We start from the raw sequence: 522,351 nt of genomic DNA on the forward strand, positions 1-522,351 counted from the left end.
CCAGAAAGTCCTTATTACAATTCAGAGTGCCCTTTGTCCTTTGATAATGAACACCATATTAGTGTCTTGAAGAAAACCCAAAACCCTAAAATGGGATATATTGTTTCAGCATTTAGAATTAAGTGACCAAAATTTTACTACTGAAAGTTGATTGCATCTCCTTGCATATACACAAAAATCTAAAATCAAGTTCCAAATTCTCAGTTATGCCAGCAGTAAGAGCAAAATGAAGATGGACAAACATATAATAAATTAGAAAAATATGCCAAAAAAGTGATGATATTTTCTTTTAAAAAATCGTGTGTGATATTTGGTAGAAATCTATTCTATTTGCTGCATTAAAAAAAGATAATAGGGAAAGGAAAGGAGGGAAAGGTAAGGCCAGGCAAAGCAAGGGACTGTAATGCCTGAATTGCATCCAAGGGGCTGCTGGAACCAAATGTGTTCCAATTTTAACTGCTCTCACCATAAAACTTACTTTGTTAAAAAATGAAAGCAAAATCTTAAAATTAAAAAAAATTATTTCAGCTACAAATGCTGATCATGGAAATTCTATTTTTGGCATAGGTAAAATTGATTATCATAGTAAAATAGGGCAGTTTTTATACATGAATGGGGTTCAATAAAACCTAAAAACTCTTGTACCTAAAACATAACATGAAGGTTTAAATCATATTACCCAAGTAAACAATTTTTATGATACAGAAAAATAATAAGGTTAACAAATTTTCCTCCCCACCAAATCAATGGATAAGGAGTACTCCTGAGATTCAGTTAAATTATATCTCTATTTGCAATCTGCTTACCCATATGCTCTGCTCTGGACCACAGAGACAAACCCACCACTGTGGAGTTTCTTCTGGTGATGTAAAGTGCTGTCAGGTGGGGTTAGGACACACCCACTCTGAATGAAGGGAAAGAAAAGGCCTTTAATCAGTCAAGTCCTTCTTCTCCTTAATTAAAAATGAACAAAGCATACTTACTATATGATCAGTTTGCTATTACACAAACTGATGAGGAACCAAACTAGCTTATAACAGCAAAAACATTGTTAAATTATCAGTTAAAGATTGAGAACACCTTTTACAAGAGTATAATAAAGATATTGGGGAAAAAAGTCTTTTTGCCCCCAGAATTTTGATTTTGTGTAAAATGTGAAAAATGCTGTGGCTTATTGCAGATCAGGAGTAAGCATTTGTTATGAATCTGGCCTTTTGAATACTAAGCATTAAGAAAACCTGGAAACTGTGAATACTGATTAGCTTAAGAAATGGAAAATGTGAATAGTGAGCAACTCAAACTAGTTTCAGATGAAAAGTCTGAGGTAGAATCATTCATGAAAGTATATTCTCTTTTATTTTGTCTATTTCACTTCTAAATCAGACAAGTAGAAGGCTGTTCAGTCCATCTATTTCCAGATTATTGCAGTGCTGCAGCATCTCACCAAATAGGAAAACTTCACTTCAGTTTTTACTGCTCTCCTGATTGAATTCATCCCCAAAGCTTCCACTGCCCAAAAAGCTGTGTACCAAAGGCTGCCAGAGGTGCACAGAGGGATATTGGAGTGGAGCTGAAATCCCACTGCAGCACACAAAACTGCCTTGCAGGGAGTGTTGCCACGGTCTTTGCCACTGCTTTCTAAAGGACTGAAGTTGCTAAGGAGAAACAGAGTGATTTTGGGAGCAAAATTCCATTTAATTGTGGTGAAATCTCATTTGAATTCTCCCTGATCTCATTTAAGTTTCCCATCAGCAATACCCTGCTGTGAAGGATGACAGAGTTACGGGGAATAAATGTCACATTTCCCTCAAGTCATCTGTGTGCCACTGCAATGAAGTCAAAGGAGGCAGAAACACACACACAAACATGGGGACAAAACCAGCTGGCCTGGGAAGTGGAAGCTCACCTGGTGCCCTGCGGGCTGGTCAGGTTGTTACAGCAAAGAGCACAAACTGCAGGGCAGATGGGTTGAATCCTTGCACATTCCCAGCTCCAGGGGAGGAGAGCAGGGACAGAGGTGCAAGCAAAGGCAGGGATGCAATGGAAGGGCAGGCAGGAGGCACAGGCTGGAGCTCTCCCTGGTCCAGGGTGACACTGGGAACACCTGCCTGCCCCAGCAGGTCAGTGTCCAAGCAGGAGAAAGGTCTCCTTTCCCTGGAGTCCTGCCCTGCAGGCAGATACTGCTGTGCTTAGAGGACATTCTCTCCCAGTCACTGCAACCAGTTGCTGCCATGGCTGTCAGAAGGAATAGTGCCTGGAGGTGAAAACCTTTTGCCTAAAAGTGAATAGTAAATTATGGGTGGCATTATGGGAAAAATGGACATTTGAGGAAGGAGCAGGAAGCCACGTTATTCCATCAGCTGTAACCCCAGCAACGAGGAGAGAATTGGATGCAGCTTGCCTTTAATGACCAAAGCTCTTATGTATTTAACAAAATGATATTTAGTGGAAGATAACATTCTTCTACCACCATCTGGCTTGCTGAAAAGAATGTGTAAATCTCTGAAGATTTACAATTAAGAGATAAAGAAATGTTTATGGATGTCTGTGAATCAAAGAGTGTCTTTGATTCTCCTTGCAATATGATGCCATCTCGCCTTGACAAGATTTTTAAGTGGTTGTATAATTTTCAGTATTGTTCTTAATGGAGGATGTGTACAAGCTCCCTGAAGAGATTATAGTCTGTATAAGCAATGGACAATAATAGTGCCTGTAGGAACTAACATTTCTTTATAAGCAGTTGAAATATTTATTGCTAATCAGCTCTATATGGCTCTACAGTAACTTGAAAGAAAGACAAGCCAGCTCTGCATAGACACCAGTAAGGGTATGAGACAGCTCTCTTGTCATCAGCAAAATGATATACAGCAAACTATTGGATAATTCAACTAGAAATGCTCAGAGATCACCTTTACAAAATATGAAACAGAACCCTGAGTCTTTCTTTGATGTTAAGGTTTTACAGAGCAACAATAATGTGCTCTGGATGAAGAGGGGCATTGCTTTGATAAAATGCATGATATTCAGTCCTACATACATTTTCAGCCTTGGAACACTGCATTCTCTTTACAAGACTATATTTTTTACTGCTATAGACACTTCAGAAGAGCAAAAATGTGATGCATAATAAAGTTGTGACACACAGAAGAGTAGTAAAAGACTAGTCCATATTTCCTGGCCCCAGCCAACTGACAGGGTTAAAAAGGTTAATACCCTGACACAGGACACCAGCAGCTACTGTTATATGGGGAATTCTTTTATTTTTTTATGTTGCTTGTCATAAGAAAAGGAAGAGAATATCTTAAAGCTCTTTAACTCAAGCCAAACATCTTCAAACAAACAAGTTTAAAAAACTCAGATCTGATGGAATTTTCATTTATTTTCCTGTGTAGTTTAAAACCCTGGTTGAAAAAAACCCCAATCTTCTACAGCAACTATAATTACTGTGTATATATATATATATATATATATATATATATATATATATAAAGCTGTAGTACTGACTGTCTTTTAATGAAATTTTAGCTAGTGGATTTGTTTTCATGCACATGACTGCTTGCATAGTCACTTTCTCTCCTTTTAAATTAAAAAAGGTCAAGAAATTATAAAAATCGTTAAAATGTTCAGATTGAAATTTAAAATATAAAATAAAAATACATATTTCTATTTATGATCCTAATGTCTGTGTAATTCAATGGGATTTAGGTGCATAAATAATTTTAAAAATCTTGAGGAGTCATACATTTATGTATCCATGAATACTCAAAATCAGAAAGTAGCTTTATAACTTCTTTTTTCAATATTATATAATATTAACTTTGCATAAACCTTGAAAAATCCTAGTTAGTGCAATCTGCCCCTTGTATGGAGTATTCAGTGAATTTTTTCACTGGAAGTTATGAGCCTTTGGCTTCAGAGACACAGCATTTACAAGGACTCCTTTTCAAAGAAAAATTCCAGCCATTGGTCTGGTAATGATATAGTCTTTATCTCCAAAAAACAGACTAAAAATATTTATGATTGAGGAAAAGACCTGCCTGTGTAAAAGAATGTTCAGTTTTTCTGTATCCACATTTATAGGATATTTTGCAAGACACCCTGGAATATTTTATTGGAGCTGGAAATAGAGCCATCATAGCTGAGCTTTCTTAACTCATTCTCACTGCAGAAACATTATTATTATACCTGTCCACAGAATTCAAGAAAGGGCTTTTAAAAATGTTGTTTGCTTGTTTTTCATTTAAGGGTTTTATTTGTTTTTGTTTTATTTTTAATCATCTTAAAGCATCTCCATTATCTGAAGAAAAACATTCACATTTTGTCAGTATTTTACAGAAGGCATTTTAAACTTCTAATTCAGGTCCCTGTTTACAAGGGAAAACCTTTTCTCTCTCATATGCTAAGGTGATATGGATTTCTCACGTGTGTTCTTGCACCTATTTTACATTTAGGTGCAAACCTCCACATTATGCAGAGACCCTGTTGTGTGAGTAACAACATGTTGTGCCATGCACAAAGCTGGGATGATGCCTGCCAGGGTGCTCTGCAGCTCCCTGTGCATCCTCTAACCCATGACAGACCTTGGCAGGGAGGGTAATTCATCACTCATGAGAAATATTGCTTATTTCCCCAATAATAAAGCAAGAGTTGCTAATTATTATTTCATCCTCCACCACGTTTCCATAAGGGACTGGGAGAAAATTCTCTAAGGAGTAGAATTATGAAGAATCCCATCCAAAATTGCACAGAATTGCAAAGAAAGCTGTCCTGGTGGAAGACAAAATAAACACTGCTGAGCTCCCAGCCTCCCTGGGGCAGGAGGCTCAGGGGAGCTGTGGGGAGGGGGATCCTCTGGCTGGATCCAGCAGGGTGAGCAGCTCTCAGAGCTGGATCCAGCAGGGTGAGCAGCTCCCAGAGCTGGATCCAGCAGGGTGAGCAGCTCCCAGAGCTGGATCCAGCAGGGTGAGCAGCTCCCAGAGCTGGATCCAGAAGGGTGAGCAGCTCTCAGAGCTGGATCCAGCAGGGTGAGCAGCTCCCAGAGCTGGATCCAGCAGGGTGAGCAGCTCTCAGAGCTGGACCCAGCAGGGTGAGCAGCTCTCAGAGCTGGATCCAGCAGGGTGAGCAGATCCTAGAGCTGGATCCAGCAGGGTGAGCAGCTCTCAGAGCTGGACCCAGCAGGGTGAGCAGCTCTCAGAGCTGGATCCAGCAGGGTGAGCAGATCCTAGAGCTGGATCCAGCAGGGTGAGCAGCTCTCAGAGCTGGACCCAGCAGGGTGAGCAGCTCCCAGAGCTGGATCCAGCAGGGTGAGCAGCTCTCAGAGCTGGATCCAGCAAGGTGAGCAGCTCCCAGAGCTGGATCCAGCAGGGTGGGCAGCTCCCAGAGCTGGATCCAGCAGGGTGAGCAGCTCTCAGAGCTGGACCCAGCAGGGTGAGCAGCTCTCAGAGCTGGATCCAGCAGGGTGAGCAGCTCTCAGAGCTGGATCCAGCAGGGTGAGCAGCTCTCAGAGCTGGACCCAGCAGGGTGAGCAGCTCTCAGAGCTGGATCCAGCAGGGTGAGCAGCTCCCAGAGCTGGATCCAGCAGGGTGAGCAGCTCCCAGAGCTGGACCCAGCAGGGTGAGCAGCTCTCAGAGCTGGTCTGGCCTGGGGGCAAGGGAGCCCTGTTTGCACAACACTTCATCTCAGTTAAGAAATCTGCCAAATCCAAGATCTCAGGGTCCATAGCAAAGATAATCCTTAGACCAAATAAGCGAGCACGGCTAATTGAGATTTGACAATGCAGCATTATTCACTTCAAGTATAAATTATAAACATTGTCTGTTTATTCTGACTTGTACCTTCAGCATAGTTCAAGATATTGAGATCCTGGGAGCAGCTTCTGTGTAACTGAGCTAACTAGAGTACAGTCCTTGTTAATGATGCGGAAACCAACCTGAACAAAAATCAAGAACTGCTTAAGCTTTAAGCTGACACTCCAGCCAAGCCAAATATTTCCAGCTATACATTGCTACATTGCTGCTCTGATTTTTTTTTTTTTCCCCATGCTGTGTCTTTCTTTATCTGCAGGTCACCCAGCTCTCAGGCCAGCTCCCATTCTATGAGTGGAGGTGAAAGAGCAGGTTAGGTAGGAAGGTGTTTATCTATTGTGCTCTCTGCCAGACACTTGGTTTCTGTTCCTGCTGCTGTTAATATTTGGTTCATCTTTGACTTCTTCTCTTCAATCTAATTTTAAAGTCACAGAGATCATAAATCTGACATTAGATGGTTTTGGTATGGAAAAGTACAGAATTAATTTTTAAAGTTCATTTAGTTTTGGTGGTAGTCATTCAAGAAAAATGTATTTCAAGTTACAGGCTGTTTTTATAAAATACAATTTTGGTTGTTTTTACTAGATGAAAGCAAGGAATATAAAGTACACAAAGCACATTTTCTTAAATAAAAGCAGCAGTAAATATTAACAAAAACTACATCTAGCAACAACTACTCACTGTCTACTGCAGTACCATAAGCTCACAGGGATCTTATTTCCAAGATCACTACATTTTGCTTTTGGGACTGAGGGACCCTATTATTTAAAATTGTTGTGGATGGGAGAAGAAATGGTGCTTCTGCAGCCCTGCAAGCATCATCTTGATTTGTGTGGAGAGGGGGACAACAAACCCTCTTCCAAAGAGAGATTTTGGGTGTTTCATCTACCTGGTTTTGTCCAGTCTCTTTGACCCTAAAAGATCAAAAGAGAGAACTATGGAAATGGGGAGTGGATTACTCCAGGCCTGGTAGGAAGGCCAAAGCTTCTGCATTAGTAGAAGAGGATTGTAAAAGTAGAAAACTGTAAAAAGGGTTTAAAAGCTGGCTTCCCCCTGCTTTCTGGAGTTTGGCACAGAAAAGACAGGAGTGGTAGAGAGAGATCTTTTAAAAACTATTTTTCATTTTATATCAGTTAATAATAGTCCCTGTAAATTTTATAGTAAATTTTATTCAGATGAAAATCCCTAGCTCGTTACCAATGCCTTTGGAATTAGTCACTGTCACAGCAAATTAGGAAAGGAAGGTGAGATGGAGACTTACCCCATGCAGCTTGTGGGAGCAGGACTGGCACAAGGAACTCCATGCTTTGGAGACTAAGGAGCCAATTCCAGAAACTGAATTTTTACTATGTCAAAGTGATCCTGTGTGTATGTATTTAAGAGTTAGGGAAGCCAAAGCAAGCAAATTGAAGAGTTAATGCAAAGGCAGACTTAAAGCAAGCAGCAATGTACCATTACAGCTATCCAGGCTCCCTGCAGATTATTGCCACACAGAGAAATTATGCCTTGTGGTTTCCTGACATGTTCTTTAGTGCATGATCAGGCTCCAAATGACTCTGGCCACATGATGTCAAAAGCAAACCTTCTGAAATACACTGTGACCTGCAAAAGGCTCTTGGTCCCCAGGGAACCCAGCAGCCTCGTGCACGCCTGGTGCACAGGGGGAAATAGCAGCCCTGACACCATCTGCAGAGGCAGGGGCTCCCTCAGGTTTCCATCTCATGCTCTCCCTCTCCAGGTTTCCTTGTCTTGCAAGTCCTGAGCCCTGCACAGGCTGCTGTGAGCCCAGCTCATCCTGCTTCTGGTGAGGGAGAAGAAAGATTGCACAGGGTGGTGACATGGGCTTCCTCTCCTCTTGCTCCCAGTATTCCTGGCATCCTCAGCAACACATACACTGTTATTTAATGGAGTGGGGAAGAATATTTTTACTATTTTTTACCTCATCAGAAGGGTTTCATATTGGTCTTTCTTGTTTTATGGACCACTTGCAATAAAGAGCTGTGGGAGACACGATGTCAGCGTGGGGCAGGAAGAGCCCTCACCTTGGCAGCAGGTGGGACTGAGCCTGCCCTGAGGCTGCTGGCAGCTGTGGCCAGCCACTCTCCTTCCAGATGCTCATTCCAGAGCCCCTGGGGAATGGCCTTGCCAGCCTCCCCTCCCTAGTGTGCCCACTGGGACATCCCAGCTCCCAGACACTGCTGGGAGAAGAGGGGGCACTCTGAAATTAATGGACTTGACTTGCAATACTTTCCCCTTCCTTTCTGTGATGCTCCCTTAGGGGCATATTCTGCTCACACTTGCATCAGGGGGACATGAGAATGTAGTGCAGAAAAGTAGAAAAGGCCAGAGGCTGGGACATTGCTGGCTCTTTCTGGCAGTTTGCTCCATTCCCTCAACAGGTTCCCTGCAGAAGGGAACAGAAGGTACTGGCTGTGCTCTCTGGGGACTGAGCTTTTTAAAGCAAGATTCTGGTATTTACCCATGTCCCAGCACTGAGGTCATTGTGCAAATCCACGTGTCAGAAAAAGGAGAAAAAGAAAGAAGAAAAAACACTAAACACTTGGTTTCAGAGCTTCACAGATTCCCCAAGGCTCCATGTTTAACTTGCAGAGTTCTAAATTTTAACTTTTTTATGGATCTTTAATAAAAGTGCAAATTACCCCTGAAAGTGGCAGATACTTCAGTGCTCAGAACATCTCCAGCCAGGGCCATTCTGCCTGGGAGGAGAGGAGGAACCTGGACAAGTCTTGCACTAGTACAAACTGAGAAACAAGGACAAGGAAAGAGAGAGCATAAACATATCCTCTCTAATATGCTGGGGTTGTTAAAAGAAATCTCATATAAAAGATATAGAAAACATCATGCTGTTATTCAATTATTATTTTATACACACACACACACAATGTTACTAAATTATTGCATTAAATTATTCTGGAAAATAAATTAGAAGAAAATTAATCCTGCAGAATTAACATCTAAAATAAAATTTTATGGTTTCACTTGAATTAATGTTACTATAGAAACTAACCAAAGCCAAAGGTTCCTGACACAACACTCAGGTAACTGCTACAAGAGTGGAAAAGAAATGTCAACCTAGAATTCTGTTATTTGCCTTGCCAGCTTTAAGCCCTGGCTTTTGTGGGCTGGTACTATTCAAACGTGTTATTTCTTTTTAATTATCATGCCAAGAATAATGTTTTCTCCCTGATAGAACACACTCTTGCCCAGGGAAGGAAGAACTCTTTGTTACATGTATATTTACTTTCTCACACACAGTGAAGACATTTAAGCTCAGCAAAATTCCTGGGGAAGTGCTTCAGAGGACATGCATTTAGAAATCTAGTTTGCTGTGTGGTTTTTACTGTGGAGGGACAAACATTGGTGAGAGAATAAAGCACATTATAAAGGTACTACCTGAAAAATACAAATTGATGGTTCAAAACACAGCTCCATACCAGCTTCTGAGAAGAAAATTAACTCTACCCCAGCCCAAATCAGCACATAAACAAAATTCAGGGGAAGTTTAAAGAGGATTAAATGCAAATTCCTCTGTAAAAATGAAGCTTGCCTGTATCAGAACTTATAAACCATCAAAACTAGACCTTGGCTAGTTATTCCTGATGGATGTTTCAAATGACAGTCACAGCCCCTCTGGTTAAAAAATTATTTCCAATTTAACTTCAGCACCTTTTACAAAAACATTTATTTAAAAATCCCCTCTTAGCTCTAGGAAATTATGGCCCACCTCGGGGACTGCTGAAAAGCTACTGGCAATGGGCAATATTTCCCACACTTGTGAGTGATAATTACTGTCCACCTGACCCCATGTTATCAATCCCTCCCCAGACTGGAGAGCCCCTAATTTAGATACTTATCCAAAGTTACCAGACATGGAATTGCACTGCAAATATTTTGCCTAGAACATATTTACAGCCTTTTTTCTCCTTACCCCTATGCCCAATATTATTAATTAATAGTAATAATTTCTAAATATCTTTTGTGACAGCTTGAAGAAAGTATCTGGCTGCAAACACCAAAATAAACCAACAGACTTATTCAAATCCTTTCTCAGAGTATTCACTCTCCTTTATTTAAAGAATATGCTGGGAATTAAATGGACTTTAGGCAAAGCCATCCCTGCTGGAGACTGGAGAACATTCCATCCAGGAGAGGTGTCCCCAGGAGTCACAGGGGTAGATCTGCAATGGCAGTAGCAGGAAACCTTTGGAAAGGTGTCCCTGGTCCCTCCCTGTGCCTGTAGCAGCCCCTGCTGCAGGTGATGGGAGCCAAGGGCATCCTATCCTTGCCTGAGGCAGCTCCTGCAGGGCCCTGGGGCAGCCCCTGTCCCTCCCCAGGTGATTTCCATCCCTTCCTGCTGCTGCTCCATGCAGGGCACACGAGGGGTGACACCTTGTCCATAGCATGCTGGGCTAAGCCTGGGTACCTGAGTGCACCAATTTCCTTTGCCAAAGTCTCTTCTGTCATATGTCCTCCCCCACTAAATTCTCATCTTAGAACTCAGAACAATATAAAGTTTTAAGTAATCTTTTTTTGGTTGTTTTTTCTTTGGGTTTTTTTTTCAGGCTCAGTCAGGAAACTCAGAAGTGGGTAGGAGTTAAGCATCTTTGATTCTAATAAAATTTGAAAACAGCACATTTTCCAGAGTGCCCAGAAAAGTAAGCAGTATTAGGTTTTGGAATTCTTTAAAGATTTAAATTCTTTAAAATTCTGGTCATAACCTTACAAATTTCAGCAGTGATCCAAGAGAACCAGAAGAAACAAGTGGCAACACAATACTACAATGTAATATAAAAACATAGATTAATAGCAGGAAAATATGGGCTGCTCCATCTGAGATTGTGTGGGGAAGTCTTTGGAACTATTTTAAGTGACTCCAGCTTTTTTATTTATGGGAAGCACTTGAATGTTGACATTGAAAGCAAGTTTTGCAAATTCTCAAATACAGAATCTACAAGTACAGTAAATAAAGAAAAATGTCATGAGATTAGAATCAACAACAAATCCCCCAAACTTTCAATCTTTAACATAAAATGACTAATGGATGAGAAAGTGACTTTCAGTTTAGATAACAAGAGCCAGCTCTTCAGATCAAATAAATGCACAAAAGGAAAACCAGAGCCCTGTTTCTAGCCTGTGAGAAACAGCAGTAAAACTCCACTGACTGCAAAGGAGAAGAAATGAACCCCTTGAAGTAAACAGCTGCAGAAAGGCAAAAGCCTTTCAGACAATGAAAAAAATCCATAATTTGACTCATTGCTGTCAAAATGCAGAGAATTGAGAGAAATGGGAACTGACAATATTGCCTGCAGAAACATCACAAGTGTTCTAATGGGGCTTAAGTAGCAAGAGCAGAGTCACTTCCTAAACTGCCAAAAGATATTCAATATAAATAATTCAGGCACTCACTCAAAAATTCAGTCAATCCATGCTGCAATCTTAAAACTTAACAGTGAATTAAAAGGCTGTTACACTCTGGAGCAGAGGGTTTATGTTAATCACATGGATAGTTATTTGCACCTTCCTTAGCTCTGCTTTATTGTTCAAAACAATATTTTTTCCCAAGAAGATAATCCTTAATTACATTCTGCCTTTGTTCATGGTATCTCTATTACCAAAACCAGCATGGAATTATAGATTTTTAAAGCCAGAAAAACAGAATATATATTTCATACAGTGCTCGTGCCTCTGGAACTGCATTTTGCAGGTTCAACCTAAACTTGTTTTTTAGAAAGTTATCCAAATTTGAACTCACAGTGGTAGAAAACCTACCACATCCTTTGGTAGTCTGTTAATAACCCCCCTGTTTCAAATGCCCATTGTTACAATTTCATGCTCACAATTCCTATACTTGAAAAAAAATAATTTATAAAAAAGAAAACCCACTGTTTTTATATTCTTGGATCTAAGACAGAGTAAGGCCTGTTTATTGGCAGCAAGAGCACCTCTTCCTATTAGCGTGCTAAACATGAGGTTACAGGTCTGAGAAACTTCTTCACAGAGATAAATGAACACCTGAGAAAACACAGGCTTGTTAAAAAATGAAGGTGCATGGCTCTACTATGTGGCCCTGTGCCAACAATATGAAAAAGCAACTCCCAGCACCTGCACGTGCACGCACAGGTTTTGATTTTAGCAGATAAGTGAGGGTGCATGCCACCTATTAAAGTGCTGGAGAAAAGCTTTGATCCCATTGACATCTTCTATATGTGTGTGCTTGTGTGTATAGGTGTACCTATTATATATATTGAAAGGTATTTTAATTATTCATGTAGGAGCCTTTTTTTAGATGCCATTTTGTTTCCTCCAGGTTTTTGTGTTTATCACTCAGTGATACCTGGGATGACTGAGAAGTTGAGCAAGAGGGAAGGCCCATGTTTTGTAATTTTATATGCTTTATTGAGCAAAGCACCTGGAATGAAATACTGCCTCTGTCAAAATCAGTGCCAAAACTTCCACCCATTTCAGCAAGGCCAGAATTTCAGGCCCAAGTCAAAAGGTCATCTCAGGTGCTGAAAGGTAAACATCTGCCTCAGCAGGAAAGAAAGTTCCCTCATTGTTGGCTCAGATGCACAGACAAGACAAGGCAAGACACAGCAGATGGGGGTGAAGCTTTACTTGTCACTCTTCAAAATATGACTTTTATGAGCAATGTCCAGGGCCTGAATATGTGGTTATATCAGAATCCCTAGAAAATTGTTTTTGAAACAGAGAGATTTATGTTAATTGAAAACGTTAATGGGCCTGGAGGTCTCCCCAGCAGAGGTTTGACCTCCCCAGCTCCTGAGCAGCTGCGGCCTGGCCCTTGGCCCTCACAGACCTGGGCTGGACCTGTCCCCAGAGGCTCCCAGGGGACTGATTCCTCTTGCACTGTGGCATATTATGCAGATATCTTCCTATTTTACCTTCCCTCCTGTGCTAAGAAGACTGGGGGCAGGGAGAGGGTTCCATTTCTGGCAGCCTGGACAGGCCTGGTCTCTTCTGGCCCAAAGCTCGACTGCACCATTTGGTGGTTGGAGAGCTGCTCTTGCTGCCCACTTTAGCTCAGCAACCAGCTGAGCTCATTCCTCCAGAGACTTGTGCCCTCTAAGACCTTTTTCTTGCCTCTTCTTCCTGCCTGGAGCCTGCTTAGAATCAGGAACAGAGTCATTTACCTGGGAAGAGCTCAGCCAAACACCCAAGCCAGCAGCAGGGCACGGCAAAACTGAAACTTAAACATTCTCTTAGGCAATCTGCTTTATTTCCCTGTTAGTTAGGCATCAGTCTATTGCACTAAATTTCTAAAAGCTTCAGTCATTTAATTTTTAAATGTCTTAAGCAGGAAGGCTTCCACAATGCTTTTTCACACTCAGCTCTCATTCCTTGTTCCAGAAGTGCTAATGCAGTTGCTCAGTGTCAAACAATCTGCCAGAACAGCAGAAAAACAGGATTCCTTGCCAGGGAAGCCTTAACACAGAGTAAGAAGGAGAAATATTTTCTTCTTAGGGGTGTGATCTTTTTTTTAATTTCCTGTAGTTAATTACGGGTGTTAACACACTGTATCCACAAGTAGATACAGAAAAGGCAGGAAATAGTCAGCTTTTACTGCATGTCCAACTGCTCCAGGTCCTGAGGCTCTGATTCAGTCAGTGAAGCATGGAAGCATATGCCTCTCTTTGTAATTTATTCTTCCATGTGCAATAAACTCCCAACTGTTAGAGTGGGAATAGCCCTGGTGAGGAAGCCCCCTTGGATGGTCTCTGATCTAAACAGGCAGCAGTGATGCTCTTTCACCTCATCCTTACCTCTTGAGATGTGTTTTGCACAGGTGCTCCAGTGTGCAGCACACAGGTTCTTTGGGAAAGGGCACGTGGCATTTCTGCTGGCTGGCCTTCCCCCTGTCCTGGGCTTACCCTGCCCAAAGGGCTCCTGGCCATGCTGCTTCAAAGGACAAACTCTGGCTCTCCCTTCCAGAGACATTGGACACTGCAGGGAAATGAAGCTAACCAACTTTAAAAAGTGGCTCAATTCAGCAACAGAAAATAGATACATATTTTATCCTTCCAGATTCTTGACTCTTTTCAAGCTCTTCTTCAAGCTACAGTTTTCCTCCCTTTCCCTTGCTGCAGAGTTCTTTCTTACCAGGCACCTCTAGCAAAATTTCATTTCTAAGAGCATAATTTCATGGATGCATATAAATTCCTTGGGATACTAAAGTAATGCTGTTAAGGAGAAGGACACAATAGAAGCACATTTATCAGCCTTGATTTCAGAAGTGGTGGAGTATGTTGTCAGGGAATAGAAGACAAACTGCTAAATTATGTTATTCACTCTGCACAGTCCTTCTAATCTAATTTACATCTTAGCAGTGGTTACAAATATGTATCTCTAAAGCTAGAAGGATCATCCATGGCCATAAAAAACATTTAAGTCAAATAAATTTAATTTTAACCTAATTAAACTTAGTCAAAATATCCAGACTACATTCAGTAGATTCCAAGCTGATTAAAAATTATACTGGGGAACAGTAGGATTTTCATTTCTAGGGCCATACTTTCACCACCTTTAAGTGGGCTCTCTGTACCTCTGTAGTTTTGAGTTTCAAGAAAGACTCTGTAGTCTGAAACTGGTTAGAACTCCTGTCCTGTTCCAGTTGAAGGTTGACTTTCCCTACACACAAGGACCATATATGTCCCATTCCAGACCTATTGAATGTATTTGTGTATAATTGGAGCAAAATGGTGCATTTCAGAGTTGGGATGTTAGACTTGAAGTATCTCAGTACATAATTTCCTACTTTTGTTGTTCTGAACTACTGATTTTTTAAAACCAGAAATTCAAGGTACATGGAAACCAAAGGAACAAACTCTTTTGCTTCTTTCTCCATTTAAAGATTCTCCCTTTCCAATGCTCTTCAAATATTTCTTTCTACAATTTCTTTAACTATCACTCAAAAGAATTGATTTTGCCACTCTTAAACGACATTTCTTGTAATCCATTCAGTATGTTATTTCCCTTTGGATGAAATACAGTAGTTTTCTGTTAAGTTTCCCCTCCTAATTTCCTAGGATGTGCCTTATGTCATCTTGGTTTTGCGATTTTGACAGTGGGAAAATTTTTGTCTAGGTCAATTTTATTGCTCTTCTGCATGAGGAAAAGCATCAATTAGATAAACAAAATGTCTCCTTTCCCTAGTGAGAATAACCTTATTTTTCTCAGCCACTGCTAATTACATAAATCTTTCTGTTTTGCAAGTGCCAAGGGTTTTAACATTTGATACAGAGATTTAGATCTCATCACAAAGCCATGTGGAAAAACTGGGTTTGTAGATAGCAGCAAGAACATCAAAACTCAATTAAGCAGCACACAATTCTTTGGCAACAATCAGTAACTTGTGCTCCTAAACCAGAATTTCACTGTCTTGAATTTCACAGAAATATCACAAAGAGATTCTTGAGGCAAACCAAATTAAGCTATGATTGCACTGTAGCTTGAAAAGTAACAAATTAATTGGCAACAGGGGTTTCCATGTTTATTGCCTCTGTGTGGCTTCCAGATTAAATTTGTGCAGTCAATGAGATTCACAGCAAGCTTCCAAAGGTTGTTGCAGTTTTTCCACTGTGAATTTAAGGTTCTAGGTTTAAGTTCTGATCATTACCAACAGATATAAATCTAAGAAAATTTACAAATGTGCCAAAGGAAGAAGGACAGTTCCACGATCCTTATTTGCAGCAAGAAAAGCACCATTCAGCATCACTTTGAGAAAAACAAGGGATCAGGAGAAAGAGAGCTTGACAAACTGAAAAGAGAAATGCAGAATTAATTTTTTACTCTGAAATTATTTTTCTCTTCCACTGGCCAGCTGAAGAGATAATCTAAATGATACATTTGGCATCCAGTACCATCAGCAATTATGATGTTTGCCTCAGTGTCCTGGCTTTGTTTAAGTACATCTTGCATGGAGGGATGCATTCTGCTCTGTTCCTTTCAAAGCTCACAGCATATGAGCTGGTACAAAAAAGTTGTGTAGCTGCATTAGCCTGGCACTGATCCTAGGCTCATCAACCCTGCTGTTTGCAGTTCCCAAGTGGGTTAATTTATACTAATATGCTGCAGAAAGACACTGCTAGCAGAAGTATTTGCTGAGGCAGCTCCAGAAATGGCCACTGGCCATTGAAGATTAACGACCTACTCACAAGTATGTCCAACAGCACTTGCAGAGGAAATACCATGCTCATTCACCCCCCCAAAAAGGATGGACTGTGTAACCTCTGTGCCATGGATTGTGAAAGATTTAACTGTGACCAAACTGAAAATTTACATGCATATTTATTTTAAATAAATTTTATCAGATCAGCTGTCCAGTAAGTTAATGACACAGCAATGTTTCTGATGCAACTTCATCTACTCTGTCTGGGATGACAGCAACAAGAAGAGTTAAGAGACTGGAGGATGTCAGAACTATGAATATGTCCTTATTCACTGACTGTACAAAACTGTTCTGTTCTTGGATTCACTCTGTGTCTAGCCTGGAGCTGAATTCTTTCTGGAGATCACTACCATGCAATCATCATTTTCTGATGTGGGATTCACTCACTATTGACATATTCCTTTGTCTTTGATAGGTACACACACATTACGACGTATATTTTATCTACAATGGGTATTGGTTTCATCTACCATGACACCATCCACAGACTAAATTCAGCTGATTTATTGCCTCTTTTCTAACTTCCTTTGACTATGGTTAAAGGATTTTCACTCATCTGAATATTTCCTTGTTTTTCCAAGGCTCCCCATTATATTTGTGAAATGTTCTCAATGTCCACGTGCTCTCAGATGGGCTTTAAAGCAGAATAGACACAGCCACTTTGCAGGCTGCATGTTATTTTCCCCAAGTTAAGCAACAGTGAGGGTAGAATTACAATTCTTTTAAAGCTTTTGTAGTGTACAAATAGTGCACTGGGGGAACACAAAGCTCCCCATTCACATTTATTACCATCTCCATGTCATTTCTCACTTACCAGGGCACTTCTTGGTGCATTTTGACAAGCTCTGTGGATTTAAGCATTTTTAAATATTCATTCATCTGCAAAGCAGAAGTTTATCTCTTATTTTCATTCTCTCAATTTGAATTTTTATTAATCTCTCTTTTTTTTTCTAGGTTAATGCTTATATTCAGAGGCACAAATACCAGGGTTTGTTTGATGAGTTAAATAGTCTCAATGCATGACAGATTTGTTTGATGAAAGTCACCTTCCTTCCTGCCCATGCAATACTTTTCCATATTCAGGAAGCATTTTTAAGAGGAGACAGCATTGAGGTAATTCTGCCCCTGCTTAAATCCCGTGACACCCATATCCGAAACTTAATACACGTAGAGCTGAAAATAAGAGCTCTTTAAAAGCTTTGGAGTTAGGAATTACACACAGGCAGCATTTAGCTTTTTTTCTTGACATTTTGTCCTCCTAGCAGATGCAACAAACAATTCTCTTTGAGCAAGGAAGTGAATGATACAGCACTGCAAGTATGTGTCACACTTTTTCATCTTTTTTTTTCCCTTGGTGAGAAAACAGACAGTACTCTGACATATATGGATAGAAAGCTTTAATTTTGACCTGTACAGACAATAGTCTGCCAGATAGCTGGGATACAAATATCAATGAAGAATGAAAAAAGACAGATACACATGAAGTCCTGGCTCCATTGAAACAGTTGGGAATTTTGCCATTGATTAAATGGAGCCAGGATTTCATTGCAAAAGCATTGTTCAGCTGTAAAAGTTGTCACTGTTAGGTCTGTACACCCTCATCCATTCAGTCCCAAATTCCTGATGAAAAGATTTGTAATTTTTCATATTGCCCAAATATTTTTTTTAACAGCTGACCCTTTCTCTTAAGCACAACCTTTTTCTGCAAGACAAGTACTGAATGCTTTTGTTGATTTTAATATGACTTTTAGCAACTTTCCCACATTCCACAAAAACCCACTTGAGCTATTTGCTTCCACTAAGTTCCTCTTCTTGTTCTTCACATTTTTGTTAAAAATCCCTGTGAACATGAGTGAGCTGACTCGAAGTAATACAGAATACCTTGTTGAGCTGTGGCACTTTCTGGATTCTTGCTAGCAGCAATACTTTATCATCCTCTTTTGTTCTTGGCAATATATGGAGATAAACCACTTATCTACTGCTGTTATCTTTATTATGCCAAACACTCTAGTTACAAACATGGGGGTAGATGTTAGGGGAACTTTTATGTGGCTGTTTCATTGAGGATTTCTTGCTTTCTATCTATATGGTCAGTGCATCTGCCTGCCTGACTTTTGGAGAGGTAATGATGTGATTCAAAGAGGAAAAAAGAAAGTAGAAGGCAAATTATGCTTAATACAAAATATTCAATGATGTAACTAGCAATAACATCATGTGACTGACACAAACCATTATAATGAGTTCACAGAAGAAATGCTGTTAACGTTGTTTAGGACTGTGTATAATCTGCTATAAAATAAATATATCACCCAAACCAAGCAAAAATAACCTTATACAATATAGTAGACATACAACAGAATATTTGTAGAGTGGCAGTGAAGAGAGCTTGGCCCTGGGTAAAAGTTTCATGTCAGAGTGCCCTCACCTTCAACAGCCACTGCCCTCCCTGCAGGGTGGGGGATTTTGGAAGGTTTCCTTTTAGAAAGGAAAGGAAGAAATCTTGCTCCTTTGCAGCAAGATTTATATGAAAATGCCACTGATTTCCCCCAGTCTGTACTGAGCCAGACACAGCAGCAAAGTAGCAACATGAAATGAGGAATAAAAGAAAGGTCTTTGGTACCTGTTCCCTGAAGGCAGGATGGGAAGTGTGGCTTTTACAGCTGCAGCAACCAGCACTGAGGCAGCAGCCAGCCTGTCTGATGGACCACAGGGAGCTCTGGGGATGTTCTACCCCAGCACCTTCTACCAAACCCAACAGCAGCACTCAGCTTTGGGGCCCAGCTGAATGCCCAGGATCTGTGCTGTGCTTTTCTGTACCTGACACCGGGGCAGTGGCTCAGCCACGCAGGAGCCTGCAGGAGCCCAGCTCCTGCTGGAGATGGAGAAGCAGCTCTTTACAGGTGTCAGACAGCTGCTGGGACCCACCAGGTCCCATCTACTGCAGTGGGTGAGGAGGAAGAGTCAGGGGCTCCTCCTCCTCCTCCTCTGCTCTGGCAGCTGAGGGGCTGCAGTGACTGCTCATCCTGATGCTCTGCTGGCAAGTTGAGGCTGGTTTTGCCAGTGAGACAACCAAAGGGAAACCTTTGGAAATGTGCCTTCTGGGTATTCCTGAGAGAAACCTGTCCTGAGAACAAATCACATGAGTTTAATAAACACCTTTAACTATAGTTAACACTTTCACTGAAAATCTCCCAGTGATCCTGGTCCCTGATGGAAGTCTCATTGTGGGTACACCTACAGCTGTCAGGTTTGACAGATGAAATCAAGTTAATGTGCTTCAAATAAATTGGAGGAGAAAGAGCATAAAAATTAAACACAATTGGTTTAGAATAAAATGGCTACTTTGTAGTTCTTGACCCTTTTATTTACAGTAAATATTTGTCTTGCCTTGGAGTAATTTCTATTTTGAATGTCTGTAATTAATGACATGGTTCATTAGTTGCAGGGAAGCTAATGCAGCACTGCTATACAGTAGTTCACATAATTGTGGGAGGTAACCCATTTCACATGCATTTAAATTGTAATTTCAAAATATTTTCCTAATAGTTCTCAAATAGAAATATTTCTAAGTGTAAATTGAAATCTGCCTATATCTAAGGAAAATTAACAGAACACAGTTTAAGCATAACATGCCAAAAAGTATTACTTTTGGCTGTAACATAATTGGTATCACATGCTGTTGCTATTTTAAATACTTTTTTCCTAATTGTCTTAACTTCTATTATTTTATAAGGGCACAGGTATTACCTGAGGATGACTTTGCATAACAAGATGTAGCTACATACTAGGTAATGGGATTTTAGTTTTCTTCTTTCAAGCTGAAACAAAAAATGAAGCAGTTAAACTTCTAAACTAATTTAATCCCCTTACCCTTAGCACAAATATTTTAACGTGGCATTTTAAAAAGCAATTTAGATAGGAAAATAAAGCACAATATCTAGAATAAGGCTGAATCTGGAAAAAAATGACCACAGTGAATACTTCTATAAACTTCACTTTTATGTAGAGGTATTTTGACTTCATTTCAGCACTTTTACCCCCTTACTTCTAAGACCTTCAGAAGGCTCTTAGCTTGGAATTTGTATCCCTGTGGGTGTTTACCCAGTTTTTGATTAAATAAATTAAGCATTTTTCACCCTATAAAACTCTTCATATGTATGCCCACTTAGGAGTTATTCTTCCCAATCAGTGGAAGATCCTCAATATTTCTGTGCCCAAGCTAAAATGCTGCTAAGAAATCCCAACAGTGAAACAGGATCAGATTATTCCTGTTCTGTCCTGCAGCTATTTAATGGGAGTACCTGGGCAAACTAGAGATGTCACAGTTTAGAATATGTATTATTGACCTATATTTAGTCTCAATAACATTAGGTTCAATTATATTACTTAGATTTAATGATCTTGATGTGCTGATAGTGGTTACCACTGGGTTCACAGGTACAAGAGGAATTTGTTACTTGCCTTTAAAGAAACAGCTTTAACAGGCTTTCAGGATATACTTCCAAGTACTAAAGTATCCTTAGCAACTGAGTCTCCCCTCCAAATGGTCTTTTCTCAATATAAGAGGTGTAATAGGAGTTACAGCTATTATTATTTCTTTTAACATACATTTCTGTTAAACAAAGAAATCAAAAATACAATCCTGAGATTAAAGATAAGCTGGTACTATGATGAACCAGAGAAGTTTTTTAAGGAAATGAATATTCTGAATACTCAAAGCTGTACAAATTGCCTGGGATTTGCCCTCACCATTTGTGCTAAAAAAAGGGTGTTAATTGCATTTACTGGGAAACACCCCCACATGCTACCCCTGCATCAACCAAGCCATGAAAAGCATAATTCACATGATAAATTCAGGTGGATCTAAAAAGTCATTTTGGCCAATTGTAAAATTTTGAAGTTCCCAGAATAACATCCAAAATCAAAGTCATCTGAAAAATCCAGTCTGAAATGCAGTTATGTCATACTTCTAGTCAGTATTAGTAAATCAGGTGGGTATGAAGCAAAACAATTCTGATTGCATCACTTGAAACAATCCAAAATATTCGTTATGAAATCCTGCATATAAAATTTAAGAGCTTCCATGTTGACTTAGAATGGACCTCCTACACAGCTTGTAAACCACAGCCTTTTCTCCTTTTTCACATAGTTTCAGTGCAATCCATCTATCTCCTCTCTTGTGTTATAGCAATTTGTAATTCAAACAGAGGAAGTGCAGTTTATTCACGAGGAATTCTGGCAAGTAACATCCACACATATATTTTACACTGCAGTTTTGTCTTCAGAAAGTATTTTAAAGCCTAACAGCAACACTGACAGCAAAGAGCTGTTTTTTGTGCCCTCACATTGGCCCTTGCTGAGGATCAAATATGCACCTGTTGATGTGAACCTCCCCAATTGCCTGGCTGGGCTCCAGCTGGGGCTGTGGAGGAACCTGGGCTCTGTGTAACCTTCCAAGGGATGAGGGGATTGGGGAGCCCCAGCAAAGCACTGGAGCTGCTGGTGGGTGACCCTTGGGATGTGAGGAGCTTCAGACTTCATCCTGCTAAGCAAGTGCCTTATGTAGATGCAGTGTCTGATGAAGTTTTACTAATCACCAGTGGTCTGTTTCCAGAAAATCACTTATTTTATCGCCTACAATGCCTGGTAGATGGAGTACTGGATTCAGTAGGAGACTGCTTTTTTTGCCATTAAAATGGAATCTATTTACCAGGAAACACTCCTAGGTACTCTAAAGACTGCTATTTATCTATTAATAAAACATATCCTACCCCCCAGTGGAGATGGACAGACTATTTACAAAGAAGCACAGGGAAGCATATCTGCCTAATATGCCTAATTCACCATGAATTGCATTCACAACTTTGTTATCAGAAAATGCAAGTTGATATTTGATATCAGAAATACAAGTTGTTCAACTTACGTCAGTTTGGTTTGGACTGGGACTTTTATTCCTTAGAAGGAAGTGCTAATTTAAGGTGTTTCCTAACTTGTTTATATCAAAGGGGTTCCACTACTTCTCATGTTTGATCCAGCAGTGCTCAGGTTAATAAAATTTTGTCCTTGGCTGCCATATAAGCAGATTCAATGGTTACCACTAAAAATACCACTATAAATCCACAGATACTTCATAAGAAGTAACAGGGAGTTCTAGTTTAAGTCATGTATAAAATAATATCTGAAGTTCAGTGAGAGCATTGGTAAACTGATGGGATAAGAGAGAGATTTTATTTTTCTAGTGGAAGTCACTGTGTAGAACATCCAAAAAGTTGTCTTCTTCTTATCCATATTTATGAAGGAAATTCTCAATTTTAAACTTCCTGGTAGAGTCCGACCATTTGAGCTAATTTTAATTTCAGAATGGATTAGGCCTGAAAACTCAGCTGGCCACACCAAGAGAAGAGACTTCCTTGTATTTCCTCCACACCCCCCCAGTTTTGGACATATTGAACATAAAGCAAGGCAGGCAGACAGTCATATTTACTTCTGGCAGAGACATTGCCAAGTTTGTAGAACAGCCTTTATCAAAAGTTTTTTTGTCCGTTATATTTCTCTTCCAGATACATTTTGAATTTTCATTTCTTTTCATATTCCCTTAGATACTCTGTTGATTTTTCTGTCTTGGCAACGTAGTCTATCATTATATCTTGCTTTAAAATGTGTTGAGTGATTAGAGAGGAGTCAGGGCAAAAATAGCAACAGCTGTGACTGCCTGTTCCTGACCAAAAATACCCAACTGTGCACGTCTCCAGGCACATCCAGCCTGAGGCCACGCCATGCCAGTGCTGCTCTGGACTCAGACTCACCAAAATGCTGTTCAACAATGAAAATGGGGCATTAGACAAATCAGGTCTCCCATCTCTTGTTATTCCTTTCTCTTGCGACAAAAAAAATGTGTTTACTTACCCCGGGTAAAATGCAGGTGGAAATTCAGGTCTTTCTCTTCCTCTAAGCCTCTATTGTCAATTTAAAAAGAGAAATAAAATAAAATTTTCTTTTAGCTAACTTTGTATCTTATGTACTTGTAGCTTATGTATCTGCCACCCTTCTTCTGGTCTTGTTTTTCTCTTTAAGAGCAGAGAGGATTAATTTCAGATTTTTGGCAGAATGACCCATCATCTAGAGATTTCCTCTCAGTCTTACACCCTCCTCACAACAGCTAATAAATTAATAAACAGTACCAGTCTGCACTCCAGTGATTGGTTGAAGGCCTAGTCACTAAAAAAAAAACAAAAACAAAACCAAAAACCAAACAAAACCCAAAACAACCAACAAAACAAAACAACCAAAACAAAACAAAACAAAACACCCAACCCAAAACAACCAGTAGAGCTTTACTATGAGATTTAGAGGGCATTTACTTCACACATGCCTAAGTCATAACTTCATTCCCATCTCCATGCCTCAAATCTATTAGCTATTCTCTTTTAACATGTATTTTTTGATTAAGTTTGTTTTATTCATCATTTATGTCCCTTTCTCATAGTGGAATTCTTGTCATTGTCTGTCTACAGATTTTCAGGATTAAAGCAAACCAACTTCCATATTTTCTTGTGGACAAAGCTTTGTGTCTTGGCCAAAAGCCATTTATAGAAGGAATACATCAGTTGGAGGCCTTCCTCTCCAGTCTAAATGAGAACTTGCTCCTCATGTTGTCTTTCATCTTTTAAATATGTTCTGATCTGATCTGAGCAGCTGTCTATGGGAGATTTATTCCTCTGCTTGTTCACTGATGTTCTCCTCTATGCTAATAAGTTTTCCTTTATATGTCTTCAGCATTATCTTCTTAATCAAGTTTATTTTCAGGCCCCATTTCTTGGCTTTTATGGTCCAGTTCCTCAATTAATTCTTGTAGATGGAGTTTTTAGACCAGCATGATATCTAACAATCTGATTTACCTATTTTTTTATCTTTGGGTGTTCATTTCTTTCATTCTAGACATTCCTTTCCCAAAAATGCTATAGAATATCTATAAACAGCTTTAAAACAGTAGAATCACATAGTTTTATTTCCCTCTCCCTGTAAATGCACACACATGCACATGTATAAATAAGCCTACACAATTTAAACATGTGGTGCATGTTTCACATTACTGTGCTTCCTGGAGACACAAAAGAGTGTAACATTTTTATGTGCTTTAGCTTTCCAAAGCTCTGACTTTTGAGTTTTTCTCCAGCCAAAGAGCCATGTTCATGCAGTTCTTGAATGCCATGCAGAATAATAGTTAGGTCTTTACTGGTGCTCCAATAACTCATTAATCATTTGACTATTATCTGTTACAGAGCACCCACAACAAAAGCCTGTCTGTTTGCATTGTTCAACCAAGTCACTACAGTTGGCAATTCCTGCAGGAACTATCTTTACACATTTCATTTCTGAGAGAACTCAACTCTCCCAAGCTTAACAGTTTCTTGTCCAAGGCACCCTGAAACCATTTGGGTTCCACCACAACTTCCAGCATTAGGGTTCCTTTCTGCCCCCTGACTGACTGATGGTCCTGCCACATCCTTGGAATTGCAGAAAATGTCTGTGGTGGTCACACAGGAAGAGCCACCAAGACACCAAAGGGACTCCCCAGAGCAACAGGCAACTTCACTCAGCTGCAGGGCCAAGGGTGGCTAAATAACCATTCCTCCCTGGGGCTAGTGCAAAGCTGAGAGGACTTCAAAGAATCAAGATGTTGGCTTGTTTCAGCCTGCTTCCAGCTTAATTTTTCCCAGCAAAACCACTTGTCTTCTTCTTGTCCACCTCCTCTCTCCCAGGCAAGACTCAAGCAGGATTTTAGGCAGAGGAGAGGATGGGGAAAGTTCCAGAGCAGCTAACTCAGCCCAGATTTTCCTACCAAAGGATTGCATGGTAAACTCACACCTTCTACCTACAGTGCTGAATCCTTGTTGCCAAAATTTCCAGTTTCTGAGGACAGGTACTCCCTGCTGAGCACCTCTCTCTGACAGTACAGGCTCACTGACCAGCTTCCCTCAGGCCAACAATTACTGCTTTCTCCATAATTCTGTCTTCATTCAGGCACTCAGCCTCTTTTCCCAGATGCTTTAATTCAATGGACATTGAGAGAGAAATTTGTCTCCACACTCAGGATCCACCAATATCCCTCAAACCATTTCAATTTTATTACCTAATCCTGATTATTGAGTGTTTTGCCACTTATGGGTTGCCAGGATTTTGGTCCAACCACAAGGCCCAAAGAATGCACCAGGCCTTGGTATGGAAGTGAGCTTCTCCCTTTCTTGACTGAAAGTCCTGGCTACAGCCACTAATGCTTGTCACTCCCCTGACATAAATGTGCATGTCATCAAAAATTCTCAGCTTCCAGCAAAAAGCATGGAAGTCACTGGCTTTATAAGGGTACAGAACTATATGCTGCTATAACAGAGACCTCCAAAGGATCTTAGGAAAAAAGTGAACAAGGTTTTTAAAAGTGGCAGCTACAAGCCAAACACAGTGGGTGGCTTTCACCTATCCTGCTCTAATACCACGGCAGGATTTATGGCAGATTCCCTTTATGGCTGCAGCTCAAGGTGCTGTTCTTCACTTCCACAGTCTGGGAGCTGTGTGCTTTGACATTACCAGCCTGCCTTTCCCTTTGATCTGAGACTCTAGCTCAGGCAGGGCACACAAATCACAGGGGTGTCTGCCTGAGCAGATTAGCTGAAAGCACATCCTGCTCCAGGGCTCTGTGCCTTACTTGAACCAGGGCACCATGGCCAAAGCCTGGCCCGGGCTCACTCTCATCTCCTGGGGGAAAGCAGAGTTAGAAATAGTGGTGGAAAAGGGGACTTTGCCTCCACTGAACAGCACAGGGCAGACAGATGTTAATGCTGACATCCCACTGCATTTTATTGTGCTTTGATAGTGTTCAATTACACATATGTGAAAAATAAATAAAACCACATAAGCACCTGACTTTTACAGCTCCAGCCAATGTGTGTCAGGTCCCTTGTTTAGTTTGTTGGGTTTTTGTTTTTTATTTTTTTTGTTGGTTTTTTTTTAATTGAAGATGCTTAGGCATTTAATAGTTTGAGACAGAAAGAGGTTCCTCTGTTGGCTTGTGTTCAGGCTCATTTGAATTCAAATCCACATTTTGGAACAAAGAATCCAAAACAAGCCCATATTGAAGTGAAAGGATGCATGAGTGGCTGAGCATGGCTCTGGAACCCATTGTGCAAGCAGCCTCAGAGCTGGGCTTGTGCAGCACTGCCCTGCCAGGGGGTAAAGCCCCTCGCTAAGCTGGGCTCTGCTCCAGGAGACATTTATGCATCTGCTTAATTTTTAGCAAAAAAGCTCTTCTACCAAAGCTGATGGAGATGTGTAAGAATCTGGGCAAACCTAGTTTAGTGCCTGTTGGATCAGGGCCACTGACTCCTACACTGCAACATGAAGGGGAAAACTTATTGAACAGAGACAGCATTTTCTTTCAGGAAAACGTCTCATTCCTCATCTGCTTTTCCCAATGTTAACAATCAGGCAGATCTGAATTATATTTCCCTATTGAAACATGACGCTATTTATATACACTTAAAACTTCATGTAGCTTTGCAGCTCTCAAGTAAGAAAAAATAAAGGAACAGGTAGTCAACAAAAAGACAGCATTTTTCATCCTAAAAAACATTTTTACATTAAATTCAGAACTACACACTATAAGTGGAATAGGAATTTCTCATTTTGTTTCTTAATGTTAGTTCAAAGCAAACATGCTCAGATTTTATTTTTTTTTTTTAAAGATTTTGGTTTATTCCCCTCAAGGAAAAAATATTTTCCATGGAAAGCGAAAGGTTACAACAAGACCATACAAAAATCTCTTGTCCAAAAATGTTAACCACATCTTAATACAATTTAACAGCTACCCATATTGTTGCACAACTGCCATCACTTTTTTCTGTGGCATGAAGTCTTTCCTCAAAAGCTATTGTGTCTTTTATCTATAATGTGCATAAAATATTTTTTTAGCAGTAATGCATTGTGGCAATTGCTAAAATACAAGCATGTTTAATATGCCGTGACATTTTAAAAGACTACAATTGCTTCTTGGAGAGGTTCTGAAATTGTTTTTTTCAGAATTAAACAGGAAATAAAAAGCCAAAGTGTACAGTGTATTATACATAAGTGGGCAATCATCAAAATGACCAAGTAAGTTCAGGGCTCACCCATGTGTTAAACTCAGCAGAGGAAGTGGCATACATTAACTAAGCTTCTGTATTTTATTTTCATTTCAAACCTTATTACCAGAGCTGTAAGGGCTTGGGGAAAAAAACAGCCTGGCAGTGCACACTTCTCTAAGAAGCTCTTCAAGCTGTTGAGCCTTGGGAGAACCTCATTAAAGCCCCTTGCTTTTGCTTTTACACAGGTCTCCAACTTGGGTTCAGCAAGTCCCATCTCACTGTGCCAAATACTTAAGCAGGCATTTTTAAATGAACAGTTTAAAACATAATAATTGAAAGTGCCATAGCACATCTCCTCCCAAGGGACCCTGAAGCACTCTAAAAAGCATTATCAGACTAACTCTATACTGTTTCACAGTAGCCACATTTCTCCTACTTTCAGCTCTCCTTCCCCTTGCAGTCGGAATTGCGCCCTGATTTTAGTGAGGAAGGATGGGAGCTTGGGAGAGGAGCTGAGCTGGTGGCTGGAGAGGGAAACTGAGCCCATTGTCCCTGCAGAGCAGCACAGGGCACACCAGAAACTGCCAGATCCCTCCCTGCAGGAGTGCCCAGGGCAGGCACTGCTCACCTCAGGAGCTGAGTGCAAGAGAGAGCCCATTAAAGCCTCTGCATCAACCTCAGGAACTCGTCAGTGGCACACTTCTCTTGGAATCAGCACAAGGTTTCTATCTGATTCAGTTTCCATCTGATTCAGTTTCCATCTGATTTCCCCAATTCAGTACTTGCTGTCTGCAGCACCAGCTGAAATGTGACCAGAAATCCTTCTCTTCTGAATGTGTTCAGTAATTTGGAAGATTTATTCACTTTTTTGGGGTCTCTCTATAGAGAGAAAAGCTCTATGGATATTTTATGCTACTTCCAGTGACCAAAATCTAATGTTAGAAGACCAGGGTTAGAGTTCCAAAAATATCCATGCCCTCCAGCAATTTTTCCATGCTTAGTACAATGTTTGTTCCTGAACACAGATTGATTTGTTACTATGAAAAAAATCAAAGGGTGTTTCCCATAACAGCTATCTCTCTAAGTGTATATAATTTATATATACAGTTTATTAAACTAACCTATGTACAATTAAAATATAAACAATTCTGAGGGCAAAGGTTATCAGTGCATCTGACAGTATGCCTTTAAATATTTATAGAAATTGTCACAAAGAATAAGAACTTACCCAGAATCTTTCTGTACCTTCTAAACTACCTAGACAGGATTTAAATATTCACATCCTTCCTTAACAACCAGGGATTAGGCCTGGGATAAATTCCCCCACTTCCAACCATCACAGAGCTCCAATTACCATCAATAACACAAAACCTCTAAAATTAATAGAAAAGAATGTATTTTGCAAAATACCCTGAAGATCAGTCAGCACTCTGAGGCTTTTCTAGGAAGGGATGACAAAGGGGTTATAGACACCTGTCTCTTCTCTTTAGAGTGAAAGGGGATGCTTTTGCTCATTTTAACTACAAAAGGATGACACTGGAAAGTCATTCTAGCACACAGGATAGTCCAAAGCTCTTTGGATCTTTCTAAATCAAACCTAGTGTCCTTTTAAATTCAGTCTGGAGTTAATAGCTGTAGATTACAAAGCAGCAGGGCCTTGTGCTATTGCACCAGCCTCTATTAACCAGGAGACATCCTTCTTTATCAGTCTGTTCTGCTGAGCTCTGGCCTAATCAAAGCTGCACTGCAGCCACCTTATCTGGAAGAGTCAAAGGCTCCTGGTGCACATCAGAAACAATTAAGCTCTTTGCTGGGCACAAATTTGACCCCAAAAAAATTCCTGACTAAGCCTTTTCTAAAAAGGTGGGGGAATGCCAGGTTGGCAACACAATCTCTTTCCCCTGCAAGTCTCCACTTCCCTCCACTTCAATCTAGAGCTGTATTTTCATTTAGATTAGGAAAAGGTCCTCCTCTGACCTCAGATTTACCCCACACTGAGCTGGGCACAGACTGCTGCTGGCTGAGCTGGGCTTGGTGCTGCTTTAGAGCTGGGTGGCATCAGCCAACTGCAAACCCTTCAGGCTCTACTTCCTAATTCAGGGCTTCACTACACTGGGAAATTTACCAGCATGGCTATAGGGGCTTAATTATAATTTTTATAATTGGGACATAAATACAACTCTCTATTTGTACATTCATATAAGGACTATGAGTAACTATCTCTGATTTAGTTTATGTCACTATGAAAGTTGGGTGAGGAGAAAAACATATCTTTACTTTATGCTAAATATATCCAAAAGGGGAGCTCTACTGATCTATACTGGCCAGGCTGGTGTAATTACAGCTGTGTTTGGCAGTTTGTTTTCCCAAACAGGATGGGACTGTTGGGGTACATTCCTTGAGCTTTTATTGCAGCATCACCCTCATTAAATGGTTCAGACAACAGGAAGATGGCAAAAGCTCATGTACAGCCAGCAGCAGCCAAAGATTTCTTTGTTAAGGACATTTAAAAATCTTTCCAGCCAATAGCATATTGCTAAAGCTTACAGACAATTGTTCCAGCCACAACAACTGATATAATTATACCAGTACAACCAAGCCAAGGAGTGTTCCAGCCCTTCCCAGCAGACTCAGGTACAGGTTACCAGGATAAGAAGGCAGCAGGAAGCTCCTGGAGTCCCACCTGACTGTTGACTTGCTGGGGAAATGCCCTTCAGACTTACTGAGATTGTGCAGCAGGGGATGATGACTGAGAATGGAGATGATATTTAAAATTACAATGGGTGATACAGCTAGCACCAGCTACAAATATTTTGAGTTGCCAAAAGGATACTTGTGTCAAGTGCCAGCTTTCAATCAGAACTGACCGAGAGCTCTGCTCAGCCCCCAGTGAAGGAGCAGCACTTGGAGCCCCTGCCCAGCCCTGGCTCAGGGCAGAGGAACGTGCCAGCTGCCCAGAGCTCCTTGGGGACACTCGTGTGAAAATAGGAGCTGGTAGGGTTTATTTAGGAAGCAGCTCTAATATTTGACTTCCTCAAATTAGGAAGCATCTGCAGTGTGAACCTGGCCTCTCTAATATTTGTTTCTTTCACTAATAATTTCCTGATGTTTCAGATCCTTATGTCCTGACAGGACCCTCCAGGTGCAATTAGTGTTGCTTTCATTTCAGTAGAGGTGCACAGAAACTGGAATCTTTTTTGAATTCATTGAATACTGAAAAACTTATGAGATTATTCATTACAACTTTTAAACAAACATGTCTAACCTAACACTTCACTGTGCAATATCTATTTTTCTCAACAGAAAAATTATCAGAAATAATTGTTATACTTTCAAGAGAATTTCGAAGAATACGCATTTCTTTTTATAACAAAATGATAAAACAAGCAACATGCAATACCTTAGAAGCTTTCACAATAAAGAAAAAATATGATTTGCTGTCAAACAGCTTAAATTCTGGAGATTTCAATGTATTCCACTGGATCAATCAGATCTCACTTGATAGAGAGCTGCCTTCTACAGAGAGAAAATTAGCCAGACTATGTTTTCTCAGCAGTGAGCTTTCTGAATCACTTTAAAAGTTTGCTTATATTTGTATGATCTCAGTCACTCTTGATTGCTAAAATTTAGAACTCCAACTTAAAGCAAATTAATTTCAACCAGACAGAAACCAATTCCACCTGGAGCAGGGATACAGGGCCCATGGCATGGGTGAAGATAGAATGACTAACTTTGGAAATCCAGGAAATAATCTCCTGAAAACTCAGGAAGATTTACGCCTTTCTAATCCAATCATAATTCACTTCTACAAAACATGGAATGAAATCCACAGAGAATCATCCAAGGAAATTCTTTGAGCAGACATATGGGGAAATTCCTCAGCAAAGGTAAAAGGTCATTTATTAACCTGAGACAACTGAATAAAAAAAGAAGAATAATGATGGTCTCCATTCCTTTTAAGAACTGTCAGTTTCTGAGAACAGCATAGGTGAAAAAGGGTGAAAACACAGCAGCAGCAGCACAGATACACACAGCTTTTCTTCTTGCTGTTGGGTTAACCAAGAGGTTAAATTCACTGCAGTTGAAGAAGTTAGCACAGGACTGCAGAGCTTAAGAACAGCCAAGAGGGTGAAATGTGATTTAAAACCCTGCTAAAAACCCCCAAACTCTAAGTTGCAGAAGCCCAGAAACGAAGAGGTTCCAGTCACCAGTGGCCACTTCAAACACACAATGCTTGCAGTGGATCACAGAATCAGACCCAGATGTACTTTCATTTCCTTCTCAGATTGCTCTGAGTAGGTGTCATTGGTCCTTTCCAATCCAGCTTCCAGCAAACTCCAGAGAAACAGAAGGAAAAATAGCATTTTGCAAACGTCAAGGCTCAAGATAAAACCAATGTCTTTTCTTTCCCTAAACTAAAGGAAAGATGAATTGACAGATAAAGTACTATACTCTATATTATATTCAAGAAGATAATTTATAAGTGCACCATGGAATTCAATTACTTTTGATTGGTCCTGCCAAGACACTTCAAGTAGGGCACAAGTGCTAAGCAGCACATTATGTAATGCATAAGCAGGAACTGAAGCTAATTCTCCCCAACAAATCCTTGAAAAACACCAAGTGAAAGCAAAGAGAACTGAAAAAAAAATTGCTGCCATTTGAGGCTTCTCAATAGATTTTCTTTTCTAATTCTACCCCCATCCCATACATTAGACACTTCAGAAGCAGTAGGGAGCATAGATGGGATGAAGAGTAGGGAGCAGAGCATGGATAGAGGGAATGCTGTCACACTCTTCAATTCATCAGGAGACAAGAATTTACATTCTCTGTTGAAGACTGGACCAGGAGACTCCAAAGAGTTATGCTGTCACTTGAGAAGCCAGCTTGAACTTCATATTCCATGAGTTATGGCACTCCAGTGCACAGGTATAGGCTGGGTTAAGAGGGTGTAATCAGAACCAGAAAGTAGGGATGTGCTTGGATGACATGTTGCTTATCAATACCTGCAAGAGAAAAATAATGCTCCTTACAGCATAACTACTTCCCAGAACTGTAACATATACAAATATACATATATATATATATATACACACCCCCCCCTATAGCAGTGCTAAACTAAACTTTCTGCTTTTAATGGCAGCAGACTATATGAAAACTCCAAAAAGATTCACTGAGCTCTTTTTTTCTTCTGTATGATAGTAGGGTTTGGTGGTTTGTTGGGTGTTTAAGGACTGTTTTTTAAAACTCATGGAAAAAAGTGAGTAGGAATAGAAACACAAAATGGAAGGATTTAAAAGGACCTAGAGCCCTATAAGCAGAAAAGATCCATCATGATAAAACCATGGAGAAGAAACAGATGTGAAATCCAGTAGTCTCTAAAGACTGGAACAAAGAATGATAGATCAATTTTATATCCATTTGCTTTCTCTTTCCTTCTTCATGAATACTGTGATTGTGCTTCTTCAGTGATTATTCAGCCATTAAAAAAAACCCCAAACCTGATCTACTGATATGTTAAAGCATTGTCTGTTTGATAAGCGCCTGTTTTTTCATTTATATGAGTTGCAAATGCCTTCCAGAAGACAGTGCTGGTAATAGAAATTTATGATTCTAGAAGTTCAGTAAAAAATGGGCCAAGAGGCTTTTTGGGAGTATTTTGCAACGTTTCACAGTTACTTACTTATGTTAAGGCTTTAAGATTAGTTTAATACTCTCTTCTTCCAGAAAGCAGACTTTTTAGGATATTGCACTTCGGGGCTTACAGGCACCATTCAAGATTTCTCTCTTTGGGAGAAAATGTGACTTCTGATAAGCATGATAAATGCACATACTTTAAGAGCTATTTTTCAAAACAGCTTATTTACTTATAGCACTGACTTTAAAATAACAGATACTTTAGATGAAGGGCTTTATACACTCCAGCTAGAATTCACTAAAGATATGGAAAAGATACCTGCACCTATAATGCTGTTATTTCCATTAAAACTGGGTAAGACTCTACCAGCACTTGTGAGATATAGGTGATTTTACACTTGATTTCTTATTCTGTATTGATTTAGATGATCTTCTCTCAGGACACTGCAGTTTAATAGTCTGAACATGCAGCTGATAGGTGAAATTCTTTGGAGCCATATCTTCACATTGTTTGCACACAGCTGACTGAAACCTGAGCTCCTCAGTTTTATTTCCTGATTTGATCAATGTAGCAGTTCTGGGGCAAAGTATTTACAGCCCAGTCAGGTCAAGCACCAGACTACTCTTACTTCCTGATTGAAACACAAATGCAGAATCTCAGAGGATTCAGATCCCGAGCTCTCTGCATTTTCATCTCCCAAACTGTAAAAAGAGGACAATACGGTAGAAGAATTCCAGAGGAAATCTCTGTTGAATCAAGACCAAACCAAGCTCAGTGGGTAACTTGTCTTTTTGTTTTCCCATTTTGCAGAATTTATTTGGAAGCAACTTCCCTCCCTGTTCCCTTGTCTTCAGCTGCTTCAGCTTTCAGTCTGTGCTCTCCTTGCTTGTGCTCACTCTTAAACAGCAGATCCTGATCCTGGCCTTGGCACAACACAAGTGTGCACCAAGCTGCCTTTTCTGCAAGTCATTTCTGAGGCACTGCCTGCAATGATGTATGTTGTGTCTTTTTGTCTGCTGTGTACTGAAGCCATGAAAATGCTGTCCCAAAAAATTTCATTTCACTCTCTAAAACACAAAAAAGCTGACTCTTGTATGTATGCCCTCCCTGTTCATAGCCAGCTTTACCTGTAGGACTTCATGAAAGGAAGAATATTTCCAAGAATGTGGCATGAATATTTCAATTGATAGCTACAGCAGGACAGGGGGAAAGTGTCAGTCTTCCCTTTTAAGAGGCCATAATCTTTCCTCTATGCCTGCCATGCTACAAGGGATTTTTCTTCTTGTGTAAGACTGAGGCAAAAGCTCAGGGAATGGCAGGGAAAGCAGTATAAAACATAGAATTTCCTGTTTATTTTACACAGAGTATATTCATTTTTTTCATTTTTTTGAATTAGGGTATCCTCCACTAATCTTAAATCTTTCAGATGCTAATGAAGATAAGGTTGCTGTATTTGGAAAGGAATGGGCAGGACAAATTTCCAGGTTTTCTGCCATGAATATCAGAACGATAAAGCCTTCTTCTCTCAAGTGAAACAGTTAAGAAATTCATGGTTTATCCTAATCTGAAACAGCATTGCCTAGAGGTCCCAAATGCAGGGCTGAAAATATGCAACAATCTTGGTCTATTAGAAGTTGTAGATCATTTACATGCTTGGCAAGGCAGTTTAAGATCATTGTTTACTGTTAAGAAGTTCTCAAGTGTTTATTGAAAAATTTGTTAAATGTGAAACTTTTAAGTATCTTCTATTAGAAAAAATCCTCCAAGATAGACAGATGCAAATCCATAATGACTGCCATATGTCAGAAGGATTTCATGGTTAAAAACCGGACTTAAACAATGCCCCTCTGAGTTCCCATAAACCCAAGTTTTTAAAGCTTTTTTTCTTTTAAATAAAATCTGGAGGTTTTCTGCCAAGAAAACTTTTATCAGTGGAAAATAAAAATTCCTGACCTTTCTATATCTTGCAAAATATTTATCTTCCTACAGAGGTCTCTGTTTATATCATTACTAGTGGACCTAAATGATATTAACTAGATATCCCTTATTGAGTCCATACTTGTATGAATTCAAGTGTGTCACACTAACTCCAAGTTTTAAGCAGAATTCAAAATACTCTTTGTTTACTGTTTCTCCAGTGGACAGATTTCCTGGGAGTTTTTGAAATTCTCTGGGTTTAGACTTTGAAAGACTGAAGAAGAAAGAGCAGGAGGAATGTCTACTTTAAAGGGAAATGGCTTTGTGAAATCCACAAAGATCTGATGATGGGAAATCACAAGTCTCCATTAGTGTCTTTATGACCAGGTTTCATGTCCTGCTTTTTAAAGTCTGCCAGAGATAATGGAATTACAAATTAATCGTTGCTCTGGTTTGTTTTTGATGCTTAGAAACCAGCAATGTAATAGATGACTTTTTCACTAATTATTTCACTCACATCTGTTGACATTAAACAGATGTACCTAAACAGCTTCATTAACTATAACAGATAAAAAAAATATTGTCAGAAACTTGGGATTCTCGCTTAACTATTGCACATATCAGAGTAATGTCTCAGAGGAAGCATTAGAAGATCCAGGAATGCAGCTGACTGCTTCTAAATTAATGCCCCACCCATATGCACCCCCCAAACAACATGGGAAAATGAAAAATAATATTTCATTTTTCCAGTTGAACCAGACTGACCAATGCCAAATGAATAACAAAGAAACAAACCAAAAGGATTCTGTGTTTCCCCTTTCAGGATTCCTCTGCACATTTGCATGTGTGCCCCGAGCATTCTCAGTCAGCTCAGCTATCCCAGCTAGTCCCGACTAGCTTCCTCTATTAAACATTTAGCACTCTGCCTAAGACGTTTAAATGGCTGATTCAAAACACTTCTCACCATGAACTGAAATCTGATCTTCCCTTTCTCCTGGAAGTGAAATACCCAGCATGTTAAAGCTGCAAACTAAATCCTAACATAGTCAAACAAACCCAGCATTAACCACTTGAACTTCTGGTGTTAAGGTTCAAATCTGACTCGGAATTGTCAAGTGTAACCTTTTCCTACAAGGCTGCTTTAAACACATATAAGTGCAGTTCAAGACCACATCTGGAATGAAAAAACCAGATTTCCAGCTTGATCTTACAGAGGCCCTACTAGCTGTCAACTCCTTATAACCTCTTGATAAAAGAATTCAAGTAGGAGATAACCAAATTCTGCACAACTTGAATGAACTAGCGCTCAACTCTTCAAAAGCATCTTGGATTTTACAGCACTGTGACGTGACAGGCTGGAAATTCAGCCTCAGTTCCATTTAAAGATAACAAGTGACTTGCAATTAATAAGGAAAATATCACAGGGAACACAGTTGCTTTCAGGCCACTTATTGTGATATTGCATTGATTTTTTTCCATATTATTTGTCAATCTTGTGTGAATTACCTGAACATTTGTACGTAGTCAACACACCCCATTTGCTGCCAGAAACTGTTAGCAGCAGAGCAGAGCAGGAGCTTTTGACACCTGGTGAGGTGTTAGAGGGTACTGTGACACAAACACAATTACCTGGTTATTCCTGCCACAGTGATGAGCAATCAAAGCTGCTAAAACTGTTGAAAAGGAAACTGTCTTAAGATTTTAGCCTCTCATCACTTGGATGGCTGGATCAATCCACAGTTTGACTGCCTAGTCTTAATTAAGACATCATGACACTTAGGAGAAAATAGTCAAAAATGTCTAATGCAAGAACAGTCAATGAGTTCTTCCTCAATTAACACTGTTCTTTGAAATTCTTCAAAGCATCTGCTAGGCAGCATTGTGGACTTCAAAAATAATTCATATTGAAGTGCAAGCAATAAAATAACATTTGCTGAGTTACCCACACTTACCATGGGAAGAAGGCAAAAAGTCTGGTAGAGTTGGAGTCACATCCTTCCACTCAGAGCACCACAAGAAGGGACTCTGAGTTGGTATATCCAAGTTGTAGCATCCAGTTTCAAAAACTGTTTTTGGAAAGAAACTTAGGACTGAATCTGGAAGAGGACATAAATGTTCCCAAGGAACTACAGCAAGAATATTATTATATTGGAAGAAATATGATCTGAGCTTAAGGGCCAAAGGCTAAAGACAAGGGAGAAGAAAATTATCTTGTGACTGGATTGTGAAAAACTCCATTGAGACCTTCTGGACTCTGTTCATGGGAACCATTTCTCTCTGAGTGGATACATGGGAGCTGGACCTGTCACAGGGAATATGTTGTTGTACACCAGATAAATAACAAGGCAGTCAAATACACAGGGAAGGATTGGAACAAGTAGGAAAAAAAAAGCTGCATATTATTGGGAGTATCTGGGGCAGTTCAGGGAAAAGAATAATCAAATAGGAAAATCAAATATAAATATTTTCCACGGGTGAAAGGTTTTGATGCACTCTTCTGCAGAAAACTTTCCAGTTGTGAGGGCCTATTTACATTAAATCTGCACAAGCTGGAATTTCTGAGGCACACAAAGTCCCAAGATATAAAAGTCCTTGGAGGCCATAAAGGGCTCAGGAAACACATGGAAATAACTGGAGGCTTCCAGCCACAAACCTTCTGTGCCAAACTTCTACTTTGCCTCGTGAACTCAAAGGGCTAAACAGGCCAGTGCCTTGTTCTGGGGCTCCTGCTATCAGAAGAAAACTGAAACAGTCTCTTGAAGCCATTTATGCAATGAAACAATTACTGCTGCTTTTAATATCTTCTTGCCCTGGGCAGCCACCTGTGTCGCCGAACACACATATTGCAGAGCTGGCCCTGGCAGCCAAACACAGTGGGTCAGGCAGTCTCAGTGTCACAAAAACAATGAGAGGAGATAGCACAGCTGTGGAAACCTGCCTGAGGCTCTCTGGCTTGCATGGTTTTAAAGGAGTGTTTGCAGCACTGACAGTTATGGACAGTTTTCCCACACAGAACTATTAGAAAATGGTCATGGCCAGCCCTGAGCCCCCAGACAGCTTTTACTTTATCAAGATTAAAGGAAGAGGAGGCAGCTGGGGCTAATAAGTTGCAAATCAATGCCATTAGCAAAGAGAGTAAAGAAGAAAAAAGATCCAAGCCCTGCAAAAGCTAAAGCTTTTAGCTCTGCCTCTTGCTGTGCAGAAAATTATTGTACAGTTGTCCCAGTTCTCCTTGGATTTGTCCTCAGATTCAAGGAGATAAAAGATACAGAAAAAGTCTGAACTTCCTGTTTATTAAAATATATGTAAGTCACACATATGCAGCTGTATGTATACACATGCACACATATTTCTTTTGCTATTTAGTGCAATTGACTTTGTATCAGACTTTGCATAATAATTTCAGTATTTAAGAAAAATAGCATCTCAGATTAGTGAGATAATGGAATTAAATTCCATAACCCTCTATGACCTGCCACAGGCTATGGAATGACAGCACAGACCCACTTCATGGCATGAGATCTTCACAGCTTCAGAGCTAATGACACAAAGACCAGCAAACTCAAACACAGGCAGGAACAACATTAGCATTTCCAGCTTTTCTGGAAATCTGTTTCAACAGATTCCATCTGTTTCCCCTGTTGGAGAACTGTGTGCCATGAAACCCATAACCATCATTGCTGTGCTCAGCCCAGGCTGCTCCTGCTGCAGCCACTCCCTGTGGAGAAGGGACCGACTGTGCACACATCCTTCAGTCTTGTGTCCATTCTTCCTGACTGGCTTTATCAACCTGGATTCACACTACACCAGAAACTGCTAAGGAATAGATACAAAATTAAAAATACAGCTTCAATAAGAGAAATGACAACTCATAAAACTGTTATTACACTTAGCAATTGACTTGGATCGCTCTGTTTCACACAGTGACTTGTTTGGGTACACCAATGCCTTCTGCCTTCATAACTTTGCCTTAGTGTGTGAAAATGAACTGTCACATTTCTCTGAGCAATATTCATTTACATGCCCATATTTAAATCTCTTTCTCAATATTAATTTAGACTGTCATACTTTAATCTCTCTTGTCACTCCCTGGCTCCTTTGCAATTAAAAAAGCACCCACCTCTTCCCCAAATGAACAATGAATTACTATTACAGATTTTCACCTAGCTTTTGTAGAAATACACTTTCTCCAATAATGTATTTCCTTTCTTTGTAAGCAATGATGATTAACACATCAGACAGTTTATGCAGAGCTTTTCAATAGCTCTAATGAGAAAGATACTTTTTTCCACATTCTACAAGGAAAACCACCTGTACTGTATTGGTTATAACCATGAAATACCATTACAGAAGAATTGTAATCAGATATACAGAAGCTATGAGGCTGCAATGTTGTGAATTCTGGAAACTCAGAAGGAGAATCAAAAATTAAATATTTATTTATAAAGTATTGACATTAATTTTTTTGTGAGAATGATGGAGGGTAAGGGGGAATGGAGCTCAGAGAAAAAAACCAAGCAAAGAAGAGCAGGATATCCATGTCAGCCAAAGTGGAGAAAATGCCTTGAGGTCCCAATTTGCTTAGTAAACAAAGAATGTCACTAGGACAACAGTTTGACTGAATGTCAGCTGGAAAATTATTCCACAGAGAAAGATTTTGAGATCAATAAGAAGTCTGTAAGAAAACACTCAAAAAAAAAAAGGACATGAGGAAAAGAAATTTATGAGTGCAAAAACCTGAATGGTTTCAGAATCAGAGAGAGTACTGGTGCATTTGAACCCATTAAAGCATTGGAGTGGAAATTTTGTTTTACTAGTTCTTCCCCTTACAAGCTGAGTAGTATTGTTTAAAACGAAGCCCCTCTCAGTGGCCCTGCTCCCTGTTCCCCCCCAAAATACACAGCAAATCTGCTTAGCATTTATCCCAGGCTGAAAGCAAACTTACACCCAACCAGGAAACTGCAGTCTCCAGGCACCTGATTTAGATTTAGAGCAGTGGCATTTTATTTTGCATTTAATGTATTGTATTGTTAGAAGGACAGGCCATCCTTTGATAGCATCCTATAAAATTCCAAAGACAAGCTGAGACTATCATAGTTCAAAGATCAAGATCTCCAGCAAATATATCCACACCAGGGACTTTGCTGCCAATTGCAAAAGGAATATGCTCATCTTTATTACCTCATTTCCCTTACAAAAAAGAATGTAAGGCCTGGAATAAAAACATCCTGGTCTAGAACTTTGCCTACCAACAGGGACACTCAAAACCAATTTTCTGCTGACACACAACTTGACAGTTGCAAGTCAGACTTTCTCTGCTTATCACTTTCCTCATAATGAGCTTCTCCTGTCTGACATGAGATCAGAACAGCAGCAGAACAGTGTCACCCTTTGATCTGGGCTATTCTAGATATCTTCCTATTCCTTCAGATGAAAAGTATTTGATTTTTGCCATCTGCAGCCAAATCAACCAATTTGACCCAAAGCTTGCCTAAGTTAGAAGGCTTTAATAAGGATTTGACTCACTTTCTAAATGCAGGTAAGATATTTTATGGCTATTTCCAGAAACCAAACCTTCTCTATAATTCAGCACCATATATTACCCGCTCAGCTTCATACACACACAGGTATTTCCTTAGCTTGTTAATAAAAGCTATTCTGCCTTATTGTAAAAGCCAAGTCCCATTTTCTTCTCTGATTTTTTTCAGAAAGAGGCTAAAAGCATAATAAAATATCATCCATTTATTTTATTTTCTTCCCATCATTCATTATTTGAACAAATATATTAGCATACTTAAAATACACTCTGAACCTGTGATTTTAATATACTTTATTGAAAAAAGTACACAGTTTAAATTGTATTCAATGGGACAAAGCAATGGTCACCTCTATCTACCAAGTCCTTTTTTGATGAATCATGACTGCCATATGCCAAATTCACATCTGCACGACTTGCAAAGTAAAAAGATAAATCTTTTTTCAACATATCTTTAAGAATTTATATCACCAACAGTTTAAAATCATGAAATGCTGATGCTCTGACTATATTTCATGTCCTCTATGTTGCACCATTTCCCAGTTCACAGTTTATCCATGTTTTAGCATGCCAGTTGAACACATCAGTCAATGTCACCTGGAGAAAATCATCAATAGTAGAGGAAGAAGAACAAGAGAAGGTTTAGCACTAAGGCCTGAGACACCGCCACATTCTCTTGCATTTTCCTAAAGAAAATAAAACAACAACAAAAGAAAATAAATACAAGCCACTACAGTCAATTATGACACATGCTTTTTTAGCAAACATAGGCATTAGAGCACTGATGCAAACAACAAAGCCCATAAATTAAATATACTCAGGAAGTTAATGCAAGTACACATTTTGAGTTGAACAAGTTTAGGTTGTAGACTGAAACAACAAGCACTACACCATCCTCTCTAATTTTTTCTTTAGGTCTTGTTCTACAAGAACATTATATCAGCAGAGGCAGAAATTAAAGTTACTCCAGAGTAAAAAGGATGACAATGAACCTATCCTGTACAAGCAACTGTAATCACATCCTGGTCTCTACCAGCTCTCCTTGGGCTGTGTGAGAGCATTATTCACAGAGCAGTAAATACATGGTGTGGAGGGGTCACTATCCCTCCCAGGCAATATTATGTGTGAGCACAATGACTATAGCATGACAGGGGTGATACTGAAACTAATTACTGAAGCAAACATGAACAGCAGAACATTCCCAGCCATCTCTAAGGAATCCTGTGGTCACTGCTTGGGCCAGAGTAAGTTCTCAGATATTCCTGGCTGCCAGTGCTCATACCCTACCACGTTCTCTGACATGACACTAACCAGTCTGCAGAAGCAGCAACTCAAGGCATTGTCTACATGAGTACAAAAAACACTTGTAGCACTTCCAATATCCCTCACTTCCCTGACTACTGAGTCTTATGATGATTTCCCAACATTTCATCTTGGAAGATAGTTTTCCTATTAATCATTTTTAAAGAAATAAAAAATTTACCAGAGCTCAAAAGAAAGGAAAAGTAGATAGAAACTTACTTCAGGGTGAAATCCATGACAAGATTCTGGGCGTCTTCTTATCTTCTGAGATTTCAACCGTTCACATTTAAGGGATTCATTATGTACAAGGCAGTTAAGGAGAGATGCTCTGAGCATTGCATTCTCATGGGATTGTTTTGAAATGAATACAGTGAATTTCAGCTCCTTTCTTCCTCTCCATTAAAACCCCAAGGTGATATGTGTGGTCACCACAAGGAAAAAAAAGTGATTCTAGTGCTTTCCTCTCTGTGATCTGTGTTTTCAACAGCACGTGTGCACTTACACTGCTGACCTGCCTTTCCATAAGTCTACAATAAAAGCAGACCCCAGGCTGCTTCTGAAAAATTCCAGCTTATGGGAAAAAACTAATCCTGAACTACCTGAACTACAGAGCAGCAAAAAACAGGAAGTAGAGCAACAAAAAAATCAAGTGATATATTTACTTTGCTAAACTTTTGTAGATTTGGAAAGCAGGACTCTGAAACATTTTCAATGCTCCAGTCAAGCCTTAAATAGAGAGATATCTATATTAGAGTGAGTTCTGTAACTTCCAGTATAATGAGGTCCATCTGATAAGAAAATTACATACTTAGTGGCTTATTTGAAAGCTGTTCAGCTGTCTAAGGATGACCATGACCTTATGCTACATAGGATCCATGTAAGTGTGTTTGCTTAATTCATATTGGCTGTGAAAAACAGGAAAAAAAAAAAAAGTGAATGCACATTAATGAAAAAATGTGAGAACATATTCCCAGATGGCTTAATTTCAAACAGCACATATAATGGGTGATGATGTCATGCAATACAAGTTTTACATGATAAGAAGTTTTTCAATATTTGCATCTTGAATCTCTTTCTGACCAGTTTGTAATAATAAAAGGATATATCTTATTTCTATAGGTGCCATGGTAATTGGTGGGATAGAATCACAGAAGCATTCATTATCTACTACCACCATGAAGAGGTTGCTACTTGGGATCTGCTGGATAACAAAAGACCTGAAAATTAAAAAGAAAACAAATAATGGTGACATTATCAGCATTTCTGAGCCACTGGTTCTTGTTAGGAGTTTATCAGACTTTTATGTATTTACAGTCTGGAATGGAACAGATCCACAACTCTACTGAAGGCTCCCCTGCAGCCACACACTGACAGCTCACAGCCCCAAACTTGAGTCTCTACAGTTGTATCAGGGCCTTTGTGCACCCTGGGTCTTGCTTGAAGCAACAGCAACTCCTGATCAGCTTTCACCTGTCCTCTGGAGAGCCATTTTATTACTGAGCCAACAAAACAGAGATTAGGCCTCAGCAGTTTCCAAAGTGATTTATTTTAGAATAATGACTATCTGGTATAAATATGGTGATAACTCAGCACCACATTCAAATGAAGACAAAGTAGGCAACTCAAAGGGAGAGCAAAAAAATAAAGGCATTTTTTGTAAGAAGGAAATCACCCAGGGAAGGATCCTGTGGGCACCAGTCAGTGATGCACAGAATTTCTGTGAGCTGAACCCTTAAGCACATACCAAAGAGAAAAGGGGCAAAAGGCAGAGCCAGATAGACACTATTTAAGCCAGATAGACACTATTTAGCCTTTCTTTTGAAACTCAGGACACAATACAAAAAATGACTTTAAGCTCAGACCCAATTCTACGTGAAATTTTGAAGCAATCTGTTAGAATTTGTACATCCTATCAGCAGCATGTCAGCCATGTCAAACAACACTGAAATCTGGCAGCTCCAAGAATTAGGTGTTTTGCAGTGTGGTTTGCTGTAAATGTACAGAATGCTAAGTGAGGGTTTGAGCACCAAGAAGATGTGGAGAGAAACATATTTTTCCTCAGACATCTTTCTTTAAAATACATATTGTCTTACTATAATAACTCCCTGCTTTTTCCAAAGATCACAGAAGATGAAATAGCAGAGAGGGCAGGGAATATTTAGACCTAGCCTAAGAAAAAAAATTTGGAAAACTTACTATAAAAATGTTGCCAACGGAAAGATTAAATGCTTTTCAGTATTTTTTAAACTTACTGAACCTCCATTAAAATTACACTTAGAGTGATCTGCAATATGTTAACTTTATGTTTATACATGAAATATACATTTATGGCATAATGTAAAAGGCTGAACTTTATAAATGTACCTACCAAACAGCTGGAGCATGTAGCAAGACTGACATCATTGTAATGGAGCATCTGTGGCTTTGTGGATTTGTGTGTGGGAGAAATGGGGCCAATAAAAGGAAAGGAGGAAAAATCTTTAGCAGGCAATAGCACCAAAATTGTACTGCATGAATTTCTCAAAACAGCTATGAATAAATCAAACAGTAAAGGATAGAAAAAACATTACTTTTATTGCCAGAAATTGGCACTATTTGCATTTTGTGCAGTCTGAAACTTATATTCATTGTATCTTTAAAACTAGCTCAGAAAAGAACCTGATGGGCATAAAATGCTTTAACAATTAATTGGATGCTAAAGGATTAATTTCTTTTTGCTGAGAAGGGAGTAATTACTCTTCTGTTTTACCTGTGGTGTGCCCAAATTCAGGCCCTTTTTTGATACCCCTTTTTGTCACCCCCCAGGTGAACACTGGAGCCTGTGGAAAGCATGTACCCCACAGCCAGGTTTAAATTAAGGTGCCAGCTCGGGAAAGCAGGGAAATTTCCCATTCTGATCCTTCTTTCACCCACTCTGAGGTGCCACAAGGGCTGTGCAGTATGAGGCTATGCCTTCCTCAAACTAGAGAGGGGAGAAGAAAAATTCCCATCATTTCACCTAGCTGGGATGAAAGCACTTAATCCAGAAGAGTGTTTCAACTACAGAATTATGATGCTGAGTAAATTACTACACAGCTAAACTATTAAGTCTAGCAAATTTTTCTGTATTGCTTTATTACTGAAAGCCTTCATTATTTTTGATTTCATCAATTTGGGGAATGCAGTACCTGCATCGACTGATGGAAATTATGAATTAAAAGCAGTTCAAAGAGCAATATATTAGTTAAGTAAAAACCCCTCTCTAGGAGCTATATCACAGGTATCAATGAAGTACCTTGACTCTGTTTACCAAACAGGGAATATTCTCACAGACCTACAGGCTGTTTAACTAGTAGAGAAGTTTGTGAAGTGTCTAAGCTTATGGTGGCTGCCACAGAGCTATAAAGAAACAAAATACTGAAAATTTTGGCCTTCTGTAGCATTTTTTTCCTTAGTGCACAATAACAACTTCACTAATACCTTGAAAAGTGAAATAACTTGCTTCTCATCCTCCCGCTAGAAGTTTTTTAACATTTTAAAAGAAAATGTTTTCTTCCATCAAGAAGTATATGGATGTTTCCCCTTACACAATTCTCAAACATAATCTGCAAATGAAGTTGTAAAGCCAACATACCAACAAGTGAAGATAGAGGATTCAAGACATCGATTGAGCCAACCAAATAAATAAGGGCAAAAATGTCCATTTCAGCTTTCTTTTCTATTTCTAATAGTTTGCACAAACAAAATATACCTCCTTCAGCCATTGTAATTTAAGATCATTTCACAGTCATGAGATATTCCTACCCTCACCAGATCAGTGGCAAAGAAATTTGTGCCAGTTGTAACCAACACGGTTGCTGTGTGACTATTCAGATAATTCACATGGCACTGCTTCCATGCCCAAACTGGATAAAGCACACAATCATCCCAGCAGCAGCTCTGCCCTTTGAGCCCAGCCTTCTGTTCCCATGGTGACATGCATATGCATCTTTGAAATTCATTTTGAACACTCATGCCAGTAAGTCTCAGGAACCAAACATTCAGAGAAAACAAAAGGTGCACAAACACAGTCAGACCAAAGCCTTTCAGAGACTGAGACATTCCACCAAAATGCTTCACTGTGTAAGCCAAGGCTCTGTTGCAAGGGAGAAAAACCTCCAGCAAACAGCTTCCATGGCTGCAGGGAGAAATGAAGTCGCTGACAAAGTAGGGAAAATGGTATTATCTTTTTGTGAGATCCACTGTGAGTCCCTAAAGGTTCTCTTACAATAACCATTCCTGAACACCTGCTGGCTTAAGCTGGCATTTGTGTCCCTGGTAATATGGAAACCAACTCTCAAGGACTGAGTAAGGGGTTTGGCTGAACTTTATTGCTGCTTTAACAATCAAAAGAAAGTCTATGTTTAAGTGCTTTATTATTAAAGAGAAGGTTTCACATTTAAAGGATAAAGCCCTTCTTGTTTTAAGAAATGTAAATCTTTTGATTTGAATCCTTTTTCTCTACTGCAGTATCATCACCACCATTCAGTGGGGCAGCACAGGAATAGGCTTGCAAATATCTCCAAATATAAAACAGACTAAACTGTTGGGGTTCCTGTTGAAGCTACTTTGAGTCAATAAGAAGCTTATTAATAATTTCTCCTCCATCTTTCATCCACAGAGGAACTAGCTTGGTTTATTTGATGTACAGGTTCAGAGGCTTAAAACAGACCTGAAAACAAACTGTTTCTTGACTTTGTGGGGAAGGTGGGGAAGGAAGAAATTTAATACTTGAAAGGGGTAGACAGAGAGGGAGGAAGAAAATCTAATTATGCCAAACTATTTTGTTAATGAAGAAAAAATAACAACAGAGAGTAAGTCTGCAAGGAACTCTGTATTTTGAGTCAGAGTGTTACATGACAATTTTGTCATGTTGCACACACAGTATCTGTTTCCTTTTGACCTCTTTTGGTTTTGGTCCATATAAAAGCATGAGCGCAACTAAAATGCAAACAGGTTTGGGAAGAATACAACAGGTTCATGTTTTAATTGGAAGTAGAAAATATTTGCTCAAAAAGCAATACTTAGTAATCTGTTCCTCAAAAATTAATTTTTCATTGTGCAATTATAAAAAAATAGACTTGGACTGCAGGTACTGCTGTGTTCATAATTATATTTGGTAGTCATGCTTCTGAAGGCATGAGAAGAAAGCACACTTTTAATGTGTGTCTGGTGGCTAAATGACTCTTCCCACAGATAATCAGTTCTTTCTCACTCCTTTAGGCAGCCTCTAACCTGGAAAGCATCATAAGAGCACTGCAGGGCAAATGCTGGGGTGCAATCACAGCTGCTGCCTTTGAGCACATAGCTCAGGTTCCTGCAGTAGAAGGGTGAGCACCTCCAGCTCTGGCCATGCAGAGACACAAATTATTCAAGGACAATTCAGGGCAGGAGCTTGGCTTTGGGGATCTGAGTCAACCTCTGCAGGAGGGCCCTTCTCTCTAATGGATGGACAGTGATCCTGCAGAGAAATGCATCCTGAACAGGGTGAAACATGACTCTTAGCAAAGCCAAGTGTGGGCTACAACACCTTTTCTGACTGAGCCAGTACATTACATTCAAATCTGGTTTGTTGGGTTTTTTGGGTTTGTTTTTTGTTGGTTTTTGGGTGGTTGTTTTTTTTTTTTTTTTTTTGTTTAAATTTAAATTGGAATCTCTCCCTTTTATTTGTACACATAAAAGTCTTTAAAGAGTTATAACATATATTCTATAGTTATAATAATTTCTTCCCCAGACTGTTAAAAAAAAAAAAACCCAAACAAATCAAATCCCCCAACCTAATTCCCAAAATTCATATTATAAGAATTGCTTTCTACTGTAAGGAGAAATAATTAGAATATATACAGTACAGACAGTGCAGAAGCAGGGACTGATCTGACACTGCCCTTGCAGCACTACCTTCTCTCCACACTTCTTTCTCTTCCTTTCATCTTTCTGTCTCTGAACCCCTGGGTGGTAAAGTGTGAGGGAACTGGGAGAGGGACAAACCTCTCTGGGAAAGGAGGAAGATGCTCCAAGATGGAGGAAAGGACAGGGACAGCAGGACAAGCAGGGACAGTGCCCTGAGGGAGAGGCTCTAGGGAAGCAGGTTTGCTGCTCCTGCAGGAGGTGCCTTTGCCATGAGAACTCTGCAGAGTGTCTCCTTAGAGATTCTGGAGCATTTCCCATGCTGATGGAGGCAGGTCCAGCGGGAGCAAGGCAGAGCTGTGCCCTTTGTCCCTCCTGGCTGCTGTATCCCCTGACAGACCCAGCCCAGCTCACTGGCCAACCTGCAGATCACACCCTTCTGTCAGTCACTGATTCCCCTCCTTAATGCAGGCCATTGCTTCACTACAAATACCTCAATCATATGGTCCAAAATCTGTAGGTGGCAGGCTTAACACCTTGTCTCTGAAATGCAGTTGGCTTCCCCTTTCTTTTCCTAGCATAGCTGGATCAATAGCAGGCAAAGCTGAGGGAATTCTATTTCAGATGCACCAGAGATGTGTCTCATCCAGCTAAGCAAACCTAACCTTTAAGCTGTTTACTCCCCACTATTTGACTACAGCATCTGCTCTTAAAGGAAATCAATATTGCAGCTGAGCAGCTTAGTCTCTGTATTTCCATGCAGGAGAGGTAATCCATTTGCTTGTCCACTGGTGTTCAGCTTTGGACAGGATATAAACTGAACACAGACATGAAGTTTCCCTGCTAATGAGCAGCCACTTCCACAGCCCCAGCACAGTGAATCTTGGGGAAGCTGCTTCAACACAGCATTTTTTGTAGGGGCCTGGCAGCTGTAAGAGAGGGCACAATGATAATGGGTTGTGCAGACTGAGGATCCCAAACACCACCATTTCTTGGTCATTTGCATTGAGCTATTTTCCTTTTCCTGGCCTGCAGCCCTGGTGCCATTGGCTCTGGTGGCTACTGACACTGACACAAGGCTTGTTTCAGCAACAAAGAATGGCAGGGAACCTCCTGGGAGCATTCAGAATTCTCTGATTTTCAGATCCATGGCCCCCTGTTTTCTTCAAACAGCTGCAAAGGCTGAAAAGTGTTAGAGGGAACAGAACTAATGTCAAGCAGCAGCATGGAACTCGGAAGACACAGGATAAAACTATGCTTGTGGGACCAGAACATTTAGAGAGAATATCTTCTCATTATACCGAAGAATGGAAGATATTTCTTTGTAATTTGGGGAGGATTTGAACACAGCAACAACACTAAAAGCAATTCAGCTTGTTTAAAAAAAATGCTGTGTGTTTCCTGTTAAAAATTAATTCTTTTTTTCTCATAGAAATACTTCATTATTGCACTTTGCTTTAAAAAAACTTTGTTCATGAGTAATAATTGCTGATCTATGTGCTGTGCTTTACAATAGGTAATCTCTTTTAATTTTACAAAAATATCCTGCTGTTTTATCTGTGCTTATAACAGACACTATGCAGTAGAATAGGTGGTCATGACAAATACATGGCTTAGGCAGGATTTTAGTAATATAAATATTTAAATCACTGTACAGATTCACTCTTAATTCCATGCTCAGGAGGCTTAGCAGCCTGATTTAAGGGCAAAAAAAATCCATGTATGTATTTTCAATTTTTTCCTTAATGACCACTGGAGCACTATTACTATCGTTTAATGTCACAGTGATGACTGTGGGACTTAAAATCAAATTATGAGTAGAAAATCAGAGTATTGTGTTAGCAAATGTCCCTCCTGCACATACATAATCATATCAATAATTTTCATGTGACAATAGAAAAGATCCTTTAAATAGCACTTGTTTGCTCAGGCAGACAAATCCTACAAAGCATGGAAGAATTTCACTGTGAGTAGTTTGAACTGAAATAAACATAAGACAAGATTTTCAAATTGGCAACCTAAACAAATGCACAAAGATGTGAGGAAGTGTCTAAATTTCCATGGAACTCAACTTAGATAGCCCTTAGTGGCCACTCTGGCTCTTGAGCATCACTCTAAACTCAGCCTTTTCCCCCTTGGTGTTTCAGTACATTTTTTGTCTGCAAACCTCCATTAATGAACTTGGAGTATTTTGGATGTAACTTTGGGATTACATTTCACATCTGTCAAATGTGATCTTTCCTATTTTTTACAGAAAAAAAATACCAGCATGAGGGCAGAGTGAATGGAAAATATTGTGCATGCTGCACTCAAATATGTGTTACTCACATAACTGTTGGTTGCAAACGTTCAACCCTAATGGTCTGGAACAAACTTTAAGAATTCAACTGGAGTGCAGATATCCACTTTGCTGTTTCCCAACTCCTATCATGTGCTTTCCAGGCTGTTGGACACATTTCCAACCCACATCTCTCTCGCTTATCACATTTTTGTAATGAATGAATTAAATATTTATATCACAGTCAAGTTGTGCTACTTGTTTTTTGTTTTTTTTTTGTTTGTTTTGTTTTTTTTTCCCCAAATAAATGATGACAGAGAATGAAATATCTAATGCAATTTGTAAAAATAATATATATGCCAATAACAACATTTCTGAGAGCTGGAGCTGTATATAAAAAATCAGCTAATGGTTCTCTCACATGAAAAGAGGCAGATAAACTTCTAGCCTCAGGCTTGAAATTGGATCTTGACCTCATGCTAGCAAAATATTGTCACCACATACAGCCTCACTGCAGTACAATTTGGTATCAGTGCAAACATACTTAGAGCAAAGTTCAGCACTGAGGATTTGGGTGAGCAGTGTCATCCTCACCATTCCTGTGCTGCTGAATGCTCAGAGCCCCACGGAGCTGTGCCATGGCTGGAAACTGAGGGGTTCCCATCAGGATCCCCCAAAAGTGCCCATCCTCACTCACTCCCCACCAGGAAGGGATTCTTTCTCAATTAACTGATGCTCAGACAAGAGTACTTGACCAACTGCATGTTAGGAATGCTTCAAACATCCAAAAACTTAGAGTGCACAACATTTAGGATGACTGAAGATCCTCAGTGCAGTGAGGCATTGGACTGTTTGTGACCTTTCTAGTGCAGCCACCTTTCCATATGAGGTGTAGGAAAATGGAGAGTTTCCATCTCCAGCTTTAAAATGCATTGGCAGTTTTTCATCAAAGAAATCAAGACCAGAAATCCCACAAACTTTAAATATTTGCCAGCATTCATACCCCTGAACAAACCCAAGGTGAGTGTGACACATGTGGGCCTCCACAAGCACGGTGGGTACCTGGTTCTGTGCTCACAGTGACCAAGAGAGGAGACACAGTGACTGGTACAAAGCAAATCATATCAGAGTCTCCTAAAGACTTTTTCTTTTCACAGTGACACCTGGTTAACAAGACCACAACAGAGAGGTCAGGAAAGATAATCCAGGCTGAAAAATGCAGCTCCACTACAGCATGTTCGCAAATATGTGTTTTTAGCAGAGTCCTTTAGCTCACTACACAAGTAGTTGTGGTTTCTATTGAGAGACATCTCAGATTGTGTTTTTTAAAATGCTATATGATTTCTAAGCTAGGTTCTAAATATAATTTTAAGATTAAAAAGCAAGTTGATAAATTCTGGTTTAGAAAGGCTCACAGATATCATATGACATTGTAAAAGTAACATTTAATTGCAAGAACTGGTAGCTACTCTTTTCCACAACTTTAGGTCAAGTCTCATCAACAATATGACTCTAACAAGGAACTGCACAACAGAAACTGAAGTATAAAAAGCAGAAATGACCTGGAGATTCACATTAAAAGAGCAATAAATCCTGGAGCTAAAGTCCTCATTGGATGTGTCCACAGAGTGTTTTGCAAGGATGTTGTTAATTTATTTCTGTTAACATAAACTTTAGTAATGATTGGGTAGGCCACATCTGAAAGACTCAAGCAGACAACGTGCCATCTTTTCCACAGCCAGCTAAAACTCTGCATTGGTTTATCTAATATACAAATGTTCCTTGCACGGCTTTCAAATCTTAAAATTCAAGCTGTTTTTCTAAGTTAAAGACTTTAAAATATTCATTAAGCTACCCCAAACCCTTTAAAAAGGAAACTGCTCCATGTAAAGATGTTTAAGCCATGTTTGCATTGTTTTAAATCTGCCTATAATATGAATATATTACAAACTAAAATAATGTTACATTATTAGCAATTCTTCACAAGTGTGCCTGGCTTTAAAAATTCATTGCAACGTTTCTCAATTTCAATAATCTTTTTCCTATCCCAAGCCATTATTAATAAAAATAATATCTATTACTACTGAGCTCTATATATTATGGCACACATACAACTTTTTAAATCCCTTGTCATTACAAAGCATCCTTTCATTGCATCAGCTACTTTCTATCATTTCATTAATATTTTTTAATGCTTGTTTAAAATGTAAAATTAAGCTAACTTTTAAGTAGATTATGATTTATATTTTAATGGAGTACTGATTTTAACTATGAAGAGTGCAGATCACCACATTCCCCTGCAGAGGTTTTATTGGAAGTGGGGAGTTAAGAGAAAGAATGCACATCTCGTCCTGATGGTGAGAGAAAATCTGGTAAGCTAAACTTAATTTTCACTAAAATTCCAAGATTTTGTGGTGCTTTCAGAGGGAGACATAAGGTGGCAATCTGTGTACAAACAACTAAAATGCTCCAGAATTCAGCAAGCGTACAAAAAATGTTCTGAAACAAAAAAAAAAAAAAAAGAAAAAAAAAAAACACAATCCCCAAGCAAACAGAAATTCTCCAGCCTTGAAAACTGTCCAAGGGATTGTTAAACTGATGACTGGCAGGCACAGACCTGCCTGGTAACTTAGATATGTCTTGCCCTATTATTTTATATACCTTTTTTCTTAAATGAAAATAGTAATTTAGAGTGTTTCCTGAACTGGTCATTCAAAATATACATTATCAAAGGGTAGAATTAAATTGCCCATACAGTGACTTTAAATTACACCTGCATGACAAACATTATAATCACTGGTGCCTTTGAAGTGAAGAGAAAGTTACTCAGCCTGCAAGTGGAGAAGTGTGGGTAACACACAATATAACATTTTAAGCTAAGTATAAAGACCTTTAATAAACAATTCTTGCAGTTTAAATTGCATAATTTGATACTTTTTACAAGGAAAGAACAAGGAAAAAATATTTTTGGATCTTCTGGAGTTTTGGGGTTTTGGCTAAAATAAGTTTCTAGAAATACTGCTGTTGCCTCAAGTTTAAAGACTTTTTAACAGCCATAAGTATTCTTCAAGTCTGGAAGATCTACTTTTCAAAAGAGAAGTGCAAGATAATTCCATATACTTAGATTGTGATCCTCGAGACTTGAACAATGAACCACTGAGGCATGCAAAACGCAGAGTTTCCCTTGAAGATATTCCTTCAGCTCCATATACACCTAAGAAATGTGCATGGAGCTGAAAGAAATGAAGGACTGCTCAGCATTGTGAAGAGCAGTCCTGAGCAGTTTGGCTGCAGCACACCTGTGACCCAGCATGGGCACAGGTCAAAGCCATCCATGTGCCATCGTCCTGCGGGTACCGGGCACGGCTGCTGGGAAAGAACTCACAGGGTGGGGAAATAGAGACACCATTTCCCTTAGGATGATGAAAGGCCCATACAGTAAAAAAGAATACAATCCAAAATGTCTTCTAGAAGATTTATAATTTAGAATCTAGAATCTATAACTTAATGCCCAAGGACAGACACAGGGACATTGAGAATGCATTGATAGAGCTCTGAAAGAGAAGAAATCGGCCCTGGGTGCTTTCCCTGGTTTATGTGGCAAGCTGGTTTGTTTAGAAGTAAACTAACTACATCTGAAAAGGCAAATGATTATTTATTTCATGGGAAATTGAACTGTGTATTTATTTTCACGTTTTAAACATGATCAAGTACAGCAGTTTGGCAAGCTTCTACTGAGAAAGAAATGCGGAAATATTTTAGCAAATGGTGGTATGTCTCGAGATTAAGTGGGTTTTAAAAACCATTTCCATTTTTATGTCTGCAGATTGCACTGCTCCTGACACTAATATACTCATGCCCTGAGCAGTCTGCATCTAATTTGTGTTGTTATTTATCTGTTACTGCCAAATCTGTGCATTTAGTGGACAAGTCTGAAATTTGCCATTATAAATCCACATGAAGGGTTCAGTGTCATCCTAACCACACTTCCATTGCCATTTACGTCTTTTTTTGACAATAAATGGCATTCAATGCCCAGTCTATGAGAAAGCAAGAGAAACAATTTGGTTTCTTGACGGTTTTCCTTGTTTACTTAATGTCTGCTTACTAACATTCTATTGGGACAAATAGATGATAGATGGGACAGTGTTTAATCAAATAAGTAGTTCTTATACATTTTAACAGGCAATTTACAAGTTATGCCCAACAAGATAAAGTAAATGCATTCATCTTTTATATTTGGCATAATTAAAATATGCATAAATCTTTCCCAGGGCTAGGATGATTGTACCTAAATGCTTCCTTGCTTCCCTAGTGACAATATGGCTTTCTTATATTTACTTTCCTCTTTGTCTTAAGATTGTGAACAAAGGATCAACTGGAAACAAAACAGTTTCTTTGGGGTTTTGGTATTGACCTTGTAGACCCATGAGTGCTGCAATTAAAAGTGAAGGGGGATTTTTTGGAAGTAAGGCCAGATTTTTGATCTTCATCCAAGTCCAATATGTCATCACACATCAACAGGAGAGGTTAAAAGGGCAAATTTTTAAGCATTTGACTGTGCAACTGCTGCCTAATCTGTATGCCCACAGTTTTTACAGTGAACACACAAATTTGGCAACTATGCACTCAACTGACTCCTTGCAACTTAGAAAATTTAACATTAAAGTACAAATAGTCAGATGACTAAATTGCTTTACTCACCCTCATAGCAGTTATAGCTGAAATTAATGGTATTTTCCCAAATGAAGCTAAATAAAGACATTTGAATTTTCATGCATAAATGAGATTTGCAATTAGACAAAACCATTTTTGTTTGTTCTACAAAGACATGGAGAATATACTAAAAAGACTGGCAAACATTTTCTAATCAAATGTCTTAATAGCCATCATCAATTCTATTTCATAAGGACTTTGACATTCTAAGGATTCTTTTCTTAGACACTTTTACTGCAACTAAAATTTGTTATGATGATATTCCCAGAAGGCAAAAATTGGTGAGGTACCCAGTGAGCATTGCTGAAGAACATTGGTTTGCACACTTATATTTAAAATTGGCTAGAATATTGGGACAATACTTTATAAAATTACAGGCAGCACTGAGACAAATAACGTCTAAAACTTTTGATGTCTAATCAGGAACTCATCTTTGAGCAGCACAACTCCTTTAAAGCCCATACCAAGTCCATCTGTCATTAGTGTAGTTCTGACTCACAGAACAAATGCCAGTTGAGAATGATAAAGAAAAAACATTTCTCTTTAGCAATTAATTACTGTCAACGTTGAGGCTGTGATAGAACAGTCTATGATATAAGTTTTCAGAAGTAAAGGGGTTTGTTTTTTTATTAGGTTTTTTGCAATAAAAAGGAATAGCTTACTGGAAAATATGAAACCAATTCAGATTTTAAAAAAATCCCAGTTTTTCTCTCTTGTTGACAGTGCTTCGAAAATGTGGGTTGACTTGTTTTTGATTGCTGTTTAAATAACAGATTAATTTAATAATCATTGGGATATTGAATAACAACAAATTATGGGGTGGGACAGCCAAACCCTGACCCTAATGACATTCTTATGTTAATTCTTATTTTCTTTTAGGCTCCTGCTTTCTTAATAAAACCTATATTTTTGAAAATCTTTTTTAAACATTGCAATTTATCCCAAAGTAGTTTGCTTGTAAGAGATAAGTTTACATATTGAGAGTGCATTTTATATGTCTGTATATATTTATTGCCTGACTCAAAGCCTGCTTAGGTGTATAGGTGTCCTTCCATTGAATGAGTTCCCAGAGATGGCTGTAAATGTGAGCCAGCTGTTAAAAAAGTAATTAGCAGGTAGTCCTTTCTACTGTGAGATTTATTTTAGCATATTTCAATTTAAATCCAAGTGCCCATGATTAAATTTATGATTGGAAATGTTTATGAATTTTCATTAGTGCAGTTGGTAACTGTCCCTCTGTGCATGGGCAGAGTATTTCTACAAGATCAGTAACAGCACACCCACAACAGAATAAAACTGAGCCTCTGCCCTCACCCTGTGACCTTGCTGGCTATGACTGTGACTTTGTTAGCAAAACCACAGTATTTGTGCCCAAAATGTCTTATCTGAGTAACATTATATGGTTTCAATTAACATCAGTCATCATTTTTACTTCTACTAAGAGACTGTTTTTAGTCTCCTTTTTCAGACAAGGGCTCTATAGTAGTGCCTGGCACTGCAGGAACAAAAGCCAGGGACTGGGGTATCTTTTGACACAAACTTGCTTAAAGCAGAGTATTTGCACAACTTTTGTCTGCAAACCTCTTCACAATATACTGACTTTCAAGTAGTTTTTCAGTATTCCACAAGGTGCATAATCAGGTAAATATTTACAATTATCTTCTTCTATTTGCAATAAATATTTGCAATTATGTGTCACAGATTAACCTATAACATGATCTAAGGAGGACACAGAAAAGAATCCCACTGGCTCAAAGTGATGCTGCACAGGTTAAGCACCAGCACAGTGTCAGCTCCAAACTTGCTGCATAAAAGATTGAACCTGAATTCTGACTGATTGAGCCCATCATTCTTAAATTACAAATATTAAGCAATACACTTGCTTGTAAAAATATTTATTGGTACTGAGGCTATGAAACAGAAAACTGGGTCAGAAGATGTAGGTCTACAAAGGACTTTGGGTCAAATTCCTGAGCTGTTCTGCGGGAAAGTGTCCTGGGTTATAACAAAAATATTTGGAATCCAATGCAGTCTGCAATCTTAGATGCAATTTGTAGATTGTTAATGACAGTGGGTAAACGGGATAATGAACAACTTTCCCATGAGAATCTAACAGCTCTTCTGGATTATTTCTTTAGGTTTTGCCATTGCTTGTGGAGAAAAATTATGGGTGCCTTGAGATCAGTTTGCAACTTACAGGGTTTTCTTTTATTTTTTTTTCCACTGTGGAACACAAAATGTTTTTCTATGAAAAAGATCTTAGTGCATTATTTTTGAAATACTATAATTTTCACTAAACTCAGTTTCCAACTTGGTGCATTCCAAGTATTGCAGAATTGTATTATTTTTGAAACTTATTTCCTTTGACCTGAAGTTACCTAGGAACACAGATTAAAATCTGCATTCCTTTGAGAAAACCTAGTCCTGTTAAATTAATCTTCTTTGCATGGAATCATGTCTGTTTGCAATATTTAAACAGAATCATTCAACGGTTAGGGTTTGAAGGGACCTTAAAACCATCTGGTTCCAGCCCCCCTGCCATGGCAGGGACATCTTGCACTAGACCAGGGTGCTGAAAACCCCATCCAACCTGGTCTGGAACACCTCCAGGACTGCATGATAATTTGCAGAACTTCTCAGTAACTTTCTGTTAAATTATCACAAAATAAGGCTGCTTAAATTCTACAATGTTGGCACAAAGCACTCCCAGCAGTGTAACCTTCTTTGTATTCAATATGTCAAGTGGAAAAATCACGGCTTGATTTTGTTGAGTTTGTACTTTTCAGGGAGTGGGACCCATTGTTGCATTTAAAGGGTTCCAGAGCATCAATTTACAAAGCACTCTCATACTTCTATTCCACAAAGCCATATAAAACCAATTATTCATACTAGACATTAACAATTTCCTTCTACTTAAAAGTTGGTCAGTAGCAAATGAAAAGTGAATATTAGCACTTAAAATTTATCTGCAGTGTACTTACTCCTGTTTCCTGTTTTAAAGCAATGAAAATATCAAGGAGAAAATTTAGGAGTAAGTCCAGAAGCACACCTATTGACTTCAAAGTGAAGTTTTCACCTTTATTTGCTAATTGCGTATTGATTTAGCCTGGAAAGGAAGAGCTGTAACAATTTTTGTTTAACTTATAAATTCTTCCTGACGTTTATATTGATAGACAAATTATTGCTGTAAATACTAATCTCCTGGTGATGACAAGCTCTCAGCATAAAGGAAATCCAATTAAGAGACTTATCTAAGTACAGAAATTTGCATAACCAATACCTATGCAGTTTCACAATTAAAATGTACCAGTACTACAGTCAAAATGTCACAGCACATGGGCAGCAAATGCAGAGAAAATACACTTTCAGTGTGAAAGAGGAAAGCTAGACCGAAATCTTCCACTTCTTTTTGCTCTATAAGGGACAAGTTTACAGGAGCACTGGTAGAAATGACATTACAGCACTGTCATGTGAGATTTGTTATTAACTCAGCTTCCCAGCACTGGAAGTTTGGAGAATAGATTTAATCGTCTCCCACTCTTTCAGACTAACAGTTCTAAGAAGGAAACTCTGTTTGGCATTCCAGTAAAACAACCAGATCTCACAAGGGAATTCCTGACCTATCCAGCATGGTTTCACTCCTGGACAGGAGACTGAACAGCACTTACCTTTTGAATCTAAGTCTTACAGCCTATGCCCCTAGAATGCTGCCTGTGTTTAGGAAAAGAATTAAAACATTCACTATTTGAAATTAACATAAGCCTCTACCACTTTGACATTTTTTTGGTAGAAAGCAATAGGCACGGCTTTAATTTAAGAGCATCAAAGTTTTAAGTGACCCCTGTAAGAGGAGAAATGACACCTTGACAGAGGTCAGTACCCAGGATAAAACACAACAGACTCGTACATTCTTCAACACAGCCTCAAATAATTCAGTTTTATTGCTTTGTCACAAACAGTTGCATTAAAAAAAAAAAAAATGGAAAGGGCTTACTTGAAACAGTCATCGCAAGCAATGTTCCCCGTGGTCTCCTTTATGGTGCGCTCGGAAACAAAGGCTGGGTACTCTGTGTCACAGGGCTCCAGGGTCTGCTTCAACCTCTGAGCTATAGGCACAGGAAAAAACATCTTGATGTTAACATGAGAAGAACAGCACACAAAATTGTGAACAACATGAGATGCTGTGTTACAGAGCTCACAGAGAACGGAAATGTTACTCAGCTTCTGCCACCCTGTGAGATTTCCTAGGCAGTGCATAACGCTATTTTTTCAATTAAATTAAAAAAAAAAAAGTTTATCCATGGAATGTAATTTTGCAAGATATCGCTGTTAAAGTAGTTATTAATGGTTTAGCCATTGCCAACCTACTTTACATTTATGCATGAGTTTTTATTCTTTCTGTGTAGATCCAAGATGGATTTACTGTCACTTTTATCTCAGTGGTGCTGTGCATCACTAACCTTTATTCATGGGAGTTTACATTTATTTGGTATGTAAATTGTGGTATATTTTACTGAAGCCAAAACATGTATTTTATATTACAGCTGGGGAATCTTTGTAGGGTTTCATCAGTTAAAATAACTCTGTGGGTGGGAGAGGCAGAAGAGTTACTTTACCCAACAGCAATGTTTGTTATCTCCTTCCCAAAATAGTAATAATTAAGACCCCATAGCACCTTTAATCTGAAGTCTTTGCAATGCAAGGAAAAAGTGTCACTATTTCCATCCTAAAGATTGGGAAACTGAGTTACCAGGGAGCAGAGGTGCTGGTTCAAGGTCAAACTACAGGACAGCTGCTCTTCTGGCTCTCATTCTGAAGTATCTGACACAAAATGTTTCTCCCTCATTCCCTTTCTTTTTCCTCTCCACCCCTTCATTGTTCCTTAACACAGAGATACACTTTGCACATCAGCACAAATGTTAGCCCTATCTTAAACTAATTGCTAAGTGGGAAAACAAGATGAGGTATGGCAAAAATAGATTACACAGAACAGGCTCTTGGGCTTGACAGACCTTCCCTGGAGATGATCTGTTTCAGAGTGAGGGGTGCATCCACTGAGCAGTGCCAGGGGAGCCACCACATCTGCATTTCCAATCACACCAGGGCAGGCATTTCTGAACTGTTCACACTTGTTGTATGTGATAAAACCCCAAAAATTATTCCATCAAATGCACAGATCTCAAAGGAGGTACTAAAGCTGGTCAGAAAAGTTTTGTTATCTCTGATGTTTTCACTGTGGTTGTGAGATGTTTAATAGTTCAGCATTTTTTAGAAAATTGTCTTACTAGCTCTACTGCACCTCTTCCCTTTCTCTTCTGTTTTCCTTATCTGTTGTCAGGAATGACTGGAGTTTATCACCTGTGTTTTGAGTCTACCCTCACTTGTATCAGCATATGGCTTGTGTATCCAAGAGGCTGAAAAGATTCACTGGTCTCACATTTCCTGCACCTCACTAGAGTCCAGAAGGTGATGGGGTTGTCCAAGGTTTAGGGGTTCTTCTCTCTCATTTACAAATGTGATTGCAATTACAAGATCTTGTGCAGAAGTATTTTCCAAAGCAGGGTTTGGCAAGGAAGCAGGTGTGTGTGGACCCTCCAGCATCTCCACAGTACATCACATTCTATTAATGTCACAGTTTCAGTGGGAAGCAATTTCTCCACTCGAGGAATTAATGTTTTTTTGTTGTTTTTTTGTTGGTTTTTTTTTTTTTTCCCCTGAGCTTTGGTAAATGTTCTTAAGTAAAAAATAAATGTGCAAGTTTATTAATTTTAATTTCACAAAGTGCAGTCATAAATATGACAACTCTGAGTGGTAACATAGCATTACAGAAGACAATACCTAAGCATTTGCTTTTCTCTTCTGCTCTCTTGTGAAATATCTTCTGCTTTTTCTTCCTAAAATATGCTGCTTCCAAACAACCAACCCTTGCTATCTAACCAGATATGAGCTGGGCAAGCACTACTCTAAAAATACTGAGATCCCAATGAGCATCTTGAGGGGGTATTTCCAATACTCTTAACTCATCAAAGTGGAGCAAGTGACTTGTGAAATTAAAACTTCACTGTCAACTAACCATGAATGGAAATTTCTCAATAATACTGGTCCATCAAAGTGCTGCACTGATAGTTTTGTTTTAAATAAAAGAAAGTTTGGAAGTTATTATTGCCTCTTCTGTAACGAGTGCACTCTCAAAACGCAAACTCAGACATTCATTTTCATGAGCTGAAGAGGGATGTTGTGTTTGAAAGATATTTTCTCTAGCATACAATGCAAGTTCCACTGGATGTTTCATGTCAGGCTATATTAAAACATATTTGTGCAGTACATTTGGAAAAAAAAAATATATTTCCTACACTGGCTGCTTTGGCTGCTCTGCAAGCACCAAGGACTAGGACAGGCACAGCTGCCACTCCTCAAGGAAGGGTTTTGCATTTTCTGGGTCTAGCACAGCAAACCTGGCTGTCCTTCACAGCCTCAGTGGTAGGGATGGTTCTCTTCATGCTTAGGGAAATCACTGAACAGTTGGTCTTGGTTTTAGGGGCCTGACTGATATTTTATCTTCAGACAGGATATTATTTTGGCATAAAGACAGCCTAGTATCCAGGCAATGCAAATATTAAATGAAGCCTAAAGCAGCAATTTTATCCCCTGCTTTGCTAAGAAATATGCAAATATGAAGCTGAAGAATTCAGTTTAAATTCTTACACCAGTCAATGACACACAGCACAATTTGCCTATTAAATTGTCACTTGAAGAGCACTGCTCTTGTAAAGTGGCCCTTTACTTTTGAGAAACATTTCTAAAAATGCCATAAAAAGCCTGGTAAAACACAGAAAGACAGCTTACACTGAAAACTTCCCATTCTTAGTGGAACTATTAAAAATTGTCGTTATTTCAAATGAAGCTTCTGCATTTAAAAAAAATATTTTGGATAAATTGAATTTTAATACATTTTAATGTCTATTTTTGAATGGAATAATAAAACAAAATACAGATCAGCCTTTTTTAGTATAAAATATACTATCTTAAGCTTTAAAAATTATTTTTGTATGAAATAATAGAGATGATCATATTTCTGTACACTTTTTTTGAAATGGCATTTTCCAGGACAATAACTCCACTACATTTTATGGCAGCTCTAGGAAAAAAGAAAAAAAGTTGTATAACTAAAACAGTGTAATTGCTTTATTCACAAACTTTGTTTTTGAATGAAGAGAAATGTTTTTTAAAAACATATTTAATCATCATCTACTATTTTAACTTTTCTGTCATAGTGGTGTACTGTGTTCCTAGAGTGCACACCAGCACTTACTGGTTATTCACAGAAGATCTTAATTCTCTTGTGTTTTAGGAAACATTAACAAAGAAGAGAATGCTGGCATGGGAGGAAAACTGTTATCAGATGTTTATTATTTAATCTAAAACAGTGTACACACATCTGAATTTCAAAAGTCCTAATTACTCTAGACATTTCTGCCATTATTCTAGGGAAAAAAAATCACACTTACCTTTAGCTGTTAGATCAGAGTGCCACCAACTGCATAGATTAAATTCCACAAGGAACCTGGAGAAATGATTAGAGTTTTCACATTACCCCACAGAATGTTTTCCAAATACTAAACTGGCAGTAGCTTGATAACATTAATCCTATTTTCAATAAAAGCTAACACAGAACTGAAATTCAAGTTACTGGCATAACTCTGGGATTAGCACCTACTCCTATTCTCATATTTTTACTGGGTTATTTTTTTCCTTCTGAAAACTTGTTCTGAAATTAACCCCATCAATAAATCACAGATTTACCCATTTTTAATTTAAAATATTGATTGTATTTGGAATGTTCACTAAAACTCTCAAAGCATGGCAGCACACTCTATTTTTGCTGTTGAACATTATTTCTTCATCATGTGGGTATTTTAACTCTAGCAAAATGCCATGAGATTATAACTGTCCTGGCTACCACACAGGAGCACACACAAAATAGTTTCTTTTATTAATTCTCAAATTGAAATAATAGGGCTATTTTATTTCGAAGAGCAGAAAAGAGTAACCATTGTCTAATGAACTCTAACTAAATTGCAAAGAACATTAAAATACACCATGATTTACCTGGAAGAATGGACTGAAAAGTATCAGCCAATCAGTTGTTGTAAAGTAAAGAATGTGAAACCAACATTCAGTTCATCATATGCCTGTGAACTTACAATACTTATAAACATAGAAAGTTTCTTAACATTTGCAAATCTGTGAAATGTAGCATCAGTCTCATTTTAACACAATTTATTTCCCTTATATTCACTTAGAAAGCTGCATTTATCAATCTCTGCCCTCTGGCAGCAGCCATTCATTTAATTCTCCTTAACTCTTATTCTGAACTTTGAAAAAAGCTCATACAATTTACAATTAAACAAAATTATTACAAGAAAAAATCAGTTTTATGTCAGTAAAGATAAAATTCACTCATATCTGCAGCTCTGCTTTCAGATAAGAAGAATAACAAATCATATAGCTTAATAACACAACACATTTTAAGGCTTCCTCTTCTCCATGTGATATTTCTATTTCTTAGGCACCTTCTCTTGAAGATAATGATCATTATGAATTAACTGGGAATTTTAGAAGAATTAATGGAGATAGAAAAATTCAGCAACATCCAAGTGCACCTTATCTGGCACTGTAATGGGTCCTTCCTACAGAATTTTATGAAGTGACAAACCATACAGTGAGTCAGGGTAACAAGTTTCTGCTCTGACAGCAGCCCACCCAAGCAGCATCACAAACAGCCAGACATGGATCTAAAATTGAACAGTAAGCACAGAAAGAAATTTAGGTTGTGTATTGTGATCTGCTAAACAAAGCCATGCAGATATAAGTGAAGACCATGAGTGTAATAAAAGTGAAAGTGCGCATAATACAGCCAAAATTCTCTCAGAATTCAAAAATGCAAAATTGAAAAAAAAGATTGACAAATATTAATATATTTAAAATCATCCAAGAAAAGTAGCACAATGCATGTAAAATGCGAAAGGTACAAATATTAATATTCAAAAGTAGAAATATTTAGCAATTCACAGAAATATTTTAGATTCTTGATGAAATCTACTTACAAGACAAGTTCAGTCATAATCCACTTTACTGCAGCAAAGAAGGCATTATAAGGCTGGAGAGAAGAAACTCATTTAATAAAAAGTCAAAACATGCAGCATTTATAGCTTAACTGAATTCTTCATGTAAAAATCATCCTTTAGATATTCAAATGCATATGGAGCATAAAACCCCCTTTTTTAAGGATCAAGAAATATTATTATACTGATTATTAAAATGCATAAGTAATGAAATTTTCTTTTTATAATATTTGGTCATATGCACAGATGATCAGTGGAAAAAGGAAAGGTTTTGCAAATGATTCTTAAATCTTTAACCTCTAGGGGTTCCTATTTCCCAGGCTATTGCTGGAGGAACAGCTCGGGCAGATAAAATGAGCTTTTCTTGGGCTGCAATTCACAGGCTTGCCTCTCTATAATGCAAATCTCTGTTCATTACCTCAGCCTCATTAGGCTCAGAAAAGTCTGAATTTACCTAAATGTTTATCTATGTCATTTCACAGTCCACATGTAAGTACTTTAAGAAGTTTTTTCCCTCCTCCCTCTGTTTTTCTGGATCATAACAAATACAGCAAATCCTTTGAAAATCCTCTGTTGACAGTACTTCTAATACATTCTGAATATTTCATTTTTGAAAAGACTATTAATAGGATTAATCTTTCATGAAAAAAAGCCAGGCAGAAAAGTCAGCTTCCAGAAATCTGGAATTTCTCCTTGTCTCCTTCATTTTTGTTAGGATGTCCTCGTTGCACAAAATTCTGCCAACTCTGTTGGATGCAAACAGAGTATTTTAACAAATAGAAATCATAATGACAGAACTCCTCAGATATCTAAAATCATGCCCAACCAGCCCAAACCAGCACTCACTGGGAGCAGTGCTGTTAGGCAGAGCAGTAACAGGACAAATAAAATTTTCAGGGGCCACAGAGAAAAGTTTCTGTGCAGGGCTGAGGATTCAGACCCAAAGGACTCAGTCAGTGCCACGGAAGGCTGAGATCCCAACCCAGCAGAATGCAAAATGTGTGAGACAGGGAAGATTTTCACCTGTGAAGCCCTGTCTTATAGGAAAAAATAAAGAACTGCAAGACTTTACTGGAGATGAAAGAAAAGAAAATGTCAGCCCTGTGGGACATCTTATTTATTTTCATTCCAAATCAAAACCCCCGAAATTTCATGTCCAAGTAATTAAATTTGCTGTATACTTTAGTTTTCATAATGGCAAATTTCATGTAAAACAATGTATTTGTTATTACTGATGACGAATAATTATTTAGTGTGAAATATACCATGTGTTTTAGTAACTATTAAATTAGTAGAAATTAATTAAAATTTCAAACCCTAGTGTATTTGAAAAGATTCATTAATGTCTACAAAAAATGAAAAAAACATTTTGTTTTGAAATTCCAGTGGAAAAAACATGGAATCACATTGATATAAATGCACTCTCATGAAATGTGATTTTACTCAAGAGCCTTTTCCACTCACAGACAGTTCCTTTAAAAACTGCAACAAAAACTGCAGTTCTATTCTCTCTACATATTTAAAGCACCATTGAGAGCTAAAATAATTTCGTTCTGTGACTCCATGGCACAGCTACATTTGCAACAAAGTGGTTCTATGGAGAATCATGCAGGTCTTGGAGCAATTAAAACAAAAGAAGTGCTAAATAACAAAGTATCTGGAGAGCTGTTAAGAAGCAATATTATTCTGATAAAGGAATGGACCTGGTTATCTGTAAATCTAGTCCATCCCTAATTTATCACCTCATTCCCTCAGTCTAAAAGGCTGGGAGAGAGTCTCTGATGCCTCTTCTCTATGCTGTTTAAAATAGGAATTTTATAGGGAGTTTCCATCTCGTCCCTGTCTCTATTCCTGTATTTATGAAACCATAATGCTCAACAGGAAGGATAAACACTTGTAAGCAAACCTCTTGCTTAAGCAGAAATTATATTGGATACTGTCTAATAACCTGATATGCAAAAAACTGGGCAAAAAACCCAAGAAAATGAGGAATCAGCCCAATGTGTCTCTAATGCAAGTTCTCTTTATACTTTTTCAATTGTCATGGTTGATAGAAGTGATTGAATCAACAGGAAAATAATAACCTAAAACTCTGTTCATCTTTCATACTGAGGATCACCAAAACTCTCTTGTGGTTTAAAAAGCTTGACTATGTTTAAATAAAAAAAATCCTTGACATGTCTGAATGTATCCCATAACAGATACAAGGGATTTTTTCTTGGATATCCTGGACAAAATTTGGAATAATAAAAAAACTCCTTTTGGATTAGAGCCCACTTTTTAAGGGATAATGCCTCAGCTCTACATGCTGAATGCTTAGGCAAACTGAACTGAAGTCCCAAGTCTTTGGATAGAAGGTTTTTTTAAGAGCTGTAATATATTTTAAGGTATTTCATGCAAATGTGTTTCACAGCAGCCTGTTCTATTCCACTATTAGTTTAGGTCTCATTGCAGTCTAGTATTTATGATGGGAAGATGGTCTTTTTCAGGGTTCAGACTTTAGTGGATAAAAACTGATAAATGCCGTAAGTCCAGGTATATGAAAAACAGAATACTGTAAATACCTAAATGAAAACATCCCCAAATGCACAAAATTATTAAAGGGTGTTTTTTTGTTTTTTTCCTAGTTAGATGTTCATTTAAAAATAAATAACATCAGGTAACTTTTCCAGACTGGCAAAATTGCCAATGTTTTGCTGCCGTTCTCTTACTTAAGAGTTTTTTTGTGCTATTATTGTCATCTCTTTGTGAAAATAGTTCCTTTTTAATATGCAAAACCTCTACCTAACACCTGATCAGTTCTGATAGATTATTACAGCAATCAGTAAAATGGATGCATGGTCACAAAGTATCCTTGGGATTATTACCCTGATAGAGGATTCAGCAATAAGGAAGCGTTGCCTTGGCAAGACCCAGGTTGTCTCTAATCCAGCCTGGCAGAGGGACAGGGTTTGTACTCAAATTGCAACACAAGGGTTTAAATGCATGAAAATTCTACTTTAAAAGACATGTCTAAATACTAGGAAAAAGGAATTGTTAAAATCACTGACTTGCATGCCTTGTCAATGAACTATTCCTTTTGTATAAAAAAAAATCTTAAATTTTAATTTGAATTACATGTTTACATACAGAAAAGGCATATGTGATTCCAGTCCCTCAGACAAAACACAACCTATTGCCAAATTTACAAATTCCTAAGAAGGCAAATTCATACAGTGCAAAGAACTTTCTGACAGAACCTCAGAAATGGTGGCCCAGCATTAAAATGATTGAACTCAAAAAACCAGAACACTTTGTGTTCGTTTATAAGGAACCACCCTTTGTATGCTCTGGGACAAACACGAGAGCTGTAAGCATTCCAAATCAAAATAACAGTCTTACAATGGCCCTGAGATATTTGCAGCAATTTTCTTTGATGGTGGCATGGAAAGATGCTCATGAGAGGTGCTGTACTTACGTCCAGTAAGCTATGGGCACTGTCGCTACTCTCTTTGTTTGTCCTACACATGGCCTGGTAGTCATAAAGGGTAATTCTACAGGGAAGAACAGAAAATTGCTTGACTAAAAGAAGAAAACACAGTGGAATAAAAATGGTGATATGGAACATTCTGCTCACTAAGTGGACAGGAAAATAAAAATTGTAACAGCTGGGGGGGAAAGAGGGAATGGGATCGTTAAAATACAGGTTATATGGAAGACTGTAAGAAATGCTGTGAAAATTTTGTAAGGATTTTAGCAGACTACAGAACAAAGCAAAAGCATAATTGGGAGGAACCAGGGAAGATATGCAGAGAGTGTAACACACAATGGCATAACCAATGTTGGGAGGAGGAGAATACACATCCAACACAATGCGTAAACAATTGGTTCTGGACTAAGATCAGCACATTGAGCCCCAGAAAGTGACAGAGCCTATGCATTTGAGAGGCTTCTCACAACTGACCACTCAAACTTCAGTAAAAGCAGAAATGCTCTTCGACAGTCCCAGCATCTCAGTGCACAACTGCTTTGAAAATGGCATTGCTTCTGAAGGAGACAGAGGTGGAATTTCAGTGCATTGACAGTACAGATACTTGAAGCAGGATGGGGTTACCTTTGCTTATTTTCATGAAGGCAAAATATTCCAGATACTTGCTGTAATCAACTTATGCTAGAAGCCTCCTCAGATGCATAGTAAACAGGGAAATTTACTTATGCTTGCAATCTTACTCATCATTGAAACACTTCAGAGATCTAAATGTAGAATCCAGAACTCAGAGCTAGTACATGGAATTATTGTGATTATTTCTCTAAATCTGTCTGTCCGTAGAACAATCAATAAACTTTTTCCATCCATAAACAAAACATTTAAAATCTGTAGCAGATGTAAAGAATCTTTAACTGATAATTTGCAACAAGTGTAAATATATAGAACTCACTATTGTTCTTTGAAACATTTCCATTTGACTTGTGCATCATCAGAGGGACAAGGGAACACAACTGGACGGAGATGGTTAATAGAGATATGAGATGGGACTAAAATGTTTTGCAATGTGTGCCTTGCTTCTAAGTGGAGAGGAAAGAAAAGCACACAAATTCAGCTACACAGAGGAAGTCCCAGAAGCTGCCAAAACCAGGTCATGAAATGCACTCAGCATCACCACGAGGCATCCTGCACTGCATGCCATGAAACCTTGCAAGCTGTACCAATAAAATGTTGTATTCCATTGTGGAAGAGACTATATTTTTTTTTCTGATCTAATTTTGTGACAGCAATAATCACTAAAAGCTTCTTTATTATGTCTATATTTTCTTTCTGGCTTACAGACAAAATCTCTAACATATTGGATGTCGCAGCTTCAACTGAACATTTAGCACATGGTCATACTGCTTACATCATTGTTTTTCTCTTTTGCTGAGAATAGCAATGCCTAGGAAGGCATTGTTGTGTGGACTGGCAGAGAGAGGCACATGGGAGACAAAAACATAACTAGAGACCTAAACATGGTGTGAGTCGCACACTGACCATCCTTGGCAGCATCCCGCCCACGGCCAGATCCGCGCACCCAGATCTGCCAAGACAAACAGAGCAGTACACCGTGTAAGCTGTGCTGCCTCTGTGGCATGCAGAAATACACCACTTCCCCTGGCTTTTCCCTTCCTTCTTCTTCATCCTTTAGCCATGCTCAGGATCCAGCCCCTGGAAAGGAATTTCTAGAGCTCAGCCTTTCCAGTCTTATCACTATTTTATTCTTTGGGATCCAAGCACGGTGGTGCTGTGTGTGCACCTGGACCACCCAGTGATGGAGGCAAGAGATAAATGCATAGAAAAGGGCAGTTTACAGGTGTTCATGTGCTCTGTGCCGAGTATCAAGAAATTCCATATGGATTTCCATATGGATGAAAGACTCCCATCTTGCTTCATTTAATACCTAGCCTTAGAAGCAGAATACATGGGTTTGCCTCTATTCATTGTAAATTTTTTTCAACATATTTATTAAGCTTGGTTCCATGTTTGAAAGTGTAATCAGTGTCTCAACTTTGAGTTTCAGACAGCAAAACTTCATGGTCAACCAGTGGACTTCATTATTCTGCTAAGCAGTGTTACTCAGCTGCTATTATAATACTATTGTATATATTACTATTAATACTATTATATTATATTACTATAATACTATTATATATATATTATATATATATAATATATATATATTATATATATGCACTGTTATACCATTCTATACTATAAATAGAACATATATACTACTATGAGTCATGTGAAAGATCTATTATAATTTGAACTTAATTTTTGATATTGATAAAAGCCTTTCCCCCCTCAGTACTTGAACCTGGATTACATTTCTTATGTAATTATTGCAGTCTGAGAAAGTAAATAGCTTTTTAAATGCTCAAAGATAAAAATGTATTAAAAGATGGAAATATATACTCCCAAAAATAACCAGAAATATAATTAATACTAAACCCCAACATGCTAGGTTATATTTATTGTAGATTGTCTTATGTTATTGCAGGGAGTGTTCAGCAATCTAAGATTGCACTATGATTAAGGGAAAGAAAACCAGTAAATAAATGTACTTAGAACACTCTTCATTTAACAGGGAAAAAATTGATAAATTTTAGAGTGATGGCAGAAGGAAAAAGTTTTAATGAACAACCTCAAAATCATGTGGATCACTACAGAACTTGGAAAGGTTTGATATCATCTGTGGATGATATTGGTTTTAGTTAGATGAGTTTAGTTTGAGCAAATATATTTGAATCTTCCAGTGTGAAGGTTCTGGTTCAGGAAAAATGAGAAGTCAGCTAATGTATCTGGGTTTAAAAAAAGGAAAACCAAAAAGAAACAAAAGGAGAAAATGCTTAGAAAGGTACATAGCTTTCTGAACAAAAGTCTGGAATAAGTTTCAGCTTTAAAACAATGCATTGCTGTCTCAGTAACTTTCAAAGTGGGCTGTTGAACACCTAGCTCAAAGTTTCTAAAGATGATTCAGACAATCATAGCACAGGATGTGCAAAATATATCAGTGAAAGCATTGCTGCAAAATGTTCTTAAAAGACCTGGAAACAAATAAGAATTTTGTAATACACTTCAAAGATCAGTGCATGAAGCTGAAAACCACGTTGAAATCTGAACACTGCAACATCCTGAACCAGTTCTGATTCTCTGTCACTATGGATGGTATTATATGGGTTCCAAGGCATTCACTATTTCAAATCCAGTTGTTTTGGTTTTATTCTTATAATAGGGAAGAAAAAGCCTTCCAGCCCTATTCCTTATAAAAGGCAGCAGAGCATTTGCACTCAAAGCAGTTGCCTACGATGCTGTGGTGCTCCTGTGCTCAAGTGTCATTTCCAGGCGTTGTTTTACTGCTAAAGTCTTTCTGAGATTTTAGAAAATAGATATTGTTCTCACTCAGAAAGACTTAACCCAGTGTTGCAGAAGAAAGTCTTCCAGAGCACCCTTTCTGAAGTGATTGTATTTCAGCTTTAAGTAACTGTTTGCAGCTGACCATGCTGTGACCAGCTGATAATAGTGAGGGAACACAATTTCCTAAGCCCGCCTGTGTGCCCAAATGCATGTTCTGAATCACAGCACCTCCCAGGGGAGCTCTGCTCTTGCTACAGAGGACATTCCTGAGACTTTCTGAAACCACCACGCTGTCACCCTCCACACCTGAAGTCCACAGAGCAATTGTGGTCAGCATCAGCTATTAAGCACAACCAAAATGTGCATTGTCAATTTATGTAACTTCAGCAGCCAAACACATCTTACTGAAAACCCTTTTATTGTCAATTTCCTGATACAGTAAATTCCACTCTCCTACTTTGCAATGAACTTACAATTGAGTATGAATCTGGTTCAAGAAAATTAAACTTCCAAGACCTACCAGCAGCACAGGATATATTGGCAGATTCACTCTCTATTGCTTTCAGCCGGGTTTTCATCACACCCATGGATTTCTACTTGGTGTAGTATAAAATACCACCAATGACAATTGTAGCAGCTGAAAGGTCTTCAATGCATAAAATTTCAAATGTTTTGTCAGCGGTTCAAGATTTGGTGAGTTTCAAATAATGTGTAGGAATTAGAAGTTTTTTACATGGAAGTGAACATCCAGTCTATAGGAAAAAAAATGCTTTAAAGACCTGAACAAAGGAAGCCAATAATACAGAAGTCCTAATTATTGACCCTATGCTTTATTCAGGAGTCTGTGGAAAAATTAGTGATGACTACAGCTAGATTGTGGTGGAAAGGTGTTCATAACTCAGACCTAAGGTGTGCAGCCTGTGGGCATTGTCACAAGGAAGGGAAAGAGGGACAGTGCTGAATGGTGTGAAAAGCAAAGCAGTTCCTAAGCCTCTCCTGTGGGGAGACAGCAGGACATTGTAGGAAACCCCAGACTGTTGCTGCTCTGGCTCTCACACCTGCACTGGCAGATTATTGGTGTCCAGAAGCTGCCAGGGTAATACCTTTCACCAAAATCAGTGGGAAGAATTAAACTAAATTACAGCATTTTGACAAAACAAACTCGTCATCACATATCTTTGCTTTCATTGCTCAGCTATTCCCAATTGCCAGTGTTCTCAAGGACTAACATGTATAAAAACCACAACTCAGCCTGTATTTACAGAATATGGAATGAGAACTACGTTATGTAACAAATATGCCTGTGTTTCTCCTTAAGTGTATAAACTGATTCTGTATATGAATACGCTGCCTTAAAAGTAATATTTACAGAGACAAAATCAAACAATGCCTAAAACTCAGATTAAAGACATTAATTTTAGATATCACAGGATTAAAATATGAGCAGAAAACATACCCCACAGCAATGTGGGAGTTTCAGTGTGCAGGTACCAGATGCTGAAATAAAAATTGAACCTTGTTGGTAATGACAATTTGTCCAATGCCAAGTCCAACAGCTGCAATTTGGAATGTTCCTTCAGTCTATGTCTGATCTTCTCCAAAACATACATGTACTATTTGCCCAATTAATAGGCAGCTAAATCCATGACTGTAAAAATCCACATTAAAATAAACACAAATTTTAAATGTTAGTGTGAATTTAGCACAAAAGGGGGAATATTAAGATATTAAGAATATCTTAATAAAATGCTTAAATATTAAAAATTGGCCAAAATAGGAAAATATCCTTCATTTGGAGGCTGTGCTGCATCAGTGAAAACAGTGCCCTGTTGTTAAGCAATGAGTTACTGTTCTCATGATTTGGATTTAAGAATTTACTAAACTTTCTAGGAGAAGAACAAAGTTCTGAATTTCTTTTATTCTCATAACCTGGGGAAAAAAGCACTTGCTAGGTTTTGCTTATAAAGCAAATCAAGACAGATGAAATTCTGCCTCTTGGTGCATGAGGAGAGCACAGGTGAAGGATCTGCACAACAAGAAAAATTGGGAAACAACAGAAGCTCTCAGAGCAGCAAGAACTTGATAGACTGCGCCTTAGCTCCTGGGAAAGCTGCATTTCAGGGGTGTGCCACTTCAGTCCTACATCCTGACAAACTGGTCAAATGCCAATACTGACAAATACCAAAATTACAAGATTACTAAATGCCAAATACCAATGCATAGACTCTTCTGTGTAAGAGGATGCCTGCTGGAAAGAGAACTGCAAGAGGAAATGATGCTGCTTCCATATTTTTCATATAGAATTGCTCAGTCTTCCTCCTGCTGGAAAGGGTGAAAGTGTTTGGAAGTCAAGAGATGTTTTATTTTCTCTTAGAGATTTATTATGCTTATTTCTTTAGGGATCTCATTGCTTTGATAGCCCTTAATTTTCCTGATGGTAGTGTTGGTTTTTAGATTTTCATGGTTTGAGCTGTTGGAATTTTTTTTCACTGTTTTTATATAAACAAAGTGCTGAGAAAAACATAAAGAAACTTTTCTAAGTTATGTGAAGCAGATACTTTTCCATAAGCACATCCTAATTTATTTAATAATACATTTAAATCATATTTAAATTATTTAACTGTGTGCAATACTTAAGGTATAAGATAAACATAATTTTACTAAATGAAATCATAGAGCATGTCACGTTGCTGTGCAGGCACTGATATAGTTTTTCTCCCTAATTATAAACCCCATAAACTAAGAAAATATACATACATACATATGCACACATTATTCAAAAGAAGTACTGAGTTTAAAGAAATTGAGGAGGGAAGGAGGTATTTAAGTTCACTTTAAAAAATAAACAGCGAACATAAAAATTGAATTTCATCCTGCTGCAGGTTGAAAAGAAATACAGTCAGCAGCAAAAACCCCCCTTTTGTTTAGCACTTCCATCTCAATCCTACAAAGCACTTCTATATCACTCCAAATTTGCAGTAGTTGGGAGAGCAGACAGAGAGTTATTTCATTCCCTTTGTGGGTGCAGAGGCTGGAAGCTGGCAGGAATCACAAGGTGGGAGCACGCACTGGCACTGCCACTGGGATCTGTGCACTGGAGGAAGAGGGGACTCCCAGCCCCACGGCTGCTGGGGCTGGCAGCAAATCTTCTGCAGGGCACATCAGGCTGCACAGAACCTTCTAAACTCACCCCAAAGGGAGCACAACCAGCTCCAGCAGGGCAGGGTTATAACATTCACCTGCTGGACTGTACATGCCATGTAAGAAGCAATTGCAGGGAAGGATGGCTCTGGGCATTTTCAGAAGGAAATGCAATGACAGAGCTCTCTCTCAGCTTTGCCCCCATGGTGAGAGCAGCAATGACAATATAAGGTGTGCAAGGCCCACTTGGTGCTCTCAGGGAAGTGGTACTGCTGACAGATCTTGCCACTGAACCAAGCATCCTTTTTATTTCCTTCTTATTCCATATAAATAAATGTTGGAAAAGCAAAACACAATCCCCACCCAGACAAATTAATAATCTTACAAATATTGTGAATGTATCTATTTTTTGTGAGAACCAGTGAAGATTTCTTCTTCACATTCTTGGAATAATTTATTTAAAGGCTTCATCTAACACAGCTCAAAGACAGTTTGTTGGGTTTTTTTTTTTTTGCTGCTGCTATCTGTTGTAGGGAAAATTGCTCACTTGCAATTACTCCACTTTGATTCTATCCCATCTTTAACCGATTTGCAATGGTCAGTTTATCATGGTTGAATAATTGGCTCATTGTGTTACTCATTTTCCTTAACATGCAGCTCAGTTGCACTGACCTTATGCCTTCATTATCTCTAATCATGAGGTACAAGACCAGCAAAATCCTAACCAATGGTCCTGTCCAAAGATCCACCCACTGCATTTTACAAGGAACTCTCAAGCTAAGCCTGTTTTCTCAATGGTGGTACCCATCACTGAGTAGATGCTCTGTTTGAAATGCCTTGTTGGGCAGGACTAAACAAACTGGGACAAGTTAAAGAATTATCCCTTGGTTTTGACTGTATTTTGTCCTCTGCATTAAATAAAATGCTTCATCTCTTGTCCAAACAGATCCTTTCATTGCCAAATCCAGTCTATAAACAGTGGTATTACTTCACTTCCTTCTACAGCATATGTTAAATATATAATGCTAAATGAAAAAAAGTCACCACCCTTGGAAAACTCGGATTGGGGATGGGTGATTCCATGAGTGCTAGATGCTCACATTTCAGGTCAGTCCTTTCCTGGGAGTGGTACTCAGCTGCCATGCACAGGCACAGCTTAAGGGAGCTGATTTACCAAGCAAGCCCACAAACCAGAGAGAGATTCAGAGAGGCTCTGCACACACCCTCACAGGTAGAAGCTAAACTCAGTGATGGATGGCAGCAGTGATATATCTTTTTATTCATACTAGAAATGCATAGGAAAATAAAAAGGAAAAGTATAAAAGGAGTTTTCTTGTGCTGAGGAGGACAAAGGGGTACAAAACAGCTCTGACCACATGAACAATTCTTAGACCTCATGAAAGCCATGAAGATTCCAGTGGTGAGTTAGAGGTAAAAGGGAAATTTTATTCTTAATTCCTCAGAGTGCATAATTTATTTCAAAGGACAACACAAAATCACTGTTAGTTTTTAATGTCATCATGATAGTGAGATCAGATCAATAGTCACAACCACGTTCAAAGGTAAGTTAGCATGTGAATGGAGATGGATTACTGGGAGAACACATTTTCCCTTCAATAGCAGGACATTTTGCACTGTCTAGCTCGAGCAATCTCCAATTTTTTATAGGTCAAAATGATAATGTGGCATAAATGTTTTGCTTTAGAGCTTTTTAAAACGGCTCAGTAGTGGATATGGCCCAATTCCTTTTCCATCTGAGCCCAGTCGGAAGAGGAAAAGGACACAGTTTTAGCATTGCAGTCAAATAAACCATTGTTAAATAAGAAACTCACTTTAGGCTGACTCTAATACTCTCAATGTTTGATGTGTATGGAATCAAATTACACTCAGCTTGTACAGAAAAGATACAGAGGTACAGATGAGAATCCAGCCATGCTGCCAGTCTTGGCTTTCTTTTACATGACTTTGATTTTTTTGTTAGAACATTTTTTAAGATATAAAATATTAATTCTTACCTCTTAAAAGAGCCCATTGTTAGTAACTTGTTCATCACAGCCCCTTCAACCTCCCCAAAAAAGTAACCAGTCTGTAAGGGGAAAATGCAAGGAATTACCAAAAGTGTAGATAAATACAAAACAACACTGGATGCAGTTTCAACTGGCATATTCAGGATCTGGCAAGAGTGGCTTTGACAGCTACATAGACAGGTTTTCAGGACTGCTGCTACATAAAACCTGAAGAGGACTTCCCAGTCAGGGCAAATTGTTGGGATTATATTATTGCCCCTGAGCAGATGTGAGAGCTTAAACAATATATTGAGGTACATTATATAACATTCAATATCAAAAATAAAAGCCTTCAAAATCTAAAGCTTGTAAAGAAAACACACTAATCTGATCACAAACTCTTGTGATTAAAATGTTACTCAAAAAAGATATAAACAGGTTGTGAGAGGATTTCATAAACAGTCATTAAAAAACATTGTTTATAATTCCTGTATGACCTGTTTAAGGAGCTGGAACAGTACATTTCATCAATCCTATAAATTTTAACTCCATTCAGAGTCATTTCATACTTAAAACCACTCAGCTTGATGAATTACTCATTTTGTCCCTATTCAGTACTTGTGGACTAATAAAAATAAATCTCTGTTGAGAAAACAAACATTGCTGTTATAAATTTGGTCAGCAAGATGGAAGTGACTCCGTCATCTGCAGCCATTCATGTGACAGTGGAAAATCTTGCAAGTACAGCACTTTTCTACCTTGGGAAGACCTGTTTTATTTTAGAGCCTCAGCTCCCAGGAGGATTGGATATTTCTCTTCATTGTTTAAAGGAAGAAATCCCACAATTTATGAGGGGGAAAGGGCACTACACTCTCAAATTGCATGGATTCCATAGGTTTTGTATGAACTAAACCCCAATTCCATTACAAGGAACTTAGCTGACCTCAAGTATGCACCTGGGAGTTCGCAGGCAGAAAAGTTACAGCCCTAGCTAAAAAAAGGCATTCCTCCACCTAAAAGGCAAGTATTGCCTTTTTTTCCCCCTTCCTTTCCTCAGGGGAACCTTGGAACATTTTCCAAAACATATGGGTATGTAAAGTCTCCTAGAAACACAAGGAACATGACTAAAAATACCAGCTTCAATAGCCCTGGCTGACTGATGAAGAAAGATTACCCTAACGATTGGAGAGGCAGGCAACGTCGAGAAACTCCAAACCATAAATGCCTCATGCAACCTTAGATAGCAAGAAACCTGATTTGTCAACTTGTGCACCAGCCTTATGAAGACATTTCAGTGACAGTTCTCTCCACAAAAGCTCCCTTTGTAAATGCCAGTTCTCCCCCAAGCAGTTACACTCAGGTTATCATTTTTTTAATACATCAGGATTTAGTTGCAATTCAGAAGAATTACTCTGCTCCACAAACCTGATTCTTGGAGCAGTTCAGGTCATGTTTGGAAAGCTGATAGATAGAAAAACAGTGCTGAAGGAACCCCAGATAGATCAAGAATTAGTAAGGCATCATCCCACTTTTCTATCCCTTCTCTACCCACAACAGCCTGTATACAGACTATATATAAAATAGACGTACACTAATGTAATCTTATTATAAATTTACATGAACATTCTCTGCTGCCCCTCTTTGACTTGGATACATTTAACGAATAAAGCAGGTCAGAATACATTTCCACATTTCTGGTGCAACAGTTGTCCAAACTATTCACGGAAATAGAAATGGCTTTTATCAGGTGAGTACCAAAAGAAACATCTCTTCCTATTCATCACTGGCCATAGCCAGCTATGAGCTGGCCAACCACTGGCACAAGTCACAGCTGTGCATCTGTAAATAGCACCAACAACTAAAGGGGAAAGAGACAAACAGGTTTTCAGTGTATCAAGATCATTCCATAATGAGTGTATTTCTTAGGTCATGCTCACCATAACAAATTTAATTCAGCTGAGGGTTAAGTAGGAGTGTGGATATTCCTATTCACAGTCCCAACACATAAAACCAATTCAACTTCAGATAATCCTGGCATGAAAACTGCTGGGGGACCATCCCAGCAGTTCAGGCACAGGTTAATGAGAATGGTGATGGTTCCTTCACAAGGTTTGCAGGATTGAGCAAAACATTCTATGATTCTGTGATAATCATATTTCTTGTCCTCTCCATTGTGATGCTGAGTGCTTAGTTTTAATCCTTCAATGACTGTAATCCCCTTCAGAAAACAAACTCCTCATCCAACAGCTCTGTAAAATCTCATTATCTTAAGTTTGAATGTAAAAGCTCTGTGTCCTCCCCCTCTCCCTTCCCAACCTTTCCATGTGACAGAAATGGCACAGGAAGTTTTTTTCTTGGAGTAAAACCCTCTTATAGGAGACAGACACTTCTTCAGGAAGAAAGGTCTTTAAAGAGAACATTTATGAGTTTAAGAACAGACCCTGCTCCAATGGGAGAAAGAAACTGAGCTCCAGTGAGAATAAAGCTTACATTCTTTGTAGAAGGATTTTTTTTTAATGTTGCTAATTCCTTACCATTTTCAGATGGTGGTCTATTTTAAAAAAACTAATTTTAGATTAATATGTTACATCAGAAGACTCAAGAAAAATCTTACACTTACCTGTTGATAATCTTCAGACACTAAAATAAATCCATTGTTATCTATTAGGTAACAGTTGATTGTCTGAAAAATAATAAAAGACTATTTTAATTTTTGATTTTAGGACACAGCAATAAGTTAATTATATACTTTAGTTCTAAGTCAATTATAAATGGGTAAAACTTTCAGGTTTTTAGAAGGTTTTACATAAATTCAAAATGAGTGTAGTCTTGGTTCTGGGATATTATCCAATTTAATTTGTATGCTTTTTTCATGCAAAACTAAACAAAGATGTGTACAGAATGGGAGGATATAATGTAATTACAAACAAACATAAAACACAAAATTTTGTGGTTTCATAATCCCTTCTTAAAAGTTTTCCTTATGGCAAAGTCTGCAAAGGCAGAGAACTTCAGTGTTCCTGATGGCTTCTCCTGTATTTGGAGAAAAACATCAGCACAATGTCATTACCCTAACGATGTACTAATGAAAACACAGTGTCAGCCTGCAGAACCAACAGGGGACCAGGCAGTATTTTTTAATTTGTTCATTGGGGGATGGGGCCAGAAACTTCTGTAAAAGAGGCCCCACAGGTCTCCTAAAGCTTTTCAAATTGTATTTTTAATTGGGAACTGGGTTTAGAGGCAGGACTGTTGGCTTTTGGTAGGTCAGACGTCTGAACTGTATAAAACAAGGTAAAGCCAAATCAGAGCTTCCCTCCACACACACGTGCACCATTCTAACCTCACAGAACTACTTGCTACAGGCAAAGTTTTAATTACTGCACTTCAGAGTTTCAACATGAGGTTTAACTCAAACCCTGAAACCTTGATATAACTCAGTTTCTCCTCAGGATTGCCAAATAACTATCTCAGTGTTAAATCTTTATTGTATTTCTATTGTTGGTCTAAATCAGCAACATTTTTATCTTTGCTTATTGAATTTTCCATGACATTTGTATAAAAGGAAAAAATAAGCAGAATGGCTTTCAATACAGGAATCCTCCTGGCTTTGTTTTTGATTCAAAACCTTTCCTGCAGCAAATGGGGAAATTTTTACAGAAATATGACAAAATATAGCTTTCTGCTACACTCTGCACATCCAGCAAGATCACTGTGCTGTTTTAGGGGGGAAAGCAGCCCCGTGCAGTAGCAGTGTGCAAGATATGAAAATGCAGTCTGATGTTTCCAGAGATGCTCAGATGTGCCTGATTCTCATTCTAGCCACATATTAGCACTGTCCTGTGGGGCCAAAGAGGAGAAACTTGCAGAAATGCTAGCTTGAAGTGGAGGTTTTAAAAAAAGCTGAAACTGAAACCAGGCAAAAGTTGAGAATGAACATCATTCCCTAATGCAAATGCAGGATATTCATTCTAAAAGGAAAACCCAAGCTACAGGCAAGCCCAGTGACAGAAAACCTGTCAGAAAGGAAGCTGAAACAACTCATTTTCAACCTTTGATCTGCTAGAAAGCCCAAAGCTGGCAAATGCAATGGGAAAAGCTGATGGTGCTGGGCAGGAGCTGAGCAGAGCTGATGCACTCAGAAGAGGCAGCTCCTCGAGCCCAGTGGTGTGTGAAGGATGGAATTTCAGATTCAGGCTCCAACTGCACAGCTCTGCTCTCCCCAAAGCCAGCCTGAAACCTCCCACTGACTGCCCCAGGAGAGGAGCTAAGTCAACACCGAGATCTTTTGAGGATACATATTTGCAGTCTTCATGCGTGAAAGATTAATCTAAAGATACTGCTTTAGAAACAATATTTCTCCATAGTATAGAAAATAAATAAAAGAAGTCATGCTGGACAAGGAAAAGTATAGGCTTAATTTCATAGTTTATGGTTTATGTGCTGTTGGGAAAAGACTGGCTCAATTCAAGAATTAGTAGCCATGTCTCACATCTCTAAGATTTGGTTATTCACTAGCACAGTTCAGAACTATAAAAGATAACAATTTTTAGCACTGTTATAACAGGTATAATGCAATAAATGGAATCTATATATTTTTGGTGGAATGTGAAGATAAGACGATTTCTATTTCAATCCATTTTAGAAATATTAACTGAAAAAAAAATATTCATTCAGAACCATTCATTCACCCCTTGCCAGCAAGATAAATAACTTCCAGTATTACTACTGTGTGAAAGAAGCAGCTTGTAATTTAACTTTAGCATGGACAAAGGACAGCAGAATGTATTTACTCATTACTAGCAAATGTCAGATTTCTGATACAAGTTTTATGTATTGGATAGTAGCATTTGCATAGACTACAGCTGTATGAAAGAGCTCTAATTCAAAATGTTTCACAGGTATTGGAAGTGAACTATGCTCAGGTTTGCCCAAAGATTCAAGTTCAGTGAATTTCAGATTTCAAGGGAACGTTCCATAGGTGGAGAGTCCCTGAGCTTGTAAAACTGTAGGCATGAAGTCCAGAATAAACACAGCAAGAATGTTAACTGAGGTCTGAGAACACATCTGAACTACAGGAACTTTGATGCAGTTCAAGTCCTCTATGTATTTTTCACAGCTCCAGGATACAATAACAATAATGGAATGTAACGTGGGTTAAGAAACCAGAAATGAAATAGAAAGAAAACAGAACATGCAAATAAAACCTGAGGCATCAGGAAAACAAGAATAAATGAGCAAATTCAAAGCTCTCAAGAAAAAAAAAAAAGTATTTTTAATTAATGGGTTGTCTCTATTTTAGGATCAAAGGTATCATACACTCGTCACTTGACTCCCTTTATTTTTAATTATACTTACAATTACCATATTATTATTAATAGTAATTAATATTTATTGACTATTGTGGCATTCAATTTGCATTAATGTCTTCATGTTTACTTTTAAATGCTTTAATTTATACTGTAAATGTTCAGCAGATATTTTCTTGCCATTGAGAGAAGCTGTGAAAGTCAACAGAGAGAAGCTGTGATATTTGTTTGAGTCCTGTCAAAAGTGTGTTTTGTCATGAAGAAAAAGTCTGGAATCTCTAAATCAGCAATGTTCACACTATTACTAAATTTCTACATGTATGGTTCCTGCTGGTGTCCAGCTGAAGACTTTAAAGTGCTAGTGGCTTTTTTTTCCATTAACAATAAAGTGGTAAACAAATGCCTTAGCACTGCTTCAAATTATTTCCCAAACTGGATTCACAAAGCAGAAATTATTGCAACACACATTTGAGGTAATGGAGTCAACCTTGTAATTCAGTGGGTACCTGTAATAGGCATAAAAAAAAGTCTCCCTATCCAAACAGTGTAATATTTAGAAGGTGATAAAGATCACAATGTACAATGAGATGTTCAAATTAAATTCATCAACTGTGTCTTCTACTGCAGTAAAGGTATACAATGGAAAAAATCTGTTAAATACTTACTTCATCATCACAACTTATAGCACATCTGCCATCGAGAGATGCACACTGCAGAGGATAAAAAAAAAATCAATAAAGTGTTTTCAATTCTCTCTTTGATGATTAAAAAATAAAACTTTATATAAATTCATACGAGCAAAATTTTAAAGGAGATGATATTGATTACATCTTTATCTAAATTAATTCTAAGAATGACTAGCAAACTTTTGAATTGTTCACCAAATGTGTTCTGTTTCTCTCTGCAGAGAAAGGGTTCATTCACACTGTAACAATTTCAGCTGCTTTAAACACCACAATCTCCTCCAGTTTTAAAGCCATTCATAGACGAGAGAAGATTCTCCAGCAGGGGTGGGGTCAGGGCGTAATTTCTGGAACAGCACAGTTCCAATCGATTCTCAAACCCGGGATGGCATCTCCTAATCCTCAGAAAGTACCTGATTATCCTCTTCAGTGAGTACAAATTCTATCATCCCTGAATGGTTTAGGTAAAGTTTATTGAGCACTGAGTGCCAACCATGATTCATCAATGTAGTTTTGTTAATTAACCTGTGTGATCTTACAGTTACTTAGCGTTAGAGAGAAAATCTAGGTGAGAAGTCATGATTCTGCTGTGACTAGAAACAAATTCCACACTTCTGTTTACTGTTTACACTTTCTCTAAGGGAGAAAAACCATGTACCAACAAAGTAATTCCTTATGTATTGGGGCAAAAAATTAATAAACTTTTAACTTGCTTCCAAATATCAAGCAATGCTCTTCATCACTGAATTCTCCTTTTCTGTATCCAAATGTAAAGTAAACCAGAACAAGTCTTCAAATACATTGTTTCTTTACAATATTTTGCTTCTGACAAGATCATCACTTTCACAGATAAAAAACTGTTGTGGATTCAATGACAAAAAAAACTTTCAATTTAAAATGTACCTGTCTGCTTGCAGTCCAAAATTTCCGCTGGAAAAATTCAAGTTTCATCTGGATACCTACAGCTGGGAAAGAGAAAAATAAATAAATAAACCCAGCATGCTTAATTCCTTCAAAGTTATTCTTTAAAATTAGTCAGGAAGAAAAGGTTTCATTGTGAAAAGAGAAAGTTAAACCCTAAAATTAAAAAAACACAACTAATTAAATTGAAGAGACCGCACAGTCATATTTTAAACCATTTAAACAGAAAGATGCTTATATAATGTGAAGAATACACATGCCAAATAAAAAAAAAATTCAAATTGCATGTCTCCATAGTTAATATCAAAGAACCACAGCCTGAACATATTTATGTTCACACTAATTTCATTTATATTTCACTAGTACCAATATAACAGCTGTAGGGAACTCACACAATGTGTTTTCTACTGAAACCCATGAAGGTTTTCTGAAACAACATGAAAATGTTGGTTGACACTTCAAGTGATGATTTGTTTTGAGGTCATTTAATCCATAAATTATCAGTGGAACACAAGGAACATTAAAATGTGTTTGAAAAAAATGGAAGTTAAGAGTATTATTTGTAATTCTGTAAAAGGGAAGTATCTGACAAATCTTACTGGCTATCAATTTTTTTTAAATTATATTAATGATAATGCATTGCAATTTTTAAAAATCATTATTCAAGATACTACTTGTTTAAATTATACGTTTCTCATAATCTCAGGTGAGATTATGTTTTTCCAAATATCAATGAACCTTTCTTACAGCCTGGTCTGATGTTCCTATCACTGCTTCTATTGCAGAGCAATATAAAGCCCTGAGGTTTGCAGAAGCTCCAAAAGCAGTTGATTCTTCTGGTTTCACTTGCCTAAACTGAGAGAATTCAAAAAAGCTTTAAAAGTCTGAAGATCAAACTCCTAATAAATTAATGGGTTTTTTAAAAAATAAGGCCTCAAAAAAAAGTTGTTTTGGAAAACTGAATGAAATTTCATGTATTCATTCCACCTCTAGGGCCTACAGCAGGAATAGTTTAAAAATATATTTACATTTATATTATTGATACTTGCTTTTGCAAATGCACACTCACTGATGTCATGCACATATTTGATTTTGTGTTAGCAGGTAGGGAAAAAGTATGTGAAATGAAATCTGTAATGAGCTGATACAATGGGATGTGAAATTACATCAGGAATTTTCTTATGTGAACACGTTATAAATATTTTTCTGCTATCTTTAACTCACTGATGGTTTTGCTTCAGAGAGCAAGTAGAGGAATCCAGTTCTCCTTTTGAATAAACACCAGAGGAGACTCTCCAGCTACATTTTATTATCTAGGAATTAATGTTATGGTCCATGAGAAGATGCTCTCTGGCAGCCAAGCAGCACATTTGCTTCATCTACTGCTTGCCTTTGGGTTAATTCCTAGCATATCCTACCTGCTTTTTTTTCTGAAATGCAGGCAAAAAAACACAGACACACTTTCAGGAACTTTCCCCAAGGAAATCACATCACTTCTGGGTGCTGTGTCAGCATGGGAAGGGTCAGCCTCATGTGCTTGTACAGAGCTGTGTGCACTGTACTCAGATATTGCTCATTTAAGGTCCTGATAAGCTCAGCACTTTGGAATTCACACTGCTAGAGATACCAGCACCCAGAAAACTGCTGCTCTTGAAAAGTGTTAATGAAAGGTAATGGAAGTGTAATAAACAATAATTAAAGAGGTAAAACTCTTGTTCTCCCCTAATGAAATTATATGTATATACAAATGTGAGCAGGATTTTGGACTAGATGAGCTCAAGATATCCCTCCCACTCTAAATTATCTTATGATTCTGATTAAAGTGTAAAAGTTTTGTAGAAAAGTGATAACTTTACATCTCAGAACCTTCCTTACAAAGAGAATCAATGTGCATGGAAAGTTTCCTGTGTCCTGTACAAAACCTACCACACAACAGAATCTGAAACAGTGACAGGAGAATTACAGCAAAGCTCATCTGTGAAATGTTCCACCTGCGTGTTCCACTGAGTCACAATGGAATGCTGCAGCAGAACAACAATTGAAATGCTGGGATTAATTTCTGTGAAATGCAGAGCCTCCCTCTCCATGAGGATGAGAAGGGGCAGCTGCAGGTTTGGTTTCATAGCAGCAACTCGAAAATTTTGATGCTTTCTTGGACAGACTGTGAGGGAAAATAAAAGAGAGAGAAATATTGCGGTTGCTCCCACTCGAGCAGATTTCACAGTTTCAGCAGCAGGGTGATTTGTGCAGAAACTGAAGGTATAGGCATTATCAATTTAGCTACTGCCTGTCTTTGAAAAAGAAATCAGTTTATTTCTCTACCTAACTTTGAAAAGAGTTGTATCACTAATCTCTGAGGTACAATGCCATTAAAGAGGGTAAAACAGAAACCATCCAAGCTGGTCAAGGTAATATAACATTACAACAGCAACATTTTAACATATTCCCTTTGTGAAGTAATTTCTCATTAGTTTTGAAATCCTTTGGCTTGGTATTAAATAATGAACATGATGTCAAGTACATGATGGCTGGACTTGATTTACAGTTGGGCTTGATGATCCAAAGGGTCTTTTCCCAGTTAATGATTCTATGATCTCTACCTGTGCTTGCAGGGGAGGAGGAGAGAACACATCTCGCAAACATGGCATGGTGAAAGCAGAATTAGGCAGGTTTTTTGAGAGGTCTATCTTAGTATGAGATTTTAATCTCACAGTTTTGTCCTATTTACACATTGTTCCCTGCACAATTCCACACAGGAACTTCCCTGTCACAGCTTTTAAATATTCTATATCCTACATAATATATAATAAATGAAAATTACTAATAGTTCCTAAAATTCAGGAAAAAATTACTTTAATGCCTCCAGATTTGAAAGAATTTACAGTGTTAAGGTATAGGAAATTACTTTCTTTTTAACCCCTCATGTGATACTAAAGCACTTCTGCAGGTTTTTCCCTCCTGAGCTTTTCAAGAACTTTGTGACTAGAACATGAAATTTTTTTGACTGGTCATTTAATGCCATAAGAGCTATTCAAATATACTTCAAAAGGTTTTTGAGCCATTATATTCTCCTGAGCATTCCCTAATCCTTCAGCACTTGACAACTTCTGAACAAAATATCTGTGCTCCTAACCACCATTAAACATATGTTTTACAAACTGCCTACATGAGGGGGGAAAAGGAAACAGGAAAACTTCAAAATTATATCTCCCATGTCTCTAATTCCTAGTTTAGCCTTCTGGGTGTAACAGTTACTACAGAGATTTAGATTAAAAAGCTGAAATTGCACTCAGATATTTCTAAATCTTGTTCGGGAAGGAGCCCAGAAACTGCCACAAATAACAAAAACTCACTGACTTTTCTGTGGAATGTACACTTCAAAGTATAAAATATTCTTCCATATTTGCAGGCTTGGTTCAACCAAAATGGCCAAAGGATAAAAATTGTTCAGCCAGGAAAAAAAGGAGTTTTGTGTTCACTGCTGCCTTTTCTCCAGTGTCACAGAGAAGGGTAGGCTGGAGCTGAGGGCAGGCAGGAGAACAATTGATGGCAGCTGAGAGAGGGGTAGTTTGTGTTATGTAACACAAAATGTATCATTTCAAACAAATATTGCAAATCCAATCTTTTGTTTTAGTCACATCAGCAAATTTACTTAGGTGATGCAAATAAAAACCTTTAATTCTGCCTACAGAAACAGTTATTTAACTCCCTGATGCTTCTTCTCTCTGTTTAATAAAGTGTCTCCTATTTTTGTAGTGCAGACCCTATGAAATAACAGATGGTTGAGAAGGACAAAGTTAAATTCTTGGCTCAGTGATAATTATTGTTAAATAAGTAATTTCCTTGTGCATCGATTCCATGGCTGAAGGTAATATTTCACTCTCTCAGTGGGTTGCTTTCAGATGGAAGTACTGGGAAGTGCTCAAATGCTGCATGGTTCAGAGCTGCTTAGTATCAAGGCAAACATGAAGCAAAACAAATAACTACTGAGAATAGATCAGGATTGCTTGTGTTCCTTTCAATCTTCTTGGTTAAGCAAATAGACAGGCGGATAAGGAAATCCTTCCTTAGCAAATTACTGCTGTGCAAAGAATTAGAATCCTTCTTAGGGTCTAAGGAAAAAGAATAATTTCCTACTTAAAATACGAGAGGAAAATAGATTAGATTTATTTCAGGCAAGAGAGGAGCTGAGTCTCCCTACAAACCTGACAAATGGATTCCAAATACACGATTATAGGAAAAAGTAGCAAAAGCTAAAGGGATTTCCATTCTCTGAAATACCTATACACTGTAACACTGTATATAAGCACTAGATCAGCAAGGTTACAAAAATATCTTGAGGTCTCCATTCCTTTTCCCACAGAATACAGTAGAGATTAAGAGTCTCTCTCATACATAAAAGATGCCTAAAATCTTAAGGACATTTTGGCCTCCTATTTCCGATGGAATTATCTTAAATGAGGTTTAACTTGGCTTCAAAATAAGAAATGTTGGACACAGACTTGTAGCAGGATTATTTTTCAATCTGTATCACCTTTGTGTATTGAGCTTAGACTATTTAAAACTATCCTCTTTCTCTGTTATAGTATTAACTGATTATCATCTTTTAAAATATCTAATAACTACATGTGAAATATTCCAGAACACACTTAAATACTTTTTAAAAAGTTGATTTCCCTTCTATTTACAATCTAAATCTGTTTCAGTTAAAAATCCATCTTCAGCATTTAGCTCAGGCAAAGAAGGAGAAACTGACTCTACAGCCCAATGCACAATCCTGAGAAATAAACACTATAACTATCAAGAACAGCCAATACAGATTAATGGAAGACTCCCACCTATCACTGAAGATGATAAAAATCCTTGTAAGACATAGGTCTTTTATTTAGAATAGTTAAAAATAAAATCTAGATATTTTTCTCCCCTCAATTGCAGGAAGTCTTAGCTAACAAATTAGAGATATTCCAACAAGACCTCTCTACAACACAGTTATGTAGACATTATTATAGACAATAATATAGTTATGTAATAAGTAACATAGTTATGCTTCAGTATCACCCAACATAGCTGTACTCCCAGTGGCAGTCATTCCTTGTCATATGCAGGATATATGAAAATGTTAACAAGGACTTGTGAACTGGGCCCTTCTCAGACTGATCTGCTCCCAGGTTCATTTTTACTTGCACAGTAAAATGCAGTTTCACCTTTTCCAAACTCCACACATACTCAGCTTCCCTCTCAGTGATCTCTCCCCTTTTATCTACACTTTCCTCTTCTCACCCCTACTCATTGTTTTCAGTTCCTCTCTTCAAAGAGAAGATCTTCAGAATTATATTATAACTTGAAAAATGTATTAATTATATTACCTGGAATGACTGACTCTGATGTAAACACCCCAAAACCAACAACAACAACAAAACCCAGCCTAACAGTTTAAGTCTGGCTCTTTTTTAAGATACAAAAATACAAGCTTATGCCTGAAAGCATCAGGCAGCCTCAGTCCTGGGTGGTGACACCAGCCAGGTGTGAGCTCATAGTGAGCTGTTATGGGTAGCCTGTGATAAAAGAGCCAGATTGACCAAAAATGGGCTGAACTATTGAGCATTTTTACACCTTCTTCTGTTTTTCTTATGATAAAGCATGGTTCCTATCTCAGCAAAAATAAGGTATCTGTTATGCATTTGGATAAGATGTTATTATTTTTCAGAAACTGTCCTTTGCAATGCGTTGTTTTGTTGTGTGGTGGTTTTCTAATAGTTTATTATTTCACTCAGGGACAATTTCTAATGTTTTTACAACTTCCTTTGTTGTTTCTCAACATGGAACCATCTTGTTTACTCCACAATATGTCTATTGCATATTTAAGCACTCCAAAATTATTTAATACTTTACAAATATTTTATTATTAAATTCTTTGAAATCCATGTAAATATGCACCTACCTTTTCCATGTCTGTTTGAGCTATAGAGCCTGATATAATGTCAGGCACAAAATATCTCAAAGTGCAAACTATCACCTAGTTTTGGATTCTAAACAATAAGCTGGGAAAAAAATCTTGTATTATTTATGGTATCTTTATCTTTTTGTCATCAAATAAGTGGAATGACTGAGAGTCATTTTTAAGTCCTATTTAATTATTGGGTTTTTTTATGTGAGACAGTTTTGACCACATAAGGCTTAGCAACACAAAAACTACTCCCTTCATCAGAGCTATTGTGGTGCAGGATGAAGCCTGATGCTTTCTTCAGAAGGTTTTTAGAATTAGTGGTGGAAGATGATGTGTGCATGGAGACAACCAAGGCAGAGGAAGGCAGTAGGAAATGGTGCTTCCTGGAGGCCAAGCTGGAGCAGAAGGGGAGGAGATGCTGGGAAGCTGCTGGGAGGCCAAGCTGAAAGGGGAGCAGGATGATGATTGCTGGGAGGCCGAAGTTCATCCAAACTCAAAGCACCAGGGAAAGCTGAAGGGCTTGGTTTGCAGCCAAGCCCTGACAAACTGAACTGTGGAGGGCAGTCTGTGAACATCATCAAAAACCAGACTCCCTCTGACTCCCTGACACACACCTTCCTTCTGCAGGACTAATGAAGTAGCAGCAGGAGCAAGGAGGAAACTCAAAAAGGATATAAATTGAGTGTAAACATAAAAAAATATAGACACTGGTGGCTGGAAGTTCATTGCCTTTTCAGGATTCTTCAGAGGGGATGTTGGAGGGAAAGAGGTTATCTGTAAATTAGCATTGAGACAATCATCCTGCATCCCAAACTTTACAGGAGAGCAGCTGATGTTCTGCCAACACTGTGACAAAGGCTCCCACAGAAATCTGCTCACTTACCCCAGGATTAGCTTTGTGTACCAGGAGCAAAGCTCAAGGGAGGTACTTGAGAATCCATCTGTAACTTTTTAGAAAAACCAAAACACCCTAAAACAAACCTCTCATAAGCCTGGAGGAAGGTAACCCCTGGGCATGCAAATTTACACTTGCTGGACAGGGAGGTGCCTTGTTCCTGAGGAATGCAAGGAGTAAAGTGACAGCATAAAGGAGAGGCTTAGGTGGAAAAGGGTGAGGCAGGGCACAGCTCAGCCCTGTCTGATATCTGGAGAATCCTCCCTGTGACTTTTAGAAAATACCTGACACCTACTGATGCCTGGCTCATTGTATTATCAAAAGAAAAATAGAAAAAAGAAAAAAAAAAAAGAAAACTGAGTAGTACTACTTTTAGCCTCAGGAAGTTTCAGCAGCCTGCAGAAACAAGGCAAGAATCATCACAGAGGAAACTCTGCTGGTGGCAGAGCTTTTATGAATTCCTATGAGCCTTCAACTTTCTTCCAGCATCTCCTAGCACAGCCACTGCTCTGACAAATAATTCTGAATTCCAACAGTATGGGAAGCATGTGAAGATTGAAATCTGACCACAGTAATGTTAAAATAATGAAGCAGTGAGAGTATTTTTATAACTCCCTAACCATTTTTTAGTTTTATAGGGTTTTCTTGCTATTTGAGTACTACCCATGACTGAAACGAAAAATAGGAACAGTATGGATTTGTAAGCACTTTTACAAATCTTAAGGGAAGATCCAGGACTTGTCAAGTTCTCAGGAAAAGCTTTACTTCTCACAGCTGAGGTCCTAGTTCAGAGCAGCACAGCCAGGTTACCTTTCCACCTCAGCCAAAAGGCTGTGGTTTCAAGCTGGCAATTAAGGAACCCTAAGAGGCTCAAAGTCCAGACAAAGAGCCAGAAATTGGGACATTTATCTGAATATCCTGTGACCGGATTCTATTAGGATATATAAGACTTTCTGCTTCCACTTGTGACTTGAACACAACACATTCAAGCCTTGATCATGTTTTAATTGCAGGCTTGATTCTGGCTACTACCTCAAAAGGTTAACAAAAAAAAAAATTGTTTCTACATTTCTCAGCATTGTGAGAAGGCTGATCTCAGACATGGGCAAAGCTTCTATCATGATTTCCAAAGTCGTTTCCCCCTCCCAAACTGCAATCCTGCCATAGCAGAATGGGTACAAGCTGTCCTGCTGCCAGACACAGAATACTTTGGAGACATTGAAGATAAATATAATGGCACCCACAGCAAAGTGAACTCATGAGTTCTCTGTCCAGTCCCCCCCTCCAGGGGGAGGGATCTGACCCAAGCCAACATTTCCTGCCTACAGAACACACTGAGCACCAGCCACTCCCTGTCTGCTGCTGGCACCAGGGCATTTGTGTCCATACAAGGTCTATGACTATATGGAATCTCATTAGTCAAACCAGGCCTGGGACACTGAATGAGCAAACACTGACATTTTATCAAACCACATCATTTGGAAATAAGTCTTGGATCTCTTATTTACTGAGTCATAACAACAAGAATAGTGATAATCTCTACAAACTGTTTGTGCTATCCTGTGATTAGCAAATTACTTTGAATTGCTGAAAATGAGTCATGTTACTTGAAGTCAAATAATACATCAGAAGGACCCCATAATGAATAAAAATCTCTAGCCTTTCAACACCATATCTACTGGATGATTCAGAAATCAAATGTTTACTGTAATGCTCCAGAATAGTTCTCATGTTTTTATTTTCCTAAGATCACTACTTTAACCATGTTTTTGCTGTTTAACCACGTGGTGATAATCTACAGGTTTAGAAAAGGACAAAAAAATTTCTGTGTCCAAAAGACTAAATGCACATATCTTTATGTGTTTGAAATTGAGTAGTACCATGGTGTTCTGCAGTTGCAAGTTCAAAGAAAATAACAGTGGTGGATTTGCAACCTGATTTAGTTTGTGTCTTTTACTGAACAATTTAAAAAAAACAGTAACAGCAAAAAACAGATTTTAAACTTTTCCATGAAGAGTATTTGCAAAAGCAGATTTGCGTGCCCGCTTTTTTCATTTTTGGATCAAAAATGTATTTTTATTAAATATATGTGTAGAAGAGAACACAGTTGCATCTCGGTTCAGCAAAATAGGAGTTAGCATTAGAGCTATAAACAGGCATTCTTGGAATCTCCTGAACTGGAGGTTTAAACCACATCAGGAATAGAAAGCAATCTCAGACTAACAACACTGAGATTTCCCAGTATACTGAAATATAAATTTTCTTCTCTTTCGTATTCTCCTACTTTTTATGTCTTAAGTAAAAAGAAACACCATCTTTCAAGATGTGTTCAGTAGATTACAAATACCTCACTTGAAAGTCAGTTTCTAAAACTATGGATTAACACTGGTTGTAATCTGAACATTTTCAAATTTACTTACATTTATTTCATAAGAACATTTTATTGCCACAATTTTGAAACATGGCCAAGAAGTGTTAACTATACCTCTCATCAATAACGTGTATTGTGGAAATAAGTTTCCCCCAGTATTGGGGAAAATAATTTATCTTTTGCTTTATTTATTGTGTAGAAATTCATGCCCATGAACTGGAAAACAGCTAATGCCATCCAAGAGGCCAAGCAATCAGGGTTGGAATGATAGCTGTCTATTTACTTGTCTTACTAGATTTCAGGAAAAATAAGAAATCACCATTTTCAGAATTGCTACATAAGCCTGCCTAAGTGCCAGCAGAAATGGTTGCTTAGGGCTGATCTGGTGTATTAAGAGGTGTTTTCATATTGCTGAAAATTAGCCAACAGCTTATTTTCTTCATTAGAAAAAGATGAAATCACCTCTTTAAAGCCACAAAATAAAAAGAACAATATATTGACCAACTTATGACCAAATACAAAACTAATAAGTGTTTTTAATTGATACTTCAAGAAAAAACTCCAAAGAAATAACGCTTTTAAAAAATGTTAAGACTGATAAAATTAGAAGGCACTGACACACTTTTAAAGTTTTTTAATAAAATTTCAGCATTGCCCAAGACCTGTGTGCCAAGTCACGATCATAAGTGAACTTCTCTGGGTGAGTTATTAACTCCTGGAAATAGTGTAAGTGCTGACATGACTTTCACAATAAAAGTACAAATGGACCATACTTCACATAAACTGCTATCCAGATGCCTCAACAAGTAGTCTATTATAATTTATATACTGATGATTAGCAGGATTTAGCTGTCAATACAGTCTTAAGGCATATTTTAGAAGTATAAATTGTGAGTTTTGAGGGAAATCAATTTAATGGGCACCAAATGTAATCCTCTTTAATGTAATAGCTTTGAAATAAATCAGGAAGGTTTCTGAAAGGGAGATATCTGATTATACATTAAACTAAGAATTTATCATACAAAACAGCTTATCTTGTTAATAAGTAGCCTGATGGGTGCAAATTCAGCTGGGGCTTCTGCCTGGAAGGCGTTGAGCACTGCTGAGGGCTCACTGGGGTCTGTGGGGGTTATGGGATGCCCAGCTCAGGATGAGAACGTGAAGCCCCTTCCAGAATGGAGAACACAAAACCCTGAAAGCTCTGCTCAAAGGAAGGACTCTTGGCAGGACTTGCCAGAGATTGTGCTGTTCTACAGAGGCAAACCCTCCTTGACTTTCAAGGCCAGGGTTTTTTAGCTGTTGAGGCACATACCAAAGGCAGGCTGATCCTGGTGGGCTTTCCAGAAGCACTTATTTCACACTGCAATCAGTAAATGTTGGGCTGTAATTCTGAAGTCTCTACCATATTCCCAGATATAGGAATATGATATATTCATGTTATATCATGATATATCATATATGAGATATATACGTCAAAATAACTTTGAAATACCACTTTCCAAATGTAGATGATTTATAAATGCCTTTTATAAATGGCAAATTTTATCCTGGAATATCTGCTATAATACATTTATAAAACAGACTTAATTTCCTAATTAGGGCAAATTCAATCAATACTTAATTTTTCTGCTGTTTTACAAAAAGAGTGCTGGAGCATAATTTCCAGAATTACTACATCTTCTCAGCAGATCTATAATGGAGGCAAACATTATCTTCTCCGTTGTCTCACAGCACAGGGCTGATATGCCCTACACTAAGGGAAAAGCCCTCCTTACTTTTATTTAAAATAAAAGGAAATCAAAACCACACATTAGAGTTGCAGTAAATTATAACAATTTCCAATAAATAATATTTAAACAGATTTAGTTTATATTCTTATATAGATTTTTTGTCTTAAAATGGCACAAATACCCACAAAAGGCAAAAAGATAAGGGTCTCACACAAGTTTCCCTGCTTTATTCTGCTTTAAAGTGCAGATAGAAAGCATCTATAGGGATGGAAGGTCTGACTCTTGCATGTGTACAGACACTTTTATATTGGGTTGACTTCACAACTAAGACTCCTTTAATTCAATGAGTTTAGATTGTAGTGCTGATCATGCTCATATCCACAAATCAGAATTTTGAGTTTCCATGGAAACACTATATGTCCCTGTTTTCCTTTTAGACAAGGCTATGCCTGTTTAACAAGTTTGCTGAGGACAACATGTTTTGTTTGAGTTACAATAACTGGAGCCAATACTTCCTAATTACATTACCAGAAGAAACATTTACAGAAAAGCTTCTACCATGGGAAACCATTGTTCAGCCCATCTCTGAAAACCAGGAAATACCAGCATTGCCATTGCTTAAAATGTGTTAACTGGTCTTCTATGTATAAAATAATCTCTTTTTAAAAAATGACAGCATTGCTCATGATTTATGATATTCATATATAAGGAAATTACCACATGGAATCTGAACTTCTGTGACACTTCCATCAGAGAACATGTGCCCATGAAGACAAGGTAGGTCCAGGGTCTGAAGAACTGAAGGCTTAGGGCTGTTCCTGGTCTAAAGATACCCTATAAATAGGAGTTAAAATCAAACAGATTCTGTTCTTCAGAGCAATTTTTTCCCCCATAAGTTTAGCCTAATGAGAACTCTAGAAACCCAAGTTTGACAGGTGTCATCATCTGTCCAAAAATGTGTAAAACATTTTGAATCTTTGAGTGGTGTATTTTGTTCACCATTTCATAATATTCTTATATAGAATATCAGAAAGGATGTGCTGTATTCATACTTGCAGTTCAAATCCTGTGTGGATGGAAGGGTGATACATTTCCCTAAGATTTTAGGAGAAGGACCAGGTCCAAAGTCCTAATTAGGAGTATTTAAAGAGATGCCTTAGCAAGAGTGCTGAGACAGTACAATGAAGAGGACTGTAGATAGATGGGCTTTTTACTTTTTTAGCTTAAATCTGCATTATGATGCAACTGAAACATTGCTCTACATTATGAATTTCACCCAAGTTCCATTTAGATAAAGTATTATAGAAAATCAAGCATCTGATCAAGCACCTTCCACTTCTTTCTCAAAACTTTGTTACATTTTCAATGTAACGAAGTCTGCAGAAGTTCTAAAACAGGTATCTCTTTACTCCAAAGCTAAGAAAGCAACAATATGTAAAAGTATGACCAGCTGATGTCATATAGAAAAGCAGAGTGTTCACTTTCCAAGGATAAGCCTGTAATACAATTGCTTGAAATACAAATATTAACTTAAGTGCTATGTTTGATCACACCTCCAAATCACCACAAACTATAAATTACAGACTGCTCTGCTCTTTCTTCTTTCTAACAGGTTCATAGAAAAGAAGCTTGGAGCAGCAACTCATGAAAACCCTTTAAGATCTTAATGACACCAAAAAAACTCAAGGTATGGAAATTATTATTTCACTAAAGTTAGGCACATGATGATAACTTCACCTTCTAAAAGTCAGCCCACTCCCCCCACAGAGCACTTTAAGAAGGGAGAAGTCAGTAATGCTGTTCTTTGACCCATCTGCTCTAACTCTGCTGAAATACAGAGACAGAGAGGAAATGGACACTGTCATTTTGAAAAAGGAAAAAGATAAAAAGTCTCAGCCAAAATATGAGTAACCAAGCTTAGCCCTGCCATTATATTCCAAAATAACAGACTACAGAAGGAAATAAAAGCAAATAAAGATGAAAACACACCCTTTTTGCTTAAGACAGCTATAGCTTTATAGTCAGAGAAAGCTCAGAGAGGTTGGGACTTTTGAGATCCCACCATAAATTAAAGAATAGTAAAACAGAAGTGCTTTTGGGTTAGAAGGCATTGTATTAAATGATAATATGTATTACACCTCTATACTTCAGCATCACCCAGTGTTGACACAGAAGTCAGATATAAACTTTGAAGACAAAAAAATGAAATCAACATTTAAATGTTGTCTGAACTTTAGGATTAATAATATACTTTTATGCTGTGCTTTTAAAAATTTTATTTTCTCACCGATGTTCCAGCTGTTGTCTTAAATTTGTTATCCTCTCAACTAATGCATGGGCTTGAGACAAAGTTCATCCCTCAGCACTTCAGGGGGCAGTGAAACAGAAGCCATGGTTAAAAGCTTAATAACTTTAGGTAGTACAAACAAAAACGAGGCATAGCTCAGTTACGACTGCCAGGACTTCATAATTTATACCAAACCTAAAATATTGTCCTCCCTACTTAGCAGATAGCCTGTCAGCCATTTGGTATGATCCTCCTAAAAGATGTGTTAAAACTCAGTAAATAATTTTCCTTTTCACTAAATCAAGGAGAGACAATTATACACTGGACATACTTCATAAATTGTAATCAATATTGAAAAAAAAACTCTATTAATGAGCAAAGAAACCATAGAATGAGGATCTTTAGGATCTTTGGGGATTCTCAGCATGAAAACAGGAAACCAAAACAGGACATACAGCAGGACATATAACCAAAACAGACATGATAATACAGAACAGGTAAAGAGTCTAAGAATAGTAAAAACATGATGTTCCTCAATGATTTCAATCTTAAGTATCCCATACTTGTCACTTGGTTATCCCCATCATATTGCTTCAATACTGCTCATATAAGTTGCACACCTATATATACAGGGTTTTATTAAAGTTTCTTTTTATGTTTCATAGCTACACTTTTGGGGGCTATTCTTTTTTTTTTGTTCTTTTTTTTCCTTTTTATTTAAATGTCTATTGTTTAACTCCTGAATACATTTCCTCCCAGGGTATCTGAAATCTGTACTCATTGTCCCAGTGTTTCTCTCCCACATTACACTTTTAGAATCAAGTTCCATGACTTTTAAGAGTTATGTTTACGTCAGAGGGATCAAGAGGTTTAAATTTCAGTACCTATTAAATGAATTTAATTATCCAACCAGTTCCATTTGGATACACTGTTACTGTTCTTCACTAATCTATAACAGATTTTCCAGTATTGTAATTCTCATTAATAAAATGCCCTCTGAAAGAGTATTTTCTTTTTATTTTTTTAAACAAAAGTCTTCTCAGTACACTATTTTACTATTATTTTACAAATTCTAAACAGAAGCATCATTACCCTGTATACTAGCTAAGTTTCCCAGGGATTTATCCTGTCTGAAAACAGCAGAACTAACTAAACTTGACTCATGAGAAGTCTATCCATACACCTCACTTACCCTGTTACTTCATTTAAAACATTCTGTGGAGAAAAAAGTGTATTTTAAAAACATCCTTGGTGTTTAAAACCTGCTGACAGACTAAAAAGAAGAGGGTGAGGAAAGGATAACAGCGTGCTATGGGATCTCTATGATGTTTTCAGAGCTCTGTTGGTGCCTGCAGCTGCAGCAGTTCAAGCAGCAGGGATGGCAGAAGTGCAGAGAGAAGAAGGAAACTGGAACAGCAGCAAACTGCACTGCCTTGTAACATTTATCTGCTGTGGAAATGAGGAGCAGTGGCAGCAGGTAAAGGCATCTGCCTCATTCTGTTCACTGGAGCCATTTGGGAAAATTGACAACATCCCTGCTGTGCTTGTGAGAGCAGCAAACAGGGACAGTGTGGGTGCTGCCCATGGATCCTGCCCAGAGCCCTGCTGGCCACAGCTGCTGCACACTGCAGAGGGACAGGCTGGGAACAGGGACCTTTTAAAGGAGTTGGTCCTTGACACTTCACCTGCTGCAAGGCAACTGAGATCCATTCAGGAGTTACAGTTTCCTTTTCCCTTGCAGGGAAACATCATCCAGTGGAAATGTTCCATCCCAGCTTGAATCCAAAGCCACCGAGCACATCAGTCCCAATCCAATGGAACACTTACATTTCACTGATGATTAAATGCTTATCAGCTGCATAATTCTCATGTCAGGTTATTTAGGACCTTGCTAAATTAATGAAAAACAAAAAACGTCTCCTGTGGATATTTCCAAAGTGTTGCAAGAATTAGAGAGGTTTAACTATTTGACTTTTTACTGCAGCAAATATCATCCCCACTTCTGCAAGCTTCTGTGTTCAAGTGACTGCTAGGGCAAAAAGAGTCCTGTGAGCCCATAAACACAGGAGTTCCCAACATTAACAGTGAGTTTTACTGAACTACTACAATTTGCCTTAAAAGCACAAAAGGAATCAATGAAGTATGAGTTCTCCTTTGTAGCACAATTGGTGAGCAGCAGCATAAGAAGCATTTACTGCACTTTAAAATATTTCTTCATACACTGTGAACATTTCAAAACCTTTTTACAGATGTTGTTCAAAAAATCCTTCCAATTCTTACAAAAGCTGCCCTAGTAAATCAACCACTCAGAATGCACAGGAGATTTATATCCTGGTCTTAAGTTTGAGTCCAGGGTGAGCCATGACCACGAACAGAAATTCTCATTAAATATAAAAAGGAAACAAAATCACTAAGCAAAAGCTTAGAAAACACTTTGATGAAGAATAAGCTATCTAGAAAAATAGCAAGTGACCTTGCTATTGTTTTAGAGAGGACAAAAAGCATCTAAAATGTCAAGATGAAACAAAAAGTACACCTGTACTTATTTTTGCATGTGTTTTTTCTTGCCAGTTTTATTTCTTTCATTTCTCTTAGCTTGATGTCAAGCAATATTATTTTCTATTTGCAGTAATGGCGCAGTGAGTTCATTAATTTACTTTTACTGGAGATACATTCTATCTATGGATGCTCAGCATGTATAACAGGTGGTTGACATTAGTCAGGAAATGATTGAAAATTGAATCTGCACCCCCTGTTGCTATTTGTAATGGAACAAATACTCTGCTGACACTTAATCTGCCCCTTGCTGCAACTTCATCTAACTTGCAATTAAGGTAAAGAGGCCCAGCATCTTTATTCCCTGTGCTTCCCCTCATTCTGAAGGCCTTGCATCCATCCTGGTCATTTTTCTACCAAAGCACACTTAAAGGCTGGTGTTTCAGCATTTTTCAGCTAAACCCTTCTCACCTTCATATATTTCTTCTCATTTAGTTATGGGAAAAGACTACAAGCCATATTAATTTCTAAGAGCATGATATTAGAGTTATAATACCATAACAAACCAATGACTGCACTACCCAGTGGATTGAAAGGGGAAAGGGAAAGGGAAAGGGAAAAGGAAAGGGGAAAGGGAAAGGGGAAAGGGAAAGGGGAAAGGGGAAAGGGAAAGGGGAAAGGGAAAGGGGAAAGGGAAAGGGGAAAGGGAAAGGGGAAAGGGAAGGGAAAGGGGAAGGGAAAAAACTGCAAAGGACTGACCCAAACAGTTGTTCACAGATTATGAATAGAGCTGGTGACAAAGACCTGGATATGAATATTGAGAGATTTTTCCTGTCCAGATCAGAAGAGCAATGTGAGGAAAAGCAGAGTTCAGACCTACACAGAGAAGGTGCTCAGCCTGGCTGTCCTGGTGCCCAGGACACAGCAGCTCCCTGCCCCTGCCAGGCTGCCCAGCCACCCCATCCCCAGCTGCATCTCAAACTCTGGCCTCTCCTAGAGGTGTCAGAGGAAGGTGTAAAAATTCCCATAAATAATAATTATGGAAAAAAACTGCCCACAGGGAAAGGTTTTTCTCCATAAGTTGTGTCATTAGTGGTTGATTAAAGCCCTCAAGAGTGAAAGTTTATATCCCTTCTAAATTATTTTTTTTTTCCCCATGAGGTAACTATGGCTCAAGATTATATATGAATCCTACTAATCTTCTGGCCCAAGGATAACTTTCAACAATGCATTTCATAGATTAATTACTCACTGTATAAACAAGTACCAGATGTATCTAAGTAAGGTAAAACAAGCCACTGGAAAGGAAAAACTGGGCTCATCCCCTGTACAAAATCACAACTATCTGCCTGGTTTCTTGTTTCTAGAGCTGCACAACATTTCTTCCCACCTGAAAGGGACACCATCAAATAATACCAAACTCATAGCATTTCAGACACAAAGAAATCATGGTGTCTCCTTATGCTGTGTCATAACCAGCATTTGACATTGTTAAAATCTATCCCCTTATCCTGAAGAACAAAGGATGTCTGAAGAAATCCAAAAGCCTACCTCTCTGGAAAATATGGCCTGATTTTTAAGGTTTAAATCTTCCTTGAGCCAAATTCAGTTTGTATCCATTGGCTTATACTTCTGTTGTGAAAAGCAAGCAGAAATGGGATCCAGGGCCTTCCTCTAAGTTTTGTCAACTTTTGAAAACCTAGTACTCTGCCAGGAAATATTTGAGAGAGTCCTGAGCTCTCAGAGTACAAGGAATGCCCTTGTAGAATAAAAAGCATGAGGAACTGCCAGGTTTCTTTTGCCCTGTCACCTTTGCATGTTGTTCTGACTCATGGGAAAGGGCACAACCTCTCTCCATCATGTACTACTGTATTTTTTCAAGTGCCAGTCAAAGGGGAAGAATTTTAACAATAAAGGTATGGGCTGTTTCACCAACAAATACAATTTTTTTCTTTGTCCTGAACCAAAACGAAGAGGGGTTTGCATTTACCCAAAGTTTCATTTAGGGCCATGAGAGAAAGCACATGCCATTTCCCTGAAAGTATCTCAGTTCTAATTCCTTCCCACTCAAAAGCATAAGGAAAATAAATCTAATAAAGAGAATGTATAGGAATTGTCTGCTGTGGCCTTGGGAACATTTTTTAATATAATTGTGTCTGCCTGGACTCAATATACAATGCAATGGAATCCAAATCCTGTAACTTTTAAATATCTGAAATATTTAAATTGTTTCCTTTCTGCTAGAGTTTAATTACCATAATGTTCTTCTGTAAAAGAGATGATTCTTACACATAGAGCTCCTTTAAAGCAGATGGCAGTAATTGCTGCAACAAAGAGTTTGCTGGCAAAGCAGAGACAGAGCTGCCCCCTCAGCCAGCAGGATCAGATATTAGCTCATGGGGCTCGCTTGCTCTCTGCAATGGGAAACATACCTTGCTACAACAAGGCACAGGCTAATTTAAGAGGCTGCAATAACACTTGCTGTACCACATCAGACAACTGAAAAGAATCCTGCTGGTGGTTCAAAAGGCCAGAAGTAAGAGTAGGTTTCATGGTTATCCTGTTTCTGGCAAATCTCTACCTGTGACACGACTATAATTTTCACCACATCAGACTTCTCTGTCACAACCAAAGTTTCATTCCTAATAAATGGGAATAGGACATGGATTATAGGTTGGGGAAACTTCTGTTTACAAAATATGTTCATTCAGAGTTCTCAATATAAGGAAAAAATAGCCACATCTACATGAAAAGCAAATTGACAGATTTAATCATATGTTTCCAAATCTGAACCCAGCATGAAGATTTTTTTAAAAAGTAGTAACTTCTTATACTGTGATTCCAAGTAAATAAAACAACCTCTGCATTATTGCTGGAACTGAACCTCCCACAGGGCTTAACTTTCTGTGACCTTGTCCTGTGAACATCTCTGTAATATGGTGTGTACTAAAAATAATACAATTATAGCTGCAAAGACTTACCTAAAATAGGAAAGCAGTTAAGAGACATTCTTTAAGCCCACTGTTACATGAAATGAACTGCAGTGGGAACTTCTATACCCATCTGGTCAGCAAATATTAGTTAAGATGGAAAAATAACTAAAAAAAGAAACCCTTAGAATTCATAAACTAAATAAAATTATAGATACCAAAGAGAATTTAAGAGCACCTTATCACACAAAAACCAATAATATAATAGCTATTACCTCCTGCAACATTAATCAAAAGTCATGAAAAGAGCTGCCACTGATACAAGGGATGAGTTAATGCAAGGAGAGTGGGATGTCAGCTCAAGAAAAAGTACCTGACCTAACTTTATCCTTTGTAAGAGTATCCATAGCTAACATGGGTACAACTTCTGAGGAAGATGCTATTTTATAACAGACCTTTTTGCATTTAATTGTCTGCACTAAAATGATTCATGGGTATTTTTTAAGACAGGTCTTAGAAATAGCAAATAAATATATCATGCTACAAAAGTTAAAAAAGTTTTTTGCATTAACCTGGCATTAATCCAAAGTACAGTACACTTGATCTTTAAGCTTCTCTCCCCTTTTTTGTGAAGTTGGGGTTAACCAGGATGACTGTGGTACAGGTTATCTATGTCTGTAGTGTTCCCCCACAGTAAATCCCAAGCTTCACCTCACATCAGGACAAGGTGCCATCCATCAAGAATGTCAAGGATAGCAAGGGCTGCTACTCACAGCAGGAATCCTGGGATCCCCAAGATGAGCAATCATTATTTACTTTACAGAATGAGGATTTTCTTATGTTCCCCTTCACTGTTCCCATGTACCCACTGCTCCTTTTGGGATCTTGGCTGGTGTCAGAAACAACTGAGCAAGGCACAGCACACTGAAGGGCACAGCCCTGCCCCTGAGCCAGGGGGACACAGAGCTCAGCACAGGCTTTGGGAAACCAAAAGTACCTATGGAAAAGGTGGGGTTACTCTCTTCATAGTGACAGAACAAGAGGGGAGGGACCCAAGCTGCTCCAAGGAAAACTCTCACTGGATGCAAAAAAAAGTTATTGATTCTGAGTTACACATTGGAAAAGCTTGCCTTGAAAAGTGATAGAATCTGTTGCTGGAAATATGGAAGTCTCAACTTGACAGGATCCTGGACAACTTCTGGTAAAGACCCTGATTTCAACACCAGTTTGGATCTTATGATCTGATTTTTTTTAGTACTCCTTCTAGATAATTGCCTACATCATATAAATTTTGACCTGGAAAGTGAGCATTATGTGATCTTTTCAAAAGCACCTAAAAGCAGAATTTGTACCCAAGAAAGCTGGATTATAGGTCTGAAATGTTTTGATTGCACAACTTCCCTCTCCATAGGACAGCTCATAGATGGAGGGATCATATGGCCTGGAAAGACTCAATTATACATGAGATCTCTCATGCCTTTCAACACCTCTGAGTTCCATCACAGTCACAAGTCATTAATCCTTTCATTGGTGTAGATGGCACAGTATGAGTTCTACTGAAGAAATAACAAAGAAACAAGCCAAGGCACCACACATAAAGTACAATTTTAGTATCATCTGCTACGTCTTTCCAATATCTTTGAAAATAAATTAACTTGTTCAATGTTCATGGTGACTATACCAGGATGTGTGCCATTTTTATGGAAGGAGCCACTGGTCCCGCATTCCCAAGCCATAAAATCCTGTCAGCACAACTAATGGATGTCAGATGAGTAAGCTTAAAAGAGCAAACAAGGGCACTGCCAAAACCATGTCATCAACCCACAGGACTATTTGTAGTGATATTATACACTCCACTGCCTCCAGTCACAGCCCAGGATAATGAGAATCCATGTTCAGATCTTGCAAAAATTGACACAGCCTGGCTAATAACGCACCAGAATTCAGAATCTATACTGGATATTAAAAAGGCAGCTTTATTTTTTGTGCTTTGCTTTTGATGGAGATTAAACAAACTGAAGAGGTGAGCTTATCAGGTCATTATTTGTACATTACAGCTGTTCAGTCAGAGCTGGACAGACACTGCTTGCATGGCTTGTTGTCTGATTAAGAGGCAGAATAAGTCTGGGAGAAATATAAAGGGGGGAGGGGGGAGAATGTGATTAAGAAAAAAACCAAAGGCTGATAGAGTAATTGAGTAGAAATAGTTGCACTTCTAGACAAGTCACAGACACCACCTAAAACATCCTCAAGGAAGGAAACTGGATGAGCACGTTACAGATTTGAAGTGGGAATCAGAACAGTGTCTGTCACTGTTCTTCATCAGAAACCTGGACTGAATCTTCCACCAGAGGAAGAACAAGCAGAGCAGAATGAAAGGTGAGATCCTGAAGCATTCAGATTAATAATGCAATTTTTCTGTTTGCAAAGCATTTCCTTGCCAAGCAAGAGTTTATTTTACCTCTACACTGGAAGCTGTGTTTCTGAAGCCATCTGTGGCAGAACAGTGTCATGAACTGAAAGTATTGTTTACCTTGCATGCAGGAATGCTGGATTCTGTCAAGTGAATTTTATGATGCAGAATTCAGTATTGCAGAAGATTGTGTATAATTTTAATATAAATATTTCATTCCTGAGAGAAAATTAATGAGTAATTTGTTCCTTAAACTTTAGTCTCAAAATACAACTTTCATTTATATATTTACCATATTTCTTACTATAATAATACATTATTTCATCAATATGGTATTCCCTGTTAGTAATTCAAATTTGATCTCTGTAAGTCAATACACAGCAATTAATTTATTTTTAAAAGGTTTCAAGTAGCAACTAACCAAAATGTTTTCATTTTGAAACAGTAAATAGTAAAAATTATTTGAAGCATCTCAAAAACAATGTTAGAAAAGGATTCATCATTCTAACTTTCTTTAGTCAAAGAAAATCTAATTATTCTATACTGAGTGTTTTTAATGTTTTATTAAATACATACAAGCATAGCTTTAAGTACCCTGTTTTCAAAGTTAAGATCATTAGCAAGACATAAAAGGGAATTTGTTTTTTTAGTTAAAAACCTCCTGAACATCAGGGAGTAGCAGATAATTATAAATATGAATATTGCTAAGTACTCCTCTTAACTAATTTATATTTTCAGAAGCTTATTGACAAATGTCTGGTGTCAGTGTAGAAACCTGTATCTATGGGAAGTACAGGGGCATTCAGAGAAGGGAATTAAAGCAAAAAGAATAAATGGATATTTTAAAGGAGAAACTTACAGAATCTGAATTGCTGAAAAAGTACTGCTAATAGTTTTTATAGCTATGTCTTTGAAGCTTTTAATTCTTTTAATGGTACATTGACTCAATTCATCTAGGCAGTGATATTAGTAAAACCAATGAAAAATAGAAGTTCTGCTTATAATTCTTCTGACACAAGATGTCTTAAAGTTGTTCCTAACACAGAAAGAGAGACATTTCAATGTAATAATTTTAGAAGAAGCTGTCACATTCCCTTCAAACATCACTGCTCTGCTGATGGCAAATCCTCTTGAAAACCATTTGTACTTAAGAAGAAACCATGGGAAGTACTTCATTTTAAGATCATGGTAGCATTATCTTCATTCTGCATTATAGAAGTATTTCAATACTATCTGTAATTTACTTATGTATTGTAAAAGAAATGCACTCTGTGGTATCTACATTATTGTTTATTATGGGACTGTATACCTTCTGGCTGTGTTTATGGCCTGTGTATTGCCTAAAGACAAACATTTTAAACTAATTTTACATCCTCTTTCACTTGTGATACAGGTAACTTGCTTTTGATTTGGAGTGTCACCTTGTTGGCACACACAGCTCACAGCTGCCCTGAAAAATGCCTCTGCCACAAAGCCTCAAAGACTGCAGACTGCAAGAACAGAGGATTTACTGAAATTCCTGCCCGTTTACCTCCTGAAATTCAGATACTACAGTTGCAGAACAACCGTATCTGGAGAATCAACCAAAACGCATTCACTGCAACGCCCTTACTCAAAATCTTGGACTTGTCTAATAATTCTATCTCAAGTGTGGCACTTGGTGCTTTCCAAAAACTGAGGTATCTACAGGTTTTAAACCTAACCAGAAATTTGATTCACTATATAGAAAACAAGACTTTCAGTTTCCTCCCACACCTAAAGGAACTGGACTTGTCATCCAACAGCATTATTCGATTGCCTGAGAGATTTGGAAACAGCACAGGGAATATAACATTGCTCTCTGTGAGGCATAACAAACTTCAGAAAATGGAAAGAATTCTGCTGGAGTCACTTCCAAACCTGAAAGTGGTTCTCTTCAAAGATAATCCCTGGCAATGCAATTGTAATATCTTTGGCATGAAACTGTGGCTGGAGAGTTTTCTATACAGAGGTAAGGAATTTTTCTCATTACATGGAGTGTACATGAGAACATTTGAGCACAATCTAACTGATCTTCACTTCTATGGCTTAAAAATTTACCCCACACTGTAGGTCACTTTCTCAAATAAACACACTTAGCTATATTCTCATGCATAGGTCAGAATACAAACTAGAATCAGAGAGGGACTTTGTATTAGTATATGCCCAGAGAAAGAGCAAGGATGCACACACACCCATAGAGCAGGTACAGGTGTGTTCTGTAGTGTGTCAATTCAGATATAGACATTTCTAAATATAAAACAAGTATACTTGTGCGCATACACTTGTTTTAATTCTACCAATATATTTTTGCTGGAAACCAAACTGTTTTAAGGCTTTTTACCTGTTGCATGATGGCAAACATCAAGACAGATATCAGTACTGAGCAAACTTTAGAGAACCTAGGATTCTACTTTTTCTATCAATTTTGACTTAGTAGTTCTTTAATATTTTACGAATACCTAGTGTGACTTCCTGATTTGTGGTAAACCAGAAGAGGAACTCAATTCATTGGCAATTTCCTGATAGAAATGTGCCATGGCATCACACAGGGAAAAGTGAAGTTTATAAATAGTAGTGGCAGTATTGGTCACACCTGCTTTTAAATAGATTCATGAGTTATGCTGTGAAAAAGATAACATGATTTAATTCTAAAGGAATTAAGTGTAAGAAGAAATTAATTTATTTCTCCCAGGAGGTATGTTCAGACTGAGAACTCAGAACAGCAGGACAATTTTCTTTTTTTCTAAATCAGGCTTTGATGCTTGCATGTGACCAAAGTAGCGATTGCCTGTCTCTGTAGCAGAGTGGTGTGGAGCTTGTTGCAGCACAGGAGCTGTGGAGGTGGCCCCTGTGGCCTGAGACTGAGGGACTGCCTTTTGCAGGGATCAGAGCTCTGCAGGCCAACTGGAAACCCATCCTGGCCATGCAGGGACACAATTACTACTGCAGAGGTCTTCCAGTGAAGTAATTTTTCGAAAAGACAAAAGGCAAATTTCTCTCAGCAATAAAATCTTCATATTTTGAATAGATAAAATATTACTTTATCACAGGGCTTTAGTCTATTATGCTGGAAATTCAGCAGGGATTGCCTTCTCTGTGCAGAAGAATGAAATTATCCAACATAAACGCATCAGATTATCTTAATTACTCTGCCAGCAGCATAAATATTATCATTGATTTCCAAAAACAATGTTGTCTAGAAATTCAGTGATGTCCTTCCATCTTTCTGAACACTGTAGAGATTAAGTAAATGAAGTGACATGGAACATACAAATTAATTTTAGCAACAAGCTTTAAGGGAAGCCCAAGTGTTATGTTCTCTTCTGTGTTTGTATTTCTCTAAAATTACTTGTCTGAATCACATGAAGAAAAATTAGTTACATTACACAATAATGTTTCCCACTACTTATATGACACACATGGGATGAAACTTCACAGGGGCTCTGCAGATATTTCTTGTCTGTCATAACAAAGCAATGTAAGTCCAGAATATTTGAGTATTTTTTAGCTAAATCCATCCTGGGCAATTGACATTTCATGAATACTCACAGGAAATTATAGAGAATGCTTCAGTTCAAGAGGAACTCCGGAACACCAGGGTTCTGTGCCAAGCACACATATTCAGTTACTTAAAACCACAAAAGGATAAGAGTTGAAGGATTTGGAGGTTTATCTTCATCCATATTCAATCTAACACATTGAAGATGTCTGGAACCATGCTTCAGGTTTCACCATTAAAGACCAAGAGACCTGCTATGCTCAAATCTGTCCTGGAATATCAACATTATTTGTGGAGTAGTCTCCAGATTTCAGTTTGGCTCCATCTGTATTCACTACTTTCTCAAAGTCTTTTCAGGATGAAAATTTCTGTGCCTGGCTTTAGCTGAAAGGTGAATTATTTTGGCTAGAGAAGAGAAAGAAAATTCAGTTGATTTGATTAGTTAATTTTTAAAAAATATGTCAACATTGATTTTGGCCTTGTGGACTCCTTGACACACCACACCCCTAAAGCCCTGTGTCCTGACTGGGCTACGTTTGGTGTACTCTCTTCTACACAGTGAGGAACAAGCATGTGATTTACCAGGACTGTGGATTCCTAATTCTCTCCCCATTGTACTAACAACCTCCTTGGGGAAGTTGGCTCTCAGCAATCATGAAATTTAGCATTTGAGCAGGGTAATAGATTGATTAAACTCCTTTATACTTGTGTATATTCTCTTACCACAAGCCTTGCTTCAAAAAATCCCTCATGGGTACATACAACTTAATGAACTTTCTCTTTGCCCTGTTACAGTTAACATATGATGTCAGAACAATGACAATTTCATGCAATATTTCAATCAAGTGGGAAATATTTTTTAAATACCTTGTTTTCCTTTCACACCATAAAAATTAGCAGTGGTCAGAAGTTGAACAAAATGAATTTGCAGTTAACAAGACTTTGTTTATCTATGACAGTTCTTATTTTTCTACCACCACGGGTTTTTTTACACGTACATCCATAAAAATGCAGATAACCTAATTCCTGATGACCTGCTTTTTGAAAATGCTCTCTTATGTGAGTTTTGCAGCATAATAATCTCACCACTGACCTAACTGAACAAAACATACATACATCTTTAAAACATACATCAATCTTTAAAGCAGGAAGTTGAAACTGATGGTAAATTTACCTCATGTTTACATTAATTTTACATTAAAGTGATTCAGCAGCTGTGAAATGTAGCCACATTTCTCTTCACAGAGAAAAGCAAGGCACAATTCTTCCCAAGAATATTTCTGGGATTCACATGCTCTGAACCTCAGAGAAAGGAAAACCAATTCTTATCATTTGCTGTGCCTGTGTTTGTGCTGAAGTAGAATGCACTATGGAGACGGTTTACCCAAAGTGATGGCATTTTGTTTCCTTGATGTTTTGTTTTTCTGTCAGGGCCAAATGTGTGTGTCGGGACTGTTGGCCAACAGTCACGAGATTCTGTGCAATTGTGTGCAGAGCTGAGTGCTTGGCAGATTCAGTTTAGATGCACTGTAACATAGTGTAATGTAATATAGAATAATATAGTATAATAAAGTAATTAATTAGCCTTTTGATAAGATAGATTCATGATATAGAAATGAATTCCTCCTCATCTTGCGGGGAGGAGAGGGTCGTCCTGATTCGATAACCAAATACCGAGACCATTGTTTTGTTGTTTCAGGAGGAATCAGCGACGGCATTATCTGCTCAGCGCCAGGCGTTCGGAAGGGGAAGGACCTCCTGAAGGTTCCCTACGAGCTCTTTGGGGCCTGTGCTCTGAGGGCAGCCCCGGTGCCGCCGGCCAGCAGCCATCAGTGGCCCGGCTCGGAGCAGCGGGGCTGGCCCAAGCACGGCCCTCACGGCGAGCCGGGCGACGGCGGCCGCGGCGGCTGCGAGCCCAAGGCCCGGCCCAGGCCCGTCAGCCTGCGGCACGCCATCGCCACCGTGGTGATCACGGGCGTGGTGTGCGGCGTGGTGTGCCTGATGATGCTGGCAGCCGCCGTCTATGGCTGTGCCTACGCCGCCATCACGGCCAGGTACCACAAGGAGCAGCTGGGCCCCGTCAGGCAGCACGGGACGCCTGAGGAAAAGGAGCCATTCGAGAGCTCCATGGCTTGAGGTGCCTCTGTCAATGGCTTCTTGAAAATAAAGCTCTCACTGCAGTTGAAAAGCCTGGAATCTCAATAGCATTGTTTTAATACTAATTACTGGAGTTATATTCTATTTTTTTTTAATATACTTTTTAAAAATGCAAGTCTATATATTGTTTGGAATATCCACTAAGACTTTATATAGAACAACAGAATGTGTTTACTTTGTGTGTATATATTCCAAAGCCACTATTTAGGGCTGAGTGTTTGAGATCATGAAACCTTGATACAGTGAGATTAAAGTATTTCACTATCCTTTACTAACTCTTGATGCAGTATTATACCAAAACATGACCTATGATACACATACAGTCAGTGGCTGACAGGAGTGATGTTCTGCAAAGAAAAACAGAAAATAGCCATCTATCTTAGTTCAATTAGTTACATTTGTACTACCTTAGAGAGTACAAATTACTATTCAATTCAAGATGTATACAACTGACAAGCATTTTCAAACCAGCTACTCTGTGCACTGCCATTGATAACATAAATGTGTTAAAAGCATTTCCAAAAATGTGTTTTCAACTTTCCAGTTTGCCCCAGAAAGTAGCAAATAAACATTATCTTCATTTCCTAACTTAGAAAATAGGAAGTACCTTGTTAACTATTACATATAATTTTTTAATTACTTAGTAGGGAAGAAAGAAGAGAGCTGAGAAAATGCTGAAGGAAGAAATGCTACAGTGCTTTGGATACAAGCCCCAAAAAGAGTACACAGAGCATACCTGAAGACACTGCCTGTTATCCTGCTGGCTTACAAGCTTGCTACAGACTTTTCTGAAGGCATTTGTTCCCAAATCCTCACACAAGTGCTCCATTTTGCAAATGCCATGCTGCAGATGCAGCTCCCACCACAGTGCTGCCCTTCAGCAGGAGGATAATGTAGCTGCATGTTTACACGTCCTCCCTCTCAGAGGGAACATTCAGCTGGATTCACTCAAGGCTCCATCCTTGCTCTCTGCAGAGCTCTTTCGCCATCAGAGGAAATCAGAGCCAAAACTATTTGAATATCATAAGGTTAGAATTCCACAAATATTTTGTCAGTGCAGAGGTAGTTATTTTAATGGTTCTTTGAAATTATTTTAAGGCAATCAAGAGAGATCAGGAACTCCATTCACCTTTTCCAAGAATGGATAAAATACATTTTAGGCTATTTGTGACAGACATCTCATGCATCCCCTAACTGTCCTCAGTGACAGGGATAAAGAGCTGTCCAGGTTGCCAGTGCAGAAATCAGCATTTTTTTATAGTATGGAGGAAAAAGGCCATGGAACAATCTGCAATAAGGGACAGGGGAAGTTGTCGTGGCATTTGGAGATCTGCCCTCTCCTTCCAACAGACAGATTCTGAGACCAAGCTCTGTAGCTGTCCCAGTAACAGCCTCGACTGAGTAATGGGCTCTGTGGCAGGAGTCATGTAACCCTTGCTCTTATCTACTTTGTAATAATTGCAACCTAAATATTAGAGCTCATTCCTACATCTGCGTTACTTTCATGTCTAGAGAAAATTAAGTATCTCAGTCTTAATCTAAATCTAGCAGATATTGAAAACAATCAATTACTGTCTGTCTTTTCTTTCCTTTTTTTTTAACTGCTAAGTACTTCATATCATTATTAGGCTGTGTTCATTCTTCTCTGTCCTGAACTAAATAAACCAAGCTGTTTCAAATTTTTCCTGCAAGACTACATTCTCCAAAATTTTTACTCTTCCTGCATTCCCTGGAGCCTTTTCAGTTCTTTTACATTTTGTTTAAAATAAGGTACCCTAGACTGGGAACATTGCTTCAGCTGAGACATCATCAGCACAACATATTTAGAATATTTATATTTTTTACAATATCCTAATATGTAGAATATTTGTATTAAGGCTCTTTAATCTGATCTCTTGATGTTTACTTTTTTTCTTGTAAATATTTGGTAAAGCTTAACGAATCATCTAATCTACTTTCAGAACTAAGTCATTTAAATATGTAAATCTACATTTTTTTACTCTTTTATCCATTTACTGCCACAGCATTTTGCAAAGCAAAACACAGTTTTTCAGATACAGAAGACAGAAATAAGACAGGATTGGATGTTATTGCCCATTGGCCCAAAAATGAGTTTGGGGCCATGCCAAATCACTGTTTTTCCACAGTGACAACCTAAAATGAGCACAGTTGTACTCAAAGTGTAGATCCTGAGATGAAAGCTAATAAACTTCCAACTCCAGAGAGATTTCACCCTCAATGTTTCTAACAGGCTCAGACACAGCAGCACAGCTTCCATCACAAATCATTTCACACTTCTGATATTTTCAAGCAAAAGAAAAGCAAGAATTGACTTGAAATTTCCTAGTCAGGAATAACCCAGAACATTTTCCTAGTCCTTAAAAAAACAGACCTAGCACCAAAAACCTTTCAGACTTTCCTCATTGTATCATCATTCATATATTTAAAAAAAAAAAGAAAAAGGAAGAAAAGGAAAAAAGAAAATGAGGGAGAGTCAATGAAAGGCACAACAACATTTAAAGAAACTCATTCTGAGTCACATTGAAGATGCTTTGGGGATTTTCATGCACACACAAGGCTGTAAATTGATAGGAAGTTCTGCCAGAAAGCAAAGAATTAAGTATTTCCATTAGTTCCCTCTGCTGTGGGAACAGAGCTAGCCAATCAATGCAAAATCTGATTCCATGCTTTCTAAAATGCTGTTTCCCAAAGGAAAAACCAAAAAAACCCACCTCCCAACAAAAACAAACAAACAAACAAACAAACAGGAAAAAAATCACAGGGAAATTTTTCATTTAATGTTAATAAGCCTGTATATTGTAGTTACCATGGTAAAAGCGTTTGTAATTAAGAAATCCAGTAATTTCTAATGATAAGGTAATAGCAGATAATGAACAGAGAGAAGTACTGATTCAGTTATTTAATAGAAGTAAAATATTTATTTTTCAGTAGAGAAAATAGAATTTTCATCTATTGATAAACAGAGATAGAAGCCATAATTTGTTGTTGATAAAAATGATTGACTACAACAAGTGGAAGACTGAATATAGAGAATCCTCACACAGAACTGCCCTTAATTTATAAAGCTTAGCAATGGACATCTGCCACTGAAATTATTTGTCTGCACAGATTTATTTTTCAGATAAAGGATCCTGAGAAAGCTTTGTTGTCCTTCCAGCAATCTCATGAGAGTATTATAGTAAGCACAGTATTTTTTCTAATCTCTGTGAAAAACACTTTTCCCCAAAGTCAACAAAATATCAGGACATGCTACTCTGCAAGGCATTTTCAAAGGCAGGGAAAACACACATATTCTTGCATTCCTGCCTTTCATATAAAGGCTCATTATATTGCTTTGTTTGCAGAAAAATGTTCTAAAATTTCATTTTAGAACAAAAATTGAAGACTATAATACATCCATGTTCTTTACAGAAAATGACTAATAGCATCTATATTGAAAGACACAAAGTTTAAACTGAGGCATAATTGCTTGCCATATTTGTCTTTCCATTGAGAGCTTGCAAAAAGTCAATCAAAATTCAGCTTCATTATTCTCTAGCAATACAATGTCCAAACAAAACCTGGATCTCTGTTCTTGAATATCAAAGTAGCACATTTAGTGACACTACACATAGCTTATCTCTGATTAACAATTAACAGGAAAATGACAACCTTTACAATAATCTAATTTTTCTCCTTGTCCAGGAGACAAGGACACACAGGAGTTGATCAAGCATCCAAGAGGGATGCCTACTTTTACAACTTGGATCTTTTCATTTGGTCAAAAGTGGCATTAGCAACCACAATCTTCAGAGTTTTGGTACATCCTGAGTTTGTCTAACCTGAAATGTGGCTGCATGTTCCCAGATCATGGGGAAAACGGGCAGCAACAGCAGCCACAGTAAACCACAGCAAGGGAGAAGGTGGAGGAATCAGAAGCTCACAATAAACAAACCAAAAATACAAACTTGACACCTCTCCTCTCTCAGTGGAAGCTGTGGTTTTGCTCTCTCATAGTGATTGCAAAGGGATCTCTTCAGGTTTAAGGCCTATGGACATCACGTGCTCAACTCTTTTGCAAAGGCTGTCATCCTCATTTCAAGATAAAAGCATGAGAAAAAGCACTGTTAATGTTTGGAAATATAGTCCACTGAGGGGAAGATAAATTAATCAGTTCTCAATACTTAAAATTATAGCAATGTATTCATATTTATGATGGCAGCTTTAACCTTGTGCAGCATTATTTGAAGTTATTATCCAAAGGATCCAACAGCTAATCTGCTGCCCTTGTTCTGCTTGATCTGCAATCAGGGATTTCTTTTGCTGGCAGCAGAAAATGACCCTAGAACCTGATTGCTGTTAGATCACAAGGATCTTCCTCCTCCACAAATTATGTAGAACTGAAAGCCAACTGACCAACCAACAAACCCCAACAGCAAAGCAGAAGTGCAGAAGCAAAGAGCAGATGCTCTCTGCCATTCACTGTACATATTAACTGGGATACATCTGTTGAAGTCCTGCATTCTTCAAGAAGCAGTGCTGAGAAAAGCCCAAGAATTAGATAAATACAGGTTAAATTCTCCAGTTAACACCAGCAGAGAACTGCCTCAAAAAAGCAGAAGCACTATTAAACCATTCCACACACTGATTCTGTGTGGGGAAATGAACTGAGAACAAATGCAAATGAATGCAAATGTCTGAAATGTGAAATGTCACTAACTTCAGCTTCCCTGTTCAGCCCACAGAAAGGAACAGGGCTTCACCACGTGCTCTAAAGCATCCAGTGGAGGAGTTTACCTCTCTCCACACTCCTCCTCCAAACCATCTTCCCCAAGCAATTCATCCCAACATGTGAGTTGCTTAATGTTAGGCTGTACAAATACTCGTCTCAGTTTTCCTAAAGCTGGAAACATTAGTCTGTATACCAATATTAGATTTATGGATACAAAAACAATATTCAAAATGAACAAGAAACTCTGGAAAAACACGAAGTCGTGGTTTTCACCAAAACATGAAAAACATTTTGAGGGATTTGCTAAATGCTACTGCTGAATATTATATTCTGTGGCTTATAATGGGGAGTAGAAGTTAGGTAAATCACTCTCCTGCCTGACAAGGAAAGCATCTATTTTAGAATGCCTCAAAAATTTGCTTGGTGTGTCATTATGATGACATATTCATTTTCCCCTAGGCCTCCATATTAAAATGCAATTTTATAGATGGTATCATAAATTTTAAGGACTGTATATGGCATTGACATTTGCCTGAATGTTCTTAAAAATAATATGAAAGCAATATATGTGGAAAAAAAATAGGAGAAAGATGTCCAAGAAGAACAGAGCATATGTATTTGCTCTATGTACTACTGTAACATCAGCAGATTTCAGTATTTATGGAACTTTTACAGCATCTGTCACTTCTAGAAATATCAATAGTTCAAATTACTTTTGATTAAGTACTTGAGAGTCACTTGGTTAAAAGAGAGGTGTGCATGCAAAGCCAGTTTAAATTAATTTAAAAAGAAAACATGGATAAAGTGTTGAGGTCACATAGATAAAAATATTAACACAAAAAAAAAGGGAAAAGGGGGTGAAAAAGAGGTTTTGTGTCATAAAAGTGCATATTTGCAGAAATAAGGTGCATATTTTCCCCCATGAATTTTTAAAAGAATCTTCCATACTTAGAGCCTGGATCAGCAGAAGTCTTCGTTACTGAAAATCTGGTATGTTTACAAATTTCCTTTTTAAACTGCTGTCCTGTAGAGTCTGATCTAAACAGGAAGAATGAGCACCTGAAGTGTGACCAGCCTCAATATGACTGATTTGTATTTTAAAAGTAATATGAGATTTTGGATCTTTCCTAATTTCAAGGCACAGTTTGACTATCTTGAACAGCAGGATCACCAGGGTCACTTTCCTCTGGCCAGAATAGAATAATTCAAAATTGTGTGCCATTTCTAACAAATCAGTGCTTAAATGAAGTCCTCACTATTTCTTAGCTTAGCTTATGGATATGAACCTAGAAGGAGATGCTAAATCTTCAAGCTGATTCATTCAAAATACCTGAGGCCTTTTAGCATTTTGACTAGGAATATTTAACATGGAATAAGTGAATTTAATGCTAAACTAAAGTTGAGTTTTAACGTTATATAAAAGGGAGAACAAAGAAAGTGATGGATGAGGTCACTTGCAAAAAAATCTCTCTCTAACCAGGGTTTGGAGAAAAAATCCTTGAATTTGTATATGGGTTGGTTATAAAAATAAAGGATTAAGTTTGAAAAGTTAAATACTGGAAAAGTTAAATACTGGATCATGGCATTACTTGGAACAGTTTCTTTGGGAGAATAAAACATAGCATTCTTGTTTGTATAATGAGTATTTTTGGTAAGAGCATTTAAAATCCCACTGTCAGTGAACAGAAGAGGACTGACTGCCTTTGTCTCAGTTTCAGTAACACTCCTACACCTGACAGAAAGAATTGCTTATTATATACTAAACGTAATTTAATTCACATGTATACACACACACACATATATATAAATTAGTGCAATTTCTTTTTTTATGCAGGTTCATAAAGGGTAGAGTCAGAGCTATAGCAATGCTTAAATGCACATCCCCAGAAACCACTCTTCTGTAATAGAAAATGACTGTAAAATGCCTTCATCCTCACAGAAATGGAATGCTTTCATTTCTCAATAATTCAGCTACAGTGAGCTTCTCTTACTATAGTATTTTAGTTAAGCTGACATAAAGCATTGTGGACTTGCTCATTTTCAGAAACTACAGATCTGACGTGCTGGTAAAGCTTTTTATCGTTTTAAAACAAATAAATTCAGCTGCTACTTGATTTGAATTGACAGGCCACAGAAGGGCATGTGCAAGAAGGGCTCATTTAGGGCTTTCTATTTTCTAATTTCAACTTTGATAAATAGAAGTCCAAAAACTGACCATATTAAAAAAAAAAGGCAGAAAATACTTCTTTAGATATTCCTTCCTTGTACTTAGGTATCATACAAACAAAACTTTCTTGCAATTCTACATTTGCAACAATTGGCGGGAACAGAAATAAAACTCCACCTGTTTTTCTCTCTATTTACATCTAATATGACACACCCAGAGAGGACACGGCCTCTCCACCTGGGAAGCATTTAAGATCTGACTGGACACAGTTCTGGGTAATCAGCTCTAGCTCAGATTCTCTCAAGATTTAGTCCACTAGATTGGACTAGATGATCTTAAGAGATCAATTCCAGCCTCTACAATTCATGTATTTTACTGTTCTGCACAAAATGGGGCAAAAAAAGATTCAGGAAAATTGTAATTTCAGCTTTTCTAAGCAGCTTTGTATTAAAGAAAAATGGACTATTCCTCCTCATCTCCTTCAAATTCTAAATTTTCAGTGACTGTGAGACTAAAGATTTTGCCTGTGCATGGTGTAATCCTTCATTCTTCTGACTCAGTGTCCAGAGCTTTTTACTAAGCCTGCTATGGACTTTTCCAATGAGGCCTGAAATCCAGGTTCTGCTTGTTCAATGAAGAAATCTTAAGAGGACTTGACAATTTTCATCAGACATTTTCCTCTTTTCCTTAAGAAGATTATGTCTGTACTGTTGCCTTTTATTAAATGTACCAAGGAGCTAATTTTCATGTTTTCTGTGAACAGTGATGGCCTCTTTCAACAAGAGGGGCTCTTAAGGTCCTATATTTTACTGCAGCTTTTGAACAGAAATGCCTCTATGGGGAATTGCATTTTTGAAGGTTCACATATTTTGTCAACACTCAAAATCTCAAGAGAGAGCCATTTTTTGGCTTTTAGACCCTGCTTTGCTCCATGATGACTTTAGTTTGCTTGCTTCCATCCCTGTATCTTCTTCAGAACTTTCAAGGTGGGAGTACATTTAATAGTGTTTTTTAATAAAATCATACTGATGAAACCATCATCTCTTGCCGCAAAATGGAAACAAACACATACACAGCATGTAGAAATCATATGCTGCACCTATCCAGATGCCTTTGTGTTTGCCACTTGAAAGTCAACATCCAACTCACCAGGATAACTCAAAGCAGACAAGACTGGAATGCTGAATTCCACCAACATTTAGCAGAAATGTACTGCCCTTCATGTGAGCATCCTAAAGCACAGTTCCAACTTGGCTTGCCTCAATTTTAATAGCTAAATCACTATCTAAATCCAGATATTCTGTATTCGCTTCAGCTTTGTCACCCAGAGGAACACTACTGTTCCAGGAATCTCACTAAATTTCAAGACTGGGGTCTGAAGTCATTCTCCTATTTTTAGTTGTTGTTAAGAAAAAGAAAAAAATCCACCATCTTTTACTCTTCACTTTGCAACTGGGGCAGTTTAAAGATGCTCAATATTTCAGTGTAATATTGATATAGAAGGCATGGCCACATAAAACACTCAGCTAAAGAAATTTTGAACAAAAATGTGCTCAAATCTAAAGAAAGCCCTGTCTGCAGTACTACTGTCACTTCCCTCCTGCAACTAAACTGAATTCTGTGTACACAGCAATAAATGTGATGCTACTACACTTCTATTAAAGATTTATGAACACACCTTCTATAGAAATTTGGATACATTGAAGTAAAAAAAAAAGAAAATCACAATCTCAATTGCAAGAAGCAGGAGAGGTTTTAGAAAAAAATTACATGGGCTTTTTGCCAAGAAGTAAAGGCATTCTGACAGGGAACTGGTATTAGGAGGTACAGATGGTGAAACAGCAGCAACACTCAAGTCCTCTGTAGTTACAGTTGCCAGACTCACTGATTTCAGAATTTTTTGCCTATTTTATGCAGTTGAATCTTTGCTATTTGCATTAAGCCTTAGATTTTTATATGAAATTTGTTATAAGTGATGGGTTTCCAAATAAAAAACATAAAACCCTACAACAACAACAACAAAAAAACCCCACTACAAATGAACAACAACAAAAAACCCAATAACCCCAAAATAAATAATAATAAAAAAAAAACAACAACCCAAAACCCAGTCTATGGATTTTGCAGTAAGTGTTGGTTTTGTTCCTTTTTTCCCCTCTCCTGGGCAGGAATAACTCAGTTTTCCATTTTATGACAATGTTCTTGTTTCTTTCTGCCAGATTTAAACTGTAGTAGTGATCTGCAATAAACAACATTCTGGCACAGCTTAATTTTCAGTCAAATCCCTCTAGGGAACAGTGTGATTTAACATGAAATGTGTATCCCGTCCTGCTGCTTACTGTAATCTACTCAGACCAAATGGGGATAAGGAATACTTACTTTACACAAATTAAAATGAGATGTTTTGGCCAAATTTGAACTCCAATGGAGGCATTTGAAAACATTACCCATAATCTTACTTTAGTCTCCCAAGTCAAGCTAATAAAAACTTCAAACTTCTCCCATTTATCGCTGCTCCAGTTTCTGCCTCCAAATCCATTTTGCTTAACACAGAATATTGTCAGCTTTATAATAATACCTAAAAACTGAAGTACAGGTTGGATACTTTCTTGAAAGTTTTCTGAGGGAAAGTAGGAATGACAAGTCACATTCATGATCTTAAGGAGAACAAGAATACTGCCCCACTTTGTCTCTGAGAGGCTGTAGCGGGGTCAGCGATACTTTCATAGAACAAAGTTTGTATGGACCAAAGTGAATTCCCCCAAAAAAGAAAATCACCTAAAAACATGCAATACAAGAGGGAAAGAAAAAATTATTCAAAACAAACTTTTAAAAATGCTTCGTATTGTAAACAAAATATCTAGCACATAAAGTTTACAGAACTAGAAATAAAAACCCACTGATATGCTTCAGAGTGAAGGTACTCTGCTCTTGTCTTTCATGGCATTATGATTTTACAGATACCGTGGAAATCTTCTCCGTGCTTTGGCACTAAAAAACTTTCAAGACCCTGTGTTTGTTTTAGATAGAAATTATGGGCCCCAAGCAGTTTTAAATATTCAATAATAAACAGAATTATTGGGGGAATGCAAGGAACACCTGCTTTTCTCTTTTACAATTACTAAAAAACAAACAACCCCAAAACTTGTTGATGGTGTAGTAGAGATAATAACATGTGATACCTTCTCAAAGTTAAAACCAAACTGCAAATAATTGTGAGAAAAGAATAAATATCAGGATATCTACTAACCCTGCACATTTTAGAGATGATGGAAAACTTCATGATGAAACTTTTTCTAACTCCAAACAACAGAGAATTCTAGAAATAACACGTCAACCTTCTTCCTTGTACAGTGAAAAATCTCAATTACATCTCCAGCACTTTGTAGGTAACTGCACTGACATTAGTTTATAAATGCTATTTTACGCTTTAACAGGAGTATGAAATCAAAATTAAGATTTCATGAAATGTTACAGAGGAGTTCAATAATTTCTGAAGAATGCATCTTGTGGATTGGAGTCAGAAAGCTGCTTTCCTATTAACCTTCTAAAATCTTTTCTTATCAGTGGAAATATTCTGTGTTTGAGGAAATATTCTGTATTTGAGATTTCCCATTTTTCTGGCACATTCTTGTTCTTTCAGTATTGTATTCACTGCATTTTTAATAGTATTTTAAAAACAAGAAAAAAATTAGGTGGTTCTTGCTTTTGCAGTAAGTATTTAATTTTTCCTGAGATAAGAGAGCTTGGATTCCGGCAAAATAAATCATAAGGTTTATCAAAATTCTTTCCTTCTTCAAGGTCAGTAACCATTGGGAAGTAGAAAAAAAATGGTGAGATAAGCATCAGAATTTGAGTTAGGAACATCCAACCATTTCAAAATTACTTACTCTCGTTTTGAAATCAGTGTGTTTTATCTATTTTCTGTAGCTGCCACACTTCACCTTTTAGTCTTTAGGTACTCTTATACTCTTGGCTGACAGACAGTAGAGCTTTGTTATTCAATTTCTATGCTCTGAACAAACCACATCTCTGATAATCTACACAAACTCACCACATTGTATTCTGTTATAAAACAATCCTATTATTGCACAGAATTTTCAAACATGAAGCCTGGGTGGAATATTTACACATCAGATACTCCTTTCTTATATTTCCTTTTCCTTATCTTAATAATCTGATTTATGATGATATAGAATTTTTTCTACCAAAAATGCTTTACAGATAATGGTAATTTCCATAAAGTCAAACTCAATAGCTCATAGGGAGGTTTGAGATTCAATTAATAAAGGATCAAGTTCTTGGGGAAAGGAAGCATTAAATGCTCTCCACACTTAGAAATCCAATTATATTTTATAGGTGCAACTGCATCTTCCTCTCTCTTAAAAGATTTGATATCTACACGTGCTAACCCAAAAGAGAAAGTGAGAAACTCATTAACTGATTTTAAAAAATTAACTACATGTAAAAAATACAGCAATTGTACCTGCAACCACTGGAGATTTCCTGTCATCCAGAAGCTGAATAGCAGTACTGGCTGTCACCACATTGCTCTTGTTAGAAGTTTCTGTGGGGTGTGTTGAGGAGGAAAAAATTGAAACAATCTATTGCAAAATAAGGAAATTTAGGTTTTTTCCCCCCTGGTTTTAAATAACAGTCTATGTGGATATAGTGTTCAGAAAATAAAACATGCAACATCACATATGCACAGAACATACTGGCACTGACATTTTAAATTCCCCAGCATGCCAAAAACAAGCTCAGAACACTGAAATGAGCCATCAGATTTTGTCTCTCCTGCTAAAAGGGGCAGTGAAGGTGACGACTGGCAGGGCTTCTCAATAATGGGGACATTGACTCTGTTGGACTTGTGTTGCTTAAAATATTTGTTAAAATGTGATTCTACCTGTGCAAATACTAAATGAAAAGCGTCACACCACAATTTGGGGTTTCACTTGCAGCCCCATGAAACACGCCTGGGTCAAAGTAGCTGCAAATTTCAATGCCTATTTCAGATCAATATTTGAGATCAGCTACAGAACCCACTCTGTACAGACACTCTTGGGATCCTTTCAGCATCATGCATGGTTCAGAATCCAAGGAATGACAAAATTACACACCTGTGCTGAATGGGATTGAGTAGACAAAACTCCCAGGTATTTGTTCAGCAGCTCTTCTGTACCAGAGTGGAAAATGGTCAGCATTAAAAATATTTTCCTTATCTTCAGCTGTCAGGAAGTCTCTTGAGAAAAAAAAAAAAGAGAAAGAAAACAATTGTTGTTTGTTGCATAGCACATAATGGTTTCTAGCTTTGAAAAAGGCTAGAAACAACAAAAAAAAAAAAAACAAACCAGCAATCTTTTACAAAAGAAAATGGTTTAGCACAATTTTTCTAATAATACTTGCTCAACAAAAGAGTTAAATTTAGTTACTGATAATTATTTGTGACACACAATAACTTTTGTTGAGAAAGACATAAAGACATAAAAAGCACTAAAACCAGTACCTCTAAGTACCACTGAAATTGCTTTTACTGATTTATATAAATAAAAAATGCTTTGACTAAAAAGCCTTTTTCTTTCAGCACAATATAAGAACAGTGAGCTGCACAAGGTGGAAAAGGCACTGGAGATCTGCTAGTCTGTTGCCACTAGCATTCACTCTTTTTTACCAAAAAAAGGTAATTTTACAGCCCATGTTCAAAATGCAACGTAGGGGATGGTAGTCGACAACCAAATACTTTATCCCTCAAGAATTTCAGGCAATGTTGACAGAGAAAATTTATGTCAAGCTCAAGTATAATGTCCACTCCATTGTTCTGGTTTTCTGTCTGACAGTAACAAATTGTAGTGCTGTTGATGTCACCTACTTGTACAACAGTATTTGTCCTCAGATAAGCCCACAGAAATTTATACTGAATCATGTTAGTTTATCATAAATATCAAACACAGATTTTCTTTTATATGCATAACACCTCCACTAGATTCCTTGTTCTCCAAGGAAAATGGGAAACTGTTGTATGATGAGGTCTCCTGACTTGCTCTGTGTGAAGGCATCATCAAGTAAACTAATTTTTTCCTGTCTTTTCTCCCCTGGCTGCCAGGCACAGTTTGTTACTCACTGGTTGGTCAGCTGCTCTGGCCCCACAAACAGGTTGATCCGAGAGAGCCCAGTCCGTGTCCCAAGGAAGGCAACTTCTACCCCCTTGTCAGAGTTCCTGAAACACAGCAGAGCACAAGCAGAGCCAAAGCTTCAGACAGCAAATAGATAAAGCTGCTTCACTGCCACAGAAAGCACAAGTGTACACATCTTTATGATTATTCTATGACTAGTTCCCTTATTTATTGGTTTATTTTTAAATGTTGGTTTTTTAAGTTATAGTCATCTGGGTTTTGAATAGTGTGCAATGTAGAAATGCTATTTAGACTAAGAATCCCTAAAAAGTCAAACAGAATAAATTTTGTAGGATTTGTAGGAAAAGATTATATGCATGGAGTAATAGACTAAAAAGGTGTTGCATAGCTACATACCAACTATTTAATAACCAGTGATACACAGTGATTCTGAGATGGGCAGGAGGTCCCAGTCCTCTCAACATTTCTGTGCTATATTTATGCTTCAAGTCATAGCTGTGACTATTGCTCAGGTAAGCAAACATTGTAAAACAGGCAGCTGAGAGTTAAACTTAGCTGTCATCAGAACAGGCTTTAGCCTCCATAACTTGGGAAAAAGCCATGGCAGGCAGCTCAAACTGAACTCCTCTGGTGCACAGTTATCGGTACCAAGCTGGTTTTATCTGGCTGCAAGAACTTCTGTCCCACTACCACAAAACCAGGGTCCAGAGCCATTTTCTCGTTTCATTCATGAGACAGAATGAAGAAAAGTCAGAATCCGAAAGGGCTTCAAAAATCTCCCCCGGCATCATTCCACAGCTGTCCTTGTGCTTTGGATCTGTTATTTCATTGTGTAGGATGACACTTGCACCTCTCAATGGCCACATTTTATTAACATGCAACAATTTCTTATCTTTATCTTCCCAGAGAAGGCTGGATAGCTCTTTGATGAACCAGATCTTATCAGGTTGCTTTTATTTATTCATGCTGCTTTTATTTATGCTGTACAGCAAAGTATTTTTTCATTCAACTTTTAGAAAACGGTTGAAATTCAGGAAAATCTAATCAGGATAATCTCCCAAATTGCTTTTCAACCACTGTATTTCATGCAAACTGCCAAGCTTAATACCTGTTTACTCCAATATGGATAAAACCTTGTTACTTAATACCTTAGTATATCATAGCACAAATGAATAAAGTAGAAGATTTAAACTCTGAAAAGGATTGGCTAATTTCCTGACTCTTCCTAACAGGAACCTAGATCCCAAGTAGTTCTGGAAAATAAACATATCAAGGATTAATGAAATTATTTTCCAGAGCAAGTTTTTCTATATATAATTTATTCTGAGATAAAGAAGCAATTGCATCAATAATTTTGGTAAATTTTGCATTATATTTCCCAAGTGCCCTTTGTTAAAAATACACAGAAGTATAAATTTCAATTAGGGTACAATTTCACCAGTTTTTCTGTGGAAATTTCATCTAATCATGACATACTCTGCAAGATAAACACTTCACATTGAACTCAAACTTTGTGGCATTTATGATCAGAGAGTTACTGTAATATGTTCATGGATATCAGGATTTGTAAGACATTCCACCAGTTCATTAACATAAATAATAAAAATACAAAAAATAAAAATACAGCCATGACTGATGAATAATGATGGACACAAAGATAACTTACTCTGATTTATTCAATGCTAGACTGGTCCAATAAGCTTCTATTGGTGCACTCACAACAGCATCAAAGAGAACTTCCTGGATCAATTCTTTATCACCTACCACAGAACAATAAAATCAGTAAATGTATGAACATATAAAGACTTTTTAAAATTTTAATAGGTTTTTCTTACATTTTATTTTATCTGTGACATGCTTTCAAACTTTTTGCACTACAAAGCATTTACTGCATAATATTACACCGTATTTTACCACAATGCAGATTTTCACATATAATTTCATTGCATTAGTAACAATTTTAGGTCAAAACCCAATGATACTCCACTTCATGTAACTCATTCATGTGTATATCATCTAATGCTCATGTCTGCATGTGCCATAAGGTTACAACAAGTAGGTCTAGTAAGAGTCACAAAAGCTCTGCATTTCTGCAAACGTACAGAATATGCACCTATCTGAATTTTTTATTCTGCTTTGCAGTTCAGAAATGCTAATTACATATGCATCCTCCCCAAAATACTCATGAAATATCAGGTATATTCTTTAGAGGCATGATCCAAGGATTGATTCCCATCAGTCCTGTTTAATTTATAAAACCAGATGGGGTGATAATTTTGCATAGTACAGCTACACCATCTGAACAGAAACTTGAATGTTTGGTACAGGCACATAGCTTACTGTAAAAGTGAAAAAATTGTATCATAATTAATACTACTAATAATGATACATAATTAATTCTAATAAATAATATCTTTATTGATACCCTGAGAAAAGCTCCAAACCATATGAAATTGCAACATCAGCTAAGCAATCCTATCAATGGTTGAACTAAGTGGCTTTGCATTTTGTGGAAGGTTACATATGCCAGTTTTTGGCCGGATAAAGCCTGCAAATCCACATTTAACCCAGTACTTGCATTGGAGCAGGGGCTCCTTCACTGGTTGAACTAAGTAGCTTTGCATTTTGTGGCAGGTTAAGTATGCCAGTTTTTGGCCGGATAAAGCCTGCAAATCCACATTTAACCCAGTACTTGCATTGGAGCAGGGGCTCCTTCCCTGTGAGGTAGCGTTTGATCGCTTCCAACTGAGTCATCTGCCGGTGCTCAGGGTGCAGGTCAGTGTTGCAGTAGGACCTGTGAACACGTTGTCAAAACAGTAAAAAGTTATATGTACAAGCACAATCTTTCTTTGTCTTTGAACATAAAGAATTGGGCTCTGCAAGCACAAACAATATGAAACCAAGGAGGGTAACAGACACTAATTTCATGCTTTATTTAAGGCTTACCATTCATCTGCTAAAGATACATCAGGGTGTTCTAAATCATGTAAACCTGTAACAGGAATAATAATGGGTTATTTAGGGAGAAGTCTGGGTAACAGATGGTTATTTGCATACACTCCATAATATAAACCCTTCTTGGAAAGTGCATTATTACCATAATGAAATAAATCACAGTAAACTATGTTCAAATGCACTTCAGGGTCTAACAAACCGGCAAAACTAGTTAAATCAAATCTAAAACTGAAAAGGTATAAAAAAAAATCTGTGCTGATATGTTTAACTTATGTGAGTTACTCACATAATATATTTAAAGTTTGGAAGATAATTTGAGCAAAGACAAATGCAAAATGGTAACAGACTCCTGTTCATACTCCCTTGTTCTCTTTGGCCAGTAAAGTTCTTTATGCTAAAATACACACTTCTCATTTCATGTGAGTTGTTCTCCTCTCTTATAAAGAAAAAATTCATTAAGGACAATTCCCTCAAAACCTAAGCACACAGCCTATGAACACAAACAGCAATTTATGGGATTGTTCAGAAAAGGTTTTTTGTACTAACAGGTCACACATATGCTTGTAAATAAGAACCATATCATTAGTTATATAGCACAATAAAAATGTACTTTGGCAATTTTAAAAACTCTTAAACCACTTATCAATAGACAATAAGCAAATCGGGTTCAGAAGGCAGCATCTGGGTCTAACCCCCTGGAGTACACAATGAACAAGGACAGAGCAACCATGACTAAGGAGGGCAGGGAAGCCAAAACTGGAGCTAAAACTGTGGTCCCTGGGGAGGAGAGTGAGATGAAGTGAGAGAGAATCAGTGAAGATAAGAGTGGGAACTGCTATGGTTCTGTTAACACTGCTGGGGGTGCATCTGGGACGCAGACTGCCTGAGATGTGTGGCTGGATTAAAGAACATCTGTGACAGGGATGTTGGGAACAGTCTGGGGAGGGAGTAGCTCCAAGTCTCCTGTTGTGCCCCTTTGTAGCTGCTGTGCAGATACTCAAACCTCAAGGCACTTCTTTTCATATCTCTCCTGAGAAGAACATATTCATGTCCCAAAATACAGCCAAAGAACAATGACTTGAAGAAATTAGCTGTCTTGTTTAACAACACTGACAAAACAAGAAGAGTTGGAAATAGAGACTTCAGCATAAAATCTGAAAGCATTCCTATTTGAAACACTTTCTGCTCAGCAGCTTCTAAAATTTTCAACCTTTCCTTCAACATTCTGAAATGCCTCCACTCTTCCTTCATCTTCAGAGACCTTCTTGCCAAACAACTTTATGACTCACAGTTGACTCCTCCACTTATTTAGTTGGGGACTTATCAAAAAGCAAAACCAAGGAACAGTTCTTTCCCTGGGTACTTCTACTACTATTACAAACATGCAAATCCTTGTAGCTAATGCACATACCAGTTATAGCTCTGAAAGATTTCACAATGTACAGTCTGTGAACAAAACCAACAGCCATTACAGTGCTCTTAGTGGTTACTTCATTCAGAAAACACCTCAAGTAATTAACACTGGGCTATGAGTTGTTCTCTGAAATACTGAGAAGAGGATGGAAAATGATCACATCTATAGAAGGCTCACAAACAGTCTGACTATGACTAAATCCATGTGAAGTAAAAGATCTTTAAAGAAAAAAAATATCTAATGCCCTTATGGAATCTGCAGACAAGGAACTACCAAATTAACAATAAAACTACTGTGTAAGCCACATGAGAAGGTAGGTACCTCACCTTCTTCTACAGTTACATTCCCTCTGAAGAAGTATTTTCCATGTCCTCTAGAGAGAGCCACACCTAAACTGTGCAGAGAAATAAAGCAGACCTTGAAATCTGTGAGACAAACAATAGCAGACATTCAGACCTATTTTCATTTTTAACATTTCCAGCTCATGTACTATGATTAACTTAAAACTGCTTGTTTCCAAACCCTCACCAATTATATTTATTGTTCAATTAGTTGCTTCAATGATGTCTCAGTTCTGATGTGCCTGCAACAATTGGCTGTATTTATGTGTGCTTAGAGGTGCAGTAAACCATTATTCCCTGGCAAACTAATAAATGAGCCCCTCTAAGCTCACTGCTGTTCACCCAGCATGAGATTTCTTCAGCTGAGCCTTGAACATGACCACGGCCTCACAATGAGGGAGACAATTTTTTGTAAATCAGATGAAACTGTTGAGAAACTACAGAAGTGTGGGAATTGATGGTGCTACTGACAGGAAAAGAATTTCAAATGTGACAACAGCATCATAACTCCTCCTGGACTAATTTTTCTGTGTTTCATATTTTTAGCTAGCATAGCTCTTTTGTACTGACTTCAGCTTCATAAATTCTCAACAGTTACACACTGTGTTTTGGTCTGGTTTTCAGTCTACCATTTAAAACATCCAAATTTAATGAAGTGGCTGGGGGATCCCATGCCTCTTGCTATTGAACACAAACACAGAATACCTTCTGGCATTCATTCATTCATTGAAGGGGATTATCCTGAGCTAGGAATCTGCAGTAATCAGCAAGACTGCAAATGCATGGGCTAGTACTTGAAGTACATGGAAAGGCACCAAATCCAAGAGCACACAAGCTGCAATCAACAGCTCAGTCTGGGAAAGGGCTGAACACTAAACATCTTTGACACTGCAGTGTGTCCCAAATCTACACAACAATCCAAAACTAGATACATACCATGTTGAAAAAGGAATTTTCCTAACTATATTTCTGTCCTTAGCACCATAACTCACACTACATGCATGTAAATAGCCTGATTTCTGTTTACCTAATAGTGCAAGAGTGCCAGTGCCAAAGAAAAACAAACAAAAAAGAAAAACAAACAGCAATCAGAAAAAAAACTCCACAACATGAAAACAAAACAAAAAACTCACTGAGTATTATCGCCCATCAGTAAATTTCAACATGCATTAGAGGTCAGAGGAATGTGCCTCTAGTTTCTCTGTGTGGTAATGTAGCTCAAGTCATCTGAAACTCTTCCATTGAAGAAAATTTCAGTTGAGTATCACAACTACCAAACTCCTGCCTCAAGTGCAAAGTACAGTTAGGGCTCTTTTGATAGGGGATTATTTCTAGTTCAAATATGAGCATTTTTGAAGTGACTACCTGTTCTTCCTTTCCTTTTATATTTCCCTCCTAAAATACATGCACAAATTACCAGCTTACTTGGTTTTAGTTATAGAAATCCACTGAAGGTCGTTCAGAGAAAAAACATCCAAACCTCAAATTGGAAGTGAAATGCTATCTCATTTTACATTACATTCTTGTTGTGGAAAAAAATAATAAAATGGGGCTCAAGATGTAGTTACTTAAATGGATTATAGTATTTATAGCTCTCCAAGTACTTGCGAAAGCCTTTTGTTCAATGTAAACCTCAACTGAATATTTTTTCAATGAAACGTAAGCCATGACAAACACTGGGAGTTTGCCTGTGCGAGCTTGCACAAACTTTCCATCCCTGGAAAAGCTGAAAGGAATGCTGGTAGGCTCCTTTTCCTTGCTATTTTCAGTATTGTCCAGGGATATTTCATTGTCAGCCTTTGCTGATGAGCTTTTAATGAGTTCACAAGGTCTGTATAAGCACAAATCCAATGAGTTGGGTGAAACGTCCATTTATTATGGCCGGCTCTACCTGAATGGAGTACCCTTGATGTCTGTATAATAGTAGTCATTTGTCATCACCAGGACCCGCTTCTAGATTCACAACAAGAAAGTCAGAAGGAGAGAGGGGAAGAAGTTAGTTTGCTGTAAGAAATGTATAAAAGATCAAGTGGTTAGTCACTGACAGAATTAGAAGCAAAGTTTAGATTCAGAGAGTGAAAAAAAAATATATTGCAGGGAGCCATATTTATAGCAACCTTAAAAATAATTTTAAAATTATCTGCTTGCTTTACATTTAGTTGGAATACTATTATAGATATTTTACCCCTTTGTCCACTGTCTTCTTCACTTCCATGGAGAATTTTCCTGTTTTCCGGTTCACCATTGCATTTCGAAGCTGAAATGAAGGAACTGTGTGTCAATTCCTTTATTTACTTTTGCTGTAATCCTTTAAACTCTGAGCTCTCCAGTACATTCATCTGGCCTAAGTAGCACTCAATTTTCTTCATTCCTTCATTTCCAATAATTCTACTACACACGGGAGAACCTATTTACAGATTTTATTAGTGACTGTATAGACCAAGCCTCCTGCCATACTATTTCAAGCTAAAGTATATAAGATAGGAGCTCAGCATCCTTCATGTTAAAATACCTTTTTGTGTAGTAATCTGGATTTTATTTGGTATGAGCAGTGTGCCTATTATTCTGTATTTACTGCATGGCAAGGCAAGGACTAGATTCCTAGCTGGATTTAGCTGGTTAGACCAGGGCCCAGTGTTTAAATACATCAACAGTGATACAGATAACAAGAAAATAAAAAAAGAGAAAACTCCTTATCTTACACTATTTATTCTGCTTAAGAATCTATGTTGGGCTGCATCCTTAATGAGCACCAGAATCTTTATCCTAACTGCATCAAAAATTAGCACTAGGCCATGAAAACCAGAATGGCAGCCCATTGGATCAGTAACATGATCCAGGGGGAGCACACAGCCAGAGTGCTTCTCAATTCCCTCTGGTTGTCCATTGGTGTCCAGGCACCCCTTGAAAGGTATTAAATTTTAGCTCTGTAGTGGAAGGCCTAGGCCAGTCACAGCTTTAACAATTCGCCTGGACCTCTCCACGTCTTCCAAAAGACATTTTAAACCCCCTTCAAAAATGTGTTTCATTGCTTTATAAGCCAAAAAATCAGAGAAGCTAGGGAAAACAGAAAACAAATGGAAAAGGCTTTATACTCAATGATTTAGCTGCTGCTCTGCAAGTTAAATCTGTTATTTTTCAGATCACCACTACAAATACACCCTCTTTTCCTGTAACTTTTTCTTTCTACATGAGCTACAGGCTCCCAAACCTGGGAGCTGCTAAGTCCCTGGTCTATCATCCCTAAAAACTCTGCCCTTTGCACACCTTGGGGCTCCCTGCCTTCCTCCCAAAGGACACACAACCTCTCTCACAGATGAATGTGCCATGATGGTGAAAAGAAGATTTAAAAAACCCAACAACCATCCCCCAGGCCTGTAAGCCAAAATGACCATCAGTGTCCCCAAGGATGAGGACAGGGTCTCTGGGCTAAAACTGAGGAAAGACAAGACAGGTGTTTTGAGAAATCCTCAAATCCTCAGCCTTCGGGTTTTGAATTTGCATATTCATCAGTTCACTTCAGGGAAGAAATAAAAAAGTTGCTGCTTAACAGTTACACCATCCATAAATGGAAATATTTAATTTGAACATTCTTAGATTTACTAATGGAAGACTTGAGTTATTTTGCTTTTTTGTGGGAAAAAGCACCTATAGATATTTCACAGCTGTAATTTTCATTACAATTTGAAAATTCCACCATTACAAATCAATTTAGCATTTAAAATGCAGGAAAATATTGGCAAAATGAGCATTTTTATGTCTCTTCTATTGCATATCTCTCTAAACATAATTTTGGACATCATGTTCCTGCTGAATAAATATCTCCTGTTCTACAGCACCTCATGCCAGATTGAGCAATTCAGTTGAGTTTTAAAGAGAAATTGTGAAGACAAATGTCAATGTGCACTGCAGGCTGAGTTAGTATGGAGGGGAAAGAGAATCGCCAAACTTGCCAGTGAAATATCTAGTTTTATTCTCACAAACAAGTTGAGCATGGCTGACCTATCAAAAACTGCAAACTTTGCAGCTCTTTAAATTTAATTCTAGGGCATCTAGATTTGAATTAACAGTCTTACTCCTCTGTCAGTGAGTGTAAAAGAATAATTTTTAGCTGGAGGCATATATATAATAAAGCATATATTTTACTGTAGATTTTTTTTAACAATACATAATAGGCAATTCTGGAAATAGTTTCCTATTTTAAGTTTTGTGGTTTTGGACTTGGAGAGCTGGTCTTAATTAACCATCTACTTTCTAACATTTACAGAACAGTTCCATTTATCTTTAACATGGTTTTCATTTTTCTCCTATTGGTGCCTAAGACCCATTCCTCCCACAAGCCTCAGGCAAGTCATAGATTTACTAAAAGGATCTCCAAACTCTCAGTAGTGTTTAAGATCAAGTCTGCATGTGGGATTTAGAGTTTTACTCTTCTTTTTTTTTTTTCCCCTGCTTGCTGTGATTGCATTTCTTGGCTTTGTAATCTGGTTTCTCAGCTCTTCTGCAGTTTCATCTCCCTCCTCAAATGCATAAAATAAGCACTGCCTCAGCTGGCTTCAAGCCCCAAAACATCCATTCATGTTCTTTTTTTTTTTTTTTTGGAAAAAAATTATTTCATTCAGCTAGAAATTACAACAGAAGAATTTTAGGTGAGTTAATGAGAAAAAGGTTTCTATCCACATTGAAACTTCTCCTCTTTGGTACTGTATATTTGCAGACCTTGCTGGAAGACACTGTTAACAAGCTCATGCTAAAATCTCTGTTTCTAATAAAATACCTTAACAGCAAGATAGCAGGTATTGTTAAACTGGAAAATGAGCTGATATATTTATGACAACAATATTTCACAGTGAAAAAAATTCTAACCTTAGTTTGGCCACCTTTTCCTCATTGGATCACTGAAGAAAACCCAGTCTTCACTTTTCAGAGTAATAAGCATTATTGCTCCTTCAACAAAATATCTTTCAATCAATTGCTAACAACTCAGTTTCACTGCTGCAGTATGAGATCATTCTATATTCTTGGAAAACTATGTAACCATGAAATTAATGTGGCAAAAAGTAAGAAAATGTCTTAATCAGCTTCTACGTAAGTGTTTCATGGGAGAAAAATATACCAGCAGTAGTCTATGTTATTAAAAGCAGCTATATGAATACATGAATTCTTTGCCTCTGCAGTTGAATAAACAATGCTTTACTACTCAAGCTTGGAAAAAATCAAGAAGATCAAATCCAAGGCCTTGGGTGAAGCATAGCCATGCGTAGCTTGTTTCTGTGTCACAATTAAAAATTCATTTTTAAGAAACATATTTTATAGGTCAAATAAATATTCAGATTTAATGTATGTATATATTTTTTTTCAAAATAAGAAATAAAATTTTTGCAGCCTTCAGATAAGACAAAGCTCAATTTTTTACGAAATTTTCAGAAAAAGTGATGGAGTTTAGGGGTCTCAATCAGAGAAAACTGAATCTGGACTTTCATGTGTACTCAGGTAGAATCTCAATTATAAATAAAAATTGACTTTCAATATCACAGAAATTGCTCAATGTCCCATTATCTGAATCACTGAACTTCTACTGAGATATAATTAAAAAATGGAAAATTTAGCAGAGGAAGTAATGGAAGAAATATGAAGGAAAAAAGAAAACAAACCAAGGAGAAATAACAGTAAGAAAAATCATGAGGTTTAAAATCTGTATGTAACTACAACAATAACATTTGAAAGGACAGAGGAGATTTTAAAGGTCATCAGCAGAGAAACTGGTTGAATAATAAAGGATCAAAGTTAAGAGAAAAAGCAGGGCATAAAACATGAGACCAATGAGATTTCCAAGATTGCAGAAGGCTGCTACAATATATGAAAATCTTATGAGGAAACCTTAAATAGTGTGTGCATAGAAAATGACACAAAGCCATAAAAACGTTGAAAAAGTTTGTGTGTGCACTCCAACACAAAACTCCAGCTTAGGAAGTGAAGTGGCCTCTGAGGAGAGGCTGAGGACAATCTATCACCTGGTGAAACAGACCTTGCCTGAAACACAGATGAACTGCTCCACTATTCACCAAGGGGGTGGAGAGAGCAGGGAATGCAAGATATATATTTTGTAAGGGAGAAAGAAAATACAGACTTCTGTCAGAACAGAGATCAAGAAATTAGGACATCTGAAGACTGACAAGACTCCAGGGGCTGCTGTACGTGATCCATCCCAGATTTCGGAAGGACATGACACAGTAAATATGGGAACCTTCAGTGGATGTATTCAAGCCTCTCTGGAAAAGCAGAGGTACGAGGGACTTGAGAGGAGCTAGCACAGCACTGACATTTGAGAAGGGATCCAGGAGACATCTATGAAAAATACAGACATGCAGTCGTGACTTTGGCAGGAGGGACCTTAAGGGAAAAACTAAATTACGGGACAGAAAGGTGAACACCTGGAAAGTTACGATTTAATTAGGGACAGTCAGCACAGATTCACACAAAACGAATCCTGCCTAACAAATCAGATTTATTGAGGAAGTGACAGAAGGAACAGGCAAAGGTTAAGCCATGGACATAAGGAAAGCTTTTGATACAGTACTGCAGAAAAGGCTAAGCCTGAAAGGTAAGAAAGAATAAGATAAAGAGCAAACTACAGAGTAGATGGAGCACTGAAAAATTAGGTTAATGGAAAGCATTGTGTGATAGACACACAACTCCTGCTCCTGCAGCTACCCATGTGTCTGAAATTAGAGTTTGGAGTGAAACTCTGCTCTGCACATAAGTCAAAGAATTCAATTTTGTTTATTCATCTGATGTTTTTGACTTTGTACAGTAAGTAAAAACCTCCCATTACTTCCATTAAGGAAAAAAGGATCTCATGGAAAGAAGTTCAGCTAATTTCTGAGTTTCATCAGTTGTCTGGGCCAGCCCTGAGGAGACATTCTATTCCTGTTTCTGGTGCTATATTTGCTATCCAGCACAAATACACAACGGGATGCAGGGAGACTGCAAGGGTGATGAGTTTTACCAAAAATACAAAGAGTCTGTGTTTGTGATGTATGCATACATTAGGAAGAAGCAATGCAAAACAGTTATAAAATTCTGAATTAAATAAAAGGGTCTATTGCCGTTCCCTTCCAGAGAGCAGCCAGGTGGCCTCTCTAATGACTACTTAAACAGTTTCCAGGTACAGTAGTGGGATGGAACAGTATCTTCTGACAGGGTTTTAAAACCCATCACTTACCACATCATCTCTGTCTTCCCACTCCACCTCAGAAAGATCCACACTGCTGTAGTTGGGCTTTCTTCGTTTCTTCCCCTCTTCATACTGGTACAAAAAAGGTGGAATAGTTAGCACATATTTTAGTTGCACAAAGAATTTCACATCAGAAGTTTTTAAAAAATTCTAAATGCATGCTGATGGTCTGCAACACATTTAGCAGTAGGTAGCTCGATTCACACAAAGTGCACCATACTGCTGCATAAATGCTCCCTGTGAAAGAAAAACCTAAAACTCATGATTATTTGCATCATCTCTTGCCATGATGCAGAGCTTTTCTTGATGGACACACAGGGGGGTCAAACTCAGCTGTTGTATGTTCTTCTCCCCAGATGGAAAATACACGAGGCCTTGGATCTTGAAGTTTATGTTAAATATGTCCAACTGGCTCTTTCAGCTGTACAGGAAGTTATATTTACTGTAATCTTATCAACAAAATGTTTACCCATTTCACTTCAAACAAGATAAGATGCAAGTCTTTGGGAAGTATGGTGGTAGCATTTGCTGATATTTCATTTTATCTACAACTTCATGGGGAAAAGTAACACAGTAATAATGATAATGTAGGGGGTTTTATCACTCCTCACTGTTACGCTGTAAATGGCACATTTAAAATAAACATTCTCGTGACAAATTAATTTGACACCGAGGTGTTTATAACGTGGGAAATTCTGCCCTCTGCTGAACGCTCAAAATCAGCCTCTTAGTGCAACCACACAAACCTGGCCCAGAGGAAGAAAGAAGTACTTAGGAAGAATAAAGAATCTGACTGGATAAGTAAAATTAGGAGACTACATTTGAAAAAAAGAGTAAATTTGGGAGAGGATTGGCATAATGTGAAATCTGGTATTTTATCATGAGAAACCACAAGTCTTTTTATGAGGTATGACAGGAGACATTGTGATGTGTGAAATATCCCCAGATTGCTTTTGTGACTCCTCAGCAGCACCACAGAAGGATTGAAACTGTACCTGTAAGGCAATATATATGGTTGATTCTCCTCCCTCAGGCCAGGAGCAGCTACACCATAAACCAAACCTGTCAGTGTTTGAGACAAGCAATTCATCACCACAGCCAGCAGTGCAGGCACTTTCAACCACGTTCTGCAGATTACACAGAGACCAAGGGAAAGCCTTGCTCTCTGAGCTTTAAGAAGGTTGTTCCCATCCTTTTTCCTCTCTGAATTAAAAGTTCTCATATAAATCCCATAGTTGCATTTGTAGACCACAATACTTAAAAATAGGAACAACAAAAATCTTCCTAAACAGAAAAATTTTAAAAATATCAAGTACAGCATATTAACACAAAGAGATTTTGAGATGTAGCACTGCAAAGTTTCTCCCAGCATGGGCTTCACTTCACTAATTTTTGCTCATAAAAAATTGGATACTCCAGTTTTTCTTACAGACTGTTCTTTTAGGAAATTCTGTGGGATAAAATCCCGAGCAAATTCTTACTCTTTTGCATTAAAAACATCCCAGTAACTCTGTTGGTGGAAGTCCTGAGAAGGGATGCAGATGCAATTGAAAAGTATTTTCATGTGCTTTCCTACCCCTCTGCCAACACCCACTGTTCTTGTAACAAGGTTGTCTACTTCTTGTCTGCTGCTATTCAACAGATGGGTAAAGAGATGTAAAGAACTTCTGCTTTTAGCATGTGCTCATACTTCAGACTTGGAATTCAGGCAGCTCAGTCCTACACTTAATTTTTGCTCTGTCACAGCCCTGATAGCCAGAGAGATAACTATACCCAAATACTGAAGTACAAAATTTGCAGCCAATATAATTAAATCTCACAAGAATAACATGTGAGAGGATAACATCCCATTCATTACTAGGGCTTGATTTCTCTAACTGGGATTTTTCAAGTCTTTCATTATGGCTGCAGTTATATCATCTTTAATCTTCACAGGGAGTAACTACATCTATTCTCTGTGGCTACACCGATTAACCAAATAAATCTTTGATCGGATTCAGTATTTCTAGAATAGAAATGGTTACAGTCAAGCTCTGAAATACTGAGGGCTGAACAGTGTTACACAGACATGAGCTGGGATCATCTGAGTAGAGCAAACAGCTCCTGTACTGATTCCAGTGTTTAATTACATCCTCCCTCACAGATGTTGAAGAGCTCCTGGGCTATACTGCATTCTCAGACAGAGAATGCAGACCCTTATTTAGGACAAGAAAACTGGATCTTGTGTGTCTGACAGCAGAAGCAGGCTTCAAACCCAAGGTAAACCATTAGCATCATATTATGGGGCTTGTATTTATTTTAATCATATGGACTCCACACCTTGCACCCAGAGAGCAAAAACTAAAAGCAAACAAATAAAGATCTGCATAAAACATCCAAAGTTCTGCAGAAAAGAATCAGAAGCATTCATGTCTTAAAAATTCACAAAAGTAGACACAAAGCCAAAATCCCAATGGTCAAGCAAGAGTTAGTGCTAAAAGCATTCAAAGGAATTGTAAGTGCACTTAAATGCATTTCAGACAGGAACTAATAATCTTCATGAAAATATCACCTTATTCCCAGCAGTAAATTTATATTATGCTTATGTAAACAGGGCATCAAACACCAATGCAAGCATATCAGATATAAAATACTTCATAAAAGTAATGCTGACATGTCCATTCTCCTCTAGCTTCTTTCTGGTTTTATTGCTTAACTAATTTCTTAGTAAAAGTTATTCATGGACACTGAAGCAATTCCCCAGGTTTTAAAAATAGCATTCATCTATATCTTCTTCTCTGGTAGCAAACCTAATCTAACCTTTTATCTCTGGGGCTCCTGGGTAAAGTATAAAATGCTGATTTAAGCCTGAAGCCAAACCCATCTGCAAGATTACCATAAAGCATTGAAAAAAATCATTAAGGGACCCATTGGGAAAGATAGAAACTAGGAATTCTACCAAATTACTCTGATTTAAGTACAGCAGAAAAAGAGCTAGATTTAAAATGTGTGCTGCTAATCTTTGGCTTATGTAAAATATGAGGTGATATTATATAGCAGTTAACCCTGGGGAGGGAAAAAAAGATACTGAAAAGTGTTAAATATCTGGTCTGCAAAAGAAGAAACTTTTGGTCTGCTCAAAACTACAGCATGGTTCTAACTTATTGTTTGTGAGAAAAACCCATTATTTGGTTTTTCCATTAGAATGAGCTTTATCCTATCTTACTCAGTATCTTTTGTTTGAGACTGGGCCAGCCCTTACAGCATTGGATGACTCAAACAACGTGTGACATGTGTTGCTAAAGACTGAACCACTTTTTCACCACCCTGTACACAACCATTTACATGTGCCATTATTAAACTCTCTGCTTTGATTTTCTTTTTTTTTCTTTAGCACAAGCAGTCCCAAACCATCTGCCTTAAGTATGACCAGCCACGTGTTTATAGAGTCAGAATGTAGCAATGTGATCGAGGACAGAGCGAGCTACATCTTAACAGCCGCAATCTTGGGTCTAAGGTGATTGGAATTTCTCAGACGTGCTCCATCTGGATAATGGGGAGGTGGGAGAGAGGAAATTGCTGTGATAGCAGCCTTGGAAGCATCACCACACTTTAATGAACTTTCTAAGCCGCAATGTGAAATCATCCATAAGAAAAGCACCTACTAAAAACCAACCAAAACCTAGAGAGGTAAAATAATTTCAAGGAATACCTCTCCATTGCCAAATTACTAATGAGTACAGAAGTAAGGAATTAGGTACTGAAAAAACTCCTCCAATTTTAAAACATAGCATCATTCAATGAAGTTTCATCTTTTGGAATTAGCAATACAAAATTTGGATAATGTATTAATCTCATCAGGTGTATTAATCTCATCAGGTGTATTAATCTCATCAGCCTTTGAGAATGACCCTTTTTTCTTTTGTATAGAGGAGACAAGTGAAAATATGGAAATATATTTTGCTGAGATTGAATTCTACATAATAAAGTTCTGCACAATATAATTATTTCTATAACTAACTTGCACTAAGCCACCCTATAAAAGTATTCTTATCTACAAAGTCTGATAGGAAATCTTGAATTAACAAATATCAGAGGAAAAGCACAATTAATTAAAATTACACACTTTTCCGTGCACTTTTAAATAAACAGGCAGAGGTTGGAAGCACTGTCTTATTTGCAATCCCCTGGTCTGGGCAGTTTTTCAGCTCCTTCCCTTCTCTCAGACTGCACACTAAATTGATTGTCTGGGCTACCTCTGACTGTCATGCAAAGCCTGCAGCTTTTGGGGTGCAAATTGCCTCAGACCTGACTTCCCATGGTCAGTGCAACATCCAAGAGCTTCACCAGCCCTCCCAGCAAGAGCTGCTGCTCTGTCCCACTGCTCCCCCTGTGCAAGGGGAAAGTGTGATTTAAAAACAAACAAACAAATAAAACAAAAAACCCCCAACAAACAAACCAACAATAGTAGTGAAAAATCCCCTTCCCTGCTTCACCTGCCTGTAACCTGACAATACATCACCCCAGTGACTGAGATTTCATTCTCCATGTGCTACTTAGCTCTAAAACATTCTGCCTGGGGATACATGTGAAGCAGCATCTTAATCTAAATCACTGCTTCTCGGCCTTTAACCTCTTTATTTCGTTTGGAATACTTTTTTCTCTGCTCACATGGTCCTGTTTTGTCATTTGTGATACTTTAATTTCAGTTTCCATCCAGTCTGCAACTTGAAATGATTTCTTACTGATCTGCACTTAGCATTGAATCTGTAGAACACTAATAGTTGTTCAGTCAAAAAACAAAGTTTGTTTCAAACCTCACAAGCACACTAAACCTTCTTAGTTTAATATTAAAAAAGGTAACATATTGATTCTTGTAGGAAAACAGGAAAAACAACTTCCCTGTCCTAAGACAGATTTTCATGACCAGCCTATTATTTAAAATGTTAATCCAGAAGTTCCTAGGTTATGGTTGGTAGTAAAAACCAGTTATTTTGGATTGATTCTCCATGCCAGATGGTAGTGAAAAATTGCTGCACTATAAAATTTGCAGAAATACTGCAAAGAGAAGCTGAAAACAGGAGTCCTGTCATTTGCTAGGGAAAAGAGAATAATTTAATTTTAAGTTTCCAGGCAGAGAAAAAGTAGGAGCTATTAGATGTGCCACGTACACAGGAGAACCCTCTAGCAAAACAATAGAAGAAAATAGTTCTTATGCCACATGTATTAACTAACTCTGTCTACTCACTCTCCTAATATGTGTTTGCTTTTCAAACAGTGCAGTAATGCTTAAAATGATAAAGCAATATGGAAATAAACATAGTGAAGTAAAAGTCAACACAAAATACCAGCTTTAAGTCCCACACCTTGAGCCTGGCCAAGGAGTTCATCAGCTGAGCTCAGGCTCTCAGGTGGATACCAGACAATTATTACAGAAACATGGATGTGATTTACTGCACTGAAGAAAACAACCCCTCTGTTTGGGATTTTATTTGCATTCTCGGGATTTATCATTCGGGATTATGTAAAACTGGCAGCTGCTTATAATTATTTGGGGTTCAAGTAGAAATAATTAAAAACATCTGCCTTTATCTTAATACTACCAGACTTAAACCCATGAGCTCAGTTATACCTAACTTCAAAGCTGAAAGCAAGAATAAAAGAAAGCTTCGCATATTGCTAACAAATTTTCAGTGATTCATTTATATGTACAACCAGTTATTCAACAGCCTTCAAACCTTTAATTATCTTTTAAATATATGTAATTTTGCACTTCTAATTAGACAGCAATTTAATGCTCTCACAGGGATTCAGATGGGCTGTCTTTTTTGAAATGTAAACTCCAATAGGAATAATCATTGGCATTCAAGTGATTGAATTCTTCAGTTATTTAAATGAACGTGAGGCATTTACACTGCTCAAATCATTTAAATATTCTGCTGTCAGCTACAGCTGTAGAGTTTTATGGAGTCAATGAATAAAGCAAGGGTAAGTGTAGGTTATCTCACGTTCCAGGCGGGACTCCCCAGAGAGAAATGAGATTTGCTGCTTCTGAAAGGCTAACACTGCTTAAGTGGGGCATTAATGTTTCCCCTGACACTCGGATTTCTCTGGTTTTCTATATTAGGAGAAACAAATTTTCTCAAAATTTACAGCTACAAAAGACTTAATACTGATCTAGAATCTTCAAACACTCCAGGTCCTTCAGCTTAATGCAACACATGGTGACAGTTCACATTCTAGAGATGAAATGGGAACTCACTCAGGCACCTGAACCCCCAACACATCTTGGTGTGAGCACTGAAATATTACAGAAAGGCTTTGATTTCTAGGTGTAACTTTCCCAGTCAAGACTGATCAAATTAAAGATGTGCATCCTCGTATAGAAAGGCATCAGTTGAATTCATTTACTTTGGTAAGAGCCAAACATTCACAAACAGCCATTAATAAACCCCATTACCAGTCTTACAGAGCTTATTTTGAGAGCAAGAATAAATGTCTCAATCTTCTCAGAGATAGAGGATTTTGATTCAAATAATACATATATAACAAAAATAATATAATCATAATAATCATATAACATTATACTTATATTATAAAATCTTTAGTAAGCAGAGATGTTATTAGATTAATTCATAAATCAGAACATATTTTTTACCTCAGATTTATTTTTTAAATGGTAGAACATAAATAAAATAGGCAATTTTATTCGAGAACATATACATTTGTCTTTAAATGCATATTTTCTTTGATTAAGAAACTCAGGCTCCTTGTTCAGGAGCCCTGAGTATTCTGCCCTGGTAATTACTGAAAAAAAACTGAACCCTGTTCCACTCCCTGAACAAAAATACAAATCCCATTGCTAACTATGAATCAAAAAAGCCACGGGCTTCATAAAACCTGGTAGCAACCTTGCTATTATTTATCGAAAACCACACAAACATCAGGGCAGAGAGGCAGCAGCTCAAACCCCAACACCAGATAAGGTTCACAGTGGTGCTGATCTGTGACTGTGGCTCACACTCATCTTCCAGGGACATGCCTTAGTTTCTCTGCAGTCCCACTACACTTCCCCAAGAAAGCAGCTTTCCTCTGGCACCAGCCTTTACCAGACTGCAGAGTGACAGTGGCAGTAATGGCCAATTAACCACAATTAAGGTTAGACAGCTTAAGGTTGTTTTTAAGGGCAGTAAAAAAAGTATTTTCCTTTGCATTCACTGAACTCGTTTCTTTGGCAAACTGTAACATCATCAACATGACATATTTTCATTTTCAAATCTAGCAGTGTAACACCTGGCACACACCACAAGAGTGGCTCCTGAAATGATGCAGATTAAATCTGCCACGATCACAAATGAGGAAGAATATCCTCATGTGCACATTTCACTACCGGTAAGGAGCCTCACACACTAAGTTATGAAAAAACTGAAAATTCAGTTTTGAACTCCCAAACAATTTATTACTTTTTAAATTACCAGTAGGTCGAGGTTTTCAAGAGAATATAAAATTACAAATTACATCACACAACTGAAAATATTCTCTCGTGGAAAATAAAATACCACTCTGTAAAAATATAGACTCTTAGTCAAACTCAGCATATAGAGGCATTCTGATGTATTAAAGCAGAATTACAAAAAAAGGCTTTTTTCTCATCAGATATAGTCTATGGCGTTCCCACTGGGGTGATTTTGGTAGGAAAGGAGACTTTAAAAGGGCATAATACGGGAAAATGTGCAATGGATTCTCTTCAGCTATGCAACAAAAATAAGAATAAAATTTAAAAACAAAAAAGAAGAAAGGAAAAATAGGGAAACGGGGCACGATCCTGCTGAGAAAGAAAGGCCGCGAGGGCGGCGGGCGCTGCCCGGGGCGGGATCGGCCTGCGCGGAGCTGCGGCGCCACCTGCCGGCCGCCGCCCCGCACTGCAGCCGCCGGCACCTGCCCGTGTCCCCGGCGCCGGTGCCAGGGAGCCGCGGCCCCGCTTTATCGGCTCCTCTGTCGCGACTCATCGCCCCGCTCATGTCTCGTGAGGAACGGAACCGAAAGGTTCTTCCTGGGCCCTCTGTGGGACGGTGGCCGGTGGAAGCTCAGAGGCAGAGCTGGGGGCTGGGACTGCTCCAGCAGCCGGTCAGGACTCAGGGAGCACCTTCCTCTCCTTCCTGCCACCCAACCACGAGCACCCAAACCCATCGGCCTCACCGAAAGTCAAGTTTATTCAAAAAAACCAAAAGAAGAATCCAGCAACAACTCAGGATTCAGGGAGCGCCTTCATCTCTTCCCTGGAACCCAACCATGAGCATCCAACCCATCAGCCTCACCAAAAGCCAAGTTGATTCTAAAATCCAGCGGAAGAATCCAGCAGCAGCTCAGGATTCAGGGAGCACCTTCCTCCCTGCAGCCCAGCCACGAGCGCCCAACCCGTCAGCCTCACCGAAAGCCAAGTTTATCAAAAAAGCCAGCAGAAGAATCCAGCAGCAGCTCAGGATTCAAGGAGCGCCTTCCTCTCCTTCCTGCCACCCAACCCATCAGCCCCACCAAAAGCCAAGTTTATGTAAAAAAACAGGAGAAGAATCCAGCAGCAGCTGAGAATTCAGGGAACACCTTCCTCTCCTTCCTGCAACCCAACCACCAGCACCCAGCCTGTCAGCCTCACCGAAAGCCAAGTTTATGCAAAAAAACAGCAGAAGAATCAAGAGAATAAGTCTCCCAGAAAAGCATTTTTAAATATAAACCCAATAGTAAAATCAGCACAAAAATGCAGCCAGCTTAATGATTACATACACTGCTCAGTGTTAGATAAAAATCTGGTGCAGCAGGAAGCATTCTGTGCTGTTTGCTATCCTGCCTCTCTGCTCTGTGTCCCAGAAGATAGTTCCTTAAAAAGCAGTACATCAGCTCCAGAACTAATAGATATGAGGTTAGGAACTCAGGAATTCAGTAATATTCTAGTTTTACATCACTGCTGGAAAATATAACAACAGGATAAACCAGAGTGGATCAAGTCAGTAATCAATGAGACTTGAATGTAAATCTATGACAGAAATCATTTTTGAGAGTATCTTTAGTGAATTATCTAATTCCAGATCTATGGCCTATTTTCACATAATTATTGTCACAAATATGGCAATGGTATCAGGATTTGGCCTGCAAAATTAAACCAAGGGCCCAGGCCAGCAATCACTTCACTCTCAAAAACTCCACTGAAGTCAACAGAAGACTCTCATTACCCACCACTGACAGAACCCAGAGGTAAAAATGACTCTTCCAAAAACCTGAAATGCACAGACCATGAATATATCACAATGAGTTCCCCCAGCTGACAGCTTATGGGCTCCTGACCAACATTTTGATTTTAAAAAGAGATTCCATTGTATAAGGTAATGAAGTAAGTGCCTTCAAGATGTACCCTTGGTGAGGGACGGTTACAGCAAACAACCTTTTGCCTCACTAAAGCAAAACATCAGAAATTAGGGAGCAGGTAAGACCCTCTGTCAGCCTTAGAGCTATCCACATTTCCTTGACCTCATTACCTTCTCTTTTATAAAATATCTATTATACACTGAATAAATACTAATAATTTTGAAATAGGTAATTTGCCCAAAGAGACAGGGACACTACAGCAAAGACAAGAGTTATCAAACTCTTGTGATGTAGAGAGAGAAGTTTCATTTACATACATTCCTGTGGCTTGCAAACCTGGGATGTCAGATTTACCCATCGAAACATCCTTGTTGCACTTTTCCTAAGTTCTACTCCAATTAAAAACCAAACTAAGTGCAAATATAAATGTTAATTTAGTGTGTGATTCCTAGCCCATATCTTAGAAAGAAAACTTCTTTTGCTTGGTGAAGACCTCAGATATGCTAATGCCTTAATAAATCACGCTTGTCAATAATTTTATTTTCAAATTAAATTATCCAACCGGTTAACATTTCTGTTTTCTACTGAAATATTGTTGAAATTGGACATTGGAGATCCTGCATGAGAAACACATGTGGCAGCCATGTGGCCACAGCAGTGGGACCATTAATGCCAGCACTTTGCTGGGAGCCAGTGGTGATGGAACACTTGGCAGGGCTGTTCCTAAACAATGATGCAACCAGGAATGCACCAGCCCTCTGGGGTGTTAACTTGATAAACATTTGCAAAACAGCGACTTTATTTTTCTTGCTGTGATTAGTGCAAACAAGATGATAAGGGGGAACTAAAGGTAAAAATTGCTGCTATTTCTCTTTTACTACAGAAAATCCCTAGTGCTCCTATTTTGCTTAAAATTATGCTTTTTTGAAATTTCTGCACATATATTAAATTAACTTTAACATTTTAGCATGACAAATAGGGGTTATTACAGAGCACTAGAGCATTCTGACGTTCCATTTCAATGTAAAATGAACATAATTATAGCAATTTTTGGCTTTGCTCTTTTGCAGTAATGGAGGTCTGCATCTTTTGCAGAAGCAAGTTGTATATTTATTTTCCTAGGGGTTTTTTCATGTTAAGTGTTGTTTCCAGAGGTAAATTTACCAAGAACTATGATGGGTTATGAAACAATATAAAGTATCTGCTCCATTGTACTTAATTTTTAATGAAGACTATTCACACTTGGAAAAAAAACAGATGCAACACATACAGCTAAATAAAACAGATCAATAAACAGCATTCTTACCAAAGGCCTGAGTTCTGGGTGAGTCAAAATATATCCATTGTTTGTAATTGCAAAAGCGTATCCATGAATTCCTAACTGCAGAAGTAAATGAGAAAGAAATACTGATTAGCATGGTCTCCAGTAAACCCTTAAAAAAATCAGGCAATAATTTGGCTATCCAGGGCACCTGGCATTCCCAGCCCTTATCCACACAGGGCTTTGCTATAACACATAAGCAAAGATCCTTGACATTTTGTGCAAATGAGAACCTGCCATGTGACGAATTCAGCACAGAGCAGGATTTTACACTGTCCCACAGCTCTGCTATCCAGGGCACTTGCTCCTGTGTGTGATAGAGTCAATTAATTATTATATATACACATAAAAAATATAGCTACATGTGAGATGCCATAGTATGTGGCATTCAGAACATGGGCCAGGGCAAAGAGATACTGGGATATTATAAATTCCCCATTCCCAGGAGAGCACAGCTTTCTTCGCTTGTTGTTAAAGAACCACTTAACTCAAAGATAAGGAAAGCACAGCTGCAGTGAGCAGCAGTGACCTGTCACATGTGATATTTACATCTTCCCATCTCAAAGGCTCTCTGCTAATTCCAGTTCAGCTGGAGCCCCAGAAGGCAGCTATTTCTGCTGAAGAATTTCCTCTAAGTTTTCATCTTTGTACTGATTGGAACTGTGGGAGATTCCTTGAGAGCAATGAGATGCTTGATGAGGCCTAACAGTGCCCAAATTTAGCATTGTACTTATTTAAATAAAAATACTGGTCTATTTAACAATTTGCTTATTACTCAGCTGATTGCATCCACTGAATGCAACAAATCTGCCTTTAAATCCTTCATGGTCATTCAGACATCCCTTCTTAGCACAAGCTTGCTGCTAATGTAGACTTTTTCTACAGATTCACTATGTATCTTTTGCCATGCAGAGTGTCTTCCTATTCTTCTTTACCCATTTTTTTTCAGTTCTTCAGCCAATATAAAATCCAGTGTATTTTTATTTAAGCATCTCATTACATTGAGAGTACACTGAGGTATTAAATACCCCAAAAAAAAGAAAAAAAAGAAGGGAACTTGAAAGTCCAGCACTATCTTGCTTTGATATTTACAGTTCTCACTACTAAATCTTTTATTTAATTTGAGTGCATTCTTAAATGCTTTGCTGCAGTGGGTCTTTAGGAATTTGTCTGACACAAAGCAACTTGAGCAAGGAAAGTCAGAATCCTTTCTAAGAGGCAAAAGGGAGATCGAGTTTATTGGTTTCTGTGATTTTCTGGAAACATAAACCAGACTATGATCTTATGGCAAGGTCACAGGTAAAACATTCCAGGTTAATTTACAGTGTCTCTGTGTGAATGGTTGTATATGGTCAGCTCTACCTGCCACACAGAAGATTGTTTCATAAATTAGTGGTTTTCCTAGAGCAATAAACCTCAGTGAGAGCAATAGAAGGTGATATGTTCTTGGCATCTCTTCATAAAGGAGGGATAACCAAATAATAACAGTGGACATATTTTAACTATTATGGTGTGACAAGGGAACGAGCTGTTGGCTAAATATCAGATCTCAAGTGTTATTGTCTGTGTTGATAACTGCAGAATGACATCCAGGCAATGGAAGTCAGGTAAGGAAACAAATGTGGGTGGTATTTTTCACAGGAAAAAAGCATTTGCCAGTTTGAGGCCTACACAGGATCTGAGGGCAGCATTTTGTCCTGTTCTGTGCAATGTGTGAAACTGCACAGCCTCTGCAGTACCTGAGTGATGCTACCATTTACAGCAGCACTGCCACTTTCAACCTTGAATTCTGTCTCTAAATCACAGATTCAGAAACAAAGAAACCTTTTTCTAACTGATGTAAAATGTCACATGGAAGTCAAGTATTACCAAACCAACCCCACCCAACCCCACCTCACTCAGGAGGAACTGCCACTGACATCTGGGGATGTTTAGTCAAGGTAACAACTGCTGAAAACAGCTTATTGCTGTTATTCATCTTCCTCAGCATAAAATCCACCTCATCCAAGCTGAGAGAATTCCAGGCCAGCAGACTTCTATTTTCAACTATCATTTTATATTCCTGTGTGAGTTTTTGGTCACGTGTTGCCTCTGCAGGAATGGCTCCCAGGGGTGATTATGCTCTTGCAATTGCAGAGTCTTTGCTTAGGGCATGTGGGACTGGAAGTTATAACTCAAGTGATCTCACTAACCCAACTGCATTGCATGATATTGGTAATAATCCTCTCTTGCAGTACATCCTGCAATATAAAACATACCTTCAAATAAAAATCTAATATTCAGAAAAAGGATCATATATTACCTTCCACAGAAAACTAGTTCTTAAAAATCTTCTTTTCTGAATCAGTCTCACTCTGTTCCAATACTCATTATTTGGGCCTCCCACTCTTTCTAGATTCTCATATTCAGACTATGTCCAAATCTCACAGATTATTTAGGAGTAACATTACTGTTAGTTGGCTTTTCCTATCCACCCATGAACAGCCAAGCTTTTATTTCTGCAGGTACCACAACATTGTTCATCCTTCTCACTACAAATGAAACTTGCTCTCCCCACAGCTCCTTACAGGCAGCTCCAAAGATTGTGTCCATTGCTCCAAATTAAGCAAAGGAGCAAATTTTGCTACTTTCCCTTTTACCCTCTACTGATTCAGTACTTCTGCATGCACAGCAGTGTAAGAGTTTTTTAACATTGCTGTTAGCAAACTTTGTTGGTCTGTGCCCTGAGTTCCCTGTCATTTATTCTGAGCAGCAATGTCTCTGTCACTGTGCTCTGATGCCAGTGTGGAGTCACCTGCTGCCTCTTCCCATAGCCCTGGACAGGGCCCTTTCTGTGCTGGGTTTGCACAGCCCCTGTCCTGTGGGATCCAGGTCACAGGAATTCACTCCAATTCACCTTACCAATAATATTGCTATTCTTTTTTATGCACCATTTTATCAATCTCTTGTTTAATTTAAACTTTCCAGTTACTGTATATTCATCCAGGAAATCACTTGGTAAACCCTAATTTATTCAAATTAGAATTAAAATTGATAGGAGGAATTTTTATGTGAGAATATTGGAAGGCACTTAAAAGTCAGTTTCTTTCTCCACCCTCTTAGAAACCACTAAATGAGAACATGGCAAACAATTAAGAGACAATTTGTATGATATACAAATTTATGCTCAGTACAGGTGCTATTCCAGGGGCTGGTCTCTTTAGCAAAGGCTGTTACAATACTGTGTTACATGCTTGTTAATCATGCAAAAGAATCCACTAGGTATAAATGGGAAAATACTAATTTAATTTTCATTTGTGAATAGAAGAGTACTATAGTAAAACATTTCAGACATGGAGAAGTAGTGAAATATTTACGTACTGCATCAAATTTAAATGAAAATTAATTACATTTTATGTTTGCCTGAAGCCTGCTTTTACTGAATGCAAAATTTCACAAGAGATATAGTGGTTCAGATTTTGAAAATATTTGTGATAGTTGATTTCAAGACTTACTGTAGAGTTGTCACTGACTTTGGAAAATTAAGTGGAGGAAAATATTTAGCAGATACTGGGTAGGAGAGAAGAAAGCACTAAAGTCTGGTTAAGCAGGAACTTGTTTAAGTTCTTGCCATGTGCCACTTTAATTCCAGGAGACACAGAATTGGGACAGGAAGAATTACACACCAACAGGAAGCCTAAAGCCACATTAAAGATAGGTTTTCATTAGAAGTTCTGCAGTTTTTCAGTATGATTCTTTTGGTTATTTTGACTTGTATTTGGGCTGTATTTCATAGTTTGATAACTTCATTGATTTTATAATTATATTGATTTTAATATGGACAGCATTTAATCCTAGACCCTCTAGACCACAAAATGTGGTCAGTATTTTAATATTACCCCCTGATCCACAAAAATGTGAAAATCAGGCCATACTTGAACTTGGGTTTTAAAAATGGCACTTGATCTCAGACACTACAGAGGTAAAATTCCTGAGGAAAATGGATGAAATAATGGTGCTATGCAAGCATAAACAATAACAACACATTAAATGAATTGTGTTATATTTGAGGCATTATACTGAATATAAATGATATATACACCATTTGTGTATTACCTTGTATTTTGGAATAGTTTTTAAAAGCTCTTTAACTGGAACATCTGTGCCAACTACTCCCAGGAGAATCCCTTTAGACCTCTGAAAGAACAATAAAAGATGCACTCAGAACCACAGTGATAATAAGCATTCTCACCACCTATTTCACCTTGCAGCTACACTGTGAAATTGAATAGATGACAGAAAAATTATTTTAAAAGCAGGGAAGGCAGACACTGGTACAATTCAGCTGATCAAGCAGTAATTAAATCAATAATATTGCTCTTTCTGACTTATTTACAATTCACATAGAAAAGGCATGCTAGGCTTTGATAGCTGGTGAGTCCCTCTGCTGAAATCTTTCACATGCAAATAGGTTTAAAATTAAAAACTACTGTAAAAATGTTACTCCTGTCTTTCCCAATTTCTCCTACAATTTGATAAACAAAAGAGGAAGATGAAGCATTAAGGGGAAAGTACACTTAAGTTTCTTTAACAATCTGTTGAATTACTAAAGATAAATAGATGAATAGACATAAAACTAATTAAATTTTGAGTTATATCAGAGCAAAGAGGAAAATTATATAGACTATTTACTACAAAAAAAGCAATACAGAAGAAAGCAAGCCATAAGGCCTGGTGTCATCTGAGATTTTCCCTCAAATATAGGGTGTCATCATTTTAACATGGCTTATAGAGGATAGGTATTTGGGATTATTTGTCCACATTTTTATGTTAATAAAGAGATTCTAACTGCAGACAAAATAAGAAGGAAAAAAAAATTAAGAGTTGGCTAAACTTATTAGAAAGCAACTTCACATCAGTCACAGCATTATCACATGACAGAAATAATCTGAGTACTTACAGTCTCATTTTGCTTACTAAATACTGGCATGGCAACAGTTGTCATCAACACCAATCCCTGATCATCAGCAAGCTATATTTGAAAAAGAAACACTATCTCTGAGAACTAAGGGACAATTACAAACACGTGATTGCACTTTTCAATGTCATTATTTCCATTTTCAATGAGATAAGGCAGTTTACCCAAATAACAGCGATGCAGTTGGACCTGCAGTCAGTGCAGCCCAGCCCAGAGCTGCCCCAGCTCTGCCCATGCCAGCCCCTCCAGTCAGGAAAGCAGCCCCATCCTCTCTCCCACGGCAGCCTGCCATGGCACAGAGAAGGGCTGGGGTGGCTCTGGAGGCAGCAGGAGCAGCAGCAAAGGAGCTGCAGCTGTGCCCCACATCCCTGCCACTGCCAGCTCTGCCTCAGCGGCCTCAGGCTGTTTTCCCTCAGCACAGGCCAAGGGGCCACGAGCTGTGTGAGGTTTGTTGTGGTCCAGATGAGATCCCAGCTCACACAGCAGCACAAAGGATGACAGCCAGTCAGGATCCCAGGAGCACTTTGCTCCAGCTGCCCTCAGAGGTGCCATGAAGCCTTAGTTCATTCTGCACATCAGGTTTCAATGCAGTTTTCCAGTTTAGGGAGCAAACAGATCTTGGTTCCATTCAAGGGAAACATGCAGGGTGTTTATCACTGGCCACAGGGCAGTGAGAGGGCTCAGATTGTCTCCTCCCTGTTCAGATGAAGCTCTGTCCTGAGGCAGAGCCTGCCTGGGGTGCTCCAGACCAGCACTGTTCTGTGCTCTGTGCCTGTCCATCTTCCCCAGCAGCGTGAGAAACACAACTCAAGCAGGGACTGGAGAGTCATTGTTCAACCCTTTCTGTCCCCAGGGACAGATATTAAAGCTGAAGAGGTTCATCCAACATTTGAAAGTGTGACACAGACAGTCATGAGCTCAAGTGGCGATTTTGTAGAACACAAATTCTGCTTTGCTGCACCTGGGCTCAGCCAGTTGGGTGCAGCAGCAGGGACAATCTTGCTGAGCAATGCTGTAGGTGACAGCCCAATTGTGACTGTGACATTCTCCTATCACTCTTACATCTCTATCATCCTTTCTGCGCTCAAGTAGAACTTCTAATCTTTTTTTTTCTTTTCTTTACAACTTTTGACATTTATTTTTTTGTTTGTGTTTACAAAGGTTTTCTTATAATGAAGCAAGAGCAATTGGCTCCCCGCATTCTCAGAAAACAATTCCTACATTATGATAAAGATACCTTATGAAGCATATTCCACATTAACAAATCAGACAAACAAAATCTAGAAAATTACGTGTCCTGCATCTCCCAGCCTTCTTCAGGAGGATTTTAAGTTTCTTAAACAAGTATATTTCCTGAGGCACTATCTCATGGTGAGAAGGAATGTTTGCAGACATTAGACAGGAACACAAATGGGGTTTAGAGTCAAGAAGGTTTACATCTGATAAGGAATCACCAGGGATATGAGGTGGAACGAAATTATGATCATATTTCCTTATTTTTTTTGTTTTCCTTGTTGGCAAGAAGAGATAATTCTATCTAACCCTATTATAATCTTTGATCTATCAAGGAATAGCAAGTTATTAAACAAACAAGAAAAAACCCCCAAAACTTGACAAAAGACTGTGGGTTCAAAGGTTGCACTTGAAACTCAAATACAGCCAAACCAATGCAGGAATTTCCACTCTTTGGCCAGAGGAGTAGAGCCAAGCACGCTGACATGATTTGTGGGGAGAGCAGCCCAGGAAGTGGAAAAGCATTCTGCTGATTCCGAGGTGACATTTTGGAGCACATCAAGATTCTCTATGATTGCCCTGGGTGGTTTTCTCTGACATCATGTTTTTGTCAAGTACCAGGACAGTATTAATTTATGAGTCTGCTCACTTTCAAGATCTTACTAGAAACAATTCAATGGATAGGGTAAAGCCAAGGGACTTCCAGCAGAGTTTTAGAGTGAGTTTTTAACATGGAGAAAAATAAAAACCTCACAGTCCGGAGTTCTTGGGAATTTATGAAAGGACTGCTCATTAACTCTCAAAACTGACTATGGAAGCAGGCAAGAGTGACTGCCTTGTAATTTTGTTATCTACAAGTAGCAACTAGAACTGGCTGCTGCACTCATTTCTATAGAATTCCACTGTATAATCCAGCCTGTTTGATTTCTTTATTTGTTTGGCACATGAACAGGTTGCTGACCACTTCCATAAGTGGAGTCAGCAAATAACTGGATGAGCAGGGACCTGTATTTACAGTGTTTGACTGAGTCACTGCTCATCATAATGCAGTTGCTACCTAGTGTAAAACGATGAATGTAGGAGAGAGCATCAGTGAGTTGCCCCAGGATGTTCTTCTACTGGAAAGACATGGTGGTAACAGTTTTAGGTGGGCAACTACTCAAGGGCTATGGACACTCTGTTTTATAAAATGCTAAGCAAAAAATAACAAACCTTTGAAAGAAAATCATTCTCAAATGAGGAAAAAATGCCTTCCCAGGCTAATTGTCTCTTGGTTGTTTAGAATAAAGAAACAGAACTTGCTGTCTGAAAAAGGTACAGATTTCTAATGCCTAGTGATAATAATTTTTTAACTGGAGGAAAAATTCCCTTTAGGAATAGATTTAACCACAACATTTTTCCATTCAATTCCTTGCTGTACACAAGTTACCCCCCTCAGAACAACCCCCAACAGATCTTCCCAAAAAGCAAATGAAACTCATCCTCTTAGATTAATCCACTTCAGAGTTTAGCCTCACACCCAGCACTAGCATCCATCTCAGGGCAAAGAATATGGCAGGCTCCAGAATTAAACCAGACACACATATACAGGAAAGAATATAAACACTTTCTGAGGTGTTCAGAAAGAGGAATTTGAGAAACATCTCTGAAATATCTTCCTTGAGAGTGCATAGCCAAGAAGAGTTACAGTGAGTTGTTCAGAATTCCTGACACACCTGCCCAACCCACCCTGCCCTTCTTCCTTGACCTGCTCTGTATAGATTTGCTCCACAACATGTTGTCTTCTGTGACCACTGCATTTTTATGTGCTGATCAGAGTCATGAGGCAGAGTCATTCTCAGGAAGCCTGAGAATTGGAATTTCTGTTTTATATGGACTAAAAGAATAAGGAATATCTATTATTTTGGCATAGACTCAAGTGATGGTCTGGGACAATAGAGGAACCTGTGTAAGTGTCTTAAAGAGATGTTTCTGTGTTTGACACATAGAGCAAATGAAAAAAAATCCCTTATATTGTAAAATAGTTTCTTGGAGCTTGTAAATTGCTTATTCAAAAATGTTATTACAAGTAAGTTTGCTTGTTGAGGAATGTGAGAGAGAAATTTGGAATTTAAAGATTGCAATTAACATAAAAGTGAAAATTTTAATGTGGTTTTCTGAAAAGATACCAAATATACATTACAAAACAAAGACAATAGCATCTCATGAGGAGGAAATAGATCCAAAGGAATGCTAAGTCAGACTGTTTATTTTATGATTATTTTGTACTCCATTAGATTCCACTTAAATGTTGTAAGTTTACAAAAGTGCTAAAATCACTAGTAATGCACTTCAGTGAAACTAAAGCTTTCCAAATTTTCTATTTTCTATTCCCAGTGACAGTTAATTCACCTCTTCAAAGCATAAGATAAACGATGCAGGGGATGATAAATGATCCTCCCAAAAGGCTGAAAGATGATAGCATCAAGATATGAGGATATGAGGAGGGCACAGCACTACTTACAGAAGTTAAGGGTTACACAGAAAGAGAGAAGAAAGCTGTCAGGAACTTTTGGGCAATAAATATCATTAAAACATTTCTGTATGGAGGAAATGTGGCTCCATTCACGAGAGAATCATTAAAAAAATTCTTAAGTGTTCCTAAACACAATTCTCTGCTTCTGATTTGTGTGCCTATTTTATTCACTTCTACCTTTTCACTCAAGCTAAGTAGAACAAAACATCACAGCAGGAGTAGGGCAAAAGCTTTTGAATCCTGCTGTGTTTGCTCAAAAAAGCAAGTAAAGCTTTCCTCCTAGGAAACAAAACACCTTTTTGAACTATTAAGGAAAAATGGCTTTTTCTCTTCAGTGCATACAAAAAGCTGTTTAACATAACTGTTTCAAAGATAAAGGTCATTTTGGAAATCAAAATGAACAAATTTGAAAAGTGGTAAATTTCAGTTATTATTTTGTCTTACTGATATTTTCACAGCCCTGTGGGATAGCTACTTAAAAACATGCATAAAAGAAACATAGAGGACAAGTAAAATTCATATGAATTTGTTTCATTTTTCTGGTAGCAGTTCTTCCTTTTAGATACATTAACTCTTCCTACACATATATTTTGTTCTGAAGGTAGCATAACCATACTAAATCAAGGTCTCTGCTGCCTGAAACTGGTGAGTTTTTGGTTGGTGTTTTTTTGGCTGGCTGGGTGAGGGGTTGGTTTGATTTGGTTTTGTGGTATTTTCTGTTTTAAGTATAGGGTGGATCACAAAGAACTTTCCAAGACAAATATCATGGTGCAACAGACATATCCACCTTAAACTCATCCTTATTCATTTCACCTGCTCTCCAATTCTGAATTTGCACCAGTTTGCCTATGAGCAGACAGCATAAGAGAAACAGGTTTAATTGTTATTTAAGTGCTGTAGACAGTTTAAAACCTACAGGTCTTCAAAATCAATAGCTAATGACCATAGAGCACTGACTAAACACTGAAAAGTCTGAAGCCAAAGTGTCCCACATATAAGAGAAAACACATTTCATCAAGATGGTGAACTATTTATAACAGATATGAAATAGCAAAGGTAAACTTGAAATGCCACATTTTTCTTTCAGATCAAAGATTAAAGTGAACATGTTTAGAGAGACATGACTGTTTGAAATGTTTATAGAGAAAACATTTGCAAGATGATACACAGATTCCAACAAAAATACAGTACAAGTTCAGACACCATATGGCAAAACAGTGACTAAGTAATTCATAAAGGCATGCACCAGCCCTGTGCTGCTTCCCTTCACCTTGCAGAGAGCCAGAGAGATTCTCTTGGTTTGTTCATAAGCTTCCAGGCCACACTTATTTGAAAGGCATATTTCTTGCCTGAAGTTATCAAAAGCCCTGGAGGATTACTGGTACCTGCCCCCTTCCCCATCCCATTCATTCCTTCCCACCCCTCTCCTTTTTCACTGCACAAAATACACAGTCAATTAGACTATAGCTGTGAGTGCATTTAAAAATATCTGGCTTTAGCTCTGCAATTGTTTTACCTAGGGGCAAAAACATTAAAATTTGCAATTTTGACCATTTATTTGAAAAAATTGTATTTGCTAACAGCAAACTTGAGTAATTTGTACCAGAATATGGTTTAATAGCTCAGAATTGTGGCCATCAGAACAGGTAATACAGCCCCACATGGACCAAGCTGACAAACAGCCTGACTGGTTGTACTTTCTGCACCAGCACCTCACAGTCTGACTCTCTCTTCTTTCTGCAAACTGTTAAGAGAAGCATTTGGCACAAACATTTAGACAAGCAGGTGAAAATGAAAAAGCCAAAGTTAGCTCGTCTAGCCAATCTTTTTGTCCTTCTACTCTTCCAGAAAGCTGTACACAAAATATTTCTTGAAACTTTTTTTCAAGAAGGAAAAACAAAACAAAACAAACCAAAACCAACATCTTTTGGTACCATATTCTGCAGCTATCAAAGCATGAACAAACTATGGACATAGTTCAGTGTCATAAAATAGCATGTAACCTGCAGGCTTGAAATTGAATTTTCTGAGCTCCATGAGCAAGAAAAATTCAAATACATGTTGTGTCATAAAAATAAAGCCTCCCATCCTCATATTTCTTGGTTTTTAAGCTAAAAAGTCTGAGATACATTAGTGAAGGTCTAAGCTCTGTGGATGCTCTCACCATTCTTCAAAAGCTATTAAGTAAAAGATCACTTCACTTATAGCTTTCATTAAAAACTGAACTTTCATCATCATCCATGAATGTTACTAACAGTGGTGTCAAACTGACTAATTGCTGTGACATTTCTTATTGAAGGTGCTTTACCAAGAACAATAAGAATGACTTGGACAAGTGAGTGTTGCAATTACCCAGCATATTCTATTCCTTTTTATCATTTTAATACTTTTTTACCAAAAGCACAAACCAACAGCTAGATTTTCTAGTTTCTGGAAGCCTTGATTATGTTTGTGAAATACATAAGGATGATGCAACAGGCATCAAGGAATTCTTAGCTTTGCCACAGTGGCTGTGCTGTCCTGGCTCTGGTGACACCATATTGATGCAGAAGTATTTTAAAGGCAAGAGCACATTGTATGGAAATTATGCAACCTGCTAGAGAAGTCAAATGCTGAATGTGTTCAGGGGTGTGTTGGTAGATACAGTGGGGAGCAGTGAAAGGGTACCAGCAATGCCATGGCTTCTGCAGTCTCTACAACAGACCCAGAAATGTTTCACATGGAGTAACGGAGTGGGTTGGGTTTTGGTTTTTTTTTAATCCCTACTATTATTTCAAATTGTTGCTAAAACAGCCTCCCTGCTGCTTGCAAGATGAAGGCTACTGGATGCCTGGCATGTTAAACAGCTGATGTGTTTGAGTACCTGCTCTCAGCAGGTACCTCAAGCTGGGCTCAAAGCCAGGCACCCTCCAGGGGCCGGCTCAGAGCCCTGTGACAGTGAAGAGTTTCACTGATCGCCACCTGTACCACACCCACACCACCATGGAAACGTGAAGCACTGGTGACTACTTGGAATGACTAGGACTGGATTAAAATATTTTACCTTTTGTGCCTGAGGGAGCTGGAAAACAACAAAACAGAACAAGCAATTATACATTAAATTAATCTGAACAGGCACTTTAGCTGCTGTAATAATAAAAGCATAAACATAGTAAAAAATAAAGTGTAAAGGAAAGAAACTAGAGGAACTGGGTTTACATTGCCAATTGATTCAACTTATTGAGGGCTTATTAACTGATATTATTTGGCAGCCTCTCTACAAGGTATCAAAAAAGCACCATGACATTTTTTAAATACTACCACCCCAAGAAAAGGATTGTTTGCTCCTCAGATATGGTATCACACCTGAACTGTGAAGTAATTCCATCTTCCTGTACACAAATATAATTCAACATAGAGACAATTTTAAATGAAACTGACATTAAGAGGAGATCATCATATTAAAGTAGAAAGTTGTATCCTCCGTGACAGAGGAAAGAAAAACAAAATGGGAGTAGAAAGTTAGTAAGTGCTTATGCAAACAGATTACAATACATGCATAATATACAATAATATATGCATAGAACAATACATTTCTGTGCTGTGAACACAAGTATGATTATATGTGCATATATGCAAATCAAATGCAAGTGTTTATGCATATATGCATATTTGTACCACACAGATGTTATCAGACAAGAGTAGCCATACCTGGTTGTGTGCACAGTGTTTACTGTAAGCAACAACTCACAGATAAAGGCATTGAGAGCAGGCAGCAGACTCCATCACATATAAAAACCTTATTTATCAAGAGTTGAAAGATGGGTTCTGTTTTCACTTCAGAAAAAAGAAAACCCATTGTAGCAGAGGAAGTCAGAAAATCAAACTGTTACAGGCACCATACAGTTTTCCCCTTTTCTGAATTCTTCTCCTCTTACTCCATACTTGTGGAGAAATACTCATGTAGCACTTTAGCCTTGTGCTAAGTGTACCTCCTCAGAAAATTTGTTTGTCCAACTCAAATTTTGTCTTTAAAGGCATCATCTGAACATGGAAACAGGCAGGTGAGTCGATGCCAAATGCAAGAAGACCTTCAAGATCTCTAGTGAGCTTCTGACTGACCTTTTGCCCTTCCTCTGAGTGAAAACAAATAGAGAAAACCTCCAAACTTGAATGCAGTCCTCTGTGAAAAGCAAATATCCACATGGTACATCTCATGAAAGAGAACTGTAACATGATGTCTAATTCACAAATACTGGAGCAAACAGCCACAATTTCTCTGTTTCCACAACATACAATGTAACAAAATCCATGGCAGGAAGAATTGCTACAAGTAAAATTCTTTAATCCTAAAATAGCAGTGATCCAATATCAAAATACAAACCAGGATCACATTGAAGTATGACTTGTATGTGTTTCAGAAAAAGCCTTTTTTAAAAATAACTTACTATATTGAACACTATATAAAAGGGTTGCTGCAGAAATTGCAGATATCTGTGAATTGTAAATACATGACCTAAATCCTGTATAACAGGTTAGAGCAGTTTAAAGCCTTTCAGAAAGTTTAACTACTTGTTAGTCTTTTACTTGGTTAATTACTTTGACAAGTGGAAACTTTTTTATTTACATTCAAACAAGAGGAAAAATTTGCAATATGATTTTCTTTTAATTTGCCAAATACAGTCAGGTACATGCAGTTTGGTCAAGTTTTGCCAAGTGAGAGAGTTACAGTCAGATGGATTGAAGTAAGGATTTCCTATTAAGAACTACCACACAAACTAGATGCTTCACACTTTTGAATATAAAAGATTATTTTCATGAGCACATTAATAAGCATTTGCAAACTAGAGTTCTTTACTATCTGCTGCTGAATTCAGTTAGTCAGTCCATTCATAAGCTTTTATAAAATCAAGAACATTCCCATTCTCTGAAATAGTAGTAGTCACAATGATTAAGAATAATAAAGTCAGTAGATCATGCTTTTTCCAGGGCTGGAATCCTTGACACATTTCACCTAAGCTTAAAAATCCAGGTTCAAGGTCTTTCCTCAATTAAGAAAACCAAAGAACAATTAAAAAAAAATCCTTTGTTCACATCATATAAATATTCATCCTATTGCTGATTTGAGACTTGGCTGTTACAAGGTCCTATATGTCAGCAATTCAGTTTATTCAGTTTTCCAATATTTGCTACAAATTCCTTTGAAATAAACAGTGGAGTTTTGTCTGACATTACCCTTCTGGGGGGCCATAGGAAACAAATGATTTTCCTAACAACAACAGTAATAGTCCTCTGTTCTGACCCTTTATTGAACGGTGTAAGAGCTGCCTGTGTGTGTGTAAAAGCCAGCAGGTGCCTCTGATTTGTGCTTTGCTTCACTCCCTGCCAAGAGGCAGCTTTGCAGCAAACTGTGTGATCTTTCCCTGGCCCTCCAGCACTGCAGGTATTTCTATTCTACCTACCCCCCTGGCAAACTGTGCCCTTTTGATGGTTTGATTCAGCTCCAGCCACACCAAAGTACCTCCTGTTCCTGTTTGTTTTCCATTAGTGTCTCTCCCTCCCTCAGGTGCTTGTCCCCAAACAATACTCATAACATAGATCTGTTTTACCTGCTCCTAGTTTGCCATCTGGGTACAGCAGGTTTTGTTAAAATTATTGTGTTTGGAGTGCAGGGAGCCATTTGCTGGCTCCTGGTTCACCCAGCTGTGGCTCAGGAGGAGCTGTCTGAAGGAAATTGGACCTTGCCCCACAAACCTGCTTAGGAAGAGACCTTTGCTGTGCTGCCAGGTACAGCAGAGACAGGAGCCTGCAAACCTGTGAGCTCCAGGGGAAACCTAAGAGAATTTTCTGATTTATAAAAGCAGACTTAAGGATCTTGATGGAAATATGCAGATTTTGCTGCAACCTAAAAAAAATTCTTAGATTAAAGAGCAAGACTAAAGCATTGACCATTGCAAGAACACAGGTGAAAAAGTAGTGGGAATTGTTTTCAAACTCCTTTTAACCAGAAAAAAAATTCTTAACTAGATACATTTTCTTATTCTATTTTGTATTGCAAAAAAAAAAAATTACTCTCAGAAACTGGAGCCCCCCTGAGGTTCACAATTTGCTTTATGCCAGTAAGATATGTTGAGAATTCCATGTCTAAATTCAGGTCAACCTGGGGTCCCGTCACACAATGTAGAACAGAATAAATAACTGCAGGAGGTTTTTCAATACTGCTGTTGCACACACTGTCATGCTTTCCACATTTGCAAATAATCTAGTATTGTTTTGAGCCCTTCATGGAAATGTGTTTGGCATTACCAGAAAAGAAAAAGTAGACACTAATAACGTGGTAAAAAACCCCAAGACAGGCAAAAGAATCCACCATCACAAACTTTGCACTATTTTTTGAATCAGACACCTGTGAGACCAATATTGATTGAACCAAACAAAACCCCAGAGATCTGAAATGCTGCCTTTAGAGCAGGAGGAATAAGTTGTAGGATAGTAGTTCTGATAAGTACCTCATAAAAGGGTATGTCTTTTCACCTTTATCAAAAGAAGTTCATAAAGACTGATTTTGTAAATGATTTCATGATAATTGAAAAGAAAAAGGTTCAAATATTTTAGTCCTGTTCCAACAATTTATTCAAAATAGCATGAAGCTGCATGTCCTAGATTTCCAAGATAGCAAATTTAGAAGTTTTAAAGGAAAGCACAGTAGTATTATAGATTTATTGTTCTGTGGGATCAGAATTCAACCTCATCTTTGTTTGAAGAAAAGCAAAAAATCTTCTGCAGGAGTAAATGATACTCAGTAGTTTCTTACTATATCAAAATCCACAGCTTCTATTACTAATAAAACAAAAATAACATAAATCATTATGATATTAATGTTCCATTTCTATTTTTTCTAATGATTTCATGGGGTTATTGTGATAAAACTATACAATTTCAATTTAATAATGTTAAAACTTTGAAAAATAAATAAAAACTCTTATTTTAGATTCACTGACCTTATTTCCACAGTCCTCCTGCCAAGTTTTTAAAAGTCACCAGTCACAGAAAAACAGCCCCACAGACTTGATTGCTCCAAAATCAGATACAATACAAATCAATAAAAAGTAACTGCAAACATGTCAGTAAATAATCAGCAAGTCTGGCTATGGTTTTGATAAAACAGACATTTCTATAAATACCTTCTGAGCTGAACTAAATTTAACCTTAATGCATTGCTAAATGTATGGTGTTTCTAATGCTCACGTTCATCCCATCTGTGTCACATGCTGACTCTTTAGTTGACATGGGATGTATGGCTTAGAACTTTTACTTTTCAAAAATACATTTTCAGGAAAGATATGAAGTGCTGTGGCAGACATGGAGAAAATGCAAAGCATTTCATCCACTGCTTGCAGGTTTCCTCAGCTCTTCCCATAAATAGCAAAAACTTGAGGAAGAACAGAAAGAATATTCCAGTTCTCAGCTTTGAGCAGAAAATGTAAACTTTCTGCTTTAAAATCTACTTATTCAGCTGCTATTAAATATATCATTTAAATATTATGATTTTGATAATTTTTCTTTTGTAATCTATGCACTTATTCCCCCATCTAAGTACAACAGGCATCATACAAAATGATATGCACACACAGAGGAAGAAATAGAATTCAGCCTCCTATTGGGATGCTCCTGACATTAAGATTTCAGTATAAATATTAGAAGAGTGACATTAACCTGCAGCTTACTAGGCCAACATCTCTAAGGAAATGTACTTGATTTTTCAAGGGATTTAAGACCAAATCCTTCATTGTTCACATAATTGTTTTACTGTGCTACCACATATTTTTCAGTAACTACAGCATTTTAGTCAAGGATAGATTGTGCTCTGCATGCAAAGTACACTCATCAAAGGAAATTTAAATGTTGCTATGGAGAAGAGAGTCATAAAACAAAGATAAAATTTACAATTCTAGCTCTCTCTTTAAAAAGAATTCCTATAGATGACAGAAAGGAAAGAATTTAGCTTCTGTGGAAAATGAAAAAGAGAACACACAGGAGCTGTAAAAGCACTGGATTGGAATTAAGAAATAGCAAAATAAAAAATTACATAGACTTAAAAACTTCGTAATAAAATGGCTCCACTCTTTGAAGATTTCATACCTTTTCTAAAATACATTAATTCCTTATTAATGCCAATGACTGAAGAATTCCTACAGCAGTCTAGGAGTCTTGTTTTTAAAATGAGAATCAGCACAAAAAAGGATCTAAATGTTCTCAACTTTTAAAGCAGTTATTAAAGTTATATCTGTCTGCATCTGCTCTCTGAACTTCATGTGGAAATTAACAGAAAAAAATCCATACTCATATATTCTGTGTGTCTGTGCCTGTGATTATTTTGCCTGTATAAACTAACTGTTCTCTTTTTAATGAATGCAAAATATTTACGGGAAAGATTATACTTACACTAATCCAATTGATTACTTTAAATGCAAAGTTTGGTTAAAACTTTATTAATAAATATTTTAAAGAGTTATGCTAATTGTACAGATAAGCCACAGGACAACAAATCAAAGCAGCAGAAACAATTAATGAATCAGACACTTCATGACCATTCCACACAGCATGGTCAAAATTTTGGCCTCATCTTGTGTGTAAAAGGAACGAGTCCTATTTCCATTATTACACCAATAACTAAATACTCCTAAGCATGAAATATTTGTCCATAGTTAATTCTGCTTATATGTGCAAACATATATTCTGTACAAACATTACTAGATTTATAATTCCCTATAGAAATTACTGATACAACTATTCTCTTATCTACTATGTAGAAGATATATCCTTCACAATTAGAAACTGTACAAACATTAATGCATGGAATTGGAATAATTTTTTAACATATAGACAACTCCAAAGAAAACTTGTGTTTGTAAGATGCACATCACTGATAATAAGTGATACAATTTAGATTAAAATTTGTATATCTATTGTCTAGTCTTTTTATCTCTTACAAAAAAAGAAAGGGAGGAAGAGAAGGAAGGAAAAAGGAATCAGCCTCAGAAAATGGGTGCAAATACACATACTCATTCATTTGTTCATCTCACATAAAGGCCCTTCCACGTTTGGAAAAAGGACAAGTCCTTTGACAGTCCTCCTAGAAACAAAAAACTCAATCTTTGATCATAAATCCTCTTAGGAGCCAGTCACACATCCACTTTCTCTCACAGTAAAATCAAAGGCAACCCAAGCAAGTCTCACACAATAAATATTAGAGTCAATGAGGATCCTGCAATGAGTTTAGTGGGGTTTTGATCTTGCCTTATATTAATTCTCACTTGCTCTACATACCAATGTAAGACCAACATCTAAAGATGAAAGAAGATCATCTTTCTGAAGATAGATGAAAGTGTGCTGATCTAATGGATGTGTAAAGCAAGCCAGAATGTCTTCTAAAAAATGAAGTTTACTAATTGCGTTTGTGATTTTCCGCATGTCGCTCCGATTGTATAGAGTGGGATTGCACTTGTAGCAGAGATGTGCTGCTCTGTAGCCTGTTTGCAATCATCCAGCACAGCCTAAGAAGGGAATGGCTATAGGAGCACATATAGTTGAATCATGCCAAACCACTGGTTTTCTCCATCTTTTCTCATAAAGTAATACCATTTCTTGTGTGTCCAGAGCACTGCTCAGCCAGAAGCAGAGGAAGGTGCATCCAGGCTCATTTTCCATTCCATTGCTCTGTCCCTCTCCCCGACTGTCACAAGCAACATGGACCTTTTAGGCCTCTTAGAAACCCAAGATAATTTCTCCTTGGCCATGTGGAGTTCACAACCTCACAGGAGTGAAGGTTTTTACAGTGACAAAAGGCTTTTATAACTTAGCTTTAGAGTTGGAATTAAGCACAATTCACATCAGACAGTTGTACCTCGTGGATGTTGCATTTAATAAAGAAGAATGTTTTGCTGACATTTACATGCAAATGGCATCATTTTGAGTTCCCATCATTTTGGACTATGATCACAAAATGTGCCATGAAGAAACAGACAGGAAGTTACATATGTCAAGCAGTTTCCTGTAGAAGCAAACATTTTCTTATTTGCAGGGGACACTATTTACAGGTATGAAGACAAAAGTGACCCATTATAAAGTGACCCGTGTCACACATAATTCAGGGTTAAAATTTAAAAAATTGCATTCTGTAAAAAAACTGCCCTGATATCAGATGACTGACAGGACTTATTCACAATATTTAATTCAAGATGATTTTTCTTTCTTTTATCTTCATTTAAGCTTCTTATTGTGGCAGTTTTTGATTTTTTTTTTTTTTTTTTTACTTTATGATGAAATCAATGAACTTTTCATTGAAAAAACAATTAGCTTTAGCTAATACCAGTGCAAAACAAGGCACCTGCAAAACTACTGAGAAATGTTTAGCACACAACACATGGGGAAAAGTAGAAAAATAATTGATTGATTTCAAATGTCTGAAAATCAGCATACATGACCAGAAAAATCAGGCATAGGGGAAAAAACAATCATCAATAGGGAGGATCTCATCAATGAGACTGTGTATGCAATTAATCTGCTTTTGCTAACTAGAGAATTAAATTGATCTTGTACGAAATGAATCTGTGCTGCAAAAGATTCTAGGAATATCAAAGCAAAGGAAAATGGAGCTGTGTTTGGAGGAGGGGAGGCTATAATTAATGGAACTTACTCTTTCTCTTACTTGCTTCAAGACAAGTCCTTCCAAAAATGTTTTGAAATTAACTTTTTGATTCTAGAAGTTTGATGCAAAGACTGGAACCAGTACAAGACTCTAAGTGCTGCAACCAATTATCTTTTAGAATGAAAACATTGGACATTTTTAGAGGGAACAATCTGCTTTAGCTGCCTAACAAATACATTCAGAATAATTATTGTATTTTATTGGGTATTTTTTCTCCCCCATTAATTGCCTCTAAATGAGCAGAAATGTTGTACAGATTATGTATTTGGCTGGCACAAAACACCTTGAAGGCAATGTCAGCAAGCAATGGCCCAGAACTGCTCTGTAAGGAGCAGGAGGCTGCAGGGCAGAACAAGATGGAACCACACGCTCATGAGATCATTTGAGCTGACACACCACAGGGGATGATTTCAAAGGAAGAAGGGCTGCACAAAACTATTAGGATCATTTCATTTGCTGAGAAGAAGGAATCCACAGATATAGTAGTTCAAGGGCACCAGAAACCAGCAGGAAATGCAGCTTATGCACAACAGTTACATGAGAAGCTTCAACCTTTAAAAAGCTTCATTCCCTTTCAAATAATCTTTTCTCTTGTTTCTTAATTTGCCTCTGAAAGGGCAAAATACTGAAGAGTCCATCCCAAGTAACATCTGAAAAAGTTCAGACGAAACATAAGAAAAAAAGAAGGGAAAAAATAGTGCAAAAAACAGTGCATAAAAATACTACATGAAGCCCAGGCAATGAGCTCAGGTAGATGTTAAAAAGTGCTGTTCTGCTTCGTCAGGGAAGAGGGATGCTCCCAGAAACCAGGAACACATCTCCATTAAAATTTTGTCCAGGTTTTGTATAAAAATTTGAGACTCAAATGCCCAATGTGTATTTTGGAAATAAATTAACATTATGCCAAAATACTATGCTCTAACAGCGAGGTGACCACCATGTGGTTTCCAAATTAGGAACATGTGGTTTCAGGTTCACATGCCTAAGCAAAGCAAGTGATTTTATTAGCTAACAGAGATGTACAAGATCAGAAGGCAGGTTTAAGTCTCTAATTGCTGAAAGCATTGTTTTTAAAGTATATGATAAAACAAAGAATTTAAAAAAAAACAACTTAGAAAACTCCATTATTTAATGTTGTGAAATGTCTTAGTTGGATAAAATCCTAATAAATAAACAGATTCTTTTTTCTATAAATTTTTCTATCATCTTGTGGGGAGGTTGGTATTACAGACATGGTTAATGCTGCCATCATAAATAACAAAATGGCATAATCAATGCTGCATCCTGGTCACTGAAAGCTCTGCTTTGAGGACCAAATTCTGCCTTCATACCCTTCTAATAAACAAAAAGCTAATGCATCTCACCATTCTAGTTTCACATTGAGATTTTATAGCTACACTTCATTGAAACAGCCATGGAGTACTTATGGACCCTTCATACTGCAGGATGGTTCTAAACTTTCTCCTGATGGCGCTGATGTTGCTGAAGGCCATTTACCAACTGGATAGATCATCTTTAAACTAATCTTTCATGGAAATTCCTGCTTGGAAAGATCTGATCTGACAAAATACAGTGGTGTGGACCAAGGCCAAACACCTGGTTGTCAAGAAGCAAGAGCATCAGTGAGAAATATCCTGTTATTCCTTAGAGAGTATATTTCTGAGTAATTTCTCTGCAAATAACCAACTTCTAAGAAAGTCATAACCACATAATGGTTGTGATAAACACAAACTTCAATGTTTGTGCTTATTGTGCATATATGACTGGGTTGTATGTGAAAACTCCTCATTATACAAAAATAAAAAAAGACTTCCATAAAAAAATAAAGACTTCCATATCTGCAGAACAATAGACAAAAGAGAAGATTATTTCCATTTATTCTCTATTCTCCTTTTTTGCACTGAATTCTGCCACTGCAGCAAAGCTCAAATAGTACCAATAATTTAATAAGTATTTCTTATTATTGCAGGTTTTTACTCCAGCAGTGCAGATAAATTACATTTCATCTTCACTGCCCTGTTCCTTCCAGAAAGTCAAGGAATGATAAATATGAGATCAAAGGATGGGATTTAGTACATTATACTAAATTCATCGCTTTCCTACATTATCATTTACCCTAAAAATATGTTATGTGAAAACTAAAGGCAAAAACACGCCAGAAAAAGATGATATCTGACAAAATACCTACAATTTTCTTATAATTAACTCAATTTCACTCAGAGTAGAGGCAGTAAAACAAAAGACAGGCAGTTATCAGTTGTGAATGTCTTTAAGTAATTTCCACTCAGGATAGACCTGTCCTCCTAAATGCTGGATTCACCATAGCATGTAGGGATGTAGAATCAAATTCTTTCTCTAGTTAGTGTCTCATCACCTTTTGATCTTATTTCTGTGTCACCAAAAAACTAGAAAATTCCTTGTGAAATAAGGTGGAAAAGCAAAGCATCCTCTTAGTCAAAGGCACTGTAAGTCATTGGCAGATCCCAGCTGGAAATGGTCCCAAGCTGCTCTATCTCCAGTGTGCAGGTGTCTGCAAATGGGACCAATACCCTTTTGGCATGAATACTCCTGTTAATCAAATTCAACAGCAGAGCAATTCTTTGTAATTTGTACACAGTAACTGGTGGGAGAACATCCAGCAGGTGAAACCTACTGACATTTGTAATTCTAAGGATTTTTATTCAAACACATGCAATCAGTTTTCATCTCAGGAGCTAGTTTCAATTATTTATCCGCAGTCCTGGCTAACCAGGGAGGACTCAGTTGACTGCAAGTTACAAAACATTACACCTGCCTAGAGCAAGGGTCAGTGAAGGAAAGCCTTTGACACAGGTTCCCACAGCACTCTCCTGGAGCTGCTCATGGCCTGGAAAGGTGCACATTTACTGGGTGAAACACTGGCTGGATGACTGGGCCCAGAGAGTGGTGGGGAATGGAGTCACATCCAGCTGCCAGCTGGGCACCAGTGCTGCTCCCCTGGGTCAGTGCTAGGGCCACTCTTGTTTAATGTCTTCATCAACGCCCTTGGGACAGAGTGACTGGAAAGCTGCTCAGTGGAAAAGGACATTGGGTTGTAAGTCAAAAGGAGGTGAAGCTGAGCCCAGGTGGCCAAGAAGGCCAGTGGCATCCTGGCTGTGTCAGCAGTAGTGTGGCCAGCAGGACCAGGGCAGTGATTGTCCCCCTGTACTGGGCACTGCTGAGGCCACAGCTCAAATCCTGGGTTCAGTTTTGGGCCCCTCACTACACAAAGACATTGAGGGGCTGGAGTGTGTCCAGAGAAGGGCGAGGGAGCTGGGGAAGGGCTGGAGCACAAACCTCCTCGGGACTGGCTGGGGGCGTTTAGCTGGAAAAAAGGAGGCTCAGTGGAACCCTTGGCTCTACAGCACCTGAAAGGAGATTGTAGCCAGGTGGGCTCAGTCTCTTCTCCCAGGTGTAACAAGTGACAGGACAAGAGGAAGCAGCCTCAAGTTTCACCAGGGGAGGTTTAGATTGGATATTAGGAAACATTTCTTCCTAATGGAATTCCATGAAATCAAGTTTAACCAAACACAAGCAAGAATTCAATGATTCGTGAGACCTAAAGATTTGTGTGGGAAATCTGTAGAAGTGGGCACTACTGTTTAAAAGACCAGTAATGAATTATTGCATTGACCTACCCTGTCTTAGTATGTCCTCTCATTCTCTGCCCTTTTTAAGCAACTGGTCATTCTTACCTATTACTTTAAATATAAATTATATGAGGAAGGAATCATTATTTAATTCTGTAATCATCCATCATCTACTGTGGCAAGACTTTGGTGATTTATTAAAATTGGCAGGTCATGATAATAATATCAGCAGTGGTCAGTGGCAAAATTGGAGTTGAAGTCAGTGATTTGAAGAAGGAGAAAATCCACATTAAAACTATCAGTACAGCCCAAAACCAAGAGTGACCTTAGAAAAACAGTAAAAGACTGTGGACAGTCACAAGATTCTGCAGGAAAGGAAGTGGAAAGAGAAGATAATTACATTGTACAATAAAAAGCTGATATGGGTATTGGGAAACAGTTATTTTTTGAAAAAAAAAGATCATGATCAAGGAGGACAATTTCTTCAACTGTAATTTAGTTTAAACATTAGAGCATGTAGTAAATGAAAATGTGGAAGAAGGTTAGACAGGGGTCAAAGCACTTAAACATGGTAAAACTTACTTGTTTTCATTGGAAGTATTATTTAAAATAAAAAACTAAATAGTAAAATAATCCATCAAATAGTAAAATAAATCTATCAAATACTGAGAATATTTCAAAAAAGAGATGAGACTTTACTTTGTTTAAAGCAATATTTCTGTAGGAACTAATCTGATTCAAAATTAGATATTTAATCTCTCTTTCATCCAGTGATAAAAGATGAACAGAGACCAAGGTCAAACTGAAGTTACCGCATCATATAAATAATGAAATATTAGAAATGAGAATCTTTTGGCAATTTATAGCTAAAAGCCAAGATGTAACACTCTTGTGATTTCCCTTCAATTGTTTAACCTAATGCTTGTCTTATTTGCACCACACTGGGAGCAGAGCTGCTTAAGACCCAGCTTTGCTGTGGCATTACAGCTGCTTCCTGATGTCGCAGGAAGATAAAAATAAATTCTATATAAAAGCCTCCAAGTGCAAAGAACTGTAAAATGCATTTAAAGACATCAACTGCATATCTCAAAGTTTGAAGAGAACAAATTGCATTCTGCATTTCTCATGTAAATGTACCGTATGAAAAATAATTATAATAGTAATCCGATTCAATGGAAATAAAGTAGTGTAATATTTATAGTCTGTGCCAGAGTTATAATGACTGTGGGGCGAGAAGTGAAGTGTCTCAGCATGTTCCACATGTTTTTAACACTGTTTCTAAAGGCTCTGGAGGCTATTAAATTTAATGAACCCATCTGCTATGAAATAGAGGTCCAAACATAATCAGTTTTCTCAGTGCCATGTAATACAGATGGCATTCCATGTTCCACATCCCCAGCAGGAAATTTTATGTTCCTCTTTAAGTGCAGGACTTTTAGTTTTGGTTTTGATGTTTTAAACATCTTTTTGATGTATCACTTATAGCATTTTACAGTGTAAATACCATGTAGAGTAATACACATGAAAATTGTTAATTCATTAAACTAAGTATTGCTATTTCCTTACAACAGTTTTTCTGTGACTTTGACAACTAGCAATTAGCTCTCTGTAGTAATATTCTTTGCTTAATGCAATCATTGGAAATTGCCCTAATACTGTAAAGTTTCAGCATTAGCAGTGGAGGAAAACAAACATGTAATTTATCAAAAGAAGGAGTTTCCTTCAAAAAGCTGAAAGATACACATTCTTGTGTCCATAATGTGTGCATAGGCGCTCCCTCTGATGAAGCCTTATTTGCCTGCACTCTGTTTCCATAGAATAATCATTTTTATTTTAAGCATCCTTATCCCCACTAGGTTCTTATGGTCTTTATTTTCCTATGCATGCCCCAGTTTTGATTTCAGGGGTCTCAATTTGTGTATTTTGTTGGGACATAATACACCCAGACTCTTGTGTTGGTGTGTGAATGCGGGACCTAAGCACAAATATAAATGGCAGAAAACATTCCCTGCACTGATGAGCACCCTGCTGCTGAGCAGGAGTAAATCAGATGTTCATTTTCTAACATAAAAGAACAACATCCATTGTTGTTTTGAGCTGCATCTGAAAGACAATTGGAATGCATGAATTCTGTTTAGTTTGGAGGTTCATTAATTGACTATCTCCAGAACTCATTATGTTTTTTTGACAGTTGACACAGAACTTACTGAATTTGAAACATTTCATGTGTTTCATGATAATTCATTTATTCTAGATCCAGCAGTAAAACAAACAGATTATAACTGAGAGAAAATGAGAGTACTTAATTATAGCAGCTGAAAATTTTGGGCTGCAGAACTCATAAAAACCTTGGCTTAAATGCTTTCTTTTTTATGAGACTGCCAATGAAGATTTCCACAGCCAGTGCACCAATCATCAGCAAAAAGGGATATTGCACCTCCCTATAAATGGGTGCACAACCTGTTTTTGCAGGTTTTAAAGTGAGTGCACAAGCAGCTGCATGGATCAGCAGTGTCAATGGCTCAAGCACTGTCCCAGACCCCCAAGGTGCCAGTGCAGACACATCAGACTGTCACTGCTGCAGCTCTGAACTGCAGCTGTGGTCCCATGGAAACCTCCAGGTGAAATGGTCAGAACTGCTGTACCTTTCCAGGAAAATTAATCCAAATTGAAGTGCTGAATTAAAAGCTTTTCCTGGGCTACTTTCTGCTTTTGTCCCATATCAGAACCTTCAAAAGACCACTGAGATCTGATCAAAAAATCACTGAAATCCACTGAGACTAAGCAGAGCTTGAAGAACCTTATTTTACAAACAATCCTACCTGGTGGAAGGCCTGATATCCATGCATGGGATTTTTCTTCCCTAAACCAATTCGCTCAAATGTCAAAGTGAGGAAAGGAAATTCCCATGAGAACCTCAGAAGCACTTGGAGGTGATGACATTCTCTGATAAAGACTTGTAAATTCTTAGAGATTAAGAGATGCTGGCCACAAAGGGAAGGTTAGAGCATGTAACTCAAATCCAAAGTGGGATTGCAAAAAAAAGAAATACAGATTTCTAGTTCTTAGCGTATTAAAAAAAAAGAAAAATTATTGTAAGTTTTCTTATCTCAGCTGCTGACTAATGACACTTGCTGACATTCAGTTCTGCAGTGATTACCAATATTTACTTACTTTACATCTGCCTGAACATTCTGAACACACTGATGCATTTTAATGCCTACCAGTACTGCAATCTAGAAGTTACTTTTTTGAAATTGAGGCCTGGGGAACATTTACTGTTATAGAAACGCTAAATACACCCACTTACTATAACAGCACAATTAACTTGTGCCACCAAAAGTATTTGAAGATATCCCTGGGAATAGAAGCGAGTGAAAATGGGGTACTATTTTATTTTTGTTACTTCATGAAAGCTCATCTGTGCATTGAGCACAAAGAAAACTGTGAGAATGGAAGAAGCACTAAACAGCATTTTAATACTTCACCAGAAAGTCCTGGATAGAAAAATATGCCTAGAGTAACAGCTTTCAGTCTGGAGGACCTTCTTGTATAACTCTGTCCATATATATATATATATATATATATATACACACACACACATAAATATACATATAACTGAGGCAAACCATGACATCACACTGCAACATCCATATATATGTACTCATATATATATATATATACATACATACTTATATATAGATAGTGCCTCTCTGGAACTGGTTCATAATTCTCCTCTGTCAGAACTGAATCCTAGAATTTAAATTTTCATGCACAAAACATCTGGATTCTGATGTGACAGTTGGGAGGCACGAGCTTCCCATAATTACTGCTGCACTTCTGCAAAGAACTTGGATCAGAGTAAAAAGTATGCCTGCATAGTACTTGATTTTTTTTAAGGATGAAGATTAATATTATTTTTTATCATATATGCAATAACATAATTGTAACACCCATCATAAGCATTTTAGAAATGGCTATTAAAGGCTTTACTTCAGTGGAGCTGTCTCCATTTACTGCCCCATAAAGAGAGAAATAAAGTTCTTGCTTGCCTTCCTAGGACAGCATCAGTATCCTGATCAGCAAATACTGTCAAATATTACCTCTTTCACAAAAATAAAGAAATGGGGGAAATATATTTATATTTACAAATACACATATATACAATAGCAACTGTACAATTGAACTAAAAGCCATAATAGAATGAGGGATAATGCAAATGAAGAATCAGCACATGGTACTCTGACACAGAAGGAAATTACAAAGAGCAAAAGCACTCAGCATTCATATTATGATGAACCATGACCTGCAATGACTCAGAACATTGTTACTTTAAATGAACTCTTAAATTCTGGAGCATCAGACATTCATCCCAAAATATTCAGGGAAACAATAATTTTCTCTTTTTAAGCAAAGAACTTCTCTGATTGGAAACTGAGACAGCAAGGCAATGTTTGCCTGAATCTGCTCCCAGCTGGAGATCAACAGCCTGAAGATGAACTCAATGCTCCATTAGATCCAGAGGATATATTCAGGTACACTTATGAGGAACAAATTCCACCAGGAGGAGTTAACAAAGGTCCAAGTAGGTCCTTTGTTTATGACCTCCATGTATTTCTGCACTTGAATGTTTTGATGCCCAGCCCATATTCCTTTTCCTTCCAAAATATTCACTTTTATTGACTCTCTATAGATGCATGCTTAAAAGTCATTGACTACTTTAAAACTGTTGCCTCCCTGAAATACTCTGATAGCTTTAGAATTCCTTTCTGCTTACATTTGAAAGTTATCACTCAAAAATCTCCTTTTTTTAAGCATTCATTAGGTTATTTTACTTTGTGAACCACTACACGCTTGTGGCCCTTAGCAATGCTGAAGGACCGATATCAGATCCAGCTGTGACCCATTTTTGAGCAGAAAAGTTGTGTTGAGACTCTTCTGTAGGAGTGATGTCCAGATCTCACTGTCTAGGGCACAGGTATCCCCTCTGCAACCTTTGGAATAACTTGTACAGCTTCTCTGGGCTCTACAGCTGAACAGGAGCAGGCAGCAAGACAATTTCTTCTCTTACCAAACTCCACAATTAGGACTCTTCCACCTGACCCCTCACTCTTGACAGCCCAAAGAGCCTTTCTTACAGAATTCCATAGATCCAACAAAGCTCACCCACTTGTGCTGTGTGTCAAACTGCTGAGTAGAGAAGTACAAAGGGAAAAGAGAACAATTCTAAGGAAAGGTGTGGAATTTGGAATCAGAGGACTCTGAATCAGAAGACAAGAGGCTGGCTGGTCCCTATCACATAATTCAATTCCTACATTTTAGCCTGAAGGCATTGGCAGCACTTCACCTACTGGGTATTACAGGACTAGCATGCCCAACTATTCTGAAGCTGACTTTAGAATTAGCCCAAGATAATTCTCTGAAGGCTGTTTCCCAGGTGAGTACCACCACCAAGTACCACCAACCAAGTACAATCAGTTCAGCTCCCCACAGACCTAAATTCAATTTTTTTTCAGAAATCTGTTGTTTCTCCAAGAGGCAGTGACACCTGTTAAAATTGTATCACTTCTATGTCAAAAGTCCTGGTTTTGAAAGAAATGAGGCTTTACACAGTGATTATCATATTTCCAACAAGAAATCCTGGGTTTAAAGGAAATAAACACAACTAATTTTCTGATGAAGGGTAACTAAAAATGACCACAGAAGCTCTCTGGTTACCTCTTCAGAAAGACAGGAAACACTGGGGAAAGAAAAAAGTCCAGGGACAGAAAAAAGGGAAGCATGGAGTCACCAGAGAGGCCTTGTCTCAGTTGCTTTACATCCAGCAGCAATCCTGACAGTTCCAAAGGACACAGCCCTGACCCACATAAAGGTTGTTCCATGTCATGCTTTCTGCATATCACACCTTGCCAGAGATTTCCACTTCTATAAAGGTTGTATTTTTTCTAATAGTATGTGAAGCTCCTCAAAGCCACGTTGAAGAGGCAGCTGTATGAACATTTTGCAGACATCCCCTTACAGGAAAGGTGAACAGACACAGGAATTAGATGCTTTGTTTTAGTAGCAAAACTCTTCTGGGAATATTCCTAAATGGTATCAAACACTTAAATGAACTAACTTCTGGCTTTCACAGATGCCTTTGTCCTGCACAAATACTGGATGAGAACAGTCTGGGGTGACAGGGGAAGTATTTTCTATCCTAAGATTATTACTGTCCAGCTCCTTTCTGTCTGGATCCTTGAATGTTACAGCCTAATGTTGCTTGCTCAGAAACAGCACAGCTGGCCAGTTAGCTCAGCTGTTTGGAGGAAGGATATTCCATGCTGTTAGGGCACAGGGACACTGAGTGCAACCATGGAAATGTAGCCCTGGGAATCCAACCCTGGCTGTTCAGACACTGCTGGGTGAGAAGAACATTTAAGCTGCCTGGAAATACATTAATATTTTCAACTGAGAAAGGTCCAAGCAGCAGCTACACAAACTGTCTGTGAAAATCAACAAGTTATGGGATGGAGAAGATTATTTTAACAGCAGTTCCAGTGTCAAAGCACTAGAGATGGCCAGGGAATCTGTCTCTGAAAATAGCACTCAGCATTCAGCTGAGACAGAAGCAATCCTGGTTTGGTAAAAGGTTCTCTTCATTTCTATTTTCAAGTTTTGTATTGCATATTTTGTATAATATACACTAATTTATGCTGTTGCTTTGCCTGTTTGGTTTGGGTTTTTGTTTAGTTTTTTTTGTGGTTTTGGTTTCTTGGTTTTTAGGGGTTTTTTGGGGAGAAGAATGATGGAGGAGGGAGGAAAAGGGTAGTTTGCAAGGAAGCAGATAATGGCATTTACTTTTTCAATCTTTTCTTATAGAATCCAACCCATTAGGGGCCTGAATGGAGCTTTCGTGCACTTAAAATATATGTGTGCATGTATGTACATGAGTGCAGGCGTGTATATGTGTATATATATATACACATATATATTTATATGTGTGTATGTGTGAGTGTGCTCACAGTGACATTGATTAGTTTAGTCAAGAGAGTAAGAAAACAAGAGGAGATAAAGAGAAGAACCTGGAAGTGTTTTGACTGCATCAAAAGACACTTTGTTTGGAGTTAAGCAGTTCTATTATTCAAGACTGTAACAGCTCCATTGTCTTTGATTTTGTGGTTTTCTAAAGATTCCCTCTCCACACTCCCCCTAGTGTTCTTAAATCCACTGGCTTTTACTCAGCTCTGCTGTATTCACTTAGCATTTCACACAACATTAAATTGTTAATTTCCCTTAGCTTTTCCATAACCTACAGGAGAATCCCTGAAAGGCAGACTAATTTTTATGAGTATTTTTCTCCCTGCAAAGATCGAGGAAATACAGATTAACAGGCAAAAGCAAGAGTAAAGTGTCAAATTAATTCTGAGACAGCAATTTGCACTTTGTTGGTGGGTAGAGGGGATGACTTGGTATGGAGAAAGGAGGAAGATTTTGTTTACAATACTTTTAATGAATGATTCATAGGCAAAAAAAAGAGAGTTGCACCAGGACACCACTTACCTGAGTTTCTCCCTGCTACCCTCTCTAGCAAACACACAACCTTCCTTTGACATTCACACACTGATCACTTCAAGTGTTTAAAAAAATAAAGTCAATGAGAACAAGATTCTCCTGGTCATCTCCCCAGCTCGTGGGATGCCCTGAGGGCACAGTAATAAAACATATTTTCTGTTCATCTCATCTTATGGTTCAGTAAAAAAAAGAGAGCAAAGGGAAGACTGGATTAATGCATTTTTTTTAAAAAGGAAACAGAGATAAGCTAATTCCCCTCTAAAGGAATTAACTTTTTGTTTCTCCTTTATAACTGCAGTTTAAGTATTTGTTTTACATTACCCACGGCCACAAATGAAGACTAGAAAAGGCCTAAACAATTGTGAAAATGAAATAAAAGCTCTCTTCCCAGGGTGGTTTTTATATAGATGTAAGACTGAACCATCTAGAAGCAGCACAGACTCAAACAAAACCCACCAAATATCAGAGTGAAGCTGGTGAGATTCTCCCACCTTACCCACCAAGTAAAAAATTAATATAGGAAGAAAAAAACATCTGTGTCATGAGTAATTTGTGATCTTCTATCCATTATATTGAATATTTGTCATCTCCTGTACTAAATGACAGACATTTGTACAGACTTTCATTCTATGGATAATACACTAACCAAAATATTTTAATTGGAACAAAGGAAATATACTAAGAAAAAGAAAATAGATAAAACTTATTTCAGACCAATCCACAAAAATTAACAACAATTACCTGCAAATCTGATGAATTACCACACATGCTACAGAAGTACCACAAGAGCTCAGTCACTGCGTAATAAAAGTTGTGTCTTAACTCTAATATTTCACAGGGGTGTCAAGTTAAAATTGGATAATTATTGCAATTATTTTAACATATTACCCATTCAATATACTTCAAAAGGCAGAATCTTCTCAATATTCTTCCCCAAGATATCACAGTTGGATGTTGACTTGCCTTTCTACACTAAAACTATTGATTCTCATCAGGCTGTGTCTTTATACCCACATACTCATTGACATGTTCTAAAACATATAGAAAAAATGTTTACTCAACATAATCAATATCTGTTCAATGCCCATTTTTGATTAATAAAAGAAATTTAGGTTTGGAAACCATAAACTTCAAAATTATTCTGTAATTTATACTTTTTTCAGTATTTTCTGTGTAATTACAACGTATAAATATCTGCTAAAGCTCAGTAATATTGAATTATTTGCTTGTAGCATAAAGATATCAAGTCCCAATTCTTACACTGCACATTGCAGCAACAGAAAGCAGATTCATAATGATTGTTTCTAGCACGATATTTTTGGTTTATCATGCAGACTTACAGTGCTGTCAATGTATGCTTCAGTCCACACGACATCGTGCTCCTGGTCAATGACCTTTGGGCGGCTGAGGACATGGAGATATTCCATAACGTTCTCCTGCACGTCAGCCAGGGTAGAGATCTGAGTAAAAAACCCTGTCAAAACACACAATTCCAGGTGACAAACCAGAGAGAACAAGTAAAAGAGGTTTTCAAGAAGAAGCATGATGTGGTTTATGTCTGTCATGGTTTTTTGCCTCTTTCCAAAGAGAAGATACAAAAGAGGAATGTTTCATCAGAAGCAGCCTCAAACAGTAATAATTGGTGAAAACAGATGCCTGTGAAACCTTTGGCCAGCCTTCAAGGCCAGGGTTTCCAACACTGCTATGAACCACTGCACTGTCTGTACTAAACTTTTATTTCAAGACCACATTTTTTGTTTAATAGTTTGGGCTTTTTTGTTTATTGCTGTCTGCTTTAAAATTTAGAAGCAGTATTATCCTTGCCCAACCATATCTCACCCACTTCTTCCTGTTTCAAGACATATTTTGGAGCAGAACTACAGAAAGAGAATGGTCATTGCATGGGCTCTGAAGCATTCATGCCTACACAGTGCGACTGAAATTAAAAAAGCAATATGTAATTTACAAATATGGCAGGTCACAGAAAACGTAGGCTACAACTAAAATGGTGTGCTTAGGTGATCCCAGCCTTGTGAATGCTTTAAAACATCTCTTCCAACCTGACAGCACTGAGAACAGCAGAGGCCTCAGCTATCTGAGCTGTCACCACTCCCTTTTCAGTGAGTAGATGTCAAGTATCCTTACACATCACAACCTTGGCATCTGGAGCCCACATCATGCAATAGTGATGAAGGACTGACAAATTGCAAGGCTAAAATTTCATCAGGCCTTATTTAAATGCATCGCTGGCCTTCATTTACTTTCTGTTAATGAGAAAAGACCAACATGAAAGAGGCCTCACGACAATTTTAATCATTTGACAAGATCACAGCTTCTGTGGAGCTGCAATATTAAGCTTTATTAAGCTCAGCAGAAAACATGGCAGCTGCAAAGAACTTCTGAGCTGTGTTTTTCTAGATGGGGCAATTTTGGCAAGACAATTAAGATGGTCTGTCTGAATCTAGAACTTTCTGAATCAATACACCAGCCCATAATTCAAATGCTACAAAATGGATGTTTCTGAATTAATTTTATCGGTCTGTGAATTAAGGCACAGTGAAAAAACAGACTTTTTAATAGAGATCTATAAAATAAAACATGTCGTGGCAGCATCCTAATAGATATCTTCAACTTGATAATAAAAAGGAGAAGGGATGCATTATTTGTGGTTTTTTAAACTAATTTGATTATAGTATGATCTCAAATATTCCTAGTATGGCATTCTTACTCATATATACTATTCATACTGTTAAAATATTCAATATTCTGTTTAAGGAATTTTATTTATTTGGTCCTTTTAACTTGGTGGAAATGTCAATACATAGTCAAGATAAAGAGTTGCTCTGAGCTCCTTGTGCACAGCTGCTGAGGCCATGTCAGCAAGAGCAGCAAGCCCATGCTCCAGTTTTTGCATTCCAACACCTGCTCCTCAGTTCCCTGGTGTGTGAATTATGCCACCTCAGAGCCCCCTCACAGTCAGCACTACCTTTTTTAACTCCTCAGCAGGAAAAAACTCGTGAAGGAAATGGGTAAGATTTGGTAATGACAAGCATGAGAGATGTATAATAATGTGGTAAAAGACAGACACTTAAGCTCTGCATGTGGGCTGCCTTTCCCCATTACACAGTCCCTGCATGTTTGGCTTGTTTTTCTCTAAAATGTCCACCATTAGACTGATAACTTTTCAAAATGCCTCCAGCTGATTTTTACATGGAGTGCAGTTTGTTTCCCGGGCACTGTGCAAAAGAGATGCAATGCTCTTACAACTAATACAATAGCAGAATTTTAAAATCCTCTGGGTGAGGACTAAGGAGTGAATTCATTGTTTCATGCAGCTGTAAAGGTCCCATGGATGTTCCCCCTTTCCCCCCAGGAGCCCTGGAGCAGGTGAACAAGCTCAGTGACTGGCTGCCTGCCACCCCAGAGCCCCCGTGCACGAGGGGCTGGGGCCATGCTGATAATGGGAATGGATGTCAGGGGGGCTTCCTGCACAGAGCTCTCCTCTGCTGACACAATGCTCTATAAACTGCTCCAGCTGGGGCACAACCTGCCTCGGGGCTCATCTGTCCTCTGCCTGAGCTGGAGCCACCATCAGACACGCGAAGCATTTTTCTCTCTGTTGCTCTCTCAGCCTCTGCTCCTTGGCACAGATGAATCCAACCCTTTGTCCACTTTATAATATGCCAAGGACAGTGATGACCCGGGACAAAATGTTTAAAAAACCAAATAAGTAAAACAGAGGCTGTCAAATTGCTACTGCAATAGTGAATTTTACTGGGAAAAAAAAAATGAATCCCAGCTGTTTGGTAAGCAAGTAATGCATTAAGTCTCAGCTTTATCTCTACAGCTTTCTGCTGGAAGTGATGCTGAGGGAAAGGCAGTGCCTGCCATTTCTAAGTTCTAGATGTTACTGCTAACATCTGGCACATGCACACTCAGCACTAGGAAATTTCCACCTTTGTTCACTTCAGAGCCTTAGTAAATCCTGTTTTCCTTAATATGCACTTGCTTATGATACAGAAGAGTAAATCACTGCAAATTCCACAAACCGCTCTGGAGGGATTTTGGGGATCTTGAATGTTTTAATGTATTTAAAATGGTTTGGTGTTTTGCTTCATTAAGCAAGCTCCCTCTAGATACGCCCTACTTAAACAGAAAAATGTAACAGAAAAACATGCTTGGGGTTTTTCAAGGTTTCACAATCAGAATGTAGAAGCTGAAGAAGTTTTGCAAGGTGGTGTGAATTTCCCCTGTGACCCATTTTGAGGGAAAGGGCTGCTGAGCACAGTCCAGTCAGCTGGAAACCCTGCAAACAGCCTTCATCTATGCTGTGCTTCCAAGGGGAAAATCACTGCAAGGAAAATTGATTTTAGGGTCATTCACCCTCAGTGACAACAACAAATTTTGGCCCACCCACACAAGGAGTAAACTGCAGTCCTGCTATTCAGCCAGTCTTTAGACCAGCTTTAATACAGTCTTCATCTGTTGTGCTGTAATCCCTCATTTCACTGAAATAAAACGGACAAGCTGTAAGTGAAAACTGCAAGGAAAAATCTAAACCTGAACTGTCCGACCATGACATGCTGTTTCCAATTGTGATTTTCAAAGCCAGAAAAAAAAATATTTAATTAATGATTAGAGGTAGAAGATTTTTTACATTATAAGCTATCAGAGAGCAGGTATTGTAACTATTAAACTGAGAGGGAAATAAATTTATAGGCGTAACAGTCATTAAGCTGTTTAGTTGATTCATATGAGTAAGACTCTGACTCAAAGCAACATGGCTCTGAAAAGAACAAAGTGGTCCTGAAGAATGACAAAGGTGACCACTTTTCCCCTGTGGGAATAAGGAAGACGTGGACCAGATGATCTCCTAAGGCTGCCTCCATTGCCTGGTCCTAATTTCTGAGTTGCTGTACTTAGATCTTTATGAATTTGCAGAGCTGGGCTAAAAAGTTAAAAGATTTTGTTGATTAAATTGTCTTCAAAAAAGATGCTTCAAAGGATTCTTATACTATTATTTAAACTAAATTATGGTGTAATATTAGCTGATTAAGACAAGACTTCAAACTGAGTAATTTCCATCAGCTGGACACAACAGTAGTTAAAGAAATAATGACTAAATGGATAGCACCTGATGCAATTCATCATAATGTAATGTGGCACAATGGAAAAAAAGAACTTTTTTCCCCAGGAGGAAAGAAAAAGGAAAACCTGAAGATTAATTGGGGTTTGGGGCTGTTTTTTTCCTGAATCATGCCTATTTATACTAGTTAATCCTTTTACTGCGGCATCTCAGCATTTTGAATTTTTTAATGCTCTTTTCCTTAAAGGATACAAACCAGTTTTTTTCAATTACATCGTCAGTTTCTCAAGGGATATGATGTCTGGTGTTTTACATACCATGCCTAACTCAGCAGGATTGTACCCAAGGTTCTTAGAAACCAAACTCACTCTGAGTAATAACAGATAGAAGACAACAAATGCTTTGAAATTAGTTTGTTCTCTGAACAAAAATTTAAGACCACATAGTTCAAAAGCTTCATACCTATTTTAAGGAAGAAAATTTCAAATTGGGGGGTTTTGCTCTTTAAATTGTATGTTACAAGACAATTAAGTGTTTTCATTTTCTGGGTAAAAGAAAACAAGCCATCCTCTGTGATTAGTTGCCAGGGACACCATATCTGTAGAAGGGTCAGATGTACAGGAGGGCTCAGCTCAGGGGTTCTGAAAACAAGGATTTCACAGAACCAACCTTTGTTGGCACAGGCCATCCACTTCAGGTTATCAGCAAATGCAGCTTCTCTTCCAATCAGATAGGTAAAAATACGGACCTGAAAGTAAAATGCAAAAGATAAATCAATTAATACTGCATTTAAAACATATCCAGTGGAACTTCAGATACAGATGTGCAATTCACAGGACAAACCCTTCCTAAGAAAGCATTACTGGTTAAGCATTACAGTAGCTTAAAAAATATTTCTGCCAGTAATTTCTTCCTGACAAAATGTGGGTTTTGTTCTATGTAATAGAATGGTTGATCTTTTTGAATGTGTTTAATATCTGACCTTTAACTACAGTTATGCTTAATGTGTAATTAAGAATGAACTAAAACCATTGGAGTAAAAAATGGAATGTTTCAGACAAATCTGTTTTGCACTTATAAATTCAGAAAATTTTTATTATGTAGGGAAAGAGGCATTTAAGTAGCAAATACTTCTGTAGATAAAGAATCTGTAACACCAGGCAAGATAATTCCCCTCAGTTTTCAAGGTTCATATGACACAATATCATTGTCAACACAGAAACACGTACTCGGTGGTAGCACTTTAACATCATTTCATTCATTTTGAAATTTAAAAAAAACTTATATTTTTCCCTGTTAGCAAATAATTCCTCATTCACAAATTATAATATTTGTAGTATAAAGTTGGTTTGTCCTAAGTTCCCATAGGTTTTTTTTCCCCACAGAAGTAGTTATAAAATACTCTGAAAGTCTCCCTCTTTACTATCAGCTGGGACACCCCATTTTCTCACTGGCCTTTTATCCACTTTCTTAATGGCCACATCCTGTTTCTAGGCATACACAGTGCTTTGTGTTATCATCATGCCTAGAGACCAGATTCCAATCACAAAACTCCCCCCAGTCTCTCAAACATAAAATATGCACAGAACTGAATTGTGATTTATATGGTTTAAAAAGTCTACACACTGATGGTGTAGTGTTGCAAGTTTGAGCCCAACAGTCTGCATAATCCAACTCTAAGACTCTAAAGAACACAACATTAAACAAAAGAATGGTGCTTTTATGCTTTGTTGATTACTATGAAAGCATTAATAAAGAAATTCTTTGTTCTGCAAAGACACATGAAAGTGCACTGTGAGATTTATAGTCTCAAAATACAGCATAAATCACTGTCATGTTTTATCTTCCTGCAAATGATGCTTGAAAATAGCCTATGATGAGACCGAATACTCTGAGAGATTTATACTTAATGATCTGCTTTAATCTATAGAGAATCAAACTAGACTGTGTTGCTAATAAAAGGAGACCAGCCTTATCTAAACAGATGAGCAGTAAGCATGATAACAGGCACAGGCAGCAAAATAACCTACAAAAAATAAAATTTCAACAAACTGTTAACACAGATCACCATGAGGAATGGGCTGTCTCTAGGGTACTGTTGCAAAGAGCTCAATGATTTTTTGCTGACTATATTTTCTATATCTAGTTTACTTAGTTTTGCTAGAAAATATTTTAAGCATGATAAAAATCTGCTAATTGTAATTACTTGAAAAAATAAAGGAATCTATGAAACAGAGAGCTAGAAAGTGAGTAATCCAGATTTATGAAGTGCTGTTTCCTTCCCTGTCCCAAGGTATTGTGTACTTTCCTCTACACACTTTCCATGGTACATGTTATACAAGTGATGTTTACCATGGACAGCATGAAGAAAAAAGCCTTTTATACAGTGAAATACAAGTCACACTATAATTTTAAAATACCTTTTCTATATTGTTCATGAATTAATAGAATGATTATGATTCATGGTAGTATTGTAACAAAATAGCCATGACAGGATCACAGGAAGTTATTTCAGTTAAAATTAAAGCCACTGATAATTTAAAGTTTTCCTCTACATTGACCTTAAAGACACATTAATAGGTATTGCAAATACTGTTTAACACTTCATTCAGAATAGAGAGAAAAATCCTCAAGATCAGTTCTGAGGGAAAACAATTCTAATTGTTCCTCTACTTCTAAAATTTTATTTGCTCAGGTCATTGAACCCACCTCCATAAACTTAATTCACTGTGAGCTTGCAGTGAAAAGCATTAACTATACACTGCACAAGTATCCAGGAATCACAGAATTAACTAGCTTGGAAAAGACCTTTGAGATCATTGAGTCCAACCTATGACCCAACACCACCTTGTGAATCAGACCATGGTAACAAATTATTAGAACTGGAAACTTGCATAAATAATTCTGCATTCTAAATCCCATTTTTCAAAACAAGCTGGGTTCTACATACCCTTTATACTGGTTTTTGTCATCTGGATAGGTACTCTACATGATAATTCTGGATGTATAACACCAATAGACAGGAAAAAAGTTACTGTGGCTACAGATTATTTTTTTTACTGCAGATACATAAAAATATAACAAAGTCAGTGTTACAGAAATACTACATTTATTTGGCAAGATAAGTTCAAACTACTTGAACTGTCATCCATGGATGAGACCTGTGCAGTGATGGGCTATCTATGGTGCAAAACAGGACACACAGCATTCTAATAACCACTGAAATTATCATTGTTCATTGATTAGACATTAAGGACCAGATTTAATATCCATCCATATTTTCAGATCCCAGGTAAGATATATGTTGGTAGGTAAAGCTGTTAATAGTGACCAATGAATTTTCTTCTTGTACATGTGAGATAACTGAATGGAAAGTGTCAAATCAGTCTTGCTCTGCAAAATGATTGCAGGAAATGCTTATTTTACTCAAACAACCCACATATAGCACTAATATTGTGTAGTCTGATGATAAATATGTATAGCAATTATAGTAAATACATATAGTAAATATAAATATGTATACTGAGGCATATGATTAAAATCTCTGTAATTAATAATAGATTAGGAAGTATGAGTCTGTCTCATTCTGTTGTTTTTATTGGACCTTGGAGAAAATCAGCTTTAATAGATAATGCACTATGCAGACACACACTGATACAGCTGTGTATGTTGGTATCTCATGGTACAGCAGAATGTTAGGACACTAAAACTTCCTTTGAATCCATATGGAGAGCATGTTCAGTCAAGGGAGACTGAGTAAATTCAAAGTTGTTATGGGCACATCCCAGAAGATCCAGTAACAACATTTACATAGTCTACATATGCTCTGGCTAACTGAGAATAACACAAATGAGAAAAACACCTTTGAATATCAAGTGCTGTGACTGAATCAGGAGACCACTTCCATCAGAGAGGGAATCAGCCTCGGAGGGTGTAGGTGCCTCTCTGGCAGAAAACATTATGGAAAGAGTGCCCTTCAGTCCTGGATAACTTTGAAAGCTTTACAAGATACTTGAAAGAGATACTCAAATACAAATATTTGCTGTGCCTGACCTGCAAAGTATTATATCAACTATATTAAGGCTTATCATGAGCTATGAGGCTTGGGGAAAAAAAATATTCTCAGGCAGATGCACTAGTCTTGAATTTCTATATCCTATCTACAAAACTGAAAATTGTAGATGTCAGATTCACTGAACACAAACCAAAGCTTACTCCAAGAGCAAAAACTTTAACCTTTAACCTTTTCAATTGCACTTGCTGTTTCTGCACAGTAGGTGCTGCAGACTGCTGTTTTTAAGCCAATGTTCACAGAATATGGAGTGAGAGCTGAAAGAAACTGAAAGGACAATGGAACTAGAAACTTTATTGGAGCTTGTGACTTTCTCACTTCATATTTTTCTGAAGCAAGTGTTGAATGGCAAAGAACACCATTTGAGATTGATATATTTTAATTATATTTAGAACAGCAGCTGTGGAAACCTCCCACATGTTACCTTCTTATTAAGTCTTATTCCTGACCTGGAAGGATCACTGACTGGAAACAGACTCCATTCAGTTCCTCTTCTCACTGAAAGATTGCTGCAAAAGCTCAAATGGTTCCAAACTGTGGAATCAAATTCATATTATGCAACCAACTAATTTCCACCGTGCATTTTCTGATGGTCACCTTCTGTGCACTCTGGTCCACACCAGTAGTCCATACTAAACCAGTGAGAAGCACAACATGCCAGCAGTTGTCACAAGCTGAGTTGGCAACTACTTCCATCTACACAGCAGAATTAACCAATATTAAAGCATCAAACCTCCAAGCTCAGAAGTTCAGACAAAACTGAACATAAATCTTGCACTGAGTAAAACACTTGAATCAAAAGCAGATACATAACTGCATACATTATTGATATTTTTATCTTGTTTACCCTCTGGTTTTTCTTTCTTGTTGCCTTACCTAGGCACAGATCATGGTTTGGACAACATAAGAGGTTGCTCTCTATTTCTTTATTGCAGCTCCTCAAATTTTGAAGAGTAAGAGAGTATTGTTAGCAAATTTCTTGCTTTTACATCCGGGGAATATTCTGAAGTTTGAACCTTTAAACTCCCGATAGAAAGTTTATCTAAAATCTCAGAGATGCATACACTCAACCATTAGTGAGGAAAGCTAAGAATGATGACTTCAATGACAGCTATTTCAGTGCTAAGCACTCCATCTGAAATATCCACTGAACACTTCCATCCATTATGTGTGGGCTAATCTGCAGTCCCTGAAGTGTCCTCACCTCTGAAACTTCATTAAACCTGCAGTGTAGGAAAGAGAATAGGGACCTTCTCCCATCTCTGTTAAGCAAGACAAGTCAATCTGCAAGATTCTACACAATGAAACTGTGAATTCATATCTTTGTGCCAAACAGCTGCTAAAACAGTATTGCCAGAAACTTTAAATACCGTGTGGGAGGGGAAATGGGACTTCTGCTTGAAGCTGACAGTGAAGACCTTTGCAGCTGCAAACTATTTCATGGACACCTTTAGCAAAACAGTCTTTCCTTTCTGGCTCAGCAAGAAATAAAAATAAGCCTGTGGCAAGAGCTATGGAGTTTAAGTGGGATATAGGGACAAAATTCAAGTTCCCATAGTGATAATCTGTGGTGGTCCAGGAACACCTCAGCTATGCTCTGCATAGAGGAGCAAATGGACTGACTGGGAACAATGACCAGTGTGAGACCAAGTGATTGTCTGAACTCCTAAGCAGCCTCACAAAAAAGAATTGATGTAACTGTTACAGGGCTCTCAAGGTGAGGGCTCTCAAGACAGCTTTTCAGAGGCACCTCATGCTTCCCACCCAACATTACACTGGGCTTGCCAACGCTTCCAGATTAGTCTTCAATACCATTCTTCTTCACATAATCTCATCCTCCTACTCCTCTCTCTGCAGAATCCTTTTGTACACCTCACCTCAGAAGACACCAGAGGGAAAAGGGGGATTCTGTTGGTTCCTGCATCAAGCAGATAGCACAGTCCCAAATTTTCCTGTGAGGAACAGACTGGATGCAGCCATAAAGGATTTTGAGAGACATACTGGATTCACTTATCATAATCAGTAAGATCCACAACAAAAAAATCTGAACAGGCCCCAGGTCTTTGCCCAAGAAACCTTTCCAAATCTGAAAAGGGAAAAATGTTGAACTTGTAAAACGTGAGATGTATTATAGGTGCTAAATTTAACTGATACACACACAATGAATCAAAAAAATAAACACAAATTCCAAGTATATTCAGTGCATCTGTTGGTTGCAAAAATAACATACAGGGCCATGAACAGGGATGGGAAAAGAGAAATAGAAGTATCAAGTGACTCTTGAACATTCAATTTATGTCTAAATATTTTCATAGCTTTTTTAAACTTCAGTTCATTTTTTATTATGAAGTAGTAGGAAAACCAAAAACAAGCAACTATTTGCATTGAGAAGTTAACAGCAAATTCCATGAATGATCTAAATGAGCACACCAAATGCTATGGAGGAGGGGTGCAAAGCCCTGTGATGCAATGTAAGACAGCACTACCTCAATATCTCCTGTCCTATTGGAGACCTTTGCCCTGTGAGGTGCTGAAAGCCTCAACTTGCAGCGCACTCAGAGCAAGGAAGCCATGAAATTGAAGACATTACCTCATGAAATTGAATCCTGAAATGTTAAGTTACTTAGTAAAAGGTTCTTCATTGTTAATTTTCCTCCTGCTATATTCAAAATACCTCTTCTGGGAAAGTTTACATTTATACATTTCCTCATGTTTTTTCCTTCCTGCAATTGCACACTGTACTCAGACAATTTTATAATAATGTTTTGTATTAGAGTGATATTAAAACTCCATACATTGTACCCTAAAAACTGATGGGGCAGTTAGCAGAAACAAACCCCAAATAATTGAACCGTCTGCGTCACTGTAAAACAAGATATTGTAAGCAAAGACTGCAAGAACATCAAGAAGCTGAGCCCTGCCGGCCCAAACATGCACATCCTGAACAGCTCTTAGCATAGACCTGTAACAAAGCCTCTGTTCTGGCCTTATTATCAAGCAGTGCAGGATAGCCCGGGAGCCCGGTCCTCGGGGGGACAGGGTGCCCAACGCCGGGCTAGCGCGAGGCCGATCGCCACGGGCTGACCCCCTCAGCAAGCTGGGTGATCATCAGCTCTGGAGTGATTGCAAGCTCTCTTAGCATCTCAGCCCTTGCTTGCTAAGGTAGGGTGCCCTCGGCTCGAGGCCGCAGCAGACGCCAGAGAGGAGAAGGAGAGGTCCTGGCGTTCCACAGCCACGTTTACTGGGGGAGTCTGTGCAGGGTCCCAGCCACAGCTCTTCTTCTCTCAAATGGGCTAAAGTAGGCCCCTTTTATAGGGTTAAGGGGAATCCAGACTTGACCAATAGTAAGGGTTAAGTAACATAGCCTATAGGGTTACAGAGATAAGCTTTGGGCAGGGGTCAGGGAGACAGGAACTTATGTTGCTGTCTCAGCAGTTCCTATTGTCCTTTCTCCGTGGGGCCTTAGCCAGGTCTGTGGGATTTACTACATAGACCTAGCTCAGAAATTCATGCAGGAGGAAAGGAAAAAGGTGCTGCAGTCAATCCCTTTGGGTCAGGGGACAGCAGCACTGCGTCACACTCACCTGTGAGGAGCATTTCTGGATCTGCTCTCTGGGCCTAGGGCTGCTGGGAGTTAGTTTTGGAAAACTCAACAAGCCACATGCTTTACATGAGACATCAAGTGAGGATATTTCTTCTAGCCCTGAACATGTGCTGACATACTTTACTGATTTACAGAAAATTGTAATGAAACTGAGGATTTACAAAGAATAATTTCCCAATACAATCACCCAATACATAAGAAATACTGCTAGCAGGGAGAGATGGCATGATGCTGTTTTACACTGTGCAAGGACAGAGGAGGTGATGAGAAAGTGACCAGCTCAAGGCTTATTAGCACAGGGCTTATTGTTTTCCTAAAAGAGTTTGATGATTGACATAGCTGTGAAAAAAAAACCTCAAAAAAACATAAACAAGACAAGATTTTTACATGGGACACAGGTTTTAGCCATTTTACACATCCTTGATTATTGGTCACACTGCACTGAATAAGATCAGTTCCTTCACAGGGGGTACAAACAGCACAGCAGGAGCTTAGCAATAAATAATATGCAAATATGTGGCAGAGCAAATAGGTTAAATGGTATTAAATAACCATTTAGGAGATGGTATTTAAAAGCAAAACAAAAACCTTTGACAAAATAGGTCTAATAAGCATCCAATCCTTTCTAGCTCTCTTTCTGCTTAGTGTGCAGCACATGTCAATGATGGCAAAGAGGCAGCCAATAATGTACCAAGTGTGGTACAACGATGGTAGCTTGAATGTACTAAATTCCTCTTAGCAGTTAACAAGTCAATTCAGCGAGTACAATTCTCACAGATTTTTGATAATATTAAATTCTTTGGCTAAGACCATGTCTAAGAAATGACATGCCAAAGACTACTCTTCAAAAAAAAAAAAATTCAAAAATCAGAGATTACCCCAAACCACTTTGTTGCCTTTAATGTAACTTCTATTTTCAGCATGAGCTATAACTGTAACAAATTACTTTGAGCCCCATGGGGTTGTGTTATAAATATTTCAGCTCTATGAAGAGTGTGAATAAAATCTTTAAACAGCCCTTCAAATATTGTGTAAGTACTACAAGTTATTACTGAATAACTATTTTAGAATTATTTTCCTGAGTTAAAAAAAATTATTTATTCTGCTTTTTATATCATTCCACTGGTACATCCAACCATGGTACAATGACTTCAATTACATGGGGTATAGGAGGGAGAGGAAAACTTTAACTCACTTTTTTTAAACTTTCAAATGTTGCCTGACATCAGTTTTCTATCATAACAACGTTACTATTTCAAAGTAAAATTAAATAGATTTATTGGAGCTAGGAACAAATTCTATGCTATCATCTGAAAAGCAAAGGAAATTTTCAATTCCATTCTTGATTTGCAAAATTCCAGGTCAGTCATTACAAAACAAGTTAACAAGTCAAGCCTAAATGAACTACCCAAACATAATTCAACTATACCTAATATTGACATTCTTCAAAATCCTGGAGGATTTGCTGAAATGTAGAACATACATTTTCTTCCTTAAATGCAAAATAGCAGCCTAAACAAATTAATTTGTCTGGATGGAGAGAAGGGGAAGGGATTAGAGCAGAAGCCATGACATAATCAGCTTTCTTGGACCGAACTGAAGCTCCTGTGGAAAAAGCAGGCTCACACAATTCCTGCTACTTCTCTACTCAACTTCCTTGTATATCAACTAATTTTTTTGCAGGAATGCATGAGAAAAGATGAAAATCAGACAAAATTCTAAGTAACCAAATACTGCCAACGTCTCCACTTCTGCTATTACACAGTTCCAGGATGTAACACAGAACAATGGTAACTCATTTACAGTGTACTTCACTGTGCATGGTGCAGACACAGATTAGAGGATGACATAATGGATAAAGCACTGCCCTTTCACCCCTGGGATTTTGTCCAGCCTGCACTCCTATCAGATAATGGCTTTGGCAATCTCCACTAGTCTCTTTTGGACACTAATCCCCACTACAGAGTCTCTATAATTCATCATATAATTTAATACACCTGGCAACTTTACCACCAGTTCATTCTTTTGTTACATAATGGCCCAAAGTGAAGTCAAGGGTGGTTAATGCTCTGACAACCGGCTATTATCTCCCATAACAGCTGATGTTGAGGGGATTATTGCAGTCATAAACCATTTTATAAAAATTGGCAACTGGGAAAGCAGTGTAAGAAAATAAGGTGATATTTAGAAGTTTTATCACTGATTTTCTACCAATCTGTAATGGAGTTTCTAGCATCCAAAAAATGCTGGAGAGGAAACTTGAGATTAAAGCTACAGCTCGTGAGCCAAGAAGCTGAGGCCTCAACAAGCTGACAGTCAGAAAGGTTTGACTGTTTTGAGGTTACAGACACGTTTTGTCTTCCTTTTTTTTCAAATATACAGTATATTTCTTCTTTATTTTGTCTCAATTATTTGGTCCCCACTTCATCAAGATTCTTCCATTTTCAGTTTGAAGTATTTCATCACTTTTGGTAGTCCAGTTTTAGACGCACAGCTTTGTTCACAAATGAACCAGGGATTTCACTGCTAGCGAGACCAGTCACTGAGGAGATAAGAGACCCATGAGACAAGACAAGGGGGAGTTGCACTCAGCTTATTGCAAAAGAAATCAGCTCACTGAAACTGTGGGAAGCATTGGGAAGATGCACATTTGAGGATCAAGTCTGAATTAAAATGACATTAGCACACAAGCAAACAGCCAAGAGTACCCAAGTAGTCACTGTCAAGGGAATTAGCACACACAACTCCCACTGGAAATAAGTATAGGTCCAGCAAAGTGGTAAAAAGGCATGGAAAATGTCACCAGATAAAAGTGAACAGAATGTAATTTTTGTTTGGCAGGCATCAGACTGTAGAAGGATAATTATAAAAGTTGCAAGGTGCTTCTGGGCTCTCTGGCACATCACAGCTACATCTGTGCAATGTCATTTTTTATCATGCAGGTGTGTAGCAATAGTTGGATGCTCTATATTTATTCCAAAAAATTGCTTTTTAGAATAAATTTCACACAAAAAAAAAAATCATTAAAATAAATCCATAGCCACTCCTGCTCTAACCAGGAGGCATTACTAAAATGTCCAGTTTAATAAAATATGATCCATTTGCAGAAGTTTTGCAGAATTGTTTTGAAGCGAGGTTCATGGCTCAGGATATCTGTCTCTTTTCATGCAGGCTTGAATTGAGCAAGCTTTCCTTCTCTACAAGGAGACATAAATCCCCCTGGCCTGTGCTTTGAACCGATCATTTTAGGTAAAAGTCAATGTGGTACTGATCTCCACTTTGTAAGCCTGTGTTTGGTTCTGAACAGCTGAATTTGATGACAGGTTTTATACTGACTTCAGCAGCAAAAGGTTCAGCTTCTAAGAATTCAACTTCAACAGGAAGATTTTCATAACATAGCCCAAAAAAGTGTATGAGGTCTATTCAGAGAACTCAAAGAATTTTGTGAATTGTAGATGAAACAGAATCATAGAATGAGTTGGAAGGGATCCACAAGGATTATCAGAGCCCAAGTCCTGGACCTGCGCAGGGCAGCCCCTGGAATCACACCTTGTGCCTGAGAATACAACTAGACACTTACAAGAACAGGAAAAAAGTTTGTGCATAGAAATTTAGGATTACTTTACTTGTTCATTGAAATACAAAATCAGCCAAAGCAGAAGAAGCTGTAAACACAGATGTTGCTCTGATGGAACAGCAGACCCACTGCTTGGCAAACTCTGGTAGGAAAGTGTGCTTATTGTTGGATTTCCTGTGAGTAGAAACACTACAACCTCTTTAAGAAAATCTTTCTGAAAATGTTGAGTTAGTGGATAGAAAAATGAATGAGATTTTACACAAAAACTGTCTGCTATGCTGAAAAATATTTAATCCTTCAGACACTATATATATACACCCATTAATTGTTTGAACCTTCAAAGTGCTACAGCAGGAACATAAAATAGACATGAAATTCCTTTATCTTGACATTTTAACCAACTGAAGGCAATTGCTGCTCAGACTGTCACACCATACCAGTCAGTATTAAAATTGCTATGCCTTTATCTTTGATCAAAAATTAAATGTACTTCTTCATAGTTTTTGTAGCCCTACAGCATCCATGTGTTCTCACAGTTCAGTGAAGTCAAACTAAATATTTAATACACCATTCTAATTAGCTACAAACTATTACCTGATTTAAGTCTGTAAATGAATGTGAAAAGACTCTGGAGGCCTAATGTTAACCTTCATCCACTCCAGCTATACGAGAGAAATTACAGGCTCTAATTAGACTCTTTAAACTGCAAAGAAATAGAATTTTCATAACCAGCTTATTAAAAAACGAAGACCCCCTTGGGACAGGGCAAATTGCTTCTACCCTGATCCGCTTATCCTTGTACAACACCATACAGAAGACTCATGTTGTCTGACTTGCAGCTCATATTTCTCCCAAATTAATGAGCACTCAAATTATTCCAGCTGCCCCCTTGGCACGGGGAAAAATTGAAAATCCATGGCTGCCAAGTGACGTGTATAATCCAGCTGCTAAATAAAATGTGCTTAAGGGGACACAGCTGTCGAGGTGACTATTTACATTAAAATAAGTCCATGGATACAGAACAAATGTCTAAAGACAGAAACAGTGTACAGCACTTTGTTTAACCCCTGAATTTAACCAGGTCACCAAAATCTGCAGCATCATTTACAGGCTAAAGGTAAGTGCATGGTCTTTTGACCTTATGATTTATTTCTTCCAATTTGTCTAATCTTGGAAAAATTCTGATATTCTTGTGAAAAAATGGGTAAATTCAGAGGAATCATATTAAAGAGCAGAATTCACATGACAGAAAGGACAGCTGATTTTTCAAAACAACCCTATTTGAGAAAAATACACCAAGTTTAACTCCATTTCCTGCTCTCCAAACATGTGCAGCGTGACAATAAGCATGATCTTTGAGGTAGCAGAATAGAAAATGATACTTGCAGAGAATTCACACAAACTTGTGGAATCAAAAAGAGTCTGCTACAATTTTTTTTGCCTTAACCTAGACCCTAACAGGCTGCCAACTCACTTCCACATGAAACTGAGAATACCAGGTGTCATCTTTAAACCACTAAATGGTGTAAGATATCTGTTCTGTAAAAGTTAGCTGTATTCTAAAATACTCTAGGATGCTGTGATTCAAAGGCCACATATTTAAATGTTATAACCCAGCTGACCTGAACAGCACTGTGCCAGTTGAATACATACCTTGGAATAATAGGGGCCAACGCAAAGTTTCTCTTTACTAATCAGGAATACTTGGCCAGAGGACACCTTGGATCTAGGACCATAATCTAAATTCAAACTTTTACAGTCAAAAACATTTGCTTTGTTCAGCAAGTGCATGTGAGGCCCAAGTTAGAGCAACATATGTGGGCAAGCAAATCCTAACAAGAATTGTACGGAACCCAACTGCAGAGAAAGTTCAATTAGTCAAAGGTTCATATCTTTCAGCCTTCACCAGACAGTTTAATTTGAGTAGTTACTATGACACAAGCATTTTTAACTATGGGATTAGGAGCTGAGGTCATATTTGGAAAAAATGGTAGATAAGTAATATGTGTTTCAATCAATGAAGCCTGATAAAATTTCCCATGTATTGTTGAAGAAGGTAATCAAATATTCTTTAAAATATTAGTGAATCTTTTTAAAGATCTCTGAGTAGCAAAGGACATGCCAAGGACAAGAAAAGGGAAACTAATTTTTAAATATTTTCAAAACCAAGGAAAAAATTTGTAGACTCACTTCCTAGATTTTACTACCCAAAAAGACTGTAGCAAAAGTGATTAAACAATTAATTCACCATCATATACAACACAATAACGTGGAAAGAAACAGTCAACATGAATCTAAGAGTGATTGGTTAAGCACAATCTTATTTCCTTTCATAACGAGTGTCTTTTGTACTACACAGGTAAAAAGAGGAGGAGAAAGATATCCTGATTAAATTCTCTAAATATTTTTAGAAGTATGGCCATCCTCACCAATCCTGGACTCATGGGCAACGTACCATCCATGAGAGCTTCCAACTGGGCCTGACAAAAATAAGGCACAGCATATTACATACTCAGTGATGCTGTTTCCCTCTAAGGATTCCAAGCCTAATGAAATGAACATAAGGTGAATGCACTTCTCAGACAGATGTCCTCTCCAAGTGGATTTATTATTGCCATGTTAGGAAGAAAATTTGGAAAAGTGGGGAGAGATCTAGCCAGTATCAAGTGCAATTAATTATTTGATTGAGGATGTAGATGAAAAGAATCCTTAAAAATTTGTCAAAAAAAATTGTTCAAATGAAGCTGGAGGTCATTCAATGCCTCTTGGAATATAGAATTAGAAGGCCGATGGCTCCTGGCCTGGAGCAGGAATGGTGTGGCCAGCAGGAGCAGGGAGGTCATTCTTTCCCTGTACTCAGCACTGAGGCCACACCTTGAGTGCTGTGTCCAGCTCTGGCCCCTCAGTTTGGGAAGGACCTTGAGATGCTCGAGTGCATCCAGAGGGGGCAACGAGGCTGGAGAGGGGCTGGGAACACAAACCCTGTGAGCAACCACTGAGGGAGCTGGGGGTGCTCAGCCTGGAGAAAAGGAGACTCAGGGGTGACCTTATCACTCTCTACAGCTCCCTGAAAGGTGGCTGTAGTCAGGTGGGGTTGGTCTCTTTCTCCAGGCAGCACTGACAGAACCAGAGGACACAGTGTTAAGCTGTGCCAAGGGAAATATAGGTTGGATATTAGGAAAAAGCTTTTTACAGAAAGAGTGATAAAGTACTGGAATGGTCTGCCTGGGGAGGTGGTGGAATCCCCATCCCTGGAAGTGTTTAAAAGAAGACTGGATGTGGCACTGAGTGCCACAGTTTAGTTGAGTTGTTGGGGCATCAGCTGGACTCCATCATTTTGAAGATTTATTCCAACCTAGTGATTCTGTGAGAATTCAAAATATTTGGGAGCAACAGAAACAGTCTGAAATTAACAGGATTAAATTTGTGTCAAAAGTACATCTTTGGGAGGGAAAGTTGTAATTCATGGATGAAAGACGAGGAAGAACTTAGTGGAGCACCAGAAATAGATCTAGATTTCTGAAAGAAATTCATTGTGGGTCAAAAATGGCAAACTACTGCAATAAAAGCAAATATCAACAGTTGCTGGATACACCTAAAAGAAATGGCAATAAGTACTTGACGTGAATGCAAGGTAAAGCAAGTGGTTATTCAGCCCTACCTGTGTACAGGAGAAATGGAAAAAGCTTTAGCTGGACTTGGTGTGTAAAGCAGGGCCTGAGACAGTTAGAAAGGTCTGTGATAAGGAGGAAACCTCCACGTACACAAGAACTGGGGAGTTTTTACTTACCATTAGCTATTATAGGTAATTTTAGAAGCACTTTAACTGATAATGTCATCCAACAGTAAAACACATTTTACATAAGGCTACAGACATTGTAACAAAATAAAAAAACCAGGTTTGCGTCATCATTCTTCTCTGACTGCATCCTGAACAACTCATTTAAGGATTTTACCTGTGGGTGACTCCAGGTACTGTGGTTAACCCTTTTAGAATGTTAACAAAAGAGTGAGGGGTTTCACCTGTCGGTTTGAATTCATCCATGTTCCAGTATTTGCTTGCTAAACATCAACAGCAGCAGTTGAGGTGCTTGTAAAGAAATACTTTGGCTTTTTTAAACCTGATACTAGAGGGAACAAAGAATGGAGACTTGAACTACTGTGGACATCAAATATGAAAGACAGCCTAGAGAGGTCCATCCTCTGAGCTCAGAACTAAGTAAGCTTTTTTCTCTAACATGACTCACAAGCTATGCTCTAAGTCCTGCAGTTAATTACAAAAACATGCTCTGTTTCCTCTCTCCATTTTCAGTGCTGGTTTTGCATTGTCCAAACCTTCTAAAAGTATGCAGTGATGTCACCATATGTATCATGGAGAAGAAAAAACAGATGAATACTCTATAAACACTCTTCATTCTCAAAACATGTAGCCTAAACAAAGGGCTTCCTCTCCCTTCTTTCAGAGAAACATGGGAGGAAGGAGAACTGAGAACCAAAATGAGGACATTGAGCATCAGCACACTTACACTGACCTTGCATTTGACATTAGGAAACACAGGACAATTAAGTTAGTGGTGAAAAATAGGGAACTCCAAATTTTACAGATAAAAGTAATTCATTTCACAGGAAGATTTTTGACACTGAGCAACTGATTTCTTAAAAATCTTCCTGACATACTACATCACTTATTTATTTTTCCTTCAAGCAGTCTTTTCTGGAGAATAAAACTGAATCCATTTGAAAAAAAACATTTTTCTGACATTTTACTGCCTCCATCACAATGCCCATTACAAGTTCTAAAATCAAATCAGCAATTCCAAACTCTAGAACATTTGTATCATAGACTCATTTAAAATATCTAAAATCCCTCTAATCATTCTGTAATTTTTTATGCAGTTGCTTAATGCTGCAGAAAAAGTAAGACACTCTTGGAGCAGGGATGTAAAGACAAAAGAACAGAGTAAGGCCCTCAATGCCAAGACAAGAGAAAGACTGAAAGCTGGGAAATAAGACAAAGACAGGATTAAAGAATAAAATAGCTCACTGCAGAAGGAAGACAGTACTTCTGAAAACTGTAAAGGGCAGAGTTGTAAAAATTGCACACTGCACTGCAAAAGAGACATTGAGAGCTCTTAGTAGGATGAAAAGAATAAACATCATTAATGCAATGTCAGGTAACACGGGGTCACAGTGTCCAACTGAGACACAAACAAAATGCAGTAACAGAAAAGATTACGAAGTCAAGATATGAGCCTAAAATTATACCTTATTCTTTACATTATATATATATGACATCATATATATAATCTTCACATGACTTCATATAAAATGAGAGCAAGAAGCAAACATGAGAAGACAGAAGAGAGAACAGAACATGTGGACATGCAAGCTTCCTCTAAAAAGTGTGCCTCAGGAAAGGGAAAAATAGTGTGCAACAAATTAAGACAGATTTAATTCAACCTTTTAATGAGACAGTCAAAAGAGGAAAAGAGGTTATTCAATCAAAGGTAGAAATAGGTTAATTAAGCCAGACAACATTGAACACATGGAATTAAATCTCTGCCCAGCTGAACCTAAGGGTCCAGCAGTGCCAGGGGCCCTGCAGCAGGGACAGCTGGCACAGAGGGAGGGGGAACCCCAGGATGGATCTTCACCCTGGCCCGGAGAGTCAAGAAATGCAGGTGGGTGCCAGAGGAGAAGGAATGGCCAGCTGGGGGCAATGAAACTCCAGGAACCCTGGCTGATGCCAGAGCGAGGAAACAAATGCAGCTCCACTAAAATTGCTTGCCAATCTGTCCATCATCACCTTCCTGCTCTTGTGTCCAACTCCACAATTCCTTTGGGTTGGCCACTGCCTCTCCCTCCACAGGAAAAACATTTGGTGTCTGCACTGCTCCCTGTCACAGCACGCACAGCATTTAAGGACTGCTATATTTAAACACTGATCTGAAATAAAGATACCTGAACTGAAAACAACAGCTATTCTTGAATAAGCCAAACATGGCAACTTAATTTAGAGCACAAATTCTGATCTTATCAGTTTAATCTCCTTGGAAGGTATGAGGATAAGGATACCTGCATGTGAAATTCCAAAAAAATTCATCCAAAGTCTTATTAATATACACTTCTCAATATTGCCACAATTAGGCTGTGGTGTTCTCTGGGCTACAAAGATACAAAATATGCTTTTAAATCACCCTTATGCTCCCTGGAAGAGGGAGCAATGAAGATGAGGCTGTGGATAGAAAACATCTTGATTATTTTGTCCTTGTAACATTTACTCTGATGTCAGCCATACTGCTGAAGTGAAGCACACAATTATGTTGACATTACAGTCACTGAAATCAGATTTTGTTTTCTCAGATTTTTTTCTGGACAGCTAATTTTTATTTATTAAAACTAAAAAAACCCAAAAGTTTACTTGAAGATTACCCACTTCAGTAAAACTTCGTATCTTTCATTACATTTTTAAGCTCCACCATGCCAATAAATCCAATGAATGAGATAGAGGCCCAGGGTTTTACTGAACCAGTACACGTATAAAGCTCACTCAAGTACAGGAATCTCTCAGAAGAATAATTACAACTTTCAAATAACAGTGCATTCATTTGAGACAGCACACAGACACTGTCATCCCTCAGTTTACAGCTGCCAACTTTGACACTCTTGATTTCACTTTCAGATCAACCCAATGGCCCCAAGATGCAGTTCAGGATGGACATGAAGCACCCACCATATTCAGGTAACACTTACTGCAAATACAAGCCATGCACCAATCTGCATGCCCTTTCCAAAATCAGCTATTGAAGAGTTTTTACTGCCAAGTGCCTTCTCCTACAGTGTTCCTGTTCCTAACTTAACATCATCTTTCAGTGTAGTTGTTCACTGTCAGACGTTTTCTAAGATGAGGTATGTTCCTAGAATTGTGTAATTTCCCATAACAGCAAATTTCCTCAAGTAATATTTTTCTGAGAGCATCACTAGAAATTAAGTATATAAGTGTAAAACAAAATACAATGCATTCCTTAGACAAGAGATGTACAAGAGGCCTCTAAACATCCCAAAAATGTTAGTACTGCAGGAGAGCTGCACACAGACTAAAGTGCTTTCCTTTATTTGTTGTGATTGTGCATATGGAGCCATTAGTCTCAGTCAGTGGTCTCAACTCTCTCCTCAGCCAGCCAGGGCTATTGATTATCTGGGCCACTGTCAGAGGGAGATTAGGACAGGGCTGACAGTTTGCTGGCTGATGTTGAATCAGGAGAAAATTCATGTGATGCCAGTACTCTTGAAGGAAGAAGTCAGCTTATGCTCTGAAAAGGATCTGTTCCCTTTCTCTGCAGTGAATTCCTGTGTTTGTCACACACATCAGTGACACAGGAGCTGCCCCTGCTGCCCTGGAACCAGAGCTGAGCCCTGCAAAGGAGATTTCTGCAAGGGCAGCTAGCCAGGGAACTGCAAGGATTTGTTTCAGATGTTACCCTTTCTACAATCACTCATTTTCTCAAAATCAGGTTATGGCAACAAATTCCACACAAAAAAGTATCTTGACTCAGTTCAACAGGACAATACAGAACATAATTTCTACATCAACTTCAAAATGAAGGTTGATTCTTTCAATCCCAATAATGTGAACAATGTCTATTTTAGAGTCTCATCAGGATTACTCCACCTGTAAAAGTGTTGAAGCTACCCTGACCTTAATTCAAAAGAGGTTTGCAATAGAGCATTTTACATTAGAAACTCTTGTTCCACCATCTGCCTGAAATTGTCCAGAACCTATGACCTTCATAAAAACAAAATAGAAGAGCCATCTTATTATGGAGACTTGAAGCAAAGCAAGTCCCTCAAACTCACAGAGACAGGAAAAGGGTTTGCTGTTCTGCTAGCAACTTAATATTGGTTTAGCTATTTTATGCAAGGATGCCCAAGGCATTTTACTATTACCTATATAATAAAAATGTAATAACAAATTTATAGAAGGCTCAATAATTGGATAGGTGAATTCACTGACATTTTGCCTCAGGTGATACTGGTTGAATTTTACACCACTCAAAAAGCTGACACCCAGACCATAAAGAATAATGCAGGGATCTGGGATTCAAAGGCCTAAAATCTGGGGTTTTTACCTGCTGGTAATGTACAAAAAGTGTCTGCACAGCTCTAATATTCTATTCACAGTGACTCATAAATGAAGAACAAATTTTCCTATTTAGGGCTGCCTTTTTATATGATTACAAGTTATTACTGAACATCACAGAAACAAAAAAATTGCATGAAAAAACAGTATTTGTGTCTACCAGGAATTTTTGTGACTATCAGAGCAGCATGTGGGTAGGAACATTAACCAGTATGACACTACAAGAGAGAAATATATTTTAAGTAGTTGGTGCTATTTCTAGCTTACTTCTCAATAACATTGATCCACTTTCATGCCTGCTAAATAAAACCAAAATAATAACTAATGGGTTTTTTAAATAACCATTATTTTAAAATTAAGGTGCGAAGATTCTTCACTGAACAATTAAAAAATACAGTCCCACTTGAAAGGATTTAAGCAAATGAAAATAACAAAAGAGAAAAGTACTTCAGTGTTTGAATTGTAGTCTGACCTATGCCTAGATACTGGTACTCCATACTGACCAGTGAACTTCTATGTGAATTTGCTATAAAAATTCAAATTATTGCGTGTTCTATTGTTTTGACAGCTATTTTAAGCAAGCAGTCATAGATTCATGTTACTTTTTTACTGAAATATGTTTTCAGCAATAATAATTTATCTGGTAAATTTTATTTCCATTGAATTTTATAAAACTACTTTAGCCTTTAAGCTGTCTAATAGAATAGAATTGAGCTTATCATCTGATTGTATGAATATTTGGCATTTTCTTCCTAAGTCTTAAAAAGAAATCCCTTATTCAATTGACTTTTCACCTAATCTTCAGTCTCATGTTTATTTCCAGGATCTCAAAGCAGACTGTTCAATCTCATCCTGCTCATTGCTTTAAAACTTTGTTTCTGTCCAGTCCATTCTTCTAAAATTATTAGCTCTAATTTTACCAACAAAAAATTTCAATTGCTGTACTTGGATTTACATTTATCAGGACAGACATTTTCTTCATCTGTTTTTGCACAAGCTCTATTGTCTCACCTTGCTCAAAAAAGGACTCAAAGTCCTTTTTTTCAACTCTCTATTGACCCTCATGACACTTCCACCCTTGAGTACTCAGTAGAATTATTTATCTGCTTAACTGCTTGCTGTGCTGACCTGGATGGCACAACGTGAAACTTCACAAAAAACCAAACCTCCAAACTGGGAAATCGCAACAGAATAATATTTGTCACAATAGAAAACTACACAAATGTCCTAAGGTCTCTTAGGAATAAAATCCACAGTCGAAATTGCAAGTCTCAAAAAAAGAAATTTCGTTTCCAAAAGTTAACCCAAAGCCAGGATTTCAATTGTGCTGATAGTACAAAGCAAAGCAAGCAATTTTTACATGTACATTTCATGCCAAATATTTCATGTCAAATTTTACTATATTTCTTCAGGATTAAAATCACCACTGCTATTCCATGTCATTTCTTCCACCTAGCAAACCACAGATTATTTCCATATAAAAATAGCCATTGATCAAAACTTTAATTTACTAACATGTTTTAACTTATTAACTCCAGAGCCACTTTACAAACAAAATGGGTAACAGCTGATTTTCAGTCCAGGTTTCACTGTTTGATAAAACTGCTGAAACAGGTGAATTGTTTATCTCTAAGGGCTAGAGGAAATATTGTATCTATGCTTTGTTTTTCCTTTGCCTATGTCTCTTTCTTTAAATAATAAACCCTTTGATTTTGTTTAGGAGTTTGAGAATCACTATGTTAAAACTGTATTTCTAGTTAGGATTACAATTCAACCATGACATTTTGTCAGGATTTATTTATTTCATTAAAAGGATTCAAAATGTGTTTAAATAAATCAAACTTAAACTGTGTCTGATCTGAAACTGAAAGAAAAGCTGCATCACCACTTCTCCTTACGGTCACTAATTAGCAGGGGGGAAAGAATTTTAAATGCTCCACCAATTCAAAACCTAAAGGTCGAAAATAAATGAATTGCTGAAGACCTAGGAGAGTCTGTTTCAACACTGATTCCCCAGCAAAAACTCACCAGCTGGATAAAACTTGGAATCTCCTGTGACTAAAATGTTTAGGTTATGTCTTAACTTACAAACATGCATTTTAAAGCATCCTGTCCTAAAAGATTTAATTGATCTGTCCCCTGTCCAAACAGCAGTCCCCACCTTCTTGCATACTTTGGCATAGGTTGGGGGTGCTAAAACTGCACCTTTCATGCTCCTCTCCTCAATCAACACATAACCCATTATAAACATCTCAAAGTCCAGCCTGGCAGCAATCCCAAATGCTCCAATCAAAGACATTTTGTTCAGGTTTATCCATTCAGTGTCAGGTTTATTTTTGTTATTTTTTATGGTGATTTTTGTCTCTGCTAGCTGTAGAGATCTCAGAATCAAATGGGCCACTAATCTAAACTCTACAGCCAACTATTTATGCATTTCCATAGTATATTAAAACTCATATGCAAAACCTTGGCTCCACTGACACAGCCTGCGTGTACATTTCATTTGCAACTGGTCAGACACCCCAGATGTTGCCCATTCAACTGGGGCACCAAGAAGTTAAATAAAATTAACTTATACAGACAGAAATGCAAAAAATGTGCCAATTTGGTGGGTTTATATTCATCCCTTCATTTAAGAGAAAGCCAAGATACGCAAAAGCTCAAAGGCTCAAGCAGTGTGTTACCCTGAAAACAAGGCAGGAATGGAATTCAGAAGATCTCATTCCTAAGCCAGGATCTTCAATGCCTTTTATTTGTTCAAATAAAACTCTGTGTTTTAAGCACGGAGCAGATTTCATATATAGAGTGTTTGCAATCCACAAAACACAACATTTGGGTGAAGCCAAGGAGCAGAACACATAAAGGGAATGGTGTGAAGCTTTTCATGAACAAGCATCCTCACCACAAACTCTCCTGACAAATTTTATTCAACTTTACAAGGTAGATTAAAGTCACAATGTCTCACAGGGGAACTTGGATGAGAAATTGATTTAAAAAATCTATAGGTTGTGTTATCAGGCTCCCAAGTAAACTTAGGTAAATAAATAGATAGATATCCACAGAATTTTTTGCAGGAAACAGATCATCAATAAACAAAGAAAGTAGGGAAGATTTCTGAAAGGTAGAAACTTCTTATCTAGTTGGCAACTACATGTATTGTATCAAATAATTATTCCAACTATTGACCAACAGTGCTGCTTGCTCCAGAGACAGTGGGACAAGGTCTTTATGCCAGAATTCATAAACCTGGGTCCTGAGATCTTGCAGAGATATGGACAAATATTTCATTTAATCCCCTGGATTTTTTTTTCCACAAATACACTGGACAAACCCAAATTCTCAACCGAGTCCTTCCTTGTCTGTTCATTCAGGAAGTTTTTCAGGCACATTTGAAGGCCACTGAGCTATATATGCCTGCTATGTACCTGGTTTTCACCTGCTCTCAAAAAGTTAGACAAAAATGTCATGTGTTCTTTCTGATTTTATTTTTCCCTGCACAGAACAAGCAGAGAAAGGCCTTAAGCTGGCTCAGATGCTCCATATGCTGGGCAGCTGATGAAGCAGAAAAGGATCCCAGATCCTGCATCACTTTCTGATGCAATCTCTGCATCCTGAGGGGATACATCTTCCAGTGCCTTCATCCCATCATGAGGTCAAACTGATACATGAGCTAGTTCAGTCTCCTGACACACAATTTTCTCCTAAAGGTTTCTTAATGCCACAAAATTATTTGTAAAAATTATGTAATGTGGAATATTCAAATGGTTTCCCCTATCAGTATCCTTCCATCATGAATACATGGTGCCAGATTTGATTCCTAGGTACCCTGAGCTCAAATAAAATTTAGGCAGTTCATGAGGACAGTAAGGTTAAAAGGTGTCAGGACTTGGTGGAATTACTTATGGAAGTGGCAAATTCAAACACAACTAAACAGACAAGGTCACAAATTAAAATGCTTTTCACAGAAGACTCTCAGAATATTCCCAGTGCACAAAGCAAAGCACATGCTTAAGCCTTTGCAGGATCACAGCTCCATCCTGACACAAAAGAGGAACAATGTCAAAAGATAAATAAAAAGAAAGTTTAAACTGAATCAATTGCACTTGGTTTTGTATTTAATGTATGCTTCATAATCATGAGTAATTAATGAACAGTAATTGCATTTCTCTCCAAATTACTCGCTAATTAATTGAATTTACAGTGGACATTAATATGTGAACATTGGGTAATCTTCCATTGACTGCAGCAATGTAGCAGTATCTTTTAAGATATATCTTCACCTCATTTTGGAGTAGTGAGCTATGATTTTTTTTAATGACATCTACTATAAAGGGTTCCTAATTTCTGAATAATGCCTTTTAAGCAAAAAACATATGTAAATATTTAATAACTATCTAAGTAAAATCTGTAAGTAATATGAATAAAAAAATTTAGAAACAAAATATTTAAAAGTTACATGAAAGATAAAAAGGCACTATTTTTCCCTTTTTTTTTGGTAACTTTATAGAAGTAACAGTTTTAAGTATGTGAAATAAAAAAAGGAAACATAATTTGAAGGCTGAGTAAAGACGTAGTACATACCAGCATAAATCAAACCCACAAATGTTGAAAATTACTGAAAATTACCTGCCTTTACAGCCTACAAGACTTCCTATTACTCAGCAAACCTCCTTCAACTCCTCATCCCACCTTCCCAATGTGACAAAACACTGCTTGTTTCAGTGACAGTATTTACCTGGTGACCAATTTACAGCTTAGAGAATTAGCCAAAACTACTTTGCTTCCAATCACAAGAACATCAGGTTTGAAAAATCACCTACTATTATTTCATTATTACAAAAACCTTTTAAACAGGCTCCTGCCCATGTATTTCAGGGAGCCACTACAAAAATGCAGCTCTCCCTCCACCCTTTACGAGCAAAGCTCCTGCAGGACAAGGCTCCCCATCAACAACTGATCAGTACTGACCCAGGCACCTCCTTCCTCCTTCAAAATGCCAAGCATGCAATGTAAAAGTGGAGCTGTACATTAACGTATCAGTGAAAAATTCTCATCTCTTAGATGCACTTTGGGCTATTTGCTTTTCCTCTGCCCTGTGCAAGTTTGCATTATTTTCATCCCTTATCAAGGGAGCAATGACCCCTATCAATTTTTCACTTACTGTGATAGCATCATTGCCATGCACCCACTATATACTTTCTAGATTACAGGCATTTTCAAAGGTTTTCTCCATCAAAATAGAAAAAAAACGTCCAAGGGGGCAGCAGACCATAAAATCCCAATCTGGACTGTGTGCAGTTTTCTAAATGACAGCAGAAAAACAGAAACTGGAAATTCCAGTATCACAGCACTTGCATGGCCAGTGTAAACTACCCAATCAATATCCTGGCAGCTGAACGTGCTCGAGGCTGCTGAAGGAACACAAGGTGTTGAACAGAGAGGTACAAGGTACTCTGAGTTGATTCTCAAATGCCTGGCAGTCTCCTCACAAGCCTGGCTTGCTGGAGTTCACCCTGCTCACAGACTTGGGCTCAGACTGGGCTGAGGCAATGCAGAGGAAGGGGTGGTAAATCAGCTGGAGAGAGCAGCAGCATGTGGCTGTGGTATGGAAAACCTCAGTGCCACACTCCATGCCAAAGGAGCAAGAGATGTGTCTGCTCTGGGCTCCCCCATTACTGCTATAAATTAATAAAATACATAAACCCTCAAAATCTAAACAAATAAAAATAAATGAAGCTTTGTAGAAAATGCAAAATACTGAAAACTAAAAGGAATACCCTCTCAAAGCCTTTGGGCTCAATCAGAACCTATTGCTGGGTTTTGAGGAGAAGTCAACAGAAAGTCACCTATCCCCCTGTCATCTACCCACCAGAGCTGCCTTCTTCTCCAATCAAAAGTCAATCTAGCAGTCAAAAAAGGGCCAGAGCAGATTTATGCTTCAGGCAGAGTAGAAGGAGCTGCACACAAACAGAAATACTGCAGTACTTCTTAATCTAGCAAGGTCAAAGCACAGCAGTAGCAGAAACACAAATGCAGAGCAGCTGTGAGAAGGAGCCCCGGGCTCCCCACAGGACCTGCACCAACCCTTGGACACCTGATGCAACACTCCCAGCTCTGCCAGGCTTTCCACCTGCCCTGCACTGCCTGTACCCTCAGAAAGCACCCCAAGTCCTCCCCAAAACTTCAAAAATGCCATGCCACAAGGATTTGGAGTGGTGTCAGCAGATAAAGTTAAATGTGTGAGCTGCAGCAGGCAGTGCCAGGGTCTCCCAGGGCTCAGAGGAGCACCTGGCTTGCTCAGGTAGGACAGCAGGGCTCGTCCGAAACCACAACTGGCCCAAGGGAATGCTATCCCCTCCTGAGCCTTCTCTCTGCTCTCCACAGTAGTTGTGGCTACCAGAAAATCACCTCTGGCAGTGCCTGACCCCTTGGGACTGAAGGGAGATTGCCAGGGTTAAAAAGGGTCCATTAGGCTGCAGGGCTCAGCAAACTTTAAGATCAAAACCACTTCAGTACAAAGAGTTCCAAGAAGAACATGTGAGTAAAACACTTAAATAGCTGCACTGTCTCTTGGAGAGTTTTCATAGCTCTGTAATCAAAGCTGCAGTTCTGTTGCACCTCTACCTCCATTACCATTGTGTAGTCATTACAAATGGAATGTGACCCTGATCACATAGTCACTTCATGAATTTTAAACATCATTAATTTCTAACTCTCTGCAATGCATTTTCTCAATCCATAAGCCAAAAATTAAAAAAAAAAACGTATTTTGAGGACTTCAGATACAAACATTCTATAAAACAGAACAGTCATTCATTATTGTCAGTATGATCTGGTCGACAGTAAAAAATTTAACAGTGATCAAAATGTTTAGAAGATATTTTAGAATATTTAGAAGATGTATTTTATTAAGTTTATCATAAAAGCCTACAAAGAAAAATGCTTCTAATAAAAACGTATAATATGCACAAAAGTTCAGTTGTACAGAGAATATAATTTTTAATTGATGAATTCCAGTGCTCTTTTAAAGAAAATAATTTTCTATGTGACATTCAGAACTATTTCATTCTAGTTTTAATTTTGACATCCCTGTTAAAATTTCAAGGATTTGATTTTTACCATCCTTATAAATATGTTTCTCTTTTTAAGACTGCATATATATCAAACAAGAAAAAATCAGAAACATGAGAAACAATGATGGTAAGCCAAATAAAACATGTGTTTGTCCTGAATATAATTGTAACATTATAAACTAATGAAGAACAAATACAAATTGAAAAATTCTTTCACTGACAGTGAGCACATGTTGTGGTTCATGTCTATTTCATTAAGTTGCTGTTAAATGGTCCATTCTGTTATCCCCCACGTGCTCCCAAAGTTGGTTTATCCCTAAGTTGTACCCTCCCTTAAAGCTGTCCCTCAAGCTACTCCCCTCCCTTTGTTCTGGTCCCTTCCCTGCCTATCAAGGCAGCCCTGCCCCTTTCTCTGGAATGTTCCCTGCCACTCAGTCCCTGGGCCAATCCCTGATTGGAAATCCCCTAATCCCCAGTGCCCCATTGGCCCATGTGGCCTTCCCCTCTCCTCCCCCTATCTGGTCCCACATTGCTGATGTAATCCCCTTGCTCCACCCTTGCAACCCCCTATTGGTTGATTTTCTGTATCCACCCCAGTTTGTGCTATATAAAAGCCCATGCACAGATGTGCTCAGGGCTCTTTTTTCTTCTTCTTTCCTTTCTGTGAAATAAGTCTTCCTCTTGGGACCTCAAGACAAAAGAGTTTTCTCCTTTCTGTTTCACCTGGTCCCTGCTGTAACAGTGTGCACCGTAGAGCTTGCAGCTCTTCAGCTGTGGGCAAACCCCAGTCCCCCCTGTCCCCACTCCTGTCGTGGCTGCCGGAGTGCTCAGAGCTCGCCCAGGTTCCCAGCCAGCTCTGCAGCAAGCACAGCCCAAGTGTTGTACAGAATGGTGGAATTTTGCATGAGCAGCCTGTCCTTCCCACTCTGAGCACCTCATTCATGAAACTAAACAAATTCAAGCTAATGCAGAAACAGCTCCACTGTGACACTTCAAATCAGGCTACTGACAAGACTATGCTGCTTTTACATTATATCTTTTTGCTGTATGTGAAACTAAAAATCAAAATTTTAGCAAGAACTAAAAGTGCTATTTTATCTTAGAGAAAACAAAAAAGTATTACGAAAAAAAAAGCCAATGATTTTGCCTACTGTGGAGAACTCGAAAAGGCTTGAATTGCCTAAATAATTTTTATATCAATTCATTTGAATATTTATATACATTCAAATTTTTATGTATATTAAAAATTGCAAGCAGAAGTCTCAAAAAATTATTAAAAGGATTGGAGATGCTTAACAAACTTTTGACCAGCAAATTTGCAACAGAGTAGAAAGATGATGAAAACAGGTGAATACTGCTGCATTCTATTCTTCTTAGATAATTTAGATAACATTGCCATTCCCTTCAATATTCTGAAAAGCAAGAGGAGTTCTGACTCACTCTTCAGTCTATCCAAAGTCCCCAGAACATGGGTGAGACAAAATGTAATTTCTCACTTCTCAAATACGTAATATAAGAAACCACTGGAAATAATATGTATATTCCTCTGGTGCTCCATTTGTTGAGTTCCTGATACCTTATTTTTATTTTGCGTAAACCCACCCCAGGCTCCAGCAAGACTAGAATGAACAGAGTGATAAATTCTTGTTTTCAGTAGATGGCAAAGTTACAGTTAATACATTATAGATGTAACAGTTTCTATAGAAATTATTCAATGAAAACTGGCAATGTCAAAGTAAATGCAGTAAGTTACCAAATTCTGTTTCTTTGCCACAGTACAGCATCACATGGGAAAATTAAGCTATTAAATGTGCAGCATTACATAATTTTTTTATCACTTTATAAATGAAGAAATAGTTGGACAACATAGGAAAGCATTTTTTACCTATTCACTTAAGCTCAATTTTGTTCCTAAGAAAAACTGCAGTTAAGAATGTGAAAATCTACAAATACAAAATGCATGAATCTAACCTCCTCTATTGCCAAAGGGAGGAACAGAGCCGTAAAAAAACCTCTTCCCATTCTATGCCACACAGTCCAGCTAACTGTAAGACAAAGGTAAATATTCAAATAGGTTTTCCTTGAAGGACTACAAATTTGTGCTGCCCCACAGAATAAGTTCATTACATGTTATCAATCCTTTAACTGCTCCAATTTCTTTAAAAATATCAGCTAATTGTTAACAATACAATTATTAACTTCTAATACTAATTACTAATAAATTCCTACAAATAGTAGCTTAGGAAAGGCCAGCTAGTGCCATTTTGTTTAAGTAGTTCTCTAGTTTATAGATTAAAAAATATAGACAGCGATGGCTTTCTCTCCATCAGGATGAAATGAAGTCTGGCCAAAGAAGAATGAAGAGTAGACAGAAGGGAGCTCTTTGAAACAGTTGGAACAGATAATATTATTGCTGCAAACCTCATGTTTATTAAGAGACATGTGAAAAGGAGCTGTATCCTATCACATCCCTCTCACCAAACTATCAAAACTTTATGGTATCTCTCGTTTCTTTTTGCTCATACTTTGTTTCACATGGAAAGTGACAAAAAGAAGTCATTTTCAAGCAGCATTTTTGCCCTCTGGACTCAGTGCAGTGGCTGTGCACACAGGGCATAGAGTACCCTGATTTTCCAAGAAAACACACACATGTAAGTAAAAATAAAAGTCCCTTTTCAATGCTTTTTCCTTTTTTTCTTGCCTTTTCTTTTGTTAATGCTGCACAGATGGGAGAGCTTGTTTAGAATTCCTTCCTGCATCTCTCATTGTCAACAAAGCAATGACGGTATGTTCAATGTTTTCCTAATAGTCATGATGACTTTCTTATTCCCTTTTTTGGATCCTTCTCTCCCTCTTTTCACATTTCAACACTTCCCTTTCAACTTTTGTACAGCCACTCCAGCCAATTTCTAGCACATCTAATGCCATGCATATATTTACTATTATTTTTTATACATAGCTTCTTACACAGTAGAATAAGATAAACCTCAAGCCAGACCAAAAGACAAAGAAATTCTGAATATTCAAATACATGTCTATTATTAAAATAGCATGTAAGGTACAGGATTTTTCTCTATAGTTTGATGCTTTTGCAAAAAGAATAGAAAATACACCTCTGTCAATTAATACATCATGTTCTAAAAAATTCTAAAGGACACAGTAATTGTGAAGCTGCAGACACTCAAAATGCACAGTTTAAAATGCATCAGTATCATAATTATATGTTATGAAAAGAAAAGGATTTCTTTCCACTTGACTTACAAGAAAAGGATGGCAGACTAAGATTTCCCACTCTGAATTAGGAACTGCCATAAGTGACATTATGACCCTCAAAACCAGCATGCACTGTGTAGAATTCCTGAGAGCTTTTAAAAATGCCACTAAATGCACATAAAAGGACTAATTAGCCACTGTGAAAAACTGTGAACATACTGAGCATTCATAATTCTTAAACACCATCATAACAGTTCTACACAGGACAGCTGGGAAATGGCTGATGCTAGCCCAGGGTTCCAGCAGGTCAGTGAGGAACACTCACTGCTTTCTGCTGCAGCACAGGGAAGTGAGTTTTCCAGGAAAAAGGAATAGGGTTAAGTCAACACTGTGTCACAGCATTAACTCCTGTTCTTTTGGCTTTTGATTCTTAAACAGAAGCAGAGGTACCTAAACCATTTTAAAAAGCTAAGAAAACCTTTAAGCAGTGAGGTGCAGCTGTTGATACCTTATACTATACTACAGTGATATCACACAGCATGGAGTGAAACTTTGAATATTCAACAAAAAACACCAAAAAAATTCTATTACTCATTTCCTTTTAAGACCTTCCCTGCACATTGGGAACACACTTTATGCCACAGCGTATGACACAGTTGGGATTGCCACGATACACAGGCTATCCCCATCCAATTTCAGACAGCTTCAGCCCACACACAGTAGCACCTCACCTCTTCTGAAGGCTTCAGGAGTCTGCCCATATAGAGTAACATCACTTCAGAAGGCTGCAGGCATCTGCCCCTCTTGTTCTTCAGCCCAGCCTTTTATCCCCTCCTGTTGATGCCCTGCACCTGTGTGCCCTCTGCTCCCTTTGGTGGTTGCTCAGTGCCCCTGGGCACTCCATGGCTCATTGCTGTCAGTGCTGCTCACAGCTGTGCCCACTGGGATGAGGCTGGGCCAGCCCCACTCCCAAGTACCCTAAACCGTGCTCATACAACTTTTAAGTCTGTGCTCTGTATTCCAAAGCCTGCCAAGCACAGTAGAAATCAGTTCAAAATGTAAGATAAGACTAAACACAAAGAACCAGCAGCCTGTCATCTCATTTCCAGACTGGACTTGCACTGCACAGCAGTGCTCAAAGCCAAGTTTAAGATTCTCACACTGCACAGTGGCTCTCCAGCCTGCTGACATCTATGAGTGTTACTACTTCTGTATGCACCCTTGGGTCCAAAACTTGAGGGAAATAGAAAGGGTTCAAGGACTTCCCAGTTTAGGCCTTTCTTCATAAACCTTACAGATGGAAGATAAAAGATAATGGTCTTATGTGGAGAGATCTAATATAAGAAGGATGCTATGCTATATTAATGTGCTATTTCACAGCTGACACTGGTTCCTCCTTTATTTTGTTTTATGACTGCAGTTAGTTCCAGTGCTGAAAGTCTGTCTCTTACAAAGGATGTAATCCAAAAGAAATTAGAGCCACATCCATTTATAACAAAAGCAGACTAAGGTACAAAATTTCTTGTGTATAAAGCTTTCTCTAAACTTGTATAAGATGAGAAGGTACCACTTAAAAAGAGAAGTATCAACAGAATGCCTCAAGAGCCTTGCTTTCTACAAAGTGCAGTGACTTCACAAGTGCTCACCTGAGCTAACAGGTGAAGGAGATGGCAAATCTCCACCTTCAGTTAATATGAAGTCACCCAATCATGTTTCCAGCTTATTCTGGTGTGGGAAGACAAATGGCAGAACCTGCACATGTGTTCTTGCAGATAATTTTACGTTTTTGAGAGGACCTGCCTGGACTGCATCCCTGAGTGTTTTCACCTGGGGGGCAAGGGAAGCATCACCCTCTTACAGGCCACACAAAGGAAAGGCTAGAGGAGTTCATATACTAACACGATCTTCTCATGGACATACTGCCTTATTTATTGCTCAGCTTAATTTTTCCCTTCAGCATGCATCCCTCTTGATGATCATGAAGGCGTATAAATGAAAAGTAAACAAAACTCATTGGAAAAAAAAAAGTCTGGAACAAAAGTATTGGGTCTGAAAAAACATGCAAGAATACAGATGTAAAAAAACCCACTGAAAGTAATCCTGTATAGGTGATGAGCAATTTCACTTCTATTAATTAAAAGAATGATTTAATTAAATAATGGTTAGATGCAGACATAGTCATCTCCTTCAGTCTTTTTTTTTAAAAGCTTTATAAGTGTTAACAACAGAAAATCAAATCAAATACGAATATTAACATCTTAATGTGCATGCAAAGTAATTTATTAATAGATTAAAAATTTTTAAAGCTGTTCTAATTAGATGCAGCAGCAAGGCCTCTGATATGCAAGCAGTGCCTTTGCCTTAGTGTATTAACTTCCATTAATGCTATTTTAATTCTTGCTTTGAACCAGAGATTATGAGCATCAGTTCTGCAGAAAGTTTGCTTTCAGGAATATGCAAATGGTAATCACCAAGGAAGCTTTTCCAGCAGAATACCACAGTACAAGACATGCACCCTCTTCCTTTTTATTCCAGGCATCTGTACAATTGTTCTACTGGTCAGGGAATTTATCCAAAAAACCTTCACCTCTCTGGGGCCATATTCAAAAATGGGAAATAAAGAACTTGGATGCTTCAGAAACTTGCTAAAGTAGGGTGGTAGGATGAAAAACTAAACAGTAGAGTACCCCACCTGTTCCAGCTAGCAAGCAGAACACCTAAACCATCCACAGAGAGATGGGACCTGGCACTAAGGAATTAAAAGCCTCCCATCTGTAAGATCTTGGTCAGTTGTGGATAACTCCTAATACCAAGGGATTTATTTAATGTTTTGTGGCTTTGGAGAGTTTTTCAGCATTTTTCAAAAATTTCTTTTGGGATAAAAGGATTTTTAAAAGTCGTAAGGCATCTCTTTGACTTGAAAAAATGTATAAAAGAAATGTTTAAAAAATCATGCAGTAAAAAGAGAAAAAATATCCCCAATAATAGAAATCCTACTTCAGAGAAATGATAGTAGCAGAATTATATACTAATACTTGATGATTTAGAAGTATTTCACAGCCCAAACTCAATTTACAAATTTACTGGAACATTTCTGCATTTCAAGGATGCCCAGTCTACACATATCTCAGGGACTCTGTGTGTTTTCATCAGGGAGCACATATTAGGAGATAGTGAGGAAATGTCATATTTTTTCTATCCTAGAAGAAGTAGAAGCAAACAAATTTAGCTTTTTTGCAAGCAAATAAAAATTATTGAACTGTAAGCAGAGCAAGTAATTTAGTTATCATGGGATTTAAGCAGGGAAAGGGAGAAATATTTTTAGGTTGCCAATATTTCAAATTAGTCATAATCTGATCTTAGCTTAATTGCAATTACTGCTTTTCCTAATACTAATTTTCCTGCCAGCTGGAAATTAAAATTGATTGAAGCTACTGTGGTTTTTCAGATGTCTTAAGTACACCATCACGTGAAGAACATCACAAATATATATTTAAAAGAGCTCTGAACGCAGAAATTTCTCCATATCCGGTGTGATTAACCAAATGCCCCCAAACCATGTTCAGAATGTGTGTTATAAGGGAAGGAAGACTGACTTCCTGATCTCCTGAAGATGAGGGGAATGGTTTTCCTGCCAGCAGGCACTTTAAATAGGATATACAACAGCACAGTGCTGTTGTGAAAACCTTTGCAGACATTTCCAAACATTCTTACAGAGAGAGTTTTGTTAGACATCCACTTTCTAACTTGGAATAAATACCCCTAATAAAAACCCACTTAAACCAGTGCATATTTAAAACAACTAAAATATTAAGACTAACATTTCATAACAGAGATTAGTATGGTATAAACCTCTTTCCAAAGGTCTCATTGTACAAATCCTACTAATTTAAATGGAAATACTATCTTTGAACTGAACATACTGTACAACCAGGATGCACGCCAGTGAGCATGTAAATTTAGTGCAGCATTTACTACTAATGTTCAGCATGGTTTGAGGCATGGCAACAAACAGATACAGCCCAGGAAATTGAGGTTTGAGTGTCTCATTAGCCCAGCATCTGAGAGCTCCACACTTGCACACTCACAGCTGTTCTTGAATGCACCTGAGTGTTCCTAGGGATACATCTCCTGTATCTCTTGTGAGGAATAAAGGGCACTTTACCTGGTCCACACTATACTTGGTTTAGAATCAGAGAATTGCAATTGAAAACAGGACAGAAACTGGTCACAACAGCAAATAATCCAAATTCAGTGAGTCTCTGTCCCACTCTGACTTGAATGTATTCCTGCAAACATTTGCAGCTTTGGATGATTTTACTCAACCATTTCTTAGTTACCTCACTAGGCAATTCTCAAAGAGTCCTTTGAATATAGCTGAAAATATATCTCCTGGTAACAAAAAACTAAGCATTCTATCTTTACTTTCAGATCTTACAGCATAAACCATCTTAATGCAACAACCACACATAACATTTTCTTAAGTGAAACATGAACATTATTAAATTTAGCAGCAGACAATTTTTCTTTTCAAAACCATAGACTGCCATGAATAACAACATACTAAAGCTAAGGGTCATCCATAACACCTTAGACTCCCAAAGTATTCTGAATTATTTGTACATTTTTGTGTGGTATCACATAATAATGCCTCCATAGCCTTAGATGGGTTTAAGCTGCTAATGGAATGGTAGCTAAAGAGACCTTTATTTTATCTGAGAGTCACAAGCATGAGGCAAAACCCTCTAAACATAAAAAAGTGTAGAGTAAAAACTGTAAAATCTCCAGAGGTCAAATTTATTCCTGCTACTTCACACCTGAGAAAGCAGAATATGTTCATCTCAGATGCAAGACCAGTGATTCTAGGAGACAGAACAGCTGCGCCAGATCTGTGCTGACTATAAACTGTGTGATACAGAAAAGGATGAAAAGGAGAAGTGCTTTGATTTGAAAGACTTTTTGGGACAGTAAAATTTAAGAGCTGTACTTAAGAATATGGTCTTTCTCTAAGGCACCAGCCCATAATTTTTTAAAAGAAATGCATTTCTCACTCAGAATTGGAGTCAACAAATGGCAGTACTTTGGTGAAAGCCAGAAAAGACATAAACCAAAGGAGCTGATGCAACATTGATTTTATGAACTTTCTTTGAGCCTTCCTTTCTACTTCAAAACTGAAAGAACTGAAAAAACCAATAACTGAGTTTACAGAGAAACTTCATAACCATCACAGCTGATGAAAGAAGCAGCACCAATTCCATACATTTCCCACAGGCCAGCACAGTAGCACTCAGTGGATAAAAACACCTGGATGTAAGAAAGAGCAGACTAAAGTGATGCTGTACTACAAAAAGTAGCTTGGATACCAGCAATCAAAACTGTTGTTATGACACAACAACTGCAGAAGTATTTTTCCTTCCCTCCATTTCACAGATGTTGGCAAGGTATTGAAATTTTATAGTGAGTCCCATCACAAGACAGACAAAATAAAAGCCACAGATAAATATCTGTCAAGACTGCAGTTGAAAGGTATAATCTTTTAACTTGTCAGTCTTCATGTATGGAAAGAAAAGGAAAAACAGAAAGGATGGAACAGGAAAAGCATACAAATATCCTAGGATTTGTACATTTGATTCTTGTTCTAAAAGTGTAAGAAAGTTGCCTGAAGCTTTTCAATGCTTGTTTCAATTGGGAAAATTTGTATGCTGCTACCAAAAAAAGGAACTTCAGCACTTAATTTTCCTCTGTCCTGCAAAAGAAATACTTTGCTTTGGAATAAATTTAAACAAATATGAATACGGCTATTGTTTGAGGTCTTTGGGGAGAAGAAAAACAAACAACAAACCAACAGAAAAAAAAAGAAAAAAGACTAATGGCCTGAATTAGAAAAGACTCCCCAAACAGACACAGTATGAGCAGAGATGGGGAGAAATATCAGTGTGCAGTTGTGCCAGGTAGAAACAAGATTCCAACAGGAAGCAGCAGGAAGAGTCGCAGGCATTGGGGAGTTCAGGGGTAGAAGAGGATGGAAGGGCAATAACTGAGCTCAGGGCAGAGGTGAGGAAGGCAAAGCAAAGTTTGCAACCAAAGGTGGGAAGGAGTGGGATCTCCAGCACCGCTGAGGCTGCCCTTTACTCCATCTGTAACACCAAGTGTGGCACCTCCAGTGTTTTCTTGGAACACCAGCTGCTCTTTCACAAAAGAGATTTCTGACTTCACCCTTTGCACCAGGAGTCTTACCAGGTGTAAGGAGGATCACAGCCCTTGCTGTTGTACATTCATTCACATCTACCTTTAATCTCGACTGAAAAAAAAAATCTTTTAAATGTTTGGGTTTCTTCTGCACAGGAATTTGGCATTTCCTGTCTGAACTGTAAATCTAAACCTAACCTCCTCATTGTTAGATCCTATTGTCCTCCACCTGGCATCTACTCTTCTTCCTTCAACTCAATTATTAATATTCTTTAAAATAGAAGTGAGTCCCTACTGACCTACCAGGTGTTTTTTAATGAACCTACTGTTCATTAAAAAACACCTGGTACTTCCCACAAGCCTGTGACTATGTCTGTATTCTTGACAGGTTTGTACTCAGGCAATTGCATTCTCACAGAGCAACATAACCCCTGTAAATTATCAACTGGGAAAAATAACTTTTGGTCTTTCCAAATAAAAAATCCTTGTTGTGTCATGTTGCTAACACAGAATGGGTACCTGCATTCCTGAGGATGATGGGACAGCCCTAAACATGCAGCCTGTAAGTGCACCTGTATTTGACAGTACAAATGTGTACTGTGGGTGAAGGGAGAACTGCCACATGCAAATTAAAATCAAATTATTTGCTGATCTATGCCTATAGAAACAACAGCATTTCAGAACTCAGAAAGATCCAAGGCAGAGCAATGACTGTATGCACCTACAGACACTTGAATTATTCTGTGTGCAAACCCAGAACATCAGGAGCACTGAGCCATGCAGGGATCTGGGTGACACCTCCTCAGTGGCACCTGGTGGCTCTGTTTGGGATGTCAGCAAGCCACAGGGACACACCACGTGTGCAGGACTAACATACTGCTGAAAAGGAAGGAGGGAGGCATGAAATAGAAGGGGGGAAATAAAAAGTGAACAAATCAAAGCAACCCCAAACTCCCATCTGACAGAAAATTCTATTTTCAGTCCTGTTGTTTGATGCAGTGTAAAAAGCACAAACTAAACCAAGAGAAAGTATTTTATCTTACCAAAGGAAGAAATCAGACCAAACCATCTTATCAAGCAGGAAAATATCCAAATGAGAGGAATATGCTGGGGGATACTGTTTAATGTTGAGCTGTGGAAAACCAAAGTGGGGAAGATACTCTGTGAAGGGCCCTGGAAAAAGCCTGCAAGGATTCTTGGTGTACATCCAAGTTCTGTGCTGCAAGGCCTTTATTAACAAATGAATAGTACAGCAATAATGTCAGACCCAACAACTGAGGGTTTTAGAACAGGTCGAAAATCACCTGCTCACATTCTGCCAAAGGCCTCACAGAGGCTGAGTGCACCCACCAGATGACATATTCTGCATTTCTTCCATATGTTCCTAAAGCAGAGTGATCCTGGTATATCTGTCCATTTACAACTAGGACGCAGCATATTTTGCCAGTTTTTCCTCTTTCAAGGCAGTACATTTTCAGAAATTTAAAAAATAATATTACCAAGAGAGACTTTAATGATAACACCCCTTCAGAGAGTGATCCTGGTATATCTGTTTACAACTAGCACGCAGCATATTTTGCCAGTTTTTCCTCTTTCAAATCAGTGCATTTTCAGAAACTTAAAAACAATATTAGCGAGAGAGATTTCAATAATAACACCACTCCAGTGGCTGATTGAGCTGCTGAAATCAATTCCTGTGCAATACCCAAGCAACCCTCTCCAAACAAGCTGCAGGAATCAGTGAAGGCAGCTTTTGATGCAAGAGCACACAGACTTGGTAGAAGGGCGGGTTGAGTCTTGGCAGCACGGCTAACCAATGTAATTATAATGATAAAAGCTCACAAATGGCTTCATCCTGCACTGTCACTCACGGCACAACCTGCTATCCCTCACTCCTGCTGCACACAATGACCTTTGTCATGCTTGAGAAAACAGCTTCCCACTGTGATTTGACTCTTACTGAGTGGCCAGATGGGGCAGTTTTGCTTCATTATTTGTGTCTGTGAAGTGGAAATGCCAACAGAAAGATTCATTACTGTCAAGATCATCTCTGCAAAGCTCCCTTGATTTATTAGGGCATAAACTGCTGTACTGGCTGTAATGAGACATAAATGTTCTGTAAAGCCTATGAACTCAAGAAGGAAATACACTGCCATCAAGAGGCTCGGGGCCTAATTTATTAACAGCTTCTGTCATACAAGCAGCACTGACTGTGGCAGTTAGGGGAAAAAATGTAAGAGATTTGCCAATGACATGTTTACATAAAAGAATCTCTTCTTTTTTTTCCTGAGATTTGTTCAGTGCTGACAGGTGAAATGCAGTGGAATTGATAAATATGATAAAATATCAGCATCTCTCAGATTCTATTTAATGCTGAGATTATGATCCAGACTTATAAATCATAGGATAAGGAAGCTTAAGACTCAACTTATCTTGAAAGGAGACAATTCCTTGTCCAACTTCTGGGTGTTCTAGATTTTTTTTAAGCCCTACATTTCGTAAGGCAGTCCAGATTCTCTTATATTTTTATTTGTATCATAGGATCTTGCCTACTTTCGTAATTAGCACAGTACAACACTCCTAAAATATTGCAACTGTTTATGACAAAAACAAGTGTCAAAGAAACACTAGAACTGCTTGTTTGTGTCTACCATGAAGTGCAGGCATTATTTGAACAGAACACATCAGCTACTTAATCCACACTGAGAGCATGTACAGAGCACTTCAGCAATACAGGAGTAATTTAATATTCCATTGACAAAGGGCTTCTAACGTGGGATCAGGAGTTGGAGAGGCTCTCACAGTCCAACCCTGAGGATTCTGTGTTTCTATCAGTTACAGATTCATCAGATAGTTAAAGCAATGGAGCAAACAACAGCCAAACCAAAAAAAAAAAGTAACAACAACAAAAAACCCCAAAATAACACAAACCAAAATAACAAAAACATGGCACAACTTAAAACTGGGTCCAAATCTGCGCCCATGGTAAAGACTCTTCTGCACATTCATGAAGAATGTAAAACGTTATGTTTACACTCAGCCAACACATTACAGAATAAATGAAAACATCCAGCTATAAAATTACACTGTTGTACAAAAGTTCCTTCTAAAATCTTACTGATTTTTCATGCACCTCTTCCAAAACTTAGAGACAAACATGCACAGTGTGGACTAATTCTCAAAAGTCTCTTTTCAGAATCCTGTTTCAGAAAACTTTTGCAAGAACCTATGGCACAAAAGAAACTTCTCTAGCGGGAAATATATCACAATCTCAGCAGTCCTACCCAGACAATTAAACCCACATAGAACTTTTTTACTATCGAATTAGCAAAATTAATGGAGAAAAATAGAAGTATAAAGCTATCTGCTTATCTGCATGATAATCTTGCCCATGCTTCTAATTTCATAGTCCAGGCCCACTCAGGGGCTTTGTACTGGCACAGCTCCTGTGACCAGCTCTGGATCATGTAGGTGCTGTTGTGCTGTTCACACTTGATTAGGCATTAATGTGGGAGTGAACACCAGGCTCTTTTGCCACTCAACAACCCATTAATAAGTCACTTTGGAGAAAAGAGGAAAATACACCTCTTTTGTTGACCCACCATCTTTTGGAAAGGCTAGATCTGTAAATTAGTAGAAAAAATAAAGTATATTAATATTTGTGTGTATATAAAAGAAGATATAGTTCATTCCAGGTATTTGTAAAATACCCGTGTGGCTTCCTTTGCTCCAATATTCCCTTATGGCTATTAAATGTTCCAACATTTAAAAAGAAGCACAATAAACCATACCTAAACCAGGTGTTTACTCATCTATTTCTCACTAAATGATGGACAGTTTTCTAATTAATTATGAAGTTTTGAAAATGCATGCAATATGGCAACATTGCAATGCTTAGAGCTGAGCTCAAGTTCAACTATTTTCCCCCTCCTCAGCAAAAGCAGCTGTGGTTATTTATACAACATGAGCACTTCTGTGCTGAATTCCTCTCCTTTTCCTGAGAGTCCCTGGGGGCTACATTGTGCACAGATCCATCCCTGCTAACCAGTTATCCTTAAACATAATTCTTACTAGTTATGCAAGTGAGTCTCTGGAAGAGCACATCAGAAAGTGGCTCAGGTGCAGAGTGGCACAATTCTTGTCAGAGTTCCCTCAGTGAATTCAGGAGTTTGATGGAGGGATTCAGGAAAGGAATTAAGGAATTTTAATGTCCTTAAAGGTTCAATATTTGTCAGCCTAGAAGTATGTTCTGACTGGTTGCCAGTGATTAATGACTGTCATCTGCTTGCCTGGGAGAAGAGACCATTTTGAGCAACTTTTGTGAAGGCTGTGAAGGGGCAGGGGGATGAAAAGACATTCCATACATCCCTGCTGCTATGGGACCAAAAATGGCCTGACCTCAGTCTAGCCATGTCTAATCTCTTGGGGAAGGTATGTGAGGATTTTATAATGAACCAAACTATGATTTCGAAAATTTTATTTATTATTACCTATTGCTACTGCAAGCAGAGCACAAAGACTTCGTTTTGATATTCACCTTTTCATACAACTGGTTATTGTATATAACACTGTTAAAACCATAGGGAAGCACACACCAATTATATGATGGTCCAATGGCTTATTCATTATTGCTTGCTGCACACAAATTCAGAGCCAAGTGCATTTTTCTGACTGAAATGGCACCAACATGACGCACCACAAAGGCATCCTCAGATGTCTGGCTCATCCCTAGTTTCCATATGTGGCCTTTTAAGGAGAATTTAGGTCAGCCAAAATAAAACAGTTTGTTTCAAAATGGGGTGCCATATGTCAAAATGTACTTAGCCAGTAAAATTTTTAGCCAAAAATTCAGTATTATCAGATATGGTGCTAAAAACTCTGTACTCACAGTTTTCTCATGCTGCTTGTGTACACACTCGAATATTTTCTAAAAATTTGTGTTTGGTTGCTTAAATGTATCGAAATATTTTTTACAAGTTATTGCCATAGTTATTAGAATTATGCTGATATTTTTTGTTTAAATCATTTGTAAGCTAAATTTCGATTATGGACTGAGTTCTGTCATGCTTTTCAAAAAAAAACCAAAACAGTTCCATTTGCTTTATAAATACTGTGGGAACTGCTTATCATGGAATCAGGGATAAGTCAGAGACATAGCCCCAGAATAGAACATAACTCCCATTTTGACAGGATTGTACTGAATAACACACAAGACAGTGCTAGAAACTACCTCCAGCAAAGAAAATGAAAACTCATTTCGCAAGGCAGCTAACAGGATCTTTTGTCCTGGCAAATATTGCCCCCTCTGTGAGAGACAAAGAGAAAACTGCTATTGATCTCTACTTGGAGGCATTTTCTAAAGAAGCTCTTGCAGGAGAGCTGAACACGCAGTATTGATGTAGGGATCCAGCCTCGGGCAGTGTGTGCCAGACCCACCAGGACAGCACAGCCCAGAGCAAGAGCGGCTGGTACAGCAAGGCACACCCAGCTCAGGTATTGAGTGTCCCAAAAATGGGCCCAGCAGTGACAGAAACACTGCACTGAAAACACTCTGCATGCCTCTGAGGAGCAGAACCCAGCCAAGCTGTGAGGAGACAGTTTGATATCCCTGTGATTCCCTGCCTGATCACAGGTGTGACCCTGCCGACCCCACAGCACAGGAACAGAGGCAGTGGGACAAGGAGGAGAAAAGAACTTGGGTCTCAGTAAAAGCCCAGAATGATTTCTGTTTGTGTCTTTCCAGTACAACACAAACCATTTTACGCTAGAAAACAATGGGAATCTCAGACTATTCCCTAGACAGATTCTGTGGTTCCCACTCAGAACTGCCAGCAGTACAACTGCAAAAAGGTTTCACTGGTGGTCTCTCACCAACTGGGGACTGATGAGGGACTGTTTTCCAATTTCAAGTGACAAGAAATGGATGGACAGAAAGATGGTCTAACCAGAGTCACTTCTGCACACAGGACGAAATTCATTTTCCATGAATTTTTGTGCCTAGAAAACTTGGTAGCATGAATATTTTATGAAAGCTCACCCCCTAACGTGATGCAAACTTAGCCAAAGCAAATGTTTACAGTTTTCACCCATCCCTACCACAGATGTTTCAGTATTTGGACAAAACTCTCATTTTATGAAAAATTTAGCCATTTCTTTTTCACAAGATGAGCAAACTCAATAACTATATACTCAGTTAATTGCATTCTTGGAGATTAAGTTAATAGAATAGACAAAATGCCTAGGATTTTTTTTTAATTTTGCTTTTTTAGCAATAGTTAAAGATTTAGACTGAAATATGATTCACTGAAAGGCCAGTATTGTTCTATCTTTTGCTTTTTTATTCTTAGGAAACCTTCTTCATGGTTGTACTACTATCTTGTATTATTAAAACAGCTAAAAAGCACAGAAACAGACAATATCCAATACAACCTTAGACATTATTAAAATCCCAAAGAATTCTCCTCCCTCAGAGGCTGATATACTGAATCATTTGATTTAAGACTCTTAGAAAAATTACTTTTTTTAACACACCATCATATTTTATTCTTGCCAAGAGGATTGCCCAGCTTGCCTAGAATATTTGTCTGTTGTCTCCATTCATGCAGACTTCCAATTTTCCTTTATGCATCATGACAACAGAGAGTAGTCATCTTCCTGAGGGTGTTTGTGGCATTTTTCCTCACACAGGGATAACTTGTTTCTGCTTATTTTTAAAATAGGTGATGTGAGCTTAAAATTATACCAGAAGTTGCTGAATATTTCCAGATCCTATGAAAGCGTGAGAGCTAAGGAGCTTGACTGTACAATTTGAGAAGGAAACAATTTTCCAGGAAAAAAAAACCCTTAAGTGGCTTCTGTCTTGAATTGTCCAGGCTCTGTAGGTGTTCTGTTTTATGAACCTCCATGTAACACATATTTCAAAATGCTTTATAAATATTTATAGCTGCTCCTATTTTCATAACAACATGCTGAACAGCAGTCATTGGCATTTACACTTTACTACTACAATGGATTTTAAAGCCTTCTTCAATAACAAATCCTGGATGACTCAAAATCTTTCATGTTTTCTCAAGATACGTCTAATGATGTAAGATGGCAAAATAAAGACTTCTGTCTTCTAACAATGAACTAAACTCAGCTTCAGTGTTAAGATCCAGCAAAAAGCTCTGAAGAACTTGTAAGGGGAAACCTCTGTGACTGAACTGCAATCTTAAGAGAAGTCAGTGTACAAATGGTATCCCACAGAAAGAGAACATATTTATTCAGATGTGCAAATCCCATTCTGTCAGTTCTGCACAGAAACAATTATGGTAAGGCTAGTAGAGAGGATTATGGGATGATGGAATTTAGAACCTCGTAGAAAAGAATAGGTTTTTATCAGTTTTGCAGCAGATGTCTGCACATGGGACAGAACACAAAAGTTAAGTCTTCAGAGGCTGCCATGTTTTGCAGAAGTCTCAGAATGCAGTTAATGCTGTTATGCCAGTTTAGAAAAAGTAGGTATAAATACAGTGAGATAAACAAACTGTGCTCTTTAAATGGGTATTCTGTAAAATGCCTAACCACTAACAAAGTTAAAGATTCAACCACTCAGAAAGAATCAGCAGACCCACAACAGAGTTCTAAAGATGGGATTGTTTGGATAACTTGTTTAGTTCTTAATTCAGTAAAGCGCTTTAATGTATGCCTGAATCCATTGCTTTGGTTAGCAGGGATGTAATAACTCACATATGTAAGCATTTCACTGAAATGAATACTAAACTGGACATATATGAGCCCCTGCATGGAATGAATCTCTCCTACTGCCTTGATATATGTGCATGCATTGAGGGATTGTTCCACGGCCAGACACCACGAAGGATAACAGAGGTACTCTGGGAAAATGGTATATATGAATAATAATTTCATATAAACAACGTCTGTTGTACTTCCAAACCAGCAGAATTTGGCCTCTCAGAGTAAAATGAGCAAGAAATACCATTTGCTGTATGTAATGGGATGCCAGCAAGAGAATACTATACCAAACATTTAACTTCCTCTCTTTGTAACATTCCCTTTCCAAACATCTCCTGAGATTTGATATTTAAACATGCAATTTACCAACCTTCTCGACTTAATCTAAATATCCAACAGAAGTTAAAGTTTCCCTGTGTAATGAAACAACACACTATGGCTTATTTTAATACAGTGAGAGTTACAGAAAATAGGAGTGTACGAAGATTTCATTAAGGGAAAAATGATACTGGAGTGAATTAAGAATGGATCATACAAACAAGGTAGAAATATAATTCAGAAGTCAGAGGAAATGTCTGAAAACAGTTATTTTTTGGTGTGGTCCTTAGTTTTCCAGGGTACTGACCAGCTGCTGACAGGCTGTTGGAATTGCTGTACCTCAGCAGAGGAAGGAATCTGACCTGTTGGTCAGGAGAAGATGCAATAACCCATTTTCCTGTTCAGGTTTCATGACTGCACTGTTCTTCTACTCGTACTCCTGCATCAAACTGGGGCCATTCCTCTTAGTCATGAAAAAATCTTTAATCCTATTAAAGTGCTTGTCCACTACACAATACTGGTTTTGATTCAAGCTTAATCTTACATTAAAAGAAAATAGGGTTATAACAGGACATCATAAGCACAGCTTTTTAAAACTTACTTCAAAAAAAAAACATGTGAATTTTTCACTCTTCCCTGTCTGTAAAGTCAGTGAAAAAATTTCACTTTGTAACTTCCTCTCTAGAGATCAGAAAACACCTATTGAGCAAGTTTGCAGATCTATTATATCCTAATTTCAGGCTATTTGTGGAGGAACCAGAGATGAGTGAATAGAACTCTAGTTTTATCTCTTGCACCAACTTTGTTTTCACCATGACTCTTGGCTGTAATGTAAGATCTAATATAAAGTCACATTATTTCAACTCCTTCTAAAAGGCAACTCTAAACAGGAAATTTAGGAAGACATTCAATCCAACACGACCTTGACTTTTTTTTTTTTTTTACTATCTATACTTATTTTTAAAATTATATTAATCCCAAATAATTGTTTGGAGTACTGTATTATCCCTTTATTGTCCAGTGCAACCAAATGGGTTTTATATATGCAGCTATGGTCACCTTTTTGGTGGTGGGTCACTCACAACCAACAATAAACATTCTTGATATTTTTACAGAGACTGTTGATACTCATCTAAAATAGAACAGCTCTGACAAACTTCAACATCTCTTTTCTGTCTGTAATGTTTAAGAAGATGCATACATTATAAAGAGAATTAAAAACAGTCTATAAACTGAATCCTGGCTTTTAAGGATAACTGCAGCATTTCTCAGTTTAAACCACACAAACTAAAATACAGCTTTTATTATGCTGTTAAAGAACTTCAAGAAATAAATGATCTCACCATTTCCTTAAGCAGATGACACAATTCTTCACAAAAAACATTACCTCAGGAATAGACATAGTCCACAGAACAAAATGGGCATATTTTTGCAATTACTATGCCTACTTTAACTGTCTTGCTTCTTGCATGATTATTTTGAAAAATTAATACCTTACAGCACATAAACTATCAGGAGAAGGTTTGGTTGTTTGGGGTTTGTTTAGTAAACAGAATCCATAATATATCAGCTTCTTATTAGGATATTTACTTCTGTTTTGGTCTGTCTTGTTAATAATGGCCATCAGCCAAACATTTTAGCCACAAGGAGTTTTATGCCAGAGGCAAATAGTGATTACTTGTAGTCATCTAGGCACGTTTTATGGACACCTATTTTATCTCAAATTTTGGATCTCTCTATGTCTACATACTACATAAAAGTTATCTTCTTTTTTTTACAAGGAAAAGGAATAATTTTTGTATTACTGACACTCATGAGTTCCCAAAGAGTACTTTGGATAATCTATTTCAAGTTGTGGATTATTCTCCATTTAGACTGTCCCTTATTTATAAGGTGTTCTGTATGACTCATGGCTAATTCACTCTTGTATCTATTTCTGATTATATTACAAATATTAGCACAGTAAGGGCACTTTGAATATGCATTTTCAATGGGTATAAATTATCATTCCATCTAAAAGTCTTCAAACATTCAGAAGGCATTAACTCCTCCATGATTCTAGCCAACAAGTGACTGTATACAAGAAGCAGTAATCCTTCCTCTGGCAATCCATATATGCCCTGAGGATAATATTTAATTACCTTTATCTTCACAAAAAACTTCTCTCCATTTGTTTCAATTTAAGCACTGCAGGGGAAGTCTCTTCGTGGCAAATTAAATTGACAAGTGACTGAAAAAGAGGTCTTAACTACTCTGAGTGTCACATAAAAGAACACAAGTAAAAACACTAGTGACAAATTTTTAGAAATCATTACGGTAGTTTTGACCAAAAAAAAAAAATTAACTGAAAGAGGACCTACCCACCTATTTTTCTCTCTATGAGGAGAAGTAATAAGGCAAAATGAAACCTTTTTTAAACTTTTTTTTTTCTCAAAATGAAATCACACTTGAGGCAGGAATCTAGCTGTGATGAGTTGTTTCTTTTTATCCTGAAATCAAAAACTTCTGTTTGATCTCCTACCCCATCTTTTATCATACTACAGGAGTGCCTAAAAAGGTAAGTAATTAATATAAGTTACATCATAGCTTGAAAGGCCTATAAAGTGTCTGGACCTTCTTTTGTTCTTGAGATAACCAGTAATAAAGCACCAGGTTTGTGTAGCAGTAATGGCATCTGCCTCCAAAGTACGTCAGCCTTTTCAGAAAGAAACTCAGTTTAATAACATCCAGACAGGACTGCACATGAGACATTCAATTTGCTGTACAAATGCTCCATGTTGCCAACTTTGCCTCATTCCTAAGCTGCAGACTTGGTTAAGGCTCTGCAGAAAGGTTTGCAACCTGTGCATGGCAGACATGAAGAGAAAGATGGTTTGCCACCACTGCAGTGCCACAATGCAGCCACCCATTGCCTTGTAGCCTGTTCTCACAGCACCCATTAATTTCTTTAGTTTTCATGCCATGTTTTCACCTTCCTTTGCTAAAAGAGGTTAAGAAAAGCTTCCTCTCCTGTCCTGTGGCAGAAATTAAATGTTTGAGGATTTTTACATATACCCAATGCTCAGACATTTATTTTGTATATGCAGCCATTGAAGCCAATAGATTATGGATCACTGAATAAACTCACTAAATAGGTTTCTAGTTTAAAAAAAAAGGGAAGAACAATTAAATGTAAATTTTTATTTCATAGGTCTCTAATATAAATGAGTGGATTGATATTAAGAGCTTTAGTGACCAAGTGACCAGTTCTCATCAGGGATTACCAAGTATTTTCTTAAATATTTAAGAAAGCCATATATTATTAAATGTACCATAAATACTGATCCTGTAAAGGTATGCATGAAAGTCCCACATAATTAGGGCACTATTAACTGATTATTACTGCCTGCAAATTTAGTATTGTATTATGAAACCAAATCTAAATCCAGCAAATTTCAAGGTGTTGCTCTCTGGATTCAATTACAGTTTTAAGTACTGTATATAGATCCAAAGACCTGCCAGACTGTGAAATTTTTTCCTATAAAGCAGATGTAAGAGTAGGTATAAACACTTAAAAGTCATGGAACTATTTATGTTGTAATTTCAACGGTTCCATTCAGACATGGGCAGCACTGGCTGTTAGGTCTTTCTACACCATAATCATTTAGCACTTGGAATAAAGACATTATTGCACTTATGCTTTATATTCACCCTACTTGAAGTCTTAGCACTGATAGAAACCATCTTAAATCTCTGTCTTGTTGTAATGGTTCAAATGCATAAAGAAAATATTTCTGTGCCATACAAAATTAATTCTACCCAGAGCCTCAGAATAATAGGAGACAGACAGATGAAGTTCTATTCCCTGTTCCTTGCCCAGAAAAAGAAAGGCTGCAGAATAACTAACTAGGTAACTGGATACAGAGTATTTTTATCCCAGATTTTCTATCTGGATTTGATTCTAGAAAATGAGGAAACTTTAGGTGGGATTTTGGTTTGCATTTGACTTGACTTAGTAAGGAATTAGTGCTTCTGGTTTTGCATCTATTTACCATTGCATATAACTGTTCCACATAATTATGAAAGCAAATGCTTTTCAGACTCAAAGACACACCCAAAGGGGAGGATAAAGTTCAAATGATTCAATGATTCTTTTGCTTTATTTTCCAGGTTTTAAATATAGTACAATGCCATGAAGCAAAGACCTCTCAGGCCAAGGGAGCAGAACATCTCTTTCTGGTTGCCATCAGTCATGAGAGGTCCCAAAGCTGATATCTTCCTTGGCCACCTGAGTGCTGCATTGACCCAAAAAGAATACTAAAAGTCTGTACCCAAACTGAAATACTGATTTCCCCTTGATCTCAATGAGACTTTAGACTCTGCTCTCAACCATGTTTATGGAAGAAATGCTTTTGGGCTTCTCCAAAACAAGGAGTAGATGGGTATTCTAGGAGTACAGAACTTGACAGCCACATAAAAACAATGGGAAATGGAGGAGAGAAAAAGATCCTCAAATATTCACGCACTGGGTCATTTTAGCCAGTGGAGAAGAAACATCATGAGACTTCATGGAGTTGTCAGTGAGTTAATAGGGTTTAAAATTGTTCCCTTACACATTCATACAAATGCTGTGCAAATTCATGGAAGAGAATTTACTGCATTATTTTCCTTTGCAACATCACAAGATTCTGAGAACAGTCTTGCTATACTTAAAATGACAAAATGTGTTAAATAATATTTAAGTAGATGCTTTCTGTTCCAAGTTTACTGATTTTCAATTAGTGATTAAAATGGCTTTCAGCTGAGAACCTGACAAAGCTTGAAGCTCTGTTAATATCTCTAATCTCATCATAATTCCATTTTTTGATGTGCTAAGGCATTTCAGCAACATTTACAAGATTAATCTTCATGTAATTTTCTGTTAGTTATTGCTGGAATTTTCCACTAGAAAGAAAGTAGGACAGTTTTATTTAAGAAAAGATCATTAGTGGTACTATCTTCTGGGAGCAGACCTGAAGCACTATCCTTACATGTAGTCACATTTATCTGTCTGCCTGCCACCCCTACCCATGGCCTTTCATCCTTTTGAATTAGAACAAGGGACCTAGAGAAATACTTAAGTGCAGTATTTGTTTTGGTTTCTGATAATGCATTTGGATCTCATAGTAGGAGCAATAACATAGAATAAAAGCATTATTCTGGTATAACTGACATCAAAAAGATATTTTGAGACTTAAAAGCCTTTCTCCTGAAACAGGGCATCTTAAAAAAATAAAATTATTGCAACTATATAATAGTTCTCATTGTAAGCAAACACTTTCTTGGTACTATTCCTTTTAAATACCTATTTCTGCTACATGATGAAAAGCTGGGTTTTTATATGAGATTTGTAGATTTATTTACTCTTGTGGATTAATTATTCCCATTTTGGTACTTCACGTGGCAGAGTTGCCTTGAATGAATCACAGAAATTGGAAAGTACTGAATGTAAGTTTCATGAATGAGAAAAATTATGTATATAGCACAAACTCATTTCTAATGCGTGAGAATCAGCTCCTTAAGATTGCACCTATGGCCTCATAAAAAGAAGGAAATAGATGTTAACAACTAGTCATATAAATAAAATATAGTGGGTTATAAAAATAGCATCTACTAGATTTACATTTAAAGTAGCAGAAGATACTAAGTAAACATGGGGAAATATTTTTGGGGTTTTTTTCCCTTCTGCTGAGGAAGACAGAGACTCATAAAAAACCCAGTAAAATGAAAGCATTCCTTCTTTCAGGGAAACAGTCCAGAAGATGATTTTTAGTCTTTTGATGGTCATAATTTCCTAGTTCACACAAAAAATCAGGCTGATTTCCATCAAAAAACTCAATTGCTTAATTTAAGCTACTTTGAGGATTTAACTGGAGCCATTTTATTCCCTTTCCTAATAACTGCAGCACAATTTTATTTTAATGCATTATCAGAAGGAAGATGATTTTTAATCAGTTGTTAGGCAGAATATATCTCAACTAATATGTAATTAAGTGCTGTTTTCCCTGTTTACATGGTGTGTATATATATATATATGTATATTTTAAGCTATCTTTTGCAACGATATAAATGGTTTGGAAAAAGGAGGAAAACATGAATTGGTGTTTATGTCTTACAAGTTGTATTCACTCTCCATTTTTAGAGATTCTCACTGACAAACTTTTCAAGTCTTCACAGTTGTATAAAGATTTCTTTCCTTTCTACAAGGGAAAAAATGCTTATGCTGCAACTAATTATAAACTATTTGCTGTTATCTAACATTAGAGCAGCTATAACTGAAATTGGTACTTTGCTAACCAGGTAATTGAGGCAAACAAAAACTTCAGAATTTACCTCAATTTGAGCTATTGCCTTTTCCACCACTGCCCACCCCAGTATCACAATGCAGGAAAAACATAAATGATAAGAAAGATGGCAGGGCAATACATAGATAATAGGGAAAATTATGTACATTAAAAAAAAACCAAACTATCAAGCAGTTCAAAGGTGAGATTTATAAATATATAAACCAGCTTTGGAGAGGATAAAGAAGGTGTAATGCAAAGGCAGTGAATTTCAAGTGCATGGCATGCATAATTTCTAGGCACACTGATACTGCAAATATGTAGGATATTGCATTTTCAATAGCCTTCCTTTCTAGAATAACAAATCCAACAAAGACATTCAAAGCTCTAATGCATTAAAGCCTACATATGGAAATCTTTTACATTTTTCATACTGAAACATTTCAGGCTGAAAAGAGGAAAAAAGATTAGATTTTTTTTTTCCATACATGTTTCTTAAAACACAATTTACAAGGCTGTGTTAATACATTAAATATTTTTAGAAGAGTTGAGTAGAATATTGAGTTGAATATTGACTAAAAGCTGCTCCCCAGACACCATGTCCTTGCTGAACAAGGCAGGACTCTTGATGCTGGGCCTTTGCAGAAGAATTCCCAATGGAAACCTCTCCTGCTGCTTTTTGCAACAGCTGTGCTGAGCAGGGTTATCTGAGATGGAGCTGTGGATTAGCACATGAAAGATACACAACACATGTTTTTGTGAAAACACTTAGCTGACTCTTTCAGAGAATTCTTTCCTTGCTGATTTCCTATGATAAGAGCTTCCCCATAGTCTCTTCTTCTTAAGAGAGAAACCAACTCCAAAGAATAAGAAAATGGCAGCACCAGAGGCACATCCTTCTGAGAGACTCTGAGAATCTCCTTTAACATCAGTTTTTTGCTAGATAAACTAAAATGTTCTCATGGAATATCTGAGGGCTTAACAACTTAAATTAGATGGCATCCCATTGAGTAAGAGAGGCAGGACTGGCCACAAAACCTTTAGCTTTTAGGCCTTCTTTCCAGTGGAATGATTTTATATTTGCATAAAACAGAGCTAGAGAAGTCACTAGAGAAAATAAACAGAATTTTATAAAAGAGAAACATGACTAAAAGCTGGAAATTAAAACAACTACTTTTTTTCCACTGAATACAGAACACCATGCAGCACAGTCACATTAATCAGTTACTTGCTCAAACTGCACTTGAAACCATGTGGTTGTTGCTTCCACAGGCATATAACATGGCAAAGAACAACAAAAACTTCCTAAAATAGTTCCAAAACTTGCTTCAGCTGAAGAGAAAACGTAGAAGAAAATTATTTCACATAGAGAAACGAGGCCCACTAGAGCTTCTTCATCTGGTAAATTCAAGGCATTTCTGCTCTATTGTGAAATTTCCACTTGCTATATGATAAGGTAATTTAACTCTGGGCAAATTTCTTTATACAGATCAATAGAGCCAGATACATTTTTAATAAAATCTTACCAACTCTCAGCTCTATCCCTCCCTCTGCCAAATGAAGAAATTAAAAATACTGAGTACTACATCTGCTCTTTCTCCTGTCACTTGCTGTCCATAGTACATACCCATCTTTAGGCTGAAAAAGCATTGAATTATTAATGTGTATTTTGGTAGAAAAAAGAAAATTTTTTTTCATACTTAATGATGTGTCTCAGGGGAAGGATTATATAATGCTCAAAAATGTAACCTGGAGGGAAATAGTGCCTTTATATCTTATTAACCTAAGACCATTACCACAATAAAAGGCCATCTCTATCCTCAGGCAATATCATATAAGCATCATTTTTTTTTTTAATTAGCGATCCAAAATCATTTATAGATAATTAGAAAGATTGTTGCTGACTCTTCAATAGATACACACTTTAGATTGGATATGAAGCTTTGGGTTTCCCATTCAGTAAAGGTGATAACACACTTACTTTTCTGTCTGGCCAGTTGTATTTTGCAAATATGGTATCATATGTGTCCACAGCTCCATCAGTGATCAGCATTATGGCTTGGCTGCAAATGCTTCCTTGTCCTGTGTGATTGAACTGCAAAAGGAAACAACCATTAGGAACAGCACATTCCTGTTACATAAAAACAGGCAGGATCACACATGGATTTTGTCACATCTCTAGCATCCTTAGAAGAAGTCAAAAATATCCAGGCTGAAAACATTTTTTCATAGATTTTATGTTCTTGGCGAACTAAAAAATAAGAAACATGCATAAATGTAGCACTACACAAAATTAAAATTGTATTCTCCTGGTTTAGATAGGTGATGAGTATTGATGCATCCATAGGGTTTGCTTTGATTTAAATATCATTTTAAAAGAACATGTTACACAGAAAGTAATGAATGGTGATTTTTCTGAGAAGTACAGGGGATACACAGCTCCTGAGAGACATCTGACTATTCATATGGCATTCATTCATATTCACTCAGGATTCCATTCCATATGCTATTTTCCTTTAAATATTTATCTGGGAGAACCCAGTTCATATTTATATACCCTGAGATTCTCCTATTACCCCAGATGAATACATGTAAGTAATTCAGGCTGCTGAAGTGCAGTATTTGAGCACAGGTACTCAGACAGCAATCAGCAATCCTCTGGCATAAGCAAAGGCAGCTTCATCCTTACACAAATGGGATTTTCTCCTGTCAAACACATTGTCATAATATGAGCTTTGATCTCTTCATTCTGGAGTTGGTACTCTGACTCTGAATCCATGTGTCTCCATTTGCTTTGGTTGCAGAATAAGTTGTTATTTATCTGTGTATTACCTTATATGTTCAAGGAACTTTGGTGAAACATCCATCTCTTAGGACAAAAAATAGCAAAGTTTTACAATTATTTGATGTTTAGTTTCTCTGTGTGAACACTTAAAAAATCTATGAAAACATCAATAAATGGGATATTACAATTACTTCCTTGTAGTTTTCACGCACATTATCACATTTGAGGTCAGGGAAGACCTCATCCTATCACTCTTCTCTTGATGGTGAGAAAGCCAAGCAAGAATTTCCTTGTCCCACCTCACCAGCCTTGCTGTGCCCCAGAATAGGGTGGTTCAATTTAAAAAGCAGTACCTGTGTTCATAGGGGAATTACCTGGCAGGGACTCTGACTGCTCCTGCAGTCATGAAAAATTATTCAGAGCATTCTGGTTTGATTTGAAGTACCAACAGCTCTGTCTTTTAATTTTTCCACAGTCTGTTTGCCCTTAACTGTTTTCCAAACTCTAAAACCCACTTTTTCTGAAAAAGTGATCCTAAAAATGTCATCTTTGTAGAAATGCCTGCAGTAGAAAAGGGTGGGTGGTGGGTCCCCGAAGTCCTCTGTCTTTTCTGCCTTCACATTTCTGGATCTGAGTGGCCACACCCACATTCAACAACCATTTCTATCACACCACCTGCATCCCTCCTCAAGATCAGCTTCCTTTTCATCCAACAGAAACCTCAGCAAACAGGACCAGAAGCAGTCTGCCTAAAAGGGCATCTAATGTGGATTTACAGAGTTAGCTGTATTGTGATCACTGCCTCTGTGTAATTTGCAAGGCAGTCACTCAAAATTCTCCCATCATGACAGGTTTTCCAGTCTTAACCAGAACCAGAATTATTAAAGTATGATTCCTTCATGATCTTACAGACATTTTTTTCTCATAAAGGTGAAGTTACTTTGTCTAGGGATCTATTCCTCACATGGACAATATATTTTAAAAGTGACAAGGTATCTGAAAAGAGAAATTAATGAAGGGGAAATGCCTTTGTACATTTATTTTAAAACACCACTCTGTATGCATCTGCATTATTCTACACAGTTATCTGAATATTTTGAAGAATGAGATTAAATTCAAATACTTTGATGAGTAATATCTTCTCGTATTTGTCTAAAACTTTTAATTTTATTGAATAGCAAGAGTGATGAAAGTGTTTTCCATAATAATAACAATGACAAGGGGCTTATGATGAACTACAATTAACTCAGTGATTCATCAGTTAGCAGCAAAAATTTCAATGCATCCTGACATTTACAGCAGTTGGTTGTGATTAACAGTCTTTGAAATGTCACAGAATTTTATTTAATTGGTTATGATTTTTTTAAAGGTAATCACTTCAAAGAGCACATTTGTCACCAAAAGAGATAATTGCAGTTGTCACATGACATAGTAGGTGTCTAACTACTGTACCAAGCACTTCTGTATTCTTCCTCTCTACAATGTACACTGCCTAAATTGACAATTGGAAAGAATTTGGAAGTGGATTTTTAAGCATGCTTTTCAAAGGTATCAGTAGCAAACATCTTCAAGTCTTGACAACATAGCAAATATTGAAAGGTAATTGCAAGGCAAAATTGACTGAGTTTAATTAGTGTAACCCCTGAACCATTTTAAAATCCAACCAGAGTCTTTATAGACTATTTGTGTAACACAAAGCTTTCTCTATTTTTTTCCTTTACTATACAACCACCCACCCCTTCCCCCTCCCCATTCAACCACTTTTTTTTTTTTTTTTAATGAAGAAAAGACATCCTTAGCTAACCTATAATTCAGATAGGCTTCTGGCACATAAAGGTCACATCCTGCAGACAAAGTGGAAAATGGTTTGCTGTACTCTGCTGAGGAGAGATTTAGCTTTTCCTCTGGCCTAGGTGGCTTTAATTGAACCAACCAGAGACATTGCAGATATGCCTGTATAAAATGGAAAATATTTTTATGCTGGCATTTCTGGAAGTTTATACACAAGAAGGATTGAATCTATCTGAAACTTCATTTTAAAGTATAAATAGAAGCAATAAATAGAGCACCTTGAAGAGATGTGAGCATACATGTAGCAGAGTCCATCACGATCCTGCAGACCTCTCATCATGGGTGCAGTTCAGCACATGGGCTGTCAGATCCCTTTAGTCTCAGAGCTATCAGATTATCTAATGAGAGTTTTATACCACATTCATCATTATAACTTCAGTTACCTCACAGATTTTAAACCAAAGCAAAACAGGTCTTGCTTCAGGTCTTCACTTCCTGCAATGTGATTTTTTTTTCAGTTTACATAGATTTGGAGGACTAGCACAGAACATCTCTTGCACTGAGGCATTCATACTCTTTTTCTGGTTCCCAAGACTCTATTTGGTGGCCACAATTCTTAATAAAACCTCTACAAACAGCCTACAGTGTCCTTTACTTCATGCACCTTTTCCCATTGTCGTTTTTGGCATGCACCACACGAAGGCATTAGTTCCACACTGTCTAACTGAACACATGAGCAGTGGGTGGAAGAAGATACTCCTTTTTTCATTTTAAGATTTTATGCCTGGAAAAGAATCAATCAATATTGCCCTTCAAGATGAATACACAGGAATTAGAACCATTAATTAATCTAGGATCACACAGCATAAAGGCAGGCACACTTGTCAAACTTTTTTTGAGAATATTTGGGTTTGAGCTCTTTTTTCCAAGTACATCCTTCAATCAAAAGACATTTTGCTATTTAGTTTAGATGACTTCTTTTCATCTTCCAGCAGACTAACACACTTCAGTATTTTTTCCACAAAATACGTGATTATACTTCAGGAAACATTTTAAAACATTTTCAGGAATATAAACTCAGTTGAAAAAAGGGAAAACAAGAAGGAGGTGAAAAACAAAAAGGATCTGAAAAGCATGAACTTACTTCATTGAGCATGTTGAAAGCTTCATTTAAAGCAATGTCCAGCATTCCAATTCCTTTTGCAAAAAGTTTGTCAAGGTGTTCCCTGAAATGCTGAAACATGAACAGGAAGTTTTCATTTGTCAGGATGTTGTTACAACAGACCTGTTGATGATTAAGGATTTCTGAATACTTCAGACCAACTTCTTAGGCTTAAATGACCACAGACACTAACTAACAAAATAATTCCCAGTTAACCTTTTCTGACTCTTCAAGTAACACTAAACTAAGGATATGTCAGTACAATAATAGGCATCATATTTTTCATACATTTTGGCTACTTATTCAATCCAATAATTTTGGTTTTGTTTTTTGTGTTTTTATTTAGAGATCTTCTTCATATTTTCTTTTCACTTTGTGTAGTAATTTTATATAATTTATAACGATTTTCCCTGCAGGTTTTTGGAATGTGATAGTTAATAAAAATTATTTTTTCTAACAATTAGCTTTGAGAGTACACACCTCTAAAAGATTATAGATTCTAATCATTAGGTCATGGAAGTATAAAAGCAGTTTATCACTCAATATTAATATTAGACTCATTAAAAACTGTTCTACACAAGAAGACAAGACAATTAATTTGTAAGAAGAAAATGAAGACCTGTGTGGTGAGAAACAGCAGGGGAGGCAATGCTTTTGTGAAGTGCTATTGCAGTCTTTACAACTGGCTAAAAAGTACAAAAGAACTGCAAAACAGAAAAGGGTATTTCAAACCAACTAGTAAAGAAAAAATGTCAGGGCAAGACACATGCCACTGTAATATTAGTTTAAAGAAAAAGAATATGTGATTTCAGAATGAGATAAAAATCACCTGTTCAGAAACCAAACAGATCTCAAAAAGCAGGAGTCCCTTGCTCTTAATGAAGCAAAAACCATACTTCAACTTTACAACTGAAAGTGCTCTTTTTAGTAATAGAATGGTTTACCTCAGTCTCTTTTTGCTGTCATTTTGGAGCCCTCGTTTGACTGGGGTATCTGTCCAACTGTGTGCACAAACATTCCTGGGCAACTGTATGCTTAATTCCCATGTGCAAATACCAGAATGTGCAATATCTAATTGCAGACTCATATACCTAATTGACATGCATAATCTTGGTAATTCTGAATGCAAATTAGGCACACAATTATGACAATCAGACATTGATGTCTGATTACAAAATTACAGGGTCAGAGCTGCACAGAGTTGAGTGAGGAAGCACAGGAGTGTTCAGCTGGGGCGGTGTCTGTGATCACCCAGAAGGGTCTCAAAGACACGGGCTGAGGAGAATGAGGATACAAATCCACATGTGCAGGTAAGTCAGGATGAGGCCCTCCTGAACTTAAATGAGAAGAAACCCAGGATGGTTTTTCATGTCCTTCACATTCTGTGTGTCATGGGACAGTCAGAACATTAAAATCACACCACTGCTGCATATGGCTTTGGCACAACTGAACAAGAGGACAGATTCATAACCAATTATCATGATTGAAGTTGGAATTTCTCTTATAATGAGGTTGTTTCAAGCATCTTTTGGTACACCCTAGTGTATTCCCCTTTTCTAGCCTCACAGTAAATGAACAACTGCAGGGATTTGGGATCATACTTGGTTAGATGATTACATTAAATTTTTATTCTTTGGGGATTATGTAAAATTGTCTCTCAAAATATGACAGCAACTTGCATTTTTGTTACTTCTTAGTTTCCTACTTTTGATTTACTAGGATTTAAGAGTTAATTAATTCAAATAATTCAAGTTAAGCAATTTATTTCAGCAAATCTGTGCTTGGGAGTTGACACATATTCAGAGCCCTTTTCAGGATTCACAACACAGGCAAAGTAAGGGAGGTAAAAAGGGCAATCTGAATACAGGCAAGAATTTGATTTTCCTTTCCCAATTCCAGGTCATTGCAGGCAATTTAAAAACTCTTCTGAGATGAAGGCCAGAAACTGAATTCTTCCTTCGTGGCAGAAGCTGTCAAACTTGTAGCCAAAATGAGACACTGATTTATCTAGCCCATACAAAACCTGAAGAATGATTTGCTAATTTTGTGGCAATTCTCAGGAAATTCTAAGGCAACTCCTTTATCTGGTCTCTTATCTTAGAGGCTGCTGTAATGGCCTCACAAGGTTTATTGGGATTAGACAAGCTGACTGGTATCTATGATCACAAAGGGATGACAAATTTTTGTATTCTGGAAGCAAAGGGAAAGTGGTCACCCTCCAAGCAAATAGAGTCCAGTGTCTGCACAGCCATGGTGGAAATTCTTTGGCTTCCATTAAAATAATATAAGAATACTCCCTAACCTTCAAAGTTTTGTCCTTTCTAAACAGGAATAAAAGGAAAAGAACAAACTGCAGCCATCTTTATTTGACATCTGAAAACAGGAAACAAACACATCTGAAAGCAGGTGATGATACATTAACACAGAGACCTGAGCTCCAGGTCTCCAGCTCCAGGTAAGGGCTGTGACAACCAGCCCATCTCAGACACACACAGAAAAGCTCAGAAGATGCCAGCTGAGGCAATCCCAAAGGCAATCCCAGCATTCCTGTTCACTGTAGCAAGCATTTGCAGAATTATACCAATGGTTTTTTTTCCCCAGCATCATGACAGACTGTTACAGCAGTGAGCTTGGCTCACCTTTTCATTGGCACACAGATTAGACCTCACAGGTTGCTTTAATGCATTTTAACATGAGAGCACTGCCTAAAGCCTCACACACACAGATACAACACTCAGTAAGCTGAGCTTGCTGTGGTCTACAGCAGATCCCTCTCCTGAAAGTCCTGGAAACCTGTTTCCCTTTCTATTATCTCTCTCTGGCACTGACAAAATGGAAGGAAACCAATAGAGAGTTTACTCTCATAAACTGACCAAATAAAAGTCCCCATCTCTACTCTTCCCACTAATCTAGAAAAAAATAATACATTTTTTAAATTATTTTCATTTACTTTAAGGCTTCAGAATTAGTTGAATTTAATTTTTATTATAACCACCAAAGTTTTGATTTCATTCTTGTTAAGCCAATATGCTGCACAGGAGTCCCAGTACCTTGCCCAAATATTTATTAAGTGCCTACTTATGTTTACCAAAAACAAGGCATCACTTATGATGAGTGGGAATACCCAAATTAGATTGGGTACAGGACCATGGATTCAAGCCAATGAATAAAGCATTTTCCACTGAATCCAAAAAGGAACAGTTCACAACTATATATGCACAGAGGTTACACAGTTCCACTGGAAAAGCATATTTGCTATTAACTGTCTGACAAGGTTGAGCTTCCTACAGAAAAGCATTATTAATGGCTTCAACATTCCTCCAGGTTTCCTTGTCAGCTTTACTGCAAGTCTTTGCTACTTCTAGAATTACTTCCCATGCCTATCCACACATGCTGTAACTCCACATGGCCCTGGGACATACTTGGCAAAGATTTATCAGCTTTGTGAAGATGGACTACATCAGCACACAAACAGGAAAGGAGAAAAAACCAGTCAGGAGGCCTGTGTGAGGTGGGAGACTGATGTTCACCTGTGTGTCACAGGGAGCTTTACCCACGTGCACTGACAGGTAAATGGATAAAATGCATTTAGGCATCAGCCCACTGCAAACCCTCGGGCAGGCAATTACAGGTTACCTGACTGTAATGATTATCCAACCCCTTCTGTTTCCTCACTCACTGTGTTGGAAAAGAAGGGGGCTTTTTGGGGAAAAACTAATCATAAAAACAATGCTGAATGAAGAACTCAAGATCCAATACACTCAGATTAAAACCAAATTCTTCTTAAGTAAATTAGTTACTGCAATAGAAAATGTCAGACCAAATTTCAGTGGTCAGGGGCTTACTGAAAAGTTTTGAGGGACAATAGCAGCTTGACAGTTTTAAAGTAAGAGTAGACTTCAGTGAGACTTTACTATTTTGGGGTTTTTAACAGCTAAGCAATGCAGTTGATTCTTTTTTTTTGTGATCTGACAGATAAATATGCAAAAGTAATTTGCTTAAATAGAATTCAATATGCAAAATTTGTATTTACCAACCTCTTATTGGTAATTTCACTCAGCTTCTTTGCTGAATCAGTCTTCTGGTTATTTAATTTCTGGTAATTGCATAGAAAAATAAAAGCTTCTTGGAAGCTATACATTACATCTGTCTATTTCTGTCATTCAAATTTACGCTGGGGTAAGTTCTTGATTTAGTTTGGAGTTACTGTGCCTATCTGTGCATCTAGAAGATGATATATTTCATCTGGAAACATTTACAGAGAAATGTCCTCAACCCATATATAGTACATTAAAAAAACATATAAAAGAGGAATGTATATTGTAATATTGTTACTTTAAATCTGAAGTTACATTAAATCAGATTGTCATCCGATTCCTTTGGGGTAGGTAAATTGTAACATGGAGTTTCTCAAAGATGAAAACCTCTTGGCCCAAGAAAACTAGTATTAAAATAGGCAGTTCCACATGTTTGCAATTTGTGGAGAAAGTGCAGACGGTGACAGAATAGTGTCTGAACTATTTCCCACTCTTTTTTAAATTTGTGTATAGCAAATTGATACACTTCAAGGTAGCAGCTGTTTAACACTGATGCCAAATTATAAAATAGTCTGGTAAAATTCAAATATACCTTGCATATTTTATATTACCAAACCACATTCAGGATCACAGATTAATTTCAACCTCAGTTATGCTACCCAATGCAATTACAGATTTAATTTTTGTGATAAACGAAACTTAAAGCAAGTTCTGCAAATTAGGGATAGCTTACAATTTCCACATATCTAAATTGAACTGTAGCTTTGTGCCAACACAAAAATTTATGACAATTGCTAGGCTGTGAAAACTTCTAGAAATGAGAGGAGACAGAGTGACACCTGCCATATCACCTGACATTATAATTATTCCAAAAACAAATTACTGTATTTTCCCATTGTAAAATGAAAGTTGAAACACTCTATCTTGGAAGAATTCTAGTACTGGGATTCCTATGTGTTTCTTAGGAAAACTGGTGGCAAATACATTAACATAACTGTCATATCAAAACACAAACATATTTGAAGTTGAAACTTTGTCTTTTACAAATACATGAAGCAAACTCCATTCAATAAGGTTTCTGAAAAGAAAAATGCCTTCTCAAGTGTACCTGACAGAAATTCCAGATTGCTCTCAAAGCTGCACACAACAAGCACTTACAGAACCAGCAGTTTTGCAGAGAAGTAATAGAACAACCTGCTCAAAACCTGGGGAAGTTTCTAAACAGATTACACAAATTATACTAGCATCTCCTCCTTTGCAGGTTGTTGCCAGCAGTAAGAAAAACTAAAGTTCAATGAAGATTTACTATTCAAGTCTGTGTTACTTGGCTGTTCTTCAAGCTGGCAGGGAAGTGGTATAGATGCTTAAACCCTTATTTCTTTCAAAGTATCTTCACACTTTCTCAAAGAAAAGCACGTAACATGCTGGAGATTGATGAAAATATTTTTTTTTCTCCAACTTTTCTTCTTTTCCCATCACAAAAATGCAGGGATGTGTTAAACATTAAAATGCTTGATGATAATAAATGTACTTGATGTCCCTCAAAAGTCTACTGCAATATAGCAGACATTTATTAATGCTTTAACAAAAAATTGGTCTTGATCAAGTAACCCCTAACTTGTTAGGAGTTAGGCTTGTTCAAAAAACATTCCTGCTTTTGCTACACCAATCACTATGAAATCTGTACCAGTCTTCAAAACATTCATCTAGCCAGGCTGAACATTGCAAAGGTAAAAGTACTGATGCTATATTTTCTTTTCTATCTGACTGCTCTCTTTACTTAACAAAACGATGCAGGATCAAGAATCTTTAGCTAACTTGAGCTCCATTATCATATAAATTAAGAAGTCTAACTTTTCACCCCTTACTGAAACAGCTGTGAGAAAAGTGTTCAGTTCAGATATTCCAGTTGAGTCTTAACTCTTAAGCACAGATGCAAATGGATGAAAGACTGCATACTCTCGAGGAAAAGAATGCTTCATCAATAATAATTGGGATGTTATTCAGGGAGAAATGCAGGTTCCTTCCTCTGTGTGCACTTTATACATATTTACCCTAATGTCAGGTCTATGTTCTTACCTGAAAGACAGAGAAAAATTGAAGGAAGGGGAGGGAACTGAAGTTCTAATACCTTCCCTGGTGCTTGCAACAGGAAACTAAAATCCATTACTGAAGGGAAAGTGCCACCACAGAGTGGACATAGGAGAGCTACAATGTTTTAAATGCTTTTTCATTCTTTGATGAGAGTAGGTTTTTTTTTTTTTTTTATTTTAGGTAAGTTTTCTCTTACTACTGTGGTCCAGAAAAAAGGTAAGTGTTCTAGAGCCAATGCGTGGAATGAACACTGTGTTTACAATTCTGTTTCCATCCCAAAAAAAGAGGTGGGGAGGGGATCAAGAGTGACAGTGTTTCATGAGAAAATGTATAAACCAGACAGCTTTTTTCTTTTTTCTTTCTTTGTTTTCTTAGACTAATTGAATTTTCTGAAAGTCTGGCTCTGTGGAAGCCTGTTACATTCCTGAAAATTATAGGTAAGAATTTCTGCATCCCATCCCTGAATGTGAACGAGCATGTTTATTTGCTACCCGTAATCCCACTGAATATTCAGCACCAACACCACTAAGGAGCACTCATTTCCCAGGCTGCTCTAAGCCCTGAGCCTGAAGCTCTTTCCTGTGGCCTACAAACAAATCCTTCCCTTCCCTGAAGATGCTCCCATGTCTGGTTTTCCCTGGGCAGGCTGGGGGTGGGAGCAGAAGAGGCTCTGGCTGTAGCCCAAAGCCAGGATCCACTCGCGCCTGGACCTTGGGCAGACAAGGCTGTGCTGGGAAGGGCTGGGCAGGAGCAGGGCTGGCAGTGCTGGCACCACAGAGCCCTCCAGCAGGAGCAAACACCACATTCAGTTCTCCCTAAAAAGGAGGATTTGCTCTCTCCCCACACCCAGCCCTGGCCCAGCTGCCCTAAGTCAGAATAATTGAAATTATTCTGCTGAGAACCTGGTTTGCCCTTCAGCTCTCTACAAATGAAGTGCAAGGGATAAGGACAGCAATTCTTCTGGAGTCTGTTTCTTTGTTTTGTTAAAGTTGAGAGATTAAACAAGATTCAAAGAACACCATTCAGCATCTTTAAGTGACATCCTCAGAGTGGAAAGATTCCATCTGAAAACATCTGAGCCTTGCAGGAAGACAGCAAAGTGGTTCTTCAATAAATAATTTCAAGATAAATATAGACTGGGGTACTGATCCTGTGAGAGCAATTTTTATTTGGAGTTATTGAGACAGCTGCCTTGCTCGTGAGATTAAAAGCTCCAAACATCTCAGAGTAATTTCTTATCTCTGCTTCTAAGAACTGTCTGTATTTGGTACAAGTGGTGTCAGGTGAACCTAGCAAGATGCAGTTAGCAATAATTGGGGTGTATGGCACAGGGGAATTTCTTCCCTAAGGGTCATTTAATGGGAATTTTTTATATTGAAATTCATGTACTATGGTTTAAAAAAAAAAGGTAGGAATTTAAGTTTATTCAGCATAAGCTAATAGATGGGTAAAATTATTTGGTTTCATGCATGTTTCCAGCCACAGTGCTGCATTAAGTGATATGTGTCTTAAGAGAGGTCAGGACTATGAATAGCAACATAAAAGAGTGGTAGAGTGAACTGCTAAAAATTCAGTCCCTGCAATCATCAGCATCATACATCTCCTCTTCCCACATAAAAGAAATATGTGTAGCAATATGAAATACCATTACAGCAAATTTTAATTGTTTCCATCTAAAGTTATCATTTGAGAATAGATATTTGCCAGCTAAAGAAAAATTGTTCTGACTTTTTAAAAATACTTGTATTTCTTTTGGTGCTAGTAAAGTTTATACTAACAGATGTGATCATCATTGCACCCATTCAATTGAGAAGAATATTTGACATAAAAATGAAGGATAGAAAGTTCTGAACCAAATATATAGCTATATTTTCAGATCTAGGTTGGAATTAAAAAAAATCAGGCAGATGTAGACATATATAAACTGAAACAATAGATTATATCAAAACATTGCCTGTCAATCTCCTGCTCTACTTTGCCAGTACAGAAACATGTTCACATGCTGATAACGACTGCTTGGAAAAGCTACAAAACACAGTGTTTGCCTTGTTCTTGGGTTTTTCATCATTTCATAAACAAAAGAAAAGAAAGAGTTATTATTATTACCAGTGAACTTGCAAAGGAGTATTTACCTTTTAAGACTGGTTGAGAAAGTGTAATTTTATCTGCTTTTTCCTCTGATATTACAATGGACCAATGGCAATTACGCCAAAAAAGACAAACAAAAAAACCCCAAAAACTACAGTAGTAGTCTGGTGTATCTGTGAGACTCACAGAAATAAAAGTTATAACCCAAATAATTGAATACTTCTGATGAGTTCCAAAACACAGCTAAATATTCTGATAGCTCTGGATCAGTTTTGGAATGTGCACATGAACAACATTTGAGGACATCTTTTTTCTATGGGCCTGACTAAAGAGCTCTGAATTCAAGAGAAACTTCTCCAGTTAATTTAGTGAGTTTTTGATGAGGCCCCCAGGTAAATTTGCTGTGTCAGTACAGTCCAATCACACAGTATCACATCTTACAACAGTATCAGATATTTCAGAAAGCTGTTTTTAACTGGGTTCAGGAGCATGATAACTGAATTACTCATGTAGGATTAAGTGGCTGTCCACCTCCTTGGACAATCTCTACTTTGTACTCTGAGCTATACTGGGGACAATGGAACTTCTGTGCCTTCTAGTGTTTAGGCAAATAAATTTTTAACTTCATTACAGTGTCTGGAAAAATGATATAAGAACATATGAGGTCACATGTAAGAAAGAAATGAATATTGGGAAAGTCATGGTTTACACAAATGCACCCAACTATTACATGCTACCTATCTCAGTTTTTTTTTTTTTTTTTAGCTCTGGCCTTTCAAGGAAAGAACAAGAACTACCTTAGAAATATAACCAACTAGAAAAAAGTTCATATTTAATTATGTCCCCAGATATCGCATATATTATTCAGTTTATAGACAAAGGACAAAGTTATTCTCTAAATAAATAAATAAATAATCTCCCTAATCAGAAATTATATCAACATTTACTCTGAAAAACAAAATATGAACTTTTACTTAATTATTTTGAAAAATTGAGCTCTGTTCTTAAAATCTGGGCATCATCTGGTGGCATAAAAACATTTTGATCAATTAAATTAAAATAAATCTGATATTAAGTAACATATGGGTGTGGGGTAATCTGCATTTTGATCAGTTGCAGAATGACAGAAAGGTTAACTGTGGGATTAATTCCAGACAGGACATCTGGGCAATACATTTGAATCTTTGGTCTGCATCTAGAACTTGCACAGATTTCATGTGGCTCATTTGACGTACACAGAAAAAGGGCTCATTTAGAAAGTTGCATCACAATTCACAAATGAGGGACTTCAACATTAAATTCATGCCCACATAGCAACCAAATGATATTTAGATATCTGCAGTGGTAAATATCAAATATATAAAAGAAGAAGCCCATGAAGAATAATTTCTGTAGGACATAGATAAAGTCCAAAGAACTCTTGGGAGTAACACAATGGAGTAAAGATCAGCATAACAACATCAAAAATCATTTTGTCTTGGTAAAAATAAAGAGACCCAGCACTGACACACTCCAAAGGGTGTTTTCAGAGCTGTGCTCTCTAATTCCTGCTCAGAGAAAACCTGAGCACAAGTGAAGTACCACACTGGGTGTTGAGCAGAGTTCAGTGTTGAGCTGAAACTTTACTGTTCCTTTTCTTTTAGTGAGAATAGAAACTACTTAAAGAAAGAATATGACTGCTCCAGCCACAGGCCAGGCTCAGGACAGGAGGACAAACCACTCTGAGACAGGAAGCCTTAGCAAGGAAGACGCTGTAAAATAACAGACAGGGCTCATTTTAACAGGCTTTTCCCTCTACAAGAATCACAGGGCTTTTCAACCATCATATTTCATCATTTCACATGGCAGAAATAATTTTACCTCAGCTCCTAAAATTCCCTGCACAGAACCACTGAAAAAAACTGTCAGGAAATAAACTAAACTTCAAGCTACAGATTCATACTGCAATCTCTCTTCAAATAAAATTTGCACTGTAGTCACCATAATGGTTTTTTTTCCCTAAAAATTCTAGCAGGATGAAACTAATCTGAACATTTTCACAGAACATTCTTGAATGAATACATTATTACATTGACAGACCTATTTGGAATGTTAAATTATTGTATTCTTATAGTATTACATTTGTTTGGGGATTTTGCTTCAATTTTTGTGTTACTTTGAGTTAAGAATGCAATCTCTTCCTCAGTAAATTTTGTTAACAGAATGATAGTTCAATTTAAAGTGGTTGAAATGTTTTACTTAAAATAATTACCAAACTTTATTAACAGTATACTTTCAGTGACTCCTGCAATTTCCCATTAAGTTTATTCAACCAAATTGACTGGGAGATTATTTCTTTCTTTCTTTCTGTGGAGTCACACAAACCTCTTTGAAATGGCATGAGCAGAATAATTAATAAATTTTAATAATGGAATGCATTGTAGTAGGAAAAGATCATTATAGCACATTGTCACCCACTGCATCCCAGCTCTCCACTGTTTTGTTACTTTCATTTCTTACCTCTTTGTTGGCTCTGTCTGCTTGAACTAATGTTCCATTCAGACACGGCTCTACATAGTGGAGTTCTTCATTATACTACAGAGGGAAATACAAAGTATGATGAAAAATTTAATTAAAAGCTTGGAAGATACAAGTCAATTTAATGACTTAGAACTACAGTGAATGAAATATGCACAGAAAGCAAGAACAAAAGGATTTTGTTCATTTTTAAAAACTGGCTGAGGTATTTCTTTTCCATTTACATGATTCTTAATTTTCAGAGGTTTATACTTCTAAAGGAGCATTGAATGGATGCCAAAACTCAGGTGGACTTAAGGGTACTATAAACCACTAGCTGGCAAAAATATCCCTCAAATTGAAATCTGGATAATATTAAGAGATCATGTTTGATACATCACAAACTGAGCTCATAATTAACTCATAATTCTTTTCTAGAGGTAAGAAAAGTCCTGAAAAATACTTACGGCACTGTCTAACATTTTCAAAGGTTAATGCTGGAACAACTACACCCAAAAAAATCTGTAAATTGAATCAATCCTGTAAATGACTGACAATTTTCAAAATTCCAGTCAAGCATTATATTATTATATATTATTATATATTATATAATATTTTATATATATATTATAATTATTATATATTATAAACAAAGTCATGAATATGTGACAGATCTTGAAGGAATTATCTGTTTTTCTCACAAGGTGTAGGTAAGCTACATAGCCTAGTCCTACATTCAGAAGCATCCTAAGCATGAAAAAAAAATGAAAACTCCTCTGCAATCAGTAGAACTTGTAATGAATGATTGATTGAAATTTGAAATTTGAGCTTGTTTCAATCTTTTAAACCTTTCAACACAGGTCACATTAATAAAGTAGTACCTCTCACAAAATTTTCTAGATAGAGTCTTAACTGAATTCCTTCTCCCACTAATTTAATCTCCTTTAGAAGTAGCTAACTTTATAAGTTATCACAGATCAAACTGTAAGGACTTTGCATCTAGGCTTCAGGTGGTTTCATCTGTCATAAAGGATTAAGTGAATCAGAACATCCACAGTAAACAACATAAAAACAATCAGGGAAAACATTTCATTGATTAATGTGAGCATTTACCCCCTTCTTCCTCCACCTCAGTGGGAATAAAGAGAGCCCTCCAGTGACTGGCTGGTAACACAAAGCTGCTTAGGCAGGGGTCTCTGTCACTGGGAGTTCTCTCTGTCTGCCTGTAGCTCCAAATTTGCTCTACTCCCTTCAGCTTAGCACCACTGCTGTCTGCAGCACAGACCCTGGAACCTGATCCCCCTTGGACACCTGTCGTCACCCTTCACTCCTGCAGTGCTCTGCTCACCACATTCATCACCACATAATTACTCCTGCACAGGGAAGAGTGTTTAATGTGAACTGCATGGAGGCACTGTGCCAGACTCAGTCCTCACCTAGAAGGGAACATAAACCCAGAGTAACTTGCTATGAACTATATCAGCATCAGCACAGGAACTGGTTATACAGAAACAAGCAAAAAATACTTTAATGACATATACACATAATTTCTGCAGCAGATTTGCATGCTTCCTAATTATTTTATTGCCATCAATGTTATTTCAATGTGTGATAGTGTATGGACTTTTCTGTTGTTCCATAGGTAATACAAAGTATAAGGCAAAGGCTTCTAGAACAGTTCAGAGTCACTGAGAGTGTCCCATGTGCATCTCAGCCTCATAACAGTTTATTGATCTGATAAATGATGTACTTGGCCCTGTAGCTGCTCTTTTCAGACTGCTTTCCAGTCTATCTCCTGAGGGTCATTGCAAAATAATAATCTACACAGCATCTCTTATTATAGTCCAAAGTCAAGATCATACTCCATTCTATTCTAAAAAATAAAATAGTGAAAATCTGTGACACTCTGGTGCACCAGCCCCTACTCCCAAGCTTTTCTCTGGTCATACACAGGTTTTTCTCAATATTTCTTTAATCAAGATACTTTAAAGTTCAGCCTGTTCTTAGTTTTATCTCTGTAGCTGTCATTGGAAACCACAAAAGCATACATATTTATCTTTATATCATACCAGGCACAGTGTCTGCAACTGGCCAACATGCAATAAAATGCTAAAGGCTCAAACACTTGCATGTAACAAACTCAAGGTTTCCTAATTTTGTAGCAATACCTTTTTTTTAAAAAGTCTACAAGCACCAGCAAATAAATGAAAAAACTTCCCACTCTATCAAGCCTTGCATCTAAACAGTTGCAATTCCTGTCCACTAGGTTTCTATAAGATTTAACAAGTATTTTGAGTAACTGATGCCATCAGGCTATTCACAGAGCCTGCAGCTGCCCCACAGCCCAGAGAGATTCCCTGCAGTTTCCCACTGAGCCTCCAGTGTCCCAGAGTTGTGCAGGATAAAGCAGAGGACATGCTTCAAGTCCCTTCACAGCTCCCTTTCATAGAACCAACCTGCTTCAGAAAAGGGTAATTAAAAGTCTTCATTCTCACATAGAGAGCACAGTCTCATAGAAAACATAGATATTGATCCTTCTGAAACCCAGATAAATTGTGTCACTATTTCCAGTTGTGGCATCTAGTTCACCTTGAGATTATTACTACCAAAAAGATGTTAGGCAAGGTAATACACTATATATATATAGATATATATATATATAGATATAGATATATCTATATATAGATATATAGATATATAGATATATAGATATATATATATATGCTATGCTATATATATATGGCAGAAGTAGCTGGATGGTGCCAACATGTGAAAAGGATTATATTATGTAATGGTGTTCTAAGATAACAAGATATTGGAAGTGGTCTCTGTGTTGTGCATCTACTGTACAGGTATAAATGAAAGCCACTAAGAAAAATCTTTATATAAAAAGTGTATAAGTTTCTTAAGGTTTGAATTCCTACAAGGGTGCATTTTAATGATCTATTCTGATTTTTATCTCTTCACTAATTGGATACACTTTCTAATATTTTTTTTTAAATCTCAAATATAAAGAGATTGAAAAATTCACTGGATAGAATTATTTCAGTTCCTAATGAAATTCCCAAAAGAGCATCTGCCTAAGTCCACAAAAACTGGACACCTGATATAACATGCATCACTGAAACAATAACAATTGAAACAATAACATTGAAACGCTGCATTCAAGCAGTGTTTGCTACTTAAACTTGCATATCTGCTTGATAAGATCCTTAGTACAGCTGCAACTTTCTAGTAAAGCACCTAACTTGTGCTTCCTAGCATATATCTGATTTCTTTGCCCTTGTCATAGGGTGTTTTACAGGGATATTGGTGATGCCTTTCTTTTAACTGTGACAAATCGTTAAAGTGTAAAAAGAAAAGAAATTCACCCCTCCTCTACCTCCTCACTACCTCATCAGTAATTTGGCCTTGGTCCTGCATTTCTTCTGACATTTGAAATTTCGTATTTAGTGAAATAACTTCCTGATCTGATTCACAACTGCTGACTTCCCCAGTAAAGATGTCTTGTTAATTTACCTCAGTGAAAGCCTGCATTTGGCTTTTCAAGGGTTCTTGCATCATGGTGTTTTCCCACATTTCCCAGTGTTACACATCCCAGTGCTCCATGCCCTGGCATGTGACACCTTTGCACATTACAGCAGTAACAGCAGCAGCTGGGAGAGCTGACACCTGCACAATAGCTGGGAATAGCCTGGGTTTTGCTGAGGGGAGGGATGTAAAAATTAGTTACCTTCCTTTCTGACCTCCTCTTTGTAAAACCAGGGTTACTCTTGTAATTTAAACATGTAATTACACTGATATTTATTATTTTATTTATGCATAGTTATCGGTCTTATTTACTTCACATTATTTTGTCCCTCTTCTTATTTCTGCGCAAAATAGGCATAAAAATGTAAGCAGGCTACAACGTGGACTAAGAGAAGCCATATAATTATTTAGAGAGCTGTAGGCCTACATTCTATAATAAGATACAATTCATATTCTATAAATTTTATATATATATATATATATATATATATATATGGGGGTTTAGCACACCTACACAAGTAGTATCCATCTTCCTTAGCATTTTCCATATTTCTTCCCTGTCACATTTAAACTGCCTGGCACAAGGTCCACAGAAATAAATTAAATTTCCATTTTGTTGTGCAACAATACACAGATAAAAGATTCAAATTATATTAAAGTATATTCAGCTATCCAATTCAGCCCAGCCTAAGAAGCCAATCCAGAAAAGGAACAAAAGGAATTGGTGTTTCCATAGTTTACTGTGCCAAACAAGTGGCACAGAGGCACAGGCCACTGCTTGGAGGCTTCATATGGAGGTGCATTTTGGCTGCCTCTCTTTGTCAGCCAGCTCACACATCAGCTCTACAGAATCTGATTATTCAGGCAGGCTGAAAAGTAAATTTATCCATGGTGTCTTCTGTAGGAATATAAAAAAAAGGAGACTATTTATATTGGAAAATTCTACATATTAATACTGGGAGCTATACTACTGTGCTTTGAATTAAAAAATACTTTTATTCTAATCAATTTTGCTAAAAGGGTGTGTCTAAAGCAGTAAAGTTAATTTAACATTCTTGGCTCAGTTAATATTTTGCTAATTCAGTGTAGAGTTTGTATAAAAGCATTTTTAAAATTTCAGCATTTGACAAAATTAGTACTCGTTTTATGATAATGTTGTTAATTTAATGCTTGACTTGGAATTATACTTCAAAGGGAATTGGAAAAACATGCCTTTTCTCTTGTTGCTGCAGATATCTCTGTTCATGCACCAGTGAACTGACCTTAAATTTTAACATTGGCAGCACAAAATCGCTCTTGTATTTCGATAATTTTTTCTGCAATTCAATCATCTAGTCCATCAATTTCAGATGGATATTGCAACAACCTACCCATGAAAGCTAAAATGATCTTTAACATTATCCTTTTATGTTTATTTTCTGGAAAGATCTGCAGTGAATTCTGCTTTCTGATATATATACATTTATATCTATCTATATGTATGCAGAAATGCATGCAAGTATTCATTCTGTTAATCACTGTGCTTAATAAAGCCATCCTGGCAGTCATGGTCATTCAAGTTCAAAGTTTTACTTCATCTACTAAGTACAGGCAGTTTTTCTACACTACTAAAGCTCTTATTCCACCTCAGATTTTGGGCTGAGGAGAGAGGGGGTACTTGGCCATTTTTCTGAGACTTCCAGATGCCCAGGATGTCACAGAGCAACAATTTGGAGTGGCCTCCCAGAGCAGTCAGTCTGAGCAAGGCTCAGCTGCGTGCTGTGTGAAGGTTCAGTCTCCACCATCAGGGCACAGCAGATCCATTTTTGCACACACTGCACAGCTGGACAGCTCTGGAGACAGAGGGGATCTGCTGGTACAGAGGGGATTTCTTGGACTGACATATGTGTGTGTATCCTACCTTCAAATGAAACTGCTGTCACATCAGCAGGCTGTGCCTGAATTACAAAGAGTAAGATACAATCTCACTCAAGCATTTGTCTGTAGATAAAAGCTGTATGGGATTTTCAGGGCTTTCACACCAAGCAGCCTCTTGTGTGGGCTTCGTTGTCTCATGTTTTGATCACTGGAACATCTCTGTTCTTGACAAATTTCATTTGCCCTGCTGGCACTTGGTCAAAGCAATGCCTGGGCAGCAATTCCTGCAGATAACATAACTCACAGTGGCTGGCTTTGCTGGGTCCCCTCACTGTGTCTTTGACACTGCACATTTTGAAAGCAGCTCATGGTTCAGCCCAGCCTACCTGTGCCATTCCTCATTGAAAGGCCCACTCCCTTCTCCACAGCACAGGTCCCTCTTGCTAGTTTGTTCTATTTTCAAGCAATTTTTTTGGTTTTTACACTGTTATTTATTTGCCTTGTGAGAGAGCAAGAGAAAGATGAGTCAGGGGAGGTTTAGATTATATTAGGAAAGGATTTTTCACCCAGAGGGTGGTTGAAGAGTGGAAAGGCTCCCTAGGGGATTTGTCACAGCACCAAGCCTGGCAGAGTCCATGGAATGTTTGGACAATACTCTCAGGCTCGTGGTGGGATTCTTGGGGTGTCCTGTGCAGGGCCAGGAGTTGGGTTTGATGAGGTTGATGGGTCCCTTCTAAGTCAGCATATTCTATTATTCCCTGACTTAGTATAAAACAACTCCCTACACTCTTCCTGCAGAAGCCCAAGGCAGCAGCACAGCTCTTTACCCCCTCAGCACCACTCCTGTCATGCTCTCCTTGGTCCCCTACATTTCTGTGGTATGCACAGAACATTTCAATGCAATGAACACCTTCAGGTTCATATTTCCATAACAGCCTCCTAAGGAAATTAAAAAGCTGAGCTTGTTAGCATAAAAACACATTCTCCATTGCTGTTTCTACTCATTTAAACAAACACACACATATCTGTCCTAAAAGAGGTTCTAGAGAGGACAGAGCCTACAGAGGAAAAAATTACCTCAGACAAATGCTGTAATTAGCACAATAAATAGGTTTCTTGCTAGAAATTCAGAATTTCTGATACTAGCCAAGCACAGCAGGAGGGCTGCAGTGTGGGAGAGGGCCACAAAGTGCCTGTGCCCTCACAGCCAGCACCAGCTGGGGCTGGAGACACTGCAAGGAGCCCAAATGGAGGCACAGCAGCCTGGGGGCTGGAAAGAGCCATCAGCAGCTGGAAACATCTGCAAACACAGCTGGGAAAATGTCGTGGTGAAAGGGGCGCTCTGCAGGACCCGGGGGGTGTGGGTGACCCATGGCAGGGTGAGGACACGGCTGAGGGAGCCAGGCTGATGTGGGGACACGCCAGGGCAGGGGTGACCCAGCTGAAGGGACAGCAGCGAGAGGGAAGGGCCGGTGAGGAGGGGCAGGGAGAGGCTGCAGAGACAGAGCTGCTGCTGCTGGAAGCTGCTGGAAGCTGCTGGAAGCTGCTGGAAGCCGCCCTTGGCTCACACCCACCCTGAGCGGGGAGAGGCTGAGGGGCAGCCAAGGCCCCGGGAGTGGCCCCACGGACGGGTTGGGCGCAAGTTCAGCCGGGGCAGCTGCGAGGAAAGGCTCAGGTGGGCGACTCTTTCCTTTTCTCAGCACAAATTCAGTGTTGAGAAGCTTGGGGAATTTGACAATAAGTTATGTAAAAAATTCCGTGAATCTGGTGTTTTGCACACAGCTCAGTTAATTTTTCAAATAAACTTTAAATTGGGAAAAGTGATGATTAGCTTCTTCATGCTTGCTTTTAAAAAGTTTTTGCACAATACTTCTACTCCACTACGTAGGCAAAATCATTAGTTTTGGATTCAACTTACATGTGTTTTTACTTATTTTTTTTTAATAGATGAGCCTTTTGATTTTCCCAAAGTAAATGTTTCACTAAAAAAACCAACTTTTCTTTTTTCTTCCTATATAATTCACAGTAACTGTTACAACTACTGATAAACACAGATCATACACCAAAAAATGGCTGGTCAGGCATCTTAGTAATTACTCTAGTTGAAACATTCTTTTAACTTACAGAAATTATTTAGATTACAGTTAATCACATTTTTTTAAAGGACAGTAAATCTTTTTTTGATAAAGTATGTAATTATATCTTTATAGAACATGAGTTTCTGCTAATTATGCAATTATCATGCAGAGATTAATATGACAGTCTGAACTGCTGGCTATGTGTTAAAAATACATTATATGCACATACACTTCATGCACATATACTTTATTTTCTGTACAATCTCAATGATTTACACTTGTGTCTCTGGGGTCATTTAATTTAGTACACAAAGGACTTGTGCAAGAAAACAAAAAGGCCAAAATCTTCCTTATATTCAAGAAGTTGAAGACATTTACAAGTTGGAGAAAACCCTTTTTTTACAAAGTATTAGCAAGACAATATCAGCAAAAGAAAATTTATTTAACAACCAATTCCTCCTCCCTTCCCTCCCCTGCAAATCATAGTTCTGATGTCAGTTTTGGATTTGTTGAAGTCACCCTTACCCACAAGATTAATCCCATTACTTAAGTAGAGTAAAACCAGCCTCTTGTCACAGCTTTAAGACCTGTACCTGTACCATGGAAAACTCACTTGTACACAGGAGCTACTGAGGATCTGATTTCTCACTGCTGGTAAACACCAGCAACCTCTTTACAGAACTTACACAGACACACATTTCAGACCAGAACATGAACATTGAGGAGTTATACTGACATGTTATCATGCCATGCAAGCCTTAGAAAAAGCTAAAATCTGAACCTATTCATTCTTACATTTTACCCATTTTGCACTGTATTGCAGAAGCTGAGGGGGAAAAGCAGGGGGGAAGGCAAACACACCCTGAAGTTAAAAGTTAAGGTAACATACAAAGTTCAAGCAAACTAAAAAAAAATATCTATTTAACTATTCTTTGCAACCCCAGACTGAAGACTACTTCTTTGAGGGGTTTCAAATTGCAAGTCACAGACAAATAGCCCAAAATCTCTGACACTTAAAGAATCTCATACTGAAAAAACAAATGTTTCTGTCCAGTGGGTTCAGATGTCAGCCATCACCTGTCTGCAACATTTTTCAAGTGGCTTGAGTGAAGTAAAACATGACAGATATCAAGAAATGATGGAAGAAAAATAGTATTAAAAAAAATAAAAATCCTGAGACACTCACAGCAATTATATTGAAGAAGTCATCATCTCCAAGGGTATCCAAAATAGATGAAACTGTCTGTTTGGCAATAGTCAGGCGAAGCCCTTTCATACTGCCACTGACATCCACTAAAATTACCACATCTTTTGGAGAAGTTGCTGCCTGGATATACCTGAGATGAAAGACAAAGCTTCTTTTAAATACTGAACTTTTTATCATTTCAAATTTCTTAAACACTGGCAGTCATCAATTGCCTACCACTTTCTGTTTCTGCAGTCAAATGCAATGACTCCATTCTCATCAGGTTCCCATTTAATTCCTGTTGCAAAAAAAAAAGAGGATAAAATATTAAATTTAATTTTCACAGTACCTGTGGAAAATGAATCTGTGGTATTGGGGCTAAGTGGCATTTAATGGAGTTTCATACTTTAATCTAACAGGCAGTGCCATCATAACATAGGAAATACTGGGGGGAAGAAAAGTCCCTAAAATAGGGCAACCAGAAATAATTTTTTTCCTCACTCCTCTTTAGCCCACTGTAAGGTAAAAACTCTTCAGGTCTACTATGTTCATTGCACTATTTTCACAAAATTCTTACCATTCTTGGTCTTTGGTGCTGGCAAGTTTATCACATCTTGCCAAGTCCTTTCCAGACCTTGAGCAGTTCTGGCCCATGGCTGGCTCCAGCAGCTGCCCTTACACTACCTGCTTCCCTCCCAGGTCATATTCTGAATTTTCACTCACATCACTATGAAGAGGTAACATCTTCTGGTTGTGGGTCAGAAGAAATATGAAAAAAAAAATCTCCAAGGAAAAAAAATATCAGGGAAACTCTTCCTGCTTTTTACACTCATTTTCTAGCACAAAACAAAAATAGCCTTGAAAACAAGGACTAATATTTGAAATATCATGGAGCTTGGGAGCTGAAGTATAATCTAAAACTAACACAGATGTAGTAGCCATTACTCTCAGCCACTTTCAGGTTTACAGGCTTATAGTGAACTTGCTTGAACTCAAGACTTAGAGAAACACGGGTTGCTAAACCACATTAGCCAAAGGAACAATACCCACTATGAGCCTGACTCTAAGTTACAAAAGCTGAGAATGAGTTTATTTAACCTCATAGTTCATTATAATGTGGTAAATTTGTATAGGATTAAACATAAAACTTAATAGGCAACAATATAGGTTTTAACCTATTTCGATAGAAATAATACAAGTGATGTGATTGCATTTTATTACAACTGGTGTGAAAATAAACTTTCAAACAAGTTTTTTTAATTTTTTTTAATGTAAATCTGCCAGGTTAAGTGGAAGTTTAAAAATAAAACAAATAATAATGAAGTCTTACTGTGTGCATTGATAGAGCACAGAATTCAAGCTTAGTTCTATATGAAGGCTCTAATCCTCTTGCTCTCCTTCTCACAGCCTATTTAGAAATTATTTTTCACATGTCTGTATATGTCTCTCTGAATAGACATTTTTATGAGTACATGAGTTATCATGAGGGTTTCACCTCCAAATAGAAATTGGTAGAAAAAACTCCACATTTTCAAAATGTTGATTGGAAATCTCTCTGAGAACTAGATGAAGTAAAATCAAACCTGCAAGAATCTGTGTCAGTCAGGATTTGTGACAATACTTAATGCAGCCATGGAATTCTTTATTGTATTTTAAGGACTTCTCTTCTTCCTACCTGGATATTGCCTGAAAAATCCTTTTGCACTTCCAAAGTACTGCCAGATGAGAGAAGGGTCACGATCAAAGTTATCAACAAACACCTTATTTAAAGATTCTGACCAATAAACTCCATTTACTATTGCTGGATCTGGAAAAAAAAAATAAAGAACACACACACAATGAAAAGTGATTTTGTTAAGTAGAATCCTATAAACTCTACCATCTTCAGCTTATTCAATACCCAAAAGTCTATTGACTGAAAACTGTTGCAAAACTGTTTTAGTTTCCTTTGTCAAGTAAGTGATCCAAAATAAATAATTCACTTAAAGAACAGAACAGAGAAACCTGGTACTCTTTTTTATATAAGTTAAAATTGCTCTTTAGAGCATCTATCTTGAACCACCACATTGCTTGTTCTGGAGAACATAAATAACTCCATCTAACTTAGATTATTTACTCAATGTACCTTCCCTAAATGCATAGAATGTCTCATAGCAACACTTTACTTTTTTAAACATTAAATTTGGTAATGTTCGAAAGTTTTCATGTTGGAACAGAAAGCAAAATACCTTTTATTTTGCACTTGAATATGCATAAAAACACATCTCATTACAAATACCACTAGTTGTTATTTGGAAAACACTGAACCCACATTCCACAACAATTACCCAATTAGTTTTTATTTCCATAGAAAGAGAACTACAAAGCAATTTCTGATGCTGAAACTGTTCTATTTAAGACAACCCTATCCATCAATCCCTAAGACTCCAGGCTGCTCGAGTGTGTCTTGAAGCTGCAGATTTGGTTCAACTGTGGGAAATGAGAAATCAATGAACATGTCATAGAAAGTTACTGGATTTCAAACTGTGAATTTTGAAAGGTGAAAAACAATTAAGATACAGGATATTCCCAGTTCAATCTTATGTGAAGTCAGCAGAATAGAAAGGAAAAAAACAGAACTGAAATCACAGATGCATTATTTAATTTGCAAAAGTGTGCATACATGAATACACAGTAACATTTGCTCAAGTATTTGAAATAAAGCAGCCATTAGCTTGCAAAATAATGTCACTGTTCTGATTTCAGAAGACTGCTTCAAATGTGATTTTAATGGAGTGGAAAAAAGGCAAATCTTCCCCTGCATTCATCAAGAAAAAACAGCAGAAAAATGGAAATGTCTCAGCTACACAAATTTGCATGTTGCTTTCACCTAAATATTTAGGTTTATATAGAAGAAATGCCAAAAAAGCAAGGTCAACAAAACAGATCTTACTTTTAAAACACATGGAGTGCAGTTACTTGTTTCTCTAGAAGATGACAAATCTGCCACACCAGACACATGTCAAACAAACTGATATCACTGGTCCAAGGGCACTAACTTCAGTCCTGCCTAGCTGGCAAAACCTTCATTGTCCAGTTTCCCAATCTGTAGTTACCACAAAAATGAACTGTGACCAAAACATCACAAATCAGCTCTCAAGACTGAGATCTATCATTGGTTTGTAAAATTATGCTCCTATGTCAGCATCCCAAAATATCAGCCCATTGTTCAACATTTAGACATTACCTGAGATGTGAAGCACTAAAGTGAGAATTCTATTCCTCAGTCCACAGGAATTTCCCAGTACCAGTTCAAACACTGATATTCTGATTCTGCTCCTGTACTTCATTTATAATGGAGTATCCAAATCACTAAAAATTGCAGTGGCACTGTTGACTCAGCATCACAATCCTGAGATAAGGCAATAAGTTTAATTCATCTTTGAAAAGAGCAACCAAGGTCACTGGGTTGGGTTTGGGTTTTGTTCTTTTACATTTCCTGGTGTTGCTAGAAAAGTCTGTTTAGAGGAAAAGACAAGACACCATTTCTCAAGCCTCTAGAGGGCTATAGGCTCTTTATATGCCCTGCAGTCATCAGGATTTGTGAAAAGCCAAACAAATCAAACAGAATAATTCTGTATTAATTTATATTCAAATAACCTGCAGTGCTTCTTAGAAACTTATGTTTGGATGTCATTCCAAGACTGCCCATTGTACCTTGGTATGTTACAGTTTTATCAGTTCATTGGATGTCTCCTCTCCTGGATTCCTCAGGGCCTAAATTTTAATGTCCTTTCCTAAGGAATCAGAGCTCTAATGCCACTCATGAGCAGAACCCTCTGCCTCCCACTCCAATGACAATTTTCTTCGAATTCTATATGCACTCCAGCTCTATAAGGTTATGGCACAACTTCAGTCATTTACCTCTTAAGTTCTCAACCGAAGTCTTTCCAGTAGCATATAAAAAAAATGTATTTGTATCTACAAAATACAGATATAAATCACTTTTTAAAAATTATATTGAAATATCCATGGATATTTTAGATTACTTTTTTTAGACCATCTGTGAAGAGCCACTTAACATGTTTATATATCTATGTTAGAGATTAGAGAACTCCATGGAAATAAAAATCAGGAAAATTTCCCTGAACGAGTCTGGTGGAGTCCATATTCTGCATTAGGCTGACAACACTAATCATCCAACTCCTGAACATTAACCCAGTGACTCTGAAACTAATAGACTTATTTTTTTAACTGGAAGGAGCATAAAGCAGGCATTTTAAATAAGAGGACATAATTAAAATGTGACCTATGCTCACTGTATTCCTTCCAAATGAAAGCTGGTGATAATTCCCTGCCTTCTCACACCCTGCATGTCTGTTATGCTGGCTGTTCCTTTTACAATATATCAAGTTACATTTTAGGCACCAACCACTTCAATAAAAGAAGCAAATAGGGCTACAATCATTTTTTTTTCCTTGTAATACAAGGAAGAGTGGTGTAGGGACAAATGTAGGCACAGAACAAAACAGCAGACCTGGAAGTCATGAGTGTCTGCTGGCTGCTGCACCTTCAGGCAGGGGATTTCACTCTGGATCTCTTTGTTCTGAACTTTATAACTCTGCTATGTGGGGGCATCTCTGTCCACATGCACCATCCCAAATACAGCTGCATTTCTGCCCTTATGTCTCATTAAATCATCCTCTAATAACCTGTATGTTAAACTTGTTCTAGGCAATTTCCAATTTTAGTAATTACACAAAGCTGTTTAAATTCCCCTAGTACTTCATTTAGAAACAGTATCCTTAAGTTTTTCAATTACTGGTGAGCATCATCTGCATCCCCCAGATAGTTAAATGTCAATGGTAGTAAATTAATCTGTGAGAATATTCAGAAATTTGGTGAGGAAGAAAAAAGCAAGATAAACCTTAATATAAATGCAAAATCATCAATGTGATGTTATGGGGCTCAAAGATAATAAATGGAAATACCTTTGCCCACTGTTCTTGAAATATGATTACTGCTTTTTCTTCCTGGCAGATAAAATACAATAAAATATTCCCTTTCCCATGTCTTTTAGATGAGCTGGTTTGCAATTATATGGGATTTTGCTCCACCATTGTTTGTGTAGATGTTACCTGTTTTTACTGACATTTAACATAAATCCAGCCTCCAGGAAAATAAGTACAGTGACACGAAACGGAAATGAGATTGCCAAAGAACAGTACAAATGCATGTAGCAATTAAGGGGCTGTCACAGATCCTGCTGGCCTGAAAAGGACTGAACAAAGGCAGGGAAGGGGCACAGGCTAAAAGATGTGCAAGAGCCAAAGGTAATGACTTTTTGTAATTTTCACAGAATCCAGAGTATGCAAAGTCTATAGAACAAAACTAATACCAACACAACCCGTTTTGCATTTCAATTATTGCAGCACGTTTTACAGAAAATAAGGGAAACCACTGAGGAACTCAGTACCTATGAAGAAAGTTCTCTTTCTTACCATATTCTGCTTTATTCTCAAGAAAAGATAAGTTTCTAAAGATCCTTAGTCTTTTCTCCCTATTCTATTCCTTTTGTGATATAATCATTACTTTTTTCTGGAAAGCTGTCAGAGATGCTGGCATTGGAAATGATCTTCCCTCCTGTAATATCTGATAACCTCAGCAGCAGCCCTAAACTGCAGAGCAGCTCTGTCCTACCACAGAGCAATACAAGCACAGCCTAAGGGCCCAAGCACTGGAAAAGGAATGCAAAATCCTGCACATTTCTGGCTCAGAGATAGCAACAATATTAGCTTAGTTTTTATGACATTGACAACATATTTAGTCTGGTCATATTTTAAAGAATAACAAAATCGCATACTTTGCTGGGACATATACCAACAATCTAATAAGTACCCTACTCAACACTAATATGAATGCTTTTCAGGGTGGTCCAGCAGACTCAAGAGCTGGGGCTGGATGCCAGTTTTGGCAACTGCCTTCACTTTTTTCTCTCTCTTCCCCTCTCTCTGACTCCAGGGTAACGTGGATGCATCAGCTCACAGACCAAAGCATCTGGCCATCTGCAGACATAAAAGAAGGTGTTTGTCCATTTTGCTTCATGTGCTGGGAACTGTTCACCAATGTCAGAAATCACACTCCCTCCTTGCAGGAATATGGGATGCTAAAGGCTTCCAGTACGTGACTGCATAAAGGCATAGCAGTGGGCATTTAGTGCCTTCATCTCCCAACATTGCCCTAATAACTTCACCCTCCTCCTTTGAAGTGGCAGCAGAAGAACTGGAGTTTGGCCAGATGTGTTTATTTTTATGCTGCTTCATGAGTGCATTTAGATGATGTTTTGTATTGTTTTGTGGTGGAGGGGGATAGTGTTCTTTGTTTGGGGGGGAGGTTTGTAATATTTTTTTAAATTAACGAGATGGACTGAGATTCAACTTTAGCTCATTTGAAAGCCAGAATTACAGCTGCAAACTCCTCACTAACAGCATTCTGGGATACAAATTCATTTCTGTCTCCTAAGGGCTTGCCTTCTCATGAGTTATGGAAAATGTCCTGCAGCAAATCAGTGGCAGTTTGAGCCCACTTCACCCATTTGGTGCTGGTCTGGCTGGACTTTGCTTAACTTCTCAGACATAACAGCTAAAAGCAAACAGTGTGGGGGCTGACCATTGGGCAGGTTAGAGCAAAGCTCTGGAAACAGCATGTAGGAACCAGCTATGAAAACTGAATATTAACTACTTCTTTAAATTAAAGGAGAAACTCAGAGCAGAAGTCAAGGGCATCCCAGAACAAAACAGAAAGAGTCTGCTTTACAAGAGTGTTGTCCCATGAACCAGGTATATGGGGCAGTGGACCTGCCTCTAACATGCCCCTAATAGATTGGATTGCCCAGCCAACAATTGTTTGGAGCTGAGAGCTAAAACCAAAAGCCAGTCATCCTGATAGATAAATTAATTCATGTTACTGCAGATAGGGTATTTCTGTATTTTCAGTGAAACATACTCATTTTCACACTTCTGCATGATACAAATTGAGGACTGTGAAAACGAAAGTGTAGTAAGAAAATACAACACCACATAACTATAAGATGCCATGATGTAAAGAGAAAGGGTGAACAACATGGAAAACCACTGATAGAAATGGTTTTCCAAGTGGAAAAGAGAAAACAAATTCTGAGAATGCAGGAATTAAGCAAATTGAACAGAGGCCTTATAACCATTGCATTTTTGTCACGGAAGCAAAATTAGTCATGAATGCTGCAAAAAAAAAGCCAGTTCTAACACACAGCAAGCAGAAATTTCTGCATAGTCTGATGGAAGAGTGGCCATCAGCAGCCAGGAAATTCAAACCTCTGGTAAGTGGCAGACAGGAAAAGTGTCACAACAAGCAACAGAGGAAGCCAGTGGAACACACTGCAAAGCAGGGGAAAAGAAAGCAAATGTGACTGCTGCTAAATCCAGCCAGCTGTACTGTAAAATAGCTAATGCACAACATAGCAAAAGGGACAATTTTATTCAGAGCTATTGTCAAAGTGATGAATGACAAAGGATGACAAAGTCATCCTTACAGAAATTTCTTGAGGACAGATCCATCCACCAGTCTTTAGAAAAGCCATTTGAAAGACAAGACCATGCAAACCTGTTAACTAGCACTTCACAAAAAATGTCCCATTCCTATTGCACAAACATTCAGAGACACAGAGTTCCAGGAGCAGGCTGACTTCATGGCACAGCACAGTGCAGCTGGGACCAGCAAATAATGCTTTGAAGGAGGTTCCAAAGTCGTCCTGTGTTTATCAACACATCATGCTCCTTGCATACAGCAAATGGAGGCATGAAAACCTTTAGAGAGAAATGTTTTAGCAGGTAAAATGCACCCCAGTTGCAGTGGGCTATAATAAACCTCTACTGCTCCATTTCTGGGAGCCTCAGCAGAGTGCAAATGTGCAATTATTGGATGTAACAGCACACTTATCTACTACCATGGCAAATCACCTCCTCTTATCCTCTCAAATCAACAGGGCCTTACTTCTCTTGTGCTTTTATAATCCTTGCCCCAAAGACTGTCCGAACAATTTGAGTAAAATGGAAGTTTTACTCATACAATATGAAAATGTTCAGCTGGTTATAAAGCCTATGAAGATAGTAATAAAAACACTGAGCAGATGTACAAATGTATCTTGGGATGAGTACATTACAAAATCCATTATGTATTCTTAAACACTATTTACTCCTTCAGGAATGTGCCAAATAAAAGCTGCGAGACACCTAAATAAACAAAGTATAGTGTAAAAATGTCTTTGTACGTTTTTAGCCAAACAATATTTTGAAACAGTTTATATTCTAGCCAAGCATACTAATGCTTAACCAGAAGAGCAAGCCTCCTTCTTCTTCACACAACACATACCCTGGAAAAATCAAAGGGTCTCTGTAACGTAGCAGCGTGGAGAAACAGATTATTACAGTATTCTAAAACAGTAGACAAAATGAATATGTATATTTAGATAAACTATTATTATTCCTTGTCAAATGTCAATCTTCTTCACTACATAGTAAAGTTGCAGTTCTTACTTTGCCAGACAACCATTTAATTAATGCATATTCACTCCTAAAGTTTTCAAAACCCCAAGATTATTGTCACTTTCTTGTCCTTAAAAGCAACAAGGAAGTAGGGGTGGCATCATGATTGACAGAGGCATGTCAGGTCAAAAGGCCTCTTAATAGTGTACCTGAGATAGTGCTCAGTGACAAACATGCACTGGCTCACATTTGTCAAGAGGCAAAGCCCAGCTCTGAGTAACTAAGCAACAGCTGTGGATCAGGAGAGGTGGAGAGCAGGGCTTTCTGGAGGAAATACTTCACGTTTCCATGCAGCCTGGATCTGACATCTAGTTGCCATGGTGATGAGGATGTATTAGAAACACACAGATTAGATCCACAGCCAGAGACAGACTAGAACACAGCAAAGATAAAGCATAGTACACATCTTGCATGGCCATGCAAAGCCAAAAGGCTTGCTGTAAAGAAAGAGGTTTGAGAGGAAAAAAAAAGTCTGTGAAGCTAAAAGCCCTTTTCAAGAACAAAGCAGCAGCCTGAGTAAATTCTGGGAATCATACTTGAGGCAGAATTTAAGCAAAACCAGATGGAAGCAGTAGAGAAGTCTGTGCATCTCTGTCCAACAGGCAACAAGAGTTAAAACAAAGAAATATGGGAAGATAGGACATTTTCTGCAACCTTGATTAAATCTGTTGGACTAAGAACCTCCTTTTAAATTGAACAATGTCCAGTGTTAGGAAGACAGTGAAAACACTGTCCTAGAGACCTTAAAATGTGAAGACAAACAATCCAGGGGAAGGGTTTCAAAACGTAAATATAGTGGTCCAGGACGGTATGCAACCATGAGTATTTAAATAACAGCTCCAGGATGTTGAATGTTCAGAAGCAAGGTCCATAAAATCACATACAACAGTGACAGACAAGATTTTATTTCTTAATTTCACACCTTACAGGAAAATGGTTTTGCATATGTGCTAGCTGCAGATTATAATCTTTCTGCATCACTTGAGAAATGATTTTTTTTGGGTCTAATATTCTAGAAAATAGGTAATCTCAATTTTGGCAGCCAGTTGGAAGGCATTGATAGGAAAGTATGACTGAATGATATTCATAGCTCCTTTTAAGTATCAAATTGAAAAAACCTTACTTAATCAAAAACTGGTTGTGGTTCATCACATTTCAATATCTTTTAGAGAAGGCACTATTACATGCAGCAGATTTTTTTCCTATGCAAGCAAAACTTTTGATTAGAGTCTGCATTTATTGACTTGTAGAGCATAAACTCATCTTTCAACATGCAGTGAGCATCATGCAATGGAAATGCCATTTGACACAGGTAATATTCTTTACCAGTCTCTAAATTGTTCAAGCAAAACTTAAATAATATTTGTGAAGTCTAAGGCAAAGATCTCCTTTTGCATTGTTTTCAGCATTCAAGAAGTAAATATGGTAAGCAGAAAAACACAGGCTACACCTGATGTCTTTTCTGTGAAAGACATGGAGGTCAGAATTATTCACAGTTGTCTTCTATTCATATTGTTTGTAAGTAATTTTAAAAGTATTGGTGATTATAAAGGTAGAAAGAGGCAAAGGATGGAAACAATTGGAAGAAAATGTCTTGCAATAGAATAAGAGATAAAGGATTTAAATTAAAAGATGGTAGGTTCAGAGTAGATATAAGGAAGAAATTGTTTACTCTGAAGTTGTGAGGCATTGGAACAGGTCAGTCAGAGCTGGTTGATGTCCCCTCCCTGGAAACACTCCAGGCCAGGCTCTGAGCACCACAATCAAAGTGAAGATGTCCCTGCTCTTTGCAGGGGAATTAGAGTACATCTCTTAAAGATCTCTTCCAACCCAAACTGCTGCACAATCTACAGTCCACAAAACAATAAAAGAGCACACAAATAATTGATTGCCAACTTTCCGCAACAGTAATAACAATAATCCTAGCAGAAAGCTTTTAAACAAAGGTTTAAGTCACATGATAAAATCTATACTTTCAACAGCCAATGAAATGATAGATGACAGAGACAAAGGGAAGCACAAAAGACAGTGCACATGTGCTGCAAAGAATCATGTCATGAGCAAAGCTGTAAGACAGAGAGATACAGCCTCTTTGTGCAAAACAGTATTGCAACCTTGTAAAAAAAAACATGGAAAGGAAGTGAATTGTGAAAATATGAGCAATTATAAGAATTGAGTTTAAATCCATAGGAAAATATTTATAGTCATCTTGTCCTCAAAACAAGTGAAGTCCAAATACACCTTAAGAGCTGTAAGATACTTTTTAATCACTTATTTTTATAAATCCATTCTTATGCAGAGTGATCATGGTTACAGAGTCAAAATGGTTGTTAATATTTGAATGTATTCCAAATGCATTGACATGGAATTAGTATTAGCATGGTATTAATTTAAGGAAGAAGAAATTTAGACTATTATTAATGAAGACTTCTTTATCTTTTTACTTATTATTGAACTTTAAAGTGTATTTTACAGTCATGAACCAATTTTAAAAAACTGGATGGATTAAAATGGATTTTACAGCTTGATTTACACAGTTTGAGATTCTCAGCAACATATTGTGTGCCTTATGTTTGTTAGTTGAGTTGACATAAACCATATCTCCTGTTGACAGAAACGCTTGAAAATATTCATGGACTTCAGCATCCATCAGTGAAAAACTCCGCAGTTATGGAAAGCACTGATAAAATTGCTTCCTGTACTTCAAAAACTCCACAACTGCAGCTCTATCACAGTATCAGGATGAGAAAAACAGACGGAAGGCAGTTAAGACAGACTTTTCTCTAAGTTAAAATTTATATTATGGCTTTTAGTTTTCAAAGCAGCAGATTAACTTCAGACTGTATAATTGATCATCAAATTTTATTTTCGGTCTTGATTCTGTCTACTCTGTCACTAAAGACAAAGCAGTAGAAGCACTAAGGCTTCTACTTCATTATCTAAATATATCAGGATAAATACCTGGCAATCTGTAATCCAGTGGAATATTTTTATTTTGGGCTTTGTTTTGTTTGGTTGGTTTTTTTCTTCTTTTAATCTCAATTGAAAAAAGGATTTGGAGCAAATAATTTTCACCTGATCATGCACAAACTGTTCTCTTTCCTGTAACATATGTGTATTTCCTAACTTAACAGAGAATGTAAAAATTGCAGAAGTAATTTACTGAGGCACCTGGCAGTTTATGATAGTAGAGATTTTATAAACTAACCGACCACCGGGCTGCTGATAGGTATTCACCAAAGACAGCCAATCTGATGAGAAAAATCCTCCCTAGTGCCAAAACTGCAAATAGCAGAATTCACAGACCACAGTCTAATGTCAGGGGTAGGAAGGAGAGAACCCCTACTAAGGCTCCTCCCCTCTCAAATACATTATACTAGGGAATAAAGATTTCATTACAAAATTCACAAAAACATGACACTGAACTCAAAATATAATTCTAAATCACATGGCAGTATTATGAAATATAACTTGCTAGATGATGTGAAAATTCACTCTTTTATAGTGGTAGACATGATGAAATGTCAGAAATAGTTGTAGGTAAATGCTGAGAAATTTATTCAGTATAAATTATGTCAACATTAAAAAGAAATCAGTGCAAGCCTAACTTCCTGAATTCATATAAGGAAAAAACTGAAGCATTGTTCATTAGTATAAGCCCCCTTCTCCAGTATCATGAAAGCCAGTGAGTAACTTTCCAGACCCAACACTTTTGGGTAAATGCTTTAACATATAATTTTAAAAATTTAAAAAATAAATGCTTTATTTTGACAAATCATTATTAGTTTCACTAATTGATTCTAACATATTTTCTTCTCTGTCCAGAGAGCACAGATCCTCCCTGAAGCAGAGCCTAGTGCCTTTTAGGTAAGGCAGTTATTGATACCAGGTTTCTAAAAAGAGAAAATGCACATAAATTACCCTCTGCCCATGCCCAGACATTGGTATTTCAATTCAGCTGGAGCAACAGGGGAAGGAAGGAAGGTACCAAAAAGGCATGGATGAAAGAGAATTATTGTAGACTTCACAAGTTGATATGGTCCTTTTGTGCATTGCCCACTGCATCTCACTTTTCCACACATCAATCAACATTTCACCTTGGGCACTTCAAAGACAGTAATCAATTCTTTTCACAAAGCTCCACGGCGGGAGTGGACGTTTCCATGTTCAAACTAATTTGATCAGACACCACTGCAAATCAACCTGGGAAGAAAAACTTCCAAAACTGAGTCTGTTCAGAGCAAGTCTGTTCACTGGTACCAGCATGGTGCTGCTGTATGTGCACCTCTGAATGGCATTTAAGAGTTTATGTGATATTCACCCCAGGGCTTTACTAAGAGTAAAGGGCAGAAAGCCCAAGCTAAGAGATACAGATGTCACAGAATTGTGAAGCACAGGCTTCCATCTCCCCACACAGAGCACAGAAGCTGAGAGCATGTGTTGAATTTCAGGACCATGAAAATGTAACTCTGTGTGTGAGGGTGGCACTTGGGGCTGTGCTGAAGAGACCAGACTGCTGAGCCAGCTCTGAAATGCTTCAGTAGTCACAGAGCTTAGAGAGAAGCTGTGCCTCAGGCTATACAATGGAATCTCACTGGAAACAAGCTCTGGGAAAACAGGCAAGCACTAAAATTCTGGTTACAATATCAGCCTGGCTCTCAGAAGTGATCTGTGTGCTGTACAAACAGAAGGCAGAGCAGAGCTGTGATCTATCTCTGCATGGGCAGGAAAAGAGACATTAACCTTGTACTACAGCTTAAATTAAAATTCTTCTGATGCAGAACTGTGGTCACAAAACTATCTTGTGTCCATAATGTCTCCTGAAATACTCCAGTGAATCACACATATATGTCAACATCCTTTGTGAGAACAGACTGCACCATTCTCCACCACGTAGGAGATACATATATACACATATAGATAGATATATTTTTTCATTTATGTCTCTATACATATGTCTTTTCTCAGACATTCACTACTGATGAAAACAAAAATACACTTAAGATAAATAAGAGTATTTGAAATTGGAAAATCTGGGGTTTTTATTCAGTAGTTAAGTTTGAACTCTTTGCTCAATGACTTTTAATAAGTACAAAAAAATTCAGTTGATAACTAAGTCTTGCAAAGCTGTAGAAACAACTTAATTTCACTGTCAGCTGTATTAATGGGATGATGGTTTATCCCCTAGGAAGTGTTTCTCCATTATAAAACTGAGCAAGTAAAATAAGATTATATATTCAGTAAACTAGAAATGACAACAAAGGAAAAACCTCCCATTACTTTAAATCAACTTACATAAGCCTACTTCCCTTCTATTGCCAAGATAAATTGTCTTACTTTGTTCTTTTATTTTTTTTTTTAAGGCAAAATCAAACATACTTGTCAAGATCCATCTGATCTGATCCAAAAAAGAAATTATCCTTTCTCCAATCTACCTCTATTGGCACATGTCTGTCTCCTCCACCACATCTCAGAGATACTGTCCAGGGCTGCTAGATAGAGCCACATATGCTCACCCTTACCCTACTTCTGTCAAAATACCCAATGAGCAAAGTCAAACTTGGCTCATTCTACAAGGCATTTTTATTTTTAAAAACACTTAGAAAGGCTGTCTTTGGGTGTGTAATATTTTAGTCCAAAATATCGATCTTAGGCCAAATATGGAGGCAAAGACATTTTAAGATTTTATGAAATACAAGGGGGTTAGAAAAAATAATAATTTTATACGTGAAAAAGCTCTCAGGCATGGAAGTCTCTCTTCATTTCTAAATTTCTTACTAGGAAGAAAGTGTTGCACTGAGAAATAGAGTTTAAAGGCAAGGAGAAATGCTTGCTTCCTGATATTTTTGAATCGTTGAAAAGAAGAGAACCTGGGCTCTTCCCCTTTCTACAAACATAAAGCCTACCTTGTCATACAACCAAAGACCAACTGCAAATTCTCAAATCCAGGAGCTGTTTTCAGCTAATACTGAGACAATGGATTTCCCCTGGTGTTTCCTGGATTTTATGCAAAGCTACTGTAAGTGGATGAGATCCTGCTGTGTGTCACCTTTGGTACTGTACTGCTCTAGGCTTTGCTTTTCAACAGGTGCCATAAGAGCTGTGTCACCAAGACACACTGACCCTCACCTTGCCTTTGTTTTCATCTACATTCCTCTGAAAACCACATTTATCCAAGTATTCATAAGCCTCTTCCATGGAAAAACTGCTGAGTGAAAACTCAATAGCAGAAAATATGTCATTGCTGTCCACAAGTAGGAGTAAATATGAGGTGACAGATTTAAGAATAAAAACCCAAAAACTGGAGTAGGTTCTTCATCCAGACACAGCACATACTTTGGACAAAGAATATGGGATCTTGGTTACCTATATTCTCATACTAACAAAAGGTAAAATGCTACTCTATTTTTCTTTTATACACTGTCAACATCTGCAGCATCAGTTTTGAGTCTTCTTTTATCATTCCCTTGTGTACATAAATCCATTCTAGAATCTTACTCTCCCCAGTGGCAATCCTAAAACCAAGCTCCCCGTGGATGGTTGCCTGAAAGCCTGGCCCACATTTCAAGTGCTACTTTTTAATTCTATGTCACGTTCCTAGATTCTTCTAAATATACTACTGTCATCTCACAAAGTAATAAATCAAATTTTGAAGCCATACCAACTTTAAATTACTAATAATTTTTTTCATTAGTGCTAATGTCTTCTACAATAGCTGTTTAAAATATACTGATTGATAGAAAGTTGTATCTGAGTATCCTAAGAATGTGTAGCTGTGGAAGGGTACATGGAAGGTATGTCCAAGACAGCAGCACATCCCAGATAATTTACATTCTAAATTAATAGAAAGACATAAAAAATAAGACCTATGAAACTCATTTTGTGCCTCTATTGTAACCAGTACAAACTTTTTTAATAAGAGATCCCAGCAGCTGAATGAAACAGTGCCTTATTTACACCTAGACTCTGCCTTTGCATAGCCCAAACCAGATTCAGATTGATTCTGTACTTCCAAAAATTAAACTTTCCTTCTAACGTGAAAAACATGCCTTCATTCATCCCTTCTTTCTCCTCTATGAATATTTTTATATGACTAATTCACTAGGGACCTTTTCCCTGCTTTCTTTCAGAAATCTATACACAGTTGATAATTGCAAAATTTGTGGATGGAAGAACTACTGCTTGCCAAGACTGTTATCACAAGATGTCTTAATTAATTAATTATTAATTGTTTAAAAAGATAGTGCCTTGCAAATCCTGTGGCTATGGGCAATGAGCCTATGGGTAATGAGCACACTTTGTGTTCAAAGAGAAGAAATAGAATGCAGTGACAGACATAGATTTGATGTTTATCATATTTTCATTGTCTTGATTTCACCATAAATGTAATGAAATTTAGGTTTGCTCTGTATTTTCCAAACTTGAAGGTGTCCTTAGAATGAGAATTATTTAATCCTGTTGTTGCCATCAATATTTTTAAGCTTTTCTATGAAGAGGCTGAAAGAGCCAGAAGATAAATGAAGAATAGCAATATGTTTATGTGCCAAGGTTTTTAAGCCAACCTCATTTAGTGCCCAGTTTAGGGATTGTGCACTTCAGTGATTCCACAGCTGGGCAGCATCACTGTGATCATGGAAGCTGACCAGGCCAAACCTTTTCCCAAAGCTTCACTGAGGCCACAGTTGTGCAATTTGCAAATTAATGGAACCTGATTTCAGCCACATGATTTTTACAATCTTTGGCAGCCAGATTTTAGAGCCTGGTATTAGTAATTAGCTACAGAACAACTAATTAAGCCTTTAATCATCTCTTGAATAAGCTAAATGAACTGAGCTCCAGTGGTCTCAGTCCGTGGCACATTTGTTGATTCTTTGATGAGTCCTGTGACTCCTCTCTGAACCCATTGCAAATTATCAATATCTGTACAACTAAAAAAAACAAACTTAAGGAAAAAGTTTAGGAGCAGCTTACAAATAGGGTTCATTTTTTTTCCATGTTGACTCAAGAACCCTGTGTTTAACTATTCAGTGATCACACTTGTCTGTTTTCAACTGTGAGTTCTGGCTGTGGTTCTCCCTAGTAATTCAATAAAATAAAACATAACCTGGAAATGAACAGCAGGCTCTTCATAGAGAAACAGTATTCTGCAGACACTTGGTTGTAAACCTATCAATATCTACTGCTTGTACCCTCAGGTTAGGTTTAAATTAACTTGTTATCACCCCTCTGCATTACTGAACAGGGCAACAAAAAATTTAAGTATATAGTTCTCTGCTTGGTAAGAGAACGATTTCCAGACATTGACAGGCTCCAAACAAGATTATTATGTTCATGTGCAAGGAAAATGCCAGTAACAAACCAGATTTCTGCTGTTTGAATATATTAAAATGATTAAAAAATGCTTTTTTTTTCTGCAGCTGCATAAAGTGACAATTTTGGATGGTCTGAATTACACAAAGTAGAAACAGGAATCATCACAGAACTCCATCTTGCCCATAGCTACAGCAAATCCCTGTATGAGAGGCCAAGCCAAGATGTAGCCAGCCCTTTGGCCTTTAACTATAAGAAATCAGCATATAAAATGCATTCACTACATAGCATGAGCACATATCACACACCTGAAGGTTCTTTAGTTCTACTGCTCTCACTGACTACTCAGGATCATTTCCTTCTCCAGAAAAGCACGGTTGCCTGACCTCTATATTCCTTCCTTTTCTTTTTCCTCCTAAGCAATTCTGGAATGAATTAATTTATAGACAGGCTTGATGAAATAACTATTAGCACTTGCACAAAAAAAAGTCATTTGGTATCTTTAAAAGCTTTAAGCATTTTCCAAGTCTTTTCAAAATATCCTGCATTAATCATTTCACAACCTTTCAAATATTCTCTAGGAAGATTTATTTTTCATCCCTGGTTTAAGACTATTGTAGGAGTTTTGGCTTCTCAGGATTCTCAAGTCAGAATCCTAACTTTGAAAAGAAGCTGCCATATCCACTGCTTCTCTTACCAGACCAACTTAGCTGAATTAATTTGCCTTATTACACAATATCCTTGCATGAATTACCACAACTGCTAGCCTGGAATGTATTAAGATTGCTAGCCTGGAATGTATTAAGACATTAAAAGACATTTAATGTCCTTTTAGATGTCTTTTAGTATAGTTAAAGCACAGAAGAGGAACCAGCCAAGGAGACAAGGCAGCTTTCTAGAGACCAATGACAAATATACTGTAGATACTGTTAGGAAACTTTGGCACTTCCCTTCTAATTTTCTTCTTTTATTACTGGCTTGAAAAAAATAAATAGGTGCTGCATAAACACTGCAAAAATACAAATTCCTGCTGTCTGATTAAAGGGAAGTGGCAAAAGGAAAATGAGTAAATGTACATCTGAGTTTAGTTTACATTCCAAATTTTTAGACCAAAGTCCATCACTTCTAACACCTAATGTTGCTGTTTGTACAATGTGCACTTGCATCCAATAGGGGAACAGAAATTATTCCTTCTAAATACTATCTGAAAAATCAGAGCATAGTTTGTGTATAGAGCTAGAATAGCACACATACTGCTAGAAATGTTCTCAGAAGTTTGAGAGCGTGAATCTAATAAAGCATTTCCCTCCACCTATCCTATATCTTTCAAAGACAATTCTAAATCTCAGCAAGGATAGAATTAAACTGGTGACAATGTAAGCTCTGTTGAAATGATTTGAAGATTCTGGAAAATAATTCACTGGAATAAAAATATTCTGCCATACTCTATGACAGAACTCATGCAAACCTCATATGCAAATCATTAACCTCATTAAACTGCCACAAAACAAAAGATATTACAGAACTGTTACACTTAAAAACATTTTTTCCTAGAAAATTTCAGTATTATTGCCAACTGGAAAACACAGATAATACACAGTTAATCAATAGCTTCATTTTTAAGCTAGAGTGTGCTTTTGTTTGGCTAGTGGAATGATGAAATAAAGCAGCTTTTTTCTTACCCTTGTTGTACATGTTGGTGGGTACTTGGACATCACTCAGACTGATGTTCACAGGCAAGTTGTTGAAGTGGTCATTTGGCACCAGGATGAACTCCTTCCCCAGCTCCAGATAATTCCCTTCTTCATCTCGTTCGTTTATGAGCACAGCGTTGAAGTATTCATACTGCAACAGAAACCCACATTCCCTATTCAGAACACACATTCAGCATCAAAATGAGGTTTGAATGGTTTAGAACATCTATCAATTCACTGATTAACATGTCCTGCTAGAACAAGAAGTTTTTGTCCTCTCTCAGATTCCCTTTATACTCTTCATACAGGTACATTTATGAAAACAGATTTATCAATACATCTCAAGAAAACCCCATATTGGTTCAGTTCTCTGGCTGCCCTGAAAATATTAAGGGCAGTCCAAGAAAAGATCTAATCATAAACAATATTTGTACTATTTTTAATACAAAGCTTTCTAAATTTAAATATTTTTCTGGATTATTACTTAATTATGAGTTCTGTTTAGCTTACTTGAACCAGATCAAGAACTGCTGTCAGTGCTGAACTTAGTCCCTGACAAATTAAAAGTGTTTTTACTTCTCGGGAGTATTAACTACAGCTGTAGATATGTACTCAGTGTGTACTGACTGACATTTCCTAAAATTATTTGCTTTATACTGAATTTTAGGAATGCACATCATAGCTGGCCTTCTAAAATATGCATACTTTAATCTCAATATATAAGCTTAATAGTGACTTATTTTGAACAAGAAATAATTGTCTGCCTGTTAAAGATTCCTGAAGAGTATTTGGCCTATTTTGTACAGAACTATAACCAGACAAGCAAAAGCAATTTAGATAAAATTATTGATATCTTTATGACCTAGTTTAACCAGAAATTTTACTAAGCTTTGAAAGCAACAAACAGTACAGCCTATTTTTTAACCTCTTAAATACATTAACCCTTGGCAACACTTTGTGATGTGCTTCCTAATTGGAGGAGGCCAAAGTTTAGTGTCTTCGAAGAATCACATTAATTTAAATATGAGTTCCTGCCCTAATATCCATTTGAGAGTAAATGCATATAATATTTAAACAGAAATCTATGTTTATTTGAGGATAAAGTATTCTGTACTATAATATGCAGTGATATACTGTTCGTCTTGAACTGAACTTAAGGCATGTGCCATGGAATAATTTCTACAGAAATTCACATATGGACTTGGTAATTTCAAGGATGTAAATTTTATTTGCCCATGACTTTTATAATACTTTGTAAATGGAAGGAAAAATGGAAAAATTTCAAATAAGGGTGTCAGTATGTACTTGAAATACACTCTAAACAAGCATTATTTAATTTCATTCTGTGGATTATTCCCTTTTCCAAAGAAGTTAATTACTAGGCAACCTTTTTCATCAAGTTCTGTAAGTGGCAAGGCTAGCCAAATACCAAAATCTGCTATATTAAAAAAAAAAAAAAAGGGAAAAAAGAAACCACTTATTTTACAATTAAGGATATTTAGGACTGATTTTTTTCTTCAGTTGATTTAGTATTCATTGATTTATTGGTCTGAGTCTGTATATTTCTCTGAGTCTGTATTTGCTCTTCTCAATTCTACCAGTGTATACACAAAAATATGATTTATGTTTGGGGTTTTTTAAAAGCAAATTGTAGCATAGAGTAGTCCTTATATTATTGCAGATTATAGATTATTAATGTTTTCCTGCTTAGTTTGGTTTTTTTTCTGTTTGATTGGGGTGGGGGGGCTGTCTTTGGCTTGTTGAGGGTTTTTTTGCAAGTGAGAAGCCTACAAAAATAGCATATTTCAGACAGTCCTGCAAGTCCTAAGGATTATTCAGTAATGTATGCAGCTCAAAAATAGTACTGAAAAAGATGAGCATTTAAGCAGAGCTGTTATACAATGGCTTCTTTCGGGCTCTTCCTTTCCAAGGAAATTATTGAGTGTGACAGCTGAAAGGTGATAGAAAGAATATTAGAAATTGAAGAAAAAATATGAAAGTAAATCCATCTGGCATTCTGACACTGCATTTGAGATAAAGCCCAAGGGAAAGAGGATAAAATCCTGTTTGCTGACAACACAAATACTCTACCTAAGCTCTTTGAGAAAATTACTTCAATTTAATCTTGTCAATGGAGGTCAGTCTTTGATATAACCTTAACTAGGTGAGTTCTGAGCGCACTCAATATAACACACCAGAAAGTTATTAGTCTAATAAATAACAAGGTCATTATCCAGGTTAGGAGCAGACTCAGCTCTACTGTGACTTGTCCAACATTTGAGTTTACTCCAACCTTACCTAGAGACCTGCAGGTGAGAGAGGAAATCTTCATGTCAGCTGTTACATGAACCATTAGAACTAAAAATCAGCTCTTTGGCTTTGATGCATTTAGATTTGCTCAAGTAAATACATTGAGGTTTCCTGTTCGTATGTTCCTTTGCAGTATCTGCATCATTCTGCATGTTTGATATGACATTTTGAAAGCCCACACTGTATCATAATAATAAGAAAAGGCAAATTGAAATCTCAGTTTTCAGTTTTACCCCTGTAAAGTTTTCCTAGTGCAAGCCAATATAAAGGGATCAGTCCAGAACAAGCACTGGACCATTCTGCCCCAGCAGAGAGCTGCCCACGTTTGAGACACCCCAAATAATCCCATTGCTGACAGTCTGCAGAACCCTGAGCTGCTCTGCCATCCCCTGTAACCACAGGAGACAAAGACTTATGGGGCTGTTACAGAACTGATCACAAAACTGCTTTACAGCATCATTCATGCTGACAGGCAAAAGCAAGTTTGTTTTAAACAAAGATATCTTCATCCACAATGAAAACACGTGTGCTGTGCGCTCACTGAGGATGGCTGCCAAAGATTCATGTTAATTATGACAAAAAATAACTTGTTCAAAATATATAATAGTAAAACCAGGGAAGTGCAAAGTTTGTGGCCTGCAATGAGAACCACAGGAGCAGGTTGGAGGCAAGAAGTGATCTGCAAGGTAAGAAGGAAATTTCTTCAAAGTTCTCTATTCCAGCTTAGCCACTTATTTTGGCATGATGTCTCAGCTAAACAAGCATCTTAACAATGGATACTTGTCTGAAACAAAACTTCAGTAATTTAGGTGCAGTATTGAAAAATATTGCACAAATCTCACATAATTGCAGTGTTGTACAAGACTGATATTCTATATTGCCTTTTACATTTATTATTCTGTAAATAGATATCCAGCTATGCCTAAATATTTTATCAAGTATTTTTTATCATTGTAAACAGCATATTTATTTAAACATAAATGTTTACTATTAAACTTAAATTATAAATTATAATGGAAACCGCCTTTGCAACTTAGAGAGTATTTGGCTTAAGAGCAAACAAATATCACTTTTTATCACTCCATTTCAAAATGAAGTGGTTTGGTTTTTAACTGCATGAAAGAAGACAAGCCACAATATTAGGTTGCTCTATTTTTTTCCTACACTATAGAAATTTTTACCAAGACAGCAAAAAAAAGTCTCATTCACAGAGCAATGAGGACCAGAAAGGTGTAAATAGGAATGATTTGCACTAATGAGCCAACATTAGAGCAATATTTGGATTACACTGATAATTCTTAGCTACTCGAGAACCATTTTCACAGTGTTTCTGTAACTTTGCAGCTCATCTGAAGAGAAAGCTAAATGTATCCGAAAGATATTAAATTAAGGAAAGTTTATGGCATTTGCCTTGAACCTCAAAAGGCTAGAGCATCAGAGAAAATGAAGTAGCAGCAAATAATGTGGAAAATTAAGGGGAAAGCAAAACCTACCATGAAATAGCACAGACAGCTAGAAATGCACAGTATTTGAAACATCTATAACAAAATAGCTATTATCATCAGAGTTTAAACAAAAAAGACAAAATGTTCATTTTCTCAAGACTGACAAATAAGAGACACCTCTAAGGAGCCCAGAAAGGTTCATGATATGTGAAAAGCAAAATGAGGAAATTGATCCATTCTGAGGGAGGCTGTCCTACTGACAACACACTGGAGGCAGCAATGCCCATTTTGGTACTTGAGTTAAAGAAGAGACAAACATCTGAATGCATCTCTCTTTCTAAGGCACAAAAAAATCTCTTCTGGCACTTGTCCAGTAAGGGAATCTATGTTTTCAAGCATATGATTAAAGCTCCTGTATTCAATAACTTGGTCTGTTTAGCAAGCATATAAGGTCATAAAAGCAAAGAGCCTCATTCAATAAAAACTTCTGAATTTTAAAAAGCTTTTATGTTTGAGAAAACAGCATCTCTTGTTGTAAGACACAATCTTCATAATTTCCAATTATTCTCTAAAGATTCCTCCTTGCTCCTCTGTAGGAACATCCAGCACTTTTTTCCCCTCTTTTTTATGTCTTTATTCAGCAGCAAGGCTCAAAAAACACCTGGGATTTGAAAAGTTGTATTCAGTCCCACTTTAATTATGAAAATAGTACAGAAACATTACTTGCATCCTTGAAAAAAAACTGATCTGTTTTCTACACAATCAAATTAAGATGACCTTCCCCCAGGCTATACATTCCGTCCCAATATGATTACCCTATTAAAATTGCCATAAAAGAGGAGAAATAAATAATAATTCATTATATTATAAAACCTATTGTAGCAGTAAATTGATAAGACATCAAGGTCTCAGACTTGTAAGGATTAACTGATTCACTGAATGTACAAATTATTCTGATGGCTGTTTTAAATCATCCATTAAAGTTAAAAAACATCACTTTAGGTTACAAGTTTCAGATGAAGCCTCCTTTTGCTTTACAGATAAATAACTTCAAAAATATTTACTTTTACATGCAAAAGTTCTCGAGTCCCTTCTTTGTCACAAGACTGAACAAAAACTCTTTGTTCACTAAAATTTAGTAAATAAAACAAGGAAGGAGAAAACACTTACGCAACAGGCTTTTAGTGTAATATTTTGAACACTTTGACAAGCCTTACTGGATAGCTATCTTTTTTTTTTTTTTTTAGAAGAGCAAATATTCAGTGTGCTCATTTTCATACACATAAAAAACCTCTAAGGAATACTTTCTGCTAAAGACCAAAACAAATCCCTACTCTGAGGACATGCTAATTTTTCCCTTCTCCCAGTGCGTGTAGGTTAAAAAGATTCCAGTTGCGTGGAACAGTGAGTTCAGAGCCAGGGACCATGATCCTAGAGATGCAGCAATCCATGGAATAAATGTAATGAAAATTTCTAGAGCAACATTAAACAAGACTTTCATGACTTAAGTGAATCATCTTGCAACCAGAGCACAATGATTGTAGGGTCTGTGCATTTGTGGAGGCTGAGCATTTCAAGCACACAGAATCATCCCCAATCTCAGAGAGCCTGCAGCCCAGCCAATGACCAGGCAAAACCTGCAGCCCAGTCACTGTCCAACACTGGGACAAGGTGAAAAGGCAAAAATCCCCACCTGGCAAATCCAGCAGTAGGGCAGTGTGGCCCTGGGCTAAGGCTTGTAATTTCCTGCACACACTGCTGGGTGAACAGGACAGGAACATTGCTGGGGCTGGGGCAGCTCCTTCTCAGCTCCTCCTGCTCTTCCACCTTGGCCCCAGCACAGCAGAGCTCCCTGGGCTCTGCTCTGCAGCTGAGGATGCTTCTTCCCATTCCTGATGGACATGGACAAGGGTCTACACTTACTGCTCCAATTCAGAAACAGACCATTAGAAGTGGCTCGATTTTCTTACTAATAAACATGAGAGGTTTGTTGGGCTTTATTTAAACAATACTTTGGAAGCAGCAGCAATTAGCCTAAAACTTGTCACTCTAAAAGGACAAACTTTGCAAGACCAAAGAAAACAAGAGAAGACTAACAGCTACTTCTGAAGGCTTGAGGATGCTAAAACATTTTTGAACACATACTTGTATCAAGCTTACAATTACTTCCATCCTGCAGCAGGGTTGATCCTCCCTTTTCAAACTAGGAAAAGCAAGATAAAACATTACACAGTAAGCCATTATTAGATTCATAATATTTTCAGAGCATTAAAAGCCTTCACTATGTCTCATTTTATTTTTAGGTTAGAAGTAGTATTCTACTAATATAGGTGTGGCCAAATCACAGATGCAGAATACTTAGATTAAGCAAAACATGCCAACAGGTTGTCAGGATGCCTTTCTTCTAAATTCCACTAGCTCAAATATTCCCCAAACGAGTTTTATGGGGCTGACCTTTTCAGACAAATTATACCATATGTATATCCTAACAGATGCAAAAAAAACCTGCTAGATTTTAATTCATTTTAATACCATTTTTATTACTAGCTAGAATCACAGGATTTCTTCATTTCTCTTGAAAGCCCTACAGCTAATACCAAGCTAATGAACAACAAGCAGGACCAACAACTTCTGCAAAATAATTCTGTAAAAGAGAAGAGCAAAATGGCAGACTTGCTTCAAATTCAAAGCACTAATATATTCTGATGTTTTTCATTTTACCATGAGGTAACCAGTGAGTGGTGCTCAATATAGAACATTAAAAAAATACCATCCATACAGTTTAAAACGTGCTGTAGAGATAGAAAAGCAAACTATTTCCTAAACAGATAAGATGAAAACTTTTAAAGTGAAATCAGTGTCGTTCTGTGCATATTCAGCTCATCTGACACATTCAGGTTGATGACAACCTCAAGGCTGCTTCCAATTATCGGCAGAGACGTTATGTGACTTCTCTGTGCCTTTCTACAATCACATGCCCTAAGTGCCTCATTCCTACTTCCAAGCAGGAAGAAAAAAATATTTCTTGAGCTCTGCATCATCTCTGTGTCCCATGAGAAGCAACTTTAACCCAGACTCCTCAGTCTAAAGCAGTGAGCATGTACTGCTGCTCTGTGCAGCCTCCCCAGCATGCTCAGGGACAGGACAGCCTGTCTGTAACCTTGGGCTGGGCTGGGGGCTCAGAACTGCTCCCAAAAATACAGAAAGCAACAAGCAGTTCTGATCCAGCAGTCAACATTTGAACACTAACCGTGGCCCTGAATGATGAATTAAACATGTACTTTACCAGATTTATTTTTTTCAGACCAACAGGGGATAATCAAAATAATTAAATAGTGAAGAACTAGAACAGAACAGAATTTCATAGGGCTCACCACAATCCCATCTTTGTTTTGTTACTTCCAACCACCCACCAACACACAGGAGGTTAAATTAATATTATTGACTACAAAAAGGAAAGCAAAAGAACACGTGCAACATTATTGAATTTATATGGGGGTAAAGTGAGAGATGAGATGTTGAGCAACTGAACATATACAAATCCTCTTCAAATGATTAATGACTCTCTCAAGCCATATAGAAATTTGGTCAGCTAAGCCCACAGTTGAAATAACAAAACCATGATGATGAGTTAATTTAATAAAAGAAACACATGTCTCTAGAGTAAAGGGGGAAGGACAATGGCATCTATTTTATTCATAAAATAAGTTTGAAGTGTTTAAAATAATCTCACAGGGTATCACAGAGTATGCACATACACTTCTCTGATTCTCTACAATTTTGCTTTGTACTGATTGTACAAATAAAGTTTAAAAAAAGAAGCAAAGAAAATACTTTTTCATGTCACACACTAAGTTTTTTCTTGACTCCATTCAGCAAGTGTGAGTCCTAGATACAGAAATTCAGAATCCACATAAACCAGCTGAGGCAGGTTTACATCAAATTTGAGTTTTTATTTGCCCTAGGGGGAGAGCTGGGAGACAAAGGACCTTGGAAAGAGGGGTAAGTTAAGAACCTGGATATTGAAAAATATCTGTGTAGGTAAAATGAACATCTGCACACTATTCCCATCCTGAACTTGTGAGAATAAGTGAGTGGTAGAGCCCAAGAGTTAAGTTTATGAAATACAAAAACTGTATCTTTTATGTTTTCAACTTCTAACCATTTTTCACATCAAGCAAAGACAGGCCAACAATGATAAATATAACAGCAGCAATAGAAGAACATATTACATAAACTGAATTTGTCAGAGCAACATCATGAAACTATCTGGAGTCTGGACAACTATTTCTTCACTATATTAAATTCTCAGATACTCACAGAACAATTTACTGGGATACTCAGTGAGCTGTGGACTGTGTTGCTATTGGAATCCTACACACAGCTTCAGGGTTATGGTTAAATCAGAGCACAGAGGGACACTAAGAATGCAACTGCAGAGAGGACTGAGATTTTCAGAAACACTACCACCATTTCCATGTTCCAGCTCTAGCTCGTGTGGCAATTTTATCTATTCTAAATTAAAACAGATAAACACTTGTAGAAAAGCTGATCAGGCAAATTAAGTCAACCAGAGGCAAATTCCTAGTTTGGAATCCATCTGGGGGGGTGGATAATTGGTGGTTTTATGAATCATCTGCCCCACAATCCAGCTCGTTGCTCTGTCTTGTTTACAATCATGAGGAGTTTCAGTTCAAGATGCAGGAGAGATAACATCTCCCAGAGACTCTGAAGAATCCAAGAAATATTCCTAAGATGGGCTTTGCATGAAACATCTGCAGAGAGCTGGGGACGCCCCCAGCAGCCAGGGGCAGCCCAGACTGGGTACATCTTGTATTTGTGCATTTCCCTCAGCTCAGCAGGAAAGATCACACACACAGGGGCCTCTCAGCCATCTAAACAGTTTAAAAAAAAAATTTTTAGCTCTCTCCAGTTACTCTCTCTAAACATCCTAATTTCCTATTTCACTGCTCCTTCCTGTCTCTCTAGTAAAGGATAAATTGAAAATAACAAGAGAAAATACAGTATCATTCAGTCACAAATGAGTCTGAAGTGCTCATCTAACAAAAACCATGAAGAAGCCCTCATTCCTACCAGATGTTTATCAGAGATCCTGCATCTTTTGTTCAGGACATCATCTGAACAATGATATTTTTAAGGGCAAATAGCATTTTTTTCTTAATCTTCTTAATGGAAAAGATTATATACAGATATATAAATTCCTCTGCATTTGTCTACATTGAAGGAGAAGAGATGAACATAAAATATTATATAAATTTGTTAATTATGCTTGGCAGGAAAATCCTCAATTGCCTTTAAAAAGTTATTGCAGGAATAAAGATTAGTGCTAATATAATATACTCCCTTATAAAAAGGATTTATCAGTTTTGAATATGTTGGCCCTGAGCTTATTGCCACAGCTAAAGCAATATTAATAAAAATATAAACATATTTACTGTTTGTAATGGTTATTTTCATGGATAACTAGTACATTTAATGTATTTTACTCCCATGCTTGCTTCATTTTAAGTCTGTGACAAAATATACCTGTATTGCCAATAGCCTTTTCCAGGTCATAAGCCATCTGTAACCACTGCAATTCAGTGTCATCTTGAACAAAAGGCTTAGCCAACAGGAAAAGGTATTTGGAATAATGAGAAATTTGTGAAGCTGACCCAGAGGTTATTAATTCAGGCTTCCTGGACATAAGTTCACTGCACAGATGATTTACTCTGTAGATTCCAAGGGAGAAATTACAGTAGATATTGTTGCAAAAGCCTCCAAGTGCCAGAAAAAAAGATCCTCCCTCCTAAATAAGGTGCCATGAAAGCACTTCATTAAGCAATAGCTTGTCATTAGCTGTTTTTTTGAAATAATATATGGCATGACTGGACCACACAGGGATCTGAACAACAATTCCTACAACGTATCATGGAGAAACCCTGAAATGTAACACACATCTCAGCCATTTACTGATCTGTACTTTAAACAAACACAGAGACCTAAAACAGACTTATAAACTTTAGTGACATAAATATTTTCAAAGACAGAAAGGCTTATGCTAATGGATACCATTCAAAATGCCTAATGTAACACACATCATCCAGAAACAGAAATATGCCATGAATAAATCCTCAGCAAACATTCAGGTACTCAGAGCACAAATATGAGCTTAGTTCTACCTGAGCTATATGCTGACACTGAAAATTTGCAGGGTTTGTTTATAGTAAAGCTGATTGGAAATAATGAAATGTCATCCCTGAAATATCTCTAATTCCCATTCCGAATATTACTGTATTTAGAAAGAATTTTACAACAGGAAGACTTATTATTAATACAAGATTATTTTCTAATCAGAAGAATGTCTCTACTTATGTATATCCTGTACTTTAACTGCTTTACAAATGACTTGCATATTTGTCAGCATCTTGGGTTCAGTTTGACAGTGACAAGCCATAAATACTTGAAGGAAATGAGACACATTTGACTAAAAAAAGCTTCTCATCTCTGTTACAGCTATGCAGAGACTTTGATGTGAATGGTGGGTGCTGCAGCTGAAAACAATAGCTGTCCATTTATCTTGGAGCATATACATGACTAAGAGGCTAATCTGATACAACACCACTTTTATGTACAGAAGAATTAGGAGGGTTTGCATCTGCACATTTTAATACCCACTCCCCAAATCCTGTGTGTGACTGTGCCAGAGAAGGTGAAATAAGTCTGGTTTTTAGTGCTTCTCTGTAGCAGTTGTTCTGGCAGAGTTCAGCTCCCAGGCTCTCCTGTGAGCAGTGGCCAAAGAGAAAATCACCTGCCTGCTCTGCACCAAGGACATTTAGAGAGAGATCCCAGTGCTGAGGGTCACACAACACTGGCATCATCCAAAGTTCAGATGTTAAGTTGGGTTTTCTCCTACCTGAGCCTCACAGTAACTACTGAAAGGCAGGACTCAGGCAAATACTAACAAATAGCAAAAAAGAAAACAGCCCTGAAAATACAGCCAGCTTTATGATTCTCCATGGAAAGCAGCAAGATTAATTCAATTATGTTTTTCCCAATTAGCTCTGATAGTCTTGTTTCTCAAATCTTTAGAGTAATTCCAGAGACAGCCTTTGTACACCTCATCACACTGGGCAGATCTGCTGAAGTGCTGCAAGATGACAGGTGAGGAGATTCATTCTTTCTACTTTTCTTCAATCTACTTTATAACAAATTCAGAGGAAACTGGAGTAGTAAATGTATCTATCACCAGGCTGCTAGAAGTAAAAAAATCAGAATAAAAATGAGAAACTTACTTTACACCAGCCTCATTGGAGTCTTACTAATTGTGTCTCTGCTATTAACTGCAATTTAGTAGGTTAATGAAGTTGGGAAATTTTAATCTTGTTTCTGAAACTCAAAATTTTTTCCTCCCACTTCAATTTTTCCTTCTCCCAAAAGCAAATTCTTTTACTTCAAACCAGAAAATCAAGCTTATCTATGTCTTTCTGCAACAAAATCTTGCTGAAACTTATGCAGTTTTTCATTAGATACTGTTCTTTAATCACTTTGTTAGAAGTGCAGGGAAAAAAAAACAACAAACCAAAAATCAGCATTATATATATATTTATATATATATATATAAAAATATATATAATGAGAGAGATCAGTCTTGATTCCTAAGCTGCAAGATGGGAATTATCACATTTGTCATACCCGCAGAGCTGAAACTGCCTGATGAAAAATCCCCACGGCATTGCCTGCCCCTCAGAGCATCTCTGGTACTTCTGTGCCCTCTGAAGTATCTGTCCCAGCTGAGCAGCACAGAGCAGCACTCCAGAGTCCCTGCCCAGCTCCCCACAGGCCACTCTGACCCAGAGCAGCTCAAACTGCCCACACCTGAGTGCAGCACCTGCCCCTCCTGATCCCAGCACTTCAGCTCCCTACCGGGTTCCCTGTGGATCAAACCTTCCCACACTAATTCCAGGCAACAGCAATCCTAGCAACATGAAGAATTTAACTTTCTCAGATTTACCTCCTGAAATAATTTCACCTCTGTAGTCAGGCCATGCTACTCTTTTCAACAGCAACAAAATAATTACACCTGCCTGTATCTCAAAGCCTGGAGAAACTCTTCATTTGGCCTCATGGTCACAGGCAAGATAATCAGGGCATCATTAATTCAGAATGATTAGACAGTTTCCTTACGTGCTGTTGGTATGTATGAATTTTTCCCACTTGTGTGGATCCAGATCTTTTAGCATCCTAGAATAGCTAAAAAACCCCAACCTTACGTTTTACATTTTCTATCAAGCCAAAAGCTGAAGCATCCCCATGAGTCACAGAGCTTGAGTAGCTGGGGACAATCAAGTGTTGAAATTATAAACATCAAAAGGCTGTGATTCACTGAAATCAAGCACCTGGTTTTCATTTATTTATATTAAGCTTCCACATTTCTGAGACATGGTTTCACCCAACTGCTTCCCTAGGAGTGTAAATCACCATCAAAGTACAGAAGAGTAAATCTGCAGAACATAACTGGGTTTGAAGATGACGCACAGCAAACAGTTGCAAAAGCACATCGAGGGATTCATTGTTAGAGCTGCTCCAGTCTTGGAAGCATCTCCACATTTTTCCACAGTTTATGCAGGAATTCAGAATGTTGCAAGTATATAATTAGTATTAGATGTGATTAATTCATAGTGTGGGAAAATACAGAAAGAACTGAAATAGAGCTTTGTGAATCTCCTTTCTCTCCACCCAAACTGCAATCAAGCACATGCCTATTGACTCTCTGAACATACTGCCAGAACCCAATTTTGGAGCTGGCATTTTTCTCCTCTGGCTGTAATACTGAATGTTTCATTTTTCAATGTCACACTATTTACCATGCACATATTTTAGCCATATCATTTCACAGTATGGTTCTGGGGATGCTTGGCTCGCAGCTTCTTCCTACCTATTTTCCTTCATTCTCTTTTCTTTCTCACCAGAGTGTTTGCCAACTCTTATCTGTCTATATTTGTAAAATAAGAACAAGCTATTATCAGTCCTTTGAAAGGCACATAGTACAGACTTCTAGGAAAAAAATCTGCAGGTTTCATCTGCATGGTTTGAGAAGAACCAGTTTTGATTTCTACCCTGGCTCACTCTGGATTTTTGCACTCAGCTATGCGTCAGGATCAGAGCTTCCAAGTTTACTTGTCATGCTGAAAACATGAAACCCAAACCATTTTAGAGTTTGATACACAACAATAAATCAATCCTCAGACTACCACCATGAGGCTCAAATTTGCTTGAGGAGTTCTGTGAACCTTAGCAAAAATCTGATGGAAATTTAGCTTTTAATGATAGCTGAAGTCCATCAGTGCTTGGCATGGCTCCACAAGTTCTAACATAAGGTTTGGAAAGGGCTGGCAAGCACAGTCCCTCACTGGTGTTTACTTACCTGCAATCAGCAAGAATAATACATTCCTAATGTATGCTCAGTTTCTGAATTTGGTGTGCATTTCACCACACTAAAATTAAATTTAAGTGAAAGCAAGATGACAGAGGGGAAAAGTGATACAGGGAATAAAGCATGGGAAAAGGAATTATTACTTTAGTTCTTCCCTGCCCAAAATTCCACATGCCTCCTGAAAAGATAAGTGAAATGGAAAAAATAAATGCCTGGGTGACTCAAATATTTAATTCTTATTCTCAAACCTTACATTTGGCTTTAAATTCGGTGTGACCTCTGTTGTGATCAAGTCTAACTATGCTGTACAGCATAAGCCAGGGCAGCAACTCTCTTAATACAGGGACTGAAAAAAGTGAGCTGGAAGCTGTTACCTTGACTACACAGGACTGTGCCCAAGTTAATTAGAATTATTATCAGAGAGCCTTTGACCTCAGAGGCAGCCTTATCCTACACAGATCACCTGCTATCAAAACCCCAGCCAGCAGCTTCCTCATGGCCCTGGGGCTGACCACACAGACCACAAAGGATGTCAGAGAAACCCTGGATTCATGTTTTTCTGATCATGTTACCCAGCAGTAAGTTACAAGGGTCCCTTTAAAGTGTCCTGAGCTGCCCATTTCTTACTGTGATTCACTAAAAAGAAGCATTCCATACATTGAGAACAGAAAAAAACATGAATAAACAAATTATATTGTAAATGACATAACACTAAAAGTGCTCATAATACATTCCTCGTTCTAATCATAATTTCCTACTCTGATAATAACTATCATTATGTTGATTTTAATGTAAACTCTCCCTAATCCCTTTCTAACAAGGTTATTATTTTTGTCAGCTAAAAAATATAAAGATCATTGATTATATCCATAAGCTCATTGATTATTTTATTGTTGTCATTCTGTAGTAACTATTTTTCAATGAGGTTCAACATATGTAGGGATCTAAACACCGAAAATAAAATCTCTCTTAACCACACTTTATATTTTTAGTCCATATTTATCTGGCACTTAAGTTATATACCTACACTAATGGGGGAATAAACCTCCTTGTCCCAGGATTTACTCAAAAAAACATGTCACGTACACTCTCTTCTCTTAAATTCAGTGGTTTTTTACTTTTTCAGTTTTATTTATAAAAGGTTATGCTTACTGCAAATTCTGTTCTGGAACAGACTTTATTAGATTAAAACTAATTTCCTTCAAAATGTCTGCCCTTCTACATCTGAGGAAAGCATCCTGACTTAATATTGGAAGAGAAGGAAAAAAGCCTTACTTAATTAGGGGGGAAAATATGCACAGAGCCCCCACCACGACATCAGACACCCTCTTATCCCCGTATGGCACAGTCCTCTCCCACTCTGGGGCTCCCTACAAGCTGTGCCCGAGGTTTCCCAGGAGGAAACTGCAGATCCAGCTGCAAGCCCACCGAGCCAGCCCTGCCCTGCAGGCAGCTCCCTCTGCCCCCAGCCTGACTGTAAGAAACACTGCAGGAGCTGGGGTGCAGCTGCAGGACTGGAAACCCCATAACAGAGCTGCCCCTTCTCCTTTTAGTGACCCCAAAGGTGGAACAAGCAAGGACATGTATTGTTAAACAAGACATTTCCTGACACTGGCAACTTGCCCATGTCAGGGTGAGGAGACATCACCTGAAGATCATCCCAGAGAGGAAAACTGTACTGGATACTCACAGTTCTTGGTTTTAGTGACAGCAGCAGATGTAGGAGGTGTGCTGTCCTTGTGCCCCCGCTGCTGGGAGAGGTGAGGATGGACACTGTGGGCAGCAGGGCTCCCATGGGAGATGGACACTTCTCAGGAAGCACAGGGGTGGGGATGGATGTGGTGTGGGGAAGCTGCTGTGGGGTCAGAGCGTGTGTGCCTGTCCCCAGAGCTGCTGATCCTGCAGATGGTGCAAAACTGGCATTGCAAACCCTTCACATGGAGCTCTCCAAGCAAGAGCATGGAATTACTCCTGACAAATGGAACTGCCAGGCATTATCCCCTGGGCAGAAGGAAATTCAACACTTTTTCCCATTTCTGTGAGCCAGTAGAGCTCTGTGAGGGGTTTATATTCTCCAGATACACCACATGGGGACGTGCTTCAGAAAAGCTGATACAGAGTCTCTTTTCACCACCACCACTTAAATATTCATAGGAAAGGGAAGTAATGGGGAGCTTATTGGGAAGAGATTACAAAGGAAAGATCTGATAGTAGAGGAGAACGGAACTACAGAGTGACCTTTCAGAAATAACTGCTGCGGTCCCCAGCGAGTTAATGAAATTACAGACTTATTTAACCACATCCCTAAACTTGCCCTTCAACAATTGCATGGTCAAGACATTGTATACAAACAGAGAGGTCAGCCTTTGCTAATGCCCACAAAAAGCTTCCTGAGAGCAGCAGTGCAGACAGGCTGCAGCTACAGACTCAGGCGCTGAGTCACGGACTATACCCTTCCCTACACGTGTAAGGCATTAAGTGTTCATCACAGAAACTTAAATAAATTAAATCATTCCATTGCAAATGACAAAAAGGGAACTTTCAAGTTGCACAGTTATTATTCAGAGATATGGAAGCAATAAAGTTAAGGTTCCACAGGCAACCTTAGCTCTGGACTTTGGTCAGCATGCAGTGTGGTTTTTAATTCTATAAACCACTAATAGTTCTGGGTTTTCTCTTAAAAAGAAGAGAATAATAGTTTTTATTGGCATATAGTCTATCAATGCTCAATAAAGATATCTCTACTGTATTTAAATAATTGTTTTTACTGATAGATTTTTATGCACTAACATATTTTCCCTCTATTCTCACATTTTGATGTTCCAAAATGACATTTCTCTCCACAGAACTCAACCAACAACCCTCACCTCTGAGGTGAAACTGAGCAGAGTACAAAAGGTTTTCTCCATAGAGCTATCCCTCTGAATTTTTGTATTAATTCACAGCATCCCACATGTGCAAGAAAATGCTCAGATAAATCTAAATCTAACTTAAATTAAAGTGCAGGAGGTCTTTATACACCTACAATCTTTCATCCTTATTCTGCCATGTTATTCACAAGCTTTTGCAGGTTACCTACAAAATATGTACTGTCTATCATTCAAGCAAGTGACTTCATCAGCTCTGGCTGCCATACCAGTAGCTTACAGTACACAGAAGTCATTAAAAACTCAAAAAGAACATTTGATTCTGTCTGGAAAACAGTATTAAAATCACAAGGTCTATATCAAGTTCACACAAACAAGAGAACAGCTCCAGTCTTGCCAACAAAATAAATTTAAGTTTACTATTGTGCACAATTTTGTTATGTTGAAGGTTGTAGGGATGGATTGCTTTATTTTTAAATTTTTTTCCTCTATTGTCCTAAATAACCTGAACATCTTTACACTTATTCTTCCTCAGCTACCTGGCTAAGAATATCCTGAAAACTGGGGAATCTACAGTCAGGCAACTCACTTGGAAATGCCATGACAAATGTAGTAAAAAGGTTATCAACGGCAAAATCTGAATATACAACAATTTCAAGAGCTTCCTATTGTATCTGGTATACAAAAAAAAAATGCAAAGGTGAAGTTCTTTGGAGACTTTTTTAGAAAATTAGATTTAGAGGTTCTTACACCATAAGTGGCTGTGAAATCAATCAAACATAGATGAATACTTACATCAGAATTTTTGGAATCCCACCCAAAGAGAAAAATGAGATAGAGCACAACACAGCTATGCAAGAGTCCAGCAACAAAAATATTGTCTAGGAATAGCTTTAAAATATTTATAAACAAGTGTAGCATTACAGCAGAGGGAAGGAAAACTATAAACAACAGGGTCATATTTTCAGTTTAATTGAGGAAAAAAAAAAGGCAAAATATCTGAAATACCAAAGGAACATCTTTAAAGGGACTTTGAGGGTGGGAGGGCACAGTTGGGTTTTTTAAACAGCCATAAATACTCTCAGGCTTGTACTGGGATGAGACAAGAGTGGCATCTAGTGGCTCCCAGCGTTACGGTGCTTGTGCCCATTGAAGAACTGGGACAGGGCCCAGAGCTGCTCCGTGCCGTGCCCATGGCAGCCTCTGGGCTGGCACTGAGGCTCTGGGGAGTCCCCAGGAGCAAAACTGGGCAATGGGGGAGTGAGGAGGGTAACAAGTACAGGAACTGGGCAATGGGGGAGTGAGGAGGGTAACAAGTACAGGAACTGGGCAATGGGGGAGTGAGGAGGGTAACAAGTACAGGAACTGGGCAATGGGGCTGTGAGGAGGGTAACAAGTACAGGAACTGGGCAATGGGGCTGTGAGGAGGGTAACAAGTACAGGAACTGGGGAATGGGGCTGTGAGGAGGGTAACAAGTACAGGAACTGGGCAATGAGGGAGTGAGGAGGGTAACAAGTAAAGGAACTGGGCAATGGGGGTGTGAGGAGGGTAACAAGTACAGGAACTGGGGAATGGGGGAGTGAGGAGGGTAACAAGTACAGGATCTGGGGAATGGGGCTGTGAGGAGGGTAACAAGTACAGGAACTGGGGAATGGGGCTGTGAGGAGGGTAACAAGTACAGGAACTGGGCAATGAGGGAGTGAGGAGGGTAACAAGTACAGGAACTGGGCAATGGGGGTGTGAGGAGGTTAACATGTAAAGGAACTGGGCAATGGGGCTGTGAGGAGGGTAACAAGTACAGGAACTGGGGAATGGGGCTGTGAGGAGGGTAACAAGTACAGGAACTGGGGAATGGGGCTGTGAGGAGGGTAACAAGTACAGGAACTGGGCAATGGGGCTGTGAGGAGGGTAACAAGTACAGGAACTGGGGAATGGGGCTGTGAGGAGGGTAACAAGTACAGGAACTGGGCAATGGGGGAGTGAGGAGGGTAACAAGTACAGGAACTGGGCAATGGGGCTGTGAGGAGGGTAACAAGTACAGGAATAAAGAGATTTTATTCTCGGTTTATGGGTGCTGTGTTAGGATCTTTGCTTAGAGGCAAGTAGGTGGGATTTTTGTTTTAGTCTGGCAGGAATAAATGGTACAGTTTTTAAGAACATGTTCAGTAAAGCTGTAGGACTAATACTGGTTTGTTCTTCATGTGTGCTTGTTTACTAGCACCTGACTTCCAACTACATTAACAGAGCATGGTCGTACATTGTGTACACTTTTGGCCAGATTTTCCAAAACTTACTTTACACTCTCATGAGTTACATACTTTTAACCTGAAAATATAGGAAAAAAAATTTCCCCCATTGAAAATTTTGGAAGTTCCTTATGAGAGTAGACAGTGCATTTGCAGGAATGTATTTCCAGAGAATCATTCAGATCCCCTGGGGAAAGCTCACTTGCCTAGGAAAAGGGTACAGTATTATGGCATTAGGGAGACTTGATGAGTTTTTGATCCAGGTTCCATTTTAATTATGTATTATTAATCATTTTGCAGTTGGAAAAATCCTCCATTGTCTATGTATAACTAATTAGGAACTCATGTTTCTTAAATTAAAGAAATGTGTAAAGGTTTCTTTTGCAATGTGGGGTTGAGCTGAGAATACATTGCACTAGAGCATAAATTTTCCTTCACAGTCCAAAAACTGTTCCTCTACAACACAAATATACAGGAAATTAAACTGTGTATTATATTCCAAAACTGCTGTGAGACACTACAAACATTCAAATATCACCATTGAAAAGGTCATTTATGTAACTTCATCTGCTTTGCATTTGCCATTTTTATCTCTTTGAAATGGTTTTCTGATAGTAAAAGTAATTTCTCTATTAATCCCTGCACAGAGTAACCACACAAGCATAAGTATATATTAATTGATATTACTGTTTATGACTTGGGTGCCAGTGACTGAACATTACAAATGCTGCTATTACTATCAGCAGAACAGCATGCAAGGAGGATTTGAATTGCAATCAGTGTCAGACACAAAGCCATTAAACTAATATTTAACGTATATTAAACAGAATCCAAGTGTTGAATGCTAATACATATATATACAGTGATGTAATTTAAAACATTACAAAATGTATGCAGCAGAGAATAGAAATAAAAATCTGTGTAGTGGCAAGTTCATTGCATTTGAGCTCAACTTACCCAAGTGTCTATTTATTTCAGAAGTGACTTTCTTTTAGTTTTCAGAATTTAAAGCAAAATTTTGAGCAAAAATTTCATTTTTAAAACTGAAATACAGAATTATTTCAGATTTTTGGAAAGTATTTTGATTCTGCCAGACATGGACATTCACCAAGTCCAAACAGCAGTTTTATAAGTTCTTTTGTTCCCCTGAATCTTGATTAAGAACAGTCACTGGCTTAATATGGTCTATGCTATGAGAAAGCTTAAATTTAAATTCCTGGAAAATAAAGGGCTTTGATAATATAGCTGCTGACTTGCAACACAATAAGTGAGATTTGTTGGCACAACTTGCCAGAATTGCAAGCTTTAAGCACCATCCTCTTCTCAGTAAAGAAAATTAAAAATCAAGGCAAAGCAAAGTCAGTACCTTGTCTGACTACACTGCATGATACTATCCAGTGTTTTGAAGATACATCACAAATTTTACATCATTATAATGTTCTAGCTATTAAGTTTCCATATTCTATAATTATTGAGAAGACAAGAGCTCCACGGCTTTTTGCAGCACCTGCAAAATGCAACATTCAAATGAGCTTTTCAAAATTGTTTTTCCTACATAGGCCAGCTCTGTGTGCTGGATCACTCACCAGAGCTTCCCTGTGCCCTTTCTGCTAGGACAGGCCAAATGTCCAGGGGCTCCAGTGCAGCTGAGTGGGAACAGAACTGCACCATTTGTTGGTGTGAGCAAAGAGAGGGAGTGTGAGCCACAGATCAGCACTCAGCTGTGCTCATTGCCCTTGCACTGCACACACAGCAATCTCTGCTTCGGAATTTTTCACCCAAACACAAGGGAGGAGTTTTATACCATCAGGGGACAGCCATAAATAATTAGGTAGTACCAATCAGGAAGATAAGCAACACCTTCAGATCATCAGCCACCTTATTCACCATTGAGGGTTTGCAGGGGTGGCAGTGGGAGGGAGGAGCAGTGGAACACTTGTTGGAAAAGGACAAGCAAAAAGAAAATAATGTAATTAGCAAAACATTGCAAAGAACAGCCAGCTCTCGTCTGTAATGGCCCATGTAACCCAGAGGAGTGGTGGCAGTGCTGTCCTTTGCCAGAGCTGGGGGAACCAACCATCTGCAGGTTTGTACAGAGCCTGCCCTGGATGTGTGAATGGCCACTTCTCCTAAGTGGTGGAGACATGGTTTTAGTTAATGCAGGACATTTCCACCAGTAAAATGTTACTAAATCAATTGTGTATCAATATACATTCTGGTATCTCAGCAGTTACAGTTCAGCGTGTAGGGTAACAATAATGGAAACCAGAAGTTGCCATTATGTATCATTAAAGTATAATCAATTACAGGAATCTGTTAGTGCTTTCCTTCAGAGACTCAATCACGAGGAAACACAATCTACTTAAATGTGCAGATAACAAACGGAAATGATTTTTAAAACAAGGTGACTGGGTTGAAAACATTTTTAAAGATAAACTTTAACAGATTTCCTGACCTCATTTTATTAATGCAAAGTCAAAATAGACAAAAAATGCTGGCTCTATATTCCAAGAATGGAATATGAAAGTTCCTATTAAATCTGGGCCTGGAGCATGTATTTTCCAGCCAATGTGCAAGACTGCGTTTGCTGTATTCATCATTATATATTTGTGTGTATATATAATGATGTCACTGTTCATGGCACTGGAAAGTCCAAATCAGAAAACACAGATTTTATGCTGTCCTTCTGGAGCTCCCTCACACGTGGGCTGAAGGCAACACTCCCCAAGTTCACCAGGCAATGTCAGGGCTAACCTGGAGCCTGGTGCAGAGGTGCCTGCGCACGGCTGAGCGCTCCCGCGGAGCAGCAGCCATGGCAGGAGTGATGAAACCATCAGGCACATCCTCGGCTCTGAGGAGGATTTGTCACTGCAGAAATGCTTTATCAGTCAAACAGGAGCTGAGCTGCAGTCTGAAGAGTGAGGGCAAGGCAGCAAATGAAGCAGCTTTGTATCCCAAACCCCTGGTATCTCCTCCTGTCCCTCTCCTGATTTATCTCGGCACACCAGGGGCTCTCCTGGCTTACACAGGTGAGTCACCCAGCTAAAATAAAACTGCATCCACCCAAACTGGCCTTGACAACAATCCCACCTCTCAGTTTTGTCTTCTCACACACAGAGGGACATTAGGAAGATGAGGAGAAAATAAGAGGTGTTGTTCTATTTCTCCACAGGCCCAGCAACCCCTGCTCAAGAGGAACACTGGTGCTGCCTAAATGTAGAAAGATCAAGGACTGGGAATTATTTGGAAGAAATACACAGCAAAGTATTTATCAAGGAATTACTTTTTTTTTTTAATTAATTTCATTTATCAATGGGGTTAATTGTGGATACTCTTAGGACTGCTATTTTAAGTTCAGTGCAGAATTTAGATCAAAAATGAAAAAATATTTTAGGATTCAAGTGGTTTTACAGTACATGCTACACATTCTTATTCTCTGAATTTGAAATAATCTTGAAGAGATTTCTCATTCTATAACCTGTAATAGATCCCAATGAATGTAGGTCCCATAAAATCCGCAGAAAATTGCTATTTTAAGAGATTAAACAGAGTAGGGAAGGGGAGAGGATATAGAAATTGAATAATTTCTCATAACACTTCCATTTGTATTTCACCACCTTATTATGCCTTTTCATATTATTGACATTTGACATGTAGTTAAAGCCTGGAAATTTAGGTCTTCCGAGGAGAAAAATAATAATTTGAGTTTTAGGGAGCTACCTCAACAGATATTTGCATGTATGGGAATTTCAGTGAAAATGAGGGAAATTTTCAAAAGGCAGTGTAGGATTTGCCCCTTTTCTGAGAGGTTTGCACTTGGAACATCTCTACCCCATCACTGATCTGTGGCACCAACACCATTAGACTTAGTGGGACTGTGAGCTTCCCAAGTGCTTGCAGGAAACAAGTGTTCTCCCAGCTGCTAAATGAGTGCATCAGGAGATGTGTCACCTGTGATGGGGACAGCCAGGGGGGTCTGAAGCGTTGCTGGGCCCTCTGTGCCAGGTCCTGTGTGTGCCAGGTCTGTGCCAGGTCCTGTGTGAGATACGATCACCGGCACCAGGGCTGGGTGCGGTCCAGCCCAGGGCAGCAGACTGTGCTCAGTGCAAGGCAGTGAGGATGAGTCAGGGCAGCACTTGGCCACAGCAGTGCCCAGCCTGTCTCCCCAGCCCTCTCTGCTGCTGCCAAGGGGGCAGGATTTGAAGCAGAAGAGGGGGAACTGAGCCAGGCCCCTGTGAGGAGGGGAGTGGCTGAAAAGAGACCATGGAGAGCAGTCCAGCACTGTGCAAGGGCAGCAAGGCCATGGGCTGGGCAGAAAGGCTTGCAAAGACCTCACAGCCTCCAAAACCTCCCACAGCTTTTCATAACCTCAGAGGGCCTCTGTCCAGACCATTTTACCTCATCACCATTTCATACACCCTGTCAAAAAAATAAAAATAATCACAAATCCAGCATAAGCTTCCATATGCCGTAAAAATTGCACCAAATCTCCTCAGCTTGCTGTCAACCAGCTGGGCCTTTGCCATCCCTATACCCAAAACCTCAATGGTCCATTCCAGCACAGCACATCCCCCCCTGCTCATCTCTTCTTTGCTGCAGAATTCTGGTTTGCACATGATGCTGAGAGCTCTTGAGCTGACTTTGTCAGCAGCAGCTTCACACAGCCCAGAATATCCATTAAACCTTTCATTAACATCTCTGATTGGCACCTTTTGGATGCACAGCAATATTTCTCTGAACACATGCTCTTCATTTCAAAAAGCTAACTGGACACAGAATAAGATTTAAAATAGTTTTGATTTTTTTTTTACATCTCAATTGAACAGTCTGAAAGCTTTAGCTAAACAGTTGATGGTTTAAATCTGAAACCTAAAATGCATGAAAAGTGACACAAAATAAAATGACTGTCATTTAAATGTTCTTCTTTTTCTTTTTTAATGAATCACAAACAAAACACTTATTTAAACTTGGTGTGCATGATTTTTCAAGGCAGAGACCATCGCTTTTTTCCCAAGCTTTTTCCATAGGCAAGTGCATCTTCCAATCTTTTATTTCATGCACTTATAATCATTGAGCTTTGTTGAGCAAAACTCATGGTCTGATCTTAGGCATGGTCTTTTACTAGGAGGTGTTTTGGGGTATCTTTTAAGGAGTGCATCTCCCACAAAGCATAACCCACAAAACCAGTAGCAAAGATGTGCACATCATGCATTAGACTTAAGGCTGAATTGCAGAACTTTGAACAAAATTATTAAAGTATAAATACTAAACTGTATATGTATTTAAATGTGCATATTTAATTCATCCTCTCAGCCATGGCCACACATCCATGTGGAGTACAGCTCAGAAGGCTGCATTTCTAGGTGTGAAGGTTTTACACATCATAGATTTGCAGAATCTTGAAATCTTCAGTTTTTATATTAAAAAGACCTGAAAGTCATTAACTATGGCCCTTGACATCAATCTATTCTGTGCTGTGCTGTCACCTATTATTCATGGAAAAATAATTGCTTTTGTTTTTCCAATTTTTTTTTATAATCTGAGTTTAAAAGTCACCAGTGACTATTTCACAAGGAGAAGCTTCCAACTATGCATTAATTAAACATGCAAGAGTATTTTTATGAGTAAAAAACCCCATAGTCCACTGAGTCCAGGCAAATCCTGTACATTATGAATTGACAAACCACAACTGATGAAACGATGCATGAAAATAGAGACAGAGGCAAAATAACCTACTTGGAACCCAGAAAATTTTCATACAATAACCATTACCAGGTTTAATTAACTTTAACACAAAAGTGGGGGCTCCTTCTGTTTCAAGTTAATGAAGCTCAACACATGGACACTACAATCAGAGAAAAAGCATAAGTCTAAAGCAAGTTATATTTCAAGATTGAAATAATGAGCTTGGTAATTTCACAGTCAGCAATTACATGAGATCCAGAAACAAAGACACAATCCATGCACTGGATTAAGGTACAAATGCAGCTGGTTTTCACTCAGTATCTTTCTTCTAAGCCAGAGGCAAGAAAACAATTTTTTCCTACAATAAGCAGTATGTACAATACCCTGGAAATATTTCTACTATGATCATCTAAGATTTACTCACTTTCAAACTACACAAGTCAGAAACGTGACCTCATCTAGAGCCCTGAACTGCTTAGTGACTCCTATTGTGCCTTTCTCATATATATTCATTAAATCTCTATCTATAATACTGTTATTTCCATTTAAAATGATTGTTGTGTAGCAAAAAATTCTGCTCTCCCACAAAAATGAATAAGCCTAGATCACTTCCACCCTTTTCAATAATTTGCCTATTCCTAAATACTAGGCTGGAAGAATATATATGACCCTTAACTTAATCTCATCACCAAGCACCTCCAAAGAAAAAAAAAGCACAAAAAGAGAAAAGATGGTCTGCCATTTATGTCTCCCATTTATAGTTTATTAAACCTAGAGATAATAGGAAAAAGGTGGAAAAAAGCAGAGAATGTCTGGGCTGTAGTATCAGATATCACTGCTTATTACTGGCTATCTGCCTAGTAATCATAAATCCATTGGGTAATATTCTCAAATCTTTTGCTTTTCAGGTAGGTGTGAGCCAAAAAGAAAAAAAGTTTAATTTTCTATGAAGAGCAGAAAACAGCAAGCACAGCACAACTGGGTACCAGGATGCATAAATATTCCTGATTATGAACCCTTGCACATAAAGCAAACAGGAAGAGTTTGAAGTTAACAGTGTGTACATCATGCAAAAGGTATCTCTGTCCCAAAAGATAGATATCACATAGACTATGAATGAACTGCTCCAATAAATTATATTATTCCTCAGAGGGGAGAGGAGAGCAATATTATAAACAGTGACTTCAGAAAAGTGAGAACAATAGGGCATTGAATTTTGTAAGAGTGAATTAAGGATCTTTTTTTTTCCTGGAGGAGAGCTCAGTATCATTGACCAATGAGCCTTATAAATAAAAGCATTAACTCCAGCTCTGCCTGCTCACCTCAGCATCTTGCACTTTCAACATTCTGTACCTGCATTTAGTTCCTGATAGAAGCACAAATACATACAGAATTAAATAGAGGTTTCAAGTAGATTTTTTTAAAATATACTCTCCAGGGAACTCAGAAAACACATGATCCTCGCAGAACTCACACCTCAGACACAAAGCTTTGATGAGAGGTTGAGTGTGCCTTTGTAGAAGACTTACCAAATCAGAAAACAACAATCCCTGTCCATCACCTCCTCCCTGTGCTGTCGGATACGCGCTGAATATCCACGGATGAAGTAAAGCTAAACCTGAGCAGCGTTTTTCAAAACCAGTCTTGGTAGGATCAAACTCCTCAGAACTGTCACTTGCCTTTGGCATCACTTAAACCAAGCAGAGTCATTTTCTTAAAACATTCTCCAAGACCTTGACAGGCCTGGGAATGTAGGAGTAAGTGTGGCTCCCAGTGTGAACCCTGCTCTTAACAGTGCTGAGGGCAGGGCACAGGCACAGGGCTCAGAGCTCTGCTGACCTTGTCTGCAGCACAAAGCTAAAAGCTGATTAAAAAGCATTTTCAGAAGATGACAAGCTTTTTTTTTTGCTTTTTTTTTCTGTGAGAGAGGAATGTCCAGTATTTTCAAGGCCACGAATCTGAACGAAAGAAGACAAAAATCTGCCTCCTATGAAGTGAATTTCAATGTCAAATTCCTGTTTGTTATCACCAATATGCCAAACATTAAACACTGGCAACTCTAACTTCACCTTGTATGTCATTTTTCTGGCTCTTTAGCTCCTCTCTTGGTTAGTTAGAATTGGAAATTGATAGGCCCATAAACATCTACGAGAGACACGTTATTAAACACATCATCTCTGTCTGCTCTGACAACGATAAGCCAAGTTCTCTAAGGTTTACAGCAATCTCAAGGAGTGCATGTTTTTCAATAACATTGTGATCTTTTTTCCTCATCTATGCAGCGTTTCTCCCTCACTCCCAGTGCATACTTGTTTTGCCTGACTTCCCTGAAACCTGGTTTAAAACTTTATTTGAATGTTACCTCTCTTCTGTTCTCTCCAAAGGTTTTTTTTAAAGCAGTTGAAAATAGTTTCTCCATTTTAGCCTCACTTTAGGCAAAGGTAATGGCTCTTAGAGAGACTTGCAAAAAGATTACTGTCAGTACTCTTGAAACACTTAGATACTAACACTTAACAGCTTTGCCTTTACACATTATTTAGGTATTTCTCCTTCTCCAGCCTTCTTCCCTGCACTTCACAGTCTTCTGACACCTAAACTTTTTCTGCCTTGTTTCTGCTTTCTTCTGCATCCTCCACATCCTTCCTTTCACAAAATAAAGTTTGCCTTGTTTAATCTGTTTTGCCTACAGGTAGATCCCTGCCCAGGGCAGGGCCCGGGGTGGAATCACCTCTTCCCAAAGACCAGGCTGTTGGAAATGCAGGAAAGTCTCCAAGTGCTCCAGCTGGTGCACACTGCTCTGACTGGGTGGGAAGGCAAAAACATTGCCTGAATCTATTCTGCTTTGGACAATCTTAGAAGGAACCCTGGGCATTTTGAGAGTAAATTTTTTTGGAGTCTCAGGTCAAGTTCTTGCAAGTTTACCCTCACTCCCAGTTTGATATGAGAAATTTCACTCTAATTTTAAGGATTAAGTACTGTTATTGATTTTCTGCTAAATGTTCATTTCATGCTGTCTGTCTCCTTTTTCTTTTTCTCCCTATTACCTCCTTGAAAATGAACTTATGTGTTTTCAGGTGACTGCTTTCTTCTGGTACACCATTACCCCGTTACCTGAACAATACTTGTTCATTCCTCTATCTGCTCTATTGGAATAAGTTAAAGAATTGCCTTGCAAAATCAATACATGAAAGAATTCTGCGTTGCAAACAGCAAATTGTTTTATCACTATTCTAAACTGAATTTCAGTTTTATTTATAAAATCCATGAGTTTGTGTGAATATGCAAGAATCTAAGCTTTTAGTTCTTTTAAACATGTCTCTAATGCATGCAGGATGCATACAAAGAGCATTAAAAACCCAACCTGGAGGTACTTAATGACTTGAGAATGGGAGAGGAAAAACTGTACAGGTACTGTCTGTATGCAAATACTTTCTGTTCCATTTGTTGGTGCTGTTAGATGTGACCTGCTAATCTTCTTAGTTTTGGAAAACACATTTCTCTTTTGCAGAATTGTGCCAGAGAGGAAAAGATCTGTGCTGCTGTTCAAAGCTGTCCTCTGAATCAAGTAGGAGAGACACTCAGACTGGAGCCTCTGAGATCCAAAACAACTGCCCCATCCGTCAGGCTTTTCTGAGCTGAGTGCCTCACTAACTCTTTTGCTGAATTGTTTCACATAATACAAATAATTTAATATTCACTAGAGAAGCAACTGGAACAGGTTGCTCATATCCTGAGAGCCCCACCTATGTGATTATGAGCTGCTCCAAAGCAGAAGTTTCTCTTGCTCAGAAAAACCTTTGGGGTGTCTCAATGTTTAATCAGAGAACTTGAAATTTTGAAAACACTCATGGGATGATAAAGTTATTTCCTTCTCATTGCTGGTAGCAAGCAAACATAACAGAGGACCACATAAATATACAAGGCATAATCTCAGGAAAACAGCATTATCAGCCAGTCATGCAGTTCTTTGGCAACTCCAGGTTTCAGATTTCTGTAATTATTTACAGCAGGTATCAGGAGGCAAAAGCACTGAGTCCATATTTGATGGGTAGAGCTGAATTTATGGAGTGTTCTTCAGTGCACACCTCACACACTTCAGTTAGAGACTGCTGTTCTGGGAGAGGCTGGCAAGAGGAAACCCAGAAATGTCTGGAAACTGCTTTTGGCTTAAGGGTGCCAAGAGGACAAGTCCTGTAGGTGAAGTGAGAAGAACCAACCTCCAGAAACCTGTGCCAGACTTCTTCAGAAGCAAAGAACATTACTTGTTATAACTTGGGATAACAAAGTTATCCCAGAGCTGCCAGCTCCTCTGCTGTCAAGCCCTGTGCAGACAGGACAGCTATTGAACCAGACAGGCAGAGAATTACTGCTCTTTGTGGATGGGCCCCTTGGATACTGCAGAACCACACCAAAATGACAAAATTGCTGAAAAATCACCTCTCCTGCATCTCTGCTTCTGTGACAGAGAGTTAAACTCTGCTCTTCTGTGCTCAAAGTCACTCCTTGTCAACAGAAGTTATCAAGAAACAAAAATAAAATCATTCTACTTATTTACATTTGATTTGTTTGTAGTAAGAGAACACTGTTCTTAGCAAGATAAATATGTGGACGGAAGGCAAGTAATAGAAATTATCCACTGATCATTATTGTCTTAAAACATCCAAAATATTCCCTCAGTGCTCAAAAACCCCCAAACTACAAAACTCCAAAGTGCAAAAAAATAATGAAGTCATTTACCATTAGGAGATGAGCCAAAATATTGCTAGCCTGGCTCCACAGAACCTTGTTTCTCTTTTCCTCTTCCCTTGCCACAGAGTCAGAAAACATAAAAGCTCTGAAATTAAAATAACCAAAAAGGTGCATGGTCCCTCTTTCTCTGTACTCCCTTTCTGAGGCTTAATCCCTGCCATGCATGCAGAGTGAAGGCTAAGTGGAAGTCTTCCTCTGAAGATTACTTTGTGCATGAATTCTGCTGCATTTTTAATTTTTTTTACATTTTTTTTCTCGATACTTTCATAGCCATTTCAGTTTTCCTCTTGGCAACCTCAACAAATAAATAGGAAAGAGTAGACAAGCTAAAATGCTCTCCACTGAAAGGGCTAAAAATCTGAAAATCAATTTGTTGCAGTATTAGAGCAGTTGGGAAGTCCTTAATTTGAGTTCACAGAAATCAATAAGAATAATACAAAACTAAGAACTGCAAAGAGGAACCTTTTATCTCTTTCAGAAAAAAAAAAATAAAGTATTTTATGAAAGAAAAAAATACCAAAGAAAAAACTAACACCAAATAAAAGCTCTAACAGATGCTTTTATGATTTAAATGCAGCTTTCTGGGCCTTGTAGTTCATTAGCTCACTAGGCACTCCCATTTCTGTGCACTTTTTCCTTCCTTTTAGCTTTTAAACTGCACTGCAATTCTTAAGAGTTTGAGCCTTTGGTGATGCAGTCAGTTTTTAAGGGCATTCTGAATTCTGTGCTTACTGTCTTTCCTTGATCTGACTTATCTTTTGATCAGTATGGAAAAATTCCAACTGTTCAGAATAAGAACCACACCTTTGCAGGTCCTGGCAGCATTTTGCATCCTAGCTGTATCCAAACTGTGCCTGCAGCTGGATGGACAAAACCAGAGACCCTGAGTGTCAGAGTGAGATGGAGATGAGTCCCTTGGGAGCAGATCCTGCCTGAGCCACCTGGGGAGAGAGCTCCAGCTTTCACAGATGAATAAACTGCAGTGCTCCGCAGCTACTTGTGAGGAGCTGTGCAGAGGTTTACAGCTTAGATTTGTGTGAGCTCCCAGGCATCTCTTCCTCCTCTTGCCTTATTGGGAGCTCCAGCTGCAGTGTCCACATCCCTCCCAAACAGAGCTGAGAGCACTTGGGCCTGCAAAATGCTTCAAAGTCTAAAAGGAATTTAGGCTGTTTCCAGGCTTGGAGTTTAAACAGGCTGAATTCTGATGTAGAAAATATGCAGCTTGAATAAATAATACATGAAGTATGTCAAACTTCAGATGTGGCACTGCTATTTTAAATGCACTTTTCAAAAAGTCATTTCCATTGCTGGTTACAAGTGCTTGAAGTCCAACAGGCTTCCCTTTCCCATTGTGCATGTCCAGGACCCTCCAAGAGCTGACCTCAGACTAGTGGACATTATTCTAACAGCCAGAAAAATATTAATAGACTGTAAATCTAGTTATCATGTGCCTCATGCAAAATTAGTGAGATAATAAATGCACAAACAGACCTGTCTGAGGTACTAACATAAAAGTAATGCATGTGCTATAACAGGAGTTTCAAAAGATTATGTGGAATAGCTGTTCTCAATTATTTTTTGTCCTTGTATTTTTCAGTACCTATATCAATGTAATTATCATCTATTTGTTTAAATGTTGATTAAACCCCTAAACATTTAATAATCCATCTTTATAAATTTTTGCCTGGCATCATTATATCAAATAAACATTTCGTTCAGATTTTTTTAAAGTAGCATCAATTTAGGTTATGATTTTATTGGCAAAATTAGAAAAAGTCAGGCAGCTCCCCTTAAACAATAAACTATTGAGTAATATTAACAGTTGGAGGATTAGACCCAGAAGTGTAACTCACACGGACTGGACTAATTGTGTTATTGTGTTCCTTGGCCCTCCTTTACTATTTGTGCTTTCTCCTAAACATCTGAAGTCTTTCTTTTTGTATAAAAAAGTGCATTGTTCACATGTGTAAACCACTGGAAACCCCTTAACTCTCCATCTGCTGATTTCACAAGGTTTTTTATGTAGCCAACACACATAGTCTGAGAGTAAGGATGTGATTTTTCAAGGACATGAAATGCAATTTGGAGTTAACAGACAGCAAAATCTGGCAGACAGGTACCTAACTCTGGTATAGTTTTGCAAACCTTTTCCTTAAGGCTCAGCCATATGTTATAGATCTTAGAAAAGCGAATAATGAAAAACAGCCTTACACCAGTATTCCTTTTTTATCCCACTAAATTAACTTTAAGAGTATTCTTAAAAGAAACTAATCCTTTCTTAAAAACTATTTGATTAATCCTCTTCTAGTCTTCAGGCATAAAACTGAAATAAGGTCAACCACCTTAACACATTGGCACTTGGATCTCTGCTATCTTATGCAGGAAGTAAAACTACAACAATCAGAAAATAAAATCTGGTAAATCCGGTGCATCAACTGTGCACCAGCTTTGACTCCAGCAGAAAGAAATAACCTTGCTTTTTTATCACCACATCACACACATGCAGAGAAAACTCGGCAGGAATGTAAAGCAAATGAACTAATGAACTTAATTAACACAGAGAAAATAAAAGAACTACCCTGCAGATGTGTATTTGTAGTGAAATCAGTCAGCAAATGAACAAGTAGTCATGACAAAATTTTGTATGACTTCCTCCTGTCACTGGGGTCAGAAGTACAAAAAGTGGGTAGGAACTAAGTTATTACAAACCTTTCTTCGAAAATTAATGGTGTTTTTTGTTTGTTTGTGAGAAACAAAGCACAAGTTATTATTGCTGCTGCATTGAGTAAAGCCCAGCACCAGCCCCACCGTGAGCACCCCCTCCTGAGATCATGGGAGCCCAAAAGAGCCCAGCGCTGCCAGAGGGATCCTGCCCTGGCTCTGTGCAGGTTTGTGTGCGCAGAGCTCAGTTAAGGTGACACAGGTGTCACAGTGAGCCAAGGGCTCAGCAGCCTCCCCAGCCCCGTGGCTGCAGGCTCAGGGTGCCGCACAACCCACAGCAGCAGCTGCTGTCACCTTGCTACAGTCTCACCTGTAAAAGGCCAGCTTGCAGAGGTTTGATGAAGTGAGGTTTAGAGGCTCTCTCCTCTCACCAATGTGGTTGTATCAGCTGCACATGCAACAAATTCTTAGGTACATGGCAGCTCCAGGGAAGAGTTTTCCACTTCAGAGCCTCTTCCAGGGGTCTGCACACCAAACCCCCCCAGTATTTCTGTGAACCATAGCAAGGCAGTTCACAGCTTAGGAAACACCCCCAAGCACAGAGGCGGTGAAAGATCAAGAGGCCAAATTTCAGTTACCAATAATTATAAATAATTTGAATTTCTTTTATTTAATAGATCATCTCCTAGCAGAAGATGATACCCTCTTTATTATCTTTCTCCAAATTCTTTTTTCTGGCAAACAGCTAAGCCAAGGAAACTAAAGGATGATTGTAGAACCACTTCAAAACCTGCAGCAGGCAATACTCTTGTCCTCTTGCTGGGTATATGGGAATGGCAGTTGACCTCTATGCTGGGGGGTTTTCCATTATGTTAAAGTGACAAAATCAGGGGAATGGCTTCATTTTAAACAAAGGTGAGCACAGAGACATTCCCATATAAAGGAAGCAATTCTTTGCACCTGTGAATATATTGTGACAGGGCAACTTGCTGCAGTAATACAAATGGTAACTTATTTTACATTCCCAAATGCATTAGGCATGACTAAAGAAATTCCATTTATAAACTTGAACATAATATTTAATAACACAGAATGACTTGCACCCATACCCACGAGGTAAGAAAACCCTGGACTGAGACTCAAATATAAGCAGCATTTAGAAGGTCATTTCCTTATAACCTCACATCCCTAATAGAAAAAAAAAGAATCTCCCAAACCCCAAATATTGCAAGGTAAATCTTTAAGGTCTGCTCTCACTGATTCATAGTTTGGCCATTACTCAAATATGCAATGTATAATGCTGATGTGTTAAACATCACATCACCCATTTTGATTTATTTCTTTCAATTCTCTGGGAATTTTATTTATGTTTATAACTACAAGGTCAGTGGTGCCAATAGCTTCAATCCAGGGATAGATAATTGAGTGCTTAGACCATTACACAGAATTACAGTTTATTGATTAGAATACTTGGAATAATGTGGAATAACTAAGGACAAAACTAATAATGTTACTAAGAAAAATGCCCAGAAGGGATCAGGTTTAGTCCAACCAAGTAATACAGTTTCAGCATTGCTGAAGAGAATACCAGCAGTCTAAAAGGTAAACTCTTACAGTTATTATTTTCTTTAAGTTGGTGCTCTTCTACAGTCAATAAAAATATTAATATTATTTTATTTCTCCCTTCTATCATTTTTATGTACTGAAACAATATTATCTATGCTGTCCTCAAGACACAGAAGATCAAGTCCACCACAGTGTTTCTGTGAACCATAACAAGGCAGTTCACATCTTACAAAACACACTCACAAGCACAGAGCTAGTAAAAGATCAGGAGGTCAAATTTCAGTTAACAATAATTATAAATTATTTGATTTTTTTTTAAGTTGAACATCTCCTAGCAGAAGATGTTAACCTCTTTATTGTCGTGCTCCAAAGCAAGAAAACCACTTTCTTTATTTGCTTTCTAAATTTACAGAGTGTCTGAGCACAAAGAGCACAGGCTGATGCTGTACCACATATCACTAATTCAAAACATTTAATCCTGTCTTCCACACGTCGGCCAAAGCAATACAAATGCCAAGAAATTCCTCTTTGATAGCGGAATTGTATACACTGTACATTATATAAGCCTTCTGTCCCCTTCCACTTGAACGTACACTATCAAATCATCCTGGCCATTACTTTCTATTGAGCAGATGGTATTATGAGTTTTTTGATAAAGAACAACAATCTCCCAGGAAGGGTTGCAAAGGGGTCGCTGAGACCAAGATTAACAATTGATTAGCTTTAATGGACCGTGACAGTAATAAACAACAGAGCCCCACACAAAGATTTGATTGTCCCGTTAATGCTGCTGACACAAATGGCTTTTAACTGGCTTCCTGAAAGTGTTAATATCGCCAGAGCCCAACAAATGAAGGACTTTGTCAAAGTGAGAACTGTCCTGCAGTGAAGAAGCATTTACTGCAGCCCTTAAAACATATTCCATAAAGTGTGTTTCTGATTTATTCAGACAATGGTTCCTATTTCTCCAAGGCTTAAAGTTCAACAAAATGAAACGCAGCACACCTCTGCAAGGCTGGAGTATAATAGAACTCCAAAGCATTTGAATAGAGAACTCAGCACTCCTTGAATATACAGCAATAATGTGAATGATCATTTTCAGTGGGCTCATTTTATCCTTACTCCAGCCTGGGCTGACAGATCTCAGCATCACAGCCTTTTAAACTCAATTTTTTAATGCTTGGTTCTGATAAGTTGACTCTATTTTTTCTTCCTTTCTGCACAGAAATCAGTAATTTGCATCATATTTTCATTAAAATGATGTGGTTTGTGATTACTGGAAATAACCATGGTAAAATCTGAAAACAAAACTTAAAAGATCAGTTTCTTTCTTAGATACGTGTATGGGAAAATGTCTGTGGAAAAAGTCTGTTTCCTTTAATTCTTTAAGGCCAAAATTTGAATAGACTTGTGGGAAATATTCACAGAAGGTTTTAAAATTAAAACTAGGGAGAGGCAAAGACAAAACTCCACCTAAGATGTCATTCAAGAAACCATGGATCTAGGAATTCAATTAAAGGTAAGGAGGTATTTACTCACCTAAGCATTAAGACTTTCTGTTAAACTTTTAATGTCAGGTTAAATTACTCGGTTTCTAAAATCAACTCCTTTTTTTTTTTGTTTTTAATTATGTATCTTACTCAGGAAAGGGCTTTTGTTTTAACCATTTTTAGCTGTGAGCTGCCACGGTGCTGCTCCCTCCCGTGTTATTCCTAAAGGGAGCACACAGCAGTGGTGCAGCTCTAAGGGCTCCTAGGAAAGAGAAAAACCAGCGCCTGCTCCAGATCCAAGCACAAACCACTGGCACAAACCAAGGTCAAGCTACTCCCATCCCTGTGGGTCCCACCCCATCTCAAACTGGGCTCTCTTCAGAGCAGCTCCTCACCAGCACGCTGCAGCGACACGGCACGGGGCTAATTGCTGGGTTTAAAAACGTGATCTCCACAGATATGCAAGGGAATTCAAGTGAAATCTCTGAAAGAGTAAAGCCACCTGCTTGGTGTCCCAACACACCAGCACTAAGTACATAACCTGTCAAAATACTGAGCCAGCCTTCATTAATTCTATTTTCTGTAATCAGCATCCTTCTATTACTCACATCCTTGGCTTTCTACAGCAGCTCTTCAAGCAAGCTATTGTATAAACCATTAGTTATACTCTGATGGTAAACATTCAAGCAAGTAATTATTTCCTACCTGTAAGTCAGCATCAAATTCATGTTTCAGGTAGGCATCCTCTGCAGCTTCAACAAGACGCTGAAAAAGAAAAGTGTATTTTTTAAACAATGGAAAACAACTTTACAACTCAGTATAAAAACAGATTGTTTAAGCTTTTTGTGCAATTCATCTGCTCTCCTACTTCACTGAATAGAAATAAATTATTCAGATTTTTAAAAAGAAATAAAAGACCAAGTTTTTTAAACCCTCAGTACCCACTAATGGTGGTACAAAACTCTAAAAACAGCTCACCTATTAATAAATACAGAAATAAAAAAGTCTTTTTTCACCAGGGCTCAGCTTTCTGTGTCTCCCAGTCTGAAATTATTTTTGAGAGAACAAAAACAAACTTGATTTCACATGGACTTTATTTTGCATGTAGGAGCCCTTTTCAAATCTTCCATAACAGTAAATAGGAGGAATTCCCCAATAATGCACTTGATTTCAAGAAACTGACAAAAAAGTGAATTTCTAAATTACACATCAACTATAAATGATACGAAAAATATAGACTAGGTTTGTTTACTGAGCAGACTGAAATACTACCTTAGTGTGGTACATTATCACAAGATTTTTCTGCAATTACAGAAGTAACATTTACTGAATGGCAATAATTCAGTAGGATTTTTTGCCCTCTTAACAATATCCAAAACTCCTTGTAGTAGTTATTTTTCCTCACCATTGTCATCTGACAGGAAAAAAACATGCTTGCACCAAAACACAGCTACTTGAACCATTAAATTCATAAAGGGGTTTGCTGCAGAGATTCTACTGACATTATACTCTAAGGTTTTACTCAGCATTCTTTATACTTCAGAGTATTTTAACCATGGAAAAACTCCTTCTAATTTTCATTTAATCTACCTGAACATTCATATATGTACAAGCCAAAATCAAACAAATACTCTCTGTCTTTTATTTTCTTTGCTCTATCAGACACTGGTACACATGGATGTTTTCACATATTTTACATCACAAAGCCAGGTCCAGACTCTCATTAACAATACGCAGAGCGGGCAGCCATGCACACATTTTTTTCTCCCTTTTCATAACAGTTTGCACATTTATCAAGTCTTTGGATATAAATCAAAATGAAATCAGAATTCATATTGATTGCTATACAGTTTGCTATAATGGAAACTGAACCAAGAAAAATATTTCTGGTTGCCAATGCAGAACAAATGGTTGAGCAGAACGCTGACAGTTTGAGCAGAGCCCCGGTGGCTGCAGGGAGGGTTTGTGCTCGTCAGGTCTGCGGAGCAGCAGAAAGTCCCAGCCAGCCTTGCTCTGCTGCTCCATCCCATCTCCCCCTGCTCCATCCCATCCCCAGCTGCACCATCCCCATCCCATCTCCTCCCTGCCGCACCCCATCTCCCGCTGCCCCATCCCATATCCCCTCTGTTCCATCCCATATCCCCCCTGCCCCATCCTATTCCCAGCTGCTCCATCCCATCTCCCACTCACCCACAGCCAGCCCCAAAACTCCTGGGGCTTCTGCTGGGCTCCTGCCCCTTCCCTGCACACCCCGTGGGGAGGCTCCCCAGACTTTTCTTTGGTGCAGAATCACAATCTCAAACAAACAGTTAAAAGCTGGAAATACTCCTGATGCCTCAGCTGATACAGAGAAGCAAAGGTCACCTTCCCAGAGCCCTGTGCTGGGAGTAGCTCCCTAACATTTGGCTGGTTCCACCTTTAAGCATCCTGTCCCATGAAAACCCAGCTGGTCACAACAAACCCATTTGACCCAAACTGGAACTGAACTGGGTCCAGTTCAGTGGTCCATTTCACTGGGCAAATCAAACCAGAACTGGACTGGCAAAATGTCTGAGCTCACCTTCCCACATAGAGGGGTGAAAGAACCCAAAAATAACAATGCATCCCAGCCTGCTGCAGGAGGGGGATCTGAGGGAAAACATTAAAAATGGAACTGTGAACTTCTGTGTTGCTGTTCCCACTACTCCTACACTATCTGAATAGTACCAAGAACAGACTTTGCAATGTGAAACATTAATAAACCCTCATTTGAGCCACAAATCTTTGTCTTTAGAATATAAAAAGGGAAATAATACAAATTTTCCCCTCTGAGGGGGAAGCCTGATAGCATCTGAAATAAATCCGTACACATTTGAACATTCTCAGAAGCCCATCTTTAATCAGCATGCTAGTGACCTGCTGAAAGGATTCTACAAATACAGCCCTCATTTTTCAAACATGAAAAAGGCCTTTTATGTAAAAATAACTACTCTAATTCAATGCATTACCTTTATTTTCCTTTATTATAAAGGCATAGGTGTATTACTACTCTGTGCTCAGCTGATACAAAAGTTCATGATGGATGAGCTTGAGAGTAAAAAAGTGAAAGGATCAAAAAAATTCTTCATACAGAGAAGAATACATGGAAAAGGAAACAATGTTTTTCTTTTTTGTGCTGAAATACTTACTTAATCATCAAAAGAAAAATTATTATAGTATTTCATGAGATACCAGTGATATTAGATATCAGTACCTAGCGGGCTAGAAAAATAATTCATGGCTTCTTATATAGTTTGTATTGATCCCAATGTGTTTCAATTACATTTTTGCCTCAGTGAAATAAATTTAAACTAGGATTTATCCCCAATATAAGAAATAACTAGAGAAGCATAAGATGGGCAATAGTAGAAACATCTGGTAACAAGAGCAGCTCAGAAATGAAAAGTACTGCATTTTATTTTATTGAATTATTCATTAAGATTTCAGTTGTTACTTTTTTTTAAATGTACATTTCAGCAACATTCTCTACAAGAAACTCAATGACAAAGAAGTAAAGTGTCTACTGACAGGAATTTTTCCTTGAAGCTGTAGAAGCAAATATGTAAGCACATTTTTGCTTTGCCCTCACAAAACTAAATAAAAAAATTAAACTTTTGGTACATGAAATGAAAAAAATACAAGCATGTGCTGCACTTTCTATGTGTCAGTCCTTAATCACAGTTTGCTTTAAGTATCTCAACACCATTATGAAGGAAAGCCAATAATAAGTCCAACTCCACAAAATGACATATTAGTGGATATGCACAAATTATATCGGAATGAAGAAATTGAATGCAAATGTTTCATGGGGTTTTGTTCTGTTTTGGTGAGGGGGGGAATTGATTGGATTTTTTTTTTAAGAGGTCCCCAAAGGGATAAAGCACAATAGAAGAAATTCCTTAACACTCTGCAGGCAAAAGCATAAAAACCACATGTAATACTGCAACTTTTTTATATGGAGGCAAAAGACGTCTTTTAAAATATTTTAATGACTGAGCAGTTATCTACAAATGAGTCTCAACATTAGCATGATTAACAATTTTAGCTTAATAGTTTATAATGACATTCCTAATAGAAATGCCAATATATTTTCATTTGAGTAACCATGCTCTCAAACCCTTACTGGAGCAAGTAAATGCTTCCCAAGCTGTGGTTACCCTGCAGGGAATTGTGTTATCTGCATGCACTTACATGGAATGAATTATGAGCACAGAGTGAGAACTGCTACACTAACACCATCCAAGGGTGTTCTTAGAAGAATTTAGCCCTAAATGTGGAAGAGTGTCTGTGTGCACATCAACAGGCAGGTCAAGGTCAGCACACAATCTTTAGATAAAGCAATTATAATGTTCTAAGGCACAGCTCAATTGAGGCTCTCCCAGTTAAGGAACTAATCCTTAGAATTTTCCCAACACACACAAACATGAGAAAGATGAAATGCCTGACCCAGAATATCACAATGCCACATGGATAAAAACAGGGCATGAAGCAGGAGATGAACAAATAACAATCACAAAAACACCTCAAAATGGTCACCAAAACATAAGATCAATGTTTTGTATATTCGGTGGTACTGATGTTATAAATAACATAGAAAAAGTTGAGAGGTGAAAAATAAATGTTTGTTACCTCACAGTAATTTTTTTAAATAAATCACTGAGTTCTCTCTCAAGTTACCTAACAAGGTAATTTTCTTGACAAATGATATTATAATCTTAGTGAACTGATATTCCCAGATAAATTCTTTCAAGTTAAGTTGCTATAGATAGAGCAAAGAAAAAGGTGAAACAGAATGGATGAGGCACAAGAAGAATCAAACAAAAAGTAAGGGGGAAAAGGAACAGAAATGAAGAGGAAAGGTGAAAATAAAAGCTGCAAATAACAATTTCAAGAAAAAAAATCAAACATCCAGAAGGTAGGGTAGTTATTTTAGCTTCTGAGATCTTTTCTCTTTTCATGTACTTTTTAAGGGTTTCAGGTTATTTCTCAATGATCTTCCTGCATTAGAATCCCATTTTAAAGTTAGATTAAATAAATTCATAAGCATAACCAAATTTGAAACAGTTTCTGAACTCCTGAACTGTGGAGGGTTACTAATCTTTATCCATGAATGCTGGCAGAAGTTATGCCCTTCTCTCTTTTCAGCTATGAAATCTTAAAAAAAATGTATTTCATTCTTTCCTTTCTGTTTTTCTAAGATGAACCAACTGCAACACATGAAACCAGAAATACTTCTCAAAATTGTTGTTCTCAAAACTAAACTGCTATAAATCACAAAAAAGCATAGAAAATAGTTCAAAATAAATTTAACTAGTATCAGCTAGGTACTGGTATCATCTATGTCCATAACATAAATAGTTTCTATTCAATAATAACAATTTAATAACATTTCTTTTAAAAAATGCTCTGGCATATCACAGTCATTAAAGAAGTGTAGACAAACCTGTAGGCTGCTCTTATATTCTAGCATCAAATGCATTCAACCAACAGCAAAACATAGCCCTGAACCCTAAAAAACTTTCTCATTATTTCCCATGGCATCAGATCTGTTTGAGGTTTCTAAAAACATGAATATAACTTCAATGTTGATTTGAGATGTGTTTTAAAAGAAAAAAAATAATAACAATCATTTGTGTAACTTTAACAGGTCTGTCTCTCTGACTCTTATATATGAAATTCTAAGCAAGATTTCTATTTTAATTAAATATAATGAACTCTGTTAAGAAAAACAGCAGATAACAAGAAAGGAAAACCTATGCCTGTTTTTAAAACTTTATTTCATTCATATCTTGTAGCAAGGTTTCTGGTACATTACAACCAAAAACCAGCAGCATTCTGTGTGCTGAAGCACCAATTTTCTGTGTGCAGAAAATACTTACAACTACCAGTAGTTACCCTTCTTCAGGTGAAATATTCAGTGCAATTTTAATAGCCTTACTATTGATTTGCATGTCTAATTTCCAATCAAAATTTACAATAATTGAGCTGTGGATATGTCAAAAATATTTCCTAAAGTGCTGCCAGATAGCTATTTAAACATAGTTCAGCAGTTGAAAGTATTCCTGTGAGAGAAATGAGATTGGGTTTCCATCATCAGAGCAATTTTCCTCACTGGCTTCCCGTGAGAAACCCACACTGTGCACGTGGGATCAGCAATAGATCATGGACTTTAAGGACATTACCCAGGTATCTTCCTGTGACTTCCCCATTTTGGGGTTCATTTCAGATGTGAAAAAGGGGTTTTCTTCTCCAGCAAATCTGTAAGGCTGCAGGTGCTTTGAAAACTTCTGAAAAGGTGGGGCTGTTTTGAGAGGGAACAAGATTTATTAGCATTAAGTGAGCTTAGGTAATATTCTGGCATGGTGCTAATTCTGCTGCAGGTCCTCCTTAGTTCCCTCAGAGTTCTGGGGTTTGCTCCTTTCACAGCTCAGTTAGCAGACAAGGTAAAGAAGTCAGGGGAGATTTTGATGTTGTTCCTCAGCCTCACTTTTATTTCCCATGCCCAAACCCAGTATCATATCAGACAGCAGTGAATGCCCCAGGGTGCAAACAGGCTTCCCAATCTCAATGTTTTATCACAAAGAGCTTTGCACCTGCCTGCCATAACACACAGAGGAGCATCAGACTCTGATGCTGCCCTTGGAGGGATATTTGCTGCTCTCAGGAGCACACCAGGCTCTCAGCAGGGCAAGGACAGCAGCCTGGCAGTGTGGCTGATTCAGTCCTTGAGGTGGGGACACACAAACACACAGAAGGGTTCCTCTTTCCAGAAAGCCTGGCAGTGTATTTTATACCCCAGATTGTTCTCTTCAGCTGTGTGGTATTTTCTAGGGAATTTTAGCAGTAAAATTGCTGTTGCTGTCACTCAGATGCACAGAAAATTATTTAGTGCCTGTTACCTTGCTATTCAAATTCCTAGTGCTTGTGGCTTAAGATAGATATCAATCTTGCAACTAATGCCATACAAAAAATGCCTGCTCTGTGACTACTATCAAATTCCACTGCAACCCAGCCAGACAATGCTCAGCCACACTAAGAGCAGCAAATCACAATCAAAGCAGAAATTATAAATAAAGGATAAAAATAAATTAAAAGCTTAGCATATGCAATTATCGCAAATAACTTCAATTATCCACTTATATTCATTCAAAACTGGCAGATATTCAGGTTGATTGTTGTTAGAGTGCTAGCTGGTTTTCTGAAACAACAAGAGTTCAGCTTGGCACAGTGCTGGACAAAACAGAAATGAAACTGCAAGTGGAATAAAGTACGTGAAATTCACACGTTGCATAACAGTGGCTAAGACAATCCTGGAGTAATTAGATGCATTTCTACTTAACTAGGCTGACACTATATTTAATTACAGCATCTGGAGTTTGCCAGGGCATTGAAGGAAGACTCCATATGAAGAAGATAACACATTTATCTTGTACCAAGTTCTTCAGTGCTCAAAGGCTGCACAAACCCAATATATGAGATATAAAATATGCAGATTATCAAATCTGCTCCTGCCATGTTATTATGTCTAGCACAGAGCAGAATGAGATGCTAAATAGGGTTTTATTCCATACTTTTAATTCCGTATGTCCCAGACATCAAGGAATCAGTTCAGCTGCAGACACAACTTAGAGCTATTCCAGGGACATTTAAAATGTGATTTTTTGCCTGGCTGGGGTACAGCAACAGCCAGCTCCTTCAGCCACCTCTCCTGCCTCAGGGCCAAGAGGAAGATTCTTCAGAATTTTGCACCAACCACACATCCACCCAAGGTTGTGTAATTCTCTGGCAATACCTTTATTCATCCTTTTCACTTCACTTGCAACATGGGAATACAATTTGCAAAGTTTGACTTTCAATGAGTAATTCACAACCAGTGCATTTTTCTCTTCCACATATATTTAAAAATGTAATGAAAATGTTACTTTGTAAAACACCTTCCAAAAGTAAGGCCTGTGTATGAGTCCATAGACTCACCTGTTTACACACACCTTTCAATATTGTCAACACTAACCTGTGAGTGTCATCATGATCCTTTTTCCCTTCTCCTGTATTGAAACCGCTCGATTAAAACATCTGATTTGCTAATCTTTTTCACACCTTTAGGGTGCTACAGGTCATACTCTTTACCTGACCGTCACAATTGCTCTATGCTTGGATAATGGCAGACTGTCTTTTCTGAATTTGGGGACAGTGAGGACTTTCATGGCTGAGCAAAAACAGCTCCCCCTCAGCTCTGACAGCTCTCAGCACCACTTCTGGATGCTTGGCAGGTCCTGCTTGAGAAAGATTTGAGATAACTCTTTTCATGCTAATTCCTTTTATGCAAAATTCTCCTTTGGTAGACTTTATCTCACCTAACCTCATCTATTTCAAAGTTCATCATCTCTCCACTGAAGTTTCCTAAACATCCTTTATATGTAGCGACAGAAAACTCCAAAGGTGCTGCATGTTCCATTCTAAAAGAACTCATAAGATACAGAAGGACATTTGGAACATTTTCCTTCACTCTTTTCTTCACTAAATGTTTAACTTTATATGATTGAAACTAAGGGAGATGAATCCCACACCATATGTGCAACACAAATGAGCTAAAGGGAAATGGAAATATTCCCATGTTCACTCAATAGGGGAAGGACACTTGAAGCAACACTTTGTCCTGCCAGCAGTCCTGGGATGAGTCAAGGTGTTTCTGTTCTGTTTACATTCAGAAGCACCAAGTGGATTCAATTGTCTTTGCTTTTTTCCCTCACTCAGCTTTTTCCTCACCTCTGCACTAAGGCTCAGTCCCCCAAGTTAATTCAAACTCAACTTGCAATTTGTGGTCTGCTTCAACCAAACCAGTCATGATATACTGGCCTCCTTTCAATTTCCAACCAGATTACTGTCACACAACAGCAGAAAAAAAACCCTTAAGATTTATTACTCCATACAAAGGTCAGTTCCAGAGTTTGCAGGGACTGACTTCCATTGTCTAGCCCAGCACTCCATCACAAGACACAGAGCCTTGTCTTCACTTTCAAACCAAGCAATGCAATGTCCATTGGACTGGTTTTTAATTCTCACAGGGTCAGGATGTCAGTTGCCAATAGATTAACTGAAAAGGAAAATTTTAAAGAACTGAAAGGAACATGAAACACCAAGTTTGCAACTAAAAATTTCCCAGCTTCTTCTTGCAATTACAATTCTCTAAGATAGATATTGAGGCAAATAGAACATTATTGTGAAGACGTGAGGAAAGCAACTGGTATCCATTTCTGAATGCATCAGTAGTGGATTTTGCAAGCATTCACCAAGACTTAGAAATCCAGTGTTACATCTCAAATTAAACAGGCACAGATTCAATAATAGAATGTACCAAATTCTGCCTTCAAACACAGCCATAGCTTAGTCCTGTTCCTTCCCTTACTGAGCACAGACCCAGACCTGCTCCTATCTCTTTGCTACTCCTCTCCATATCCTGAGCTCATTAATACCACATTAGGTGACCCAAACTCCACTGTTAAAGCTTTTCATACTATTCTCTACTTCTTCTGCAGCACCTACCAACTATTCTTTCTTCTTCTGCTTAAAAGCTTCGGTGTGCACACTGTCAAACATGTTCATGACCAAGCTTTTCTAGGTCCCTACCAATTCCTCACTCTGCTGACTTCCATTTCCAATATTCCCTATTCCCCTTGCACTCTCATTATGCACATCTAGAATATCTTGCACTAGCACAGTCTAATTCTTTCACCTTTTTCTCTTTAGACCATCTCATTCTTCCTCAGTTTCTGCTCTCCTTGTGGCAGTACCTTCCTCAGCCTCTCCTAAACCCACCAACAGACCAGACCCCCTGGCTGCTGACCCTCCCAATTTCCAGTGCCCCAAGGTGAGCACAGAGAGATGAGAGCTCTCTCCTGGGTCCAGAAGGCTCATGGGCACGCTGACAGTGCCTCAGCAGAGAAAGGCACTCTTTCCCCTGCCTGCTGCAGCCTAAGCAATAAGAAAGTAACAATCCAGCTGGGGGGAAAGTCTTGTTCAGAAAATTCACAGTGCAAAGAACTTTCAGAGATTTCACTTGCAGACAGTCTTGCTGTGATACATTTCTAATGGCCATATGCCTCCATGTGTGGAGTTTCCAAATGCTAAAAACTTGATCCAGCTGGAACAGAATTTCAAAGAAAACCTTGTGTCAAGGCCCCAGCCCTGCCAATTTCAAGAGCTGGTTCCCAAGCACAGAAGTGCTACAGAGTTTTAATGAAAAGAACATCAGTATTATGTTTAAAAGAGTAAACCAATGCATTTCCCCCAGTTTCTGTCTTGTAAAAAGATGACGTTCAAAGATAAAATTCCAAGCTTCTTTGGTCTCCTGAACCATACTTTATAGTTCTGCAGACTTCATTGCTGAGAATGCTGGAAATAATTACAAAATCAACTTTTAGACTAAGTGATAATTTAGTCTTTTCATAGTTTAGTATATTCTGGCTGGTCTGGTACAAAAAAGGAATAAAGGACTATGTTGAAACTCTCTGTTTTTGGACCTTTTGGAAAAGCTCTCTGGTGCAGACATTTGTCCAGACTGACTGGACATCAGTTCATGAATCTGAAGGATTTTGCTGGTACCTGTGGATTAATGCTCAAGTCCCAGAGAGTACAGGGGTATTGCTTTGCCAAAGTCACAATTAAATACAAGTCTGTATTCAGGAATAGACACCATCCCATCTATTAATTTATTTTTTAAATGCTTTTTTTTGTTATAATAGTATTTTTAGTTCTATCTTAAGAACAACATTAAACTGTCCTTGTAATTAACAGAAAATTGCAAATTCCCAAACCCAAAAGAAAGGCTGCATTGCATAGTCGAAACCTTATCTGCTTTGCTTTGAAAAGGCAACAAGTTCAAATCCAGTGGGTGTTTTGCTCCCTATTTAGAAGAGTCTTGTACTTGTATTCTCCTAGTGACTAAAAGATAGCTATACTTTCACCTCTTAATTAGTTTTTATCAACTGAAACATTCACCATTTAATTATCGTATGCAGATTTATTTGGAAAATGAAGTAAAATATGCAACACAGCACAAAATTTCCATTAAGCTTGACACACCTCTAGATTTTGGTATAACCTAGGGAACTCTTTTCATAGAATACTCCCATTTTTCTGACTAATTTTTTTCTCTTACCTCTCAAAGTGCTTCTAAAATGCACCTGGGGAACACTAAGAGTCTTCACAGAGCTAACCAACACCTGCAGGTTCAAAAAGTAACATCTAAGACCACAACCAAGCCAACAAAAACTATCAACTTAAGTTTGCAGAGGCAGCGAGTAAATTGTAACAATAGTTCTCAATTTATCTTGGATTATAAGGGAACTGTGAATCACCCACAAGGGTAGGCAGGCCCTGGCACAGGTTGCACAGAGCAGCTGTGGCTGCCCTGGATCCCTGGAAGTGTCCGAGGCCAGGCTGGACACTGAGGATTGGAGCAACCTGGGACAGGGGAAGGTGTCCCTGCCCATGAGAGGGTAGAACAAGATGATCTTTCATGTCCCTTCCAACCCAAAGCATTCTATGTTTCTACTGAAAAGAAGAGGAAATTAAATGTATTTTCTATGACCAAACCATTATAATTAATGTTTTCACTACACCAGGACACAAAGATGAGTCAAACATGCTCAGTAATTAGGCTTTCATCATAGGCCCTTGAAGAAATAAGGAGCAAATTGAAATGAAGAACACTTCAGTGCAACACTTAAATGGTTCAGAATGAGTTCTCACCAACTGGATTTTTTTCTGTTTCTGATATGTCACACAATCCTTATAAATTATATAAGACCTCAATAATCTAAGTACCAATAAACAGACATAAAATTTTTTAAAAGACAGAGAAATTACTTCTTTCATCTGAAAACATCTCAGTGGTCTGCTGTAACTATTGGCAGAAAATCTGAGATAACCATTGACTGAAAAACCTTGGGAGAAGGATTCAGAAAATTAGACAGAGATATTGCATATGTAATGAACACAAGGTGCAGCTCAGCTTACATTCCTTCCATGCCCTTCACTTGGTGAAAAGAAATTTGCCTGCCACACTTTTGAATTCAGAGTGTAACCCCGGTAAATTCTAAAATGGCTTAACTTTTCTTACTTTTAACTCCATAATTTAATAGATGTTGACATGTTACTAACTTCCACAAGCTTCTTGGACTACTCAGCTAATTTCCTCAGCTTAGGAGAGGAAGCCCTTGCCTTACTACAGGTCTGACAGAGCCCTGCCAAAAAGCCCATCTTCTACCCACAGCCTGAGCAGCATTCACTATAAAAAATAAACAAAAGCACAACAACAAAATCAAAAGAAATACAATTTTAAAAACAAAATATATAGCCAAATTTTGCACATATTTAGCAAGGCTATCATTTATCTTCAGTTCCCTTTTTTAGGCTATTTTATAAGAAATCAATTTGTGCTTTGCTTGCATCTAACTGAATCACTTGTAAGAAAAAATCAACAACTTGAACGTGAATTTGAATGGAAGTGGATTGTTTCTATTAATTTCATCAGGTTGACTGATGAGCACAGCAACCCACTGATCTAAAGCATCAGATCCTAACAGCATCTCCAAAAGCTGAAGTACTGCAGGCACTAACCAAACCTGAGACCCAAGTAGTTCTTGCTCATTAGCAGTCTACTTGTGAAGTGCTCTTTCCCCATCACTGCTCCCCTCCAAGCTTTGTTATTTAACATTCCACTGTCAAAATAAAATATAACTATAGCTATGTCACCCTTAAACTTTCAAATATAGGAGGTTTTACCCTCTATGTCTGCTTAAAAAGTAATTTTTATTATCTGTTGTAGCTAGGAATAAATTATGTTTGCCATATAATATTTCCTAGAGAGCACAGGATTTTGGGGACAAAGACTGCCACCTTTTGGAAATAGTCCGTAACAAAAAAAACCCCGTTTCTCATGTAAATTATCTTCTTCTAGGGAACATCTTTATTGTATTATTTTAGCATCTTATATCCAGCAAAGTGAAGAAGAAAACACTGAGTTTAACTGAAGCCAACCTGAAAGAATTCCAATTTTTAGGATTGTTGCATAGCAACATGGGGTTTTTTATCTCAGAATCAGAGAAATCAGACCTAGGGGGTTTTTTTCTGGAGGACACACTGAGTGGAGAGCCCTGGCACACAAAGTTGACTACTACATAGGAAAATCCTTTTTTTAAACATTTTTTTTAATGCAATTTTTTTTCCCCATGCAGTATTGATTTAACCTTTGAGTAAGTCTGCTCTATTCATTAGGTCAGAAGGTCTTAAAAAGAAATTATTAAATAATTAGAATGTATCAGAATATAAATAATCTACTGCCAACCTTAAATGGTATTTTCTACTTTTTTAATGCTTAGAAACAAGGATTTTTCACGATGTTTTGAGTGCTGGGGCTTTTCTAGTAGCTGAAATAAAAAGGGGTAAAACCAGATTCTGTCATACAGCACAAGGGGTATAATTCCAGGGATTCAACAGAAAAATTTTTATATTAGGCAATGTACCTGGTGCAAAAAACCATCAGGGATGGTGGAATCACCAACCAGCAGTGTGCCACAAGCACCATCTTGACAGAGCAAGGCAAAGGAATTACTGAAATAAATAAATTAACAGAAAGTATGAAATGTTTGGATTCCATTTGAGCAATGCAAAAGTGCACAAGTAGAATTCTTCTAAAATATGGACAAACTCTTGGGGAATAATTCAAGAATGGTTTGGGGCTTTAGAAGAGTCCTTAGAGGTTCCAGAGAATACTCAGAGCAAATGAAACATGCCATGAGTATGAACTACACTGAGATCCAAAAGTGATCAGGAATAGAGGACAAAGGAAGGGCCAAAACAGAACAGAGGGCCTGATAAAAGCTTGTAAATCAGCAGCATGGGGAAAATAATTATCCAAGTTTTTATTTTCACCAGAAAAGTTAAAGCCAGAACTCACAGAGAACAGCTGAGAAGATGAACGAAGATAACACTGACAGAGCCAGAGTAATTTGCAACTTCAATACGTGAAGAAATCAAAGTTGAAGAATGAATGCAGAAATGCAGATATATTTTTGTTAAAACAATTACAGAAAGATCAAAAGAGTATTTTACTGAGCTTCTCAATGCTGAAATTCACAAAAGCAGTCGGCCTTTTTCCAGACAGCTGAGCCATTTGTAGAAGAATGAAATTGTGAAGAGCTTCAAGAGGCAATCAGAATACTGAGGAGAAACAAAAGCACCAGGTGTGAGTAATCTTGGCACTGAATTGTCAAGAACAAGAGGGGGAAAGGAAGTCAAACACTTTTAGGGGCATTTGGTTAGTTTGAGTTTGGGCAAAATTTTCAAACATTAAGATACATATGCTGTATTAAAGAAATTTATAAAACAATCTGATTTCACAAAAAGACTAGTCTTACATTGAAGAATAGAATTTTGAAGCTTTAGCTGTTTTCAAAATCAGTTACATTTCCAGCACGTTAAAAACATATCTTTCTTCTACAAATGTTGGAGGGTTTTTTTTTGTTGGCACAGTTTTGTGGGGGATTTTTTGTGTGTTTTGGTTTGTGGGTTTTTTTGTGGGGTTTTTTGTATTAAATACACAATCTATTAAAACCAGGAACTTGAACAGCATTCTACTCCTGATTTTAAGAACCTAAATATCATCAAAATTAAAAGCTCGCACCCTTTAAAGTCTGTATTGAAAACAAGCAACTAACCCCTTGCCATAAGGAATTCCATTGATTTAACTGAATTTCAGCAGTATAATTCTGCTTTTACCAGTGGGAGTCATGAAAGCAGATGAAGGGTAGCAGAGCACAGCAGAGTCTACTACCTGTCTGGCACCAGAGCCATCCTGCACAGATGGAGGAGGGATCTGGTGCAGGCTCCCAGGCTTGCACACCACACAATTCACAGCTCTTTGGAGCAGGATAACAGTACATGCTGCTTAAAAACTATTTTGCTGCTGTCAGCAGGACTTCCATATGGGGACTGCCATGTTCCCACTGCACACATTCCATGGCTGGCTGAAGAATGTGCCATTTCCAGTCTTTCCAAAATCATGTCCTGGTGGTCAGGATTAATGCCTGCAATCCCCTCAGCCTTGATAGCTTTCAACTGACTGAGGAAGTAAAGAAAAACATTTTTTTTTTAGAACTCTTAGGTATAAAGGCTGGGATTAGGGTTGTAAAGCAGTATCATCTTGGCAGCCTCAACTCTGAATTCCTTTGGTGTTGAATTTTGGGAGACATTTTTTGGGTGGAGGGAGGGGGAGAATATTGTTGTGTTGGGATTTTGAGGAGTTGTTTTGCATATGCTGCTTACTCTGTTCAAGTTAAGTCTTTTTCCAATAGGTGTTTGACCTGTTTGCCAAACGACATTCAAATAAAAATGTGTAAGATGTTTCCCATGAATCTTTAAGAAGTATGAATGATGGCTAAGTCATACACTAATAAAACTTGCAAGGTCAATTTTATTGCACAAATGTGTAACAGACCATGCAAATGGCAATTAAATCCTCAATTTTTGAAAGTTGGGATATTGCTTTCTTCTTCAGACATTCAGTAGGGATTTCCAAAAGCAGGCATTGAACCCCAGGGATCTCCACTGCTACATCTAGAAAAATATTTCAGTTCCTCATTAAGAGAAACAGCAAAAAAACCAAAGAATAAGCCCTTTTAGAGTAGTTAAACAGTACAGTAGCTGCAAGTACCACAATGGGGCACTCCCATGGATAAATATGGATATTGATTAATTCAGATCACATTCTGTCACAAAAGTTGCACTGACCACCATCACTCTGAACTCTCCTCCCAGGCAAGGTAAATGGAAGAATGGCACAATATCTTAATTTTACTTTTTTATATATAAGTTGTATATATGAACTTTTAACATCTGCAAAGAAACAGTCAAAGGAACTGGGAAATCTGCAAGTCCAGCCCTACCCTGTTTACTCCAGCCCACACAGAGAGGGTGACCTCCAAAGGAAGAAAGTTATTGTCCCACAGTATTTCACCAGACAGCTACTTTCTCTTCAAATCTACTTCAGAATCAATTGAAAAACCCATCTTAAATATAGATTGTGAAGAAAGCTAGGTTAGAAGCTAATAGAAAGTCCCAATATTATTATTTCTGACCTGCTTACAGCAGTTTCACAGATAACACCTTCATTTATGCAGACTACACTGGCTTGGGCTCGTTTCCCAAATCATTTACATTGTGATACAAGTTTGTGCTGTTCTTAAAACAATTTTATCTCCATTTTAAAAGACTGCAGAAAAGGTAAAGAAAAATTTACCATTCTGAGTGAGCCAACACAGTCACAATATTGTTTTGTTTACGAGTCCCTTCTCTATTTTGGTTTATGTCTTTCCTGATGCCATGGAAGTATCAAAGGATATGCTAATGATAAGCCTTAGTGGCAGTGCCAGATAACACTTTAAAGGTGAAATGCATAATTCTCTAATAACCTTGGCAGGATGGTCATCCTCCCTGAAACACAGTGCAAAGCCACTCTTTTTGCATCACATTGCTCAGCCTCAGAAATGAAGAAATAAATCTCAGATTTGGGATTGGTTTTTTTGATTTTTTTTTTTTTCTCTTTTGGGTTTAACACATCTAGAGCTGAATTTTATTTGGAAGTATCACTTCTTTGAAATGGATAGTAGTTTGTTTCAGGTTCAAGAGTTAAAAGGATAAAAAAAGGAGATTTTAGCTCTTGAAGACAGCTGACTGCTGCAGGTATTCTGGTAATACTGCACAAAAACAGCTGTTCAGCCACCTCACATTACAGTACTAAATTCTTGAGTTCTCTGTGGCAACTGCTATATTCAAATATTGTTTATGTATAAAGATCAAAGCTTGAAAAATTATGTGGTTTGCTCTGCTGAGATGTCTAACTATTGACATCCCCAAAGTAACTTGGAGTTATGTAGTTCTCAGCTCATTTAACAGATTTTACACAGATTTCATCCACATCAATTAATATTGTCTAAAACATTAGAAATGATGAAATTCTGTCATGCTAAAGACAAATCAAATATTAGAAGTATTTCCAAATAACCTTCATCTAGCAATTATCACATTTACATTATGAAACACCACAGACTGCACATCACTTCCCATTTTGCAATCAGAAATCCTACTTAATTCAGTGTACTTTGCACATGATTGTAAGGCAGCAGTTTTAAAAAGCTTTATTCTAAAAACTGAAATGCAGAGGAACCTTGCATTTTCAAGCATATATCAATATTATTTTTGAGCAAGTCTAAGAATGAGAATTTTACGTCTACTAATTTGTCATAAAACAAATCAAAGCTACAAGAGATGTTAATTGGTAGCAAGATATCTGGCTTTGCTGTACAGGCAGGCTTGAATTGAACATCTCAAACCTGACACCACACAGGATTGCCAGCAGTGCACCAATCTCCAACTTGTCACAAATAAAACCTTTTTCCCTGTCCCAAAAGATGATAAATATGCACTGTTTATTTTTAATTTTAATAACGTTACCTGAGAAGGCGTTGATTTTTAACTATTCCTCTTCAGTCTTTCATGTGCTTTTTTATCCTATATATTAGCATTGCATACAGTGGGGAGAGCAAAAAAGAAGGAATGTGCTTTGTATCTGGAGAGGCCAAAGGGAAAATGTGAGGTTATTTGCTGTGCATTCCTGTTAGAATTTATTCTACTCCTGTGAAAGGTAAACCTATCTCCCACGGGCTTTTACTGGGGAATGTTCCAATTACTACTTGCTCCCCTGCACCACAAAAATGAAGCCATGGATGATGCTCCTCACAGTGGAATCACACATTCACTCACACCCATTTGTGTGTGAGTAAAGCTCTTTGAAACCTGGTTTTGCCAGGGTCCCCAAGTACAGAATTCAGTCAGGGATCTCAGGAATGGCATCCAGCAGAACCCATAATTTGCCATTCCAAGAGTTTAGAGAGGAAGTAGAAAGTGGTCAGGATGAGCTACAACACATCTCATTCAAGAAGCTCAAATTCAACCTTTGGCAAATCAGGATTTAGAAGTTTGGGACCAGCAGAGAAAACACCAAGACCCCCCTTGCTCTGGGATCAAGAGAATTAGTCCCTTCCCATTATTCATATTGCAAGATTAAAACTTCACCCTAGAAAGCCAAACTTGATAGCACTTTCTCAGAAGTTATTGCAAATCTCCAGTTTTCACAAGTTCAAAACCTACACAGGGTGACAGGGAAGGAATTTGCCTGATGTGTAGCAGAGGGTTCTGCATCACCAGGGCTGGGCACTCCTGGCACAAGGGAATCAGCACATGATGCCTGAGCACAGACAGGTAAAGGTTTTTGGAGAATTCAGTGGTGTTGGGGTTGCTTTGTTCATTTTGGTTCCCTAAGAACTTAATAAGCAAATAAATACTCTTAGATTTAGGAGTGCTTTCTAAGAGATACCAGGACAGAATCATCATCTGCACAGATGCTTGAACAGCAGTGAGAGAAGCCAGTTCCATCAGAGGGATGGAAATCATTCCAATTTCAATTTCACGTCGAGTGCTAACAGAGGATTTCAGAGCAGGCATCTGACCCAGCCAGCGCTGCTCTGGTTCCAGAGTGATTTGGCTTCCACACAGGCTCCTTTTCACAGTCACTCATCGCAAATCTCTTCTTCAGAAACAGATTTGGACACTTCAAAGCCAATTAATTCTGTCCTTCAGTCCGAGAGAAAAACCACAAAGCTTGCTGTGTCTACAGCCTGACCACGGAGAGAGGAAAACAAACCCAAACAAGCTGCTCCTTCAGGTGGCAGAGAAAGTGCACTGGGGAGCAGGGAGGTTTAGAAATGCTGTACCTTGCTTATTAACATGCAGGAAGATAAATATCCCAGGTACATCTGTGTATCTGCATCCATGGAATTATCAGGGAGCAGGCAGGGAGTGAGTGCTGAGATCTGTAGATCCTTCCTGGGGATAAGAGGGCTAAAGCAGCCAGAGAGCTGCAGAAAAGGGGGAGTCCTCTGCTCACAAGCCTCCCTCCACAGAAGGCTACAGGGGAAAGGGGCACAGCTGTGGGGGGAATGCTAATTCTGGGCTGGTTTATTGTCTGCTGGAAGTAATGAAATGAGCCATAGTGGCATTTCATCCTTGAGGTTTAAGGTTTATTTTCAAATCCAAGGAAAATTAATCTCAGGGATATGGTGAACTCAGATTGACAGATTTCACACAGCTTACCCCAAAATTAATAAATGCCTTGGTGGTGTTCCTTTCCTTCTTTTTTAATTAAGTGACATCCAGATAGAGTAGACAAAAGTATTAAAATTAAAGAATACACCAAATCTTATTGCTAGTTTTGCTGTTCCACAATTCCAGTGAGAATTTTACCATTTCCAGAAGCTCTCTATATGTCTGACTAGTTTTTGTCTTGTTCTGAGGCAAATTTGATGCCAATTCCAGAAGATAGGGAAAGTGCCATACAGAATTAATTTCAGCTGCAATTCCTATTTCGAAGTCTCCCTTTGAAGGTAGCACATGAGCAGATTTGATATTCTCAGAACATATGCATTCTCAGAGCAGATTTGATATTCTCAGAACACTGCATATCTACTTTGCCTGACAGTTTAAGTGAGACATTTAAATATTCTCTCTGGATTGCAGTGTTCCACATTTCACCTACATCCCACAAAATCCATTGCTCTCACCCTTTTCCTCCTGTATCACACAGTACCTATCACGATATATTCTGAATTGTAAGGAACATCCACGGAGCAGAAATACCAGGTATTCCCCATGGCAAAATTCAGATTAATTGCTAGAATGAGAAAGAGATAAAAAAACACAGCTTGGAGGCCACTGTGCAACAATGTCTCTTGCCAAAGGCAAGTTTCTGAGGAAGAAAAACTGGTCCTTTATGAACCCTCAAAACTGTCAGTATACAAGGCACATACGTCAAAACTAAAGAAAACTAAATGGCCCTCAGGTTTAGAAATAGAGCTTGATTTCAAATAGAAACAAAAAGCACAAAGCTGTTTTTCAAAAATTAGCTAGATTAAAAACTTAGCAGGATTTTGTGTGTGTGTGTGCAAGGAGAGAAGGCTAAGTCTGGTACACGTGACAGAGACCTCTCAATACATGACAGCCAAAGACCTGGGTAACTGCATTCATAAACTCTTATTTGGGTAGATGGAGTCTAGATTTGAGCTGACCTTAAAAAACACCCTCCCTGCAACAGAAATTGTTGAGCACTGAGATTTTCCTCCTTCAGTTTAGTTTATTTAGCTTTCTACGCAGAGATCTCTCTCCTTGGGAGAAATCTCTCAGCCTGGGAGCTGCTGAGCCTGTCCTTTGCAGGCCCTAAGCACCCCAGAGCTCGACTGGAATTCCCACACACCTGGGAGCAGGTGTGTGCATTCAGAGCACAGAGCCCATCTGGAGCAGAATCGTCTCACAAGTGGCCAAAAGAAGAAACCCAAAGGAGTAAAATACAAAGTAACCACCCAGTATGTATGCCAACATTCCAGGGTTATTGGGTTATCCAGTCTGAGAGAAAAACCACAAAGTTTCCTGTGTCTACAGCCTGACCATGGAGAGAGGAAAACAAACCCAAACAAGCTGCTCCTTCGGGTGGCAGAGAAAGTGCACTGGGGAGCAGGGAGCTGTAGGAATACTTTGCCAGGCTTCCAGTCTGCAGCTCTGGGATTTCTCAAGAGCTGAGCAGCCTCCCTTAGGCACTGCACTGGAAAACAGAGCAGCTGCTTGCTCTGCAATCCTCCCCACCCTTCGTGATGCTGCTCGCTCCCACCTGAGCTCTTTTCATCAAGAATGAGGAATTCACATGCATGGAACCCTCTTGCAACAAAGACATTCCAACCTGCAATTGCCTTTGCTTCTCTTCTCTGAGCCTTTTAAGTCCATTATTGCTTTCCTAAGACCTGAACCCTGCACTGCTGGAGTTGCAGCTGTGCTGTGAATCGTGATATTAGCAAACAGCTGACACAGGAATGAGTTCACAGGGGCCTTTATTACACCCAAAAGTACAAGGTGAAAATCCTCAGCATAAACCTGAACACAGCTATCAAACCATGAGCAAGGCTTTGAGGCCTCAGATGGGATGTGATGGAGCCTGAAGGGTGAGCACCAGGTGGCTGCTCCTGCTGCACCCCTTGCCTGGACCACCAGACCTTGGTCACCAGCAGGTGAAGGCTTAGGATATTTCCTGCTGCCAGTCACTGCACATCACAGTATCATTTGCACTCAGCTACCAGAAACATACATGTTTTTTGATAAAAAAATATTAATCTGTGTTCAAGGATTGCAAATGGCTTCTCTGACTTTCTACTTATATAAATATGGGACTTTTCTCAGTGTTTTTTACCTTTCAAAAATATATTTCACTCTATTTCCTATCAAGTCAGAATCCCAGCATTTTTCAATTTTTTTTTTCTCTTCTGTACTACTTATTTTGAGATGAAAAGGAATTACAACAGAAATACTGGAAGTGCCAAATAGCATTACTGGGCAAAGAGTAGAAGCAGCTACAGAGAGAGCACAGGTTAAGACACCTGAAGCCCTGAAAGAGCTTCCCACACCCCAAACAGGCATGGGGACCTCTCCAGATCTGCATTAAGATACTGAAAGTTAAGACTTGGAAATGAGCTCCTTTTCAGTTGTTGCACATAGAGGACATTTGAATTTCTCTGTTCTCTTCTGCTTCAAAATTATTGCCTGTATTGAATGCTCTGAGGTTCATATCAAGCCTTGAGATCTTTAGAGATGATGAGATGAAGCTTGGTTTTAGCAGAACATTACAAAAGATGAGATCACTTTTACTAACAGTACAATCATATTAAATTTACAAAGTTTAACTCTAATATGACTTTTATTTTGAAGCTTTATTTTGCATTTATTCTTTTATTTTTATTATTACTATTTTTTAAAAGTCACAATGCTGCATGTTATAAAGAAATCTCTGGAAAAGACCAAATTATCTCTGCTGGAATTTGATAGGACAGTGGAGCACCTACTCTGAGACTGCCAAGTTATGATTCACTGAGCAGAGTCAAGGTTAGACCCAGATGCCAATAAAGATTCATTAAGTATGAAATACAATATCAGCAGTGTCTTTGTAATGACCCAAACGCTAATTTTGGCTCAGAGTACTCAAATTCCCCAGTGAGAGAAAGGGAAAGGGGAACAATTTCACAGCTTTTAACCATAAATGTGCTAATATGTAAAACACTGGAAAATATATTGGGAACAATGCAAAAGTGAGAGTAGGCAAGTGAAATACAACACTGCAAATTAAAAGTGTTTAGTTACATTTTTTCTTTTTTATTCTAAATCAAACAATTATTCCTTTTCCTAGTCATTTTAATTTTGTTATGATTACTCCACAAAAAATAAAGTTAAAATTATTTTCATCACCTAATTCATATATGATGTAATACCAGCAGACTAACCTAGCTTACTAACACTAAGGCACTTAGAGTAGAGAAAGGAATAGAAGTCATGAATTATTTGTCTATTCTCAACTCTTCATAAACAGCAAAAGAAAACTACTAGAAAAGGAAGGCTGTATTTCCAAAAGAAGCAGAATTGTACAGGAGGAAATATTGAGTTTAAAATGCTCTTTTTGAAGGAAAAATGGAAATAAAATACATACAACAACAAAATGAAATCTTACCCCAATAAAAAAGTATATTAACCACTTTGTGTTTTTATTAAATTTTATAGGTTCTTTTCATGCCAGTAGGTAATATTTCTTTGTCTCCCAAAAAGCATTATAAGAAACTAATACTGAAATCAGACTGAATGAAATTTCATCCAGGATTTAATCTTATGTTCTTTTACTTTGGTCTGAAATTAAATGTTCAGCCACTGAGCATTGCGGTGCAATTAATTTCTGGAGTAAAAATCACCATAGCACTTTCCCATTTCACTTCTTAAAGCATTAGTGCTTTGTAACACAAATAAGGGGAAACAAATAACAGACATTTATAATAGATAATGAAGACATTTCTCCTGCAAAACATTTTCTTAAATTCAGTCCCATTAGCAATAAGACAAATGTGCTGCTGCAGTCTGGTCCAAGCCCTCTGTGAGATCAGCTGCTGGTGCTAATAATTTCTGTCTGGACAAAGGTCCACACTGCAATCAGGATGGCTCAGTCAATGTGTTAACTGTGACAGACTCAATGCAGGGGATTAAGCAGGAATTGAAACTAAATTATTTTTGTCACCACACACGTAGACTGAAAGGAAAAGCAGCCAAATTTACTGTCCAAGATGTTTTCCTTTATCCCAGCAGCAATGATAACACAAAAAACATTTTGTGTGATATAAAGAAAAAAATCCCACTTCATTGTTTTTGTTTTTAATCTGAATGTATTTTATATATGACATCAAAAGTTTTTCTACATCAGAACTTTAAACTTTTATGGGGTTACAATGAGTGAATGTGTGTGAGTTTATCTTGCCCTGTAAGTGCCTTGGAAGACTTTTACTTCAACAAATTAAAATTAACCAGAAATCAAGGATACCATTCACATCAGCAGCCACAGGGGCCCCTGCCTTGTAAGATTTGCATGAACAGTGTGGATTTATCTTGTAGGGAGCACAGTAAATGCAGGGCTGTGCCAAAGGAGCATCTGCCCCAGGACTGGCACTACACTCTCCTGGAAGAAATGCACAATGCTTGTGCCTTCCTGAACATGCCCAAGTCTCTGCCTTCCTGAACGCCAGCATCCTTACACCTGAAATGCTGAGCATCCTCCCGAGTCCTGCTCCACAGCGTAAGCAGAATAATGCAAGATCAATCTGTGTCTGACAGGAAGCACCACACTACCCCACAATGCTCACCTCCCCTGCTGCAGAATGAAGCTATTTAAGGCTTCATTCATTCATGCATAATATATGAAAGGTTTCCACATTTGTCTTAGCTCTGCTACCTTAGATGAAACATTTTAGTTGTGTCATTTAGAAAACCTAGAGTTTGTGTTGACTACATCCTACATCCCTTTAACTCAGGGAATCCTCAGCAGGAGCAGCTGGACTTTTACAATTTTGCAATTACAGAAGATGAAGTTGCTCCTTTACCTGCCACATTCTAAAGAGCTACCAACAGTAAAAACACATAGGCCTACAGATTGTCACAATATGTGCCATAAAAAAGTTTCAAGAACATATAATATAAAAGCCATTGTTTTGTACTTTTTAATCATTTTTAAATTATGCTCTCTTTCTCTGCTGGTTCTGTAATAAAACCACATCCTTTTCTGTGCCATCACCTGACTGTATCATCAGAGATTATGATGACACAACTACATTCTCTCACCTGTTCCACTCATATTCCACATATATAGACTAAGTCTTGCACAACTCAATCTGCAAAGGTCTGAGTTTCTCCTGAACATTGCTTTGGGTTTGCACAAGGCAGCCTGGCCAGTGCCACCTGCATGGTTCAGTTTCTTTGAGCTCAGAAAACAAGGTGATAGATGAGGAGAAGAAAAAGCCATAAGCAGGCAGCAATTTTCAAATAAAATATCACTTTTAAAATAAGAATACAGCAGCACCCACAGAACTGTGTTATGAGCCCAGACTATCTGATCTTTCAATTCATCAAATAATTTTTGAAGTTGAATTCTTCAAGCCATGAACAGAACCTCAGCACAGAGAGACACAGGAGAGCTCCCAACCCCTCTGCAGCAGTGATTGCTGGAGTAAAGGACTTGAGAAACAGGACAAAAGCCTTGGTCTGTTTTCTCAGTAAATGATTTCAGCTTATGGCAATCTGTTTTATGGGCTTCCTGATTTAAAGGTTGTCCATTAGTATATTAATTAGCCACCTATGGACTCATCTTTTATCAATCTATCCAATTCCTTATTGAACTTCTGTCAAAAATAAAGACCAAGAGGTTGGGGATTTAATTACCAGATCATGAGCATGGAGTTATCTAAAAGCAAAAGGAAAATAGCTATTCCCATTTCTCTAACAATTCATAGTGACATTTAAATGAAAATTGCTTAACTCACAAATCAAGACAAAATTTCCATTTTTTATGTCAAAAATATTCCCATTAAGATTATTTAGTTTTCTTAAGCCCATCTCAAATGTAATGTTTTTCAAGTGTAAAAAAGTAAAACCCCATAAATATCCATAGATGCAACACAGTTAAGATAAATGCAAAATTAATGACTCAAGAATTACTAATTTACTGGCACATTTACAGAGTGCTAAATTACCATCTCACTACAAGTTATGGGAAATGAGTTATAAAAGTATTATTTTACTGACAAAACCCAGTTTTTACAATATAATGGAAAATTATAAGCCAATCTTTTTTAATAATAGATGTTATTCTAGCCTGCTCAGTGTGTTAAAAAAAGAAAAAAATCCCCATGTTGTGCTAGCCCCAAGTGGTTTCAAAACCAGAAAATTCACTGATGAAAGAAACCAAGGTATAAACTAGCAAATAAAGATGTTTACCAGGGTTCTCCCTTAACCTGTGCCAAAGGTTTACCAGCTACAGTGGTCTTAAACAATCACTTATCCTCACATTTAAGAATTAAAGAATTAACCTGAGATGTCCCTGATTTTTTTTCTGATGTATAAGAATCTGCCCTGTAATCCCTTAGGGGAGGCGGTAGTGTGCAGTCCATGTTATGGTAGACCTGGCAATGGGGATGTGAAGCTACATGAAATCTCCAAATGCTCCTTAACTCCTTTCCTGCACACAGATTTTGCTGTGCCTTTTGCTGTGCCTTGCTTCTCCAGGTCCAGCTTCTTTTTAAAACAAAGACTCACGAGTACAGAGCAGCTCTTTCCTTTTTGCTTGTATATACTACTGCTCTTAAATGACCCATTGAAAATACAGGGCACAAGATTTTTCTGTAATGTAATATTTCTGTAGTGCTTTGTGCCACAATGATTACTGTAATTCAAACTTTACATTTAAAAAAAACCCCACAGACTAATCAATAAAATTTCAATTTATAGTATTAGTTTGGAACTGTTTATTTCTTACATGAAACACCTCTTTTGTTATGATTTACTCAAAGAATTTGCCCTCCTGGAGTACTTGCACAGCACCAGAAGCAATCATCCAAGATCTGCTGTGCTAGCTTAAATGACAAAGAAATGCATGTAGGCCAAGAATACATGGCTGTGTATCTATTCATGTGGAGGTAAAGGAAATTAAAAAGTGATCTCTATAATTTATTGTTTGTTCCCTTCACTACAAATAATTTTAGAACATACACCAAAGGTAATGTGGCATAATTACATGGCATTGAAATCAAGATGCTCCTGAAATAAATGACTAAACTTGTTTTTCCACAGCCCCTGCAGCAATGACACAGTGATTAGGATAACTAATCTATATAACTAATAATAACCTTCCTTCCAAATTTAAAACACTACAAAATCAAAGCTCACACTTTTGCTCCCCCCACGCAGGGATTTTTAACTTTGTGTCTCCTCGAAACAGAAAAGCAAACTCCAGCCCAGGTGTCAGATTCTGCACCTGCTCTCACCCAAGTGTGCTGCAGTTCTTGCCAGAGCTGGGGGCCTCAGCTGTTCCTGCCACAAATCCTAAATCTCCAACAGGAATCTATTAGGATGCTGTTGGCTGTGTGTGCACATGAAAGCTTTGCCTAGACATTTTTGTGAAGCCTCTCATTCAGAGTCTGTCTTTGGAAGTAATTGAAAATCCATTAACATTTTAATTTTAGGCATAATTTGATCAATTAGTTAAATTGATCAACAACAAGACTATTATTTTAGTAAGAGTCCTTCCACCCCTCCTACCAGCCCTAAAGCTGGTTGGTCTCCAGTGTCACAGACTGAAATACCACGGAATTTGTGCCCTGTGATACTCAGGATGAGTCCCTCTATTCAGCAGAATCTCAAATCTATCAACATGTGCCATGTGGGAGCCACCTTGCCTTATTCCCTAGGAAAACAAAATTTTCAGTCTTGTTTCTATTTTACTGACCCTGTAGAGATTAAGGTCACTGATTTGGAGCATTTTGCTCAGACACCCAGGGTCTGAGTCAGAGCTCAGCTTTCTGCAGCCACCACACACAAGGAACTGCTCAGCTCCAGACAGGAGCAGACTCTCACCCTCTGGTACAGCAGGCACAGCAAAGCACATTTTAGCTCAGCTACACACAACATACCAGACCTGAAGGGACATCTAAGTAATTAGATCATTTCCCTAAACAACTGCAGAGTCACCAGAGTTTAAAAAATCATCCAAATGGTTGGTTCAATAGAGTTCTAAGCCATCACCACAAATTCCTTGAGAAAATAAAAAAAGCAGTGTCCATCATATGATCCAACTCATTCCTGTCTCCCATCTCTTTCCTGGGCCTTACTCTTACAAATATTTTTCATGCCATGCAATGAACAAGATCCTAATTAATCTAAGGGAAAGAAAACCTCTCTTAGCTTTTTTTGGGGGGGGTTTCTGCACTGGGTAATTCTTTGATCTTAAAATTTTTAGGCCATTCTGCAGAGCTGTGCCACAGCTCAATGGAGTAAAAATAAAGGAGATAGAGGAGAAAAGGAGAGGTGAGCAAGCACCTGTGGAATCCAGAAGAGAGATTTCTTTTTTAAGAGCCATTGCCAATTTGCAAGTATGTCAAAGTACTAGCCAGGACAATGCAGAACTCTAACATTAGCAAAAAAACTCGAGCCTTTTTCTTGGTATTCATCAAAAGGAACATGAGTTTTGAACATTTGAAATCCTAGTTACAGCACAAATCTGATGTTTTATTGCAGCTGTATTTCAGACAGCTGTTAAAACACAGTTCAAAACAAGACCATTAACTAAATGTTTGGTTAACTCACTCTCAAAATAAGCCCCTGCTTTTCCAAAGGAAAAAAAGAAAAAAGAAAGGAGTTTATCTCATTGTTGGTCTGCTTTTGTCTCCCAAAACACATACCACCAGTAGTGATAATCCTGATGTTATGATTTAATTCCAGCAGAAATTGTGACCACCTGAAATTCAGTGCTGCTGGGAAGAGTTTCTTTACCCCCACCCCTGTCAGCAGCTCCCTGAAAGGATGAGCTTAAAAAGGACACTGTGAGAGTCCATGAAGTTCCCCAGCCTTAAAGAAGCTGTTCAGCTGGGAGGAGCACAGTGGGTTTATTTTATAAACCTATAAAGTGTAATTCCATTCAAATTAGAAGCTAAAAGAAACTGTAGTGTCCAGAGAAAATAAGATGAGCCAGAGTAACTTCTGAAGCAGTAGGTGTTAAAAATCCAAAAGATGAGAGAGCAAGGAAATGCACTGACCATTGGTGAGCATGTTTAGAATACAGAATTAGCTGTTAGAGACATGAAAAATCAACTAAACTGGAATTATTTTAGATTAAGCAGGCTTCTTCCTACCTAATTACACTAGAGTCAAGCTCAAGAAAGGTGGAAGTGAAGGGGATAAATGGGGTATTTGCCCTCAGTTACGTGTGTAGGGGGCTCTTCTTGTGCCATGGTGCTCCAGGGGCAGGTCAGGCTGGGCCAGCACTCCTGACCCAGCACAGTCCCTATCACAGAGCAGAGGGAAGGGTTAATGCTCATAAAAAAACACTCATGAATTCTCTTTGCACCTCTTTTCACTGAAATGCTTCTGAGCACTTCAGAATGAAGAATCCCACAGAGATGATAGTCTCTCTCCTCCTCAAAATATTGATAAATGACCATTCATTAAATGCTTCCAAGAAAGGCATTAACAGGCTCCTCCTCACTGCTGCTCCTGGAGCAGAGGAGTTTCCATTCATGGAATGGAAAAAGGAGGCAGCAGCATGGAAACCTGCTCTGCACAGGCTGAGCAATCTCTTAAAGGAAGAGAGATTTTTTTATTACCTAAAGCATTAAAGCAAATGAACAGAAGGTTTCAGAAAACAGGCTAATGTTACATGAACAGCAAGTTATAGTGCATCTTCTCAAGAGAATATTTATAATCAATTAAAAATAGGTATCAATAAACCCTCTAAAATTAATATGACACCAAACATCTATAATTTCTTTGATACAAAAGTATTTCTTTTTATAATTCCAACAAATAGATTCAATGATATGTATTTACAATATGAGATCAGGAGCCTAATTGAAAATTGAGAAGATGACAGTTGTGCAAGTGAAATTAAGTTTTAATTAAAATATTACTATTTGAAGTTTAAATCCCACATTGAGCAGAAAGTTGGACAATATGACTTGGTTCAAGTAATTAATGTTAATGTAAAGCACTAAAATATGCTAATACCCTAAAACACTGATAAGAAAGAAGGATAAATAAGACTAATTTATCCTACTTCATTCTTCCAAAACTACTCTACTGTTTTTTCCTGCTCTCTGAAGCACTATTTTATGTTGATTGCAGAGACTGAATGATACATGCTGTCACAGTGAAGTCTAATACAGGAACTAATCCATGAAGTAGCTGGATTTCCTCACTGTATTTTCACATAAATGCTACATAGTTGAATGCACTATCTTTAAATACTTTTTCCTTCTTTTCTTGGCACTGGAGGTGAGACCATCATAATTGTCTCCTGCAGCAAATGCTTTGAAGTTTTCTTTACAAGTCTTAATTTTTTTCCTTTTTATGTTATGACTACTTTTTCTTTTTTCTAAATTTCAACTTCAAGAAATTCACTAAATTCCCTAAGACTGACTAGACCATGGATTCTTTGTTTCCTTTAACATAACAACAAGACAGGATTTCAAAGACAGACAAAATCCAAAGATGGTTCAAAAGGCTTTACTTTTTGTAGATATTTATTTCAACTCTACCCAGACATGAAAGCTCTACGTTTGCAGAGCTGTAGTAGAATTTTCTCCAGCAGGGATGAGCTGGGAGCAGGAATTCCTGGATATTGCACATCCTGTACATGACTCCCTGGAAATCCTGGCAAACACATATCCCCCAAAACATCTCCCTGAAGTTTTCACTGGTTTTCTTTTCATTCTCTCCCACTGAGCTTTTCCATGTTTCACCTCTTCCCCCCTGCCAGGACCTGTTCTGACAGCTCAACTAACCTGGGTTTTAGGACATAGGAGAGTTAAATATTTCATCAATGCACTTGGGCTCCCTGCTATGATTCAGAGTGGTCTACAGACAGAAAAACTAACTTCCATTAAAGCTGTCTATTCCACATTTATTCCATTACACACAGGTATGAGGTAAACTGATTTTACCTATTTCATTTATTCCTCCCGTTTACCAGCAAATGTACCTGAGGGCAGTCTGAGCTCTCACACCACAGCCATGGGATGTGAATGAAGGTTAAAGAGAAAAGAAGCCCACCCACACTCCAATAAAAATAGATTCCCCACCCCTCCCTTTCAGAGCTCATAGCAGTATCTGTTCACAAATACAAAAATTTCTTGACAAACTCAAAGAATTAAAAAGAGAAGCAGCAAGGTGGGATTTAGTTGATCTGCACTAGAATAGGTTTGCCAATCCCTCATTTGTTGACTATCCTAAATTCTACACATTTACCAAAAGCAATCTTCAAGTCCAATAGCAATAAAGAAGAAAAAAATTTACTGTGCCTTTAAATATTCTCCAGATGATGGCTATCAAGGTTATGTATTATGCTATTGAATACTCCACTGTCAGGGGATTGCTATCCATCTTTTCATTTTCTAATGTATTCCAATTTTCAAAAAAGTAAAAATAAAGCTCTTCATGCTTTCAAGAACCCAAATTTATTACTGACACATGAAGGAGACCAGTAAAACTATGAGCAAATTTAAATGACACCAAAATTAAATAGCAACAATTACAGTTAAAATACTAAATGTGAATACAAAAATATTGCTGAAAACCTTTAATTTGTTAGCAGTAATTAACACAACTGTAGCCATCTCTCCTTTATTCCTTATGTCTTTATTCTGTCAGTTAAAACTATTTATAGTGATACTGGGTTGATTCACCATAATTTCCTTCCACCCACAACCATCTATAATTTTTTTCCCTCAGTAATTTTATAAACTTAATGTTGAAGTTTTTTTTTTTTCATTTCCATCTGCAGATTAAAAAACCCCTCTATTGCTATATTTAAAATAAAAAAATCAGGGGTCAATACAGCCCCCATTTGGCTGCAGCTGTAAAGAGTTCACATTGATATTCATTTTTCTTCTAATTCTACAGATGCAAATTAGCTCAAGGAAGGAACTTAGTTTATTCTATCTTTGAAGTAGTGAGCCCAGAAAAGTAATATGTTTTGACATTAAATATCTATTTCTATTCTATTATATAAATATAAAATATGAATGATTATTTGCTTCTCTTCTCAAGAATGCCATTCCCGATCTAGCCTTGATCAAAGTGATAGAAAATCAGAATGAAAATACAGTGCAATAAAATGCACAGTAGGCATTCAAGCCAGTGCACATTTAAAACAGTCTCCAAAAAAAAAAATCATTTCAGAATGCACCTGGAATATTCCTCACTGTTGCCTAAAATAGGAAGGAACTTGCCACTAAGTTACACACTAAAAATAAGTTAAATTCCAAGTACACTGAAGGAAAGATTAAAGTATTTGGAGGTGGTTTGTAAATAAAGCTACAGTTACTGACTACAGTATTCAGTATTAATTTTTTACTGAGCTTTCCTACACTCTATGAAACCTTTTGCAGTGCTCTGAATGAAGAAGCACTCCCTAGCAACTTTCACTCTCAGCTTTGAATTACTTGCGGTGATCTTTTGCTCATCAAATCAAGTTCATTTTGCACCCATTAACACATCACTTTAAATAAAAATTCATTTATTGACCAGGACACCAATTCACCAGTATTTGATTTGAAATATCTGAATGCAGTATGTGCTGTTTAATACTTTCTTACATATATATGTACATGCAGAAAAACCATAGTGAATTGCAGCTGTTGATACGGCACATATAAACCCCAAAATGCACATCTGAAGATCTGCACCCACACAAATACACATGTGCACACTAAAATGTGCACACCACATATGCATATAAGTAAGCACAAATATCTCAAACACATACATTGCTCGAACTGTGCATAAACCGTACCATCCTAACAGTACCCAAAAAAAAAAGCTTAAAGACTGGTGTAAAAATCATCAGTGGAAAAAAAAAATCCATTTCTCTTCATTGCAAATGTTTGTTAAATGTAAATGCTAATATTCTACTCCTTGGAAGAACATTTGTCTGCGTGTGGAATTTCATGATAAAAGGCTTTAGAGTCCCAGGTTTCTCTAGATAAACCCCGCTGGTTTACTGATGCATGAATGCACTGAAATTGAATTACTGTACAACAGCAATTACTTTTCACAGTACAGTTATAATGAGAATCAGCTTCACAATGAACACCAGGTAGCTATAGTAGGAAAAGTTAATAAAAAGAAGCCTCTTATTTGCATTTTCCATGCAGCAAGTGTAGTTGCCTTAAAGAAAAACCATCCTTAACACTTGATTTGCCATCATAGCAGTGAATCAACAATAATTTTTATAGCACCTCTTTATTTGCCAGAAAATATTAATGAAATCAAAATTTTAGTACTAAGCTAAAGTTATAATAATAGCTTTTCAAACATTCCCTAATAACTTGGTTATCTTTCATTTTGCTCTTTTTCTCTTCCCTCTAGCCTTCGATTTTTTCCCAGTATGTCAATAACTAGGAAAAGTAAAAGCACCAAATGAACAATTTTAACCTCTTTTTCACTATCAAGTTTGTTGGCATGGTCATTGTTACCTACTGAGCATTATGTCACATAATTCATTCCCATTCAGTTTCAAATTAGTAAAGTCACTGAAGTATCATAAAACCTTTAAAAATTATATTCAAAAGAAATCATAGGTAACTTTAAGACTGATGAAGCAAACTTCCTATGAGTGAAATCAGTAAAAGTCCCAGAAAAGCAGCAATACCTCAAGTGACAGCAGACTACACAAAGGTCTCAAATGGATTATTTGTGTTTGGCTGTAAAATTAAAACAACTGCTGAACAGTACAGGAAACGTGTCTGTGTCTGTCACCTTATGGACAGTAAGATTTTTCCCATCTCAAGCTTTGTAATATTAAAAGTAAATGGATTCATTTACCTTTGTCACAGATAGAAACAAAACACCAGAGGCATTGAACCAAAACACAGCTCACAGGGATTTTAACTTAATTCATGTCACAAATACTTCAAAATAAAACACAAAGCTGCCTGCCTGAAATTCAATCAGGTAGGGCAGCTTTAGGAAGGAAATGGTTAACAGGAATATCCTGAACTGATATAAACCTAAGGTAAATAGTGAACACTGGGGAGAAGGAGTGGGGGGGAATGTTGCTTGCAAGGTTTTCCATCAGAAAGTAGATGACAAAAGGTTATATAATTGGTTTAGTACTTTCAGTTTTCCATTTATCTTATGTATCTGACAGAACAAAAATAGGACAATTTGTGATAGGATAATTGCATACTGAAGGGTAATTCAAACAGGGAATGAATATGATAAAAATCACACTGAACCAACTAATCACCATGAAAAGCGATGAGACAGAAAGATAAAAATTCATCCAGAATATTAAGGGGGAGAAGGGAGAAGAGTTCACATGTGATTAGTAGCTTCAAAAAAGTTCATATGTTTGAAAGCATCAAGGAGAATCAAAACAAAAAAAGAAACCAAAAAAAACCTCCACAAAAACTCATTCTTCTTGACCTTTTCTACAAATCAAACACTGTATGTGCTATGAATTTTTGAACACTTTCAGAGTGCTTCATCTGCTAACACCTGAAGAAGTATGTTTAGCCCAAAATGCTTCTGGATAAAACATTTTAATGTGTACTTGAAGCAAATTCACTCAGTGGTGTAGGGTAACAATTTGGGCTAATATTGGAACACATTTTCTGAGTTCTTGGACTTGCAGCCTCACAATCATGTCCCCGTTATTTCTAAGGCCGAGGGATGTTTTGTATGGTATTCTTCATTTAGGACTCCCTCCAACATCACCACCAATATACCTGACATATTGCTCTGAATTGTACATTTCAGTGCTCTTGCACAAGTTTCCATCAAAAGCTTATGTCAAAATTCAAGCATTTTAGAGACAAGATGATCCAGTACCAGGATGGAACAGAGCTCTTAAGTGTAGAGGAGTTTTCTAATTCCCATCTCACCTCCCCAGATATGAGGGGAAAATTAGTTGTGATGAACCAAGGATGAAATTTTTGCAAAACTTGTGTTGTACCGAAGGTTTTTGTACTTCTCAAGATGCAAATTACCAAGCACTACTTACTACTAGAACAGAATGGGTCATTCTTTACATCTCTAGCATCAAAAAGGACCAATTTATATAATTAAGCAAAAATTAATAGCTTAATTTGAAAGTACACTAAACAGATCATTTCTTAAAAGAAGTAACCCTGTCCAAACCATGCTTTTAGCTTCCTTTCCAAAGATGGAAACCTTCCAGAAAGGCTGTGGATTTCAGTCACTTTTTCCAGCACTAAAACCCATTCACTCAAGATTACACGCATGGTTTAACTTCGCGGAATTTGGGCTTGTTTTCACTCAGAGCATGGTGGTCTATATTGATCCTGTATTTTTTTTCCCTCCTTAGATAAAAACACCATCTGTATGAAGAGACCAAACCTGTTCTAAACATTTGTTATGAAGCTCTAATTGAGACACAAACTGCTCCTCCCCACCCCACTCCTCCCTGGTGGAATTCTATTCCCTCACCAGCCAAGTGTGCAGCTCGCTGGTCACCTCTCGCTCTGAACAAGTGCTGCTCCAAGAATGCTTTGTTCACATTATGATCTCAGGGGAGCAGTTTTCTCTGCAAAGAACAAGGAAAAGGGTCCTCCCCCTTCCCCAAGTCAATATTCTTCAGGCTTCTGGAAGCTGTTGCACACATATTAAAGTGTAGTTTTTCCTCTGAAAAACACACTGTAAAAATAGCATTGCGGGGTTCCATGTTTATTGTCTTTCTCTGCTTCCCTGCCAAGTGAGCTCAGTTTTACAAGCTGAAATATGTTTTACTTCACTGCCAGCCCTGAAAATTCAACCTCTTAAACGCAGCCAAATTCCTTCCTCCCTTTTGCACCATAACAAATAATACAAGGCTGAGGGTGGAATCGTATCCTCAGTCACACAAAAGGAATCCCTGTCCTCGGGTGATACCTCCAGCTCTGCAGTGGAGACAGGAGGATCTTCAGCTCAATTGAGCAGCTAAGTTTGGCTGAAATAGAGCAGCTGATGGTAAACAGCAGTACCATAATGTCCTGTGAGTTTGCTGACAGGGGTGATGCCACACTCTTCCAGGCAGTGACCTCAATTTCTAACAAAGAATAATGCAAAAGGAAAACTACAACAGGAAGATTTTTTTTTTTTACTCTTTAGACCACACATGTTACAACAAACTCCTATTTGATATAACAAAACATAAAAACTTTTTTCTTGGTTTTATAGTAAGTCTAATTGACACCAAAGCTATTAGAAAAGGAGGATCAGAATGGAGATAGAAAAATAAAAAAAAAAAAAAATCAGAGAGCAGACTAGTTCTTCAGTGATCATTAACAAGTTGCCTGAAGAGTGATGCAGTACTTACCACAATTAAAATGTTTACCATTTGAAGTGTTTGCATCTTTTTCTGAACTAAAGGACAGTTACTGAACTCAGACATTTCCCTCCAATACTATTTGTATAATAATGAGCACTGAAATTAAGTCTGCTTTAGTTGGATATTTTAAAATCTAACATTTCAACCATATGCACTTAGGTTTTACTGCACACAGTGATGTGTTACAAACTCATATTGGAAATTGGTAGTCCCAATCTCATTGCACACTCTTACATTTGTCTATGATGGTATACATAATTTAAATCTATTCTCTTGAACAGTGATCCTAAAATACTTCTGAATGCTTTAGCATTTCCACTTCAGCACCTTCAATTGCTAGTACAGCCTTCAGAGCAGAGCCTAAACCATATATTTAGTTTTACATCATAGAAGGAAATAGCAGATTGTTCTGCTGCTTACCCGTACGGCTTCAGACTTCTTATGAAACATTTCTTCCATATTCTTTGCTAACTTTTTCACAAGCTGAAGGCCATCAATTTCTTCTATTGCAACATCTTTCTCATATTCTTTGTATTTCTGGAAGAAGAAAAGAAAAATAGGGAAAAGTTACAGGGAACCAGCTGAAATTTTGACAACTAATTATTCGTTTTATATTACACTTTTGCTGACATTCCTCATTTATTTGATGTTTATTTGCGTGACAGCAGGCTGCTTTGTGCCAAGATGCTGTCATGGGGAGAGAATAACTGGATTAGAACCAGAAGTCCATTTGAAAAGTAATAACAATATTTATCTCATGCACTGTAGGAAAACGATAACTCCCCTTCACAATGTTTAAATTACTCTTTCCCACAACTAAACAAGAGCCAAAAAAAAGTAACGAAAAATCCTTGTATCTCCTCCAAAAATCATGTAAAAACAGTGATATGATTGGCAATCCCTATGCCTTAGCAACCTAGAATCCTCCTCAGCTGAACTTCCTGTAGATGCCTATTTCACAAGATGTATACAAAACTTACATTAGGAGTACTCACACTACAAGCTTATCTAGACATGCTTAACTTTTCATGCAAAGAAAAGCCTAAACAGAGCACATCAACTTGAGCCTTCATCTAAACACAAGCATCAAAGCATCCTTTAGCCAATATCATGAGCATTATATTTCACAGTCTGAATAACTCTCAGAATGCCTAAGCACTAAAAATATATTGAAAACAAGTTTTATCCTCTATTTTCTGCATATCAATACTCCAAGGAAGCTTCGTAAAAATTTAATTATTAAAAAGAATTTCATGCTGAGGACATCCTTCTTCCCCACGTTCTTCCACTGCAGCCTGTACTCTAAGAACTGTTGGCTTCCACTCTGGCCATGGTTTGCCTCTCTCTCTAAAACATGCACAGTTTTGTTGAACTGATCCCTGCCCATCACCAAACCCTTCACCCGACCACAAACCTGCACCTCCATGGCACAGGGAGGGAGAGGAAGGCACACCTGCCTCCTCCCAATCAGCCCCTGTGCCAAAAATATCTCCCCAGCCTCTCCAGCAGACTTTGGGGCAACCCACAGTGTTTGAGTGAATAAAATGAAATGCTACCATTAAAAAAAAATTATCATTAAAATTTGCCTGCAGAATGATGATTTTTATAGAACTCCAGAGAGACAATGAAGAATAAGGTGACCAAAAACAGTGGTTCAAAGCAGCTGGATGAATATTAAAATGTTCAAAACAGTGAATAAGCCAGTTATGTCCTGGCTGGTGATGCAAGAAAGGACTCTTCTGTTAAGAGAATGCCTGCACATGTTGTACCCATTTCCCCCAACAAAACTAATTTTCAAGATAGACTGACACTTTGTACTTCCTTTAAACTTTACACTTCTCTGTAAAAACTTGTGCGAATGTTTTGATAATGAAACAATATTTAATAAAACAATTTGCAGACAATTTCAGAACGAAGTTAAAAATACAAAGTTGTCAGTAAATATTTAGGGCAATATTTTATATATGTAATTTCAGAAATAACTTCATTTTTCCACATTATTGCCTGTCATGAAATCTCTAGTCTGAGACCTTAATAGCAATCTAGCAACCTAAGAAACCTCAAACAAACCCCTTGCATTTCACTCCCTCAAGGCAGGCAGAGAGATTTGGGTTTTCCCCCCCCTTTGATCTGCACTTAGATACCATCAACAGAGTTCTGATTTCAACTCTTGAAGTCCATTTATGTCATTACTCGAGATAAAAGGGATTTTTCTAAAATAGAAAAATGCACTTTTATTTTTTATTCACTGGAGAAAATATAAGAGCACAGTAGACAAGAGAGGCAAATGCTATTGTAACCAACACCATGATAAAATGCAGTAAATGATCAGTAAACTGAAAACACTGCCAGTTAATTAATGATGTCAATGTCTGTCCACATCTCACAGGATTTGACGCTTTGGGGAATTTTAAACAAATCAAGTACAAATTTGAATCCCTTATTTCCAGCTGCACAGATCATGTTCAACATATCACCTCCTGATAAAAATGTTTCCTTTAGACTTGACCTTTGAGTTTTTAGAAAGTATTCTAAAATGCATCACTCGAAAAGACAGCTTTCAGGTCATCAGATTTATTGATTTGAGCTTTGCCATTGAGTGAAGAAAGCCAGGCAATTATTCACAGTGCTTGCCTGAAAACTGAATGGAACTGTTGAAACCCACAACATTTTCTAGGCACACAGAGCCCTACCACATGGTCTATTAGGCTCTTGTGAAAGCACATTAAAAAGCCACACTTCTCAATGTTGAGTAACGGGTACTTGTGAAAACTAAAAATAACTGGCACTCAAAAGAGATGTGAATGATTTCTTAACTCCTCATTTATGATCTTATAATTATGCCAGTTTATAGTAAATAAATGCATTTTTTCATCATTCAAATGCCAAAGTTCCAACACAAAAGAAGAAATTGGAAGAAACAGAAGATATTATTTCAGATCTATTTGAAAAGACCCCACATCTTGCATGGTGTGCAACTCTGCTCAGTTGCTGGAAACCTTAAAGAACATTTGCAACAAAACCAGGAGAGTTTGGTCTGCAAGACCCTGGGCAACCAAGAGGTTTATGTAATACATATTTTATACTTGGAATTCCACTGCCACAAAAAAATCACTTCTATCATTTTTTCAGCCATCACTGGGAGGTTCCAAAACAGGAGAAGTATGTGGTTGTAAAAAACTTGCAGCTGTTTTTGCTCTCCTGGTGCCTGGAGGGGAGAGGTGCCAGCCTGACCTGGGGGTGTCTGTGCCCTCAGTGCTCACTCTGCAGGATGCTGGGATTTAGATTCCACCCATAAAGAACTTGATTTTATAACAACTATCAATGCAGGAAACCTGAATCACACAGGATAGTGAAAAAACAAAACCAAACTACAATAAAACCACAACAAAGGCTGTCATTAACACTGCATTCTCCTCCTTTCACTGCAGAGGCTGTCTGACCTCCAGGCCCACATCCTTTCCCCATCACTAAATTTTTACATATTAAATTTGGGGTTAAGTTTCAATAAATTAAAACAGCAAAGGCATAGTCCCTCTAAAATGAATTTGAAAAAATTTTAAAATGAAATTATTATATTTTATGTCATCTTGAGAAAGCAGCATGACACTATTTTTCCAGTTAAGCAAAGTGAATAGTGGAGAAAACCAAGCTTTTGGGCCTTTATACTCCAGACTTGCAAACTGCCTTAGTGCACTACCACTATGAAGCTGCTCACACAAACAATGCCTTAAACTATCATTTCCCTTCCCTGTAAAAAAAATGAAACTGATGACAAAGTTGTTGTTTTCTTTTATTAAAAATAAAAAAACAGCCCTTAAGCTTTTTTTAATCTTCCCTAATTTTACTTCATTAAGAGAAACTGATAATTCTCATCATTTGTAACATAGGCAATAATACATGTGTATTTTTATTAAAAGGAGAAAAAATAGCTCTAACTTTGCTATAAACAATTGACTTGCTTAAAAAAGAGTATGAAATATTAGAGGCATAGTTGGAAACTTCTGATAAATGAATTTCCAATTGTCTAGAAGATGAAGCAGGTACAACTTCTGATTTGCTGCATTATAAAAAAAAAAAATACTTGAAATGCTGATTCTGTTGGCTTGCAAAAATCACCATTTGGTAAGAAATTCTCTAGAGAGACAAGACCATTTATCATTTGAGAAAGCCCACAAAAAATAAATTATTTCTTCAGTATCTGTTTTGCCAGATCATTTCACATAAGCACCGGGGAAAGACAGACAGTATTTCACTGTCAGAACCCTTAATGCTTTTATGTTTTTCACTGGTTTAGGTGTGGGAGTTTTTTCTTGGTAAGTGATCATCTAGAAATAACAAACCAAAAAGCTATCTGTACAAAACTCAGATCAGAAGTGTTTAATGCAATCTAAATATTTGGCACTGAAAGATAACACAAATACAGACAGACTAAGAATTGCTAACAAAAAAATTTACCAGAGTCCCCAAAACAAACAAAACCAAGCAAAGTCAAACCACACCAAAACCCATGGAGTTAGAGTGACCAAGGCAGGAAAAGAAATCCACTCCTGAAGCAAGACACGACTTCAGCTTCAATTTTTTTCTCCTTGTTTTTATTCTAAAGAGAAACATGGTCTTTGTGATCTTATTTGTATCTACTTTTATCAAGTCTAATCAAAATCAAGATATTCACCTTTGTGCCGTAAACAAAAATATTTCAAGTTACTTACATGTGTGCACACCATCCTTAGTCTCAGTCTTTGAAAAGGGCTCTGGTTGCTTTGTACATCTGCAGAACACTACCCATTTATGATGAAAATTCTCCCCCCTCCCTGGGATTTTCAGAGCCAGTAAATACCACTACCATCCTGATTAAAGAAAGGAATTCAACAGGAATCTTGCAATAATACTTTAAAAGTCATCTCTCTGTGTTGCCTGTTTGGAGCTGTAATTTGCCTCTGAGGTGCATTCATAGCTCTATTGCACACACTTCACAAATGTTGCTGGTTGAGAGATTTTGTCACAGGCATGTTAAAACTATATGTGCATATATACATTTTATGTTTTATAATGAAAAAGCAGAACCAGCATGCAAATGGCAGATCAAATATCCAATCTATCCATTGTTTCCATGAAAAAATTAAATGTGTGTTTACCCCATGCCATTTTCAAAAAACCACTTTCAGATGTGAAAGCCTCAATGTTGTGAATGTAAAGAGAGATTGCAGAAACATACACTTTTGATTAAATCACCAACTTTTGATTTCAATTAATATCTCTGGCCCAGCAGAAAGGCTGTGCTATGCAGAGCTTGAACAGTTTAGAATTGTTTCACTCCCTCTGCCATGCAGTCCCCTGCAGTGACTCCCTTCAGAGAGGCAGTGCTGGACTGAAGGGCCACAGGAGTTAATAAACTTAATAGAAATATTTTGATTCGATATTTAAGATACCCCAACAATCAGATGTAATCAATGAGCCTGAAAGGCTGCAAAACGCTTGCAGCTGATACAATTTGCAGCTCTTAAAGCAGTTTCTTTAGTTACAGAGCCAAAAGTTATGCCATAGTTCTGACCATATTCTTGACCCCTAAATGCATGAATTTATCACTAAAGTTGACTTTCCTAGATGAACTAGCCTTGAATTTTTATGTCAAGTTCATTTAAATTGTAGGGATCAGAAGGCTGATAATAAACTATTTTCCTATGCATAAAGAAATTCTTTTTTCTTTCAAAAATCTATTCTTCATTGCAATCTAACATTAAGCCCCTTCATTTTTATTTACTCCTCTTAACGTATAACAATTTTTACATGTATTTTTTTTTGCACAACTGTGCAATTTTTTTTAAAATGTCATTTATTCAGGTGTTTTAAAAGCATCTTTTCCTCTTTGCACTTTATATGGGTTTTGGTTTTGTGGGCTTTTTAAATTATAGAACCCAAAACCTGCCATATACATGGAGCAAACTCAAAATGTCTCATTAGTTGCTGCCTTACTCCACTAACAGTTCTGTTGAAATTTTAAAAAGCTATGCACAGAGCAGGGACTATAGCAAAACATGGCTCTGGGCTTTTGAATCAAAACAAATATAAATTACTCTTCATCTGGAAAGTCTATCACAGCATTTTATAGGAAAATATCCATATTCAAATTGATGGGATTAAACCAGTGACAGTTCAACCCTTATGTGGCCTGAGCTCTTGCAGTGCTCTACCATAGAGCACACATCCCTCCTGTATGTGGGAGATGGTAGAGCAATGCCCAGGAGAAGTTTGAAAATTTTCCAGCACAGCCTCTGAATGCCTCATTAGAGCTGAGGGGTCACTAACCATGTATGCACTGCTGGAACAAACCCGACTGCAAGCCAAATTAAAAACCTTCTCCAGCCTCCCATGCGCATGTGAGGGGGAGTCTGAGCTTTTGCACTGAGCAGAAGGGTACTCAGATGGCACAGGCACAGCAGAGATATCAAATACAGATGGTGCACTCCTCTGACAGACTCATCTGTGAATCTCTCATTCCTACAAGATTCTGTATTTTCCCCTTATCACGCTGACCCCATGGTGGGGTGGTTTTGTCAGAGTGCCACTCTTATGCTGCTATCTGTTTCTCCTGACTCTGAACTGCATTCATTCAGTGGAGCAACTCTAACAAAATAAACAACTAGGGCTTTTTTATTTTGTTGTTGAACAAAATTATTTTAGTTCAAAGTTGGTATTAAGTTTTTTACCCACAGAGTTTCAAAGAATTTATAAAGCATGTAGATCAAAATCTCCATATAGAAGAGGATATTGAGCTATCCTTAAATTCAGTGATGTGCCCAATGTCACACAACAGTTCAGAACTACAAAGAGAACAAGCTCTCTTGGTTATTCTTCCAATGCCCTGCTCAATAAACCACAGTCAGCTTTGTTAACTTCCTCTTGATCTGCATGGCAAGATGAATCACAACAGCGCACTTCTCCTCACCTTGACATTAGAGAACTCCTTAGTAATTGAGAGTTTGTGTTACACCACATTACACACTCCTATTAACCTTTCCTGAACCTCTTTGCGTTGATGAAATCCATCAGCAATGCCCAGTGTGATTGCACACTCATTTTCTGCAGAGAAATTCTCACTCACTTCATCAAACAGCTCCTAGGAGCTCTGGATTAGCCCATCACATTTGACTCCCACACACACTGGTGTCTGAGGAACTCCTGTTGCCTCCAAGCCCAGTTTGGTTACTTCACAAAATACACTTTTAAAACAAAATATTGGAATATTTTTGCATACTTCTTTACTGTGATTAGTTACTCAATGCTGTACCTGGTATGTTGTAGCCAAAGATCAACTATATCCTGGGAAATTTGTTATCATCAGCAGACTTGACAAGGATAGTTACTGCTTTCCTTGCAAAATAATTTGCACATTAAAATCACTGCAAGGGCACTATACTCCCAGCATATTTAATCTTTACAAAGATATTTACTTCTGACCTATTTTTACCTCATGGCTATATGTAAATGCCACAAAACCCAATCCATTAAAGCATTCAGCTGAATGATCATCAAAACCAAACAACCCAACTCCTGATTTAGCAACATTCCTCTGCCCCATCTGTGAAATGCCACACAAGGTGTTCCCTTGAACCTTTCACAACTAGATATGTTTAAGTCTATCTATATGTAAATATATATAGCATCTATATAACTGAAAATACCATGTGAAGAGCATTAATTGGAATACAAGCATGGTTAAAACAGCTCAGCTAGTGGGGGAAGATAAAAGCTACTCTACCACAGAGTACTTCTCATCACAACTATGATTTTAGAAAAGCAGCCACATTGGTAATGCATAACTTATAGCATCTAATAAATTAAAAGATAAGGAAACACACTCCAAGAGGTTCAAAAGCTTTTTCTCTGAGATTAATTCAGTATTTTAACTTTTACCCAAAGTAGCTAATGAAAAGAAAAACACCACAAATGGGTGATCCAAATAACTAGATAGACAATCCAATTCCAAGCAAACAGCAATTGGAAATACACTCCCATCCCTCCCTTTAACAGAGTTGCTTTGGTCAGTGCTAGCCCCAGTCAGAAATGTCCGGCAGGGTTTTCCTGGCTGCCCATGGCAGTGGCACCTGGGGCTCCTTCCCCAGCAGGGTCCCCTCACCAGCTCCCCTGAATGTCAATTTAATCATAACTGAAAATGGCTGAAAAAGCAACTATTGTCTTGCAAATGCTTTCAGACATCTGAAACATCTCCACAGGCCAGCAAGGATTTTCAAGAGCTACTTAACAAAGGCTATTAAAGCTGCTTTGGAAATATATTTCACAGAAGCTGTCTATACAATTACCCACACCTTTGCTTCTATTTTAGAAAAGAACATAAAGCCCTCATTTAAACTGAATAAGAACATTCTGGAACCGCCCTGGAGACTCCTTTTTCCATAAGGCTGATCTGGATACTCTTGAAAACCCACTACAGTCTTTCACATGAACTGCTTCCATGAGGAACAAAACACTTATCAGTGTAATCTACAGAATTAAACACGATCCAGAGGCTGTGTTCATCCAGGGCAAAGCCTTCTGTATATTTTCAGGTGAAAGTAAGTATATTAAAAGCATGTGCAACGAACGTGCTCCTCACAAAACACTGAAGCAATCTGAGAATGCAATCCTTTCACCCTGGCCACTTTTTCTAAGCCACGAAGATTCAGAAGGAGGTGACCTGACAGTTCACTACCATCACCAATGCTCAGCAGGAATGAGATACTACAACATTTTCTTTTGTACACAAAGCTGCATTAGTCTTCTCCAAAGGCCTTCATGTTTGCTGGAAACAAGAACACCCAAAAGAGACATCTTACCTTGTTCTGAAAGGTCACAGGATACAACCACAAAATTTTTTTTTCAATCAGACATTCTGGTAATTCTTTTTTTTTCTTTTTATACTTCTCTTATCACTGAATGTCTCTTTCTCTCCTTACTGTTCCCCCTGGACCTATGCCTGCCTTACACCAAGCTCTTGTATCAGGTTTTGCTGTTTCTATAGACTTTTATTAGACAGCACTTATTTTCCATCTAAGAAAAATTACACAATTGGCTTCCCACCCTTCATGGTTGCCCCTAAATGAGCAATAAAATAAAATGAGCAGCCAAGAAAACTTGAAATAAAGTGGAATGTATGCAGAAGAAAAAAAGAAAAAAAAAAAAGAAGTGTGTTCCAAGACAAACCTTTGCTTAGCAATCTCCATGCAATATCCATGCCTTTTGAGAAGGTCCAAAAGCTCTGCTTTTAAGAACCTCTAATGGCTTTTGTTCCTCAGGAAAAGAAACACAATCTGCTCAGGACACAAATTATGTTTTGCAATGTTCTCTATAATGAACATTTGTCTGCTTGGATACCTCTAAACCATTGTGTGGTACCTTCAACATTAACTCTTAAACGAGCTTTCTATTTCATTGTTTGTCACTCTGAAGGACATGGCATTGATCCCTGTTGCTCTGGCTCATCATTGCACTTTTCTGTACACACCTGATACAAGTACTTCTATTGATTTAGGGCTTCAGAGAGGTGTCAGAAACTACAGATCAAAGGGGAATTGTAATAACAAGAAAAAGCATAACACCTGAATACCTGAATTTGGGTACCTAAATTTAGGCTCCCAATTCTTCAGCTCATGACTGAACATTAATTACTACGTTTTCAAAAATCTGGACTCCCCTCAGTCCTATCAAAGCCAGCATCATCAGTCTATTCTCAGCATCTGTGAAAATCAGACCACCTGCATGTGGTCTGGGGGCAGATGTCTTGAGAAGAATTCAATAAGTTACCCATAAAAAAAGAAAAAAAATATTTGGGAACCTAACTATAGCATTTGGCACTGCCTGGAAGTGTGAAAACATATTTGTGGTTTTGCCACACAAGCTAATGCTTTTCCCTTCCATATGTGATTGCCAGTCACTTATAAAACTTCAAAGAAAGAGCAGAGGATGGCCAGCCCTGCTGTATCCTTCTGGAGAGCAGCAGATCCATCATTATTTCCTTCAAAACTTCACAAAACAAACTGGTGAACAGACAAGGACAAACAAAGGGTTAAAGTTCAACTGCCAAACCACCCTTAATCCAATATTTAATAACTGCCTTTGAAGGGCTGTAATATGATATAAACTAATGCCCTGGACAGCAGAACTTGTGCAGATCCTTTTCTCTTTGGACCATTAAGCTATGAGAGTCTTAGACTGGCATCTGGCACGCTGGCTCTCAAAATGTTTTTCCCTCAACAAAGTTTTTTCTTTCTTACACTTTTAAAAATGACACTTAAAACCTCATTAAGGAAAAGTCCTGTGCATCAAAATGCAGCCAGAGTTTTGTTTGTAGCTCTTTCTTTGGTTTGCTTTTTCTTTTTGTTTTGTTTTTTGCAAGTTTTTTGTTTGTTTTTTTTTTTTTATTGGTTGTTTTGGGTTTTTTATGAAAATTGGATGAATACTCTAAACAATAGAGCGGGTAACATATCATACCCACATGTAGGTATTCCCAAACATCACTGCAAAGAGTAAACAAACCCTGAGCAATTCCAAATGTTGCAGAGAGGAGCAACATGAAGTGCAGCAGCCCCAATTTCTGCTTTTATTTCTTCCAAAATTGAAAACTCAAGCTGGTTTTATTAATTGTACATATCTGCTAAATGACATCACCATCAAAACCTATCATCCAAAATGAACAAGATTCAGACCCTTTACTCAGAAATTTGTGTACTCTTACACCTGTATTACAAACCTGTCTTTTTTTCCTCTCTCAAAAATCCCACAAAACTAAACAAGAAAATAAGTTGGCTACTAAGCTAGAAAAGATTTATTTTTGTGTACCCACAAGTCAGTATCTGATCAGATTGGAAGCATTTCAGCAAACCATCAGCTTAGTTCTGTTTGTGAAAACTTAAAAGAAATTTGCCCAAATTAAATCTGAAGCAAACCTATCTCAAGTTAAAATGCGGGGCACATTCTTTATTCTACTACACTGAGAGTTTTCCAGGTTCAGTTCACTGTAAAACACATACACAAACATGGGATGCTTGTCACAGCACAAGTCACAGTTGAGACAGCCACCATACACAGGGCATCCTCACAAAATTTCAGAAAGCTTCAACCCATACACAACAACTCCTTACCAAATCAGAAGGCTTCAGGCATCTGCCCATGCAGAGTAACATCACTTCAGAAGGCTGCAAGGGTCTGCCCCTCTTGTTCTTCAGCCCAGCCTTTTATCCCCTCCTGTTGATGCCCTGCACCTGTGTGCCCCCTGCTCCCTTTGGTGGTTGCTCAGTGCCCCTGGGCACTCCATGGCTCATTGCTGTCAGTGCTGCTCACCTGCTGCTCACAGCTGTGCCCTTGGGGATGAGGCTGGGCCCAGCCCCATTCCCAATTACCAAAAACTGTGTGCCTACAGATTCTTATTCAGCTTTTTTTCTGATTCTCAAAAGGAGCAGAAAGGGTTTTTTGTAATTTAGGAATTCATTACATGACCAACAGAGATCATCTCACAAAAAAAGTGTGTATTACCTATAGTAGCACCACAACAGATCACCACCCTAGTATATAGAAATAAACCATCTAACTCCAGAGGCTGTAATAGACTGCACAAACAAATACATTTATCAGAAAAAGTCAAGAGCTTTGGCACTAGAAAGGACCCAACAACAGCTTTGTTTTGCTTGGTCAATAAACCACTATTAATGATAATGCATCTATGAATTAAAGATGCATCAATCTGCATAGCAGAGAATAGAAGCCATGAATAACAGCCTAATCAATACTATGAAGTTGTAAAGAGTACAGTGTGCTCTCCTTCAGGCTAATGGTAATTAATTTACTTTCCCTCCCTTCACACATGAGAGAAAGCAAGCAGAAGAACACAGTAATCACATAAATTTTTTTAATTATAAAATGAACACATATTGTTATCTCCTTACTGTATCTTTTCTGTTCATACATTTAGAGCACTTAAAAATTATTACTTTATTTGCACATAGAAAAAACAGCTTGTGTTTTTGGGAGCATATGCACATACCAGCTGATACTTTCAAGTACTGCAATTTGAAAATTTGTTTCTTAAATAAAAGATCTTGCTCTGATTGGGTTGTTTGTTAGTATAAATGACCAATGCCTAAAAATAACATTTCAGCATCACAAATACTCTCCTAGTGAATGTACCTGTAGAAATATTCTAAGTCTTGTGTGGTTCAATATCCCATAATGGAAAGCCTTATCACTGAAAACTACATTTGTTTATGCTGCAGCTAAGTTTTTTTGGTTTTTTTTATTCAACTCTACTGATAATTAAATAATGCCCTTTCTTTGCAATTGAAAAAAAAGACAAGGTTTATGTGATCACCATTTAATAGAGGCATCCCCTTCCTAGGAAAAAAGACATTTGGAGGTCCTGTTAATCCAATGGACTGTCTCTAGACCAGCAAGCTTCTAGGAGAGGAAACAAGATAAAGTTACTGGTTCTCTGGTTTAAAAGAGAGTGCTGTTGCTTTCTAAAGAACACAATTTAAATATTCATTGTGTTAAAGTTCTTCTAAGTACTGTTTTTGTACAAAGTAAACCTTAGGCTGCTGTAATTAACAATGCATTTTCACAGACATGGAAATTAAAGTTTCCACTTTAAAAATATATCCTTCGTGACAGGGTTCAGCAAACTGCCATCAGCAGATTGCAACTATATCATTGCTTAATAAAAATACACAATTTCACTAAACCTCAGAACACCAAACAAAGGCACCACAATCACAGGTCATTGCAAGGCAACCTATTGATAAATTGCTCAGTGTGCACCACAACTGCAATGACCTTGGTGAACTGCATTCAGGCCTCTAAGCAGCAAAGTAATTAACATATACTGAAGTTAAAATCACAAGTGATGCTATTAAAGCAGGCAGAACAAGTCAGCACATAAAGATACCCCTGTGTGAATTAGGGTCTCAGTGGTCATTTCAAATCCTTCCATGGTTCTGTGAAACTGCTGCCCCCAAACACAGAGAAGCTGAGTTCTGAGTCTGAGCTGACCTTGGGCTTTTCACTGTGTAAAACACTCAAAGTGGGGCCACATCTCCATCTTGGGAGCTTTCTGAAAGTTTTTCTACGAAACAATATAATGCAAAGGTACTCTCAATTTCCAACATGAATTTTGTCACATTAACCTACTGAAAATTATAATAATTATTTAGATCCTCTTCAGACCCTACCCTGCATTAGAAACACCCTTAAATTTACTTTCCCTTTTTCACAACAGCATAATTTGTCCCTTACTATTACAAACATACAAAGAACAGTGTACACCAATAAAATATAATTGTGGCAAGTGGACATTGTGTTTGCATTTGGAGGCATGGCAGAGCCTGTGCTGCCTGCACAGCACTGCCAGAGGCACACATCTGTTTGTGCAGTTCTAGTTCAGTAGTTTAAGGAATGAAGTATCACCTCATTACAGAACTGCCATGTATGAGTGAATTTGTGGAGCTTGCCCTCCTCACAGTCAGACAGTTCTAATCTCCTTGCAAACCACAGTGGCAGCACAGAGATGGAGTGTTAAGCTTATCAGGCCTCATCTGTACCATCACCTACTTAGTTAAACCCAGGCCATCCATTTCTCTGTCATTTCTTTGTTCCTGAGGTGCCTGAATGCATAATAGCCACTGGCAAAAGATGCAAGATATCTTAAAAACTGCAATAGAACACCACCTACATTTTTTTTAATCACAGACTGGAAACAATTCACGGGGACCATTTTAATCATGGGTTGCACTACATGCATTTCTTCTTGCTCTAGAATTCTAACTTGTACTATCACCACATAACCTGTTATATAGAGTTATTAATTTATTTTATATTTACTTTCAGTGTCTGCACAGAAATTCCTGACCCTGAAAAAAGCTTGCATTCCTATCACAGTACCACAACTGGGAAGGGTTCTGATAACTGAAAATCCTTCAGCATAATAAAACCTACTCAACATCCAACCACTCTTTTTTGACATCAAGTCTCCTGTCAGCAGGCAGACTTTGGGAGAAGCCAAGAGGCATAAAAAGTGACTGCATCCTAAGCCTTGGGGGGCTTTTTTGAACCTCTTTTTGGAGCTTATGCTTCCATCTTGTGGGGGCTTTTGGAATCCTAGGCTTTTTGCCCTGGCCCCAGCCTATCTTTTGCCTCTCCTGCCCTCACTGTCTCTTGCTCACCCTCATGTCCATCCTGCCTCCCTGTGTCCCTGACCAATGCCCTGCTTGTCTCTGTGTCCCTGCCTGGCCCACCTTGTCCAGCCCTGCCCACTGCCCATCCAGGCTCCTGGCCCTGCTGCTCTCCCCCCTCAGCTCCTGTCCAGTGCCCAGCCCCACCACGGGACATGGACGGCGCTCCCGAGCTCCACTTGTCCCTCTGTCTCCTCTCTCCCCCCTCTCCCGCAAGCTTTTTCCATTTCTCTTCCTTCTTTTCTGTCTCTTCTAGCCCTCTTTTGTTTGGGAAACTCCTTTTCCATCTTGTTTTTGTTACCAATAAATGGTTTGCAGATCCAATGTTTGCCTCCACTGTTTGGCTTAATTTCATTCCTGGCCATCGATTTTCAAAATAACTCCTCTCAGTTTCCCAGTAAACACAACAGATTACTACACCCAAACTCTCCTAAAGGGCTTTTGAACATGGAAAAGGTCATTTCACAGCAGCAGCCCAAGCCTGCCTGCAACACTGCACTAACACTTAGCTTGTGTGGATTCCTGAGCCTTATTTATGCTCTAATGGTGCCATCACACATCTCTAGATGTCTCTAGAACACCCTAATCAGATGCTGAACGATGCCTTAGCTGATAAGGAAATGTTTTCCAGCCTTTAAAAAAAACAAAAAACTGCACTGTTCATGATTTGCTTTTGGCTCTTTCTTCAAAGTTTTCCTGTTCCAACTGGTGATGAAAAGTCAAACCACAAGAACACTGCCAATCAGTACATTCATGCAAGTCTGAAAAATAAAATTATACATTTATAGGAAACAGTGAAAGGGAGCACTTACTGCAATAAATTATAAAATTTCGCAACAGTTTACATTAAAGAATATTACTTTGATTTCTGTCAATTTTACAGCTTTTCTGTCAATACTGCATTTGGAAGAAAAAAAAAAATCAAGCAATAAGCATGCAAATACTCCAATCCCACCCCTGGCCCTTTTATATTCTTGGTTCAAATGAAGAGTGTTTGGTGATCTCTTGAGAAGAGATTTGTGTTAGAAGAGATTTGAAATTTCTTCCCAAAACACCAAATAGAAAAATCTTATTAACCCACTTGCTTAACGATCTAAAAATCAGGGTTCAGGGGCCTCAAGACGTGAGATAGGATAAATTTAAAAAAGAGCCACTAGAAGCCCTGACAAGACAATATTTCTAAATAAAACAGTGGAGTAGAAATAGAAGTAAATGCTAATATCTAGAGAATATGCTAAGAATATCTGATCTCTGGTTCTCAGTACTAGAAATGAAAACATTCTTCAGCAAACTAACCTTTTATCATACTGCCTTGCTTTCCAGTAAAAACTTAACTATCAGCTACCAGATTTAGGACTCTTTGATGACCCTGATAGCTGAGAAAATCTCTCTATACATTAAGATCTCATGGCAGAACAAACTGAGGGTACTCAAACTGCCACTGTGTAGTTTTGAAGAGTGAATCACTTCACCCTAAACAGTTTCTCTCACAATTAGTGGTTACAGAAACCACCCATCCTCTATCCCTTTTGGAGAACAGTTGACTTCTCACTCAGAATACCAGCATTAGATTATTTTCTTCTCCCCATCTGGTTCTGCTGACCCTGTGGGCAGGATTTCTGCTGGAAAGGAAAAGCCACATGGACAGAAGGAGGAGAGTTTCTGTGAGGCCCTGGTAAAAGTCTCTGGTTACTGTGGGATGACAAGAGGAGATGTGCCAAAGCACACAACAGCACAGCTGACAGAGATAATGCCCCAGTGCAACTGCTCCTGGATATTTTACTGTTATTGCTTCTGTAATCCTCATCCCTTTGTTCCATTAATTAGCATGCAGTGGCTATAATCCTGCCCAGAAAAACTCTTTGTTCCTAGATAATAATTTCACTAACAAGCAGAAACATTTCACCAATTCTATAACAACAAATGGTAAAGGTCATAATCAGCTGGTCATCCCTGGCTTTCCTTGGAATTCCTCTGTAAGCCAAATTCTACATAGTATCAGTTAACAGCATATGAAAGGATCAATAGGTTTAGGAAATATATACAATTCCATGGCTATTAGAGCCTAATTTTTACATCTTTTCCATGAAAATGTAATGGTTCCCTCCTGGTGTAAGAAGGTAAAGGTGGGTTTAGAGGTTATATATCTGGACCAGGAGAAAGGATAAAAAGGTCCTGTTTTGCACAGCACACTGAGTCAGAACAAAGCACTTGCTAAATGACAATTGGGAAGACAACACAAATCTCCTGAGCACTGCAGCTGTCTTCCCTGCACTGCAGCAGCCTTCTGATGGAATTATTTAACTTTTCTGTTTCTTCAATTCTTCATTCATAAAACAAATTAAATGTGTGCTTCAGGAATAGTTTGATGCCAAAATTGTTATCGTTCTTCAATATCCTTGTATAGATAAGATATATAGATATATATCTATAGATATCTTATCTATAGCTAAGATATTTAAAATACATTATTTGTTTGTTCACTAAAATATTTACAAGATCTTCTAAATTAGTTTAAGAGGACCAGGTATTAGCATACAGCACAGAGCAAACTGAATAAGAATGAATAATATCCAAAAGTACCATTACATTTATTTCTACCCCAGTTGGCTTCTTAACAAACCAGATCATTGAAGCTGCCTCTGAAAATTGAGTTCCCCTGAAAATATTTTGGCAAATAAAATGCTTTTGTGTTTCCTAAAGCAGCACACACATTAGATATACAATACTTCAGACTTCCTTAATGTTCCATTTCTTTCCCAATAATTTATAGCAGCCATGATTACACTCCTAATTATTTGCTGTTCTTCCAGTTACTGGTCCTGACTTGTCACCCTTTTTCAGGGCTGAACTGTAAAACAATTCCCATATTATTCCAGATGGAGTTGCACAAGTTGCATTAGAAGAAATAATTTTGTTCCATGATAAAACATCTTCTAGACAGGCAGCATGTACTCATAGTTCATTTTTTTGTCTTGAATACTATACTTTTAATTCTTTAAAGTGAGAGCTATAACTCAAGTCTGATGTCAATTGTCCTTCTACAGCAGCTTTAAGTTTTAGAACACTGAACTGTCACATTATTAATAATTCCTTCAGAATTCAGCTTCCATTTTATAAATATATCTTGAGAGAGAGAGCAAATATAACAACCATGCTTTGTAGTTCAAATATTGCTGAGATAGACAAAATCCATCTAGTTTCCAGAAACAGTTACAGTCAATAATCATTTATCTATAGTATTAGGTGGCAGAGGAAAAAAAAATCAAAGAAAGCATAAAAAGTAATAAAAGCATATTTAAGCTTAAACATGTTTTCAAATATCAGTTATTTTACCTACAAATACTCCTTAATAGTAGTCAGACTTTGCAGAAGCAGTTTTTAAGTCCCTTGTTGCTTGACAGTAACCATAGAAAATTTAATTCAAAGGGGTTTTGGTTTTACAGTAAAATTAGCATAAGTGAAATTTTGGGTTAAAATGAAAGCTTACGTTCTTAGAGGAAGAATGGTCTGTGGTTGAGATATTAACCTTGGACTTGAAAGAAATGGGCTCAAGTCCCAGCTTTGCCACAGAGTTTTGCATAACCTTGAATTAGTCACTTAATTACTTCGTGCTTCTCTTCTCAAGGTATTAAACACAGATAATAATATTTCCATGGTCAGCTTCACCTTGTTCTCTGGCAAATGAGAAAGAAAACAAAAATCTGTGAAAGACCCCACTATTTTATCCCCAAGATCAATTTGTTTCAGAACTAGGTTTCTGTTCTGAAGCCTTGGCATCAGTCTCAGTTTGCATTGTGGGATCCCAAACACCAAAAATCCTAGGAACTATAGTAAAAAAAGAATCAATAATAATAGAATTCCAGCAATAATATTTGTGTCACCTGTACTGTATCTGCATAAAAGGCAAAGGCTTTACTACATTGATTGTTAAAATAACACAAGCAAACTTCAAACCTAATATAAAAATAGAGGTATTTGGGTTTTTCAATCCATTACTATAGCTTCAGCACATACACTCTGTGTGTGTGCAAGTCTTTAAAAATGGAAAGATTACAGAATTCTGATTAAAACTTGAATCTGGTGAAATAAAATGTACTTTTCATAATTCATATGCAAGAGAGACATACACAGCCTAAGAAACATCACACTTTATGTAGCAAGAGCAGCCAGTACCTGGGATTCTGGACAACTGATACATTGAAAAAAACATAAGGAATTCTTTGTTATTATCTTCCACTGAATGCTTATGTACATAATCTGTTGTCCAATTTGTGAAAAGATATCCACTTTTTTTCCTATGATAAATACATATCATAAAGCATCACAAGTACTTAATATCACTTAAATAAAATAAAAACAAGCATTTTTGGTATAAATCCCCTATTTTTGTTTTTCCCAAAGAATTCCTAAGAGATGAACTGCATAAAAAAAATATTTTCCAACCATTTATTTAAAAGCTGCACAACTCCACAAGAAATTAACTGCAGTTAGAATCACAACACCCTTATTTTCTCCTTAAATTCCATAAAAGCATACACATATCGAGCTAAGAGCTTTTATCAAACACAAGATCACAGATTTTAGGCCTGACTGATGAGCAGCTTTGGACACTTGAACAAGACAGCAATAAAACCATTCTAAGTAAGGCTGAGATGTCAGTTTGCAGTAGTTTGGAAATGAAAGGTGCTACTGCTCCTTTCCTGCAGCTTGCAAGAAAGAGGGAACACAAAAGATGTCCTGACTGAAAAATGTGGGGACACACTGCTTAAAATGGAAAAGAAGGTGAGGTTCAGGTGTTGAACAAGAAAAGAAAAATCTCATTAATTTGGAATTAGGGGTCTCAAACAGGAATTCATTCTTCTGAGCTCCAGTGATGGAGCACCAGAAACCACCCAAGCTTCACGTTTGAAGTTTATGTCATGCTCAGAACCCCTCTGTGGAATTATGGATCTCTAATTCACCATTGTCACTATTTATTCTATACCTTATGGTTCCCTGAATTTCTTTTTCACAAAGCATGCAGTGACATACTCATTACCCCTGGACCATTATGTACTGCATAAATCATAATTTCTTTTGTTCTAAAGCTGAGTGTGTAATCCACCCCAATGGAGAAACAACAAAAATCTAACTGCATAAGCAATTTTCTTGGATGTCAGGTTTCTCTAGTCCAAAAATAATACTGAGAGTTCCACACAAACTACTTGCTTCTCCTTCAATTTCCCATTCAGAAATACAAAATTTCTATACTCAGTTTCTTGGAAGTTGTAATAAACAAACCAAAAGGGGACAAAATATTCACATTTTCTACCAAATCAAGCCACAACAGATAAAACTTTTTATTAACCACAGCAAAAACTTCTGTGAAAATGAGATACCAAAGTAAAATTAATGTTACTAAAATAGCTTGAAAGAAACCGTGACTTTACTAACCTGTTTCATAATGCTAATGTGGGGGGAGAGGAAAGGGACCTGAAAAAAAGGCATTTAATTAGCCCAAAAAAAGCTCCAGGTAGGAGTGGATGAATCTTTTTTTAGGGTTTTTTTCCCCCCATAAATCTGAGGGGAATTGCTTAATGCATAGTATGCAAGTGTTCTAAATAATTTTAAACTAAAAGAAATTTGCATACAGTACATGATACACTCCTGCAAACCCTCCTTCACCTCCTTGATCAAACTGCCATCAGTGCAGCTCCTACTTGTGCAAACAATAACCACAGGAGCAGCAGTTGCCATAAAAAGGTTTTACACTTTAAAGCCTGTGTAGGTAGCATGAAATAAAAAGTCCACAACAGCTAAAGTAGTATGAAATATAATAATCTGTAATTCAAGCAGCAGCAAGAATCAGACTTATATGCAATCTAAATGCAATATAATACAAAGAGTAGAATGTTACAGCAACCAAATAAAGGCTGGGAGTGATCTGCATGAAGCCCCAAACCTGCAGAGATACTGCAGCAAACAGCATTTCATAGCACTTCACTGAGGGATAACAAGAATGTTTAAAAAACTTCTATTTGCTAAACCTTTAAAATTTAATTGACCCCATCTGAAGTTTTCACTTACTGCAGTTTATGAAAAAGGTGAGAGGTTTCAAAATACAGCTTTCCTATAAAATCCTATAACCAGAGGACAGTAATTTGACTTAACTACTGTCACCAATTTCTATTTATCTAAAAATATAATACTTTAAGCAACCTTCATTGAACTAAGTATTTCAGATTTGTGTTCTATTTGATCTATCTAATCAAAACATAAAAAATCAGTTTTATTACTATTTTAAGGATTCATCCAATAATTATAAATCTAGTGAAAATCAGGCTCTTTTTTAGGAGCTGATACTGTATTTCCAATTGCTATAGAGGCTGCAGTCCTCTCACTAACAATTTTGTTTGAGAGCTACAAATCTGAAGGTGCACCCATCTTCTCCTTAAAAAACCACGGAAAATACAGATTCTAAATTCTAGCTTGAAATGTCAGTCATCTGTGTACAGAAATCCATCAGTATTTACTCTATGGAGTATTGATCCAGATCCAGAGTGCCTATACTTTACCATGACAATTTGGTTACCTGCTCCATAAATCTGCCACTGAAACTTTCTTGTTGCAAACAAATCCACGCAGAGGCACGATGGCTGCTTTTCAAACCACAACAACCAGATTCATTTCCACGTCGTTTTTATATATTTCCTCATATATATATATAAACATTTATATATTTATATATTTCCTCATCCTCCCAGTGTAAATTGTCCATTTCATGCACTAAATCTTTATGCACTCCCACAAAAAAAGGCGAAATGGTGAAGTCTCAGTTTTGAACTATTTTTGGAACTACAGATACATAATGCAGTATATATGTGTTCAGGGGAATATATATATATATATATATGTATATGTATGTATATATATATATATATATACTGCATTATATGTATATGCACACATATGTTCAGGGGACATATATACACACATGTGAACCTGTTTCACTATTATTTTCAGGTATGACACCAGACATATCCAGTAAAGAATTATAGATTTTCAACTTAGAGCAGAGCACTAGATTATATTCATTACCTTCAGCTACCCACATAAAAATCAATCAGATTAAGGACTGTTCAATGGCAAACTGAATCAGGAGGATGAAAATAAAAGCACATAAAATCTCAATATACTTCTGTGGCACAGAGCAGTGTCATTCTGTGCAGGCTCTCAGAGCTGCTGACTGGGCTCCACTCACCACGACTGCCCCTGTGGCTGTTCCACCTGCACGGGTTCATCCCACATCCAAAGGAAGCCCTGACAGCCCTCTGGGCTTTGCTGGGGAGCTCTTGTGGGGGCAAGACAGCTGAGACAGCTTTGTCCCTGCTGTGCTGGTGGCTCAGAGCAGGGCAAGGAGCCCTCAGCCCTGGGCCAGCAGAGCTGAGCCCGGCTGGTCACACCTGGCCCAGCAGGTCCCTCCTGCAGTGCTCCACCTGCTCCTGTGTCCCTGGCAGGCTGGACAATCCATTGGCTCTGGCTCAGGAAATCCAAATGGGAATTCCCCAGCACAAGGCTGAGGGTGTGCCCCCAGTGCCTTGGGCAGGCAGGAGCTGCGGTGCCTGCGAGGGCTCCGGTGCCAGCGCAGAGCACACGGGACAATTCCAGCCCTGCCACAGGGCCACCAAACACCTTAGACAGAGCCCAAGGACAAAGCCCTGCAGCCAAACAGGCAGGAGCACGAATGCCCACTGTGCACACACCAAATGCCAGAACGCTCCAGTGCCCATCAGATTTTCCAGTCCTAACGTGCCCAGTTGCTTCCAGCAAGCGCTCCAGATTTTCAAAATAAAGTCACTTCAGCTTTACTCCCCAAATGCAGGAGAAAGGGGGGAACTGATTCCTACTTAGAGAGTAAGCTTTAGGCAGACAGGGGGGGTCAGCTGACAGGGGGGTTTTTGTGACCATGTCAGGGGAATTTCCAGTACCTGTGAGAGACAGATTTAGGAACATTGACTCCAGTGAATGAAAGCAGACTTTTTATCCATTTTTCTCACAAGTTTTAATCATACAATGCATTATATGTGCCTACATTTATATTATCCAGGATTAAAGTATAAATAAGGAAAGAAAGGAGAATTTCTGAAAGCTAGCAAACATATGCAGGCATAGGAGTTTTTTAGAAAAAGTGATTTCCAGTTCTGAAACAGACAAACTTAATCCTCAAATCTGCTAATCCGATCAAAGCATTTATACACTGAGCACTTGCCACTTCAAATAAGTCTGTTGGGAATGGAGACACATTTCTGGTTTTAAAGGCAGCATTGGTTCAGTTTCAATAACACACTCAGGTTCTTAACTGTACCAGATCCAGGGTGTCAATTGCCACAACTTCCCTCTGTCCAACTATTTCCCACTCAGGAGTGTCCAGCTGTTTTTCTTTATAGCTGTTTCCTTCCTTTATTTTTCTAAAGCAACCTGCTCCAAGTAGGCAGTTCTTTATGCAAGAAGGGTGAATTTCACTGTGCAACAAAGTGCAAAGTAGGCTTCAGCTGCAGTATAACATTGCAAAGAGAAAACAGCCAAGGTACACCCGGCAAAGCTCTTGGACAGAGAATCCTTATTTCTTTCAATTATCAATAAGATTTGGCAGTACACAAATAAAAAATCCTCTCAAAATTTCAGGTTCATGTAATATTTTCATTTTGATAATGTAAAGCAGATAAATACATAGCCTTCATTATAGAACAGATATAAAAAATTAGCAAATAAAAAGAACCAATGACTAGTTAAGCCTACAAAATATTGGGTGATTTATCACATGAAAGTATGCATAAATATTTTCCTGACAGTAGTTGTATTAACACTAGCTACAAATGATAGAGAATTTTTACATAGCAAACACCATCAAATAAATGGAAGTTTTAATGCTTTAATACTGTTTAACACTTTTTTTCTTTTAAAAATCAGAATGAAAATAAACACATTTGCCTGCTAAGCCTCAGAAAATAGCAAGTTCTGGTTTCTTTCATCTAAATTTGGTTTGGTTTTAGTTTTTGAAGAAGAAATAACCAGCTTTTGTTAAAATTGTACATATCGATATTTAAGCATAAACAAATACAATCTTTTGTTTTTAAATAATACTGAAAAAAGCCCCTGGGATCATCAACTGCTCCAGACACACACCAGCACAAAACCTTACACAAAGAGAAGCCTGAAGTAGCAAAGTAGAAAGTTGCTGTGAAACACTTTTCAAATACAAGAGCCACCAAAAGTGAGCATCTCAGAGAATTTCAAGAAGGAAACTCATTTCTGCCATTCAGAAATGGAAAGCATTCCTTGAAATTCAAGCAGGGGGATTATGTTCCCTGCCCAGAAAACTTCTGGCTGAGGTGAAGCTGTCCACACTGAAGATAAGCAGCTCTTATCTACATCTGGGGGGCAAAGCAAAACACCTCAGCATGGCTGGTCCTACCTACCCTGTGTCCTGCCCCTCCTTTCATCTCTAAAAGCAAACCATGCACTCTGATTGTCTTTTCCTTCTTTGTATCACTGAGATTTCCATCCTACAAGAAACCAAACTTGTAAACATCTATCAAGCAAGCAAGCTTTTGAATTTATTCTCCTTGCAATTTGATAAAACAAGCTGAAAAATCAATACGTGCAGAAACAATCTCAAAACTGTGACTGAGGGTGTGTTACATTTGATACCCTAGATAAAATAAAACTCCAGTGATCACAGATCACACACACCATAATAGCAATAAAGCAGACAGGATTATGGTAATTAAGGAGACAGATCAATAAAATATCTGTTACATTTTGGAAAGTCAGCAAGTAGCTGTTCTTTGAGTTTCTGACCTAGAGAACTGCCTGATACATTTCTGTTGTTCTGGCATGATCTATCTTCAGCAAAGAGCTTTGTTGTTGTTTAGCCTAGGGATGAATTAAAGATAAATGCTAGATTTCACTGAGTTCATTGCAAAAAAACAATTTCAAAGAACAAATCAAAACTCAAAAATAACAAGCTTCAAAAAAAGAAAGTTTGGTCTTTAGGGGGAAGGTGTATTTTATTTTTCTTTTTAATTTATGGAAGAATCACCATAGTTCATTAATTTGTGTGCAAACTTATGTGCATTGTTTTTGACAGATATATAAATGTGATTTTTATAACAAAATAAAAAAAAATCAATTGAAATTCAAAAGTTTTGTCTCAAGACGTATTTGAAAGCTTAAGTTCCCTGCTGACTGCTGCAGTACAGATACGTGAGCTAAAGAGAACACAAAGCTAAATCTCCCTGACAGGTTTTTTGTATTTGCTAGAGCTGAGCCACAACTGGCCCTGGGTTTCCGTCATTTGTGTTTGATTCATGCTTGCATCCTGGAAATGCAATTTGAAATTCAGATGATGGCAGAAACTTCAACTGGTTCAGGCAGAAAAGAACCAAACATCCCAAAAAGTTGAAAAAAAACCCCAAAACTCAATTAGCACAGGACAAATCTTGAGCCAAATGCTTCATTTAAGATTTGATTTTTTTCCTGTTATTTTATACAAATAAAAATATTTCTTTCTTTCCATATAGGAAAGTAGATTTAAACAAACCACTTTTCCCACTTCTAAATACTACTGGATTCTTTGGTCTTGCTGCTGCACAGTACTGACACCTACGTGGTACAAGGTGAGGCCAGAGTGACTCAGTGAGACTCAGGATCTGTGATGTTTGCTGGCAGATAATACTGAGATTATCAGTGCCAAAGAATTTTGGTATTCAGCACTCTGGACAAGCACTGTGTGTTACTGAGCTACTGCTCAGCACTAAAGCCTGAGGCCAGGCTGGGCAGGGCTTGGGGCAGCCTTGGCTGGTGGGAGCTGTCCCTGCCCATGGCACTGGGGCTGGAACAGGATGGTACCCAAGGTTCCTTCCGACCCAAACATCCTGTGACTCTCTAGGACATGTCACAAATGTGAAACGTAGGACTTAGGGGAGATGTGCTATCAGTGTGATAAATGCTGTCAGAGTACAATTCAAGCCCTTCAATAGCTTTTTTGGGCAAAAAGCAAATGTTTGTCTGTTAAGGGGCATTCTTGAAAAATAAACCATCTGTGCATCTGCTTAGGGTGCACTAAAAACCTGCTCATAGTGTTTCAGCACTGGAAGATTCCCTGGGAAGGGCATAAGAAAGCAGTTTTAACACAAACAGAATGAAAAGTCACTCCAGAAGTAAAACCCTCTCAGCACCATCACTTTGCACAAGGTATTTCTAAAGCCCTGAAATTGCCATCACATAAAACCCCCACGGCCATCTAGATAAGCAGCATTTAACAAGACTGGCAGTCTCCTGTACTGATGAGAGAACAGTGGCTTTAGGACAGGACTCGTTTTCAATAAGTGACTGGAGCCTTTATATTTATGAAAATAAACATATATTTATGAAAATAAATGAAAAAAACTATCTAATTAAGAAATTACACTTAATTTTTTAATTTTTAACTTAATAACCAACTACCTATAGCTGCAATGCAGAACTTTTTATCCAATTATACAATACTACCCAAACCTATGAAGAAGAAAGTAAAGAAAAAAACTAGCCTCTACCCTAAAATCTCCATCTTGTTTTATGTCTATTACTATATTCAAAAATCTTTACATTTTCTGCCATAACATTACACACTTCTATTCAAACTACCCACAATCCCAGTTGTATCTTTAATTTTAGAAACCTTCTCCACAACCTCAGGTCAAATGTAGTGTTCTCTTAAGGCTCAGTACATGTCAACACAAAAAATCTAAAATTCTCAGTAACCAGCTTCCAACAAGGGACTCTGTGCTGGGCTCTTCACTCCTGAAAGAAGGTTATTTTCAGCTGTTCATGACAGAAACATTAGCATCATCCTCAAACATTTAAGTCTGACAAGAAAGGTAGATGGAGAAACACCCATTGAGTTGCACAGCTATTTCTATGTTTTCCATATTCAAACCAGTATACTCATACTATGAATTTACTTTGTTAGAATTTACACAGATGCAGTGAAATTACACATGCATGGGTGCACACACACCATGCCAGTTGGCAATAAACTTGCCTTTCATTTAAGAGAGAACAGCTTATACAAAAGAGAGAAAAATGGCAAAGTGGAATAGGATAAAAACCTTTGAGTTCAAGTATTTTAATATCATGAATATTCTTTTAAGAAACCTAAAGCTAAAAATTAACATATTCAAAGTGAAACACAAGTGAAAGGGCAACACAATTTTGGGAAGTGTACTAGTAACTGTCACTTTATTATCACAATTAATTAATTACTTGCTTTCCATTTATTAATAAGCCATTTGTCCAACCAACCATGAATAGACCATAGTGGTGTGGCACAGTACATCTATATTTATGTTTCTAAATATTTCCTCTCCCTGTAAGTAGTCTCTTTTTCCACCAAGGCAATTTGAAGATAACATTTTCAGTATAAATATTCATTAAAAAACACACTAGTAATGATGCAACATTTCAGATGAAAAAGAAAAACCAAAAAAACAGCTTTTGAAACATTATCCTGTTCTGCTATATTTTCATATACAAGGATTTTGAGTTTCCTTGTCTCAGCTATACTGTATTTTAAAACCTTTCAATAGCTTGGATGATAAAGCCTATTTTTCTCTTACCAAGATATGCAGTTCCATTCTGAAAAACTTGACAGAATATGAACTTTGCCAGAGCCCTTGAGTCACAAATTCCTTTGATTTTACTTAAAAAGGGTAAAAGAACCGATCTTGCCGGGAAAAGACAAAGACCAAGGAAGCCACACCTAGCATGGCACCGAAGCTGTACTGTTCCCAGGCTACACACAGCAACAAATTACTCTCTCAAAAGAAGAACGCAGGTCTTACATGAAGTGGAACAATTAATTTCACGCTTGTCAGCCCAGTCTCAATAGTGTGTTGATTTGAATCCGATATTTGTGGCGCATTACGGCGCGCGGCGGACAGCGCCGGTGCCTCGCGAGCAGACACATGGCAATGATGACTATCATTGTAAAACAATCCATCAATAAGAGTAATTACAGTATTGATCAAAATGGCTCCTTGTTTCGTATCAGAATCAATTCTCAGGAGTTGCCAGAAACAGAAATATCTAATGGACTATTCCATCACTGCAGCAACTGAAACAGCTAATATTCTGGAAGGCTCTTAATAATTACTCATTGACTCTAAATTTCTGCTTCAGTGGTTAACTATAGCCTGCTTACTGTTGCTTGAAAGTCAGTCGTAGTGGCTGAAATAAGATTCCAATGCAAATTTATAAAGTGCTAGCATCTGCAAAAAAACTCAAAACCACCTTATATAATTTCACTGTGTTCTGTTAATCACAGAATCTAATTATTTTTCTTATTACATTGTTTCTGGGTGAGAAATTGCATTCTGGATGCCGACAGCTTGTTTTACAGTGGCTGCTCTTACAGGACTCCACAATAGGCAGGGTGGAATTCATTATGGCTCAGATTGTAAACAATTGAAGCCATAATACCATTAATAGCATATTTTTGTGTAAATGTCACTGAATTACAGATGGTCTTTTGAGATAGCATCAGCTCTTAATGTTGCACTATAAACCTTAGAAGATAGAAAATCATAGAATAGTTTAGGTTGGAAAATACCTGTAATGTCATCAAGTCCAACCATCAACCCAATATGTCCAAGCCACCACCAACCTACATCCCTTGGTGCCACATGTACACATCTCTGAAATACCTCCAGGGATGGCAACTCCACTTTTCCTTAGGCAGCCTTCTCCCAGGGAGCTTTGCAGCCCTTTTACTGAAGTTTTTCCTAATAACCATCTAAACCTCCCATGCCACAACTTGAAGCCATTTTCACTCATCCTGTCTCTTGTTACATGAGAGAATATAAAATAACAACCCCACCTGGCTACACCTCCTGCCAGGAGGCTGTGGAGAGCCATGAGGTCCCCCTGAGTTTCCTTTTCTTCAGGCTAAACTCCCCCAGCTCCCCTATGAGACAGTTCTGAGTTTGCTATCCCATTTCCCAAGGGTCATAAATCCTCTCTTTATTTTTTTTTCCCCTGCATTCCAGACAAAGCTCTCTGCTCAGCCAGGACGGTTTTCCCCACTCACCCAGCTTTTGGCACATGGGGTCACCCAGCTCCTGTGCCTTTAAGATTTCCTTCTTGCAGAATGTCCAGCCTTCCTGGACTTCCTTGTCCTTCAGAAATGGCTTCCAGGGGACTGCACCAACCAGACTCCTAAAGATACCAAAGTCTGCCCTCCACAAGTCTAAGGTAGCAGCTTTGCTGTCTTCCAATATCTTCTCACATGTTCCTATTTCATTTCAGATTTGTCTGTCCCCACACCTAAACTGTCCTGCAAGGGAGCTGTATGTAATTAAGACTATATTAAAATACATTTGCATACTGATATAATCTTAAATTGCCAATAAAAACATGTTTAAATTAATAAACTGGCACATTACACAGGCACTGCAAGAGACAGCATTATACCAGTTCTAATAAAATACTTTTATGTAACACATTAGCATTATCATCGATTGGAAATCTCTAATATTTCCTCTGATGTTTGCTGAAGTAGCATTAATTACGCTCACTTTCTTTTGGTATTCATGTACCATCAATGTAATTAATTTGGAGTTTACTGAAGTGTGAAATGTTCTGCCTGATAATAGATTTCCCAGAATCTGATATAGCAGTCAACCTTAAACATTCCACTTTTGCTCTGGCTAAGCACAGAGATTGAATTCAGTACTACAGTATCCTCAATGGTAAACAGTCATCTGGAAGAATTTTTAAAATTCTTTTCCTGATAAGATTAGCATAAATATTTGGGTATCTCAGATGAAAAGGTAAGCTGAAACATGAAAACAGTGTGGTTGAATTCTGACTGCAGGGTGAAATTGCTTCAATTTAGTTTTAATTGCTAAGAGTATATTTTACAAATCCTTGAAGGTCTCAGAACCAGACTTAATAATATGGAACATTTTGAAGCCAAGATGCCTGGGGCAAAATAAATGAAATTTTGCAGAGTAAGGAAAAAAAGGAACAATTATTATATTAAATAACAGCCCATATTTAGTCTGTCCTTGGTAGTAATGAGGAAACTTCAGAAGCTTATATACAACCTGTTTCATGTCCCACTGAAGACAGGAAAAACTTCTTTTTTACCCTCCTATGTTTAGGATCAGGCCTCATAATCCAGAGCTCTCCATGAATACCAACAGAATGCGAATATAAAGTATTTAAGTCTTCAGATAGCAAAATATTTTTCTCTATATTGTCTATTTATACCCTCTAAGCTGTGCACTACATAATTCCATGTCACTAATGCTGCCATGGTTTCTTTCCTCAAGGGGATTACATTTCCACACTAATGATATTATCAGAAAGTTTATCTATGCTCATCCAAGATGCTTTAATCATTTCCTGGATTAAAGTCTGTCAAATGCAGCATCTTAAAGCTTGAGAAATCTTGGTGCATGAGGCATCTGACACTATGACTGTCACAGTTTTGTAAAGCTAATCATGAAAGAACTTCAACTGCCAGATAATACCAAACCACTTCTGGTAAATATTGACTTCTTAATGTGCACCAACATGTTCTAACCCTACCATCACAAGGATGAAGGACCAGCAGTTTGTTCTGTTTCACACACTTTGCTTTCTCCAAAAAATGAAATCTTGGGAAAAGCTTCTCCAAACAGTATGTCTAAAATTTACAAAACTGAGGTAAAAAACTACCCCCAGAAAGCAAAACCAGACAAAGCAGATTGCACATCTTTGGAGAACAGGTGGTTTCCTTCCATGCTCTCCATACAAATATATTTATCCTGTGCTGAGGGTACAGAGTATAGCAGGACCAGCTACAAGCCCGGGCTCCAGATACAGGAATAAAATCAACCTAAACAGAATTGTGTATTCTGAAAATGCAAGGAAGTTGTTATGACAGTATGTTTTCAAAATACTACAGTAGAGAGTATTTATGAGATAACTATAAATTATAGGTCACTTAGAACCTACAGGAAAACTCCCACTGAGGCAGAACTCCTCTAAACCAAATGCATGTTCTGCTCTCAGGGTGTACATCCTTATGGCTTCATAATTTCTAATTTTAATTCACCATAATATTATCTGTTTTAGAAACCTTCCTTGAGCAAAAGCTATGCACAGCTGGTGAATGAAATGTCATAAAACCCTTGGCCTCTGAAAAAGCTGAGAGAGTGAAACAGCTAATGATGCCTGAGTGCCTGTGTGCCACCATTAACACTGAGCTTGTCCATTCTATTTCAACAAATCATGCTTTTTAAAAAGAATTTTTAAATGCCAGTGAGATAGTTGCTTGATAAACCACTAAAAAAAAAGCACATCTCACTCCTCTGCACTGTTTAAATTACTATCATTTAAAACTACATATTAACAAACGTCTTTAAAATGTTGACAGTGACATTTATTATTGATAAAGACAGCAAATGTTATTAAACAAGGAGAGATACTTTTAATAAATTGCAATTATCTTAACATTTTACTATGATCATAAGTCACCTTCACTAAAAAGTGGTAAAATAATTCTGTTTTTTCCTATAGATTTGAAGTAACTCTTCTTGCCATGATGTTCCCAGTTAAGGCTCCCTTCAAAGGGACAGAAATCTTTGTAGGCAGGTAATGCTCAGAGACAATTTGCTGGTGTTAAAACCTCCTGCAGGACTGCAGTTCAGCTTAGACCAAGGCTTGCAAGCAGGTTACAGCCCACCTATTTACATTTTCCTACCTGAAGGTTTTACCAACAGGGAGCAATCCAGCTGCTGAGCTCCTTCAAGTCTCCTGCAGCCCATCAAAGGATATGCTATGAGAAACTCCACCTATCCTCAGATGTGCAGAATTTGTAACAAATAGCCAGCAAAATATTGAAGAATTCTTAGACATTTTGGACTGAATATTATTCCAACTGATTGTCTTGGCTCTATGTATTTCATGTTATAGATTCAGTTTAATATTATTGCTTTGGACAAAACAAAAAATGTTTAATAATTGCAATTTTCTCTTCCCACAACATTTTGTTGATTTAACATTTATTTAATGACACAGTTCCTGTGGAGGCACTCACACTTACACTGACTGCTGATTTGGATTTCATGCTGACTAAACAGCAGCCTATTACACACAAGAAAATCCAGAGCACTGCATGATGGAGTTGGTAAAAAACGCTTCCTTGGGGCTGGAGACACACAACACAACTCTGTGTTGTAATAAACACATCATGTTGTTTCAGCAAGACAGGATGTGTGACACATCTCTGCTCAGCCATAGCATAAGCAACTTTCAAAACTGAGAAATTTGCTGGCACTATGACTGCAAGCACTGTGAGACACAACAGCTCTCTGACAACAAGCAGAGGAAAATTAATCTCTTGTAAAATGGGCGTAAAATGCCACTTATGTGAGAACTAAGTTGTGGTAAAAGGTGAAACACTTGGCACAGCAGATGGGGCACTGCTACATCAGAGTAAGAACATCTTCCCTGGTCTTGTTTCAAATGTCCAGGTACACCAGAAAGGGACAAGGAGGCAAGAGAGAGTTTAAATGGATGACCAGGTAAGACAGAAAAAGCCCGAATGTTAAAAAACTAATTTAGTATTTAAATATACACAAATGCTAAAATGCAATACCACCAGCATTTTATAGTAGAATCACCATTAAAGTCAGCCAATTGTGCTGTATTTAAACAAGTGTGTGCTTTTACATAAACATTTACCATGGCTAGCCGCTTTCTCTCCATCAGAAACAGAGATCAAAGGCAGAGCAGCTACTCTGTGTGTAAGTAACACACAGTCCATGCACAGAAACCTACTGATAACTGCATTGGAAAAAAATCACTCTCTTCAGCATTTGCCAGAGCTGAGGCTGCACTCCTGATTAGCCAAATATTGCAACCAGCATTAAGTGCTCTAGCATCAGTTCCTGCCAGTCTGATTAATGCACTTTTGGCAGACTTAACATAGATTTTAATACACTAATATATATTTTTAAAGTATATTTATACTAACAAGTGCAAAGAAAGTTGTGGCTTTGTATGGTTTTTAAGGATTCTTTCTTCACATGCATGGAGCAAGCCTTGTTGGCAAAACCTGCTGAATGGAGGAGATAGACAAATTTTATACCCCACCCTCATGAAAATTAAGTAGAAGTGTGTGCAGTAAATGCAGCTGTCAGATATTGATCAGAGTTACAAACCTATCAAAAGTTATTATGCAGAAAAATTATGAAGTTCTACAATATTTTATTCTGCCCTGGAATATATTAAAAACCATCTTCCAGTTTCCTATATCACTTAATCCTCACAGAAACCTCCACCTTTTTAAGGACAGCACACTAATCTATAGAGGAAACTCCTTTTTTCCAAACCAGTAAAGAGGGACAAATATTACTTTTAGGTTTTCATTACAAGAATTATTACAAAAGCACATATTTTTCTCTTCTTAAACAGCAAAAGCCTGCTGGGAGGTTTGTTTCTCCATCAGTCAAGTATCTAATAAAGATGATAGCCTCAACTCATACAATTTCATTGGAATTGCTGAAATTTTGTATAAAGTTTGGGCAGATCTGCTCATTCTATTAATCACTCTTCAGTTATTAAGGCAATTTATGTTTATGAAAAAGGGGGTCATAAAATCCAATTTAAGTAGAAAGGTTGAGAGAAATAACTTTAAAATCTGCTTACATAAAAACAAATCATGATGCAAGCCCATTGTTCCACTGCTAAATGCCAACACAATTTCACTTTGGAAACTTCACCTCTTCAGTGTACTTGCAATTTCAAAGCCATTTCTACCTTTTCTGCCGAAGTTATATAATCTTTCTCTCCTGCTTACAGTGCATTTGCAGCTCCAGAATGCTCCAGCTTTCAGTGCAAGCATTAACATTTCTTTTAATGCAAATATAAACACAAGCAAAAGTGCAGAATTACTGTTTTGGAAAAAAGGGCAGCATACATACTTTTTTCCTCCAATTGTTCTCAAATGTCACAGCATTTTGAAAATCATTGAAAAATACAGAGTAGCAAACCCAGTGAAGTTAAAGTTGAAAATGTCTGAAAGTTTACAGTAAAAGACTTATCATCATTAATTTTCTTACCACAATCAGCACAAAAAAATTAGAATTCAGGATAGCAGTAACATATACTCAACCATTCATAGCCTGATATTCCATATTAACAAAAATGGCTTTTTTACAAAACTTTTCAAAATACGTGGAATAAAACAGGTCACTCTCCAAACTCAGCCACATCATGAGAAATCTCTGTCCATCAAGACCTTGTCAAACATTGTAATTCAGGATGTATATTGTGAACACTCTTGTTAATGTCTTACATTTTTCCCTGTATCATATTAGAATGAACATATAATCGACTAAAAATCATAAGATGATTGCCAATGTTCATTTTTAAGACATGAGACTTATCTGAAGAAATTCAAGGGTTTGAGGCTGAAATACCTTGTCCTAAAACTAGTGTAAAAAACAAAAGCAAACAAAACAAAAAATAAAAATCCATTTTTCTTCTAATAGACACTTGCCACAAAATATTTTCTTGTATATTGAATCAGTTATTTGAAAAGAAAGTAACACCTCTGTAAGACTGCACATGTCACACTTTGCAGACATGGGAGATGGAAGTGTCTGTGCTTTCAGAAGACTGCAAGACTTCTTCATCCAAATGCCTCATTAGACATGCAATCATACTATTTAAGGCATTTTACTCATTAAAGTCATTTAACTACTAAACTAATAGTAAATAAATGACATGCTTAGAGGTAAACACTACCAGGAATAGTCAGCATGTACATGGTGCTGTACTCTACACATGCAAGCCTTATCATCTGCTGTACAAAAATTGCCTCAAAAAGAGAAAGAGAAAACCAATAATTGCACACCATGACAAAAGACATGGCTCTGCAATGCATTTAACTCTGATTACAAATGGGTGTTTGCAGATCAGACAGGGGACAAAGAGAAGTAGACTAATTCAGTACTAAATTCTGCCTTCCTCTGACATAGACAAATATAATTTATTCCAGCATCAATTGTATAGGACATGGCCAGCCAAGGAACCTGTGAGCACTGCACTGCAAACTGAACCCTGAATGGAAACAAAGCTTTGTCTGCAAAGTATTTTTTAGTCCTTCCATACCCAGAGCACTATGTTCAGTAAGCTGTTTACCTTTACCATAAATCTCTCCAATTCCAGTTTTTACCACGTTTGTTACTATGAAGCACACATAAATGCAGATTAACTCAACTAGTTCAAAGAACATCACACTTCTAAAGACAAACAATTTCATTTGTTGTCATCCTCTTATCTTCAGATTCTTCTCAACCACATTGCCAAGATACATTCTCCTGTTATTTCAGCCACTAATAATTTACCCCTCTGACAAGTAAGAAATTCACTTGCAAGCCTCAGCACAGTAAACCAGACCAGCCAAACACATGAATTCCTGATCCAGTTGAAACTTTGCTTTGTGTTGGTGAGACAGCTGGTCTGCTGTGAGCACCCCTTATTACAGCAATCACAATTATTTCACTCACTCCAGAGCACCTGTGCTGCTGCAGTGTCCAGCTGTTCTCTCTCCTGCTGTATTTACACTGCAGACTTCTGGGGCTGCAATTGTCTTTTCATTGCCCACATGTAATTATACACAATTGATCTCTGAGATCTTCTAAAACAAAGTAAAAATTACTCAATAAAATGCACACAGTGTGAAAAGTTTGATTTTCGTTCTCTCTCAGATTTGTTGCCAGTATTGTTATTTATATTACAGAAATTATAAAAAAACTAGACTTCTTAGCCCAGTGGATAAATAAGTTACTTTAGCTTGTGTCAAGAGGAGTTATGCCCTTCTAGTCCTTTTATTTTCAAAAGAAAAAACAGATGTCAACTGGGAAAGAGAAGTGGATTCCAGAGACAGCCCAGAGTTTGAATTTTGACTTTAAAAAAAATACTGAAAATGCAAAAATTAAATACTTTACATTTCTAGAACACTATACCATTACTGAAATAATAATCTCCTGGGTACAAATAGGAAACAAAATCCAAGTCTGTGTAGGGGAAAAAGACAGCAACCCCTATGTTTACCTTGATCTTTTCTGTTATAACTGCTTCTGTTTGCTGCCAAAGCTGTTGATATTCTCAAAGGACACTGAAACACTCTACAGTGTGCTTGTATTCCCTGAGATACTTCGTGTCAGCAATATGGGAAGAGCTTCTCCTTTCACTCTCTTGGATTATCAGAAGCATTTTACTTTGCTACCTACCAAAGCTGCCACTGAAGGTGAAATCTGCAGAGCTCTCGGGCAGCGGCCACTGAGCTCTACAGCAGCAGCAGCACTGAACAAGGGATGGAAAGACTTTGGAGGGAGCTGTGTAAGAGCTGCAATGAGGGATGTGGGAATCCAGGCAGCTCTCCAAAATGTGCTGTGTCCAAATACAAATGTCTTGTATCCAAGAGGTTACAGCAGCCCAGGGTTGTGGGTGACAGAGCCTGTCCCTACAGCTGTCAGCTCCAGCTGCAGGCAGGCCTGGAGACCCTTTAGTTTTGGTTACAATGCATTATATACTGCTCTTTGCTGAGCACCTTAATGCAGAAGAACCAATCTATACCTTAATTTTTACCTATAGCCTATCACAACTACTATAATTACCATATTCATGTTACTGTTCACCTATCACTAAAAGTCAGTACGTTACAGTTTAAGCTAGAAGTTGTTTTTGAGTTTTCTTGCAGTGGAAAATTCTGAGACCTTTTTCCTACTTGCAGCTTTGCTGACTTGTTTGCCTGTGCTATTTTTCTGCTTGGTAAAAACACCTTCTTGTTTGAGGTGGGTTTATCCTTTGCTCTAAGCCATAAAAACCCTTTCTAACTAACATAGCCTTTGCCTTCTTAGTTATCCAGTAAGACTGGCTCAGCAGTTATTTCCTTCTATATCAAAACTTGCTTCCATCTCTATTCCTTCATCAGCCTCTACATTTAAAAGTCTTTCTGCTAAGCACACATATCTGTGAGACTTTCTTGTCAAACTTTCATCCTTCCCAACAGACCTGGGCAGCTGAGGAGGGCAGGCAGAGGCCAGGGTCACCCAGCAGGAGCAGCACAGCAGGTTTCGTGCCCATCTGTCTGTTTGCCAGGCTCAGCACCCTCCCAGGCCACCAGCCCAGCCCCGAGCATGAAGTGCTCACAGCCACAGCAGCTGCTCAGCTCCACCCCTCCCCAGGGCTTTGGCCACTGGAAACACAAGAAGCTCTTTGAGGATTTGCCTTTAAAACCAAGCAAACAAAAACCCTCAGGGGAGTAAAAAATGAACAAGTTACGCTAAGGAAAACAATTTATCTGACAAACTCAAGCCTTTGTAAACAAAAAGAAACTCTATTTACGGTTTCAAAAGCAAAAGCATTCCAGCTTGCATGTACAAACACTTTATGATGTAAACTTAACTTTCTTCATGAGATCAGTGACTTCCAGTGCACAGGATGGTCTCTCAATGTCACAAATTAAGGTTTCAAATGTGCAATTTTGCAATTGTGATGATGCTTTTTATGCAAAATTATTATATTTAATTGCTATTTTATTTCTATTCAGTTCTAATGTTTTACATCAAGGAAACATTTCTATGGATACAGCAACATTTTATAACTCCAGATGTAGATCTGAATCATTGACTGAACCTCAGAACACCAGACACTAATTCCAACAGCTGAAACAGTGTGAATAAAAGCAAAAGCTGCATCCTATGCATTCCTGTAAACCTCTTAAGAAAATACACCCCTAAAAAGACTTGCCTTTGCATCTTTGGTTTAAAAAAGAAATGCTTAGTGTTTTGATTCTACTGACTGAGATCATCTCCCAAAATCAGTTGTGACTTTCACAAAAAGCCTTCTACAACCTGTGTCAAGGTAAAGGGATTGTATCTTCAATTTCAGAAGACAACGTGTACAAGTAATCCAAGAATGTAGAAGTGGCCAAAAAATGTCTCTGTGCTCTTCTAATCCAACACTTAACATGCAACCTGACAGTGATTTTTTTTCTGGGTTCTGTCAAATAGATTTGTGCTGATAAGACTGCAGAAAATGCAACTTGAAACTGTTATATTTGTACAATACCACGGGAAATGTCAACAAAGGTTCTTTGGCAAGTATTGGTGCTCTCAAGGTACTTTTGTACAAAGTAGAGGTTTAGAGATTTCCATCCCGCTGACGAACTGACAGAGAAAATCAGCTGCAGCAATTGTATTATCTAAACTAAAGCAGAAATCTCTGTGTTAATGAGATACATTTGGGAGCTCAGGGTCAAACCCTATGATGGTTAACACAGTGAAAAGATATGAAACATCACAAAGCACTTGAGGGGAGTTCCTCACAACATTAATTTTTAGCCTGGCAGAATAATACTCATTATAAGATCCCACAGATGAAAACTAATGTACTGTGAATTTTATACCACTTCATTATAATTCAAATGACTTTTTCTTCCTTCTTACATTTTCATTGTTTGATAAACTCAAATACCTCTGCTTCTTTTATAAAACATAGGAATAGTGGCAAATGTTCATCAAATAGCATATTAAATAAGCAATATTCCCCAACTAGATATGGCTGAATATTATTGAACTGTGTTCTGTCACAAAATTGTCATTTCATATCAAAATATGACTTAAACAGCAAAGCAAAGAGAAAATCAAATGGCAAGTGTTAAGGGGAAGTAAAATCAAATCTTTTGCATTAGTCATACACCATTTTAAAAACCTTACAGTGGTTTGGGTTGGAAAGGACCTTTTGGATAATCTTGTTCCAGCCCCATTGGCCTGGGCAGGGACAGCTTCCACTGTCCCAGGGTGCCCCAAGCCCCAGTGCCCAGCCTGGCCTGGAATGGAGCATTCCCAGCTGCTCTGGGCAGCCTGGGCCAGGGCTCCCCACCTCACAGGGAAGGATTTCCTCCCACTAAAAACTCATCTTGACAAAAACCTTTTCAAAAACACTGTCCATCTGTTGAGGATTTGGAGATAAATGTTATGTCTTACCTATGAAATAAGTACATTAATTACTTTATTAAGTAAAGTGTAATTAAGTACTTCACACCCAAGATTTTTGTAAGCCCCTAGTAAATAATTAGCCAAATTTACACAAATTTTTGCATTTTACACAAATTCACGGACTGTTGTACTGGATCAAGCACTTTTGGACACTCAATAAATTCTCAGCACCTCCCTTATTTTTATGATAAAAAGTCAATTTTGCTGCTGTCCACAAACTAAAGGGATATTTAATATATTCTCGAGATCCTAGTTCCAATGTAGGCTGCAGGCTATGACAAAAATATTTTTGTTATTTTTTAATCATAAAATCAGGTTGACAAACTATTTTCCAATGCTAATTTGCACAATCTCAAGATTTTACTATCTCATGATATTTTCTCTGAAGAATTTAAAATTCCCTGAGTTTCTTGCAGTGCTACTGTAGCAAAAAGTGGTTTATTAGGAGCAAAACTGTTTGTGTATCACGGCACAGAATGGCTATTTTCCTTAATCTCTCAACTTAAAATCCTTCATATGCTATTACTTTCTGCTTTACCATGTTTACAGGAAGCTCTGGGATTTTCTGCACAAAAATAACATCTTTCATACCTTTCAGCTGCACACAGTAAGTTTTTCCTTTGCTTTTCAGAAAGTGGCTAGGAGCCGTAAATATAAAATAAAATGAAACAAAATACATGAAATGAAACAAAATACAATATCCCACAACTATGTGTTTGTTTCCACAAAGATTTCAAGTAGGTCAAAGCCTTTTAAGAGACCACTAGCAACTCAGTTTTCTTCCAGCCTTAGAGTCTCTCTGAGTGCTTATCTATCAAAAGATCTGCCCTGGCTGCTGGTCTGCAGAATTGGACTCAGCAGTTTAAAATAGTTCAGTGCACCCTCAGAGGTTTGCAGTTCAGCACTCCCACGTTCCAGGTCGGTCTCCAAATTCCAGGTGCTCCAAGCAGTGCTCTGTCCCCAGCTCTGCACTGCAGCTTCAAGGGCCAGTGGTCCCTGCTGTGCCCCCAGGGTGGGTCCCCTCCCAGCACAAGTGACCCTCCTGAGAGCTGGGAGTCACATCCTGGACACAGAGATGGCTCCTTGAAGGAAAGCCAGGGGCTCAAGCAGCTCTGCTACCCTCAGTGCACAGGAGGGGACTGGAGGCACCAGATGGCTTCAGCAAAGAGCTGCTGGTCTCCAGCACAACCAAAGATAACACTGAGGGACCACTCCCCTTTAGGGAAACTTATAAAGGGAAGATCAAACTGTCAGGATACACCAGAGCCCCTTCATAACCATCCAGGTTGAGAACATTTCAGTGATTTTGGAAGCCTGGCTCAGTGACACTGATGTTCTGCAGAGCTGGGGGTCAAACACTCTGTAAAATGCCCCAGTTCTGGCTCACAGGTTTGGGGTAGGGAGGATGTTTGCCTCAAATTTCTGGATTAAAATAAGAGGCAGAAGATGCAATACAGAGGAAAGGCACTCTGCACAGACAGCTGAAGAGGTTCTGAGACAGGAATTATCCAGGAGGAGAACTAAAGCCCAGGGCAGAGGCAAGCATGGAGACGATGGAAGAGCAAAGGAAGGAGGCAATGCCTGGGCAGGTGCCTGCCCTGCAAACACCTTGGTCACTCTGCCCTGGTGTATCCCTGGCTTCTCCTTCCCACAGCTGACTGGAAACACTCTGGCCCTGGAAACAGCATGGTCTGTGCCCTGCCCTGGCAGCCTCTGCTTGTGGGGGACAAAGAGCACATGGAGAAAACATTGAAGCTCCAGTGCCTGGGTGTCCAGTGGTGAAGCTCCCTGGGCTGCTGCAGCTTCTGTCAGAAACAAGCAGCAAAGGGGCACTTCTGAAAGTGTTATCCTCTGTAAACTCCTTTTTTCAGAACTTCCTTTTCCTGCAAGTTCTTGAAAATGGCTTTGTTTCAATGGAAATGCCTGCCAATGACACAAAACCCTATAAAATATGCTGACCGTGTCATGATCTTCATTTGCATATTAATAGATCTCTCTCTCTCTCTCTCAAGGGATTAATTGCCTTCCCAACAGAATCCTGCAATCCCATTTATTCAGGATTATTCTGGGTCTGGGGGTGGGGATGGACCCAGCATTGACTGCAATTTTACAGTTTCACAATTTGGAATTTCTCAGTATTTACCTCTTCTAAGAAATTTTCAGCATGAAATAGAGACAGACCTTTTAAACCAAGCTTATCCAATTCAACACTGGTTTATATTCTGCAATTCTTCAATGATTTTTAAATAGGAGGGAAAATTAAAACATTTGACTATAGAATTCTACAAAGGATAATGGCTATTTATCTAGATGGATAAATAGCACATTAAAAAGGAATTGATATACAATATTATAACTGTGGAAGCTAGAAACTTGAGTGCAGTAATTATCTAGAATTCCTTCCTTTGCAAAAAGGGAATTTTATTGAGAAAATACAATGCCAGATTATTCTTTCACACAGGCTATACTCAACATGTTTAATGAGGCCAAATGTCTTTAATCTCTTCTACAGTCAGAAAGAAAAATATTTTAAAGCACCCTCACAACATACTGTGACTGGATTTATCTAGACATGTAATAAAATTCATTGGTATCAAATATCTGGCAATCTTGGAACTTACACATTAAACAATCACAGAACTTAAATATCTTCAACTAAAAAAAAAAATAACTAACTTACCCAGTATTCATGTGACTAGAGCTCAACAGGAAATATGACAAAGGGAACAGGGAATTTCTAATTTATTGCAGTGACCTGCAATACAAGAATGCACTTTACAGATTCCACATTCAAAAAAACCTCTCCCAGTGATTACCTATTTAACTTTTCCCCTAAAATGGATAAATAGGGTGAGGGGGACAGAGTAAAGCCCTATTTCAGAGTAGACACTAAAACCTTTTCTATTGTATTTACCTTGCAGATATTCCAAAATTCTTTGGGAAAATATGTATTCATTTCTGTTTACAATCTTTTTTTCCCAAAGTATTTTCCCCACTCAGTCTTTTGGTTCATCCTTTCTGTAAATAGATTTTATACAAGTTGAAACACTTTTCAAATGGCACAGGAGCAATTTCTTGAACACTGTACTTGGCACAGCTGGGAATACACTGTCTTTAATAATGTTCATTTCTGTGCTTTTTGAGCCCAAGGATATGCAGAAAATAATAGCAGAAAGTAGTTTTATAAAACATCACTACAGTAATTACCATATCTTTTTTTGCACTACTGCTGTTCCAAAGCCTCTGTCTCTGCTCCTTAGTGCATTTCAGAGGAAGCAGATAGATATAATAAATTCTCTGCTTTTGCTGTTCTGATGTTATCAGTGATCAACTTTGACAGACATAATAACAAAAACCTAAGATTTTAATCAGCTAATAAGGAAAGGTCAGTTGTGATGCACTTTGTGTTTTTCTCAGATAGAATAGGGCAAAATTATTGAAGGGGATAAGAGAAATAAATAAATATACAATGAGAACATTATTCAAGATTCTAAACACAATTCCAGCAAGCTCCATGGAAGGGTCTACAGGACTTCCCATTTAGACCAAGGCTGTCCTATGTGGATGAAGGGCCAAAGACACCTTCACAGTATTTCAGGAAAAGAAGGCTTGCTTCTCCCATGTGGGAAAATCAGGTCAAGTCAGATATCTTAAATATAATCCTCTTTGTGAGTAAAAGGGTGCAAAATGCTTTCTTTAAGCATTAACTACTATTAATCCTTGCTTTAAAAAACCTATTTTCTACACCAAGCAAACTGTGTAAAAAGGAATGTGTTGAGATCAAGTTATATAAGCAGGTGGTTAGGATAGTTTTACATGATATTGAGAGCCTATTTCTATTAATACATCTATATAACAACTGCAAGTTTGTGTACTGTGCAAATCTGATCATCAGGACTATTGATTCTGTCTGTGCCTGATTTCAAAATTGCTCCAATTGCCCCTGATTTCATTGATGGGAGAAGTCTGCATGTGGTCCAGTCACCTGGCTTGGAAGGGGACTGTGTGCTCACACCAGATTAAGTGGATTAAAAAGATAATGACTAAAGAAAATATTTGACTAACACTTCATTATGTGTGATACAACAAAATGCTCTGAACAGGATCCAGTCGTGGTGTTTTAGCCCTGGAAATGAATTTTATATACTGATGAATCTCAAAATGTTCTTAAATAAAATCTCTAAGGAAATAAGACAAATATATACAAAATAAATTAACTGTAAAGCACTGCAAAAGACCACTTATTTACAACAGGTGTGATCCATACTACAAATACTGTGTTGGACTATTTCCCTTGGTAGGAATGGATATAAATTGCATCCAGAGACTGCAAGCCAAATTCATACAACCCTTTTGGCTTTACCACAATTACTGCTTTACTGAAGCTTCAGAAAGGCTTGAAGCTTCTGATCAAAAAGGGATTGTAAATCCTATTAAAATGGATTAAGGAAAACATTGCACATTGCTAAAAATATCAAGCACAATTTAAGAAGTTCTTCAAATGCTACCATTGCATCACACTGATAAGATTTTAGCAAAATATAAGTTAAAAAAAAAAGGCAGTTGTGTTTCTATTAGAACACATTTTGCATGGACATCATAGTAATTTTTTATTCATCCTACTGTCCCTACAAGCCTCCTTGCAGGTAGTGTTTTATCCCCAGCAGCTTCTTTCTGCAGGTTTCAGCCTGTTCCACTCTAACACTTCAAAGAGGTGTCTGATGTAACAGGTCCAGCACTGCCCTGGCACAGGGACCCACTTCTGCCTGGCACTGTGCAGGTGCTGCAGGTACAGCCAATTTCACACAGGGGCACTGATCAGCGGGGAACAGATGAGCACACTGAGGAAAGCTGGGAAACCTGAGATGAATCTTCCTAAAAATATTCAGGGTTTATATTGTTTTTTTCTTTTGCATTTTCGTATTTACATAGAAATGAAAAGATGCAATTAATAAACCCCAAAGGCAATTTTATAATAGGTTCATTTTGTTAAAATGAGTTCAAGAAATAGTAGGAAAGGTCTGATCTCTTCTTATTTCATGTTCCTGCTCTTCTTGATAGGCTGTGCATGTTTTCCACATATATTCTCATCTGTATTAATCTACAGAGCACTTGATTTGTCTTGACAGAGTGAGCCCTCTTTCTATAGTACAATCATTTTTTTCAGATATCTTAGATTTTTGGAGTTAAGTTGATCCACAACCTGCTTAATACTGTAATGGGTTCAGATTCCCACAATACAGAAGCTCTTATAGAGCTAACAAGGCTTGCCAGCAGGTTTTTTTGGGGCCAAGCACAGACCTTTGTAGTGACTGTAGCCTTCCAGCCATCCATCAATCAGCTCCTAATCAGTTTAGTCACTTTAAAGGTTTCTGCTGAGGCCAATGAGACTATTTATGTTCAGAAAATTGTGCATTTCTACAACTGTTTATGAAACAGGATTTAATGTACAGCAGTCCCAATTTTCCTCTCATTGAAGAGAGGAAGCATTTGAAATACATCGAGATTTGTTTACACTGGAACTTTGACATATTAAATTAAATTAATCAAGATCATAGAATAAATGATACATCCAGTTATTTCATTGACATATACTTTATACTCAGATAAAACCAAAAACACAAATCAGCCCTTAAAAATAGCCAAAGTCAGGCTTTGCCACTCTACAAAAATACACTGGGAGCAGCTAAAGGATGAAAGTCATGAACAGTGAGTTAGTAGAGCCATAGCCAGGCTGCCCTCAGATTTACTGCCCTCTCAGGTTCTGCACAAGAACCACCCTTCCTGATGGTATTTCCAAACTTGTGCCTGAACATCAGACAGGGAAACCCCAGTGTTTGCCAGAGCTAAACAGTGCCCGTGATCCAGTAGCACTTGCTTAGAAGGTTGAGGCATTGAGGACTCAGAGTAATAAAAAACATCCAGAGCAATTTTTCCCTGCAGAAGCCACCAGTGAAGCAGAACTGTGTCTAACTCACCTCTTGCTTAAACACCTTTTTACCCAACACAGGAGAAGCAGAAGCAGGTCATTTATTTCCCAAGGAAGGGCCCCACATGACAAGGAAAAGGTTTTTCACATGCACTGGAAGGGAAGTAGGAAGCTCATTCCTTCTTTAGGAAATGAGGAATGGAGCACCAGGGACACAAAGAGCTGCCTGTGCCCCAGCAGCCTCCACCACCCCCTGCACAGCAGCCAGTGGGCACCAACCTGCAGGCACCCAAGGGATGCCTGGGATTTTGGTGACTCTGTAAAGCTATTATCTGCCTGAGCCAGCCTCCTATTAGCAGGTAGAAATCACCACATTAGGAAAAAAATTAATTATCTAGCAAAATAATTTAGCTTTTTCATAAAATTGGTTTTATTCCCTCTATGGGTGGTAACACACCCTTGGAAAAGTGTTTTTTTTCAAAGTACCCAGCTCCATTCATCTCCAAATCATTTCTGTGCTAACACTGTTACAACAGGATGCTTCTAAAGCCAATTGTTTCCCTAGGATTTGGGGAACACTGAGCACTAAGTGCTAATTCCTGCAGTCAGCTCATGGAATAACAGCTGGATGGGGGCTGCTGCTGCTCAGCTCCAGGAGCTCATGAGTTCAGCTGAGACTCCTGAGATGTGAGAAAACAACCCCAGCCCTGAGCTCGGGAAAGGAAAATTCTGTTATCATCTGCAGACAGGCTCTTATCAGCACTGCCATTAAAGCACAGTAAACGGCTACCAATGATAAAATTAGCAGTAATGAATTTTAAATGCGTTATTGATGTGCTCAGAGGGGGGGAGCTGGGGTGTAAAGATGTTAACCCTTTGGGACAAACACTATTCCACTACATTAGGACCATTTTTCTATTTAAAATACTTATTATTTCGTTGCTGGCTATTAACACCTGTGTTTCCAAACACACACCATGCTGGGTGCCTGCAACATCTCGTTAAAAATAAGAAAGCTGAGAAAAATCAGCATCTCACATGTGATCCTCAGTATCTCACTGCACACAGCTCCTGAGTTTTGGTCTTTTGGGATTGTTGATTGGTTAGGTCGAGTTTGTTTTATTTGGGGGGTTGGTTTTTAGCATGTGGTGGGCTTGTTTGGTTGTTTTTTTCAAGATAGAGACGAGTTTTCCAACTTCTTGCAGACATTTCTGTTATTCTCAGCCACAAAAATTTCATTTGTCCTCTTTCAAACAAATGGCACGTGGAGTTGCTTTTTGTCTTGGCAACTGGGCTTCTGCTAAAGCACAAGTTAATCACGGACAATAAATCACCATTTGCCTGAACCTGTAAATGTTGATGGCTGTTTAGTTTACAAACCTCACTGTAAGTATTCCTCAGTGGTGTTTTGAATCATCATGCCCTCTGGGTTCATTGCTTCACCATTTAGTTTTAAAATAATTTTCCAGATAATGTAACTTTTGAACATTTGAGTTTTCCCTCTAGATAAATCATTACTCTAATTGTTTATCAGAAAACTGCAGGCTGCCAGTGGATTAGGAGAAAACAAAGAGGCCATATTTAATTCCATTTGATAGAACTCAAAGGGGAAAATTTTTTTATAAAAAGTTACATTTAACTTTTCTTCATAGGATCAAAATTTAAACAGAATGAATGGGGACATTTTCCAAACTAATTTTTATGACAAAACACAAATTCTAATAAGTAAATAGTGAAATGTAACTAATTGTCCTAAAGTACAGTACGGATTCCAAACTGGTTTATGCTCAGAATATTTAATTTATAAAAGGATTTTTTCAGCTTTTTCCTATAACTAACTGCAGAGTGAAACTCTAGAAATCATTTGAAGTCATAGTTTTTATGAAATTAATTTAAATTATGCCAATGAAATTATAAAGACAGTGGTTTATACTGTGTCAGGGTGCACAAAACTGTTGTTGGAGAAAGGCCACAAACCAAGGAAATTATACAGCCCCAAACCCTTTTTGCTCTCTGTTCTATATTACCTCAGGGTTTACAACTATTCTTTTCAATCACATCTGAAATTCAAGTCCTTGCATTTATGAAAAGATCACAGGGAACAAAACAATTTGAACAGGTCAAGTGATGTGAATTTTAATGGACAAATCGTTATCTGTTCTTCTCCAATTCCTTTGGTAAATGGGTAGAGGAGAAACATAAATTGTTGCTCAGCATGTTCTCAACCAGCTCCTTTTGCCTCACACATCCAACAGCACTCTGGAGCAATGTGCAGACAAGATTTGGCCAAGCCACACTGGGGCTGCTTCCTTTAACTCATCAGTTTATAGGGGGAAAAACCAAATAGACAGAATATGGACCTATGTAGAAATTTGTCTTCAAGTTGAATTAATTTAAATTAAAGCTGCTTTTTTCCAATTTTCCTCACAGATTTAAATGCTAAGCATTTTTCACTTTACCCTTTTAATGGAACAAAATGCATATATTAACATTACTTACAAAAGCTTTCCTGAAACAAATGTATAGCTTAGACTTGGGGCTGAATTGTCCATTCTCCTTTTAGAGCAGAATAAACTTTCCAGAAAAAAATAACAAAACAAACAAACCACAGTACTCATAATGCTTTATAAACAGAGGAAAATGAAACAACTCAAAAAACACTTGTCAGTAAAAGGTAACACAGAATAGTATTTCATTTCTCTTGCTGAATCTAAGAGAGAAGAATGGGGGAGAGAAATTTAATTGGCTGCAAGAATGAAATGGTACCAGCTTTCTAAAATATCCCAGTTGATGAGAAACTTGTCTGATTCTTAATTTGATGAGTAAGACTGATAAGAAATAAACGATGGCAGGAGTGCATTATCCCTAAAATTTCTGAACCAAACTTTCCACACCTTCCACAAATTCACAGTTTCCTCCTCCAGAGTCAGAAACATGGTGAGTGGGATCTCGGCACCTATCACAGAACAGTCTTGAATGTGTTTCCAGCATTTCTCCATTCACACCTCTCAGTTCAAAAGGTATTTCATAAGGCACACACAGAGCATGGAGAAAATCTTCCTGGAATTAATTCTCCCAAAACCACACAACATCTCCTCATCTAAAAATGGTTACATTTTACAGCACATTCAAATGTGATGCCCAAACAACTACCAACTAGGGAGCTTTGCTATCCCAACTGAGTGAAAAACAATAGAGAAAATTTATCAAAATAAATATGAACTGCTCCAAAGATGCTCCAGTTGGAATAAATAAGTGGGCATTGTTTCTGTCAAAAATGCAGAATGAGACTTTAATACATAATTGCCAGCATGGCTTTAAAACTGGTGCAGAAGCACTCTCACAGCATGGGAAATATCTTTTGAATGCTAAATAAAAACTGACAAAAGATGTATATGCCTACATTGTCACTGTGTTCCTTGCTGCCAAAAACCAGTCTGTTGTCAAATAGATTATGTTCATTTGGCCTTTGGGAATGGTGGCATCTTAGAATTTCAATTTCAAAATATAATTAGAAAAATAAAAAAGAACACTACAAACATTAAAATGGCTGGAGGAGGAATTCCTTGTATAGAATACTTAATTCAGGTTCAGATTTTTTTTGTTTGGTGTTTTACCAATGAAGCAGTTAGAGATTGGAACAAACAAAGTGTTATCCCAGTAGTGCACAGAGCTGCTTTCCTCAGAAACTCAAATATTTCAGTAGAAAAGAGGGCAATCATTGTGCAAGTCAGGGCACAAGCTAAAATACCCAATTTTAGCCACAAAATCCACTCAATTGAGAATAGCCATACTTCCACTCACCTATTTAGGTAATATTAGAAAGTAAATTGTGATGGTTAAAAAATAATAATAATAAAAAAAGGTTTTCCATACATACTCTGTTTCAGTTTCTCCATCTAGGTGACAACAGGACTACAGGGAATGTTATCTGATAATGCACTAATTTTTTACCTCAGAAAGCAGAGAAAAATGTTGAATTACATTTGGGGGGAAAAAAACCCAGATGGCTTTAAGTGAATAACAGATTCACTTAACCAAACATTTTATTTCCTGTATCTTGAATAATTAACAAAAAAAGTGTTTACCAACAATTATATAACAGCTTTTATAGTAACACAAGGAGGAGAAAAACATTTAGCACTGAGTCTCATAAATAATTCAAAAGGTCTAATTTACCATAATCATGTCTGGCATTTATCTTCAGTAAATAATGTATTAGGCATATACTGTGCACTGTTTCCTGCAGTAGCTACTAGAGAGCATTAGGAACAAACCCATCTGTGTTTAGCATTCTGTAAATCAGGCCAGCTCCTGCATGCATAAAATGATTGCTGATGAAGCCATTTACCTATGCAATGGATAGAAATGACATCTTTTAATGTAAAATTAAATAAAAATTATAGAAACTGCAAAACAGATGAGGGTTTTTCGTGTACCATAAATATTCATATCTTCCCAACTGAGAAAGCATACCTCTGAAACCATAGGAACCACTCTGGGAAAAGAAGTTGGGTCTTCCACATTCAGTGTGCCATTGACAGGTTAATTTGCATAAGAGCAAATTAACATCTCAAAAGCCTTTTTCTTTGCTAACATTTTCAAGAAATCACCCACCATTACACTGAAACCACTGCAGCTACCTGGGCAGGACAGAAGTGTGAGATGGACTGATGTCCAGGCTGAGGGTGCTTTTGTTTGCTGGTTTGCCCAAAGCCACCCTGTCCCAGCTCCTTCCTTCCACACTGACAGCTCCCAGCCCCCAATAAATGGAAATATGTATCTTCAGCAGTAGAATAAATAAAGCAAATTATATGAACCTTCTGTTTCTTGTCAGTAATCATGCACACAGCCATAGTCAGGTTTTCCTCTGAACTTTAAATTATTTCCTATTTTGCCTCCTAAATCTGGAATTATTTCAACTCTTCTGAAACTTGCACCTTTTCTAATAACAGAGCATTTAAATTTGTCACAAATACATCTCCCCAGAATTAAGGAACACTAGTGCAACTTCACTCAAACTGATCAGCCACATCTGTGCCTTATCTGCCAGTAAGAATACAGAATACAGTGTACAATATGTGCATAAAACAAGGATTACTGTTTTCACAGCTATTTTACAGCTCACTTCCCTGTTTGTTTGGGGTCTTTTTCAACTTTCTGCAATGTGTTTAACACATAGGCAAAATACCACAAGCAGAATCCTTACAAACACTGAGCACTTTACTTACTCATTTGGATTTTTAGTGTTCTACATGCCCAGTAACACAATTCTCACATCCTGAAACATATACACCCAAATATGAAGTTTTATATTAATGATTCATGTGAAATCAAGATCTTATTCTCTCACAGAAATCCAGCACATTAGGCAGCTAAATTAAGTGATCTAACGTCACACATTTTAACAAGTGCTATCTTTGAGATTTCCAAGAAGCTTACATTAAACACACCGTGGAGCACATTCAGTAGGATTTTCTGTCATTTTCAAGCACATTTATTTATGTGAATTTGTTTAGATTGCCTTTATTCCCTAAGCAGGTGTAACAAACACCAATGCACAACAAAGCTACATATTTACTCACTCACCTCCTAGTCTTATTTCATTTCACCATTCAAAAGAAAGGTTTTTAGTTGTAAAAGCAGCTAGAACATTTCACTTTAATTACAGTCTATCTTCTTGCGTGATCCTTTTGTTAAGACTCATGTCCCACATAGTAGCACTTTACTTATCTCCTGTAAAATGAATTAGTCCACAGAACGACTTCAACAACTGTTTCTTCTTTACATCACTATACCAGCCATCCAAATTAGCTCAAAAACAAAAGCCAGTGCAAATTGTCAGACTTGCTCTGATTTGCACTCTTATACAGAAAAATTTATTTTTCTTTTCTATTTACCTGTATGAGAGGCCATGAAAAAGTGAAATACCTGTGCTTTCCAAATGTCTCTTAGTTTCTTCAAAGCTGAGGTGCAGAGAGGTCACTTTAACACAATTCAGAGTGCAAAGAACAGGGCACCAGAATCTGCTGAGCAAACCCCCCAGTGACACATCAGCAACTCAGCACAAGGCAAAGCCCCAGTGGCAGCTCAGCAGGATGGAGAAGACCTTCCCTGCACAAGCTGTTCCAGCTACAAAAGGGATGCATGAACAAAGATGGCCTGCTTCTTATCCCAATATTCCCTATCCCTGCTGTCCCTGCTGCTCAACACTGTAAATTTTCCTTTTGACATCAAAGTAATAAAGTTTTGTTGGGCCAACGGCAGAGTCTCCAGTGGGTTAAGACCCCAGGTCAAGGAGACCTGAATTCAACCTGGTTAAATATAAACATGGAAATGTTGGCATGTAGTAACCAACAGACATACATGTTTAAAAACCCTCCCACCAACAGGAAAACCACTGTTTGAATTGCAAAGCAATTCTAATTGCTTAATGAATTTGTTAAGAAACCACAGGAGGATATCTTTAAATTGGAAATATATATCTTCAGCAGTAGAATAAATAAAGCAAATTATGTGAACCTTCTGTATCTTGTCTGTAATCATGCCTGCATCAAACACCACCACGTGAGGAGAGCTGCACCCTCATTATGAAAGAAGGGCCCTCAAGAGCAGACAGCAGCACATAAATACAGGTGCTCCAAAGGCTCTCAGAGCAAAGAGCATAAAGATAATTTATAGGGATACTGTTGAAGGCAATGCAGCTCAGCTGACACTGTGTAATTTAATCACATATAATACCATAGCAAGGTGTTCATCAAAATATCTTTCAGTCATGAATCTCAACAGCACAAAAATCTCACTTAGTTGTAAGCAGTTCCTTAACACTTCCTTATTTGATTTCCCTTTAATTTCAATGCCAATTAAGAAGCTGCTTTTGAACTTCAACCACTAGATATCCACAGTGCAGAAAACACTTCCTGTGATGTGTACATCTCATCTGAAGCTACTATTATGAACCAAATAAAATTACAAATACCTAAATTAGTACTCATGTAAAAATACAAAGTATTGGTTTTTTATCATGGCATTTTATTAAGTCAAAGTCTCTTATCCAGCTCAGTCTCCTGACCAAGAAAGCAATCACTGTCAGTCTGTCCAGTCCACATAAAACCTAATTTCATGTGCCTTTACCCCTTTCATGGAAATCACATGTGCATATCCAGCCATTGTAGTTAGAACTAGGAAGGAAATACATAGAAATATTATTTCTATATTAAGCCTCTTGTTTATTCATCAATAATATTACTTTATATTACTTTCTGACTTCACTTTAAGTTATGCTGTTGTATAACAACTGGTCATAAATAAATGTGTTCTTACTCAAAGTGGAGAGAGAAGTCAACATTTGAACATAAAATGAGTTCTGAAACAAGGAAATATGTTAAAATGTCCTTTTAGCAATTATCACAATATGCTTCCATGCATCTGCAAAGGCTGTTGGAAATTAAGCACATTAACAATTCAGTCAGTAAAATATTTTGTTCCTATAACCAGAACTCATCACCAAACAGCTCCGCTGAGTGTCACTGCAAAAAAGTCTATACATTCTAAATGAGATTGTTTGAGTGCTCCTTTTATCATGAAATCCAATTTCATCTCTGTCTCATCTAATAAAAAGTTTTTGACAAATATTGTCAACATATATTATATGTGTGAAGTAGAAAAAAAACCCCAACCCTCCATTCTTAACAAGGACAGAGCAGTAAATGAACTTCCAGGACTGACACAGCAGTTTTTAGCTGATATTTTGTGTTAAATGACAGCCTCAGACATGCTGCTTGGTTGTTTTAGGAAAGACAGCATTTAAATCAGACTATATTAACAAGTTTAATATGCTGAAAAAACATGCTCAAAACTAGTGACTTCAACACAAAAAAGGAGAGCAACAAGGATTCAGTGACATGTTACTGCAATTCTGAAAAAGGATGATACACCAAGAAACACAATTTATGAACTAAATGTTTGTGAGATACAGATACTTTTTAGTTTGGAATATAACTCTTATTTTCTTTGTCAGTTTGATGTATCTAAGTTTTCTGAAATGTTTGACAATAAACTAGCTTTAATAAATGCTCTGTTATAACCCTACATTTCCATAACAGAACAGTGTCTGCCAAATTTCCTTATTCATGATTGCAAATCTCAAGCTGTTTATGCCTTTTTAAAGATTTGTTTTCCGAGGGAAAAGTTATTACATATAAATCGAGTTCAGATGAAAAATATCTATTCCAATTTCATGATTTTAGGGTAAATTCTGCAAGTTTGTCAGCTTTAAGATTAAGAACTAGTGGAGCAGGTACATGGAATGTACTGGTTCTATCTTTCAAGCCCATCTCCTGTTCTAAGGGGACTGTCTCAAAATTTTTGATGCCTTAGGACTGGAAAAAAGGAAATATTTCCTTACTGTTTAGTCAATAGCCTAGAAGCAAATGCAATGGACAGGACACCAAGATCAGTCCCATGAGCAAGGAACTCCAATGTGGCTTTTACCTTTCTCACTGTGTCTTTTCAAGTTTCAATTCCTCTTCCTGCTTTGTCAAAACCATTACAGCTTTCCCTTCTAAAGATTACTTGATCTTTAGAGGTAAGCTTACTGTTTCAAAGCAATCATTAACACAATATTAATTGATTTGGACTCAATGTAGAGACCTTCCATTCAAGTTACTGTTTTCTTTTATGGCAGTTCTTCAGATAGCTTACCATAAGATAAGAAAACCAAACCTAAAAGCCCTTCAGGATTTAATTAATAATTTAAGTCCTAATTCTTTTCTTCCTATGGTAATATTATTACCCGATGGTGGTTTTAAAATATCTATTTTACTTCAAAGAGTCCCATTAAACAAACCACTATTTTATTTAGGTGTTCATAAAATGGTGCAGAAAAAGCAATATCCTAGTTTGCACTTTTCTCCCAAAAGCAAGACTAAATGCAGTTGGGACTGGAACAGATGCTGTGGTCTAGTCTCATTCAGTGCAGCTGTAATTATATAATTTTAGCAATTAATTCTGATTGAATGTTCTGTGATGATTGTACAGAAAGTGGCCTCATGCAATTAGTTTCCTCTCTGCAGTGAAACACTGAGATGGCAACATTTGCTCTCAGCAGCCTGAAAAAAGGACAAGAAATCCTGAAGACTCTTTAGGATTCAAATGATAATTTGAAAAGTCCAAGCAAAGCAGCAGACAGGGTTTCCACTCGAATTCTGTTAAAAAAGAAAGAACAGCAGAGTGCAGTTCTCTTATGCATCAGAGCAAAAATCAACTTTAGATTTCTGCCACAGCTCAGAGAGTTTTCTATAAAAATGCAAGAGAAGCATGAAGCAGATGAACTGAAGAGTTTAAATTTCACTATTTAGCTTAAGTCACTGATCATCCACATAAGTATATTTACTTCATATTCAAAACATCTGAAACGAATGAGAATTATTCCAGGGATGGGAATTAACACAAAGGAATGGCTTTCAAAAGTTAATGTTGGAGCAAAAGACACAAGGAGAAAAGAAATACAATTTTGGAGATCCATCATAATAATTTCATAATTATAATCATTTCATTAAGAGCTATCAAATACATCTAGGATCAAACCCATTTTGTACAGTTTCTACTCCAGAAGGAAGTGTATATTTTCCACAAAAATTCATGATTTCACAGCATTTTCTGAAAAACCTTTGATTTGACTGCCAGTCAAGTGGAGTGTACACTTTTCTTGTTGCACATCATTTCAATGACAGATGCTGCTTTGCAATGATGCTACACAGCAATAAACTACTTGAGATCCACTACCTCTACTGTTTAGGGGTTTGCTTTTTTTCACTTACATCAAATTCATTAAGCTTTGATTTCAGATTTTGATTTCAGACAAAGTTTCAGGAATTACAGGAAATAGGAATAATACCCCCAAAAAGTACCTGCCACAAAACTACTTACAGGAACTTCTGTGAAAAGCTGTAAATCAGGCTGATGTCTGCCATCCAAGGAAACAATTTTTTATAAACTTCAATCACAGATATTCATTACATAGATGTGCAAAGACTCCTATCAGTGAGAACATATTCTTTAGATATTATCAACTAGATATTGCCACTCCTGTCATTTACAAATATCCTTTTCAAATTCTCATAGGATGAGAAACTTCCCAACTCTGGAAACAAGACAATCACCTTCAGGTTAAATATGAGAACTCTCTCTGTGAAACAACATCCAAGCTCCCAAGGAAAACCTGAGAGGAGCCCCAGCCAGTGTGATTCATGTGTTCCCAGAGCAGGCATGGCAAGAACATTCCTCATCTATCATACTTGCCTTTAGAAGTGTTTCTGAGTTAACTTGGCAATGCTCACTTCTAGTTGTCATCTCATCAAGTGAATGTTGAAGATTATAAAGCTCACAAAACCATATATATGAATGTGAGCATATTGTGCATTTCTTCCCCACTGTGGTTTAAGCCTGCACTCCCCAGGCTGTGTTAACTTTGGTTGTAATGATTAATAGCACCACAATAATTGGTGTCCAGTGCCTATTCATCACAGGGGTTCCATTTCTTCGTGGAGTTCCTCTTTATGTAATGAATGTAGGACTTTCACATTGTACCTGACAGCTTGATTAATGATGCTACAGTTAGTTTCTCACACAATAAGCACAGCATAAGAATTGTAGGTGTCAGTTCAGCCCAATTTCAAGTCGATTTACTGCTCTTCACCATTAAAAAAGGGTAAAAGAGGTGAGAAAGAGGTGTATATATCGTAATCTGTTCTTTAAAATTAATTTTAGCTGTGCCCATTTCTGGAAAGACAAAACACAAAGCTACTGATGCCTAATCAGTTTATTTAGAGCAGCAGACTACAAGCTACACTGACTATGCAGCAAAGATTTACTATGACAGGTTATGTTTCTAATTTTCTTTTTAGCTGTTTTACAACAAAGAAAAACTAATTGAAAGCAATAAATAAGAAGGAACTGAAGTGAAATGGCACAAGAGCAAACATTCAGGCATGGAACTCCTAACTCATGAAGCCATTCATATACTTCAGCATTCATAACTTAAAAGTGCAAGTTCATTGTAGATGGGAGGCCCCCACATCTGGAGTTCCAATCTAGCTGCATATCCAGTTTTGTCAGTGAATCAGGCACTTAATGGTGTCTTCAAGCAGTTTTTCTAATGTAAATTGATTTCTCTGGGCTAAGTAATTTTAATTGACCTTTCTAAATAGGCACACCAACAAATTATTTTATCAAGGAATTTAAAAGTAATTGAACTAACAAATATAATGTACAATGACACAGCAAATTATGTGAGGAACCAGCAGGAGGAAACAGTTTGAGGTGGTTGATATTGCTGTCAACTACCTGTTTTATTGTCTTCCTTTCATGTGTATTGAAGATGCCACATCCACTTCAAGAGACAAGCACTGTAAATAAATCATTCCTTTAGCAGAGATCTAAGATTAGCTCTCCTAGAATGGTACCAAAGCTCATAATACCAAGCTGAAGTCACACACTGTACTCAGCAAGGAAATAACACACAAAACACACCTGTAATGGAAAGCAAAGCAGCCAGGTTGTTTGTAAGAGCTCCTATGACACATCTGAAATTGTTTCTGTTCAGCACAGGAAGTCATGCCTAAACTTCATCTCCCTGAAGCCACCATGATTTATGCTGTCACCCTTAATTAGCATAAATGAACAAGGTATGCTTTATGTAGCCTACAATAATCATTATGGACACAAGAATAGTCACATTGGATGAACACACTATTCACTGCCACAGTGTCCAGCAGCAGATGCTTAAATGCTATAAAGAGGGGAGGTGTAGGTGTTAATATGCTCCACATATATTCTCCCAGGCATTAAAAACCTGTGGTGTCAGAACTTCAAGATAAAAGTAGCATCTGCATCCACCTAATTTTTAATGCTCTTTGGTAAACCTTTCCTCTGTGCACTTGCTTAATTGCTTTTTGAACGTATTTATACTTTGGCATTTATAATATCCCATGACAATGAATTGCATAGATTAATTATGTCTAATGAAAACAGCATCTCCTTTATATCAAAACTTTTAACTGAATGTCATATGATGCTTTTCAACTCCTTTGTTAAAAGAAACTGTGAATAATTTCTTGATCACTTCTTTCCTGTCATCAGTGATTTTACACAGCTTTCAAACTATCCTTTCTCTGCTTTTCATTTCTTTTGTATGCTGGTCTTAATTTCACCCAGCAAAGGTGTCTTGTACATTTCAGCATATTAAAGATTTTCCTCTACCTTTTCTCATCCTACTGCAACCTTTTTGGGATGGAAAATCAGCCCTGCATATTTTATTCAAGAGTCCAACATGCATTAATAGCCTAGCATAATAATTGATTTCATCCTGTTCCGTTCCCAGCAATTCTCACTGTCCTCTTTTTCAGTTTGGAATTCCACTCTGCACAAAGCATGATTCTAAAGGACCCAGCTGTACCACCAAACTCACTGTTTTGCTGGAAATCAGAGATGCTTTTTATAAGAACGCAGAGATCAAGACTGACTGTGCCATTTGTGGAACTGAGCAGCACAAAGACTGCAAGATTCTACACAGAGTTAGAAAGCCAACACTGAGATGTAGCCAAACACAACTGCAATGTAGCTCTCCACTACTCTGGTTTTTCAGCAAACTCCTGGACTCTAAGAAACTGTAGCTATATGAATTAGGTCATACTGAATGTATTGGTATGTATTGGTGGATTGCAAAATTTCTTATTATTCTCCTTTCCAATTGTAAGGCATATAACCAACTGCACATTTAGAATTGCTCCTGGTCACATGAATATTATCCATTTAACTATATTTCTTGAAGGAGTTATTGCTTTCAAGAGTAATCTTAAGCTCACAAAAGAAAACCGCTTCCCTTTTAAAGCTTTCAAATTTAAGAATCCACTAAAATATACCATCCTAAGGAAAAGTCCTGATTAAATTCAATTTTTAAATATAAAATATGACAGATTTCAAAAATTAGAAGGGACAAAGTAATAGGAAGAGATATTTTTAAGCTCATTTCAAATTCTTTCATCTTTTCATTCACTTACTCATGCAGCTGATGGAACTCACTCCACAACACCACTCAGTTGCTAGGCCTTATTTCCATTTCTATAGAGGCATATCTTGAATCCAGAAAAATAGGAAAGGATTTAAAATATTACATAAAATAAGCCTGATTCTTTTCTGCACATGGTCAACATCTGAATGGATCTCACTTCTAGAGCAGACAATAAAGAAGAAATAAGAAGAACTGATGATATGAAGCTGGGACCAGAGCAGGACAAAAGCACTATGATTATGGCTGAATACAGAATGCCTGATTTGTGCAAGCAGTGCTGTATTTACACAGTACCACTCAAATTCAATGGCTGCTACAGCTAAAGATGTAAGTCTGAAAACAGCAGCTCTGGGTAACTGCTGCTTCAAGCTGCACTGGTGTGCCAGCACCATGGACACTTCCCTGCTCTTTGCCAGAAATTACATGTTAAAATCTAAGGGAAAAAAAATGAAAACATTACACCAAGTGACTAAAAAAAAAGGAAAATCAACACATTTTCTTTTTCAAACAGAAACAGTTTGGTTTAAGAAGGGCAAAAACAAAATAACAAGTGATTGTCCTCAGAATTATTTAAATTGTGCAGGGCTTCTCAAAGTCTCAACCTGATGCCCTGGTAAGAGTTCTCAGATGTTTCAGCTGCAGCATTCTCGGCACACATACCATTAAATGTCTAAACAGCTTTTGCCCTAGCAAAGACTTTCTCATTTTAATCAAACACTGCAAGTTTTATCAGTTTCTGATATGCAACACAAAGAACAAAAATAGGATAAAGTAGTGTAACTATATTTTGGAGAAGAATAATATTTTGGGACAAATTCCCAAGAGATGCAAGATAAGTTTTAGGAAATACTACTAAAGTGCCTTCAAAGCTCTTTCCATCTTAAAGAGAAACCACAGAAATACCTCTTTGCAAACTTATCCCTGGCAGAGTTATCTGCACCATAGAAAAGTTGCTTGCATTAAAGTTTGCCCAGCACCATCTGCAATTATCACAATGTTTTCCTCAGATATCCAAACCATTTAAATTGCTATAACAACATAGCTCAACCACTGTATCACACACCTTTCTTAAAAATATATCAATATTTTGAGAAAGAATAGATTCCACTAGCAAGTGAAGAACAACAAACAGGATAACCCAAATGAACAGTCTGTGTTCTGCCCTGCAATTTCAAGGAACATTTCCTGTATTCTGCAGCCATCCATCTCCAATGCTAGAGTCATGTTTCTTTGTGTTTACCAATAACTATCATGTGAAAACCTCTTTTCCTCCCGTAGAGCCTATCCTGGAAGGGCTCTGACTTCATGGCAAGGAGGAATCCTGAAGGGGAAAGTTTTTCCAATCAGTTTCCTTCTTTATACTCCCCCAGAATGGGGGGTTTGGGGGTGATTTTTAGAAATCTCAACCCTGTCCTTCAAAATCAGTTTTCTTCCCATAATATCCTGCATAAAATATTCTCTAAATTTAGTCCCACTGTTCCTTGAAAACACTTCCACCACTAACTTGATCTATCACAAACACAAGGCTAGGCCAAGAGCACACCAAAAGCTTCTTTGCAAAGAGGGAAAACAGTAAAAACTCACTGGTCATCCTGGGGGGGTTTCTCAGCCCCTCAAACCATCAGGCTATTCTATGAGGATAGAATGCACTCAGAAACAAAAAAAATTGCTTTACAGAAGTGGTATGATATCCATTAGAGGCAACTTTTCAAGAGAATGACATTTTGTGAAAAGCTGGAGTTTAGTTATTAGTGATAAGTGACTCTTCTTATATCCAAAACCATGAAATAGCATGTCAACTATCCATGGTGAAAGAAAACTTTATGGCTTGGTACAAAAGACAGCAAACAAATATGGCTAAGCCTGGGGCTCTGCAAGTACAACTGATTTGAAAAGCCTCTCCCCAGTTCTGAGCCATGTGAAATATGCTGAAACACTGTGCTGCTTTCCCAGAACTGATCCTACCAGACTGCTTTTAAGTTTAATCCCTTTTGAAGACTATGGCAGAGAACAGGAGAAAGGCTCTGCTTTATGCTTTTCAAACACCTTCCCTCAATTTTCAGAAAGTACTTTATAAACATTAATGTGCCCATATCCACTAAATAGATAAGGAAAAAATATAATAACCCTAAATAAATAACTTTTACAAAATCCTTCCAGCTGAAGCTGGTGTCCACTAACTGAAATCACTGCCATAACACCAGCCAAGAGATTTTCTATTTTTCTGTCTCAAAACAGAGTACATAATGACAAGGAGTGGCCAAGAAAATGCATTCTCATGAGGGAATAGAAATAATGGGAGGAGGTGTGGGATGTGCCACCATACATCAACTTCTTATATTACATTTCCTAAATGCATGAGAGAATGCATTTTCTTTGTTCCAAATAGAGGAACAAAACAAACCCCCCCCCTTGCTCTTTAAGCATTACTTTTTTCTCACATATTGAAAGACTATAAGCTCAGAGTCACTACTCCTTTATGCAATTATTCCAGTACAATTATAAACCCTGTAACTGAAAGGTTCACATGATCATGAGTTTCAGAACTCATGAATTTAAATTATGTGAAAGGCATTACACAGTTTGAGAGAAATTAAACTGCAAATAAAGAAAACACAAGACCTGTTAAATCCAAAGTTTTATTTTTAAACCAAAAATAATCATAACTCCAAATTTAAACTCCAAAACCAACCCCTAGATTTAAATAAAAACCTCAGAAAATCTTACGTTGAAAATATAGAAGTGTAAAATAATTAAAATCCTAAAACATAAAAAAATCAAAAACATAAAAACATAGTAAATCACTTCTTGTAATGCAAAGCCCATCTGTTTGAAGAGTTCCCTTTTTCAATTATCATCCATATTAGGAAATCAATTATCTTATCAGAATTTCCCAGCATGCTTTGAATCAATAGGCATGTCAGGTGCACATAACCCTAATTTATTCTTTCCTAAGAACATTTTGAAGGTTGATAATGACAATGTCAAATTCTACTGTACCCATAACTAAGCAACAATCATAAGAGTCAATATTCCTTCTCCTAACAGCCTGATGAATTCAGTAAACATTTAATTTCCAGAATCCAAGCTACAATACTATGATAAACAAAGAAAATGGTGAGTGTGTGGGGAAGATCCACTTGCTAACTAAACCCCAGTGTCTTGGTGTGTGTGAGGATGAGAGAAGAAAAAAGTGGGGAAGGCAGTCCCTTCAAGCTCCCAAATTGTATGATATTACCATTTATTTTGTTTACTACATAACAGGTGATCTAAACTAATACTTGAGCTAGCACTGTCTCCTTTCTGTTGTGAATGACAATTACTGAATCCAGGCACTGCATTTTCAAGACATAATGCTTGACATCAGGATACTTTTCATTTTTCATTCACTGGTTTTCAAGGTTAGCAGCTAATAACCCAGAATAAGTTAAATATCACACTTCAGATTAATGGTATTGAGTGCAAAGTATAACAATTGAATGCTGCAATCCCTCATAGGATGTATGGGTGAGCAAACACTATAAAAGAGCCCTGCCAGTGGTCCTTGGGACACACAGACACACACGGTACCAAGAAGCAACTTTTCCAACCTTGGGTTTGCCCTTTGCAATAAAAGATGGTCAGTATAGACTCTATTCGTGCACAGAACTTGCATTCACCTCTACACTTTGGAGCATTTATGCAGTAGTTTTCAGAGATGGCAATCCAGTGCTACCATCCTCAACAGCACAGCAAGGACCTACTGCACCATTCATATTTTTTATGACTAGCTGAGCATGCTGTTTCAGCAATTCAAACCAAATAACTTTTTGCTCAAGCAAATCTGAGTTTGACAGAAAATTAAAAAACCTGACACTAAGAAGTCACATGATTCCTACTTTATTTCTTGAAGTCCATAAATGCTTCAAAAATGCTGCCACGCCAAAATAGCGTGACAAAGTCCCACATTCAGCCACCCATGAGCTTGCCTTCTCTATTTAGTTCATCTTATCTATTGAATGCATTAAGCCAGAACCACGTCAAAGCAGACATTTCAAGAACTCTGTATCATGACTTTCCCCAGTTCTCTCTGCAGAGTGAAAAGCCACACAAGCCCAAAGAAGCTGCCCGGTTAACATTCCATTTGGGAGGATCTTACTCCATTTTGCAGCTGTGATGTATTTGAGCTATTTCTATCAAGCAGCTCATTCACTAGCATATACATTACTAGCAGATACTTGTTTTCCTTCTTGGTTCATTACTATTTTTCAGTGAGATTGCTGGTAGCAGCACACTGTGATCCTGCTGAGAACACCCACATGCTCACTGTTCTATACAGTTGCCTCTGTAAAACACGTAGACTTGCCTAAAATTCAGCTCAGGAAATAAATGTTAACAAGTTGTCATTCTTAATTCTTGCCTTCAAGGGGATCTTAGAACATGGACTTGACAGCTCTCTAGTTATGCTACACAGAGATCCCTTTATGTAATTTCACTTATTACTATTAGAACCTTTAAGCAAAAAGGACAAAATAAGCATAATTTCTCTTTCCTGGGATATTGAAAGCAAATCTCCTTATGCTCATACTTCTTCCAAATATGCAGAAATAACTCTGTAAAAAGAGGCCAATAAGAAGATTTGTGTATATATTTTTATCATTGCATAATAAGTATCACTCTACAAAGGCATTTTTAGTGAAGGAGCTGGTATGGAATAACTAGAGATTTTAGAAGTCACTTTCTGGCTGATTCCACACTTCACGTGGAAATATCTGGAGAATGACCCAGAACTCTTCACTACTTCTGCTCATGATGCCACCACGGGAACAGGATGAGCTCCCCAGCTGAGCCAGGTGAACTCAACGCTGTGATTTCCTAATGGCTGCAATCTACAAGTAAAACTAATGAACGTAATGAAAGTACACATATTCCCTGCTGTTCACTGCATAAGTAATGGAAGTAATTACTTTCAATTTCTGGTCACTGCTAGCACAACACAGAGTCCTTGAAGATTGCAGACTCATTCTTATGCTGCATCAGCCTCACAGAGGAACGTGGGCACATTATCATTTGAAGAGGCCTAACAATGGTCGGGGGATATATTCAACTGCTACTTGTATATCTAATAGGCACATTGTACAGCATCAATAGATGAAATTGTTCACATGCTTTTCTGTGAATACAAATATACTACTACCAAGAATGTCAAACAAATTAGAGCTGAAATAACACTCGAACAGAAAAATGAATAGGAAGGACGTGAACCACTCACAGAATAAAATGGACAAAGTAATAGAATTTGTAAATGTAAATCTGCATAGTGAGCATTATACTTAAAGCCTCTAAAATTACTGGCAGCTGGGAGCACTACAGCAGAAGTTTGTTCAGCTCCCCAGCAGTGGCAGAAAAGCACTACACTGCTGTTCATGAACTCCTCTGTAGACTAAGAACCAGCACCAATGGCATCTGCAGGGATAATGCAGAGCCCTCTTCATCTGAAGGGTGTCTTGGTTTGATGCAGGATTGGAGCAGAATTCTTTGAAGCTTTCAAAAGGGCCTAGAAATTCCTGAAAGGAAAGTGACTAATAAACACCATAGAAGTGATCAAAGACATTGTTGGCTTTGTGGTTGACATAGCATTATGTGAGAGCATATGACAACTCTAAGTGGTTTATAACAGAATTATCTGCAGTGGCAAATTAAGTGGCAATATGAAAGAAGTCTGCAGGGAAAGAGAGATTACATACTCAGAACCACACCAAGTGAAACGTGAGCACATGTACCACCCAAACCTCATCCTCCCTCTTCTTGTAATCCCCCTTTCTATTGAAAATGCCCTATAATAACAATTCTTGTTCCTACAGAAAAAAATTGAATAAGTAATCTATTGTCTCTCACCATCCTGCATTTATTACTAACAGCTATAAGTTGTGTAAATATGATGGCTAATACTGGGTTTATTTCAGACAAATTCTTTGCTTCTTATCTGAACCCAAACTGCTCTCTGTACCCAAGCCATAAACTTCCAAGGCTTAGCACTTGGTCATGAAGATACATCCTAGGATCTTTGTATTGAATTAATCTATGGAAAGAGGGTGAAGAATTCAGTCTACCATGCAGAGAGTTTTCAGTAAGAAAATATTTTTCTTTATATCTTTCGGTGTTGGAACAAGTATTGAAAGTCTGAATCTTCAGTTATAAAGCTCCTAAATACAACAGTGGACAGGACACAAAACTATCAGAAAATGTAATTCACAGGAAACTAAGGCTGTAAAATTTGGAGAGCTTAGATTTGAGTAACAAAAATAAAGTGTAAAAGCATTAGGTCATGAGTAGAAGTTGGGTTTCCTCCTTTTGTGTTCTACCTTCTGAAGCAAACAGTTTTGAGGATAAAGGCAACGGATGGCAAGAAAATCAATCCATAATTTTGTACGAATCAGAACACATGTATGTGTTCAAGAACCACTTAATCTGAAAAACCAGTGCTTTTCCAGATGAGACATTTGAGACACAATCACTGCACTTGACAGGGGCATGTCTAGCAGTAGCAGGTGCCTTGCAAAACCAGTCACTTTGTGAGAGATCTTCCCCAGGACCTGGTTAAACCAATGATCAAATAATTCATTTTAAAAATGGATTTGGCCTACAAAGTTCTAATAGCTAAGATGCATCAGGGTTTAGGGATCCAAGCATTTGGTTCAGCCTCAAGTATATGTTCTGTGACATACTCTGACAAGCCAAAAGTTGTTGGTCCAGTAACAAAAAGGAAAAAAAATTCCAAGTCATATAGAAGCATGCTAAAATGAACCCTGGATTCTAATCTGGAAAATAAAAGGCCAGTGTATAAAAGTCAATCCTATTCAAAAGCCTGATCTGAATGGAAATTTTATCTTTCAAATGAGAAGCTTATCCCGTCCATGCCTTCATAATTTGCTCTCCAGATCATAAGATGATGTGCTACCATTGCAAACTTAGGTAATCAGTCTTTAGGATGCAAAATTATAGCTGACGTCTCCCTCTGAAGGGCAACAAATCTAACCGTGTAGAAATCTTTAAAATACATCAAAAAGGCCTCCCTGCTATACCTTCTTAGGGTCTTACTCATGCTGCCATCCTGTGACAAAAAACAGTAAACGCAAGAAAAAAGTTCCACAGAAAAATCCCAGACCATTATCAAAACATTTCTGAAATCCCTTCCCATTTTTTAAGCTTAGAAGAAAGTCCTGCATTAAACCTAAAACTTCAAAATACAATGCCTTAAAGGTGTGTGTAATTGCTTTACCATTTCCACAGTGAAAAACTGACACTTTTCCTGATCCCTATTACAGAAATTGTCACAAAGGGGAAGAAAAACTACTAAATAGTTTTTAGGTCAAGCTAATAAAATCTTATTATGGATCCCATAAGTCTTTTTTTGTCTGCTATAACAGTGTAACAGGTAACACTTCCTAGAAACACCTTGCCTCGTGGCAGAGCATCAGGAGATCAAAATGGTTCTCCTGACTTGATGAAATGAAGTACCCATAACACATTAAATGAGATGGAGCCCAAAAATCTCCACATTAGGCTCAGCATTCCTCAGGACAGAGGCATACCAAGAGTCAAAGCTTAACTGAATATCCTCAAGGGGTTTTAATTATTCTTAATGGTAATAAATCCCAGAAAGACAAGAGTTTCACGAGATTTAGTTGGTTTTTCTGTGTTGACCAAGTTTATTGTGTAAAACAGGAAATTTTTGGTTTTTAAGCATATGTCATAGGTACAAAATGTTTAGGCAACTGCAGGAATGCTGAAGGGTTTATTTCTAAAAGTTGAGATAAAGCATCTAAAAATTCTGGCTTGCACATGGCACTGGTTAAAGAGATCCTTCTGAAGGGTGGAATCATTTGCCTGAAAATTTGTATCTGCTTAGCTGAAGGAGAAGGGCAAATTATCCTCAGCAGCCCAAACAGATTAATAAAATGGCAGCAAATGAAATATTGATCAGAGTGTAGAAAGCAATATTTTGCCTGGTTTCAGTTGTTCTAATTTGTCTGTTAATAACTATCTATTTATTGTTATTCCAACCAGATGAGAAAGGCTCAGCAGAGAAACACAAGAGAGTGGAATCTGAATACAGGAACTTTTCAGACAGCTCACCCACAGAGAAGCAAGGCTGAAGTAAGGGGGTAAGGGGAGGGGTTTGTCATTAATTTGATTCCAGGTAGGAAGGGTTAAAAACTTAATGAAGTGTCCAGGAAGGATCTGCTCATAGACAAAGATGTGGTCTGGACTGAGAGCTGCACCCCAAAGATTCCTATTAGCCAGTACAACTAAGATTCCCAGTGTGACTTAATACCCTCTGGCACTTCTGCAGTTTATCTTTTAGTATCAACCAACTAACTAAAAGCCAATTGTTTTAAAGAGGAATACATTTACCTTTGGTGAGAGTGAAAAAAAAGAAGGCAGAACTATGCCTAGACAAAGGGATAAACACCTACTGTTGTCTTACTGTGCTGCCATTCCCAGTTCCAGAACAGAAAAGCTGAGGAAATAAGTACCCAAACAACAGTGATGTTCAGAAACACACTTGTCTACATGTCTGACACACAATAGGCAGCACACATCACACATCAAAAAATATGGGAAACATCATTAAAAAATCCCCCTTTGATTAAAATTTTAATTTTATTAAAGTTTTAGTCAAGAATTGCTTCCCATTGAGCAGTTGCTTTATATTCTGTTTCAAAAGCATTTGTGGCAAAGGCTCTTCAGAAGGCAGCTCAGCAGATTTGGGGCAAGACACAGACACCATGACACACCTGCCTCTACACCAGGCTCCCAGGCCAACCTACAAACTCCTTCATGTCCTGCTCTTTTCTTTTCCACTATTTTCCCTCGAGATGTCAGCTACACAGCCAACCTTAGAAATAAGATGATTCCGCAAATCAAGTTTCCTCAACAATTTTCTGGTTTACTTTGAATTTGTTTAACTGCACCAAACAAAGTGAGAGCTTTTTATACCTATACCACACCCTCCCCCAAAATATTCCATTGATTGAGTTTTAGTGCTCTTTGCTCCTGAGCACCTGACAGTGCAGCAGCTCTGGGCTATGCAGCTCCCTAGACAGTAGCCAAGCACTACTGAAATACCACTTCTACATGGGACTGCATGTACATGGTTTAAGTAGCAAATTGTTATTTTGTCCTTCTAAAACTTTGGGTAAAGCAAAAATAAACCTCAAACAAAAGACACACACACCAAAAATAACTAGGTAAAGCTAAGATCTCATTTACAGCATGCTCTGGGCAAATCAGATGTCCTTGGGGTTGTTGCTCCTTTTTAACTCTCATTCTTCCTATTGTTCATTTACAAGTATACAGCAACTTTATGGTAAAGAAGTTGCAAAGGATACTTTTATACAGAAAGGATTTGTTTCTTTCAAGGGTCAAGAAAGAATTCAGACAGTATCTTACCAAAAAAACCACCCAAACTACAATTAAATCCTGCTCTTAGAACATCAGACAAGAGACTTGGCTTGTTCAGGACAATTAACAATGGTATCCATCTTCACCTACTGCCCTCCTCCTTTACCTCTCTAATTCAGAATAAAAAACTGTTAATACTTCTGTAGCACAACAAAGTAAGTCTCTGTTCACATTTTCTCCACATTTCAGAAAACCAGAGTAAGGAAGGGTTTTTTCATGCCTGGACAAACACCAGCTGCAATACAACACCTTGCTGCAGTGCTTGGGTATTTTTATCTCTGCACAGGTAGAGCAATCCTTGAATGTATAATGAATACATGGCAGAGGGGGGAATCTGTACAGGTGGTTTTTTTCTTATCAGCCTTTTTCTTGTTCTCCTAGATAACCACATTACAAAAATTAAAAAGTTTACCCTTATCAAGGTAAACCTTATCAAGACTTGGAATCATATCACAATTCTACTATATGATTTTTAAGGACTATTTAGGCACAGTAAACAAAGAATAGACAACACAGTATGTAGCTCACTAGTGATAAATTTCACCAACTCATACAATAAGGTGTATTCAAGTGGTTCTATATATTTTTTTACCAAACCTCATAATGCTTCATACAGCTACATAATAGTCAAATGTAATACAAGGTTTTCCAAGATTTTGGGGAGTTTTGTTTTTTAAGGATGGCATATGGTTATGTACATATATATTTAACATATCTTGTAAAATCTATCAACAGCAGTGAGAGAAAAGTTAAGATGGAACAGGTAAATAGTCTCAAAAATGGAATTTTGAATATGCAGTCAAAAAAAGAGGCATAAAACTACAAAAATGTTATTTGTTACCCCTTTATAGCAGAGTATTTAGCCTGCAGTTGTAAAATCCTTTCAACAGTGTCTCTCTCTTTAAATGAAGGTGGTGGCCATTAAGAAACAGCCAAGTAAATCAGTTTCTTTCTGCAACAATAGCAAATCATGACCTTGAGCTGTTTCATGCACAATGAACTAGCAGAGAATAATTTAAACTTTCCAGACAAAATCACATTCCACGACCAAGGAGAAGTTATAGACTAAATGCAGTCAAAAACAAGGGGCTGAATTTAAGAGGCTGAATGACACTGGCAGAGACAGAGAGGCCCATGTTATCAAGTCATAGGGCAAAAGGAAACAGCCTCAAGTTGCACCAGGGGAGGTTTGGATTGGATATTAGGAAAAATTTCATCACTAAAAGGGTGGTCAAGCACTGGCACAGGCTGCCCAGGGAAGTGGTGGAGTCACCAGCCCCAGAAGGATTTTATGTACATCAAGGTTAGCTTTGATATTTCTTCAGAGATAGGTATTGGAGTATTTCCAAGAGCTGAGAAGGTACTAACAGCTTTACTATATGTGTATACATACTAAAAAATTTAAGTTAATACACAAGAGTGAACCTGAAAACAGAATTAAATAAACTGTACTATGAAAAAGTGAATTATCAAATAATATCAGAAGTCTGAAGCAAGGACAGACAATTGTGGGGGGAAGGAAATTAAATGTATTAGAAAGGAGAATGGAAATAAATGCTTAAGGCAAAAGACATGTTGTATATCAAGCCACTCATTAAAAAGGGAAAAAAGCAATTCTTTATATGTGATACAAGGACAGAGAAGAGCTGGTTGTCACAGAAGGATTGCCAGCTCCTGTGGGAAGCAATGAACAGAATTAAGAAGTGCATATTTTGAAATCAGTAGGTGAGAGAATCTCATTTTATTGTTCCACTACAAGAAATGGGATTCTATTCCAGTCACTTTTCCTTTTAGGCAATTAAACAAGGAAACAAAAGCCGTCTTTCAATTCTAACCTCCTACCCACCGAGGAGAAAAAGTAGAAATCAGCAAAGTACATACCCATTTGCAGTGAAATAAATTACAGCTCGACTTATGTGAAGCCATCAAGAAGATTTATAATTACTCTTCATATTTAAACCATAACATTTTTCTAGTCTGAAGAACATTGCCCCCTCAAATGTTCTCCCCCTCTTTTCCAAGAGAATACAGTTTCATTTCAGATAACAGTCTCATTACTGTGTATGACTCTTGTGAATATAAAAGAAAACTACCTGATTGTAGATCCAATCCTTTTACAATTTATACAAAACTCAGCATTTCAAGAACTGGTTTAAATGCTTGCAAGGCAGCATACAGTCACAGTAGGTGAAGACCTGCTCATATATTCTAGATATATGTGGAATTTTTTTCTGGCTTAACTACCTGCATGTCACCAGCTATTCTTCCTTTCACTTTTCTTCTTTACATCACTTCTCATCAGCAGTGATGATTTTAGCCCTAGACCCTCAACAGAGAATCTGCTATTCTTTGACAAAAACTGAGGTACACAACACTTTAGGCAAGAACTTTTCAATAAAAGCTACCCAAAACCAAGCTCGCTTCAGGCACAAGGTGCTGCAGAGATGCCACAGACATCCACAAGAGAAGTGACTCCCATCTGCTCTGGCCTCAATCGACCCTGAACTGCTGAGCATTCAAATGTTGTGCTAATTAGTTTACTTCCAAACGAGACTGAAATAATAACATTAATCCTGCACGCATCTTGTTTTCATTCAAGCCTTTGGAAACAGATGCTATAAATGCCATATAGATGGTTCTTCTTTTTTGACAGCATTGTTATATATGCAAAGTTACAGATAATTCACCTGTTCAGTCAGCTAGATCAATCATTCATGTATACTTACTTGTGATATTTGACCCCTTTTTATTAAAAAAAAAAAACACACCACACTTACAAAACAAAGAGTACCACACTTATTAAAACCCACCCCACAGAAGCAAATTTTGCACAGAAGCTGCCATCAAAATTTATTTTTAACTGTAGACAGAAAGCAGGACTTGGCACATCTTTATACACATGGAAGAAGACATTTCAGAACTGAATTGCGTAAGGTTAATCACCAGGTCAGAGGCAGACTAGACCTGTAGGTGTTTTGAAGGCTCTGAAAGCAGGAATACTATTTAATTCAGCTTAATGACTGCACTAGACAATGAACATATCAACATTTCAGCCAAGATGGGAAAGAATCATCTCTGCCAACCACAGGTTAAACAGTGCCAAAAAATTTGCTGTGAGTGAAGCCCAAGCAATGCAAGCCACAGAACGCTCTGGATTTCTTGTCCTTTCAGCCACATCAGAAAAACCTAGGCTTTTACTAGACTCTGGAGAGGAAGGTACCCAACAGGCAGAGAGGATTTGTGGGAAGAATGGGAATTCTGTACTTTCCAAGACATTATTATTTAGGTTGTGCATTTTACTGAAGATTCTTGAGAAGAGCTGAGTTAGCAGCTGGTTTTGTCTGACAAATTATATTCAGAATAATTAGAGCTTTCAGTAATTCAACTCCTGTATATTTATAAACCAAGATAAATAAGCAGCATGCAATCAGATAAATATGGTCTAGATGAATAATACTATACACTAACATTTGAATTATTCCAACACATAAGTATGGTCCCAGTCCCTCGGATCATGCTATGTTCTGCCATCCTTTCTCAGACAAAATTCCCTAGACATCTTGCAATGCTGAGGAAGTTCTACTGAACAAATATATATCTACATTAATAACGTGCTTAAGGTGGACTGGAGAGGAGCAGTGCCAATTTATGAAGGTAGCTGAACTGCATTCCTATTACACTGGGGTTGTACAGAATAAAGGACAACAGTAAAGCAAACTAGAATTTTTTAAAAGTGTTTAAGCATTCCAATTTTAAGCATCTGAGAAGCAAAATACAAACATCAGAATTACACCATTACTAACGCCAGTTTAATTTCTGATGCCTTTCCTGAATTGAAATGTACATTCCTTAGCATATAATTTCTTCTTATTTTCAGTTCTTGGCTAAAGTTTTAAATCATGTGATACTTGTGCAAAAAAGTCAGCTTGACCTTCTATGACTTATGTATTTTAATAGGTTATTTATTTAATAGATTTGTCAAAAATTATCACCAGAATACAGATATTGCCTGCATTTCATACAAATGTATTTATTCTCCAATTGTCTTAAAATACAGAGAAGAAACCAACATTGTTCATTCTGACTCTTTGCCCTCAATGTGTTCCATTCCTCTTCACTTGCTACCTTTATGTGTCCCTGTTCTCACCTTTGGCTGGTTTTTGAGCCTGCAGCAGCCTCCTGATGCTGGATCCTTCCTGCAAAACTTGCCTCCCTCTCCATGACAGAATTTCCCTTTGGATTTGGAGGAAATTCTCCTACACCATTTCCTGCACATGCTATCCAAGGCACAACAAAGTATATTGGCTGTTACTGGGGAAATAACCACCCTCTTTTTCCAATGACATTCACAATGTATAAAGTGCACCAATAGATCCTAATCTATTTATTCTTCCTTTTAAGGATTCACACATCATAATTTAATGAAAAGATTTTAAGAAAAACAGCTTTATTTGCAAAACCTTCCCCCATTCTTAGGTATAAAAGTATTACTGAGCTATTACTCATTTTATTTCTGCATCATTTTCTCAGGTGACCAGATTCTTACTGCAGTGTTGTGATTACAGCCACTAAAGGAACTTCTGGAAAAACTACATTAATAGCAAAAATTTCCAAAGGTAAAAAGCAATGGCTATAAACCAGTGGGAGTAAAGAGAAGGACAGAGTGAAAAAGGACACATGAAAATAAATTTCTATGGTAATAGAAATATAGACAGAAATAATTAGACACTCATAAAATAATAAATAAAATTGCTCAATTCCCAATTTAGCTGCATTTAACAATTGTGAATTTGACTCTAATGAGAGTGTTGTTGGTTGGATCTTACTTGGAAGAAAACCAGAATAGGTCAGAAAGGTCTGAAGGATCTAGACAGGAAAAAGTAGTGCAGAACTGTAGTTATGTGGAAAATGTATAATGAGAAAGAAATATCAGCATGGAAAAAAATATAAGGGGAAGAAGAAAATGTTTGAAAATTATTTTCTGATATCAGCAGAGCATATCACCTTGTATTCAAAGCACAGGAGGAATCCATCCTCTGACAAAAAAGGTTCAATCTCACTTGCCAGTGCAATGCCATATGGAGATTTATTGCCAGCTACAGACACCAAATATCAACAACAGGAAAAGGCAAGTTTTTATCAATTTTGTAGTTATTCAGGACTGTTACAGGAAAACATTTATCTTCTCATTAGTGCAAGCAGTTATATTTAAATAGAGTGTTAAAATTAATGCCTTGTAGCTCTCAGAGCTGATCCATTCCATTCCACTTCCCTCTGTTTCCATATCCATATGCTAAGGGTGTTCTTCACCAGCCAATTCTCTCAAAATGCTAAACTCTCTATAATGAAACATTGCCTCTAATTCTAATATCAAAGTTTTAAAATTTGAGAGGGAAAAAAGTATTACCAAACCCATTTTATACAGAAAATTGGGAAAATATGCCTCCAGTTGCGGAGAGGGGAGTTACCCTGGCACTTTCAATTTTCAATTTAAGGTTTCTGGCACTCTCCATGAAATCCTATCACCACTACATGCACCAGAATTGTGTGACATTACAGGTGAAATTAGCTTTGTGCTTAAGGACCACACTGAGTTTTGGCCACCAAGATTACAGGACTAAAGTAGACCATCAAGAAAAGGTTATCACAGCCCCAGGATAAAGGGCAGATAAATCTATACGTAGAAAATTAGTGTTGACCAACAGAAATTCTCCAGTTTTCTTTCATTCACACTCCTCTCCCTCTCAAAGGTTTCATGAGGGATGCTAGAAATTATCCCCACTTTTACTGTAAAGCAGCATTGCAGTTTGTAACAAGTGCATGTCTGAAATGTGAAGTGAGTACCCAGATTTTTTCTCTTTCATGCCATCTATAATAGCTTTCTTGTTGTACTTTGATGAAGAAACTGCAGAAAACATTATAAAAGGCACAATGTGCATAGGGGGTAATAAATCTGCTGGATGCAGATAGTCAATGGCTGCAAGTCATAATCTAAAGCTTTGCTCTTAGCCTCCTACCAGTTTTCATTATCAGAGAAAATTGCTATTAATGTAATACGATAGCATCATGGCCAAACAGCTCAGTACTCATACATTTCATACAGCTGTCAGAAGATGATAGACATTTAGCTTCAAGGTAAAGCCAAAGTTTGAATGTTCCTGCTTTTTATCTCTGAAGCTTTGTTACTTTAGAAGATAATTATCTAATTTTGTGACCAATGATGTGTTCCCAACACATCAAATTTTAATACCCGTAGTATGTAGATTTCTTTTTGTGTTTCTTTTGAAAGTTAGCAATTTTAGATAGCTTGACACAAAATCTTCAAAGTATATTGAATAGTCAAGTATTAAAATGGGACCTGGAGGAACAATAGGAACACAGCATGCTGGGGCCCTGACCAGAGTTTTCATAATGCATTCCAATCAGCATTTTCACTGTGCTGTTACTTAACAGGCTACAGATATTATGACTGCCTAATTTTGAATCCCGCTTTTTGAAAACAAGTAAAATCCTTGTTTGTGTATAAAAACACAAAGAAATCCCTTGACAGCTACTGTAGAATAAAGTAAAAATAGACAATAAGACATAAAACCTTCTGCCAGCTGACAGACTCTTTCTGTTCAACACTAAGTTCACTTAAGATACTGGGGGGGATAAAGATAGTAAAAGAAATGGCTAATAAAGCAAGTGGGAGCTAAATGGGTTGTCTTAGTCCTAGATTAAAAAATAAATTCCTGTGTTACCACGACAAATTAAAAAGTCTTCTCCTATTCATGCAATCAGCTAAATGGAAATTACTCTTGAGACTTCATAATTATGAGAACAGTTACATATTCCTATTGTGAGTGGTAAAAACCCATCTGAATATCAAACAGCAGAGAGCTCAGTTTAAGAGTCCATAAAGCTACTGAGAACTATTCTAAAATAATAGGTCAGAAAAAGTGTTGGGACCTGATGAAGCAGCTGAAGAATTCCATAATGCTGTCTGTGACTGGGACCTCAGGGGTGCTGCCATGACAAAGTGCTGTGCCTTTCCATGCATTCCAGGAGATTATGAAGATGATGAACCAACAATATTTAGGGAGGTAGAAGTGACACTCAGCAGCCAAATGGAAATGGGAAGTTCCAGCTCAAGTAACTGCTTGTCCAGACTAGAGACAAGCACTGGAACCAAAGAGGTTGTGGTACTGCTGCCCTTGAAGGTTTTGAAGATCAAATTCAAAGATCCAAGAAATCTGCACTGATTTTAGCTTTGACCCAACTTTGAACAGGAATCAGAGTTCAAAGACCTTCTAAATCCTGTTCCAGAATTTATTACTCCATATGAAATAATGAAAAACAGAGCTCCACGGTGGAAGACAGGAAGGCTTTGTATAGAGGGGGTGGTGAGTGTTGTTTTCCAGAACCAGTTTTGTGGAGTCATTAGTGTCAAACACAAAAGTGTCGATTCTTAGAGTATAATTAGAACTTTTTAATTCAGTACCACTATGTTCAGAAGAACGTTAAGCGTTAGAAATCTTCTCAAGTTGCACATTGTAGAGGAATGTTATCGACAGGACATATAATCCATCATCAACTGCACAAAATTCAGGGAAGCCTGTCAAATCCACATTTTGAAAGCACCAAGGAAAAACATCTTATGAGACTATTAGAGGCTCTTCCACCCTTTCCTAAAAACTAAGAGGATGCTTCAAGGAAATTACTGTCCGTCATACATATGAGAACCTTTACTAATCAACAATCCACAGCATCCATGCATTAATCCCTGATATTCTGAATTAATTTTACACACATATTTCTCACTCTATACCCCCAATTTTATGATGTGGATTAGGCCACCTTATAGTTTTGTTTGTTAACGGACCTGAGAACAATTTTTTCCTTCATCTTTTACTTCCTTAACTTTGGTGCTCTAAGATCTCAATCCAGATGGATAAATAGAAAAATTATCACTAAGTGCCTCCTGTAGTATAAAATTATTTATGCAAAACATTTGGCATCAGGCTCCGAAAAAACATTTCTCTCTAGAAAATATGCCCCTTTAAAAACTGAAAGATTAAAATGAAAGATAAATAAGGAGGTTCAGAGAGAGACAGGGAGAGAAACAAAGACAACAAGAAAGCGTGTCAAATTAAGAAAAGTAAAAGCAAAACACACAAGTAGGAGCAGATGCTTTGACAAAGAAAACACCTTCTAAGATTTTATAATTTTTTTAATCACCTCAGTGAAATGCATTGATTTAACTCTTTCCAGTTCTTTCAGGAATCTTGACAGACAGAAAACATGGTTCGAAGAAATCCCTTCTCAAACTCTTCTGATGAAGAATCACTACAAGAACTTAGATGCTTTGAAGACTCCATCCAACCAACCTACCAGGCTCCACCTAAAGAAGCAAAACTTCAGTGCAGACACTTCTTCAGGAAAATTCTCCTCAAGAATAACAACAGTGAAGAACAAACTTTAACAAGTATCAATTGTTGATAACAAAGCTCTAGAACCTATGGCTGGTGCATAAGGAATCAACCAGGAGTTTACATCTGATCTTTCCTTCTTTCTCACTGGGACATTCCAGAGTCTTACAAGTCCCACTGAAGCTCCCTTGTGGACTTCATAGTTACATTTAACACAAGAACACACAGGAACATCTTGAAAAGCTCACCCTGTTGATATCTTATCATGTGGTTGCCATGTGAAGCCCAACAAGAGATTATTTGAGCAGTACACATCTTTTTGGGAAAAGTTTATTCTATTATAGCTGACATATTTATTCCTCTATAGTAAAATGATATTTTAATAAGATCATTTGTTTGTGTGCTTAAAAGGGGAGGGGAAAACCAGCAAGTCTTCATCCAGCCTGGCTACCCCGTACAGCACTGACAATTGTGTTCATAACCTGTTCCTGCTCTGAAGAGTGAAGGACACCCCAGCTATGCCTTAAGAAGATATAGACACAAAGATTAATAGCCCATAGATACAGACATCAAAGAAGAAATACAATTACTGTAATTTATGATAGTCCAAAATAAAGGATTTAGCTGATCTTCATAATATCAGGCAGTTCAACAAAGTCTACATAATGGCCAGGAACCTGGTCTGAGCAGCCAACCTGCAAGAGTTTCACACTTTTCTAGGGTTTTCTCTCAGCAAAAAAAAAAAAACAATTAAACAAATAAATTGATAGTAGCAAAAAATTAATTCTTGCGTTTAAAGACCAGTTTTTGTACATCTGCCATGGATATGGAGAAGAAATTTATATTGCCTTTTTTTTTGGTATGCTGGATGCAGAATCTGTTCACTCCCATGTGAAGGAGTGTCTTGAGCAATCACAATGCCCTCATGTCTTTAAAACCAGTGTACTGGTTATCATCTATTACATGGGTAACTTCACCTGGAAGGTCCTGGGAGACCTGAGGGCAGGATATTTTCAGTAATTATTTGTCTCTGAAATTAATCACTTCTGGAAAGGCTACCAAGACCCTTATCTGCTTCTTTCCAACTATGATTTTAAAGGAAGTGGTTTTCCCAAGACTTCCTTTTTAAATACAATACTTGCAAGTATTTGATCACCCACTCTAAGAAAGTACTACAGCTTTACACAAATTAACTTGGTGGATGCTAAACAGGATCATGAAAACATCCATGTAATTTTTGCAAAAACATTATATGTAAAAAAAGCAAAATGGAACTCCACAAGAACTACAAGTTAATTTAACTATTTCATTAAACCTGTCAGTGAAGCTTCTACAGGAACTGAAATACCATCTACCTTATCAATATATAATTTGTGTTGCAAAATGTGTTAAGACTTATTATCAGCAACAAAAAACTGTGCCCTACAGAACAGTAATGACATTTGAAAGTGTGGAGTATTGATTAGTAGTTACTTAAGAGTGAATCACCACTACAATACAGCATCTACTCATGCTCTACATACCTTCACTAGCAAGATAATTTGCATGGAGAGCAGCTCCTTTAACCTTGAAACGTAAGCATTTTCCAATACAGGATGTGAAAACAAACAACCATAAATGCATTAAGCAAGAGAATTATCATTCTCTTCCTTTCAAGATCTAATGTTTTCCAGTTGGATTGTCTGCTCGATAATTTCCATATTAAAAGACATTAAAGAAAGTGTAATGCATTTATCATGAACTTAGTAAAGCCATCTCATATTCCTCATACATACTAACAATACAACTTTTGTACTTTCAATAACACAAGTGGATCACATTCAAACCCAGAAAGACACAGAACAGACTGCAAAATAGAGAGTGCTGAAGGAAGCAAAGCATGAATTCAGCATGGCTTCCCTTTTAGACCAAGTGAAATCTAAAACATGGTTTGATATTCAAGCTGATTTGACTACATTTTAAAACCATCACCAACACCAAAAAATTATTACTCCTGCCATAACATTCAAAGTATATTGAATAGTCAAATATTTGACTATTCAAACAGGAGAGGAGAGTACAAACCACAGATCATTCAAGGTGATCTCTGACTTCATAGAAGAAAAAGAAAATTTTCCAATAACCTCCAGAAAAGGCAGAACTTTATTACAAAAAAAGTTCAAGGGTTTTTTTTCTTATGGAGGAAAAGAAGAAAGTCTTCAAAGTTTGATAAGACTCTTTCCTCTACAGATCAATATAGTACCTGAAGATTAACATAGAACCCACCAGGTTTTCCCACCAAATACATTGGTAGCATAACAATGTGTTTGATTTTTTTTTAATTTTGACCAAAGTTAAAAGATCTATCCAGAAGAATGTACATCTTTATGTCTGCAGAGAACATAAAATACTTCAAAGCACACTGAAATGTTCTGTACCTAAGCATGGAGAATAATCTCATTGTTCATGTAGCCCAAAGATCTGCAGGAATTAAAGGGGATGGAGATTCAAGTTCTGCAAGTTCCAAAACATCATTTGCATTAATCAACAGAATTACACTGGTGTAAGATTCTCAGGTGTATATTTCTTTTATTTTCTAAGGTTTGATTTTAAGTCAGTGCTGAGAGACACATTTTATATAAACCAGACTTCAGGAGTCCAAATTAAAATGAATTAACTCTGAATACAGTTTTTGGTAAGCTCTACAACATTTACTTGGCTGGTGGGGTTTTGAATTTGGGCTTTGGGACAGGTGTCAGGTTTGGTGGGTGGGTTGTTGCTGTTGGTTTGGTTTTTGGGCTTTGGGGATAGTGATATTTCCTTTGATGGGGTTTTTGTACTTTTTGATTCACAGCCATATGTCTACAGAGATTTTATTGATAATTTTCCCTATTTTTTGATTTTTTTTCCTGTTTTCGAACTGCTCAACTGGCAAAAGTTTAAATTGACATCCAAAAAGTCAGTCCATGACTATCCTTCAACCTGCAGGTCTCAGTCCTACTTGACCCTTCCTTCCAAGCAGTAGATGCAGTGTCTTGAGAAAAGAAACAGCCTACAAAAACCAAAACCAACATAAGGCTGAATAAAAGAAAGGCAATTAATGTCAAGATGATTGTACTAAACTTGCCTAAGAATTTAAGTCCCTATTATACAATTTAAACTAAAGATAGATGTACTGTATGAATCAGATCCACCAGCTGAATGCTAATTGATCTAAATCACCCCGTTGTATTAATTTTGCACTGACATTTCCACAGTTGCAAGAAACTCCTAAGATACAGCACCCCATCCTTGTCAGGGAGATAAAATGCAATTCTGCATCTTTAAAAACAGGAATGCTCTCCTGACTGAAAAACCTGCTCTGAGAAAACAATGATTTGAGAGCTCCCAGCACAATGAAGGATTTGCTGAAAGGAGCAGGCAGATGCAGACTCCAGCCTGCTTCAGAGCAAGGCAGGCAGGGCTTACATAACACTGAGGGCTCCAGCAGACAACTTACATAAGGAACATCTCAGGGAGCCTGAAACAAGCTTCTGGTCAGGAAAAAACCCTTGTGGAAGGACCAAGAAATTAAGGGTATTTTCACCCTTCCTACACTTGCAGTAAATAATATTGACAATTCAGGAAGAAATGAAGAATTATCAAAGCTCAGAATATTTTTTTTTAAAGAGTTTCATCAAAAGGAACCTGAGAAAGCACAGACCATGCTGCACTTTCACACAAACAGACACTGCACTGATTTAAGAGCTTTACTGTATTACAACAGCATTCCCCAAAGCCTGTTTTCCAAAACTCTAATTGCAGCAGCTGAAGTGAATATGTTCCTGGCACCTAAGCCTTGCTTTGCATCCCATATATTTGAAGCCTGGCTTTGCCAGTGGGCTATGTTCTCACATTCAGTACAGGACCCACAAAACTCAGAGTGTTTACAAAAGAAAAAAAATTGAAAATGTCAGGATTCAAATAAGGCAGATATCTTTTGACAGTCTAAGGAAAAGAAACAACACCTAAGAGAGAATTAAAATTAATTATTGGGCCTCAGTAGTATTTGCTAAGTATGAACATCTCTAGAGCATCAAGGAGTATCTCCAAATCTATATGACAACTGTAAAGCCTCCAGAAACCAGACAAACTAGGAATAATACAGTCCTGTTTGCTACTGGATGTTTTATTTTACACTCAATGGTGTTCCATCTCTTTGAAAGCAAGGCGTAGAACATTTTTTGAATGTTAATTTTGTTTAAACCCTCATCATAATTTCTGAAATTACTTACTGAACTATTATTTTCCAAGCAATTTGAAGCAACTGTATTTCATCTAAAGTCAGTTTTGGGAAAAGTCATGTATCCCAGATACTTCTAGGAGGCATAAAAAAATACTTGGATAAGATTATCACAATGACATAAAATAATGAAACATTCAATTAAGATATGGGAAGCAGTGGATTTAAAAATATACTTTCAAAAAGCAACCAGAATATTCTTATACATTTTTTACCAGCTCAAGAGAACACAAGTGCTGGTCACGTATTTGATGTTCACAGTAGAGCAAGACCTTAAGAATTGCAATAACTCCATCAATATTCACAACTGTAAACTGGCAAAAAATTTCTTTACTGAGTATCTCACACAAATTAATTTGCTCAATGAAATTTTAGTGTGGGTCAAATGACTCAATGTGCAAAACATTTGGGCAGCAGAGACTGTCAATCACGACTGTGAGTGCATCCCTTTGAAAGCAGCACTCAGTGTGTGTGCTGACAGAATGAATCAAGTAACCTTTACATTAATTTTTCATTTAGCAAGCCTGTATTAAGCTAAATGGCACTCCAAAGCAGTTGACAGTTGAGGAATCTATACTGTCCAGATCCATAATCATATACACATTTTTATATCTTCACTTGTTTAAGGATGCTTAATTCATAATCAGGAAATGTGGGCTCCTCTGGTAATATCAGAAGTCTCACTGCTTCTAAAAGTGGAATCTTGACTTTAAAATGACATGGATTCTGATCACCCAGAGCTCACAGTAAATACCAAACATATTCTTGATGCCTGGCTAGTGGGGAGGGAGGGGGTGGGAAAAAAAAGGCATTTGTATTTAGAGCCCTCCTGTGCTATCACCTCCTTAACTGTTGTGACAACCTCTGTCACTGACTTTGCATGTTGAAAATACTTGCAGACCTTGAAGTTTGGTATGTTTCTATTCACACAAGCTTATAGAAAAAATATACTTTATAACCATACAAAAAAGTACATGCTAAAGTCATCTGTCATCCAGGCTCATTTGCCACAATCAACACCAGGATACAGCAAGCTTAAATGGACAGAGACATTTTAGAATTCTAAATAAAAGAAAAAGCAACAGACATCTTTTAAAAACTACTGTAACCAGAAGGAAGAAAAAAATAATACATGTGACAGAGGAATAAATGCTCTAAATACCTGCCAAACCTGCATTTTTTTTCTTTTCTCTTTCATTAAATAAGGAAATATAATACAAGCAAGAAAGAAAAACAAAATAGCTTTGAAAGAACACAAACTGTCCACCTTCAAAAACAGGAGCACAGACTGGTTAGTGAAAGAGAAAGGATGCTGATGAAAAGGTAAAATGAATAGCTTCCAATTACCTACAATTATAACAACCAATAGGAACCACTCTTGCTACTTGAGAGGGAAAAAATACATCACAGAAGGGATGACAGCAGCATCTACTATGAGGAAGAGAAGGAAGATTAAGGATTCCATACCGACTCTTTGTGGGTTTTAGCATGATTGCCACACAGGGTACATTCATATTCTCCTAGCAAACGTTGGGCTCAGGACTGGGCACGTTTCATTTCCAAAGCCATTTTTGTGCAGAAATGGCTGCACATGGAAGAGCTCCAAAGTTAAATAAAGATACTTGTTTGTTATGGCCCAATAAAAAAAAAAAAAAACCACTTTTTAATAACACTTGATTAAAAACTAATCAAAAATGGAAGTTCCGTCTTCTTTATGAATTTAAGGTGTTTGTAAATAACAGTGACAACGTAAGACTACACAGACTTTAAAGAATGTGAGCTGGAAGTATAATAAATATTGAGTGGCCAGATTTTCACAATAAAATTAAAGTTTGCCCAGCATATTGAAGTGAAGCCATTTAAAGGCCCTGAAAGGCAGTAAGAGACGGCAAATATTTTGGTTCTTCATAGCTCAGTATTTTCGCTTAGTAAAATTCGTGTCCTACAGTCCTGGGTATACAGATCTGAAAAGACAACCTCCTAAAGAACTCATATGTCTTTAGTAATTACTAAAGCCACTTACTTTCATTTTAAAGGATAGCACAAGCTTTTTATTTCAGCTGCTGCACGTACAGTTACATAATTTCACACATATATAAGCCTTTCGAAATAAATGCTAAAAGCTCAAGGAATAATTTCCTTCGCAATCAGACAAAAAATAAAATTAGTGTTACTCAGAACTAAAAATCATGTCTACAAAAATTCAGCAGAAATTTAATATATGGGTTGAATGAGTGGTTTTTGATCAGTGAATGTCTCAATGTTTTCCCATTTACATATTGCATTTTGAGAATCAGATGTTAAATGCCCAAAAATAGCAGTCTCAGTCTAACATATTCCTCTTAGTCTCTCATTTTATTTTGCAACTGTTGTAAAAATAAACTGTCCACAATACAGAAGTTTACTATAGGTTGCATATTTAAATTAAACAGAGTCCTTGATTTATACCTAATAGTCAAATCTGCTTTTTCATTACCCTCCGTCCCAATTATGTAGACTTACACCAATTTCTCAAGTTTTTGCTATACTTCACCACCTTATTACCCAGCTGTGCAGCTGAGCAAGAAGATAACCACATTCATTCCTCTTATCTGTAATGATGTAATACATCTCAGCACTGGGTTAAGATGATTGGGGGAATAATGGCATTGTAAAAACTGCAGAGATGACAAACAACAGTGCAGCCGCCTTCTCCTGATACAGTGCATTGTGTACATAGAGCCCAGGTTGAAAATCATACAAAATGCACTAATTCTGCTCCTTGAATGAAGTTAGCATCTTTCATAAGAAACAGCTGTTTCTGCACAGAAACATCATCATCATCACAATGCAGCAACCAGACTAAACACCCGCAACCTGGGCTGAAGCCTAGGCTACAAGAAATAAGTGTTGGAGTTTACTTTCCAATGGAAAAAAAAAAGTCATTCCAACAGAAAAATATCAGGTTAAGCAAGGACTCTACAGACAGTGCAGTGCGATGCAAAGAGTCATCAGGGACTAGTATGCAATACAAAAATAGATCTTGGACAAAAGCATGCACAGCACTCCTTTCCTGTTCATTTAAAAAATTAAATCTGCCTCCATTTTCTCTCTTAAAACCTTCCTTATTACAACCAAAGAAATCCTTACCTTCTGTAGGAGCTGGGAACCTGAGTATTTGGCTGCAATAGATTTGATCTCTCCACCAAATGCTGAGGCCCAGAGCTTTACACTGTGAAGAAAAAAATGAGACAGGAAGAAATGTAATACACATGTCAGAGCTAGCAACAGAGACTGTAACAGCTTCAGCTGCACTCAGAAGGATACGAGCAATTTTGCATTAGAGAGCTCACTAAGGAACCTGAGCACAGCAAAAGATCAGAGAAGCTGTACAAGTATAAGCACAAACCAGACCCTGTGCTAAGGTAAGGCCTCTGATATGAAACTACCAACCCGAACCATTAAAATTTAAGGAATTAACTTGTACAGAAACGTGCTTTGGCACAACATGACATATATCTATTGAAAGGAAAAGAGCAGATAAAATGGCAAAACAGTTCTGAACGATAAATTCCCACATGAGCAAGTGTTAACTGCATCAGTTTCAGTAAATACAAGCACTTAAAACTCAGTGGCCACATACTCCACCAACACATGCTCCTACAATAAAATCATAGTGCCAAGCGCCTTGGAGACAACCACTTTAAACACAGCTGACAGAGGAGCAAAGGTGCCCTGAACCAGCCAAATATCTGCAATACAAAAAAAGGAGAACTTGAGCAGCCAAGTTCTCATCCTTGAGCATGGTCCTGAGAGGAATAGCACGAAAGCACTTACACTGACAAGGGGATCTGCTGCTCCGATCCAACCACATCCACTAAGGCTGTGTTAAAAGCTGTCCAGAAGATAAAGAAAAAGCCCCCAAAAGCCCGAAGAAGATTCAGGTTCTCTGGCATTGTGCCTCTCTGTGCCTGGAAAGGTTTGGGGAAATTCAAGTGAAGCTGAGTTAAGCAGCAGTGGGGATTTGTTTCTAAAAGCTTCTTTTCTCCCACTCTTACCCCCTTCCACTAGAAGGGGACACTGGAACACTGGAAAAGAAAAATTCACAGCTCCATCCTCATTCCTCCAAAGAATGACCCTCTCTGTGTAATGGAAGGAGCGGACCAGAATCGAAGCTCTAATGACTTGAAAACTATTGTGTCCCTGGTAACAGCAAAGCGTTTTCCAGCACTACTGCAGCCACTTGCATGTAGTTCTTTACAACTCCGCAGTCAGCAGTGTGCTGAAGTTACTTCAGTGACCTACTGCTGCTCCAAAGTGCCCTTAGCAGCAAGAAAGCAGACTATTGATTCCAGCTGGGGAGGCTGTCTTCTTGCAATTACTGCTCACTTTGCAAATGGAAAGCTGCCTAGAGTTCTCCTTTCCCTCGCCGATAACCTCCAGCCTTCATCCCAGATCAAGGCAGCCCGAGCACTGGTTCAGAGGAGCAGGAGCAGCAGCCTTTTAACGGGATAGCGCCGACACAGAAAGGCAGGCACAGGAGGAGCTGGACCAGAGGGAGGGTACGGCAAAAGCAGAGAAAGTCTGGAGGAGCTGAAAGTGTAGTTGAGCCCTTCCAGGAAGGCGAGAAGAGAGCGCTGCACATTGCCGGGGGCTGAGCTTGGGAGGGCTCGGCAGGGCTGGCAGGGGCGGGGGCGTGGGGCCGTGCACACCCACCGGAGAGCGATTCAGGCAGGGCACGGCTGCATGACGAGCACCTGTCTGTCAGTCTGTCTGTCACACAGCCCGGAGAGGCGAAGGCTGCTCGGAGCTCAGCGCCGTGCGGTGCCCGGAGCATCCCGGCCGCGGCGCCGCACCGGGCGGAGGGAGCGGAGCGGCGGCGCCTGCCCGGGGAGCATCGCCCGGCAGCGGCTTCCCGGGGCCAGCCCCGGCTCTCGGTCAGCCTCCCACATGGAATCGAGTCGGAGGGAGCACGTCCTTGTGCATAAAGGCGCGTTTGCTGCTTCCTCCCACGCCGGAGCACTGCAGCAAGTCACTCTCCGAGAGCTCGGGACCGGCAAAGGCTTATGAATGAAAAGAAATGCAGCATAAGTAAATCAATGCGGGCTGACTCCAGCCTATGAATAAATTATTAATTTGTGCTCATAGAAGAATCCTCTTGATATAGCAAATATAGGATTACAAGCTCTTCCACTGAGAGAGCAGCGTACGGAGCAGGAGGGATTGGTCCAGGTATTTTTGTTGTTGTTGCGTTTTAAAATGTACCCTCCCTCTTTTTGCTTTTATTCTTCTCCCTCTGCTTTTTTCTCACCTTCTTCTCCACTAAATGTGCAGACTTAAAATAGCAACTGAACTTTAATGTAAACAAGTATGGCAAGACCATGATCTGAGCACGGGCTGAGTCATCCTTGCATCCTATAATATAGCTCCAGTGTCCGCTCCAGGATTCTAGTTTCTTCCCTCTGTAGTTAGAATTAACACCTCAAAATATTCACTCTGCCTTTGTACACTGTCCTTATCTTAACATTTTCTGTCTTGAAGCTCGAGATGTAGTACCTGTATTTCTTTCCACATTAACATCTCTAAGAGCACTGAACAGTTAGCTTTAAATATCAAAACCTCTATTCAAGATCTAGCTGACAAAAGCTTCCTGCTTTCTCAGAAGAAATGAGAAGTTTAAAGATAGAAAGACTAACAGGGGAACTGTGCAGAACAGAGTAGCACAGCACCCTGCAAGTTTCACCACCCACCAGCCATCCCCACCACAAAGAGTAAATAGAGCACATGTCCCTCTGTACTAATACCTTTGTATGAAGGCAATAAAGAAAAAATTGCTTAAAAGGAATATTTATTTTGTGTATTACTGAACCATTTGAAAAGTCCTGTTATCTGTGCTGTTACTGTGGATTTCCTAAGCAGTGTTTGTAACATGCTGCCATGTCACCAGGTGTTCAGCTTACCTACAGGCAGAAATGCAAAAATGCACATGGCTGACTAACAGTATATAATCAATTATGTGCTCCTTTGAACATATTACATAAACAATAATATCTTTCCAAAGCCAGGAATGAAACAGAAATGAGTGAATGTCTCAATACTTGTGCTGTTTACTTCTTTTTACATGCTGAACACTGTCAGGCAGTAAATACATAAGCTCATTTTGTGAGATTCAAACAGTTCTTATGTTAACAAAGATCCTTATCTGCTTCAAGCCAACACAGTGCCCTTATGGCAAACAACAGTTACCTTCATTTCTGAAAACATTACTGGAAGCTTTTTGAAAGCATTCAAAATGCCTGTATACAAGAGGCCAGCACAATTTAACATAGATTTAACCCATCACTAATTATTGGCAAGAAAAGATGATCAAGTAATTGATCAAACCTTGACTTTGTTTACATTTATCATACATTCAATACTACATCAAACCTACAGTTTATGCATCTGCTGTGTGCAAAACTGGACACCCACATTTGTTTAACACAAAAATTGTATTTGTAATATTGCTCATCTAAGAAACTAAATTCACTAAATTCAAATAATTTTTTGCTTGAAAGAACAATCCTTGTTTGTGTTAACAAACACTTGTGTACACTATAGTCAGAGTGCTTTCAGCACCTTTCATTAGTGCACACTGGGTTTGTCCATGCAGGAAATCAGCTCCTCCTGACCATTCAGTGAATGGAGAGCAAACCTGAACCAGAACACCCACAAAGCACCACGGGTGACTCCACAACCTGTCTGCAGCTGTGTCCTGGCCTGACCACTGCTGACTATTCCTGGTATGCAGATCACTGCAGTTGTGACACCGGATTCCAAATTCACGTCAGCATTTCTCCCATGTTGCTCCCATCAGGATGCAGAAACTTTCCCTGAGTGGGTTTGCATAATGAAAGACCAAGGAAAACACAGGAAAAAGAAGTGGTAAGTTCTGCTGGAGAGCTTCAGTCCTTTTTAGTGGGGATAGAGCAATGTGTTCCATTATTTGCTCCAGCCTTCTGATGTCCTGGAGCAAAGGCTGCAGAAAGCCAAGTTCCAAAAGATAGAAATGAATTTCTCTTTTGGAAGTAATGTGGCATTTCTATCATGTCCTTATGCTGTTATAAACAACTGCTGAATCTGGAATAATTTCTGGTCCCACTAGAAAAGTGTATGCACAGATAACTGACCAGAGAAGGAAAGAATTTATGCACATAGCAAATATACATTCAGAAACCAAAATGCATCTCAGCAGAAAGTGCAGCTAAGTTCCTTACATGCCACTGGTCTCTGAAGCAGGGTTCCCCATCCAAGTGTATTAAGTTTCATCTCCCTGCTCCTGGCCTCTCATTTTTAAGGGATAAAAAATGGCAAGTAATTTTCTGCTGTGTCCTTGATGATCAAGCACAATGGTTCATTTTGGTATCTCACAGAAAATGAAAGAAGCTGTTTTCCCTATGAAAGCAGAAATAAAACTTGGATATGTGATTCAAATGTTCTAATGGAAAGTCACAGACAGGGGGAGAGAAACTTGATGAATCCCCAAAGGTTTTTCAGAGGACCACATCCAAGAAAATAACCAAGGGATTGAAGGAAAAACAAAAAACAATCAAACCAACCCACAAATAAACAATCAAAACATCCAGGTCAAGGGATACTGTGAAATATGACACCAAGGCTGAAGCAGAGGCTACAGACTAGGGCAAAGCCCATATATAAATACACATAATAACTACCTGATGAATTAATCCCATTGCTCTCTTCTTCCACCTCAAGGTATATTTACACTTAGGAAAGGGTGCAGAAACAGGGTCACAACTGCATCATCAGCACAGACTTTGAGGTCTCTGATTTGACACATATCAAACCCTACTAAAAGTCAATTGAGAGCCATACAGAGAACATATGGTGCAGGGGAGAAGGGTAGGAGGAAATGATATAATTAACACAAATGTTTACTGTATTTTTTTTCCAATGCTTATCTACAATGAGTTCTAAACCGAAGTACTAAAAGCCTTGCTGAAGATGTAAGCCACCTTCAATGGAAATTAATATTTAAAAAAGAATACAAGAAAGGAAATATATCCATTTATCTTTATTCCACATATATTAGAAGATTCAGATACTGCAAAAAGAGAAAAGCTGTTACTACTCTGCGTGACATTGTAATAATACTTGCTTTGTACTACATTCCTCCACACTTCTAAATACTAAGATTATAATCCTCAGATGTGTTCTCCACAGTGATTTTTTTTAACAGACTAAATTGTCCATTCTTAGTCTTGCTTGAAATAATTCATTTCAAAAAATCTCCCCTAAATAAAAGCAGTGGGAGGATAAAAAGGGGGAAAGTGAAAGAATATAGAGTCACCTCATACAGTAAACAATTTATTATAATATCATGGTGGAAATCCTTCCAGCCTTTAACAACCCTATGAAACTTTCCCTTATTTCTGTGCAAGCATAATGTTTCACTTACACTTACTCATGGAAAATAGAAGCAGGAAAAGTAGGGGGATAACAAAAGTTATCTCAGCTTTGCAAAGCTTGAGACTGTCAGATGAAAGGCAAAATCTGAAGGTTCTGAATGTATTATTTGGAAACAGCCCAGTGGTGGAAGCACTCATGGAGTAGTGTTTGCCTGCTGTGAGAACACAGGCTCGCTTGCTTCAAGGGATCCGTACATCTGAGGAGGGGCAGGAGGCTGCACGTGAAGCCTGTTCTGGAGAGGCTGAATGTGTATTCCTAGAATTTTATGGAGGTCTCATGTGTATAAATCTAAGTGTTCCACTGGTGTGGGAATGCCAAGTTATTGACCAATTCCAACCCACTTACAGCCAAGATTGAGGTCAAGTAGCATTACTCACTGCCTTAAATGAGCACAACTTCACATAATGGGCATGAGCTCGTGTTTCAGAGAAACAAAAATCTTAGAAATTCTGAACTACATCTCTATTTCTTATATGCAATTTTACAATCTTATCATTTTGTTTCTGTATATTGTTCAGGTCAAATCAAGCACTAGTATTTCATCCACGAGAGCATTAAGAGCATGCAAAACCAATTTTTACATGTAATCAATCATTTACACAACTAAAAATACAAATCTCTAAAAATTTTTAAAAATACTAATGTACAATCCTAATTAGCATGTTGGGAGTACAGCATTTTAGGTTACTGCCACGTTATCTTTAGCACACTTCAACACCCAATAAAGCTCACAGTTTGCCATAACCCCCCAGGGAACGCGTGGTTCATTTCGCTTCCACAAAGCCTCAGATCAGCTGGCTTTTGAATCTCCACAAGGAGTTAAAATGCAAAAGAGCAAAGCATTATCAATCCCAGCCTATGAGAGCTCACACTGCATGGCAAGCTAGAATGCTTTAAGCTAATTATGTTTATAGCTACCCAAATCCAATTTCAGCAGTCCACTATAGCTCTAGTCTGTTACTGCCATTTTACATAAGCTTCATTTATTTTGAATTTTCAACTATTAAGACAAAGTCTGCCTTTGGTTTCTTTCAAGTGTTTCACGCTGGGAAATGAACCCTTCTCTAAGCAAATAAACTATCTTTTTACTCCCAAAGCTGGTGCTAGGTTGTAAATGTTAATGCTTTCAATGAATTCAAAATACCTGCAAACTGAAGATAGGACTTAAAAATGAGAAACTGTAATTAAGAACTCTGATAATGGACAGAATGCTATGGAAATGAACCTATCTAACATTCTTTCTCTGACAATTAGAAAAACAACAAACACTAGAGGTCACAGCATATTTAAGTGTTAGTCTATTACTGTCTATGCTCTAGAATGAACACCTGATCATGTCTGTAATGGCCTGTGAATGTTCCCCCCCAACCCTTACAAATTCCTCAGAGCCACCTGAAGAGACCCTTGTAGCAGCTCCAAGGGTCAGGAAAAGCATTGTCTTTACTCCAGACCTCGGCAGGGTTGGTGACACAAACACTGGATGCCAAAACTTATGTATTTGAGGGGGGAGAGAGGAGCGACAGCCCTGAGCAGCCACTGTCAAAGGGGCACCGTCTGCAGCAGGAGATGAAGTGACGTCTGTGGAGCCACTGTCATCAGGGAGGTCAAGGTTCCAACCACTCAGCTGAAAGCAACCAGCAAACTTTAGGCTGGCATGCAATTATTTTCAAAATAACATTCATATTTCCAAGTGCAAAACATACCCTGGCTTTTAATCCAAGAAACAGGGCCATGTCAAGTAATTACATAGAGCCATAAGGTACTTCAGAGGCCCATAATTCTGTCACTCTCCAATTCATTCCTACATCACAAGTATGAATTTTGTGGTGGGAATGTGACTTTTATGAAGTCTTGACTAAACTGCCAGCTTCTTGATCTGATATTCACCACAGTTCTGCTGCTTGAGTACAGAAAATGGATTCTGTATAATTCCATGGCAGCAGTTGCTAACCTGCGATCCACCTCTGCTCTATCATTTTGTTGAGCCTTTTTCATTTATTGTGAACACTGACTTATCCTGAAAATCAAAGTTATCTCAAAAGGAAAGTTAGCTCAAATTGGAAATAGTATGTATTAAAAAGAAACACACTGTGGTAATGAATTCCATTAAATTGTTGCATAAGGAAAAATAATATATATCAACAGAATAAAGTGTCCTGTGAAGTCATTAGGCTTACATATCTGATGTCAATTGCAGATAAAGGCCTACAGGAACTACCAAAAGAAAAGAGATTTCAATAAGGTCTAAAATAATACTGGGGAGCACTAAGCAAATTTGAAACTTCCTAGAGTTTTAAATTGATTTAATTTCAAGAAGAGTGTAAGCAAGTCATTATTTGTCTTAAGGTCACAATAGCAAGCTGATAAAACCTATTTAAGAGTTGCTGGTTTATGCAAATTAAGTTTCATTTCTTAAGGGGTTACTGTCACCTTGGGTAAGAATCAAATTTAGGATTGCATTTTTCCCACCAGTGCAAGTGCCTTCTTGTTCTGGTGAGCATTAATTGGTGGCACCTGGCAGCTGTAGACAGATGAAAACATCTATTATTAGGGCACTTCCATAATATTCTAAAGGGGAAAAGTGGACTTGGGCATAATGAATGATTCCAACATCACACAAAATACCCCATCACAGGAAATAACCACCAAAACAACTAGATAGTTTCTTATTCTGGGGTTTCAAAATCTGGCTTGTGTATAATGCTTAAATTCTACTTCTCCTTTAATAATATAACTTGACATTACATATCATGGAAAGTTCACATCTGCAGAAGAACAGCAGATTTATAGATTTGTAGGTTTTTAAAATATATTAAACCATGATTATGCTTAAAAGATGCAAAGTAAAATTGATATCCATAAATATACTAATAAGTGTTAGGTAAAATATTTGCCAGAGCATGCATTTCTATTTTACAGGCTGTTAATCCATCATAGTGTCACTAACATTGCAACAGACACACTCAGACTGCTGTGCTTATTACTTTTTAATGCATCACTCCATTTTAAACATTAATACTAACAAGTTCAGGCTATAATATAGTCATCCTTCCTATCCATAAAAAGAAAAGCAAAAAACTCACCACCCAAATGCCAGTTTATACTACAATTTTACTTATAAGCACACAATACTTGGTCAACAAATACTAGATAGATTTTAGAAAAAATACAGAATATAGATAGAAATTTCTGAGTCAAACTTTTTATCACATTTTTCCCACCCCAATATTTTGTGTTTTTGAGGGCTGGAGTTTGGCTGGGAGAGGGGGGTTTGGTTCAGGGTTTTTTATGCTATGAAAACACTTTTGCTTAATCTTCAATTGGGACCAATAAAGTAGATTTAGATAATGGATCCAGTGCAATGTTTGAGCAAAGGCCAGTGACAACAGCCAAGGGGACATAGTGGTGATGACACTAGTGACAATCCAAAGGGGATTTTTAATTACATTGGGCCATTTATCAGGGATCTCAAAAATAAGAATAAAAAGGTTGTGCAGTTCTCAGCCATTACTAGTAATAACTGCATCCATTTCAACAGTGGAGGGACTTCTTAACTTTCCTCAAAGTTGTCTTTTTTTTAATTAGCTGAGGGCTGCCAAGATAAGAAGCAATAGGCTACCTTGTCAATGTTTACAAAAAAGACAGACAAGAAGGACACAGGAAAGGCATCAGACCCCAAGAGCTTCTCCTGAGCATTATACAACCTGATACATACTTTGGCAAACTAAAGCTCCCTGGTTTTCCTCCAATACATTTATTCCCCCACCATTTTTTTTTCCACTGCTCTGTGTTTCTATTTTCAGTTCTCACCTTTATCTATTGCAAGTCCCACTTTTCCCAACCACAGAAAGGTACCAGCCATTTTCTCACAAAAACACATCAAATCCCCTAAACAGTTTTCCAGCTCCTTGGATCCCTAAATTCCATGCTTCCATTCTCCTTTATAAATGTAGTGAAGGCTATTTCATCCTAGTTACCCTTCTGGTTCCTACAGGCCTCTGGAGAAACCACAGCCATGTAAATCACAGCCTATGCTCAGTTCTCTCTCAAATTACCATAAACCTGAACTGCAAAAGCTGCTCAGAACAGGAAGTGCCAGAACTCCATGAAAAGGTTTCTGAAGTGATGCCCTGTGCTCTGTGACACTTGCCTCATAATCAAGGGCTACAGCCACAAGCCCCTGAGGGCACCACTGCCACCCTGACCCCCTCCCCAGTGCACTGCTGATTCCCTGGGGTGTCACTTCTCCCCAGGCAATCTCCACCTGAGCTGTCACCTACTCACACCGCTTAAAGTCCTCCTCCCAAGCAGCTCCTTACTTTGCTTCAAGCTTTAAAATCTAAAGCCTGACCTTTTTTTAGTTACGAGAGGAAAGCAATACTATGATGTTTTTGTTATCAAGGAAAACTGCAGCAGTTCAATGGCACTTCTTGCTAACAGTTTTGTCCCAGTAGTCTGGTCAGTTTGCTGAACCAAACTAATTACTCCCAGGCAAAGCAAGACAGTCATAACACAGAGCTGAGAAACTGCAGAGCTCTGAAGAGATAAGCTCTCCCAAACTGAGTAAATAAAAAGCTTCAGTCTCCCAAGACAACATTTAGGTTCTCTGGGTGCAACCAGTACATGCTCAGTCTTTAACCTACAGGTGCACAGAGTCAATCCAGTCCTTGAGCCAAGCTGAGCTCTTTCACAGCACCCTGGGTAACATCTGATCCCACAGCCTGCTAGCAGCAAGAGACAGATCTGACAACAGCCCACACTTCTAGGAGCACTTTTTAGAGCAGCAGTTACATATTTCTTGAAGCAGTAAGACCAGGAAACTGCAGTAGTTGAAGACAACACATGTCATCTTTCTGGGCATCTTGCCTTGCTCTACCACCCAGAGAGCCAGTGTTATACATTTTGAAGAATTGTAGATGAAGTGACTAGGGATTTATTTTTTTAAAAAATTGAGTGCCCTAATTGCCCTTTTTTACCACAACTGGCCCAATATGCACCCCCCAGCATCCTGCCACCCCCATCCTGAGACTGAAATATGGTAGGGCACAGGCTGTTCAAGCATACAAATTGCCAACGGGGAAAAGTAATAATCTCAAGGCTTGCATCATTTCACAGTCGAGTTGTTTGAAGACAGGCTAGCCATTACATAGAGCAGCTGTGTTATCTGGCTTTTCCTTTCATTCATTTATAGACTCGAGCTGCTTTTCTAAGTATGTTGAAACTATTGCTCTTATTAACAGATTTTGTTCAGTATGCAGCGATCTCAGCTATATCAAAAACAAACAAAGGGTTCTGTTCTGTACATGTCGATATTTTAGGGACATTGTTAGATTGGAAGCCTGTCAGGGCCCTCTAGATATATCACAGTATTGGCTGGAATTCACCAGGACACGACAAAGATCTGTCTTCACAAACTTGGGCAACCCTTTTTTCCACAGAGCTGACTGACACAACTGCATCTTGGTGTTATCAGTCAATGTAAGGACCAAAGACTCTCTTCCTCTATTTGCAAAACAGAACAACCCAGAAGAAATAGGATATAAGATTTTCACACGTTCAGTTCTTATTGCCCAGAAACAAAGGCCATTCCACATTATTCCAAGCAGAAAAGATTCATTTAAAAACTACTGCAATCTGAGGCATAAGAGTTGCCAGGTCTTTTTTCATTTGACTAGGGTTTTTCTACCAGAATGCAAAACTTAGGCAGAAATGTGCAGTTAAATTTAAGATGGGATTTAAAAACATACTGTCAGGAAAAAAAATAATATCACGTTCACTGAGATACTTTTCAATCCTTTAATAATTCATTGTTAATGATGCTTTACCAACAGAAGATCTGTTCCTATTTTTCACACTGGAATGCTCTTCTATTATTATATTCAAATATTTGTTGTTATCTCTGTACCAGTACTTATACAAATACAGAGAGACAAATACTTAAAATAATCCCTATAAATTTAGGATTTACCTAGAGGCTTGGTAAACAAATATCTATGTTTTAGATATTTTTCCAATAATACCACAAGCAATGGTGCCTCTAGACCTCAATTCTCCTCTTCTCCATCATATGTTCTTGACTCTCCCATATGTTTCCCTTTATTTAGGGGTGTATGTTTCTTTCCTTTTGAATTCCACCCTTGTCACCCTTCTAAGAAGTAGATGCCTAATAAATAGTAAAATAACAATACAGTTATCAAACAGCCTTTCACCTTCTAGTAGTAGGTAGAAAGATGTTTGTATAGTCAGGATTGTTCTCTCCAATTCAAGTTAAACTAAGTTATAACAAAATATTCTAAATTGCAGCTTTAGAAGCCTCCCTCCTGATGGACACTGTTACATTGTTTTAAAAAACAGCATTCTGCAAAATCCATTACTACTCCATAAAAGTCTCATAGAGAGGAATTTACATAATGAACTGCAATTACTCACATTATATTTATCTAGTGCAGAATGAACCCATTGTGTGCAGCGGAACGTGCCTGCTCTGCACCAGCACACCCACAGAGGAAGTCACCTGGTGAAATCACACATCAGTCAGGGGTTAACACCAAGCCTGCACCCGTGTAAGGCCATTTCCAGTTCATTAAAAGGAACCCAGCTGCAGAATGTGCCATTGTGCCAGCCTGTCAAGGCTCAGCAAGAGGTTAGGAAGGGATGTGCAGTGAGCTTCAGAGTTGTTTGTTATGGGCAGGGAAGCCCTTTGTGCTGAGAGTGCTGTGACAATGATCATCACAAGGTTTACAGCTTCTGCACACACTAAATCTGCCCTCACTGGGCAGAGCCCTCAGCTCCTGGCTAATAGGTATGATGTGATATAAATAACACTGCCATGTACCAACACAGGAACTGAGGTTCTGGAGTCACAGAATGGGCCAGGCTAGAGGGGACCACAGTGGTTCAACCTCCCTGCTCAAGCAGGGTTATCCCAGAGCACAAAGCCCTGAAGCTGAATCCTGCCAGAAGGAATTCTTTTCTTTGCTGACACCACAAACCTGCATATGTATTTTAAAATTTAATGAAAACTTGACAGACAAAAAGTCTGCTCTACTCAATGAGTTCAGAGTTCACAGGCTAAGTAAGGCTGGCTGAGCCTTCTGTTGGTAAGCATGCAACATTCAAAAATGCCTACAAAACCAGCCAGCAAACTGGACTCTGATTTCTGGATTAGAAGGAGTTTTTTTTATTTTTGCACACATCTGAACACTGCCAGGTTTCAGGTATGCACATTTTTACTACATCTTGGACTTCCAATGGTACATTCATACATAAAGTATCATTCACTGGGGAGTACTTGCAGATCAGATATAGTTTCCTCTGGACCATACTTTTGAGCATTTCTCCTCAAACTAAAATATTTGGAAACTACATAATGCCTTCATTTGACTTGTCAGAATGGCACTGTGCTTAAGTGCTCCAACACAACAGTAATCAGCCTCTGTTAGACTGAAAAGAAAAACCCAGGTATGTTTAAACCTTTTGTAATATTTCTTAATTCAACTCTTCAACACTAGCAAAGTTCATTTAGGAGGATTTTCCTTTATGATGGTGTTTTAAAATGACATGATCTTTGCATGGTAGCTGTGGGAGTGCAGCAGGTCTCCACAACATACAAAAACTCCTGCTGTGCTAAAGCAAGAGTCTCTCTCCTTTCATTTCCTTTAACAACTGTATTCAGCTGCTGCTGCAGCATTTCACAGTCCACTTCAGAGGCACGTGGGGTGCAGGAGAGGATAAGAGGCAGATGGACAAGTTAAGCACCTGTTTCGGTCCAAAGCAAAGTGCAGGTCAAGCAGCTGCAAGCAGGGACTTTTAAACTCAGAAACTTACTCTGTTGGTTCTATGTGCACATGCATCACCCAAAATTAAAATAGAAAAGCATTACTGCAGCAACAATTTCAAAGAATTAAAACACATCAAAATTGCATTCTCAAATACCCTGCATACACAAGATAAACAGCTTCAACTCATCAGTCTTCTCTGCCTTTCATTAGCTGCTTCTTTTTCAGAGATCAAGAGAGACTTTAAAATTTAACTCACGAATAAGCACTTGTCTACCAAAATATAAGGTCATTTTTGTTCTTAATATCTTCAGTTAAAAAAAATCTGGCTCTCTCAAAAATAACCAACAAAGTAAATTACAATTGTACATAAGAAAAATTAAACTCAGGATACATTTTTTTTGTCAGTGACATTTTTCACTTTCACAAGTACATAAAGAATAATATAAGCAACTTTAACATCTCTGCTGAATAAACTCACCTTTCTGCATAGGAAAGTCCATCTATGTGAGAGACAATTGCATTTGCTGAAGGGGTTTGTACAATGCCAGTTAGAGGTCTCAGTTTTTTACTTTAGACCACAAAATAAGTATTTCTGAGATAATGCATAAGAAAAGTCAGGAGTCCAATTTATTTTTTTTTTACTGTAAATTAATGAAAAAACTAACACAGAGCAAGAACAAGGAAGAATAATCAAAAGTAATTATATTCTACAGGAACAGAATTTTGTCACAGCCATGGGAGATAAGAGCCAGGATGCCAAAACAACAAATGGACCGTCCCACAGGGCTGGAGCACACTGCCTGAGGGGAGGCAAAGATACCTGCCCCAACATCCACAAGAGAACACAAAGAGAGAGACATCCATTCCTTTCTTATGAGTAAAGAGAAATTTGGGATGTTTGCAACTCCAAGAACACATAGTGGAAAAAAGGTAAATAAATATTAAATCCTTAATTATTTTGATGACAACTATTTTAATCAGATGAGCTAAAGAAATGAGTCCTATGAGAGGAACAACAGAGCACACAATTAAGACTGACCAGAGAAAAAGTAATCATAAATAGTAATTAAATATTTTCAAAATCCCACTAAAGCCAAGAAATAGACCTTGTTTCAGCTACTATGTCCATAATTATAAAGGTGAAGGACATGATTGTGGCTGAAACAAGCAGATGCTAAACACACAGAGCTGTCTGTCAAAGGAGATGCTACTGAGCAAATAAATTAATGGTGCTAATAACTCAGCATTTTTTTCTTTTTTTTCCCTAAAGTGGTATTAGTTCTGTTTCAGAGTTTTGTTTCACAGTTTAAGCTCATGCCTGACACATATTCTAGTCCATCACAATTCTCCCTCCCCAGCTCCCAGACCATGCCCTTAGTGGAGGGAAATGTGAAAAGCAGGTTTTCAGGAACTTAAACTTTCAGTGCTGACCTGCTTTTGCGCAGCCTCATTCAAAATCACTCAATTACTGTTTATGTACAGGTTGACACTAAGTAATTCCAGCTCTTGGTTATTTCAGTTTGCATCCCACTGAACTGTGCAAGGAGGGAAAACCTAACACAAGGTTTAAAGCAAAAACAATCCACTGCTAAACCCATCCAAAAATGGGGAGTGCATGTTCATCCTGTCTCTCAGGGCTGCTGGCAGCCCTGCCTGCCATCAATCAGAAAAGTGAAAACTACTTCCAGCAAAGGAGGTTTTTTTACCCCACTTTGATCCTGATCACCAGGGTCACTTTGTACGCAAGTCTTCTGCAACAGAGAAAGACAGCAAGAAACTGGGGCAGAGAAATGAAATTCTGCTGCAATGTGTCACACACAAGCCCAAGAGTTTATACCTTCACAGACACATGCCATTTTTGAGACAGTAAGACACATTTATAAAAATGTAAAGAATGGCTTGTTTGAAGTCTGCAGTTTAACTGTGCATGGAACTAGTACACAACAGTGAGAACAAGGACTAAGTTGAGTTGGTTTATTTTTAGCAACCAGAATTGCACTTTACGAGTTGGACTAGGGCTAAAGTGAAATTACTGCACACAGGAGTAAGAGCCAGAACTATTTCATTGTTATGTGTCTAAAATAACACTCTGACCAAGCATATGAGAAGTTATTCATCACATGTATACAGGATGGCACCTAAAAACTTTGCAGCAAATGAAACTGCAGACAGACATGTGCTCTCAGCATCAGCAGGTGGCATTAGCAGAGCATATTTTCCGTGTTTCTTCGCTGAAGCCTTAGGCTACTTTAAAAAAAAACTTGGCAACTATGAGTCAATTAAATTGTAAAGTGGCAAACAGTGGTTCTAGGAAGAGTTACATGCTCACAGGAGACAAATCAAACGTGTCAGTCTCTGAGGGAGCAGACTGGTAAACCTTCAAATCAAGAAAATCCTATTACTTACTAGTCAGAAATACACTGTACATTGCAGTTTCAACAGCTGAGTCCCTTCAGAATGGAATTATTCTAGAATGAGACTATAGAAGATATAGAATAATCTCTCAGTTTGTGTTATATATGTGAGCCAGGAGTAAGTGCCAGATCAATACACAGCTACTCAGGGTAAACATATTATTCTATAAATATATTACACTCAGGGTAAACATATTATTCTATAAATATATTATTATTGTGTAAGCAGGAGTTCACATATCAACAAAAAGGAAATATTATTTAAAACTTGCAAGGCTTTGAAGCCACCAACTGAAAATATCTTTACTGCAGGAAAACTTGCCATTGCAAGGTATGAATCCAAGCAAAAGAGCAAACTAAAAATAGCTATTTGATTCTTTTTGATGGATTTCAGACTTTATTCTGTGCCCTATTATTATACTTGCTCTGTAATTATTGAGATATTAGAACAGTCTCCCAGGACTTGCCTAGAAAGATTAAGTTATTCTTTCCTCACACTACCTGTGATTTATTTCAAACTTTTGTGACTAAAGACTCAGAAAGAGAATGCATGCTTTGTAGATGTTTTCACACCTATTCTGGGAGTGAATGAGCAAAAGGAAATGCTGCACAAGGTAGGAAAATCCTGTTAAACACAGGAACAGTGCAGTGCACGCCCAGGTTGCAGCCAGCACCCATCCTCCTGCACAGTGGGTCCAGTAATGCATCAAGAGCACAGCAGCACACAGGCCCTCAGGGGGAACCACAGCCTGTTCCCTGACCAAACCTCCCTCCCAGCATGGGAAAAAAAGAAAAAGAAAAAAAAAATTATACCATATGAACCTTTTGGGAAAGGGCATTCAAGTCTCCAGGATACAAATTTGCCTGTTAAACATCACTGCCTCTGTGCCAAGTGCCCATCTGTGCTGCAGGCTGGTTTGGAGAGCTGTGCCTGTCTTTTGTTTGTGACATTCTCCCTTTCCTGATGCTGTACACTGGGCAGATTAAGAAATATTTACTAGAATGGTTGCCCAATAAAATCCCCACCACTGGGCTCTGAAGAGAAACAGAGTTGAACCCTTCACAGCAATTCCTCCTGTACAGAGAACCCAGCCTGTCAGGAGTGAGGAAATGAAGTGACACAGAGCAGCAGGAGCCCTCAGGATCCAGTCCCAGCTAAAGCTCACTGAAATGCTTTCTGCCAGGCTAAGTCCATATCATCACCTGGCTCAGCACACTGCACAAGACATGCTCAATGCCTTGCTTTTGACCAAGCCAGCTAATCATTCCTACCAGGTTTCCTACTTCTCAGAGTCTTTTATTGACCCCTGGATCCTTCACTCATCTTTCAGTGTAAGATTCTTCTGTTTTTCCTATATGCTACCTAATTTGTTATCAAATAATCTGCCTACACTTTTAATTACCTATACTTTTGTTCACTTTTTCCTGCTGTACAATGGGGTTTTTCCCCTTTTCTGCTGAGATAGGATGTTCAGAGAAGACATGTGGAAAGTTAAACAGTATTTTGAAAAAGCTTTGATCTATTACCATTGGTGTGCTCCTCCCTATTTCAGTCTGTTTCAGATCTTCTCTGTTTGTTACAGCTACAAAAAAAACCCAGCCCACAAATTGCCACCCAACACACACTGAACTCCTTGCAGATTATTGCACTATCAAGCTGTTAGTTTCACATGCTATGTCAGGAAAATTCCTTCTAAAATACAAAACACAAAATCCATTATATACTTTAAACAACCTGTAAAGATTACCTCATTCACTGTAAGTCTTGCAAACAGTCACAAGCAAAAAATATTACACTGCAAGACCTTTAGAAATCAGCTGGTAATAAGCATAGCTTGTAAATCAGATTCTTCCTACAAAATGAGCAAGCCAAAGGGGAGGAGTACACATTATTTGAGACCAGTTGTGGTGGTTTTAAAGGTCTATAGCCAGTTTGTGTTTCCCACATATAATGTACATTCCAAAACTTGGCATCTAGTGGACTCTGATTTAACTTTATTAAACTATGAAATGATAGAATTTCTATTTAAAAAAACCCAAGCTAGAACTATAAACTGTGGCTCCATGTTATTGGAAGCTGCTGAACAAAGATACTCAAAAGGATCTGCATCTACTGCAACCATAATCCATTTTTATTTACCAAGTCTGCCTCACCATTTCCCTTGCTATATTAGAAGTAAAGGTAGAGAAAAGCCCCAGTCCCATACTAGATGAGGCCAGCTTTTGTGCAAGACAGTAAATATTTATCAAAAACACTTTTAACAGGAACAAGTGACTTCTTTTCCCAGTCTTCCACACTTTCACAGGAACAAAACACAACTGAGTCTTAAACTGCCTCCATGGTAAAGCATTCAAGCAATGCAGTGCTCCAAACACTACAGAGAAACCCAGAGGAAACTGAAAACACATTAATCTCTGCTACTTTTAATAAAGAATCATTTGCAATTAAAAATGTCCTCCTAACAAAGAGTTCTAGAATTCTTTAAACCCAGATACCACAAACCTCTGCATCACATAGTCATTAACTCTTCATTTCTGCTCAAGAACAACCTGCCAGCACCTGGTAACACATCAGCCAGGCAATTTGCTTTAGTTTTGTCTATGCCTTTTCCACACCACACAGATAACTCTGGTCTTTTTGAGTAAGGCATCAAACTTCTGGCCATGCAGCTGTGCACCAGTTTTGCAGGAGACTGTGGGGAAATGAAAGCCAGGGGTACCCCTAGAAGTGTATTTTGATGGCAGCCTGGTAAGAGCAGCACAGTAGCAACCAGAGCTCAGGCCATTCCTTCATTCTCAGGACAAGTTGCACTAATTCAGAATTTATTCCCTGTGGGTAAACCAGTTACTCTACTGAGAACAAGTCCAGGTGGCAGCACATCTGAATGGCCAATTTGTGGTGGGATAGAATTTAAACAAGTTTACAAGTGAATGTGTAGGGCCAATAAGATGGAAACAGGTGCTGAACAGCAGCTCACTTGAAGGCCTCATCCCCGCCCCACAAATGCTCAATTGGTCTGTCTGGATAAACAGATAATTATTTTGTTATTCTCTCAGCAAAAGAGCTTAAAACAAATAATTATTGTAGCACAGACATCACTGAGGGCTCAAAGCTTTGAGCCCCCAGCACAGAGGTGAGCAGCAGCTCCAGGGCTTTCTCTTGGCTGACCAAGGTCACTGCTTCAACCCAACCCCCACGTTCTCTTCTGGCTTTTTCTGCTGGGGAACAATGGCCAAGGTTGCTTGGCAGAGTGTTCTGGAGAGTGTCATCCAGAACATCAATCAATGTCATCATAAAGGTCAGAGTCACCACATGCCAAGGCCCAGAAATTTTCCATTTCACTGATAAGCCTTCTTTCACATCCCAAAAAAAGGCGTTTCAACTAAAGAAACAAAGAATGTATCCGCCAAAATACCTTCCCAAGTTATGCTGTAAGTACTTCCTCAGTTACTCCTTACCACTGTGAATTTAAGGAATAATAAAAAACACCCCTCCAAACAACAAAAGTCTCACTGCCATCACCTAACCACTCTTAGTCCCCAAACATAACCAAGAGCATCTGTGGATGGTGGCGCCAAACATAAAAATAAAAGTAAAATCAGAAATCACTTTTATGAGTGTTTATATCCACCAATGCCATGAAAAAAGGACGTTTATTACTACACAGAAAGTGTCTTAAAGTCTTTTACCTGTGAGATCACAAGTAAAACATCCTTCAACTCTTGCAAAGCATTCACAGGAAATACATTAATAAGACAGATAATCTATGTACCTGAATCTGCCATGAAAATCCTACTGCTATCTACAGGGGGTTTTTAGCTTTTTCAGACCAGATTCCAAAATGTTGTTCAAGCTCCTAAAAATAGAGTTAGACATCTGCTAGAGTTTTGAAAAGCATCTAGCACTTCAGATGCCTGCCTTGGTGAGAACTGGCTACAATTGCTTTCCACTCCAAACCAGCAGCCAGCATTTCCAACCCAAAGGAGTAATAATTCCTATTCAATTCTTCTTAAGTGTTACACAAAACCAGTAACAGGCTGGAAAGTCAATATCCATTTCCAAAACAATGCACTCACATCAATGAGATGTTCTGAACATACAAAACTCCTCTGAACAGCCCCAGCCACAAACTGTACCAGCCTTCACTTACAGGCCTGTCCTGTACCTCCTGTACCCACATCATGCAGGAAAATACATTTATTCTCTCTTATGTCTTTTAGACAAGTAATTGAGTCAGCATTCCCAGAGCATGTAATGACTTACTCACAGTGAGTCAAATTTGTACATTACCAGAACCAACCTCTGAAAGTGCTCAAGATTTGATAGTTGATCTTACACTTGAATTTTGAGTGAATTGCAAGATGTACCAATTACACATTAGTTTTAGCTAAATATTAACTGGATTGTAAAAAGAAAAAAATATTTACCATAAGCCAAGCAACAGATCTTTCACTAATTTTATTATTTTAATCAATGTTTTATTGTTCTGCATGAGAACACATCTTTGCTGCTTGACCCCTAGGGTCTTCTTTTTTTTCTTACCACACCATTACATATAGAAACGTTCTCCAAATGCAAAGACTATTCTATATATTCCCACTATAGCCTTTTTTTATCCTACTTTTTTTCCAAAACAGCTGCCACTGATCACTATCAGATGTAGGTAGTGGAGCAGAAGCAGCATTGCTTCAGTCAGAAATGACAATTTCTAGGTCAGCATTTTCACTAAAGGGAGTAACTAAAATGAGATTGAAATACCAGACAGCAGCTGTTTACACTAACCTGTACAGAAGTAGTGCATCCCACTTAATTATTTATTACAGCCTTACAATAAAGATGACAAGAAAGAAATTGTGCCTAGATTTGACTACACATTAAAAATAATTCTGCATTGTTGTTTCTTTGAATCTTTAAAAGCATTTGCTACTATCCTCTTCCCTCCCCCTTCTTCTATCATCTTTATGGAAGACTAAAAAGAAGGTTAGAAAAACAAAGTCTCAAAATAGAAAAAGCAGACCTTGAATGCTCTAGCATTACTTGGAAAATGGAGTGTTGTATTCTGCTACAGGAGATAGCACTTCAAATTTGAAAGGTCAGCTGCAAAGCTTGGCTTCAAAAGCAACTCACAATCACAACATCAGAGAACAGAAATACTATTCCTGGGCCAGAAATGAGCACAGAATCCTGGAGATTATTGTTTTCAGGTAAAACTGATGACAGAGCCAAATATCTCCTGATGCAACCCTGCCCATCTTTAGTGCGACAGGATAAAGTTCCAATTCCCTGAAGACAGCAAGAACTAAGGAACAGGAAGGAACATTTTCCCTGCTCACTGCCCGTGGCTCTCTCACCAGAGCTCTGAGTGTTCACTCCCTGTGCTGAAGCTCTCCTGTGACAGCTGCCAGCTCCTGACACCACTCAGCACCCAGGGGTTCCTCTCCCAGCCCATTCATGTGGTTATCCTTCCTCCAACCCATCCGTCCTCCAAGTCCTCAATTGCTTCATGCATATCCCAAAAGGTAAACACAGGATCTGAAACACCAACCAGATGTTCAAGATCAATCCCTTGCCCCCTCCCTGCAACTGTTCTCAGTAAGGCTTAGATCAAATTTGGTGGCAGATATGGAAATTGTAGCATTTTTCTTCAATGAAACTCAGACTGTAGGTCTGATAGATTTTTTCCTTCCCCAGTAGGAGCTGTGCATAAAATATTCACAGCATATTTAGACAAATGTGTTTATATTTATCTAACACAACATTTGTTCATACTGGAAATAAGCCGTGCAGAGTAGACAGCCCTTATTCTTTGGAGAGTAATGCTGAATCTATCTCCACTCACCCAGTGTTGGTTAGATAACCACTGCTGATTTATTAACTTTCTGCCACCAAATTTTAATGCAGAGGACATTGGCAGCCCTACAGTGACTGAAAATTCTTCTGTATTAGGATACAGTCTGTTGTAGCCAATAAATATCTTTAGTGGTCCTCATTGATAGCATGACATTCCTCTGCAAAGCCACACATTTCCCTCCCCCCTCCTCTCTCATGTTGTTTCACTTGATGGAAGGATCAAAGCCATCAAGTCATTTTTTCATCCCAACTCAATCAGGCAAGAAGCTCTTTGAAGTGTTATTTTTTTCTTCCTTATTTTTCTTTTATTTTTTTTTTCTCTTCATTAGGAAGCATCTTCCCAAAAACAGTCTGACATTCTGAAGTTTCAGAATGTTAATTCTACAACAGGTGTGACGTGTCTCTGAAAGCAATGCTCTGATGGTTTATTTATGGGCTTTACCCTTTCTTTTCATTTAAGAAGAGACCTTGAATATGTTTTCATACATCCAACATATATTTAGAAACTCTAAAGGCAGCATCCATTCATCAAAAACATGAAAACTAAAGACAAGAATTCAAATAAATCTGAAAAGCCATTTGTGGCTGCAGCTTAAGGCTGTCATGGAAAGAAGAATGTCAAAATGCCTCCATTAATGATTGCCTTGCAAGTGCTGGGAAGTTGAAAGCCTGTTACTAACGTTCTTTTCTCTAATGGGAATTCAAACTACTGTGCAAAATAAGGTGAATAAGAAGAGAAAAGGCAAAAAAACTCCAATTCAAAATGATTTAATTTCAGAAGTCACAAAACATGGCACTGTGTTCAGCACCACAAAAGAAACACCACAATTTTCTCCTGACCCTTGATAACACAAAGCAGGAATCGTCCAAAGCAGCAGGAGCCAGAAAATTCAGTAATCACTGACAATCTGTACTATTAGAAAAATCTTAGTGATTCACTGTATTGTTAACAGGGCTCATCACTGGAGCTTTTCTTTAACATATTTCAGCACCTTCATCACAGACAGCATTAGGAGATTTAAACAAAAATCAGCACTTTCCATTTGTAGTCTCACCATATTTGAAATCTTTTTCTTAATTTTAAATAGGGCTACTGAAACAAGAAGCTACTAGAGATCACTGGACTGAAAACCAGTGTCTGCTGGCCAGATGAGACACCAGGAAAATTCAAGGGCAAAATTTTAGAAGGGAGCAGGGAAAGGCAGAAACAGGCAGCACAAGTCACATCCCTTCACACCTCAATGGATCTGACAGAGCACAGGCTTCTTGCTGTTACAGAGCAACTAAATAACACAACATTCATTTCTCCATCAAATGGTGTCTTAGAGTCCCCTTCTTGGGCAAGGGGTGGTGGCTGAGATTTGTCCTGAAGTGTTCCCTGCAGCTGACACTACTAAAGAGGCATCAAACATGCAGCTTCTGTAATCCTTCAAAAGGACATTGGGACTCTTGAGTCTTCAAAACAAAAACTTTAATTGAAAATGTAATCTAATTTATTTTACTAGCCCTTATTATATTCCCATAACACTCAGGGGGAGAAAAAATATCAGAGATATTTCAGTTAGGCAGAAATTTTTATCACCAACTTAAAGACTTCAGAACTGAGGTCTACAATTTGTGCAAAATGGGAAACAGAGTTTAGAAGCAAGGACCCAAAACCTGGGAGTAAAAGACAATTAGTGCTGTTATCTCCAAACAGAAACCCACACTTCACTTCCTGCCATTTTCACTTATTCACAGCTTCAAAAAGACTCTCCAACTTTGCAGTGGAATTACTAATTTAAGAGCAGTTAACTTTGAGCTCAAATTAAAGACAGCAGTGATAAAAATTACCAGGTGCATTCATCTTAGAACAGCAATAGTCTCAGAAGCAAGCAAACCCTATTGAAAAATCAGAACCATTTCATCTGGGAAGAATCTCTACAGAGCACAAAACAAAGGCAGGGATAAGAGAAACTCAAAACTGCTGCTGGAAGAAAAACAAGGTAAGCAACCAATTCCTTTGGCTTCGTTTTCTGTGTAGTAAACTGACAAAACATGTCACTTGGGCAACCTTGGCCCCACAGCCCTTACAGTGTGTTTCAGCTAGTTTATTTTTTTTTAGATTGCCACCATTCAGATGCAGGAATTTAAAAGCAGATTTTCAATATCAATGTTTTTCCTGTCACTTTGTCCAAGGCAGATACAGAGTGTTGTGACCCATTGCCTCCAGCCCAAAGAGTGACACTAATGGTAAATCTATTTCATTTAAAACTGTTAATTCAGCTGCATAAGGGAGGTCAGAAGGTGCCAGCTCTTGTTTTAATATTGCCTTGCACATTTAACACAGAAATCAGTGATGGATTTCAGGATGTCATTCAACTTCCCTTAAAGCTTTACTCTAGACCTCAAATGAACTGGCAAAGTCTGGAACAGCATCTAGACATTGCTCCAGTCAAAGAACAAATGGCTAATTATAGAAGGAGTCCTATAAGCAACACAGTTTGTATACAGCATTTTTATATACAATATAATAGTATATGCAAAACATAAAATTATAGACAAAATTAGTTCTGTTGTTATTTTTGTGAGAAGAATTTGAAAATGTAGGCAAGCTTTGGGTAGTCAGATAGTCAGACATGAGCAAGTGATAGCTCCAGAAGCTGCTGGTTTATAAATGGGTATCTTATATGAAGCAGTTAAACAAAAAAGCCACCCAGCAGAAGATCTGCACAACGCCACTGAGCTATAAAGAGTGAAAATAGTTAATGTGGGGCAAGGACTTTTTTATCCTCAAGCCCTTCAACACCAATTATACTGTTTAATTGCACTCAAAAAAAACTATATATGAAAAAAATTATGTTTGGCTTAAAGGAGAGTCCTTGATTTCTTTGTCTTTGTGGATTTAAGAAATAAAATTTGCAGATACAATGTGTTCAAGTAACACAATGAACCAAAGAGATTTCATGCAAAATAGAGTCAACTTTCAGAATTACAAGGGGCTTTTGATCTCATGTAAAATTTCAAGCAGCATTAATACATACCAATGGAAGTTAAAAGTTGTGGGCACTGCAGGAACGTGAGGATTGTGTATTGTAATAATTCACCATGATACAAATGATAATAATTAATATGCAAGCCATTTGCACACACCAAGACTAAAAATATTGTTTCATTGTGATAATGCCATAATAGACATTTTCAGCATCTGTTGTTGCATTTGTATCAAATGAACAGTTCACTCCACACATGGTGGTTATGAACAAAACCCTTCTCATGTCTCGTTGCATTGCTCAATATTTGTTCTTTCTGTTTCAGTGCCATCTGCAAACTCTGTTTTCAATCATTAGTTCCAAGGAGTTAGCATAAAATACTACTATATTTCTTTGTGGGGATTTTTTTTTCTGTTTTAGACTGGCCATTTATAGTTTAGATCTATTTTTATTAGTGACCAAGGGTCTTGCATGATTCAACTTACACCAACTCCGTTCTTGGTATAAGACTGTAGTTTCCATATATAAACCAATTACATAAATTCTGTGGAACTTCCCAAACAAAATGAGCTCACAGTTTCTTTCTGTGAAGAGACACAGCCCTGTTATCACCTATCACACCATACAGTATGCAGACTATAAATAGGAATTTTGAGCAGGTGGTGTAAATAGTACAATGCTGTACACATAACAGAGTCTGCAAGTTCATATCAATAACAGCAGCCATGAGACCTTTGAAACAATGTATTGCAGTTATTGGCCATTGCTCTCCTTCCTGCATTAAGAGCAATTTCAAGAACACATTGTTGAACTGAGTGGGAAACACACCTGTGCTGATAATGCAGGGCCAAGAGCACAGAGCTTTACAAAAGGCACTGTTTATTGTGAGGGATCTTCACATATTAGTCTTGAGAAATCCCCAAAGACATTTGAATATATGCCCTAATTCTTTTTCCCAGCCTTCTTTGTTTTCCTTCTCTTTTTGTAACTCCTTGTTAAGGAAGTAAACCCCAACTTTTATTCACAAAATTCTAAAAAGTAGAAATTTCTCATGAGTGCTGTAGAGCAAAGATATTTACACACCACCAAAGTGTGTGATGTCTTTGTGCATCTCCCAGGTCTATATTAAAGCAGAGCAGGCTACCAGCACTGCAGATGGCACTTTTATTTTAAAAATACGCACAAAAATAAAAATGAAGCTATATATGTGCAAGGTTGCCAAGATGTTAATTATGACCCAGAAAAAATTCTGCAAAGCCTCAACAATTGATAATACTGTTTGCCAAACTAAAACATGATTTTTCACATAACTCCCAGTAACAGTTTAGCTTTTATGAGTAGCAATAAAAGAGCATATTGTAACTTTTTAAACCTACTTGCTTTTCAAAGAAAATTACAGCCCATAACACTTTTTCCCTCTTGTACTTTCAGAAAAAAAATCATTTTTCCAGCTCTGGTTAATGTTGGTCCATAGATAACAACTTATTTTTAAAAAATTCAAGAGTTTTTTGAGTATTTTCTGGGTAGCAAAAAATTGGAAGGAATGGAATAAAACTAGCTAGTTATTTCTACACTTTGGAAAGTATTATCTTGCTCTACAAAATGTGGAAGAGGTCAGCTAATGGTTCCACCACTACAGGGCTTGCTGCATTATTTTTAAATACAAAGGTTCAGTCTGCAAAGGTTCACTGCATTTATTAATATTTGTTTTCTTTTCAAGCAATCCTAAGGTTTCTTCAACAAAACAGCTCACCATAATTTCAGCACACACACAACTATTCAAGCCCTGAAGTAGAAAAAAATATTTTACTATTTTGTAATTGAAAAGTCAGTAATGGCTGTGGTTTACACATTTTCAGAGCCACAATCACTGAAGATCAACCTTACAAAAGAGGACTTGGTAAATTCTCCAATACAGTCATTTAAGAAAATCCATAGGTTTGAAGCATATTATTAAATCTAATTCTTGGAATTGCTGCTTGTGCTCCAGGTGGGCTTTTATCTACAATTTTAGACATGTGCAATGTCACCATTGATTTCTGAGTAGTAGAGGGTCAATAAAGAGAGGAGATATTTCAAAAAAAAGCATGAACAACCCTTAAAGTTTGCAAGTAGTGTATCTGGTGCTCCTACAGATAAGCATCACCTTTGTGCTTTGCTGATCACTGTGAGAAGAGCTTTTCCTTTAATAAACTCAATTGTTTCATGTTTTCATGAGTTCTTCGAGACTCAATTGAAACTGTGTACAGAATTCCAATGTAATAGAAACAAAAAAATTACTTAGAGAATCCAGGAAACCTAAACACAGGCAACAGAGAAAAATTACTTATTTTTAAATGAAAACTGAAACCATTCATCAGTATAGATTGTCTAACCAGCAGGGAGAAGTAAAAGCTCCAAGTAGGACAGGAGGTAGTGCACCAGAGAGTTGGTATCATTCAAAATGCATAGAGCTTCCAAGGTATTCCAATTAGACTACAATTAAATAGTCCAAAGCAGGTTCTAGATTGAAATTAATACACATTTTAATACAAGCTTTCCTAAAAAAAAGAAATAACAGACTACTGAATAATTTAAAAGAACAACAAACAAAGCTTTGAGGAATATACAGCCAGATACACCCAAGATAAAACTAAAAAAGTATTAAAACTAAAAATTTTCACCAGTAACTTTGCAGTTGCTGAGCAGGACTGGATAGTTTCACTAGCAAATTTAAAATACTTTAACTTTTATTTCTACTCTCAAAATTAAGCACATGGTACCATCTTCTCCATGCTATAAATTACAGGTCTACAGTGTATGGCATTCTCTTTGTTGAAATTAAGACAGTGAAATATGTTAGCATGTACTCCTAAAGATATTGCCATAATTTTTTTTTAATTTTTCCTGTTTGTCTCTTCCCCCATCATCCCCCCAAGTCATTCTTTAACATAACAGAAAAGAGATAATTATAAAAGGGCAAGGGAAAACAAGACAAAATCAGCATCACTTCTTTTAACATATTATTAAATCTGTATATACATATATTTATCTGACATACTAAAAGGAGATATGTGTAAACTCAGTCACCACCAGTGTCATCTGCCCAGAGAATTTTATTTTAAGTTAGCAAAAGACAGGCAGAGCACAAGCACGTCTGCAAACTCACTGCTGCTGGCTCGCTGGCCAGGGCTGAGTTCTGCAGCTGTCAGCTGCAGCAATCTCACAGAGGCACAGGCTGCTGCAAGCAGATTGTAATTTGGGCCCCAAGAGAACTGGGCAAGGGATGCCAAAGATAAGTCATACTTATCTAAGGACTGGAATGAAATGCCAAGCATAAACAAGGTATTGTTAAACCTTCTTTGTTTTCAAACCCTTGTCTTTGTCCAGTCTGTATTGCTCAGTGAGTCACAGCTTTACAGTTTTGTTCTGAAGAACCTTTAACATCTATTTAACATCATATTTCTTGCAGCAACCCAAAGTAAGCTCTTGTAGGTACCAAGGTCACTCAGCCACCTGATCACAAGCAAAGACAGGCTGAGATGAGATAGGGTGATTCAGCAGTACAAAGAGTCTGAGGATAATAACTGAACATAACAATAATGCAGCAATCCAGGCTGAACTGCCACATCAGTAGGACCCAAAATGGAATAGATCTTTCTAGGAGGAGACACAATCAGCATGGGGATGAGGGGAGAAAACAGCTTCTGCCCCAACTGCATTGGATGGCTTGTGGTGAACTTGAAGTTGTTATACCACTGACATTTTCTAACACCTGGAATTCAGATACATCCGTGTCCAACTGCAGACTTACTAAACACAAAAAGGAGTGAAGAACACTCATCTCCATTCTGACACAAGAGAGATTGCTGTAAACAACCAAGGCTTAACTTCAGTTCTGAAATCTTGAGTGATATATTCCAGAAAGATGCCACTGTGCCAAAGTCATTCCCACTAATTGCAAGACAAGTTTTTCATATCAGAACTCTGAGGGAGCAAGCACATAACCACCTGGATGGACACTTAGACCTGCCATACAAAAGCTTTGTGAAGGAGGAGCAAAAAGGTTTCACAACTGATTTTGGAGACCAGAAGGGCATTGACTGCTAAGTCAGAAAATAAGCACTTACATGATTCAGCAGGAATGTTACAGGCAGGAGAAGGACAAGATCCCCTCAGGGATTCTGATCCAAGCCAAACAGAGCACAAGGGGTTATGAAGAAGTTAGAGAGGAACTTCTCACAGGTGTGTTATTGTTTAGATCAGTCATTTTCAGCTGTTTTCAACTAGAGTCCCCATATGGCAAATACACATTTACTGGCAGTAGCTACTTTTTGCACCCTTTAAAAGTAGCCCACAGATTCTCAATATCACTCACTGCTCTATGTGTAATTCTAGAGAAGAGGCCTAGGGGCTAACACCTGACTTGTGGCTAAAGCAAGAGGGCTCCATTTCTATGCACTTATGAAAACTCAAAATATCTTCCTGTGCCTGGCCTCATCCCTGGCTCACAGTTCTGTTCTGCAAAATTGCAAAGCCCTTTCATTATACACAGCAGCAAGGCATTACTGGAGATTTCTCAGAGCACACAACAGCACACAGTCTATTCTGTGTCTATTGAATTTAAAGATCATAAAGAACGTAAGGGCACAGGTAAGAAAGACAAATAAAATTTAAGAAAAACTGTTTTACTAGGGAAAATAAAAACCAACACACAAATCCAGGATGAACAGAAATTAGGTGGACTGCAAATGAGGATAGGAAGATTTACTTACCCAACATGCAAGCCCCACATCTGTCTTCTCACAAATCATAACATCTGTAAGAAAACTACACAGGATGAACTCCAAAAACTCCTTCGCATTGCAATCTCTATTCTCACCTCTCCAGCTTTTTCTTCCCCTCCACCTCTTCCTTCACAGCCAAGCCTCATCCCTTATAACCTGGCTTATTGTTCCCAAAGTACCTGAATCTCATGTGCAGATTGGTTCCAGATGGGGACAATAATGATGGACTCAATGAGGACCAGGTGTGTGTGGTGGTGTCTTTTAAACCACATAAAATCTGTTAAAACATTTACTAGTTTGTATTTATCTAGAGTTATTTACTACAAATTTCATCTCTGCATTTTTTTCTGTAAGGTGAACTTGAATTTAATGTAAATTTCTCCTTTTTATGTTGTCATGGTTTGACACTGGCCCAACACCAGGCACCCACAAGAGTCACCTGCTTACCCTCCCTTGGGCAGAAGAGAGGAAAAAAAATTAATGAGCACTCCATGAGTGAGATAAGGACTGGGAGAAATATTTCAAGGGAAAAACAGACTCAACTGGATCTCTGGATCCCCATGGGCTGCAGGGGCTCAGCTGCTTCACCCTGGTCTCCCCACAGCCTGCAGAGTCTCGGCTCCAGCACCTGCAGCACCTCCTCCCCCTCCTTCTCCACTGACCTTGGTGTCTCCATGTTGTTTCCCTCACATGTTCTCACCTCCTCCTCTTCTCTGACTAAAAGCCAAAAACTGCATGATTTTGTTTTGATTTTCTTGTTAAATATGTCATCACAGATGTTACCGCCCTCTCTAACTGGCCCAGCCTTGGCCAGCAGCATGTCCATGTTCAGAGCCATCAGGGATGGGCTCTGCTGGACATGGTGGAAGCTTCCAGCAGCTCCTCACAGGAGCCACCTCTGTGCCCCCCTGCTGCCAAAAACCAGGCCATGCAAAACCAACACATAAGTTAATATGTTACTGTAAATGCTCAAGAAATAACCCATTAACCCTCAGGAATTACTGCATCCATGATCGACAACAATGAAGAATTGTTATTTTTTAAGAAAATCTTTTTTATTGTTACTTTTTCGTTAGGTGATGATTTTGTTTGTAGTAGTTCTTTATTTTATGACTCTAGAAAAGTGTAATTTGACTGTCCTGCAAAATTAGATCTCTTCTATTTCTTTACTAAAAAAAAATTATGCCTGACAGAACAGACAGATGATGTGCTTTGGGGGCAGAGACAGACAACTGTTATATGTGATAAAATATCAAAATACATTATCTCTACCATTACCCCTGATTTGTGTTGTTCCCTAGGCACTACTGTCATGGACATGAGTAATCTGAGCTCAAGAATGTGGATTATCCCAACACATGATGGTGACAATAGGAAGTGCTAAAAATGCATAACAGATACAGATTGGGTCCAAATAGACTGAGCAAACAGTACATATTTTTCAGTTGCAGGTGTTCTAATTAAAATATCTGAAGCCATTATTGCTGTATGTCAGCACTGAACCCCATGTCTAAACACACAACACACAGATCCTAATATTCCAGCAGTGTTCAGGTTCCCTGGCTTGAGTAAGAACCTTGCTGTGCAACATGAGCATGCTAAGCAACTTTACAAGTTGCCTAAGCACGAGTTTACATGGGTGTCCTGCCCTAAATCTTGCACAATTCTCTCCTAAGTACAATTGCATTAAAACAAGCTTCTGTTACCTTGTTAGCGAATGCTGGTCACCTTACAGAACAAATGTTTCATTTCTTTCTGAGGCTTACTGTAAAGGAAAAGCAGGAGTTAACTAGTTTATTTAGATCCAGAGAGATGCATGTCTGTGAGGAAAAGGTCAGAGAACCAGCACCTGCCCAAAGCCACTGCTCTGACCCTTGACAAGGCTCAGTCTTCCAAACGCAACTGCCAGAACCATTAAAGCAAGAGCTTAAACATCACAAAGTATTTACATCCATCAAGCCACTCTACTGAAAGATGCCCCTGCCCATGGCAGGGGCTTTGGACTGGATGATATTTAAAGGTCCATTCCAATATAAACTATTCTATGATTCTGTTAAACACTTGAATATTTCAGCTGCCAAGAGGCATTTGGAGTTATTCAAGCCTGTGCCTCCTTGCTTCTTCTTTGTAGTCCTTTCATTCCTCAACCAACCAAAAAAAAATTCAAAATTATGCCAACTTCCATCGCAGTAATAGCCATCTTAAAGTGAGTATACACTATTATTTACAGCTTAGTCCTTGGTAAGACCCTGAGGAAAAAGAAGCATATTTACTCAATAAAATTCCTAAACAAAAGCTATTTATTTCCTTTTTAATTCCACATCATTTCAATTACATCCAGAAAAATAATTCCATGGAGAAAACTTAGCAGATAAGGTGGGTGAGTGAAATCACCTGGATGTAGTCTGAAATATCATCCTTGAAATCTGTCCCACAAAAGTAGCACAAATAAGAAATGAAGTAATTCCGTGAACAAATAAATGTGTAAAACACATTTATTTAATCTAGCCTAAAAAAGGCTAGAGGAACTTTTATTTATTAAAAGACAGTGAATCAGAAATGGAACATATCTCTGGATGTATGGTTTTAGAACAAAATATATTTGCTCTAAATATTCTTTGGGGCTTTTTTTCCAAAGGTTTTGCCATGGATTTTAGAAGAGCCCTGCCCTGCACGGAAGGACTTCCAATGGAGATGAAATATTAAAAATGACTGCACAAAAATGCTGTTCATCTATTGAACAGATCTATAGATGAGATGTTTCCTAAGGTTCTGACTCAAAAAAAAATATATTTTTGTCCATAAAATGCAGAGGTTCAATCCAGCCTTGATTTGAATTCAGGGCCACTTGGTCTTGCAGCTGCCTTGTTCTCTGCCCCTTGCTGCCTTAGTCTTCTTCATATACTAACTTACATCTCTATTTTTATTAAGCATTAAAATAATTACCATGTATGCAACATATCTTGGAGGTAACAGACATTTGGCCGCCTTTTTTTAAAGTAAGAAGTTGATTTTTAAGAACCTAATCAGCCTCCAGCAACTGAAAAACACCTTTGGCATTTCAGGGATTTTAGACCCTCACAAATTCCTCACAAACCAAGATATTCAGAGGAACAAGTGTAAAACAGAGCTCAGTGCAGGTGAGTAGAAAGGAAGCCACACTGTACTTATAACAAGCACATGGTATTGGAAACAGGATGGAGTCCTCTGTCTGGGGCAGGGTGTGAAAGGAATCTGAGATTACAGTGGCTTTCATGTTTCTCTCAAGATAGTCAGGTACAGACATTTTATCTGTTTAGCTGGCTGGGCCCTTGATAGCATAAGGAATCTTCATTTAACCACATCTGACTTACTTTAATCTTTGCTTAACTAAAAAAATATGTTTGATGTTAAAAAACCTACTTGTACTTAAAGCTACTAAAACCACATTTTAAATTCTTTGTTAACAACCTTGCTTTTCAAAAGTACTGAGACTTTCGCTGCTCAGCTCTGGCTGTTGTTGTGAACAAGGTATTTGGTTTTTTTTGAATGCGTTCAAGCATTTGATTCTGCTTTGCTGTTTCAGTTTATGGCTTCTGGGTCTGCTTGCAAGGCACAAAGATAACAAATAAAATTAATTTACAATATAAAAAAAAAGGATTGTCTCTTCAAGGAAAAGAAATATTCGTGTTCAACTATTATCTATCAGATAGTTTCAGAAATCTCTCTCTCCCACATGGTTAAAATTTTAAGAAGGAGCTCCAAACATGCTGGTTTAATACTACTTTAGTGATCCCAAATCAACTCCACTCAACACAGTTGTGTGTATTTTTCCCAAATGTGTTTACTATATATTGGAACAAGCATTGGGAGGATTATTTATGATGTGACCAGAATACAAATCACTAAGCTATGCTGCACTGTTTGAATGAGCACTAGGCTTTCTGCTAAATTCCCTAAGGCAAAAGAAAAGATGCACAGATGGGAACTATCTCTGTGCAAACTCGTGCATTAGGACAGAAAGATCTGATTAAATCACAGTTAGTCTCACCCACTTCATGAAACACAAGAGACCTATTATATCAGTGGCCATAATTTTAACCCATCCTTGGAAAACACTTGTAAAAATATGATATTCAGGTACTTTGATATCAACACTGATAAAATATTTGACCAAAGGGATGAGTGAGGGATTGATCTGAGCCAGATGAAAGGGGTGCACCTGCTACACCAGTCCACTCCCAGTTCCTTACACGAGGCTGTGTAGCCTTTGGTTCCCCAGGAGATACTGCAGAATGGAGTGGCAGAAGCCTACACCTACCACAGGAGAGAAGGCAGAGCCAGAAATTACTGAGGAATTAAATCTCCCATGTTATTTCTCCTCTTTTTGTCCAGTAAATCCTTTGACAAGGGGAGATTTTGGAAATCCTTCATTCTTTCTAATGTGTTTTAATTTTAGTTTGTGCTCTGCATCTAGTCAGGCATAGGGCAGCAAGGGCATTTCCATTTGGATCAAAAATCTAACTCCTTGAGGGATAAACAATAACATAAATGGAATGAATTCAACCAGATCTTAAGAGTCATTTCAGCTTTTAATTCTTAATTTCTAGAAACTCTATATTTGGAAGACATGCCCAGGGTGCTCCAGATGAGTGGCACAAATCAACAGGCACAGTTTGTTAATATATAGTAGGGGTATATTTTATACTCATTTCCTTTTTCACACTGATATCTAAATTTAAATGGACACTGATATATTTTACTACTCATATCCTGTGCTGCTGCATCCAGGATTGCATTGGCCAATTTACAGGGCATTGTCTTCACTGAAGTAATGATCTAAATCAAACTGCTTTGGTGGCCTTGGAGGAGCTGAGGACAGAGGTGCATTTAGCTCAGATGCCTTCAGCTGCTTTGCAAACACCATATTGGGGAGAGGGGCCAGCTTGGAGAAAGAAGTTTTTGTACTCTGAGAAAACTCTCAACTCTCTGAGCAGGAGCCAGTGGCAGAGAGATTTCCCTGATGACCACAAGCATCATTCTTTTGAACCCACTAAACTAAAGAAATCCCTGTGAGGTTTATGCACTAAGGTATCCAAAGACAAACAGGTTTTTCTTTCATCTTAGTATGATACAAAGACCCAAAGCCTCTCTCATGGTTGCACTGTTTTACCTCTGCAAGGAAATCCTGAAAGAAAACACAGATACTGCACTCTGACATTTCTCACTGTGAGTCAATTTCTTTTCATCAAATAAGGTAAAACAGGGATTTGTGTCTACTTACATCAATATTGTGGTTTAATCCCAGGACTGTCCAAGAGAAACCCACATATCCAAAGCATTCTGAGCACCAGGCAGGCACAGAAACAACTCCCAGTCCAAAGTTCCACCTGAGATCCCCCCCGGTCTTTCAAGCAGCTCTGCTGACATACTGCAAGGTGGTTGCTCTTGTCAAGGAGTTCAGATTATTACTGGAAACTAAACCTTGGCTCTGTCCTGCTCTGAGGAGTTATCAGCCTGGATGGCATTCACTGACTTATATTCTGCTGCTCAGGGTAAACATACATTTAACATGATTTCAATATAACATTTTGAAGTTTCTTGGGAACACAATCCAATGACAGTGCAAAATACTTATTTAATCTTTATACTATGATAAAAAGCACATGCAGTAACAGCATCAAGTTTTTGTACAAGCTCAAAGAGAGAGACTGACTCGGGGTGAACACAGGTGGAAGCTGTTCAGTAAAGGTCTGCATTTAGGTGCATGAACACCTGTGACAGAATTCAGTTAAGTGCTGCACCAGTGAACATCAGGTTGAGCCCAAGCACCTGAAAGTATTTGAATGTAATAGCCATTGGAGCCAGATATGCAAAAGCAGCTTGGGAACTGAGAATATCTATTGAGAGGTTCCCTTTTATCAAGTCCCCCTAGTACTTATTATGTGCTCCAGCCATAAAAATCCATAACTAAGTTCTGTACATGTTCTTCATGATGTGCTCTCTCCCACTGGCTGATCTATTTCACTGTAAAACCTTCACTATGGGACTGAAGTGGTTTCAGGTTTGCACACAACTTCACTTAAGTGCTTTAGAGAGATTTCAAGCAGCATTAAATTAACATATTTGCCCTTGACAAATCATTTTATTATAGTTTTGTTAGATTGTCCACTTTTCTTACTGCTAATTTCTTAATACAGCAGACATTTCTAATTTTAGACTTGCAGAGGTATTGAACCCCCCCCTGAAAAAAGTGTAACTGAATTCCTTCCACCATTCAGTTTCTTTCCCCTTCTCTGCTGTCCTTTAGCATTTTGACTAGCATAAGATATTCTTTATTCAAATTGACCTTGTTCTATTTTATTGAAAATAGCCAAGTTTTATCAGTGTCATTCATTGCTTAGCAGCAGACAAAAAGGCTTCCATCCCTCTGAATAAAGAGGAAAAAAGCAAGGAAAAGAACATGTAAAACAGCACCACTGTAGTTTTAAGGTTTGAACAAAACAGTAAATTCATTTCTAACCTGGGCAGAACTAAGTTGTTTGAAGAGAATTAGACAAAAGCCTTTGGCATCTTAAAGAGAAGAACTCACATCAGCTTGAGACAGCCTTCTAAATTTCCCACTAAAATAAAATAATTGCCTTTGTCTAGATCATAGACTTATACCTTACTTGAGTCTAAGTGCAACTAATATTGTATGTATACATGTATATAAATAGTATTCATTCTACTCAAATAATTGAGCTTGGGTCTCCACCTCCAACTTTCAATATTAGTGCATGATAACCCAAGATAATGAGAACAGAGTTACTCATATGCACTCTCATTAATATAAAGCTTCGTGATGGATATTTAGGGAATTACCCTGCAAGAATATTTTTGTTATTGCCACAAAAAAATAAAGCAAATGTTTATAATATATTAAATATCACCTTTCTTAGCCTTGATTTTTACTTCTACTTTTTTTTTGTGATGTCCTGCCATAAAATCTGACTTATAAATAACAATGTCTATGGTTTTTAGGCTGAAGTTGCAAACATAGTTATACCTGATTCATACATCCATATGTAAATGTTACAAGCCTAATCTTTATATGGATTGGGGAAACCAAATATTATGAAATGTGCAAAGTTTCATCATCTCTGTGGAATCGGGAAGAATCTACTGCAGCAGTTGATCTTGTATTTATTGGTTGCAGCCTGTCCCTGAATTCACAATCCCAACTCCCAGCCAAGGAGAGCTGTGGGCCTGAACTGCTCCCTTGCCAGACACACTGAAGGTTCACAGATTCTGGCTTTGAGTCTCCACCACCCAGGCACCTTTAGTGTTGTCTTTATTTTTTCCCTGCAAGCAATAAATGCTGCTGCACAGCAAAGTGGTTTCTCTGTGTTGCACAAGCTTGCAAAAGAAATCCCAAGATCAGTGAAGTTATAGGCTTCCCTGGAATGCTGGATGCCATTCATCCCAACTTTGCCAAAATTACCCTAGACAGAAACCTTTTCACCCCACACAGAGACACAGATCCATGAACTGCACGTGTTTCATCGTCCTAGGACTTCAAGAAAAGTCATGGTTACCCTGGCAACTCCACTTATTTCCCTATGGATACAAAACACACACTTAAAAGGAAAATGACTATATCAATATGAAAAATTCATCAGTTCTTTCTAAATTAAACATTCAAGCTAGTCAGAATACAGCAGCTATACTGTTGGAAAGATCTGATAAGTTATTCACAGGTATTTCAGATGCTACCCTGCATGTCTCAGGGTGTGCTGTGTGTGGCTGCAGAGGGGCACATGAACACATGCACACCCCTATGGGTATCAGCTGCATTCCCAGCAATGTGGAATGATTCCATGTGAGTTATTGAAACAGCACAGCCTCATGGCAGCTGGGTGAACTACTCACAGAATAGAGGCAACATTGTGATAGCAATTCACTTTCTGTGCTCACAGTAACTGAGAAACAGAAATAGACAAATTAACACACAGAACATAGATGTGAATCACTGTTATATTAGATTTACAATTAATTAGAGGATGCAACTATCTGGCAAAAATACATTTTCAAAGTATGTAAGTGTGGCATACACATTCTCTGAAAAATCTCTTTGCCCAGGACTTTTTTCCTGGGAAACTGAAAAGCCTCAGAGAAAAAGGAAAACAAATATTTTCTCATTTGCTTCTCCTGTGTTTTGCTCCCTTGGAATGTGTTTGGAGATTGTTTACCACAAGTGATTGTTTTACTGGTTTCTGGTGTGAGTTGTTTTCAGTCATTGGCTGTGCCAAGTTGTGTCAGGACTCTGGAAAGAGTCACAAATTATTATTATTATCTTTTTAGCATTCTGTAAGTATCCTTTCTGTATTCTTTAGTATAGTTTACTTTATATTGTTTAATTATATATATCATAAAATAATAAATTAGCCTTCTGAGAACATGGGGTCAGATTCATCATTCCTTCCTTTGTCTGGGGGCAACACAAATACAATATGTAAATTTTAAGGTTAGCTTTAATCATTTATTTCTGGTGTATTTAATAACTGTAAAATCAAAAATCAACTGTTAAAGGGAATATAATCTAATCTTCAAAATCAGAACATAAAGGCATTCAGCAGAGCCTGCTTTCCTTCAGTAGACCTTTCAGGTGGGTCCTTTTGGTCATTAACATGCAGCCATTCTGTCATTCCTCCCTTGCAACTCCAGTTTTACAGAAGCAGGTCTAGCAAGACTTAGCCTGACCTGTTTGTAAGCTTAAGGGTGACCATAAACCCTGAGTAACTGAATGCAGGCCAAAATCCAGCCCACAGAACCACATGCTCCCATTCAATTCCCAATACTCTCAAGTTTTATGAGACATTTTGGGGAATCAATAACTACATTGTTTTCTTCTCTAGGTTGTTTCCAATGCTTTTGACCTATGAGCTATGCTTTTTTGCTTTCCCCAAACTTTTTAATGTTCTATGTAAATCCCAGTAGCACTTACATACCAATTGATGTCTTTTCCTACTGTCAACGATTGCATTTCAAACTCGTGTTTTGCTTCAATCTGCTATCCAGCATTTCCACTCTCAGTATTTTTTCTTTGCTTTTGAGTGGATTTCAAATTGTTTGCTTTGCAGACATATTACCTTCTAGGGGCAGAAAGTGCATTATCACTTATGTCAGCTCTCTTCTTGGTTTTCCAGAGTTATTATTCACCATAGCTGCTTCCTGTAATGCTCTTTCCTTAATGGACAAGGGAACAAGGGGCTGCAGTTCATCTAATTGTTCCAAACTTTCTCCTCATTACCTGCCTCTTCACTAGGAGTAGTAAAAGCAAGTGCATTTCATAGGAATAGGCCTCCAAGCACCTTTAACACAGTGAAAATGGTGTTGTAGATGAGTCTGTGAACAGGTGAACATGAAATGCTTCGTTTTCCTGAGATATGGCAAATGGTAACTTATTTCCTTAGTTTTCCTTTTTGTCCCTAAGCAAGGGAAAAGTACATCAATTCACCTATCAACATTTATTCCCTCACACCTTTTTATTTTATCTCTTATGCTGACAGTTGTGTCTAAATGAAAGGAAATTCAATTTTGGAAATCCGCCTGATTTTAGAATAAGTCGATAGCTCCAGGGCCCTATGCCTGAACTATACCACTCAAACATCCATTTGGAGCAAAACTAGTACCAAGCAGCTACATTTCTGTTCTAGAAAAGAGAATATTCACAGATAGTAAGAAGAAATAACTGGCTTCCCATGGTAAAAAAATAGTCAGATGGATTAGGTCAATAAGAGACACGGGACAGATATTTTGATGATGGATTTGGATACAAACCACTGCCACAGAGACAAAAGGCAGGAGTGGAGATAGAGTTCTGTCATGATCATCAAATGATGCAGCCAAATGATTTTGCAAAAGATTCCATGACCAAAACATTTACACTTACACAGGGACACATGGTTTACTAACTATAGGATTAGGATAACAATCTTTCATTGCACTAAGGCCAAAAACTCATTTAATCCACGCTATAGAAAATCTGTCCCTCTGTATTCTTGCTGTAACATGGGTAAGTGAAAGGCTTCATAAATTTACCTTGAGCTGTCTGATACCTCACCTCTTGCATTTTTTCCTACACATTGACTTACCTACCAAATACCTTCTCTAAGTTATTCCTAATGTTGAATATGCAAGATTGAGAAAGGGAAGTACTACTAAAACTACCAGGAAATTCGGGATTGTTTTACCATTTCAGTCATCACACAGAGGAGTTTGTAAAAATCTGTCATTGTGCAACTGAGGTGTTTGAACTTGGAATGGTTGATATAAAGGCAAACCAGAGAGCCATTTTCACTGCTTCATTAATTACCTACACTTTTATATGGAGTGTGTGTGTCTGCAGGCCAGCAGACTGGGAGCTACTGTGACAAGGACAAGCGGGAAAGGTCCTGCCCTGTTCTTAAATATAAGGCCAGAGGAACAGGAGCTGCAATTAGAACTTGTCTTCTGCTGATCTTTTCAAAGCAATTTGAAAAAGGACAAGTGTCTTATTTCCTGGCTGGACATAAAAGCTGATACAAACAGACATGATAAAAGTATTAATCTGAATTAGATAATGATAGGTGCTCCTTGATGGCACCTTGGATAAAAGAAAAGAGGTTAGCCATGTTCCTTCCTCCCTGGGCAAACTGTGACCTGTTGGACACGAGAGAGTTGTAAATGTGAAAGCTCTTCCTTCCATGGGGCAAACAGCTGAAAATCTAGTCTTAAATAATATTTCTTTGGACTGCTCCTAATGCAAGTCCTGCCATAGTCTGAAGCTTCAGCAGTGGAAAAGAATTCCTGGCTGACAGCCCACTCACCAGGATTATCCATCATGCATAAAGATATCATGCTGCATGATCCAAAATAATTTCCTTGCAATATTTTTCCATTTCTCTTGTCACAAGTACTCCAAGTGCAAGTGATGGTGGAAAAATTGCAAGGCTGACCTCTCCAACTGGGGCTGATTCACTTCTGAAACCATTAACACAGAAGAAAATTACATACAGTGCTCAGTCCCTTTTTACAAGTAGTGCTAATTTAGAGCTTTTACACCTCTAAATCCATTTTCAGATGTCATAATTACTTCTTGAGAGCACAACATTATACCACTACAAGAAAATTAGAAGGAAATGCAGACCATATTTTGCATCACTTAGGGGGTTTTTTTTGAACATTTGGATACTACAGAAACTCTCACGTCAAGGAACACCAAACAATTTTTGGCCAAAAACTGTCAAATGATGATTGATTCACCCTACAAGGAATTTTTATGTGACTTGTGAATATTATTTGTGGAAAATGTGAGTAAAGATTTTACATTCCAATTTTTTTTTTAATAACGTAATATTGTTGAATATTATGAAATATTCAGAAATATTCAGAAAGCATTTACACATTATATACTGAATTAATTAGCCTGGCATTTTTTTGCTCTGAAAATGATGACTATGTACCCCAAGTGCAAGACTAAGACAAAGAACAAAAAAGGAAAAGGTCACTCCTATCTCCCTCCTCTGACTCACCACTCCGTTTCTCATGCAGTCAGCCTGTTTTTCCCTAACGTATATAAAATGCGACATCTACAAATTTTCACTAAGGCGTATCAGGTTGCAGCACCACACAAGAATTCATCTTTGGTGATGTGAATATTTTAGGTGACTGCATTATTTTTAGAGTGATTAATTCTAATCTAAATAGCTTGCCACAAAAGATGAGTGATAATTACAGTAATAGGTTAACTAATGAAAAGGCAAAGAAAAATGAATAATATATTGTAGATATTGCAAAGGATGTAGCCTCTGATACACTCTTAATTAATTATATATTCATCTACATATGTTACTTATGTAAAGAACCTCCATTTTCTGACAACCTCCCTGTGCTGTTTGGCAAGGTTTCATTACATGTGGCTGTTTCACAACTGCAAGGAGAAAAATGCAGCCAAACACTAAGAAGATAATTAATGATATATGCATTAAAGTATTTTAAAACTTGTGCAGGAAAACTTTTGGGGGAGGGAGGCTGGGAGGGTCGGGTGAAATTTTTGTGTGTTGTGCTTACAATATTTTAAATCTCACTATTTTTCAAAATTTCTATTTTTCCATAGCCTCCCAAACTTACACAGAGTTGCCTGCATATGCCCAAAAGATACATCAAATTAGCATATTTCCAGCTTACACAAATTTCCGGAGAAGCAACTACTAAAGGACAAAACAATAATATCTTTTTCCATTGCAGTGCAGTTACTCATGGAAAAATGCAAGCTTTGGAGACAACACAACAGGAACAAGGTGCTCACAGCCATGGGTCCTCAGCTTCTAAAACCTTCTTGAGCTGGGGTTCAGAAACTCACTATGAATTCTGTAATGATCAGAGAAGCAGAGAGAATTTTCCATAAAAAGATATAATTATCACATCAGTTGCCATCTTTTTAATGGCTATCACTCTGTGAATACTCACAGAACCCTCATTAACCTCTCAAAGCTTCCTTCAAGAGCCATCAAACTAAGTTAAAATTCAGAAAGGATTTTCTATGGATGATCTTTCCTTTGCTCCCAGAATCCTGCTAAGAAAGAACCTAGAAAAGTCTAGATGCAAACAGATGGATACAAACTGGTGCAGCATTGCATGTTTTATATTTTGTAATAAAATATGGAACCACAACAGTGTTAAGACTGTCAGACTAACATTTTAAGTGTTTGAACAGTAACAATAATATTAAATCACTAAATTATGGTGTTTCATTTCATTACAAAATGTCTTCCAGCAGAACAGGGGTATATGAGACAATTCCTGCCCAGGTTTAATTGTGTGCTAACCCACACTGGCATTTCTTCCATTTAGCTCAGTTTACATCTTGAGAAGTTCATAAATATTCAGTAAAGCAGCACTTACAGTGCACCTGGATTTAAACACCTGGTCATCTGAGAACAGGAATTCCAGTTACACAATTCAAAAGTACCTAAAAAGTTCATTAATGACTTCTCATTCACAACATTTAACTAAGATCAATAGTAAAACTTAGATGTGACAAGAAAGAGTTATTGTATATATTTTAGAATTTAAAGCCCGAAGTCCAAGTTTTCCAAACTGACATCTAAAACCAGCCTCTGGTATCCATCCCTTGGGAATAACTTCCATTGCTTCAGTATGACTGACCTGATATTCAACCTTCTAAAAACCAGGCCAGTTATATTTAGGCACCATTCTATGGACTTGGAACCTGACTTCAGACTTTCAAATTGAAATTTATTTCACTACTTACAGAAATCCACTCAATATCCTTGCCAATGAGGCAAAATTACTAATGAAATTCAATAATTCAGTCACCATAGACTTTTAATATCCCGAGGACATAATTTCATGGATTTGTGTTACAGGATAACTCTGCTTTCTGAGGCTCCTCTCTTCCTGCTGTGTCTGTGACAGAGCTCACCTCCAAAATCCCACGTGTGCTTTTATCCATGACACTAAATAAGTGCTAGGGAACCAACCTAACACATTTCTCACAGCAAAAAGGACTTCTGGAAACAGGAGTTTAGGAAGGGGAAGTAATTTGCAGAGAACAGCAAGGAGGAAAGGTTTGCCACCAATTTCACAATAGGAAAAAATCTACTTCACTGCCATCTGTGCAAATTATGTTGATGTTTTCATTAAATACATTGGTTTTTCTGAGATACACAAGTCAAGGTAGAGGATGAAAATCCCTCCATGCTCTATAAATTCTTCAATGTTTCAGAGAGAGCTTGTTTTATTTAAATCCACACCATCTGCAACAAGTAATGCTACTTTTGTCCACACTAGGTCTAGAGAAACATGGGTTACAATTTCTCTATAAATAAGAATAGGAGGTAAGAACATATTTGAACTGGAAGACAGGTGAATTTCCAAGAGAATTCTTTTACAAAATAAACTCTTTTTGTATAAAATATTTTTTATATTACTATCAGAAGCATTTAAAGAAATTGTTCTGTCATCTCTGATGGCGAACCCAGTCCTTTGTGAAGGATCATCCTCCATCTCTAATAGAAGAGTAGTGGAATCATAGACTAGGGAAGGAAAATAGCTTAAAAGCTGTAAAAGGAGCAAGGATAAAGAGAAAAATGCTGCACGCTCATGTAGAGATATAAAACTGCCATAGAAGCTGTCAATAACTTGAATGAAACAGAAAAATCCCTTTATCATCAGTTCTTCAACTAGATCACATTTGCTCTGTGTTTTTGATGTGGGAAAAGAAAAAAGCCTATCTGTGAAAAATCTTAGCAGATTTTTTGTATCACTGCAAACATTTCATATCTTAAAAACACTTCCATCCAGATAGTTTCATAGAAGACTAATGCATATTATATATGCTTACTCCTTTATGATTGATTTCTTTTGATTGCCAAATTTAAAAGTGATTCACAGCCTCTCATCCTACCATAAAATCCAGATGAGGGATATTTTCATTTCCACTAATTCTTGGAATAAATTGTAATTACTTACAACTCACAACAATATATAATAAACATCCCCTTGGACATGTCCAGTACAAAGGCCACTAGGAAATAGAGAGAACCTGCAATTATTTGCTATTTTGAATGATATAATCCTCAGCATTGGTGGTCAGAATTTTACTAGCACTTTGTCTACTTTTTTCAAATTCTAGACAATAAAAAATAGCTGACAAACTGGAAAACGAATGTAAATTAAACTATATAGGTCAAATATATCTTATAAAATAAAAATACCCAGTCACAAGCTTTATAATAAAGCCTAGTGTACTATTCAGCACTGAAATTTCTAAAATTATGATGAGTTGGTTCATGGCAATTCTCATTATGTTAATCCAGATTCCTTCAGGAATATCCAAGATAAAAGCTGAATCTGACAGAAATCATTTGTGGCTTAGCAACAATTTCTGCACTCACATATCTGAAGTTTGTGTTAGTTCTACAAAAATGCTTTGTTCCTGATCCTCTGAGCTGCTCTTCATTAGGCATGCAAAGCTCATTCTTGTGCAATTTGACTGAATTAAAAAGGTAAAACAGAAAAAGTTTATATCCTGTGCAACCAAAACAGGAAATAGGTATCTGAAATTTCATTCAGATGATCAAGCAAGTGGAGCCAATGTTGGGGTTTTTGCAGAAATTCTGACACAGTTTTAAATTCACTGTGGTTAGCATAGGTATTATTTCTTAAACAAAATCAACATATGTATATTTTCTGATCCAAAGAAGCATGCTTTACTTCTGCAGGAATTTGAAGACATTTCTTATTGTGATTTTCAAAGGGACAACATTGATACTTATTTTGTAACTATATATGCTTTACTAATTATTAAAATATGGAAGACTTTAAAGAAGCATTCCAGCCTTAAAAAATTTTCTCTCTTATCAGAACCTTGTGTTCCTCAGTAATACAGCTTTTGCAAAATTTAAGTGAAGTTGGCATTAAAAATGCCTCTTGTAAGCTGAAAGCAGTCTCTTCATGCAGTTAGCAACATTTCAACTCGCATATGTAAATATTTCTTAAAACTCTAGCCAGCTTTTCTCTCCCACCAGTAAACCCACAAAAAGACATGAATATCTCAGGGAACAACACATTGCCATTTTCCATCTCCTGACTAGAAATATAGTATATTTTTGCTTCAGAAATACAAACACATTTTCAGGGAGGGGAAAAAAGCTCAGCATGAATCCACCGGTAAATCTGAAAAATCAGGATCATTGCTACATTAAAAACTCCCTGTCTTGAAGTGTGCCTGGTGTACCTTAGGAACTCTAAAATGTGAAATCCACAGGGAAGTTCTCTCAAGCCACTATTGACTTATGACTTCTAGGAACTTTTACAGCTTAGAGCTCCCTGACTATCCAAATAGCACTAAAAGTGAAGTAAATTTGTCTGCCCACCCTGATTATGATTTTTTTGGCTTACCCTAAAGTTGAAGCACTTCAAGGGTACTTCTTATCAAGTCATGGATTGTTTTGGGCTTTAAACATTCCATATCTATGGCTATTCACTTTAGTGTGGGTTTGAAAGTGCTGTAGAAATTCCAGTGCAGAAATAATACAGCAGGTAACAGCTTCTCTTTGTGTCAGCACAAGACATAAATAATAACTCATTTGGTCATTTGTTATGTTGTGTGAGCTACTGATTTAATCCTCATGTCCTATTCTCCAAAACAGCCACAAACCCAGGAGCACCACTTCAGAACCCTGATCTCATCAACAGCTTCTCAGAGTTTGTGAGGGGAAAAAAAAGAAAAAAAAAGGAAGAACAGCAAAGACTGACACTTAATTTTGCAAGTTATTAGCAAGCACAAAGAAGAATGGTGACTAAGGATTATAAAGAGTATCATTTTAGAATTCTGACTGTACTCAAGTTCAGTGACCTGGTCCCTTACAGAGAAAAGCTTTGCAGCAAAGTAAGACATGACATGTCTTATCCTTTCCCACAAAAGGGCATTCCAGGATCACAGTAGACATAAATCTGTATTACTCATGCTAATCCTTACACCTTTTGATGAGCTACTGGCAAGGGATCTAAAACTTCAATGTGGAAGTTATTATGACACAAAGCACATGAACAGAGGCATCACTTTGCACTGAATAGCTCGACATTTTCAAATGGAAATGACTTCCTGTTTCTGGAATATATTTGCACCTATGTACTATAAATGAAATATAATAAATAAGAAATAAATATTAAATAAAGGATATTCATTCTTCTCCTTGAACCACTCTAACAGGTAATTTTATTTATCTCATGCTTTTCAGTGATGACACCATTTGGTTAACTTCCATTTTGTGTAAGCCTATTCTTTCATCCAAAACAGTTTAATCAAATCCAGGCAGTAAGTTCTTTACTATGTAGCTGCATGCTTTAGAAATAACTTTGTTGTGGCATTAGCAATATCCTGCAGTTATCAACAATGCACAGTTACAAGGACTGACAGTGCTATTAATTGCAACTCAACTTTTAGTGAAAAATTTCACTGGCCAATTTATAAGATCAGCTAATTATTTTGAACAGGAAAAAAATATTTTTTCTTATAAACATGATTTCCAATAATAGGCTGGAGGAGTCCAAATAAAGGATAGCTGTGTATATTTGAAACATCCATTGAAAAAAGGAATGGCTATATCTGCAGCCATTGTGCTTATTTTTTAAACAAGTCTTAGAATCAAATTTAATATTAAATCCAGCTCATAACTCTTAAGCATATGGAAGATGAAGATTGTGAGAGTAGCTAGCAGTCCTTACTTTTAAATTACAATTAGAATATATCATGACATCTTTAAGGAAGTATGGTCTTCACATCATCCCTCTTTTAATATGAAGGTTTCAAAAGTGAGACTGGTGGGACAGTAAGCTAATATTAACAAAATTCTCAGTCGTGTGCTTTGTCTGAAGGCAGGTGACATTTCTGATAGGATTTGGTGAGCATAAATTGAACTGACCTTGGAAGAAACCCTAATGTCCTCATGTGCATAAAGCAGTAGGAGCTATCTATATGCAGTTTCACACCTCATGAACTTTTACACATTACTCATCTAAATCAGAGATCCAGACACAAAATCTGGCACTTGGGACTTCACATGGGTTTCTGATATTCCTTGGCAAATGTGGAGTTCTGAAATAAAGGGCTATATTTAAATGATTTACAGATGTAGGGGCAGGACAGCGGGGAGAGAGTTATTGGCATTATTTTATTCCAGATGCACACCTAAAGTGTAGATAATCATTGTTCTGCCTAAGTGGTGTTTCAAAATACCACACTGGAGAGAGCACAGTGGCTTGGAGAGTGATTGCACAGAGCATCAGTGGTGGCTGCAGGATTTCCTGGCACCTGGCACACTCATTGAAATGAAGAGCTTGTCAAATGCTGGCTCTTCAGCTGTGGCTGTGGTGTGGGTGAAATGACACAGCTGATGAGCCAGGATGTGACAAACCTTTAATTTCACATGCCAGGCATGGCTGCATCCCCACTGGGAAATGTTGCAGGGGCATATTTTTCAGGTGATGTTACATTGTTTTGCTGCACTGTTTGTTTGCTCCAGGTTGAGATCCACTTGGGATGAGAGAAGAAATGTTAGCTGAGATGTTTGAATGGGACACTTTCACTAGAGACTGTTTTTAATCCTCTCACAATGCCAAGCACCATTGTTACCATCATTTGTTTTATTTTATGTCCAGCAGATAAATGTTTTTTCTGAATTGGACTATCAAATAAGATCCATGGTAAATACATGAGAGAAATCTCAGCATAATTATTTCTGGCAGTAGTCAAAACCAGAACAAAATGGCAAAACTATATGTCCTTTATAGAGAAATCAACTAAATATATGATTTAACATATATACATTATTTAACATATATATATGTAATTTATTATCAAAACTTCCAGAAATATGTTAGGTTTTCCTACAGAAATGACAAAACGTACAGACCAAGACCTACCCCAATGGCAGGAACACCAAAGGGATTCAGTGCCACGACTGCAATCACAGAAATAATCTCTCATGTTGGGACACTCAAATTTTCAAATTTCAAATTACAGTCACAAACACATAGTTGAAACACAGAGTTCTGAAACAAAGTTTTTGATAGGACACATCTTAAAAAGACAAAAAAGACCTATATCACTTGGCTTTGAAACTTTACATACTATGGTATGTAAATAATGCAGGCTATTCTCAACCCCCTCTTTATGAATTTGTTTCTTTAAATACCAGCTGCTCCACCTCATGTCTGCCTTTGTATCTCTTGCAGAAAGGATACTTCACATCTTTATTCAAGCAGCAATGTAAAATACTGACCATTTGATGATTAGCAAATATTCCACTGAGGTTAAGCCCTTATTTTTTGTAAATTTACAGTATCTAACAATTTTATTTTTCTCAGTAATAAATAATCTTTAAAAAAATACAAATGTAAATGCTAATAGAGGTACTTTGAGTAGCAATAAGAGAGTAAAGTTATGCTTGAGAGGCTTTAACACTGGCCAACAATCCTCAGTCCTTGTCTGGATGCCCCTAACCCAGGGTAACTCTGTCCCTGAGTCTGTTCAATGCCTTACTCTTTCTGCTCAAATAAACCTGTAATTTCTCTAGTCCAAAGAGGACTTGGTAATCCAAAGGATTTGCTCTTTTTGCCACAGTGTGGGTCAACAGCGCCCACTTGGTTATGAATTGACACCCCAGTGAGCCAGGGCCCAACTGAGGCCAAAGTAAAAGCAGTTCAAACATCCTGGGTGGCATCTTGGGTGTCCTTTGGCCATCTCAAAAATGCCACTGTTGCTATTTTGACTCAGTAGTGGGGAAGATAATTCATTGAGCCTTGATTCTTCATCTATTCAAATTCTAAGACACAAAAAATGAACATAGCCTTTTACACATGTAATAGCCCTATTATTTTTGCCCATTTCTATGATAAAAAGTCACAAAGTGATTCTTAACTATAGTTCCCTTATGGTAATGAAGATTTTTCAAAATTTAGTGGAGCAATGATGCAATTGTTGCCAGGATTTGAATATTTAAAAAAAAAAAAAGTGAAAGAAAAAAGCATGAAAAAAATCATTACTACCTTCTCAGAGAAGGACAATTGGTATTGAATCATCAGTAAAGGCAGTGTGAACAGAGTGCCAAATTTACACCCAGAACTATCGGAGAAAATAATTTTGAAATATAAAAAGAGCTCTGAAAACTAGATACAAGGATGTAAACAAGAGCTATTCTTTCTATTCTGAATTACCCACCTGACTCAGTGCCATAATTTTCTAGGTAGGAGGATGAGAAAGAATAGAGAAAAGCTTAAATATCATTTCCCTTTACTCTCTAAGTGAAGAGATGGCTGAGAAAACAAAAATTTGAAAGGGTGCATTTTCTCTCTTGATTGCAAGAATTGGGATGAGTGGTAAAGCCTGGGGCTTTTTAGCTGTGTTCAAATTTGTGATGTTATTTTAAAAAAAGGAATAACTGGTGAAAAATTATAAGATTAAAATGCTTCCTACAAATCCCCTAACAATTTCATGCAAATGTCTTAACTGCACATCCCTTGTTCTTCCTCTCCTGGTAACCCTTTCCAGTGGAATGAGGAGCTCTTTACACTGGGCTGTACTTGAGCCTGGGCATGAAGTTAAACCCACAGACTGGGACATTTCTATCATTTCTATCAGTGATAATTATGCAGCAAAAAAACCCAGAAGTACATTGATTAAATTATCTGTCCTAGAGTTTTAACTGAAGCTTTCATGTCTTTAGCCCAGCATAGAGTGGAAATACACTGAAACTGCAAAGCAGCCTGTGAACACATGAGCTCCCTGTGAGCACTCCTCCCCACAGCCTGGCTGGGAAGTGGACTGGCTGCACATTTATTGGTGCAGGCTTTTCCCATAAATCAGAGCTGTCCAAAGTCTAATGGGATTTTCTGTGCCTGCCAACGTCCCCAGAGGCTCCTGCACCATCAGCTTGGCACTCCCTGAGCACGGCCCAGCCCTGCACAGCTCAGCCCCCAGGGCGGCTCCTTCTGCTCTGCACATCCCTCCGTGGCCAATGAAACTCCAGAGTCACCTTGGGCTGGGGTGCTGCAAAGAGCCTGCAGTGCAGGCAGGACCAGGGCCAAGGTGCTGTCAGATCACATCCTAGGTTTGGGGAGTGCTCTCAAAGAGAAATTCCAGAGTTACCGTCACAGCTCATTGCAGAAGTGCCACACACAAAAACCTTCTGGTGAAATAAAACCCCACCCCATGATACCAGCTGGGAATTAAAGCATTCTCACCTCAACACAGGGCAGCCTCACACCCAGCAAAGCAGAACTGCAGAACACTGCTATGGTCATTGACCACAGGAATTTCTAAAAGAAGCCTCAGAAAGTATTATGCCTAATATTTTCTTGGTATAACAGATGAAAAGATATTAAGAAAGATCCCTATTTTAGGAAACATTTTAAGGTTTATACTGCTTGCAAAAATTCTAAGTCTAATAAATATATGTCATTATTCAGTACAGCATTTTTACTGTTGTACTACACAATGACAATCACCTATAAAATGCTGACTAAGCAGCAGCAGCTGTTGAAGAATTTGCTGGAGCTGCAAACCAAACTTTCTCAAAAGTTTGAGCTACAAGCCGAGAAAGCTGAAATATTAAAGGAAGAATAAATGGATATAATTAATAAAAACTGGCAGCTGACTACCCAGTGCTTTCCAGAACTGAAGATTCAAGATCTAACACAACAGTTACCTGTAACCTCAAAAACTTGATAAGTACATCATAAAAATGTGGAGGCACACTAAAAAGACTTGAGGAAGCAGCTGATTAAAGACTAACACGAGCATTTCCCATTGATTAATAATGAAATACAAATGAGAACTATATAAGGAAAGAATACTTTTTTTATTAATATATCCATCGAGCTAAGTATGCAAATATATATATATACTTGTACACTAAAACTTTTTGGTAAGGTCCCTTTTTTAGCCTTATTTGCACCACAGAGTATAGATGGCTGTATTCCATATTTCCTATGCTTGTGCATATGCCACAGCTGGCCTTCATAAGAATGTGCTCAGTGTAATTTAATGTTATAACCAGGAAGCTGTGTGAATGTCCATTATGAATATAATTAAATCAAATAGCAGTAATTCTCTTTAAAGTATATTTTTAACACATGTGACAAAGCAATGTTTTATGTTGTGGTACACATCTGAACACCAACACATTCCTGTGGACCTATGGTTTTTTGAAACTTTAGAACTGTTCTTTATTCATTAATTTCACTACTGAAGGAATTTTATTTGCCTCTTACTTTATACTTTTTTGCACTAAATCACTGCCTGGCTTGTATTAAAAATTATTTGGTGTGTTTATTGACACAAAAATTAATTTCTTTAACACACTATCTATTGGTACAATTCTTTGATTGCACATTCATTTTTTAGCATGTACATATTGAGGTAAATTCATATGCAGAGAATATCAATAGTGGACTAACTTAAGAAACTTAACAGAATCAGGATGTGGGATTGGAACCCAGATCATCCATTTGCCTGGAGAAGAAAGCAAGCACCAAAAGGAAGCCAAGGCTTCCTGTGTCCATCTTGACTCTCCATGGTGTCTTGGAGGGAAATGGACAGTATTTCTTTATCGAAGTGGACTCCTAGGGATCAATGTCTCAAATCTAAATCCCCCAGGTAAGGGACCTATTGACAGGGTGATTTATAATTGCCAAGGTGCAGTCACATAAATAAATGCCAATGATCCAAGTAAAGCAGTGTGGCTTCCTTTGAAAACATCAAGCTTCAACTGCAGATTGCAGCTCCCAAGAGGCTGCCTTCCAACACAAGCACCATGGATTCCTTCAGCACTCTCATTTCATTCTTTTGAACATTTCCCAAAATATACCACTTACACACAGACACAACAAAATGAAATTTTTCACCTTTTCTAAATAATATACAGAATAAAGTAATAGGGACATCCAAAAAAAAAAAAACAACAACAAAAAAAATTTCTTTGTCTAAATCCAGGTATTGTTTTCTGTAGCTGAACTAGTTTGGTTGATACAGTTTCATTTGCTGAGTACCAGGAAAATACATTCCATGCAATTAGAAAATAAATTTGTATTTACTATGTAATAATACTTGAGAAAGACTTGGAGCCCTAGTGTGTTGAGCCACTAATTAATCAAAAATCTTCTTACAGTGTCTCTCTCCTCTGTGCTCTAAGATGCTCAGCAGAAGGAATGGGAATTTGAGATTCTGCATGATGTCAAGAACAAAATCAGCACTGAGTAGAAATAACACATTTGTAACTTCATGGAACAAAAAAATAAATTCATTCCAAACCAAACAAGGAAAGAACTCTGTGATTGTAGATTCAGTAACTCACAATCATTTGTATTTAGCACAGGGTTCTCTATTAGGAGAAATATTTTCTATTTAAAGAAACAGAAAATAAAATCCTGACTCCCATATATTTCAAATAGGACATGATATGGATCAGTAATGAATAATAAAGTAGGATTCTAAGAGTCCAGACTTCAGGTTATTTCTAGCATAACAGCAGCCTTTTGTGGGCCCTGAGTGAATCTTTCTGGTTTTATGCTTCAGCTTTCCTATCTGAAAAAGGGGAATTAAAAAATTATTCTTCAGATGTATTTCCACATTTTTGGAAGATACCGGGCATGTAGAATGTCATAACATGTTCTTGGTGAGATAAGAAAACTGGACAGTAATAAACAAAGCCCTATTGAAACTCTTAAGTACCACTAATATAAGTTTTTCCAAATTTATACCCAGAACTATCAGAGAAAATAATTTTGAGATATAAAAAGAGCTCTGAAAACTAGATACAAGGATGTAAACAAGAGCTATTCTTTCTATTCTGAAAGACTTAAGATGTCCTGTGGGACTCTAAACTGAATATGGGCAGAAGAGTATCTGGAAACAAAAATAAAATAAAAACAAAACAAAAAAAAAAAAACCTTTAAATAATTCCACTGTGGTCAAATAAGAGAATATGAAGGGACTAATACCAAGATTTCTTCCATTTTGATTCATTCAGAGAGCAGGGATGACAGCATCCATCATCTGGAAGAACGACTTTGGGAGCCTGCAGCTGCAGAGCGGTGCAGAAGCAGGGATGGTGTGCCCAGGAGTGCTTTGCCCTGTAGACCACAACTCACTGTAAATCCAGCAATTACACACTGCAGCCTGAACCCTCTGCTCCAAAGGGCACTGGCACACATTGCACTGAAACCAGCAATTATCCTCACCCACAGCAGCCCCCAGCACAGAGAGGAAAGGAGGTCTCAGGAGCCAACCATTAAGGGCTTCCCAATGGCACACAACACTAGCACCAGTTGCATGTCTCTCTGAATATTCCTAATAAATTTGTTCCAATGTATTCATAAGGAAAATGAATAACCATACTTGGACAAAAATTGCTTTTTTCTTACAGGAATATTCATGAAAAACAAGAGCACTGTTTTGGTATGAACATTGCTGAAATACATGGTAAGATTTTTAATATGAACAAGCATATTTACTTCCATGTTCTCTCTCTCCTCATTGATTAAGTTCACCAAATGAAACAAAACTGCTTGCTGGCCTGCATGGCAAAAGCAGCAAGAATGTAACCAAATCAATAGGGAAGTGATTTTGTGCTGAGCAAGTTATTTTTAAGCTGTATTTTACAATCCCTGCAAAGATATATAATGAAAAACACAAGATGTACACTTGTAAGAGAGAGAATTGAACATTTCTTTACACCACTTCTGTTGCAACTTCCATGGGACTGCAGGAACACCTCCACACACTAGATTTGTACCTGCATTAGGGAGGGGAAAACATGACAGACCCCAAAGGGAAGAAATACACAGCAGATTGTCTTTCTGTTAGAAAAAAGACTGATGAAAACTGGCCAGCAAGAAATGAGAACACCCCCATCATTCTTCTAATGGGAATTCATGTTAGAATTTAGAGAGAACATTTTTCTTCTTGTAGATTTTTTTAAAACATGAAATTCCATGCAAAAATTATGAATGAAGCCCTGCAGAACTGCAGGTTTCCTTTGCTCAGTATTAGAAGTTCAAATGTTCAGAAGGCACTCAAGGGTTTGCTGCTTTGCCAGCTCTAAGACAGGCTATCCTCAGAAGCAAAACCAGAAGTGCTGCCCAGCTGTGCCCCTACATCTGTGAGCTGCTGGGCAGGTAAGTATAAAACAATTGAAATAACAAAGGCAGTTGAAAAACCTTTCACCTTAAGAAATAAAACCCTAGCTTTAATACTTTTTTTAATCTTAATGATGAAATGAGTTGTGGTCTTCTTTGCACTGCTCTCACTTGTTTGACCTGTCAGGATGTACAGTATCACTGTTACAGCACTTTACCCTTAACATGAGGCCATAAGATAACGGAACAGCAGATCCCATTCCCCACTCTCACCTATGACCCACTTTGGCACCATAATTTCATTGCAGGAACAGCCTGGGAAACACTTTAAAATTTTTAACACTTAGATTTTTCCGTTGTGTATTTATAGCAAGGGGGAGTGAAAGCACAGAAACTGCCAAGTCTGTGTTGTCAAGAACTGAATATAGATTCTTAGGCTACCACACACATGGTCTATAACTGTATCACAGTCCATAGGTTTTGATCCACTTAGCTCTTTAATGAGCTCTAATTATAGCTAAAAAATAAATTAAAACTTTTTTTTTAAAAGCACCCAGTATTCACATGAATACATCAAGACATGGAAAGATTTACTTTTCCCAGAGGTGTTTGTCATAAGCTTCTCATCCACACTGGTGTTTTGAGTGGGCTCTTTTGCGCAAAAAGGAGCAAGAGAGACCTTCCAGGACTCAGCTGCCCCTTTCATCACAGGGCTGGAGGGACTCCCAGGTGCAAAGTGTTTCACTGACTGTGAAATGCATTTTACCAACAGTAACCCAAGCTGATGCCAGGGTCAAACCCACCTGGAAGGTCTGTAAGAATTCCACTGTGTTTGGCAGCTATAATCAAATGATAGCTCTTTTACTAGTCAGAATTATCAATCACCCCAAAGAGGAACCAGATTACAACAGCATCCTGTCTAGCACAGCCATGCACTTCGGTTTCACCACATCCTGAGGTGGCAATGCCAACTTCCTGTGATCCCAAGCAGAAAGCTCAGGTGGATGAATAAACTGGTAGGTGGTTTTGCACCTCCCTGCAGCCAGCATAAGGACGCTGTGAGCCCTCATGTTGTTGATGCCAAGAGAAAAAAAGTCAGCAGAGTCTCTCTGCCATGGATCTGTAAAGAACAATGCTGAACAATGCTGGTATAGGCATGAGGACAGCAGTTATATGTGGTCAGCACCCACACCTGGGGGAATGGGTTCCAGGTGTTTATTTCATTTCAAAGCCATCAATCATTGCCATTGCACCGTGAAGTGGCAATGACAGTCGGGACCCAAAGGTGAAACAAGCTCAGAAAGCACAAGCAAATCCTAAAGGGTCTGGACCAGAATTCTTTAACTAATGCACAGAGGGATAGTAAATAAATAAATAAATACATACATAAATAGGGGGAAGGGAGAGAGAGCAGGGTTTAGGAATTTCTCTTTCTACCACCCCTATCCACTTTGATACTCCACTGGGACAGGAACTCCCCAGTGCTAGATCAGCACAGGACGAATAATGATCACCACGCATTTCTAAGCTCTCGGGTGAGCGGCAGAGGCGTCACTGCCCCCCCGAGCTCCAGCTCCAGCAGGGGGGCCTGGATCAGAGCCCCTCGTTCCGGACCCGCCCTGGAGCCGCATCCCCGAATTCCCCATCGCGCTCCCGGCGCTTCCCGCGTCCTGCGGCGCCCCCCGGTGGCGGAACGGGCGCAGCGCAGGCTCCGCTCCTGACCTCCTGAAAAACGCAGCTTCACCCCAAAACCAGCCATAAACGACCCACTTTGATCTTCCCCAGTGAGAGTTCTTCTCTGCTGTGATTTCGAAGGAATAGGAGATTATAAAAAACTATGGAAGAGTTAAACGCCATAGTTTTGTATTTTAGCAATCATGAAAAAATCTCCACTAAATGTTTGAGTTTTGAATCTTGAATAAAGATTTCATTTTGTGTTCTATTTCCTGGTACGAATTTATGTTCCTTTCCTTGAAATGTACAATAAGTGCAGAACAGGGGAAGGAGCTCAACAGAAAACATATGCACGTTACTTACTTGGGTGACCCTGCAAGAAGGGCACCTTACTGTCTGCTGCTTGTATAAATCCAAAACAATAAATTTCCTTTTTTAAAGAAACATTTTTCTTAGAGTGAGTTCTCTTTTATTGTACTTCTTGTAACTAATGAGATCCTCACAAATCTTTGTCAATGTAACAGGGGAAACAGTTTAATGGACTTCGATTCACATCATTCTAATACTTCTTGGAATTATTTTTAAGAGGACAACCATTACTCAAAAAAAATGGTAGAGTCCAAATTCTTCTTTCATTATGCTATCTCCTGAAATTTTTCATCTGACCAGTGCAGCAGATGAAAAACAAGGAAATAATTACAGCTCCATGATTCTGTGGGCAAGCCAATGCCAACCTAATGGAACACATGTTTTCTATAAAACATTACATATCAGATGGATTGATGGATCAAAATCTTGTCCCTCTTCCGATGGCAGAGAGGCAGAAGTGTTTGGTGCAGAAGCCAGCTCTGTGTGCTTTATTCCAGCTGAGAGCTTTCCATCAACAGAACAATTCTCCGCTGATTAATTACAGCCAGCATCTGGCTCCTTTGTATCACCTGAACAGCAAAAAATCTCAGATCAGTAGAGATATCTGTCCTTTCATGTAGCAGGCAGTGAAAGCCATACTAGAGCATGTTGTAGTTAATTATTACACACTACCTATTAATTCTTGGAACAAATTAATGGTATGAATCACAGCATTAAGTGCCACTACAGGTGATTGATGGAAAGGGATAGCAGATTGCTACAGAATAAAACAAGTAAAAAGGGACACAGAGCTTTTTCTTTTACTTAGTATTTTCTGTTAATTTTGGATCTTGACTGGTCTGCTTTAAAGGAACAAGGTGGACACGAGAACACTTTTAATAATTTTTTTTTTCAAAATGGATTTGCAAAAAAAAAGTGTCGAATTTTCATCAAGATGAGTGTTTTCTAAAGCCACTTGGAATAATCCAAAGTAAAACTTCCACTGGTATTCTTAGAGAACCATCAAGAATCTCTGAGATTTTTTTTTTGCTCTGAAAAACAATAGCCAATTTGGAGATCACTGTAGAATTATATTAGGACTTCCTCTGCTTACTGCATCATACAATTCTAAAAGATCCTTCTCAAACTCTCCACAGTCCAATTAAGTTTTCTTCGTTTAAGATCAAGGAAACAAAATTTGTTGTTGATAGTACTATTTACCTTTTTTATTAATAATTTATGCATATATAGCATATATAAACCAGCACAAGTACACAAACAGTTCCTTGAGGCCTTCATGAGTAACTTCATCATGAGCATGCATAATTTATTTCTCATTTAAAATAATATTTCAGGTACTCTTCTAACCATTTCAGAAACTGCAGCAATGATCCTTTTTCAATGATCTTTAAATGCATTTACTTTTGGAGAAGCAGGCATAAAGCACATGCTTTGCTCTTTGACAACTTGATGGGGGAAGACATGAAGGTAACAGGAGAATTTAACCACAATTCCTTTAAATACAGGTCTTGTCTCTTTCAATAAGCACAGGTAATCAGGTATTCAGTAAATGTTTAAAATAGCCATTCACTATAAAATCATTTCAGGAGAGATATGCAAAATCTCACTCTATATGACTAAAATTCAACAGATTGCACTACACTGCAGCTTTACAGCTGGATCTCTAGACACCCATTACATTTTGTGAGCTGTTTGTACTGTAGCTTTTGATATTCTTAAAGGATTGACGGCATCCATTTCCTTTCAAATGGGGTCGTTTTCAATTTAGCAGCATTCAGCAACCTGCAAATCTGAGTCTGCAAGGCGCTCTTAAGAATATCACTTTCAGAGGATGGATGTTTTCCAGGTGGTTTTGCACAGAACCATGAAATGCAGCTGCTACGAAACCTTTGATGAGACATAAGTAGAACAACATCAAAAGTGTGCTGCTTTTTGAGCAAATACATGAAAGCACAAAACTAGCTGACAGTATCACATCATGGAATTCATTTGAACTTGCAGACAGAAACCAAGAGGAAAGACAATTTCTGTGGCATTGCTTGGAGCATGGCCTATCCTGGATGCAAACACAGAAATGGATTTTTAACTCTGTCCTCATAGAATCAGACACAAAGCCAGAATTAAGTCTTGTGAATAGAAATAGACACACAGAGATGCACACATATCTATATTCCATTTGTTATTTACTGCTACAGCAGGCTGTGGAAGCCAAATTCCCAGCCTCACATGGCCTCTTAGAAGGTCCAGCAGCTGGTAAGGACAGCACTGCCCAGCAAGCCCACGGCGAGCACAGCACACTTACCCCCACTTATCTCCTTTGTTAACAACAAGCCCAATCTAAAGTGTTTCATCAAATATTTATAAGACAGAACACTGGCTGCTGTAGAAAAGGTCACTTCTCTAGGCAAAAATCATTGATTTCAATGTTAGTATATGCTTAAGTTCCCTGTGCTTAAGGCATACATTTCTTTATATCATTTATAATTTTGTGCAGAAGAGGAAAATTTCAGATGACAAAGGCACCTTCCTGATTTCCCTGTGCCTTAGGAAGGGGATTAACACACCTTATCTACAAAGATTTTTAATTTGCTTTTTGTTTTGAAACAAACCTGATTCTGTAGCAGAGAAAAAAGATATCAAGTTGTTAGCATAAATTATGATAACTGAAAACAATTTCTGAATTTTAAATTGTGATTTAACTGCATATTTAGCAATTGCTTTAGTATCTGCTTATGATGTTTATTTTCACTTTAATACATCTTTATTCATATTTGCTCCTTGTTATCACCACAGTGGAAAGTACTGTTTTGTATTTCAGTCCACTAAAGTCCATCAATACTTCGCAATACAAAAAAAAATTCTCAACAACTCTATTGGACCCAGAAAACAAAACAAAAGTTGAATTTCAGTGTCATTTACAGACATAATGATTGGTAAACACTGTTAAGTGTAAGGAAATTTCAGATCTGTTAACTTGCAAGGATATCTTTAAGTAGAAACAGAAACTGAACACACTCAGTTCAGGGAGTCACAAAGCCTTGGCAGAGTTCTGGTGGCTCTTTCCCTTTTAATGTCACTTTCCTTAGGTGCTGTTAGATTTCCTGGGAACATCCTTGCCAACAGCTGTGGTCTCACAGCCATTTGCATCTTTCTGGTCAAAATTATTAATTTCAGCCTTTTCCTACCATGGTTCTTAGAGAGCAGTGACAAGAGAAACAGGGTCCTTGTTCTAGGCTTGGCATACACTCTCCTTCACTCTCATCTAAGTGGACTGGTTTTGCCCTGAGTATCCTCCTATCCTGTCTGGAATTTCTAAACTATGGAGAGTTTTGGCTTAGTTTTTTTAACTTTGTCTTGATTTTTAAGAACCCCCATCATAGTGATATTTTAATGCACAAGATATGTAACTAGTTATTTATATGGTTTAAACAGTCATGTGCCTGTGGCAAATAACTCTCTCAAGCTGGTCCTACTCACACACCTACATAAAAGGAAACTCCACTGACATGCCTGCATACCTGCTGTTGTAACTGCATTCACAAGGCACTCGTGAATCTTTTGCATTTTACACAAACTTCTTGCAAGCTGAGCAATAAGTGCTCTGGTTACAGCACTGAGAAATGACAAAAGGCAGTGAAGAGGAAATCACCTTTATACAAAAGCTGGACAGCAGCATGGGAGCACAGCTGTGTGTCCCAGATTGCTATCCTGAAGGATGATTTTAATTTTGTTGTTCTCTATCTTTCCATTGTGAACATCACAAATGTTCAGCCTGGCTCCATATACAAAGCACTTCCTAATGAGTACAGAAGGATTTTTTCCTTGTTGCTATAGGATATTTACACTTTCAGGAATGCCTCAATTGGGAGCAGCACTTAAAATATATCAGCAATATTCCTTTGACATCTGTCACACACATTTCAGCACAGCCCTTTCCAACAACGTATTCTCATGAATCATCTACTTAAAATCTACCTCATGTGCCAAAGACATGGTGATAATGGAAACCTGACAGCTTTTTGGATTTGTTACTCTGATGAAACCAGGCAATATGCTGAGACAAGTCCAAGCACCTATAGGGAAGGAGATGGAATGATACAGTTGAATTCCATCTGTGTTACAATTCTTTGGTTTTTCTACATCATACAGTGAATTATTCACATTGCTTCCCATTCCACACCAGGATAGTAAGTCAGCCACCAGTGATCACCTTAAAAACAGGGGAACATCAGTTTTAATCAGGTAGCCTAAGCTTGCTGCTAGAACCCTAGAAGGCAAGCCATGAGGGAGACAGCAGCAAAGAGATTTAAGTTCAAGAAGATCCAAACATATTTAACCTCACTTTGGAGGCTGTCACCAACTCCCCTCTATCTGAGAAGGACTGAAGCACCCTTAAGACTTTTTCAAAAGACTTTGTTGCTAAATAATTCTTTCTTGCGAAAAAATCCTTAAAGATTTTAAGAACTTATTAAGTATATCTGCATTAAGCCAGCCAACCAACTCAGTGCTCCAGCTCTAACAGATACCAAGAGCAAATGTAAAGGGAAAAAAAGAAAGAAAAAAAACTTGGAATGATAACACTAAAGTTATATTCCCACAACTTCTACCAGCTTGCACCTTAGACATCTTGACCCAGAGTTGATACATTTGTACTTCCCTCTCCTTCAAGAATTTTCCTTTCACAAATTTGCATAGCCACTTTTTGAATTCACATAGAATCTACAACATGATAGAAGGGTTCCACAGCCTAATTCCATGGTGAGAACTACATAAGGCTTTGCAGCTCTTCTGTGCCAAAAACCTGAAACTGACTGGAGTGCCTTCTGCAGTTATAATGGAACTCTTACAGCGTGTTCCATACACAAATTTTCAATCAGTAATTTGGAGATGATCCCTGCAATGAAAACCTGTTGTACAGAATCTGCCAGGACTCAGCTGGAAAAGTGATGCCACGGCTGACCTGCACATTGAGCACTGAACTGGATCAGTGTCCTGGAGATCAGGAACTGCACCTGCCAAAGCAGGGAATGCATGTGCATCAACCACACTGAAACACAGAGATCTGCAAGCTACAAACCCTTTTAGCAAAAGGACTGGTGAGAGAAGGATAGTGTGAAAGGTCATTTCAGAGTAGATAAGAAAGAAGATATTTGTGTTTGTAATGTATCCCCAACATGCACAAGTGCCTCACATTACATCTAAATGCTTCCATGAAAGAGCATCATTACAGCAGACCTGTTCAAATAACACCCAGGGCTGATGATTTTGCCCTACTGACCATTCTGCAATATTTCTCTGTTATTATGCATTATAGCCCACAAGAGGCAGAGTCTTTTGCAGATGTAACCCTGAAGTTCAGTATCACTTACAAGAACATATACTACTTTGCCTTTTAACACTTGTGAGTTTTGTTTGCTTGGGTCTTTTGACAGTTTTGATACTGCTTCTATTATGGATTTTCAGGGATGCACTGAGAACATGGCAATCAAATTTGGAGCTCTGCAAAATTCTGGTATCCCAAGGACAAACCAAAGTCCATTCTCTGTAATGATACCCTCTGGAAACACATGCTGGACAAGACATGCTATGGGACAATTTTCCATTACTGCATGAAAAAAAAATCTATTTCTTCTTTGGAAAAGCAAACTACCACAAGGTGCACTTGATCTGTCTCACACTACCCCACTCTTGCTAATTTGCTGGAAATCTGTTGTAGATTCTGCCCTGGCTTTACTGTGTTTTATGCCTAAAACTATCTGATCAATAATTAATTTGCTTTGCAAAGGAGATTAGCTTGCTGGAAGGTGTCAAATATAGATAGTCCATGAGGGCTTGAAAAATCTCCATTTTTCAGAATTCTTTTTCTCAAGATTTCCACAGACTGAAACAGCACACACAAAATTGACCTGAAAAAGAACTTGGGGTTTTGACATGAGAATATGTACTAGTATTAAAAAGAGAGGCAGAAAGGTAGTTATTTTCTGTTCTCATAATCACCATAATTTTGTATTCATGATGACAGCTTACTGATAATTATGTGTTAGCTACCCATACATAGACACTGATATTTATACTGTCCTTGCATGCCACTTACTGAATGTAGGTTTTACATGACATGGTCACTAAGCTCCAAATAGTCCAACATCTTTTGTACCCAAGTCAAATGCAGTTCAAAGTGCTAGCAATTGCTGTGAACTATCAAATCCCCTAACGAGAGCTGATCTTCCCAATGAAGGGCCAATGTACACCATTTAGGCTTTACATCTATTTCATCCCCTTTTATGGCAGATATTTTATTTTGCTCATTGTTAAGATAAAACATTGAGCATTTTATTATGCTTATAAACTACCCCACCTTAATTTAAATACAGGCATCAGGCAGAATTCCTTAGAGTCTATATTACAAATACTGAATGCAACACCAGTAAGAATAATAGCTTAATAGGCTTCATCTAGCGGGCATAATTTATGCATATTTTTGTATACTCATCTCATTGCAATCATCTCTTAACCTTGAAATGCACTTTTTTGTTTTTAATTTTGTATGATTTTCATCTAAAAGGATTAAAAAATTCATCCTGGGAATTATTTTACACTAGTCTGTGACCTGACAGTTCTTATGCTCAGATAGCTCTGTGTTCTCTGAGGAACTAATGAGCTCATCATCTATGGAAAAAATACATACACAAAATCTGGAATTTTTTTATATGAGCCTACATGAAATAACACCTAAGGCTCTTGGGTTCACTCTTACTTCCCTGAATTGATTTAATATGCCACAAGTCCTTTGGAATGCAGTCAGAACAGGCTGTTACCTTTTTATCTTGGAGGGATACATTATGAAATTATTCTCCTCTTTTCATCCATAAACAAATCCCATGGTACCTTCACACCAGTCTGTCTTTCTTTTGTCTCAGATGAGGATTTCACAGGGTCCCTTATTTAGAGAAGTATCTTCTCACCTCCCACCTGCCCCCTAAGTTACTCCAACAGGCACACACCATAATAAGAGTGTGAGGTTGAGTTAGCAAATCCTCTGGGGAGCTGGGCAGGAGTAATGCACACATAAAACATCTGATGAACAGGCACATATCTTCCCAAGTACCTGGAAAATGCAATGTCCAAAAAACATTCACTGGGTTTTATAATTTTAAAAATAGAAAAAATAATCAGTGTTTGAGAAAGATGCAAAGGATGGAAGTGCAGATATACCTAATCTGCCCAAAAATCTATTTTGTGTAGGATTTTGCAGAGAGGAGGTCAAATTTTCTCACAAGGAAGTGGACTAGGTCATTAATGGGAGATTTTAAGCATTATACATTCACAACCCCAATTTTGTAAAAAAGTTTGAATATGCCCAAGAAGTTGTTCTCCCAACCACCCTCCCTGTAAAAATGTAAAACACTAAGAGAATCTATTGGGAAGAATTTCTAGAAGCACGTGGCTATTGAATAAAAAAAAGAAGAGAGAAAACCAGGTAGTTATTACATACTTGAAAATCATTAACTAGTGAAGTGAAGGTCACCACAAATGAAACAATGAAGCTCAGATGTACATTAGAAACTATTGCCAAGAGTATGGACCAGACTGTGCAGTGTGGAATCTGTGGGATCCATCTGGCTAGTGCACAAGAAAAAACTCCATCTTCCTTGGTACTTATCAAGCCAGATGATTCTACAGTAGTGTGAAAGTTCCCTCAGTTTATTTCAAGATACAAAGTGCTGCAGACATATGCTTTCAAAGGCTGCTGAGACAAAAAAATTAACAAATTTGGAACAGAAGGGCTATTAGAGGTAATTCAGTTTATGGCATGTACCAGGGCCCAAAGTGAAGAAGTTAACTTCTATTCATAGCCACGACCAGTTCTCCAATTTTTATTTTTTTTTTAGGAAATGATGCAGCTATGAAAAGAGCTAATTAACACAACACAGCTCCTGCTATACATGAAGGAGATGGGATCCACTACATTCTTTACTAGCACTATAGCAGCAGGTTTCTATTCATTTAATTCTAACCTTTCAGGTCACACTGCAAAACACTGAGTTGTTTTGAAAACTACAAGAACTCAGAAGAAAAAAATAATCAAGGAAGAGGTTAAAAGCAAGCATAATTAGAGACATGTAGCTGTTCATATAGATTGGTCCATAATAACACAGCATTGTCTGTCCCACAAAGAGATCTGAGTGCTTTCTGTACTTCAGAGAAGGCTACACATCTTTAAAAAGTAGTCACAGAAGTAAAAATAAACAGTTTCACATTTACACTTTGATGAGAGCCCCCTCTTGTATTCAATATGGTAGAAATCTCACTCATGGAGGTCTTAACTTTATTCAGTGAAGTTACCTTAAGTCAGTGATTGTTCCTAGGTACACAAGCCCTTGGACAACTGCGTGCTTTCCTGCACATGGAACTGTGCACCCTAAGTTGTGAATGTATTTAATTTCACTGAAACTCACAGATCAATTTCCACTCTAGCTCCTAACAGAATTTCACATATCACTTTCACATGTTGGTGAACACATGTCTGCAATTTAATATCTAACTACTTTCAAAACTCTCCCAAGTAAAGCAACATGAACATTTGAAGAGCATGGCTGAGATTCACTAGCAGATACATTTGTGTATTCCATGCCTCTCTAGGAATTTTTTCAGACATAGACCCACATAAGTGCATTTCCTCTTCACTCTAAGCTCAAGGCCAGGGACTCATTCTCTTAAAGTCAAACACATGAAAATTATATAATAAGAATTTATTTTAGACATTTTTCTTACCCTTTATATATCTTTAATAAAAATAAATATATCTTTAATTTAAAAAAATCAATGCACTCTTTTCTTCTTTTGTTACATTAAGTTTCTAGTACAGAGATACCATTATATGTGATATTAAATCACTTCATTGTTTCAACTATATGAGAAGTTTCAGACAAAGATTAGAAGCCACCTGCACCAATTGCTGCCTAAGCATTTCTGTGGATTCATGGCTGTGTAACTGACACCAGAAGCCTTTGCTCAAGTTTCTGCTATATGCATATCATTCCATTCACTGGGACTCTTTTAAACATAAGTTGATTTTCCAAACCAGACCAGTTTAATATGCAGGGTTTGCCTCTATTTAAGTTATTTCTAAAAGCAACATCATTGCTGTCTAGGCCTACTGCCTACATCTTCAGACAGCCCTTGCAGCAGCGTCCAGCCAATCCCAATAGTGCTCCCTAGAAAATCCAGCATGGGTCAATGCATCTTTTAAATAAAAGAAACTGCTTGAGAATTACCTGGTAATTCACTCTTAACTACACTGCATCATATCCTTTATAAGGCCTATGAACAGATCCAGTTTTCTTTTATTCTAGGCAGTCTTGAAGATTAAAGATAAAAAGATAAAACCAGTACATACAACTGGCTAAACACCAACAGGTTTGCAAACTATGGGTATAAAACCACTTGCTACTATGCCAGTGGGAATTTCAAGTGGCTAAGGGATATAGGGCTGGATTTTTTTTCACCTATTAGTCCAATATAATTCTTAATACATGAACACTGAGTAATATCTTGAGAACTAGAGAAACATTAATATATTCTTGATTCAAGTGAATGCAAGGCATTAGTACCTCCCTTAAATAAGGCAAATGCACCAAGGGAGAACATGATGACAGTGTTAAAGTTAACGACCCAGTGCAGCAGTATTTAAAACAGATTTGGCGCTAGCTTAATCACATTAATTGCCACATTGGACAAAGTGGAGAACAATGAATACATTGTCCCTGAATTCCTGAAGCAGCATCTTGTCCATTATGTTAAGGATGCAGTGACATTCATGATCTCCAGGTAACTGGAACTTTGAGTGTACTTTGTTTGTCCTGCTACATCAGCTAACTATGAATTATTAATCTAAGCAGTCTTCAAAGTATTTTTTTTCCCTACTCTGTGAAATACCTTTAACAAGGCAATCTGTCTCTTTACTTAATCACAGCAATGCTTGTCAAAGGCCATTACCAGTTTGAGGATAAAAGGGTGAGAAGAGGAGAGAGAATGTCATCTGGTGCTACTGCCCTAAGATGATTGGCACTCAGCTTTAAGTACGTGTACTCTTCCCTTTCCTAAAAAAATTCACCAGGAAGGAACTGGGTTTGTCAGAAAGCACCAACAGCCATTCCCCAAAAAGTAACCTCAGGCCTGCCTGGGGTTGGGAAGTTGGCAGAGCCTTTTTTCCCCGTGAAGTTTCAAGGTGTTGAAGAGTATCTGCACTGTGGCCCTGCAGCCTCACGCTGCCCACAGCCACCTGAACAGTCTGGGCTGGGCTGGGCAGGCTCTTCTTCCTACAGCCTCACAGTCTAAGTACATCAATTAATTCATTGCCCCTCAGACATTGCTCCCTCAGAACAGCCAGCAATGCACTAGAGTTCCCACCATTCCTCCACAGGTCCAGAAACAAGGAATGAGTAGACTGAAGGAAAAAAAAATAAACAGCCCTGTCACGCTGTATTCTTCACTCCTGGGCAATCAACAGAAAAGACAGACATGGCAAGAAAGACGTGAACTAAGTCAGGATGCTACAAAACACATAATGGATCCGACTGATTAACAACAATAAAATAAAGATAAATACAACAGGATGTGTGTTACAAAAATCAGAACTCACATAACTGCTATCACAGGCATCAGGCATTTAAAATAGGTTCATTGACAAAAGAGAATGAGAAATAACTGGAATAGTATTTCCCACGATACAATGAATACAATCAGATTAAAAAGTCCTATTTTCATTCAAAAACGTCTAAGGACTACACTCACTAGTGAAATAGATAATATTATTAATCAAATAACCTTGTAGAATAAAGGCAGTACTCATACCTTTTTAATTAGATAAAGGTTTTCAGGGGGAAAAAAAAACAAAATCCTGATTTTCTTTTTATCTTAGTAGATGGAACTAACATAAAAAATTAAGAGTCTGTATTTGTTCACATCTCAGAGAGGTCAATTTTTAATAAAAATTTCTTAGGAAAAGAAAATCAATTTAGTTACCTTTCATTTCAAGCTCCTAGATTAGATAATTTCGCCTCTTCCATAAAATTAGTCAAGTTTGTGTATATGACCATGTACACATTGCTTGAGCAACAAAGCTGAGAAGTCTTCTAATTACATCCAAGGTCATGGAACCAAAGTGGACAATGAGACTTCCAGATTTTTTTCTGCTTACACTATCTTTTTTTTTTTTTTTGCAAGCATTATCTCTTAAGGGAAAGAATCTGCTGTCAGCAATTGCAATATTTTCTGCTAAGTCATTCCACCACCTTGCAAAGACTTTTAAAACATAAAAGTGATTTACAACAACATTTTAAAACAAAATGCTGCACCAGTTCTATGAGAGAGGAGCAGTGTATCAATATGCAAAGAAAATGAAAGCTCCTGCCAAAAAAATTAGCAACAATTTGTAGGAATTTTGCAGAGTCACAGCAGGCCTAGGACCTCAAAGACCCACATGATTTCAAATACAATAAATTCTGATAAAGGACTGACCAAGCTTAAGAGGCTCTGTAAAGACTAAACATGAAGATGAATGAATCAGTAAAATTAAACTGGCTTCAGAACACAGGTTGTGAAAACTCTTGGTGCACAACACATGCAGTAACTCTTGAGCCTAGAGAGAGACATTTCTGCCTTGTTCTAGCTGGTAGGAGCCACAACACAGTGTTACAGAAACAGCCACAAAGACATTTCCTTCCTAGGGAGGGTCTTCAGACCTCTGAAGATGACCTGAGTTTTCTCAGCAAGGAGAAAAATAGCTGCAGCTCATGCATAAAACTCACTTGCCCAGAAAACACTTTTCTCCCTTGATTCTATATTTAATTGCTTATTTATACACTTCCTCTAATTTCTGCTTATCCCAACTGTTTTGAACTTACCAGTGGCTGTATAGATGCCATAAAATACTGAAGGAATAAATTGCTGAGATGAGGGTAAGTGCATCATTTTCAGGGTTTTTCTTATTACAGGTCACATATTGCAAAAAGGAGATCTACACTTCACAGCCAGGGGATGGCAGGTTCAGGGAAGGCAGCAAGAGGGAGGGGGAAAAACACCCACAAAACTTACAAAAATACATAGGCTCTTTTTACATTGTACTGAGGTGATTATGGATCCCCACAATAACATTAATACTAACTCTCTAGGACAAAAATCACAATATAGAATTAAAATTCTTTTGTTCTCACAGTTGAGATCGGTTGAGTCTGTTCTGAAGCAGTTTTGGTGTACCAGCTGCACAAAAGGGAAAGTTTATGTAATGACATGGGGAGGGCTGCAATCCCTGTTCTGTCCCTTTTAATTCTGGCTTTTCAAATGACATGAGGAACCCAGGTGGAAAGAATCACTCTGCATGTCTGGCCATGTGGCAGAAAGGAAAATGTAATTGATTATTCTTATTAAGGGAACTGGTTTTTCAAGTTTATTCAGTTTCATGCTTAAATTAAAGTACGCAGTGTAGTTAAATATTCTGTCTTTATTTTAGACATAGCTTGAGCTGACTATAGGTATTTCAATGAAAGCAACAATGAAAATGGTAATATAAACCTAAGAAAGTTAATGGAAAGGGAGTGAAGAATGCTGTGGTCAAAAACTCAGATCTTGAAATGCACTCACATCTTGAAGTCTGCACACTGTCCCTGCTTCTGTCTGTAAAAATATTGAGTTGCCTCAATTCCATCAAAAAGAAAGAATGACCAGAAAAAGACTGAGATATTAACATTAAGAGATTCAAACAACGGCTTCAGAGGCTAAAAGGAAGAAGTTGTCTTCCAGTTTTTCTTTTATATAAGTTTAATAATAAATTACTCCTCTGTGCTTAATCACTTTGCAGGCACATCACTCTCTGGGTACCCAAATGCTGGATGTGTTCACCCACTGGATATGTTATCACTGCAGCATTTCTAAATGGACCAGAAACTGCTGAAGGAAAGGTTCAAGGAAGGTACAGAACTATATAAATAATTTACCCATTGGGAGAGACCCCCACATTTTGTATTGTTTGTAAGAAAACACTCAGAAGCCATCTCTGCATTTGTGTTCCCAAAGGACACATGCTGTCAGTAGTTATCAAGAATCTGTGACTTTTATGCAAATTAGGTAATTTACTGTCCAATTATGACATTTCAATACAAAAGCAAAGATTTCATAAGCTACTATTAAATTTTTATTTAAAAAAATGATTCACGTAGTCAGGTGTCATCTGAAAAAGAGATTTAGAAAATAAGTCTTGAGAGGAAAAAAAAAAATCTCTAAATCAACACATGATGCTGTCAAGCAATGAAACACAGCTCAAATTTGAAGGCAATAGCATCAGTTTTCCATGCATGGAAAGCTACTAACCCAAAGTAACAGAAGGAACTTTAGGCTATTAGTGAAGTTTCTGTGTCTTCAAAACAGCTGTAATTGACAAAAGAAAGCAACCTGACAAAATACAGCCCATGGTTCCAGAACCTGCATTCTGCCTCTCAGCATTGAACAAGTGAACTCTGATGGGATCAGTCACACTGCAGCAGGAAACAAAGTGATAGCCAAAACTGCTCTCCATTGATGGTTTTTTTTTTCAGCTTGCTCTCAGGAACATGTTTTGAACAGCTTAAAGTGGGGGATCTGGAAACAAGCACCTTCTAAAGTCTATCAGCCTAATAAAGCATTGTAGTCTGCTGTGAGTTTAATTTTTTGGAAGCTTCTCTCACACTATTTTAGCTGTCATTTCTTTGATTAAGTCTACAGAGATTGGAGTACCTGGCTAACAGCCTGGAAGAAAGCCTTGTAACATAAATGATTATGGTACAGGGTGAAAGTATGAACCCAGAGAAACAATCTTTACACTTTCTCTCTCTCCTTAATGACTTAAAATTATGAAAGGCTTGAAGGGTGCAGGACAGGTCTTCAAAAGCAAATAGCCAATTAAACACAGAACTTCATCGCCAACTGTCTCCTTACCTTGCTGCCACACACCTGCAGATTTGCTGCACAACAAACAAAAGCAGTTTCCTCAAGCCTGGCATCCGTCCTTCCCTCTGGCAGCCACCTGAAGAGCTGGACACTGAGCCCCTCTGCCCTGGGACCTGTTGGGGACCCCGTGTGCTTTGCTGGGTCAGCAGCAAACCCCAGCCCACAGGGTCATGGTGCAGCTGGGAAATGCTCAGGAGCACCTTCTCCACCAGTGCCACTCACCTAAAGCATTACACAGGTGATGTCCAGCACCACTTAGAGAGGTTCAGGAGATAACTGCTGCCAAAGCAACTGGGCTGCAGTAGGTTGGGTTTGGTTACACCCTTCATAAGGAAGGCAGCCATGAGACCTGCTTGTTAAAATCCTTGTGTTTTCATGCTGGTGCCTGACTTCATCCTCACAATCAACTGATGCTCACTGGTTTTCTACAAAATCATGTCACACAGTGGGACAGTGCAGGACAGGATTGTCTTGCCTTAGGAATGAGTTAGAGAAACAATGCCAAGATAGACTGAAAACCTCTGTTAATGATGGGAGACATGCAGCTGGAACACAAAGGGAGAGAAGCAAATCTTGCAGCCCAATGGCTGCTTCTAATATCCATAGAAAGGTTGCAGATCCACAGCAGGAGGCAGCAAGGATGACTGGAAAGTCTCTGAAAGGAGTTCCAGGCATCAAACGCTTTGCTGTAGCTCTTTCCAGGACCTGCTGTCAAACACTTCAAAGAAAAGCTCAGGAGATACCAGCTGAGATAAATATGAGAATAAGCTCCTTAGTCAAACATCTCAGCTTAATTCCTACTGCTTGGAGAATCAGAGGTGATTGCTTATATACCTGACTGGCTTTAAAGCATAAATTTAAACACTGTTCTCAGTAAAAAGCATGCAACTCCTTTTGATTGTCACAGATTATTTTCTTTTGTCCAACAGCAAGAAGACTGAAGGAATCCAATGCCTAAGGAAAAAATGTCTTTCCTTAAACTCACCTCTACTTTCTCCAAAAAGAAATTGAGTTTTGACAGCAGACTAGAATGTGAGCATCCTACTATGAAAGCATAAGATCTAAAATGCTTGATTTCAAAGTCTCAAGAAAAACAGTCTGACTCTGCAGGTTTTTTTGGGGTGTTTTTGTGGGAAGAACAACCTCCTTCCTCATGGAAGTGCTTTTCTGTCACAAGACCATAAAGATACCAGTTACCACCCACTAATTTTCACTGTCATCAAATATTTCTGTTACCAAAGAAAATGAAAAACTTTCCACTGCTTAATCCATTTACATGTTTATATATTTCAACTCCCTCATTTTTTATTTTTTCAGACACCACCAATCTATCACTGCCTTTGTTTCTAAAAGAAATCAACTTTTACCATCTTCTTCAATACGACTATAAGACCTTTTTTTAATGCAGTAATTAGAATTCAACATATTACTTTATGGGAGAACTCAACAAGAAACTTTATCATGTCATTACTTAGTCTGGCTTGCATTCTTTTTCTGTACCACTGAAGCTCAGCTTCACACTGACTGGATTGCTGGAGACCTTTAATTTCTACCATAGTTATTGATGAATAAAATTAGCACTTCAGAATTCTTTACAGGTAGGCTTTTCTGCTTCCTTAAGCACAAAACACATGATAATTCAATTGCAATTAATTTTAAACATAAAAAAGTTACTGAAAATCCTTCTGAATTTGAAACCCATTTAAGTCAGGCATAAAAAGAAGACTATTTAAAGTCATGACAATATGACTGTAAAGAACTGAAACCATGTTTTTTTCATCTAAAATCTGTCATCTGATGAAAATGAACAAAAAAATATTGAAGTTGATATTCAATTTCTTACTGGGGGCTAGTTCTGCCTCTGATAGCACAGAGCCCATGTACATTATGTTCTAGATTGTGAGCTATAATGCAGTGGATTGCATTAAATAAGAAAAAGATGGGAAATGCAGTAAATAGGATAGTAAAGAGTGTCACCTGTATCTTAAAATCAGAATCTTTAAGGTCCTCTATCATGTGATAATGACAGAAGCAAATGTGATTTTTGCACAAAAGCTAAACCTGGGAGGAGGTCTGTGCTCCACAACCAGATATTAGATAACACTTCTCCAATTAACTCTGTGTGGTGGGTGGGACACCAGGCACCCACCCCAGCCACTTTATCACTCCCCTTCACAGCTGGACAGGAAGAGAAAATATAATGAAAGGTCCATGGGTTAAGGTCCAGGAGAGAGATTACTCACTAAATGCCATCACAGGCAAAACAGATTTGAACTGGGGATATTAACTGAATTTATTACTTGCAAAATCAGAGTAGGATAAAAAGTAAAATAAATCTTAAAACTACCTTCCTACTACTCCCCTCTCCTTCCCAAGCTCTGTCTGCTCTCTCCAGCAGCACAGGGAGACAGGGCATGGGGCTGCTGGTCAGTTCATCACACACTGTTTCAGCCACTGCTCAGAGCTTTTCCCCTCCTCCAGCCTGGGGTCCCTCACATGGGATACAGTCCTGCAGGAACTTCTCCAGTGTGAGTCCACCCCACCTTCAACAACTACATGCTTTTAAAATAACTACACTGTTTGTACCCATTCAAAGGTGTTTTGATTGCACAAACATTAAAGTAAGAAATTTTTGGAAGACAAAAAATTGATACTAATACAACAGAACCATACAAGCTCTTTAGAACGCCAAATAGATTATGGATTGGCTTCATCCAGCTACTTCTGCCAAGTATCCCAGGTGCTATTTTTACCTTGGCTGTTAAGGCTGAAGCAGTTGAAGAAAGTTTAACAGCTAAAAGGGTATATCAAGTATCAGAGATGCCTCTAGCCATAGCTAGAGCCTTGTTCAATTTGCCACCTTATTTGCATCACCCTTTCCAATGCACTAAGTGAAATTCTCAAAATTTGTTAATCTTGTCATACATGGTTTTGTACCATTTCCACTGACACGGAAACTGCTGACCATTAGGAAATTGCTGGCCATTACTGCTGCACAGAAAGGAAAAAACAGGGTTTCATTTGCTGAGATCTGTTGATTCCAGAACTGTTTATCCGCACAGTGTCTTTGCCAGCTGCCAGTCCTCAGTGCACACAGCACGTGAGCAGAGCTGATCACTCTGTGCCCACGCTGCAGGAAAGCTCCAGCTGCTGTGCAATCTCAGCCTTGCTTCATCAGGGGAATCCACTCCTGGCACAGCAATGGCACGCTCAAGTGCCCATTAAAAGGCTCCAAATGCAGACACAAAGCTCCAAACACACAGCAAAGCAAATATGAATCAAGAAGAAACACTTCTACTCACTCAGTCATCAGTGTAAATGCAACCCCTGCACATGCAGCAGGAAACAGCACAGGGAAATCCCAGCTGCACATATTTTCAGCAATATCACATCAGTGAGGCCAGAGGACTCCAGTATCTATTTTGTGCTGTAATTGCCTCAGACACAAAAATAAAGATAAATGACAAACAGTAGCACCTGGCTGGAAAGCAAGTCTTCCCAGCTTCCTTTCCCACTTTTCATGCAGGAGTTTCCTCAAACAGCCCATACCTGTCCCACCAGGTGGCTGATAAGAATGTTCCAGCTATCTACAAGCAGCTCCACAGCACCACTGAGCTAAAGCTTTTTTCCCCTCCTTTGAGTAAATTCACAACCAAGCTATCACCAAAAACAGACAGTCTAATGCATACCCAACAATTAAGACAGCTTTTACAGATAACAGAAACACACTATATGCCCTAGCAGGCCCCAGAGAACATATTCAATGCAAAACCTTTTGAAGGAGAGCAGGTTTACTTAGATATGATAATGTCTGGCATTTAAACCACTCTTCAGCATTTCAAGATGCCATTTTCCCCTTCAAATATTTATCTTTTCAGTCTTTAGAGCATCTCTCCCTGATTTTCTAGTACTATCGTGCTAAACAAATCAATACAAGCAAATTTTTGTGTGCAGATAAGACCAAAATCACAGTAGAAGACTCTGACATCAGCTGAAGCCTAGGGTCACCTGTAGCTGATGCACTGCCCTGGTCTGTGGGCTAAACAGTCTGGCAAAAAAGGCAACATTCACATCTGTCTAAACAAATCCATTTCCCTGGTTAATCATTCCTTTTCATTTCTAAAGATACCACAACAGTATAATAACATCATTGCTAGTATCAAAAAGTAAAATCTAGGAGGTGGCAACACCTATACGAAATCTGCAGGTGTGCTTACAAGCTACCTTTACAAAGATGATTTTAAAATAAAGGAAAAGCAGTGGAAAAGGATAATCCATAATGTGAGCACTTATTCTTCAAATTTCATTGTATAGACTTTTACTTTTCCTAAGAAAGCTAAATATTTTTAAAGAATTCAGAAAAAGAAGAAAAACATGCCAAGGTAGGCACTCTGTGTGCGCACATTCACAATCCAGACTCATCAGGTACATGAAAAACCAAATTCACATGCACTAGCAGAAAGCATAACAAGACAAAGGATATTTGCCTTAAACCAAAACACTGACAGAGTCTGAGACTGCTCTAACTGACAGATGCAAGTATATCCTCAAGAAACTACATAAGTGGGAGAGTAAGAAGGGCAGTTCTATTTCAGGCTTTGCCATTAACTTAGCACATAGGTTTGAGGACTTGATTTTTATTTGCAGTTGACCCATGTCACAATCATTATTTTTGCTATCTGCTATATTTCAAAAGGTCACTATTACATTCATTTATGTTCACCTTTTTTTCATTTCTACAAAAAACCAAAAAGCCAATTGTTCCACTAACAAAAAAGGATGCTTGCTATCCCACTAATTGGGGAAAGTATGCAGAGTTGGAGGAAAAAAAGGAAAAAAGCCACGATAAACATTTATTTTAGACACCTTGTTACTGTCACAGCAAACATCACAGCATATCTCACAGTTAAGAAAGCCACCATACAGAGTATCCCCATCCACGTTCAGAAATCTTCAACACACACACAGTAACACCATACCTCTTCAGAGGGCTTCAGCTGCCTGCCCATACAGAGTAACATCCCCTCACTTTAGGAGGCTGCAGGGGTCTCCCCTTTGTTAGCCCAGCCTTTTATCCCCTCCTGTTGATGCACTGCACCTGTGTGCCCTCTGCTCCCTTTGCTGGTTGGTCAGGGCACCCCATGGCTCGTTACCCTCAATGCTGCTCACCTGCTGCTCACAGCTGTAGCCCATTGGGGATGATGAGGCTCAGCCACAGCCCCACTCCCAATTACCACAAACTCTGCACCTACACATTACAGACACTTTTCTTTGCTAATTGCTTTCAGTTGTTTGCAAGAGTTTATTCACAGCCATCGAACATTTATGAACACCTGTCAGGAGCAAACAATTTCTTTACTGTGGGACAGCTGCCCTGTCAGAGACGCTGTATTACAATTCCACATTCAGAAAACACTCTTCTGTTATTCTCCTCTTAGCAAAGGACTTTACCTCATCATCATTAGGAAAAGACAGGTGTTGCAAAGGAAATATTAAAGTGTTTTTACATATTTTTTTATTGCTGTTTCACATCAGAATTAACATCCCTTCTTTATTAGTTCAGCTTAAAAACTCAGAGAGAGAAGGTATTATATTAAATTTGCCCATAAAGCTGTATAGTTACCCCCAATTTTACAAGCATGTATTCTCCAAGAAAAGGATTGCTAGCCAATATTTGCAGAGCAAGGTTTTTATAAAAATAAAATAAATTAAAAGAAATACTCAATTTAGGGTTGAACATTCCTACGAATATAATGTACATAGCCACATACTTGTCATTAAATACAGGGCATAAAAGTTCCCTTTGGAGAGAAATGTTAACTCATTTCTGCACTTGGTTGTACTTCTATCATTACTGCAGAAGGCGACTAGGAACACTTCGTTTTTATGAAATCGTGACTATTCCAACTCCTGTTACTATCACTAAACACAGCAAAGAAGCTCCAACAGCACTGGAATGATAAATTATTATTTATTTTATTTAATAAAAAATAATATTTATTTAAATAATAATATTATTTATTTAATAAATAATTTAACCAGACCCGCCCTCCTCGGAGGGAGGAGCCGTTTCCTGAGCACCGCCTGCCTCAGGCCGGCTCCGTCGCGGCTGCCGAGGGGTCCCGGTACCGGGACTGTGAGGGGATCCCTCGTTAATAACAGCGGCTGCTGAGGGGTCCCGGTACCGTAACTGTGAGGGGACCCCTCGTTAATAACAGCGGCTGCTGAGGGGTCCCGGTGCCGGGGCTGTGAGGGGATCCCTCGTTAATAACAGCGGCTGCCGAGGGGTCCCGGTACCGTAACTGTGAGGGGACCCCTCGTTAATAACAGCGGCTGCTGAGGGGTCCCGGTACCGTAAGTGTGAGGGGACCCCTCGTTAATAACAGCGGCTGCCGAGGGGTCCCGGTACCGTAACTGTGAGGGGACCCCTCGTTAATAACAGCGGCTGCCGAGGGGTCCCGGTACCGGGACTGTGAGGGGACCCCTCGTTAATAACAGCGGCTGCCGAGGGGTCCCGGTACCGGGACTGTGAGGGGATCCCTCGTTAATAACAGCGGCTGCCGAGGGGTCCCGGTACCGGGACTGTGAGGGGATCCCTCGTTAATAACAGCGGCTGCCGAGGGGTCCCGGTACCGGGACTGTGAGGGGATCCCTCGTTAATAACAGCGGCTGCCGAGGGGTCCCGGTACCGAGACTGTGAGGGGATCCCTCGTTAATAACAGCGGCTGCTGAGGGGTCCCGGTAGCGGGGCTGTGAGGGGACCCCTCGTTACCAGGGGCACTGGGAGGAACCTGGTTAATAACAGCGGCTGTTCAGGGGGACCCCTCATTATCCGTTAGTAACAGGGCTGCTGACAGAATCACAGAATCACAAGGCTGGAAGAGACCTTCAAGATCATCGAGTCCAACCTGTTCCCTGACACCTCAACTAAACCATGGCACCGAATGCCATATCCAGGGATGGTGACTCCACCACCTCCCCAGGCAGACCATTCCAGCAGGGACCCCTGGATAACAGGCGGTCCTGAGCGGGACCCCGTTAATCTCAGGGGCTGCACGTCCGTGCCCTGAGGCGAGGGGACGGAGAGCCCAGCACGGCCCCTGAGCCGCTCCTCCGCGGGTGCCGCCGTCACCGCTCGCTGCCCATGCGCGCGGCGGCCGCGCAGGCGCAGGGGCGGGGCGGGGGCCGGGCCGGCGGGCAGCCATGGTGTACATCTCGAACGGTGAGGGGCCGGGGCCCGGGGCAGCCGCGGTGTGTGTCTGCAGCGGTGGGGGGCCGGGCCGGGGCCTGGGCACCGACCGGGGGTACCGGGGCTGCGCTGCGCCGAGCGCCGCCCCCAGCGCCGCCGTTGCCGGGACAGCCGGGCAGGGTCTGGCAGCTGCCGGTGTCGCGTCACCCCGCGTTGCCCTGCGGCCTGTGGCCGAGCCTGGTCTGCTTCTAAAGCGGATTTGGGGACTTTGGCGAGTCCAAGTCCGTGCTGCAGACACCGGGAGCGTCACACGGCAGCACTTGAACCGCTTACGGGGAATCAGACTCTGCCTGGTACTTTGTGTGGGTTTTCTGGACACAGAGCTCCTGTGGCGGTGCTGACCCCTTTAGCTGACGTACTTGGGCAGTAACCTGCAGAAAATGAAACTCCCTGCCATGAAGTGCAGTTTCACCATCCCAGCTGCAAACTCTGGACTTAGCAGATCTGGTTTTGTGTAATGCACTGTTCAGTGTCACACACTGAACATCTTGTATCTGTTATGTTACATCTGTATATGTTACAGGACAAGTTTTGGATAACCAGAGTCGGGCTCCCTGGAGGTTGTCATCTATAACAGATTTCTTCTGGTCAATAGCAGATTTTGTGGTTCTGTTGTAAGTAGAAGTTAATTCTTTTGGTGAGCTTCATTTTAGATTTGACAGAGGTGGAAGTTACACAATGCTATCAGTAACACAACAATAAAAATATTATATTTACTCTCTAGCATTCCAGATGTATAAATGCTTTACTACAACTATGTGGTTGTGTTTATTAAGCACAGTATACTTAACAAAAAGTGCATGAAAAGTGGTTATAACTTATTGGCAGTTCAAATGAGTTTTCTTACATTTCATCTATTTTGATACTGCAAAAAGAAAATACACACTTTTGTTAAAAAGCATCTACTAGCTGTATATAAATAATTGGGCTGTTTGGAGAATTTCTACTGGTGACAATAGATTCTGACTACATAAAAGTAATCACACAGTAAACACAAATTTGGATCAAAGCCAGTTAACAAACACAAAGTTCATGTGGTGTTTTCAACAGTTCTTAGTGATTTCAGTTATAAGTTTATACTTTATGCATTTCTTGCATATTACCAAGAAAATTAGATTTTATAATTTAAAATCTATAATTATAATTAAAAATATATAATATAATTTAGATTTTATAGTTTAAGCTTCACTGTAATTTGGAATTATTTCAGATTTTAGTTTCATATGTAGGAGACAAACTGCCAAGATTTAAACAACAGTGATCATGAGAGGATACACTGTTCATTCCTGAACACTACTTACTGGTTTTCAGCCATTTCTTACCTTCCAATCAAAATATTCAAAAACTATATCCAGCTATCAATTCACCTAACCATTGTTTTAATTTTTCAGTTTCCAGAGCATTATTCAACCAGATTTAAGAAGAAGAGGCTACACATCTTCCTCCTATTCAGGATACCATGATGGAAGAGGGTATTTTTTTCATATTCACACCAGTTTTTCCCCTATCTTGGTGAAGTGACATGAATCTGAGTAGATTATAGTTGTGATTTGCATTGAATTGGGTTGTACAGGAAGGCTAAAATGGTTATCTGCACTATTGTTGGTAACAGCTGCAATAGCAGTACAGACAAGCACTCTCTGAAAATATTTTTGAAGCCTACCTAGGAGACAAGATATATCGTTAAAGATAAGACGATATATATATATATATAGACAAGATATATTGTTAAAATTTTATTTTCTTAGACATGTTTATACTCAGCATTTGACTTGCATTAGTGCAGTCATTTCTTGCATTACATTACCTAAAGTAAAACACTAGTTTAGGGGTGTAATTTCTATGAACACTGCAGCCTAAGTGTTTTGTAGGACTGTGTAAAAGCATCAGTCTAAAAGCATCTGTGTAAAAGCATCTGTAGCCTTCTCACATCACACAGCAGTAATGAAACAGGAGAGGATTTTTGTGATAGTGGGGTTGGGGTTTTCTTACAGCTTTCCAGGTGAAACTCAACTTTAGAGATTCAGACTTTTCCACTACTGACATTTAGAGACAGTTATTGTATTTCATGTTGAAAAGTTTAATGAAGGTAGAATTCCTTTCTTTTCAGGCCTCCAGCAAATCCTCGCCGTAGGATGGGCCGAATAAATCACTGGGGTGGAGGCCCCAGTCCACCACCAATGGCTGGAGGTGGATGAGGAAGGTAATTCCAAGTCTGCTGTATCCTGCTTTGAAGGGTTTGAGGTTTTTTTTAATAGCAGTGTTAATTCAGGGTTAAGGTAGAATGGAGTGTTTTTTCCTCCTGCTGCACAAGTTACCAAAACAGGAAAATAATCAAAATTTTTCAATAATAAAAGAAATAAACGTACTTCTAGTGAAGGGGAGAAAAAGCAGGGGGAAGGGATGTTCAAAAGGATTTTCGTTTAGGAATGGTGGGCTTTCACTTTTAATTGCACAGAAGTTGATGGACAAAGTGCAGCAAAGATTTTTGAGCACAGCTGATAAGTTATTTCTAACTTCTCATTTTTTCGGCTGCTTATTTAAAGATCAGATTGTTAGAAAATGATGCTTTGTTTGCATTTCTAATAGTTATATGACATGTGATGGGTTTTGGTTAAAGTTGATATTTCTCAACAGAAAAGAAAGAAAAATATAAAGTTGTTACAAGACAGTAAAAATGGGTTTTTTCCTCCATTACAATGATACAGCCATACCAATCTTGAATTCCAATAAAGTATAAAAATCAGAATTGCTTAAAAATAGAGGTAAAATTAAAAGAGGTTTTACATTTCTTACAGCTGCCTGATATTTAATTCTGTTTAATAATTAGTTTGGCTGCTGGGAGTTACAGCTGACACTGAGTGTATTTACAGTATGGTTTCATTTACTTTAAGACTTAAGTAAACAATGTTTGTTTTTGATCAGTCACTCCTATTGTTACTATAATAAAAGTTAAAAGGAAAAAAAAAAACAACCCATGCCAGTGGTTAATACCTGTAAACCTTGTAGGAAAAAGTTCATATACCAGGAAACACAGACACCAGTATTTCAGTTCACTGGAACAAGGATAAGCTTCTTCCAAGTGGGAGAAAAACCCCAGGAAGTTGTGGTGGTTTTTTCTTGTTGAGTAGACAAAAGGCCAGCAAAGACTGTGGAGATGGCTTTTGGTTAATCACAGCAATGTGTAACCTGCTCAGAAATAAAGCTAGCAAGTCTTTAGCATGTCTCATTTAGCTAAATTAAAAGCAATATTATTTTAAATTTTTTACTTAATTTTATCTCACAAAGAGGCCTCTTTACATGTACTGTTACTGCTTTATCTTTCAGGTAAACGCCTGCTGAAGAGGCAGGCACAAGCATACACATCAGCCAGATGAAAAGAAGAGTTTAGTGGTGGACCAAATGGGGATGTGTATGCCTGACTGGAAACTGTTCTGTGATAGAAGCAGATCAATGAAGTTGTACTGGGAACTCCTTCCTCAAGGATCCGGTGTAACTGAACCACAGTTTCATTAAATATATGTTTACTGTCTAAAGTCTTTGTATAGTTTCTGAACATTTTACTGTAGTTGCAAAGTTGTAAGTAAATTATATTTGGCTTGTCACAAGGCTGATTTTCTCATCATTTTTAGAAACTGAAGAAATCTGAAGTACAATAAGCCTTCTGCTATTCAGATGAGAAAAAATACATATTTATAGTTGATAGAGATGGTCCCTCAAGAGTCAAAGCAGCAATTCCTAAGAGCTTTTATACTCACACTCTCTGGACAAACACTCTGCTGTATTTTCTTTCTATTAATGGTACTCTAAAAGCACTTCAAAAATGCAGCGAACAAATTACTTTGTTTTACAACCCTTGCTTCAGTAAGGTCCATAATGGTTTTTATAACAGAAACACCTCTTGAAAGAGCTTCATTCTCCACTATAAACTTATTGAAACGTGTAAAAACATTTACTGTACAAATTTTGGGGTTTTTTTACAATAAAAATAGGTGTTGTTATTATTACATGAAGAAAAAAGAGGTCAACTCAAATACTAACAGCTCTCCCAGAGTAGTTATTTTCTTTCAAATAGTAACCATCTTTTATCTGATTTACCCTTTTTCAGGATGGGAATTTCTCATTGCTCTCGCACTGAATGTATTCCTTAGCGGGAATTTAATTAGTCCTTAGCGGGAAATTAATCAACAATGCCCCTCAATTAACAAGGCACTCCAGCAGATACCACTCCTACCTAACACAAAATTCCTCTCTTTTCGACTCGGCTGTACAACAGCAACTTTCAGCCTTTAAAAACCACATCTCCCCCAGCTGCAGTCAAACATCCTCTCTGCACAGTTTATAAAGGAGCTCGCTGCCCACAAACAGGGAGGCCCTTACATGGTCAGCTCCTCACAGCTGTACCACGCACACCAGCTGCACTACAGTCTTGGCATAGAGTATTTTAAGCTGCTGGAGGGCCGTATGCCCCTCCTGCAGCCCCAGCCCAGCTGAGAGCGTTTGGTTGGTGCTCCACCAGACCCGCGGCAGCAGTAGCAGCGGGGCTGCTCCCCAGGCTGCCCGTGCCGCTGCCGGGCTCCTCAGCGCCGGAGCGGGAGCCCCGCACTCCACTACAAGCGGGGCCATCCCCGGCAGCGCGCGGGAGCCGCCGAGCCCCTCCCGGTACCTGCTGAGGGGCGGTGCCCGGCCAGGGCCCGCCCGCTTCCGCCCCGCGCCGGGCTCGGCGCCGCTCGGGCCCGGCAGACGCGGCTTCCGCCCGGCCGGAGCATGACCCAGGCGGAGAAAGGCGAGGCGGAGAACGGCAAGGACAAGGAGCGCGACCGGGAACGCGAGCAGCGCGGCGTGAAGCGGCCCATCGTCCCCGCCGCCGTGCCCGAGTCGCTGCAGGAGGTGAGGCCCGAGCCGAGCGGCGGCTGCTGGGCGCTGCTCCCTCCCCGCTGGGGCGGGCCCGGCCCGGGCTCGGCCTTTTAAAGGCCTGCGGAGGGGCGGTGTGGAAGCGCCGGGAGGGCCCCAGGTGGTCCCGGGGGCTCGCTCTGATTCCGTGCTCGTTGTGCCACTTTCAGCAAATACAGAGCAACTTCATCGTGGTGATCCACCCCGGCTCCACCACCCTGCGGCTCGGGCGGGCCACGGACACGCTGCCCGCGGGCATCCCGCACGTGATCGCGCGGCGGCACAAGCAGCCGGGCCAGGCGGCCTACAGGGACAGCTGGCTCCTCAGGGACGGCCTCAATGTAAGCGGCCCCGCCTCGCCGGAATCCGCCTGTCCATCGCCCGTTCTGCGGCGGTTTGGTTTGTTGTGTGGTGCACATGTGCCTTTTATCCTTCATGGTTTTCCAGAGGAGAGAACAACTCCGGTCAAACTTCTTTTTCACCCTTTTAAGGACTGTAGATGCCACCTACTGAAGTCAGTAGGCTTGGACCAGTCTGTTTGCGTTTTATTTGATTTGTTTTCAATGAACTAAACCTAAAGAATTGATAGGTTGAGGATTTGTACATGTTTATTTCCCTGTGCTATGGTCTGGTACCACAGTCAGTATTTCTTCTGATGGCATGCCAACAGTAGGATTCGAATCAGACTTTTTCGTTTGTGAATGTGTTGGTTACTAGTGACTTGGGTAACACAGCAAGTCATTTCAGTGCAGCCTGGTCACAAGACATATGTAATAATCTGAATCTGTAAAAATCGAACTAACCTCTCTAATATTAAACGTCACCGTTTAATAATTGAGATCTGTTTAAACATTTTTGCTCCTACTTCATATGTCTGTAGTTAAGTAGATAATGGCCTGAGCACATCACTAGAGATGAAGTCCAGTGGCCACTAAAAGCAGTTAAAAGATTCAAGTTGATTTGAATAGGTGTTGGGAACTCTAATATAAAAAATAGTTTCTTTAAAAATGAGCATAAGTCCATTTTGGATTGTAGAAACATCTGTCCTTTCTACTGTCCATCAAAATTTAATTAGTAATGATTTCATTGTTTCCTAACAGCTTCAGTACTACCAGTATACAGACATGGTTTGAAAGTATTTACATTGCATATTTGGGGTTTTTCCTTAGAAACCTGAAAGTACTGAGCAGAGACAAAATGGCCTTAAAATGGTGGACCAAGCAATATGGTCCAAAAAGATGTCGAATGGAGCGAGGCGCATACCGGTGTCACCTGATCAGGTAACTCATTCTAATAAGGTCTTAATAAATTGTTCATCCACACAATCCTTGGGTGAGATGCTATGCTTCAGTGGACAAGCATAGATACCCTTTCTAGACCAAATATGGATAAACCTAAACCAAATATGGATAAGTGTTATTGTGCTACCTAACTCTGAAAACATGAGAAAATTAAGATTATAAGTGTTTCCTCGAGGGCTGGGTTCAAAGGGGTATTTAATTTTTCTTCCATGCGTAAAAAGTGACCGGTAAAATATTTATCAAGAGGATTTGGTTTGGTTACATTTCAGGCCAGGTCCTACAACAGACAGATGAGGCCTGCCATTTTGGATCACAGCTCTGGGGCCAAGTGGACGAACACATCAAATCATCCTGAATTTTTGGTGGGAGAAGAGGTAAGATTGATTATCCTGCTCAGTGAGGCTTTGTGTGTTTTAATGCAGCCATGGATCAGTTGCAGTCTGCTATAAGTTAGCATGTACTGAAAGATGTGTAAAGCTAACCAAGTAAACTGAGAAACTTTACTGTGGAGGAACTGAGTATTTTTTATCATTCAGCAAGACAAGAGGGTTTCTCCCATTTTGTTTAACAAGTATCTTGGATCCCTTGCTACTATAAATCAGTGGTTTTGCAGGGAGTAGGTGAGAACTTCACCCATATGGCATAATTCAGAGAAAAGGCAAGAAACTGATAAAAGTATCCCTATATGGAATTGCTGCTGAGTAACTTGATATTTGTGGGCTTCAAAGTGTTTAAATTATTTTAGTTTCTAATATGAGGTAGTGGAAAAATATACCTTTATATTCACTAGATGTCTGTGAGCAAAAACATTCAAACAATTTAGACTATGTATTTGCTGTCTTTTTATCTTAATGGTTTATTATCAAGCCCTTTTACAAAGAAATCAGCTGTACTGCTGTTACATCAGTCTGAGCTCTGCAATGTCTTGTATGTGCTTCTGAAACACTTCCCAGTTGTTTCTCATTTTGTTACTTTTTTTTGGGAAAAGCAATGCCCAGGATGTCATCTCTCACTTTCAGGCCCTGTATGTTAATCCATTAGATTCTTATAACATACACTGGCCCATTAGAAGGGGGCAGCTGAATCTCCACGCTGGACCTGGTGGCTCCCTCACTGCAGTACTGGCAGACCTGGAAGTTATATGGTCACATGCAATACAAAAATACCTGGAAATACCCCTGAAAGACCTAAAGGTGAGCTGTCAACAGCACATTTTTGTGCTGTGGGCTGTATCCACTTCTCTAAGTGTTAAAAGGGAAACAACTTGCTGGTATTGGTAGCCTCTTACTGGTGCTTTCCTCAATAAATACCTTCTTTCTGCTGGTGAGCAGGGTTCCCAAGACTTCATCTGGAATTTTGTCCATGTCTTTAAGACAAAAGCTGTTGATAAAACCTCTTAACATGGATGTTTAGAAATCCCATTATATACATTTCAGTCTTAGTCTTTGTTTGGGTTTTTTTTTGTTGACTGTAAAAGAGGCACCTGGGGAAGGGCTGCCTAATACTTGTGTAATTACTTCTCCTTGCCAAGTAGGTGTTTGTCTCATGCCTGATGTACATTTAAACATTTTAATGGCTGTAGACTCTTGGCACTTACTTAGAACATAATTTTTCAAGTATTAGAAGCCTTCCCCTTTCCTAAAATTTTGATTTTTCTTTTAATAAGTTGTATATCGAACTTTATTGGAGAGCTGGCTTTAATTTACTCTTCTTCTTGTTTTCAGTACTACAGATGCATTTTACTAATTCCAGACATCTATAATAAACAACATGTGAAAGAACTGGTAAATATGATCCTAATGAAGATGGGCTTCTCAGGTAAAATCCATAATGAAGCAAATACTCAATGATTAATTGCATAAGATTTTAATTTTTTTTCCTTTTAAGGCATACTTTTGCACATTAGTCCCAGGTTAGCTGGGACTAGCACCCTCATCTTTTGCCAATCACATAACCTGTCTCTTTTAAAGGGGCAAAATGGTTGGTTAATATTGAAACAAGTTTTTTGGTTTACTGTTATGCATTCCAGCTGTGGGCTTCTCATTCAGCTGAGGTAAAAGCAGCAGCAGTCTGAGTTCTTAAATATTTCTAAAATGCACAACTGTCCAGAAGGACAGACTGGAATCTCTGGTACTTCCCAGGTTTAAGTATGGGCTTGGGACACAAATGTACTCTGTAAAGGTGGATTGTAGGGAAAACAGAGGGTCAAATTGGATCATATAACTACTTAAAGACCTTATCTGAAATACTAATAATAATGCTATTTGAATAAAACCAGAAAAAAATAGGAAAACACTTTATGGACATCCAGTAACCAAGACCCTGCACTACCAGATTAAAAAACTAATTGCAGTTTGGAGATAATACCTTTAATTTTGTAGAAAAAGGATCATTTGACCCCACCCTTAGCTTCTTTTCAGGACTTTTAAAGCCTTATCCAACAAAAAAAAATCTTTAAGTACCCCCCACCCCATCTTCACTAAATATACAGGCTTTCAGTCAGGCTAGTTGTAGATCTTGAAAAGACATAAAATGTCCTTTAAATGTCAGCAACACGACTGTAAAGTTTGGCATAACTTTAATACAATTTTTATCTCATATTGCTAGGAATCATTGTACACCAGGAGTCTGTCTGTGCTACCTTTGGAAGTGGTTTAAGCAGTGCATGCATTGTAGATGTGGGAGATCAGAAGACAAGTGTTTGCTGTGTAGAAGATGGTGTTTCCCATCGCAACACCAGGTACCTTGGAGTGTGCAAAATTATTAGAATCATGGACTTATTTGCTTACTAAAAATTTGACTTCTAAAAGGAGACAAAATTTCTATAAATATAGGGGTTTTCCTGCTCTGAGGCATTTAACAGAGACAACTGTTACAATATGAGCCTTAAAGAATTATCTTTAAAAGAAGAAAACAGGCAGAACTGATCATAACCAATACTGTGTTCTGCAAACTCTGTGGAAGTAATGATTCCAACATGTCTAAAATATTATTAGCATTCCTCTCCCTATTGCTGCAGTCACCCTGTATTTCAGCAACTACATAAAAAGATCTTTTTCTTCTCTGTCCTTTAGGCTGTGCCTTGCGTATGGGGGATCTGATGTCTCAAGGTGTTTTTACTGGCTTATGCAACGAGCAGGATTCCCATACAGAGACTGCCAGTTAACTAATAAGTTGGATTGCCTGCTGCTTCAGCACCTAAAGGAGACATTTTGTCATCTAGATCAGGTGAGAAGGGGAAAATTTTGTGTTATCCCAAGTAATTTTTTTTTTCTTTTACAGAGTGTTACTCTGGGGAGCCTTTCTGTGAGTCCAAGTTAATTGTAAATATTTTACTCAGGAGAATACTGGCAAAAGTAGAAGCTTTAGACTTGAAATGTTTGTAACTTGGTTTATTTTTCATCTAGCTGAAAGGAATCCTAACCCTTAGAAAGATAATTTCTTTGTTCTTACTGCTGAAAGAAGCTGGTAATAGTTGCATACTTGCTGGTTTTCAACTTCAGTTCTGTAAGATCTGCCAGCAGGTCTCTTCTTCCTGCAAAACTCTCATTGCAGAGGCTTAGGCATGTAGAAAGCTGTCAGGCACATCATAGTATGTGGAAAAGACTTAAAAAAATCTCAAGAATAGGTAAATAAAGTCCATATTAGAAGAGAGTTTTGTTACTTTTTGCTGTTTTCTGTAATTAAATAGATTACACAGCTTGATAAACATAAAAGATAGATACCTTTTTTTTTTGTTTGTTTCTTACCTTAGGATATTTCTGGATTACAAGATCACGAATTCCAAATTCGGCATCCGGATTCTCCAGCTTTATTGTACCAGTTCCGATTAGGGGATGAAAAATTACAGGTGATTTTTAAATTCAATTACAACTATAATGAGCATTCAGACTCAGAGCCTCAATTTATATCAGTCCAGTGCTACTAAGCCCATCTGATTTATGGATTGTTCTTAAACTGTGCTTGTAGATAAAATAAATTCCTATATGGATGGGTGGGCCTAATGCAGAACTGGTGGATACACAAGACTTTCTAAGTAGCTTTAGCCACAATTCTTGTTACTTCATCTAAATATGATAATTATCCTTCAAGTGCAAAGTGCAAAAAAAAATAATTTTGCAAGTTTTTCAGCTCACCATTGAATTTTCTAATTTTGTAACAAACGACATTTGAGTACTTGTTTATCATGCAATGCTAAATCTGTAAAGAAACTTGTGTAGTTATTGGGATATTTTTTAATTATAAAAAACAGAAGATACTTTAGTATTTTACAGACTACCTGGAAGAAAACCACTTCTATTTAATTTTGAATTGTGAGAAAAATAGAACAAGACTTCTTTTTTCTGCAGTAAATGCCATAAGAAGGAATACTGTAGTAAAACCATGCCAAATCTCTCCTCAGGCACCCATGGCTCTGTTTTATCCAGCAACTTTTGGAATTGTTGGACAAAAAATGACAATTTTGCAGCACAGGTCACAAGGTGATCCTGAGGATCCTCATGATGAACATTATCTGCTGGCCACACAAAGTAAGCAGGAGCAGGTGTGTGATTGCTGGTTTTATTTTTCATGAACTATCATTTAATTGGGGAATTAAATGAGGACTCATTTGCTCATCTCAGAAACCAGAGTTTCTTACCTCCGTCTGAAGTATTAAAGAATAAATTTAAAGTAAGAAGTTACAGATGTCTAAACAATTTTTTAATTAGAATTTTTTAATTTAATTAGCATTTTTCCAGTCTAAGAAGGGATCCCTACATTATGGGATTGAGCAATCAGATGGAGTTCAAAATAAGCCCTTAGAACATGAGGATTAAATTGAAAATTAGAGGAGGCAATAATGCAGGGCTTAACCTTGCTGTGCAAAAAGGTGAAGGGAAGTACAATGGTGCTTAGTTAAATCTTTGTACTGGTCTGTAACTTGCTGTGACCTTTTTGCATTTTGGTTTTCTCATTTTTAAGTCTGCAAAAGCTACAGCCGACAGAAAATCTATGTCAAAGCCTGGTGCATTTGAGGGAGAGTTGAGAGGCCAATCCTCAGACATTTCAGAGAGGATCTACCCACAAGAAGTGGAGCTGGGCTCTTCCCAGGGTGACTGTATGATACCTGGCAATGATTCAGAGGAGCCTTTAACTGCACACATGTCCAGGAAAACTGCTATTTCTCAGTTTGAAGGCAAAGCCTTGGGCCTGGACAAAGCCATCCTTCATAGCATCGACTGCTGTGGTAAGAATTACATTTGTACCAGTCTGTGAAATAGACCTCAGGGTGGGTTTATGTAACTCCTGTATTTCACCAAAGAAAGATGTGTCTCTAGGTTTTATCATCTGGAGAGTAGCTACACTGTTTCTTATGCTTGCATCTCTGTTGATGTTTCTTGTGCTATGTATCCAAGAAATAGAAGAATTTTAAAAGCAAACATCAGTTTCTATCTGGTTTGACTTGGACTAAATTAATTGTAATGCAGGCCATAATAACTTTAAAAAACAGATGTATTTCTATATATTCATTCATTCCAGCATCTGATGATACGAAAAAGAAGATGTACAGTTCCATCTTAGTAGTGGGAGGAGGCCTTATGTTTCATAAAGCTCAAGAGTTTCTTCAACACCGAATTCTCAACAAAATGCCACCTTCTTTCAGAAGAGTTGTTGAAAATGTTGAGGTCATCACAAGGCCTAAGGTAACTGTTAACTGATAGCTAAGTAGATAGTAAACTATGATTGGTTGAAATCTTTGAAAGATTAAAAGAAAAAAGTTCTTTTAAAATCCCAGAGTAGTTGAATATCTGAGATGTAAGGGAGCTTTCAGCCTATTTTAACATAGCACTGGCTGGTTAGGGACAGGGAGTTAGAGGCAAAGCCAAGAGTGTGACTGGTGCAGATCACTGAAGTGTTTTATTAGCTCAAGGCCCTATTCTTAAAGAAGCAGTTAGTACTGGCCCATGAAGGTAACCTGTCTCCTCAGCAAGAAATTGGGATTTGTTTTATTTTTTAGTACTATATAAAGATAATAGATAAACAGGCATTGAGATTAATTTTCATTTGGCATTAATCAGGCAAAACTTGTAAATATCCTTCCATCTATTTCAGAGCCTCCATTACTGAAGGCAAGATTTTCATGATGTGCTTAGAAAGCATCTTAAAACAAGAAGTGACTTCTTAAAGCATCTTGAATATCAATTAAATATTTTTATCTCACTGCTTTTTCCTGGGTAATACTGAAAAACTTTTCCCCTACCCCACCAGATTCTAACTAGTGAATAGTGTTGGAAAATAGGATACAACTTTGGAGAATGATGCAGAATGGGACCAATGACTGTGTGCAATGTGTGTTTTGAATTTAGGATATGGATCCACGTTTAATAGCCTGGAAAGGAGGGGCAGTTCTGGCCTGTCTGGACACAACACAGGAGCTGTGGATATACCAGAGGGAGTGGCAGCGCTTCGGTGTCAGGATGTTACGGGAGCGAGCTGCCTTTGTGTGGTAGTGGAGGGGCTTACAGAGGAACCTGTAGGGACTTAACTGAAGATTGCTTTCCCCAGTGCACATGAATTGATCTTCTGCTGATAACCTATTTTTTGTATTTTATTAATATTAACTTCAACTGAGATTTTTCTGGACGTGTTGTAAAAAACCAAAAGACTTACTGAATTCATTTGACTTCAGCTACCCTTTGTCTTTTAAATTGTATGCATTGAATTCTGCATACAGGGTACCACTGTCATCTCCAGAGTAACTATATTTATATTATACAGGTAATGTATATTAAAATTGCACGATGTAGGAACTTATGTGAGAGATGTTAAGCCAAGATTCATTCCAGAAACATGTACACAGAAGCAACGGCTGAAGAGTGCAGCTGTGGGTTTAATGTAATATTCTGATTGCTACTCTGATGTTACCAGGAGATGAGTTGTTATATAAGTGATCATTTGGGTAAAAGTGAAAAGAAGAACTACAACTACAGTCACTCTTTGTATTTTACTTATGTAATAAATTATTTTGTGGAAAGACAAAGAATTTGGAAGTGGAGTATTTTTTTCTTGCCCTGTACTTATCATCAAAACCTCTTAGTTTTTCATTATCCATTGTAGAGTCCACTTTTTTTCTTTTTTTTTTTTTCAAAAATAAATATAATATACCCAAAAGACCTAGCTGCAGATTTATACAGCCAGCACATCTTGCAGTTCATTCCACCTGAGGGCAGTGAGGCTGCACTCCTCAACCACCCTGCAACACCAACCAAACCTGGTTTGGTTGAGCAGCTGCCTTCAAAACCACAGGACTGGTTTGAACTGAAATCTTGAGGCTGGAGCTTTCTGAACAAACTTGAGAGCATTCCTATTGCAATAATACCTAAATGGCAGTCTCTTTCATATGACCTTATCTAAAAGGATGCTTGCAGCAAAACTACAGAATACAAAAGCTCAAGAAGGTAAGAACTCTTACCTCTGTCTGAGATGGCAATGAGACACAGTCACAAGTAAAGCAGCAAGGAGAAATCACTCACATCCTCCAACTGAATGGATTGTGAGGAGCTCTAAAAGAGAAAAAAATCACTTTGAAACAAGTCTCTAAAAGCTATCATCAGTTATCATAATACCAATATATGGTATGTATGCATTTAATTATTTGTATATTAATAGAATTTAGAGAAAATGCACACTGATTTACTGCAATAATAATTTTCAATGTCCCTACAGTGAAAGTGTGCTAAAATGCAATGCAAAATGATTAATCATCAATATTACAGTTGTTGATTACTTAATTTACTTCATTTTCTTTCCTACTTTGAAAGAAGCAAGGCATATCAGTCTGAGTCTGTTCCCTGCCAATTCTTCCCAAGTCACTGGAATGTACCTCCCCCTGCAACATGACGCCTCATCAATCATCATCTCATCTCCTCTCTTCCTTTTTGTTTGGAGTTTTACCCTGAGCAAGAGCTACAAAATAACAAATTCCTGAAGCACAGCATTACTCTAGTAAGCATAAAACTTAAGAGGAGGAAGGTAAAAGGCAAAATTTGCCAATGCCAGTATATATAAAGTCACCTAAGACCAAAATCATCTGCATCTTGACAGGATTTTAACATCCAAACATCCGTATAGCCAAAACATTCATTTTCCCAGATTTTTGCAAACATCCAGGGGAAAATCTACTGAATATACCTGATAAATATTGTAACAGGAAACAGTGAGTAATTTCAGCTTAGTTTGCAGTGAATACTGACTTGAGAATGGTAAATATTCAAGTGTCCATGCATTAAAGAAACAGCAAATTCACCTGCACAGGAAAAATTTCTGTTTAAAGGCCATGTGTATGATTCAGTTGGTAACAAAGGGGTGAGATATCATCACCAATTTCTAGTCTGCAAACCTGTGAAATGCCTGTAGGAGCCCTTACAATGAAGTGGAAACTCCTCTGTTTTTTCACATTCCAAACAATGAACTTAAAATCTGTGCTCTACATCTACCTCTATTTACCTGCTGAAACGGCTCTGTTACTTCATGAAACTTCTATACTCTTATTTAGTGCATGTTTTCTAGAGACTTTTTATTTGCTTACCAAATAACACCATTGAAAGTGTACAAAATTTTTCAACACTGCAAGCACACATCAGTTTGGTTTCAAGAATTCTTAATTGCTGCAAAGATTAAAGACCACTTATATCAAGTACACATTTACTCACAGTTCCACAGGGAACAATTACTCTTTTCCATTAATGAATAATTATTCAGAAGTTTGGAATGTGGTGTTTGAGTGTGAATAACCAATCACCCAGAGACTGTCCATTATCTACTTATCTGATTAAGAACAAAAACATGAACAAGTAATTAAGCTAGAAAATTATTAATGGTTCAATACATTCTGAGAAGAATGGTAAGGAAGGACATGGAAAAAAACCCAGCATCTGCAAGCAACATCAAAGATATTGCAGCAAAGACCATTGTCCTTAGGTGATGTCAAGAAAAAGTACAAGATGTCACAATAATCTTGGTTTGTCTTCATTATATCAGCTTTGTTCTGCCATGAGTATTCTGAAAGGGTAAACAAGGCTCCCGAGATAACCCTCCCAGAGTGGCACTGCCTCTTCCCACAATACCAATCCCTGGCAATTTCTCGGGGAATTTTGAGATACTCTCATTACCACCAGCACGTTTTAATGCAGTTCAGTCTACAACGAGCATGCACTACATTAGCATATACTGGAGATATTCAGAGGAAAAAGCCAATAGAGAAGTAACTTATCTGAGTTCTGTTGTGGAATTATTAGTTCTTCTGCCTACCCAGCGGGAAACTGTTCAGAATTATGATTGAACGCACACTTTTCAGTGATACAACCAAACCCGAGCATCGTCACTGCTGAGGTAACAATCAGTCAGCACAGGCAGGCCCGGCGGGACAGCGCGTTTGCTGCTCTCACTTTAACCAAGGCTTTCTCCTGGGAACACGCATTGCACGGGTAAGGATCACAATCAAAGGCATCGCACAGGTAAGGATCGCAATTAATTAAAGGCATTACACAGGATCACAATTAAAGCCCCGAGCTGCAAGTTCCAACTCGGCTTTCAGCTTCGGGCACTGCGCCCAGCGCTCATCCATACAGAGATATCTCCCGTCAGCGCCGGGACGGAGCGAGGCACGGGCACAGAGCGGGGACACCTGGGGTGTCATCCCCAGCCGCCTTACAGTTCCCAGTGCTCCCACTGAAAGCGTTTTCGCAGTCGAGGGTGGGGAAAACGTTTCTTCCTGCCCCGCTAAGAGCGGGGTGAAAAACTTGCAGCGCTCCGGGAAGGAGCGGGGTGGGGTCGCCTCAGCGCGGGGCTGGGTCTGTCCCGCGCCCCGGAGTTCCGCGGCGGAGCTGGCAGCCCTGTCCCGGTGGCACTGGCGGAGCTGCCAGCCCCGTCCAGGGGAACCTGGCGGCCCTGTCCCGGTGGCACTGGCGGAGCTGCCAGCCCTGTCCCGGGGAACCTGGCGGCCCTGTCCCGGTGGCACTGGCGGAGCTGGCAGCCCTGTCCCGGGGAACCTGGCAGCCCTGTCCCGGGGAACCTGGCAGCCCTGTCCCGGTGGCACTGGCGGAGCTGCCAGCCCCGTCCAGGGGAACCTGGCGGCCCTGTCCCGGTGGCACTGGCGGAGCTGCCAGCCCTGTCCCGGGGGAACCTGGCGGAGCTGCCAGCCCTGTCCCGGGGGAACCTGGCGGCCCTGTCCCGGTGGCACTGGCGGAGCTGCCAGCCCTGTCCCGGGGAACCTGGCAGCCCTGTCCCGGGGGAACCTGGCGGAGCTGCCAGCCCTGTCCCGGGGAACCTGGCAGCCCTGTCCCGGGGGAACCTGGCGGAGCTGCCAGCCCTGTCCCGGTCAAGCAGCGCAGCCGCCCGGAGACTCCGGCGGGATGGGCGAGGCCGAGGACTTCGCCCGCTGCCCCTCTGGGCGCTTTCCGCTCTTGCACAGCCCGCACAGCGGCCAAAGGGTGCATTCCGGCGGGGAAGTCCCAGCCGTGCTCCTGCCCTGCCTCCCCGCGGACTCTCCCGCCGGGGCCCCCGCGCTCCTGGGACCACCCCGGGCTCCGCCCGCCGGGCTGGGCCGCGGCTCCGAGGGTCGGCGGCAGCCCCCGCACACCAGCGGCCTCCCCGGCCTGGGCTGGGACAGACGCGGCCTGTGGGTGCCCCGTCCTGCAGACAGCACCGGGACAGACCCATCTCCCTCCTGCTCGGGCGGCCGGGCGGGAGCGGCCGCGGTCCCGGTCCGGTTCGGGAGCCCCCAGAGCGGGGTCGCGGGCAGCCCGGAGCTCACAGACACGCTTGTGCAGAGGAGGAAGCGGCGAGGTAAGTCGGCTTGAACACTTTCAGCCCTGGAAATGAAACTCACCACGATGTTTTTGAAAGTGAATGAACTTTCTCCGTTGCAGGAATGAAGGGAAAGTTAGTCCAAAACATTCTGCAGCAGATACATTTAAACCTGTTACACTCTCTGGAGCAGGGAAAAACAAACAAAGAAAAAGCAAGATCTGCTTTAGCCCGAAGAGCTCTTCCTCCTGCCCTGCACAGTCAGGCCTGACAGCATTTGGTGGCAACATAAAGGGTTAACATCTTGACAAAGCCCCATTGCTCTGCTACATTATGTGTTGGCTGTGCTGTGAACATCTCTGGGAGAGGGCCATGATTTCCATCTGCCAGAGAGAATATTCTTGTTCCTCCTCTGTCAACAGAACAGGGAGTAAGTGTTTCAGGCACTCTCCTTTTTTGTTTCACTCTCCTTTTTGTTTCAGGATCAGTTTAGAAGAAATGGGGTAGGATAGTGCTCGTGCAGAGGGACCACTGAAAGAAGAGAGTGGACGTGAATCAATGTGGCAAAAAGAATTGTGCATTAGAACTAGTATTTTCCATTAAAACTAGTGTTTTAATCTATTCAATCAAAACATGTGTGCTAGAATTATATTAAATCAGACTGACTTAATTTTTGACCTCTGCAGTTCAGAACTCAAAGGCACCAAGGTTTGTGAATCATCTACACACTGACTGCCAAAGTCACTTCACTGTTATGGCCAGGACACTGCTGACTGACTTCACTCCCAGCTCTCTTTGCAAGACAAAAATTCTCTCAGGTGTTGTTCTGCCAGTCCTGTTCCATTTGAAGTAAAACGTCAACAAAATGCAAAGAAAACTACTGTAACATTTAGAAGAGTCGGCCACAAAACTGTACTTCCCTACTGGGACAGAGTGTCTTTTCCAGACTATCAGGTCCCAGGCCTGTATTCTGTCAACCCCCCCACCAAAGTGGTGCTCCTGGATCAATAAAGTCCTGTGGCCCACCAGTTCTGCAGGTTAAACACAGATATTGCAAAACCATAACCCTCTTTCTCTCAACCAAAACAAGTAAAAACCTCCCTACCTTTGCACCTCTGCTGCTGCATCACAAGAAGCTGGTAAACCTTTTTCTTCAAGAAAGAATCCTTTAATAGACTTCACCTGCAAAAAAAACCTGACACATCCCCATCTCCAGCTGGGAACAATTTCAAGTTTTCCATGTGAGGAGAATCAGCTGTGTGAACTTTAGGCTCAGACATATCCCCAGCATCTTTTTTTTTTTTTCTTTACAGAACGAATTGTTATCCATGGTTGGTTGTTCATTCACAAGTTTTGGGGTTTGTACAGCCCCAAACAAGTTTA

At 38.1% G+C, this 522,351-nt stretch overlaps 4 protein-coding genes across 7 annotated transcripts; 3 read left to right on the forward strand and 1 right to left on the reverse strand.

Annotated features, from left to right (window-relative positions):
- Nucleotides 1-40,410: 40,410 nt before the first annotated feature.
- Nucleotides 40,411-428,762, reverse strand: CACNA2D3 (calcium voltage-gated channel auxiliary subunit alpha2delta 3). Of its 3 annotated transcripts, XM_066557979.1 has the most exons (38): nucleotides 427,630-428,517; nucleotides 426,943-427,024; nucleotides 344,812-344,928; nucleotides 309,516-309,575; nucleotides 274,343-274,505; nucleotides 257,465-257,596; nucleotides 256,027-256,087; nucleotides 255,790-255,940; nucleotides 247,141-247,215; nucleotides 236,405-236,494; nucleotides 232,666-232,779; nucleotides 181,132-181,210; nucleotides 176,717-176,850; nucleotides 156,568-156,585; nucleotides 149,759-149,830; nucleotides 148,915-148,995; nucleotides 144,805-144,879; nucleotides 134,148-134,231; nucleotides 129,108-129,179; nucleotides 128,814-128,875; nucleotides 126,908-126,975; nucleotides 125,159-125,204; nucleotides 124,909-125,006; nucleotides 123,879-123,972; nucleotides 122,200-122,295; nucleotides 121,199-121,320; nucleotides 120,565-120,645; nucleotides 82,416-82,477; nucleotides 81,495-81,539; nucleotides 78,141-78,203; nucleotides 75,530-75,600; nucleotides 66,963-67,038; nucleotides 63,488-63,540; nucleotides 61,889-61,944; nucleotides 58,375-58,486; nucleotides 42,623-42,738; nucleotides 41,741-41,820; nucleotides 40,411-40,905 (listed from the first exon to the last, which is right to left on the reverse strand). In XM_066557979.1, the coding sequence occupies exons 1-38, from the start codon at nucleotides 427,746-427,748 to the stop codon at nucleotides 40,813-40,815; spliced, it is 3,273 nt and encodes a 1,090-aa protein (XP_066414076.1). In that variant the 5' UTR covers nucleotides 427,749-428,517; the 3' UTR covers nucleotides 40,411-40,812. The 3 variants fall into 3 exon arrangements, 2 of the variants coding, with proteins under 2 accessions (XP_066414076.1, XP_066414077.1); XM_066557980.1 differs by lacking the exon at nucleotides 156,568-156,585; XR_010784371.1 differs by lacking the exons at nucleotides 40,411-40,905; nucleotides 41,741-41,820; nucleotides 42,623-42,738; nucleotides 58,375-58,486; nucleotides 61,889-61,944 and adding an exon at nucleotides 68,511-68,556 and having other exon boundaries at nucleotides 63,491-63,540; nucleotides 427,630-428,762.
- On the forward strand, nucleotides 88,659-109,158 carry LRTM1 (leucine rich repeats and transmembrane domains 1). The gene is made up of 4 exons (XM_066557981.1): nucleotides 88,659-88,746; nucleotides 104,896-105,191; nucleotides 105,264-105,492; nucleotides 108,722-109,158. Exons 1-4 carry the CDS (start codon nucleotides 88,659-88,661, stop codon nucleotides 109,156-109,158), a joined length of 1,050 nt encoding a protein of 349 aa, XP_066414078.1.
- A 75,153-nt stretch (nucleotides 428,763-503,915) lies between the features above and the next one.
- SELENOK (selenoprotein K) lies at nucleotides 503,916-506,193 on the forward strand. Of its 2 annotated transcripts, none has more exons than XM_066558031.1 (4): nucleotides 503,916-503,959; nucleotides 504,510-504,600; nucleotides 505,378-505,458; nucleotides 506,097-506,193. In XM_066558031.1, exons 1-4 carry the CDS (start codon nucleotides 503,941-503,943, stop codon nucleotides 506,191-506,193), a joined length of 288 nt encoding a protein of 95 aa, XP_066414128.1. In that variant the 5' UTR covers nucleotides 503,916-503,940. The 2 variants fall into 2 exon arrangements, with proteins under 2 accessions (XP_066414128.1, XP_066414129.1); XM_066558032.1 differs by having other exon boundaries at nucleotides 506,097-506,184.
- Nucleotides 506,194-508,714: 2,521 nt separating this feature from the next.
- Nucleotides 508,715-517,204, forward strand: ACTR8 (actin related protein 8). Its single transcript, XM_066557972.1, is given in 13 exon segments — nucleotides 508,715-508,901; nucleotides 508,904-509,220; nucleotides 510,049-510,159; nucleotides 510,450-510,554; nucleotides 511,200-511,373; nucleotides 511,905-511,998; nucleotides 512,788-512,920; nucleotides 513,255-513,408; nucleotides 513,935-514,030; nucleotides 514,583-514,723; nucleotides 515,143-515,407; nucleotides 515,701-515,864; nucleotides 516,528-517,204. Coding segments are annotated over 13 exon segments (2,046 nt in total). The 5' UTR covers nucleotides 508,715-508,753; the 3' UTR covers nucleotides 516,672-517,204.
- The last annotated feature ends 5,147 nt before the right edge of the window (nucleotides 517,205-522,351 follow it).

This window comes from Molothrus aeneus, chromosome 12 (genome assembly GCF_037042795.1).
Source record: "Molothrus aeneus isolate 106 chromosome 12, BPBGC_Maene_1.0, whole genome shotgun sequence".
Taxonomy (NCBI): Eukaryota; Metazoa; Chordata; class Aves; order Passeriformes; family Icteridae; genus Molothrus; species Molothrus aeneus.

Coding starts and splice junctions, on each gene's coding strand:
- LRTM1 (XM_066557981.1), top strand. CDS start 88,659: ATGAAGCCTGATGCTTTCTTCAGAAGGTTTTTAGAATTAGTGGTGGAA. Junction 88,747..104,895: donor AACCAAGGCAGAGGAAGGCA/GTAGGAAATGGT, acceptor CTTGTGATACAG/GTAACTTGCTTTTGATTTGG. Junction 105,493..108,721: donor GGAGAGTTTTCTATACAGAG/GTAAGGAATTTT, acceptor TTGTTGTTTCAG/GAGGAATCAGCGACGGCATT.
- CACNA2D3 (XM_066557979.1), bottom strand. CDS start 427,748: ATGCCAGAGAACCTGAATCTTCTTCGGGCTTTTGGGGGCTTTTTCTTT. Junction 232,780..236,404: donor CTTTCAACATGCTCAATGAA/GTAAGTTCATGC, acceptor TTCCTTTTGCAG/TTCAATCACACAGGACAAGG. Junction 81,540..82,415: donor TTTGGACTGCAAGCAGACAG/GTACATTTTAAA, acceptor TATCCTCTGCAG/TGTGCATCTCTCGATGGCAG.
- SELENOK (XM_066558032.1), top strand. Junction 504,601..505,377: donor GCAGATTTTGTGGTTCTGTT/GTAAGTAGAAGT, acceptor TTAATTTTTCAG/TTTCCAGAGCATTATTCAAC. Junction 505,459..506,096: donor GGATACCATGATGGAAGAGG/GTATTTTTTTCA, acceptor CTTTCTTTTCAG/GCCTCCAGCAAATCCTCGCC.